At 35.4% G+C, this 576716-nt stretch overlaps 1 protein-coding gene, 2 non-coding genes and 1 pseudogene across 10 annotated transcripts; 3 read left to right on the forward strand and 1 right to left on the reverse strand.

The window, feature by feature from the left end:
- The first annotated feature begins 11586 nt into the window (after nt 1-11586).
- On the forward strand, nt 11587-483600 carry DACH2 (dachshund family transcription factor 2). 8 transcript variants are annotated; one of them, XM_070502515.1, is made up of 13 exons: nt 11587-12307; nt 151270-151308; nt 240372-240484; nt 336509-336640; nt 380214-380372; nt 391484-391656; nt 403084-403219; nt 405738-405821; nt 463018-463196; nt 463292-463439; nt 466855-467001; nt 468905-468970; nt 478663-483600. In XM_070502515.1, exons 1-13 carry the CDS (start codon nt 11793-11795, stop codon nt 478665-478667), a joined length of 1896 nt encoding a protein of 631 aa, XP_070358616.1. In that variant the 5' UTR covers nt 11587-11792; the 3' UTR covers nt 478668-483600. The 8 variants fall into 8 exon arrangements, with proteins under 8 accessions (XP_070358616.1, XP_070358619.1, XP_070358618.1 ...); XM_070502518.1 differs by having other exon boundaries at nt 463018-463166; XM_070502517.1 differs by having other exon boundaries at nt 463021-463196.
- Nucleotides 213651-213754, forward strand: LOC123282762 (U6 spliceosomal RNA). Its single transcript, XR_006523003.1, has one exon. It is a non-coding gene; the product is annotated as a U6 spliceosomal RNA (small nuclear RNA).
- On the reverse strand, nt 329382-329483 carry LOC123282757 (U6 spliceosomal RNA). The gene has a single exon (XR_006522998.1). It is a non-coding gene; the product is annotated as a U6 spliceosomal RNA (small nuclear RNA).
- Nucleotides 483601-525882: 42282 nt separating the features above from the next.
- On the forward strand, nt 525883-565842 carry LOC139042607 (uncharacterized; annotated as a pseudogene).
- Nucleotides 565843-576716: the final 10874 nt, after the last annotated feature.

Consider the following 576716-nt stretch of genomic DNA (forward strand, 5'->3'; position numbering starts at 1 on the left):
TCTAAGTGTGGCAGAGGAATAGCCTACCACTGCTAATTGAAAAGCTTTCAACGTGATAGAGCAATGCGACAAAAGAAGAGTTCCTCAATTTGTTTCCACAGAAAGAAAGGATTTATGCCTGAGTATTATTGCACATAATTGATAGTGGATTAAAATGTAGTTATTGTAAGAAGTATAAATGCCTTTATTAGATCTCCCTGAAGATACCACCATAAACGTCAATCACTGAAAACATCTCTAGTAACTTCTTCTTCTACTTAATCAGGAATATTCCATCTTTAAAACATTAAAAACAGATGTCACCGCATTACTTCACTGCTGATGTATGTAATAGAAATGACACACTAATTAATTTAATGTAGTATAAATGTACTGATTATTTATCATGACTGACAATAAAATTATGAAAACATTCAATTACAATCAGTGGTAATTCATTATTTATTGATTTTACATTACGCACATATTAATACAATGCACTTAATTACACAGAAGAGGGGATCATTTTGCTGTTGATATGCAGACATTTGAATTCATCAGTTTTATTTAAAAGCAAAAAAAATTAAGTTTGAATAATAAGAGTTGATCCAAATTGAAATAAGAAAGCACTTGGAATATTAACGTCAAGCTGGTTTTGTCTCCTTTAAACGAATGCCTAAGAAATATGAGCTTTTGAGCAAGATTGCATTAATTTTAATACTCTGCTTAATTATATATCTCTGAGGTGGCCAATGATTCTTCACTTCCTAGAATTACACCACTTTCAACACTTAAGCACATACCCTGCACACGCCTCATGGAAAATCTTGTGCACAGTAAGAATGCAACAAATATTTGCCGTCTAAATATTGATCTTGAAGAAAATCTAAGAAATTTTTATGGTGGAAATGTATTCTATAAGTTTCCAGAGAAGGTAGAGTCACCTCTGCCTGTGGCAGTCATGGAAGACTTTAAGACAGGCTAAACATTTTGGAATAGCTTTTCATAAGCTGAGAAAGATTTTTAGGCGGAGGAACAGCATACGCGAAGGCTTGGAGGCATGGAAGAGAAATGCAGGCTTAGAGAATATTGATTATAACAGTCTGACTTGTAGGAGAGCACTGAGACCAAAATGTGATGATTCACGGGGGCTAGGCTGGGAGGCATGCTCTGTCTCGCTACCTATCTAGCAGGGCGTCTAGAAGAGGGGAGTTCATAGTGGAAACAAGTTCTATTACCTAGCGTTGCTACACTAGATAATCATTCTTCCTACCTTCTCAGAGGCCCAAAGTAGTCCCTTGGCTTGGTATCTGGCTCAAACTATTATTGTATATATAAACGAATTTTTTTAAAAAGATTGGCACCTGAGCTAACCTTTTTTATTCTTCTTCTTCTCCCCAAGCCCCCCAGTACATAGTTGTATATTCCAGTTATACATCCTTCTAGTTCTGCCATGTGGGACACCGCCTCAGCATGGCCTGATGAGCGGTGCTAGGTCCACACCCAGGATCCAAACTGGCGAAACCCTGGGCTGCTGAAGTGGAGCATGCACACCCAACCACTCGGCCACGGGGCCAGCTCCATAAATGAATTTTTTAAAGCAAATCATTCTGTTTGGTGTAGGACATTAGAGATGGCAGGAAGCTTAATTTTTTCTTACAGTTTATGACACAATTTCTCCTATCTTTAAGGTTTCCATTAAGCTGTTTGCTTTCAATAATATTAGTAAAGCCAAAACTATAGTGAAACTGCTCCCAATACCTGAATTCATGACCTGAATTCCACACCACAAGTCATAGATTTCTTTTTAGTTTTGAGAGGAAATTATTTTCATAACCATTTTTAGAAACAGAAGAATGGATGGTTCTAAATGTAAGCAAAGAAGAAATCAACATTCCGGTTGGCAAAAGGAGGGAGGAGAATTACAGCGTCACTTGGCTTCATTTTTCTCCACTTGTTCCTGGGGGTAAAAATCTCATTTAATTGTAAAGGTGTTCTGTTCAGGTTTCCATTATTTGAGCAACCTTTTTTCTGGAGGCCTATTACTTGTGAATTTTTCCATATCCCTTACAACCTATGTAAATTACTGTCTACAGAAATATAGAACATATATGCATTTATAGAAAATTATAACGAAGAATATAATGTATCTACCTCAGGCTCTTCTTGGCTTTCCAGTCCACCGTCAATATTATCAGTTCTACTTCAGCACCTGGGCAAGTAAAGACATTAAACAATCTTCCATGTGCTACATTTAACTAGGAAATTAACTGAGAATTGAATTATTCTATGGTCCAGGTATATATGTGGCTTGTTTGTTTCTACAAATAGATTTATACACTTGATGGAGATGATTTCAATATTGGAACTGGGTTGAGGAGAAGCAGGATTATAGGTAAAAGCTCTCTCTGATAAATACGTCTCGTATCTCTTCTGCCTGCATCCTGGGAGTCTCGAGGTTGGGTTAAGTATTTCTGTACGAAGAAATGGTGGAAATAGGAACTGGCGAAAACTAATGTGTGAGTGGCACTTCACAGACAAAACTGATATTTCTATTATGACTGTGAAATCAGCCCAATTGTGGAGTCCAGACAGCATTGAGGAGTAGAGCACCAGCTAAGGCTTCTTGTTTATTTTCATGCATAGGACCCGAGTAAACTAAGTAGGTGAAAGATAAGTGGATGAGATGAGGCCCAGTCAACAAAAAGATGAAGGATATAGGTAGATCCCCTTTTTGATATGCGGTCCTGGAGGATATATTATTTAAGTTCTTTACCATAACCTAAAATTGAGCATGTGTACTTTACCCTGAATGCATATGTAATGGTACCGACATCTCTTCTGACATCACTAGAAATCACTGATAAGCAGTTAAAGTAGGCAAGAAGTGTAACGGGTGGGTCCTTCTCCAACTGTGAGGGAAAGGTTCCTCGAAATCTTATTAGGAAAAGTTGTTTGAGGAACTTACCCCTTTAGGCATCCAGATTTAGAGGGATTAACCCCATGAGTGTAACTGAAAGCCCTTATAAATACTGTAGATTTTAAATGCACTAAACTAAGATGATGACTGGCACATTAAGAGATAGACTTACAAGGGCTTTTTTTCACATTATAAATGACCAATACTGAGGACTGGGCAATTAGTGTTCATTTGTCATACTTTGCTCATAAGAAACTGCTCAGCATTTCCTTTTGTCTCCCCTCTCCTCTTGCGGTTTCAAGGAGACACTTATCACCTTGTTTCACTTTAATGCTAGTTGTATGCACATTAGTAGATGGTAACAGTGCTCCTCTGTGGCTAATCCACCGTTCAAATGCTCAAGGCCTTTCAGGTGTTATGACTCAGTGTTGTTTTCTCAAGCTGCAGATCCCAGAGAAGCATAGACCCTTGGAAGTTCGAGATGAAAAAAGTCTTTATGGGAATCTTTTAAAAGTGACACCATTCAGCTGAGTTTGTATGTTTCAGCTGTTCTTCCCACAAAACACGCTGTCAGATCCTCTTGCCTATATCTCAATTCCCTCCTTCCTCAGATCCCTGAACACAGTTCTAAGGCCTGGGGTGCTTTCCATCTGCTTCTTGTGTCTCCCCCAGCTGGCATTGCAGAAATGTGTACTTCGACTTTGTCTCCTACTCATTTCCCTTTTCTATTACCGCTTGTCAGCATGCCTCCTTCCCCACCTAATAATTCCCAGTTGAGGGAGTCACAATTTGTATATACTGAAACTGAAATTTTGAAAACAATGTTCGAAGATAAATGATAATAGTTAACAGGAATAGACTTTACTCTATGACAGGCATTATACATACATAAGCACTTTAGGTACATTGTCTACATTAACTCTTGCAATCTCACAAAACTCTATGAGGAAGCACTATTGTTATTATTCTGATTTTACAGATCAGGGAACTAAGCTAGAGCAAGTTTACGTAGTTTGTCCAAGATCACCCAGCTTCCTAAATTGTGGAGCCAGAATGTGGATCTAGGCAGCCTGGCTGCAGATTATGCTCTTTTCCCCACACTGCTAGACTAAGCTTTCTCAGAGAGGAATAACTAGGATTTGGCCTGAAGGGATCTTATGGTTGTGGATGGATTACTGCACTGTGGAGTCCTAATTAGGCAGCAATCAATGAATAAAGCAGTGAACTGTAACATAACAACAAGCACAAATACTCCTCCTACTGCAACGGGATGTCTTGGTTTGTGTTCATTTTCATAAGTATTCCTCTTTACTGGTTGAATAAGGCAAGTTTTGGACTTGTCGAAAGTTTCTAACTAGTTTGGAATGTGCAGATATATTTCTGTGCCATTTTCTCTCACCTCAGAACTTAGGGATTTCAAATATAAACTTTGAAAGTACTTTTATTAACATTTCAAAAAAACCTTAAATCTGCAATTTGTGGTTTGTGCCACCACATAGAGAATGGCTTAAAATCTGAGATAAAAGCTTTGTCTAAGATTCAGATGGGGTATCTTTTCTAATGCTACAACCCTTTCCATACTTCTTAAAACATTTTTCTTATCTTGTTTAGTAAAGATGCGACTTTATATTTAAAACATCTGAACTTTGAAAAGATTTTAAATTTAGGGTAGAGCAATATTTTTTTAAGAAATGAAAGTCTAAGAATAGTGGAATCGTTAAGATTTTGATTTCTAGAATCATATCTGAACTTTTTTTCCAGCTCAGCCACTGCATATCGGTGTGACCTTGGACAAGTTAATCATTTTAAGCCTGGGTTTCCTCACCTGAGAAATGAGGATAATAATAGAATCTATTCTGCAGAGCTATCATGAAGATTAAATAAGATAATGCCTTCACAAAGTAAGCTTTCAATAAACGTTAGTTGTATAAATAGCAATACAGTAACTTTATCATGAATATTTTACATTTTTATACAACTCACCCAACCCTTAGATGGTGTGTGTGTGTGTGTGTGTGTGTGTGTTACTGGGAGTTGACTGTCAACTTTCAGACTGGTGGCGAAGTGCCTACAGCTGCTTATCTAAATGAATTCAGCCAAAAATGGTTCAGTCATTTTTGTCCGGATTGTTCCAGCAAAATCCAGGGAAGGCCTTAACTATGTTTTCAATACTTTCTTTACTCATCTCTTGCAGAAGAAAAATAACAACACAAGGCAATGATTGCCTAGTGTTCTGATGCTGCTGGTGTTATAAACACCCTCATGTTTATATTTTCCCCATGTCAGAGGAAAATATACTTCTCTCCTACCCAAGATGAAAAGGGGTGCAGTCTCTCTTTTTTCTCAAGTCAGAGCTGTTGTTATGCACACAATAGTAAGTTTACACATTAGCTCTGTGTAGTTTTAACATTTCCCAGCAATGATTTGAAATAGTTCTCTCAGGGAAATACTTTCTCAGGTAAGTACCTTTACATAAAACAAAACACGTCAAATAAAAAAATTAATAAGGTTTCAAACAGAGATTTAAATGTTTTGTTGCAATTTTTGTAATATATTCATTACAAAAATATAACAAATAAATTCCTTAGGGTTCATAGAAGCAAACATAACACAATATAAATTTATCACACTTAAAAGAAGCTTTTATTAGTAAATTAATGCTTAGATAAATAAAAATTGAAATGTCTTAAGTAATCTGAGAAGGAAGCCACCACCAAAAAGATCCAGAAACTACTAATAAGGAAAATAATCATTCTTTTAACAAAATACAAATATTTAACACACACCAACCTCTTAGACTCTCTTTGGAATTGGTAGTAATGAACATTTATATAGCTTAACAGCTTAGAGATGACGATCACATATTCATTCATTTAATAAACATGCATGGGCACCTACAATGGGCCAGGCACCATGGTTGGCACTTGAAATAGCCTATTGATTAAGATACATGTGATCCCTGACCTGACTGAACCTTATTCTAGGAGAGGACCTAAGACTGTAAGATACAAAAAACTGTAATACAAAGCAGCATGTATTAACTGTGTTAAGAGAGGCACGACGTGCTATGACAGTTTAGAAGAGGGAGAGTCTATTTCTGGATGGGAAAAAGAGAATGAGGGAGGTCTTTGTGGGGGTGAATTGGAGTATAGTCTTAAAGGATGGTTAGGATTTGGATAGGTGGAGATGAGGAGGTGCGCAGTAACATACTCTTATGGAAAGAACGATATAAGCATTAGCGCCATGGTGGGAAGACAGAAGACGTTTGAGGGTAGTGGAAAGTAACACCCATTTACCAGTGCATAGGCAACATGTCTGAGTATTGGAGGAAAGGATGAAAAGTAAATCAAAGGAGTTAAATGTCACTCTAAAGAGTTTAGAATTTGTCTGGTAGCCAGAGGAGTAGTACTGAAGATTTTTAAATAGAAAAGTGAAACTTTAGAAGAAAATAACCTGATATGCAGCTAGGTTGGAGGAGGAAGTACTTGAAAGTAGAGAGATTAAGCGGTTGTTGTTGTAATGGTACAAATAACAAATAAGGGACAAAAGTAAGGTGGCAACGTTGAGAATGGAAAGGAGAGAGATTGCTGAGAGAGAATTCACAAAACGTAGTGACTGACTGGATGTGGGTATAATGGACACAGAGAAATCAAAGGGGTCTTCCACGTTTCTCTTTCATGTGATTAACTGCATGGAGAAAGCATTAAGAAATACTAGAAATGAAAAACAGAACAGATTTGAAGGGACTAAGATGATAGTCAGTTTTGGGCATGCTGAGTTTGAGGTGACCACGAGATATCCAAGTGGAAATGCCTAATTCTCCAGGAGAGTTTTAAGAAAGCCAAAAATAATATTTAGGGTAATCTGTAAAGTGGTGGTTGTTGAAGCTGTAGAAAGTTGATGAAACTGCCACAAGAGTATAGACATTAAGAATTTTAACATTTCAGAGTCAAGAGGGAGGACATGAAAAGGAGTGTAGAAAAGAGGAGAAACAGATTGCTGGAGAGTCATGAAAGCCAAGGTATAGGTGTTCCAGAATGATGCCAGTAGTGTAAAAAGCTGCAGAATATCAAAGGATGAGGATTTGAAAACGACTTTGGATTTGGCATTCTGGAGATGAATGACTACCTCTTTTAAAGTAGTTTCAGCCAAGTAGTGAGCAGAAATCACATTGCAAAAGATTAAGGCACAAAAGTTTGGTAAGGAAGAAGAGAAACAATTGTAGATTTTCAAAAAGTGTGAAAGGATGGTAATTCCAGGGCAAGTGGGTCTCAAATTTTCACCCACATCAGAATCACTAGGGCTTGTTAAAATGTAGATTGCTGGGCCTCACTCCCAGAGTAGGTCAGTAGGTCTCTTGGAGGACCAAACAATTTGCATTTCTATCAAGTAGTACTCAGGTAATGCTGATGCTGGTGATCAGGGACTACACTCTGAGAACCACTGGTTAGGGTTAAGGAAACTTTTTATTCATCTGTCTTAAGGATTCACAGCCTTGAACACTTTCAATAATAAAAGGGGAAAGAGCGAGTAGAGAGGGAGAGATTGGAGATGACAAAGAAAGTGGTGGAAATAAAATTGCTAGCTTAGTGACTTGGAGGAGGTGAGAGGGGTCAAGAGCATCAATGAAGGGAGTGGAGAAGACTTTATTCTGAGGGATGAGGGAAGTAGGAGAAGATAGGAGAGAATATGGATAAAGCTTTTTAGGAGGAGGAAAGGGAGGGTGAGGGAACTCTTGTTGAATAACTTTGTGGTAAAATCAGAGCGAAGAATCCGGCCCTAGCTGATGTGAGTAAGAAGGAGAGTGACCTGCAAACAGTAGAAAAGGGTTGGAGTGGCTGCTGCAGGGAATTCAATAGGGAGTCAACAAATAATTAAAAGGATACTAAGTAGCACTGGGAGTCCTGCTGGTTAGAATGGGTTGAATTTGAACAGTTAAAAGCCTAAGATTTAAAAGGGAACAATGCACTGAGAGACATAGATGGAATTTCAAGTTGACACATCTCCTTCTCCCCTACAACAGTGCAGTTTGTGGTAGGATATGTTAAAAGTTGGCAAGTACTTATACTTTATGAAGTGCTTTGACAGTTTCTTTTTTATATTTGTTAGTAAATGTTCATTTTTCCTTTAAGCATCTGATTTTAACTTTTATTCCTTGGGCTTTGATTAGTTTTCCTCTTGCTCCAGTGGTCTCCCTTCTCCATCTTTGCCTCCCTTGAAACTCATCTTCAATCTAACATTGAACTGAATGAAAAAAAAATTTGTTACAGAAGGTCATTTTTAGCTAGTTTTCTAGAAAAACATAGATTCCATTGAGTTGGATATACCTATAGGCTTTAGCCAGTTAAATTCTCGGTTATATGAATGCTTTCATTTCACATTTATTGCCTTGCTCAATCGATTTCCTTTTACTGTTTGCCTAAAAATGAACCTTAGAGGGCTCCTGAGAGGTTCTGAGTAGAGGCCATATTAGAGGTTGCAACCTCAGTTGGCTGAGGGTTTCAAACAATGCCATTTATTACCTTGGGTTTTGTTTGAATGCCCATTCTGAAAACCAGGCCCTTCAGATAGTTCTGGACGTTTTGTAATCCTGCATAAGATTGCCAATATATTTATTTATTCTTAATTAAAATATTACCTGCATTTCACAGATAATGTCAAAGTGGAATATTTTGCCTAAAGTCACAAATGAGCACCCACACCCTCCAAACTGAGTATGAATTAGGAGAAAATATAAATTGCTAATTAAATCCTGGAAGATTACAGCATTTCAGTGTACGAGAAGCTACACTTAGGCTCCAAATCATTCCACTGGAATAGTGGCATCTAGAACTTCTTGCTCTTATGAGATATGCTACCTGTTTGTACTAATTTTGTTCTTATTTGCTGGAGTGCTTTGCTCTTGTATGGAAATAATTCACAAACCTTGAGTATTTTCTTAGTTTTAGCGCAATGCCTCTCTCCATGGAGAGTCCTCTCCCAAGGGTACCCTGTTTCCTGCAGCCTTTATGATTTTATATTGCTTCATGCAATTCCAACTTACAGGGTGTTCATGTGCAAGGCTGCCTTTGGCCTTGTAGAAACCCAGCCTTATTTAGAAATATGTTTGGCTTATGGAAGACATTAAAATCAGAAAGGGATGAAAACAAACTCTGCATGTAGAATCCCATTGTCTCAATCTCAAAGCATAGATAATAATGAGTAGAAATAGCAGTAACAGAAATTATCAAAACATCAGGAAAAGCCAAGGAGACAACACCTGCCCTCTTAGATCTAAATGACTAAATCTTTAAATTACAAGTATCCTTTAAGAAAATTACCTAGTTTGTTTTCTAGAAGGCTGTAAGTGGGAGGGAATTCAGATAATGAAGAGCAGGGATTTTTGTGTATTGAAAGCTTCCAAAGGACTTTAACCCTTCAGTGATCAACGGCGAATTTTAGTCTCCAGTATTTCTACTAGAATTTGAACTTTAATCTCTGGTAATAATTAAAATATTACCACATATCTGATAGATCACCTTAAACATATGACATATCTAGTTCAAGCATTTTCTAAAGTTGTCGTAGTACATTTCTTTTACAATATCACAAATAATGATTGCAGCCTGAATGCTCTACTTTTCCTTTTTATATTTCAGAATTTCTTAAATTTGAAACATCAAATTTCTGTGTAATGTCCTAGTGCTAAAAACTCCAAAGCAAAGGACTTGATAATATAAATGCAGCAATACACAGGGAGCAGCTTGGCCTTAGGATTTTTAACATAATTAAAGGAGTTGCCAAAAAAATCAAAAGCCTTTCCTTTAAAGTCCGGCTTATTTCACCCAGAAACTTCCTTCACGAGAAGTTATCAGAGGTAAGTTATTTCAATACAAAGCTTAATAGTCATTTATGTCAAAACACCTGTTGAACACAATTTGGGATTTAGCTTTAAAAAAACTGGTAAATACAAACATTTCTGTCAGTGTTTTTCTACTCTTTCTTGAAAACCTCTACTTTTTGTTGAAGCTTTTTCTGCCTCTGCTCTCTCTTCTTTTTTTGCTCCTTATTTTCTTTCCAAAACAGTATCAAACTAGCAAAAACGATTTTATGTGTTTTAAAAGTGTTTTGTGGCTGCATGCATTCCAATCTATTACGTTAGAGTCACTTATCATTGTATTCCAAAAGCAACCATGACCACAAGTTAGCATTTTGACTCCATACAATTAAAAATTGCAACAGTATGAAGCAGCTCAAACCGTAGTTCTTACTACTTGGTTGATGAAATGACAAAAGGAGATAATATATTTAAGAGAGTGGCAGAAAAATCCAAGAGGACATTTAGGTCTTATTAAGGGAGCAAAAAAAAGCCCACCCACTCCTGCTTTTTGATACTGCTAAATACAAGGAGAGCTGAATAAAATTCAGAACGTTTCTAAAATTATTTACATTCTGGAAGGATATTGAGAAGTTGCCTTAGCTATCATTGGTAACATTTTGTAAGGAAATGAAGAATGGATTTCACTTTCTGAATAATAGCCTCTGGAGGAGAGGAGCACAGGAAAGGAAATATCTTGATTTCAGAGAATCAAAAGCTCCACAAGGAGTCTTAAAACAACTTTGCTACAGTGATCTAACCCCGACATGCCCTGTGGAAAAGACCATGCCTTTTCCGTGGAATGTACCTTAGAAGACACTTTGCTTATTAGCTCTTGTAGTACGTTTAGGGGCACTTGACAAAGTGGGGGACGAGGAATCTTGAGCTACAGTTCAGGACGTGGAACTCTAATCACTGGACCATCCAAGTCCATAGACGAGGGAAGAAAGTGCAATGTTAAAGAGCGCAAACCCTCGTTCTTCTCTCATATTCTGTAATGACTGTCTTGAGTCATAAAGGAAATTTTCCTATCAATTTTAGCCAGGGATGGGGCCGGGCAATCCCGAAACTAAGGGATGAGAACGCCGAAAGCCAAGTCTGTTCCAGGACAGTGGCGGAAGTGCTGTAAAATGAGACGTCTGTCCACCACCCACAAACCAAGTGTTCACAGGCTCCCAGCGCCTGCTGAATGTCAGTGCGTAGGAGCGGGTTAGCAACCTGCAGCTCTGATTTGAGTGCGATCTTGGACGCTGGTTCCTCTGTGCGCTGGATATGGGAGAACTTACGCCGAGCGCGCTAGGTGGGCTGGAGAAGGGCTGAGCTGTTTACTTCTGAACTCTCTGGAATCTTTCTCCTGGAAGCTGGGCGAAGCCATCTCTTAGCCCCAGTAGAGTTTGGGAGCAATGTGCAAATAGAATTGGAGCTGCCACCTTCCTTTCCTCGATTGAACCCGGGTGGCGCTGGGTTGGGGGTAGGCACGTACTAGAGTCCTGCTTTGTGTTCCCACCTCGACACTCGTGGAACGCAGAGGGGAGGGGTTCGTAGGCTAGGCCACTTTGAGAGCTCTGCGGGGTATGTGGACATTCTCTCTTCAGAGGGCTAGGCAAGAAGCGGAGGCACCACACCGCCCCCTTCTCGGGCTCCATCCTTACTCACCGGCAAGCCCTGAACCGCCTCAGGTAGTCGGGAGGCGGGCTAGGGAGTCTCCACCTCCTCACGGGCGGCAGCCATTCGGTGCGCTCGGGAGCCGAGGGGGTGGGGCCCATTGGCTGGGGGGCGCTGCCAGTCTCGGGAGGGGGTGTGGTGAGGGTGGGGTCTCGGGCCGCGGCGGGTCGGGGCTGCTCACTGTTTGCTGGGAGGTGGGTGAGCGTGAGCGTGAGCCCGAGCGTGAGCCCGGCTCCTGTAGACTTGCGAACAGTTCAGAGCCAGCGAGAGCGCGCCAGAGAGAGCGCGAGAGAGTGAGGGAGGGAGTGCCTGGGGACCTAGAGGAGACAGGGCGAGAAAGCGAGGGCCCGAGGACCTACGATTTGAGACTGAATGACCATGGCTGTCTCAGCACCTCCGGTGATCTCTGCAACTTCCAGTGGCGCCGGCGTCCCGGGGGGCTTATTTCGGGCCGAACCCCTGTACTCAACTCCTGGAGAGCCTCCTCGTCTCACCCCCAATATGATCAACAGTTTCATGGCCAATAACCACAGCGCCAGCGCCGTGGGTGGCGGGGTCGGTAGTGGCAGCGGAGGCAGCGGCAACACTAACACCAACGAGTGCAGGATGGTCGACATGCATGGGGTGAAGGTGGCTTCATTCCTGATGGACGGCCAGGAACTGATCTGCCTGCCGCAAGTCTTTGATCTCTTCCTCAAGCACCTGGTGGGAGGGTTGCACACGGTGTACACCAAGCTGAAGAGACTGGACATATCCCCTGTGGTGTGTACTGTCGAGCAGGTCCGGATTCTCCGCGGGCTGGGGGCCATCCAGCCCGGGGTGAACCGCTGCAAACTCATCACCAGGAAAGACTTCGAAACTTTGTTCACCGATTGCACCAACGCCAGGTGAGATACTCGTTTCTTGGCTTGCTCTTCCCCCTTTGCCCCCTTCTGCATGTCTCGTCACCCTCATCCAACTTTGTCTGTAGAGAGTGAGTCCTAACTAGCTTGCCTCCACTCTTCACGCTCTAAGTCGGTGGGGAAGGAGGACTAGAAGGACTCATGAATTGCCGGTCCCTTCTAGTCCGCGCTCGGTGGCAGGGCTTAGGTCTAAGAAAGTTTGCGGTCCTCTACTGAAACTTTCCAGCCTTTCGCCCATATCTTGCATGGCTTTTTGGCTGCTTGTGGTTATTTGTTAATTTCTCTATTTGGTTTTCTTTCCTGCTCTTTTGTGGCCGTACGGGTCGGATAGGTTTTCTCCTGAACACGGACACCAAGGGCTTTCTGGAGGAGAGGGCTGGCTGAGCTGTAAACTGGGCTCCTAAGCTAGCAATCCAGAACACAGCATTTGGGGGATGCAGAGGGTCGGAAGTCTAGAATCCATCCCAGAGGGTGATTCGTTCCCCATCCTGTGTGTTTGTTGTGAGAGTGCGTGGGGTGTGTGGTGGTGGTGGTGGTGGTGGTGTTTGTGCGTGAGAGAGAGACAGAGCGTGTGAGAGCGTGTGAGGACGTGTGCTCATGCCTGCTATGCAAAGCTCCCCCGTACACGATACAGGAAAGTCGATGGATGCTTTTGTAAAAAAAGAACGACGACAGATGTCACTTTCCTGGGATCGTCCCTTTTGGGTCATCTGCAGAGGGCAATGTGGGGCATGAAACGCTGGGGCTGGGGCCGGTTGGGGGTTGGAGTAGAAGTTGGCAGGTTTTCTAGAGAGGATGCTTTCAGCTCTTCCCCCCAGGCGAACAGTTGGAAGGATCCCATTCCCTCAGAGAGAGGATTTCCTTAAATGATGATGGCCAGCTTCTCTGGTTGTAAGTGTATCTCCTTCATATCACAGCTTAGAAGTACATTAGAGAACAAATGTCCATAAGCAAATTGTATTCAATGTTTCTGAGTTAAAAAAAGAAAGGAAAGGAAACTATATTCAAGATTATTTGACTTTTTAAAGACCTGTGAATTAGTTTTCTTAGTGTTTATTCCATCTCCACTCTGGTAATATCTGCTAGGAAAGTACACATTTGGCAGATGTGATTAGCATACAAACCAAGAAATCACCATCACCAGGTTAAAAGGAGCAAAGGGTTTTCCTGTAAAAGAGCGCTGCTGTTGATCATTTTGCAGAAAACTTCTGCAGAGGTAGACTTTATCACAATGCAACTTTAAATCGTAAGACCTCTGGGTTTATGAACCAAAACTAACTCAGTTGTCACATTTGTTGTAAAATCCGAATTACTATGTATAGTTGAAGTATACTGACAACTTGTATACAAACTGTTGCTAACTGCTACACTCACATAATGCTGCAGAACTTACAAGGGAACCTTTTGTTTTTCTTTTTTTCTTCTCAGCAGTGTTCCCCTGTGTTTTAGCAATTTAACAGAAACCTGTTCATATGAGAGTTCCTACCTGATTCATAGCTGGGACTTACAAACCTGGTTTATTAGATCAAATTTTTTTTAAGGACGATAGATAGCCTCAAAACACAAAGGATAACTGCTCCCTTAATAAAACAAGCAATTATAGGTTGTAAGAGTGGAAAGGAAATTTTATTTAGACCACAAAGCACTTTATTAATACACAAACTCAGAGGGTTACTGGGGACTTCGGATGAGGGCTGTCTAGTTCATTTGTTGCCGTTGGAAAAGATTCACAGTTAAACAATTGCAGACATGGAAACCTATCTTCTCTCTCTTTCCCCCTCCCCCTCTTCTCTCCTCCTCTTTCCCTTCCCACTTCTCTCTCTTACAAACACCCATTCTTAAAGTGGAACAATTATTTCACGTAGGAAATTCTCCCTTCCTTAATAATTAATTTACACATCCTTGAGCAAAATCTATGACTTTCATTTAAAAAATAAATAGATTTGTATTTTAATGTGATTTTGATACTTTCCTCTGTAAATAGAAACTTTTCTTTAATTAATTTTTATTAAAGCTATTCACTGAAGGGGAAAATGATAAATTACTCTGTATCCAGAGGCAGGTGTTCTTATACTAGTTTTGGATGCTGTTATGTAATGTATTTTTAGATTATTATTTTAATTTAGTTAAGTTTTATTTACTCCATATCATAGCATTTACAATGCTAACTCTTTTTGGGCTTAAATTGCTTTTGTGTATGTGCATGTATAAAAGTGATAGAAAAATATCAAAAATGTAAGAAGAAATATATATGAGATATAATGCATGTGCCTCCAATTGCATTTTTTTCTTTATGGGTATTTAATTTATTACAATCATTTTCTATCATTGTGTTACAAGTTTTGTAATATATAATTGTAAAAATTTATGAAATATGTTCTATGAATGCAATCCATGAACGAAGATGAGGAAAACTACTAGAAACACATCTATATTGCAATTTTTAGGTAGCAAAAAAAACCCCCACAATTCTAGGAAAAATCTAATTAATGGTAAAATAACGTTACCAAATTTTATTGATGCAAAATGACCTCGTACTCATGTTGTTAAAAAATAAAAAATATGATACTGCTTATAATGGATGCTTTATGACTTTAGGTAACATTATTTACAGATATGTATACCTTAAATCATTCCCAACATCTGAATGATTTAAGAAAATTGTCAAATTAGTATTTAGATCAACATTATTTCTATGACTTTTCTATGTAGTGATTAGAAAGGTGAGGGATGTAAATAGGAATGAGGCCCAAGAGAGACAAAATAAGGTAGATGAGACATGAAGCCGGTTAGAGAAAAGAGATGGTGGGATATGAGCAGAATGATGCCAGGAGAGGGAGTGAAACATGGATCAGAAGAGCTTATAGAGATGCCCAGAGAAGATAAGCAATGTACCAATGGAGACTTGGCTAAAGAAGATTGTCATTCAGGACTCATGACTTCTTAGCACTTCTAGTTTAAAGCGGGGGGGAAACCGCAAGGAAAAAGTATGTGTTCGGTGAGTGGAAACTCTTACATACTATTCTTATTTAAAAAAAGAGATTCATCTTCATCTTCTGATAGATCAATTTCCACAATGTGTTGTTGAATGGAAGGCTTATTTGTAACGGTGTCATTGACAGTTTTCTTTTTTTACTTAATAAGCATTTCTTCCCCTCTCTGTCAGATAACTGGGGAAGAGTACAAGTCCTGAATTAGGGTATTTTAATTTGGAATGCTTCCTATACTATTCCAGAACACACAAAATGGACTGTTTTCAAATTGGCCATTTTCAAGCACCGTAGCGTATTACCCCTAAGTGGCATTTTGATTCGGCTCAGGGCACATTTTGTGCCCTGAAGAAGAATGAATGAGTAAAATACATACATGATTGTTTCTTTGACAGTACTGAAAGTCACTAGAAGAACTCTATCAGTGCCTTTATCAACTATTTTCTTATTAGCTAGTATACCAAAATATTCAAAGTTGTCTTCCCAGAAAAGAAGTTGGAAAATAAGACCTGCCTCAGCTACTGAAGAATAGTGAGACTAAAACTCTTGACTATTCATTGCTCTATTAAGTAAGGTAAGCTTCACATCACTGCAATTCCAAAGGGCTATACGATATTTTCACTTTGATGCCCTTTAACTTCAGAAATTAATTGTAGTGAGATTGTTTTGAAGATTATTAAGAAAATGATGATAAAAAGATCCAAACGAAATGGGAAAAGTTAACATCTTGTTTTAGATGTTTGTTTTTGCAGGTTTTTAAAAAAAATTTTGTGCAAGAGAACCTGGAGTTTTTAATATCAGAGAGAGCAGGCAGATTCAGGAAGCAAATGGCTAAAAATCTCACTCTTTAGTAAGGATTTTCCTTACTAAATTCTTCGAAGTTTAATGTAGCAGTAAAATATTAAATTAAAAATTTGTCTTCAGTGAATGTGAAAAATTAGCCAACACATTTTAGTGTTGTCTGTTTTTATCTACCTATCTCTATAAAAGTAACATTGTCAGACTTCATGATCGACATTTAATTTCATTTGAGGACCAACTGATTAAATGTTACTCAGTTATTTACATGTAGTCAAATGGATGCTTGAAGAAACAAGAAGTATGATTAAGAAAACGTGTTAGTGCATTTGGAGACACGATTCAACATATATTCAAGTGAATAAAAATTCAGTTTTTAAATTAAAAATTAAAATGTCCAATTGTGGTTTATTGTTATTTTGACTACGTGAACAAAACATAAATGGGCTTCCAAGTTAGAATAACTTTATGTGAATTATGATGACGTTTACAATAATTTAGAACTACTTTCAAATACTAGACATGTAGTTATTGTCAGCACTCAGTGATTTTGGCTTTGTATTCACACTTGATGAATGTAGTCCCTAATCCACACAGAACAACATAATTTACTTTGAAAATTGATGTTTTCGTTCATAGTAAAGTTAAGCAAAATCAAATTTTTGAAGAACTTGCATCTTTTTCCTGGGCTAATATTTTGTATAACTTACATTTTCAGAAGCCATAAAAAGGTTTTAGAAATTAATCTGGGCAGCAAATGCAGACATTTTATTTCATAGGATAATCAGGGGATAGTGATATTGTCTATTAAAAGCAGTCACAAAGTCGACAGTGCTCTGTCTTTTTTTAGAAGAATGTCATCAAGATCATAATTAAAGCAATCTAGTCATATGCCAGTGCACAGCTCTTCCATGTGTACATTCGTTTTAAATGTACACCTCTGCATAACCAATTTTTGTATATATCTAAATACTTTAGCTGGACTTCATTTTGCCCCAAGCATTCATTTGTTAGGTGATGGATATTACATTAAAGAAATGACACATAATATGATGGAGAATATCTTTGGATATTTATTTATGTATGATATTACCCTCAATGTGTAGTACATGAATGCCAATAAAGAATTAGGAAGTGATGGTCTTCAGACATTAATGTTTTATATGGTTTCACACAGGAAATCCCTAATACTTGTAGAAAATATCAAGTTTGAATTATTTGATGCTTTCTTAAGTAACCTTATTTTGTCTTAATGAAATCCCTAGGTGTTTTAAAAGTGCTTCTAGCAGGCAAATATAATTGTGAGAAACCCTAATCACAATATATTATGTTTCAGTTGGCAATCTGGAACTCTAGTGGCACTTTATCTGGTACATTTAAAGATACAAGTGATTTAGATTTATCCACTCTATATTTCAAATATGTGTTAAAACCACCCCTATTGACCAAAACTGAAAATATGTTTTCAGAGAAAGGACGTCAAACCTTTCCCCAAAAGCAAAACAATTAGGTATTAATGATATTCTAGTTGCATATTCAAAAGGCCCTTGGTAGCATTATTTTTTTCCTCCTTTTCTTCCCTTTCACCATCTCAACCTGCAAAACTCTTCACTGTCACTTCAGATCACACAATTCGAAAAAGATAAAACAACATTTAAATGCATTTGCTTTGGAAGGGAAATTGAGCATTTGCACCCAATAAGCCTGATTGTGGAACTGCATGCAAATTGTGTTTTGATTTATCTCTTTTACACTTTTTTCCATTTGAATTGATCTTGCATTAATTTCACCAAGCGGCTCTGTGAGGCTGCAGATGTTGCCCTGTGTTTAATAAATCAATGAGACAGATCTGAATGAATCACTTTAGATGGATTCTCTGCTCGGTTTGATGTCTAGATGTTATTCTTAGCTTGTTATCATGACAGATGCATTAATGTTCCCATACACTGCCAGCAATGTCAAAGAGATTGAAGCTTTTAAAGTGACGGCATCCCCTTTTCCATTTTCTGCTAGAACAACTAAATTTATTTTACTTTATTTAGGAATCAGAGAAAAATATCAAACCAATCATAAGGTTCTTCTTGGGAAAGATTCTTAATTTTCATGCTATGTTAACTATTCCTAAATGGTGGAAATCAATATATTAAAGCCTAAACATAGTGTAGCTGCTTAATAGTGCCTCCACATTAATATTTAATCATAGTAGGAAAATGAGAATAAGTAATATATGATTGGGACACATTGAAAGTGTCACTATAAATAGAATAATGCTGTATCCAAATTGATTACAGAAGGGTGTTAGTTTTTAAATCCTTACTAATAAGCTTCTTGTTGGCTTAATGTAGCCGCAATATACTCTTTCCAAGGGATTTAGAACTCTTTCAGGATTTAATATTTCTTTTTAGTAGGAAGGAAACAGCCTGTCCATTGTGTATTCATCATTTCCTCACTTTGTAATGCTCAAAGTCGTAGAAAAGTTTATTTCATTTTAGTATATTTCAGTTATTTATATTCTGGGTAATTATTTGTAAATCATAAATCATTCAGTAACAATAAATGCTACTTTTATAATTTAATTTCTTAGACTATAGAAAAGCATATGCACACCCAAAGGAGCTTTGTTATAACTCTAGTGAAATTTATTACCTACCTGTATTAAAAATCATAATTACCATACCTTATTTCCTTTAACCGGTGTCTTCATTACCTTGGTTTTAGGAGAGAAACAATTCTGTCAATTATTGCAAAATATTTTGAATTTATTGTTGTAAGTGTTTTAACTTTCTAGTTAATCTCTGATATTTTAAAATACACACTTTAAAAAGGAGACTCAATTTCTCTCTTGTTCAACCTTCTGAAGAATATATATTTTAAAAAATCAGCTTTTAGAGGTAGTTCCTCTTTTCAGGCCTTTACAGTATTCCTTCATCATAATTTTCTTGTTACCTTTATTAGAATAGGAAAACAGGAAACACTATTAACTGATACTGTTGAGGTCTGAAATTCTTCAGGAAAATTTTTATCTTCAGTGTTAAGCTAGTCTTGGAAGCTTAGGATACATGCTATGGTCTACAGTATAGTTTAAAGAGAAGTTTGTAATGAAAGTTATGGACAAGAGTTAACTTTTTTTTTCAAATTTTGCTTAACATGGGAATTTCTTCATGGTGAGATCTTGTACTATCCTTTAAAGCTAAATTTTTATATTAGAATTGATGAAATTGTTATATTGAGAATGTGAATATAAGATGTAATACACATTGTTTTATGCAAAACTGAATATAATATAGCTAAAGAGCAAATTGATATATTTATCATTGCCTATAATGATATCCTTCAGAGAGAACTGAATTTGTTACATAAAGCAAAACCTTGGATTTGTAATAGTAATTTCTGAGGAGTAATTTTTAACTTTAGTAATATTGATTATAAAATTTCATTAAGCCTAATATTGTGTACATATTAGACACCTACTTCACATTTGTTAAATGAATACAATCATGTACACAGCCACATATTTATTCCTCTTCTCAGAATTCTTTGCACAAATTGCTGTTCCTTAAAAAAGCTAAGAATAGTTACGTAAAGTATGCAATTATTAAAAATACACTAATTCTGAAATTTTAATTCCATTATAAAACTATTCGTAATCATGCCATAAACTTTGCACAAACATACATATAAAGCTGTCAAAATCTAATATGTGAAATAAGAATGTTTGAACTGATATATATCTTAAAGAAAGTATGACTTCTTGATATTTCCTTTTAGTGAAAACCCACAGCAGATGTTCTAATATTATGAATAGGCAAGAATTAGTAAATTAAACGAGGCTACTACCATAAAATGATTCTCAGCTAACCCTGGTGGCAGTTGACTTTTGATCTTCTTTCAAACAGTAAATGCATGTTTATCCAAAATGAGTCAGTAAGAAGAGGGTTTTCCTCCCTTTTTTCTATAGCCTGTGAGTAGAAACACAAATACCTAAGTATAATGATTTACTTTTTTCCTTGATAACCTCAAGACCCATCCAATTGCAACACTAACTTGCATGAAGTATCCCCCCCTTTTAAAGGAATGACTTAGTTCTTTCAGTTGTAATTAATTTTGAAGAGTAAAATTTCCTTTCATCTAGGACCCCTGAGGTTGAAACTATTCGTGTGTATGTACTATTTTGACCTGTTACAATTATTTAGTTTATTAGAGCAAATTGTGGTGAAAACTTTGTAATTATACTACTGGAAAAAATATATAGTACAGGAAAGTTAAAAAAATAATGAACCACAGTATTTTTATTGCTATATAACCTTTTTATTTTTAAACAAGTTGACTGCTTAATAGTATATAATGTAGTGTGTATGTTAAGGTATAAAACATTCAATTGCAATTGTGTCCAATGATCTTATCAGGTTGCTGGCAACTGCTAGCTGGTAACAGCATTTAGGCTACATTTAGTCTATCTCCTATTTATGCGGTGGGTTAAAAAGAAAAAAGTAATATTGATCTGTCTCCGGATTAAAGTTTGAAATGGGCAACAGCCTGAACACAAAAGGCTTTTTTTTATGATTTCTCAGCTTGCCATTGATCTCCTAGTTTTATTGCATTCATTATTTATTAAAAGAATTTGCAAGCTAAACATAACGTTAAGCTAGTTTGCACACAGGGACCGCACTTAGGAAATTGAATGGAAATTGCATTAGAGATGAACATCTGTGCTATTTTTCCACTCATGTGTTTATGGGTTTGTATAAAAGGTGTATTGGATTAACAGTTATAACCTTTATAGCTTACAGCAATATGTTAGATTCTGAGCTTTTAGTTATTTTGAAAGAAGTCCATCTTTCACTTGTTTGTATAAAAATTATAGTAATATCTTCACAAACAATATTTAGGTAAATTTATTTTTGTTGGTATATTTGTCAATGTGTTATCTACATTATGTGTAAGTTGTGAGATGCTCTGCTGTATTGAAGTAAAAACATTTTTAAAAATACATAATTGTCATATAAGACTATACTATCTCAATGGCTTTTCGTAGTAGGGTACATAGGTGCAAATTACACAGTAGTTATTTTAAGAATATTGAGTTTAATGCCATATTAAAGCACACCGAATTCACAGAAATGATGTAAAAACTTTCAAGTGACCATCCATAAAATGTTATTGTGTGTATGTGTTAGGCCTTGATACTTCTGAAGGGATAATAAACATACAGACACTGAAGACTTGCTCTATATGACACTACAGACGATAGGGTGGGATGCTTTATGATATGGTTCCCCTCTTGAATTCAATCCAAGGAAGTTTAACTACAAAAATTCAAGAGGAGCTCACAGGCTGAAACAGTTCTCCAGAGGACATAAGCTAGACCCTAGTGAGTATCTTTTTGGCAGTATTGTCTTTAATCTGTGGACATCTGGAAAACTCATTCTACCTATTTAATTATTGGAGTTCAAATAAATAGGATAAAATAAAAACCTCTTCACATTTTGATCTCTCATGATTAGATTTGTCATGATAGTGTGTGTGTGTGTGTCTATAGAATACACTGACTGTGTGGTGCCAGGTAATATTCTAGGTGCTATGAACGGAGTGAACAAAGTCTCTTCTCTCATGGAGCTTACATTCTGGAACCATGTTGTCTTTAGCTTAGGGCATATAAACCATATACACCCCACCCATTATAGTTGGTAAATTGTGAAATCTTTGAGATTACAAATTTTTGCCATATCTATTGTTGAATAATCTTTAAATTTACTTTCTCATATCTGCCTCATGTGTTATATCAGTAAACACTAGATTTTTTTCAGTCTTTAGAATTATACCAGAAAGGTCCAACTAAAAATAGCTATTGAGATATAAAATATTTTGGTTTTATGAATGTAGAGAATTACTCGTGTTTTAAATAAAATACACATCAAGAGGAGCTTGGAATAAAACAAGTATTTCCACTTAAGAATGGCTGTGGTTAATTGACTTTAGTATCTTTTCTCTGACATATATTTATTACAAGGGATATGAGTCCTTAAAAATTCATAAAATTAGTCATTCTACGAGACATATGTTTTTGTAGTAAAATGTGAAACTGTGGATTAGAAAAACACGTTTTTTTCTTCCATGTAAAATAGCTTGCTTTCATTTGTGTTGGAGTTTTCAGTAGATCCTCGAGTTTGATTTGCTTTGCACGCAGTCCTATACAATGCTGTGTGCCAAAAATTAAAACACAGATGAGAAAGATTTATTTGTTTTTATGTGTTCAGAATACATTGACCCCTACATGTTTTATATTTAAACATAAATAACTTTGGAAAACAGGATTTTTTGCAAACATGTGTAATTAAGTGTTTAATGTTAGGCTTGCTGCTTTGAAAATAGTCTGTGATCTGCTAAACTTCTAAATGTATTTTGTAAAAAAAAATTTATGAGTACCCTCTAGGTTTTCATTTGAGGAAGACAAAAAGGGAGTTCATTCATAGAAAAAAATTTACTGCAAAGTACATTTTATGCCCTGTACACAGGTTTAGGTCTCATTTTATAAACCAATTAGAATATTCAGTTTAAACACAATGTACATACAAATACAATATTTTCCAATCATTTGTCACTTCATTTCAACAAATATTTAATAAGTACCTATTATTAGTCTGTACAAGGCTACTTATCAAGCTGAAAGTAGTGATCTTAAAAACTATGCAAATTCTTATTTGTCTTATCTCCAGATTACCTGGGTAGAGTTTTGTTGTTACTTGGTTAACTCTCAGTTAACCTACACTAAATGCAAGGAACAGGAAATGATGTATATAATTCAAAGTCATAGAAAATTAAAGTAACACTAATTAGGCTTTGCAGTGCATTTTAAAATGTTTATGGCATATTTACCTGTTGAAACATATTTTTCTTATTCTATTATTAAATTATATTTACATGTTATGAGTATTCACTGGTGGGAATGAGAGATAGCCTAGAAATGTGCTAAGGTTGAACTGAATCTGAAATTAAATGCTTCCTGTAGAAAATATCTGAAGTGAAGAAAGCATTAGCAGACACAGAGCTTATACATGACAGCTAACAGCAGTATACTGGATCATGTTAGTTAGTGATGAATAAATTAGTATATTTTGCTTGAATTTATTCTTATGTTGTCTAGGGAAAGATTTATGTACTTAATGGATACAGTGCTCATTACAACTGTTAGCAGATCAAACCTGGCAAACTGCATGAGGCTAGTTGTTGACTTTAACACACTTTCCTGTGCTTAGGACCCCTAAATAACCATCTTCCATAAGTTAAATAAGCATTTATTGACACCAGAGTAATCATGGCTTTTGGGTTAAAACACATTGATGAATATAGGACTAAATCAGATTTTTGTTAAGTGTTTCTACTCTATGATGAGAACAATTAATTGATTTTCAACTTGCAGTTTAAAAAATGAAGCGGTGTAGTCTTGATGCTGATCATGTCCTGCAAGAGTGGTCCTTTCGGTGATGGGCACGTGTTGAACATTGTGATCTCTGAAGAGGGTAGTAACTGCTCCAGAGCTTGATACCAGGACATGTGATGGAGTCTTGTTCTTACAAGTGCTGTTGTTTTGGATTGGTCTTTGTCATACTAGAAGACTGACAGGTTTTTGTTGTTTTAGCAGCATGTTCATTTTCATGAGGTTGTATGATGCTTACCTAATCCCCATCCTCCCGGAGTCTAAAGCTTTTCTTATTCTTTGCAGTTCAATTGAATTGAATGACTGCTCTTCTATGTATTTGGTGTGTTTTTTTTTTTTTTGAAGAAGGCTCTCAGTTTTTAAATGTAAATACAACTCAAGAAATTCCTCTTTTTAGATCTTTTTCTGTATTTGTGAGAAAAATGTAAAAGTATTTGTCCCATATGGATTCATGTTCCATCAAAGAAGGGGCAGGGGCGCTCCATAATTTAAAGGTTTCTGTCCAATTAGGAAGACTCTTGATTTTAAAGATAAGAGGACTATAATCTGGGTCATGTTAGCATTGATGTCGTTCCATTTGAGCACGGACAAAGGAATGAAGCCAAAGAAGGGTGGAGAAAGCTTGATGAGAAAATATTTCTTATGGAAATATTGACTGGCACAGGAACTAGCTGATAGATGAGAGGCAGGCAGTATAATGTGGGCCGATGAAGGACTTTCCACAGAGCTCTTGAATGAACTATCTCTTTTAATTGCATTCATTTTCTTTTAGTAGTTAGTTTAAGCAGCTTCATGAATAGGAAAAGAAAGCATAAAAATATTAGCTATAAATAAAAATAAAAACACTAAAGGCAGTATGTGGAAATGCTTCTCCTTTTGAGGAGCTGGTGGCATTTGAAACCATAACAGAACATTGGAATAGGTGTTGTCACTAAAATAATATTCCTTTACTACACTAGTAAATGTTCACTTTAATTTCTGAAATATTTTATACAGTGTCCATTTATAATTCTTCCATAAGTTTCCTTACTATTACTGGTCCATTAGCCTGATTCTAGCTTGCCATAGCACATTTTGGAAACACATGTTGAGTATGAATTTTTTAAAAAGGGTTACATTTTGCCTTTGGGTATGTGTGTGAAGTTTTTATTGTAGTCAATAGTAACTAAGTGTGCATTTTAGGGAGTAATTTGAACCACTGCATTCAAGAGTATTTAATGAACATTAAAATTTGAATTAAAGAACATCAAAGTGGCATTTTTGTCATTTTTGTATTTAATAAGTACAGTAAAGCTTAAATATTTCCTTCATGCCTTCTGCCTGAAAATATATCTGGAAGTTTAAAATTACTAGCCATGTGTAATAGTAAAAACTTTACATGTATATACTGGTTTATAGTTTATATAGTGCTTTCACGTACATTAGCTCATTTAATCTGATCCTTAGAATAGTCTGTTTTTATAATTTTGTTGTGAAATTTCTAAATTTTTTAAAACAGATGGCTGATCACTTTACAACATGGGACTTCTGGGGATCACTTAATCTCATTTAGCCTTTTTTCATGCATTGCTAAATCAGCATCATCTGTAGTTATAATGAAACTTATAGTGCTTCTAGGGAATAATGCTACCTTATGTTTGTGCAGAAGTTCACAGGCTGCAGAGCTTGTTCCTACTCTATCTGCATTTATACTCACAGCAACTCTATGAGGCAGGTCATCTGACTGTGAGTTTAGGTGAGAAAATTGAAACGTAAGCGAGTAAAATGAATTGCTTAAGGCCATGCAATCTAGTACAGGCAGAGCCAGTTCCTGAATCTAAGCCTTTTGTTGTATGTCCTCTGGGACACTATGCTGTCGATGGTGTCTCTGAGATAGTAAGTCTTGATAGATGGACTTGAGCAAACAAGTTTAGTTACGTGGTAGATTGTTCCAGGTATTCAGGGAATTATGGAAAAACTAGTGGTGCATAACAGAGATAAACTAGTAGGAGAGATAAGCACTACACAAAAGCTTGCCTAGAATGTCTTCAGGGTACATGCTCTGATAGGAAATACTGCCTTTTAATGATGATGTTTTCCAAAATATAGTAACTAAACTCACTTGGTGGAGACTCAATTCTGTATGCCTGTACTGAAAGGTTTTGGGAACCAGCAAAGACATAACATTTTGAATGGGAAAGTGAAAGGAATAATAATTCAAGAAAGTGTGTAGAGATGGCAGTAGTTCATCAAAGCATGATACTGAAAGAATTTATGAAACTGGGACCTAGTTACTAAACAATATGAATTGTCTCTTGTGTCCAAAATACTATGCTAAGGTCTGTGGGTACCTTCAGAGAGCTTTAAATCTCATTATAGAGACAAGGCATACACACATAAAAAAGACTACCAGTCATTCATTCATTTATCAAATAGCTATTGAGTAGCTACTCTGTGTCAGGCACTCTTCTAGGTGCTTGGGATATATCTGTTAAAAATAAACAAAGATCCCTGCTGTTGAAAACGGAGGGTTATATTCTAGGGTATGATAGTGTGGATGAAGAAAATAAACTATATGCCTAATAGAGAAGTCAATTATATTGTATGTTAGAATATGGTAAGAGCTACGGGAAAAATAGAGCAAGTAGAGCAAGGCCAGGGGGAGGAGGTCGGAGTTGGTTGCAGTTTTAAATAGAATGGGTATTATAAGCTTGCTTGAGAATATGAACTTTGTTCACAGACTTGAAAGAGAGGGGAGTTAGCCAAGGCAAATCTGGGGAAAGAATGTCTCAGGCTGAGAAAACAGTTTGACTAAAAGCCCTAAAGCAGGAGCATTTCTAGCAGGTTTGAGAAACAGTAGGAGGGTAGTGTGACTGGAGTGGAGTGAGTGAGGGGAAGGGTAGGTGGAATGAGATCATAATGTTAATGTTAGAGGTGGGTCATATAGGGCCTTTTAGGCCATTTTGAGGACTTTGACTTTTACTCTGAAGGAAATGGGGAGTCACTGCAGAGTTCTGAGCAAGCATACAACAGGATTTGACTTAGACATTTAAAGGAACGCTCTGGCTGCTAGGTTATGAATAGGCTTCAAGTGGGGCAAATGTAGAAGCATTAGGGTGCTATTGTAGTGAACCAGGAGAGAAGTGGTGGTGGCTTAGACCATAGTGGTAAAGGAGAGGTGGTAAGAACTTGTCAGATTCTGGATAGGTTTTGAAGATAAAATCAGTAGGACTTCCTGATGGATTTAGACACTGAGCATGAGAGAAAGAAAAGAGTCACAGACAACTGTGAGATTTTGGTCTGAGCAACTGGGAGGATGAAGTTTCCACCTTTTGAGAAGGGGAAGGCTGTAGGTGTAGCAGGTTTGGGGAGAAAGTATAGAATTCAGTTTTATACATGTTAGTTTTTAGATATCTTTTAGCATTTTCAGCCGAGGTGTAGAGTAGTCATTGGATATACAAGTCTAGTGTTTGGGATAGACATCTGGACAGGAGTGACTATAAATAGAAAAATGAGAGTTTCAAAAACTGAGTCCTGGGTCACACCAACATAGAGAGCTTAATGAGAAGAGAAGGAATCAGCAAAAGCTTAAGAAGAAACATTCAGTGAGGTAGGAGGAAAACCAAAAGAGAATGGTGTCCTGAAACCTAAACAAAGAAAATGTATCAGAAAGGAGGGAGTGGTCAACTGTATCACATGCTGCTAATAAGCCAAAAATCATGAGGGCTGAGAAGTGGCAGTTGGATTTGGCAATGGAAGTCATTGGTGATCTTGATGAGAGCAGTTTGGGGTATAAGAATAGGAAATAAAAAATCTGAGTGACATGTGTTTAAGAGAGAATAGGAGGAGAGAAATTGAAGACAGAGAATAGACACTTTTTTCCAGGGATTTGCTGCAGGGGTAGCAAACAACTCGAGGCAGGAGGGAGTAGTTTGAGACCAAAGGCAAGTGAATTAAGAGGTTATTATATTTTACTAAGATGGAAGAAATAACAGCATGGCTGTTAGAAATAACCCAGTAGAAATTTTGAAAAAAAGCTGTTGTAGGAAAGAGAGAATAGTATTGCTGGAGTGATATTCTTGAATAGGAGAGAGTGAATAGGATCTAGTGCACGAGTAGAGGCATCTGGTTTAGGTTTAGGTAGGAGCAAGGTTAGCGCATCTCCATGAACACATGGGAAGCCCAAATATGTAGGGGGAGATTCTGGTTGATCTGGTAATCTGGACTCCATGGAAGTCCTCTTCTTACTGTTTTCAATTTTCTGAGCGAAGTGGCAAACAAATCATTAGTTAGGAGTGAGGATTGGAAAGGAGGTGTTGGAGGTTTGAGGAGAAAGAGAAAGTGTAAAGTAACCATGTAGATGAGTAGGAGAGTAAACTATTTAAAGAAGTTTAGTATAATTGTCAGGGAACATTAAATGCCCATTGAGGTTTATGATCATAAATTCAAAATGTTCAGTGTGGTTGTGTGTTTTAATTCCACCATGTAGGGCTGCATCAGTACTGGGGCAAAGTAGACAAATAATTGGATTTAATGAGAATTGTGGTTTTGCTAAGTGATATGAGTATAACAAAGCCAGAGGGGGCAAGGGAGTTGAGGGTTTGTGAAAAAAGTGATTATAATGAATGACAATGCATTTTAAACTGGTAAGGAAAAAAGAGGATATTGAGGAGGTGAGAGACAGTGAAAGGATGGTAGTGTCAATGGATTGGTGGTTCCAAGAAGAGATCAAAGAACTGTTGGAGATAGAGTACTAGGAGGAGTGAAACAGAGAAAGAGAGTAGGATGCATGAAATTAAGAACACAGGGGGCTGGCCCAGTGGTGTAGTGGTTGAATTCACGTGCTCTGCTTTGGTGGCCTGGTGTTTGCCTGTTTGGATCCCAAGCGTGGACCTACACACTGCTCATCAAGCCATGCTGTGGCGGCATCCTGCATACAAAGTAGAGGAAAATTGGCACAGACGTTAGCTCAGTGACAATCTTCCTCAAGCAAAAAGAGGAAGATTGGCAACAGATGTTAGCACAGGGCCAATCCTACACACACGTGCACGCACACACACACACACACACAGAATATGGAAGAGTTGCAGCCATTGGTAATTACAAGGTTTAGGGTATGACTATGGGCATGAATGACTGAAGAGGACAAGATCTTTGGAGGAGAGGAGGTCAAGACAAGGAAAGGCCAGAGTGTTGGTTGTATCATCTATGTTCATTGAAATTGCTAAGCATTAAGAGAGGAGTCTTTCCTAACATATCATATTTCAATTTTGTAGTACATATAGTAATGCGATCAGAGTTTGGTTTGTTTACAAATACTATTCTTAACTTAATTTCTAAAATTTTAAAATTAAAGTTATTGGAATTAAGAATTCAGGGAACTCAACTTGACTGAAGGTATTGTTGAAAAAGTAACCCACGTTCACTATATTATGAAGGTTTGAATATTTACTCTAACAATCTCTGTTTTGCCATGGGCATGCTGTACTTCAGTTAAGCTGTCTTGCAGAATATGGTGAAAAATAACATTTTCTAAATAACTGAAATAATGTTTGGTTTATTTCATCTATTATTAACATTATTTTACAATAGATGATATACTTCATTTTATTATGAACTGATTTTATACCAGGAACATTATCAGTCCCAGGATGTGTGTTTGTTGATCTTATTAGTATGTCATATATTCATGAAGAGTAAATTAAGTTCCTACTTTCCTTTCAGCCCATTAGTATTCTTCAAACAGAGTACTACAAATCTGCTAGGCACGGTGCAGAACTAAGAAATAGTCATGGTTCTTTACCTATAGATGGTTCATAATGCATTCAAAGTGGCAGAAACCCAATCAATATATATTTTTAACACCTGCTGTTCTCTGAGTCATGTATTATTAACCACACAGAAGCTACTTAAACAGCTCCTGCTGTAGTCACCACTTCTCCTGGCTACCCTTTGACTACTCTGGGGATTTCTGTGACCTTGGAGATTTGGTGATGAAGAAATAGTTAAGCTTTAAATCAAGTTCTTATGTGAAATCATTGCAGAGCAAAGCTAAGAAGTTGGTGTTCTCAATCTTAATTCCTTGCTAAGTACCTAGGAAACGAATTTTCTCTGGTAGGGCTTGCTCAGCCATTCACCTGGCATCTTAATAGAGTGATTGGGAAGAAGGGTTTGGTCAGCATTTGCAAACTCCCATTAGATTCTGTCACTGATTCTGAGTGAGTTTTAATTTCTGCAGCTGGAGAATAGCAAGAGAAGCCAGATGTAGTAACATCTGCTATTAAGACTCTTGTTTAGGGGAAAAAAAGGCAGTTCCATTGTTAAAGTTTGATTTTAGCTTTGTTGGCTTGATTTAAAAAATCTTGTTTCTCTCCTTTATATAGCACTGAAAAGAGACATGTGCATATACTAGACACTGGGTTATCTCAATCAGGATAGGCTGTCCAAAGTGTTGTAGAAAGAACATTTTAGGCATGATAACCCTAATATCTATTACACAAAAGCAAAGCAAGGAACAAGTGATTACTCATCCTGCCTGATATTTCAAATTTGATGAGATTAGAACTTCAAATGAATATTTTATTCAAGCATGAATCATTGGCAGGTCTGTTAAAACTGGATGGAAGTGCAGTGAGGTAATGTAAACTGCCTAAGGAAACTGACAGCAGAAAATGTTAAGGTTGAGATTCCTTTCCAGGAAGAATTGCCACTACTCAAGGTCTAGCTGAAAACGACCATCTTTAAAGATCTAGCTGAAGTCTTACCTCTGCTATGAGGACGTCCCTCCTCATCTGCAGTGATATTTGCTTCTCTGAACTTTTATCTGCAGATAGCCTTTCTTCTTCTTTATAAATTGTTAAGTTTTAAGCTGAGTATGTTTTCTCTTTCCCCCAACTAGCTTCTAAATTCCTCAACTTCAGGAACTGATGTGTCGTTTTATCGCTCATAGTGCCTAATATAGTACATGGATGTAAGTACGCAAATGTTTTCAGTTCACTGACTTAACAGTGTAACTATGATTTATTATAATTAAATGCATTTACTTTGGGAAATGTTCATATTTTAAGAACTTTATTACAATACCTAAGGGGTGTATTTATTCTGATTCTGATTGACAGCTCCTCTCAAACAACAGAAACCTAGGGAATTGCTAATTCTGTCTCAGATAGTTGCATTTGTCCTCATTCCAACACTTTCTAGATGTATGGCCATCCAAGCCTCAGTTTTTTCATCTAAAAATGGGGATAATATTAGTTACATAACTCATAGACTTGTTAGGAAGGTTGTTTGAGATCATGTACAAAAGTGCTTAGCACATAATAAGAGCTCAGTAAATGTTAGCTCTTCTCATTACTGAAAGCGGTATCGCACTAACATGTGTGAACACTCACACATACATGCATTCCGAACACAAGAAAAAGAGCAAATCTCAGAACAAAATGAACCACTTCTCAGAAATTTTTGCAACCAGTACTAAATTAACTGGTTGACTGTGAGTGACACTGTGTGCACTTCATTTTCTAGGAAATTCTGGTATGTTGACTTTCTAGGCTGGTATGGCAGCTGGTAGGCCATTTATTACTAGTTCTATTTTGGTGGAAAATTCAGCCTTGTGTGTCATTTAGAGTTTGTGACACATGTACCCTCCCAAGGCTTAATGAGTTGTCTGCAGATGGGCTGTTATTTATTACAGTCATGTAGAATAAAATTGATTGTCTTCTAAAATTAATTTTTCATTTGCCTCCAGCCTTGCTTTAATAGAGGACACACAGTTGCCTGTTTGCAGAAATACTGTTTAATCACATTAATATCTCAGCCCCCCAGGCTGAAGAAGATAATTGTACAAACGAACAGCAAAATCTGTATCTTTAACTTCTTTTTATGATTAAATTATGCAAATGACTTATCTCCTGCCCTTCCAAGCACTAATCATCTAATTAGGAATGATGTGTTAAAGGGATGGTTTTGAATGAGGAGAGGGACGAATGCAGGAAGCAGAAAATGGGAGCTGACAATGAAACCACTGAAGGTAGAGTAATGTGTACTAGATAAATCTATGTACTTGGTACAAAAAGAGATAGGAAGGCTCATATTTACCATCCATAGACCTGAAATGTGTCATCTTTTGGCAGGAAATAGAATTCCTTATCTCTTACATCTTTTTTGAGATTATCTTCAAATTCTCAGTAAGGCAAATGTAAAGTTTTCTGTATTCTTGAACACTCAAGGAGTCTAGGGGCTATACGCTCACCCAGTGAAGAAGCTGGCTTGCTCTTTTAATCCACGGAGGAGGATGTGCAGCGAAGGGATGGGGCTGCACCTTGGTCAGGAACACACACTAGGTTTTTCAGACTACTCCTTTAACAAAAGCAGTTCCCTTTGCCCTGAAAAATTAAACAAAGTCAGGACATGCAAACCTAGAACAAATATATCCCTCCTACTGGGGAACTGGAGTTTAAATTCCAAGCAGCATTCCAGGTATGTATTTGCAAGCTCTTACCTCGCTTCTGCGCTTCTGCTTCCAGACATGGATTGTGAAGAGTTTTTATCACAATAATCCCATTTAGTTGTGGCCATAATTATTCTATACAATATAGATATTGTCCCTTTATCGATAATAAATACTAATTTTAACAATTAATAACTATAATAATAATAAACAATAATATTATTAATATTCCTTAGCAACCACGTCAAACTTTATACATTGGTATAGTTCTTAAAATAATATAAAACAAAACATAGTAAATCAGGTCATAGAAATAAAATGAAGTAAGTTTACTGTGGACATTTTAGAGCTTCCTAAAATTCTTTCTTATAGATGCATTGGTGGGAGTCAGAAATCATAGTGTTTATGTCCTTTTAATATAGTCTTTTGTCGATTTGAATTCTATGCTTTAACTGGCTATTACAGTTAACTCCAGGGTATTTTCTTTATATAATGTAAACCATTTCCCGATGTATTTGAGAACAAACTCTCAAGAAGTGTATCTTAAATAAAACATAAACAAAAATTTGTGGATTGTACCAGATAAGTTTTCTCAAGTTCTTGAGACCAGTGGCTGTCATTCTGTTACTATTTCTCATTGAGCTTATTCTCCTGCGTGTGCTGGTTCAGTTCACTGAGAAAACCCACTGAGCACCAGCAGCTGCTGTTGTCTATTGGAGTGTGGCAGGTACTTACTTTATTGATGCCAACTGGATATAGGTATTTATTTACCATCTTTGCTTATTAAGAGTAGAGATCAAACTACAGTTTATCTGATTTTATTGGGAAAAAATGTTTAAGCTATTTATTTGGACAATTGAAGCCAATGAATCTAACTTATGGGACTTTCCAAGGTTGAAGTTTTTGAACTTTGTTCTGGAGATTTGACATGCGTTCCTGTAGAGTACAGCCATTTATAGATTTCTACAGTGAAGAGAGCGCTGCCTCCAGGATTGCACCAGATTCTGAAGGGCCAATTTAGCCTGTGGAAATGAAGGATGAGTCCTTTAGAACTTATTCTGTTGTGATCCTTGAAGCTTTCTCTCTATTTTCCCTTTGCAAACTAACGTGATTATTACATTCCTCCTCCCCCAAAAAGTGGTGCATCACCATATAAAAAACAATGAACTGAATATGCCCCTGATAATATATTCTTCTTTTGAAGTTGAGTTAATCCTCAAAGTCATTAGGTGGTTTTCCAATACGTCTAAATAAGTTGAACACACATTCCTTTGGTTTCGAAGGAGCCAAAGAAGAATGGTTTGAATATTTGGGAATAGTAATAATCAATTTTATAATCCCTGGCTCCTAGTAAGTTTTCCATAACATGCCATTTGTACATGTCAATAGAATAGTGGCATTCAAACTCATTTTTATTATTTTATTATAATAAATATTTTTATGATTTATCATTTTATTATTTACATAAAAGATTAACAAGAGATCTGCTTCAGTGGATTGAGAGAGTCCCTGCATCTCCACTGACTCAGTCACCACATCAAGTGCTACCCACACCTTCTGGGCTCTTTAGGCACCTCTGCAGAATCTTAGGGTCCTGAGGAACAGATTTTAAAGCGTAGTATGGAGTAATTAATGCTTTTTGAGTATTGTCCAGAAAGTTGGAAAACAATGTGAATCTAAAACTCCACTATTTTTTTTTCATTCAAGGGCTAGAATAAGGGATGCATAAAACAAGCTGATTATTCACCAAATGGGAAATTAGGTACCTATGCAGGAAGCTTATCTTCTCTGAGAATTGAAAAAAAGATCTCAGAGAAGTTTACCACCTACTGTTGCATTGTGGCTGGAATTATGACGAAATTTTCTTAAAATTCCAAACTACACAACTGGGCTTGTAATATGCCTCAGGAGGACTCAGAGGAATAGGTAGTATGGAAGATTAATCTGCTACTGTTTTATTTTTCCTCTTTGATAATTAGGAATGGTGAGTGATCTTTTGAAAAACCTAAGGTTGCTATACACGTATAGCAACTTGGTATGTGTCAAACTTAGTAAATGATCTGGTGGCAAAGAATATATGCCTCCGGTGAACCCCTCCTGTGAGAGGCAACCTTTCTCAGCTTCCTAAGAATATAGGGGAGCTCAGTCAATAGTTTTTCTCAGTGCTCCTCTCATTTATGTGACTTTTTCTTTTCTACAATCCTTTATTATGTGTAGTGGTAGGGAATCTTAATGAGATGGGACAGGGTCTAACCCCAGGCTGTAATTTCTAGGTAATTAGTTTAAGAGGTTGAGGCAGGGGAAGAACATGTCTTTTAGTCTGCTAAAGGGCTTGATTCCTTACCCAATGCGTGCTTAACCTTCTGGCATGCTCGGCTCTCTAAAATCTTGCCCTTAGATGATACTAGTTTGGTGGTAGCGATTAATTTCTGTCTTTTTTCTAGGGGCTTTTGATGTTCACTCGTTTTCACAGTTCTAATAGACTATCCAGAGTGACACTTATTAAATATAGGGCATTATATAGCTTCTTTCATACATATTCTTTATATAGTGGCTACTAAATAAATTTTGAATAACTTTCTAACTGCCCATAATATTATTTAGTTTAAAAAGCTGATTTGTTAAATGATATCCATTATCATGTATCTATACCCAAACATAGACCTGGCTGCTACACTATAATTAAATGAAAATTTGCAGATTAAAGTTCCTAGAAAAAAAGAAGCCTGCCATCTTTTTAGAGAGTTTGAAGTTATAATAATAATTTCCGTTTATTGAGCGTCATCTATGAGCCAGACACTGTGCTTGGGACTTCCCAATTTAATCCTCACAACCGCTTTATGAGTTTGCTATTGCTGGTCTCTTTTTACAGCTGAGAAAATGGAAGCTAAGGGAACTTAGATGAAGGAGCTAGCCAATGAAGAGCCGGGGATTCTCTCACACCGAACCCATGCTCTTTTGACTGTACAATCCTGTACTAACTAGAATAATACATTAATTAAACATCTGTAAATGAAGGCACCACCTGGGTTTGGCTTGAGGAAAGGATATTTGAGATAAGGATACAAAATTTAAACGATCTGTTTTTGGTTTCTTAGAACACATCTTGATTATTGATGCATTTCAGAGGGGTGGTAGTATTGGCAAAGGATAGTTTTCTTCAAGTATATTCTCATCAAGCTCTGATTATAAATGGGATAGAGATTGTCATCTATATAATGAATATATATTTTGACAAGTCACTTGTTCATTGAACTTATCAGTAAACATTCCAAATACTGAAGAACATATTTCAGGGGGAAGTAGACTCATTGAACCTGCCATTGTTCTGTTTCTCTTGTCTACTGCCTTTAAATGATAAAATGGTATTTTGAAGACAGGTAGTAACAATCCTCTAAAAAATAATTCAGGCTGTTGAATGTTAAGTAGGATGTTTATAGGGAGCTATAAACTGGAAAAAGTCTTACATCCCTCCTGCACAGGATTTAATTATGCAATTTGCTGTGACTTCAAGGAGAATGAGAGACCACCTTTAGTACAATATTGCAAAGGAAGCATACTGGGGAAAGGAGGAATGAGAATCCATACAAATTGTGGTCCAGACTTCAGGCAGGGTTATAGAAAATATAAGGCAATTACATTTTCCTAATAATAGTGGTGGTCTAAATTGTAGGGCATGTATGAACCCTCTTTTTCATATGTATCTTTTCACCTTTGTCAAGTTAGTGCTATCTCATTTTGGAATGGAAGAACCAGGTCTCAGGAGGATTAAGTGTCTTACCAAAGCCAAACTGGCAATGGTACAAAAGAAATGGCAATGTACTAACTTGGAGTACCCTAGTCACTGGACAATGTTTCCTATATCATTTTCATTTCCATATAACTCAATTTACTTAGGGATCTTGGAATAGCTTATTAACAGTAGTTAATGAAGTATTACAGTTATATAGGATGACAATAAAATTTAATGAGAGGTACTTCATGAGCAGAGTGAGATTTATATTGTGAAAACATGGTCAGACGTGTCAACTACCTCAAGATTATAATAGATGCCATCAGAGGAAAGTTTCTCCTAAATTTTTGACATACATAAACCACTATAATAGGATATAGAAAAAGATTTAGATATGGTCCCTAATTTCAAATCTTACCATATAAGGGAGAAACTGAAGGATATTTTAGTTGATATATAATTCCTATCAATAGAAACTAATAAGGTAACTTGCTATCTGACTTAGACGGTCTTTTGGAAAACACTTTTACAAATATTTTCCAATTTGAGACTGGGGGTGGCGGGTACCAGAATGTGTCTAAGTCTGAGATTCCACTATGAGAAAGAAGGAAACTCTGGTACATAGAATGTCGAAGGGTAGTAATAGGGTTAGAGGGAATATATACCAAGGAAATTGGATAAAATAAGTAATAATGGGCTCCTAGGTGTGGTTTATTGTCATATATTGTACAGTCGTGCATCAGTTAGCAGTGGGGACACATTCTGAAAAATGCATCACTAGGCAATTTTGTCATTGTGCAAACATCATAGAGTATACTGAAGGGGGACAAAATTTGCCATCCCAAAATGTGTCTCTTTTGACATGAGGATTATTTTCGGCTGATTATTTTTAAGAAACAAAAGACTCAGTTTTTCTCTTTGCCTCTCCCTTAACTGCCTAAAAGAATTCAGATTAAAAACCTGGCTCAGGGGAACAAGACAAGGGTACCCCATCTCCCTACTCTTATTCAACATAGTACTGGAAGTTTTGGCCAGAGAAATTAGGCAAGAAAAAGAAATAAAAGGTATCCAAATAGGCAATGAAGAAGTGAAACACTTGCTGTTTGCAGATGGCATGAATTTATATATAGAAAACCCTGAAGAATCCATCAGAAAACTGTTAGAAATAGTCAACAACTACAGCAAAGTTGCAGGGTAGAGAATCAACTTACAAAAATCAGTTGCATTTCTATACTCTAATAACAAACTAACAGAAAGAGAACTCAAGAATACAATCACATTTACAATCGTAATAAAAAGAAGAGAACATATAGGAATAGGGGCCGGCCCCGTGGCTGAGTGGTTAAGTTTGTGCGCTCTGCTTTGGCGGCCCAGGATTTCACCGGTTTGAATCCTGGGTGTGGACATGGCACTGCTTATCAAGCCATGCTGGGGTGGCGTCCCACATGCCACAACTGGAAGGACCCACAATTAAAAATACACAACTATGTACCAGAGGGTTTTGGGGAGAAAAAGGAAAAATGAAATCTTTAAAAAAAATCTAGGAATAAATTTAACCAAGGAAGTGAAAGACCTATACAATGAAAACTATAGGACATTATTGAAAGAAGTAGATGATGACATAAAGAAATGAAAAGATATTCCATGCACATGAATTGGAAGAATAAATATAGTTAAAATATCCATACTACCTAAAGCAATCTACAGATTTAATGCAATCCCAATCAGAATCCCAATGACATTCTTCACAGAAATAGAACAAAGAATCCTGAAATTCATATGGGGCAACAAAAGACCCCAAATAGCTAGAGCAATTCTGAGAAAAAAGAACAAAGCTGGAGGCATCACAATCCCTGACTTCAAAATATACTACAAAGCCATAGTAATAAAAACAACATGGCACTGGGACAAAAACAGACACATAGATCTATGGAACAGATTGAAAGCCCAGAAATAAAACCACACGGCTATGGACAGCTAATCTTCAACGAAGGAGCTAAGAAGACACAATGGTGAAAGGAAAGTCTCTTCAATAAATGGTGTTGGGAAAACTGGACAGCCTCATGCAAAAGAATGAAAGTAGACCATTATCTTTCGCCATACAAAAAAATCAACACAAAATGGATCAAAGACTTGAAGGTACACCCTGAAACCATAAAACTCCTAGAAGAAAATACAGGCAGTACACTCTTTGACATAGGTCTTAGAAGGATCTTTTCAAATACCATGTCTACTCGGGCAAAGGAAACTAAAGAAAAAAGAAACAAGTGGGACTTCATCAGACTTTTAGTCTGATGCAAGCAAAAGCAAGCTTCTGCAAGGCAAAAGAAACCAGGAACAACACGAAAAGGCAACTCACCAACTGAGAGAAAATATTTGCAAATCATATATCTGACAAGGGGTTAATCTCCAAAATATTTAAAGAACTCACACAACCCAACAACAAAACAACAAACAACCCGATCAAAAAATGGGGAGAGGATCTGAACAGACATTTCTCCAAAGAGGATATACAGATGGCCAATAGGCACATGAAAAGATGTTCGACATCACTAATCATCAGGGAAGTGCAAATCAAAACTATACTAAGATATCACCTTACACCCGTTAGAATGGCTATAATCACCAAGACATAAAATAACCAATGTTGGAGAGGATGTGGAGAAAAGGGAACCCTCCTACACTGTTAGGGGGAATGCAAACTGGTGCAGCCGCTATGGAAAACAGAATGGAGATTTCTGAAAAAGTTAAAAACAGAAATACCATACGATCCAGCTATCCCACCACTGGGTATTTATCCAAACAACTTGAAATCAACAATTCAAAAAGACTTATGCTTCCCTGTGTTCATTGCAGCATTATTCTCAATAGTCAAGACGTGGAAACAACCCAAGTGTCCATCGACTGATGAATGGAGAAAGAAGTTGTGGTATATATATACAATAGAGTACTACTCAGCCATAAAAAATGACAAAATCGTCCCTTTAGCAACAACACGGATGGACCTTGAGGGTCCATTAGCTGGGCTCCCCTCTGTGTTCTTCTGTTTCTGTGTGGCAAAATCAACACTTGTGTTCTAAACCTTTGCTCCTTTTTACCTCTCTGTGAATTGTCTTCCTTACCTTTGAAGTCCCTTGCTCTCCCCAGCCGCAACTTCTTTTGTCTTTAGCTGAGGATGATATTTAAGGTGAGAGCTTTGGCTGTTTTGGTGAATTACTTTGTTTCCTGGGTTTCTCCCATGTATACATGTTATTAAACTTTTGTTTGTTTTTCTCTTGTTAATCTGTCTCATGTCAATTTAATTCTTAGACCAAACAGAAAGAAGAACCTAGAAGGGTAGAGGAAAATTTCTTCCTTTCCTACAGTACTTACACAAACCTGGATAGTGTAGCCTACTATACATCTAGGCTATATGGTTCTAATCTTATGGGACCACTATAGTATATGGGATCCCTCGTTGACCAAGACATTGTTATGTGGTGCATGACTGTACAATGGTTTCTAGATAAGTACTGACCTATCTTCCAGGGACTATTAATAAGAAATTGCTATGCCAGTAGTGAAGGAGCTTATTTTATTGGTTAGATGACCTGTTTAACCTCAAAGAAAGGGAGCTTAGAAAATTTTGTGTAGGCTGGTACATTTTAGGTATTTTTATCTGTACAATTGGTAAAATGAAAAGGACACTCAATAGTAATTCCAGACCAGCCACTTTCTGCTGAGAGTGTACCTGGAAGTCCATTCTCTTTTCTCTGGTCCACTGTATAATTGCCGTAAATAAAAAACTAAAGGAAGACAGAGAAGAAAGTGGTTGAAACTCGGGGTGAATCAGTAGTTGGGGAGTATTGTGTTACCCTCTACTCCCAACCTTGGGTCTAGTTATAGGCAAGGAGTTGTTCTTTGGTGGTGCCTATGATAGAGCGTTTATCTGTGGCTATGCCATTGATCTTATCAGATAAGGTATTTGACATTATTTTCTCTCTTTTTAGTATGATGTGCCCTGTGGTTACCTGAATAATGGCTCCCTAGAGAAGTCCACATCCTAACCCCCAGAAGCTGTGAATGTTACCATACGTGGTAAAAAGGATTTTGCTGATGTGATTAAGGTTAAGGACCTAAAAATGAGGAGATCACCCTGCATTCTCTGAGTAAACTCAATGTATCACAAGGTACAATGTATGAAACAGAGGTAGGAGGGGCAGAGTCAGTAGTAGGAGATGCAACAATGGAAGCAAGAGGTTGGAGCGTTGGGAGGAAGAACCATGAGCCAAGGAATGCAGTGAGCCTCTATGAACTGAAAAAGGCAAGGACATGGATTCTTCCCTGAAGGAACCAGGCCTGCTGACACCTGGAGTCTAGACTTCTGCCCTGCAGAGCTGAGGAGAATGCATTTGTGCTGTTTTAAACCACTAAGTTTGTGGTGATTTATGACAGTAGCAATAAGAACCTAATACAGGCTTTAAGCTCTGTCGTCCCTCCCATAACATCTATCATGTGACTGAGTACATGGTAGACAGTAAACATTTTTTGCTTCCTATGTTACCAGAAAAGCTAGGAAAAGATTAACTAGAAGTGACTCTGCAAATCTTTAAATAATCAGTGGATAGTTGTTGAAAAGGATTTGGAAAAATCTTCAGAATTTCTGTAAAATGTTGGATTTGTCATGAGCTACATAAGGATTAATGTAGCTAAAGTCTATGCAAAATACTATGAGTTTTCATATTCATACACAAATATTTAGAAAGTATAGGAGGTTAGTACTCATTAGAAATTTTGACTTGGGTGTCATTTAGCTCCAGCAGAAATGTCTGAATGCAATAGACTATCTACATTGATATTTTTATCACTAGAATTAAGATCCAATTATTATGTAGTAGGAAGAAAGATAACTTGGGGTTTTGGGGGGCCTTAGTTGCATTTTCCTTCATAAACCATGTCAATGAACAAATGTCATTTATTTAATTGCTTATTAATACTCCATCATATTGATAACAAATACTGGACAAGAGCACATCACAGATAGGCATGTTTAAAATAATAATAGCCTGTATGGCTGTGTAACAGCCTCTGAATGAGTTATATAAAGTACTGTGTTAGTTTAGCCTGAAGGCCCTCAAGTAGGATGCAGTAGTTATTAAGTAAGTAACTAAACCAAAAACTATAGATAAGACTGTTCTTAGTCTATGGTACCAAAATTCTCAGTAAAAATGTTATATAGGTTACAGCTGGATTAAGAGTACATAAAATATTAAAATTAAAAATATTCATGTTTTTTCATATTCATATTTTAATGTCCTTCTGACATTGAAATATCTGACATTTCATAAAAATGAAATTTATCATTTCTCCTTTACTAGATGGTCATTCCTTCTACTTTTTCCATCTTGTTAATAGTGTCACCTAATCCTCTAGAATTTCAATTTAATAATAATTTTTTAAAAAAACAAAACTTCACTTCCTTTGTCTTTGACATCCAAACTACTAAATTCTGCTGATGGTCTCTTCTCAGGATCTCTGAAAGCATCTCCTCTCTGGACTTTTATGTAGATCTCCACGTTTCACTCTTTTCACGATACCACAAACCATGATACTGTGATACCATAATTTACTCTTCCTTTTAAAAAAAATTTATGGAGGTCATAATAATTTATAACATTGTGAAACTTCAGTTGTACATTATTATTTGTCAGTCACCATATAAATGTGCCCCTTTACCCCTTATGCTCACCCTCCAACCTCCTTCCCCTTTGATAACCACTAATCCATTCTCTTTATCCATCTCTTAGTTTATCTTCCACATATGAATGAAATCATACGGTGTTTGTCTTTCTGAGTCTGGCTGATTTCACTTAACATGATACCCTCAAGGTCCATCCATGTTGTTGCTAAAGGGACGATTTTGTCACTTTTTATGGCTGAGTAGTACTCCATTGTATATATATATACCACAACTTCTTTCTACATTCATCAGTCGATGGGCACTTGGGTTGCTTCCACATCTTGGCTATTGTGAATAGTGCTGCAATGAACATAGGGGTACATAAGTCTCCTTGAATTGTTGATTTCAAGTTGTTTGGATAAATACCCAGTGGTGGGATAGCTGGATCGTATGGTATTTCTGTTTTTAACTTTTTCAGAAATCTCCATTCTGTTTTCCATAGCGGCTGCACCAGTTTGCATTCCCCCTAACAGTGTAGGAGGGTTCCCTTTTCTCCACATCCTCTCCAACATTGGTTATTTTATGTCTTGGTGATTATAGCCATTCTAACGGGTGTAAGGTGATATCTTAGTATAGTTTTGATTTGCACTTCCCTGATGATTAGTGATGTCGAACATCTTTTCATGTGCCTATTGGCCATCTGTATATCCTCTTTGGAGAAATGTCTGTTCAGATCCTCTCCCCATTTTTTGATCGGGTTGTTTGTTGTTTTGTTGTTGGGTTGTGTGAGTTCTTTAAATATTTTGGAGATTAACCCCTTGTCAGATATATGATTTGCAAATATTTTCTCTCAGTTGGTGGGTTGCCTTTTCGTGTTGTTCCTGGTTTCTTTTGCCTTGCAGAAGCTTCTAAAAGTCTGATGAAGTCCCACTTGTTTCTTTTTTCTTTAGTTTCCTTTGCCCGAGTAGACATGGTATTTGAAAAGATCCTTCTAAGACCGATGTCAAAGAGTGTACTGCCTGTATTTTCTTCTAGGAGTTTTATGGTTTCAGGGTGTACCTTCAAGTCTTTGATCCATTTTGAGTTGATTTTTGTGTATGGCGAAAGATAATGGTCTACTTTCATTCTTTTGCATGAGGCTGTCCAGTTTTCCCAACACCGTTTATTGAAGAGACTCTCCTTTCTCCAATATATGTTCTTAGCTCCTTTGTTGAAGATTAGCTGTCCATAGACGTGTGGTTTTATTTCTGGGCTTTCAATCTGTTCCATAGATCTATGTGTCTGTTTTTGTCCCAGTGCCATGTTGTTTTTATTACTATGGCTTTGTAGTATATTTTGAAGTCAGGGATTGTGATGCCTCCAGCTTTGTTCTTTTTTCTCAGAATTGCTCTAGCTATTTGGGGTCTTTTGTTGCCCCATATGAATTTCAGGATTCTTTGTTCTATTTCTGTGAAGAATGTCATTGGGATTCTGATTTGGATTGCATTAAATCTGTAGATTGCTTTAGGTAGTATGGATATTTTAACTGTATTTATTCTTCCAATCCATGTGCATGAAATATCTTTCCATTTCTTTATGTCTACTCTTCCTTCTTTTTATCTCTCCATATTTGACCAATTTCATTACTCATTACTCTCCATCATGGAGGCTCTTCTGCAGACATTTCGATCCGCTTCAATTTCCCAGACTCAAGACACATTCATTTCTGGAAAGACCTCTCTGCTCCTTTCTACTAATACGTGTCTGTTGCCATTTGAAAACTACTTCAAAAGATGTTTTAAAGCAATCTCTCAGTTAGTCTTACTCAACCTTGATTCCTTTTTATTCTTACTGTGGTTTCCAACACTTACTGAATCCCTGACTTGTGATTTGTAGGTGGGGCAATGTTGGCTCATACCCACTATGGCACTCCTATTGCTGGGTGCTCGCCTGGCCTTTATCAGTGTCCTGGATGTGTGTGGTACCTGTTCAGTGTTCTTCAGTGCTGTTTCAGATTTACACACAGGCAAGTTTCGTAGATCAATGGTCAAAAATATTACTCCATATTCTCACATTCATGAATTGCGTGGAAATAAAGAGTGAATTGCGTTTGGAAAAAAATCCAAAAAACTGTAGCTAAAGAAAAGAGAACTTTGTGCATCTGATTGCTGCTTTCTAGGTTGATATCTCCTTTAACTCAGTGAAAAACTTTGTGTGTTTTGATTTTTCCAAAAAACAGTGCCCTACTCGTAGAAGGTGCTCGATAAGTATTGAGTTTAATTGAAACATTATAATGAATATTTTATTAAAGATTAAATGATGCAAATAGCTGCTTTTTGTTTTTATTATTCAATCCATTTGCAACCAGCTTGACTTTAACAGTGAGAAACTTCCCAAGTCACATGATATTGTGAAAAATTCAGTATTTTGTATAGGTGTGTATATGTGTGTGTGTCATGTAGCCTAGCACACGGCCTGTCACGTGGTGAATACTCAGCTGATGGTATTTAACAAGAGCAACATTTGAAAAAGATTCAGCCTTCCTCTAGGGGATAGGAAATAAAGATTTGGTGGATTGTTGCTATAAGTTGCTGTCTTGGTTAACTCCACATAGCCTTCTAAAATAAATTTAATAAGTAATATTCACTAGTATATTTAGCACTAGGACAGAGATGGTAGATTCCAAAGAAGTGAATGATCTGTTCCTGTTTCCTACCTTCAAGGAATCCTATTGGGTAGACAATATCTGCACACATGAAACAACAAAAGAACACAATTAATTATCAAAACATGTGATATAATCTCTTTAGGTTCTGTAGAAGTTTAGAAAAGGGAGGGATCTCGATGTTTTTGGTTCTTTAAAAATGTAAGTCTGCTTTTCATTTATTTTGAGATTGTGTGGGGAATCACAGCCTCCTTGTCCTTATGCATTTAAACTATATGCTGTCAGCAAGAATTTGGCTTATCTTTTTTTATGCAGCATAGTGCCCTCTGGTGAATGTTCATTCCAGTGTAAGAATTCTATTCCACGGACTTTTTTGTAAAATCAGTTATTGTATGAAACATTATTGGAAAGTAAATTCTATTTGCTCATTAGTTTCCAGAAAATAATGACATGTTGCGTAAGAGAAAGACAATATTCTGATTCATAATTAAAAATTTAAAATGATTGTAACTTAAGCTCACATAGATTTCTTTTACTCAGTACAACAATAATTTGCCTGCCTTCTCTTTTCCATTACCCTCCTATGTGTTAAGTAGATTAAACTCCTTGTGTTTACTACTAGTGTTGCCAGTTGCTACTTTTGCGTTTCTTAAAGATAAAGAGGTTGTACTAATACCGACATTTCAGTATAATTCAACAGCCAAGGATGGTATTATTCTACAGAGGAAAGCATTTGATCCGTAGGCTCAAATATCATGGGTCAAAACTGAATTGCGTTATTTTTCCTCCCATTTAAGCCATGAATTCTCTTAACACTTTCTTTACAACATGTTTGCTTAAGGAGATAGAATCTACTTTTTTCTTGATGTAACTGGAAACTATCTTGTGTTTAAAATGGTTCATAACAATATAGAACATCAAGGCAAATAGCTATTTTAGACAGATATATTTTAAGAATTTTCAGTATAGACTATTTGTGATCCCAGTCCCATTCTTGATTTTTCTCAAGGAGTACACAAAATTTCACCAAAACAAAAAAGGCAAGTATCTTAAAAGAGGAATACTGTCCTTACCGATTACTTTTTCTAGGTACTGAGAACTCCTTTAGATAGTTTATATACTAAGAGGTATGTGCAGTTAGTCACGAGGCAACTAACTAATCATCTACCATTTGTGGATGACTCTATTGTTTTCTTCAGAGACCTGCTTATGGCATTTGTATTATAAAGATAATCATATATTTTTTTGTTTTTTAAGTGGACATAGGTGGAAGGGAGTATAATGTGAATTCTACTAGTTGTTCATAAGTCAGCTTTCTTGTTCACATCATTGTGATGTGATCTTCCTGCCCCGCTAGTAACCTCTATGTATATCACTTGAAACTGACAGATTGATGGAATTGTTTAGAATTCTGTGTGACATGGAAAGAAACCAGACTGCCCCAATTCAGCTAATTTGACTGTGGGAGACTAATTAGCATTGAGTTGTTTTGTGTAAAAATATCAAAGCCATGGAGAACTTGGTTAAAGTGAATACCCATCTTATGTTGGGGAATTTAGTGCATCTTGGGAAAACCCCTGCATATTCTTCATGAAGAAACTTATAAGCTCACTAAAATGTAGTCTCCCTTCAGGATATAGCTAAGTAGAAAAATTTGACAGATATCATTTCATGTACTTCGTTGAAGTTATTTATTTCAGTTGATTATTCATCCTAAAATACTCTGTGGTTTCTTAAACTACTCTTCAAGGGAGCAGGTATTAAATATTTAACATGAAAGATTTTGTAGAATCAAAATGAAAAATTGCAGACTAATGAATAAGATATATAACTTATTCAGTAGTATTTAGTTTTACTAGATTAAAGTATATTTTATTCGGGTAGGCTGAGAGAGTAATTCTACCATGATCCCTATTAAATTCAGTCTAAATTTCGACAACACACAAGTGCTTGCTATGATTTTTACCTTCTTCAGACAAGAAGTATACTTACTCTATATGACAAGTGACTGAGGTTCTAGTTTGTCCGTCTCCCATTTTTTTTCTTCAGTTTTATTGACACATAAAATTGTACATATTTAAAGTATGCAATGTGATGATCTGATGTGTGTACATTGTGAAATGATTACCACGATCAAGTGAATTACCTCACATAATTAACTGTTTTTTTAAAATTTTACATATAAGTGATCCCATACAGCATTTGTCTTTCTCTGTCTGGTTTGTTTTACTTGGCATAATGTCCTCCAGGTTCATCCCCATGTTGTTGCAAATGACAGAGTTTTCTTCCTTTTTAAGGCTGAATAATGTGCCTATGTGTGTGTGTGTGTACACACATGTGTGCATGTATGATCACAGTTTCTTTATCCATTCATCTGTCAGTGGACAATTAGGTTGATTCTATATCTTGGCAATTGTGAATAATGCTGCAGTGAAAGTATATTGCAGATATCTCTGTGAGATACTGATTTCATTTTGTTCAGATATGTACCGAGAAGTGGGACTGCTGGATTGTACGGTAGTTCTATTTTTAATTTTTTGAGGAATCTCTATACTCTTTTCCATAATAGCTGTACCAGTTTACATTCCCACTAACAGTGTACAAGGACCTGAATAGACTTTTTTTCCCAAGAAGAAATACAAATGGCCAACAAATACATGAAAAAGTGCTCAACATATCTAATCATCAGGAAAATGCAAATCAAAACCACAATGAGATATTACCTCACACCTGTTAGAGTGGCTGTTATCAAAAATGCAAGAAATTGAGCCAGCCCTGATGACCTAGTGGTTAAAGTTTGGTGTGCTTGTCTTCAGCAGCCCTGGGTTCAGTTCCCGGGCATGGAACTATACCATTTGTCTGTCAGTAGCCACGCTGTGGCAGTGCCTCACATAGAAGAACTAAAAGGACTTACAACTAGAATATACAGCTATGTACTGGGGCTTTTGGGAGGAAAGGAAATGCAAGAAATAACAAGTGTTGGCAAGGATGTGGAGAAAAGGGAACCCTTGTCCCTCTCTAATTTGCTATGTGCTGCAGGGAAAGTCACCTATCCTTCCTCAGTCCTGTTTATTTGTAAGAGGGATAATAACCACTTTACTTACCTCCCTGAGTGATTGAAAAAATTGAATAAAAACCATGAATGTCGTTTGAAAAGCACTAATATATATTTTAATATTTGTTTTTATCCCTCCCTTCACTAAATTATAAGCTACTTGAATACAGAAACTGCATCTTATTGTTTTATACTAATTTTTATTTACTAGGCACCAACTACATGCTAGGCTCTGTTCTTACTACTTGGAACAAAAAGATTGATAAAATATAGTCATTATACTGGAGGAGCATATATTTTATTTTATGGAGGGATAGAGGAGGGGATTAAGTGGGAGCAGTAGACAAGTATTCAACTAAATATATTGCTATAGAGCTATGTAATAGAGGCATGAGAAAAATACAGGAAGTGCCATGGCACCAGAGATGGGGAAGTTATTGATGGTGACTTGGGAGATTCAGATAGTATTCCAAAGATGGCTTCTTTAGAACTGGTTCCTGAAGCATGGGTAGGATTTTTTTCAGGCATAATTGGAAAGAGGACATTCTAAGGAGAGAGAAGAGGCTGGAGAAAGTGCAAATGTGTGGAAGTACTTTGCATGTTCTGGAGAGACTGAGTAATTTGGTGTTGTTGAGGTGTAGTATAGAGATCCTAGTGAAGTGGGCTAGGGTTAAGTTTTTAAAACCTTGGAAAAAATATTCTAAGAAGAAAGACTAGGGCGAAGAAAAGAAGACTAGGGGCAGGGAAATTATCTAGGAGACTACTTTAGTGCTCGGAGGAGATTTTGAGGACTTCGCAATGGCAGTGGGAACAGAGAAGGTATTTGAGAGACATCCCAGAAGTAACATTGACGGGATTTGGTGACTGAATGAAAAACTAGAGAGAGCCTTCTTAGGTAAAGAAAATGAGCCTTTTTAGGTCTTGTGATTCAGAACCATGCACAGGACTTGTACGTAGTAGGGTGTCATTAAATTGTTGTCTAATTGAATTGGTTAAAGCTTTTCACTAGAAGATATTAATATTATCATCATAAACATGAGGCTTTATTTTCTTGTTTCCACAGCTGCCATTCCAGTAACTTTTAAGGGTATCAGATTCACTATTAAATGATTTTTAAGGTCTCCAAGGGCAAGTAAACAATTCTGTTTTTCAAGTAAAAGCAGAAAGAATTTATAGATTAGCTTCCTTGTTATCGAGGACAGGAAAGACTAGGTAGAGATATGCAGAAACTTGATATTTGTTTTCATATCAACAGAACTGGATTGATGTTTGTCTTTTCAGCATACCTGATTAAAGGATTAGCTAGGTAGATTTCGAGCATTTTTAATTAAAATATTACATTTGTAAAAAATTTTAATTAGCCTACGTAATTCTCAAAAAAGCCCTCTGAAGTTGACAGAAACTGTATTATTACACTCATATTCTAACTGAGGACGCTGATACTTGAAAAAGTAAAGCAACTTCTCTAAGGATGACAGCTAGTAAATCGTAGTGGCAGGAATTCCCCTTTTTTCTCATTTCAATTTCTCAGTGAGACCCAGGAATATGTATTTTTATTAAGCTCCTTAGGTTATTCTTCAGGAGCTAATACTTGAGAATCCTACATTTTTAAACCAGACTGGAGTTGGGAAATGGGAATGGAGCAGGGAAGAGGGGTTATGTAAAAGAGAAGAGGTGTCTAAGGGATTGTAACGGGATTATGGAGGACAGTGCCATAGATTCTAAGAAAGGCAGAGAAACAGTCGCACACATTTCTAGGCTCTCAATTCAATTCCTGGGTTCAGAAACAAGGAGCAGGGGTTCTCGTGGTGGTGGTGGTTGTTGTTGCTGCTGCTGTTTTTCTTAGTTTTGGTGTTATTATTATTATTGATATTAACTTATTTAAACAGCTGATGTGGAGCAAATTCAAGTTACTGCCTTGCCCCACCAGGCCCTAGTGGTGGTGAAGATGTGTTCATGGCTTCCCTGGTTGAAAGTCAAATGCATTTCTTGCAGTAAAATATAAGCTCCAAGAAGGTAGGAGCTTTGCTTTGTTCATTGCTCTGTGCCCAGAACCTGGAACTGTGTCTGCCACAGACTAGATACTCCAAAATCCTTTGTTGAATCAGTTTTCCCGTGGAAAGACATGTTCTAAATTTAAACCTTTGGTATTGTTGTTAAGCAGTGATACTCTTTTTGTAATTAAAGTCTCAAGAGGTTAAGATATGTAACATAAAATAATAGGTTGGTTCCCCTGCTGTGTGTAGGACTGCCACCAGTATTCGCCACGATTGGGCTGAGCAGTTTCTAAAGGCTTGATTTCAGTAGCAGTTGGGTCTATTAGAACTAGAAAAATTACTTCAGGTACATTATACACTAAATAGGCCTTTGTGGGCGGGCCTAGAGTCATTATATTTTGAATGAGTTGTTTCAGTTGACTTAGAATTTGGGAAAGTGGTAAATTAAAGTCCAGGGTATTATTGTGACATTATCTGAAAAAAAAATTTGCGCCTTGGCAATGTTTAATTTGTACTAAAATTTAAAAACAACAAAAATAAATTCAGAAAAACTTTTCAGATTGGAGTTACAGCAATACATGAGGATAGTTAGAGGGAATAATTTGCTGCCTAGCACAAGTCCAACAATATAATAACAGATAATAAGAATTAAAAGTAACTAAAAATGAATAATTTACGCTTTCCAAAGCACTTTCATACATCTTATTTCACTGGACTCTTAAAATAATGCGTATTTTATAGGTAAGGAAATGAGGCTCACCAAAAATAAATGCCCTCTCCAGGGATATGTAGTTGGTAAGATTGGTGTTCCATTTCTATCTTGTATATTTCTCCAAGTGTGTCCTACAGAAAATGAGTTTTGATGGTTTTAAAGAACTCTCTCATGCCTCCAAAATGTGAGGAAGTTCCGTTTTCAAATGTCTAGGAAACACTGAGTCAAAGAGGTTCTTAATGGTAGTACTTATGGTCTTTAGCCTGTAAAATGCTAACGTGCATCATATTTTTACATATCTAGGTGTAAAATACCGTAGCCAGAGTTTTCTCAATTTTTCTGATAAGAGAACACTTTTTCTCTTTTTTGCAGAGCCTTTCCCGAGAGTGGTGTTTCTCAAAACTTATTTTGGGGACTGCTGTTCAGGGCCTTGCTTTCAGAATGCTGTCACAGTCAAAAAGCACTGTCATGGTAGTTCAAGGTGTAACCTCTTCTAGAGCTATTTGACCTTTATGATAGGAATCTTGAAGATTGAAGTCTTCAAGGTCCAAAAGAAAAAAATCTTTAATGCAAGGATTGTTTTTAACAAAATCAAGAAGCTGGAGGAGACATCTGGGGGTAGGCGGTACATCCTAAGTGCCCCTTAAATTGTATTACAGAATCAACTACCTATTCCAGATACTTAAAAGGAAAGCCCTATGGAGCTGACTTTGATATAGAAACAAGGCTTTGGCATAAGGATATAATGACACATATTACAGCATAATTTTTCTTTTCCTTCTTATTAATAAGAAAGGCAATCCATAAATGATTTATGCTTTTACTAATAAAAAACAGAACTATATATTCTAAGCCCTTGGATACTTAAAAAAATCATTTGAAAACGATTTGAAAGGTACAGGAATGATAGCCCTGGGGAATAGAGAATAAGTTTTCTTTTTGTAGGGTATTTTATTTCATCCAATTTAACAACTCAATTCAATAAATAGGTTTTCTGAGTGAATGAAAAAAAAAAAAGCATGAATGAATAAGTGCCAGCTGTGTAATGTTCCATCTGAACAAGGCATTGTGGAAATTTCAAAGACAAGTAATATGTGATTCTTTACCTTCAAAAATTTGTAATGGAGTCATAAGCCCCTACCTGCTGCCTACTCCAAATCAATAGCTTTTATGCTTTACAAAGTGCTTTTGCATTTATTCTCTCTCTAAATCTTCATAAAACTCTATGAGTTAGGTAGAACAGACTTTCCTCTCATTTTATAGGAAGGCAGAATGACTTGCTTGGGCTTCTACTGCTAATAAATGATAGAAGGACTTGTACAATCTGTCCTGTATGTGTAGAAGGCCAAACCCTGATCCCTCACTAGAAAGCTGTCCCTGATGAACCACGCTCACTATATCATTGTGTTCAGTCAGCATTACATATGAATTTTCACTCCTTGGTGTGTGCATTCAACCTGTTCTTAAGTTATTTTCACCAGGGCATGTTCTGAAAGGAAGAAACTAGGCTTACTAGTTTTTCAAATCCTCTTCTAGTTAGTGTTCTGTTGGCGCATACTGAAGAACACACTTCGCTAAGAATCTTTGGTACAAGATGATGGTTGTGTCTGAGTCTGTTTAGTACTTTCCCTCCTTGCATTTCCTGTCTAAATGAACATTGTTGGTAAAGTACATACTGCATTTGTAAAATGTAAAATGATTTGCACACTTATCTTCTGAAAGATTAAAATACAATTATATGCATTCCACTTACCAGGAAAGTGTCATGATATAATAGAAAGACACCGGAAGATAGACAAGGTCAGAAGTCCCGAGTTCAAGTCATGGTTCTAGAATTTACAAACATGTAGCCATGGCAAAGTCATTTAACCTTGCTAAATCTCTATCCTCATTTGTAAAATGGATATAATAATAGTGATCCTTTTTGTCTCATTGGATGTAAACTGTCTGATTTTCCTCACAGTTTGCTATCAGAGAGTCATCTTTGGACCCACTTCCACCATAGTTTTCTAACCTACAGCATTTCCCACACACTGAATGGACTTTTGTGGCCTGAAAGGTTAATGCTCTTTCATGACATGGGATGTTTGTTCCCATATTTTTGGAGGGAAAACTAGGTAAGATATTGGATAAACCCTTTATAATCTTTATTGTAATTAATTTTTAAACTGATAATGTCACTGATAACATAATAAACCAGTGATTCTCAAACTTTGGAGAGCATCATAGTCTACAGGGGAGCTCGTTAAACATACATTTTCAGGTCTCACCCAAAAGATTCAGTGGTTTGGGGTGGGAGAATCACTGTTACAAACCCTGTTTTAATCATGAAGAAATCTAGGAACAAGGAAGTAAAATAAAATGATTTAGCCAAACGTGAAGATTAGTTAGTCACAGAAACATGTTTCCAGTTCTGGGTCTATTATTGTACGTGCTGGGCCAGATATCTGTCTCTATTGCCAAGACGGGGAAAAGTAGATTGAGTAGCATTCTCATTGTCCTAGAACACAGATCCATTGTACTCTGCTTCCATAGATTCTACAATCCAGTCAGTCTTTGTGTAATTCTGTGCATCATATTGCTTTGGTATTAGTGCTAGGATCTTTTTAGTGGATGCATTCCATGCATAAGCGGTCAATTTTTTATCGATAAATCTGATGTGGCTGCAGATTTGACCAGGTATATGCTAAAATATGTTACCATTAAAAATAAATTTTTAGGATTTTGTTACCCATTACGATTCTGATAGAAGACAGTAATGAATCTGGAAACCTTAGACCCACAGCAAACTTCTGTATTTTTTTTTTTTGAGGAAGATTAGCCCTGAGCTAACATCTGCTGCCAATCTTCCTCTTTTTTGCTGAGGAAGATGGCCCTGAGCTAACATCCGTGCCCATCTTCCTCTACTTTATAGGTGGGACGCCTGGCACAGCATGACTTGACAAGCAGTATGTAGGTCCACACCCGGGATCTGAACTTGCAAACTCCAGGCCGCTGAAGCAGAGCATGCAAACTTAACTGCTGCGCTACCAGGCTGGCCCCAGCAAACTTCTGTATTTTCAGATAAAACTGTATTTTTGTGGATCTGTAAAATGATTAAGAATAATACTTGGTTTTGGTAATGTGAAGAGACAGGTAATTGATATTGGGGCTGAAGCTTTGACTTAAAACATTTACAATGAATTGTGCCTATAATCTGCTTACACACCCTCAAAAGGAAGAAACATACCTATTCATGTTGTAAGATAAGTAGCTTTGAGGTAAAAATTTGGACCTAATCTTTTCCCATACCATAATACTTATTTCAGCCTTATTTTATTCTATTCTACTTTAGTTTTTAATAATTTTCATTTTTATTACTTCATAGAAGATCTGTAATTTTGGTATATTTGAATTTGCATTAATGAAAAAAAACAAAGAGAAAAACAAAACTCATCCTAGCAGGTTAAGCATTTCAGCCTGCCCTCCATGGTACTACTCAAGTGCGGTAATGATATTTTGTTTTTCAAAATTCATCTAATTTATAATTAGAAAAGACCACAGTTCCTAATGCAAGGTCCAAATATGTCACTAAAGTTTCCTGATCACAAATAATAATAACTTCTTTGAAATTTAGAGCGCCTCATTGAAGTTTTGGGACTAGGGTTACTTTTCTTTGTCCTTCTGTAGATTGGTATTTGTAAAACTACTGGGCAGACAGTGTGTTTGTAGAGGACTTTGAACTCCTACCAGGAAAAGCATTTTAATGTAGCTTTTATTGTCATCACACAGCCATTATAACTGGTACAATTGGTTGTGTTAAGCATTGACGATCAGGGTTCACGGATTACATTGTCAATTTTGTCATAAACTTCCTATTTGACTGTGAACATCCAACTTTACCCTTTTTATTCCGGAATTTACCTTCTGTAAAATGTGGCTAATAATATTTAACTACATCATACAGAATGTTATGAAGCTTAACTTTTCTTTCTTAAGATTCTCAAATATAAAAACCATGACAATTATTAGCACTACTTTATTCTGACTGGCATCTTTGTGGACAGTCTTAGCATAGCATGTATAAATAAGTTAGAGAGGTAAAGTTTTCTCCTTCTCTCTAGTATGTAGTTAGAGAATTTTGCATGTATCTTTCTCCTATATTCCATCCTCCCACTCATGGACTTGAAGGAGATCTTGCATTCTCCTAACTTAAGCTGAAAAATTATTCATTTCACTCATTAAACAAATATTAATTGAACACCTACTGTGTGCCAGGAATTGGGTTTAGTGCTGGGGGTTCAAAAATGGTATTTCCCTGTCCCTGCTTTTGAAAGGCTTAGAAGTACAGATCACAAGTTTCTTCAGCTGAGTCCTGCTATTGCTTCAGGTACAGTGTAAGACAGCAGGATGCTGACAGGGCCTAACCTAGCAGGCCAGTTGAAGCTATTAATGATCATGTCTACTATTTCATAGGAGTGAAGCTCAAAGTGCTGGCTCTTAATTTCCATCAGTCATCCATTATCTAGCTGTCTGACCTTGGGCATATCAGCTCAGCAGTTTTGCATCGCAGTTTTCTCATCTGTAATCTCTAAGACCTCATTTAGTTCTGAGTTTCCATGGTTTCTGTCTTCCAGCTATAGGTAAGACAGCAGTTTATAAAGACAAGGGAGTTTGTTTCTTTTGATTAGCCTCATTAGCCAATGATGAGTGAAAAAGAACGCCTGGGACGGAAGGTCTCCTATCAACCCTTGAGTAAATAACACCTTTCATGGTGTGTGTAAAGGGAAATGATGAACTTGGTGAGCCTATCTAGCCCAGTATAAACGAACAAACCCTGAAGTCATGTGTTGTCTTCTTGGATGACATTTCTTTAATTTAGAGGATCAACCAAAATTGGACTTTACTTTGAAGTTAATGCTACGTGCAGTGTTAAGTGAAGGCAGAAATGAAATATTTTATTTTTCAAACAGAGGGCTTGATGTGATTTACTCTATCTTTGTAGGAGGCAGATTTATCTTGCTCAGAATGTTCTTATTGTTTGTACTCCTTGGAGTCCTAAGAAAACTCATGCATAATTTTCATTTCGGTGCAGATAACACAGGCTTCTTAAAAGTTTCTGCTTAGAATCTGTGTTTTTCTTTCCCCGCTTGATGTGAGTGGCAGGAGGCTCAGGGGGGAGGGGCGAGTCTCCTACCGCTTGTGTATCATGGCCCAGCAACTCTATGCTTTAGGCGATTATTTCAAAATCCAATATATTCAAACTTTGGCCTCCAGAGAGCAGTAGAATCAGTACACAAGAACAATAGAGTGATAAATATAGAATTTTCATTAAGGAAAAGACTATATTCTGTCATTTTAAATCAGTGTTCAGAAGGTGATCTCAGCGTTCACAACCTACTATGTGCTTTAGCTTTGTGCTTGTGAAGGAAACAAAGGAACGGAAAAGAAGTTGATGGTGACTTTTTCAAATAGTATTGTGGCATAAAGAAATAAATTTAATATATGCCGAGAGTGAGCTCCACTAACATCGTGACATTAATTTAATGCGAGTCTCTTTGAGCCCCGCGTAATTGCTGTCAAGAAAGGTGGTGCAGCTCAGTGAGGAATCGTTTGTTCAGAGCCATCCAAAATGTGTCTGGCTCACTAGAGTAACACAACTGTTACAATTTCTAGTTTTATTTTTCTTCACAGTATTGGTTCATTTGTGAAGGTAAAAGAAAGGGCTCTCTAAAAATGTCTATTTTGTTCGAAAGTATGATTGCTATCTATATTTTCCTTGAATTGCTCATTATATCATGTTCACAAAAGCTATTTTGTATTAAAATGCATGAACTTTTGCATTTAGGCTGCGTATACTTTTTCTCTGTGATTATATCCTTTTAAGAATTATAATTTAAAAACCTCCTTCTTTTAACCTTGTGATAGTTTAATTTTTTAAAAATCTCAAAAAGCAAAGGAATCAATTAGCAGTAGCTTTATTGTTGTTAGTCTATGGACTTTGGCTCTGCAAACTTCTGTTCAAGATTCCTTTGATAGAGAATTAAATTAAAAGAAAATAAAAGAAAGACAAGAAACACTCACATCAGCTCAAAAGTTTTTTGCTGACTTTTAGTTAACAAAGCTCTAAATGGCTACTAGTCTTCCACCTGCAATCAAGTGTAATAAACCTTCACAGCAGAAGTCAAATTCTAGAGGAAAAAAGTTGGAAGCTCACACTTACACCATAAAACCTTGTTTATTGCAACCATCAGTCTTCTAAGATATGCCCCACAATGGGATTTGGTAAAGCCATTACAAGGTGCCGTATGAGTTCCATTTGCCTACAGTAAATAGAATGTCAGAAGTGTCAGGGGGAAATAAATATCAGGCTGGTTAAAAGGGAGCAGAGATGGCTCAAAGCATCATTGAGAGGATTGATTTATCTGGCGTGCTGTAATGACTGCAGATGTGGATCTGTTATTCTAGATGAGCAATGAATTTGATGAGCTGATAACACAGGGCCAGAGAGGCCTGGTTTTAATTACTGATGAGGAATTTATTTGTGAAGCGCTGTGATTTACGGAGGGTTTGTTCTGTTATTGACAGGTGACCTTGGGGCTTTTCTCTTCTGATGAATCCCCAAAAAGGAGCTTTTAAAAGAAATAATCAAACAAAAAGTATTTTATCTGTACTTAGAACACAATGAAGTCATTTGAGATACATTGTTGAGGTGGAAGCTATATTCTTGCTACATATAAAAAGTTTGCTGTTCCGTTTATTTGCTGCTTAAAAATGACTGCTGATTTTTACTCGAGTATAGTTTTATATTTTTCCTTTTAAGTAAGCCTTAATTCTGTGACTAGATGCTGGCATTTATTAGTGTGCTTCTGTCATTAGTATAAACTGTAGAGGCAGATTTGGCTGGAACCCTGGGATGCCTAGCATAGCTGCTTCATTAAATGATAGCTAATTTGTGCAATATGGATTGGGGATCAGAGGGGAGTTTATGGCTCTGACATACTTCAGATGTTGACCAGCAGTTTCTTGTTTTTTATGAGTGATATGGAATATTAAAATTAAAGAATGGAAGGTCAAAAGAACAGTGATCATTGGTATTCATTGCACTAACTCCCCTCCTTAAAGTTACAGAATTTGCCTGAAGTTAACTAAATGACAAATTTTGGATATTTGCAGTGTTATTTTTGTATACATTTTATCTTGGCAAAGTAGGATTAAGCATGGCGGTTCTATGTATTTTTTAAAAACTAAAATGTAGGACTTTTAGGCTTTCATTTAAAATGTATATTCAAAACTCTGAGCTCCAAAACATCACTTATCTATTTTATTTCAATAACAGTTTACATGAGCGATTCTGCAGTGTTTGTGTGGCAAACACAGTGATTTTTGTTGTTAGAGTTGTCTGCAAAAAACGTTGACCTTGTCCACTTTATAGATACAGTTAATTGTTTACAAGCTGTTTAAAAAGTCACTAAAGCAGGAAAACATCTGGACCTCAAAAGTTCCTAGAAGAGACCTGACTTGCAAATAAATGGTATTTGTGTGTATACACCTATTACTAGTTTGTTTGAGAAAAAGTCAAAGATCAGGTCAGTGAGAGTTAGTCAACTAATTTTCTTTTGCAAACTTAATATCTGTGTTTCTTTCTGATTTTCCTTTTATTTCTGAAGAGCTAACAGGCAGTGGCACTGCAATTACTTTGTGAGGAGTGTAATGTTTTCTGCAAAAATTATTATACAATCCAGAATGTTGAAATTTTTTCATGTATAAATAGGCTGAGGTTTGTATGTCTGCATTTGTGTGCATGTAAGATCAACAACTAAACTCTTTTATTTATAATGAATTTTATTAACTAATATTCTGAATGTTTTGGATGGGGGAATTTCATGATTAAAGATAAATGTGACTATTTTAGAATGAATTTATGACTTAAAAACACCCCAAATTGTATTATTATAATGTATACCTAATGTATGTATTCCTAAAACTATGATATTTTTTGATTTACCAAGCTGAGTTGACTTGAATTTTTTTAATTGGAGGTTAATAGAGATCAAATAATAAAGCAGAATTTACCTGTTTTTTTTTGTCTGCTCTGTGGTTTTATATTTTTTAAGGGGGAAGCATTGTTTTGCCTTCTTGTATTTTTTTAGTGTGGATTTGCCATTATAAACTATATATACATTTCTATATTGTCCCAGTAACTATAGGTTTCACTTCTTATATTATTAGTTTTAGACAGATTAAGTTCCACTAAACAAATATCAAGTGTATGTTTGCAGACAATGGGTAAATGCTCTCAGGGTAGTAAGATCTGTATTTTGGGAAGCTTAAACACAGTAGTTAAGGGTCAGATGGTTAAAATTACAATTTTCGTACCACAAACTTTTACCCAGGAGGCGCAAGAGTTAGTATCTACTTCAAAGTATATGACTTACTTCCATAGAACAAAATTTATTTATATCCCTTTATACACACTCTTTAGACTCTTCAGTGCAATCTCCTGACAGCATTCTATTAGTCTCCATGGCTGATCTCCAAAGAAAATAGAAGGAGTAAATGGCATAAATTCCATTTACTTTGGTGAGACTGAGGAAACAAAACTAAAAATTTGGAATGAGCATAATGAAGAGGCTACTGCTAGACAAAGGAATAAAGGTGGAGTAGGTACTTACCTATGAATTGTGTCTACAATGTGATAATTAACAAACACATCAACATTTATGTATCCAAATTAGTTATTTGGATATAAACATTTCCCAATAATACTGCTTCTGCTTATAACATTTTTGAATCACCCTTTTTGGAATTATAGTCTAATCATATATTCCATTTTTCTAAATATAGTCAGAGATGGTAGTCATCCTTTAGGATGAATTGTTTTTCATTATAACATCATAAAATTTACATATTAGTGAAAAACTGGAAAACTCAGGTAATCTTTTTCTAAGTCTCATTTTCCTTGACCTTTCTGCAGCCTTTGAAAAGACTGAAATTCTTTCTTCCTTGCCCTCTGTGACAATATAATTTTCTGGTTTTCTTTTGCCTCTTTGATCACTCTTTATCATTTGCTGGCCCCACTGTATCCTCATACCTAGTGGATAACAAAATTCTGTCCTTGGTTCTCTGTTCTTCTATCTCTCTATTCACTGCCTTGCACAGTTCATGCCTTAAACTACCACCGCTGCAAATATGATCCTCAAACTCCAGAAACAATAGCTTCCCTTTTTTCCCTTCTTAAAATTCTGCCTGCCTTCACTCATGTCCTGCTTCGTATATCCTAAACTGAACTCAGAATTTTTATCTCTAAATCAGCTTTCATAATTCTCTATATTGTGTATATAATAATTATATACGTTCTTCATAATTGTGTATAGCATCTCTATGATTCCATTTAACAAGCTTACGGTTCTCATTCACACTTTCCTGACTTTTGACCCCCTTTTCTTCCCCTTTTTTACTTTCCACTTCCAGCCAACCCTAACACACAATAACTATAATGTTGAAATAACCTCCTGGCTTTTTCAGTCCCGTGTTCTTCTGCTTTATCCTTCATATTGTTTCTAGGGTAATCATTTTAAAAATCTTATGGCATGCTGTTATTTTCTTTAAGAATTTTTAGTGAATCTTTTAGTGACTTTTTAATTGTCTTTAGTATTAAATTTGAACTCATGAGCTAAGCATTGTCTTTTCCATTAATTGATTACCTCCTACCTATAAGATCTCATCTGGCCTTCAGACTGTCCATTCTAATAGCTTCAATGATCACTCATGGGCGTGTGGCTCACAAATTAGTATCTTAAATTTAGTGTTGTAAAAGAAAGATGAAACTGATGAATCAAGTCACTTGATTTTGCCCCTAGCCAAGTAAGGATGGGAAAGTCAGAGATCTCTACAATGCATGCGAAAGACACAAGAAATGTGGACAGAATTAAAGTACTGTCTTAAAGTGTTTTCTCAATGTATGAGCATTTCTGAGTAGTTGTCTTTATTTCCGTGGATGAACATCTATATCACAAATATGACGAAACCCAGAAAGTTTTCTACATTAGTTCTAGACCCTCCCTTTGTTTCTATTCAGTGTATTATAAAATTATATTCTTTTTTTATGAGGTCACATTGGTTTATAACATTGTGTAAATGTCAAGTGTATACTATTATATTTCAGCTTCTGTATAGGCTGCATCATGTTCACCACCCAAAGTCTAGTTTCCATCCGTCACCATACATATGTGCTCTTTTACCAAAAGGGGAAAAATTATCCTCTCTATGCCAGTCACACACAGTATACTACTCTTTCTCATCCTTATACACAAAAATTGTTCTTTTTTTTTTTTGGTCGAATAGAAAAAAGCTAACTCTCAAAATATTCCTTATTTTCTTTACCTCTCAGCAGAATTGGGCATTTGATGGCTTCTGGGTATTATTATTTTGGCTTCTTTGAAATAATATTCTTGATTTTCTCCCTGACAGCTTGATCACTTTTTAGAGACCCTTTTAAAAAAAAAACTTGATGTGTACATGGCATATATTTGGCAGCAGATCTTTATTTATTCTAATTTTCTTTTGGAGGCAGCATTCCTGTTACAGTGGCATAGTTAGATTTATTGAATTCAGAAAATTTTATGGGATTTTACTTCTTGTCTGTGTAAGATTCAAAATAATAAAAATTAGCAGCTTTCATAGTTTTCATAGAAGCGTTTGGGTTTATAATGAAGAATCTTGTGGTTGAATTGAACGTTGTTGCATCTATTTAGCTGTTTAGAGTAGAGAGAAATACACAGTCATTTAGCACTTGTATCATGTAAAAGGTAAAGAGAGACAAAGCTAAATTTATTGTGTTGAACATAAAATTTATTTTATTCAAGTCATTAGCATTCTAAAAACCAAGATTGACATTAAATCATGGGGAAAGCATTTGTGATGTCAAGATTTGGTACAAGGTGTAGAGGGTGAGATAGTTTCCTTTCTCTTTCCTCTCTCTCTGTTTCATTCTCGGTTACAATCCTTCCCTGTATGCCCGTAATTACATTAACTATTTTCTTCTTGTTGAAGATATTTCTTTTCCTGCCTTTTTTTTCCTCCAGACTTTTTGGGAAATAAGTTACCCTTTGGAAGGCACATAGTTGACAAATTGGATGCACATCTCTAGAAAAGCTGGATCTAAGGAAAACGTAGAGTTAAATCTCAGAAATTCTACCATTTAAGAATTCTTGATAATATATTACCCAGAATGGCCTGAAGTTTCTTTGATATCCTCCTTGGGAAGAGTTTGCTAAGCAAAACAAGAATGGTGAGATTGAATAAAAAGCTATGCAAGACAATTTTCAAGTGTTTTAGTCATGTCAAGTCACATACAAGCAATGGATGTGCTATCCTATGCTGCAGAATATACACAGACTTTTATAAAACTGAGGTTCTTTTTGAATGGGTAATGGATCCAAGTGTTAAAAAAATCACAAAAAGGTATAGTGTAAATGGGAAATCTCCCTCCCAGCAATCCTTGTCTGCCAGTCACCCAGTTCTCTTTGATTAGGTTTAAATTTGTTTGAGGTTGTGCCACTTCAGTCCTGAGCACCTGCCCCTTGCTAATTAGCTGAGTAGCCTGGGAAGAGGTTGTTGAGGATGCAGGCACAAGTGCTAGGTCCTTGTGTCCTTAATAGCAGGTGAGGGAAGTTCTGCTATTTGCAGTAACTGGACAAGACTAGGAATAGATCATGACCAAATTTCTCCAAAAAAGAAGTCAGGTTGACATATGTTAGATAGACTCAAAAGTTTTTATTTTGACAATTGTAAATGAGCCATATCTGAGTATTAAAGCAGTATTTCTTGGCAATGTTGTTAGCAGTTCTCAAATATAACGCTATGGACCTACATTCTGTAAGTAGAAAAATTTTCACTATATCCAGTACTTCCTCCACTCCTGAATGAGCAACTCCGTATATACTTATGACACTCTAAATTAAATATGTTAATAACTAGTCTAACAATACGATGATTTTGTATGCATTATAACAACCACCTTTAAATATATCATTGATCTCAAATTTGATGCAGTATTTGATTGAGCATATATGGACGGGTTGTGACCACCAAATGTTGCCATGGAGATATCATGGCTTTAGGAAATATAAATATAAGCAAAAGATTCATACTTTTGAAGATAAGTGTTTTTCTGGATACCTGTTTGGTAGTTTTTATTTGTGATAAGGGATATTGGATTGAACGATGAATTCAACAAATACTGCTCCAGGGACATTTCAAGAGGAATTTGGAAAAATTAATATAGTTGAAAAGAGAGAGAGATAGCACAAGTCAATAGCAGTAGTTATAAACATCGAAACATAACAGGAGTATATTAACTATAGAGACTTCTTTATTCAATATGGTATTGAAATACAAAATTTTACCTTTGAATAAAGCAATAATAAAAGTAATAAATAAATAAAATAAAAATAATAAAATATTAATATAAAATATAATATAAAATAATAATAAAAAGGAATAGAAAGAATGAGAAAGATAAGAATGAAATAAACATAGTAACTAAAATGCCATATCATCTATTATACACATCCTATTCGAAAAATAATACTATAGTACCGTCTTATTTGTGGTTTCGCTTTCCATAGTTTCAGTTACCTGCAGTCAACTGTGGTCCAAAATATTAAATGGAATATTCCAGAAATAAACAATTCGTAAGTTTTAAGTTGTGCACCATTCTGAGTAGCATGATGAAATCTCGTGCTGTTCAATCTGTCCCACTGGGGACGTGAATCATCCCTTTGTCCAGCATATCTATGCCCGTTAGTCGCTTAGTAGCCATCCTGGTATCGTAGTACTTGTGTTCAAGTCACCCTTATTTCACTTAATAATGGGCCCAAAGGGCAAAAGTAGCGATGCTGGCGATTTGGCTATGCCAAAGACAAGCCCGAAAGTGCCTCCTTTAAGTGAAAAGGTGAAAGTTCTCAAGTTAATAAGGACAGAAAAAAAAATCATATGCTGAGGTTGCTAAGATCTACGTTAACTTTTATTACAGTATATTATTATAATTAGTCTATTTTATTATTAGTTATTGTTAATCTCTGACTGTGCCTCTTTAATAAATTAAACTTTATCATAGATATGTATGAACGGAAAAAAACGTAGTGTATAGAGGGTTCAGTACCGTCTGTGGTTCCAGGCATCCACTGGGGGTCTTGGAATGTATCCCCTGCAGATAAAGGGGGTCTGTTGTAGGTTGATTTGCAAACCACTCTGTCCCATTCTGCTTTCCTACTCTAAACCTAGTAACAAAACAGTTATGAATCAGAACTTCTACTCATGAAATTAAAAAATACCCTTTTAGGAAATTAATGTGTAAGCTGTAAATTCATTATTAATGAAACTACAGAAAATATGTCACTTATCACATCTAAATATTTACAATGGTAACTTGAGACAGTATTTAAAGAATGAAAGATCGATCTATTTGAATAGAATGCTAGTATTTCAGGGAACATATCAACACACATGCAAAATGCATAAAATATTAGTTAAGTCAATAATCAAAACTGGCAGTGAAATATGGGCCTGGATTTGAGGACAGATAATATCAAAACTACAAAATTAGAAATATTGAGATCCTTAGTACGTATAAAACTGGTAAAAAAAAAGAAATGCAGTAGTTTAGAAAAAGAAACAAAGAATTTAATATTAATAATATTATAGAAGAAATCAGACAGATGAAGAAGGAAAGATAATGTAGAAAACAAAAGAAAAAAAATGGATAGAAATTGTAAACGGAGTGAATACATGTAACAAATATGTCATGAAAACTTTCAGGTTACGTATCCATGGTTAGACAGATCCAATGTTTTCCCAACTGTGGTTCTTGGAATTCCAAGATCGTGTAGAGTCCCCTCAGGGGCCATGAAGTGGGGGGGGGGGGTCTGATAGTTATGAAGGGGCATCAATTAGAGTGGTTCTATTACTTGTTGGGCTTCCAGGTAGGATTGTTTAGATAAAGGATATAGAGGTGTGTCTCCTCAGTCTCTCTCTGTCTCCCTGTTTCTCTCTCACCCTTACTCTGGGTGATTGCCCAAGGTCTCACCACTAGTATGAGGAGAAGGCAGGAACATCATGGTGTATATTACAGCTACGATAGTGTGTAAATCAAACATATGAGAAGAATATATGAATTTATTGAACGTCAAAACATTTAAATCTTAAAAGTTACTTTATTTTTTGATAATTTTATAGGAAAAAAGGCTTGTTAATAAATGTGTCGTTATTCTAATGTTTTGTATTATCTTTAGTGATTATTATGTAAATGTTTTCCTCAAAAGAAGTGGAAAATTACCTATTAATTTGCCCTCAATTGTTGAAAAATGTTTATCCATTTACTGATTTTCTAAAATTCGTCATCAGCAGCAAATTTTCTTGTCGTTAGTGACAATTAGTGAAATTCTACTGCATTGGTTAACTTTTAAGTAATGGTTATCAGCACTATCACATTTATTGCATGGCTAATGCTTTCTGATTATTCTTTGTATTAAAGTTTGATGGTTGATGGTAAAACTGTAGTGTATAATTACATGAATTCTGAAGACTAAAGCACAATTCTGTGGATCACAAGTTGCAGTTTACTTGTGAAACTTTAAAGTTCGTATGGGCTCCCACCATCTCTCTCCTTTTATTCTTTTTGTGATTTCTCATTAGGAGCTGCACATTATATAAATTCTGAGATTTGAATAAGGACAATTATTTTTACTCCATATGATATAGCCTAAAATTCCATTTTATATTTTAGAAAGTGCTTAAAGGGAAACACTTCCCCAGTCCCACAAAGCCTGAATCCTTATCCCTGGGTTGTAATTACTGGAAACGTGATAGAAGGATATTTAAAGAAATACATACAGGGTTGATATGCTCTCATTTCTTCTTCGATATCCTGATGGAACTTGGGAAAATAGTTAGAGTGTCCACCAAATACACATTGATAGAAATAAGATGTCTGATCTATTTTTATATTTTTTTTAGTACGTGATTTTAGTAATAATTGGCACTATGACGAGCTACTTGATGTCAGTTTCTTTAATGAAACATCCGTACAAACTCAACGTGAATTGATGCGTTTAGAATGTAAGGTTTGGGCTTATGCATTATTTTTAAGAAGGGACACTTCTTATGAAATAGACTCCCCTGGTAACAATTGCTGAGAAGAGAATTTATGATCCCCAGGGAACTTTCCATGGAATCATTTTTTATATTATGTTGTTTAGTGCAAAATGGCTTGTAACCAAACTACTTTTAAAGAAAAATATTTGGTAAGTTGAAACAGGAATAGTGGAAATGATTATCTATTTTAACACAACATTAAATCTTATATAATGGAATTTGTGGACCAAGTTAAGACATAGAACGTCATTACATTAAAATAAAAAGTTAAATGAGAATATAGTACTGTAGTGAGTTCTAGTTCTTGTTTCTTGAGGGAAACTGAACTTATGAGCCCTGGCATCTAATTGTTTGTATGTTTATATTCATATTTTAGCATCAATATTTATTAACATAAATGGCAAGACTAGAGCAATAGTTAGATCCATAAAGTCAGGTGCATTTGTTTACCCAGGCTGCCATAACAAAAGACTACAGACTGGATGGCATAAAAACAGAAATTTATTTTCTCACAGTTCTGGAGACTGGACGTTCAAGATCAAGGTGTCCACAAGTTTAATTTCTCTAGAGGCCTCTCTCCTTGACTTGCAGATATCCGCTTTCTCTCTCTGTCTTCCCATGGCCCTTCCTCTGTGTATGTGCACTGCTAAAGAGAGAACTCTCCGGTGTCTCTTCCCTTTTTCATATGGACACCAGTCACAATGGATGAGAAGCCTACCTTTATGTCCTTGTTTAACCTTAATTACATCCTTAAAGGCCCTGTTTCTAAATACAGTCACATTGGGGGTTACGGCTTCAACATGTGAATTTTAGGGGGCACAATTCAGGCTATACCATCAGGTAAACTCTCCTATATACGTTTTCCTGTACATGAAAATAATGCATTAAATTGGATTAAAATATAGGAAGAATAATCTCTCAGTCTTCTCAAATATTGGCAGGACGGTTTGGGTCTCTAGAAATTATTACTTCAGATTGTGACAGGCTGAAGTAATGGGTCAGTTCTAGATGAACTGTGATGCATAAAAGTAAGGATCTACACATATATTCAGAACACCATTCTGGAAGTACAGGATGGGAAAGATCTAGCTTTACAGCAGCGCATGAACAAATTACTTAAGAGCCAACAGTGCAAGAAGGGGATCCAGGTATGTAACGGTAATGAGTAGATTCCTTTGGGGATGCAAAACAACCATATTTGGAATGGATGTTGAAGAGAGTTCTGGGGCATGGGATGAGTTATTGGATGGGAAGGTTTAGGCAGTCAGGGATAACAGAAAGGTACTGGAACTGGTACTGGGAGGGAGAAGGTGGCAGTAGAATGGTAGTGGAAGAGTCTCAAAAGGCAGACAATTGCACGATTTTACCAAAGGGTGATAAAAAGAAGTCTGATGAAGAGAATGCAGCACTAGTGAATGGGACACAAAGCAGGCTGCTTAACCAAGAGAACTGTATCAAGGAAAACGGCCACCAACCAGGAGAGCATTGGAAGGCAGAGACAAGTCTGAGAACGTGACATGAAAAGAAAGAAGGGAAATTACACTGGTCCTGTATGAAGAGAGTCCAATTTATACGGGTCAAAGTGAAAAATGACAAACAGAAGAAAATGCTTCAAACTGTACAATAACAACGCGATATGTGTGAGAACAGGGAGAAAAGGTTTGTCTAGGAAAGAGGGTGCAAACTTTGTGTTATGATAAATGTGAACTTGTCTCACAAACCACACCACCAAGTACCTACAGCTCCTGTTTACAAAGTAGGGGGTTTTTTGAAAGTAAGCATGTTATTAAATGGTTATAATGTAACTCATGGATGAATTAGTAATTCATTGCTTTGTAAACAATCAGAACTCAGTAATACCTAACTGATATTCAATCACAGGCCTTTGCACTATGGCCATTTATCCTGTCCATAATAAGGGATTGAAGTATAACCACATTGTTGAACTTCATGTTTTTTCATGTATAATGTAATGTCCTTATTAGAGAACTTTGCTTCTTTTTACATCAAACCTCAAAAAGATGATTTCTTTTCTACCTTTTACCCTTTTAAAATTTTAGCTTGATACCCTTTTATTAAAATCTCCTACATTAGCATGATGTTCCAGCAATGAAGAATTCCTCTCCCTGAGCTCAAGAGTACTCTGAATTTTGATGCCTATGATTAACCTTACATAATTATGTATATTATGCAAGTAAAGGTATGTTATTTATAGTAACGGACGTCATTTTTTTTTCTTTTCATCATTTATTTGGTGCTAGATAAAACAGAAACCTTTTTCTTATACCAGAAAATAGAATTGGGAGATGTCTTTATAATGACGAGCTTACTTTCAGCTCATAGATCATCCTGACAACTTCTGTTTTCAACGGAAGGTCCAAACAGAAAGGGACATCACAGTTTGTCTCCCTGCCAAAGGGAAAGATAGACCTGAGCTTTAAGGAGAAATAGCCTTTTGCTGTTCATTTGACTGTTGGGGTTGTAGTTATTTATCTTCTGTTGTGCACATATTCTAAAGCATTGAATGCTGGACTGATGTTCCCATTTCCAGATGCTCACCATCTCTTGAGAGGGAGAGCCTTGGTGTATTGCTATGTAGCTTGTATGTCTTAATGACATGGAAAAGTTTTTCTTCATTTATCAAAGAGGATTCTCTTTGAAATTTTAGTTTTATGGCTTTCTCCATCAGTCTCTTCTCCATGTTTAGAATGTCGTTTCTGTTTTGTCTTGAAGCTATTGATCTGGTCTTTGCCCTTTCCTGTAGGAAGGAAAGCTGTCACTTAGAAATAATGGGAATTTCTAAGCTTATTCTGGTTCTTTTTCGCTTAGGAACTGAAAATGGGCTGAAGTATGCACATTTATCTAGAGATGTGTGCAACTTTAAGAAGTTATTTAAGAACACGTGCATGTTTTTGTGATTTAAAAAACAAAAATGTTGAGAAGCATCATGGGAATTTATTTGATTCTGGTGTCTGTACTTGCCAGCGTGCTCATTATCTCTTGGCTGAGAAACATACTCCACACGTATCTGGTGGCTAACACTGGTGCATGCGCATTCTGTAACTTATTAGTCACAAACCAGCACCTGCCACACTGAATTGTACAAATATCATTTGATGACCCAAATTACCCAGAAATTTCAGATAAGATGAATAACCCTCCTTATTTTTCATTTGAAATGGTTGTTAATAACTTCAAAAGTGAGGTGGCTCATGGCAAGTTTTTTTTATCATTAGGATTTTCCTTCTTACATTTTATTCCGAAGCAAATTTCACAAATGTAATTAATAAAACATTTATAAGAGGAGAGAATTTTCTCAAATGCTGAGAACAACTGGATTTTCTTCTCAACTAGTTCAGCATTCTGTTAATCATACTCCTGAAATGATGATTTACTATGCAGCTATTTTATACAGTTTAAGAATAGGAAAATGCATGGTCTTCAATAAAGCCTAGAGTACCCCCGTTATTGGCATGACAAATAAGGCACTTTACTCAACAAAGCTGCTTTGTTATTTCTAGTGCACCCCCCAGCTCCATTCCCTCCATATTATAGCTGGAGCGTCAGTTCCTGCGTGTGGCAGTAGCCTTCAGTGAAGTCGTAAATGATTGGGTAAAGCTGACAGTACTGACAGAGAATGTAGATGTTCTTTGTTAACAAAATCAGAAGTAACTTACTCTTCACTTCCTAATGAGCTCTGGACTTAGTATTTCTCCAATAAAATTATGAATTTTGCATGCGCTTTCTTAAAAATCCATGAACACTCGAAAATGTGAGCTAATTTGTATTTTCAAATATGCTGATCACCTGCATCAGGAAGTGTAGTGAACTTAGATATATCATCATGGATTTAAGTTCTAATAAATAATTTTATAGCGATTTTGTTTCAATTCAATATCACAAAATCTTCACCCTCCCCTATTGCCATATTAGGAGGCTAGTGTTCTTTTAAAAAATTCTTTAAGTAGCTTGTTTTCATGACTCTGGTAATTAGCAGCTTGGGATGTTTTTATTTCAGATTTAGACTAGGGATTACCTAGTTTTAGAATTTACCAAAGAGAGTTTTCTCTTGTTATTTATTTATTTATTTTTGCATAAATAGAGTTCTAATTTATGTGATGTAAAATTCTTCTCAGTGGATGTTATTTTGAAGTTTTTGAATCTGGATTTGAAATTTGTCTATCCTTTGCCTCACAAGGTTTCTCCTTTGCAAAACAAGTCTGGAGCTATAAAGTAGCCTGTTTGTCCCAAAACTTATGAAAAGGAGGGGGAGGGAGTGTTGGGACCCATCTTGATAACAACAATCAGCCTTTGTAAGGTTTCATTCCAGGCTAATGGCTGGTGAAATTGTTCTGGGTAGTTAAAATGAAATGAAATGAATTAAAGAACATGAAGGAGAGAAAGCAGAATGGTTTATTGCTTTTCTTTGAAGGCACAATAGCTATACTCTGTCTCTTTTTGTTACTCATATCTGTGTGGTGGATATTTAAAGCCAGGGTTTTGAATACCATGATGGCTAAATGAGGGCTATAAATCCAGAGCTATGGTTCAAAATTCTAGCTAGCAGGTATTAAACCAGGATGCCGAAGACTCCAGTCCTTAAATTGTTTTAACTGATGAATATTCATAGTTGAAGAAAGAAGCAAGCACAATTCTTCCCCCTCTCTGAGAAACATCAGATTAGATGTGAAAGAACTAATGCCTGATTAAAAAAATACAAGTAATGAATATGGACATGAGAAGGCAAAGTACCGTCAAAGTCAGAATTGGTATTTCTTTTGGAACTGTTCAGAAGTTTTCCTGAGAACTCTATAAAGATGAGGACAATTTTGACTGTGTGAAACAGTCAGGTGATAAGTTATTTATAATTCAATTAAAAAATTAATCAGCTGGGCGACTTGGACCTTGCAATGAACAAAAATTGGACTTTTAAGTATCTGGAAGCTTATAGGTATCAATGGAAATGTTGCATGAATTGGTATAACGCAGCTTAAAAAGCACTTGGGTTTATGGTGTTGTTACACAGCTGAAAAAACAAAGTGTCATATCAGGTTGGGGTCACATTTGTCTAAGAAAAACTAACAGGAGGATTTCTTTTGTCAACACAGGAGATGAGCTGTATGATAAGGGAAAATTATACTCTCTGATCTACGCTTCTCTTATGGAAGTGACTAGAGATTAAAGCCTCAGTCTGGAGTTGCATTACTTTTATACATTTTTCATGTAAGGCAATTTTTGCAAGAGAAAAATGCTAGCAAATAGAGGTCTAAATTTCTTTACAAATCACAAGTCCGTTTGGAGTTCTCATTTTTCTTTCTTTCTTTGGTGTTCTGACAAATGGACTTAGAAGAAAAGAAAAGCCAAGTATTCCAAGTCAAGAATTTGTGTGCATGCATACTAGGTGTTTCCAATATGTCTGTTTCATCATAAATTGTATGTGAAAAGCAATCTACTTATTTTTACTTAAAATAATGGAATATTTATTATAGTGTCAGTATAGTTTGTCGTTGGCAAATTACTAATTTCTCATTAAATTCTCATTAATTTCTCATTAAAATGACCTTTTAATGTTAACTAGATACAACCCTTGTTATGAAAATCTAAAAAGATCTTATTTCTTTGAAATATTTTGCTCTTGTCTTTTAGTTATAGAGATAAATATAGTCATTTAGTCTGGGAGAAAAAATATTCTACCCACTTTTTGAAATGTGGAGATCAATATTCTTTCAAATATAGGTCACTATTAAAATAATTTAATAGGTGAAATTATTTGACATTTAAAATAATAGTTTATATTTATTGAACACGTACTATCTAACGAACACCAATAGGATAATTCAAAGCTTAATCAAATGAAACGGATCTCATGATGAATGAAGTGGGGTTATCTTCAGTATGTTTTTGACTTTATAAAACCTGTGTTTGCCTTTTTTTTTATACCACAGATTGGTTGTGTACAAGAAAAGTGCCATGCTGGTTTACAAGGACTTAGCTTTCTACTTTTATGGAGAGATTTTCCCCTATATCCTTTAGTGTGTTTACTCAACTTCTTTGCTTGATTTCTTTCGTGTCACTAGCCATCATTTACAATTACTTCATTTTTTATCATCCCTCTTTGTATTAAGCATTCTTTCAGCCATACCCTCTGTGGCAGGCTTCAAAGAACACCAAAAGGTCCTCATTCAGCTGAGAATATTTCCCTCCTATGAACTAGCTTGTTCCCGAAATTCTAGTATTAGTCTCTTTCCCCTCGCCGCAAGATCTTGGCATTAGTGCCTCTGTTAAAATGCTGATAGATTCTTCGGGGTAGGCCTGGATGGGGTATGCAACCCTGGGCATGTTGGCCCTGGACAACCAAGAGAGGGCAGGCCAATTGGGAAAAATCTAGTTGATGATCTTGGAACATGCTAAAGACAAACCTGCCTCACTTCATTTGCTTACTCATTACACTATGAGTTGGAATTTTGAACTCTTTTCAGTTACCAAGAATGCAACTTTTTTGAACCATCCAGTTAGACCAGTTTCCAGTTGAGACTTGAAAGCGCAGGTTCTGGCAAGAGTAAATTCCATCTGCTCTAGAGTGGGAGATAGTAGTGAGGATAAACCTAGGAAAATAAAAAATGGAAAGTTGTGCCTCTGGGAGAACTTAAGGTAAGCTAGGGAGGACTTTGTAGAGGAAATGCTTTATAGGAAAATGAATAGTGAGCAGTACTTCAGTGTACGTGTTTGTGATTTGGGATAGTGGATAAACATCTCTCTGCATTTGACTCACTCAGGACTGTGTTTTTCAGGGAGATGAACTTAGGGGACATAAACTTTGAATGAGGAAGATTTAAAAAGCTGGTACAGGGGCTGGCCCAGTGGCGCAGCGGTTAAGTGTGCATGTTCCGCTTTGGCGGCCCGGGGTTCGCCAGTTCAGATCCCGGGTGTGGAAGTGGCACCACTTGGCACACCATGCTGTGGTAGGCACCCCACATATAAAATAGAGGAAGATGGGCCCAGATGTTAGCTCAGGGCCAGTCTTCCTCAGCAAAAAGAGAAAGATTGGCAGCAGATGTTAGCTCAGGGCTAATCTTCCTCAAAAAATAAAAAAATAATTAAAAAGATGGTACATATATTTTGGATATAACTCCTTGTTGGGTATATATGATGTGCAAATATCTTCTGCCAGTCAGTAGGTTGCCTTTTCTTTTTGTTGATGGTTTCCTTCACTGTGCAGGAGCTTTTTAGTTTGATGTAGTCCCATTTGTTTATTTTTGCTTTTGTTTCCCTTGCCTTTGGAGTCATATCCACAAAAGCAATGTTAAGACTGCTGTCAAGGAGCTTACTGCTGATGTTTTCTTCTAGGAATTTTATGGTTTCAGGTCTTACATTCAAGTCTTTTGAGTTAATGTTTGTGTATTGTATAAGATAATGGTCTAGTTTCATTCTTTTGCATGTGGCTGTCCTGTTTTCCCAACGCCAATTATTGAAGAGACTATCCTTTCCACATTGTATGTTCTTGGCTCTTTTGTTGTAAATTAGTTGTCCATATATCTGTAGGTTTATTTCTGGGCTCTCAACTCTGTTCCATTGATCTGTATGTCCGTTTTTATGACAATGCCGTACTGTTTTGATTAATACAGCTTTGTAGTATAGTTTGAAATCAGGGAGTGTGATACCTCCAGCTTTGTTCTTCTTCCTCAACATTGCTTTGGCTATTTGGGATCTTTTTGGTTCTATATAAATTTTAGAATTATTTGTTCTACTTCTGTGAAAAATGCTGTTGAAATTTTAGTGAAGATTGCATTGAATCTGTAGATTTCTTTGGGTAGTATGGACATTTTAACAATATTAATTCTTTCAATCCATGAGTACGGAATATCTTTCCATTTCTTTGTGTCTTCTTCATTTTCTTTCATTAGTGTCCTATAGTTTCCAGTGTACAGGTCTTTCACCTCCCTGGTTAAATTTATTTCTAGGTATTTTATTCTTTTCTATGCAATTGTAAATGGGATTGTTTTCTTAATTTCTCTTTCTGATAGTTCATTATTAGTGTATAAAACCGCGACAGATTTGGGGCCAGCCCCATTGCATAGTGGTTAAGTTCAGCATGCTCTGCTTTGCTGGCCTGGGTTTGTGGGTTCAGATCCCGAGCACGGACCTACATAGCTCATCAGCCAGGCTGTGGCAGTGACCCACATATAAAGTCAAGGACGATTGGAAACAGATGTGAGCTCAAGGCTAATCTTCCTCAGCAAAAAAGAAAAAAAGCCACTGATTTATGCATATTTATTTGTATCCTGCAACATCACTGAATTCATTTGTTAGTTCTGGCAGTTTTTTGGTGGACTCTTAAGGGTTTTCATACAATTCAACAACAACAAAATAAACAACCCAATTAAAAAATGAGCAGAGGACCTAATAGACATTTTTCCAAAGAAGATATACAGATGGCCAACAGGCACATGAAAAGATGTTCAACATCACTAATTATTAGGGAAATGCAAATCAAAACCACAATGAAACATCACCTCATGCCAGTTATAATGGTTATTATCAAAAAGACAAGAATTAACAAGTTTTGGAGTGGATGTTGAGAAAAGGGAATCCTCATGCACTGCTGGTGAGAGTGGAAATTGATGCAATCACTATGGAAAACAGTGTGGGGATTCCTCAAAAAATTAAGAATAGAACTACTATATGACCCAGCTCCACTTATGGGTATTTATCCAAAGAGTACAAAAACACTAACTTGAAAAGATATATGCACCTCTATGTTCATTACAGCATTGTTTATAATAGTCAAGGTATGGCAGCAACTTAAGTATCCATCAATAGGTGAATGGATAAAGAAGATACACACACACACACACACACAGAGTGGAATATTATTCAGCCATAAAAAAGAATGAAATCTTGTCATTTGTGAAAACATGAATGGACCTTGAGGGTATTATGCTAAGTGAAATAAGTCACCTGGAGAAAGACAAATACCATATGAATTCACTGATTTGTAAAATCCAAAAAGGACAAAACAAATGAACAAACAAAATAAAACAAACTCATAGATACAGAGAACAGATTAGTAGTTACCAGAGGGGAAGGGAGTTTAGCGGATGGGTGAAGGGGGTCAATTGTGTGGTGAGGGATGGTCACTAGGCTTGGTGTTCACTTTGTAGTGTATACAGATGTTAAATTATAATGTTGTACACCTGAAAATGAGATAATGTTATATCCCAATTTTACCTCAATAAAATAAAATAAAAATATAAAAGTAAAGCATAACAAGATGGTATAAATTGTATCATCTGAAGGCTGTAGACAGTGACATGTACATGTAGAATGAGTGCTGACCTGGTCAAGAAGATTGAGTATAATTTAATGTGTTTTGACAAATTTCAAGCTGGTCCACCACACTGGGCTTTCTTCTATGATCCAGCTACCGTTATTTTGCAACATGAGCTCTGCCTACAAATTAACTGAAATATTCAGCATTTTCAGAACACATGCAGCTCTCTACAAAATTTTTACCTTGACTACCCCTTTTTGTAATAGACTTTATTTTTTAGAACAGTTTTATATTTACAGAAAAATCGAGAAGATAGTACAGAGACTTCTCATATACTCTGTACCTAATTTCCTCTATTGTTAACCTCCTACATTATCATGATGCATTTGTTACAATTAATGAACCAATATTTATAAATTATTATTAACTGAAGTCCATACTTTATTCAGAATTCCTTAATTTTAACCTAATGCCCTTTTTTCTGTTCCGTGATCCCATACAAGATACCACATTACATTTGGTTGTCATGTCTCTTTAAGCTCCTGTTGTCTGTGACACTTTCTCAGACTTGCCTTGTTTTTGATGACCTTGACAATTCTGAGGAATACCGGTCATGTACTTTGTATAATGTGCTTAATGAGATTTGTCTGCTGTTTTTCTCATGATGAGCCTGGGTATGAGTTATTGGGAGGAAGACCACAGAGGTAAAGTGCCATTTTCATCACATCATATCAAGGGTACATGCTATCAACACGATTTATAACTGTTAACATTGACCTTTTAGGATAAAGTTTTAACTCTTTGGTTTAGCTTCATGTCTGCTCTTGCTTTCTACCATTTCCTATCACCAACCTTCACTGAAGTCGTATCGAACTGCATGTATTTCATGCTGTTTCAGCTCTTTAGACATATTGTTCTCTCTGTTTACCTTCCCATCTTCACCTAGGTCATGTAGTCATGTTGTTTAGAAATACCACCTTCCCTGGGATGCCTCTCCTCAGTCAGATTTAGAATGGCCTCTCCTCTGCTAATATAACACTGTCCATGTTCCTACATAGCACTTATTAAGCTGTTTGATAGCTTTTTTTACTTGTTTAACTTTCCCACTGGATATGAGCTCCAGGACAAGAAGCCTGTCTTACTTGAGTTTGTATCCTCAACCGGCAAACAGTGTCTCCTACTTTGTGGGCACATGCTAAATGTTTATTGAATGAATACATGAATGAAGGTGTGAGTGAAAGAACTATGAAGTTGAAAACACGGTTTTTAACACAAGCTGGTACATTATATGTCTCATGTAATTCTTTTCCCCTATAATTCACGATTAAAAGAAAACCTATTAAAAAAGGAAAAAAGTATACATCAGATACTTGGTGAAAAGCTAGAACAAATAACTTTGATGGAATATCCTTTGGCATTACATATTTTGTTCTCTCCTTTTTCTACAATTTGGTGTGGTCATTGAGGTGCAGAATTAAGATCTTGTGGTCTTGTGAGATCTTTAATCATTTTAGATTAAATTTGTTTAAGTTTTGAAATGAAAGCAGTTTTCATCTTAATCCTGAGGTAATCAGATTTTCCCAAATCAGAATAATCCATTCTCTGATCATTCTGGTTAATTGAGGTTTTATTATATTTTTACTTGACAGATTGTAGTAGGGTTGTATTCACAATAATTTTTTAAATTCTAATACTTTGTCCTCAATCACTCTTTTTACCTCATTGGCCTCATTTTTGTGTATCTTTAGATGCCATTTGGGAAGTTTTCCTTCCTAAATGTCATCAAGTTTCTCCTAGTGATATGGGAAACATTCATAGTATGTTTCTGGCAATCCAGGTTGGGTTTAAAAAAAAGGGGCATTAGCCTTCTTTTAATATTTTGCTGTGTGACCAACCTTTAAATATAACTTTATTTTTTCATTTGAAAACCTTCAAATATTTTTATGGCTATCTGGTAGCACTAGACACATGTGATACATTCTTGCAAGAAAGTAATCAAGTCCTTCATAGCAAAGAAGCAAATGCCAAACTAGCAGCTTTTTATGATTATGAAACTTATTCTTAAACTTTGAAAGTAGTGGATATGTTGGTAAAAATATAATGTTCCAGCAAAAGTCATTTCCTGTTTATTAAACTACTATAGCAGTGTTGTATTTACATAATGAAAAGTTGACATTTGGATAGTGTTTACTTTAATAAAATTCTTCACTGCTTCTCTCTGATTGTATCTGTACTTGGATAAAAGAGCAATTCAGATATAATAATAGTTTGCATGGCATAATAAATGTGTCCCCCTACCAGTACATAGTACAAGAACGTGAGAGTAATCAAAATATATGTATTTCATTTTTTAATTTCTAATATTGGGTGTATGCTTTCATCTTGAGTTCAGTTGATTAGTGGGATAACTGAATTTTGTATTAAAATTCAGTAAAGAGGGTTTTCATTTAAAAAATATTAACACTTTTCTTTAAACAAAACAAGCAAATATAAATCCTAAGATGATTCAGCTATGACACGATGGCTTTAGTGTGGGCATATTTATGACGATTAATGAGGTGCCTGCTAGAAAGTGAGAAGTACTAAACATCAAAGGAAAGCAAAGAGGAATCTTTAGAATTTGCATTTTTGTTGCCAATGAACCACTTCTCTGCTAATAGAGAAAACAATGTCACAATACCAGTTCTTATCCATCATATTTTATATATCATAGTTAACACAGTATTATTATAGGTAAGAGTGACGGGATAAAGCAGTCATGGTTACTGGTGTGAACTTTGAAGTAACTCATTTAGGCTCTTAATTTTTCTTTTTTTTTCCTTTTAATGAAATGTACATACAGAGGAGTGCCTAAATCATAAATATACAACTTGATTAATTTTCACAAGGGGAGCACACCTGTGCTTGTGAAGCCAGCACCCAGATCAAGAATTAGAGCATCATCAGCATTCCAGACGCCCCCTTTTTTGCCTTTTTTTTAGATACTACCACCCTGCAAAAGGGTAAGCTGTATTCTGACACTTATCATCATATATTTTCCTATTATTGAGCTTCGTCTAAATAGAATCATGATGTACATAGTCTTTTGTGTCTGGCTTCTTTTATTCACTATTATATCTGTGAGATTCATCCACGTTTTTATGTGTAGCAGTAGTTTGTTCTTTTTTATTGCTGTATAATATTCTATTGTATGCATATATCAAAAGTTATTTGTTAATTCTACTGTTAATGGGCTTTGGGATTTTTTTCCATTTGGAGGCTATTATGAATAGTGTTTCTATGAGCATTCATGTATATGTCTTTGTGTCTTTTGGTGGACATATGCACTCATTCCTGAATTCCTGACATATAGCATTGCTGTATCATAGGATACTCTTTTTTTTATTTTTATTTTTTTGCTGAGGAATATTCACCCTGAGCTAAGATCTGTGTCAGTCTTCCTCTCTTTTTTAGTATGTGGGCCACCAGCACAGCATGGCCACTAACAGAGTGGTGTAGGTGCATACTTGTGAACCAAACCTGGGCTGCCGAAGCAGAGTGCACTGAACTTAACCACTAGGCCACTGGGGCTGGCCCAGAATACTCTTATTTTAAGCTTTATAAATTCTGCCAAATAGCTTTATACTCCCATCAGCAAGCAGAGTATGAGAGTTCTAGTTTCTCCACTTTATTATTAACACTTGGTTTTATCCACCTTTTTCATTTTAGACATTCTTGTGGGTGCGTAATGAAGTGTGTTAAAATTGTTAGAAGGGAAAAATGTGTGTCTGCACTGGGGTTTTTAAATATGGAAAATTCTATTCAGTGAACATCTGTAAACAGTAGCCTGATACTGACTGTAGTCTCCTGGCTGGGAAGAACCAGTGTGCGGCTCAGCGTCATCCTTTCTCCATGGAGCAGCTCAATGTCATTCACTTCATTTCAATCTTTTCATCTCACCAATTACAACCGAAGCAAGCAATTTCCAAAACTGATTCTATTTAAACTGTCGTTTGAAACCAACCCTGTAAACTAGTGTGAGTTCTGGAAATGAAATCTTTAATAGTCTTGAAAGATTAACGTGATTAAACCCCATTCTGAATTTTAAGCATATACTCACCACACTAGAGAGTTTTGTTGTTTTTTGGTGATCAACAAGTAGGCTAAGAATTTTGAAAGTCTATGAAACTTTTAAGAAACATTAAAGTTGGATATTCTCAAAATTAAGTTATTTGGGCTGCAGGTATTTCACAATTGAATATAATGAGAGAATACATTCATCACCATGGCTGCTGTATCAGAGTGTTATTATTTTATTTCTTGTTCTTCATCCTTTCCCAAATGGTTTTTAAAACTAGATTGCAGTAAAGAGATAGTTACTCTGTCAGCCATCATTTTCTGATCATTACCTCTTTAAGAGATATTATTTTTCATCTCCTCTTAAACAGATTATCTTGATGAGATAGGTTGCCCACTACTCAGAGAAAGTGGATTACACAGAGGCAGAAAATATTTTCTTTGGTGTTGTCATCACTCATGGTCCCCTCCAAGAAAGTTGTCCTCTCCGCAGTCTGTGGGGTTTTTTTCGGTTCATCAGAATAAGTCTGTAGTTATAACATAGAAAGAGGAGATGTTTGAAAGATACTGGATCATTGTTTATGAAGGCTAATTTATAATAGAATATTCAATCAGGTCATAAATTAACTCTGAGATACATTATTTTCAGGGTCATGGAATCCATTTAGACTTTTCTGTCTGAAACCACCAGATTATCTACATTTCTATACAATCACTCTAATATTAGGCAACTGGCAGTATCTTTATAGCGTTATTTTTAATATTTATTAGAATTTTTGTGTTGAGAGTTTAGAATAATTCATTTTTATTTTACCATATGTCAATATCTGACTGTCTGAGAAATTGCTCCACGTTCACAGAGCAATATTTGTAGGTCAGGCCTACACTGTAATACATTTTAAGAATTGATTATCTTGTATTAAGAGGTGGGGGTTATTCCTGAAAGGGTTTAATCAGTTATTAGGTTCTAAGAGAGGCCACATTGCAGAGCCACTCAAGAGCATTGGTTACATCAATCTGGATTTATTACATGTCCACCCTGAATTTAAAAAAAGAACAGAAAGACTTTCTATTGTATAATCAACCTCTGAGTCAATTGATTATCCTAATACTACTACTATTACTTCTAATACTGAATAAATATCTTGGAAAGATACAGTTAGAGCTGATTTATGGATGGGGCAAGGAAAGTTATTTCATTAGATTGAGGTTGAGGCAGTGTGTTGTGGCAGAAGGAAGAATGGAATAGGTGGTAGAAAATTTCTAGTCCTTGGTTGGCGGAGTCAGTTGCTGTCTGTGTAATATTATGCAAGTCACTTAACTTCTCTTGATCCTAGCTTCTTCACCTGTAAAATGAGGAGAAATAGTCACTGTTACCACCTTATATATTCATCATAAGCATTAAAATGATTTACAAATTTCAAGCACTCTGTAAACATAGTACACTATTATTAAAATTTTACAAATCTGGGATAGAGAGATTGCCACTAAAAGTTATTACAGGAAGAGAGGAAAACTTGGTTTCCATCGAGTACACATTGTATATGATAACTGGTGAAATAATTGAATGTAAAACAGAAAAATACATTCACACCTTGTGTTATGTATGTAATACAATCTTTATTATTTAATAAGGTTTTTCACTATCAGGATAGTCTGATAAAGGATTTAAGGCAGGACTATAAGAATGAAATTAATGTTATTATATAGAACATAATATGGAATATAATGTGATAAAACCAACAAAGCAAAGATATTGTTATAACTGTCTTATTTTGAGGAAACATTGAAAAAAACCTCACTATAAATTTTCCACCACCCATTTTTCCCATATAGGGCAAAGGAATTAAAGTAAATGTGAACATTTAAGATTATCGAAGAAAAGCTAATTAAAATGTCATCAGTGGAATCCTGTATGTGTGCTGGCTGGGTATATTTGAGAACTGAAAATCTATTATTTTTGTATTAGTTCAGGAGGAATATCAAATACTTGTCTATTACTTGGATATTTCTAGCTCAATCAGTGTATTGCTTTGTTCTTGGACAATAGGTCCATATTGTTATATGGATGTACATAAAATTAATTGGAGTTATAAAAACAATTATTAATGAAACTACATATTTTATGATACTGTACTATTTCAAAGTGGTTTTTACATCTTTTCTCATTTTCCTCATTTTAAGTCAGTATAAATTCTGAAAATGTTATCTGAGTTCCATGCATGCTTATTATAAACTGCCTTTATAGGTGACCACAAAGTTCCAAGAGTAGGGAAATTAGGCTATACCATTCTGAGTAACGTTTATTTGGTTTCTAAGTTAATGTCACTGGAAAACTTCTACAATATAATAATTCAATGAATCCGCAGTAATTTAACACCAAATAAAGAGCTTATAATATTGATCTTTCTGGGTTATTACATCTGCTTTTAAAGGTAAATGAAGCATTAATACCTGAGACTACAGCATTGATCATAACAATGTCATTGTAAAAGCTCACCGCTGTTGGTTTACTTCTAAGGTAACATAAAGGGCAGTCTACCTTCAAATCAGGTGATTAACTTACAGGAGCTGAAATGTGAGGTTTCCAGTTAGTTTCAACAAAGCACGTTTCCCTGTAAGAGTTCTGACTCCTAACTTTGACAGATGCTGTGGGCATCAGATGCTTGCTTGCATTATCTTTCCGGTAATACAATGTGCCTATATCTGCTGAGTATTAAAAAATATATTAATAAAAGAATTTATGTAAAGCATAGCTGTTCATTGAAAATAGACATATACATTAAATGAGTGTTGGAGATGGTCTGTCTTCACAGTCTCATGGAAATATCAAAGATGTAAAAGCAACAAATTTTATCTGAGTTTCATTAAATGAAGAAATACTTTAGCCTGATTGAGGTTTCTCGGTCATTCATGGACAATCATATCTCCTCTTAAATGACTACTTCCTAAATTCCCTTCTATTATCTTGTTACTGCCCAAATGATCAATATATGTTGCTTTTTTGCATGTTGATATGCAAATCCAAGAATTTATTTAAAAAAACCCTTTCAAACAAAACTAGTGAGATTCAAATTTAACATCTAAATAGCCCTGGAAAATAGAGTTCTAAATCAATTTTGACATAAGAGTTAAGTAACCGATTTGTGTGGCTTCGGTTTAAGAATTCTAAAGGAACTTAGTATACACATGTGACTTTTAGAGAAATGTGCTACTTGTTTACAAAAACTTTTTTGCTTTACCCTCTATTTGCATTCGTCTTTAGTTTAAGAACCAGATGGATTTTGAAAACCAGGAAGCTCTGGGATGGATGGAAAAATAAAGGAAGGCTAAATCCATAAATGCAATATAAGCCAATCTAGGGATCTGGTTGGATCCTTCATGTTTACTGTATTAGGAAGATATACCAGAAAGGAAGTGACACAGATATTTGCAGTTTATGTTATCTGTACTTCCGATACTCTGATCAGTAGGCTTCCCATATTTACAGAGAAATCTATTAAATCCTAACAAATATTTTATAGAATTTATTGGATTTTTAAATTCTCCCTGTAAATATTATAAATCAGAGAATACTAAGTTAAAAAGAATCAGTTCCAAGAACAACACCTGGATATAAAGTGGACGTCAAAACTTTTGTTAAGTTATCAGCTTTAATCAAAATATATTCTATTTTGAATATGTATCCACATTTCAGAACGTGGGGAAATTGGAGTTTCTGACAATTAGGTAGTACTTTCTAACATATTTAAATGAATTTGAGCGTTTATTATAATCAACATACAAACAGATATGTGTAACAGCATGATTTTAATATTCTTCCATCTATTTCAAAGTAAGGCAAATATAATCTTCAGAATTGTTGTTGGATGCCTAAACATGGATTACTGTTTATTAATCTTTTCTTTCTCTTATTCATTACCTTTCTAGAAACTTGAGATTCTCATATGATGCTCTCTCCCTCTCTTTGGTGTTTCTTCTTAAATATGTTTTGCAAAGCAATTAAAAGGCTTATTTCAGTAAGTAATTTACATCATGTGTCAAATTCAATAATAAAATTCAGCTCTAGCAAGGAGCTTTTTAACAAAGCATCCTTGCATCTATTCCAGTGACTTCCCAATAGTAATTAAATCAGTTCTTGATTTTCTTTTTCTGTAGTACTCTGCAAATGAAAATTCTCTATTTACTTTTTGTTGTATTTCACAAGAACTAAAGAAGCACCATAAAAAAGGGAAGGAAGGAAAACAAGTACAACTTAAGATATACTGCCAAGTATGTAGTGTGTCATTCAAATATATATGCAAGGGGGAAGGTTTGTAAAACAAAAATTGTAGGAAGTATATTTTCACAGTTTGTTTAAAGAAGAACCCGCAAAAGAAGTTTTTCTGAGATAAAGATGAAAAATGCACATAGGGGCAGGTGCTGCCACTAGCCCTGCTGTTGGGACTGACAGATCAGTACCGAAGTGGCATCAGGGCAGGGAGGCATCAGCTTCAGTAATGGAGAGATGTCTGGGGGAAAGATTGCTCTATCACAGTGATGGCTTCCTAGCATGTTATAAATCGAAGATTGTTCTTTCCTGCCACTGAGATGAGCAGCTCTTTCTCCTTTCCAGAATGAAATGTCGGACAGAGACAAGGAACAGATGAAAACAAAAAAGTAGGAGAAAGTTTTATCTCTTTAATATAAATCTCCAGGAGGGACAGAAAGACAATGTAGTGCCAATCTCTAGCTTAAACGTGAGGTGAAGAAAATACCCCCTTTTAGCAATTCCTTGTCATCCTAGGATGCAGAATAGGTAGATTATGATAGCAATTCTCTACTTGGCTTGATGTTATTTGGTTCTTAAAAATAAAAACCAGAAGTTTGTTAATGGAGTCACACTTTTGGTTTAGCCTGAAGGAAACGTTGAGCTGGGATGATATTCACTTAGAAGAAGATACAGTATTTAGTAAAATATGTACAGCCCGGGTCTTGATTTCTTGTGCATAATAAATAATTGAAACATGTTAGTCTCTTTCCTTTCCACTGGTCTATTAACTTATGTAGCCGGCATTTGCCTTTTCCTAGAAATGATTTCATGGGAACAAAAACTCATTTTTCCCTGATTATTGTAAAAAATTAATATTACTGTCATCAAGATAATAGTATCAGTGAGGTTCTATGTATACATCACCAAGTTACCAAAACCGACTGCATTTTTAATAAACAAAATGAAAAGAAACACCTAATTCACAGAAGAAAAATTTCCTACAAAGTATCCAGGGTAAATCTGTCATATGGGGAGAGAAACAACTTCGTCGTCATCATTTTAGCCACAGATCAGTTAAGTGACCTGCCTAAAACCCCACAGAGGATTATTATCAGAGCTCGAAATGAGCAGCAGGTCTTCTTTCTTTCCATCCGCACTATAACTTTTGGTTCATATAATTTGTAACTGGGCAAGCTAGAGTCACATAGGGGAAAAAAACAGATGAAACAAAAAAGTAGGAGAAAATTTTATTCCCACAAAACTAGTGGGGAAAAAAGCATGTAATGCAGACTCAGGTACCTCTTTTAGAGAAACAGGAAGAGCATCAGTGAGGAGACTAATTGATCTGCATACTAATTAATCATCGTAATTGTCAGCAGTAAAATGCCAAATTCTTAACTCCTTGATGGACAGCATGGTTGTTCCTTGACATACTCTATTTTGACCAAAATAATAAATTGCAATTTCCTCCTGAAGAGATACCACTCATCTCCAAGATGAGAATTACAGTAAAAGTATAGAAAAGAATCTCACAAAATAACATGTTGAATTAAGGAAGCATTTCTCAAAGTATGGTGTTAGGTATCCTAAGGTATATAAGAGGTCCACAAGGTCCCCTCCTTTTCCAATTACACCTGTGTATAAGACTGGATTTTCTCCCTGTACTTCAACCAAAGCAACATAGTGCATCAGATTGAATGCAGAAGTAGATAAAGAATCCAGCTGTCTTCCAGATTTACAAAAATGTAAAACAATGACATTCTTCTCAATAAATGCTTTTTTGTTATTTTTTTGTTTTGGAAAAGAGTTATTTTTTCATAAAAGTGTTATTTTTATTATATATGATGGTTTTATTATTATTATGGGTTATTTTCTTGAGGAAGATTGGCCCTGAACTAACCTCTGTTGCCAATCTTCCTCTTTTTGCTTGAGGAAGATTGTCACTGAGCTAATATTTGTGCGAGTCTTCCTCTATTTGATGTGGGATGCTGCCACAGCATAGCTTGACAAACAGTGCTAGGTCCGCACCGGGGATCTGAACGTGTGAACTCTGGGCCACTGAAGCAGAGTGCTCGAACTTAACACTATGCCACCAGGCCGGCCCCTTATTATTGTTATTTTTAATGAATTAATTAAGTTGGAAAGGGATTCTGAGACCAAAACCTTTAAGAACTGCTGAATTAAAATACAGGGATTTTTATTTCTGTTAGAGATTACATCTTCATGTCATAATTTATATATATATATATATATAGTCTGATTATAAAAGTAAAATATGTTTTAGAGAACATTTTGTAATCTGTATAAACACAAATATAAACCCCCTGTATTCGTCCAGGGGTAGTGCATGATCTTCTCTCCTTTCTTCTATGCATACAACTACATATTTATTTAAACAAAATTGAGATTATAAGTTATACACATTTCCCTACCCTTTTTCTTTCATTTAACTTTATATCATAAATACATTTGCAATGTTTTTAATAATTTTCAGAAACATGCTATTTAATGATTGTGTAATGATTCCTTATGTATAATCTTTAAGCATTCTATTAATGGGCATGTAGATTTTATTGTAATTTTAGGTATTGTTCCTATCATCATCATCATCACTCTTGTCATTGTATCTAATATTTGTTGGGTTCTGGTTATGTTCTAGGCACTGCGCTAAACTCTTAGCATGCCTTATTTCATTTAATTCACTTTTGGGGTATTTAGTTATTTCCTCTAAGAAATGATCTTTCTCTTTCTTTCGTCCCTTCAATTCTTTCTATCATGGGATCTAATTGATAGATCATAGTCAAAAGGGAGTGAGATATATTGGACCATCTCTTGCTTTTAATATATAAGAACCAAAGTGAAAAAAATGTCTAATTATTGTAATCTAACTCATTCTGATGAACACTATCTGTATAAAAATATTGTGGTTATGTTTTCCTTTTGGCTTCTATTTGGTGTGATTAACTAAGATCTCTCCCTCTCTTTTTTTTTTCTGTTCAGAATTCCTGGGATAGGGGAATTTGCTCTAATTAGTTCAGTTAGAAATGCCACATATATGGGTCCAGATCTGGTGGGGGCCAGGTAGCCTTAAACTCAGAGAAATTCCACCTCACAGCTATGCAGTGTACTGCTGATTCCAGTCTCCTATGTTAAGAATGCATGCCAACGGGCATGAGGACAAGCAGGCAGGAGAATGTGGATAGTTCAGTACAAGCTATCCATAAGGATGGTGGAGTATTAATGACATTTCTTGCATATTGAACAAAAGGTATTTTTTGAGATAAAGTGCCAACATGGGAATTATAAGTATTGATGGCCTCATTTTCATACAGTTCTGTTTAAATTATTTTGTCAGAAAGTTGTTCATATTTTTTAAGCTTGGCTTTGCACGTTAGATTTTTTGAAAGTATTTGGACAGATTCTGAGTGGCCCAGACATGAGGAAACTGAAGGCACATGTTTGTTGAAGTGTAAAACTCTGGGAAACAGTTTTCTTTAGCTGAGTTTAAGATTTGGTTTATTTTACTCTTTGTAAATGTAACCAGTGAGTCTGATTTACTTAGATAAGAAAACCAGAGGCTAATCAGATTTTGCCTCTTATCTGCATGTGCAATACCAGTTGAAATAAGTGATTATATTTCATTACAATCAAGTTCATCTATTATAAATATTTTAAATACCATATCCTATAGTTGATGCATGTGTGCTTTTTAAATATAGCATCTTAATAGAAACTCAGGTTAGAAGTATAGCAGCTAGCAGTGAGAATGTGTTGTTAAACTCAATGGTCAAAATGCACGAAGGGACAAGAATACTTAGTCTAATACATTTTCCTGTGTACATATTTGTGTGCTGTGTTTAAATTCAAAGTTGTATTCTTTGAATAACTTGTTATTTATAGAACAAAATAATTTTTCAGAAGGTGCCCATGCTGGTCGTACAAGACTCACTAAACATTTAAACAGTGTTATTCAGTACATCATTAAAATACACGTAGAAATAGTTTTTTAGGTTGTTTATCTGTATATCAAATATAAAATGTTATTAATGTGCTGAGTTGAGGAGATTTGGGCTAATCTTTGAATGGGTTTATTGTCAACTAATCTTCTGGGAATCTTTCTTTTCTTTAAGGAGACAAATTAAAGGGAACTTTTATTTCTATGGATGATCGTGACATGCACATTTAAAAACGAAATGTTTAATGGAATCATGAATAAATGGAAACAGATTTGTCTGTCAAAAATTAAATAGCAGTTTTCTTTGACTAATATCAAAATCTAATCTAAAATAGTTTTAGCTATTTTATACAGGTGACATCTGTGCTTAAATATAATTTTCTCTCCCTGTTCTGGCATGACTGTTAATTACTTACTCAATGTAGTTCAACATTTAGTTAATAAATATGTCAAGCTTTTACCGTGGTGTTCTTTTTGCAGAGTTGTGAATTTGCAATTAGTTTTAGATTTACAACATGGTGACAGACAGTGCTGTATAAATAGAGGTTAAACACACAATTTACATATTAATTTCATGATTCATTTATTCAATGATTTATGTGGATATAGATTGTATTTAATCTCTGTGCTGTAGTTGTTTCAGGCATGACGAACAGAATCACTATACTAGCAGAGAAGTAATGATGTCTGTATTGAACTACAGGAAGTTAAGAGGAAAATAAGAAACGTTTGGAAACACAATGATTCATTATCTTTAATACTCTCTGAGAGGCAAGCGAAAAGCAATAATGGATTTTTAAAAGGACCACATCTGATAATATTAAGAGTAGGGGAGGAGGGAAGTTAAGCAGCTAGTACGGTGCTTTGCACACAGTAAGCACTGAAACTTTGTTAAATTGAAATGACTTGAAGTTGAGGAGCACAATATATTTTTAAGTCGGGATAAAAATTAAGTTAAGCTTTAGGTAATTTCTTTTAACTGGCTTCTTTGTTTGTTTGTTTGTTTGTTTGTTTTTGAGGAAGATTAGCCCTGAGCTAACATCCGCCGCCAATCCTCCTCTTTTTGCTAAGGAAGACTGGCCCTGAGCTCAAATCCGTGCCCATCTTCCTCTACTTTATATGTGGGACGTCTGCCACAGCATTTAGTGCCAAGGGGTGCCATGTTCGCACCTGGGATCCCAGCCGGCAAACCCCGGGCCGCCGATGCAGAACGCGCGCACTGAACCACTCTGCCACCAGGCCGGCCAAACTGGCTTCTATTACTTAACCTTGTTTCCTCATGACAAGCACCCTCATATTTTAAAAATCTTCTTATCCATGCATGTAGCATTATTTGATATTCTTGGTCATATTGATGCAATGCTAAATATCGATTACAGTCAATAAGAGATTTTTTCTGTATATTTTTATTTGAAATATCAATATATCTGAAGAATTGAGATATATTATGTCATGTAATGAAAAAACCCCTCAAGTCCCTCAAGTTTGTAGTGGACATAGGTCAGCTTTAACTTGATCTACTTAAAGTTTTCAACATACTTCAAAAGAGATCTATTGAAGATAAATTCTGTATATACATCTCTTTTTGTAATATCAAACCTCATGGTTAAGCAGTTTAAAACAGACAAAACTTAATAGTTATGGTAATATTCCCAGAGCAGCTTGTGGTCTTCAAACTGACCTCATTTTGCTTCTTTTAATTGGGAACCACATTACTTGGTGAATCCTTAACTTAGTGCTGGAAGATTTACCTTGTTTTGTTCTAGAAAAGGCGATCATGCCCTGCAAAGTTGATATTCTCAAGACCCTCTCCTGTGTGAAGGTACAGATGTAAGACCCGTTAATGCTCAGCAAGGACTGCGGAATGCTTTCACAGGTCACTGAGCTAGCTCCTCCCAATAGGTAAACTACTCTGGACATCTTTGCATTAAGCATGTACTTTTTCAAGTCACTAGGGTTAACGTTTAGTGCAAGAGTTGGAATTTTTGAAATAAAACTCTAGTGGCTTGAAAAAATAACAAAACCAGTCACGATTTATTTAATTTAATTTAATTTAATAAAATGAATCTATTCAATATGCATTTATTTAATCCCTGTTTTGTGCCAGGTATTTTACATACTCAAAAGATCTCATTTAATTCTCATCTATCCCTCAATGAGGTATTATTGATTCAGTTTTGCAGATGAAAAATCTGAGCCTCTGATAGATTAAATGGCTTGCCCCCATGGCCAATTTATGAGTATTTGAACCCAAAGGGGAGCTCCAAAGATTTACTTTTTCTTTCACCTCATGCTGTCACCTGTTAAGGGAAGGAGGTAATGTGTTTGCAAAGGTGCCTAAAGTATCCCAAGAAGTAAAAATGGAGGATCTAATTCAGGGTGCTCAGTCTTCACTCTTGGCAACATTGGATCCAACATTTACCTAATGTTGCCCAGTCTAACAGTATCTATGATGATTCCAGTAATTTTAACTGATTTACTTAGCATACAAAGTTGATTACTTCTGTTATCTGTATCGCCCTTTGTTGGTTCAGTTCCAACTATTTCTCATATTTGGAGTTCCCATATACTTCAGAAAAGTTCTAGGAGCCAAAGACTTAAATGACTAGTAAGTAAATGTTCATACTTTTCCACTCAGTAGTGTCTCAGTGTTTTCCTTGAATGCAGTAGTTTCTTGTGATTTCACTCAAAAGAGATGAAAACCTTTTTCCTGTAGAGGTAATATACAAATCCATGACGTGTATTCAGTCCCCGGGGTAATCAAATGACTTCATACAGGGGGATTCAGTGGAAAATAAAGCCATAGCATCAGAACAATTGGTAGTAAAGCAAACAGAAAATTTCACAAGCCAATTCTTTCATTTCTCTTCACCTAATGGTTCCTTTCGCCGTTCTTCTTCGCTCCACTTTCTGCTGCCATGCTGCTTTCCAAAGAGTGAGGCAGGGATTAAGACTTGAATTCATTTGGAGACATCTTCCACCTACTTAAAATTCACAGCAAAAAGGGCTGTATTTAAAATTGTCAAAAGTGATTGACTAGGAGTGGAGGATGGAGAGGACTTCCTGAGAGGGAAATACTTAATGGAGTATATTGCCTTCTAGGGCCCACACTTGAAAGGATAACTATTCCCATTTGCTGAGCACTTAATAGGAACTTTTCAACCTGAGCAAATGGAGGTGAATAAAATAAGCCCCTTCCCATTAAGAGAAGTTAGTTTCTTATAGCCTCCCGCACTGTGAGCTTTCTCAGCCAGTGAGCAATGCCACCTAGAATGTGCCTATGGAGGAAAATCGAAGAAGTAGGGTGAGCGAAGTGACCATTTTCAACAGTAAATCGCCTAGAAAAAGGCAATATAATGAATAAACAGGCTGGTATTCTTGGCAAGATTTCAAATATGATCTCAAAAATAACCACTTGAAAGCTAAGAGCAGGAAAGGGTGCTAAGGATTAAATATTCTTCTCCACATAAACCCACGAAACTGAATCGATTGTATTTCCATTTATTTAAATAATTTGCATACTATCAGCAGTGTAGTCTCATCTTGGTTTATGGATGAGTTTCTTTTTTTCTTACTAGACATAGAGTTAAATCTCACTTTTAAATCCCTTGAAATTGTAATGTGATGAGTAGCTGACTATAGGGAGCAGATGTCAAACAATATTTAAATGACATTCTCAATAAAATAAATATTGAACCACCCTGTCACTTTGGTAAGGGAATAATCTGCTCAAAAAAAATCCCATTCATTGTATACCGCCTCTGACATTTGTTCTTCAGGAATTATTTGCAGTTTATCTTCTGAGCTGGAGCCTTTTATCAGCACAGCAGTTGAACTACAGTGTGAAAAAATGGTAATTGAGTATTTTATCAAATGCTTCTAACAAAACGGACTTTGCAAGTCGTAAATGAAGATTAAAACCATTGCTTGCAGAGATGAACAAATTGGAATGATTTAGTATCCAAAACATCAATATGTCACTGTTCAGAAATAAAATAAAAAGAAACAAACAACCCCAGCTCTCCTCCACATTAACACTCCCCCGCCAGCCCACTCCCAGAGATATGCACCCAAAGCACCTTTAGCTGCAGCCAAAGCAGTGGAAGGTAAGTACATTTTAATTATTTGTACTAGTAAAACCACTAAAGGAAAAGGTGGAAAAGTATTATAATAATAGGCCAGCTGCTGCAGGACATTATGTAAGGAAAAGAGACAGTAATAAAAGAACCGTGTCAAAGGAAAGCAACTGTGAATGTGTACTTTAGTGCCCCTGATTACAGAAAGAGGATTAAATATAATAAATGGGGCAATTTAGAAAAGTGAATTCACTGCTTCTGTTTAACACCTTTTACTGCTTATGTTTAACACCCAAGCAGCCAATGCCTTTAAAACGGGGTTTAATCTCACTTATCTAAAATAGCTTTAAAGAATGATGTTAGAGGAGTATGCATTGCAGGAGTATTCTGTCTTAATTATTTTAATATAGAGATGATTTGGATTAAATGCAGCATGTCTGCATATTCAGATTGCAGGCACCAAGTGGATTAACAACACGAAAATCATTTATGAGAACTTGATATGTTTTTCTCACACTTTATTGAATTAAATATTAAGATTCTTCTTTTTTAAGAAAAACGATCAGAATTAAATTGAGTAAAAGGGAAACCCCCTTTTTTGTGATAGTTCAAGCCACTAAAAATGGTATCCTGACTTTGAGGATGTCATTGAATAAGAATGTTTAGCTCCCTTCCAGGCTGCTAGCAGGATGCCATTGTCTTTGCTGTTCATTCTCTGTAAATCTAAGAGCTTACTACCCATGACTACTCACTAAATATAAATCAAATGCGCTTACATCAGGTAGAAACCCAGGCTGGGACGTTTTTAAGGCATGTGAAAAACAATTAGGTACAGCTCTTTTGGTTTGGATAAAGAGAGCTTTATTGTTTTCCTTCACTGCTCCAAAACTTCCATCTCTTTCAGTTCTTTTGGATATGAAATTTAAGAGGCAACTGATTGTTACATGCCAAGCATAGAATAATTTTGTGAAGTCATAAATAAATGGTTGAATAATATTTTTAAAAGCTAAACAATCTTCTCTCTTGCATTTAAGTCACATGGAAACAAAATGATTTTCTGAATATAGTTTATGTATAATATATGCTTAACATTTCTCTGATTTGGATGTTGCAAGCAATCTGAGAAACTGGATTCATCTAGGTGGATGCATAGAGATTCGAGTAAAGCTAGCAAATTTTATAGAAAAAACAAAAGATAAAATCAGATGCACTAACTTGTACCTGGGAGCAGACATTCTGAGTTAATGAAAATATTGAATTACAGGATATTTCTAAAAATTGCAATTATTAGAAAACAACAACAAAGGGGCACAGAGGGAAACATTTAGAGGTGATGGATATGTTTATTACCTTGATTGTGGTCATGATAACATAAGTGTATACATATGTCCAAACTTACCAAATTATATACACTAATTATGTGCAGTTTTTTGTAAACCAATTGATTATACTTCAGTAAAGCTGAGAGCAAAAAAGAAATTACGTGCTTCCAGCAGAAACAAGTATTCATATGTAAATTTATTGCAACATAAAAATATAGATATAAATAATACTGTTCAATTCACCATATTCATTTGTGATATTGATGAAAATTTTGATCTTTCCAAAGAAATTTTGGATATGATTTTCCTTACAGCCATAAAAGCAAGAAATTAGTCATATTTCTGTTCAGGAAAAATTAACTTGAAAATTTTAATTTTAGCTGGTCAAAATTAGTAAGTCTGACTACAAACTGCACTTCAAAAGTATTGGTAATAATGTCAAATGTGATTAAAAAATTGAATGTGAGGTGACAATATTTTGCATGGATACTGAATGTAAGTTCATTTATTGCAATATTTTTTTTAATGCTAAAAAGTCCAAAATAAAACCCATCATAAAATAATGAAACAAAAAACTTCAATTTTTCATGAAAATTCAGTAAGTTGAATTGCTCTTTTCTGGCAGCTATCAGGGACTATTCTAACGAATAGATATTTACGTACATTCATTGTGGGAATATTCTTAAGTAACTTGTTTTCTCAGGTGAGTTAAATCAGTTCACCTACCACTTTCTTTGCACCTTTAATAGGTTTTGCAAACTCTATTTTTGTTAGATAATGTAAAGATATTCAGCATTTTATCTGCGAAACAGCAAGATTAAATCATCTGTGTTAAAGCCCAGGTGTCTCCACTAATTCTTTCTAATCCAGGTTAAATAAATAATTCAAACTAACAAGCTTTTAAAAACCTGAAGATGCGACAAAACTGTTCTCTTATAGTTGAACCAACAATGAGTTACTGTGAGTCATTTGTGTAACAATGCGAAATCTCTCCAAGATTTCTATTTTTTATAAAAACTGGGAATATTATAAACGGTATTATTGAAAGAGAGGCGTTCTGGTGTTATAAAAGGGTTGGTGGGCTGTACATCAGAAGAGATGAGTTCTGCTGCTAATTGGTCATGTGGCTGGAGTAAGCTAACCTCTAGAGAGGCCTCAGTTGTCTTATCTGTAGTATGAGAGAGATTTGATAGGTTGCTTCCTTTAACTCTTAAGGATCTGTAACTTGCCTAAAACTGGGACTAGAACCTTGGTGTCTGTTTTACAGATCATGGCACTGTACTATATAGACTTGTCCACCACTGTGAAAGCCAGTTAACTGGTTTCTTTTGGACTGGAGAAAAAGAATTCCCGAGTTCTCAGCTTTCTGTGGGAAATATCCTTTATCGTGATTTTTACTGAAGTACAAACCTGGTGATAGGTTAACAAGATGGCTGTAACTAACATTTCTAGCCATAAAGGTACATTGAGAGTTGAGAAGGGGTGGGTAATCTCCAAGATCATTAGGTTTGAAACCATCTTAAAAGTTTTAACTGATAAGCTCAGCATTGAAATGTAAAGAAAATCAGTGCATATTATAGAGTGAGTATAGCAGTTTCTTGTACTTCCATGTTTCAATAGAAGCACTTCCTTTTATAAATGAACTCGCCATAGGCAACACCAGTGTGGAATGGATGAGTGGTAAAACAGGTACTCCCAGTCTTCCTAGAGTGTAGGACTCTCCTTCTCTTAAGGGAACATTTATATTTACCTCCAATAGTGCACATCGTATTAACTTTCTAAAAGACTATTATCACCCTTTGCGTTTTAAAAGACTTGTTACTACTTTTTCCCCCTTTCAGTTGCTGACCAATATTCAGAGAGCAGAGGCAAAAGGTGAAGGTTATCAAAAACAGAAAACATTATCTATTTTTTGTCTTTGGTAATTAGAGGTTTATAAAAATTCACCCTTGAAACAATTCCAGTAACATTACTGTTTTATCTTTTTAAATACTATCTGAATAAAGGTAATCTGAGGGGCACGCCCTGTCTTTGAATCAACATTTTGAATGTTGAGTCAGTACATTTTTACACACTACAAAAAGCAGAGAATAAACTCTTAAAGCATTAATTGTATGTCTCTATTTCTTTAGTCAGTACATTTCTTAGAGTCATTGGGATTCTTGCAACTTTGCATCTTATGAAAAAAGTGGTGCCTGTTACAGTGTAGTCTACATGGGCCGAGATCAGAGAGAAAGAGGAGGCATTTCAGTATCTTAAAGAGGGACTTTGGTAAAGGGGAGAGTTTCTTTCTTTCTTTTTTTTTTTTTGAGGAAGATCAACCCTGCGCTAACATCTTCTGCCATCCTCCTTGAGATTTTCTTTTTAAAGGTAGGCGAGCATGGAGATTGGAATGAAAACATGTCTGGGGTATGGCAGAACTGTCTACATAGTACACATGAATAACATGATCATAACCTATCTATGTATGTTATGTAGATAGTATTATTTATTAATTAGTTATAAGTATAATCATGTTATCTATGTGTATAATGTGGGTAGTATTATGTATATCTGTATATGTAAAAGTAAAATTTGTATGTATGGTTGTAGACAAAAGGGATACTGTCTCATTCTGTCCATAAAACTAAGGAATTTCAACTAACAAAATGAAGTTGTTCAAAGCTATAACTTGATATTAGAGGAAAAGCAGGTTCTAGACCAGTGGTTTTCAAATATTATCATGCATCAGAAACTCCTGGAGGTCTTGTTAAAACACAGATTGCTGGGCCCCACCCCCTAAGTTTCTGATATGGTAGGTATCCCGAGAAACTGAGAATTTGCATTTCTAACATGTTCCCCCGTGGTGCTGATGCCACTGGTCTGGGGGACCACACTGAGAAGTACTGTTCTGGAATCAGTCTACTAGATTCCACTTTCATATTCAATCTATCCTAACTGTGTAGGAAACAAGGGTGGGTATTAATGTCAGCTCAACCATAGTTAATGAAATGATTTTTAACAATTAAGTTCCAGAACCTCCCTGAACCTTAGCTTCCTCATTTACAGAATGAAGAGATTAGATTTAGATAATTTTGAAGGCCGCTACAACACTGAAATTCTAAAATAGTGTAAGGTAATGTCAATTGGTAATATCAAAGTATTTAATTTTGCTTTATTACATGGCTTCATGCAGTGTTTCATGTAATGTAGTGCATGAGAATTTGTAGCATGATTTGGAGGCAGCATAGCTTAGTAGTTCACAGTGTAGGTTCTAGAACAGACTGCCTGGATTTGAGTGCTGGCTTTGCCATTAACTTACAGTGTGAGCTTGGGCATGTTACTTAACTTCTCTGTACCACAGTTTTCTCAACACATTGTATGGTTCCTATCTCATGAGGTTATAAAAAATAAATGATATTGTCCATGCAAAAGTGCATAAAACATGTTCCTGACCCACAATAGGGGCCACATAACTATCAGTTACTAATATTATTTGCTGATTATATAAATTTATCTCTATAAAATATTTTATAGATTACTGAACTTTTCTTTTTTTTTGTCTTTGATATTCAAGATCTTCTAAGGATGAAAAAATTATTTACATAGTAGTCTGAAATAATCATAATCATGCATCTCAGACTACTTTCTAAATTGTTTTTGCAATGTTTGAAGCCAAATTTAAATCAATTCAATTTAATTGCTTGATTATCTTTATATTACTAAATGATCATGAGTTTACACTAATGATTAGCCTCACTGTTGACTTGTAATTTTTTTATTGAACTAATGGTTTATAATGTTATATAAATTTCAGATGTACATCATTTTATTTCACTTCTGTATACACTACATTGTGTTCACCATCAAAAGGCTACTTTCCATCTGTCACAGTACAAATGTCCCCCTTTACTCTTTTTGCCCTCTGCCAAACTCCCTTGCCCTCTGATAACCACCAGTCTGTTGTCTGTATCTACGTGTTTGGTTATTCTTGTTGTTTTACCTTCTTCATATGAGTGAAACCATACTGTGTTTGTCTTTCTCTGGCTGACTTATTTTGCTTTGCATAGTGCCCTTAAGGTCTGTCCATGTTGTCTCAAATGGCAAGATTGCATCTTTTTTATGGCTGAGTGATATTCCATTATATATATGTATATACCCAACGTTTGTTATCCATTCCTCTGTCAGTGAGCTCTTAGGTTGTTTCCAAGTCTTGGCTATTGTAAATAATGCTGCAATAAACATAGCAGTGCATATATCTTTTCAAATTAGTGATTTCCTGTTCCTTGCATAAATAGCCAGAAGTGGAATAGCTGGATCATATGGTAGTTCTATTTTTAATTTTTTGAGGAACCTCCATATTGTTTTCCATAGTGGCTGCACCAATTTACATTTCCACCAGTAATGTATGAGGATTTCCTTTTCTCACATCCTCTCCAACACTTGTTATTTTTTTGTCTTTTTATTTGAGGCTGACATCATTCTATGTGTAGAAAACCCTAAAGAATCCACCAAAAAACTATTAGAAATAATCAACAAATACAGTGAAGTTGCAGGGTACAAAATCAACATACAAAAATCAATGGCATTTTTATACACTAACAATAAACTAGCAGAAAGAGAAATCAGGAATACAATCTCATTTACAATAGCAGCAAAAAGAATAAAATACCTGGGAATAAATTTACCTAAATGGGTGAAAGACCTATACACTGAAAACTATAAGACATTACAGAAGGAAATCGAAGAAGACATAAGAAATGGAAAGATATTCCATGCTTGTGGATTGGAAGAATAAACATAGTTAAAATAACCATATTACCTAAAGCAATCTATGATTCAATCCAATCCCAATCAGAATCCCAATGACATTCTTCCTGGAAATAGAACAAATAATCCTAATATTTATATGGAACAACAAAAGACCTCAAATAGCCAATGAAATCCTGAGAAGAAAAGGATAAAGCTGGAAGCTTCACAACTCCTGTCTTAAAAATATACTACAAAGCTATTTAGTAATCAAAATAGCTTGGTAGCGGCACAAAAACAGACACACAGATCAATGGAACAGGATCAAAAGCCCAGAAGTAAAACTATACATCTATGGACAGCTAATCTTCGACAAAGGAGCTAAGAACATACAATGGAGAAAGGAAAGTCTCTTGAATAAATGGTTTTGGGAAAATGGGACAGCCACATGCCAAAGAATGAAAGTTGGCCATTCTCTGACACCATACACAAAAATTACTCAAAATGGATCAAAGACTTGAAGGAAGACCTGAAACCATAAAACTCCTAGAAGAAAATATAGGCAGCACACTCTTTGACATCGGTCTTGGTGGCATCTTTTCAAATGCCATGTCTACTCAGGCAAGGGAAACAAAAGAAAAAATAAACTATGTGGGACTACATAGACTAAAAAGCTCTGAGTGACAAAGGAAACAATGAGCAAAACGAAAAGACAGCCCACCAACTGAGAGAAAATATTTGAAAATTGTATATCTGACAAGGGGTTAATTTCCAAAATATATAAAGAACTCACACAACTCAGCAACACCAAAAAAACAAACAACCCACTCAAAAAATTGGCAAAGAATATGGACAGGCATTTTTCCAAAGAAGATAGACAGATGGCCAATAGGCACATGAAAAGATGTTTAACATCACTAATTATTAGGGAAATGCAAATAAAAACTACAATGAGATCACCTCATACCCGTCAAAATGGCTATAATTACCAAGACAAGAAATAACAAATCTTGGAGCTGATTTAAAGAAAAGGGAACCCTCCTACTCTGCTGGTGGGAATGCAAACTGGTGCAGCCACTATGGAAAATAGTATGGAAATTTCTCAAAAAATTAAAAAGAGAAATACCATACAATCCAGGTAGCCCACTACTGGGTATTTATCCAAAGAACTTAAAATCAACAATTCAAAGAGATTTATGCATCCCTGTGTTCACTGCAGTGTTATTGACAATAGCCAAGACGTGGAGGCAACCCAAGTGTCCATCAACTGATGAATGGATAAAGATGTGGTACATACATACAATGGAATACTGCTCAGCCATAAAAAAGAAAAAAATCTTCCCATTCATAACAACATGGATGGACGTTGAGGGTATGATGTTAAGAAAAATAAGCCAGACAGAGAAAGACAAAGAAGGTATGATTTCACTCATGTGGAAGATAAACAAACAAACACGTAGATAAGGAGAACAGATTGGCAGTTACCAGAGGGGAAAGGAGTGGGAGGGTGGGCAAAAAGGGATAAAGGGGTACTTATGTGTGATGAAAGATAAATATTAGACTATTGGTGGTGAGCACAGTGCAGTCTATATAGAAACTGATATATAATAATGTACACCTGAAATTATACAGTGTTGTAAGCCGATATGACCCCAATAAAATAAAATGAAGTTAGACATTCTAATGGGTGTGATGTGATATCTTGTTATGGTTTTGATTTGCATTTCCCTAATAATTAGTGATGTTGAATGTCTTTTCATGTGTCTGTTGGCCATCTGTATATCTTCTTTGGAAAAATGTCTATTCAGATCCTCTGCCCATTATTTAATCAGATTATTTGTTTTATTGTTCTTGAACTGTATGAGTTCTTTGTATATTTTAGATATTAAACTCTTATCAGATATATGATTTGCAAATTTCTTCCATTTGATAGGTTGTCTGTTCATTTTGTTGATGGTTTTCTTTGCTGTGTAGAAGCTTTTTAATTTGATGTAGTTCCATTTCTTTAGGTTTTTTTTTGTTTGTTTCCCTGCCTGAGGAGACATATCCAAACAGATGTTGCTAAGACCCATGTCAAAGAGTGTACTATCTATGTTTTCTTCTAGGAGTTTTATGGTTCCAGGTCTTACATTCAGGTCTTTAATCCAATTTGAGTTAATTTTTGTGGATGGTGTAAGATAGTGGTCTACTTTCATTGTTTTGCATGTGGCTGTCCAGTTTTTCCAACACCATTTATTGAAGAGACTTTCCTTTCTCCGTTGTATGTTTTTGGGTCCTTTGTCGAAAATTGTCCATAGATGTGTGGGTTTATATCTGGGCTGTCAATTTGTTCCCTTGTTCTGTGTGTCTGTTTTTGTACCAGTACCAAGCTATTTTGATTACTGTAACTTTGTAGTATAGTTTGAAATCAAGGAGCGTGATACCTCGAGCTTTGTTCTTTTTTCTCAGAATTGCTTTGGCCATTTGGGGTCTTTTGTTGTACCATAAAAATTTTAGGATCCTTTGTAGTATTTCCGTGAAAACTATTGTTGAGATTTTGACAGGGATTACATTGAAGATGTAATGTATTCCCAATAGGTAATGGACATTTTGACTATGTTAACTCTTCCAATCCACGAGCATGATGGATCTTTCCATTTCTTTGTGTCTTTTTCAATTTCTTTCAATAATGTATTATAGTTTTCAGCATATAGGTCTTTCAACTCCTTGGTTACATTTATTCCTAAGTATTTTATTCTTTCTGTTGTGATTATACATGGGATTGTATTTTTTATTTCTCTTTCTGCTCGTTTGTTGTTAGTGTACAGAAGTGCAACTGATTTTTATATGTTGATTTTGTACCCTGCAACTTTACTATTTTAGTTTATTATTTCTAATATTTTTTGGTGGATTCTTCAGGTTTTTCTACATATAAAATCATATCATCTAAAATAGTGACAGTTTTACATCTACAATAGTGACAGTTTTACTTTCTCCTTTTCAACCTGGATACCTTTTATTTCTTTTTATTGCCTAATTGCTCTTGTTATGACTTCCAATACTATGTTGAATAAGAGTGATGAGAATGGCATCCTTCTTTTGTTTCTGTTCTTACAGGGATAGCTTAATCCCTGTAAGTTTTTGACCATTGAGTATGATGTTAGCTGTGGGTTTGCCATATATGGCCCTTATTATGTTGAAGTACTTTCCTTCTGTACCCATTTTATTGAGAGTTTTTATCATAAGTGGATGCTGAATATTGTCAAATGGTTTTTCTGCATCTATTTAATGATCGTGTGATTTTCATTCTTCGTGTTGTTGATATGGTGTATCTTGTTGCTTTATTCGTTGATGTTGAACCATCTGTGCACTTCTGGAATAAATCTCACTTGATTGTGATATATGATCCTTTTCATGTATTGTTGAGAATTTGCTAATATTTTGTTGAGGATTTTGGCATCTGTGTTCATCAGCAATATTGGCCTATAATTTTCTGGTTTTCTGTTGTCTTTGTCTGGTTTTGGTATCAGGGTATTGTTGGCCGCATAAAATGTGTTAGGAAGCTTCCCCTCCTCTTCAAATTTTTGGAAGAGTTTGAGAAGGATAGGTATTAAGTCTTCTTTGAATGTTTGGTGGAATTCACCAGAGAAGCTGTCTGGTTCTGGACTTTTTTTTTTTTGAGGAAGATTAGTGCTGAGCTAACATCTGCTGCCCATCCTCCTCTTTTTGCTAAGGAAGATTGGTCCTGAGCTAACGTCCGTGCCCATCATCCTCTACTTTATATGTGGGATGCCTACCACATCATGGCTTGATAAGTGGTGCACAGGTCCCTGCCCAGGATCTGAACCGGCGAACCCTGGGCCACCAAAACGGTGCATGTAAACTTAACTGCTATGTCACGGGGCCAGCCCCCTGGTCCTAGATTTTTGTTTCTTGGGAGGTTTTTGATTGATGTTTCAATGTCCTTACTAGTGATCAGTCTATACAGATTCTCTATGTCTTCCTGATTCAGGTTTGTCAGGTTGTATGATTCTAAGAATTTATCCATTTCTTCTAGGTTATCTAATTTGTTGGCATATTTCTTAGCTTTTCGTTGTATTCTCTTATAATCCTTTGTATTTCTGTGGTATTTGTTGTAATTTCTCCTTGTTCATTTCTGTTTTTATTTATATGAGCCTTCTCTCTACTTTTCTTCGTGAGTCTTGCTAAAAGTTTGTCTATTTTGTTTATCTTTTCAAAGAACCGGTTCTTAGTTTCATTGATCTTTTGTATTGTCTTTTTTGTCTCTATTTCATTTATATCCACTCTGATTTTCATTATTTCCTTCCTTCAACTTAGTTTGGGCTTTGTTTGTTCTTCTCTTTCTAGGTCCTTTAGCTGTACTGCTAGATTGTTTATTTGACATTTTTCTTGTTTTTTGAGGCAGGTCTTTTTTGCTATAAACTTCCCCCTTAGTACCAATTTTGCTGCATCACATAGGTTTTGGTATGTCATGCTTCATTTTCATTGTCTTTAGGTATTTTTTGACTTCTCTTGTGATTTCTTCATTGATCCATTATTTTTTTCAGTAGCGTGATGGTTAATCACCACATGTTTGTGACTTTTTTAAGCTTTATTATTGCAGTTGATATTTAGTTTCCTAACATTGTGCTTGCAAATAATGCTTGATATGATTTCAATCTTAAATTTATTGAGACTTGTTTTGTGTTTTGGTGTATAGTTCATCTTTGAGAATATTCCATGTGCACTTGAGAAGAATGTATATTCCAATGCTTTGGGATGAAAGGTTCCATATATATCTGTTAAGTTCACCTGGTCTATGGGTCATTTAAGTTTTCCTTGATGTTTCCTTGACTTTCTGTCTGGATGATCTATCCATTGATGTAAGTGGAGTGTTAAAGTCCCCTACTATCACTGTGTTGCTGTCAATTTCTCCCTTTAGGTCTCTTAATAGTTGTTTTATATACTTTGGTGCTCCTGTGTTAGGTGCACATATACTAATAAGTGTTACATCTCTTTTTTCTTTTGCTGAGGAAGACTAGCACTGAACTAAAATCTGTTGCCAATCCTCCTCTTTTTTTGGCTTGAGGAAGACTAGCCCTGAGTTAACATCTGTGCCAATCTTCCTCCACTTTATTTGTGGGTCACTGCCACAGCATGGCTGACAAGTGGTATGGGTCCATACCTGGGATCCAAACCTGCGAATCCTGGGCTGCCAAAGTGTCATGCACTGAACTTAACCAGGATGTCATGGGGACAGCCCCAAGTGTTATGTCTTCTTTATGGATTGTCCCTTTTATTATTATATAATGTACATCTTCATCTCTTGTCATCTTTTTTGGCTTGAAGATTATTTTGTCTGATATAAGTATGGCTACCCCTACTTTCTTTTCTCTGCCATTTTCTTGGAGTATCTTCTTCTGTCCCTTCACTCTGAGCTTATGTTTGTCTTTACATCTGAGATGGGTCTCCTGGAGGTAGCATATTATTGGGTCTTGTTTTGTAATCCATCCAGCTACTCTGTGCCTTTTAATTGGTGAATTCAATCCATTTATATTTAGGGTGATTGTTGACATATGAGGACTTAGTACTGCCATTTTATCTTTTGTTTTCTGGTTGCTCTGTATCTCCATTGTGACTTTTTTCCTTGTGTTTCTCTCTGCTATTTCAGTTTGGTGGTTTTCTGTGATGTTCTTCTCAGTTTTCTTTTTTTTAATATTTTGTGTCTCTGCTCTGAATATTTGTTTTGTGGTTACCATGAGGTTTTCATGAAAGGTCTCATAGATAAGACAGTCCTTTTTCTGCTGATAGCATTTATCTTCATTTACCTATGCAGGTTCCATCCCTTTCCTCTTCCTCTTCTATGCTTTTATTGTCACAAATTATTCCTTTTTATATTGTGAGTTTGTTACCTAAATGATGTGGTTATAGTTATTCTCATTGTTTCCTTTCCCTTCAACCTGTATGTCATAATGAAGTGTTTAGTAATCTATTCTGATATAGAGTTGCAATTTTTTGATTCTTTCTGTCAATTTATCACCTTGCTCAAAGCTTTTTATACCTTTGTCTTTTTGTTTCAGATAGGAGTGCTCCTTTCAATATTTCTTGTAAGTCAGGTCTAGTGGCAATGAACTCCCTCAGCTTTTGTTTGTCTGGGAAAGCCTTTACTTCTCCTCATACTTGAAAGACAACTTTGCTGGACACAGTATTCTTGGCTAACATATTTTATCTTTCAATATTTTGAATATATCATTCCACTATCTCTTGGCCTGTAGAATTTCTTTTGAGAAATCTGCTGATAGCCTAATTGGGGTTCCCTTGTAGGTTATTGTTTTTTTTCTCCTTCTGGCTGCCTTTAATATTCTTTCTTTGTCATTGACTTTTGACAGTTTTGTCACTCTGTGTCTTGGAGAAGTTCTTTTTGCATTGAGATAACTGGGTGTTACACAAGCTTCATGGATTTATATATCCAGTTTCTTCCTCTGGTTTGGGAAGTTCTCAGCTATTCTTTCTTCAAATAAGCTCTCTACTCCCTTCTCTCTCTCTCTCCTCCTTCTGGGATACCCATTATCCTTATGTTACCCTTTCAAATGGAGTCCAATAATTCTTGTAGAATTTCTACATTTAAAAAAAATCTTAGTTCTCTCTCCTCTTCTACCTGCATCATTTCTAGGTTTTTATCTTCAAGCTCATTCGTTCTCTCCCATATGGTCTGCTCTATTTTCAACACTCTCTAAGGCATTCTTCATCTCATTTATTGAGTTCTTCAACTCTAGAATTTCTGTTTGGTTCTTCTTTAGAGTTTTAGTTTCTTTGGTACCATATTCCTTCTCTTTAGTGATTTTATTCCTGCATTCATTGAACTGCCTTTCTGAGTTTTCTTATAGCTCATTGAACTCCTTCATGACAGCTATTTTGAATTCTTTATTGGTTAGATCACAATCTGCCATGCCTTTATGTTTGGTTTCTGGAGAATTGATTTTTTTAATGCCGTGTTCCTGTAGCTGTTGTCGTGCTTGCTGAGTTATCCTCTGCTGATGTGTTTGTTGTAGCAAACACTTTTCTTATTATGCCTTTGTTTTGATTCAAACTTTTCAACCAATTGAAGATTAGAGGTCTTTCTTTTTTATTTCAGTAGGTGGCAATATAGTGCTAGTATTTGGTTTCTCTTACCTGAGCTGCCTGTGACTATATTTGAGGTTCTGCACATTCCATCCTCCACCACCTCTATTTGAGGTGTTGGTATTCTTGTCATCACCACCTGTGCCTCTTGGGGGTCACTGATCCCTTGCTGTTGCTGATGCCACTGTGGTTGCTGGTTTCACCAGCTGGGGTAAAGAAATTACTGATCCTTTTACTGCATCTTGGGTCAACTAGGTCAAAAGCTCTGCTGCCATGGTGGAGGGAGGAAAAGGTTGAGTAGGGAGCTGGGTTTGTGAGGCACCACCTCTGCTGTTTCCTGTTACCTTGTGGCTACAAGTACTATTGTTTGTATGTTGAAGTTGTGTGCATGTTCCATTGATGTTACCAGCTCTGAGCTGAAGCTGGTGGCCCGGGATGATGGGGCTCTGCCTCCACTGTTGCTCTGCTCTTTGTGGCTGCAGGTGATGCCATAGGTAGCTAGCTGGTGTCCTATGTGCACTTTTGCTGCTGCCGACTGGGTTCTCTGGGATTTGCGTGACTGGCTCAGCCACCGTGGCTGGGGGTGCAGGGCCCTGGGCACTGCCTCTGATGTTCCCCCATTTAGCTTACTCTTTGTGGTCCAGTCCACCCACCTTTCTATGTACTGATGTGTTGATCTCTCTGGTGTCCTGGTGCATTGTGTAATGTAGCCTTTGTTGGGTTATGGATGTTTTTATTCACTATAGATTGAAGAGGAGGGACAAAGGGATCCTGTCCTACCACCATGATGATGATGTCTCTGATGTGCAATTTTTGTAAGGAATAAATATATCACTCATTACTATGGATGAAATTTTTTTGTATACATATACTGAATATTCAATACTTAAGATAGAGAATATTTCACTAAGTGCTAGAAAATAAATTGAGATAAGTGAGCATAACCACATTCATTAGAACTTCCTATACTGTTGAGTCATGTGTCCGTATAAAGGTCTGTGAAGATAACAATATATTTTTTTAATTATATATAAGCATCTGAAGACTGTCTTGACTGACATCTGGAAATTTGAAATCTGAATATCTCCAAGGCTATTGATTTTGAAAAACTATTATCTTTAGTTTCTTGGAAATCACTACCTGATATGGAGACTAATAACTGAATCCTTTCTCAAAGATGAATTAGTATGTTTTTTCATGTCCCACTACCTGTGTGTCATTGGTCAATTTGTTTAGTCATTTTAGGTCTCAGTTGCCTCATTTGTAAAATGTGGTCAGAATCAATGGTTTTAAGATGCCTTACAGCCATAATGTTCTAGAATTCATATACTACTAGTACTATAAGAAAATCATCACAGTAGTGTGCCAAATAGAGATTATTCATATTCATTGTCTGAATGTTTTAAAACCATTCCTGGCTTAGTATGTTAAGCACCTCTGCACATTTTCTAGCACTAAATGTTATAGTTTGATTCATTATAGACCTAAATCTCACTGTACATTGGCTTCATGGCTAATTTACATAAAACAAGTGCTTATTACAAGAATATCGTAGACCACAGTCTGCCGGGTTAAATTCTGAAACTAAAAAAATTGAGGTTAGTCACTATGTGCTAATTTTTCACGTCTGAGTGTTTATAGTTGGGAGAACAGTGGTGGATGAAAACAATTGGCAGGGAAAAAAGATCACTAGAAAACATAAGGAAACTTTCTTTTGAAGATAGTGATTATTTCAACTCTGTATGAAAAGAGCCGGGTTAAGTTCATTTTACCATGTGCCAAAGGACCACAGAGTAATAGACTTCCCTCATTGCTTTTTTTATGTAATAGAAATATAATAATCTCAAATTTCTTAAATTCCTTGAGAAAAGCTATTGTGCAAATTAAAAGTAATGACAGTCAATAGTAGCTAACATTTAGTGAATGCTTACTATGTGCCAGGAATGCTTCTAAGTGCTTTATATGTATTGACTCTTAATCTTCACAACAACCTTTGAGCTAGGTACTATCGTTATCCCTGTTTTTCAGCTGAGGCACAAAGAAGCTAAGCAACTTGACCAATCACATGGCAAGTAAAAGGTGAAGCTTAACTGAACACCTAATACTATCCTAGTGCTAAGAAGTACTCCCTGGTGACTGTTATTACTAAGTGCAAAGTTACCTTGTTAGTCAAAGCCACCTGAGCCAAACAGAGAAATATTAGAGATCTTTTTTTTAGAATAAACTTACAAAACAAAACAAGCTATCATGATTCCCCAAAATTAATACTAGGCTTCATCTAGGAGGGAAGTCGAAGGTGTGGGTAGGCTGTCCTATAGGTTTGTCGTGACATCTTCGGCTACTGTCTTTGAAGAAGTGTGAGTGTTGGTGAAAGCTCTTTGGTTTATCACCATATTTGGCTTGAACCTTTAGCAGCTAAACCCTACATATCACATAAAGGGACAATCCATCGCCATGTATTTTAGTGGCTCAGGCAGTATTCTGCCAATTTGAAAAAAGGTGCAGGCTCTGATAATACAGATAATCAAATTTCGCAATTCAGAGAATATGCTGGTCGCCTACAAGGGCAGGAAGAAAATTTTCTGCCCCATATGAAGAACTCAACAATTGATTGGATCCATTCTTTTTTTTTAACCCTCATCCCCAGGACCTGGTATTTTATTAAAGGCAGGACTAAAACTTAGAAGTATATTACAGTAGGACAAAATTTATACAGAAATGCCGTGTTAGGCCTTAACCTGCTTCTCTGTAGTAGCACGTGCTGAAACTATAGAACTTCCTGTTGCTCTGTATGGAGTTCTTTGAGATTTGTCATTTTGTGTTAAAAATTACTCTGAGACTTATGGGGCTTTGCCAGTTTGTTTTATATATTCACTATTATTGACTGTTAAGTTTGAATTTTTAAGTTAATGGATTACTGGTTCTAAAGATAAGGCTTTCAGAAGAGTGAATAGGAGTCAAGTTCTCCACCCACTCCTCAAAGTGGTGAACAAACTAAGATGAAATTCCTCTTTTAATTATATTTTTTTTCCTAAAGAGTTAACCAACTTTCACATCTATTTTTGAATTTATATTCAGAAGATTCTTCAACTGGGGTAAAGTTGGGTTGGGGATGGGGATATGTGCAAATTGTAGAAATTCGTCTTTCCAAATGGATGTATTTTGGTCAGAACAAAGTTGAGTGACTTATTGAACTTTGAAGGCTGATATTGGAACCGAATTCTCCTGATTCCTAATCTAATACTTTCTTCCTTAGGCTTTGATACAAAATGTGACTTCGAATAGTAAAGTCGTTGCTTCCACACTGATACTGACTATAGAAAAGAAACAACACATAAATTTCTTTTTGAGACTACAGCAGGGGACCTCTGACAATTGAGCAAGTTGGAAGGGAAAATGAGACAATAATGATTAAATTTCTCCATATACATACTTGTGTATCATTCACTCCATATAAAAGAGTTATGAGTCAAATCTAGTTTGCCAGCACCTCTACAAGTCGTTTGGATTGTAAGATATGCTTGGTTAGAGTTGGGATTAGTTTCATGTCAGAGTTTTCTATTAACTTATAAGGTTACTTCCTCAGTAGTCATTGATTTTGATGCTTCAAAACCACAAGCAGGCAATCAAATACTTTCGCTGTTTACACTTTCACATATTTTAGCAATTTTTATAACTCATTGATTGTCACTCTAGCCAAATACATTATTATATTTGGATAATAAGAAGACAGGGTGTAGACTCAATATTATTTGAAATATAGTTTTCCATTTGATTTGATAGCGTGCAGATTTCATCTGTGTTTCACTTTTAACATGTAAATGAATTCAGATATCCTTTTTGGTTGCTTATAGGTTCCCCAAAGAGGGAGAAATCCCCTCTTTTTTTAAAAAGAGCTTCAAAATAAATCAAAGTAATATTGGACAAATGTCTCTAAACCTTCCATTTGAATCAATCGATGAATCAATTGATTATTTTTTGGTTGTCTCCTATGTGCCCACTCTATAGTAGATATTGCAGGGGAAATTTACAAAAAATATAAGATTTTTTGGCACTCTGGGAGCTGATAGGCTCTTGTAGGAGTCAAGACATACAGAAAAGTTAGAGTACACGACAGCCCTAGAGCAAGTAAGTGCAAAATTGTGTACTATGGAGAATAAGTGCTAGAGGAGGTCAGAAGAGATTGATATGAGATAATTCCGTCAAGGCCCTTCAAAAATTACCTTGTTTGACTCTCTGACTATGTTAACGTTGTGCTTCCAGCTTTATAGTTGTGCTCCTCAATGTTCCCTGCCCCACTCCCTGCTCAAATTTCTACTTGTCATATTTTACGACTAATTCAGATGCTACCGTTTCCATGAGTCTCCGCAGTTAGATTTGATTTTTCCCCTTTCTGTGCACATAATAGTGTAACACAATATTTTTATTACTTTATTTGCCTCTAGTGCTTATCACTGTGCTTTGCTCATAATAGAACCTCAATATAGGTTTATTCAGTGGAATTGTTATTAAAGATGAGAATTGTATAAAAGCTGAGTCGTGAGAGATGAGCAGGAATTGGTTAGGCAGAGAGAAGTAAGGAATGCAGCTATGGGTGTGCAAATGAATTTGGCAATGTTAGAACCAGTAAGAAAATTGCATTCTAAAGTATACACTTTGATTTGAGTATAATAAAGGCATTTTTAAACTTCCCATTCTATTCCCCAGAACCAATGGATTTTAATGCAACAGCTAAGATTTGCTACCTTAAATTTTTTCATGTCTTTGTTAAAATAGTTTTATAAAAAGGCTCAGTGTGTTTCCAATTGTCCTTCTTAATATAATGCCTACTATGTTAAATATATTGTTTTAGCAGAAGAGGGAGTTTTGAAAATGGGAAAAAGCAAAGATGAGAAAATTTAACTCAGATTCAGAGAGAACTTGTAGAAGTCACTCTGTGGAAGTAGCTAGAGTCTAGACATAAAACCACAACCCCTCCCCCCACAAAAAAAATCTCATGAGCAAAACAGCCTTATGTGAGCCTTGCTAAGATAATTTGGATTGGGATAGATTGGACACCTAATTAAAGAGTTGGAGAGATCTTTAGTTCTTTCTGATGCAGAGTGAAATGGCATAAACCAGTAGCGTTGAAGAGCAACGAAGTTTAGATTGCTGTTGAGATGAAATGTATGGATCAATTCAGAAGTCAACTCAAGCTAGGTGACATGCATCAGGTAAAAGTTCCTGTAAAGATTTACTTGATGATTCTATGTCATGAGATTAGTTGAAAATCTTTTCTGAATAGCCAAAATCTTTCTCTAACATTGTAAATACTGCCAGGCTCTCAATGGGATAATGTAGCTTTTATCAATATATTAGCAAGTATATGCCTCTCTTGGTATCAAGTATCTGTTAACTATATTGCAATCATTTTTATGGGGGAGAGGACTAAAGAGTTTTAAGGCTGACAGGACCACAAAAGAGCTTTTTGCCCCCTCCAAGTGGTTGTCTCCCTCTGTAACAAAGATGACATCCAAACGGGGGACATGCAGATGACTCTGTGCCACTCAACAAACAAACCAATTATTTGATAATAGAGAGGTTTTTTTTAAAAAAAATCCTATGTGTTCATGTCTCGGTTACCATTTATAGATCTTTTCTTGGTGCCTCAGTTATATATATGTGTATTTTGGGAAAAAAAATTGTAGAAATAAAAAGTTATGGATTTTTACTAATAATATATAGACATGTCTTTCTTTCAGATCTTACTTCACTTTTACTTTCAGTTAGCCCTATACATTAATTTCCTATTTATTTATAAAAGAATGAGCATTTCCTTTTTTCTGAGATCTCCTACTTTATTTGAATAGGATGCCCCACCAATTCTCCTAGAATTTCCATTACTTACTGGTCATCAGTTACATTTTAATTTAGTCTTTTTGGCCTCTATTTAGCACACTGAAATTGTTAAGTATTAAGCGATGGCTTAGTCAGTGTCCTGAAAGAATACACATGTTCCCCTTGGTCGCTGTTGAGAGTGCAGACTATGGCTAATAGGGGAAAAAAGTCTCCTTCAGAACAAATATTCCATCAGATATAATGGAAAATTACTAAAAAACAGTTTCAGCATATCACCATTTAGATTTTCTCCAGATTAAAAATAAAAGCATGTTTTTGATGCAAATTTAGTCAGTAAGGGATGTGATGATTTTTGAGAGCTCTATAGTATTATGGTACTGTGGGAAATAAAGTAAGATTAGTTCACTTGAAAACAAGCCAGGCTCTGGGTATCAGTAACCTTTGGGAAAATCAGAAATATTTAGTGTTTCCAAATTTTATGATTCTGATCTAATGGGGTTACACCCAGATTCATATTTAAGAGAAACCTGGTGGGTCATAGAAATAATATACTATTGCTTTCAGAGTTTATTTTAATGTTCGGAATACTTTCTTTTGATCTTTACAGAATGTGCATTTTAGATCTAGGTATTCTATTTTGGTATTTTTATATTTTTCTTTAGGGAACATTATCCGTGTGCATCCTGCACTAGAAGTTTCAAGGTCAGCATTACTTGCACAGTTGTAATAGTCCCAACAGAAAGATAAATATATATTGACTGAGTCTAGAGTTCCAGTTCTTTCCGTTGCTGAAGGTCAACAGCCCCTTAGAGGTACTCTCCAACCTTCAAATGTCTATAGGTTAAATTACTGATGAATCACTGTGCTTTTCCAAATGGAGGAAACCTACATTGTACTGGGAAGCAGCCCGATGTTTGTCTTTTGACTGATGTCATTTTGAACAAGATGGGAAGCAATTTCAATCCAGGCCCGGTTCCAAAACTTTATGGAAATAATTGTAAAACTGACCACTCAGACTGAATGTAAAGGCCAAAAAAGATTTAGGGGCACCATTTCTTTTGCAAACCTGAGTTGTAACATTGTTTTAGGATTGATTTAGAAGGAGCTGTCACTTTAAGTTCTCAATCATGTTAACATTTTAAACTATGTAGGTACTGAAAGCACGTAGCATTGAAAAGGCTGGGGGTGGTGAGGGAAGAATTAACTAATAAAAACAATAAAGGGCATCACAAAAGGAGATAAATATCAAAATCATCTTCAATGAATACGAAATGATTTGAGGCTTGAGGTAATCACGTAGCTCAGAGTATTGAAAGCAGCACAGCAGGACATAGTAAAACTAAACGAGACACTTGACTTTGCACATTTCTACTGGCATATTTTAGAGAATGTGGTCTCTGCAGGTCAGGGTTGAGAGAACTAGACAGGCAGAATAAAGAAGAATGCATTGCAGCTACTGGATGTTTTTCCTCCTGGTTTACATATAGTGAAGTAATATACCACAAAAAGTTTATACCACAAACTTTATTCTTAAAGCTTCTTTGTAATTCAGTAAACTTTCTGTTACAAAAAGTTAATACCATAACAATGTGTTGATATTGTCCTTTCAAACATGATTTCATGATTAATGACAAATTTTAATTATAGTTTGGTACTAATTTAGAATCATTTAATTAAAATCTTGGATGAAATAAGATAACTTAAAAATATTTGTGAAAGTTACATGTGAAATATCTTAATACATGATATATTTGATATAATTTGTGACAAATTTATCACCTCAATTATATAAGTCAAATTTAATCTTTACTATTAGTAAATCATATGTTCAAATTTGCCTACAAATGTAAGAATCAATGGCAGTCTCTTCCATAAATTTATATCAGAAGAATAATCTCACATTTTATTATTAAGCTTTTTAATATTAGATCCTCTTTATTATTGTGTATTCTTTTGGTTTGTCTATAAGCTGAATAAAAATGGAATCCTTTTGATTTCAAATGGAGATTTTGAGATTTAAAAATATATATCATTGATTAAAAATAGTTCTTAAAGGGATCTGGTAAAATTGATTAAATATATACTGGAGTTATTACAACATTTTACTGGGCTAAGTAATTTTATTATACTGGATTATTCTTGATAATTCAGGTTGTGGGGGATATGTAGAGACTGCACACAGAAAATAAAATAATAAATGTTACCGACAATATGTTGTTGGAAGATATTGAACCAGGAAACAGGAAGGTAGCACATATGTACACATACATTCCATCATACACACACTCATTCACAAACATCCTTTTTCTGGTTTCAGAGTCACATACAGAAACATATACAGTCATATACAGAAACGTATTATAATCTGAGTAGTTAAGGCAATGAAAACTCTACAATTCTACCCACATAAGATGTCAGTCTGGTAACCTTGTAATAGGGTGGTAAGTGGCTCAATTTTCAAAATATAATAGAGTTAAAGAAAGAAAAAAAAGAGGTTTGATCTTCCTAGATACATCTTTTCCAAAGACCAAAGGACAAACAAGACCAAGTTCACACTCCATGGGTCACATCTGGCTCCCAATATGATTTGATACAATCCATATCACTACCCAGTGATAGCAAGTGCCTTTCTGCTTTCTGATGTAAAAAATTAATTTGTCAGTTGTATTGGTCTGTGAGCAGCTGCCTAAACACTAAAGCATATAGCAGCTCCATCATAGGAGGTTAGTTGTACTAGGTTAGGTGGTCTTGTGATTGTATGATTTCATTTTATGTAGAACATTTCAGAGCCTTCTAAATAAAATCTCATTCTGACAAGAGTAATGACAAAAGGAGAATTTATTGGAATTCAGACAGATTGTATGAGGCTGTTAAATTACGTTACTGCAAGTGAATCAGGGACTAAGTGTGTGAAATCGGTGGTAGCTGAAGTGTGAGTGGTAATACTCAGTGGCCACATCATATTATGTTGGCTTAGGAAATGTTTCATGCTCTATTCATACTAGCATCAGAAGAGGAATGTCTGGAGAAAGGAGAAAGTGAAGATATTTTCTCTAGTAGATAATTCTAGATATTTATATATGGTCAGTTGGATATTAATAGGGAGACCATAGGGGCCGGCTCCGTGGCCGAGTGGTTAAATTCGCGCGCTCCACTGCGGTGGACCAGGGCTCGGATCCTGGGCGAGGACATGGCACTGCTTGTCAGGCCACGTTGAGGCGGCATCCCACATCCCACAACTAGAAGGACCTGCAACTAAGATATACAACTGTGTACGGGGGGTGGGGGGTTGGAGAGATAAAGCAGAAAAAAAAAAAGATTGGCAACAGTTGTTAGCCCAGGTGCCAATCTTAAAAAAAAAAAATAGGGAGACCATATAATTTATCTTCCAAACCGGAATGCTTTTGAGGGTGAATGGAGACACTATTAATAATGATATCAGAACAACCAGCATAAACCAGGAAGGACTATTTCATACAAACTGGGATGTATAGGTACCCTAAGAATGAGATATAAAACTTGACACGATAGTAGCACAGGTGACCCAAGACTGGCCAATAGTGAAACTCATTGTCATCTGCCTAGTACTGAAGTGACATTTGTATAAATGAGTTGATTTCCACATAATAGGTATACATTTTATAATATGAGGATATAATATGGTTCCTGAGCATGTTGTGCGTATGGATTTTCCTTTTGAGCCCTAAAAATGTTTGAATGTGGTAGAGTGTTGCAGCATCATTAGATGGAAATGCCTGATATAATGGCTGTCAACAAAAATGATATAATTCCATAATTTCCACCGTGTTTTGACGTTTTTGGCCTACTTCCAGTTTCTATTTCCTTCTCCTTAGAATTTTTGTTTGAGGCTGATTTACAATCTAACAAAACATGGTGTATTTTATTTGCTTCCCCTTTGAAACTTATTTTTTCTGCACACCTAACTAATAAGGATATTGTAGTTTAAAAAGAGGCTAGAGAGAACCACTCTTGATCCTCTTGTTTTCACTGATACTGTCTTACTGTGGCCTCTTAGACAAGTGACCAAGTGGTTTTGTTGATGTCTTTGTGAAGTTTTATAATAAAATAAACTATGTGAATGCATTTTATGCAGCTTACTTAGGTTTTTAACTGAAAGACAATATAGCGATGTGGAGTAGTGTTATCTCAATAGAACCACAAATTGAGTCCTTTGCAGGTGACATTCACCTACAAGTCTTTAATTCCATGTTCAAAATGCTGTTGTAAAGAAGATTTTTCCAATTTTGAAAAGACCTAATTAGATCAGTTGTTCCAGTGTCTCTGAATTACTTTCATAGAAAAAGACTTCAAAGTTCAGGTGCAACTTGTAAAATGATGGCAAAAATTATTTTAGCTGTGAGCTGCTTGGCTAATTCATATTTGTTTCTGTCTTTCTGCACATTTGATGCATAACTAGATTTACTTATTTTTCATAGCATTTTGAGGAAAAGCATAGTTCAGTTTAACATATTTTTGTGACTGTGTAACTATGCTGTTGAAAGATAAGCACACCTCACCCTGTTCATTGGCTAAGAGGAAATGTAATCATCAATGTCTTCTCTTACTTCAGTCCATTGTCAAGTTGCGTTATTTCTTAATTTGTATCTTTAGATTCTGAGATATGATGAGTTTGGAAAGTTCCTCTTTACTCTGTCAACATCTTTCTTTTTAAATAATTGCCCACTTTGTACCCACATATTTTAGTAGCCTCAAGCTTTAGTTTTGTAAGCTACACAACTGTTATTCGTGAATATACAGTATCTTTTTTTTGAAGGAGAATAGACGATACCGGTTGCATTTTACAGTTAAGTCACTCTAGATCCACCTTTCCATGATAAATAAGAGGTAGTATTATTATGATGCGTATGTTACCTCACCCCCCCTACCCAACGTGGGGCTTTTCACTTCTGCTTTTTTATATCCAGTGACATGTGCATATAATGAGTATGTTCAGCTATGCAGTGACTGCAAAAGTGCTCAGGACAAAGCAGATGCTTACTACTAGTTTGCTGAATGTAATTTGGCCATAAAATTTATTTTTGTAACTCACAAACATTTGTTTGTTGAGATATGATTACCTAAGGAATATTTAGGACAACTAGGAGTTGTGATAACTGCTTTAGGCTAGGTTTTTACCTATAGCGGGGGAAAGGGGTGACTACCTTCCCCACATTTGTTTCACATTCTGAGAAGTCAAGTTATTCCATAACTTGAAAAAGATGTCATTGCTCATTCAAATGAAGAACGAAATGTTTCCAAATAATGTGCATTCACATAGAGCTGAGCTTAAAACCCGGGCAATTTGTAGTGTTTCTCCCTGTTAGACCTCCTCTGTCTGTCAGCATTTTGAGAAGGGTGTACATGTTCACACGCAAGTAACCTTTTCATAAAATTTGCAGGTTGCTGACAGTAACAACATAAAACCTATTTTAGAGATTCTCATTCTATATGTTTTTTAATATACAGTTGTCCTAGATAGAACGCTTAATGAAAAACACTTGAAGGAACTAAACTTAACTTCTTTGCGAAAGAAATTGCATCATGGTGATTAAAACACAGACACCTTTAATTCAATACTGATAATGTTGGGTTTTAATGAGATTTCTTTTTACTTTTGGAATTTCACACATTATGTTGCTTTTATTTTGATCATAAGAGATCCTTGTTTTAAAAATTTTCCTTTATGAATATGCCAGTTTTTAAATTTTAATTTGTTTACTAGTATAATAAAAATAACCAAAATAAAAGCCAATTGGCTCATCTTAATTTAACTTCTCAGTGGCTTTACATTTGAATACTTGACTATGCAATTTATAGTAATGTTGGGTGTGGTACATAAAAATTTTGTTTTGCTAGCTTTTCTGCTCATTCTGTTTCCTACGGTTTAAAAATTATTAAAATGGAACAAATATTTAGCCTCATCTAAGAAAAGTTTTCTTTCAATCTGACAAAATGCAAAGTGTTAATGTCAATATTATGAGCAATGTAATATCAAGTGGATCCTTTAGTGGTTCATATATATTAAAGAAGATTATAGGAAAACGAGAAGGAATACAATATATGTGTTATATGTGATCTATCTTGCCCTTAGAATATTGAACTAACACATTGGACTCAAGAATGGTAAGAGGAATAATGATCATAAAGCATATACAGGCACCCATTACTTGTGTCTTTCCATTATATCAGTCATGAAAAAATTGGACATGGGAGAGAAGAGTTATGAAATCGCTCTATGTTCTATAATGTTAACAAAGAACATCATAGAAATTTCTTAAAGTTTTCACTGCAACACAATGGATTGGGCAACAGATAAACATAACAGCATAATTTTCTTTGTCTTTACCAGTGCCAAATATAGATTAATAAATATATTATTGAAGGCATTTTAATTTTTAAGACCTTGTCTTCATGCTTTAGTGTTAAAAAATATTCTTGAAATATAAGGAAAATTATTCTTGAAATATAAAGAAACTGCCCTGAAGTCAATGATAGTCTTAACTACCTGTCAATCAAAAGCAGAAGTTTGTTGAGACATTTAATTACAAGATAATGTAGTCATCAAAATGTCGTTGTGGTAACTGACAGCTCATTTTGGACTGAAAGCGTGCAACTACCTCCCCTGAGGTCAGAGATGTTCGGAGGTTAACTTAGTAATGACAAGTCCTTTATTATCACATTATGACATTGAAAAAAATCGCAATTATACTAATAAATTAATAACAGTAATAAAATGACAGTCATAATTGCATAATATACAAGTTGTCAACTGCATTTTTTTACGTTTGGAATTTTTACCTTATCAGTGTATCTGCACTACATTAATTGTTTCCAAGATGGCATAGACAAAGGAAGATTTCTAAAATTTTTCAAAAACGATGTCTATACTTATGGGAGGCAGTATATCCATATTTTTTGATCCCGTTTATCTTCTTCTCTCCTTTTTCCTCTCTGCTGTTTTACAGAGCCTTAAAATAAATGATGAGAATTAGTAATTGCCACCTGACCCAGTGTTAATGTGTAGTTAACATCCTTATTGCTTCGCCAAGCTTTGTCTTCTGTCTCTGTAAGTTGTTTTGGTTTAAATGCCTTCTATTTAATGCATTCAGATAAATGAAGGGAAAAAGACCTGGTTTTACATTTTTTTCTCTCTTTTTTTAATTCTATAATCCTCCTCACATTCTGGGAGAACACATTGTATTTAGTCAAACGTTTTGCACAAATGTTTTATAGAGTAGATCCACTTTTTATGTTAAAATGAATGACAATGTCAGTAATAAATTCTAAATAACAGTAGATACAATTATAGTATTTCGATTAATCTAAATAGCTGTAGACACAATGTTTGATTTCCTAACTTTGCATGAATCTAGAAAATAGATCTCTTTAGTATCTGACTTCTTTCTGCTGGGAAATCTAGTTAATCTAATTTAAGGAAGGATAGACTTCTCTACAAGTAGATTAATAATGGATTTATGTGTGGAGTGATGTAGCCATGAGTTTGCACTGGGTGGTCAACATTTATTTATATAGAAAGCCTGTGAAAAAATGTCCCGATGGCTACTGTTTCCATTGACTTGAATTATGGAGAATTAATTGTATGCTTTTGTGAACTTTCTCCTGGGATTGGAGAGGACCTTTTATAATGGTGATTCATTCTTTCTTTTTATATTTTCTTGCAACTCTTTCTTTTTATCTTCTCTTGAGTGTACTTAAGAACTCCTGCATGTGCTGGGGAGAAAAGTTTTTCTCTTTGGTACTCAAAGTCAGAAATTTTACCCAAGTCACTGCCTGGCCATAGGATTAATAAACTGTTAAAGGTCCGATTTCTTTAAGAGAAGGTTGAAAGTAGTACACAGTAGTTAATGTTAACCAGGAAACTTATACTGTTTTTTTTTTCCCTCAGTGGAGAGAAGAAATGCTGCAGAGTCAAATATGTTTTAGAGGAGACTAAAGATTCGTAAAAACTCATCGGTAATATGATTGTGGATTGGCAGTGTTTTGCAAGTTTGAAAAGAATACTGATGATAATAATAACAACCATTATTTACTGAATAAAGTTTACTATGTTCCTGGCACTCTTTTAAGACCATCACATATACAAACACAGATAATCCACCCAAAATCCTCTGAGGAAGGTACTATTATCTCCATTTTGCAGGTGAAGAAACTGAAGTGAAGAGAGGGGGTGAGTAGCTTGCCTCTGGTTACACAACTAGTAGGTTGTAAAGGCGAGATTCAAACTCAGACAGTCTGGCTCCAGAGTCCATGTTCTTAAACCACTAAGGATATCATAGGACAATATACTAAAAAGAGCAGTGGAGTGGGAATCAGGAGACCTGGATTCTGATCTTATTTTATTGATACTAAGTAGTTCTATGATCTTGCACAAGGTTATTCACTGGTCCCAAGTCTCTTCACCTGCAAAATGGACAAGTGCAGGGGTCTCTAATCTAGGGTTATGAGAGCTTCAGAAGCCGACTAATTCTTTTGGCTTCTGTTCCTTGCCCACAGAAGTTTCTGCTTCAATGTATACCATTTGTTATGTTGGCTATAGATGGTGAACTTAAAGAAAAAGAGATTTTGGTGCAAGTGTGAAATAGAACTTATTAGTGTGAGCTGTCCAAAGATGGAATAGGCTAACTTAAGGATGGGGTGCATTTACCATCAGTGGAGATGTTCAGGCAGATGTTGGATGACCACTTGATGGGGTGCTTAAGAGAGGATTCAAGTATCAATTGGGCAGTGGGATGCACTGTATTACTTTTTTCCCCCAGCTTTATTTAGGTATGATTGAGAAATAAAATTATGTATATTTATGTTGTACAACAACATGATTTTTTTTTTTTTTTTTTGGTGAGGAAGTCTGGCCCTGAGCTAACATCTCTTGCCAATCTTCTTCTTTTTTGCTTGAGGAAGATTGTCACTAAGCTAACATCTGTGGCAATCGTCCTCTAGTTTTTGTATGTAGGATGCCACCACAGCATGGCTTGATGAGCAGTGTGTAGGTCTGTGCCCAGGATCCAAACCTGTGAACCCTGGGCTACCGAAGTGGAGCATGTGAACTTAACTACTAGCTGCTGGGCCGGCCCCTGTGATGTTTTTAAAAGTATACTACGTGATGATTTAATATATGTATATGTTGACTTTTAATATTCCTTTCTACCCTGAGATTATATGATTCTACAGATCCCATCAACATCTCATTCATTCATTTCACAAAAGCAATCTATCTACAACTACATCTGAGCACAGATATATGATTATGTGAATATACTGTATACATTTTTCTTTATGAACCTGACTTAGAGAATGAATCTTGCATGAATTTGATCTATTTAAAAAGCTTGTGGATATTCCAGTTCTAAATAAGCTAAAATGTAAGAGGTAATTTTGCTTGTTTTCAAAAGAGACACAGTTACAATGTTTAAAAATGTTGATTTATAGCCTAATACGGCATTACACAGGAAGCTTTGTTTAAGAATGTTGATTTATAGCCTAACACAACATTACACAGGAAGCTTCGGGTATCTACTAAGCAGATATTTTGGAATGGAGCATATTCTAAGTACATCTACACTCTAGGCACTTATCAGAGAGCTCATGCTTAATTGAGTACTCCACAGCTTCCACCAAAAGTTCAAGAGAGATGAGTGAAATGAACTGGAGGGGAGACAGAGAGAGAGAGAAAGGAGGATGTATTAACTAGGTTCTTTCAATGCCATTTTTATATCAAGTTGGATGACTCAAAAGTGTTCCTATAATGTATTATCTGATTGTCCTTGGAAATGCTCTTACTGAATTGTGATTTAACATTGGGGGCTCAGTTTTTATTAAGGATTGAATTAAGTTTTAGTCACATGAACAATAATTTTGAATCTATTTTTAATAAAATTATCTTCTCATAACTATCGATTTTTTATTATTTTAATTTAATTTTCATTGTGGCCCTTTCGTATTGTAAGGATGTTATACAATCAACTTGGTATCATTTTAATGAAGGCAGTTATCACTCATTAATATTTTGTCATTGGCAACTGGGAGCAGGAAGTAAAATCTTTCACACACCATTTCCAACTTTAGAAGAAATGTCATTATTTTGAACTGATCGGGGGGAATCCTAGGTTTAAGGAAATAGAATGTTGTTGCGTTTAGGTAAATTCTTTAATTAAGACAAAGTAAACAGAGCTTTTTGCCTTATAGAGAGACTGTTACAGTGTAGTTGAAAAGTGGAAGCTTTGAAGTAGATAGATGTGGGTCTAATACTTGCTTGGACACTCACCAGCTGTGATTTTGGGTAGATTACCTAGTTTTACTGAGTCTCAGTTTTTACATTTTTAATTTATGTTAATAGTATCTGCCTGACAGAGTTGAAGAACTTCCTTAAATAATGCATGGAAAATAACTGTTGAGTGTTTGTATCTGAATAGCTATTTCTGAGGAATTTAAATTCCCCACCTTGTCAAGGTACTCCCTTTAACTTCTCCAGGGGTCATCATTTGGCCTTTGTTTACATTAAAAAAATTTTTTTCTTAAGGGACTTTTACTTTCTAGGTAATAAAGAAGTGAATTTCAGGTTGGATGTGTTCAGAACAATTCCAATGGCACTATGTTTTGTGAGAAGTGGAGAAGCCAAGTGAAGGAAATAGTGATCAGTCCTTCCATCTATTCATCTACCCATCCACCCATCCATTCATTTAACATAGTTTTCAAGAGTTGGCTGTGTGCTAGGCACCACCATAGCCACTCAAATCTGTGTAAGCGGATGAAAATGAAATATGTGTTTGAACTTAAGTAAACACCCTGAGGGATAAAATTATACAATTGCCTTTTTAAAATAAGGACTACCTGCTATTAGATACAAACTAGGTAGGAGATCTGGAAATCTTCTTTGTAATTTGCCTTCGCTCAGGACATCTGTCCCAATATTCCTTCAGTTGTCACTATGAAATATTGGGCATTTTTAAAACGAATGGTGAAACTTGAATGGAAAGGAAGTGTTAAATATACATACCCTCTTTCTAGTCACTTGCAGATTCTTATGATTTCCCCACCTCTGGCTTTCCTCTTCACCAAGACACATATATCATTCTAAAGCCAGTCTTTTCACCCTACGCTTTGAGAGAAAAAGAAATGTTTGATTGAGATTCCTATTAATTTTCCACTGATTGATAACTCCCAGTGAATCAATGTTCTTTACTCACTGACAATATCAAATAGTAGTGAAGTTGTCAAGAATAGATTAATTATTTTTACCTCTGCTCCTGTTCCAGAATGAAGCTATCATGAATGTCAGAAAAAAGACAGGAAGAATCAGTAATGCAAACATTAAAGCTTTTTCAGTGGCTTTGCTTATCTCAGAATTTGCACTGTTTAAGAGATCGAAGAGACATCCAAAATCATTTAGTTAGACCTTTCAGTTTACAGATGAGGAAACAAAATCTAGAAAAATGAAATGACTTGCCTTTGGTAGCTCAGCTATGTAGTAATAGCCATTGGAACCCAGTTTTTCAGACTCAGAGCAGAGGTCTTTCTGACGCATCAAGCTTATTCTTCTCAGTTTTCCTTTATTATTTCATGTATCTGCATGACTATAATGGGTAATTGGAACAAATATTTCTTTTCAAATCACATGAAATTATCATTTTAGTATTTTTTTACTTTCCTTTTTGCATTCGTATATTTCCCAATCTTTCTTATAATTTACTTCCTTTTCACATTCTTACAATACTTTTCTTTACTTCCTCCTTCATGACTTTATTTCTCAGCTGGTTTCCTTCTTTACTTTTTCTTTTCTCATTGGAAATATTTACTATAGCTACGTATATAAACACAAAAATAATTTCGTTCACACCCAACTATGTTAACTTTTTGGTTTTAATCTGTCTCTATGCATCAAGTAGGGTACTCTTTTCCTTTTGGTAATGGATGTTGTACAAGGATGGAAGGAATGGAAATGCTGGTCCAGTTATATTCTGTGTATTAAGCTTCCTTGGAGGGAAGCTTGTTTTGAACTTGTGAGAGTATTACTAATAATCCAATATGATATTAGGAGCATCTCATTGGGAAAGTCATTCACTTGAAGAATTTCACTTTCATAAGTGACCATTAACTAGCAAGTGAAAATTAGAGGTAAAATAAGGAAAGTGCTCACTTAAAATTGAATTTTCAATAAGAATTCTAAGAAATGTAATAAATTAATTTCCTTGAGGCTTTATTTATTTATTTATTTATTTATTTTTAAGATTTTATTTTTTCCTTTTTCTCCCCAAAGCCCCCTGTTACATAGTTGTATATTCTTTGTTGTGGGTCCTTCCAGTTGTGGCACGTGGGACACCACCTCAGCGTGGCTTGATGAGCAGTGCCATATCCGTGCCCAGGATTCAAACCAACGAAACACTGGGCCACCTGCAGCAGAGCGTGGGAACCTAATCACTCGGCCACGGGGCCAGCCCCCTTGAGGCTTTATGTTTTAATCAGAAAAATATTTGAACTGTTTTATCTTTGTTTCCCAAGATGGACAAAATGGTGTGAATATGTTTACTTCAGCAGAAGTTGGAAAAAAAATAAATTCAGAAAGAAAATTGGCCATTGATTTTGAGGCGTGCGATTCCTGCTTTTCAGCTTTTTCTTCGGTTTCTAAACATAGTGTGTTTTGTAGTCTGTTTCCGTTTGGGTTTGGGAGGATTCTGCTTATACTTAGCTTTCAAGTCATTCGCCTTTAATTCTTGAACTGCGATTAGATATAAACTTTTTTCTTGCCCCCACTTCCCTTCTTGCTTTTTAAGACAGCAATTAGGAAGGGTTAGGTGAATAGGTTACCATTTTATCCAGCTCTATTACTCTGACTGATAGAGCTATTACATAAAGGCAAACTGTAATTCTTTATTATCTGCCTGCCTCATTTCTGCTCTTTGCCCTGGAGAAAAGCTGCATTAAAGATCAGAGTGTTGCTGAAAACTCCTGAAAAATAATAACCTATTTGGCCACTCAAACAATGATACAACTCCTTGGTAGAACAAGTTCATTGTATATGTGTGGATGGGGAAGGGTATTCACCTTGAAGTATTGAAGTGGTATGATGGGAGTGGAGAAATTATACAGAAATGATTGCTCTAGCATAGTTGAGAAACAGTGGTATTCATAAAGAAATATCGAGAACATCTATATGGTAAATACACTTATAATTAGTGAGATCATTAGCATGGACAAAGTATACTTTAGTATCCACAAAGAAGTCTTCAAGCTAAGCAGTTAGCTTCACTGTGAAGGGAAAAAACAAAATGAGCTATATACAACTGAATAGGCTTTTCAGGGTCTCCAAGGAGGTGACTTGTCTGATGATGGCCAGTGGGGGTGGACGAGTAAAATAATTACTTAACAGCGTGTAAACAATGTGAGATGTGAAGTATGCTTTTCCCCCCTTCCCCCCGCCCCCTTTTTCATTGAGAGAGTTTCTTGTTGTGATGGCTCCACTGGGACAGGCAGCAGAGAAATTTGATTAAATGGATGCCTGGGGTCATGACCCTGTCTAAACATGGTGGAGCTCTCAGCATTAATCAAAGAAATTTTTTTCTTTCTTAAAAAAATTCTGACCTTGCCGTATATGAGTATGAGTGAGCTTTGGATTTAGTCGTGGTTGAGTAGAGAGCTGTGTAAGTCTGTGTCAGCATTCTGATTACAGTAAAACAACCAAACAGCAGGCTGTCTTCAAGGACAATGGAAAACTATAACATTATTTTAGATCATGTTAAGGAACTTTCATTTGATGATAGCCTGTCAACAGCCAGTGGGATTTGGAGCTCCATTAGAATTCACTCAGACTCATTTATTGCAAACCACTGTTGACATTGATCTGAGTGTTTAGAAGATATTTATAGCATTGTAGTTGGTGTGGGATTCCTGTGTTCACGAACTCCCTTGGGATGGTTTTATCTTGGGCTAGTGTTTGAAAACTGATTGGAAGTGATTTTCTCGGAAAATGGAGAAAACTACATGCTTGGTGAGAGAACAACTAGAATAGTGGTCACTGGTGACTCACATAAGAGCAAGAATAATGGAATTTTCCTGAGCAGGCATATGCCATCATATTAAGCAGAATATTTGCTTCAGGTGAGAGACTTCTTGTTATTAATCCTTGCTTTAAGAAAGAACAAATTTGATCCAATTGGATAGCTATTTCCCTCACAGGAATTGACTCAACAGAGTGTACAACTGATTTTAGATAATCAAAATCTTATTTGCTCCAAATTAAAATTCTTTTGTGGAATGTGCATTTGCTTACATCAGAAATCTTGATTAACTAGAAAGATCAGGTATGGAAGTTCCAGCTAATTGAAGTTAATTAGATATTTCTGTTGTCAGTCCTTGTTGAAAATCTATTTAATAATATTGGCCTATTTTATTTCCTGCTTTAGCTAGAATAGTACGGTGAAAATAAATACAACTTTATTTGGGTGATTGAACTCTTGGGGCACAGAATCATCATTCTACTCATCAATTTTGATTGTACAGTGATATGGATAGAGCTATCTGTCCATATAGAAGTTTGGTTCATATAGAAGCTTGGTCTTACTGTGTCTTGGAATATGCTTGAAGGTTAGTGATGCTTTACAAAATAACACTTATTGGTAAATTATTAAAATTATTTATTTGAAAATAAAATAATACTTCTTAAGAATTAAAAAATTTTTTTCTCCTAATGATAGTATATAATTAAATAAATGGTGTTAAAGGTTCTAGCTCATTGAATTTTAGATAATCAAGGTATTTAATTTGGGCCTTCTTTGAATGGCAGCTGATGGAGGATATCTTTACATGTTTTTGTCAAGTAAGCAGACTTGTTACAATACTTTTAGACAATAAACATATGGGAGCTTAAGAAATACCCAAGTGGAAAGCAACCCTCCTGTGGGATGAAAGCATTAATTTAGTGACTGGAAGTGATTCATTTAGACTGGTTAGTCCATGACCATGTGGATTTAGTCCTTAGTTTATGATTTGAACATCTGTGGAGAAGATGATTTCAAATGTACAGAGATCATTTGAACTTTGTATAGTATTTACACATGAATTTTTACTTATAAAACCATGATTTTACTGTTTCTCTGAGAATAAGAAAAGGGAGAGTGTATTTTTTACTGCAGAATTATTATTCAAACTACTTGTACTGTAAAAAATAAGACACCAGCTTTGCATTTGAACTTGGAAAGCTACTTTCAAAGCCTGTCCATACACCATGGAGTTTGCACATGTCAACACAAACAGTTTTTGCTGTCGTGCATCGTCGAATGAAAGATTGAGCAAGTTACTACTGTTGGGACAGTTACAAGAGGTGAGGCTGTTGGTGTCGGTAAATGTAAGCTCCATTAACAAAAACTAACCTAATGCCGTCGGTTATACTGCTTGATGACAACTGGGCTTTAAAATAACAGCAAGGTCACTTGCATAGCGTTCCAGACAAGAGCCATTTTCTAGAACCTTGATATTACTTCTAGCTTTAGAATACTTAATACTCTAAATTACAATGTAAATCCCTGCAAAAAGAAAAACAGAAGCAAATCTGTCTGCAGTCTAATTGTCACTGACTAATACCTGTCCTCCAGGCTGACACTGCTATCATATAGGGGATTTTATCTGCACTCTGCTTTTATATAAGGGGTAAGCGGCAGGAAAATGTGTATATCAGGGAATTATTACGGAAACTGTCAACACTTCTATTCATCTCATGTGATTTTTTACTATCAAATGTCTATTTTCCTCATTATTTTAAAAAATTGTAGATTAATATTAAAAAATATATTATTATAGGTGTAAAATCTTTCAACTTGTAGTGCATGTGATGAGTTTGGTTTGGAGGAGAAGGGGTAGAGACATGACACTATTCCAGGATCTTGCCCTTCTCAAACAGGCAGGTGCTTATGTTAGTTATCATACATGTGCAGAGTAAGCACTCTAAGGCCCTGGGAGGTACTGAGCCATCAGAAAAAAAAATTGAAATATGTTCCCATTCTGAGTTTATAAGATTCCGCTTGAAAAGATTTTTGCCAACTGGGAGTTTTCTGTTTAATGCTTGGTTAACCTGAAAATTAAGCTTAAGTGAAAGCTCGCCTTTGCCTGAAGAGTATGGTAACTAAGGTTTCATTGTAAAATGTTGATAAAGTGTTGTAAGTTTATGGCTGTGTAGTCACTGAGTTTGATATCTAGCAAGCTATGCAAGTGGTGGGTAAAATTTTTATGACATATTGGTATATGTGCCTTAGTGCTCTGGGCTATTTATTTCTCACCATTGTTTTTGTAATAAATAAAATGATTTTATTTTGAAAATGCCTTGTAGTGTCCAGTTAATAAATACTACTTTCCATAATACCAAATTGTATCTAATCATAATAATTGTTAGTATGTCCTCAGACTACCAGCTATTAGTTCTATTTATGTATGATCCTGTCTAGTACTTAGCAGTGTATTTCAAGAAGTACTTTAATCCCTAAAGAGTAAAATGAGGCAATTTTTTTTTCCTGAAGAAGATCTGCGCTGAGCTAACATCTGTGCCAATCTTCCTCTATTTTGTATGTGGGTTGCCACCAAAGCATGGCCACCAACGAGTGGTGTAGGTCTGTGCCTAGGAACCCAACATGGGCTGCAAAAGTGGAGCATGCTGAACTTAACCACTAGGCCATGGGGCCAGCCCCCAAATGAGGCAGATTTTGATTATAGTTCCACCTTTACCACTAAACTCAACGTCCTAGTGAGAGTTAGTCAGTCTGCAAAAGAATGATTATAGTATCTGTCTTCAGCTACTATTTTTGTATTTGTTATTAAGATAATATATTAAGATCATTTTGACTTTTTTGAATAAATGTTATCATAGACACAGAACACTAACATCTCTAAAATATCTGAGACCTTAGAAAATGCTGTGCTATTATCATCAGAGGATTAGTTATCATAGTAGCAATTATGCTGAAGTGAACAATTTTTTTAAAGATAGATTTAAATTCTGAATATTTCTTTGTCTTTTGTATTTGCTTAGATGTAGAAGACTAAAATTCCATAATGGCAGGTTAGAAAATTCCATCAATGCAACATACCGTAACCTATTCATTTCATTCCATCAAATTTATAAGATTATCATACAGGAAAAAAAGTACATTGAGAGTAAGAAAAGCATGTGTGTGTTTGTGCATGTGTTATATTTTGCTTAATGCTAACATTTTAAACACGCTTTAAGTAATTTATGCTTATTAGTTTTTTATTGATCTGTTGCTATGACTAGTACCTTATAAATTGATATTATATTAACTCTTTTGCAATGAAAAGAAAGCATGATATAGAAAGTATCTTGTGATTTAGAATATTCAAAATCCAGAGATAAACCACTCTATGATTTAATGTCTCCAGATGTAGACTTCTTGTATTTTCATTTTTTCTTCTTTTATTCTGTAGATTTCTAATTTTTGAAGTTTTTATATTTAGCAATGGCCATTTAATCCCATTTCCTGAATCTTCAAATGAAACAAAACTTAAAACTTGAAGTAATTACATATTTTTAAATCATCCACACTTAAAAAAAAAAAAGGTGAGCTCTCTGGCTAATTTCAAAAGGCTGTGTCATCAAAAGCCTGCATTTTATTGAAGGGAAAGTGCAATGGAGGTGTACTCCCCATCTTTGTGTGAATTCTCCAGTGAGTCTATGGGAGGGAATGACCTTGCTGACCTTCTCACACTCTTAACAGTAGCAAGTGTGGTCATTTAGTCTGAACTGGAAGCGAGGGGGGTGTGAAGAGAGCCTGAAAGCTGACAATAAGAATTAGTAACTAGTGGACAAGCCTAAACATAGGCAAAAAGTGCCCTTGATGATTTAAATCAAAGGACCCTGACACTCCTTTATGTACCACTCTTTTCTTGATACTGATCAAAGAGCGATAGATATTTGGAAGAAAATAATGAGACATAAGATTCTGTAAGGTTAATCTTGATATAAATATTAGCCTTTTGATAATTACTTTAAAATGAAATCAAAATGAATATATATATGAATTTCATTAGCTGGCAAAATATGAAACAGGAAATATCTTTAAATCTGGTACTGTCTCTCAAAGAGCAATTACAATACCTGGTGGAACAAGAACTTATTCCTTGTAACATTGTTTCACAAAAAATCGGAGCACGGGCACTTGCTGGTCCAGGTTTTTCAATTTTGAGGTTTCATTTAGTAAGTAATGTAGGTTTTATGGACTTTCTAACCCTATATAGCAAATGAAATAAATTCGCTTTAATCTTATTGTGATGATACATGGTTTACCGGAATAATAATTATAGCAGACACTTATATCCCTTACTATTTTCCAGGCATTAACCTGAGCATTTTAATATATTTTGAATTCATTGAATGAAGGCAACAACCATATGAAATAAATGTTATCATTATCCCCATTTTACAGATGAAGAAACTGAGGCACAAGAAGATTGAATTACTTGCTCAAAGTCACACAACTAATAAGTGGTGGAACTTCCTGAATGAAGTTCCCAATTCTGGTTTCAAATTCTGTGTCTTTATCCCTGCACCACACTGCCTCTTAAGTTTGGTGCAAGTTTGCCAGGAAATCAGAGAAAGGGAAGGAGCAAGTCTGAAGATCTGCAATAGTTTTAAAAACTACTTTCTGAAAGATTCTATAAAAAATGCTAATGTGATGCAGATCCACTATGTGTACCTGCTTTTCTTTCCTTCATGAGGTTAAAGGAAACTCTAGAAAATAGGAAATGAAAGACCCCCGATACCACAACATTAACATTTTTTCACAGGGATTTCTGCATGTTATGTCAAGAACTTGTTGGTTACATAACGTGCTTTGATAAACTTTGTAAATTATCTTTAAATGATTTGTCAACTTTTTTGAAAGCCTTTTAAAAAGGATTTGAAATATTTTCATCATCTGCAAAGTTAATAAAAATCAGTAAAAATGCTGTTTTTTCACCTTTTACCCAGCAAATGTTTTTGGCTTGTGTGATTTTCCCAGGATGCCTTAGACTACTGTTGGATAGGTACTGGCTATCCATTTTTTAAAAAGCAGCATTCTGCTGCAGTCACCTGTTGTCTAGAGTAAAAAGAGAGAATGTAGCCCAAGCGGTAAAGGACAAGAGTAGCAATTAAAGTGATGATAATACCCTTGGCCTTTTAGGCATTAGAGTCTGGACTTATAAACTTCAAGATAAGCCGAAGGTATTTAAGGATGTAGCTGTACGTTGAGAGCACATCACAACGATTAGCAAGTGAAATTATTTAAGAAATAGTGTCCATTATATTGATGTCCTTGGAAGTTATAATTAAAAAAATTCTACAATCTGTTCTTTAGAGGACAGATAGTGGAAACTCAGATCGCTGTATTTTAAAATTCTAGAATTGGAAGAACACACTGGAAAGCAGCAGCAGACAGCAAGGTCTTAATGATATAGACCCGATCAAAGGGTAATTGGAAGTGTGTATGCATATAGAAATTTTCATCATGTTGAAAACTGAGATCCTCTTTGGTCCCCTTCCCATTTCCTCTACATTATTAATTTTCTAGTTCTCTAAGCTTGAAATTTTATCTTTACTTTCTTGTCTTTGCTCTCAGGCAGTACAGCAACAAGACCTACCAACTTTTCTTCTGCAGTGTGTTTTAGAGAAAGCTTATCTTTTAGTTTTATTTTTTCACTTTTCGTCCTAACTTAGTTTCTTTTCACTTCATATCTGGAAAGTCTTTGACCAACTTTTAGTCATACTTGCTTCTGCGTGCAGTCACTTTTGCTTTCTAATCCTGTTGAAATATCTTTTTTTTTTATTGAGTTATTGATAGGTTACAATCTTGTGAAATTTCAATTGTACATTAATGTTTGTCAGTCATGTTGTAGGTGCACCACTTCACCCTTTGTGCCCACCGAAAGATCTTTTGCCTAAACATTATCTTCATCATGTTGTTTCTATGCTCAAGTACCTGTGGTGACAAGGCCAAAGGCTCCTGCCTGACCTTCAGGGCTTTCTGACAGCCGTCTTTCTTGTTGTCTCATTGCTCCAATGGAGCACAGGCACATATCTCACCAGCTTCCTCCCTGGTTAGCTCTCTTTCACAGGTTTTCATTTCTGAGTTCATAAATCCTAATTAAACTCAACCACCTTCAATGAGTATTGCATTTTAAATACTTACGTTTTCTTCTGTTGTGGGTTTTATGTTACTGATGATGTCCTTTGGAGATTCTAGCACAGTTATGATCAGGAATTCCAGAGACTTATATGAATGAGCAGTATTATGATAATGTTACTTTTCCTTTCATCTTAAATCATTAAGCCTTTAAAGCTATTTACTATTTTCCTATAAAATTTCTCTCCCCTTTCTGTGAAAAAAGAGGTAACTCAGAGGCTAATTTAACTTTAATTAATCAGTCAGAGTTGCTACGTATTAATGTCTTTATCTTGATCAAGTTGATATGTCAGCTATGGTTTCTTTATCCTCATGGGCTCAGGAAATAGGAAGTGTTGTGGTTGTATCACACCTTCTTTTCCAAAGCCAATAAACCACATTTTAATATCCTCATGAGTTTGCTATTTCACACATGACATGATGAAAGGTAAGAATGTGAGCTCTTTCCATTTATAGATAGATTTCCTGACAAGGATTAGATTGTGTTTTTAAACTCATTTCAGGACAAAAATGAAAGGAAAGAAGGAAGGAAGAGAAAAGGAAGGAAAGAATGGAAAGAAAAGACAGAAGGGAGGGAGCAAGGAGTGAAGGAAAGAAGAAAGGAAAGAAAAAAAACAGTCATGCAAGTAACAGAAAGAAGGAATAAAAATTATTTTGACCAAAATTGTCACTTTCTAGATGTAAAAGCAATTCTTTAACATTATTCAAGTTTTATTCAGTATTATTCAAGAAATTAATCAAGTTTCTTGGAAAACATAATGGACCATGCGTCCTCAAGTCACGTCGACTGCCTAACAAGGCAAAGCTGGATTTATGCAAGTCTTCTGTTTACCCAAGAATGCAGACATTTCCCTTACAAAATGAGACTGCCTTATCTTTATTATTCTCATGCGTTTTAGTTTACAATTTTGCTGTAAACAATGTTTCAGAAGCGTATTTCAAGATTCCTAAATAAATGAACAAGACTAAATAATGCTCAGTGCTCACAATCTACATTTCATATATTGCATAATTGAAAGAAAATATTGTTGGATAACAGGAAAAATAATTTTAAAAATGATGGTTGTGCTTTATTTATGCAGAATCTATGTGAATAACAGAAGGTAAATTAGGCTAATGAGAAAACTTTGTTTATGTTTTTTAAAAATGTAAGCCAGATTCTGATGACTTGGAAACTCAGTATCGGTAACATCAAAGAAAATCTTCCTCTTTCTTTTAATCTAACGTATGTCAAAATTGCTGTGATGCTAAAACATATTTACTTGAGCACTAGTAACAGTGCACAATAATCTGCCCAACCCCTAGTCAGGGCATAAATTCATCCTGTTCCCATCTCTCTCTCTGTGCAGGCTTAAGGCGAGAGTTTTATTTGCTATGGAAAACATTCCTTGGCAAAAACCAAATAATCTGATATTAATTGCATTGCCCCTACCCCTGATACCCAAAGGAAGTGTCACTTCTATATCTCAGGACAAACTCAGTCTCTCTGTTCATAGAAAACTGTCCATTATGTGTCATAAAAAAATGATGTAAATTAGAACTGAGAGTATCCTTGGCTTCTGAAGATAAAATTCTATAAAATAAAACAGCATGGGTTGGAGAGGTATGTGCCACTTTCATCTTAAGATAAAACCCAATAAAATAAAACAGCTAACTTGAGATGGAACAGGGTGTGCTATCTCTGTACTACAAATCTATTTATTATTTTCTGTCTATATATATGAAACATCAGTTTGTAAAGTTTGTACACTGTTTTTCCCTTTTCCCCATTCAAATAACATATTTCATTGGTAAAGATAAATTAAAATTTAGATTCCCGATTGAATTTTTTTCATGCGTGTGTATGTGCGTGGTGATTTTATGCCCTGAGACCTTATGGAAGAAATTTGACCATATAAAATCACTGGGAACATATACTATTTCATTTTAGAGTTCAGGATACTCTCTGTGCCTTCATAAATAATTATTACAGCAGTTTTTCAGTATAATTTATGATTATAAATATAAATATACTTTTATTTAATTTCATATTTTACTTTTATATCCTGAAGGTTTAGCGTTCTTCAGACATAATGTTTTCAGAGAGAACTTGTTATTTCAAATACACAGCTGCATTTGCAATTTCCCTTAAATAATAAAGAATTATCAGTGTGAAAAGAATAACTGGAAATTTTGGATCGTGATTGTTCTGGTAGAAGTAGTTACTAGACAGTCTCCGAAAGATTCTATCATGCTCAGTGGGAATTTTTTAATTTAAGAAATTCTGTTAAAATTGCTACAAAGACTAACAAGTGAGGAAAACTTCAATATTCAAATCATCATTATTCCATTAGTATTGCTTATTCTGTCTCTTGAACTAATTTTTTCTGTTTAAGTGCAATTTGGATTTTCCGAAGCCATAAAATAAGTAATAAATCACCCACAACAGTGTAGCTGAAGTAGTCAGAAAGGACAATTTCATCTCCGCATTCCTCTCCACTCAGCACGTGGGTACACTTGCACACACATACACATAAGTGCACCCACACACCGTTTCTTTAGTCTTACAGGCTCTCTCCAGGAGGTTTGTCTCTTTCTAATTAGATACACATAATCCATTCAGCCCGTTTGTGAAGTTCACATGTTGATTCCCTCTCACTCTTTCTCTTGTCTTCAACTAGACAATGAAAACAAAGATACAGTAGAACTCATTTTCTCATTATTGATTTCATGCACCAGCTGCCAGCTGTTTTAGCTTGTTCGTTTATATAACCCTCTGGGCAACTTTTGAAAAGTACTTTTCCTTGAACATCTGCTAAATACTATTGGTTTAATAATTAAAGACTCGCCATCATCTTTCAAAGAAACATAAATGTTGCTGTTGCAGCTGAGATATCAACATTTTGGATTCAAATACACAGACAGGTTGCATTCCATGAATCAGTATCAAACACTTTGGGAAACTAGTACTGCCTGCTCTCCCCGACCCCACCCCGCCAGACGGTTTATGCTAAGGGGAAAAGTTCCTTAATATTCACAATTTAAATTTTCTTTTTAAGGTTTCCTTATTTTCTCCCTCACCTTTTGCTTCCAAGTATTAGGGATTGATACTTAAGCCTGTTGAAATCTCATTTTTATGAATACATGGATAGTTTGTGAATATATATTCAGGAAGACACTTCAGGTGGATGCACTTGTAAGACCACTCATTATAATGAATGCAGATATATTTCCAGAGAGAATCAAGCTCATGGCATCTAATGTGGAAGCACTGTTTACAAGTCAGCATCCACCATCTGTCTTTTTATTAGTTAAAGGCTATCTCATGTACAGACAGAATCTGGGAACAAACCTACTCAGATCCTTATCATCTTTGAATGTTGCTAAAATTGATATACTTTGCCATTAGGCTTATGAGTAATGCTATTTCTTATTTTTCTTTACTTAGTACGATAGATCTATACTTGGTGATATTGACTCAGGATGAGTAGGTTTTTAACCTTGAGTATTAGAAGTGCATTTATTGGGTGATAAGCAGAAGACATCAAACCATTATTATGAATGGCATCACCAGAGTTTAATTCAAATGTGAAGATGGATGCAACTCTAGTCTGAACTATTCTTTAAGCCTTCAATTAGACCTAAACATTGCAATGATTTTTACATTGCTTAAAATGTTCTTTTGAAAACCCTTGTTTATAAAACCATTTGCTCTTTGTTTCCAGTGTACCTTGGAACTGCATGTAAAATTAGTCTTATAGGGTGAAAAGGGAAATTTAATTTTTATGACACTTCTATACTATTATCACTGTATTTAATTTGTTTTTACAGAGTCCTTTGTTCAGCCCTATACATCATTGCTGCAAAATTCATGTTTGCCACCATGTGATTTCACTCATATGCAGAAGATAAACAAACACGTGGATGAGGAGAACAGATTAGTGGGTACCAGAGGAGAAGTGGGTAGGGGGAGGGTAAAAGGGTATAGGGGCACATATGTATGGTGATGGATAAGAACTAGGCTATTGGTGGGGAACTCAATGCAGTATATACAGAAACTGATATATAATAATATACACCTGAAATCTACACAATGTTATAAGCCAATATGACCTCAAAAATAATTTAAAAAATTCATATTTGCTAAGTTTTTTGTGAGGGGAATTGTAGTATGTTTTAGATTTTTGAGGTGGAGGTAACATTTTTTTATGTGTGAAATCTAATAAAACAGCTTTCTTCAAAATGGAATAAAGGAAACATTCTCTTAAAGTGAGCGTAATAGCTTCTGTGAACCTGAGAATTTGGACTCTGTTTAAAAAATCATTCACATCTTTAACATTTTTGTCATTATTAACACAACTCTATTCTATTCAGCTTTGAACTCCGCTCCTGTTAATTCTTAAAAGGAAGAGAGCAAGTTGACTTTTCTAAGCTATCTAGTTAAATATTCTTACCCATCAAATTGATCTCATTCAGATTAAAGTGTTAAGTTTGAATGGGAAGCTGCACTGTTATAGAAATCTTCATTTGTCTGTGAATCTTCTCATCATGATTCTCTTCCATCTCATGCCTCACAATCATTTTTAGAAACAGAGCCAAGAGTTAATGAACTATGGAAGCTAAGCTGAACAGTGGTCCTCTGAGCTGATTTTCTCTGTGTCTTTTCTAAGTTATGTTACCTTGTCTTTATTATGTTCACCTTGTCTATTATTATGTTTAATGAATAAATCTATATTTATTAAACTCCTGCATTTATCATTTTTATTGTGTACAAACAGGATTACAAATTGTTTGGCACTGGGTTCTGTGTTTTAGTTTTAGGGAATAGGCGAAAAATAATTCTCCCTGCCTTTCAGAGATTTAAACTGTCCGAACACACAAAGTTTTACACATGTGAAGCAACCTGAGTTCTCTATAAGGAAACGTATAGGTGAGTGCTCCCCTTATAGAAGCCAGTATAACTTATAGGGTCAGGTCAAAAAAGTGATGTTCTTACCCTTTGAGTGAAATTCTATTATGTGACATTCTTTGAATATTTAAATAAATTAGAATACAGTAATACCGTTTTTACTAAGCATTTTCATGGCTTTTCCAAATACATAGCCTTAATAAGGTAGTACTTTAGTATTACATCCACATGTTTTTAACTTATTCTTGCTTTCACCTGCAAACCAAAGGATGAAATTGAATTGTTACACTTACGTACACTTGCTTAAATGGAGTGAACTGATTAAAGGATACCAATAGAGATCCTATTTATATATTTCCGTGTTTTTTCTGCACACTCATTAGGCAAAATTATTGATAGCAATCTTCTCCCCTTCAGTATAAAACAAAGGGCTTATGTCAGTCCTGTGGGGACAGAGGAGGTGACACTTGAACTGAATTTTTAAGGATGATTAGGAGTTTGCTGGGTAGACAAGGGGTGTGTGTGTGTGTTGGGGGGGAGATTACAGATAGTGAAGACACTAAGTTTATGGATTGCTCTCCTCCTCACACACCCTATTTTATCTCTCCTTATCCTTCCTGTTAACTGCCCTCCAACCCCAACCCCTGTTTTTCCCCTGCAGCATTTTGTTACAGATTATAATTTGCGTAAACTCAAATATAATCTATTATTTAATATTTGCATAACACAAACATTTCTATATATAAAAATATGATTAGAAATAATTCTGTCTTTCAGCTAAGTTGTAAGAGACAGGAAAATCATTTTAGAAGAGCTGAATGACTGGCTAGGGTTCTCTGAGTATGTGTGTTTCTTCCAATCAATTTCTCCACTGGTTAAATGGGCTTGTTTACAGTACTAGTCAGAGTAGATTTAGTTGAGACAGAAATGTGTTTTGCAAATTATCCCTTCTGAGCTCCCCAAACAAACACACACACACACAAACACCAGATCTGGGTAGCAGTTATGGAGTTCTGGCAAGGCCCCACCTACCCTGCTGCTAACTGATAATCCTCTTCTTTCTATGCCCTTATCGTTTGGCTACCTGCAAATGCTACTGAACAGAATTGTTATGAGACTCTCAGCTAGAAAGAATGCTTAGCAGCATGTTAGCAAAAATGGTTAGGGGAAAAGCCCCTCTTAGGAGCACTTTTTTCCTCTCAGCTCATCTTTGATTATTCTTAAATGAAAAAAGAATTTATAGTCTCAGTTTTGCAAATGATTGCTGAAGGGATGCTATGAACGTGCCGTTAAGACTGAAATTTAATGCACTTTCTATAGAAGGCCAGTTTTCACTGGCCTATATCTGACTTATGCTAGTAACAATCTGCTTAATGGAGGTTGGATGGAACCTTGCGCTCATTGGATAAGAAGTTAGACTTGCAGAATATCATTGAAGTTTTCATTTTTAAAACTTCCAGATCAGATTTAAAAATGATGAGCTAGTGTCACTGAGCTAGGTGGCATAGCCAGGGGAAAGTGAGACATGTTAATAGTGTATGTTAGACTATATCAGTCAAGAATGTGCTATGAGAGAAAGGAAGAAATACAGGATCATTGTATTTTGTCTTGTGTGTGTGTTTTAAAAGGAACCTTTAATTTCTTACGGGTAATTTTATTACAATTAAAATCAATTTATGCCGATTATGATGCTAAATATAAATGCTATTATCAACTTAAAAATAAAATACAAGGCCAAATGAAAAGTTCAGATGAAATATTAGTATCATATGGAAATGTCACCTATGAGCTGAGTTACATTTCTATACTGTACATTAAAAATATCCACGCTCCATAATCTGTGACATTTTGTGTCATCCTAGAACACAAGAATTTCTGTTATCATTAGACCAGAGAAAGAAAACATAAATTTGTATGATCACATAGAAGACTAAGAGGGAAGATAAGAAAGTGTTAAATTGTGATTTTAGCTGGCTGGAATGATTCCTTCTTTCCTTCTGCCTGTCTAGTGAGCACGTTTGATTCATCTGTTCATTTTATATTTGTGGTTTTTCTAAGATTGTTTTCCTCTAATTAAATATTCGTTGCTTATGTAGCATCCAAATAATGGTATCCAATGTGTTATGGATCTATATGTCTTCTGTTCCTTTAGGTGCTATAAGCATTTGTAGGATAATAATGTAGAATCAGATATTTCAATATCGTGACCACTGCCACCCTGCAGAATATCTTTCCCAAGGATGTTTACCCTTTGCTGCACACTTCTGTTCTGTTGCTATCTTTCTATAAAACACTGGAGGAGTGATAGATAGAGCATAAGGGTGAAATACACACACACACACACACACACACACGCACGCCCAAGTATGTGGATTAAAATGGGCATTTCTTACTAACGCCTTTTTCTTTCTTTCTTTTTTTTCAAGAAAATATGATCAACAAGTTTTTCAGTGTTTGAGTAACCTATAAAAGTTGAAGGAAAAAGCACACCTTTACATTTTATAGTATCAACAAAATGTATGCTTTCACACGATTGTTAATAGTTCAGTAGTGTTATTTATGTTATTTGTGTGATTGTATGTCATTCTTCCAAAGGCCTGCGGCTAATGTGTGTTCCTTTTGTTTTTTCAAGTGAGGAAGATTGACCCTGAGCTAACATCTGTTGCCAATCTTCCTCTTTTTTTTTCTCCCCAAAGCCCCAGTACATACTTGTATATCATAGTTGCAAGTCATTCTAGTTCTTCTATGTGGGATGCCACCTCAGTATGGCTTGATGTGTGTAGGTCTGTGCCCGGGATTCGAACCGGTGCACCGAAGTGGACGCCCGGCCGCCGAAGTGGAGCGTGTGAACTTATCCACTGGGCCTCGGGGCTGGCCCTTGTATATTCCTTTTTGATTCGAGTGCATCTCCCATCCTTTGCTGAGAAAAGATTGAATCTCTCTTTATCTCTTTGGTAATGAAAAGTTTTGCAAGCCAATGCTAAATGATTTCCCAAACAAAAAATTTGAACTCAGTTATCTGACCAATAAATAACATTATTATTATTTTTTTTTACCACAAAGGCATTAAAGGAAACAAAACTTACAAGTTAAATAACATTTTAGTGGTACCTTAATATTTATCTTTGAATGATGATCCAGGATGTGTATTTTTTTGTTGATGAGCATATTTTGAGTTGTGGTATACACTTTATTATTCTGAGGGACCCTTGAAAAACCTATCATTAACCCCAAAGTTTTTAATTTGAAACACATATAAAACACGAAAGAATCTTTCTTTTTTTCTGCCCCATCTGGCAATTTGCTAAAATTTGAAAAATCCTTTAAAGTCTACCTGCTTTTTAAGCATTTTTCAGCAACAATATATAATTTGTAAAATAATAAAAATATTAAATTATATATATAAAGTTTATACACACACACACATATATATATGTAGAATTGACAGAAAAACTCAGATAACCAAAAAATAAACTTAAAAAAATTGGCTGAAGTCTAAAGTGTAATGGTGATGGAATTTATCCCAAGCCTTTAAAAGAAATTGAAATAAATTTAATATGATATAGTAAATAGAAAAAAGAAGTTTAGAGAGAGGGGTTGTTTTGAAAAGAAATATTTCTAAGAGATACACAATTAAAACATATGGATAACTTGGGGCAATTTGCTGGCAAAGGACAGAAAAGTCCTAATTCCTTGATATACCCGCACTTCATTCTAATAATTGTCTAATAATAATTGAAAGGAAAGCATACAGTTATGTGTTTTCTAAGACATTTAATTTCTCCCTTTTCTAGAGCCAGTGCAAACAGAACTTCTTATCACTCCAACATGTCACCAAGTTACTGAACTTGGAACAGACAGTGACTCTAAAATATTGTAGATTTGCCAGTTCCTAAATAGATGATTTTTCAGTACCGTATTCTAGTTTTAACAGTTGGGCTTACTTTTAATTGTGATAATACTTGTATTCTAGAAATCATAATCATAGCTAGTTAGGAACAGTTTATCAGTATTTAGCAGAAGTCCTTTGGAGAGGTGGCATAGGCTTGGCACTTAATGCTTTAATTCTATGTTTTCTGGCACTTTGGCTTCAAATTTAGGAAAAGAAAGCCAGAACCTAGTATATGACTGTGATTAATTTTCAACCTAAAGGAAAACTGGTTCCAAAGAAAAATTATTTGTAAAAATTCAGATTGTTTAGAATTTACTCCTATTGTATACCACATTTCCTTAACGAAAAATTTGCAATTAGACATATATGTTTACATTATATTTTAAGTTTATCAAATAATCTAGGGTCTGAAAGTCAAACTTAGGTGCTTTATTCAGAATCAGATTTTCTTAAGGTTTTTTCAAAAGGTGGGATTAAAGAAGAAGAAATTAACTTTGGGCCTCATTTTTCCTTTTTTAAGGTGTTCTTGGTGTTTCAAATAGATTCCGAAGAAAAATTTCTGTCTCATGATCATCCTTCTTACAACTCCATATCCTTTAAAAGTTTTCACAAAAATATGATATGGTTAGCATTAAAATGTTTTGATCATGTAAAGGATCCTATTGATATCGTCATGTAACAAGATAGGGAGGTAAATTCCCATATGCTGTGACAATGGGCTTTGCACGTCCACAGCTTAATCCTGACATTTGAGCAGTTGTCAAAAGTACATTTTCAGAAGTTTTTTGTGAAGACAGCTTACTTCTGTTTAGTTGTAAATATACATGATTGCTTTCACTAGTCTTTTTTTTCCCTTTTAGCAGGAGATCAAAATTGAAAATTTAATGAAGACAATTATAAAATTATCTTTTTCCCTGGAAAATAGTTCATAAAAATCATGTGGTTTGGTACTAAGATTTTATTTCCCTGTTTAGAACGCATATAGATTTATATGTAGGTTTGCATTCTACACACATATGTTTAGCAGATGAAATGTTTGAACCAATAGTATTTGAAGGATATTAAAAAGCTATTTGATCAACAAGCACTTGTAATTAACAAATTGATTTTGTTTTCTACAATTAAAAAACATTTATTCTTGTGCTACACATGGTTTTTACTGTATTTTTTTATTTTAGCACTCAAAGATTATTAAAATTGGACATTAGTTTCTTTCCTATTAAAGGCCTTTAAAGAAAATGATGCTTTTAAGAGAAAGTCAAGCCTTTGAACACCTTCGAGTTTTCTCCCCATCCCTAAATGCTCTCTAATTTTTGTGTTAAAAATTTAAGACCTGTCTGCCTATTTTGTCTGACATTGCTATTGATCTTTTTTCATTTTTGTTTGCTGCGGATTGTAATGGGTAAATGGTGAGTGTGAGGTAATGAGGACATGCTATTTGTGAGCATGGCAAAAATGTATTGTTTCCTATTACGAATGCACCTTCAGAAATAACTGGGTGGTCTTTCATTGCCACTTGATGTGATTTTTAGGGGGAAGCATTCACAGATACAAAGACATTCTTCAAGATGTGATCACTATAAGACCAAGAGCCTTACAAGTAAGCAGTGTAAAAGACTAAAGATCTCATATAGGATTGCTACAATGGGTAGAAGGAAAATAAAGGAAGGCCTAGTTGCCCTGGAGAAATGAGGAGGCAGTCTGAAATCCCTTGATTTTCAGTGTGAAGACTGCTACATTTTCTACAGCATGGGAGGGAAAGAATATAATGCTAAGGAGTCCTAAGCAAGGGGTGACTATAAAGACATCAGGAGAAGCATGATGTGATGAGTAGGAAGGACCCACAACACATGCTGGGGAGCGTTGAATCATTTCCATTAGCAGTGATTTATATTCACATAACTAAGAGGAGAGTGCAGTTCTTTTCTTTCTTTCCTTCTTTCGTTGTTCTTTCACTTTTTCATTCTTTTAAAATTTTGTTTGAATCAAGAGGCAAAGTGACAGGAGGGTTCTCCCAAACCCTGTGGCAAGATTGCTGTTGAACCTTTAGGAAAAAATGCATGCCTGGTGAAGTTTTAGACTTAAGGGGCTGTACCTTCTAACAGATGGAATTTACGTGTAGCTATGTTTGAATAAAGAAGACGCTTATGCATTATTTGAGAAGACAGTTATGGGAGTAACCTCTGGTAACTGATAAAGTGAAAGGGGTAAATATTCAAAAGGAATAATACAGACAGCTTCTGAAAAGGAGAAAAAAGCTCCACTAGTCACTTAAACAAACAGCATGGCCAAAAGCAAATATTAGGTATTGAAATAGCCAACTGACTTCATAGGTACTCATTTATTGCCAGTTGTAACCCTTGATGTGAACTTAGCTAAGAGATTTATATTTTAATAAGCTGCCTGGATATCCATATATTGGAAATTTTATTTGGAGACTTGTTGATGGGCCTATTTGATTTTGCCAAAATGTCAAAATTGACACCTAAAATAGAAGACAGTGTCAGTATACTGATTTTCACCAAGGTGAAATTATTCTTTTATTTGATTGGGATCAAGAGATAAAGGCAAAAACTTGCATAGAAAAACGTGAGTGAGATGATAATAAACACTTTTGAGGCAACAGAAAACTAACTATAGAAGGTGTGGAAGTAATACAACAATAATCCTTAGGGAAGGAAATTTCAGTTGGAGGAAATTTTCTGTAATTCAAAATTTATGGTATTGCAACAACATAAAAAGTATTGATATCAGAGAATGTCAGAAATTCAAACTCTCTCTATTCATAAAGATTTTAATAGTATTTGTCAAAATCTGGGGAATAGTAAACATAACAAAGAAATAAATATTAATTTTAAACTTCCACTAAAAAGCAATATTTCATTATATCAAAGATTTGATATGAGACTTGGAAAAAACGAACTTTATCTTGCCATTTACATTTGAAATAAATATCATCACCTCAAATACTTTTTATCAAACATGTGTCTTCTAAAGACTTTAATAATGTTTTTTAATGTTAGAGCTGATTTTGTTGTCAAGGGGCTGTTTAGTAGTTAGGTTTTGTTGCTCTCAGAGAATCACAGCCTAGTGAAGGAGGCAAGCATGTGACTGAGTTCTGTAGCAAAGGCCATGTGAACAGAGAGGAAGGAGCCATAGTTCAGTTTATGTGTTTAAAAAGTTAAAAAAAATGAGGCAACCGGGGTTCATGTTAAGATTAGTATATTATTTGACCTGATTTTACTGTTAGAAAGGAATACAATGACTTATTTACAGGTGAAGTGAGGGCCAGAAAGTTTCACAGCTCTTTTAAATGTTCATTATAACCACTTTGTAATTAGGTGCTTTTGTGTTCTGGTCTTTTGCTAGACACTACAAGGAGATCTCTATTAGTTATGGTTCTTGCTCTTAGTTGTTTGCATTTTAAGTGAGAAAAGCAACAGACACTCATGGCTTAGGTAATGTTGAACATATCAATAGATAGATGAAAACGTACATATGGTTATGTCCTTTCACTTTTATCTAAGGAGGATGAAGCGGGATGGTAGACAGCAGTCAGTAGGAGTGGTGTGTTTTTCTCTGTGTAACTGTTAGACAAACTATGTAATTCATTCTCTCTATTTATAGGAATTTTCCAATCAGAAAGTCCAAGATAAAACTAACTGCCTGGAGCAGAAATGCAAATAACAGTGGCTTTCTTGCAGAATGACAGCTTATTTTTACCTGCATGCATGGTTTTAAGAAAGATCTAAAAATCTACAGGATAGATGATGAGATTACAACATTCTTATAACCCCATTTAGAATATTATGTTTAGTTCTGGTTACTATATTTTTAAAAAAGATGTAGCATTTGAAAAGGGGAATTAGATTGACCTTAGGACTACAAGGTATGAGCTGTGAAGACAGGATAGAATCCTGAGTTTCTGTAACCTTTAAAGAGCAAAGGTTGAAGAAGATTTAATTGAAAATAAACTCACTTCAATATCCATATAGATAGATAATGTCAACTCTGTTTTTATTACAATACAGATTGTTATAAAAGAGATGTATAAATTTCAATAGAAGTGAAACTTGCTGAAACAAACATCTGTACTCCTCAGATTTTCAAGTCCATCTGTCTATAGCATGTGAACAGAATAATACTCTTCTGATTTCCTCTGTGAAGTAAGGTGTCTGAAGAATTTTCAGTCAGTGCTTTTCTGAAATGTAGAAAAGATATGCCCCCCAGCTGAATACCACTGGTAGGCATTGCAATAACTATTTATGAGTCAAAGGAAAAAGAGTATGTCTCAGGAGTGGCAATGAAGCTGCAATAGCCACTAACTTCTTTGAGGAATTTCAGTTTAATCTACCTGTATTTTAGGCAGGTAGTCAGTAACTTAGGAATCACAGAACCATAGAATATTTGAGCTATAATGGACCAGAGAGGTCAATTTACCCTGGTTTTACAAATGAGGATACTGGGATGACGAGAGGGGAAGTCATTTGCTCGTGGTCACAAAGCTAGTTAGTGATGTAGTTGGGACTAATACCCAATTCTCCTTATGCCTTGTTCAGTGTCTTTTTTGTTAACACTATTGCCTCCAGAATAGATTGTTGATGGAAAATTCATTTGTAACTTGGTTTCATGGAACTTGGAAAACAACTTTTCCTGGAAACAAAGTCATAAGCTCAGAGTTCTCCTTTGCTCTAATCTGTACTTTGTCTCCATGTTAATTTAAGATTTGTCATACTAATGTTAACTTTAGACTTTCTGTTGCACATGTCCCTGTCTTTTGATTCTTATCTCTATCAATCTGTTCATCTCATGCTGAGGACATTGCAGTAACCTCCTACCTGGTCTCACCTCCAAACTCTCTTGTAACAATTCATTCTGCCCATCCTGTCTGTTTCAACTTCCTAAGCATTTGTTCTTCTCTTTCTGTCTTTGTTCTTCAAAACCTATCTATCCTTCAAGATGCAAATCAAATTTCATCTCTTCCATAATGACTTCAAAGACCACTTCAGGTAAAAGTTATACCTTCATCGAAATTCTTATAGCACTTAGTTTATAATATCCATGCATTCAACATTCATTCATCATATATTTTTGAGCATCTACTCTATGCCAGGAAGTCGTGTAGAGTTTATCACTCACAGACTTTCACTGTAACAATTTGTGACCATGATTTATCTCTCTTTTTAGATTGTAATATTCTTGATATTAGGAATCATGCTCGAAGATCTTTGTATTCTCTATAGCCCATAGCGAAGAGCCTTTTGTACATAGTTGATGATCAGCATTTGTAGAATAAATATTGAACTAAGAAGCTGTTGTCATAGGATGAGGATATAAATGTGGCCTCTGTGGGATCAGTGCACAAACTGTTAGATATCAATTATAAGCATGTTAACTCTTAAAGAAGTTGCTTCTTTACATATCATAAAAGTAACAAGACGACCAAGGAAAAAAAATATCAAGAAAAAAGGGTATTTCAGTCATATTCAGATAGATAAATATTGTCAACAACAAGAAGTGGAAGAACGTTGAATCAGATTAAAAACCCTTCAGTCTCAGCTTTTACATATATAAAAGTGAGACAGTTTTTCAAACCCACTTTTGCATACAGAATAGTTGTATTCCATTCGTTAATGAAGAAAAAATGCTCTGTCAACTGTAAAACTATATAACAGTAGGTGTTACTATTTAACATGAGATTTTAGATGTAAACGTGCTATATCTAGTGTTTCGAAAGGTAATCATTTGTAGTTTTAAGTATCTGCCTCTGGTGTCTTAATTGGTGAGGAATGTGCTTTTTACTTAATTTTATTTTAAGATGGTAGAGTGACCCTTGTCAAGGATTAAGTCAGGGGATGAACGTAAGGGATTTAACAGAAATAAGTAATCCTCTTCATTCCCACTCCCACCCCTTAGTAATACATTATGAGCATGTCCAGGCCAAGATTCCTTTGCTCTGACTCTGCTTGATTGTCTTCATCTGCAGCTAGACTAAACCAGATAGGATTACTAGAATAATCAATTGGCAAATGAACTCATTTTCTTAGAAACAGCTTAGCTGAGTTCTGCTTACAGAACTGTCAGCGTTTCACATCTAATTTAAGCTTCACTAAACAAATAAACCAAATGTTAGAAAAAATTAAGGTACAATTAAAATAAATTTTAGAATATTCTTTCTCTCTGAATAACTTTATAATGAATCTATATTTTTACCCATCAATAATTCAGTATATTTGATGCCATCAACTAAGTTTGGGCTCATGATGTTTCTGATCAACTTCAGCTCCTCAATGAAAGTTTACTCAGATTCTAAAACATGATGGCTATCCTTATGTAAATTAAGTACCATCGTCAGTGATGTAAATCAGAGCTGCATAGCAGAAATAGGCTCTTAAAATGTTTTATGAAAGTAAGCTTGAAGATTGTACGGTGATGAATTTGAATAAGAGTGAAATCTCCCTTCGCACAGCCAATGTTCAACTTATTTGACAAATATTTACTGAGTGCCTACTCTGTGCCAGCATTTCTGTTTGGTTTTGGAGTGAAACAGTGAACGAGAAACCTAACTAAACCCACTCTTTCACGGAGATTGCATTTTTGTGGGGAGGATGGATTTAAAACAAGTAAATAGATAAGGTATTTACACATTGTTATAAACGTTATGAAAGAAACACCATTTTAATCAGCAGTTCAGAATTGGAGGCTGCCACTAAGTTCTCTACCTAGGCAGCATACTATTTAGGAAGTAGGCCAATTTTCTGTCATCTCAGTGTGATATTAAACCATCAAACCCAAAGCTAACTAAAAGCTGATAAAGCAGTGATTGTGTCCAATGCCACAAGGGCTTTAATGTATATCTACCATCAATGTTTCATTTGGCTTCTGGAGCATTTCCTTTTCTGTGAGTCCTTCTGAACATACAATAGCAAGACATGATCATCAACTGGAAGATGTGAAATATAATTAGTGTAACAGTGTTTAAAGAATCCCTTACAAAAGGCTGGCTAGAACCCCCAGACAGATCAAAGGACAAGATTGAAGGGATCACTCATGGTTTCTTTAGCCAAACCTACAAACATGGAGAGCAAGACTGTAGGAGAAAAATTTCCAACAGAAATATTGTGGACAAAGATGCAACAGCATTAAGTGATTTAAATTTTATGAAGTTTTTGAGAGATTTTGTGTAAAGTTGTATACAATATAAATGATTTCAAGAAGGTAATCTAATAATCAGAGTTCATTTATATGACTGATATTTACTGAGTTTGAAGATGGTGAAGAATGTTATTGAAAAAACTATTTGGGATGCACTTATTGTACCCCTAAAGGTATTTAATTGGCCTCACCCCTTCTGGGACATACGCTCGTATTATATATACTGAAATAATTACTGCTATATTGTGAGAAGAACAAGTTATTCTAAGTTTTTATAATCACTGCCTCGAAAAATACATTTGACGCTCTGAACCATAATCCTATCTCTGAGATTTTTTGTTATTGTAGGACATATGAGAGATATCATTGAATCTACTGAGACTCCTCAGACTGGACCGACCAAATACTGTTTATATAAAGGATCATCTGTTAGAGACAATTGGCATAGAGTCTTGCATTCTTTAAGTTATATTGTCAGCATGTGTTAATATATATATATATCTCCTGAAACCCACGCGCCTACAAATTTTAAAAATGCCATAGATTCATTTATCTTTACTATCACCCCAACCCATATTCAATTTCCTTTTTCTTTTTTCTCTAGACTCTGACTTTAAATCTCACTGACTTTTAAAATAGTCAAGTTTATGCACCAAAGTTGTTCAGAAGAAGCGGATATTTAATATGACCAAAGTTTTTGTTATTCTCAAATAGTTCTAGGAAAAATAAATTTCTGGAAAGAAGAAAATTGTTGGTTTTAATTGTTTGGGCCTTAAATCAGAAGATTATGCCTTTGGAGAGTTAAGTGATTAAGAGTTTGTTTGGATGCCCTCTGGAAACTCAAATAGGCCTAAAATATCCAGGCCTTTATTTTTATACTTTTATAATGAAAGATATTTTCAGTTCCTTTTTCTTTTGACTTACATGCTTGTCGAAGAGTTTCCAGGATTCCTAAAGAGATTAAATAGCTTTATAGCAGCTGCTGTGCAGCAAGAGTTGATAAATAAAATGAATAAAGTTATTAGCTAAGAGTGAGGAAAGCTCCCTAAGACTCCAACAGAGGTGATGCAACAATTAACATGATTTAATCCTGTCTCCAAAGAGAACCTACAAAAGTTTTACCAAAACATATTTACTGGCCATTTGTCCCTTTACAGATGAGGTTGGGGGGAGAGGTGGGGCATTGCTTGACTTACGTCCTATTTATTACATTTGTCCCCAAATCAACACTTTGTTCATTGTATTGGGCCAGAAAAACAAATGACGTGATTAAAAAATTTTCTCTGTGTAAGGAACAGCTAAAGCTTAATTTATTAGTCTCCAAAATATGGGAGTATATGCCAGGTTAACAGCTAACAACTTTTTCAAAGCATAGGGAACATTTTTTCCCCCTTTATTGAGGTATAATCGACAAATAAAAATTGTATATATTTAAGGTGTATAATCCTTTCACAATGTATACATATATCAAAGCATAGGAAACATTTTATTGATCTTTTGGGATTTTAAATATATGGCTACTACTCTGAATATTATTTCTCTGAGTGTAATCAGAGTTTATTTCTTATCGAATCTATTTTAATCTAACACAACTTGCTTTAGGTGCTTTTTTGTATGTGAAAAAATAATAAAATTATGTCTACTTAAAGGATCAAAGGCGTGTCTTTCCTCCTTAAAGAAAGTGCATATGACTTTGTAGGGAGATAAACAATCTACCACTTTTAGCATACCCTCAATCAATAGCATACACGCATATGGATGTCTCCAGATATTTCACATTTTCTTTGGGGAAATTGACTAATGTTTGAGTAAATGGTACCCACAAACTTTCAAATAGTGGCCGTAAAACTCAAATTCCTACTGGAACCAGGGAGATCCCATAAATTCATTTAGAGGGCCAGGTGTAAGATCATAGGACACCGCGGGACCTTTAGGGGATGGAAGAGTGCATGCTCTGTCATTAGGTAGCCATTGCTTCTCTACTTAATATAGTTGTGCTGAGCCAGTAACCATGTGGGACCAGTATTGCCAGATCTCCCTTTTTTGGTGAACCTACTAAAAATTCAGATTTTATGTAAAATTTTCAGATTTTCAAGGCTCTGGGTAGACCAAACAAAATATATTTGGCAGGCCTGGTTTACCAGTTTGCAGTCTCTGCTTTAAAGTAGTGTGATATAGAAAGAGCACTGGCCTAGCGGTCAAGGGAGCCACAGATCTTGTCTTGTCTTTTCTACTGTCTAAATGCATGGAATATCTATTGACCTTATTATGTCCCCATGAGGATAAAACAGATATGACAGTCTTTGGGGGAGAGTTCAAAAAGTGGTTCCCTAATAATATACAGTAGAGGAACCAGGGTGACAAATTCAAGGGCAGTAGCATGAATTAGGAGTCAGAAGACTCCTGGCACCAACCTCCTATGTAATCTTGGCCAAATAATTGAACATCTCGGGGGCTAATTTTCTCATCTGTTAAATCGTGGTCGTGGTGGTGGCGGTGGTGGGCAGTAAACTAGAGCAGTTCAGACACCCAATGTATCACATAGGAAAAGGAAGAGATTCGCTAATTGAAGGGATGAAAAGGAATGGCTCCCTCTTGTTTTTCTTCTACCTACCAGCATTTTATTGAAGTTCTTTACAGTCCAGTTTGAAATCTCTTGAAGTAGATCATCTCAAAGTTTAACTGTATCTTTAAAATGCTCTGTTTTAAGTTAACTTCCCCTGTTTGAAGAATTAGTGAAAGTAGCATTCTATTTAGCTACCTACACATCAAAGGTAATACCAGCTGATGTTGGATAGTGAACTTATAATTTATCTCCGGAAGGACTAAAATACTGAAATCCAATGAGTCTGTGGGTTCTTAACTGGACTCTTTACTTTGTGATATTTTCTTGCCTCTTGTCATGTGTCTTGTATGCTGTTTCCCTATTGTCAAATGTGAATCTGTGGTCTAAGTTTAAGTTCCAAAAGTAACAATTCCATATCTCTGATTCTTCTGCTAAACTGACTCCAGCCAGAGAAGAGCACGCTGGGTAGCAACTCTTGCCGTTAACTTTGTTGCCTTGCATTTACACACTACAAGTTAGAAGAATCAAAATATGAAAATTTATTTGTCAGTGGTACAGGGGAAAAATGATCTTGAAAAGTTCAAAATATAACCTGCTCTCAATTATTCAGTTCTTGAGTCTCAGCCAGAGCAGAATCACGTTCTCATCATAACATGTATGTAGGAGGAAGGTCTCTCTATAGTAAGGATAATCAGTGTCCTAGTGCCTTGTAGCAATGATGATGATTGGAGCTGATGAGCTGTATAGAGAACCTTACTGCTTACTACCATATGTTGTAGGACCTCGGTTGGTAGTAGTTCTACTGGTGGTGGTGGTATATTGAGTATAGCATTTGACCTAATGTTCTTGAATATGTGTAACCCCATTTTGTCAGTGGCTTCATAAGAATGTGGTCATATGTATATTTCAGCCACAAAGCTAAGTTTTAGTGAATTTCAGGCCCTTAATTCATGGTTTTAATTTCATACCCAGACTTAGAAGTGGGGAGAGCTAGCAAAAAAGTAACTTCAGGAGACAAAGAAGAACTAGAGGGGATATAAAACATTCTAGGCCAACTCGAGGAAAACCAGATGAGGGCTGTTTTATATTGAGCTGATAATATTTGTAGCATCGTCTGCTTATTCAGTAAAATTTTCCAAAATGTTCGTTATTTGGCAAACTTTTTATAAAGAAATCTAAAATAAATTAGTTGACATCACAAAGAACAAATTCAGAAATATGAAAGTCACATTTTATTTCAAATGTCAAAAATAAGGTATATGTATTTAACTAGTAGTCCCTAAATCCTAGAGTCAGGCAGTATTGTAAAATATATTCTCATATTTGACAAGACAAATGAGAAAATTTCAAAAATTAGGGTAAACTCCTAATTTTCTAAGAAAGTTTTAAATCCTTAATAAAAGAAGAGTTAACTCATGGGCATTTATAGATTTATTGATTCTAACAAGAATGTTTCAGTATTTGCTAATTTTAAGGTCTAAGTTTAAATAATCTATGAAACTCAGGCCATTGAAGATTTAAATGATTTTTATTATTTTGAACTTAGTATAATTAGATATCTATGGTAATAGCCAAAAAGGTTCTATTGAATTCAGAAAGTTTTATAAGTCAAAAAAGAGGGGGATCTCTGATAAAAGGGAAAAAACTCTTCCAGTCCAGTGATTTCTAGCCCGTTGGATTTCCTTGAATAATGTTTTATAGCCTTTGGTGTACAGATCTTTCACCTCTTTGAATAGCCCATTGGATTAAGGAAGTATGCATTATCATGGACTTGGTATGTATGAGTATATTTATGAGTATATCCTAATTTAAGAAACTGTCATTTTAAAACAGGTTGGGGGAGTAAACTTTATAAAGCAAAATCAAATAGTTCTGACAGTCAAGTGTCAGAACACAAGAGTAGGTGAAAAAAAAAACCCTCATCTGCCTTCACTCCCACCTCCTTTCCCCAGCAACCCCAGATAAATGTTTGCTTTTGTGGTTTATTTAGAACTCTTTTTACAGACTTTTAAGCAGTTGTCATTCAAAACCAAACAACAAAAATCTTGAAAGGAGCCTCTAAAAAAGGCTATTAGAAGAGATTGTAAGGGGTGATGAACCAACCGTATATATTTATAGTGGGCGTTATAGGGAGGTTCCTGTTTCTGTACTCCTGAGAAGTGCGCTAAGGCTCAAAAGAGCCCAATTACAGTCCTGATAGTTTTTTTAGCCTATCATTCTAGATTTTGTTGTTCTTCATTAAAGGGTTTGGGAACACTGGGAAATACTATACAACTGGAAAGAATCGTTGTTTTGTTAACTAAGCTAATTATGTGGGTTTTTTATTGATCTCTTTTGTATGTGTTTAACTTATTTTGTGTGGATGTGTGTATGACTGTGTATGTGTGTCTGCGTGTGTGCGTGCGCATGTGTAACCCTTTTGGGGAAGATGTAAGATAGTTCAGCATTGCTTCAGCAATAAGTATGTAGTGAGCTGTGTGATTAATGGCTCCATGTTTAGGAAGTTAAGGCATAACATTGATATTGGCTTTCTTTCATCATCCTCTTGGCCAAATAAAAAATGAGAAATAAAACTAAAAGGGGATTTTTTTCCCCTAAAAAGTATTAGAACACCCAATGGGATGGGAAGGAAGGCTCTTGAGAGAAAGGGAAAAGACACAATATTACTGAATCTTTTTTTGGAATTGTTACGACCCGAGGCCATTTTCTTCAACAGAAATCTATAACCTTATTTCCTTGCCTTCATATATAGAAAAGCCCTAAACCACATGACATTTCATATTATTCTTTACTTAATGGGGATTAGACCAGAAATGTAATAACGTTATCCGTATATTTAAAACACTATCTAATAGCAATTCAGGCTTTCCTACCTTCTTTGTGCTCTTCCTTGCTGGTGTTTCATTGTGTGTAACCTATCTAAAATTTCTGAAGAATTTAAGAAGATTTTTTTTTGTGAAATATAATAAAGCCTTGATTAATTGGAAGCTAACTAACCAGAACTCTCAATTAACCAGTTTTATTTATTTATTTTTTGCTACACTCTCCTTTTAGAAGGAAGAGGCAAATGACAAGAAAACAAGCTGTTAACAGGTATTTATGTATTTATTTTTTAAAAATCAACTTCCTGGGTATGTCCTGGAGCCTGTACAGATTCAGCCCAACTTCAATAATTTTGTTCCCTGTACTATGCTTACTAAGGTAGGAAAGTAGAGCCATTTAAAATTTTCAGTAGCAAATGTTGAATCCTGCTTAATCCTTAGTTAGTAATAAGAAAAATGAAATTCAAATAGCTAATTAGAACCTGTCTATCCATTTGAGGGTTCTAGTTAATTGGAGTCTGCACAGTTTCACTATTGCCAGTTAGTAAACTGGGAGTGGATCCCAGGACCATGCCTTGGGGAGATCAGTACCACCCACAGGGAGCAACTCCTTACCTGGGAACTAAAGCAGAAACTAGAGTAAGGCTGCAGAGTTGACAGGGGTTGAGTGAGGATCACTGACATAAAAACCCTGATACCTGTGTTAAATAATGGGCAAGTCATTCACCCGCCCGTGGCTCTGAACTGCTTGGGAAGGTACATTCACTTTTGCAGGGCAGCACAGGCTATTAAGTGTGCTACAGCAATAGTGGAAAAAAACTAGGCCTTCTAATCTTCTGGAGTTGTTCTATGCAGCAGGCACATATATATTTTGTAGGCATGCTAGTAGTTCTAAAATATCGGAAATTATTTTTTTCTAAAAATGCATTTTTTAAATATTTGGAAATCTAAGAAGATTTGCACTTGAAACTTCCTAAAATGTCTATGGCAATTTCAGTTAAATTGCAATCAGAGATACCATATTGCTCAAGGCCTTATACGTTTTAGGTTGCAATAGGGAAAAGAATGGGCAGTAACAGAGAGACAAGGGAGAAGGAGGGCAACCCATGATGCTAAAGTCCATTTTGATATTGCCTGGCAATACTGCCCCCTCTTCTCTTCCTCATACCCTTCTCAGGTTAAATCACCCTTTGGTGACTTTTAACCCTTTCCTTCAGGGCTGCCCTTGGTGCTTGTTTTATCCATACTTTTCTACAAGAAATATGTCATACGGTTGTGGGGGAAATGGGGACCACACCATGTGATTTATCCTAGGTTCTCAACATGGAAAATGAAAATCACTATGGTGGTGTTTCTAATCTCTGGGACATTTTCTATACTAAATATTACTGTTAAACATTATGCACACTAAATAATACCCAAGTGACCTGAAGCAGTGGATGTGCCTCCTTAAGTGCCAAACTTTCTATTAGACAGTTAGTTCAGTGTCTAGATTTCATTAATGAATGATTTTAACTGAAAAACTTTAAATGGATTGAGTCTTCAGTTTAGGTTTAGAATATTGAAAGTTAATTGTTTTGATTTTATACAAATGCAATTGGATTTAGGCATTGAAATTGACTTTGATTTTATTTTTATTTTCCTACTAAAATGACATGCAAGTTAATGTCAACTTCTCTCTTTTAATTAAGCACAACAGTAGTTTACTAGTTTATAACTGGTATAATTTTATTTCTAGATTAATCAGAATACACATTACATGTGTACATATATATGTAATGAGTTTTTATATTTTCTGTAATCTGAGAAAAACCATGAAATGTTTTTGAAAGTATAGGTACCGATTCATTCACATAAACTACAGAGAAACAGGAAGTCGCAAACTCTAATGCCTACTGAGGCAAGGCTGGTAACATAAATGAAAGACCATAAGCAATAGGGAGTGGTGGGGATTATGGTGACCTAGAGAGTATATATTCTTTCCAAAGGTGGCAGCTGTTACTCAGCTGATTGCTACCATGTGGGAATGCAGGCCCAGTGCTGTTAAGATCTGACTTTTTAAGAGAAGCTGGGAATCCGGATTTTTATATGAAATTCTCTAATTCTTAAAGGTCGGTAAATAACTCAATAAAAAGCAAAAAAAGCAGCACTATGCAGGCAAAGCAAAATCCATCTGTGGTCTAGATGTAGCCTGTGGGCTGTCAGTTTGCGACCTCTGCTTTAAATTGTAAATCTTGTAGGTACTGCAATTAAAAAAATCACAGAGTGTTGTAAATGCACCCGAGGATCTTGATGATGGAAAATTCATGTAAAGTAAATAAATAATAAGTGGAGTGCTTGCAAAGAATTCTTTTGGTACTCAGAATAGTGGTTATGCATTTCATGATTTTTTCTTACTCGTGCAAATAGCCAAGGTAGTTTTCCCTTAATGTGGTTTGAAAATTAAGATAAAATTATGAATTTTTTGCTCTCATATTTACCAGTGAAATGCAGTAAGAAGGATCATTACTGCCATGTTCAAAAGAGAATATTTTAGTTTCCGTCACATAACATAATTAAGGCTTTTATTTAAAGCTCAATTGATAGTGTTTTAATAGGAAGAAAGCCATGTATATAGCATGTGTTGTTTTATTTTAAATTGCCTTTCCTTTAAACAAATTTCAATTTTATCTAGCCAAATTCCCTTATTTTTGCAAATGGTTAAAATAAGATAAGAAATGTAAGTAGTTAACACAAGAAGACTTCCTTTGAACTTTTGGTAGGCATTGGCAAAGATAAAACAAAAGTTGATCATCTGAGATTTTATTAAGAGGTAACTGTTTGACTGATCTGAGACTTTGCTTGTTTGTCTGTCCTGCCCTGGACCTTAGCACATAATCCCACTGTGCTACAATGCTTTTGACATCTGTATGCCCCTTTCATCACGGGCAATCCAAAAGCATATTTGTCTAAAAAGGAAACAATTAAATTCCAATCTCTCTAGGAAAAAAAAAAGAAAAAGAAAAACACCCCACTGCTAAACCTGCTTTAACGACCCCTATGATCTGCGCGATAAATCCCTAGTCAAGATGGTAAGTTAACATTGTCATTTCTGGTGAGAAACTTATCAGAGCCCTTTAGAAAAAAGAGAAAAGTAAAAAAGAAAGAGGAAAAAAAGAGTGCACCATCTCAAATCTTAAATTGACTAAAAAATCCCCTCATTTGTTGGCAAATTATTCTAGTTGCAGATTTAACACAGACCCACATGAAAGATGAGAAATTGTTGGACAACTGGTCAACACATATGACAATGTGCAAAACAACTCATGTTTACTTAAATAATATTGGGGTAGACAGTGCTGCCCTTTTTAGATCAACAGATAGTTTTGACCACAAGTAATCTGTTATGTGATAGGGATGGACTATATTTAAATGTACTAATTAATTAAAACTGTTCCCTAAAAACTCTAACAACTGAAGATTCTTTGTTAATTGGTTAGTCCTCAAAGGTAGAGAATTTAAGAAATGAGTGATCATTCAATCAGTGTGGACATATAAATAAGGTAATTCAGGATAAGTTTTGATGAACAACTAGTGAGTTTTTTTTTTTTTTTTGCCAGAACATAATAATATCTAACATTTTTCAAGCATCATATCCCAGGTGATTTTCCACATGTTAATTCATTTATGCATCATAACAACCCTACAAGGTAGGTGCTGTAATTGTGATGCCTGTTTTACAGATGATGATACTGAGGCACAGAGAAGGTTAAGTGACTTATCTAAGGCCATACAGCCTACAACTAGCAGATCCATCATTTGAATCAAGGCAGTCTGATTTCAAAGTTCATATACTTTGGATCAATATATTTTATAACCTGGCAACTGGAATCAGACTAATTACCAAAACACTTATATATTTTCTTTTCTGTTGAAAAATGGCATTTCTATTCTGAAATCAATTTTGGTAGCGTCATTTTGATTGTGTAATAAATTAGCAAGATTAATTATAAAACACTTCCAATAGAAAGAGCAGGAAATAATGAGGGACACCTATGGACCAATAACCAGGTCTACATTTTGCTACATTTGATTCGGAGCTCAATTAAAAGAAAGATGTATCTGTAAAGCATTAATGATATGACTAATACTAATATCCTTTCCACTCCACCCTTCATTAGAAGGAACTGCTATCTTAAAATTGGTGTGTATCATTGCTGTGTGTTTTTTTATTTAATGTGTATTTATACACAAACAATATTAAGTATTGATTTTTTTTGTTTTTAAAATGTACTTAAATGGTTTGATACTATACTATCCTTTTGTAGTTGTTGTTTCCATATTATGTTTTTGAGATTTACCCATGTTGATACACGTACATCTAATTCATTGTTTTTTAATTGTCTACTATACTATTTCATTGTGTGAGTATACCACAGTTTGATTATTCTTTACTATATTGATGGACAGTTAAATTGTTTCCAATTTTTTGTTGTTATAAACAGTGCTGTAATGGTCATCATGTTTTCTTGTGCCCATGTGGGAGAATGTCTCTGGTGTATAAACCTAGAAGTGAAATTGTTGAGTTGTGGGCTATGCACATCTTGAATAATTATTGCCAAATTGCTCTCCGAAGCTGTTCTGATTTATACTCCTACTAGCATTATACAAGAGTTCCTGTTTCCCCACATTCTTGCCAGTGTAGTAGATATTTTTAGAAATAGTTCCCTTCAAGAAAAAAATAATTCTTTTTATTGATTCTCTTTCATGATTATATACATACAGAGGAAACATTGACTCTTCTGATCACTTAGTGCACATAAAAATGTTTGCTGATACTACTTGTGTCATTATTCTTCATTTAAAAACATGTGTAGTTCAGATAAGCATAAGAATGCTATTTAAAATGTATAAAATATTTTCCAGGTTACAAAGCATTTTCCCATAAAACCTCATTTGATGAGATAGTATAGCATAGTAGGAAGAGCTCTGGAAAACGAATCAGAAGTCCATGGACTTAAAACAACACTACAAATAACTCTGTGGTTTGGGACCTCAGTTGCTGCATCTGTAAAATTAGGATGTTGGACTAAATAATCTCTTAGAGACATATTATAACCTTTGATGCATAATACATATCTCACCTTTTCCTCGAAACTATAATTTACTTATTGTGCATAAAACATAAAGACAAAATCGAATTTTATCAATTTGTGAAGACTGTTGTAACACCTTCTGGTTTTGTTAAGATTATAAGTTTATCCTATTTATCTTTGTGTTTCTCTTAATTCAAGGACAATTGAGGGTGGGAAGTGGGATAGAAGATGGGAGCAGGATCTAAGCGTTATAAGGACTAGACAGTGGCAACACACATCTTGAATTCATCTTTAATGTTTTCCACTCTGAAGCATGACATTACAAATGCTGAAATGCAGTGAAAGCTCAACCACTATTTATTACGGCTTTTTGTTTCTTTTCAAGCTCTTTTTATGCGTGTTTCAGATTCAGAGAAGAGAGTATTCCATATTTTCAGCTCGCTTAGATTTGATTCCAACAGTACTTTTATGGTGCCGCACACAGCTGCTTAAAGTAGAGGGAAGACTCCGGTCGACTGTTCTGTATATTCTGTATTTCTTTTTGGATTAGGGGGTAAGGAATTGGATTTTGTGTTTGGAGAGACTTTTGATTAGAGCGATCTGGATCTTTACCCTGAGGTTTAACGATGAGCTTTCAGTGTTTCTTAGATTCTGTGTGTACTGGAAAGAACATTCAGTTAGAAACCTAACTGTCTAATATTGTAAGAGATTAAAGTATTTTATACTTTAATAAAGTATTAAAGGGGAGTCAGTTGAAACTTATTTTATTTTAAACTCCCAGAATTGCAAATGTCCCACACAAACACACTCACTTACACTCACACGTTCACGCAAGTATAGCCCATCTCTCGCGCAAAATACCTATTATTTTCAATGGCTTTTAAAAGAAAACTCTGTTTATATATAAGGACATTGTTATAGTTATGTTTTTAGTGAAGCTTCTACTTATGGAAGGTGGCAATTCTAGCAAACAAAATCTAAATTGGTTAATCTCTTCTGATGAAGACATTTTTAGAGGCCTCTCTTTCTGTAAGTAGTCCTGGGAAAATTTTTTGACTATGGCATTCCTAGGAAGTGAATTGACCTCCTACAGAGTTTCAGCATCAGATATTGCAAGAAAATTGTGGTTCACACACTTTGTTCACATGATCTCCAGATTAATACAATTCACATGTGTATACTTCATTGTCCAAATGTGACAATAAGCCTAGAGAATCCCACATAAATTGCTTTTGAGGGTTTTTACCCACTTTGGCCTATTTGTGAACTGTGGGGGCCCATATTTAAAAACTTCCACTGCTATTTTTACTAATTGGCACCCTGTTTTACAGTTTAAGCATTCTCTGAAAACCACTATTTTGCTTACTGTGTTACTTCCACTAGTTCAGTGAAGAGGAACTTGTGCCAAGTTAATCTAGATTATTTTTGCCCAGATTCTACCTATCCTATGTGGAGATTTAATCATCTTATTTAGCTTTTTCAATAAGCACTAAATGACTCACTTAAAATGCAAGATATCTCAAAGCCTTTAAGCTAATTTCTGTAGGTCAGAGCATTTTCAAGACAGCACTTCTTGGACATAACATACAAAGTGCTTGACAAGACTATTGGGAAATCAGTACTCTACTTTTTTCTTTTTAATAAATATTATTATTGTTAAGTATTTATAAAAAACAGGAAAGGAGGAAATATAAGCATTGTTGTATTGCCTTTATCACCTGCATTTCTGAAAAGCGTTATTTGTATTTGGGATGTTAATGGATCTTTATTTACACAACCATCTGTAATTGTTCTATGTAGGACTCCTTATTGAGGACTGACACTTTTGTTAGCCTAGACAAAGTCTTGGCAAACACCATTTATCTTTTATCCACAAAACATCAAAATCATGGATGCTTTTGTCTTTACTACTGCCTTCAAGAGTACCCATGTACTTTGCCACCGATGGCATCTAGATAATAATACTATCATATTAGTATAGAAAATATTCCTATTTGTTATTATTGAAAATCCAGTTTGAACCTTGAGCAAGTCATTTACATGATGTTTCCTTGGGATTACCTACATTCTTGTCCACTCTGACCTTGTAATTTTGCTCACAGTTGGAAATGTAATGCAGAGTGACTAAGATAATGTTGTTTACACAGACTTTAAGTGGAGTGACATTATAGTCAAGCAAGTGTCACATCACCCAAAGTGAAGGAAGACTTAATTACCATAATCCCGTGAATACTAAAATTTCTTGGCCATGCATAGCATAATAATGTAAAGTTCTGCATGTTCCACTTAATAATGTGAAGATGCAATACATTAGGTCTCAGGATGTGTGTTTCTTTAACATAAGTGAAAGGAAAGTGGAATTGTAGAAGGAAAATAGACTTTTGTGGCAGGATATTGTCTGAATGTTCAGGTGAAGTCTGTCCTTTCTTTTAAACTTAGAAGAGTTGCCTAGTGATGTGAAAATGAAGGGACTGCTAAAATATCCATAAATCTAGACACCAGTAAGTAGGGTGACAGACCATGAATTTCTCTGGAGGGCACAGGGTAGATTTAACTAAATGACTGAGACAGGATAAAGAGGAAAGGCTGATAACCACCTATTATTGTGCAATGGGGAACATATCATTAATTTACAAAGAGAGTGGTGACATTTTCTAAAATTGTATAGCCCTATTCTTAAAAGTTTGTCAGTGTAACTAATTAGTTGCTAAAACGGAGTTGATTCTAAGACCCAGTATGAATGCATTTGAAAAGGCAGTGCATTGTCCCTAAATTGGTAGGGTTTGTAATACATCTTGATGAATACTACAAAATAACGTTAAGAAATGGGACTATTATGCCAAAATGGCAGTTCTTTGGTCTGTAGTCCTTGAAGGAATTATGTTCCATGGCAACGTGCTCTAAAGTCCTGTAGATACATGTGAAGTGCCCCAAAGACGTGTCCTGCTTTCTGGTTTTGATAACAACGAGCTTTCAATACAAAGAATACACTTGCTCGAGGGTTTTCCTCCTCCCAGCATGTTAGGACTCCAAAGATCTGCTGTTAGTCTAGATTATCATTTGGAATTTTTGTTTTTTTAACTAGTTCTAATGTTCAAAAGGGGGCAAGTATAAAATGATTCAGCTATAAAATGTAATTGTTTTTAAATAAATCCATTAGAAAACTTAGATGTAAAAAAAGTATGTACTCAATCAATAGATTCATGTAAGTGATATATTATTAATAATTCATGATACAAAGTGCTAGATCATCTGATATTTACAATAGTCTAGATTTTTTTAAAAAATGCATAAAAGCTGTTAAAGCATATAAAATATTGAAGCCTGTTAATAACAGCATCCGTGATTTGATTTGTTGCAATTAGGAGAGTTTAAGACGTTTTGAACTTATTTATCATTTAAAAATATTCTTCCCATAGACAATGTTTTTATGTAAATATATGAACAAAATTATTTTTTCATTTTTATTTGATGAAAATCAAATGATTTGGACATTTTTATTTTAAAGGGCTAGTTCTGGTCAAATATTATATTATTGTGATATTGTTGGTCAGCAGATTTGTAGGTTATGCTGCTTTAAAATGAAATTAACCTAAATAACAAAAACAGTGATTTTATATTCTTTATGCTGTGAGCTTTACAAATACTCATTAAATCACATATTGATGTATCTAACATATTAACCGTAAAGAATGTAGTGTTTTTTATTTGTTAATCATGATTTACATTTGTCAATAAAGCACCCACTGAATTCAGAACGTTATTGCATGAAAGGATTTGGGACGTCTGTTTGAGGCAGCCCATTTAAAAATGGTATATACATCTTTTTGTGGGTGTATGTGAGGAAGATTGGCCCTGAGCTAACATCTTTTGCCGATCTTCTTCTTTTTGCTTGAGGAAGATTGTTGCTGAGCTAACACCTGTGCCAATCTTCCTCTATTTTGTATGTGGGACTCTGCCTCAGCATGGCTTGATGAGCAGTGTGTAGGTTCATGCCCGGGCCCTGGACCCACAAAGCATTGGCCGCCGAAGCAGACTGCTCAAACTTAACCACTACACCGCCAGGCCAGCCCCAGTATATGCATCTTTTACTTTTTGGTTACATTAAAAATAAATTATGCTTTCCTTAATTCATATTTTCCAGCTCTCCCTCTTCCAAAATTACTGCTTGTGATTTTTGGAACTAAGTTAGACTACAATTCGTGTAGAGAGAAAGCAGTTTTTAATAAAGGTGAGCTTGGCACAAGGGTAATTAGAGGCAGTGTTTTTTTTTTTTTTAAAGATTTTATTTTTTCCTTTTTCTCCCCAAAGCTCCCCCGGTACATAGTTGTATATTCTTCGTTGTAGGTCCTTCTAGTCGTGGCATGTGGGACTCTGCCTCAGCGTGGTCTGATGAGCAGTGCCATGTCCGCGCCCAGGATTCGAACCAACGAAACACTGGGCTGCCTGCAGCGGAGCGCGCGAACTTAACCACTGGGCCACGGGGCCAGCCTCCTGTTTTTTTTTTTCTTTTAATGAAGTTTTTATTTTAGAACAGCTTTAGATTTACAGGAAAATTGCAAAGCTAGTACAGAGACTTCCCATACACCTTGTACCCGGTTTCCCTATTGTTAACATCCTACAATTAATGACTCAATTTGTCACAATGAATGTACCAATATCGATACACTATTATTAACTAAAGTTTATGCTTTATTCACCCTTCCTCAGGTTTTCCCTACTGTCTTTTTTCTGTTCCAGGATGTAGGATACCACCTTACATCCTTAGACCCCTCTTAGCTGTGACAGTTTCTCAGACTTGCCTTGTTTTGGATCACCCTGACAGTTTCGAGGAGTACAGGTCAGGTATTTGTAGAATGCCCCTCAGTTGGGGTTTGTCTGCAGTTTTTTTCGATTGTTAAACTGGGCTTTGAGGAGGATGATCACAAAGGTAAAGTGCCATTTTCATCACATCATATCAAGGGTACGTACTATCATTTTGACTTAATCACTGTTGATGGTGAACCTGATCACCTGGCTCATGTAGTGTTTGTCAGGTTTGTTCACTGTAAAGTTGCTCTGTCTCCCCTCTCTGTCTATACTGTACTCTTGGGAATTGTTTGGAAAGAAGTTACTATGTGCAGCCCACAGTTAAGGGGTGAGGAGTGATATTTCACATTCTAAGGGCAGTATCTACAGAAATTATTTGGAATTCTGCACAAGAGATTTGTCTCTTCTCTCTTATTTATTTATTTAATCATTTATTTCATTATGGACACGCAGGTATTTATTTTATACTTTGGGTTATAATACAATACTACAATATTTATTTTATTGCTTAAATTTTTCCAGCTTTGGCCATTAGGAGCTCTTTCAGTTGAACCCTGTATACTTTTTACAGGCTCCCATCATTGTGGATTTGTTTTTGAGCACTTCCTTCCTTTCTAGCAATATAAGATGCTCCAGGCTTATCTTGTATATTTCCTGCCCTAGTCCCAGCAATTAGGGTAAATTTTGATTAGGGGAAGATTTGATCTTCCAAATCCTGAGCAAGCGTTGGAGGTGGCGAAGAAAGCGAATTGGGGGAACTCTCTCAGTTCCGTTTTCTTGTTGGTGTCCTAAATTTTCCACCATCCTGATAATGCACATAGACCTCATCCTCTCACCACACACATCTGCCCATTTCTTTCATAATATCTAGTGAGAAGAGAATAAAAAGCCTCACAGTCTTCTGTAGTCGTGCACATTCATGGTCATGCATAGATTTAGAAATGTACTGTGTAACTCTCCAACGTATGTGTCCTTTCTGCAACCCGCCCCCACCCAGCATCCAATACACTAGTTTATCATCACTTCCTGAGTCACCATGGGTTCATTTTGTTTTCTTCAGAGAGGGTTTGGGGTCGAATAACTTTGGGAAACATGGGGTTAAATAAAAATAAACGTTTGCTTGCCACAGGTCTTCTCAGAGCCTATAATTTGTTAATTTGCTCTATCAATCTATAAGAGAAGATATACTATACAAGATTTCTCAGTCTTTTTTGATTAAAGGAATCGTTTTGTTCAAAGAACTAGGATTCCATGAAGCAGACTTTTGAAAATGCTGCTATAGTGGTAAGAGCCCTGAATTTGTAGACAGAAATCTTGTGTTTAATTCCTCACTGTACCAACAACCAGCTCTATGATCACAAACAAATCACTTAACATCTATAAATCTCTGTTTTCTTATCCATACAGTGGACCTATGAATGTCCTCACAAGGTTGTTGTGAAAAGCAAAAATGAGCAAAAGTATGAGAATTTTTTGGAAATACTAAAATGCTGTGGAAATTTAGTTAGCACCATGAAGGTGGGGACCAGGCCTTTGTTTTGCTGACCACTGTTATCTCTAGTATCTAGCATATTTTCCAGACATTTAGTCTTCAATATTCAATATTTATTGAGAAATTGAATTATATTACTGTTACATTATTTTCTATTTCTCTCCAAGTGCTATATAGCAACTTATGACATTTTACAAATTGTTTTGAAATTAGGAGGCCATGTAACAAAATACAGGCAGAAATGTACAGTTGAAGTGTCTTTCTCTCTTTCTCTCTCTCTATATATATACACATACAAAAAACCTTTTGATTCCAGCCTTTGTTTTGCTGAGCATGTGCTCCCAGCCAATGACTGGCTGTGTTCAGATTAGTTTTCATTGCTTCAAGCTGACCAGATTTCCTTTTGAAATTAAGGCCCTGGAGCTTTCACCTCGACACTCTGGCGATGGAAAATTCCTGCTGCAGAGTCACTGAACTGGTGCTGGAAGAAGAGGAGCACCTGTGAGCACAGGCTGTCAGAAGGCCCTCGGAGCCCTAGAGTGTTGAGGCTACAGCTGCTGGGTTGAGAAGCAGTTGGAAGCGCTTTGTCGCTTCTTCTTGTGCAGTCACAGGAGACCCACGAAAGGATCTTTACTTTCTTTGGATGTATAATTTGTGTTGATTAACAGGAGTTATGGGGTGGAGCTGTGATGGGGGTGGCAGGACAGGCCCCGTTAAACAGTATATTTTGGTGAGAATAGTAGTGTCCAGATAATAACAGGAACAGGGACCTCATATCATCCATGTTGCCTAATCCCCCGCAAAGCAGTGTATTCTGTAGGTGTTCCCAGAGGTAAACTTTCTGCATTCCAGCTTCTCTTTTTAGACAATCAACTGGCGCATGTTTATTATATTTGATTTTGAGAAGTTGTCAGCCTCCCTAAAACGCTAAGTGATTATTTGAAGTCTAGGAGGAACTCATTCAGCTTCAGAAATTGTGAAAATATTTAAATCAAATTCTAGTCTTGTGGCTTAGTTAGTGAGAAAAGAGGCAAGATCAGTTTAGGGGTCTTTCCTTTCTTAATGTTTAAATCATAACGATACATACTAGTAAAGCTTTGTCCATCATGTAATTCGTTAGTCCTGGAAAGTAGAAATGCTTTAGTTTTATAAAAACTCTATACGGGATAATGATATCTTAACATTTTCACAGGTATTGGTCAGAAGTAGAAATTCTCCAAAGATAGCTTAACAATTTGTAGCATTGCTGTTATTTACTCTCTGAGATAGTTAGAAATTCTCTCCCCCGATGTCTCCTTCCCCCTCAAAAGATGAATTCTAGACTTTTATTTAAGGCTTGTATAAAATATGTTTGTGGGCGGAGAAGGGAGGGCTTAATATTGGATTATACAGTACTATGACCGTATTGCCTGATGGATTTATTATTCTTTCCCTGAATCTACTGCTTTCATTCAAAAGCTAGAGTTCTCATTCAGAGTATCAACTGATACCTTCACTAAATTATTCATTGCGAGTTTTAACCAAATATATTGTTTTTTAATTTAATTGAAATGAATAGATTGTGGGAGAAGACACTCTTTCATGTGTGTTCTTGAAAATTTGCAACTTTCTTACCTAAATAGAATCATCTTCTCTAAAATAAGCATTTACAAGAAGGAATTTTAAGCAAATCTTTCAACCTTAATCCAGAAATGCATTTGGGAATCTTTCCTTGTTGAATTTACTGAACTGGTAGCAGCACAGCTAATTTCCAGCAATGGCAAAAATAATTAGTGAGATTAAGTTGAAAATTTTATAAACAAGTGAAGTTATTATTCATTCTGTACCACACCACAAATGTGGGAGGACATGTTAAATAATAAATTAGGCATGAACTGCTTTAATCTGTAAACTGAACATGTTAGCAAACGGCTTGTGTTTGTAATTAGTATTTACGGCCACAGGAGAGTGCCTCTTTTAAAAGAGTGACAGGAAATTGATCAGTTTAGGTTGTCATAGCAACCAAAAGAGTTCCATTGCTTCTGTTGGGTTTAGCCTATTATGCTATATACCCAGGTTTAGAAATATGTTTATGAACTATAAAGATAAACTACTCAATAATGCAAAGGACGTTTGGATGCTGAAATGCCAAACTGACAAGTCCGAATGAATGCTTGAACAATCCATAACAAGCTTAAGTGTTCTACGGTTGTCATGACATTTCTTTTACAAAGCAAATGATGTTTGAAAAAAATCTTAAAACTAGACGAAAATGCAAATCCTTTTATGACAGTATGTGGCTGTCACATTCATAATAACAGACAATAATTGATGATTTATGAGATGACACCATGGCAACAAAGTCTTTCATCATTGGCACCCCTTGGTTACTTTTCTATCAGGGGCTTTTGGGCGCCTGTGAAAAGTTTCCAACATGGCATACAAGAAAGTCTACTCATATCTTAATCCATTAGATCTCATTTAACGCAGGGTGGAAGCATTGTAGAGATTTTCAAATCATCTGACAAAGTGAAAGCTGGCAATGTCTTTCATAAAAAATTTCTGTTAAACTAGTAAGCACAATCAGTAGCTGAAAATGGACAGATTTGTTTCTGTCACTTAACCTTTCAAAAAAAGTCTGTAATGCCTCTCGTAAATTTGAGTGCAAGCTGTTAGGTTGTTTAAAGTTATGATGTCTGATAGTATCCTTACATAGGGAGGTGGAAGAAGGAGAAAGGGAGTGCAGTATACATTGACTTGCTTTGAAGAAAGGTGATTTTTAAAATTTGATTTGAATGTCAAAGGCTTTATAAAAGTGGAATAACTGTGTAATTGTATATTCTAGAATGTGTTTGGTAGGCTGAGGAGTAACATGTTACCATTACTTAGAGGGGATTATCCATCAGTTTTTTTCTGTTGTAGGTGATTTAAAATACTAGAAATATAATGAACCTCCTGCCTTGGTTTTATTGTCAATTTATCAAAAATGAAATTCTTTGATATTTGGACCTCTAGAAAGTTTCCTGGATTGTTCCTCTACTTATTTGATTGAAACAAAGGGCTAGATCAAATGATCATTCTGAGGTCCTTACCAGTGGAATTGGTCTATGATTTATAAGGAGTTGCAGAAACATCAACAGTTGAAGACATTGAATGTAAAATACTGAAACTATCTGACTTAAATGACATGAATATAACGTAAATATGCATATCAAAGTTAATCTAGTTTTTATACATGAGATTTTAAGAAATATGGATGTAAGGAATTTTCCAAACACTTATTTCTTATCTAGTTTAAGCCTTTGTGGAGATAAAAATCCATAATACTCATTTTCTTCAGAGGATCAGATAAGCCAATTATATAAAGTAATATCTCTGGTATTTATTCAGTAATTTTTTATTTATACACTTCCTTCAAGGCTGTGGAAGGGATATAAAATTCTTAATTAACTCTGACTGTGCTCAGAGTTGGTAATTTTGGTTCCAATTGATAGTTAAGAAAATGGAGTCTACCATTCAATGTCATAATGATTTACCTCAGTTAATATAAGAAAATAAGTTAATTTTGATTCTGAATCTTCTTCTAGATGGTGGAGAAATCACACAAGAGAACATGATTCTTAATTAAAATGACACCTGCTCTTGGCTCAAGATTTTACTGAGTGACCTGGAATATATATAAGATGTAAAACACATTGTCTCTATTTTCTAGGAATTTATAATTTAGTTGACCAAGATATTAACTATAAGCCTGCATCAACCAACAAATAAACCCAAAGTACTAAATTAATAAAGTGTGATATTAAATTATATATAGACCACAGGCGTATGAATTAAACCTATTTATGACAAAGGAAAAAGTCTGAAATGGTTTCATAGAGGATAATAAATAAATCAGGAGGTGAGAATATTTTAACTCAGACCTTAAATGAATTTGGGAAATTTGAATCATCAGAAAAGTGTTACTCTAGGTTTTTAAAGCCCACATGAACAAAGGTACAGTGATATAAATAATTATGGCATATGATGGGAACCTTGTAAAACTCTGTCCCACTTAACACTGAAGTGGTAGCACTAGGGAATAGGGAGAACAACACGGATAATGAATAGTCACTCTATGTGCTTCTCTACCTCCATTCTTGACTGATCTTGAGAAGTAGGCCCTCCTTCACACTGCTGCAAGCCACTACTCCTCTTAAGCTCGGAGTAAAGTCTGTATATTTTAACATGGCTTTCAAGACCTTATATCAGTGGTTCTCAACTAGAGGTGATTTTTATTCCCATGGGACATTTGCAATGTTTGGAGACATTTTCAGTTGCCACACTGTGGGCTGGTGGTGGTACTGGCATCTAGTGGGTAGAAGCCAAGAATGCTGCTAAGATCCTATAATGCACAAGGAAGCCCCCAAAATACAAAGAATTACACAGCCTAAGACATCAATAGTGCTGAGGTGGAGAAATGATAAATGCTATTCTATATGATCTAATCCCTGCCAACCTTTTTAAGTTCATCTCAAGCTACTTTCTCCTTTACCATTAATTCAATCACTTTGGTGCCCTTGAACATTCCATTTTCTATCTCACTTTTAGAATTTCATAAATGCAGTTCCCTCTTCCTGGAACGCACTTCTGTTCCCCTTCTCCTTATATGTCTGCCCTTCATCCTGCTATACCTACTTGCTCTTCTATATACCCCTATCGGCTAGACTCTTTGAGTGCAGGAAGCATGTTTTATTCATCTCTGTATCCCCTTTGCTCAGCATGTTGTTTGAGACACAATAAATGCTTGTTAAAGGAATACATAACTTAGTGAAGGGTTTGGATACTAAGGTAGACAAAGACAGTAAGGATTTGAGTGATTATCTATAGTGGCTGTGGGAATGAAGAGGAAGAAGTAAATATGAGAGAGACTGCAAGGGGAGAATTCCCACAGATTAGTAAATGATTTGATGTAGATTGTGACAGAAGAGTCAAAGATAATTTCTACAAACCAGATAGACTGAGGGAATGGGAACAGATATGGGAATGTTAGGAAGGAAGCTTAATCCTGAAGAGTCAAATAATGAGAATCTATTTTCATTGACTTAGTGATGCCTGTAAGCAGCTGGAAATAGACTTCAACCTACGTGAACTTAGCAGCTCTGTGATCATTTAACCTCAATTTCTTTCTCTGTAAAATGGGGAAAGTAGGAGTACCTACTTCATGCGGTGGTTGTAAGGGTTAAATGAGTTAATATATGTAAAGCGCTTATCTTATCCCAGTGTTAGCTGTATAGTTAACACTTATTAAATGTTAGCTATTATTATTTCCATTCTATGGGTGTCTTTTCCTTCCTTGGTCTCTGCTATTTGAAGTGAAACCTCCAGTACATCTACCACCTTTTCCATGAAGCCTGTCATGATTCAAGGAAGTGTGATCACCTTCCTCCTCTAAACTCCTATGGCATTTTAGTTTAGCCACTCCTTTTGTACTTCTCGCATTCTGCCCAATCCTACAGTTGCATATGTATTTACATTGTAAGTTCCTTGAGGGTAATACTGTGACTTACTCATCTTTTCTTACACACAGAAAGTACTAAATAAATATTAGGTTATGATAATTAGTTGTCTTTATTATTATTATTATTATATTTGGGGACTCATCAACAGAGGTGTGATAGTTGACTTTTAGAATTAATGTGTTTTCCCATTTATATTCAGTATTAATACTCCTAATATTTTCAAAATACATCAATTATATTTTATGAAATAGAACTGAGTATCATCTTAAGTTAAGTGCTAAATAATTTGAATAATTCAAAATGTATTTAACTGATGCTAGTCAAGTTTCATGATTATAGGAAAGCATACCTGATTAAAGAGTATTTTGGTGAAAAATTACATATTTTCAAGCTATTAAGTAATGGTCAAAGGTCTTTTGTTTATAAGCCATGAAAGAATATTTTTGCTTTTAATGCTAAACCTTTGAAGAAACAGATGTATTAAGACATCTCATAAAAAACAATGAGTTTTTAAAAAATGAAATAACCAACATCCATGGATTTCTGAGAATGAATATCCTTTGTGGCTTCCCTTGAGATGTAAGATATAAAATATCACGTAGATAAGTGTTCAGAAGTAAGTTCAGAAAATACAGCCCAGGGATATCTGGAAAGTCTTGTAGTTACATTATATAACTTAAGAACTTCAGTATGAGATGTTCTTTCATGTCTTTTGCAGTTTACTTTGATTCAGTGATCCAATAAACTACTCTGTGCTTAGGGAAGTGCTTTATATTTGTAATTTGTTTATTATATGTGGGCATGGTCCCTACCTGGACCAAGCTTCTTTCACTATAGTTGTGAGTGCAACTGCTGTTGAATTCAGTTGGGACTTCAAGTGCACATCTTTGGGACGTACTTTGCCTTTGGTCTACATGTGTAAGCAGGGCAGTATAGTAAATGAATCTTAACTGAAAAGTTACATGAGCATACTCTTGATTTATAATGACCAGCTCTAATATATAGCATCAAAGGACTAGGTGAAGCCCCATTTGGAAGATGTAATTTCTAATATATCACAATATTTCCTTCTAAGCAATTTCACTTTAATCTTATAAAAGCAGAAGCTTTTCAAGTGTTCAGTAGCCTTAGTCAAGGTGTACATAATTAATCAAGTTTTTTTTGACATTTGGGATAATTTCTTTGGTGTGATTAGCTATTAGGCACATGTACATTTTTCACAAGAAGTTGACACTTGCTTCAAAGAAGAGAAAGAGTGGAGTTACCTGGATGTTGCACGAATAGGGAAAAGTAGCGTGATAGAATATCGATATTTATTGCACTATTCATGAATATGCATCAACAAGCAGGGACATTTAGCTGGCCAAAAGGCAACCAAAGGAGGTAAACTAGTGAGGCAGTATTATTCCATAATATTTATCCCCGTATTTGGTTGACCCTCAGAATAGGTAAGAGACAAAGGCTAAAAATAGATGTAATTTCATAAATATATAAAAATGTTATAGACCAGAAACATCCTATTATTGAACTTTTTATTTAAGAAACTCGAGTGATATTTAAACATAGTTCAATTCAATTTCTTGAATTACAAATGGAAAAGTGCCTGTTATTGAATTACCTTTATTCTCTGCCTTCCCAATCTTCTAAGCCCTGATTATAAGTCGCTTCCTCCATGTCCCCTTCCTTGAAGGGAAGGGAATATCAGACAATATTCCCTCTTCTCTGAACTCTTCTTATCCTCTTTGTTGTTCATCACTCCTATTTACCCTGTCTTTCAGCTTATTAAAAAATATTTCTTGGGGCTGGCCCCGTGGCCGAGTGGTTAAGTTCGCGCGCTCCGCTGCAGGCGGCCCAGTGTTTCGTTGGTTCGAATCCTGGGCGCGGACATGGCACTGCTCATCAAACCACGCTGAGGCAGCGTCCCACATGCCACAACTAGAAGGACCCACAACGAAGAATACACAACTATGTACCGGGGGGCTTTGGGGAGAAAAAGGAAAAAATAAAATCTTTAAAAAAAAAAAATATTTCTTGAGTACTTCTATATGCCAGGTACTGTTCTAGGTACTCAACATACAGCAATGAAAAAAACAGATAAAAAAATAAATGCCTGCACACGAGGAACTTATGTTCTAGCAGGTGGAGACAGACAGCAAACCAGATAGACTAGTAAAATTTATAGTATATTATATAGTAATGAGTGCTCAAGAGAAAAATAAAGGTGGAAAAGGCGAATTAAATTTTGAAGAAGGTGAATTGAAATGTTGGATAAGGTGATCAGGGAAGCCCTTACTGAGGTGACTTTTACAGAAAGACACAAAGGGCATGAGGGAACCAGCCATGTGGATATCTAGGGGAAGAACCCTCTAGACACAGGGAACAGTAAGTACAGAGGTCCTCAGGCAGGGGCTTTGACTGACTTCTTCGAAGAAGAGCAAGAAGGGCAGTGTGGCTGGAGCAGAGTGAATGATGGAGCCAGTAGTAGGAGATTAGATGAAAGAGGTGGCAAGGGCCAGACCATGTAGAGTCTTGATTTTACTTTCAAGGAAATGAGGAGCCATTGGAGTGTTTGGAAAAGAGGAGTGACACGGTGTTACTTAAGTTTTGACAGAAATATACTGTGGCAAGATCTCATCTACTAGTATATTTAAACCAAAGATGATAACAGGAGTAGTTATGGAGTCAGAGAATGATCCAGGTGACTAAAATCTTCAAGGAATTAGAAAGAATTACCTGATGATGTAAGTCAGTAGATGACTCTAAAAAGGAGCACTATTTGATGATATATTTTGATAATGTGGGATTCCAAGCTGAGTGTTTCATGGAGAGAGTGAAAAGGATCTGGAAGCAATAATGAGGAGTGAGGAGGACACCTACTTCACCTCTAGCCCAGTAGTATGAGGGGCCTGGGAAAGTAAACAGTCAACACGAGTAGGCTCATATATTTTAACCATGTAATAATGTGTTTAACTGTGGTCTATGTAGGTCTTATTCACTCAACTAGACTGTAAATCCTATAAGTAGGATTGAACGAGAGTGTGGGAATGCACAGCTCTCCAGGTTATGTATGTACTTGCCTCACTGCGTTTGTAAGCTCCTGGGGACAAGGGCAAGCTCAATGGACAGGAACTTCTTTGTATAGGAAGCAAAACTTCACAAATAGTCGCCTTTTAAAATGATGAATTGTAATATCCCTGGTTTATTCTTCAGTGAAGCAATGTTGCCTTAAAAAAAGTCTTAGTAGTATGGATTGTAAAAATAAGAAAATATAATTTCATTATGACAGAAGGAAGTCACATAAGCAGACAAAGAACCCTGAGAAAGCATTTCTTTCACCCAGTGCACTAAAAGACATAATGTAAATACTCAAAAATATTGTACTCAACACCTTTCTAACAACCTCTGAGAATAGGACAAGTCATGGTTGGTAAAAAAGAGTAGTTTTGCCATGAGTTAGTCAAACAATTAAATATAAAAATGTTTTCCATTACTGAGGGCAATATGAGTCTGGAACAAGTTTAAGTAATAAGACGTGTTATATGTAGGGTTTATTATTTCTTCTTAAATAGGAAAATGCTTTATCGAAAGAACACATTGAGTTTTTATAGTGAGGGAAAGTAATAGAATTATAGGAAGAAAAGATGCTCATAGGACTCTCATTACTAAAAACAATGCTGAAATGTGGTATTGACAGTATTATAAATTTAATTACAAAATCAGAGGTGTTGCTAATGAAACTGGCATGGTTTTAGCTTATGTCAACATGACTTAAGACATAGACATAATTTATGTTAGTTCAGAAATGCTAAGATATATCCAGAACATATGAGAGAATGACTAATCCCTCTAATAAACTTTAAGTCAAGTGCTGGGAAAAATATATTCCAGATTTTCACTTATGTTCTAACATCAGAAACAGATCTACATCCTTATTTTCAAAGTCTCTGCAGAGAATAACATGGGTATCTGCTCCACATTCTGAAGAATAATTTTGGATCCAAATTTTTAAAAAAACATTAAAGTGACTTTAGATTTTTATTAAATGAAAACTTCCTCTCTGAAGAATTTTAAAGACCTAAAAGGAAAATGTAGAGGGGCTAAGTGCATGTGAATCAACTCATGAAACACTAAATTTAGAACTAGTGTCAGCCTGGATTAATTTTTTTCTTCTTTTCTGGCCACCTAGAGTAAAGCTACTTGAACTAACATAATTTAGCCTGAAATATTTTGGTTAATATAATGGTGTGATGATCAAATAAAACAGTTCATTAATCCATTCATTCATCAACACTATTGAGAACTGATTGTGCCCTGCTAGGTGCAGGAAATAAAGTTTGGAAGTTTGGAAATCTAGTTGGGAAAACAACATAGCAAAATTGAATGAGCATAATAGACTGGGATTTATATCCCCCGCTCTGTCATTTGCTTTGTGACCTTTTGCCAGTTACGTAATCTTATTGAGACGCAATTTTCTTATTTATAGAAGAGGATAATCGTATTCTCTACATCATTGCTTTGTAGTAAGAAGATACAATGCATGTAAAGTACCTATCCTTCAGTACTCGGTCAACAAAGGGTGGATTTTCTTATTATTGCAGCACAAAGTCTTTAAATTTCAATCCATTGTTTGTGATTACAAACCTGACATGATTAGTACAGACAAAAGTTTTCAGGAGGGAGAGATCACTGTGACCTAGAATACTTTGTGACTCCATGAATAAGGGTATGGCATTGAACTTTTGTTGAATGTTGAGTTGCATTCAATTGCTAATGGATGGGAAAGAGCTTATAAATGAGGGTACATCGTACTTAAAGACAGAGAAAGAAAGGCGGACAAGTTTTGATAACTCAGTTGAGGCAATTTTTTCTAGTGCCTTGAGACCCTAAGGTTTATGAGCATGGACATTCCATATGAAAAGGATAGGCAGAATATTCAATCTGAAGGATGGATGAAGATTTAGGAGCAGATTTAAACAGTTCTTCAGAAGAGTTGGTTGAGCAAATGAAAATGGTGCTTCCTCTTTGACCTGCATTTTCTATTTTACAATGCTTTCTGATACTCCCAACCCATTTGTTTCTCAGGCCACTCATGTGAAGAGGACAATAATAGATATTATTTGTCTCCCTTTTTTAGGTGAGGAAACAAACACCGTGGGTTCTGTAATTAGTAACTGGCAGATTTGGGACTTAAACACACATTATTTGACTGAAAGCACAGTACTCATTTCATTGCACTGCGCAGCTGGCGTGCTATTCAAAGTCACAATGCCCCAGGTTCAAAACAAAATGATGCAATTATATAGGGATGAATTCTCAATTGCACCCATTAGAAACTGTAAAGTCTAGCCTGTGATAGCATTTGGATGCACTATAATCAGATTTGGCAATGTGTGACAAATATTTAATAAGCATCTACTATATTCCAGAGAGTGTGTTGGACATAAGGATGTGAAGATGAATGTAACCAGGTTTCTACTCTCAAGTAGCTCAGTGTGTTGTGAATGTTGGGTTCAGATAGTTGGAAGAGAGTGGGAAGTTGTGGGAAACATTTTTTATAAGTGTGTTAAATTTTATGCTAGTGGTATGATTCAACTGCTATGAGAACATATGAAAGGATTTCTCTTTCTACCTTAAAGTTAGAAAAAAACCTCAAACAGAGATAAAGTAAATAACACTGCTGATTCTCTGAAAGTATTTTTCTTATATAAATGTTGTCTTTTACACCAAAAATAGCATAGTAGATCATTTCACTAGGATTGTGATAGATGCTTCAATTAGAAATTAGTTATGCTGACCTCACAAGTAAACCAGCTGCATTTGTCTGAGGATCTTGGGATTTGAGAAGTAGGAGTCAAATTGAAGTGGAGTAAAGAAAATGGCTGGGAGGAGCTCTCCCAGGATGTGTACTTTTTAGCTTGTCCTGGTAGGACCTGAACACAAGACAGCCCTTGAGCTGCTATTAGTCACATGCACCGTATATGTTTTGTTTCCCTAACTACACTGTAAACTTGGGGACAGATGTCAAGAAACTTATTTTGATACCTACCCTAGATCCAATATTGTGCACATTAATAGATGCTCAATAAATAACTAAAGTAAATAAATGAATCATCAGATAAATATGAATCGAGTAAAAGAAATGGTTGAACCAGGGCAGAAAGTGGTATTAAATTAAATAGAAGTACATAAAGTCTTTACCCCAGGTCCGTCAAAAGCCTATCTTCTTTTATCCTTCCAGGATACTCCAGGGGCGTAGTTTAACTTTTGAGATTAGTAAAGGGAGAGGAATATTTGGCTAATTATCTATCGAATAGAGAGAAATAACCATCACTCTTCCTCGTTGATGGTTTGTCAAGTTACTCATACAAGGCTGAATAAATTTTAGTTATTTTTATTGATCATTACATATCCTATCGTCCTTCTTAGGTTATATATAGTGTGTGAGGCAACTACTTAAAATACTATTCATAATTAAGTGACCATTGATGACTGAAGCACTTGGAGTAGTAACTGAGCAGAGTGGCACTTCATATCGATATACAGAGAATAACATAACAGATATAGGAAAGGGAGTAAAAGTGATGTTTTTCATATAGTTGACCTAAAGCTTGTTTCAAATTGATAAATGCCATCTGTCCAAACAAAAAACTAAACAAAAGCAACTGAAAACTTACTCTGAAGTAAACAGGTGAAAAGTATGTAAGACAAAGCAGTTCCCCAAAGGCATTCTTAGTACATGGTCATTATTTAACCCGTGACTGAAAATAAACAATGCTGACAGAGTGTGTTGGGGAGCTATGATATATGAACAGTGTCAATGCTGTAGGCTGATAACCTATAGCTTGACATTCTTATCTATAAACTTTGACAGATACATCACTTTGTTATTGTCACTTTATTAACTTGCTTCTTTGATAGCAAAAGATAATCTTCCCACTGTCTAAAACAGCAATGCTTTACTAAGTGAAATATTTGGGAAGCTGTCAGTGAAGTTCAGTTTTTACCAAGAAACAATCCTTTACACTTGGATTCGTATTAAGTAGCTATTTCTCCATGTGGGATGAAGTTGTTTGCATATCAACAGCAGACAATAAACTGTTTTGTCACATTAAATTATTTATGCCAAATAATCATGACAGCTTCCTTTTAAAAATAAGGCTTTGCTGGAAAATGTTGCTCTGGTTGCCTAAATTAAACATTGTTGCCTAATAAATTAATATTTTGGTCTTGTGAATTTTAATTGGGAAATAACAGCTGTTCCTAGCTGGAACGGACTACTTGCTTTTCTAATCGTTTTCTACTCCGTGGGTACAGCGGGAATTACACAGACCGCCACAAAAACATGGGAAACTAAATGAGTTTCATCCTATTGTGCCTGGGAATTAGAAATATAATCTTCTAGTGAGACTTATTTAACCAGTTTGGTTTTTTTTTTTTGTTTTGCTTGATGGATTTCCTGCCATTAACCTGATATCAGTCACTTGATATTAGATTAATTCCTGATGTCAATTTGAAGTTTGTTGCCTCAGATCCCAAACTAAATACATTTGGAGCTGGGATGCAGATCCCAACAGTGCTTATTTTTCTTACCTTTTTCTTTCCCAAAGAATGTCCTATTTTACCCTATTTTTCCTGAGGAATATCTTCTCTATCCTGACCTCCACAGTGTCCTTGTTGTGTCCTGTTTCTGAGAATCTTTAACTGACGATCCAGCCCATCTTTCTGCCACATTTGCTGGGTCTGTCCATCCCTATTAATCGTAGCTTGCTGTCGAAGTTGTGCCTAGGATATGAGACTGGTTTCATGAGCTATGTAGCTTTGGCAAGTGTATCAAGTGTTATTCTACAAGAAGATGATATTCTCCTTCTTGTTTACATTTATTGCTAATACATCCTGAGCACATGTGTCTTATTAAATAGACTAGCATTGATAGAAAAAATGAGACTTAAAGCAGATTGAGATGATCATAGCTGGGATCTTTTCTCTCCTGTTCAACTCAGGGCTCATTTATGGAGAACATGATTAGAAGCACTTAGTCAAGGTCATGTAGTTTCCTCATTGCTCTCTGTGGTATGCATGGGTCACTGGGAACATAGCCCTATTGGAAGTAAACCAATCACATTTATTTTCATTTTGTTTACTTCTAAATTATCTTTTACTTTGATTTTTCCTGTGATAAGAAAAAGAGAATTATGATTTTACGCTATATTTTCATTCTATTTCTATAACACTTTAATTTTAGACAACAGGCCATCACCAATTTTTTATTTTAGCTAAGTAGAACATCTTGCTTTTGAGTTTGACTTGGTATAGCTTTTTCATAAAGTCCTTCCTCACTCACTAGCCCCCCTCTTCCACATTCTTGATACTGGAATTCAATATTCTGCATCATATGAAAATACCTTTAAGAAGATTTCTCGCAAATTTATAAAAAAGCCAAAATGTCACCAGAGTTATATGTACTCATCACAAAACTTCATCTGGAGAAAATGTGTGGTTCCAACTGTATATTGGCTCTAGTCCAGAATTTCCAGCAAGAGGGAAATTACAATATTTTCTCTAACCAGAAGGAAATTGTTAGTCAGAGGATGTCTGGGAGAGTTATTCACCTGATGCACTGAGAAACTCTACCAAAATGTTTTGTATTTATAAGAGGATATTACTGCCTCTATAAACCACCAGGTTTCTGAAGGGAAGGAAGAAAATGGGCTCATTAGATTTATTCCCCTTTTAGAGGAAAGGTTCTCAATCCCTTTCTGCTTCTATTCCTGGTTTGCAGCCAAACAACAAGTTTGCTGGCCCTTATTGAGAAACAGGTGGACGAAAATGAGAGTCATAACTGGGAAGCAGAAAAATAATCAAGCAAAATGTGAGAGACTAAAGGATATAGGTTTAGAAATTTAACAAGATTATATATACAGAAAACTCTTTTTTTGGTACCTGAAATGAAACTACACAGAGGGATGAAGATAAACGTGACTTTGTATTTATTTGAAGAAATGAGTGGCCAGTTTAAGTTCTAGAGAAATTGACTGGGTAGGGTGGGAAGAGTACAGCTCAGACAATTGACCTTAATAGTGCGTGGATTCAAGTCACTTATCCTCGGGTCTTAGTATCTTCAATTCCTTCACTGGATTCATTGTATAGACATATATTCTTTTTCCTATGTGTTTCTCATTGCAGTTTATATATGATATTTTTAAAAATAAACAAAAGACAGATAGAGGTGTGTGTGTTTGTGTGTATGTGTGTGTGCATTTATTATAAATGAGTTTTCTGTTACTTAACAGAGACTTGATTTCCTTCAAATTTCATTTCTGATTATAATAGTAGTAAAATGATGCAGAAATAGCTGTTCATCAGGAAGGTGGGAATGAAGAGCTCTAGATTCACTTAATTGTTTAAAAGGTAACTTTCTTATGTTTAGTTTGTGTAGTGTGGAATGGGAATTTCATGAAAGCGTGCCTGTTGGGGGTCTCAGAAAGTTATGTGGAGCAGAAACATCACTGAGTAGTTGCTTTTGTAGGTGATCTTCTGATTCTTGGATTGAGGCAAGGCAGCTATAAGATCATGCAGGTGATACCCTGCTTCAGGACGTAGTGTAGTCTCATAGAAAGGGCATAGACTTTGGCATCAGAGAAATCTTGGTTCAAATCCATGTACTACTTCTTCTAGCTATTGAGCCCTGGGACAAATTTGTCAAACTCTGTGAGTTCAGTGTCCTCAGCTGCAAAATGAAGATAATGTGTATCTCGAAGGGTCATTGTGTGTGGATTAATTGGGACCTAAAACATCGGTGCTCAATAAATGGCAGTCTCACCTGCAATGAGCATCCCTAGTTACGCAGCTTTTCTATTGGCTTCAGCTCCTGATAGAGAACAAAACCAGTAAAGGAACAAAGCAAAGTGGCTAATCAATCATATTTACCTCAACGATAGGAAGGCGTGCCAGGAAATACACGGTGCCAGTGCCATATGCCATTTAAATAAGCAACTGCACTTTCTATGTGTCTATATTTTATTAGGCTCTAGGTCTCTGAATAAAATATTTTTCTTTTGACCAGAAATAAACATCACTGATGACTTTATTGTCTTGTGATGCATAAATGAGGAGGCAGACTGTTAATAAATTTTTGTGACAGACTCAGATATGCACACTTTCTTTTCCTTACAGAATTATAAATTAGCATCTTTAGAGAGGGCCTCCTTAAAATATTCCATGGAGTTTATGCCTTGTCTAATAAAATCACAAGTACTGTACATGTATTTGTGCCCAAGCATTTTTCTTTTTGTAATAGAACACATTTACATGAACAAAAAACAGAACCTGTCACATTTTTCCAGCAGCTTATTTTTATGCTATAATTGCATTACAGAAAATTTACCCTCTGTCTAACCCTTAATCATATTCACATGCACCTAAAGTGTGTTGCTTAATGTCAGAAGTTAATAATAATAATATTCCTCATTTACATTTATGTAAAATTGAAAGAACATAAAAAATTGTAAACGTTTAAAGTTGTTTGCTTCATTAAGACATAAATTAATAAAGGTTTTGTGCCTATGCACTCTGTCTCTTAGATTTTAATAATTTTGATCATATTTTATTTTTTTAGCCATAGAACATTTTGAACAGTTTTAAAGAAGTTTTGTATATTGTATGCTGCCATTAAATCTTTTTAAATGACTTTTTATATAATGAATCAAACCCAAAGAAAAATATAAATAATTATGTATTATGTAGAAGTTTTTACGAACTGATGGTGGAAGCTAATTTTCATCCACTTATACAAGCAAAAAATGTATGTTTCTTTTCTAGATTTTTCCTTTTCTCTCCATTTATGTGCACCAAGGCACACAATACTTTACAATGTACACTTGCACCCAGATTTTCAGTATAAGGAATTATGAATGCAAACTTTATGACATCTCCTTATAGAGCTTGAAGAGTAAGGAAATATTTTGTTGTTATGAGCAGATGCTTTCATTCATGTATACACCAAGTACTTTTAGAGTGCTTACAACAATAGTTTGCAACTGTATAGTGCTTCACAATTTAGTAAGTGGTTTAACACATTATCTCATGGATCTTTAAAGCAGCCCCGGGAGTTAGGGAGTTAGGTGGTGCCAAGGAAAGAGTCCCCTTAGAGTGACAGATCAAGGATACCAAGATTATTAATGGCTGAGGGAAGATTTAAGACAGTATTTGAGTGGTACCTTGAAGGGTGATTGATTTGAATGGGTGTAGATTACAATTAAAGATATTACAGGTGGAGGGAATTGCACAAGCAAGACTGAAGTGATGAGAAAGCACAGGGTGTGTCTGAGAAATGCAGGGCAATTCTGTTTGGCTAGAAAGACAGAAAGGAAAACAGGTTAAAGGCTTTTGAATGAGGACCTGGTAAAATAATTTTCTTTGCCTTGCTAACCTGTTTAAAGATAAATTCAAATTCCCAACACAGACATTTACTACTTTGAAATGAGGCTTAGCTAGTGGAGATATTTTCATAGACTACTGATTAATATAACTAATTCTTAAATTAATTCAAAAAATCTTTTGTAGTGTGGCTGTATTGGTATCACCCTCCGTTGTCAAATTAACTTCTATTATAAAAATCTATCTTTGGAATGCTACTTAGCTTTTAGCTGACGGGGGAAAACTTCTCAGACATATGGAAGAATTACTTATACTTTGTTTATTCCAGCTGGTTGTATTGGAAACAAGACTTGCTTAGTCATATAGGATAACATTTATAACACTTAAATTCTTACACCGTTGACATTGCAGCTATGTAAATAGCTTCGTAGTTCAATAGGAAAACACAAAATGAGGGAAACCCCCTGGGGGGGAGTTGAGGCAATGGGCCAGAATAAAGCTGAAAAATTTAAACTTATGCCAATAATGTGCATGTAGGAACTACAATAAAAATTGGAGGAAAAAAACTCTCACTGTGTAAATATAGTTCATTGTTTGTTAGTATTTAAGGATATGACATCCTTACAGTCAAGAGACTTTTTAAGTTAGTGCAGAACAGAAAGAACTGACATAAATAGTATGCATGGTGAAATAAGTCAAGCAAATATTCTACGGGAGTGAGGGGAAAGGTGCAGACCCAGGTTTCTATTTGATCTTTTTCTTGGTCTTTTCCCCGAATCAACTGACAGGATAGTTTTAAAAGACTATTTTGTCCTCGGTTTGTTTTCTATTCCGATTCCATTATTTATCTTCTTTGGCTATAGTTTTCCTTCCTCTTCTAGAGGAAGTTGACAGTGAGAACAGCATTGCCATATTTGGTGAATTTTGTGATATTTACAGGGGAAGGCTACCTTGTAATCAATTGTCCTTCATACACAAAAATCACTCTTTTGATTTGTGTCTTTGATTTTTTAAAAAATTATTTTTTTGTTTTGTTTGAGCTCAGTCTGTGTTATCTCATCTAGGCATCCCTTTTTTTCAATGGTGTGCCTTTGCATAAAGCCGACTGGTGTTAGGAGACAGTCTGTGTTGTTGGCCCACACAGGGATCAAAACCTTTGCTTTGGAGTAACCCAGTGTTCTAACTAACCAGTCTGTATTAATGATGAATCAAATGCTAAATCAGCCAACCATTATTATACTTGAGTAGTTTCTTATTATACCGCCCTACTGCCTCAAAGAGTTTATACAACCTTCATAAATAACTTCATTCTCTTAAGGATAGTGTATAATAGAAAATAATCTTAATGATCAGGTTCATCATCTTTATCATATCAAACACCATCCAGTAAGCCTGTATTTGCCATCACTCCATGCTAAGTAGGAGTTGTGCAAATGATCTGAATATAATGATGTCTTCCTGAAGGATTTTAAAATGGAAGACAAGTCTGATGTACATCAACACCTAAAGGATATAGGTCAGAATGAAAACATAGAAGAAATATGCAAATATGTGAAATATTTACATTATGGACATGGGAGGGCTAAATGTATTTTACATTTGAGGAGAGAACATAAATTCTTTTTGGCAGTAGAAAGAGGTATAATTAATTTTGAGAGTTCCCTATTGTTGATTGCATCTGGATACAGGAAAATAATGTCTCCTTTGATCTTTCTAGAAAGTTTTAAGAAATAGAAGGATATTTAGGAGTTATTAACAGTAATCGCAATGAAACGATTTGGCAATTTTTGGAAGCCTAGGAGGAGCTTTGCTTGTGCAATTTGGGTGAAGCCCTGGAAAGAGTGGAAAGGAATTTGCCATACTCAACCTAAGTTACTATATTTAGGGGTGTAGGACTAAAAGGTCAGCTTTACTGAGTCTAAAGAGTCCTAGGGATGAACTATGAAGCACAAATTATTAAGTGAAGTGATGAACTAGGGTTAGATAAGGTTTAAGGTACGATATGGCCCAGATAATGGGCTCGTTTTCCTGACAGCAGCAAATAACTATGCTTAGTGGTACTAAAGGGTGAAGGAACAAGCTGGAAATTATATGAGCCGGGATGAGCAGCTGGTGGACTGATTTAAGATAAAAAAAGAAATCGGTACAAAGGAATGCTTGTATTACTGAAACTGCGTGCTTAGGAGACTGATATATTGGAACAATTGTGTAATAATGTGATTTTAAAATGGCAAATATTTTAGCCATGGAATTGAGTGATAAAGTTGGAGCTATTCTTTCCTCTTCCCTATATGGACTTGGTGTGTTCATAAGTTGGCTAGGCGAAAGTATATTTATCACAGTATTAAATTTGATGGTACTGCTACAGTCTCCATCTGTTGACGGAGGTGACATTACTTATGTGCGTGTATACGTGGAGTGTGTGCGTGCATGTGTGTGTGTGCACATGCATCTAGCAAGGTTCCCCCCCCCCCGACTCCGTGTGTACTCTCTTTCTCCTCTGTTTGGTAGCTGGAGTTATTTCCTTAGTCTCTGACTTGCTTTCTCACCCTACTTAAGAACATGTCACACCAGTTCTGAGGGTTGATTTGGCTGTGTCGTCTAGGGTGTTTCTCTACAAACTTTTTTTTTTTATTGTCAAAAGGAATTATTTTAAAGCTGTAATTACTAAAGAAAAGCTTTTTGTGGAAGATTCATTAGATAACTTGGTGATGTATTGTATTCTTAACCCTGAACATCTTTGCTAAATTATAGTTATATAATCCCACTCCCCATTTCTAGATGCTTATTTGCAGGATTGAAAGAAATTTTGCCTTTATTTCCCTGTCTGCTTTCAGCTTTCTCTTTCAAACAGAGAGAGGATATTTCTTGTCATTATGGTGAAAATATACCAGAATACCGGCTTGAAGAACTAGCCTTCTCAGTCTAACCTTTATTCCTCAGTCTAATCCTGAAGAGACAAGGTACAGGGTCTCCCCAAGGTACTTATGCATTTTGAATATTTCCATTTGCCTTTATTTACAAAATTAGATAGAAACAAATGAAAATAAGCAGAAATATGCAAATAAGAAACCAGAAAAAGCATTTAATAAGAATAAATTAAATCCAATTTAGACCCTCTAGAAGAGCTAATGTATTTTTCCTTTTTTATAGATTTCATTTAGAGAGTGCCTATCAGCCAAAATGCAGAAGCAGCATTAAAATATTTAGAGTACATCCCTTTTTGTCAGTTTTCTTTTGTTATTTCTTTTGCCTCATGATTCCACTTATATCATTCAAAAAAATTCAATCCAGATGATAGAAGCTCTTTGTTACATTTAATAACTTACAAGAGCAATTTACTCTTACCTTAACGAGTCTGTCCTTTATCTTTAAAGACAGGCTGTGCTGTAGATTGAAGTCTAGGATTGGTTGTATATTGGACATGGATCATACTTCTTAATTGGTTCACAAAGTATTGTCTTATGTTTGACGGAGAGATGGAGGGTTTAGACTTTTTCCCCCAGAAATAATGCTGGAAATTGGGCAAAATCTTTTATAAATTCAGGATTTGAGGTTCTAATCAACAGAAAATTGTTGAGGATTAGTTCTACTCCAGGGAAAGATTTTTGCTACTTTTTCTCATCAGTGATTTATTTCTATGAAATAAATTTTGTTTCAGTATGTGATGAATTGTCTGTGGAAAAAAGAAGTCCATTCTGGGACTGTAAATGTTAGGAACGGCAGTTCTGCAGTCTCTTGGAAATATTTCCACAGGTTCAGAGACTATGGCTGGCTTGTTACTTGGAAATGCTCTAACCTTTAGGCTTTTCTTTGCTGAAACGGGAGTTGATTCTAGATCCCTAACAGCAATTTGTTTATAAAAAGAAGTGTTCTTCTAACCACTGTTGTAATTAAATAGTGGTAAATCTTTCAAATATAAATGAAAAGTCTTAAATATATAATCTGTAAGAAGTATATACCATTAAATATTTATTACTTGGTTTAGGAAATAAAAATAAAAGCCATGGCTAGAGAAATCTGAATCAAATAACTAGTTCACAATATAAGGGAAGTTTTTATGTCTATATTTGGACTCAGGTTTCCTTGTTCCACTTCCAAAAAAGATAATGGGTGGAGATTTATTTTAGAAAGCATAACATTGAGGTAGTATAAGTATTTACCTAATTACTGACCTTGAAAGTTTCTTAGGTTAAGTGATGAAAAGATTTGGAGGGTTCCTCAACTCTCAATTCACCTGAACAAAAGTTTGTACAATATTTAAAAGTTAGAGGCTACTTGTATATTTCAAAACTGCAGTGAAATTTATACTAACTACAGTGAGATTGTTAATCTCACTGTATAGAAGATGTATATAGAAGATGTAGTATAGAAGATGAAAAATTTAGCAAGAGAGATGAAATAGAACTGTTAGATCCTGTATTATACAATTTGCAAATTAATAAGACAGTAGCTTAAATATAATATAGGCATAATGTATAAAATCCTGAATAAAAGTAGAAAATTAAAGATTAAATAATAGCTACTGAAGTTGATATCATGCGTATCCTCTTCAAGAAATCTCAGTACAAAATTCAAATAAAAGAATGAACATAAATACAGATTATTAAATTTATGACAATTTATAGTTTCATATTCTCATAATGTTACCGAATTCAGGTGATAAAGTGCTGTTTTGTTTGTTTTTTTATTTTTAAAAAAGCCACTGCTGCTAATGCCTGTTTGATTCTTGGCCTGCTTGAGACGGATGACTAATTATTATTGATGATGTTATGGGTTTATGAGCTGTTCTAATTCTGCAAATTACAATTCCTGCAGCCAACTGAAAATGTCTATTATTAGAACTGGAAAACAGTCAAAAGAGTAGCCTAAAATGAAAGGCTATCTTAGTATTATCCTCTTTAGTTATTTAAAGAACTTTTGTTTTAAACATCTAACTTAGTTTATATAGAATTTTCCTACCAGACAAGAATATACGAGTTCTTTTAGTTTCTATGCTCAACTTCCTTATTCGCCTTTTTTTTGGAAAAACGTATCAAAATCTTTAATAACCTGGACTTGTCTAGAAATTCATGTATCGATATTATGGGAGCTGGCCACTAAACTTGTTATTTTTACTAAGTATTTTATAATTTGAAGATAATATTAAGTGGTAATTTTTCCCTTTTATACAAATGAAGAGTAGGTTGGAGACTTACAAGTCAAATAGGTAACTACAGGCTCCATTAATTCGGGGCCAGATCTACCTTGCTTTTCATTGTATCCTGAGCACTTAGCATGGTGCATCGCATATACAGGTTGTTGAATATATAAATAAAGGCCAGCTTAGGTATTCTCGGAATTTGTCCCTTATAAAATTCTAGATTTTGTGGATTTGGTAAAATGCAGAGGAGACATTTATATTCTTTTCTGATGAACACAAATTTGAGATATTAACAATGCTATGTAAATAGAGTGGAGAACCTCTCTCTGTGAATTCACTTTCACTTGGCCCTATTATCTTTTCTTTTATCCATTGCATTTTCCCCTATACTTTCTATAAATTGTGTCCACTAAGATTCAAGTAAGCGAAATCTTATTTTGATTTGGGAAAAGAAAAACCACTTGGGGTATTAACATGAACACTGATTTCGAATGTAACCTTGGGTGTTTTGGAAGATGAAGTTCTCATCTTTAATATTATAATTCAAAGAAAACAGGTAAGGTTCCTAAAGACCTTTGCATTGTTGTTAATAAAATGACTGTTTTGAGGTGGAATTCTAAATTGATGCCATTTCTTTTTGGAGACAGATCTTTTAGAATTTCATAAAGATAAATCAGACAAAAAAATAATATAACAACCTTTGGAGATGAAAATGAGAATTTTCTTTGTGTTAGTACTGCAGCAGAATGTAGAGTATTTTCAAACAGACATATAGAATCCATCTGATTTCAGTGAGCTCTAGTGGCATTCCTTTCAATTGATGCAATATTGTGGCCAGGTTTGGGGAAGTGTAGGTTAACTTATCTGGTGTTCCTAAACTTCTTTTTATATTTTCCATTGTATTTTGTGTAGTTTGTAATACATTTTATAGTTCATGAGATAGATTTGAATTGTGAGGCTCCAAATCTGCACTGTCCCATATGGTGGGTAGTCATTAGTCCTCTGTGGCTCTTGAGCATTTGAAGTGTGGCTAGTCCAAATTGAGATGTGCTGTAAGTGTGAAGTACACACTGGGTTTTGAAGACTTAGTATAAAAAAAAGCCAAATATTTCATTAATAATTTTTAATATTATTATATGATTTAATATGATATGTTATAATTATAATATTTTAGATATCCTGGGTTAATTATTATTAAAATTAATTTCACTGATTTCTTTGCCCTTTTTAAAATGTGGCTACTAGAACATTTAAAATTACATTTGTAACTCACGTTGCATTTCCTTCTATTTAACAGTGCTTTTCCAAACTGTTTTAACTCAATCATATCTAAATCTGGCAATTACTCTGTGGGTGCTAGTTAGGGACTGGCTTTGTAGAAGACAACTGAGCATGAAGGTCTAATCCATAAGTGCATTTCCTAGAGCCAACTAAAGTGCCTGTTACTGTACCAGTCACATTTGATTGAGAGATTATCTTTTCCTGATTCACCTTCTCTAACAATGGCGTATGGAAGGCCAAGGACCACAAAAAGCATTCTTCTCTCTGCTCCTGATCTTTCAGCCCCATTCCCACATAAAATATACAGTGTACACATGTAACTCAAAAGCTACCCTCTGTTCCAAGCAATAGTCAGACATGCTAAGAGTCATCTTATGTGATGCTGAAGTCTTATAAAACTGGTGAAAATATGCACTGCTTTTCCATACCTTGAAGCCTTAGCTTGTGGTCCTATTCAAAGTCGCAGCCACTGTGTATGTCCCCTTCTGTAGAAGCATTGACTGTTGTGAGTGACTAAACTCTATTTGCTACCTTGAAATTGTCTAAATTTTATCTATTGATTTCATTGAGTAAATTTCCTCTCCTCTTTAGGCTTGAGAGTGAATAATCTAGCATAACAATCATATATAGTTATTTTTTTATGAGTTCGTAGTTTTTCTAAGCAGAGACCAGAAGCTGCAGAAAGCAAAATTCCATTCCTGTCATGATAGTTTTTACGAGTTAAAAGTGTGTAGCCAGCCTTATGTAAATTTTGTGTGCCTAGGAAAATTGGGGTCATTATTATTTAGCCAAATTGATTCTATTGAATCATTTAAGGATGAAGTAATGGGTTATATAATGTTCAGAATAATTTTTAAAAGCAAATTGAGGAAAAAAGGAGAAAAAGCAAAATGAAACAAATGCTGTCTCATTTAGAAGGTTGTGTTCACATGGATTTAATTGCCACAAAACTTTTTATAATACATAGTCAGCAATTATAAGGAAGAATAATGTGAGCTTTTGAAGACTTGTATCTAACTGAGAACATGAATGATCAGACATAGAATGTAAGTGTGATGATTGGCATAAGTAGTGTAGTGATAGAAGTGATAAAATGATTTAAATGCATGAGTCTGAGTACCATGCACGGAGTGACTCAGCTCCTCTGTTATAATATCATTGCATCACCACGCAATCATAACAACAATAATAAAAACAACATAATAGTGTAACAAGAGTAATATCAGCGGTCATTTGTACAATCTCTTAAAATTTAAGGTTCTGAATGATTAGATTGTTTGCTCAAGACTAGTTCTATAATTTGTACCATAAGTACACAGTGGCTGTTTTGAGTTTTGCAATAGTCATTCATTTGACTTTACACTCTTCTTTAAACAGCTCACAAAGTTGAACAATGTACCATTGATTATTCTATTTGTGATAAATCTTCTAAGATGACATTGGGATAAAAGGGTTTGGATTAACAAAGAATTTTCTATATGTGGTTTAGGTTTTCATGGTCTTGGTGAAAAAAAGTTATTTGTTCTTTCTGGATTGTCAAGTCTGTAATAAAAGGGAAGTTTTAAGGTCTAGAGAAAACATTTTAACAAAAAAAAATTTATCTACTAGTTTTATTTGGATTGACAAGCATGCCCAGAATACACTGTTGACTGCCACAGAAACATGCTTCATCAGAGAGGTCCACAAAGTCCCCAAAGTCAGCTGAAATGTTAAATAACTTAAGACTATCAGAATCTTGGAAAATTTTGAGGGACAGGAAACGAACTGGGTTTTTGTTTTCCATTTAGTTTGTTTGTAGGTACAAAAAAGAATTCAGTGAGTATTTACATCTTCCCATGACATTTTGTACTGCTGCAGTTTTAAACAGATTAGAGTAGAATATTAAATAAATACTACTAAATGAGCTCAGAGTTCCGTTTCCCCTGGTACTGAGTGACAGTAATCCTCTCTGACAAAAGAGGGTTTCTGCCATTAGTAAAAGCTGTTAGGTAGTTCCCTCTACAGCTTGTAATGCACATTGAGAAAAATAGGAAGGATCAGAAATATCAGACTGAGAGGAAATGCCGTTTATGTGAAGCTTGAAAGAACAGTCAGGTGTTCCAACTGTCGCAGGAAAATATATATATTTTCCAGCTTTATTGAGTATAATTGACATATAACACTGTGTAAGCTTAAGGTGTACAATATGATGATCTGATACACATATGTATCGGGAAATGTTTACCACAAAAAGATTAGTTAACACATCCTTCACCTCACATAATTAAGATATTGTTATTTTTATGGTGAGAACATTAAAGCTTTACTCTGATAGCATGTTTCAAACATACAATGCAGTATTTTTAACTATTGTCACCACGCTGGATATTACATCCCCGGAACTTACTCATCTTATAACTGAACGTTTGCACCCTTTGATCAACATTTCCCCATTTATCCAATCCCTCAACCCCTGGCAACCACCATTCAACTGTTTTTTTCTATGAGTTCGATGTTTCCAGATTCCACATATAAGTGAGATCATACAGTGTTTGTCTTTCTCTGTCTGACTTGTTTGACTTAATACAATTAAGGCAAATATCTTGATTAGCAGACATTTTAGTTGTTGTGCCTGATTTACATGTAACAGTATACAATGGAAACTCAAAATGATGCATCTCATTTATAGAATGGAATTTGTTATAAGGCAGGTCTGTTTTTCTCCAGCCTGTGGGTTTATTATTGTAAGTATCTAAAGAACTTAATCTATGAAATTCCTTCCATCTGGAGTTTTATTTTTAGATTCACAGAATTTTACACTTGCAAGGCCAGATTAGAGTTGTACCTTAATTAAAAGCTGTGCTTGTGAATTTTGAATCACTTTATGAAAATGAAACTGTTAAGGCAGGATTCAATTCTGTCATTGTAGAATTGGAGACAATCAGTAAAGTCATACTTACAAGAAGCATAGCATGGTGGTTGAACTCATGGACTCGAGCCAGACTGTGGAGACTCTAACCCTAGATTCACCGTTTGCTAGCTATATGATACTGGACAAGTTGCTTAAACTGTCTGTCTTTCAGTTTCCTAATCTGTAGCACAGGGATGATGATAATAATAGTACCTACTTTTAAGGCTGTTTTAAGAATTAAATGAGTTATTGTTTGTAAAGTCCTTAGGACAATGCCTGGTACACAGAAAGTGTATATGTGTCTTTTAAATACAAATGTAAAATTGGAGAAAGAAATAACTTCAACCCTCATCCATGAGGTCATAGGTTGTTATTTCCTGTAGTGGTATCCAGAAAAGCCTTGCTTGACTAGGTCCACATGGTTAAATATGTAAAGCTCGCATATAGTATTATGATTTCTTTGCTAAATTTACTGGGTGCTTTAGGTTTATCCAGGGTAAGTCGTAGGGTATATGCAAGTAAAATAGTATCCATTGGTAAGGAAAAGAACAGGTAATTCTCAATAATTTAGGGGCTGTTTATAACATTCCTTTTCTTCTTTCTGTTTTCATTCACCTTCTGTATACCAGGTAGTGTGCTGGGCACTTAGACCTTTCACTAGAGCGTGGGTAGAGAAAATAAAAGGAGATGAAGCTCTGTTTTTCAAGGTATTGGTAAGCTTTGATAGATAGTTTGGCTGCAGGAACCATTCAGCCTGCAACGGTGGTAACAAACCCATGGTTTAATTCCACTTTTTATGTCTTTACTTTGGAATTACGTAGCTAGTTAGACTGTTACATAAAATTAGGATAGGAAGTTAACCCTTCATCTAATTTCTTAATGGTGGCAGATTATCAAGTATTTTCTGTCCTAAGAAAGAAGAACAATGAATGAAGAAAAATTATCAGGAGTTTATTTTATTTAGCAAAGAACGTCCACACAATGCAGAAAAATATTACATAGATTCTTGGGTTAAATCTTTGTGAGAATAGGTGTGTGAATGATGCAGTGCTCGTGAAAGGTAATCTGCAGCATCAAGTGACATGACATGCAGAAGGACATTTATTAATTGTGACTGTGCTATGCAGGATGTAATTCTTTAATACATTTGGTGTTTTGGCCAACATCTTATGCATATGAGAGGAAAAAATCTATCTTTTAACGTGTAGAATTTGTTTCATTAGCTTTTAATGCTTTCATGTACATGAAAGGTACTTTAAAATTTTTTGCCTCCTTACGTATATGCATACAATTTTATGCCTACTTTTAAAACTGTGCCTTTTCAAAACTTAAACTAATTTCTTCACTAATGACATCCTGATTGGTTACTCTATAGTATTTTCTCAATCTCTCCCAGAATTAAAAAAATCATCATCTTGGTTCATTTATCCATCCGCATATGTTTATTTAGCTCTATAATTCAAATGAAAGTATAGAAACATATTTTATTATGTAAACTCATTTTGCAATCTGACAAGATTAAAATCATCGCAGAAATTCCTAAACTATGTACATTATGTATGACCAGACTCCACTTTTTCTTTGTCGTGTGTATCCATAGAAGTACCTCCCTCCCACCACTGGGTTTTTTTCTTGAATTCTCTTCCAATGGAATTTGGTGAAAAAAATATCATTTGTCAGTATGGGCTAAAGTAAAGGAGTGCCATATGGGTAAATGACTTGTGACTCATGATCTGACGATCGGTACACATCTTTGAAAGGCATCTAACTTCTGGATTCTAGCCTCTATTATGGCAATTACTTTCCAGATACGTCAAGGGCTTTCAGCATTAAGGTTTGCAAATTTTGATTAAATATAAGGTTCTTTTAGAAATGGTCAACAGCGTACACTGAAAACGTTTCTATTTCCAAGCTTATATTAATTTGAATGTTTTAATTCTGTTTATTCATTAGCAGAAACAAATAATAAAATATTAAAACTATTAAGACTTAAATTTGATTTGAATCAGAGCGAATGTGGCTAACAAATACGATGATCTATTCAGTATTAAGTTCACAAAAACACATGGTGTGACTTCAAAAGAATTTCCCAACTACTTTTTTTTTATTTGGTAACCCCAAATAGGGACTATTTTGGATTAATTCTAAAAGGAAAATACAGTCACAGATTTAGATGGAAGTTTGAATTTGTATTATTTCTAAAGCCCTATGACCCTGTAGCAATGTATGCAAATGAGTTTGCGTTAGTAGAATGTCGGTTTGTATACTCTATTTACAGAAAACTGGCTAGAAATGGCAGAATAAGATTTTGTATTCATTCCTAAGGCATTTCAGCTACCCTTTTTATGAATAAAGGATACTCTGAATGTACAAAAAAGCAGTAAGTGGGTTATGCCTATGTTTTAACAAGGGATTGGTGATCCCAAGAAGTGAAATCTCTGTTTCCACTCAACTCGTGGCATTTTACTTTTATGAATGTCTTTACTCCATAATAATTTACAAAAGAATTGACGGATTTTTAACTGAATTTGATGTACTAGTAAATATATTTCAGAGTATCTTAATATGTATATCTTCTGTAATTGCCCTGAGGGAGATCTATAGTTCATCAATCAACACTTTATTCATTTACAATGTATTATGAAATATGAGCAGTCCTTTGAATTCTAGGCTTCCCACTGGACCATACCATAATCCTGAAATCTCCGCTGATGTAAAAAACCCTAAGTTGTGCTCTGAAGACAACTTTTATCGACTACTATTTTAATTCAAGGACATAACTGGAACTATTCGGTAATTTTCTACATTTTGTCAAAATCAGTCAGCTCTTTTGGTTTCATCTTGTTCAAGACTAAATTCTTCTGGCAAAGTGGAACTGAGACCAGGTATATTTTCCTCTGCCTGAGGATTTTTTTTTAATAGAGAAAACATAGGTGTGAATAGAACATATATAGTTTTCTTCTTTAGCCTGTTGATGTGATGGAATACATTAATTGACTTTCAAAAATTGAACCAGCCTTGCATACCTGGAATAAATCCCGCTTGGTCTTGGTGTAAAATTATTTTTATGTGTTGTTGTATTTGATATGCTATTATTTTCTTGAAGATATTTGCATCTATAATTGTGAGAAATTTAGTCTATGGTTTTCTATAGACTATATAGTCTATACTTTTTGTCTGATTGTGATGTTAAGGTAATACTGGCCTCTTAGAATGAGTTAGAAAGTATTTCGTTTGCTTCTATCCTCTGAAAGAGATAGTAGAGAACTGATATTACTTTTTCCTTAAATGTTTGGTAGAATTCACCAGTAAACCCACCTCAGCCTGGTACTTTCTGTTTTGAAAGTTTATAATTATTAATCAATTTCTTTAATAGATATAAGTCTGTTCAGATTGTCTATTGCTTCTTGTAAGAGTTGTGGGAGGTTGTGTTTTTTAAAGAATTGGTCCATTTCATACAGATTATCAAATTTGTGGGCATGTCCCCTATTTCATTTCTGATAGTAGTAATTTGTGTCTTCTCTCTTTTTTCTTAGTTCACCTGATCAGAGGCTTATTGATTTTATTGCCCTTTCAAAGAACCAACTTTTCGTTTTGTTGATTTTTCTCTTTTCAATTTCATTGATTTCGACTTATTACTATTTCTATTGTTCTACTTACTTTGAATTTAATTTGCTCTCCTTTTTCTAGTTTCATAAAGTGGAAGCTTAGATTATTGATTTTAGATCTTTACTTTTTCTTTCTTTTTTTTTTTTGAGGAAGATTAGCCCTGAGCTAACTGCTGCCAAACCTCCTCTTGTCGCTGAGGAAGACTGGCCCTGAGCTAACATCCATGCCCATCTTCCTCTACTTTATATGTGGGATGTCTACCACAGCATGGCTTGACAAGTGGTGCCATGTCTGCACCCGGGATCCAAACCAGCCAACCCCAGGCTGCCAAAGCAGAATGTGCGAACTTAACCGCTGCGTTACTGGGCCGGCCCCTACTTTTTCTTGAAGTATGCGTTCAGTGCTTTAAATTTCCCTCTGAACGCTGCATTCATTCCATCCCACACATTTGGATAAGTTGTATTTTCATTTTCATTTAGTTCAAAATATTTTTTAATTTCTCTGGGGAGTTCTTCTTTAACATATGTGTTATATGGAAGTTTGTTGTTTAATTTCCAAGTATTTTGGAATTTTCCAGCTATCTTTCTGTTTCCAATTTCTACTTTAAATCCGTTATGGTCTAAGAGCTGACATTGTATGATTTCTCTTCTTTTAAATTTGTTAAGGTATTTTATGACCCCAAATGTGGTCCATCTTGGTGAATGTTCCATGTGAGCTTGAGAATAATGTGTATTCTGCTTTTGTTGGATGAAGTAGTCTATAGATGTCAATTACATCCAGTTGATTGATGGTGCTGTTGAGTTCAACTATGTCTTTGCTGATTTTCTGCCTGCTGGATCTGTCCATTTTTCATAGAGGGGTGTTGAAGTCTACAACTATAATAGTGGATTCATTTATTTTTCCTTGCAGTTCTATCAGTTTTTGCCTCGCATATCTTGAATACTCTATTTTTAGATGCATACACATTAAAGATAGTTATGTCTTACGGATATCTGGCTGTTTTATCATTATGTAATGGCCCTCTTTTTTTTTTTTTTTTAAAGATTGGCACCTGGGCTAACGACTGTTGCCAATCTTTTTTTTTTTTTTCTGCTTTATCTCTCCAACCCCCTACCCCCCGTACATAGTTGTATATCTTAGTTGCAGGTCCTTCTAGTTGTGGGATGTGGGACGCTGCCTCAACGTGGCCTGACGAGCGGTGCCATGTCCGCGCCCAGGATCCGAACCCTGGGCCGCCACAGCAGAGCACGCGAAGTTAACCACTCGGCCACGGAGCCGGCCCCAATGGCCCTCTTTATCCCTAATAATTTTCCTTGCTCTGCAGTCTTCTCTGTCTGAAATCAATACAGCTATGCCAAATTCCTTCTGAGTAGTGTTAGTATGGTATATCTTTCTCCTCCATTTGCTTGTAATCTACATACATCTTTATATTTAAAGTGGATTTCTTGTGGACAACATATAGTTGGGTCTTTTTCTTTGATCCACCCTGACAATGCCTGTCTTTTGTTATATTTTAGACCACTGACATTTAAAGTGATTATTGATATAGTTGGATTAATGTCTACCATATTTGTTACTGTTTTCTGTTTGTTGTTCTTGTTGTTTTTGTTTTTGTCTTCCACTCTTCTGCCTTCTCTGGTTTTATTTGAGCATTTTATATTATTCTATTTTCTCTCTTTTCTTAGCTTATCCATTATACTTAATTTTTAAAAAAATTTTTTAGGGATTGACATAGTGTATGCAATATACGTTTAAAACTAACCCAGGGGCCGGCCCGGTGGCTGAGTGGTTAAGTTCACGCGCTCCACTTCAGTGGCCCAGGGTTTTGCTGGTTCGGATCCTGGGCGCGGACATGGCACTGCTCATCAGGCCATGCTGAAGTGGCATCCCACATAGCAAAACCAAAGGCACTCACAACTAGAATATACAACTACGTACTGGGGGGCTTTGGGGAGAAGAAGAAGGGAAAAAATAAAAAACTAACCTAAGGCTACTTTCAAATAGCATTATACAACTTCCCAGGTAGGATAACTATGTTATAATAACAAAATATTTCTAATTCCTCCCTCATGTCCCTGTACCATTGCTGTCATTCATTTCACTTATACAAAAGCTATAATCATTGAATGCATTGTTATAATTTCAAACAAACTATTATCTGTTATATAAGTTAAGAATGAGAAAAGTTAAAGTTTTTATTTTACCTTCACTTATTCCTTTTCAAATGCTCAGTACTTTATGTGGTCTTGAATTTCTGACCTACGTCATTTTCCTTCTCTCTGATAACTTATTTTAATCACTTTTTTTTTGCAAGGCAGGTCTACTGGCAACAAATCTCCTCAATTTTTGTTTGTCTGGGAAAGCCTATTTCTCCTTCACTTTTGAAGGATAATTTCACAGAATACAGAATTTTAAGTTGGTGGTTTGGAAAAAATCTCAACACTTTAGATGTTTCTCTCAACTCTCTTCTTGCTTGGTTTCTGAAGAGAAGTCAGATGTAACTCTTATCTTTGCTCTTCTATAGGCAAGGGTTTTTTAAAAATATGACTTCTATCACGATTTTTTCTTTATCTTTGATTTTCTGCAGTTTGAACATGATATGCCTAGGTATAGTCAAATATAGTTATGATGGCACTGTCTTCTGCCTCCCTCCACCTATGGAACAGAATATGAGAGTGAGGGTTTAAGAGTTGCCTCAATAATTTAGTCAGAATGCAGCCTTAAGCAGATGGCAAAAGGAGGGTACAGGAAAGATGAGTCATCTCAGAAGCCTGTGGTACTCAAGAAATTCTGGATCTGGAGGACATAGAGCCGTTCCGTGAGTAACAGTAATAGTAAGGACCAGAGTACTACATGGCCTGTTATCTCAGCCAGATTGAGAGAAGGGATCATGAGCCAGGGCCTTTTAGAGAACAACTGTGCTTAGCTCTGAGTGATTGAGTGCAGCGAGGCATTCAGGGGCAAGGTCGCCCACATGCAAGAATCTCACCAATCAATTTAGCTTGCACTGTTGTGTAAATTTAAATGTAGTGTGTACCTAAATACAACCTACTAAATTTGTTTATTTACTAATTAAAAAAAATTATTGATCACATGTGCTAAGTTTTGTTCTAGGCACAGAAATATAATAATGAACAAAACAAAATGACAGATTATAGTTAAGGGAGATAGATGATAAACAAGTAAACAAATAAATTATAAGTCATATGAGATAAATGCTATGGGGAAAAAAGTCAGGGAAACAAATGAAAATGACTTTAGGATGTTCTTTCAAATATCAGCGAGTACAAAACTTTCACTCTTCTCTCACCAGACTAGGCCTTAAAATCTTGGCTTCAGGACCTTTGCACTTTCTCCACTTTCTGCCTAAAATGTTCTCACCCAATATTTAGGGTGCCTGCCCACTCATTTTATTCATGCTCAAATGCTACCCTATCAGAAAAGCATTCCCTGACCACTCTCATGCGCATTGCTCTTTTTACCCTCTTGAGGTCTAAACTTATAAAAGAATCATCCAATCTCTTCCTACTTTTAGAAATATATAATAGTTTATGCTCTTTTTTGCATCATATTTTATGTAATAAAGTTTTCTTTGAAAAGCTAAATATTGGAAAAAGCTCCAGGTCAAAAAATATGCTTCAAGTTGGCATTCATAATAGGAATTGTATGTCTTTAACTAGGACTATATTAAGACCCTGTTAGTAATGTGGAAGGATAACACACAATCTGGAAATAAAGCTGCTCACCCAGTGTCAGGAGGTGATAGAACGTGATTAATGAAAGAGAGAATGGACTGAAGAAATATAGCGACAGAGGACACTTGTTTTGGTTGTGGCCTGTTTTTTGATTCAAGTTAAAGAATATGGTTTTATTCCTAAGGGGAAACTAATACTAGGCCATCTTAGGACTTCTGATAGTGACGATGTGGTCATGAAATAATACGGTATTTCAATTTTCAATGAATATTCAGTTTGTGTAAATAGGAGATATTTATAATGGGTTTTGGAAGTTGATTTCATGTTCAAGTCTGTACCAAAGAATTTATAACAGAAAGAGCTAGATATAGTATAATTGGAAAAAATTATAAAGATTTCTTTGAAGATAAAGGGTTAAGCATGTCAGGCAAAATTTACCATACAGAAGCATTACTTATGGTGTAAGGGCTTAAGGTATTTTAAAGTAAAATGAATAAGAAGGATACTTTTAATCATAAATAATTGATTACAAATCATGTAACATTCCAAAATTTAACTTTTCACCTCAAACATGAAAATATCATGCTATTTTGTTCTTCAGTTGTTTTATAACACATTTTACTCGTGTAAAACTGGTTTTCATATGAAGCTTAAGTTGTAGATTGGAAGAGATATTTATAGAAGCTGTATGAACTCTTTAAGACCGTTAGAAGGCATCTGGATGCTTCCCCCCCCAAAATATAAAAGGGTTAATTATACTTTTGCAATCACTTTAATTGTTTCTTTGAAATGCTTTCCAAGAGAATCCTTTCAGTTATTTAAAAACAATCTTTGAGCACCCACTATGTACCTGGAACCATGCTGTAGGCTTCATATGTTTGCTCATTTGGATTCATGAAGATCCAAATGTATTTTACTAACCTCCAAGTTTGTGTGACAAACTGACGTAGGATGCAAATATATTTTACTGACCTTTAACTTAGCAAACTTAGCTTGTAAATATTACAGATAATTAAAATATCCTGGTTCAATCTTTGTCGTCTCTGCTTTCTTAGATAATGTGTAGTTTTACGTCGGGAATGAGAGGTCCCTAAATTTCAGTTTACCAGATCTAATGATTCGAATGGCAATAGTTTTGTAATGGAGACAGCTCTGACGTGATAGTAAGTGTATAGGCCTGGTGCTATTAAGTAGAACGCTTAGCATTCCTGTTCCCAAAGTTAACTTCCTTTAGTCAAATTCTCTCTGATAAAATAAAAATGCCATTAACAGGATCTTGACTTTCTTTTTATAGGACTACAATAAGAAGTTGTCTTTGTATTATATTATTAATTTCCTCATTAGTCACTGTTTAACTACTATAGAATTGTCCAATAATTCTCAAAATGTGTTTCTACAATTGAATTGCTAGTCAAGCCTTAAGTTGAAAATCAAGTTTGCTCCCCTTCAGTCTTAACAACTCAGAAACTTCTCCCTTGAGTTCATAACAAATGAAGAGCTGGTTACTTAAAAATAAAAGAGAATCAAGAGCTGAAAACCTCAGCCAGTTACCTCCTCAATAAGACATGACAAGGCTCACTGTGGTTCTTAAGGAAAGAAACTTAAGAAAAGAGATATTTTGATATTAAAAGATGTAACAATAATTTAGTCAGTGTTATCAAAGGAGAAATGTGGTCTTAAAAATAGAAAACATTTTCTACTGTTATTTCTATATAGAATACTATTTTATTACTATAAGATTACTAAATTTCAAACTGTTGTGTAAACGAGTTATAAATGCTATGTTTGAGATTTAAGTTTTCTCTGGGCTTTCTTTCATAAAGAATACTTCGTGTACTCTAACCATCCGTAGAGGTGAATTCTATTACGTTAGAGCTTATTTTTATAACATGTATTTGATTATACTACAGGTCAAATCTTGTCTTTAGAAACATAACCACTACGTGCCTTAATATTGAATAAATATTATGCACTTATCACATGCAAGATACTGTACTAAGTACTTATATTCTTGGATTCTAGCATGTATAATTTGCTCTTTTAAATATACAGGTCTAAAATTTTTAGGTTATAAATTATTCATTACCAGAATGTATCTTTGTTATACAGGCAACAAAACTCATTGATCTGAAAATTTAAAATTTTTCCTGAGGAGTGATAGCAAGGGAAATAACCCAGATCTGTCAGCAAGTAGAACATTAAGCAAGGAAACTTACAAGAAGAACTAGAACAGTGACACAATTTGGAAAATTATACTCTAAATTAGTACTTTTCAACAAATTTGTATGGAAAATGAAAAAAAAAAGAGATCCATGATGTTAACTAAATCCTTATTGCCTACTCTCCCACCGCAATGAGATATATGATTGTGAACGTAATTGCAACATGATCTCGTTACTGTTTGCTTTGCACAAATTGGTAGAAACTGAGTGACTCTTTACAAGTCTACTTCAAAGTAGTACCCACTTTTAACTTCATGAAGAAAACTTTGAACAACAAAACTAGCCAGGTGCTTAAGGCAGGTGCTAGCTTGAAATTGAATTAAATGGTCTCACATTGTAATTATTCACATTCAGAAATCAATGAATTCCAGTGTAGTTTTTAGTAACCCTCCTCCACTTGAATGCCTCAATAATGTGTGAGGAATAATTTGTGTCATCTTTGTCATCATATACCACCCCATTCAGAATGCAAGGATTCAAGTTTTTGAGGGAAGCACGTGTTTGCATGAAGGGGTTAAGGACTCATATTTATTTAATTATTCCTTAGTGAATAAATTCTGAATGTTGTTAGAGTACGTGTAATGTTTCTTAAAATGGGGTCAGTGTACAACCATTAAATCCAGGGAGTATGGAATTGGGGAGAGGTTGTCTCCTTCCTACTCTCACCTCCAACGTTTGGAGGAAGAAGAATGTTATGCAAATAAAAGTGTGGGAGAAAGGGGTTTTTTATTTACTTATTGCTAGAAAAGCTTAATGGTGTTTTAGAAGTAATATTACACCTCAGAAAAAGGGTAATGCATCTTTAAAAGCTAAACTACATCTTCTTTACTTTTATCAAATTCTCTATAAATCTTTCATGACAGTTTATTTAACAAAGTGTCATTGAAACTGTATAGATGATTGATGTGACCCATGTAAGATCAACATGAAATGTTTGTAAATGTCAGCAAAATGTGACCATCTAAAAGCATATAAGGATGGAGTTTCTGTGAAAGTGAAAAACAAACAGAAAAATGTTTATCTTATTCTTTGCTTTCTGGTATGCAATTACAAATTCATAGAAGGAGTATTGTATTTGATTTTCCTTGGAGTTCATGTCATCAGAGGTCTAATTTGTTTTTGACATTTACCCTTTCAAAACTTTGGTCTCTTACTCATTGGATAAGTTTTCTTTATCACCTACGGAAAAATAATATAGGCTTAGAACTTGTCAGAAAAAAGATAATTATTTTGGAAAATATTAGCAGAACCTTGACCAAAAACTTTGTGTACAAATTATAGGAGGCTATCAACAGAGGTGTGTCATTGGAGAGTTCCCATCTATGCATGTAGACAAAAAAGTATTGTTGGTTTTCCATTTAATTGAAAATATTAATGATATAAAAACAAATGTAATAAGATAGAGAAGAAAAGAGAAGGATAAATTACAGATTAAACTATAAATATATAAGAAGAATGCCTCATTAGCTCACTTTGAATTCAATAGTTTCTCTATATTTCACTTCAATGTATTTTTGTATAAAGCAAATATTATCCTTAGAATAGAGTACATTCCTTCCTTGGGAGTGATGTTTTGGTTGTTATATTTTTGTGTTATATTGACACAAAAGCAGAATGAATAGAGCAAAATCAATGCAGATGATGAATGGGAAGTGAACAGTAGAGAATACAAAGCCGACATTTGAAAATCAGTTGGCATCATGAGATTTTTCCTATTGAAATGAGAATATTTTTGCAGGAGGGGGATTGCACATGTATTGTTCACATAATTAATACATTCTTCGCTCCTTTTTGCACAAGTGCACAATTACCATGAAGAATTGCAGAATGTCTGTTCATCATTATAAGCTGTTTTCTATCACAATGGTTTTATATATATATGTGTGTGTGTGTGTGTGTGTGTGTGTGATATTTTTCATAGCATATATTTTTAAATGGTATTTGGATGTCTTGCTCATTCTGTGGAGCTGGTAGAAAATGCTTGGTAGTGGTACAACAAAACCATGATGAACTGAAAATCAACTACTTTAAATCCTCAATTAAACAAATTTCTCTGGGGAGTTATAATTAGCTTTGAGGAGGGAATGGCAAGATAGGACAATTTAAGTATATTGGGATCAGTACACATTTCGTTTGGTGCACATTTCAATTCAATTTTATTTGCTCTCTGTATCTGTAGTCTGGCACAATGCTTAGTTATGTTCAGAGTGATGACCTTAATCTATAGCAAGATCTCTGGTCATCTGAGAAAGATCCCATTTTGTTTGTAAACTTGTATTTACAAAAGTAGGAAATTGTTCTAACATATTTTGGAAAGATATTAAACCACAGGACGTTAAGCATAATTTAAATTGTCATTTTTGAGCATATTCTGATGACAAAGCTCTATGATAGACACTACCCATAAGATCCCATTCCCTGAGCAATCTTGTTAATTATTGTAATTTGAGAAATATGTTAACTATCTTTCAGCCTATTATATGTTTGATTATATTTTCATGTATATGATAATATCCAAAGAATTGTACTGAACATTATAGGAGTAAATGTAGGCACAGAATAAGCTCCTGCCTGCCCTTTGATGAATCTAGTAGGAGAAGTAATTCATGTATTTAGGTATTGATTACTTACATAAAAGGTAAGAAGTGTAAATGCCTTAAGCCAGGCATAGATAAAGATTGGGGATAGCGGGTAGAGAGGTCATAGAACGATGAATAGCTTTAGGCTGCTAAGGATAGGAAAGCTTACAATGAATAAAAGTGACTGAAAGTCAAAGTCTCTTGATAAAAAATACATATCTATATTAGTAAGAAAAGAACAGAGCTGAACTCAGTATTATACTTTTTCTTGACTCTTAAATTTCTACAAATCATAATTCAAAACTAAATAATTTTTATAAACTTATATTGCTATTCTTCTCTGTAAGAACATGGATAGATTTTCTCAGAGGTCTTTCATGTCAATATTTGATTTTTTACTCTAGTCACAATATAAAGCTTGAAATACAGTGCAGCTTTAAATTAAGAGAGAGAGAGACAAATAGCAAAATATTTGATAATGTCATAAAGTTCCACTAAATCAGAATCTGTAAATGGGGATTTTTGGTATACTTGGAACTTTTCTATCTTTTCAAGAAAAGAAGTAGGGACAGAGATGTGTACAGATTCCCACGTCCAAGAAAAGAGGAGAGCTACATTTGTTTCCTTTGCAAACCCTCTGTCTTGATACTGTCAGAGATACCTGCATGTTCTCAGCAGCTCAGTTTTGAAAGGAACCCATTAGGTCATGTTTAGACGTTTGGAGCACCCATGACTATAGCTTTGAACTTGTGACATTCCTAAGTAGTAGAGTTCACATCCAGATACCACAGCTTATGACAGATACCTATAGGCTCTTTGAAGTAAGGGACACCAGATCCAATGAAATCGGCCATAACTTTGACAACCTGGAAGAGATGTATACATAGCGTTGTGGGCGATCAAGCTGATGCTTAGGTCTTTCATGGCCTGACTTGATTCCTACAGGCATTTAAAAGATGGTTTAGAGTATTTGTTACCTCAGGAAGAGTTCTCTACTTTTAATCTCAATAGAACGTTTGCTTTAATATATTCCTTTTCAATGCTTTCTCACAATGGATGATCTAAAGAGATTTGCAGTTGGGGCTCTCTGTATAGCAGAATGCAAAAATAGGATAATGTATTTTTTTACCTGTTTATCACTGATTTCCTAGACTATGTCCCTTAAAGATAACCGTAAAGAGCTAGAGAGACTCATTTTATTTTGCCAATTTTGGGCAAGAAAGTTGGAGGGGTTCAAGACTGCGCTATGTGACTCCCCATAGCTGCACAATCTAAATGCAAATCGAACATTGCAGATGAAAGTAGTAGGCTACAAGGATGAATTGTTGGATAGCAGAAGTGGGGTAGGTACTTTCCAAGAATAGACAGAAGATGGCTGGTGAGCGTTCTTCAAGCTCATACAGCTGTTGTCTTACGTTACTTCTTACATGTTGGGGGAACTGGCTTCACATACTTAATCTTGTAATTTAAAAAATATTCTAAGGGTAAAAATCATGTTTCCGGTGATGCCAAGCTCTCTTTTCTTTTTTTCTAAGTATTTTATTGTTTCTTGTTATCAGTAACCGGAAGTGATTAGAAAATTCCAATTTTGCTTTTGAATGAAAGATATGAAAGAAATGCCAGAGCAACCCTTGGTTATTGCATTCTTATTAGCGTAGCATTTTCAGTCTAGAAATGTATAGTAATTGTTGAGTGGCTATGGGTCAAGTTTACCAGTGCTTGGATGATGAAATAGAATAGAGTATAAGCAAAATGCCATGAAATGTGTAATGCCACTGATTTAAATTTTGGTGTTAGAGTATTGCTGACTATTGTAATGTTCTAAATACTTGGGTATCATTTAGTAAATTCTCCTCTTTATTTTGCTATATTTGTGACTTTGTCAGCTATTCTCCAATTTATTCATCTTATTCTTTTCTTATAATTTCTTGATGTACCATCTACCATTTGTCCTTTTTCCATTTTTAACTGAGTGTGTCTCCACTTACTTATTTAACTCCAACTCCTTGTAAGGTGTTAAGGATTCTGTTCACTTTGATGTCAGTTGAAAGCTAGTGGGCATATTCCAAATTCTTCTTTGAGCTTTTTTCTAAGGATATAAACTCATCTCATTTCCAGTGAAGACCTCTGTAGAATATCATTCTATATGCTGATTCCAAGCTTGTTACTCCCAGCAATTAATGCACTCGAACAAGGTCAGGGAGTGTATCTTCTCAGTATGTTAAAGACTTGTATTCAAAGTTCAATAAAACCCAAAATACAGTTATAATGATATTGTCTAATATGTTGGAAAGTAAAGACTTCTTTCTATATTTAGTCTATGTGGTTTAGGAAGGGAAGGGTGGGGACAAAGTGATAAGGACTAGCAATTGGAAGAAGACACACTTTAGTGTTTCCCATTTTAACTTCCAGTCTCCAGTGAGCCTCACAAAGATAACATTGTTGCTAGAGGAGACATGACAATAATTATTTTCTTATTTATTTTTATTATTATTTTTAGATTAAGGATTTTCTTATGTTGAATTTTAGGAATAGCACTTCGAAGGAATTCAACCAGAAGCAGATGTTAACAAATGGCTAAAATCACTAGAAGCAGGCATGTAGTGTCTCATTGTGTTGAGCACACTTTGATATTTTTTCCTCTGTTCAGAAAGTTGGCATGCAAATCCAATAATGGTTTACATAAGTAAATACATGTAGATTTTAGAAACTACTCAAATTGCTCAAATTATTTTCCCCTCTTCATCTTGGCCTGTTATAAACAAATATATGTTATTTATATATATGCACATATATGTGTATTTATGTATTCATATCCTTCCAATTCATTAATATACAATGATATAATGCAAAACTATAGCTGAAGGGACTAGAATATTCAAAGTCTATTTGTCAAAACATACTATAAAATATAGTCAATATAATTAATATACATTAATTATTCCTTATACCAGACTGGGATCTCCTTAATCATAGGATTTATGGTTTTTTTTTTTTTATTGTGGTAACATTGGTTTATAGCATTATACAAATTTCAGGTGTACATCGTTATGTATTTCGATTTCTGTGTAGATTACATCTTGTTCATGAACCAAAGACTAATTACCATCCATCACCACACACATGTGCCTAATCACCCCCTTGGCCCTCCTCCCTCCCCCTTCCCCCTCTGGTAACCACCAATCCAATCTCTGTCTCTATGTGATTGTTTGTTGTTGTTTTTATCTTCTACTTATGAATGAGATCATACAGTATTTGACTTTCTCCCTCTGACTTACTTTGCTTAGCATAATGCCCTCAAAGTCCATCCATGTTGTCATGAATGGCCACATTTCATCATTTCTTATGACCGAGTAGTATTCCATTGTGCATATATACCACATCTTCTTTATCCATATGTCCCTTGATGGGCACCTAGGTTGCTTCCAAGTCTTGGCTATTGTGAACAATGCTGCAATGAACTTAGGGGGGCATCTATCTTTATGCATTCGTGTTTTCATGTTCTTTGGATAAATACCCAGCAGTGGGATAGCTGCGTCATATGGTAGGTCTATTCTTAATTTTTTGAGGAATCTCCATACTGTTTTCCATAGTGACTGCACCAGTTTGCACTCCCACCACCAGTGTATGAGGGTTCCCTTCTCTCCACATCCTCTCCAACACTTATTGTTCCCTGTCTTGTTAATTATAGCAATTCTGACGTGAGTGAGGTGATATCTCATTGTAGTTTTGATTTGCATTTCACTGATAGTTAATGATGTTGAACCTCTTTTCATGTGCCTGTTGGCCATCTGTATATCTTCTTTGGAGAAATGTCTGTTCAGTTCATTTGCCCATTTTTTAATTGGGTTGTCAGGTTTTTTGTTGTTGAGATGTAAGAGTTCTTTGTATATTTTGGATATTAACCTCTTATCAGATATATGGTTTGCAAATATCTTCTCCCAATTGTTAGGTTGTCTTTACGTGTTGTTGATGGTTTCCTTTGCTGTGCAAAAGTTTTTTAATTTGATGTAGTCCCATTTGTTTACTTTTTCTATTGTTTCCCTTGCCTGATCAGAGATGGTACTTGAAAATATGCTGCTAAGACCAATGTCAAAGAGTGTACTGCCTATGATTTCTTCTAGAAGTTTAATGGTTCCAGGTCTTACACTCAAGACTTTAATACATTTTGAGTTAATTTTTGTGCATGGTATAAGATATTGGTCTACTTTCATTCTTTTGCATGTGGCTGTCCAGTTTTCCCAACACCATTTATTGAAGAGACTTTCCTTTCTCCATTGTATATTCTTGGCTCTGTCATTGAAAATTAGCTGTCCATAGATGTATCGGTTTATTTCTGGGATCTCAATTCTGTTCCATTGATCTTTGTGTCAGTTTTTGTGCCAGTACCATGCTGATTTGGCTACTATAGCTTTGTAGTATATTTTGAAATCAGGGAGTGTGATAGCTCCAGCTTTGTTCTTTTTTCTCAGGATTTGTTTGGCTATTCGGGGGTCTTTCGTTGTTCCATCTAAATTTTAGGATTCTTTATTCTATTTCTGCGAAAAATGTTGTTGGAACTTTGATAGAGATTGCGTTGACTCTGTAGATTGCTTTAGGAAGTATGGACATTTTAACTATGTTAATTCTTCCAATCCAAGTGCACAGAGTATCTTTCCATTTCCTTTGTCTTTTCCAATGTCTTTCAACAATGTTTGACAATTTTCAGTGTACAGATCTTTCACTTCTTTGGTTAAGTTTATTCCTAGATATTTTATTTTTTTGTTGCAGTTGTAAATGTGATTGTATTATTAATTCCTCTTTCTGCTACTTTGTTGTTAGTGCATAAAAATGCAACTGATTTTTGTAGGTTGATTTTATATCCAGCAACTTTACTGTATTCATTTATTAGTTCTAAAAGTTTTTTAGAGGCTTCTTTAGGGTTTTATATATATAAAATCATGTCATCTGCAAATAGTGACAGTTTCACTTCTTCCTTTCCAATTTGGATCCCTTTATTTCTTCTTCTTGACTGATTGCTCTGGCTAGGACTTCCAATACTATGTTTAATAAGAGGGGTGAAAGTGGGCATCCTTGTCTGGTTCCTGTTCTTAGAGGGATAGCTTTTAGTTTTTCTCCATTGAGAATAATATTGTCTGTGAGTTTGACATCTATGGCCTTTATTATGTTCATCAATGATATTGGCCTGTAATTTTCTTTTTTTGTGCGATGTCCTTGTCTGGTTTTGGTATCAGGATAATGTTGACTTCATAGAATGAGGTAGAAAGCTTCCCCTCCTCTTCAATCTTTGCGAGAGTTTGTGAAGGATAGGTATTAAGTCTTCTTTAAATGTTTAGTAGAATTCGTCGGTGAAGCCGTCTAGTCCTGGACTTTTATTTTTGGGGAGGTTTTTGATTACTATTTCAATCTCCTTACTGGTAATTGGTATATTCAAATTCTCTATTTCTTCTTGATTCAGTTTTGGAAGGTTGTAGGATTCTAAAAACTTATCCATTTCTTCTAGATTATCCAATTTGTTGGCGTATAGCTTTTCATAGTATTCTCTTGTAAACTTTTGTATTTCTTAGATGTCCATCGTAATTTCGCCTCTAATTTCTGATTTTATTTATTGAGCCTTCTCTCTTTTTTACTTGGTGAGTCTAGCTAAAGGTTTGTCAATTTTGTTTATCTTTTCAAAGGACTAGCTCTTGGTTTCATAGATTTTTTTTCTATTTGCTTTTTGTGCCTATCTCATCTATTTCTGCTCTGATTTTTATTATTTTCTTCCTTCTGCTGATTTTTTTCTTTCTCCAGTTCCTTTAGGTGCACTGTTAGATTGTTGATTTGTGATTTTTCTTGTTTGGTGAGATAGGCCTGAATTGCTATAAACTTCCCTCTTAGAACCACTTTTGCTGTATACCATAGATTTTGGCATGTCGTATTTTCATTTGTCTCCATGTAATTTTTGATTATCCTTTGATTTCTTCATTGACCCAATCGTTGTTCAGTAGCATTTGTTTAACCTCCACATATTTGTGCCTTTTCTGACTTTCTTTTTGTAGTTGATTTGTAGTTTCATACCTTTGTGGTCAGAAAAGATGCTTGGCATTAGTTCAATCTTCTTAAATTTATTGAGACTTGTTTTGTGGTCTAACATGTGATGAATCCTAGAGAATGTTCCATGTGCACTTGAAAAATATGTATATTCTGTGGTTTTTGGATGGAATGTTCTATACATATCTTAAGTCCATTTGGTCTCATGTGTCCTTTAAGGCCAGTGTTTCCTTATTGATCTTCTGTTTGGATGATCTATCCATTGGTGTAAGTGGAGTGTTAAAGTCCCCTACTATTATTGTGTTGCTATTTCTCCTTTTATGTCTGATAATAATTGCTTTATATATTTAGCTGCTCCTATATTGGGTGTATAGATACTTACAAGTGTTGTATCCTCTTGTTGGATTATTCCCTTTATCATTATGTAGTGCCCTTCTTTTTCTCTTGTTACAGTTTTTGTTTTAAAGTCTATTTTGTCTGATATAAGTATTGCTACCCCAGCTTTCTTTTCTTGGCCTTTTGCACGGAATATCTTTTTCCATCCCTTCACTTTCAGTTTGTGACTGTCTTTTGGTCTGAAGTGTGTCTCTTGTATGCAGCATATATATGGATCATTTTTTTTGTCCACTTGGCAGCCCTATGCTTTTTGATTGGAGTATTTAGTCCATTGACATTTAAAGTAGCTATTGATAAATGTATACTGATTGCCATTTTATTACTTTTTTCTGGGTGTTTTAGTAGTTCTCTGTTCCTTTCTTCTCTTCCTGTCTTCCCTTGTGGTTTGATGTCTTTTTTTAGTCTTATGTTTGGGCTTCTTTCTCTTAATTCTTTGTGTATTTATTATAGGTTTCTGGTTTGTGATTACCATGAAGTTCATATATAATAATCTACGTGTATAGCAATCTATATTGAGTTGACGGTCTCTTTAGTTTGACCTCTTTCTAAAAGCTCTACTCTATTGATCCCCTCCTCCCACATTTTATGTTTTTCATATCATATGTCACCTCTTATTTTCTGTGTGTGTATCCCTTACCTTCTTATCATGGAAATAGGTAATTTTAGTACTTATGTCTTTTGCCTTCCATATTACCTTCATAGGTAGTTGATCTGCTGCTTTACTGTATTTTTGCCTTTACCTGTGATTTTATTGCCTCTTTTGTTTTTTATAATTCTCTTATTCCTATTTGTGGTTTTCTCTTTCCAACTTAAATAAGACCCTTTAGCATTTCCTGTAAAACCTGTTTCTTGGTGATAAACTCCTCTGATTTTTGCTTGTCTGGGAAACTTTTTCTCTCTCCTTCCATTCTGAATGATAACCTTTCTGGCTAGAGTATTCTTGGCTGTAGATTTTTTCCTTTCAGCACTTTAAATATATTGTGTCACTCCCTTCTATCCTGTAAGGTTTCAGCTGAGAAGTCAGCTGATAGCCCTATGGGGTTTCCTTTGTGTGTCACTTGTTGCCTTTCTCTTATGGCTTTTAGGATTCTCTCTTTATCTTTAATTCTTGACTTGTTAATTATAATGTGTCTCGGTATGGGCCTCTTTGGGTTTATCTTGGTGGTGCACTTTACGCTTCTTGTACTTGGATGTCTGTTTCCTTCCTTAGGTTAGGAAAGTTTTCAGCTATTATTTTTTCAAATAGATTCTCTGTTCCTTTGTCTTTCCCTTCACCTCCTGGGATACCTATAATACAATGTTAGTGTGCTTGATATTGTCCCAGAGTTCTTTTAGACTGTTCTCATTATTTTAAATTCTTTTTTCTTTTACCTGTTCAGCTTGTTTGATTTCCTCTAGTCTTTCATCCAACCCGCCAATCCATTTTTCTGTATCTTCTACTCTGCTATTGAGTCCCTCTCATCAATTTTACCTTTCCAATATTGTCTTCTTCATTTGTGATTGGTTCTTTTTTATATTTTCCAATTCTTTCTTGATGTTCTGTGTTCATCCACTCTTCTCCGAAAATCACTGGGCATCCTTATGATTTTTTGTTTGAAGTCTTTGTCAGGTATATTGTTTATTTCTGTTTCATTTAGTTCTTTTTCTCGGATCTTGTCCTGTTCCCTTGCTTGGGACATATTCCTTTTCCTCTTCATTTTGCCTCTTTCTCTGTACTTATATCTATGTATTAAGTAGGTCAGCTATGTCTCCTGATCTTGGAGAAGTGGCCTTATGTAAGAGATTCCTTTTGAGGTCCAATGGTGTACTTCCCTATCATCACCATTTCCAAATGTTCCAGGAGTAACCCCTGTGTGGGCTACATGTATCTTTCTGTTGTAGCAGAGTTCCTCTTGCTGCAGGTGCCCAGGGAGTCTAATCCGTCCCCTTGGCCAGCTGGTTGTAATGCTGAGCTACGTGTGCCTACTACAGACACTTCAGTCACTTCATTGCTCATTGGGTGTGGGGAGCCCCAACACAGTTGGCTGCAAGGTCTAATAGCACATTCCTGTTGCAGTTTTTCTGTTATGTACGTAGGCCCCAAGCATGACTGGTTGCTAGGCTCAGGGACTTAAAATTGCTGTAGGGCTCTGGCCTGCAAGGCTGTTGTGGGCTCTCACAGGATTGCAGCTGGGTGGGGCTGGCCCCAGGCACAGGAGCACCCAGTTATTCCAGGCTTTGGAATGGGGGAAATCCTCTATGTGGCTGTTTGAGAAGCACAGGTCTTCTGCCACTGATAAGCCCCATAGCTCACAGGTCCACCCACACTGTCAACAGAGTCCAGGCCCATGCACACATCCTGACCTCCCGGAATGTACCCAGTTCCCCCACTGCAGAGGCCCCTCCACACTCCACCAATGCTCCACCCACTCCACCCACTTCTCAAGCACACTCTACCCTGCAGAGGCAGACCCACTTGTCTACCTGGAGAGGATCCAGGCACCCAGCCTATGCAGGCCAAAAAGTTGCCTGAAGTCTTGCTGTTGGGTTGGGCCAGTCCCTCGGGGGGGGTGCTTGCCCTGGCTGAGTTGGATTAAATCAACACTCTAGTGGATGGGGCAGACCCTGGGCTAACAGGCCAGAGGAAGAATTCCAGTGGTGCCTGCCAGCATCTGTGTCAGCATGCCTGCACTAGGTCACAGTAATGGTTGCCACAGATGTCTCAGTCCCTGGAGACTCTCACCTCTCACAGAGATGCACCCATAGCCTGTCAAGTAAGTCTCTTTTCACCAAAGGACTGTGCACCTTACTTTCCAGTGATTTTAGGTTACTTCCCAAAATGGGTGAATTTGTGCATGGGCCCTCTAAAAGCTGGCTTTTTTTTCGCTTAGGTCTGATAGCTTTTCTAGAGGTACTCCCCACTGTACTTAATAGCCAGCAAAGTCAGATATTATGAGATTTGTCTAAGTTGTGCTGAGGCCAAAGGATGCCTATAGTGGTAACATTCCCCTGCTTAGTCCCCTGCTCCTCCAGGGAAGGCTGCATACCTTAGGATTGCTCCCGGCAGGCTGTGGAGTGCTGCAGCTTTCAAAGGTGGCTTTTTTCTCCCCAGAAAGGAATTTATGCCACTTCCACCTCAGTCAGGAATGTTCCTTGTTGCAGAGGGTCTTTTTATCCAGTTTTCAGTCCTCTCTCAGGGGTAATTATTCCAAGAATTGTTGTAACTTGGTTGTGTTCTTGGTAGGAGGTAAATTCAGAGTCTGCCTATGCCATCATCTTGACACCAGCCTATTATTATTATTTTTTTGGTTGAGGAAGTCTGTCACTGAGCTAACATCTGTGCCAACCTTCCTCTATTTTGTATGTGGGATGCCTGCACAGGATGGCTCAATAAGTGGGCTGTAGGTCCATTCCTGGGATCCGAACCTGCAAACCCTGGACTGCTGAAGCAGAGCATGTGAACTTAACCACTATGCCACTGGGCTGGCCCCATGACAATAAACTTTTACGGAGTTACCTGTGGAAAATTAAACTGGATTAAATAATTGTTATTCAATAAACATTTAGTAAGTGTTTGCCACATGACTTGCATTCTACCAGGCTCTGCTAATGTGGAAATGTGTGAATATAAATATTATTTGCATGTGTGTGTGTATTTGTGTATGTTTTTGTGTAAAGTTTCCAAATTCTACTAGATCTATAGTGAGTCCTAATAAACAGCAAATATTACTAATCCAATAAATATTTGCCACACCAAATTGATTTAATTGAGATTGTTATTGCCTTATCCTCCAGCTTTGAGAAGGGGAACTTAACAATATCTTTTTCCTACCTAAACTCTGTCTCTTTCTATCCTGAAAGATGCTCTCTCAGTAAGTTAGAGATTTCATTGATATTCTACTGTGGCACTGTTAGTCTTATTTTGATTGAAACAGGGTTCTGGACAGCAAAATTGATGGTTGCTTACAGTGAGACTGTTGCAAAAAAGTGGTAGAAAGGCTTCATATTTAGGTGTGCCTGGGGCAAGAATTATGACCTTCCTTAAACTTATAATTTAGAAAATACTCTGCTTATTGTGTTTCTTTTAGCACAATATGGATTATCAATCTGTGTATTTAAGCACTTTTAATATCTATATTTTGATTGACATAGCTTTTGTCATTTTCAATGATTTTCTTGCCTAAACAACATATAATGGAGTTTCACAATGGACAGAACATTTATCTTTCTTGTTAGGTGATACCTTTTCCAACGCAGAACTTGTACAGCCAGTCATATATCATATAATAATGTCATCAGATTCTTAAAGACAAATCTCGTGTAGCACATTTACTATATAAGTTAATTCTTGTTACATATGAAGTATAAAGAGGAAATAAAATGAAAATACTATGTGGAAGGATGTTAGGCTTAATTTAGAATATACATTATATGTCAAAAGACAAAAGATAATTTTGCACAGTGCTATAATTTAGTCATTAGTTTAGCCCTTTGCTATTATCTAAAATAAGGATTTCAACCAAACCAAATCATTATCTAAAAACTCAGTAAGCCTTACTAATTTGTGAGATCCAACCCTCCAAATTATTATCATTATTATTTTTACTAAACTGCAAACAGAGCTGATGTTTTTTTTCCTAATCCAATGATGCTGCTAGAATTAGAATTGAATTTATACGTTTTCTTTTACTATTGGACTAGAATAAAACTAGTATATCAAAATATTCTCTAAACTGAGTAGATATCTTGTTCAGTTCACACATGCTACCATAAAATATTTTTATACGATCCCTATTCTTAAGATATGTTTAAAAATAAACCTAGAACACTGATAACATTGTGAGTTTCACCAATTTAATATTTTATTTATACTGAATGTTTGAGAGACTTTTATTTCATCTTTACTTCTGGCTTTTAATTCGCTTGTTAATTTTAATTAAAGTTAGAATAGTGAGTAACTTAGACTAGGTTGACTCTATCTAGTAAAATGTCAGTCCTATTATTTGGATTTATGGCAGCTTTATTTATTAACAGAACTTAAATTCCCTTTGATTTGAATTCTGCTTTGCTTTTTCACCTATGAAACATTTTCCTTCCTCTATGAAGCTACCACAGCAAGCTTAAGAAATGGAGAAACATTTTCTAAGACGTCAATAAGACATCATTGATATTAGAGCTGTGTTCCTCTGGAAAATTTTTAAAAAACAAAAAGAACTTATGGGGGTTATAGTGTTTAAATTTTTTTTTTCCTGAAAGAGGGGAGAAATATGTCTTTCTTGAAGAGAGACAATTGTCAAGTATGATACATTACTTTTCATTTAGGGAGGCATATTGGAATAAGACATTTTTAATTGTAAACAGCAGTTATAATTTAAGTAAGAACCTGTGACCTAAAGCAAAAACATGGTGGTAAATGATCATTAATTGTCCAGATATAGTAACTTTATGTTGTACATATCCCCACTATGCTGAATTATTTTAAATAAAGTATTTCGGACATTATTTAATTAGTTGAATTGTTACAATGAATAATTATTCTAAAAATCTGTCCATATAGTTTTTTTCTAACTATAATTCAACTAAAGTAAGTGTCTCAATCATAACTAAAATCTATGTAGGTTTAATAGGGTGTAGAGGTGGAATATTTGAAGAAGACTTGAAACTAACACCGAATGCTGGAACACTGGGCACATTGAATATCAATTGTTTTTGCTAACATTGTTAATTGAACATGATAAGCCTTGAGAGATTCTTTTGTTCAGAACCCAACTCAAATACTTTTTCTCAGGGTTAAATTATAGCCAAGGAGAGTCACATTATACAAACACACTTAATACTTTGCTCTACAGTACTATTTACCCACATTCCAGATCGCAAAAATATTACCTCTTATAAGATTGTTTCACGTTAAATTTATAAGACAAAAGTAATACAAGCCTGTTACTATTACCTGGTGGGGGAAATCAGGATTTTGCAAAGTGAAGAGGCTGATTGGAATAAAAGGCAGATGTTGTTTTCTTTTCTTTTCTTTCTTTTTTTTTTTTTTGAGGAAGATTAGCCCTGAGTTAACATCTCCCACCAATCCTCCTCTTTTTGCTGAGGAAGACTGGCCCTGGGCTAACATCCATGCCCATCTTCCTCTACTTTTATATGTGGGATGCCTACCCCAGCATGGCGTGCCAAGCGGTGCCATGTCCGCACCCGGGATCTGACCTGGCGAACCACGGGCCGCCGAAGCAGAACGTACGAACTTAACCACTGCACCACCGGGCTGGCCCCAGATGTTGTTTTCTGATAGAATAAATTCACTATTATTGCTATCTTTATATTCCACCTAATGTTCAGCAACAAGCTAATACTCAATGAAAATAGACTTTAAGAGTAGCTAATGGTCAATATTTGATATATGTAAAAGCACAGTTTATACCAAACCATCTGTGTATACCATGGAAAATAGTAGATAACTGGAAAATACAATGTTTATCTCACATATTCTTATTGGTCTTTTTTTACACTTTGAACATTAGCCAGATTCTCAAGCTAGTTTTGATTATGTATTTTTTCCAGCAACACATATACTAAAATTCAAATGATTCAGAGACAGATTAGCATGGCCCCTCTACAAGGCATGCACATTTATGAAACAGTCTCCATATTTATCCTACTCATCTTTAATGACCCGATCAAATGCCACCTCCTTTGATCTCCTCAGGTTGAAGATCTCTCTCTCTTTTTCATGCTCCAAATGCATTGTTTATGTCAGTATTTTAGTCATTGGTATACATGTATATCTTTCTCATTAGATTGTAAGCTCTGACCATGTATAATGTATGTTTATATTTCCCAAAGCATCTACCACAGTGCTTTGTACATAGCGGACACTCAAAGCCTCTTTATGGAGCTGAATTTCTATGAGTCATTTGCTGAACATTAGTTGCAGTATACACTCACACAAATACACAGGCTTATAACTTATATAAAATAAATGAGAGACCATTTAAATTTTCCAGTTGCTATAAGTTTTGGAAGTTTTCTGGACATTCAAATGATAAAGGAATTGGTGACAAATTTTAGAAAGAGAGGGGAAGGGATTGTGAATGAAAGGAGAAATGATCCTAGTTCGAGTCACTTTTTACAGCCAGTGGTTGTTTGGAATTCTAAAACAAATATATGAAACATTAAGGTATAGACTCATGCAAAACATTGTGGCAGTTGTTGACCTGTCTGGGAAATAGCTTACTCCATTATGACATTTGGATTGCTTCTTTTTCGTTGTTGTTATATGTGGTGACCTATAAGCATACCATTTTCTCTTTGGGACAACTGGAGTGACCTCTCTTCTCAATATGTATCAAAGCTTAAAGACATCTTGTAACAGCTTATAGCTCATAAAGACAATGTGTCTTTGCATCTGTTTACTTGTAGACATGGTACTATTAAAGACTTGCCATTTTTTTCCAAAAATAGTCTTTACAAAAACATATAGTTTGGAAAAGTCATGGGCATCTTATTTTTGCCGCATCTAAAGCTTTGCAAGTGCTCTGAATAAGCTGCCACTCATACACTTTGACATTTTTACCGCTCTCTCTCTCTGTATAAATGTGTAAATATACATTATATATATGTATACTCAATACGTATAATGTATGTATACACACAGGTGTATATATTTTTTTTTACCTTTTTTTTCCTTACTCAAATATGCCATGCTAAACAAATAGCTGTCTTCTATTAACTTGAGAATATTTTTGGCTTAACCTCTTTGTCTGGCTGTGCTGAAGCTCAGCAATGATTCTGTATCTTTACTGTAATTTTAAAACTTGCCATGAGTGGAAGAAGGGCTGTTGAATTGCCACCACTGTACAGCTGCACCAAGATTAAGTAAAATGTTCATCTCTGTCAAGCGCATTTACCTGAATAGAATCCTTCAAACTACAGTCATAGTTTACTAAGTGTGCTTGGAGCTCTGTGGATGTGCAAACGAAGGACCATATGGAAGTGTCTTTCTCCAGGGTACCAGTGGGTATGGTTTTGTGGGTTGCATGTGTCTGTTGGCACGGTTGGCAGTTCAACACCCTGGGAAAGGCATTGCTTTCAAACATGAGTAATTGATGAATTGTATGTAATATGCAAATGTGAATGCATAAATCTCCTGAATGACAGCTTAATTTATGTGAGCTTTTAAGAATGTGGGATTAGATTTTAATTAAATATCTTCAAAGGCACCCTGACTTATTCAGTTTTTTGGCTGCTATCTTTAGAAAGAAGTGGGGGAAGGTTTAAATCATAATTTTAGACACATTATTCACATTTTTCTACTAAGTGGTCATTGTTTCATAGAAAAATCAAGGTATTTAAAGAAGAAAGGATTTATCTTTAATTATAAAAACACTGCCATTATATAACAATGCTTGCAGTTTGTCATATATGATAGATAGATATAGGAAAATATATTTGGTTTGAAAATTAATGTCTTAAACTTCAAACATAATTCTTAAATGTATTTCAGATACTACCATATATTTTTAGTATGCCAAATTGAACAATGGTAATTATGGGAGACATTTCTTAGTACAGATTGTTGGGATATTAATACCTTATATGACTTTCTGCATATTATTACCTTAAAAATAACGAAAATAAAGACTATTGATGGAGCTGTCTACCCCTTTTCTCTTATATATGTAATGTGTATAGATGTAGCTGTGTGTGTGTATAGTTGTAACCTTTGATAATAGTATTTTGAGCCTTGTATAATATGTAGATTATGATGAAAAGAGGCTAATTAAAAATCTGAAATTTATGAGCATTTTTTCCACTTAATCTTTCTGTATGATCAGATTACGAATTAAAAGGATGTACATTTAATAGATCCACTTAAAGTGTGCTGTAAATTCTGTTAATTCTTTTAAAAATATATTTCAACTTATTTATAGTTTACAGTAAATCATATGGACCATAAGCAATAAATATAAAAAAATCTTGACCAGTTATAAGCTATGCCTAGTTTTTACTGTTTTTCCTACACATTTGCTTTCTCTTAATTTACATTGAAAAGCTTAATTTTTGACTACAGAAAAATGGCTACCTATATCTCTTCACTTGAATATGTTTTTCCTCTAATGTATCATTGTAGTGGTTAACTGCACAAACTCTGGAATCGTACTTCATAGGTTCTCAATCCCAGCCCTGCCACTAAGTGTTGTGTGACTTTGGGCAGATCATTTAACTGTGCCTAGGTTTCAAGATTTTTGCCAGGATGAGGTGACTTAATATAAAGCACTTACAAGTGTGTCTGGCACTTGGTAAGCCCTGTGCAACTGATTATTTATTTCCACTGTACCTATCATACCCTCAGTTTTACCTGACAGGCCTGTCTTTTCTCTGGCCCCGAGACAGCTTCGTTCTCTTCTCCATGATTTAGTCTGGAATGTGTCTACCATACATCCTCTTCCTGCCCAGGTCCCATGCAACCTTGAGACCTGACTAATGGCTCCTTTCCTTCATAAAGTGTTCACTGACTCCTTCCTCTGAAACAACTCCACTTTTCCTTAGCTTTCTTCTATCACAGCCTTTGTTATTTAATCATTTCCTTATTGCTTTTGTTTGCGCCAGGCTTACAGGTGTGAAACTTATAGTCCACTTGTTTGGTTTCTGTCATGGAACTTTAAAATCACTCCTAGCCCCCTGCTTATGCTGTTCTATTATGGTTGAGTTTGTTTCTTCCACCCTGAGAAGGTGCTCTTCTGTTTATTAGAAATTAAGGAAGGAAAAGTTATTTCTCTTACACTAGGTTGAGAAATAAATGCATGTAATATAGTGGATTTAGAGTCAGACAGATGAGGGCTACAGTCTGGATCTGCTGGCTGGCCTTCAGCAAGTTAGCTTCTTTGAGGCTTAGCTTCCCGTCTTAAATAGGGATAATAGGGGCTGGCCCAGTGGCTCAGCGGTTAAGTTCGTATGTTTTGCTTTGGTGGCCTGGGTTTTGCCGGTTCCGATCCCGAGTGTGGACATGGCACTGCTTGGCAAGCCATGCTGTGGCAGGCGTCCCACGTATAAAATAGAGGAAGATGGGCACGGTTGTTAGCTCAGGGCCAGTCTTCCTCAGCAAAAAAGAGGAGGATTGGCAGCAGATGTTAGCTCAGGGCTAATGTTACTCAAGAAAAAAAAAAACATTAGGGATAATAGTACTCATCTCATAGAATTATTAGAGAATTAAATGAGGTTGACGTGAACCTTAGCATAATGCTTGACACATAGTAGGTGTTGACTTGCCAAAACTGTCCTTCCTTTTAATCATCCAACAAAAGCAACAGTACTCGTAATAAAGAGCTATACAGTGGAATCAAAGCCCTGCCTTAACTGAGATCTGAAATGGAAGGAGCAGTGAGGAGGCTGTATAGGAGCAGTGTGGGACTAACTTTTCCACTTTCTTCTCTGCAGGGACCAGAGTGTGTTTTAATTTTAACACATACTATTATTTTTTAAAGGAAATGAAAAGGACCGAGATCAGGAAGCATCTGTTTGGGGCTTTTTCAGTCAGAACATGGAAATTAGCTAAACGTAAACACTTAGGTTTCTCCAGCTTTCACAGAAAGACAAACTCTACTCCACTGGGGCCTCATTGGAATTGGACTCACTTTAAATGTCATTTCTTTGGCTGTACTCATTTCAGCAATAGCAACAGCCTATTATGTACTCTTTCCTGTTTGGTTTTGTGAACTGGGTATAACTTTTTCTGTGATCTAACTCAGCCTACATTTGTGTAGAAGGTTCTATGCCTTGGTGGACTCAAGGATTAAATCGGTAAGTCCCACACAGAACTAGCCACGTGGGCCTAATGCGGTGAGAAGATCTAGCAGAGTACTTTGCACCAGCCAGCTTCTCACTAAATATCTATTTAATTTGATATTTCGATTCCTGAAGAATAGAGCTCTTTCATAGAGCATGTATGTAAGACCGTTTGCTTGTATTCATTTTTCAAGCTAACCTTTTTAGAAATGACAGTCATATTGTAAAATGCTTAGTGATAGTTTAGGTTTAACAATTTCTCTTCTGCATCATAGCATACATTTTAGTGAAAAAGTACTTTTTAAAAAAATATTACCACGCAAGCTAACATCCGTTGCCAATCTCCGTTTATTTTTTTTCTTCTTCTCCCCAAAGCCCCCAGTACATAGTTATATATTCTAGTTGTAGGTCCTTCTGCTTGTCCTATGTGGGACGCTGCCTCAGCATGTCCTGATGAGCAGTGCCATGTCTGTGCCAAGGATCCAAACGGGCAAAACCCTGGGCCATCAAAGCAGAGTGCGCGAACTCAACCACTCGGCCACAGGGCCAGTCCCTGAAAAAATACTTTTTTTAAAATAATAAAATGTCAAATAAGAAGTGATCTCAATTATAACCATTCTTACCAACTACATATAAATTAGAAAAATAAATTACAATGTTATAAAAGAGCAAAGAAAATCTTTCTCCATGAAGTAAAAGTTGCAAAATATTTTCAAGTTGTAACCACTATTCATAGAGTACAATTAACACGAGTTTAGAGTCACGCAGACCTGATTTTGAATTTTGTTACTAGCTGTGTCACATTTGGCTAGTTATCTAATATCTATGAGTCTCAGCTACCTAACCTGTAAATTGAGGATAATAATACATACTTGCAGAGTTTTGGTAGGTATTATATATGTTAAACATATATATAGATTCACAATCAAATTCAACCCAGATAATTATAACATGCATCATTTTCAATAGTCCAGATTGGAAAAATGAAGCAAAGGAAAAATGCTTAAAGGGATTATGATGATTGCTATAGAAAGTGCCATGGACTGGAAGTCAGTAAACCTGGCTTGCAATCATTATTTCTCTCCAACTAGCTGTGTGATCATAGATAAGCAAGCCATTTCACCTCCTTGGGCTCGAGTTTCCCCATGTATACAAGGAAGCATTTACATTAACTGTTCTCCAATGTTCCTTACAGTGTTAACTTTTTAGGATTCTGTAGGTTCTTTGACTCTTAAGATAGCATAATGTAGTGAGTCAGTGTGCTGACCTAGATTCACTCAGCCTGAGCTCTAATCCTAGGTCCCCAACGTAACAGTAGTATGACTTGGGAAAGTCATTTATATCCCGTGAGCCACAGTTTCCTGATCTTTAAAATGAACATGGTAATAATAGTACATACTTCATAATGTTCACAGTATTAAATGAGTCAACAGAAATAAAGAACTTAGAAGAATTCCTAGTACATACTAAGCATTCACTAAAAATTACATATTATTATTACTCAAAGCTGCAGAGGAGGTATACTAATGAAATACGCCCTGCTTATATCACATCCTGATGATGTAAGCACTTATCCATAAGGCAGTCCATCAGTGGGTATAGCTAGTAATTCAGCATGATGCTTTACCCATCTATTCCCATATTGAGAACTTCTTACCTTGAATCTGCGTAGAACTGAATGACCTATATTTAGCTCGAATGTTATATTTCCCTGTATTGTTAGCTATCTTTTCATGAATTCATATCTTCCGTTTCCAAAGTACTTGAGGACAGAATTCATGTCTCATACTTCCTATTTTCCTTCATCCAGATCACCTGACATTGGACCTTGCCTCTAGTAGATGCTCATGAATAGTTGATTGATGATACAGATTTTAATTCTTCCCAGAGTAGCCACATTAAAAAAAATCTCCAAAGTTCTCATTTTTAAGTTTAATAAGACTCTGGATACATATTTATGGAAGAATGCAGCCTGAATCATGATGAGCAAATAACAATATTGGACAATATGGATGATAAAGATTATAGATGATCTCACTTTGTAAATTACATTTTAGGCTAAACTGCTTTCACTGTCACGTTGCTGACTGATTTTTCCCCCAGTAATGTATCCTTATATATTAGCCTCCTAGATGTCAAATGTTGTGCAATAAAATTGGACAAATATTTTCTTGTAGTTAGAAGAAGAAAATTCTTCTATTTATTGGAATTTGAAAGTCTCTCTAAATCTATTCTTTATAATTATTTTGAATGTCTACTTAGTATGGTTTGCATGAGAGCTTAAAGGAAATCAAGTAGAAAATTTCTAGAAAATAACCTCTTTGGACAACAGCAATATTTACTCTGTCATTAATGGTTACTTAAGAAAAACCTACGTAATCAAAGCCAGGGGATCCTAGTATTTAGAAGGAATCTTAAACTCTTTTTACCTGCCACTATTTGGACATAGTTGCAGAGTGTATCCATGTGCTCTCTTATTCATTTAGTAATTTATTTCCCCTCCATTCATTTTAATTTTAGAACACTCACATTACATTCATTGTAAAATGGAGACAAGTTTTTTTTAAACTTTTTTTCCTAAATAGAAAAAATAACAAATACAGACATCTTCTTTCTGTCTTGTTGGATCAACATCCACCTCATTGTAAGGAAAACATTGCACGTCTCATTCTAAAAACAAACCAAGCCCAAGCTAATTTTGCACAATGTCATAGCGAAGGAAAAAGGGTAAACTTCCATTACTGATCCCTGTGCTGGGGGCAATTGTGGATCTTAGAGCTGTGTGCCATCACTGGTCTCATAACCTAGAAGCAATGCAGGAGATGGCTCTCAGAAATAGAAATAGACAGTCAGATAGTCTGACCATATCTGAATAATAATGCCAAGAAATGTAATGATGGTGACTAGCAAGTGAGTTAGGTCAAGTTTGTTCATTTCTAGTAGAATCAGATCAAAGCCAGAGACTTCAGTCCCTTTGAGTTATCTGGATTTGAGGTGGCTATGTGCTAGTTAGATCCTTTAATTATTTCCTGTGGCTTAATAGGTTTGGAGTGAGGCCTAAGTAGTTGTAATTTTTAAAAGCCTCACAAGTAATTCTGATGTGTTGCTAGGATTGAGAATGACTAGGTTACACTTTTCTATAACAAAAATTGTCTCCCTTTTCCATTTCTTTCAGGAAGAACTGCTTTCCCAGTGAGACTATAAATTTAGTGATCAGTGGTATACTGTAAACGTTAGAGTCTTAACATTGGTAGACTTTTTAGGTGGAGAGTTGTAGCCCATGTCTTGTAGATGTAGGCAGGTCCTTCCAATTGATGCATGGGTGGATTCACGAATAAATCATATGTGACTGAATGTGGAGGATTGGAGTTGAGGACCGTTAGCCAAATTTGCAACATAAAATACGTTAAAATCAACCTAGATATCAGAAATAAGTTCCAAGTAGAAGCAAATTGAGTTTCTTAATATGTATTATGCACTCAATAAATAGAAATCCTTAGAGTAATTTCATAAGAAAATAAAACTATTGCCTAAAATGTGAAAAGTTCAGTCAGCTAGTCTGTCTTCTGGCTATTTGATGTACACAATGCCTTTTCCTTCAGATCTTTCACTTGTGTAGACATAACCATTGCACAGGACAAACGTATTAACAGGATGACTGAATTTCTCGTCACTCACGTAGGTATTTTGTTGCAACACAGTTGCCATTTCAGAATGTTGAATCTGTATAGGAAGGGGAGTTTTGAAATACAAGGATCCATAATTTCTTTACAAAACAGCCTCTATGCACAATGATGTCACTGAGTGGTCATAATCAATATTCAAAGAATAATTTGTACTAAAATATAAAATATTTTATTCAACAAAATGTTTGCTTCTATATGAAAAAAAGAAAGAAACCTTTACTTTGGCAGCAAGCATTTCCAAAAGAAGCAAATGTTTTAGTCACTGTGGCCAAAATAAATGTTTTCTTTAAGGCTGTTAAGGCAGCCAAATGTTTTCATAGCATTTTCAAAATGTTTCCACCCTTTATTTTCACAGAGAGAGCCTCTCTTCTTCCCACCCATCACCCTATGGAAATATTTTGAGAATGTATTTTGACCATGAAAACAGAGAAAACATTTTTAAAATGTTGTCTTTATAAGTGTTAAAAGGATGCTCTTAAAGTTTAAGAAAGATTAAACAAAAACGACAGTCAGTATGATGCAGTTGAAAGATCACTAGAAGCAATAGAACTAGGTTCTAGCTTTGACTCTGTAGCTTCCTTGTTGGGTGACCTTTAACTGATCACTTCACCTCTCTTGGCTTTCAATTATTAATCAGCAAGATGAGAGAATTGTACTAAATACCATATAATCTACATTTTGCATTTTAATAAAATATATATTGAATACATGTATCTTCAGACATCAAAGTATCCTCTATATTTTAAAATAAAAAATGACCCATCTCGTATTTTTATTTTTCTAATGGCACATTCTCTTAGCCTTGTGTTTTATTTAAAGAAATAAAAACAAAGAAACAAAGTAAACAAGCATAGTATTCTAAACCCTGAATTAAGTGTTGCCAATTATGTATTCTGTATCCTCTAGCAGCTAAGGATAGATTCCATTTTTTTCCATTACAACACAGTTGTCTCTAAAACCAGTTCAAACAATTTTCCTCTTTGCCTCAGTTTCCCGGACTGGGTAAGTAAAAATATCCGCACATATCTTGAATCAAGTTTAATAAAGAGGAAAAAAAAGTGAATATAAACACTATATGAACCATGAGTAGTATTTTTTCCCTATACTATCATTTGTTGCTTAAAACTTTAGGCTGCTTATGGAACTCTAAGGCGTTTTACACAAACGAGATGGATAAGAAGTTTAAGAAAAGCAAAATACGATATTCATTACTTACTATACTACAGCAAAAGCGAGATGTTACACCAATTAAATAGACTATACCAACTTGACAGTTCTAAGATTCTTAATTACACAACTACTACCAATAAGCGTCATTTGATGCACCATCATTTACAGAGATGAATATATATATTCTAGACAAGCATTGACCAGTAATAACTGTCAAATTATTAAGCACTATTGTTAAAGACTGTGTAAACAGGCACCACTCTGCAGGTGTGTTTTGTTTCTCTCTTATGCGTGCTCGTGTGTGTCTATCTTTGCTACAACTCTGAGAAGTAGGTGCTAGTACTTCCAATTTGCAGATTAAGAATCTGACACGTATAGAAGTTAAATGACTTGCCTAATATCAAATGACATACCTAGTTACAGCTGGCAATAGGCTCAAAACCTGGTCAACCTGATATTAAAAGAATGTAAAACTTCTGTGTTTCTTTGTCACACAACTGCATCAAGGAACAGCCTTTATAATGGTAATGCAATAGATAGGTGAAGGGTATGAGCCGCACAGTTTCATCAGTTTCTAGAGACCTTTTCACTTTGGACTTTAGAATGAGTCTAAGATAGAAGCAATCTTGATTGCCCTGACAAATGATCTGTCTAAAGCAAGGCCCCAAAGTCAAACTCTGGTCATAATTCTTGGAGGTCTATTTCGTGCCTTTTGACTTAGAAGGCCACAAAGTGCTCTCAGCTCATTAGTGTGGCCTAAATGGAGAGAGTACTGGCCCTACTCTAGCCTGACCATGGTTGTTGATCTCTGCCTAGTTCTAAATGACAGTGAAACTCATAGGACTGCAAGTGAGCAAATAGTGTAACAAAGTTACAGGAAGCCGTAACTTTGACATTTTGCATACATGCAACAAGGCTTTAGCAAGTGAAGAAAGATATCAGGGAGTGGAATTTTTTATTTATTTGTTTTTAAGGACTGCTTTCGATTTGTAATTGCTTCTAAAACTAGAAGTTTTCCTTTCTGGGTCAACTTTTAAAACCCACAAATAATGAGCTCCTACTAAGAGCCCAACACTTTTTTTTAGCATCAATGATGTATGTAAGTAAATATAAGGATGCAGACATCCTCAAGGAACTTGAAATACAGTTACAAAAGTAAGACATTAATTAAATTTTAAATCGGAGAGTTACAAGAGAATTTGAGACATGGATATGAGAAATGTCACAATGAAGATGAGTGGAATGAACAAATAAAGTGTTGTAACTTGAGAGCTGTTGTTGGGCACCTAACTGCTAACCTCGACATCTTCCAATCAATATATTTAATCTCGTATTTTTTCTGGTATAAACCACTAGGCATATTTCTTTTCTACCTCTGAATCACCAGGTGCTACCTTTATCTTTCTTCATTTCACTTTGTCTTTTTCAGTGACTCTTCTCTTGTTTTACGTCAATGAAATGAGATTTAAAATATAAGAGCATCATTTGATGCACCATTATTTACAGAGATGAAAATATATATTCTATACTGGTATTGTCCAATATAAATATGCTGTGAGCCACAAATGTGATCCCCATGTGTGATTTTAAGTTTTCTAATGGCCACATTTAAAAATTGAAAAGACACAGTGAAATTAATTTTAATGTTTTATTAACCCCAGTATATCCAAAGGAATATCATTGCAACATGTGATACTATAAAAATCTTAAGGAAACATTTTGTATTATTATTATTTGTTGTACCAAGACTTCAAAATCCAGTGTGTATTTTGATTATACAACATCTTAATTTGGACTCACCACATTTCAAGTGCTCAATAGTCACGTGGGGCTGGCAGTTACCTCATTTGGCAGGACAGCTCTAGACTTCTACAAGCAAATAGGAATTCGAGCTGTGTGACCTTGTGCAAGTTATTTAACCCGTCTTTGCTTCATGTTTCTCTTTTGGAAAATGGGACAATAATAGTACCTACCTCATACAACTGGGAATAAAGAAAGTGAATATGTATAAAGATGCAAACAGTGCTTGGCACATAAGTTTTCAGTGTTAGAAATCCTTATTGGTTATTATTGTTATTTTACACTACCAAATATTATAAAATAAGGCATATTTTGATGTATAGATAAACTTTCGTATTTCACTTATAAGTATTATTCTAATAAAAGTACGGTTTAAATGAAAGAAGTGGAGTGCTTATCAAAGTGAGAACTATGATAAACTATTTCTTTAATACCTAAATGCATCCTTCTTAAACAGGCAAATAAAAGTGAGTGACCATAGTTTTAGCATATGGCTGAACAATGATTTGCAAATATATTTGCATCACAGATAGATGCTTTACAATAACGACGATAGCTACATTCCTGGCATAGACATGGTATTGGCATGTTCACGTTTTTGAAGTGCTTTTTTATTTTTGCACATTACATAATCTGCACTTTCCAATGTGGGAACATACATACTGTGAATCAGTCCTCAGGATTGCCCCTGCTTAGGAAACTGGCAGTTACTTAGCAGTCATCTTTGACTTTATGTTTTTACTTTGGATTTTTAATTTAAGTAAGAATCATACCTGCTTTATGTTGTGAACTGCCATAAATTTTCATGAATCATAACAAATTATGGAGATAGCCTAAACAGCTTAATGGATCGTATGTAAATATTTTCTCTTTAGCACTTGATGCCTGCCTATTGAATACTGATTCTCTCAAAAGTGTGTGGTCTCAGATTTTGAAATTTTTAAATCAATTAATTCTTGTCTTTAGCACTCCCAATCTAGTCTATTTTTACTTATGTAATATAAATATTTGTTTCTGGTTATAGAGGCTAACTTACTTGCTTTGTGTTTCTTTGATGATATATTCTTAGAGAGCTTTAAAAAATGATCAGTGTTTTAAATGTTTGCATCATATCGAAAAGCTTATCTAGTAACCCTGTGCTGCCAATGTGTGCATAGGCAGTTTATTTCTTTTAAAAAATCCTACTCAGATTATAAAAAACAATTTTGGATTTGAAATAGATAATCTTAACTCCAAGTAAGGACATTCTTACTTAGATTGCAATTGGTTTAGTACGCAACCCATTTCACTTTGTGGACAGTTAACGTGCAGAAAAGGAGAATCTTGATAATGTGAAGAAGATTAAATGGAAAAACTGAGATTCCAAAGGGGTGGGAGTTGCTACTGAATTCTCAATAACCTATTCTCTCCTGTAAAAAGGCAGAAAAAATTGACATGTACGGAGGCAAGTAAAGGCTTCATGGCATTATCACAAAGATTCTGTAATAGTTAATATAAGCAATAGAAGTCATGTAAGCTGACATCTTCAGCTTACAAATACAGAGGAATGGAGTCCAGGGAGGTTGGGTGACTCTCCTCATTGTAGAGATGATAATTGCGATTCCAAATCTGTTGTAACACTTTCCTGCCTCTAACTATGCGCACTTCCATGACTATTAAATGTTTAGGAAAACAGCTTTCCATGTGTTTTGGTACATAGATGTGTTTCCCATACTTAAGTTTTGCTAAAATCTGATTACTTTACAATGTCTTTCATCATCAGTTTTCAGAGCAAAAATAATAGCTTTATCTTCAATTATATAAAAAATGAAAATGGCAAGGTCAAATGAAGAATTATTTTATTTAGAAAACATGACCCCAATGCTTTCCTTTCAGACAGTTGTGTGCTGATAAATGTTTAACAACTGGCTCGGGGTTAGGGTGGGACTGGAGTCCTGATTTACAGTATTTGCTGATATCTGTGGTGTAAGTACTCCCACCACGGCCTGTTTTGAGCTACCAACATGAGATCCTCAACGTCAAGTTGGGAGTTGATGCATATAGTTAGTGCTTGCAAGCTGATACAAGCTGATGTCAAGCATAAATGACAGACTGGAGATCCAATGTAGGATCTTTTTTATTTCACTTGGGTCCTGATTTTCAGTTCATGGATATATACAAACACTCATACATACATTTGACTCCTGAATTTAACGTTTTGTCTGCATTCTCTTTAAACCACATATCCATTGCTTTGGTAATTAATTACTATTTATCCATTTATTAAAAATATTACTTGAGTTATAGATGCTTGTTTATAGGAGGGTGTAAATCTTAACATTAATCAGTACATTTCAGGAGAAAAAAACAAAAGAAAAGGAATTTCCCAACAATACATCAGCAAGATTTGGGCAAAATCCCCATGTCTTTGACTTTGACTTGAAGTCCCAAATAATATGACATACTTCCTTTAGGAACATCCTTTATCCATATCCCACACTCCCACTCACTCTTTCAAGGAATGAAGTTGTAGAAAAACAATGCCGTTTAAAGTAGAAATCTTGAAAAATAAACTATAAACTTCCAACGTAATGTTTCAGAGGACGGAAACATCTTGTATTCATTGCAGTTTATTTGGAACATAACTTACTTAGACTTTCTGTAGTACTCTTAGTCAGAGGTGATTAACCACCAATTTTAGAGCACCAACAATTGCACAATGTTACTGTTTAATTAGCAAAAGGGAAGCACCTGTAGTGTAGAGGAAGAGACTCCAAGATTAGACTATACACATTCAGGTTATAACAAAAGACAAATTAAATGAGCATACTATTTATCTTCAGGGAAAATATAGCTGCTAAATTGTTAGATAGCCCCAACTCATGGGAAGTACAAGCTGTAAGTAACCGTTTGCATGTGTATTTCATTGCTAGCTTTTTACCAATAAATTCCAGTGAGGAATGTTTGTGAGTTTTCCTGTCCTTCCAGCACAAAGGCAGATTCCTTGTGCTTGGGAGGATTAGACAGATCTATCACACCTTCAGTTTAATATGTCATGCTTTGCACTTGACATGCTACCTATCACCCAAAAAATGGATTTGCACCCCCCATTCTCTTCTTCATCAGCCTTCCTGTATTTAAATGGAGGAAATTATTCTAAATACTTTCGTAACACCTTTCCGTTGCTGCCACTTTCACATTTATAATTATCCTTTTACGAAAGGATGAAAAGATTTAAAGTGATTATTCTTGGCAACAGGCCTAAGGTGAAACCCTGTTGTATTTAATGTGTAAATTATAATGTGTGCAGTTGTGAAGATGGGTTTGTGAAATGCTCATGTAACCGCAAGAAGTTACAGGAAGCTGTCAGAGAGTTTGTACTCTTTAGCGGCTAATATTCATTGAAGCATCTTATAGTATGCTAGATCTGAAGGGTAAATGAATAGTTTAAGTTAAACACAACCACTAACTTTCTGGAAGACGGGAAGATAAAGGACACAATAGCCTCTCAGCAAGGGTTTAGGAAAGCAAAACCCCTTCCTTCCTCACTGTTACTTTGAAGCTTATTTGTTTTTTTTTTTTTTTAAAGATTTTATTTTTTTCCTTTTTATCCCCAAAGCCCACCGGTACATAGTTGTATATTCTTAGTTGTGGGTCCTTCTAGTTGTGGCATGTGGGACGCTGCCTCAGCGTGGTTTGATGAGCAGTGCCATGTCCGTGCCCAGGATTCGAACCAATGAAACACTGGGCCGCCTGAAGCGGAGCGCGCGAACTTAACCACTCGGCCACGGGGCCAGCCCTACTTTGAAGCTTATTTGGAATGATTAATTTTCCTGTGGCTTAATGTAAATTGAGAATGAAATAGAAACTGTGTTACCCTGCTGACCTTGCGTCCCCAGTTTTCAAACTAAACTTTTGGGTGGCTTTTCTAACCAAGTGCATTTGAAGCAGAATCAATCCTAAATAGGAAACTAAACGAAAATATTTTTTAGTTTTTATATACTGGCAATTTTCAAAAAAGTTTCCTTCTAAATTTAGGTTACAAAAATATTCAGTGTGCTTCTCTCCTGTGGCACTAATTAGTAACCCTGCCACCTGTTAATTTTGGTATTTTAAACCAGCTCTGGGAGAGTGCAGGAGAAAATCAATATATTTGGCTCTACCTCTAAAGCTCCAAAGGAAACTCCCAAAAATGCTTACCTAGCACAGTACAAAGTCTCCTGGCAAAACATTTAAAATAATTCTTTTACCCCCCTCTCTCTCCCTCCCTCCTTTCCCCTCTCCTTCCTTCCCTTTTTCCTTCCTTCCTTCCTTCCTTCCTCCAATCCTTCCTTCTTTCCTTTCTTTCTAGTTGATATTTACTTTGTACCAAGAACTATGTCAAGCCCAATCAACCAACATCTGTGCAATAAGATACAGTCCCTATCAACAAGTAATTTAGAATCTAGACAAGTAGTTATATCATATTTACATTTATTTTTTTACAAGAGGCAGAGTGGGACAAACTGCTTACTTTACCATGGTGCTGAGGAGAATTTAATTTATATTTATACAATGCCTAAAAGGATGAGAGTGCTGTATCCATGCAGGAAATGCCTTACTGTTCTGAAGATGGAAGGAGGGCTAGAGGGAGTTTTGTCACCAGCTGTTTCATGAGGTGGATGTTGTGTTGCTCTCAGTACACTTCATTGATAGGGTTAAATTGCCAAGAGTGTCGTGGTTTCAACCTTGATAAATATGATTTTTTTTCAAAAAGGAGAAACAATCAACAGGTTTTTTTACTGCTTAGGGCAGGCTTTAAATTGTATTTCGCAATTATATAATGGGGTATGTTAGTTGAAATTATCTTAGAAAACGTTATCAGTGATAAAATACTTTTTAATTTTAGTATATAAAGGTTTATTTCTACCTATATCCTCTTGTCTTGACAGTGCATTATTTAACAGCGTATTTGTTATTGTCTAGCTTGCTGTGCCAGAAAATAGCATTCCCTCAAAGCGGAAAATAAATAACCCCCAGAAAGAGAAAGTTCAAAGGCAATGAATACATACACTGTGAGATTCTATCACAGAAAGTATTTTCTAGTACAATAATTATAATAATATTAATATAAGAATAATGGACTAGATAAAAGCATGATACACAAAATAAAAGCAAAAGCACACAGGAAAAATACGTGCTCTCATTTCTGATTTATAAATACAATTCCCTCATGTAAACTGAAAAGGTTTTTAATGTATTTTACTTCTTTTCTCTCCCTAGATTTGGGGATAAATTTTGTGCTTTCAAGTGTTAAACGGTGGACATAAGAGTGCGTATATATTCATTTTCTCACAGTAAAACTATGGTTTTCCATTTGGAACTGTGTGAGGGCATTTTTCTAACCTTGAACTGCGCTGAGTGTTTAGCTATCAGGAACAAGCCCACAATAGCATATCCTATTCTTACAGGCGTGCGCAGGATTTGAATCTCAAGCTAACTTGTGGATACACTGGTGAAATTTGGTTTCAAGTTTATCTTGCATTAGTTAGAAGTCAGTGTGAAGGACTTGAATCACATTGCCCTTTTTGCAACCTTGTCTTGCTGCTAGTAGGAACTCTAAGATCAAACTGTTATCAGTAGTATCAGAGATTCTCACCTGAAATGGAGACCCACGTTAGCCAACGATACTATCAATTTCATTTTGCTTCATAAAGTGGTAAAACATTCTAGTGGGAGTCAAGTGTACTAATGAGGGAGTATTAAAAAGCAAGCTCTTAAATATGCAAATTGCATTCACTTTATTTTTTCTATGGTTAAAGAAAAGACATAAGATATACTTATGGGGGAAAATACCATGTTTTTAGGAAAAGGTTCTCTTTTGTAGAGTTTATTCACATTGTTTGAGGGAGATGTAGAGGGAAATAAGACAATAATCTTTTCCAGCTGTTGGAAGTGCTAAGTTTGTTTACTTGAAGACAGTGAAGTAAAATGATATTTTGAAGAACTGAATACTGAAAAGCTGTTCTTTTGACTTAGGAAAGCTAAAAAAAAAAAAAAAAACCAGCTTCAGGGACCCCTAAGAAACATTATCAAAGTCATTGTATGGTACAACACACCACTACTGTATAAACTGAGGCTCTCCTTAAATTGAAAAGATTCTGCTTAAAGATGCCCTCACATTGGCTGTTTCTTTTCTCTTCTTGCACGTTATTTTATTATGGAGGATTTTAGAGATAGGAGTTTCCAATTCCTCCTAATTCCTTGAGTCAAATCATTTTGGTACCCATTTAGCAGATGGTGAAACCAAAGCATAGAGAGGTTGAGTTTCTCAGAATCACATACTGAATCAGTGGCACAGATAAATTCAGAGTTTGAGTTCACAGTCCGTTACTGGCCTGTTGAATTGTGCTGCCTCATGGATACTTTGATTTAGGAAGACAAGTGAGTTTTTAGAACAGTGTGGTAATTGTATCCAGGCTGCACCGTCTTAAAATTTGCGTGTGTGAGGGGCTGGCCCCGTGGCCGAGTGGTTAAGTTCGCGCGCTCCGCTGCAGGCGGCCCAGTGTTTCGTTGGTTCGAATCCTGGGCGCGGACATGGCACTGCTCATCAGACCACGCTGAGGCAGCGTCCCACATGCCACAACTAGAAGGACCCACAACGAAATATACAACTATGTACCGGGGGGCTTTGGGGAGAAAAAGGAGAAAAATAAAATCTTTAAAAAAAAAAAAATTGCGTGTGTGATATTTAAGTCTACCCAAATTTACCTGACTTCAAAATGAAAGTGAAGGAGGGCAGAGAACCTTCTGAGACCATCCAGTTGCTCATAAGCATATCCACTGCCAGGGCAACCTTAAAGATCTCCATGCCTATTTACCAAAGTCTAGCAACTTATCTATGATTATGCCACTATCAGCGACAGAGAAAATTAGAATTTAGTTCTCTATTTCCTAGTCAACTGCTATGATCTATCCTGTTTTTGATGAAAATTGTCTTTATTATTTCAAAGCAGGAAAGAGATGTGGGACAAGGTTTCTTTCTGGAGGGAAATATTTAAAAAATGAGTTCCTGTTAAAGTAAGGAATGGGGAAAGGGAAAATAATGAGAAAGAAATCTGTGCATAAACATGTACAGATTACAGTTACCTTATGAAAAATTAGAGTTGTGAAATTAAAGATTGGATTCTTGAATTCTGCTTTAGAAATAAGGACTTCTTGGGATGTAAATTAAATATGTGTTAGGAGATGATTGGGAGAGTTGGTAATTCTTTTAGTATCAGCATTCAGAGGAGAAAACTGATTTTCTAACATGTAAACTACGGGATAATATTTCTCTCTGGTTAAATTTTTTTTGGCATTCAAAATCATTTTAGTGGAAATTGTAACTCTATTAATAACTGCAAGTATAGTAACAATACTCTCTTACATTTGTTTAGCATTTTTTTAAAGTTGTGGTAAAATATATATAACATAAAATGTACCATCTTAATCATTTTATTTCTTTACTTTTAAAAATTTTGGTAAAATACATGTAATATAAAATTTACCATCTATACCATTTTAAGTGTACAGTTCATTCGTGTTGCCTATCTATATTTGAATCGTTGTGCAGCAGATCTCCAGAACTTTTTCATCTTGCAAAACTGAACCTCTGTACTCATTGAACTACAGCTCCCCATTTCTTCCTGCCCCCAGCCCCTGGCAAAGACATCTACTTTCTGTTTCTATCAATTTAACTACTCTAGATACCTCTTATAAATAGAATCATATAGCATTTGTCTTTTTGTGACTGCCTTACTTCACTTAGCACAACGTCCTCAGGATTCATCCATGTTGTAGCATGTGTCAGAATTTCTTTCCTTTTAAGTTGCACAGCACTTTTAACTTTTCAAACCAGTATTCCTATGTATTGATTATCTACACAAAACTATCAGGTGAGGATAATGCTATAGTATTATGCACCCATTTTCCCCCTTTTGGAGTAATTTTCCATAGAACCAATCCAGCAACTTAAAATATAAGCTAACATGGATGGATGAAAAAGTGGAGAACTGCATGCTTTGAAGTTGATGAATTATCTACATTTGACCAGAAATGCAAAATGGTTCTAATGATAAGATTCATAGATTATTTAGTTTACATGTGTAATCTTAAAGTGAGAAAAATAGATCTAGAGTACTCATGTAGTTTGCCTGAGGATACACAGCTCGATAATGACAAAATTGGTATATTAGTTTTCTGCTGTTGTGCAACCAATTGCCTCAAATTTAGCAATTTAAAACAACACCTTTTATTATCTCACAGTTCTATATGTCAGACGTCTGGAGGAGCTTGACTGGGTTCTCTTCTTAGAGTCTTACAAGGCCAAAATAAAGGTGCTGGTCAGGTTGGGCTATTATCTGGAAGCTCTGGGGAAGAATCTGCTCACAAGCTCATTGAACTTGTTGGCAGAGTCTAGTTCATTTCAACTGTAGGGCTTGTGTACCAGTTTCCTTGCTGGCTGCTAGCCCAGAGTTGCTCTTGGTTTCTGGAAGCCACCTGCATTCCTTGACAACATGGACCCCTCCATCCTCAAACCAGCAATTGATAGGTTTCCTCATTTCCTCTCTGTTTTTAAAGGGTTCATATGATTAGACTGTATCCACCTAGATAATCTCCTTTTTGATTAGAGTCAACTGATTAGTTACCTTAATTACATCTGCAAAATCCCTTTTGCCATGTAGGTAACATAATCTCAGGCATAATATCTCATCACATTCACAGTTCTAGCAATTAGAGCTGGAAATCTTGAGTTGAAGGAGAATTTTGGAATTCTGCATACCACAACTGGGATTAGAACTCAGGTTTAACTCCTAGTGCTTCTCACTATACCACACTGAGTAGCTAAGATTGTTTAAAGTATTTGTATTTTAATATGAGTTGCTAATATTTACGCATGTAGAGCAAAATTTTGAAAAGATTTTAAATCAGCAAGGAAACTGGCTTCTGTATTTATCAATTGAATGTAAGTTTCTGGACTATATCTCTAACCATAGAGACTAATGCAGTCAAGTTAATAGTGATTGGCGTCCTAAAGGTCTTGCTCAACTTTTTAAGCTCTCCTGAGTTATGATATTAACACCATGCTCCTACATTTTCTGATCGACATTCAAACTTGAAATGTTAACTATTGAGATCATCATGTGATTATACACGGACTGACAATTACCAATGGGACTGAATTTTCCAGACATGAAAAACTATTTTGGCTAGTTGTAATAGGTTCCCTAATGCTAATCCTAAGTGCCCTTTGTGGTAACCATTAAAGAAAGTCTGGAGGATGATACCAAGTAAAAGGCAGTGGCCTTTCAGAGAAACAGCAACAGTTACAGCAGGTTATACTAAAGCCTTTCCCAGGCAGTGGAGCTTAGCAAAACATGTCCCTAGGAACCCTAATACCTTGAAGATGTTTCACAATGAAAGGGTTCTAGGGTCAGATACTATGCTTAGCAGATAGCGAATCAACTCATCCAGCTGGAGTAGAAGACTCATTTAAGAAGTAATTGGAAAAAAAGGGAAGAAAGGTGTATTGGTGCAGATTGCCAGACTAAAGCATTTAGACTATATTTTGTATGCAGTCAGGAAGTATTGAAGGTTCTAGAGCAAAAGATGACACAATGAAAGGGATATTTCACCAATATTCATAGCACGGTTTATGTAGATCATTCGGATTGGAACAGTGTAGCAACCTCTTTAAAATAACCTGGGCATGAAGTGACAAGGGCGTAAATTAGGGTGTTAGAAATAGGAATGGATAGAGATGGAAATTTGCAACACATATTACAATGGAACAAAAATATTGGAGACTGAAAATGAAGGGAGAGGATGAGGGAGAATCAAAATCACCCTCAAGTTTATAGTTTTGGCCACCAAGAATACGCCTGTATTGCTAGCAAAACGAGAGAAGGGAGATGTGGAGAGTGGGATCTGGGGAGGCAGATGTTGAATTTGAGATGCCAAATGTGAATGTTAACTTCTTATCCATTCTCTTAATATCAGAAGTTTTGCACAGTGATATACTCTTTGAATTCGAGTGCCTTTATTTTAAAAACATTGTATCTGATAGTGATATGATACAACTTAGAAGGGGAAATGTTTATTTAGTTTGATTTACTCTAAGATTTACTAAGGTGCATTGAATCCACTGATGTTAGTAAGAATTACACAAGGAGAACGAAAAGAGCTTGCTAAGAATTCACATCATATACCAGCATTTCTGTTATATAATCTTTGTTAATTATACTAAGACCTTCATTAGAATTCAGTCAATTTATGACAAAAAGTAAACTTGTTTATAGGTGTTAACACCAGGCCTAGAACACATTTAATTTAAATAGGGAGCAGAGTCAAGTAAATGAAGTATAAAATAGCTTCACAGTTATACTTTCTATCAAGTGAGTAGTCAACCCTTAAATTGTCTATTACATCAGATTTCTTTTTTTACTGAAGGAAAAACAGAAACTCAGCATTAGTAAGGGAATTAAATGCCACAATTTAAAATAAAGCTATAAATAATTCAGTTTATTACAACTCTGAGATTAATGCATAAACATGAATCCCTCTGCATGTTCCTTGATATTGTAACGCATGACCCATTAACAAGCACAGCTTTTCCTTCATCCCTGAACACCCTACGTTAAAGATAATTTCCTTAACTTTCCTAACTCTAATGGAATGCTGTTGTTGATGCTTTTAATATATCCAAATTTAAGTTTTGGATATGCTTATAAGAACTGAAAAAGGGAGTAAATGGTAATGAAATATAAATGATCTTGCCTTGTGTTTTTTGTTCCTTGCATTGATAGCTCCTAGAGACATGATGAGCCATACTTTAAGTTCCCATGAACCAACGGCTGATTGACGCCCAGTTTAACATAAGCACCATTTTATGAGAGTTACCATAGTGACCAAGTTCCAGTTATCAGCTTGAACAATTTCATATATGATTAATGTTAATTGCCCATTTTGCATGGATGACTTTTTCCCGGTTGCTGAATTGGTTGCTGCTGCCTTTGATCTGGTTGGGAATACAATCCAGTGCAATAGTTAGACAAGTGATCAGTTTGCCAACGCAGGGAGAAGATGGATTCAGGTTGCTGTGAGGTCAGAGTTTGTTTCTCTTCATAAACACTGAAAGGTCAGGTAGAGTTTAACTACCATTGGCATCCTTGAAATGTTGTAATAAATGTCAGACCTAAGAGATTATTATTAATCCACGATGCAATTAAAAGTCTTACTGTTCTGGCAAAAAGAGATTCTGATTTAATTTAAGAAGCGCATCAAAAGTCAGAGCAGCATTCTCACAGTCAGGTAAACGACACCTTCAAAGTTAATGTCATTCTTGGTTTTTCTGGCTTCTAATGCAAGTGAAAAAAATGACACATTCAGGGACTATCCCAAGGGATTTTAAATATCAGTGATAGCTTTGAAAAGTGAATCCCGGGTCAGTGCTAACAGCTCGCATTTCAGGAATCCAGTTGCAGTGGTCTTTACATGTTGCCGCTAATACCACCCTTAACTGCCACTATATCCTCAGCAATTTGCTCAGTTTGTCCCAGAATATTACAAGTGTTTCTTTAAAGAGTAGTGAGCCAAGCTTTCATTGAAGAGGATAACATGACTTGTGATTCCTCACTAAATCATGTGCTGACCATATGATTTATATTAAATGTCTTGAAGGCTCATGACATCACTAATTAATTTACTAACAAGACTTTTTTCTTTGAAGCAAAAGTCACTTACCTTACTCAGTTGCTTACTCCTTGATTCATATACAAACGGCTAATGACACGAAATAAAAATAACTCCAAAAGTGAAATTTTATAATCTTAATGAGCAAAGTATCAGCTTCTTTATCTATTACAACTAGGAATAGATATGTCATAGAATGTGTAATATCTTGTTGACACCAGAAGACCTATTCCATTTCCCTCTTAGGGAACTTCCAACTCTGGGTAGTTTATGAACTGCAAGGAAATGCTCTGACGGTAATCCACTTCAACTGCAGAAATATAAAATATTGTTGATATATATTTTAAATTGGTTTATTCTTTAATCTTAGGAAGCTGAGTTACTATTTCATATCCTCTAAAGAACTTTACAGAATGAAGAGGAAAATGCATAAGATAAATTATGTTAAAGGATGACCTAGACTCAGAGAAAACCATGAATCTTTGGTATAATTTCTCTCCAAACCACCTATAAATGTTGCACCTAATGTTGATTCTATAAAGCTGAAGCCCCAAAGATTTAGCTGAGCTATTTAATAAAAGTTTTGCTATTTCACGAGGTTGTTTGCCTGGCACCTTAACAACTTTCATTTATGGTGTTCATGGGTGATACATTCACTGAGCCATTCGAGTGGGAACTTTAAAAAAAGGCCTGTTTTATTTTATAGAGTACAAATAACCTTGTAATTAAACTGGAAACAAATAATTGCCAACAAGCAATTATCATTCAATTAAAGTGTAATTACATGGTTATTTGTGCCCTGTAAAATAAAGCATTATTGAAATCAGTAATGCAATCAATATTTTAGCAGAAACAGGATGCTGCAGTGATGGACCTTTTAACCTATGCTGATTAAATTGTCATCCAAATAACAGTTTCCTAGTTAAATCACCACATGTTTATTTGTCTTGATTAATATGTAAATATCTGCCTGATGCTAATAAAGCTCTTAAAGATAAGAAGTATGGCAGGATCATCTATCAAGAATGATCTTTCCCAACTTTCTACAGAGTCCTCCATAGTCTTTCATCATGTTGTCAGGCTCGTATTCTTTGAAAGGGAGTGCAGGACCTTTAGTGCTAGGAGTGTCTTACTACATGGGATCATTAGGTCTAAAAGTAAGAATAAAGCCATCTTATGTTAGTATGGAGTTCTATTGATTATAAAGCACTTTCACAAACTTGATTCTAATTAATTTACTCTAGGGGCCCAAGTCTTCTTTCCAAGAGTAAAAACATAGGTATCTGAACGTGACTGTTGCTCGCTGATACGTTTAAACAAGTTTGGAGGTAGATAATCACACAATCATACTCACTAAAGAGTTAATTTTAAATAACTGGCCAAACACACATCTCTATCACTAGATCACAAGCTCCTCAAAGACAGAAGCCATTCTAGGTTCTCATAATATATCGGTGAATAAACAAACCAAAACCCTTGTCCTTGTCAAGCTTACATTTTAACCTCTGTGACCCTGATAACTAGTACCGTGCCAGACACACACTGAATGGACATCTAGTGCATATTTGATTACTAGTTGAACACGTGATATTGCCACTACACATGTATACCTCCAGGGACCTTTAATCCTTGAGTGTATCTTGAAACTTTTCAGGAACTCTCAGAGATAAGAATCTACCTTTCTTTAACCTTGTACATAGCCAGATTTGAATGGATCATATTTTGAAGCACTTATAATTGCTGTGGAGTCCAGGACTTAAAAATGACTGTGTGATGATTAAATGATGCAACTGGCTTGCTATTCAAGTGGTCAAGGAGAATAGATCAATCTAAGGAATATTTAGAAGCCTTAGCAACAGTGAAATAGTATTTCCTATTATTATTAATTAATTGATGTAATTAACCATTTACCAGACCCTACTGTGTACTAGATACTATAAGAATTGCTCAGGATAGAGTGACAAAATCAGACATATGTGCTGCCTTCATGGAACATACATTCTAGTTGGGGAGACTCACAATTAATTTTATGAACATCATAAAATTATAAACTGAAAAGAATGTTAGGATGGAGAATATGATCTCCCTGGTTTATAGCATATGTAGTAGATACTAACCAAGCCATTTGTAGCATAAGCCATGAATTCTCCAATGTAGATCTGATGGTGGGCAATTTGACCAATTTTTTCAAATCTTGGAATTTGAGGTAGAACAGACCAGGAGGCCTCTAATGCATCCCAAGTCTGAGTCAGCTTATTGGAAAAGAGCTACTTCAAATTGTGAGATTGACCAAGAAATTTGGAAGAGAACTTATTAAACCTTATAGCTTTCAAAGTATACTATCAACAGCTGGCACGTTATATGGAAGTAGAGGGAGTATCAGGTTGCTCACTTCTGGAGGCAACCTGTCTGAAAGTGATGATGAGCATGAAGACAGCACTGAAATGTTTACACAGAAAAAGTACGAAGAGTGATCAGGTGGGCTTGAATAAAGTTAGCAGGCTTGAGTTCTGACAAATGGAAAGACATAAAGAAGGCACTTAGAAAGTGCAGATTGGTGTAGATTATTCAACAAAATGACATGCCTTCTAATGACTGGGTATACCCTGATGAACATTGTTCAGTGGTTTTGGGATCCTTTAGGGCATTTGAAGTAAATAACATTTGTCTTATCACTATTCCTTAAGAGAGTTAGGAAGCCATAAGACAGGGCAAGGGCAAGCAGAGTAACAACACTGAATTAAATAAAATAAATTATGGCCCAGAATCCGTAGAAAGAGGGAGAGGAGAGTTAGTGTATAAAATTGAAACATTAGATGAGAAAAACAGAATCTTTCATGCTAGATTGATATATAATATTGATATACAATGAAGGAAAATAACACCAGTGCAGAGTATGAAAAATGAACTGGGTAATGGTACCTCTGTGTAAGGTTGCTAGAAGTTGTCTTCATTTAAAAGCAGAGTTTGTCTTACATTGATGGAGCACTTTGCTACTGTGAAGTTGATAGAGTGAGGTTTAACTTAAATTTCTTTGTGAACCAGAAGTCATTCTGGAAATGTTCTCTATCTGAACCTCATATATTTTTGTGGCTTGGGTTATTTAATATAGTATTTTGCAGTATTTTGTCAAAATCCTATTATTCAGCTTTGTAAACTGCATTTCTACTAAAAAGCAACAGCAATATCTTAGGCAACATTAGAAAGTAATATTTGAAATATATTGGGTGCCTTGAGAATGACTTGATCCTAATGTTCGATGACTTATAAGTCTCTTCATTGTGGTGACAGCTTCCAAATGATGTATTCAGTGTACTGACTGTATTAGGGTACAAGTTGGAGGCCAGATACTGACTTTCTATTTCATTATTTTATGGATTAACATTTGCAACTGCAATTCCTGAACTGTTCACACTGGGGTGAAGAATGTTTAAATGGAATAGGTTAGCTTAGTGTTGTAAGTTTAGTCTCAATTCATCAGTTAGAAACACCAATCAACCTGTGAGAAAAGACAGCCTAGATTGCAAAGGTGGAGGGTTTTGTACGTACAGCCACTCCAAAAGAGTGCACTGCTGGTTATATAGCCTGGTTTAAAAAATAGGTAGGAGAAAACCTGCTGAGGGTGGGGGTCCTTTGTTCCTCATGGGCTCCCAGCAGCTGTGGAAATGCTAATGAACATCAGTTCTTATTCTGCATCTCTCAGCTCTTTACCCCTCACCTCTGGCATGCTGAGCAGAGACTTAATCACTCCACATTCTATACAGTCTTAATTCTGGTGAGTCACTATCTCAAATCTGAGTAGCATGTGTTATTACCAGGGATCAAGGATAGCTTTAAGGGCAGGGGGTAACTTTGGGTTTCTCACAACAGGTAAGCTGTATTGCAAAGTGCTGACTGGTAAAGGGAATCTAAACTAGAAATTGATCTTTTATGGTTTTAATATTTGCCATGACTATGTTGGGAAATTTAGTGTAAAGGAAAGTATTAGTCTTTTAATAATCAATGAAAATAGTCTTTAATGTAAAATTCTATCACTCTTGGCAATTAAACAAGACTAGGAGGTAAATGTAGCAAATGATGGTATTTCCAAAACGAGTATATTTGTAACCTGATCTTCGTTTGTCTGTTTTTCAACAGTTCAAGGCCTGGCAGGCCCCCTAAGCGTTCTTTGGGAGTGTTGCAGGACAATGCTCGCCTTCTGCCTCATTCAGTCCCAGGCCTCTTATCACCAGGACTTATCACTCCGACAGGTAATAAAATCCATCCAATGACCAGCCTTGTCTCTTCATACTGCCCAGCATTTGAAATAAACTAATATTGATCTAACTGCCTTGTCCTTCAGAGCTTTTCAAGCTCTACTAGAGGTTACATTATTGAATTTTTTGAGTATTCATGAAAACAGTTTTGTTACTCCAGTGACTCAAATCAAATGGACATGACTTTTAAAAAGAACTAATTGTTATTTCCTTACAGAAAATCTCTTTCAAGTCTTTACTGTATGTATGCATGTATGTTTTTGCGTCTTGGGGCAGGGATGGGGGCCAAACTAGCATTTTCTCAAAGCCTCCTATGGGATGCAGCATGTCTGCTTATTTATATGTCTCAGTAATATTCTTTTTGTTTTCAAAGGTTCTGGGCATCTGTGTCTCTTGTTTGGGTTATTACTATAGGTTAAAAAGCAGAAAGAAATGCATTTCTGGTAGAGAAGCCTTTTGATTAGAAAAGAAGCAAGTGCAGGTGGTCGTTGTCTTAAATAATGATTCAGTGTTTTTCATTGAACGTTGTGATAAACAGTGCTCCCCTAAAAATACCAATCTCGGAAATTAACTTTGAGCTTTTCTGACTCTCTAAAACAGAACCTAAAGGTGCACAAAACACTTAGAAATAAGCTTAATATTTCTCTAAGTGAACCTTTAAAAATCACTAAAGCTATTATGCGGCAGAAAATGAATTTAATGACAATGATATCTTTATAACTCCAATGCTAAAAAAATTTGTAAAGCACTTACTGTGTTTTGGGGATCAGGTACCAGGTAATGCAAAATTATATGAGTAGCAGCCCTTGTCACAGTAGACTTAGGGAGAAGGACATGTGATTTAATAATTGCATTAAAGTCTGACAGAGACTATAATACAAGCACATACAAGGTGCTATAAGATCACAGGAATGGGAGCAACTAAGTCAATTAAGTAAGTTGGGTAATGCCCAGAGAGATGAGACTTTGGAGCTATGACTTGTAGGCTGAGTGTTGGACAGTTGGAGAATTGGGAGTAAAACATTCCAGGCAGAGAGATGAGTACAGACAGATATACACTGATGAGAAAGAGCCTAGCGTACTAGGGAAAATAGCAATTAAGTTGAAGAGACTGGAGCAGAGATTTGTGGTGGGATACTCACAGCCAATACGGTTAGAGGAGAGAGAGTGGGAAAAGACAGCTTGTGAAGCTAGCTTTTTATTTATCATGTTTAGCAGTTTACGATTTTCCCTGTTGACCAGTGGTTTCCAGAGAGTCTTTCAAAGACTTTCCTTACTGGCTGACATGGAGTTGGGGAAGTACTTTCAGGTTCCCCACTTCCATCTGAGTTAGAATTTTACATGTTCTAGTTCACAGAGAATTTTGTTTACAATTTTAAAAAAGCTGTTGTAGGTAAAAGGAACCACTGCTAAGGAACTGAGAAAATGTTCTAAAAACAATTGCTGTGGAGGATAAATAGCAATGAAGGCAGTGAAAGGAAGACAGGTCAGTTGCTACGGTTCAAGGGAGAAACACTGAGGACCTGAACTAAGGAAAATTCAATAGAGTGGAGCAGAGGTTCAGAGTGGTTCAGTAATCAGAATTAATCAAACTTGATAATTGATCAAAATTGAAGGTGAGAGGATGACATCTAGGGTGATTGATGTCTAGCTTGTGTGACAAGGTGGATGATGGTGTCATTAGCGAAGATAGAAAATTTAGGAAGAAACTCAGGCTTTGGGGGTTAGATAATGATTTTTTAGACTTCAAGTATTTATAAACAAATTCTGATACAAGAAGGAAGTAACCCTGTGTATATGAATAAATATAGAAGGGATAATAGTGCCTGAAATATATCTTGGTGCTCAATAAATGATAATCTATTTCTTGATTTCTAAAATACATTGACAGAGCCTAGAAATAGTACCATATAAATAACCAGATCTGTGTCTTGATTTTGAAGGAATGCATAGATGAAAGAAAAAAAAAGGATTTTAAGTTGCCTTTAAGCTGATGTACTCTTGAGTAAACTTTAGTAGCTTATCTATTGAGGAAAACCTGTAATATATATTAAGTTTATATTAGGTACCAGGCACAAGTGCTAAATATTTTATATGCACTTCATTTAATCTTCATAATAGCTTTATGAATATTGTCTTCATTTTTCAAGTAAACAATATATGGCTCAGTGAGTTTAAATTAATTGCTTAAGGTCACAAAGCAATTGAGTGGTAGAACTGGGTTTCAAATCCAGATCTTTTAAACTCCAGAACCCATATTCTTTCATCATCATCATGATGTCTTTAGTACCAGTGAACATCTGGTCTGAGGCTTTCATCTCCTCCTAATTTACTTGGCATGTATGTTCCACCTCCTACAAGATAGTGCAGCCTCCTTCCTTGGATTAGAGCCTTGGCCTTCCCTTCTACAACTTGTATTTACCACAGTGGGAGCCACTGAAACAGAACTTCTCAATTCACCCTTTGCTTGTGCCTAGAATGAGATAATAGGGATAGATAAGGGGTTCAGTGGGGAAAGACACGGGCACTTCTGTCTAAAAGACAGATAGTAGAAAACATTTTAAACAAGGGAAGGAGGAGGAATCTCTACAGCTCTATAGTACTTCCTCTCCCTAGTTTACATGAATTTATTTTACATGCCCAAGAATATTCTACTCACCTATATTTAAATGTAAGGCAAAAAATACCCTGTAAAGCCAAGCAGAAATAATTCTGTGATTATGCATTATTTGAGATCAGACACACCACTCCTCCATTAGCAAAGATAATAGAGATGGAATCAATTCTCAATTTAGCTATCAGCAAGTTTCATATTTGATGTTATACTTACTATGCATTACAAACTTAACTTTATTAATTTTATTTAAAAATACTTTTGTAGAATTCAGTTGATATTTTTAATATGGTCTGTTATGGGTTGAGAATTATCTTTTGTTTTCCAAATGATTATTGAATTGTTTTCCAATACTTTCCAGTTTTGGGTCCTTACGTAGCACAATAATTTTTTGGGAAAGAAAAAGGTAATGTTATACAGCTTTGTATAATTTTATACACAACTGACAAATTAATTATTGAAAAGATTCTGGTGTAACCTTCTGTTTCAAAGCCATATGTGTGGAGAAACGCCTTTGAACCCTGCTAAGTTTGCCTAAGTAATGGAACATGTTCTACATTTGTTTATAGTTTTTCTTTCCATTTGTAATTTGAAAATGGGGTCTAAAGGTAACAGAATGATCATGGTGTCTCTGCAGATATTGTGATGTTTTTGTATATTATTTTTGCTTTTAAATTGTTGCTTTCCCTCCAGCAGTTGTAAGCAAAAAAGGCTAGTGAAGAGGTTTAGAAATGGTTACAGCATCATCCTTAGATTTAAGAAGAGTTCTCAATTTATTCATATAGCTTGACATGTAAATCTTTTAAAATGCAGAATAATATCAGGTTTATGCTATGCTGTTTTATCTGCTTAGCGTAAAGGTAATTTCTTTTATTTTCTGTTTTTATGTGATTTTACTTCCTTTTTTGATTTGTATCTTTTCTCATGTCAAAGATGTTTTTCCTCTTGGTTATATTTCCCCTACATAATGGAACGTGATTCATTCAAACTCAACTAGTTCAGAATTTGAGATAATTCAGACAGTGGCTATGCTAAAGTCTCTATTATTAATAAAAGTACCTTATTTAAAAGTACGTTATTAAAATTATAAACAATAAATGTATATGTGTGTGTGTGAATATGCATGGGTGTAGGGTCATTAAAATACTTGGAAGGGCACCAGTCCTGCGGCACAGCAGTTCAGTTCACATGTTCCACTTCAGCGGCCCGGGCTTTGCCGGTTTGGATCCCGGGTGCGGACCTACACTGCTTGTCAAACCATGCTGTGGCAGGCATCCCACATATAAAGTAGAGGAAGATGGGCACGGAGGTTAGCTCAGGGCTAACCTTCCTCAAAAGCAAAAAAAAATACTTGGAAGGCTTAAATGTACTTAGGTACCTAAAATTCTTTAGCAAGATCTGCTTCTATACAAATAATCAGTATACTAATTACTGATGATAAGTCTTTATTCGCTAAGCTAGGACACATAGGATCTATTTTTGACAATATTGTCTGATATTCATTTAGATATTATATCTATGTAACTATAGGCAGATACAGCATCTATGTATCTATATCCACCTCTATCTACACATAAAGATATATATGCATTCATTCTTTTCATTGAACACATATTTATTGAACATCCTTTCTGCACCAAACAATATGAGAAAACATTATAATACATTAAAATAAAATTCATTTTGTGAGTCAGTTTTCCCAAATTCCATCCAGCCCTTTCCCCAGTTGTTATAAAATGGTGAAGTTTGCCTTCATATATTGAACTTCTGATATTGTCATCTCATGTTTCTGTCTCTGTTCCTATTGTACAATTCCTGTCTTAATTCCCTGATAGCACAATACACAATAATCCTATTTTCTAGTAGTTTCTGTAACATCTTTTGCGCTATAGGGGGAGAAAGAGAAGGGAATATTATGCCCATTTTGCTCTGCCGCTCTGCGGAAGTGCTAATATCCCTGGATCATACTGAAAGGATGGATTAGTTGTGTGTGCCTTTGAATTTCCCCAAAGATGACTGCTCCCCTTTCCTCAGCTTATGAAGCATTTCAAATAGACAGATGTGGAATTTGGCCTGAGATTTAAACTGACAGCTTACAAGGAAGTAATGAAGTGCTTCAGACGAAATTCCTGTAGTGTTCATTCCTTAGAAGGTAGCAGATTGTTCAGCTGTTTTTCCTTCTAGCTACATTGTGGCAAAATAGCTTTAGGAATTTCAGCTGCCATCCAAGTCCCTGAGTAACTTGAGCCTGAGAAGATCCAATACAGTAATAGTAGCTACAACACTCAACTCAGCATTGGCAGAGCCATAAGTAGAATCCTGCCAAGTCTTGGCAGTGTGATGTCAACTTCATGATACGATATAATGCCAATTAGCCTGATCGCATCATTGGAATCAGTGTCCCTTCCTTTTCACGATGCATTTCATATTCTCACTTAGTTAGCTTGGATGCTAAGAAGTGGTCGCAAAGAGGACAGAAAGATCCTAAGCCATTCTTTTGTGAGTGTAAAAAATGAGAGATCCATCTAGAAAAAAACAAACCAACTCTTTGATGGTTGATTTAAAACACTTCTGTTTCTATGACTATTTGGGGATTTTTCAGTGAGCAATATTGTAAAGCATGCTTGATGTCACACAAGTGGTAACTACTTTTATGTTGGTTCATTTTCCTTAAGTTATTTCTTGTGTGCTCGGGAAGAACCATTGGCCTACTAAGAGCCAGAGGTTAAATTAGTATTTCTTAACATAGAGCGCAGTTTAGACTAACATGCAATTACAATTTCTCTACTAAATAAAAAGTTTAACTACATGAGTTTAATAACAAGAACTCCATTTTTTATATTGGCTGAATCTGGGTTTCCCAAACCCCAATTTCTGTGTTAATGTCTCTCAGTGCTTTCTTTCTATGTGTATTATAATTATTTTAACTTAAAAATGTCTCCATCCAACTTTTTCAGACTCTTGCAAATAATTTTTGTCCTGCATGGGTGGGTCATAGAGCAGAAGTCATTGCTTATTTCCAATGTAGGTGGAAGGGAAAACTTGGGATTTAAGCAAACGTTACAGGACAATGATGATGATGATGATGATGATACTGATGAGCATAATGATGATGATAATCTATATAGTGCTTTACAAAGCACTCCAACATCTTTAATGCGTGTCTATGTGTATGCATGTAGCTAAACTTGAAAAAGAACGATTTTCAAATGTTTTTTAATTTGATACTCTCAGCAATGCTGTAAACCTAGCATTCCTATTTCTGATTAGCAGATGAAGAAAATGAGTTTTCAGGCTGTTAAATGACTTGCCCCCAATCTCAGAGAGAGTAAGGAGTGGAGCCAGAATTTCAAATCCCATATCTCTTGACCATTAATATCATACTTTTACAAATACATTGAACTATATCTTTCATGCAAAAACTTATTGAAAATTTAAGCTATTCATCTCCAGGGTCATATCAGAACTGCTTAAGTTAAATATGAGAGATAAGATATCTGGTATTTTGGAAGTAGGAAATTCTTGGAATAATCCGTGTAATTAACCATTGGTGATTATATAACTTCAACAAAATAAAACTTTGATCATTTCTTTTTCTTTTTTGATCATTCTTATAGTAGTTTACGGTGTAGGGCAGCTAGTATAATTAGATGTGGCTGGAATTTTTCTTTCCAAAAAGTATAAAAGCAATCTTCTGAATGATTGCAACCTACTTTTCCTGTAGAGAACATAACAGTTATAAATTGTTTCTTGTGACAATTCTTGAGTGAATTACTTTGATATATATGGCTAATGAATTAATATGATTCAGTTAATGAGAAATAGCAATGTTGCCAAACTCCGCTGGTCCGACTGCAATGCTGCTCCACATTTACAGTTGTAGTTTCCCCCTGTGTTGAGAGGATCACTGGTGACTAGGCACTGTCATTGTGATAAATGATCTACCCCACTGTGCCCTGCTTTCCATCTGGTCAATCCTCAAACCATCCCCAAATGAGAGATCTCATAAAAATCACATAGTCACAAGCCAAATCTAGTGACTTATAGAAAGACACATTTGCATCTCCAGGGCCCATCCCCCAACTCCATTTTCCCCATCATACACAACTTACATGAAATGAAATATGCAACTCCTCACTTACCACATGTGTCACTCCTCCAGTGTTTGCTCTTTATGCTGGCTTGCTTTTTCCCAGAGGAGAAAGAGTACATTTAAATAGCACAATAAAACTTTCCATTGTACAATATGCCCGACAGAGGATAAGCTGCCTTGTCGCTACTTTATTTTATTGGAGGCAGTGGCTGGTTGTACTGAAATAAGCCATTATATTAAAGAATGTAGTTAGGTTAATCAAAAAATATTCGGTATAGTTATTAAAAAATATATTGAGTATCAATCATCCAAGGAACCCTACAGAGAAAAGCGTTTCCTATCATTTTCTATTAAAGAGGTAAAAGGTAATAAGATTTAGCATCTATAGGCATCGCCTTCTTATTGTGACCAGCTATGAATAACAAAAGTAGCCTTAATACCTAGTTCCCATCTTTAAAAAAATCTATAAACCATCCGATATCCTGCTTTTATTATCAACCAAAAGTTGGGGGTAGGGGTTGGTTATTGTGGTGTTGGTGTGTTGGTGAAAATGTTTTGTGTGACTTCTTTGCTCCCCTTTTTGCAATGTATAAACTCTGGATCATGTTTTGAACTTATTTTGTTTATATTCAATGTAGGCAAAATCCTGAGTGTTCTCAAAATGGCAAAATTTTTATTGTACATTACTACACACTATTGAGTCAGTGTATACAGTGCCCAAATCAGAGCTTAAAAATGCTATTAATATATGCTTTTACTCTCTGAGTGTTCTCATTTAATCCTTTTAATGTGCACCTGAAAGCGCCAGGTGAGAGTTTTTAAAAAATCTTTTGTAAAATAGATCCGGATTAGCAAATCATATGACATACTTCTTACATGATCACTAGAAATAAAATTTAGAATTCTGACTTTAAATGACAACATAAAAAGGGCCAGTTAAAATCTGACTCAGTGTTCTCTTTTCTCTGAATCCTCAAGAGTAGTGATGTTTTCTTTTTCAGTAGTGTTAACTTGTGTAATCCAAGGATCAATGGAGAACTGTCTTTTTAATCATATAAAAGACCCTTTTCTCCTTGCACCCTACATGAAGGTACATGAAGTAACTTAAATCACTGTAATAAAAATAAGTAAAATGGGCCATACAGGATAGCAGTGAATATTAAATTGAAATCAGGGTAAGAAAGAAGGGTGAGTTTCTCATATAGGACCAACATGGGGGAAAAAAAGAGCAATTGGTAATACAGTCATGTGTCTCTTAATGACAGGGATACGTTCTGAGAAATGCTTCATTAGGCAATTTCGTCCTTGTGTGACTATCATAGAGTGTACTCACACAAACCTAGATGGTTTAGCTTACTACATACCTAGGCTATATAGCATAGCCTATTGCTCCTAGGTTACAAATCTATACGGTATGTTACTGTACTGAGTACTGTAGGCAATTGTAACACAATGGTAAGTACTTGTGTATCTGAACATAGTATACCTACTAACTATAGATCTAAACATAGGAGTGGTACAATAAAAATATGTTATAAAAGATAAAAAACAGTACACCTGTATAGGGCACTTACCACGAATGGAGCTTGCAGGACTGGAGGTTGCTCTGGGTGAGTCAGTGAGTGGGGAGTGAATGTGAAGGCCTAGGACATTATTGTACACTACTGTAGACGATAAACACTGTACACTTAGGCTACACCAAATTTATAAAAAATTTTCTTTCTTCAATAATAAATTAACTTTAGCTTACTGTAACTTTTTTACTTTATAAACTTTTAAATTTTTTTAACTTTTTGACTCTTTTGTAATAACACAGCTTAAAACATGAACACATTGTACAGCAGTACAAAAATATTTTCTTTCTTTCTTTGTATCCTTGTTCTATAAGGTTTTTTTCTATTTTTACAATTTTTATTTAATTATTTTTTTTAGTTTTTAAACTTCTTTGTTAAAAAGTAATGGGGCTGGCCCCATGGCATAGTGGTTAAGTTTGGCATGCTCCACTTCAGTGGCCTGGGTTAGCTGGTTTGGATCCCGGGCATGGACCTACACTACTCATCAGTCATGCTGTGGCAGCAACCCACATACAAAGTGGAGGAAGGTTGGCACAGATGTTAGGTCAGGGCTAATCTTCCTCAGGAAAAAAAATGAAGACACAAACACACACATTAGCTTAGGCCTACACAGGGTCAGGATCATCAATATCACTGTCTTCCACCTCCACATCTTGTCTCACTAGAAGGTCTCCAGGGGCAGTAACACACATGGAGCTGTCATCTCCTGTGATAACAATGCTCTCTTTTAGAATACAGCCTGAAGGGCCTGAAGGTTTGTTTACTCCAGCATCACCACAAACAGGTGAGTAATGTCTTGTGCTATGATGTTACAATGGCTACAATGTCACTAGGCAACAGGAATTTTTCAGCTTCATTATACTCTTATGGGACCACTGTTGTATATGTGGTTTGTTGTTGAGTGAAGTGTCATTGTGTGCCTCATGAGGGTAATCGGTGGGTAGAGGGTCATCATATGCATATGTGGATTGCGGCCTATGTATCATTATTTGAAAAAGACAGAAAGGCCCTTGCTACAAATACATTCTTTAAAAAAAATTTTTTGTGGCATAACTAGAATAGAACAAACTGCATATATTTAAGTGTACAATTTGATGTTTTGACTTATGTGCATTCCCACAAAACCATCAACACAATCAAGATAGCGAGCATATCTATTTCCTCCCAGTGCCACATCCCTCCTTCCCTGTCTGCCTCCCAGGCAACCACTGATGTGCTCTCTGTCACTACAGTTTGTTTTTTCCAAAGTTTTATATGAAGGGAATCATAGAGTATGCATTATTTTTTGTCTGACTTCTTTTACTTAGCATAATTATTTTGAGATTCCAAATTTTTGTGTGCATTAATAGTTCTTTCATTTTTATTGCTGAGTAGTATTCCATGGTATGGATGCACCACAATTTATTTAAACATTTCTCTCTTGTAAACATTTGTTTCTAAGTTCTTGGCTATTATGAGTGACACTGCTTTAAGCTTTCATTTACACATTTTCACGTGGATATATGTTTTCACTTCTCGAATAAACATGGGAGTGGGATTACTTGATTGCATGGTCAGTATATGATTAAGTTTATAGGAAACTTTAAAACTGTTTTCCAAACTTGTTGTACCCTTTTACATTCCCATCAGTGTATGAGAGTTCCAGGCGTTCCATATCATTGCCAACACTTGGTATGGTTGGTCTTAGAAAAACAGTCTTTAACAACCTATGCCTGAATCCTGAGTTCAAGCATTTGCACCAAACACTGTCTCCTGTTTAAAGGTTAATCCTTGAATTAAGGTAAGTGATACTTTGTTTAATCATGTGACCTTAGTGGAAATAGGTATTCGTCTCTGCCTAAATACAGGTTTATAATCAATGAGGAATGGAGACTGAGGACCAGGGTGAAGGGCGTATCCTTTGGGGGTGATCAGTGGTTTGTTTCTGTGCAGCGTCATGGACCTTGACATTGTGAAGTGGAACAAAAGATTGGGCAGGGGCGAGAAGCCAATGATAGAGAAAGTGGAAAGATGACCCAAACAAGCGCCTTCTATTTCATAGTTTTGCCTAGAGTCAGCCTAGGGGGGAAGTAGACAAATACCTGCAAGCTGAAAGTTAGAGTCACACTTTGACTTTGTTATGTCACACAGTTGGCTTTTTGATCAGGATCGCGCTTGAAAGCTGAAATGTAAGTTTCTGGGCAAAAACAAGCAACTTCCTACAAGGCTAAAGAAGAAGGATAATTTTCTTTGAATTCACTTTTCAGAAGGGTCTTATGAAAAGAGCATACCCTTTGGGCTTAGGTACTTTGGTCAGAAGGGATAAAAGACCCATGTCTAGTTTTCCAGGAAAAACTCTCAAGATATTACACCTCATTGTGAAAATGTGAGTTGAATTAAAAGCATAATTAAAGTAATTAGATAAATAGATTGATAAATGGGTTAATAAATGGCAAAGAACATTGTCGTTAACTGTGAGAAATGTGTGGTATTCCATCACACTATCAAAGTAAAACCAAAGTTTGAAGTCAAACATTTTCTAGTGTGTATTTTAGTGAAGAATATATGATTGATGGAAGTGCACCTTTTCATTTTCAGAGCATAACTTCTATGCCTATTACTTTTTTTTAAGTTGTGTCCCAAGCTGATGTTTGAGATCTATACATTTGATTTTATTTTAGGACCAGAATATCTGTTGAGTGTTTTGTGAAAGATAACTAAAATGACTGAGGGCATGGAGAGGCTTGCATATGAAATAAGCTACACATGAATGCCTTTAGACGAGATAGACAAAATTTAAAAATGAATATGGTCTAGGGGCTGGCCCCGTGGCCGAGTGGTTAAGTTCGTGCGCTCCGCTGCAGGAGGCCCAGTGTTTCGTTAGTTCGAATCCTGGGCGCGGACATGGCACTGCTCATCAGACCACGCTGAGGCGGCGTCCCACATGCCACAACTAGAAGGACCCACAACAAAGAATATACAACTATGTACTGGGGGGGCTTTGGGGAGAAAAAGGAAAAAATAAAATCTTTAAAAAAAAGTGAATATGGTCTAAGTATATTACCAGTTAAAGACATGCACTGAGTGATTGAAGACCTGTTCACCAGTTTATAGAATATGAAATAAATATCTTGAAGATTAGAGGAGGAAATAAGAGTAATACAGGAAAACTTTACAGACTGAAAGGGAGAGAGAGAGATTTATTTTCTGGTTTAAAAGTTTGTTTATTCCAATTATCGTCCAGTTCAAGTTCTGTTAGAACTTATTGAGATACAAAGTCATAGAGAGTGATTAAGAAACCTCAGGGATGTTCATGATAAGCCCATTTGTTTCTAAAGGTGACATCTGTTGAAGTTAATGATCACAATTTCCCACAAGTCATCCTTGTGTATCCTGTTAGAGATAGAACAAAAGGAAGATCTATCTTTTTATGACAGTGCTTTCATTGTTCATTTTTAAAGGGATAACATTATTTAAAAGAGGCATGTAAAACAAAGTTCTTTTTTCCTTTTGTATGTCTTTTGAGGAATGCCAGCTAAAGCAGTACATTTGCTAATATATGTTTGTTCATTCGACCAGCAATGAACCATCATTTAATAGCTTACATTATTCCAATTAATTTATAAAATTAATTTATAAAATTAGTACTTTCAACAAATAATAACTAAAATTTTCAGATAGCTTCTACGAATATATGGTAGATTTTCAAAATTAAATGTAAAAATTAGCTGAAGATAAAACACGTAGCTTTCATAATTGTGTCCTTATTTAAAATCCCAAAAGGATGTTACTTTAACAGTAGTCTTACTTGTAGTCAACAGATCAGCCCTCATCTAACACTTCTTATGTTTCAAAAATACAGATCTCTTATTATCCCTTGCTTGAAACTCTTCTAAGCCCTTTCATTGGCAACAAAATTAAGTTCAAATTCTTGTGGGGTTTTTTTTTGTTTGTTTGTTTTAAGGAAGATTAGCCCTGAGCTAACTACTGACGATCCTCCTCTTTTTTGCTGAGGAAGACTGGCCCCGAGCTAACATCTGTACCCATCTTCCTCCACTTTATATGTGGGACGCCTACCACAGCATGGCGTGCCAAGCGGTGCCATGCCGGCACCTGGGATCCGAACCGGTGAACCCTGGGCCGCCGAGAAGCGCTAAGAAGCAGCCCTAAGTTCAAATTCTTTAACATGGAAAAAGAGTCTTTCTGATCCTGCCTCAGTATAGCTTTCTATCCTCACCTCCCACAACTCCTTCCTCAAATACTATGTACTGTATGACCTCATTAAATTTCTCTCTATTCTTCAGATACCCCATGGTCTTTCACACATCAGTGGCTTTGTGTATGCCCTTTCTTCTGGTCTGCCCTATTTATGAAGGTGAGCAGGACCTTATTATCAATACAGAATCTCCTTTTTTTTTTTAAAGATTTTACTTTTCCTTCTTCTCCCAAAGCCCCTGGGTACATAGTTGTGTATTTTTAGTTGTGGGTCCTTCCAGTCGTGGCATGTGGGATGCTGCCTCAGCGTTGGCCCCAAGAGTGGTGCCATGTCCACACCCAGGATTCGAACCAGCAAAACCCTGGGCCACCGAAGCAGAGCACACGAACCCAACCACTTGGCCATGGGGCCGGCCCCCTAGAATCTCTTTTGACATGAGAACCTCTGAATTAGTATAGTGGGATATTAATTATATACCATTATTTTATTCTCTTTAAAATAAAAGTAAAATACTTGGATAGTGTGACCATTTTTGTCAATTTACTATGAGTATCAAGTTCTTTCAACAAAATTATTTAATGAATAATTTTTGAGCACCAATCACATTTTCGACTCTTATAAGCTCTTTGATATCACTTATTGTATGCCATATTAAGGTTTTGATTCCAGAATGGCAGGATCAAGGATGCCAGGTAAATCTGATGATATCTCTGGCATGTCAAGTGTATGCAAAAGAAAGAGCTTCTATGATGACATCTCCATTGATTTGATTACTTGAAAAAGCCACTGCCAACCTTTGTGGATTCCTAGGAATTACTACACATGCTCTGCTACCCAGAAAAATGGACTGGTAGCTTGAGACTGTTAAAAGTAGTCTGGAACATTGATTCGTCTGCCAGCAGATTCCCTATAGCCTCATTACTTATTATTTTTAATTTATTGATTTGAAGCCTCAGTCACTTGTCTGCAGTATCTCATGACAGAATTGGGGAGATCAACTGGAAGGCAAGTAGAAATCAAAGATGATGGGAGGGAAAGTACCCCAAGGTGAAGCCTCACCACGGTATGACTACAGTTGTATGGAGTTATAGGAAGACAGAGAAGAAGTTAATTGGCCTTTTGTGTTTGTCTAGTTAGGAAAAATTGTGGGTTGCGTGCAGTGTTTCTGTTCATAGGATAGAAAACTGAAAAATTATTTCTGAATTTTATCATCTGTATTAGATATAGTAGGATGACAAACGAATAGGTAAGGAATTAACAAACTGTTTGAAACAGACAATGGTGCCTTCTCTTTCACTAACATTCTTCCATATCAATCAAACAAAAATAAAACACCTACATGCATTGAATAGTTTACTGCCCAACAGTTTGCAATCTAGCCCTACTAGTCAGACCATATTTGACTTGAGCTAAATCGTGCATAGATTATATTTATCTTTCTTTCCAGACTCAGAAGTGCTCCCTTTCCTTTCTATGGCTGATCTATTCAAGAATTAAACTCTATTTAATGTAGCCTCATAACTTTACTAAAATCCTTTCTCTTTTTTAATTGTTTATTTCCCTTTATGGATCTTCAGTATTTGACTGTGCCTCCTACTTCTTGATAACCTTGTATGGTTTTGGCTTTATGATTGTACACTATTCCTAATTTTTATCCTAACCTGTCCTATTTTCTGCTTCCTTTACTTTTTGTACCTTTCAAATGTTATTTGAAGCAACTTAATAACTACTTGTTAGTTTAAATTAAATTTATCTTTTTTCAAAATAATTAGTCTTAAATTTTCAATTTGTCCTGTCAAATTTACATTGATCCTCAACTAAATGCATAACAAAGAAATCCAGTTATCTGATTACGTTGAACATGTTTATAATTTGCCCATCACATACAAATTTCCTTAGTACAAGCAAAGAGATGGAAAGGACAGCCAATATGTAGACATTTCTCAATTAATTTTGATGTTCCAAACAACATATGATTAAAAGTTATTCATAGTTTTGTTTGGAAAACATGGTTTTAATTTTTATGTTTTTTGAGGTGGAAGTAGTAAATTCATCTGTGTAATGTCTTGTTCATTCAACTCATTCATTTAGCATTTAGTCGGTGTCTGTTATGTGCCTAGAAATGAAGAATTAAAGTTTAGTATGACATGACCCCTGCCTTCAAAGAACTAATCCTCCAGATTGAGAGAGTGTCCCAATAAGTAAGCAGTCATGAGACAATTTTATTTAAGTCTCTTTGCATCTGAAAGAGACTGAGAATATATCAGACCAAAGAAATAGTTATGTGGTAGAAACCTCAGAATGTGTGGAGACAGGGTTTACCTTAACAAGCAGGTGGGGTGCATCTCTGTGAGTGTAAGAATACTGAGTGAAAAAATGGAGAGAGTGGTGATATACCTTCCGAGAGAGACATCAGTGTTCATCATAGGTGTGGATCCTTTTGAAGACAGCTTCAGAAAGAACATCTTGAGGGTATCACCTTCCCATTGCGTTTTATAATAAGTTGAAACTGTTTATTTTGTTGTTGATGGTGATTGCTCTTTTAAGTGTGCACAGTACTTTAGAGATTTAAAGCATATTTTGGTGACTATTACCTCATCAAATCCTTCAAGGTAGACAGAGTGGAGTTTTTATCGTCACATTTTTGCTGATGAAGAAACTGAGGCCTAGAGAAGTTAAATGATTTGCTCAAGAGTACATAGTTCACAGTAGTAGAGCCAAAATAGAAATGGAACTTTTCTGACTCCATGTTTAGTGCTGTTAAAATGGCAAAAGAATGGAAACTGTGCTATTGAGAACTGAGTGAATGCATTTAAATGTGAGGCACATAGCGATGTTATATGACTAATACTATCACTCTGAGCATATTATTCGTTCTTTTCTCTGCCTGACTTTCCTCATCTGTAAAATGGAGATAGTTATAGTGTAGACTTATGAGTGTACATGTGTTGTAAGAGTCAAATGATTTTATGCATGTAAATGACTTAGCATAGTGTCTGGCATAATAAACATTGAATAATGGTCAGCTATTGCTATCATCATTATGATTTGGGAAGTCTGACTTAAAATCATGTAACCATGGCACAAAAGTACTATATTACAGCTGACTCATCTGAAAGGGATCTTTCCATCTAGAGCTTGACTTGGGAGGTTTAAAAGTCAGTGAAAGTAATTTATTAAAAAAGTGAATGGCTGCAAAATTATGGTCATAAAGCAGTCTCATTTTTCTCAACCTATAAAAAGTTATAAAAGAATGATAACATTCTTAACTGTGGTAAACTCAATACATATTTAAACATCTACGTTTAAACACAACATTATTTGACGTTTTGTCTGGGCATTTTAGAGAATGCTTTTGATTCCTCATTTTTCTGCTCCTTGGTAGTTGCTACCTGCCAATTTTCAGATGGTCCTAACAACCTCTCAGCTTACCTCTTTGTACATTTGTGGGAAATCAGGAGCAGGCAGTATGTGTGAATATTTAGCAGTCTACACTGGGCCTGCTCTCTGAAATAAAATGCCAGGAAGATCACAAACTGAGAAACAGGATGTTAAATGTGAAAGACCCTGAGGACAGAGGCTACAACGATGATGCCAAGAACACATGCATCACTTAACCTACGTGAGAGACACCACCAGCTTCAGATGCATTTTCGCAACCACATTTGTATGCACAAGAAGTAGCCCAATCGGCGGAGTCATTGTCAGATGTGAAGAATGACAATATGTCTCTTGATCTCTTCTGCTGGCACATTCAGAGGAGTCACATCTTTTGGTGAAAATCCAAATTGTGGCTGCTGATCTGGAAATTAAATTGTTGGACTGATAGCTGTTCCTCAGTCGGAACAGGGGAAGAGTTATTTATTTATTTTGTGTAGCATAGAGCTGATTAACTTCGTCTCAAAATTACAAACTCCAAATTAGATAAATATTTGCTTTATGTTGTAATTTTTAGTGTTATGATTGCTATAATTTGTTGCTATTCTGACAGGCTGTGAAAAAGATGTGGGTCTTCACTACATAAAAATACAATAAATTAACAGCAACTACTGTGCTAGAGAAGTAATAGTCCATCTGTTTACGAAAGCTGATGGGGTGCCTGCTTGGCATCCAGGAATGTTAGGACTAAACAAAGTTTCCCTCCAATAATGAATATCATCTCTCACTCTTTAGCCCTTATGAGCCAAGGGACTGAAATATTCATGACCAAATGCTTACCTGTGAAAAAGCCATGTATTGCAAAAATGTGGGTGCTGATATCATGATTACAGTGTTTGCTTAAGTCTATAAATCAGAAACACATTGGCGTGTAAAGCAGACTTCTTTTCTTGCTTTAAAACCAATTTTTGACTAAACACATATCAGGTTTTCATTCCTATTATATTGAATTTTCAAAATGCAAGAGAATATGTAATTGTTGCTTGCTGGTACTAGAATATGTGCTCCATACCACGCGGGTTTGGCCTCTGTGATAGTGCTTCTTTGCATCTATACAGAGTAATAGTTGCTTTCCTCCCACCCCAGTTTGTAGACTCATTGTGGTCCGAGTCTGTTTTGTTCCTTCCCATCCCTCCTCCCTGCCAGTGTCTAGCACTGCACATTGTCTTGAATAGATGCTGAATATGTGTTTGTTTGTTAAGTTGAAACATGCATATAAAGGTATGTGATTAAATAGGCTAGACCCAAAAAAAGAGGTAAAACTTGGTCACCTATTAACTCTTTGTCCTTAATACAAAGAAAACCGAGGCCTCCTTAGGTTACCATTTGTATACCTTAATTTGAAAAATGGAAAAAGGGAAATGTCTGATTTTAGTCTAAGAGTTATTATTAAAAAACAGGGCAAAGACATCAATAATACTAAATTCACTTGAGATTATATTTAGGAGTAAAAAGTAACATTACTGAGCACTCTGTATGCCCGATGCTGTACTATACACACTGTCTCATTTAATCTTCACAACAACCATATGACATAGGTACTCTTATTATTCTGATGGTATAAAGAAATTGTGCCACGGGACTAGGAGCGTGATGTGACTTTTCCAAGAATTAATCTGCCATGAATGTTGACTATAAGATTTCAGCCCAGGAGTCCTGGTTCCAGAGCTTGTACTCCTAACCCCTGAGTGGATAAAACAAAAAGGAACTTTTTTTTGAGGGTTGGGGGTGATTAATCAATAGCTGAAGAATTTGGAAGTATTTATACTTTAGAATAAAATCTCCATCTCCAGCTAATACTTACCCCATTATTTTACTTCGAACAATTCGTTTGTTTGTTTGCAGAGACAATGATGTAAAGATGTAGGGCACTCTGTCACTCTGTCGTCCCTTTTTTGTGTGCCCTTTGTCTGTTTCTTTGCTTGTTTGCTTCTCCACCAGACAGGTAGGAAAGAAAAAGAAAGTGAAATTCCCTGAAGCAAGAGTAAGGTATCAGATTTATCTTGGCATTTTAATCACCCTTCCACTCAATAACACAGATAATCTAGAATTTCATATAATCCCTCCAGTCTTAAAAATTTAACTAAGGGCAAAGATTTTAAAGTGATTTAGAGCCCATGGCCTTTTTTGTAAACATCAAAATTTTCTTCCAACTCTCAGTCTATTCTAGGAAGTTAGATACATAATGTTCATCTGCTATTTGCATATCTACAATTTAAATTAGAAATGAGACATTTATTAGGAAAAATAGACTTTATTAAGAGAAGGTCATATTACATCATATTTTTGTAACTGAGAAATATGGGAAGATTGAAAAGTGAACCCTCAGGGCCGGCCTGGTGGTGTAGCGGTTAAGTTCATGCATTCTGCTTCGGCAGTCTGGGGTTTGCCAGTTCAGATCCCGGGCACGGACCTATGCACTGTTCATCAAGCCATGCTGTGGCAGGCATCCCACATATAAAATAGAGGAAGGTGGACACAGATGTTAGCTCAGGGCCAATCTTCCTCAGCAAAAAGAGGAAGATTGGCAGTGGATGTTAGCTCAGGGCTAATCTTCCTCAAAAAAAAAGTGAACTCTGAAAGGAAAGAATAACCTCAAAAAGTGAAAGATATAATCTTTCATAAGTCTTAGTATATTGAAAGAGTATTTCTACACTGTCTTATTAAATTAGGCAAGATTGCTTTTTCATTTTACTAATACAGATGATTTGTAAGGCTGCGTACTTTATTCCTAAGGAAAAACAATGGATGAATCATATCATAGAATATGAAATAAAACATAGGCTAAAATAATAGTAATTTAGATGGAATTTAATAGTATTTGTTATTTTTCAATTATTTTTGTAGCAGGTTTTTTCCTTTAATGGCTCAATTAATGTGGGAATAATTCATGTGCAGATTGATTGGCTATGCCTTTCAAATACACTATTTCTGAAATTCCACCAGCAGGTGGATTCAACTAAGGCAGGCAATGTTTAATGTTTGGCTTAGTGAGCTGATCCTCTTGTATCTGAAACCTCTCCAACTTTCCTTTTCAAACTGTTGGTGATGGGGGCAGATGCCTCTTGGCTATTGTTTGCCAATATCTACTTATCTACTTTTTTTTGCACTTATAGACCAATTGAATTGTGTCCACTTTTACTTTCCTTAATAATAGTACTGTGGGACTTGATCCTGTCCCCCCTTTCCCTGGTTGTGTCAACCTCACTCTCAAAACTCCTTTACCTGGACATTGGACCTATAGAGTATGGAAAAATTTGGGCCATGCACCTGTGGATTAGATGCACCTGTTTTTAGTGACGGGATAAAAGCAATGTAAAATTCTCCAATGTCCCAGTCTAGTTGTTTTGCCTGATGCCCCTGTGACATCCCGGAGAGTCTCCATTGTGTAAAAGAAAGAAGTCAATTTCTGGAAGCAAGTGTATGTGCATGCAATGAAATGTTATTGAACACCTACTAAGTACATGGCAACTAAAATAAACCGTGGGAGTTTCCTTCGATGGTATTTATAATTTCATCAGTCAGTGAGAATGTCTCTTATGCATTGGTAATAAATTTTGCAAAGGTCACCATGCATGACTCTAAGTTTGTATTTATAAGTCATTGTTGTTGTTTTCTTTCTTGTTTCTCAGGCTATTTCAATCTTGTCATTTGATGTATTGTCTTGCTTTATGTTGGAATGGTGCTGCCTCAGTCACCTTTTAGAAGAAATGAAACCTAAAGTGGTACAGCACACACACACACACACAAACCACCCCCCACCACACACACACACACAGCTGCCTAAAGTTATTATTGACATGATTCAATTTCGAGGGATAGATGGTGTCACTTAAAATGTTTTCCTTTGTACATTTTCTGGTTGATTTTAAATACACATTTTAAAATCTATTAGTAAAGGAAGCGAACCTACCATTAGCGCTGATTGGAATGGATAGTTCCTTGAGGAAGTATGGTGGCTAACTCCTTTCTACATTACATATTACATGGAAGGGAAAGCACAATAACGCATTAGGAAGAGTTAATTCCCACTATCATTAACGCTCAGTAGTTCTGCACATATATGCAGAAAGCCGTTCTTCTTGTTACTCCCCGCGCACCCTCAGTGCTCAGTGGAGTGCAATTGACTTGGCCCCAGCAATCGCTGAGCAGGTGACTTGATTACACTGAAATCAGGCAGAAAATGTCCTTTTCTGGCCACTCGAGTGAATCAGTCAGATTATCGAGTGGCAAAACTAATTCTATGCCTTGGGCCATCAGAGCTGCCACTTCCTATAAGTCAAGCCTTCACTTAGTGTGAAATTGTTTTTTATTTTATTCTCTTTCATTTATTATGCTTATTTCAGCTAATCCATTTAGTGAATGTGAATCAGCCAGTGTGCTTGGTCAGGTTTAAGATATGCAACCTCCTGATCTTGTGGTGCTGAAATACTTTAGAGTTGCAATCCATTTAGGAAACATCCTAAATTTATTATGATCCATATAGTTAGCAGGTACAAAGAGATGCTTATGATTTAAAAATGAGACGCAATGAGGAAGAAAAGATTAAATAATATGAACTTTAGTGAAGTTTTACTCCTACTAAATTTTTCTTAATAGAAGTACAGACGCTTAAGCTTTAGAAAATGGAACATACCTATGGTTAAATGCAGATTCTTATGTGAGAGACAATTTACTCTTGGTTAAACAAATAGTTCCTCCTATCCATTTCTGAAGCAAACCTCCACGCAGTTCCTCACATACTTTTGAATTTCTGGATCAGCCTTAACTCTTAGTTACAGAATCATTGTTACCATTGTGCATACATGTATAAAATTAAGGTGCACAATAGAATCTTTATATGTACGTCAACTTCATCTATTTGTCATTTGAATGGAACAAAGTATTTATACCATCTTAAAATATTTAACAAAGAGTTTGTGGAACATGCAGTTTTCTGTCCACTTCTGCTTATTGTTTATACATAATAGGAAAATATAGTATATTTTGTAGCAATCAAAAACCTGAACTGGAGACCAAGATTTTAAAGAATAGCCAATATTTGCATATGTTTCTGTGATTGGAAGCATCTTTTTAGTGACCTGGTAGACTCTTTGTAGATTTGTTCTCCTACTACAGAATTTCCCTTAAAATGTTGTTGGGAAATGGCAATGGAATTGTTGAAAATTTTCTGCCTACACATGTTCATCTAATGAAATTAGATTGTACCTGCAAAAGTGGATGAGCTGTAGTGGTGGATGTTAGATGTCACCTGTCAGATATCACACACATGTGTATCTTTAGGTTGACAGCTGGTAACCAAAATCCCATGTTCTACATATTTTGCTTGACATCGCAAGAGGCATTTCTGTATTTTGAGATACAAAGGTCTGAATCTGTTTCTTTTGGAACGGTATATCCAAGATACAATCCAAGTACATGATATTTTTGTAATAATGATGATGTTGATTTTCCCCCTCGAGATAGCACAGTTTAAATCCATAACGTATGCTTTGTTCCTGGTAGAAGTGTTTTCAATTTCTGCAAGGCAGTTACTAAGAAATAGTCTTTGACATGTTTAATATAGCATTTTCTGCCACTTTAAAGTGTAGTTTTATAGAACTCTACTATCATGTAAAAGGAATATTTGAAATCTTATTTAAAATGCATGAATACTGCTTAAATTATGCCCTGATTTGACAATCATGTAAAATTTTTATTGAATTCTGTTAAATACACAGTGAATGAATTAAAAAATATATTTATATGAACAAAAGACCAGGAGCCAGGAGAAAAAGCTTTCTTTCTCCTTTATACTCTTTCAGGTGTAAGTTCAAAACACCGTTCTTCTTCATAACAATTTTTGGGTTGTGAAGACTTTTTAACCCAGAAAGTCACTAAAATCTAGTCAGAACTACTACTCATATTTTATTAAATCTACATCTGACACTACTGGTATATACTTAAGAACAGCTAATTGGAGTAAAATATATTTCCATATTAATATGTTTAACTTAAATGTCCACTTTTCAACTTAATTTCCATGAATAATTTTTGGAGTCAAGGAATATATTAATCAAAAAGTTATTAATCAATTGGCACTTGCCTTTAATAAGTGACTAGATTTATATCGCTAGTGCAAATAGTCCTCAATCATCAGTTTCTTTGAAAACTATTATTTATCAACAAAAGATAAGGTTTATTTTCCTAGCTCATAAGTGTCTATATATACAAAAATAATTACAATAGTTACTATATCTATAAAAATAAATATCTATAAAAATAATTCATTAATCTTTGTATTGAAAATTGGAGTCTTTGAAGTTTAATGGAGGTCACTGTTGAATGCAAAATTGTATACCCTAGTGAGATTAAAACTTGAGTGTTGCATGGGCTGGCCCGGTAGTGCAGCAGTTAAGTTTGCATGTTCTGCTTTGACGGCCTAGGGTTCACTGGTTCGGATCCCGGGTGTGGACATGGCACTACTTGACAGGCCATGCTGTGGTAGGTGTCCCACATATAAAGTAGAGGAAGATGGGCACAGATGTTAGCTCAGGGCCAGTCTTCCTCAGCAAAAAGAGGAGGATTGGCAGCAGTTAGCTCTGGGCTAATTTTCCTAAAAAAAAAAAAAGCACTTGAGTGTTGCAGATTTCTTAGTGATACTAAGAAAATCATATTGAAATACTTATTTGAATCTTTTCAAACCTAGATGAAGTGTATGAAGATTACTAAGAAGTATTCAAGGCAATACAGAGAAGATAATTTTGAATGATTTCCTTTTATATTTTTGGAAATTTGCAATATCTTAGAAAATTGAATATAATCTATGGAAAAATTTCACTTCAGATGAGTGTGTTTGTTTTTTTTCCTCCATGACAAGGTGGGAGAAATATGTTTGTGTCACCTAAATGCAGAATAAAAGCTTCCAAGAGTAAACTATTAGGTAGATGAAATGATGTATTCTGTGGCGTAATTGGTAAGATTTTCGGTGTAATTTAGCAATGAAAACCCCGATTGAGTACAGAGGCAAAAAATAGTTCTTTACTTTTCTTCTTCAAACCAGGACCATATTGTGATGTCCCTGTGCCATTTTTGGGTTGTGACAGCCTGATAACATTGGCCTTTCTGGAGGGAAAAGAAATCCTAGATTCAGAGATTTTTATGGCTAAAAAGCAAGCTTTTACCCATAGATGGGTAATGCTATCTGCTTTCACTTTATCAATGTTACAAGAAAATGCCCCACAAGGAGGTCAGTGGTGAATATCCTCATCAAATATTTGGGTTTTGCCACTAAAAGACGACTAAAACTTCGACCACTGTTGTGAAAACTGTTGAGTACTATGTGAAAAAAATGGATTAGTTATTGTGTATCTGATAAGATTAATTCCTAGAGGTTTGTTTTACATGGAAAATACGACTCTTGCAATAAGCTTTTAAAAAGCGAAGGGATGAAGTGGGAGGTGGAAGCCTGGTTTCAACATCCTCTCAGTGGCAACAAATGAAAGATTTGTTCCTCATTAAACCATTTCTTGATGTTTCCCAATAGATTTTGAGCTGAACACTTGTTAATCCCAAAGCTCTGACAAGCGAGGCCCACAGAATTAGGCCAACCACTGCTACAAATAGCTAGTGTACATGAAACAGTAATCATTGCTTTCCAGTCTATTATTAGATTAACTTCATAGGGATTGCTTTTTTCTCCTGTGAGTTGATGCATAAATGACATGCTTTACCCTCCAATAAATCTAATAGCAGAGTGGCTATGACATGATGTTCATAGCCCTTGGTCCCATGACAGATTATTTTTGATTGCTACAGGAGTTTGGAGCAGCTTGAAACCATTAGAATTTAAAGGCATCATTGAAATGTTACAGCATACCTGACGCATACAGAATATTGCTGATTCTGAGTTATGTTCGCAGCTTTTTTCCCCATGATCTCCAATATCACTCTGTAACTAACTTAGGAAATTGATTACAAATCATCAATTCAGTTGATAAACAATTTTATGACAAGGCATAAGAGTGATGGCTCTGTCCCTTGAGAATTTCTAGCATTGCTAAATGTCACCAGGGAGAATTTCTGCCAATACTTTGTATCTAAGGACATTAAAACTTCCTTTCCCTCTTATGAGTTACATTAGAAAGGCATGATATTAGATGCCAAGCCTCTTATACAGGCAATTCTAAGTACATTCTTTCTGTAGCAGAACAGTTTTATTGTTTCAGAGAATCAGTAACTTGTGTTTTGTGTTGATATTCCCCCCCACCTCAATATATGAATTTCATTTTTTCCCTGATGACTCAAATCCAATCTGTTTATTGTTTCTTATCTTGTGAAAATGGCTTAGATAAGCACTTAGGAGAAAATGTGATCTGATCGTTCTTTTTCCAGGTTGCAGAATCCTGAAGCTTTCATCTTTTGCAGGCCTGGTTGGAGGAGCTTCCTGATTCCCCTTCAATTTAATTTTAGGAGGATCTCTATGTGTTAAAACTAGGGTGATCCTTTTTCCTGGGATGTTCTTGGTCTATGCTTGTTCAGATGCCCTGCCCTGTTTAGTGTTTTATCACTCTCAAAAATGTCCTTGTTTGGAAGATAAATTATACAGTTATCTTAGTTATTAAACCATCTTATCTTTATATGAGTAAATTTATCTTAGTTTCTTTTGGAGTTTAACATGTATACAAATGAATTCAAACATTATTTATTGTTACTCTCTCTTCCATGACCAATAACTCTCAGTTAACACTTTTCTTACTGGAAGAAAATAAGGAGGCATATTACAGATAGCCGGCCACCTCATTTAAGATGCTCTTATACGGAGACAATTGGAATTCTGAAATGGGTATCAAAAGTTTAAAATTGTTGCACTCACCATTGATCCTCACCCTTTCCATGGCTAAACTAGCTGTAAACCAGCACTTTAAGTACCCCAATTTTTCTCTATATCATCATAATGTGAAGCACTAAGACATATTTAATGATATGTTTCTATTCACTGTATTAGGCACTGGCATTATTGCAAAACACCCCAGGCAGCACAACTCATGAGGGAGCTAAGGATAGGTCTCTTCTTAGGAAAGATTAAAATGCAGAGCAAGTTTGAATTGCTTTAATCAGAAATTTTGAACATTTAAAAAATTTACAAGTAACAATGCAATTCATGCTATGAAAATACATGGTATGCTTGACTATAGCTATGTATGAAGTAAAATGTACTATAATTTGGTTGAGAAATGCCTTCATTAAAATTATAGCAAGATTTGTTACACACAGAATCTAAAGCTAATGTGAATCTAATCTAATCCAATGGTTGTTAAATTTTTTGTAATAGACTTTTCTTGCATCTATATTAAATATATCGTAGCAGCTTGACAGCATTGAAAGTCCCATAGGAACACAAGAATGTTCCCAACATAATGATGTTTATTGTTATTTATGTAGTACATTTTAATAACTAAATATACGTCAGTTGATACACTGTATAGTATGTAATCAGAGGCCAGGCAACAGATACATTTATGGAACAGAGTTTATTTCAAAGAGAATAAAATAAATGTATATAGCAATGGTAGATAAGTAGATGAGTCTAGATGTTTAGTAGATAGGTAGCAAAGTTTAGTGGGTAGGTAGGTAAGTTTAGAAGTCAAATAAATTGGATGTGATTCATTTCACATAGTCAACTGTAAAAGCCAAATGTGATGACCACTGATTCCTATTTCTAGGTTGCTTAGATCTTCCTGATCGCTAATAGGCTTTCTTGACCATTGGTTAAAAACTCTTTAATCATATTCGCCAAGTATAAATGATTCATGGATAGCAATAGGAAAAAAGACAACACATGTCTGAGTACTGAGGTCAGAGCACCTCATTCAGAGACTACTCAGGACAAATTTTTTTTGTTTGACACTGTACTTTGAAACGGGTTTCTTGTGTGTGTGTGTGTGTTATAATATTTGATTTCTCTCTTGCGGCTAATTTAGAAACATTTGATGATTGATATATTTTGTATTACATAAAAGTTTTATAAACCTTTATGAGAAATTAATACAATTGTTTTGATCCTTTAGTTAGGTTTATTTTTTTCATAAGTATCAAATGGAATGGTGTCATAGTATCACCCAGAGGCCATCTATATATAATAATAATGATGACGACGATAATGATATATTATACAAAGCGTAGCCACCTTCTTCTTGGAAGCATATTTTCTGCTTTACTCTCAGAATTTTATGTGGTCAATTCATTTTAATATTAAATTTTTTGCCATGCATATATTCAAGATGGAAACACTGTATCACATGAAAAGTTCTATTTCTGAACAGATTTTTTTTTACAGGGACATTATTAGTTTATAGTAATATGTCTTTTATGATAGAAATAATGGCACATCTTACTTTACTTGTAAATTATAGATTAGGATGGAGCTGGACAAGAGGAAGTAGTTATACTAGCTTCTATTATAACTTTGAAAGTATCATGATACTTCTTTTCTTCTGACTCTGTTATGGCAGCATGATGCTATAGAATGAAACTGGATTGGGTCCTAGATAAGAACCAATTAAATGTCATTTGTGGTAAGTCATATTTATCTTCTCCAAGGAATATATTCCTTATTTGCAAGATGTAGATGGTCATGCTTGCCCAGTTTATTTCTTAGGTTATTATGAGGTGCAAATGAATGTATGAATTGTATGTGAAAGTGCTTTGAATGATGCAAAATACTTTATTTGGTACTCTTCTTATTGTACTTCAGCTTTCTTTAGCGTTGTCAAAGTTTTAACATTAATGTATACTACAGTATGGAATTAGGACATAGATTCCTTGTAATGTGAAGGAAAATATTTTGACTGTGTGGATATCATACACTAACTCATGAGCTGTATGGTTTTTTTCCTGACCTATGAAATATGTTTCATTACCACCAAAAATGTATTATTCATCCACTGTTTATAACCCAGATGGCTAATAACATATGGAATAAATCTTCTACACACCTGCCGTGTAACAGGTTCCTCATGCTATAGCATAATATCTTAAGTAATACCAAAGCATACTTCTAATGACTTCAAAGCTATCCAAAATCACATTCATGCTGAAAACATTTTATTATTTGTAATTTTGGGGTTTGTCTATATTAAATGTAAAAGAAATGAGTTTTATAGAAAGATATGCCTTTCCATATGTGAGAAATGTGTTTTGAAGCTCACATGTGCTCTCAGGAGTTCATGTTTTCAATATTTACAAGAGCAAATCAGTCTGGAAACCATAAGTGCTATGTATGCTATCAGTCGAGCAGTCAGCCACAATTTCGAAAAACTCTTCTTATTTCTATCATCCTGTAATTTACTCCAGTAAAAATTAAAGCACAATTTGTATCTTTTAGAGGAAAAAATGCTAATTTAAACCACATAATAAAAGTGCAATTTAGCAAAACTATTAGTTTTGGGTTCTTTACTATTTTAAACCTATTATTTTTAAAATTACTTTAGTATTAAAAAGGCTATAAAATTGTGCTGGGTGTCAGCACATCGTGTCTTCAAACACATTTTAATTCTCATTTTCCTTTGCTTAAATAGTAAAAACTTTATAAATTAGAAACTAAAATTAATTGAATAAACTCCCATTGAATGTTTTTATGTTTTTGTATGCATTTAGAAAAGTGCATTGTAAACTTTTCAGAGCTGATGATGGTATCTAACATGTCCATCCCTCCCAAATTTAATGCAGTGCAAGGGAAAATAATGCTGATGTTGTGTGAAGCACCATTTATTTTTAGTTTTTAAGCTCAACATGTTTACTAAGTTAATATACACTTTAATTCCAGCATCTATGATATCTAAATTAGATTTGACTAGCATGATTTCCAAGCCAATATAGAAAGTATGATTTGTGCAGTAGCTATTTCATCCCACAGACTTCCAAAATAAGTGATAATGAGTAAAAAGTGAGGCAGTTGCCAATTTAAAGGCATCATTTCTATATGCTAAGGATGTCTTCATTCATTTTGATAATAGAACTCAGAGAATCCTGGAAATCAAGAGTTTGCAATCACTTATGTGGTATACACTGCCGAACTCCAGCCGTGGAGGATGGTGATGCAAGTGCACAATAGGAGGAACTCTCCTGTTTTTCACACAAGTAAATCACTCAATAGAGGCAGGTAATGGTGAAGGAGAGGGAGCTCACTAATGGCCTAAAAAAAAATCATTCCCAACTCAGTAGTCAGAATAGGCAGTTCTTTTTAATTTTAATAATGTATTAATACAGTCATTCTCTTAGTCAGTTTGGGCTGCTCTAATAAATATACCCCAGTCTGGGTGGCATAAACAACAAAGATTTATTTCCCACAGTTCTGGAGGCTGGGCAGTCCAAGATCAAGGTGCTAGCAGTTCTTGGTGAGGGCTCTCTTCCTGGCTTGTAGACAGCTGCCTTCTCATTGTATCCTCACATGGCCAAGGGAGATGGAGAGAGAGAGAAAGATAGAAAAAGAGGGAGAGAGAGAGAGGGAGAGCTTTTCTTCTTATAAGGACAGTCCCATCATGGGGCTCCACCTTCATGACTTAATTGACTCCCGAAGGCCCCACCTCCAAATATCATCACATTAGGGCTTCAACATATGAATTTGGAGGGACACAAACATTCAGTCCACAGCACTCATGTAGCAATAATAGAAACAGCTTCACAAGTGCTTACTATATGCCAGAAACTGTGCCGGGTGTGTTGCATTCATTATTTTATATAACTTCCACAAGAACTTCATGAGGTAGGCATTCATTATGTTTGTTTTATAGATGAGGAAACAGAGAGTCAGAGAAGTCACACTGCTAGTGAATCAATGCCAAGTCTTATCTGGCCTTTCTAAGACCATGCTCTTCACTATTGGGCCACATGACCTTGCTCAAGTTCTAAGTCCCAGGTGTGGTATGTGCTAGTCAGTGTGGAATATTGGAATGACAGAAAAAGCGTGGACTGTTTCTAGTCCCTGCTGTGCCTACAGCAAGATTTATAACTGGGACAAATTGCTTAACTTCATTGTGCCTCATTTCCTCATCTATTAAATGAGGATGAAAGTCTCCGTCTATAGGTCACTGGGAAAATAAAATTAGGTGAGAGATGTGAGTGGGATTTGAAAAAAAAATATTTGAAAGATAACTATATAAACAAATTTATATTCAGAAGGCAAACCTTCCCACTAACACATAATCTTACTTTCCTCACTTTTTAGTGTTTAAGAGTGACGTGGTATTTTATTATTTTGTGTTCATGGGGATGGGCAGGTAGTAGTAGTAACTATTATGTTGTTGCCGCTCTGGAAGGTTGAGTTCTCAAGAAGGCACATTTCTTTGCCAGTAAGGTTTGTTTTGGTTTTCTTCTTCTTTTTTTCTCTCAATTTATCTGTGACAGTGAGATTGTCTGTTTCACTGTGAAGAGAAAATCCAATCTCTGTTTGTTTGAAACAATTTAGGGTGCTCTCCTAGGTATGTGGTTCTTCTGAATGGTGCATGGCTTTAAAAGGAGGATTAGGAAGTTTGGAGCAGTAAAGAGCTCTTCTTTTTTCTCATTGTAACCAAGCAGTATATCTAATCCTATCAATGTTTCTGAAACCTCTTAACATAGATGGCCTACATTTCATATTTGAGCACTTATTTAATGTTACTTAAAATTATATATACATATAATGCATACACATCCATACCAAATTAATAAAATAGGCTTTCCATGTGTTTATGTGCATATATATATATGTGTGTGTATATATATATATATGTGTGTGTGTGTATATATATATATATATATATATATATATATATTCAGTCTTTGGTTTTCTAATTTTTAATCCAAAGAGTTTGAGTTGTAACCTAGGAGGTTTTTGTTTAAACAAAGGTCATTAATACGCAGTTAAAAAAGAGACACAGGGTCTTCCAGAACACTTCTTTTGTAAGTTATTATTCTTAAAGACTGCAGAATTTGTTGGTGATAGCGTAACTCTATTGCATCATGTGTTTTTCTCGTTTTTTGTTTCCTTATTCAAAATTCAACATTCGTTGGAAAGTAAGTAGATGCAAATAATTCAGTAACAAAGATATAATTGTATTCCCATTTATTTTAATAGTTAAAGATAGAAATTATAAATGACCAAATAACTTGAAAGACATGCAGAGGATTTGGATTTTATGGCTATAGTTTGTTGCACAAGGATTTAGATTGATCTGAGTTTGTCAAAAAAAGGAGTAGGGAAAATATAGCGCTGTTTCTTGTTAGCCGTATGTAAGAAGGTCATTTTTTCTGAAATAGACAGGATTTTATAATGTATGATATGAGTACTCAGGAGAGACTGCCCATTAGATTTCTGCAAAATAGTAGGTGGGTTTTACGGAGTCAAAGGAGTCAAAGCCACTGAGCCAATTTTAAGGAAATTTTATTATTTCATGTATTCTTACTGCATTGATTTAGAAATATCATCCCATTTATTTTTGGATTAAAAATAAATGTTAAAGGAAGAATACTGTGTTAATTTTGTAGTCTTGACCATTTAAATGTATGTTCCCATCTTGAAAGTTCTACTAATTGTTCTAACGGTTTTGGCTACAAAATAACAGTTGTGTATGAATGAGGCAATTGTATCATTGACAACAAGTGTAATATTAATTTGAAAGTGTAATATTAAAAGTATCACATGGAAAGTTTTCAGACTTCTTTGGGACATAAAATTTCACATATAATAAAATGTTTATTGTTTACAAAGAGAGCCAACGCTATTTAATTTGGGAAAGAAATGGAACATAAGTGTTGGACCAAGAGACCATATGTAGTCACGTAAACAACCCCCTGTTTTGTCTTATATCAGTCTCTAGTTCTATGCCCTTGGGCAAGTCTTTTGTTCTCTTTAGACCTCAGTTTTCAATATGTACTACTATCTCTCAAGTCCCTCCTAAGTTCATTATCCATTGGTCCACTTGAGTAAAATATCATACAAACATAAGACATGATTGTTGTTGGTGTTATATGACAAACAGCAATACCAGCATTATAACCAAAGCAAATCACAAAAATTATATTGATTGTCTAAATAAAGTTCCTCATCTCCACGTGTTTGTTTTCCCTTAAAGGAATCTGCATGTCTTAGTTTTTAAATTTTCTCAGTTAACCTTTCCTATGTGTTATATCGTGTATACCTGTCACATCAGACAGTGATATTCAGGGCAGCCAATAAACCTTAAGATAATTGAAAGAATACTTAGATAATTACCCATTTTCCTTCCTGAACTATGGTACAAAATCCAAGTCAATGCCATATTGACATAGCTTTTCTATTTGCTATCAGTTATAAATGCTGGGATTACCTGAGTGATTGTTTTCTCAGAAAGCCATAATGTAATCTCAAACCTAATACTCCAACAACCATGCACTAATTAAAACTGCAATTATATTTTTGCTCAAACAAAACGACTTAATAAACATTATCACAAACTGTTTACCCTTCCCAAAAACAATTTATGCTCACTAATACAATTTCCCATTAAAACTGCTGCCAGGTAAATTAAAAACTCTTGAAATAGTAAGTAAGTGGGAAATTAATTCAACAGTTTAATCTAGACCTAATAACAGTTGCAAGCTCAGAAAAAGATTGCTACAGCGGGGAGTTAATTAACAGCTTATTCCCCATTTGATAGAAGTAATCCACTCTAATTCCAGTGTAATTTACCTCAATGTAATATAAAACCACAAGCTGCTTCTGGTGCTGGTAATTATTAGCTTTGTCCTGTGGCCACATTGACAATAAAAGTCAGCAGTATCTTAATAATAAGAGGCTGTCTGCTAAATGCCCACAATTAAAGATGTAATACGAAATCTTCCAACAGCAGCAACTATGTATATTGCCACACAAGCAGGGGTTGCAGTTTAGATTTAAACTGCATTTAATTGCTCTACCTAGTTCTAGGAAACAGGTGTGCCATGTGAAAAGTAAGCATTTTATTGGCTTCATACAGGGAAGCTCAGGGAAGATAAGTGATGAATCCATCCCGTTCTTTCCATCCCTACTGCCAGTGACTTAGCACGGCTATCTTCTCTTTTTCTTTGGACTATTGCACAAATCCATGTAGTTTCTCTGCCACCCGCTCCAACCCATCCTCTGTGTAGCCACCTGCACAAATCTCGTCTTGTAACATCCTTGGATATAAGCCTTCGTTTACTACCTATTGTCCACACGATGGAGTTGAAACGCCTTCTTCATGATGACGTAAAAATCCTTTCATGCTCTGGCCCTAATCTACTGTTCAAACTTTCTTTATCAAGTTGGAAGATCAATGAAGGAGACAAATTCTGCTTCCTGCATTACCCTTTCCTGGTTTATCAACCCTTTCCTTGCTTATCTACCGCCTCCTCTGTGAAGTTTTCTTTGACACTCCCCATGAAAATTTAGTCGCTCCTATTCTCCATTTTATTACAACATTTTAGATTCCTCTATCATTCCACTTATTGCATTGTCTTTTATTTATGTTAACATGTGTGTCTCTACCTACTCGACTAGCACTTTTCAAAGTCTGGTCCCTAGACCACCAGTATCAGCATCACCTGGAAACTTGTTAGAAATGCAAATTGTCAGGCTTCATCTCAGACCTACTCAATCAGAAACTCTAGGGGTGGGGCCCAGTAATCTGTGCTTTAACAAGCCCCTGCAGGTGATTCTGATGGACAGTCAATTTTGAGAACCATTTAGATTGTGAGCATCTTGGACCAATAGGCAAAAGCTTATTCATTTTTTAAATCCTCACATGGCCAGTTATAACACATAGTAAGTGTTAAAAATATTTTTTGAATGAATGAGTTGTGGGAAGGTGGAATAAATAGTATGCAAAAATGCAAATCATACAGAAGCTATGGAAATACAAGCAACTTCCAGGTTGCCCCTTTATCCAACTACAATGCAAAATCTATGTTTCCCTATGGCGAATAGATTGTTTTAAATAGTGAAACAGTCAAAGGTCATAAACTATCAATATTTCAATTCCTTCTTTGTAACAGAAGATAAATCTCACAGAATTATGTTTGTATGACTACTGATGTTCTCAAAAGGTTAATCTTGTTTCTTTTCTCTTTGGAAGTAACGTTCTGGGTGAGAAAACTTTATCTTATCATACAGCCAAGATAGTCTAATTCTTTTAAATGTTAAACTTAATACTCTTTAGCTAAACTTGTAACTTTCCGATGATACCTGAGCATTACATGCAACAACACGTTTTTTTCTTCATGCTAGTTTGGCTGTGGGTACTAAGGTTCTATAAATTGTTAAGTGAATACATTAATATAAATAAGTAATATATAGATAAATGGGCTACTAAAGATAATAGACTATCAAACTAAAGTGAAGTCACTGAAAAGTACATTTTTATCTCTTATACTACATGAATCTCAACTATAAAAATAAGTAATGTATGTTATTACCTCACTATATTAGATGTTAACAAGGGTTAAGTATTTTTTTATTCCCCACTATTATCTATCACATTTGTTTATAACATGAATCTACTTGAGCAATTTCCGTCTGGACTTTTAACGCATTTCTTAGAAATATAATGTATTTTGGGAGGAGCTCTATCAGATAGAAAAGTCAAACAAACTCAAGTGCCGTCATAATGCAACCTTTTTCTTATTCCATCTAGAGAATGTATGTGCTTTTCAGGAGCAGAAAGCCTTGGAAGATTAGAAAGCGTTAGCAATTGTGTAGGAGCATTCTACATCATATTGAGCATGTAGATGTAGGTGAAAACAGATATTTGTGTGATATGAATTTATGTATATGCCCATACCACGTGGCTACATTTACTGTGGCTTTTAATGGAGGATATTTTAAAAATAGACAACTCTGTATATGCACGTGGACAGCATCAGCAGCATCATAATGTCATAATAAAACCTTTATGTGTTTCAAAATAGTTTCATATTCAATTTCCTATTTCATCCTCACGGTATCCTGTGAGGTAGTCAAAACAGATCTTATTCTTATTTTACAGATGAAGAAACCAAGACTCAGAAAATTGAAATGACAAAGCTAGAATTAGAACCCAGGTTGCCTGAATGCTAGTCAAGTGCTCCTTCCACTTTATTATACTTCTCCCACACTTGCACAGACTCAGTTCTGTTCGCCAAACCTGTATGGACTGGCTGCTATCTGCCAGACACTATGCTTGGGTATATTTGGGTGTGATGCATTCCAATGTCTTGAGGGATGGTTGGTATTTGGATAGTTGGTAAGTAAAAAGCAAATGAGTCTAGGTTGTAGTGATAACATAATAAAAACAGATGTGGTTTAAGCCAAGGCATATTGAAGCAAGGATAATGAATGAATAATTTACTTTGGAGAGGAATGGGAGATGAGATTGGAAAGACAGATTGCGGTTGGTTGTAATGAGCATCCTGTTCCAAAGTGGAGCTTGAACCTTACTCTGTACGAAGCCAACGAATCTTTTAAAGAGAGGATACTGGAATAGAAACTTTAAGCAGATTTATCTGGGAGCTATAGGTGGTTATATTGGAGCAGAGAGGTAGGTGTAAGAAGTGCCTGGAGATTTGGCTCTAATTAGAGGTTTCCGTAATCCCAGTTTGAGGAGATAAGGCCTGAGCTAGAATATCAGCAGTGACAATAGACAAGAATGATATGTGCGCTCCTCATCTATACATGTGCTGACTCTCTCACTTGTCTATAAGATCCTTGCTAATTCCTATGTGTGGTTTTAAAAATTTCTGCATATCTCCCACAGAGCTTGGCAATTAAAGTGCTTTGCTTGTTGTAGGTGCCTGATAAATATCGTTAACTAGCCAGCTATATGAAATGTTCATGGTGTTTAAAGTAGATGAGGTTGTAATGATATTTATTTTTATAACTTTAGGGTTGGACTTTGTGATCTTTTAAACATTCCGTTTGTTATTGAAACTTTCAGTGGCTAGTTTTACTTAATATATGAATCAAGGGACAGGAAGGTTAGAGTGGGAAGTTACACTGCCTGTTTGAGTTACCCGTTTTTAGAAAAATAATATCAAACATTCCTAGCTTTTCCATAGTTTATGTAGATAAAAGTGTGATGTTTGAAATGTCAGATTTTGTAGAGGGCTCATGATTCATGCATACTTGTTGCCTTTATGCTAGGTTCCTATGACAGAATGATGCTGTGTAGATCTATACTCTAGACACTGTTTGACTACTACTTAACAAATATGATGATTTTGTCATTAACAAAGGTTGATCTGTGGGCAGGAAAATAAGTAGATAAATGAAGTATCAAAAATCCAAACTTACAGCCGGCCACATGGTCGAGTAGTTAAGTTCGCAGGCTCTGCTTCGGGAATCCAGGGTTTCCCTGGTTTGGATCTTAGGCACAGATCTAGCACCACTCATGAAGCCATGCTGAGGCAGCATCCCACGTAGCAGAACTAGAAGGACCTACAACTAGAATATACAACTATGTGCTGGGGGGCTTTGGGGAGAAGAAGAAAAAAAAAACATTGGCAACAGATGTTAGCTCAGGGCCAATCTTTAAAAGAAAAATATCCAAAGTTCTTGAGACATGAATTTGGAAAGAAGTTAGTTATGTCAGTCACGATCACTCTCAATTTTGCCTTCTGGATCTTTTCTCCTAAGGTGGTACTACCTTTCCCCTATCTTCAGTATAGAAGCTCCTATATACCTGAAAAGATTTAAAGCTCATAAGATTTTACATAAATGCATTTGTCTTTAAGTCCAATGTGACAGAGAGGATTTAGCCCAGTGTTTGAATGCACTACTACCAAATGGAACTGTGAGTGGGTCCTTCAGGGCTTTGATCAAGCTCTTCCTTTCCTGGTTGATATTCATTCCACCAAGAACGTTTTTTCCACAGTAGATTAGGTTTGGTTTATGATGACAATAAGGCAGGTAACTCCCATCCTTGGTGAGCGCCACAGTTGTCCTAGGGAACTCCTTAGCAGCTCACTTTAACGTTGTACAGAAGTAATAGGCTTTAAAATTAGGGAATCATCCATGGTTTGTGACAAAATTATAATCGGAGGTACTTTCACCATGCTTACCCTTTAAGTTCTCAATCATTTGCACTACCAAAACCAAACTGACTAAACAAAAATAAAATGAAAATTCATCATTCCTAAAAAAGTAGGAGGAAGTAACTGAATACCAACCCAGACCTCTCACCTGAGCTCCAGACTATATATTCACCCCCTTACTGGCTACCTAGATGTCCAAAATGCCGCTTAAACTCAACACATTCAATGCCAAGTTCATTGTCTTCTCCCTCAATATTTTATCCTCCTCCAGTAAACAATTTCTTCTATAGGTTTTTATCTTTAACCCTGTCATAGCTATTTGCTCTGCTCTATTCTCACTGCCAATACTCTGAAATGTTCTTCCTTATTCTCACAGGCAGCAACTTAATTCCCTTTGATGGATTTCAATTGCCTTCTATGTAAGAGTCCCTCCTCCCTTTATTGAGGTATAATTTATAAACAAGAAATCTTGCCAATTTTATATTTAACAGGTGATGAGTTTTGGCAATTGTATGTGGTAATAATCACCACAATCAAGATATAGAACCTTTCCTACCCCTTTTGCATTCAGTACCCTCCCCTGATCTCAGCCTCAGTCAATCACTGATTTGCTCTCCATTACTAAGGTTTGTCTTGGAATCTACAATATGTGGTCTTTTGTATCTAGTTGCATTCACTCAGTATAATCCTTTTGGGATTTATTTATGACATTGCCTGTATCAGTAGTTTATTAAATTTTGTTGTTTGGATGTGCCACAATTTGTTTATCCATTCACTAGATAATGATTGGCTTGGTACCATTTTTGCTATTATGAATAATGGTGCTACAAGTTTATGGTGCTATACTTACAAGTCTTTGGACATATGTTTTTATTTCTCTTGAGTAAAAACCAGGAGTAGGATTTCTGGGTCATATGGTAAGCATATGTAACTTTAGAAGAAAACTGCTAAATTGCTTAAGTGGCTCAACTAATTTTCATTCCCACCAGTGTCATAGGAGTTCCAGTTGCTCTACTGGATTGTTATTGTTTCTTCTTAAATGTTTAGTTAAATTTGCCAGTGAAACTATCTGGGCCTGGCCTTTTGATTTTCATAAGATTTTAAATTCAGATTTAATTCATTTAATATAGAGCTATTCATGTTTTCTTTTTCTTCTTAGGTCAGTTTTGGTAATTGTAAGGCTCCTCTTGATCTGACTTCTGCATGACTCTTCATTTTCATCCTTCACAACATACCCTCCTCACATCTCTATGCTTTAGTTGTCATATGTATCAGCTTGTGGTTCTCCTGAACATGCCATACTGCTTCAAACCTCCTTTACTCTACACAAATTCATTGATATGTTTGTTTGAAATTTGTTCCCCAAGCTTCACATAGTTAATTATAAATTCTTTAGTGCCCATCTCGAGATGCTCCTTTTTTCAGGGAGAGCTTTAGTGATTTCACCTGATGTTTCCTTATCCCACATATCTCTCCATCCTCCACTGCCAGCTGTCTTGTGTTCTTCCTTTGTCCTCCCCGAGTACCATGTGTACACTGAAAGTTTAGCTCTTCTTATGTGTGGTAATTGTTTTTCCCTTTTTCTCTCATTAGACTTAGGTTACTGAGGTCAGGGACCTTGAGTTTTATTTCTACATTTTTTGTGTCAAGCACCTAGAAAATGTTCAACCATCATTAGAATGAAAGAAGGAAAAGAGGGCACAAGAAAAGAGGGAAGGAATGAAGGCGGGAAGGAAAGAAACAAAGGAGGGGAAGAAGAAGAGAAGGAGAGAGAGAGGGAGATAAAGATGTTTTCAGTAGAGATCACCACTGGTAATTTTTAACTGGAGACAAGAGAGCAGAAAAGTGTTTACTTTTAGACGAGATCTGGATCTGATTCACTTCCATTGCTCATATCATAAACTGGAAACCTGTCTTTGAAAACAGCTGCCATCATCAATCCTTCAGGGCCCTCTCATGCATTAGGAATATTGATAAATACAATTGGTATGAAGGAGTTTGCTTGTTTGATAGGAATGTTATAAACCCTAGAAGCCATAGAGTTAATTGATTGGCCTAGACCCATTTTATGACACTCAGTCTAGGCTTGTATTACCAACTCTTAAAATCTCAGAATCTATAAAATGACCAGTTTCCACCTGTGTGGTTATAGTAAGAGCCCTGAAGGTCTTTTCCTCATAGGTCTCATTGCTCTCAAGAATAACCATACTGCCAGAAGAAAAATATAAGCATTGTCTGCAAGCATACAGGAAATATATACTTACTATGTGCCAAGCTCCTGTCCAGCTTTACTTTATACCCTCACTCTACCCTTTATACAATATTATGCCTTTTCAGGTTGCCAATACTTTTATCACTTCTCAGTACAGTTATACAATAGATACGTGCTTTAAACACCATGCTTTCTTTAAAGGAGATTTTAGTAATGTCCCTTCTTCCCCTCCTCATTCAAGTGCAAAATTCAGGCATCAACATCATGGCAGACTCAGTTGGTCCCTTTGTCTCTCCACTCTAAGTTACAAACAGTAGGCCATCCATTGACCAGCAAAGGACTCTCTGCACATCACACCAGAATGCCTGAGAGATCCACCTATACATCTGAAGGTGGACTGGACTTCCTTGAGGCAGTGGAAACAGGGGAGCTGTGGCAGTAGCTCCCAAGACTGGAGGTTCTGGGATTTGCGGCCATGCCTGTGAATAGAGGCCTCAAGAACTGAGGTAAGGCCCATGAATGGAGGCCCCAGGAATCCAGGCAACCCACACTGCTGGAGGCACCAGGAATCACTACAGGCCCACAACTGGAGACTCCAGGAACCACGAGATACTTGTGACCCAGACCCCACCTGCTCCCCCAGAGACAGTGCCTCTGATACCAGCCCTTCCAGCAGCAGGGGATGCATCCAAGATATGGATACCTCTGGCAGCAACAGCAGTGCTTGTGATCTGAGATTTCAGGAATTGGGCCAGTACCCAAGACCAGAGACTGCAGAGGCCACAGGATCACTCATGGCTTAGCCACTACCCCTTTCCCAACAGTGATGGGTGGCAACTGTGACCTGAGGCCTCAGGAGCTATAGCAGTACCTGTAACAGCTCTGAGTGGCAGGACTTTGGACACTGGCTCTATCAGCAGAGGGGGCTGCATCCAAGACCCAAGGCCCCTGGCAGCAGTGGTGACACCTGTGAACCCAGTGCCCCCAGTAGCGCACTACCAACACCCTCAAATAACCCAGGAGTAGCAGCACAGGTAGTGCATGTGGCAGCAGCTCCTGAGCCCATGGTGAGCCCTCAGAGAGCCAGGTAACAGCAATGGTGGACACATGACCCTGGTCCCCCACAAGCTGCAGAGGTGCCTGCAACTTCAGCCTCCCCACCTGTTTCAGTGACACCTACAGACCCAACGGACCCAGATGTGGCAGAGGCATCTGTAACCCTGGGTCCCACCTCACTCTCCCATTCTTCCTGCTGCAGTGGGGAAACATGAGACTCAGGTGACCCCAGAAACAGCAGAGGGGGTCACAGCCTGGTAACCTCAATGATGACAGCCATGACTGCAGTGAAATTGTAAGCAGCAAGTCACCAGCAACCTCAGAGGCACAAGCAGTGCAACGAGGGCACTAATGATGCATCTGGCAGAGGCAGTGGAGAGTGATAAGTGCAAGCTCTCAAATACAACTAGAAGCAGCTCAGAATCACACTAACCAAAGCCTTACCCAAATAAGACAGATGTTTGCTACCACAAATGTGCTGGCAGAGGAACAACTCATCAAGCACCATGAAGAACTACAGAAACATGGTAGTATAAAAAGAAAATGACAATTCTCCAGACGAAACTTAAAGTCACAGAAAATTGTGATCTAACTGACAGAGAAATCAAAATAGCTGTTACGAAGAAACTCAACGAATTACAGGGAAACTCAGAAAGACAGTTCAATGAGCTCAGGAATAAAATTAATGAACAGAAGGAGTACCTCACCAAAGAGATTGAAAGTCTAAAAAAGATCAAAATGGAAATTCTGGAGCTGAAGAACTCAATAAAAGAGATGAAGAATAAAGTAGAAAACATTGGAAATAGAGCAGACCATGTGAAAGAGAGATTAATGAGCTCAAAGATAGAAATCTAAAAATGATTCAAGTAGAAGAGGAGAGAGAACTACAATTTTTAAAAAAGGAGAAATTCTATGAGAAATATCTGACTCAATTAGGAAAAAGCAACATAAGGATAATAGATGTTGCAGAAGGAGAAGAGAGGGAGAAAGGAGCACAGAGCTTATTTAAAGAAACTATACCTGAGAACTTCCCAAACCTGGGAACAGAAGTGGACATGCAAGTACATGAGCTGATAGAACACCTAATTGTCTCAACACAAAAAGACATTTTCCAAGGCATGTTATATTAAAACTTTCAAAAGTTAATGACAAAGAAAGAATATTAAGGGTGGCCAAAGAGAAGAAAATAACTTACAAGGGAACCCCCATTAGGCTATTGCCAAATTTCTCAGCAGAAACTCTACCGGCCAGAAGAGCGTGGAAAGATATAATCAAAATATTGAAAGATAAAAACTATCAGCCAAGCGACTGGCCCAGTGGCATAGTGGTTATATTTGTTCACTATGCTTCTGCAGCCTGGGGTTCACAGGTTTGGGTCTTGGGCATGGACTTAACACCACTCATCAGCCATGCTGTGGCAGCATCCCACACAAAATAGAGGAAGATTGGCACAGATGTTAGCCCAGGGCCAATCCTCCTCACAAAAAAACTCTTCAAAAACCAAAAAAAAAAAAATCTATCAGCCAAGAATGCTCTATCCAGAAGAGTTATCCTTCAGATATGAAGGAGAAATAAAGGCTTTTCCAGACACGCAAAAGCTGAGGGAGTTCATTGCCACTAGACCTGCCTTACAAGAAATGTTGAAAGGAGCTCTCCTACCTGAACAAAAAAGGCAAAGATATACAAAGTTTTGAGCAAGATGATAAACAGATATAATCAGAAAATTGCAATTCTATATCATATAGTAAACATTTCATTATAACATAAAGGCTAAAGGAAAAGAAAGCATCAAAAATGATTATTATCACTTCAGTTTGGTAATAAACTCACAGTAGAGAATGGGGTAATTTTTGACAACAAAAACATAGATGAGGAAGAAGAAATCAACAGAACCAGCATGTGCAAATGGAGATAAGATGCTGTCAGCAGAAAAAGGAATATCTCATCTGTGAGATCTTTTATACAAACCTCATGGTAACCATAAAACAAAAAGTCAAAACATTAAAAAAGACGAAACTGAGAAATACATCACAGAAAACCACCCAACTGAAATGGCAGATAGAAACACAAGGAAAAAGAAACAATGGAAATATAGAACAACCAGAAAACAAAAGATAAATTTGCAGTAATAAGCCCTCATATATCAATAATCACCCTAAATGTAAATGGGTTGAATTAACCAATCAAAAGACACAGAGTCGCCAGATGGAATAAAAAATGAGACTCAACATTATGCTGCCCCCAGGAGACTCATCTCAGCTCTGAAGACAAACATAGGCTCAAAGTGAAGGGATGGAAGATGATACTCCAAGCAAATAGCAACCAAAAGAACGTGGTTATACTTATGTCAGACAAAATAGACTTCCAGCCAAAAAAGATAACAGGAGACAAAGATGGACATTTATATAATGATCAAAGGGACATTCCACCAAGAAGACCTAACATTTGTTAATATATTTTCACCTAACAAAGTACATAAGGCAGCTGTTAACAGACGTAAAGGGAGAAATTAACAGCAACACAATAATAGTAGTTGACTTTAATAGCCCACTAACATCAATGGCTTCATCATCCAGACAGAAAGTCAATAAGGAAATATTGGCCTTAAATGAAACACTAGACCAGGTGTACTTAATAGATATATAGAGAACATCCTATTCAAAAGCAGCAGAATACACATTCTTCTCAAGTGCACGTGGAACATTCTCAAAGAGAGACCAAATATTGGGAAACAAAACAAATCTCAATAAGTTTGAGAAGATCAAAATCATATCAAGCATCTTCTCTGACTACAATGGCGTGAAACTAGAAATCAACAAGAAGAAAGCTGGAAAATTCACAAGCGTGTGGAGACTAAACAGCATGCTACTGAACAACTATTGAATCAATGAAGAAATCAAACGAGAAATAAATAAAAAAATACATGGAGAAAAATGAAAACACAACATACCAACACTTATGGGATGCAGCAAAACCAGTACTAAGAGGGAAGTGTATAGCAATACAAGCCTACCTCAGGAAAAAACAAAACTCAAATAAATGATCTAACACTATCCTTAAAATAACCAGACAAAGAAGAACAAATGAAGCCCCAAATCAACAGAAGAAAGGAAATGATACAAATCAAGGTGAAAGTAAGTGAAATAAAAACTAAAAATACGATAGAGAGGATCCATAAAACTAAGAGCCAATTCTTTGAGAAGATAAATAAAATTGACAAACCCTTTGCTAGACTCACTAAGCAAAAAAGAAGGCTCAAGTAATTAACATCATAAATGAAAGAGGAAAATTACAATGGATACCCCAGAAATACAAATGATTACAAGAGAATACTATGAAGAGCTAGATGCCAACAAATTGGATAACCTAGAAAATAGACAAATTCTTAGAATCATACAACTTCCCACAAATGACTCAAGAAGAAACAATATCTGAACAAACCAATCACTAGTAAGGAGATTGAAACAGTCATCAAAAAGCTCCCAAAAAACAAAAGTTCAGGACATGACAGCTTCTCTGGTGAATTCTACCAAAAATTCAAAGACTTATTACCTTCCATCTCAAACTTTTCCAAAAAATTGAATAGGATGGAATGCTATCTAACTCATTTTAAGAGGCCAGCATTACCCTGATACAAAAACCAGACAAGGACAACACAAAAAAGGAAAATTACTGGGGCTGGCCCAGTGGTGTAGTGGTTACGTTTGCATGCTCTGCTTTGGTGGCCTGGGGTTTGCAGGGTCAGGTCCTGAGCATGGACCTAGCACCACTCATCAAGCCATGCTATGGTGGCATCCCACACAAAATAGGAAAGACTCACACAGATGTTAGCTCAGCAACAATCTTCCTCAAACAAAAAGAGGAAGATTGGCAGGGCTGGCCCGGTGGTGCAGTGGTTAAGTTCACACGTTCCACTTCGGTGGCCAGGGTTTCACTGGTTTTGATCCTGAGTGCAGACCCAGCACCATTTGTCATGCCATACTATGGCAGACGTCCCACATATAAAATAGAGGAAGATGGGCACGGATGTTAGCTCAGGGCCAGATTTCCTCAGCAAAAGAAGGAAGACTGGCAGCAGATGTTACCTAAGGGCTAATCTTCCTCAAGAAAAAAAGAGGAAGATTGGCAATAGATGTTAGCTCAGGGCAAATCTTCCTCACAAAAAAAAGGAAAATTACTGTCCAATTTTGCTGATGAACATAGATGCAAAAATCCTCAACGAAATATTAGCAAACCAAATACAACAATACATGAAAACGATCATACTCCATGATCAATTGGAATTTATTCCAGGAACAGAGAGATAGTTCCACATTCACAAATCAATCAATAGGATACACGACATTAAGAAAATGAAGAATAAAACTCTCATGATCATCTCAATATATGCAGAGACAGCATTTGACAAGATTAAGCATCAATTTATGGTAAAAACTCTGAATAAAATGGATATGGAAGGAAAGTACTTCAACATATTAAAGGCCATATATGCCAAACCCACAGCCATCTTCATACTCAATGGTGAAAAACTGAAAGCTATCCCTCTAAGAACAGGAACAAGACAAGGATGCCCACTGTGTCCTCTCTTATCCAACATACTATTGGAAGTCCTAGCCAGAGCAATTAGGCAAGAAAAAGAAGTAAAAAGGATTCAAAGTGAAAACAAAAAGGCAAAACTGTCACTATTTGCAGATGACATGGTTCTATATATAGAAAATCATATAGAATCCACCAGAAAACTATTACAAATAATTAACAAATACATTAAATTTGCAGGGTAGAAAATCAACATACAAAAATCAGTTGCATTTCTGTATGCTAACAACAAACTAGTAGAAAGAGAAATCAAGAATACAATTCCACTTACAATAGCAGAAAATAGAATAAAATACCTAGGAATAAGTTTATCCAAGAAGGTAAAAGACTTATACACTGAAAACTATAAGACATTGTTGAGAGAAATTGAAGAAAACATAAAGAGATGGAAAGAGGGTTTGGCCCCGTGGCTGAGTGGTTAAGTTGGTGCACTCTGCTTTGGTGGCCCAGGGTTCATCAATTTGGATCCTGGGCACAGATCTATGCACCACTCATTAAGCCATGCTGTGGCATCATCCCACATAGAAGAATTATAGTGACCTACAACTAGGATGTGGAACTATGTCCTGGAGCTTTGGGGAGAAAAAAAAGAAATGGGAAGATTTCTGAGATCGTGGACTGCAAGAATTAACATACTTAAAATGTCCATATTGCCTAAAGCAATCTAAAGATTCAGTGCATCCCAATGAGAATCCCAATGACATTTTTAATGGAAATAGGACAAAGAATCCTAAAGTTTACATGGAACAACAAAAGATCCTGAATAGCAAAAGCAATCCTGAGGAAAAACAACAAAGCTGGAGGTATGACACTCTCTGACTTTAAAATATACTACAAAGATATAGTAATCAAAACAGCATGGTACTGGCAGAAAAACAGACACACAGATTAATGGAACAGAACTGAGAGCCCAGAAATAAACCCACACATAGATGGACAGCTAATTTTCAACATGGGAGCCAAGAACATACGATGGAGATAGGAAAGTCTCTTCAATAAACGGTGCTGGGAAAACTGGACAGCCATGTGCAAAAGATTGAAAGTCAACCATTATCTTACACCATACACGGAAAATAACTCAAAATGGATTAAACTCTTGAATGTCAGACCTGAAACTATAAAACTCCTAGAAGAAAACATAGGCAGTACATTCTTTGACATCAGTGTTAGCAGTATCTTTTTGAATATCATATCTCCTCAGGCAAGGCTAACAAAAGTAAAAATAAACAAATGGGGCTATGCCAAATTAAAAACCTTCTGCATGGCAAAGTAAACTATGAACAGAATGAAAAGACAACCTACCAACTGGAAGAAGATATTTGCAAATCATATATCCAATAAAGAGTTAATATCTAAAATATATAAAGAACTTGTACATCTCAATGACATAGAAACAAACTACCCAGTTAAAAAGTGGGCAAAAGATCTGAAGAGACGTTTTTCCAAAGAAGATATACAGATGGCCAACAGGCACATGAAAAGATGTCCAGCATCACTTATTATTAGCAAAATGCAAATCAAAACTATGGTGAGATTTCGCCTCATGCCCATCAGAATGACTGTTATTAAACAGACAAGAAGTAACAAGTGTTGGAGAGGATGTGGAGAAAAAGGAACCCTTGTACACGGCTGGTGGGAATGCAAACTGGTGCAGCTACTATGGAAAGCAGTATGGAGATTTCTCAAGAAATTAAAAGTATAAATACCATATGATCCAACTTTTCCATTTATGGGTATTTACCAAAGAACAGGAAAACACTATTTTGAAAAGATATATGCACCATTATGTTCATTGCAGCATTATTCCCAATAGCCACGACTTGGAAGCAACCTATATGCCTGTTAATGGATGAGTGGATAAAGAAGATGTGGTATATATATCCAATGGAATACCACTCAGTCATAAAAAAAGACAAAATCCTGCCATTTGCCACAACATGGATGGACCTGGAGGGTATTATCCTAAGTGAAATAAGTCAGACGGAGAAACACAATTACTGTATGACTTCACTCATATGTGGAAGATAAACAAACACATAGGTAACAGAGAACAGAATGGTGGTTCCCAGAGGGGAAGGACATGCGGGAAGTGTGAAAGGGATAAAGTGGCACATTTGTACAGTGATGGATGGCAACTGGACTTTTGTTGGTGGACACAATGCCATCTATACAGAGCTATACACATACTGCACATTTTAAACTTGAAATAGGTATTCTAAATATTAAAAGAATGTAGTGTTACATATGGAAATTTTGCATTATTTGTTAAATATATATAGCCAATCAGGTTGGGAAGTCTATTTCAGTATGCACTTATGCCACAGCAATGTTGTGATATAGAAAGTCAGAAGATTTTAGGTTCAATCCCCCAAACCTAAACTCTTTATTATCAGGAATACATCAAGTATTGATGAGGACATGCGCATACTGAAGCTTCACAGGACAGAGCACACAATAAAGAGCCTTAGTAGCATGATCTAGTGCAAACTGTTGGTCACCTGCCAAAATGGGGGAAAATCATAGCTTACTTTCCTATGCTGTAGTTATTTTATGAAAATAAATGATTCATGGGGGATACAGGCAATGAAAGTGTTATTTAACTTTAAATATTTTCTTCTTTTGACCGTGAAAGGTCCTGAATGCATAAAAGTTTGAACCATAAGGTTATGATCAGATATTCAAACACATTGCCTTTTCCCTGTTATTTTACTTACACTCCTTCAGGACCTGATAAGTATTTCCTCTTTTCTTAATGCAGCTATCAAACATAAGTTTAGACATGTTTTCATTTCAAAACTCAATGTCACAACTGCCATAGAGGTCCTGTACTTTGAAATATCAAGGAATGTAAGGTGGTGCTTAAGATAGATAATCAAGGAGGCAGAAGAGGCTGACCAGAAGCCTTCTGATAAGCTCAGTTACGTATTATTTCTTTATTTAAAGTATCCTCTTTAGTAGGTGATGAAAGAATAATAAATTTCAAGTTAAAAAAACCACTGTAAAACAAAGTACATAAACATTTGTTACCTAATAATTATTTTGTGATTAATATTTTACAGTTATTCCTATATCAATATGGGGAATGGATGAAAAATATACTTATTTAATAGAGGGAAGACATTTTTTATCTGAATGTGGGTTATTAGTTTGCTGATGTGCCATGTTAGGCACTTGCTAGTAAGGAACTGTCTTCCATTATAATCATTTTAGTGAGTTTCAAAAAAATAATCTATGGAGACTGATGCCAACTTTAAACTCTTTCTATAATAGATTTGGCACTTGCGAGTGACTTTTTCTTTACAAATTTTAATGACCAAAAAATTGATCTGGCTTGCTTTTGAGTTACAGCGAATTAGAACAAATTGTTAATTACGTTCAGCTGCAATTTGCAGGGGGTTGCTTAAAAACCACGAACAATGACTATGATTTCAACAAAAGTTGGCAAGTGATTAGTCCAGAGTTCTAGCTGGGTTGTGTGTGCCGTTTAACAGAAGGGGCCTAAGAAGGAGGTTTAACCTTGAAGAGTACTCTACCTAATTTGCAAATAAATTATATGTGGTGCTCTTAGCCTTTTCTTAAATTCCCTGGAATTCCACTGTAACATCATTTTTCAGCAGAGCACAGTTCACTAAATTCTGAATCTCTCTTGTCCCTAGAAGCAGGTGGGTAGTTATTGAAGTAATAAAAGAAAAATACATTAGAACACATTAGACACACAAGGCTGCCCACATAAGCAAGTACACAGTAAGTACTTTTTGATTGAGTTGCAATATTAAACAGAAGCTCCAGTGCACTTTGACATTAGGGTGTGGCTGTTCAGTTCAGCCAGGTTTCACACCATACAAATAAGGCACAGGTTGTAAGACTCTGGGGGCAGTTATTTCCATGGTCAGAGATTGTGGCCCTCCTGAACTAGCTATTTTGCAAATATGTGGTATTGGTCACAGAAAAATGAACTATGAAAGCTATCGATGGAAAAACTAAAATCTCTCTCCATTAGTGTTGAAAACCACCCGCTGGTTGCACATACGCATGTACAGATGCACAATGAACCTGCACGGTGTTACTTTTGAAGTCTAATTTTCAAGAGAAACAGGATGCCATTAATTTGTATTTACTTATTTATTCACCCACTCATTCATTTATTCAACGTCATGCCTTTTATGGACCAAGCACTGTGTTAAACATGGATCACTAATAAAGAAGATAGCGTTTGTCCTTAAAGAGCTTAACATTTTTAGGGGTCTAACATCATTCACAAATAGTCAATATTGAATGGAAATACTATAAGAGAGAGGAAAATAAAAGAGTGATATATTTTTGTGAGGGGATCGGGACATGCATCATAAAGGAGACGCGATAAAGCTAGATGTAAGAAAATGGTATCTGATTTTGCCTAATATGTGTTCACATATTTTACCCTTAACTTTACAAAGGGATCCTTTTTTAAAACATACATTTTTATTGGCATTTGTTACGATATATGCCTTTTCCCTAAATTCATATACAATATAGAATACAACATAAAATATGTAGAATGGTTTGGGGTTAGGAAATTTTTACTGCAATAGATTATTTCTAATCTAGTCATTCTGTTCCTTCATCTGCATAATAGGTCTTGTTATCTCAAAACAACATTTTAAAATTCTTCTTCAAAAATATATTTGAGACTCATACCAAATGCTAGACATCATTTACTTTATTACTATACTATTTATGATCAAGAAATACTTAGTTTTTACTATATGCCAGGTACTGTAATGGATGCAACATCTAATTTAGATGAAATAATGCACCAAACTAGTGGCAGTTGCAATTATCTTTATTTTCTAAAATTTTTGAGATCTGCCTGTGTTTGTTTCCGAGTGTGTGTGTGTGTTGTTGGACCAGGAAAGAAAGAGTTAGTCAAGGTGGAAGGAAGTAGGAACAGAGTAGATGTCTGTCAGATTTCTTTTTGATATGCTACCATAATGAATTTTTCCTATTATTAGCATCTTACATTACTATAGTATATTTGTCACAAATTTTGAACCAATATCCATACATTATTATAACTAAAATCCATCCTTTATTCAGATTTTCTTAGTTTTTAATTTAGAATTATTTTGTTTTACCATTTCAAGAATGACATATAATTGGAATTTTAGTGTATCTAGGCCTTTTCAGACAAACTTCTTTCATTTAGCAATATGCATTTTAAATTTATCTATATTGTTGTGTGGATTGGCAGCTCATTCCTTCTTATTTCCAAATAAGGTGGATGTACCACAGTTTATCCAGTCACCTATTGAAGGACATCTTGGTTGCTTTCAATCTTGAGCGATTATGAATAAAACTGCTATAAACGTTCATGTCTGACTTTTTTGTACATAAACTTTCAGTTCACTTGGGTAAATACCAAGGAGCATGACTACTGGGTTGTATGGTATGTTTAGCTTTATAAGAAATTGCCACACTGTGTTTTAAAGTGGTTGTACCGTTTTGCATTCCCACCAGCAATGTTAGAGAGTTCTAGCTGCTTTTCAGCCTTGTCAGTGTTTGGCATTGTCAATATATTTTTTAAAAATTTTAGTCATTCTAACAGGTATTGTGGAATCTCATCATGGATTTTATTTGTACTTCCCTAATTTCTAATGATAGTGATTATTTTTTCATGTTTTATTTGTTAAGAGTTTTTATCATGGGCAGATGTTGAATTTTGTCAAACGCTTTTTCTGTGTCTATTGGGATGATCATATGATTTTATCTTTCATTCTATTAATGTGGTGTATTACATTTGTTGATTTGCATATGTTGAACCATCCTTGCATCCTGGGGATAAATCCCTTTTAATTGTGGTGAATGATCCTTTTAATGCGCTGCTGAATTCGGTTTGCTAATATTTTATTGAGATTTTTTGCATCTATATTCATCAGGGATATTGGCCTGTAGTTTTCTTTTCTTGTAGTGTCCTTATCTGGCTTTGGTAGCAGGGTAATGCTAATCTTTATCTTTCTTAACTTATTTAACTGGCTAGGATCTCCAGTACTATGGGTTTTTTAAAATTAATTAATTTATTTATTTATTTTTGGATGTACATCATATTTCAAATTCTGTGTAGATTACATCATGTTCACCACCTGAAAACTAATTATAGTCCATCCTTTCACATGTGAGCCTAATCACCCCTTTTGCCCTCCCCGCTCCCCGCTTCCCCCATGGTAACTGCCAATCCAATCTCCAAGGAAATGTGTTTGTTTGTCGTTGTTTTTATCTTCTACTTATGAGTGAGATCATCCGGTACTATGTTGAAGGGACTGGTGAGAGTGGATATCTCTGCCTTTCTCCTTTAAGGGGGAGGTATTCATTCTTTTACTGTCAGGTGTGATATTAATTGGAGGACTTTTGTAGTTCCCCTTATCAGACAGAGGAAATTAATTTCTATTCCTGTTTTGATAAGAATTTTTACCATGTTTGAATATTGGTTTTGCCAAATTCTTTCTTGCATCAATTAATAAGATCATGTGGTTTTTGTTCTTTAGACTGTAGATATGATGGAGTACATTGATTTATTTTCAAATGTTGAACCTGCCTTATATCTCTGGAATAAACTTTATTTGGTCAGGGTATAATTTTTTTATATAGATGAATTTTATTTCCCTTTCTGTTTTTAAGGATTTATGTATCTATATTGATGAGAGATATTCATCTGGAGTTTTTTTTTTTTGTAAAGTCTTTGTGTTGTTTTGGTATCAGGGTAATGTTTGCTTTCTAAAATGAAATAGAAAATATTTCTTCTCTTCCTGAAGAATTGTGTAAAATTGGCGCTGTTTCTCCTTTAAACGTTTGATAGAATTCTCCAGTGAAACCATATGGGCCTGAGAATTTCTTCTTCTGGAAAGTTTTCAACTATGAATTAATGTTTAGAGAAATATGCTATCTGTAAGCTATCTACATCAGTTCGGGTGAATTTCAGTGGTTTGTGGTTTTCAAGATATTGATGAATTTCTTATGAATTGTTGAATTTATGTGCATAGAGTTGTGCATATTATTTCATTATTATTGTTTTGAAGTCTTCAAGGGTGTAAGATATTCTCTTTTTTATTCCTGAGATTTGTCTACTTGCTCACTTTTTCTTTTTCATTGCCTGATGTTTTTCCATTTTATTCACCCTCTAAAAAACCGGCTTTTGTTTTTATTGCCTTTCTTTATTACTTTTCTGTTTCCACTCTTATTTTTATCTGATCCTTTCTTCTGCTTTATTTTTCTCTTCTTTTCCTCGATGCAGAAGCTTAGGTTACTAATTTGAGATCTTTTTTCTTTTTTAATATAAGCATTTTATGCAATAATTTTCCTCTCAGCATTGCTTTAGGAGAATCCTACAAATTTTGGTGTGTTGTATTGTCATTTTTGCTCAGTTCAAAATATTTTTTAATTTCTCTTGATGTTTCATTTTTGATCCATGGATTATTTAGAAGGGTGTTGTTTAACTTATAAGTGATTGGAAATTTTCCTGTGATATCTCTGTTATTTATTTCTAGTTTTATTCCATAATTATGAGACCATACTTGTATGATTTCGATTCTTTAAAATTTGATGATGTTGGTTTTATGACCCAGAATGTGTTCTATATTGGTGAATGCTCCATTTGCATCTTAAAAGTATGTGTTTTCCATTGTTGCAGAGTGGCAGATCTATGAACATCAATCAGATCCAGTAGGTTGATGGCGTTATTTAGTTTTTCTATATCCTTGGCTGATTTCTTTCTTCTTGTTCTTTTAATTATTAAGAAAGGATTGTTGGAGTCTCTAAATATAGAAAATTTTCCACCATATAGTTTCCTTTATCTTCTCCCTTATATGTATATATATATTCTTTCTTTTCTACATACACAGAAAAGCCTATGAGACAATGCTACAATTTTTTTCCTTTCATTTGTCAAACCTACTTAAAAAGACTCAAGATAGGAATAATTGTCTATTATATTTACCTAGATATTTATCATTTCTGTTATTCTTCCTTCATTCTTGATATTCCAAGTTTCTTTCTGTTAAAATTTCCCTGAAGAATTTCTTTTAGCAATCGGTTTGGAGCAGGTCTACTGGCAATATTTTCTCTTAATTTTTTCCTCAGCTAAAAATATCTTTATTTTGCCTTCAGTGAAGGATATTTTCAGTGAATATAAAATTATAGATTAAGTTTTTTTTTCTTTCAGTGCTTATAAATGTTATGCCACTTCATTAAGCTCTCCACAGTTTCATATAAGAAATCCACAGTCATTCAAATAGTTGTTCTCATTTAGGTAATGCAGTTTTTGTTTAACTGCTTTTGAGATTTTTTGATGGTCTTTCTTTTTCAATAGTTTGATTACGATGTGTCTGGCATGGATTTCTTTGGGTTTATCCTGTTTAAGGTCCACTAAGCTTCTTTAATAAGTAGGTTTATGTATTTTGACAAACTCAGGGATTTTTCAGCCATTAGTTCTCATATTTTTCACCGCTGCTCACAATCTCTGCTCTGGGACTCTGATTACATGAATATTATACCTTTTGTTATTATTCCACATGCCTCTCAGATTCTGTTCAATTTTTTCAACTTCTTTCTCAGTTGTTCCGATTGGATAATTTCTATTGATCTAGCTTCAGGTTCCCTGACTCCTTCCTTCGTAATCTAACCTCCTATTGAGGTCATCCGGTGAGTTTAAACTTGAGGTTATTATATTTTTAAGTTCTAAAAATTTCCATTTGGTTTCTATATATATGTTTTATTTTGTTCTAAGTATTTTTTATTTTTGCATTTGTTTCAAGAGTATTCATGATAATGGATAAAGAAGATGTGGTATATATATACAGTGGAATACTACTCAGCCATAAAAGAGACAAAATCGTCCCATTTGCAACAATGTGGATGGAACTTGAGGGTATTATGTTAAGTGAGACAAGCCAGACAGAGAAAGACAAACATTGCATGATTTCACTCATATGTGGAAGATGAACAAATACACGGACAAAGAGAACAAATTAGTGGTTACCAGAGGGGAAGGGGGTTGGGGGGTGGGCATAAGGGGTAAAGGGGCACATATGTATGGTGACTGACAAATAATAATGTGCAACTTCAACTTCACAATGTTATAAGCTATTTTGACTTGAATAAAAAAAAGAGTATTCATGATAATTTTGTTGGAGCAATTTTATAACAGCTGCTTTAATATTTTAGAGAATCCCAAGAACTGTGTGATCTCAGCATTGTTATCTGTTGATTATTGTATTTTTAAGAGCTTTATTTGGATTATAATACACCTACTCTATGATTCACCTATTCAAACTGTACAATTCAATAATTTTTTGTATATTCACAGAGTTGTGCAACCTTCAGTACAATCTAATTTTAGGAAATTTTTATCATCCCAAAAAGATCCTGTACCCAGTAGAAGTCATTCCTCATTCCCTCTTCCCCTACCCCTCATGTGCTAAGTAAATACTCAAATACTTTCTGTCTCTATAGTTTGGCCAATTCTGTGCATTTCATATAAATAGAATAATACAGTATGTGGTCTTTTGTGAGTTGTTTCTTTCACTTAGCATAATATTTTCAAGACATATTTATGTTATGGCATATATAATTACTTTATTCTTTTATTGCCAAATAATATTCCAGTGTATGAATATACCATATTTTATTTGTCCATTCATTAGTTGATAGACATTAGGGTTTTTTTCATATTTATTGGCCATTATGAATAAAGATGCTATTAACATTTGTGTACAAATTTGTTGTTAACTTTTGCTTTGATTATATCCTTCCTAGTGGTATTATTTTACTCCGTGTGTGTTTTAAATCAATAGACTATTTTTAAGCCAGTTTTAGGTTTAGTGAAAAATTGAATAAAGACTATAGAGAGTTCCCATGTAGCCCTCTGCCCTCACACACAGTTCCCCTGTTATTAATTTCTTGCATTAATGTTGTATATGTTATAATTGATGAACTGACATCAATATTCATACATTATTAAGTCCATAGTTTACATTAGGATTCACTCTGTGTTGTACAGTCCTATGACTTTTCACAAATGTATAATATCATTTATTCATCATTACAGTATCACACAGAATAGTTTCACTGACCTAAATGTCCTCTGTGCTGCACCTATTCAGCCCCCTTCACTTCCTCAGAACTTCTTGCAAACACTCATCTTTGTACCGTCTCCATAGTTTTGCCTTTTTCAGAATGTTCTATAGCTGGAATCATATATCATGTAGCGTTTTAAGCCTGGATTCTTTTAACTAGCAATATGCATTTAAGATGACTTTATATCTTTTCATAGCTTGATCATTTCTTTTTGTTGGTGAATAACGTTCAGTTGTATGAATGTACTGCAGTTTGTTTATCCTTACCTATTGAAGGACATCTTGGTAGCTTCCAAGCTTTATAAATTAAGAATGAAGCTGCCATAAATATTCTCACACAGGTTTATTTGTGGACATGAAGTTTTAACTCACTTGGGTAAATATCAAGAGCACAATTGTTGGATCCTATGATAAGAGCATGTTTAGTTTTGTAAGAAACTACCGTTCTGTCTTCCAAAGTGGCTGTACCATTTTGCATTCCCACCAGCGGTGAATGTGACTTCCTGTTCGTCCACATCATTGTCAGCATTTGGTATTGTCAGTGTTTTGGGTGTTGGCCATTCTAATAGATGTGAAAGGTATGTCATTGTTGTTTTAATTTGCAGTTCCCTAATGAAATATGATGTTGAACATGTTTTCATATGCTTATTTGCTGTGTATCTTTGGTTAGTTGTCTGTTCAGGTCTTTTGCCAAATTTTTAATTGGGTTTGTTTTCTTATTGTTGAGTTTTTGTTTTTTGGATTTTTTTGAGGAAGATTAGCCCTGAGCTAACTACTGCCAATCCTCCTCTTTTTGATGAGGAAGACGGGCCCTGAGCTAACATCCATGCCCATCTTCCTCTACTTTATATGTGGGACGCCTACCACAGCATGGCTTTTGCCAAGCGGTGCCATGTCCGCACCCGCGATCCAAACCGGCAAACCCCAGGCCAGTGAGAAGTGGAACATGCGAACTTAACTGTTGCACCACCGGGCCAGCCCTAATATAAATGAAGTTGTGTTTTTAATTTCAAATAGCAAATGAAGGAAAGCAATTGACTTTTGTATATTAACTTTGTGTTCTGCAACCTTGTTATAATCACTTATTAGTTCAAAGAGTTCTTTTATTGATTATTTGGGATTTTCTACACAGACAATTATGTCATTTACAAACAAAGACAGTTTTATTTCTTTCTTCCCAATCTGTGTACCTTGCATTTCCTTTTCTTGTCATATTGTGTTGGCTCGGACTTCCAGTATGATGTTGAACAGGAGTGATGATAGGGGACATCATTGCTTTATTCTTGATTTTAGCAGAAAAACTTTTAGTTTGTCACTGTTAGTTATATTATTAGCTGTAAGATTTTTTTTGTTTTTGTATTTTCAAATCTATAATATTTTAATTTTTAATTTTTTTCCAGTTTTATTCAGAAATAATTAACAAACATCACCATATAAATTTAAGACTTGCAGCATGATGGTTTGGTTTACATATATTGTGAAATGATTAGCTGTAGGATTTTTGTGAATGTTCTTTAGCAAGTTGAGCAATTTCTCCTCTATTCCTCTGTTATTGAGAGTTTCCATTATGAATGTGTGTTGAATTTTGTCAAATGCTTTTTCTGCATCTATTTATATGATAATATGATTTTTCTTCTTTATCCTCTTAATGTGATGGATTACGTTAATTGATTTTCATATGTTGAGCTAAAATTGCAGATCTGAAATATATCCCACTTGATATTAGTGTATAATTTTTTTTACATTATTGTACTCCATTTGGTAATATTTTGTTCAGGACTTTTGCATCTATGTTTATGAGAGATATTCATCTCTAGTTTTTATTTATTTTAATGTTTTTATGTGGTTTTATCTGGTCTCATAGAGTGAGTTAAGAAGTATTCCTCCTGCTTCTATTTTCTGTAAGAGAATGTAGAGAATTGGTGTAATTTCTTTCTTGTATGTTTGGTATTATTTGCCAGTGAACCCATCTGGGCCTGGTGCTTTCTGTTTTGGAAGATTATTAATTATTGATTCAATGTCTTTAATACATATGGGATGGGCCTCTTTAGATAATCTATTTCTTTTTGTGTGACTTTTAGTAATTTCTGTCTTTCTAGGAATTGTTCCACTTTCCCTATGTTATCAAATTTGTGAACATAGTTATTAGTTATTTTTTATATTCCTTTATTAGTTTTTAACGTTTATAAGATCAGTAGTGATGACCCCTCTTTCATTTCTCATATTGGTAATTTATGTCTTCTCTTTTTTATTCTTAGTTAGCTTGGTTAGAAGTTTATACATTTTATTGACCTTTTTAAATAATCAGGTTTTGGTTTCATTGATTTTTTTTTGTTTTCAATTTCATTGACTTCTAACTCTAGTTTTATTGTTGCCTTTCTTCTACTTTCTCTGGATTTAATTTGATCTTCTTTTTCTAGTTTCCTAAGAAACTTGGATAATTCATTTTATCTCTTTCTTCTTTGTAATATATTTATGCAAATTCTATAGATTTCCCTCTGAACCCGTGATAAATTGTACTTTCATTGTCATTTGGTTGAAAATATTTTAAAATTATCTTGAACTTTTGGACCCACATATTATGTAAAAGTATTTTATTTGCTTTCTATTTATTGGGCTTTTCCAGGTATCTTTCTGTTATTGATTTCTAGTTTAATTTCACTAGGATTTGAGGGCATACTTTGTATGATTTCTATTCTTTTAAATTTGTTAAGACATGTTTTATGGCCCAGAATGTGGTCAATTTTGGAGAATCTTCAAATTAGTTTGAGAAGAATGTGTATTCTGCTGTTGGTGGATGAAGAATTTATAAATATCAATTAGATCCAGTTGATTGATGATGCTATTCAGTTAAACTCCGTCCTTACTGATTTTCTGCTTGCTGGATCTGTGAATCACTGATAGATGGGTATTGAAGTCTCCAACTATAAGAATGAATTAGGTTTTTTTCTACTTGAAGTTCTATCAGTTTTTGCCTCACACATGTTGATGCTCTGTTATTAGGCACATTTGCCTCAAAGATTGTTATGTCTCCTTGGAGAATTGGCCCCTTTATCATTATGTACTGTACTTCTTTATCTCTGATAATTTCCCTTGCTCTGAACTCTGGTTTGTCTGAAATTAATAAAACAACTCCAGCTCTCTTTTGATTGGTGTTAGCATAGTATGTCTTTTTTCATCCCTTTACTTTTAATCCATCTGAGTCTTCATGTTTAAAATTAGTTTCTGATGAATAGCATATAATTGGATGTTGCTTTTTATCCACTCTGATAGTTTGTCTTTTAATTGGTGTATTTAGACCATTGACATTTAAAGAGATTATTGATGTAGTTGGATTAATATCTATCATATTTGTAGCTGTTTTCTGTTCATTGCCCTTGTTCTTTTTTTCTGCCTTTGACTCCCTCTTTTTCTGCCTCTCTGGTTTTAACTAAGCATTGTATATTTTTCCATTTTATCTTCTCTTTTAGCATTCCAATTATACTTCTTATTTTCTTATTTTTGTGGTTACACCAGAGTTTGCAATATACATTTATGACTAATCCAAGTCCATTTTCAAATAATACTATATCCAATACTTTATAGTTAGTGCAGTTACCTTATAACAGAATATTCCCAATTCCTCTTTCCTGTCCCTTATAATATTGCATCATTCATTTTGCTTATCCTTATGTTGTAAGTTGCCAAATTCATTGTTGTTATTATTACTATTTTGTAAATACTGTTAACTGCTAAATCAATAAATAAGGAAAACAAAATATTTCATTTACCTTCATTTAGTCCTTGTCTAATACACTTCCTTTCTTATGCAGATCCAAATTTCAGTCCTATATCATTCTCCTCCTTTTGAAGAATTTCTTTTTTCTTATGTGGAAGATTCACCCTGAGCTAACATCTGTGCCAATCTTTCTCTATTTTGTACGTGGGTCACCACCATAACAAGCCACTGACAAATGGTGTAGCTCCATGCCCGAGAACTGAACCCAGGCCACCAAAGTGGAGCATGCTGAACTTAACTACTGGGCCATGGGACCAGCCCCCTGTAGAATTTCTGTTAATATTTTTGTGTGGCTAGTCTGCTGCTAGAAAGTTCCCTCAACTTTTGTTTGCCTGACAATATCTTTATTTCTCCTTTATTTTTGAAGGATAATGTCACTGGGTAAGGAATCGTAGATTGGTGTTTTATTTTTCTTTGAACATTTTGGATGTTTCATTTCACTGTCTTTTTGCTTGCATGGTTTTTGAAGAGAAGATTGATCTAAATCTTGTCCTTGTTTCTCTACAGGTATGGTTTTCTTCCCCCTCTTGCTTCTTTTGTGATTTTCTCCTTGCTTTTGATTTTCTGCAGTTTGAATGTGATATGCATAGCTGCATATCTATATCTTACTTCTTGTTTTCTGAGCTTCCTTGTTCTGTAGTTTGGTGTCTGCAATATTAACTTCATTGTGACTTCAAATATTTCTTGTCTTCCTGTCTTTCTTTCTTCTCCTTTTGATATTCCCATTACACATATGTTGCACCTTTTGTAATTTTCCCACAGTTTGTGGACACTCTGTTCCATCTTTTTTGTTCATTTTTCTTTTTAATTTTAAGTTTGAAAAGTTCATAATACCCTCTCTTAATGCGCAATGATTTTTTTCTTTTTTCATGTCCAGTCTATAGATGATCATATCAAAGGGGTTCATTACTTTTTGTTACAGTTTTTAAAAAAATTTATAATATTTCATTTTTCATATTTCTTAGTGTTTCCATGTCTCTGCCTACATTATTCACCTTTACTTGCATGTTGTCTACTTTTTCTATTAATTATATTAATATTAATTCTACTAATATTTATTTCTATTAATTAATAAAACAGCATATCAACCATAGTTATTTTTATTTCTCAGTCTGATAATTCCAGAAATCACTGTGGTTTCTGACTATGATTCTGATGCCTTCTCTGTCTCGTTTTTTGTCTTTTACTGTGCCTTGTAACTTTTTGTTGCAAGCTGGACAAGATATATTGAATAAAGGAACCTCAGTAACTAGGCCTTTTAGTGTGAGGTTTTATTTTTATCTGACTAGGTGTTAGACTGTGTTTACTGTTTTCTATTGCTGTATGTGTCAGAAGCTAAAATTGTCCCTATTTTCCTTGTTTTTGTCTCCACTGTGGACGTTGTGTTTCCCTAGAGACTATTTCTTAAATATTGCCTGAGAGTGGAGTTTCTGGAAAAATTCCAGTCTGTTAGGCTCTGGTAAGATGGTTTCCCTAAGGGCATTTTATATTAGAGGAAAAAAATGCTCTGGGCGTGTTCCAAAACAGCTACTTTTCCCATCCCCCTGACAAAAGTACTAGGGGATTTTTCTCTGATTTTCACTTTGAGAACATGGTAGGTCTCCTAGAGGTAAAATTCCTGTAAGTGTAGTAGCCCCCCCTAAGAGTGACTGTCCATGGAGTTTTTAACTCTCACGCTTGCCTATGCTGAGTTTTTGGCAATTTGTCAATTACAGTTCAAGTTTTCTTCCTTGGTATTGGATCTAATGGTAGACTTCTTTTCCTAGGCTTCTATTCTAGTAAGGTGTGATTCTATGTATTCACCTATCTTTACAATTTTGAGGGCAAAAGTTCTCTTGTGACCTCAATTCTCTGATGGGTTTAAGAAGAAATCTTGATGTTCAGTTTGTTGAGTTCGTTTTTCCTATCATGAGAATGAGAGTGATGACTTTCAGAAAAATCTTTGATTGTCTTTTTAATTTGCATTTCCCTGATGGATAATGGTATTAAACATGTTTTCTTGTGTTTATTGGCCATTTGTATATTATTAATTGGAGAAAGGTCTATTCAAATCCTTTGCTCATTTTTTAATTGGGCTATTTGTCCTATAATTATTGAGTTGCAAGAATTTAGTTTTCAGAGTATATATTTTTCACTTCTTTTGTTGAATTTATACCTAAGTATTGTATTCCTTTTGATACTATTGTAAATGGATTGTTCTTTCAATTTCATTATGTAGTGTTCTTTTTAAGAGTTGATAGAAATACAGTTATTTATATATTGATTTTATATTCTGCAACCTTGTCAATCTATTTTATTAATTCAATAGTTTTTAAATGTAATTCCTTAGGATCTTTTATATACATGTTCACATCATCCACAAATAGAGATAGTTTTATGTCTTCCTTTTTAATCTCTTTGTTTTTTATTTCATTTACTTGACTAATTCCTATAGCTAGAACCTCAAGTACATTTTTTAAGAGAAATAGCAAGAGCAGGCATCCTTTTCTTTTTCCTGATCTCAGGGGAAAGCATTCAGTGTCTCACCATTAACCATCGTGTTCTGTGAGATTTTTGTATACGCCCTTTATCAGGTTAAGTTCCCTCTATTCCTTGTTGTGGAGTGTTTTTTAACTAAGAAGGAGTGTTGTATTCTGTCAAATGCTTTTTGTTTCTATTGATATGATAATGTGGTTTTGGTCCTTTATTCTATTGATATGGTATATTACATTAATTGATTTTCTATGTTAATCCATTCTCACATTCCTGAGATAAATCTCAATTGGTCATGGTATATAATGTTTTTTATATGTGTTGGATTTGGTTTGCTAGTACTTTGTTGAGGATTTTTGCATCTAGATTCATAAGATAATTGTTCTGTAGTCATGTGATAATTCTGTCCAACTTCTCCAGGAACCACCATACTGTTTTCCACAACGACTGCACCATTTTACAGTCCTACCAGCAATGTATATGGGTTTTAATGTCTCCACATCCTTGCCAACACTTATTTATTGCTTTTTTTCATATGGCCATCCTTGTGAGTATGAAGTGTTTTGATTTACATTTCACTAATGACTAGTGGTGTTGAGCATCTTTGCATGTGAGTATTAGCTGTTTGTATATCTGCTTTGGAGAAATGTCTGCTGAACTCCTTTGTCCATTATTTAATTGTTTATCTGTCTTTGGGTTGTAAGAGTTCCTTACATATTCTGGATACTAGACTCTTCAGATATATGGTTTGCAAATATTTTCTCCTGTTCTGTGGATTGTGTTTCAATCTTGACAGTATTGTTTGATGCACAAAAATGTTTAATTTAATGAATTCCAATTTGTCGATTTTTTTCTTCTGTGGCTTGTGCTTTCAGTGTCATATCTATGACGCCATTGCCAAATCCAAGATCATCAAAGTTTACCCCTAAAAATTCTTCTAAAAGTTTTATTGTTAGCTCCTCTTGTCCCCCAATCATTTTCTGAACAGACCATTCTTTCACCTGAAGGGTCTTGTCGCCCTTGTCAAAAATCAGTTGACCACAGATGTATGGGTTATTTCTGGATTCTCAATTCTATTCTGTTGATCTAGATACCTATTCTTATGGAAGTACCACACTGCCATGATTACTAGAGTGTTGTAGTAAGTTTTGAAATTGGAAAGTTTGGGTCTTCAACTTTGTTATTCTTTTTCAAAATTGTTTTGCCTACTTGGAGCCCCTTGCAATTTCATATGAATTTTAGGGTTGTATTTTCTATTTCTGCAAAAAAGGCTGTGGGCATATTGATACGGGTTGCATTGAATTAATAGATAGCTTTGTGGAATATTGCCATCTTAGCAATATTAAATCTTCTAATCCATGAACACAGTGTGTACTTCCATATTCATATTTAATATAGTTATTTACAGCTATAAATTTTCTTTTAAGCACTTCTTTATCTGCATTCAGTAAGTTTTGGTAAGTTGGGTCTTCATTTTCATTCATCTCAAACTACCTTCTCATTTCCCTTGTGACCTCAGTTTTCACCCATTGGTAATATAGGAGCATGCCTTTTACTTTCCTCATATTTGTGAATTCCCAAAATATCTTCATTTTGGTAATTTCTAATTTAATTGTATTGTGATCAGAGAACATACTTTGCATGTTTTCAATTCTTTTAAATTTATTAATGATTGTTTTATTGCCTAGCTTATGATCTATCCTAGAGAATTTTCCATGTACTTGAGAAGAATGTTTCCTGCTGGTTTGGGGTAGAGTATTCTATAGATGTCTTTTAGTTCTAGTTGCTTTATAGTATTGTTCAAATCTTATATTTCCTTGTTGATCTTCTGCCTATTTGTTCTGTTATTGTAAATCGGTTACTGAAGTCTTCAACTATTACTTGATTGTCCATTTTTCATTTCATTCTTTCAGGCTTTGAATTATGCATTTTGTAGCACTATTTGTAGGAGCACATATATTTGTAGTCATTATATCTTCCTGCTGTACTGACCATTATCACTATAAAACGTCCCCCTTTATCACTAGTAACACTTTTTAAATGTCTATTTTGTCCCTTCTCAGAGGGTGTCACCTTAGGCATTAGTACAGCCACCATGAGATGACAAGGTTTTAGTGTGATTCTCTGACTTAGTTTCTCTGATATCTCTGTCATGCCATTTGCCTCTGTTTATATCACACCCAGCCCTTATCTCCAAGTCAAAGCCAGCTGATTGTTCTCCTGTTTTTGACAGTGCATTGAGGAATAAATGCTATGTGGTCTGATCCAATTATATTCCAGCCCATTTTCAGGGGTTATTATTATAGGCTAGTCTTTGAGGTTTGTTCTGATCCTAGGAGGGATCTTCTTAATTGTCTCTTTCCGTTATTTTCCCTGGTTAACTAGCTGGCCTGTGGTTTAGCTGGTTACTCTCATGGAGTTACTAGCCTCCTCTTTATTGCTTACACTAAAATATCCATTATATTCAACCGCACCCTTAAGTTTGAACTCTTCAAAAGTCTTCCAAATACTCAGTTCTCTTGGGGAGAGCTTCTTAGTTTTCTGTCCTTATGGCCCACCTCTCTCTTTCTCTGGGAAAAAGAAACTGTACACCACTGCTCTGGAGTTGGAGGCAAGGAGGTGGCTCACTTCTCAGAATGACACTTCTGTTTCACAGAGCGGTAGCCTCTGCTCTTCTTGGCTTGCTTTCTCAGGATGGAACCTCCACCCTTTGAATGAGCTGGGAAAAGAGTGATCTGGGCCCCAGTGTTTTTGTCCTGCCACACCTGTGTTAGAGCTTCTGCATTATGAGTTGTGGCTAGGCAGAACACTCAGCCACTCTTGCCTGCAATAGAGCTTTTGCAACATGGAACTGGGGGGATGAGAAATGGCTTGTCCTTCCTCAGAGATATCGTGGCTCTTTATTGGAATCTGGGGGAAGAGAGAACCCTGTGTTTTTGGTCACATCTTCCCAGAGTACAGCTCCAGTCTTGCTGAACAAAGCAGTGGGGAGGGAGAGAGTGTTTCCCGGCTCAAGTGTCACAGACTCTTGCTATTCTTATCAGGACTTAGTAGATTTTATTTTTTTGCATAAATGTTTCTTCTCTTGCTGTATTTCATTGAGACTATTTCTAGAGACTTTAAATCTTTAGTTTTAAATAAGTCTCAACAATTATGTTTTTACCCCCTGGGGAGAAGTTCTGTAGTGCTGCTAATATCACCATTCTGGAAGTCATCTCTCTTGTTGATTGTTTTTTTCATGTAAGTTCAGTCTTTCCTGGTTCTTTGTATGTCTAATAATTTTGAATGGTACTCTTCATATTTCAAATATTATGTTAGGAGACTCTAGGTCTTATTTAAAGCCTATGCAGAATTTTGCCTGTGAAGAATGTTGATATTTTGTTTTATTAAGGAATTGGCCTCTTTATGTTCAGGCCACAATTTCTCATTCAGATTTTACATGTTGTGCTTTCAATGTAAGTGCTATTATCAAAGCCTTTGCAGTGATTTTCAGATCTATCCTTTGTGTGCATTACCTAGGACCTTCTGGTGGTTGATGGTGGTGTAATTTAGTTTAGTTTAGTTCTCAAAGTCTTTGGTATGCAGATGAGGATCAGATCCCCATGCATGCATAGTTCAGGATTGATAGCAGGATTTCATAAACAACTTTATAGGCTCACTGTCTTGAGTACCTCCCTCTTTCTGACCTCACTTGTGATTTCCAGTTCTCTGGGTCTCCTCTTTTAAGTTCTTTGAACATATACCTGGGACTTAGTTACCTCAGTCTATTGTATGCTTCCATTCCTGTTCCTGTGTTCAAATTGAAGTGGTGGGAAGTCAGAAAGAAAAAATATCAATGGAGTTGGTTTCATGTTCTTGGTACTAGACCTCCTCTGATCAGAGGGGAAGATTCCTGTGCTTTTGTTTACACACTACAGATTGTTTGAGAGCTAGGACATGAGGGATCAGAGAAAGGAAAAAACAAACAAAACCAAGAGCAAGGGGCCACCCATTGGCATAGTGGTTAAGTTTTCGTGCTCCACTTCGGCAGCCTGGCATTCACAGGTTCTGATCCCAGGCACAGACCTACACACTGCTCATCAAGTCATGCTGTGGCAGTGTCCCACATATAAAATAGAGGAAGATTGTCATAGATGTTAGCTCAGGGACAATCTTCCTCAAGCAAAAAGAGGAAGATTGGCAAACAGATGTTAGCTCAGGGCTAATCTTCCTGAAAAAAAAAAATCGAGGATTTCCACAATCTCTGAATGGTAGGAGTTTCATTTCCTGCTCCTTGAGCCAGAACTACAGGAGTTCTATTTCCCTCTGTCTGCACCAGTGCTCATTTTTATGCTTCAGGCTATGTGGAGTTCAAACTAGGAGTGCTGGAGGGAAAATTATTCAAACTCACTACCAGTTCAGTATTACTTTGAATTCTGTTGTTCTTCCTCTGTCTTCTTGCTGATGTACTTTTCAGAATTCTCCAATAGCTACATCATGCATTCTGTCCAGGTATCATTGTGTTGTGTGAGAGAGAGTGGTATGTGTTTACCTTATTTTACCTGGAACCACCATCATCAGTTTTGTTACAGCAAGTATTTTTGCCTTTTCCTGTATGCTGAGGTACACTATTCCTATACCACTTATTACACAGGTAGATTATGATATAGGATTTCGGTAGTCCTTGCTGTACTTATAAAGGAGAGCCTGAGTCTTGATGAACTTTGGTTAAGATTACCAATCGATCTACTCCCCTATTAGTCCTAAGGGAGAGAGGAAAAACATACTACTATGAAGTACAGTTAAACACACAGCTTCATGCTTTACAACTTAAGCTCTCTTGAGATTTATTTCACTTGCTTCTAACAATGTTTGTAAACTCTTAAAAGTCTGTAGCTCAAATTTTTATTATAATGTACATCTTTATTTAACTAGACACCATTATTACTACATTAAAGTAAAGCAAAAAATGCATTATTACTGCATTACTTCCATTACAGGTCTTTACTACATTTGCTACATTAAAGACCTATAATGTGACTTTAATATTGTTATTAGATTCTCAATATCATAGAGTAATACACTGAAGATAAAATAGTCCTTATTTACTTTTCAATATAATGAATAGTAATATGTCAAGGGACAGCAGACATTTTTACTTTATGTTCAAATTGGCCAAATAGAAAATACACGAATGGAGGACAATATATAGTCATCTGTGAATGAATACAGTTGGAAATTATGATTGAGACCAACAGAAACCCAGGCATACAGACTAGCTTTCTCAATTTTTAAAAAAATCCTGACAAAATAAAATAAGGGCAGACCATAAATTCTCTAGTTTCTATGATTTCTGGTTGGAGATCTTCATAATAGATTTGTTCTTTTTAGTATAATATACAATGCAGCTTACTTTCGTTATTAAAGATATTAAATTCTTTCAAGTATGAAACAGCTTCTTTCCTTGAGAGAGTGTGCTGTTTTTGTTGTTGTTTTTCAATCTCAAGGACACAATGTTTTTTTTTTTATCTTTTGAACAAGCATTTAATATAGAGGACAAATTGGAACAAGGGAAATGTTAACATTTAGAGACCCAGTGCTTCTTTCAAAATGAATGGGTGGAATAAAATATACTCTGGGTCTTTTGTGTTTATAAAATTATAGAACTCTTCTCTCTTATTGTAGTGAATATTCCTGCTCCTCATTTGTCTTACTTGAATGGTTTTCCATCCTCTTCCTCCTCTTCATTTATTCTGTAACCATTTATTGCGCGTTAGTGTTTCTTTTGTTCTGTAACATTTTTGATAATGACATTTAAGGGATCTTAGTGTATATATATATATATATATGTAATTGATTTATCCTCATTTTAAAAGAAGTTTATTTTTTCTAGTCCTAAAATTGTCATTTCCCTGGTTTGGAATTGCAGCTCTCTGCATCTGGAAGAACAAGAATATAATTTGCTGCCTTGAATCACATTTGCAAAAAGATGCATTATAGATAGATATATAGATAAATAAAAGTATACCTTAATGAGAAGATGTAAAGATGATATTCTCAAGGCAGTTTTGAAAGCCATATCGATGGATATGCATGTACACAAAACATACTTCTTATTCCCGAAATTTGAGGAAATTATTAGATATTACAGAAATGTTTCCTGGCTTTCTGTTGAGTCAAATATTGGTTTAAGAAATTTGAAATACTGTAATAAAACATATACTAAAACTTTTCAAAATTCTGTAGCAAGTTGTTAAAAAAAGTATGGTCGGTTACAAGAAAGGAAATTATTGTCCTAATTTCAAGTTTTATTGTGTTTCAACAAGCATACTTATTATTGTCAAAATATTTTTATAGTCCAGCATTGTACACTGGAATTTTTTGATGATGGAAGCGTTCCATATATGTGCTGGGCACTATGGTAGCCACTAGCCACATGTGGCTATTGAGCACTTAAAATGTGGCAAGTACAACTGAGGAACTAGCTAGAGACTATAATAGTATAACATACAGTTCTAGACATTGTTGCAAACACAAGAAATTGGTATTGTCAGGTATTTTTTGATTTTAGGCATGTTAATGGGTATGTTGTGCTATCTAATTGTGGTATTAATTTGCATTTCCTGAATGACTAAGGATGCTGAGCATCTTTTGATGTGCTTGTTTGCCATCTTTACCTCTTCGGTGAACTATCTGTCCAGATCTTTCGTCATTTTTTAATTAGGCTACTCTTTTTCTCATTATTGAGTTTATATATTCTCGATACAATTCCCTTCTCAGATATGTTCTTTTCAGATGTTTTCTCTCAGTTTTTGAGTTGTCTTTTCATTTTTGTATTTATTTCTAATTGAGATGTAATTGACGTATAACATTATATTCATTTCAGGCATACAACATAAGGATTCAATATTTGTATACACTGTGAAATGGTCACCACAGTAAGTCTAGTTACCATCTGTCACCACACATAGTTATGTCTTTTCATTTTTTAATAGTGTCTAAGAGCTAAAATGTTTAATTTTGATGAACCCCAACTTATAATTTTTTTTTAGGATTATGTTTTTTCATTTTATCTAAGAAATATTTGCCTAATCCAAGGTCACAGGATTTTCTCCTATGTGTTCTTCTGAAATATTTTATAATTTTGAGTTTTACAATAGGTCCATTATATTTGTTTGCTAGTGCTGTTATAACAAAGTACTATAAACCGATTGGCTTAAAGGACAGAAATTAATTTTTTCACAGTTCTGGAGGCTAGAAGTCTAAAATCCAGGTGTCGGCACAGTTTGTTCCTTTTGAAGGCTGTGAGGGAGTGATCTATTCCATGTCTGTCTTCTTGACTTGTAGATGGCTTTCTCTATATGTCTCTTCACATTGTCTTACCTCTCTGGTTTTCTGTGTCCAAATTTCTCCCTTTTATAAGGATACCAGTCACATTGTGTTCGAGCCCACTCTAATGATCTCATTTTTACTTGATTACCTTTATAAAGACCTCCATCTCCTAATATAGTCAGATTTTAAAGTACTAGAGGTTAGGACTTCAACACATGAATTTTGGGGGGACAGAATTCAACACATAACACTCCGCCCTCTGCCCTTCTAAATTCCTGTCTTTCTCACATGGAAAGTACATTTACCCCAATTCCAACATCCCCAAAAGTCTTAACCCATTTCAGCATCAACTCTAACATCTCATCTGAATTTCATCTAAATTGGCTATGGGTGAGACTCTGGACATGATTCATCCTGAGTTAAAATGCCTCTCCAGCTGCGACCCTGTGAAACCAGGCGAGTTATCTGCTTCCGAAGTACAGTGGTAAGACAGGCATAGGATAGACATTCCTGTTCTAAAAGGAAGAAATCAGAAAGAAGAAAGGAGTTAGTGGGTCCCAAGCAAGTCAGAAACCTAATGGGGGCAATTCAGTTAGTTTTTAAGGCTTGGGAATAATCCTTTCTGGCTCCATGCTCTGACCTCTAGACTCATGGTGTGGCAACCCCACTCCTTGTCCTTAGATAGCAGCTCCACTCCCTTAGTCTGCACCCTGCAGAGGTGGCACTGGCAGCCCCACTAGCCTCTGCATCTATGGCTCTGTCCTCAAAATCATCATTCCTTTATTTTGTCCCATCTCTGCTTCCTTCAATTTAGGCTGGCATTGTTTATCCTGGTATAACATTCTCAAAAACTTTGTTAGCCCCTCATGCTACTCATGAGAGTCCAAGCCATCAAACAAGAGGGTCCTCCACATGCCTTTCCTGTATAACCAAATCTCTATTCCTCACTTCTGCTAAGATGGTTGATTGGCTCCATAAGCCACAGGCCTTTCTCTTTAGCAAACAGTTGTCCAGCCACACTCTTAGCCCTGTTTCCAGAGCACGCTATCTTGATAGGCTGAGAATTTTCCAACTCTTCAAGTTCTGGTTCCTTTTTGCTTAATAATCCCCCCTTCAGTTTACTTCTTTCCTCTCTCATTTTTCTACAAGCAGCAAGGAGAAACTAGACTGCACTTTCAACACTTTGCTAAGTAATTTCAGCTAAATACCCAAGTTCATCACTTACACGTTCTACTTTCCATCCAACATAACACAATTCAGACAAGTTCCTTGCTACTTTACAGCATGGATTACCTTTCCTCCTGTTTCCAATAACATCTTCCTCATTTCCATCTGGGATCTCACCAGAAGTACCTTTAACATTCATACCTCTAGCAAGATTCTGTCCATGATAATATATGCATTCTCTAAGATGATAAAAACTTTCTTGTAGCTCTCTTCTTTTCTTTATGAGCTCTCACCAGATTGCCTTTAACATCCACATTTCTATCAACAGTCCCTTCAAGGCAACCTAAGCTTTTTCTGTCATGCACTTCAAAATTCTTCCAGCCTCTACTCATTACCCAATTCCAAAGCCACTTTCACATTTTTAGAAATTTGTTACAGCAGCTCCCCGATTCCTGGTACCAAAATCTGTGTTAATTTGCTATGACTGCCATAACAAATTACTACAGACTGGGTGGGCTAAATAACAGAAATTTATTGTCTCACAGTTCTGGAAGCTAGAAGTCCAAAATCAAGGTGTCAGCAGGGTTGGTTCCTTCTGAGGGTTATGAAGGAAGGATCTGTTCTAAACATCTCTCCTTGGTTTGTAGATGGCCATCTTCTCTCTATGTCTCTTTGCATTGTCTTCCCTCTATGTGTATTTCTGTGTCCAAACTTCCCCTTTTTATAAGGATACTAATCACATTGGATTAGTACCTCAGAATGTGACTGTATTTGGAGAGAGGGCTTATAAAGAATTTAAGTTAAAATGAGACTGTTAGGGTAGGTCTTCATTCCATCTGATTGGTGTCCTTATAAGAACAGGAAATTTTGACACACAGAGACACTAGGGATGTGCGCACCCAGTGGAAAGACCATTTGAGGACACAGCAAGAAGGTGACCTCTGCAAGTCAAGCATAGAGGCTTCAGAAGAAACAAAACCTTCTGACACTTTGATTTTGGACTTCTAGTCTCCAGAATTGTGAGAAAAGGAAGTTCTGTTGTTTGAGCCAACCAGTCTGTGGTATTCAGTTATGGCAGCCCTGGGGACCTAATGCACCCACACTCAACTATCTCTATTATTAATATCTTATGTTAGTATGGTACATTTGTTGCAATTAATGAACCAATAGTGATACATTATTATTAACTAAAATACATACTTTATTCAAATCTCCTAGGCTTTTACTTAATATTCTTTTTCTGTTCCAAGATCCTATCCAGGAGAGCACATTACATTAGTTACCATGTTTCCTTAGGCCTCTCTTTGCTGTGACAGTTTCTCAGACTTTGTTTTTGATAACCTTGACCGTTTTGAGGAGTATTGGTCAGGTATTTTGTAGAATACCCCTCAACTGGAATTTGTTGGGTGTTTGTCTTATGAATTGACTAAGTTTATGGGTTTTCAAAGAAAGACGCAGAGGTAAAATGCCATTCTCATTCTGTCATACCACTGTTAATGTTAGCCTTGATCATCTGGCTGAGGTATAGTGTTTGTCAGGTTTCTCCACTGTAAAGTCACTCTTTTTCCTCCCTTTTTTATACTGTATTTTCTGGAAGGAAATAACTATACACAGTCATATTTAACGAGTGGGGAGTGTTACGCCACCACTTTGAGGAAAAAGTAGCTACATAAATTATTTCGACTTTGCCTGCATGGGGAACTTGTCTATTCTCCTCTATTTAATTATTTATGCAATCATTTATATCAATATAGGGTCATGGATATTTATTTTATGATTTGGGTCATAATCTAAAACTGCTTGATTTATTTTATTACTCAAATATTTCCAGGTTTGGCCATGGGAAACTTTTATTCCCTCCTATGTCCTTTCAACATAGCCCCACAATTGTAGTTTTTGTTTGTTGTTTATTTTTTTTAGCACTTCCTTACTTTTTGGAGCTGCAACATGCTCCAGGATCATCACGTATGTTTTCTGCCCCAGTCCTAGATGCAGCCATTTCTTCAAGAGCTCTAGTTCCTCTTATTGGAGAATAGCATTTCAAAACCAAGATCTGGATGTTAGGCCCTAGCATACTTTTTAAATTCCTAGTTTACTTAGTATTTTTTTCTTTTAAATCAAGAATAGATGCTTAATTTTGACAAGTGCTCTTTCTACAGCTTTTGCAATGATCGTATATTTTTGTGTTTTTAATCTGTTGATATGGTGTTTTATATTAATTGATTGTGGAAAATTCATCCAACTTTACATTTCCAGAACAAACTCCAGTTGGTCATGATGTATTGCCCTTTTTATATATTGCTGGAATTGATATGCTAATTTTTTGAATTTTTGCACCTAAAGATTCCCCACCCCCCAACATTCCTGTCTCTTGGTTCTTCAAATACTAATCTAGGTCCTGCTGTGAAGGGATTTGAAGATATAATTAAGGTTGCTAATCAGCTGACCTTAAAATAGGGAGATTATCCCGGATTATTTTGGTGGGCCCAGTGCAAACACGTGAGTCCTTAATGGCCTATGAAGAAGGCCGAAATGTCAGTCAGAGGGATGTAGAGAAAGAAAAAGTCAAAAGAGATGACTCAGAAGGGGAAGTCAGAGATATTCCAAGCATAAGGAGCTGAAGCTCTGTTGCTGGTTTTGAGATGTAGGGAGCCATAGGTGGGGACTAAAGAGAAGACTTTGGGAGCTAAGGATGATCACTGGCTGACAGTCAGACAAAAGAATGGAGAACTCAGTCCTATAGTTGCAAACACTTAATTCAAATAATAACCTAACTGATCTCGGAAGCTGATTTTTCCCCAGAGCCTCAAGTAAGGAATATAGCCCTTCTGACATCTTTATTCTAGCCCACTGTCTTATGTCAGACTTCTGACCTACAGAAACTCTGAGGTAACACATTTGTGTTGTTTTAAACTACTAAGTCTGTTTGAATTTGTTACAGCAGCAATATAAAGCTGATGTACTTTCGTTTTAGTCATTTCCACTTTCTGCAAGCAGTTATTGTGTATTATTAGTAGTATATCGAAGGTCACGAAATAATTAGAAGAGTGCTGCTGTATTTCTTTTTAAATCATGAATGAGTTGAAACAATGTCATACTTTACTAAAGTAAAACTTATATATTGCAAAACCTGGAACTTGGTCTGAACTTCTCTTCTGACAGATAAGGTAACTGAGGCCTAAAGAAATTCAGACTCAATCAAAGACAACCAGAGAATGTAACAGCAAGGTTTACAATATAAGCTCTTTCTCTCTGCACTTTGTTAAGGGCAAAAAAAATACTGCAATTTGAGGCAATATGTTCTTCAAGTGTTCATAAAAGGATGTAGGATGAAGTTGTTGGGAATAACTTCATGGATGGGACTGAAGGAGTCACTAAATGATGGGTAAAATTTCTATAGTTCAACAAAAACGTAGTTTAGATACAGGAATGAGCCTAGTAGATTAAAGGAAGTGTAAGAACTGAGCTTGGGCAGTGGGTTAAGAATTGTAGAGGTAAGATGGGAAGAAATAGTGAAGAACATTGAAAATTAGTCAGAGGAGTTTGTACTTTATACTGAAAGCTGTAAGGATTTCTGATAATAAATCCATTGATTATACGTATTTGATTACCTTGACAATTAGGTGGTAATACGAGGACTGACAAAAACAGCCTTTATGGAGACATTTCATGCGAATTGTCTTTGAAATTGATTTTAATTTAAACCCTTTAAATGGAATTTTCACGGACACTGGAACTCTCATCTATGTTACACATGACCTCAGTGATTCGACTGCCTTGTGCATGGCCACTAAGTCGTTTCCCTGCTTCTCAGTAAAGAGCTGAGAACTTTTGTAGAAACTCTTCCTCAGGAGCTGATGAAAAATGTTGCCCTCTCAAACCAGTTCCGTTTATCAGTCAGTTATTCGGTGGTCTGATGGGATTCACTGATTGTACAAACCAAATTTTTTATGTCTTTTAAAACCACAAATGTATATGAAGAACTGGTTTTTGCCAGCCTTTTAATTTTATTTTTAACATGTTTTCTTTGAAAGATGTCAGCTTAAGCCCTTGAAGCAATTAAGGAAGAAGAAAGTAGGCCATGAGGGAAGGAAGGGTAGGTAGTTTTGACCTGTTTTCCAAAATAACTAATAGGAGATGTAGAGTATGTATATGTATGTTTAATAAATTGGTGACAGTAATACTATCTAATAAAATTTTTATTTGCTCACCCCTGTACAAACCTTATGCCAAGGAAGTTAGATTGAGCAGAATAAACATTTATTTGAGAGATCATTTCTCTTCTGAAACTTTGTGACTGAGACAAACAAGAATGCTAGATCACATTGTGATTTTTTTCTATGGAGGTGAGGAAACTAAACTGACATAAAAAACCCATACTAATTTTTGATTTGTGGTTAACTCCCATTTCCCATCATGGTAATCTTAAATGTTTCAATGGCCAGGTTCATCCATAACAGCTGCAGAATTACAGATATAATCCTTTGTGGTTCATTCTTACCTCTGGTTTTTCCTGTCGAACTAAGATGCATCAGAAGCACTGTCTTTTTGTGTGGGAAGATTAGAAGTTGAGAGAATTTGCTTGTTAGGTATTTGTGATAACAGACCTTAGTTTCTATGGTAAAAGTAAAATATTATTACCTGCAATGTGTTGGAGCTGGAAGATAAACTTGGAAATCATTTAATTCAACCCTCATATTTCAGATCAAGCTGCCAAGTCACATACATGGAATTGTGACTTGTCCGAGTTTACAGAGAGAATCAGTGGCAAAGCTGGGAATAACATTCATGTGTTTTGACTGTCAGACAAATGCATTTTCTTCTACGGCATTCCAACTATTAATACTCCTGGGAAAATATTAGTAGTTTACAGGTCCCAATTCTCTGATAAATGATCATTTTGGCCTCATAGGAAAAGGCCAGTCCAATTTTCCCAGTGCATGTTATTTCCTAGACACCTCTCAAAAGTTCTTTGACTCTTTCTGGCCTTTTTGGAAACAATTTACTATTAAATGATCCATAGGCACCTAGAAGAGTGAACATACCATTTAAATAGTCCACCTTATTCCTGGGAAATCTCTTTTCTCTCTGAAGGAAGACTAGAAGGAAGCTAAGAAACTATTTATTGAGAGCCTGCTATATTACCAGGTTCTGTTCTAGCAGTTTCAGAGCTTGCATTACTTCAGCTAATTTTAAAAGACAGGTATTATTTTACTCGTTGTTCTAGGACTTGAACTAGTTTTTTTAAATTTCACAATATTTACCATCAGGAAATTCATCTTTTAAAGTGATCTAAACTTGTTTTTCAATATTGTTTTCCTAGCTAAACATCTAGGTTTACATATAGGGAATTGAATGTGTGTTAACGTAAGTAGAATATATTTTGTTATACAAAAGATTTCCAATTTGCAAGCACTTTAAGTTTTAATGCAGATATTTTGTGCTCATTTATCAGCTACATTATAAGCTTTGTCCTTTCAGTAGTTTTCTGTTTTAAATAATCTATAATTTATTTGTAGTAAAAAAGTCTGTGGCCCTTAGATGGAAGGCCTTCAGGATCTTTTCCACTTCTCACCTCTTGTCAGTGCTGGTATTCCTCAAACTCACACCTTTCTCCTTCTTCTCCATCTGTGGATCTCTTATTTCTATTCTGTGCCGGCTCCTGTTTCTGTTCCCTTCTGTTTCAGTGTATACATATATATATGTATATGTATATGTATATACCCTTCATTTTATACTATTCCTCTTTAAATCATTATCCTGTTACCATCCACTACAAAACTTAATATTAAATACTTTACTTAAGAATGAAATATCATCTTGTTTGGTAGAATCCATGGGTGGTGACTTCCCAGTGGAGCATGCTATAAGCTGCTCAGTGGGTAATTTCCTGGATTTGGGAAGATGAAACAAATTATCTCCAGTTTTTAGTTTTGCCTACTTTGGAAGAACATAATAATTAAAAAAAATGGTTTAATTACTGAGTTATCTGGATTCTAGTGTTCACTGAGAATAAGATTCTATCGTTGATGTCTTCTTGCCAGATGGTGTGATCCCTTGATACTTCTTATAAAATATAATATATAAGCATATGTATCAATAATTCAGGACCCATTGCGTGAATGAGTCACATGGTCTGTTCTAGCAGATGGGGCAGGTCCTTCTATTTTCATACTTAAAACCTAATTCATAGAACATTATTTACCCTATTTATACATAATTCTCATGTACTTCATAAAGGAAAAGTGCAGAATATACTTTTTGGTATAAATTAGTGTTGTCTTCTGACAAACTTATTACTGTGCACATATACAAATATTAAAAGAGTTAACTATATTATGCACTTCAATATTTTACTCAAAGACAAGCTACAGTATGGTAATATAGTTTTCTTAAAGAAATATATTTATGTTTTCAAGAAACTCGATCTCTTGAAGAAAAAAATGATTATTGTTTTTTTCCAGGCTCCTTGACCACATGACTATATGATTTAGATGGATAGGTGAATATTCATCATTATCGAACTATAATTATGTGAAGGTTCATTCAGTTAGTTCGAACCTGGTAGTGTTCGGGGAATCTTGAACTCTACCTCTAAAAAACAACCTTGTTAATGGGAAACTGAATTTATTTGTAATGTACTCAGACTTTTGAAGAATGATTCTTAAAATGATATTCGATAAAAATAGAAAAAAGACGAAAAATATGATATAGGGACCATTAAGAAAAGTCTTGAGAAAACCACCTATCTTGGATATAATACTTTAATGTTTACAAAAGTATTTGTCATATCTCTTATCTCACTGACACCTCACAACAGCTCTGCAGAGAAGATATTATCCCCATTTTAACAGGTAAGGAAATTGAAGCTCAGAGTTTAACGTTATTCTCTTGATTCTGTGTTCAGGGTCCTTTCTACTACTTTCACATTGAATTTTTCAGTTGGATGGCATTTTAATTCTTTTGGATTTGACAATGGATAGCAGGCTACTGCTATTTATGTCAGAGCAGAGGGCTTAGAAAGGGTTGTGGAAACACACTGTGGTTAAAGGAAAATTCGACAAATTCTGCTGCCCAGAAAATGTTGAGGGGAATACAGCTAAGTCAGCATTGCTCATTAACCAAAGTGGGTTAATTCCTACCTTCATTTAAGGTGAACTGCACCTAGGAGAGCAATCTCAGAAAGCAATTTAGTATGCCCAAATCTCAAAAGAGAAAAAAATTTGCAAGATTACATTTATGTTGTTGTTACAAGTTCTCACCTAACATTTGGCATGGAATAACAAGGTTTCTTTAGTGTTTCTGTTCCTTACAATTCTGTTTTTTTTCCATGCAAAGCCTTTGTGAGAGGAACACAATGAGTAGGTCCATAAAATGTTAGAACACCTTGAAAGCTTCTAAAGCACTGTGTCAGGGCCTGGTGTCACCCTCTTCTATTAGTCCTTTCTGAAAAAGACCTTAAGGCGAATGAGAATAGGACAGTCTCTTTTCATCAGGAGAAAAACATGTTCTGTTGCTATCAGAGTGTAGATTTGAGTTTTTGAAGTAATTCAACTGCATTTTTGGTTTCTTTTCTCCTTTGAAGCAATAATTCATGTATTTTTTAAACAAAATTGGCAAATGCAAGCCTTTTGTGAGGAAGGCTATCCTCTCATCATCTTATTTAATTCTCACAACAGCACTGTGAATGGATATTGTTGCCGCTATTTACGTATGAGGAAACTGGAGTTCTGACAGGTAAAGTGACTTGGCTAAAGTAAGGTGTTAGAGCTGAAATTTGAAACCAGATGTATTTGTCTCTAGATCATCATGGTCTGGTGGTGGAAACTTCACTTCATATTTCAAACACTAATAATAATTATAATCTGTTATATTTATTGACTTCCCAGTGTATGCAGATGTTTTATTTTCATAATCCATCTTAATCTTCACAGCAACCTCACAAGTTGAAAAGTATCATTTTCTTTATCTTATAAATGAGAACACTTAGAATTTATACAAGACCATATATCCAGGGAGTTACTAAAGTAATATTTGGGTTTTGTTTGTTTGTTTATTTGGTTTTTTTGGTGAGGAAGATTGGCCCTGAACTAACATCTGTTGCCAATCTTCTTGGCTTTTTTTCTCCCCAAAGCCCCAGGACATAGTTGTGTATCCTAGTTGTAAGTCATTTTAGTTCCTCTATGTGGGATGCAGCCACAGCGTGGCTTACTGAGTGGTGTGTAGGTCCGAGCCCAGGATCCGGACCGGCAAACCCCGGATGGCCAAAGTGGAGCATACAAACTTAACCACTAAGCCACAGGGCCAGCCCCTTAAGTAGTATTTGAATGCAAATTTCTCTACCTCCAGAGCCTATAATCTTTTCTCTATACCACATTGACTTTACAGAGGGACAGCAGCCATTTAACTGCCTAAAATTTTAGCAGAAGTTTGTTTTCTACAAACATTGGTAATAGTTTACTTTCTTCAAATATTGGTAATATTTGTATCAACCCTCATCTGGTACATTTTAAGCACACATAAAGTAGCCAAATATTAGAAAAACTTCCTTTTCTACCATCAAAAATATCTCAAATACCCGTATTATGAAAAATTTGATTTCTCAACACAGAATAAGAATTTTTTCAAATTTAGAAAAAAATCCACTTTTGAGCACTGCATCCTGAAGTAGCCTGGTGTATTAGCTTATAATGAAAACCTTTGTTTTGAATTCTGGTTCCACCATCATTTGGCTTTATGAATAGGCCAAGATTTTCACTTCTCTTTGTTTCACTTTCCTTATCTGCAAAATGAGACCGTAACTTTCAATTCCTTTAGAAATATTGGAAGAATGAATTGAGATAATGTATATTAAAGAAATTATCATATTGCCAGACAGTTTATGAGCTCAATGAATATTATTTTGGTGGTTCAGTGCAAAATATACTACTGTATTTTGTTAATCATAACTAAAATTTAAAAATGCAAGAAAGTTATATTTTATAAAAACTTTTTTACATTTTCTTCTGGTTTTTTCTATGATATCTACTATCATAGAGATATAAAATGTGTCTTATCCATAGTATAATATGTATATACTTATTGAAATGATCTAAGCCTAGCTTGGGCTACTTTGTAGAAATTTTCTGAAGATTAAATGATATTATATGTGTGAATGTTTTATGTAAACAGTGAATCTATGTATAGATGTAAACTATTCATAATATTGATCCTTTAAATAGACAAATAGGTAGGTAGATGACAATGTGCAAAGTTAAAAGGCAATATTTTGAGTTTCAGATTTTTCAAAAGTAGTATCTTTTTGCACCTTACATTAGATTTCTTATAACTGACCTGTTTTATCTAATCTCAATTATACTCCAGTTATTTGGAAATATATGCATTTTAAAATTGGAAGTTTTGGCAATTTTAGGAAGGAATAAGAATTCATATTTGCTCATTTATATGAATTACATGCAATTTTTCACTAAAGTTGGCTTCCTGCCGTATTTTGACTTTACTTATGAACGTCTATTTGCTCATTTTGTAATGTATACAGAATTGTCTTTCATGATGACTTAGATTCAGTTCTAGCTTTTTAAATCTCATACTTTCTGTCACGTATTTTCTTCCATATAGTCCAGCTATTCATATTGATTTCTAACTTTCTATGAAAATGCACTCGATAGTCTGAAATGAGTTTCTTCAACTGGGTTTTTTTTGTCAATGCTGGGAAGGACACTTGATCATCAAATATGAACAGGATCATAAAAATGTTTTTTAAAAGAAGAAGATGAAATATTCAAATGCCAGTTTGAAAAGGTTTTTTAGGAACCCTACCACATAAAGGCATGAAATAATTCTATGTAAAAATTTCCTTTGAAAAAGCCATGCCAGTTGTAATTGAATATGTACGGTTTAGACTTAGGCAACTGACCTATGTAATATTTTATCTTCTGTACATTTAACCAAGTATTTTTGAAAACCAGAAAAACATCCCCAAGCAAATATTTTGTGTGAATTTCTTTTTACTGAATCAGCAGGGACAAGGGAAGATATGGGAGAAATGGTTTTAAAATAGTGTCATAAATATCTCTAAAATACATCAACCTATCTACCTCAAGGTTATCTACCAATAAGAAAGACACTATTTTGAAAATCATACTGTGCTCTATATGGCACTAACATTGAACTCTTGTTATGTTCAAACATGTTAAAAAATTGCAACAAAGAAAAGAAAAATTTCTTTTTCTTTTCTTTTTTTGGGTGAGGAAGATTGTCGCTGAGCTAACATCTGTGCCAATCTTCCTCTATTTTATGTGGGATGCTGCCACAGTGTGGCTTGATGAGCAGTGTGTAGGTCCACCCCCGGGGATTCAAACCTGCAAACCCTGAGCTGCTGAAGTGGAGCGTGTAAACTTAACCACCACTCCACGGGGCCAGCCCCTTGAAATTTCTTTAAGCCGTGGATCCCGATTGACATTGTTATTACATAAACCATGGCCCCTAGGATTTGAGGTGCTGTATAATATCCACCTATCATCTTTTCCCCGCTCAAGCTGCACAAGTGAATTACTGAATGAACAGGAAGATGTCAGTTGTGCTTGGGCTGATAATATAGTACTTTGCCTTATTGTGCCATGAAATGTTGCATTAAAATCATTCTGATAGTTTAATTACATTTAAAAATGAAAATGCTTAGAGTTCTGCTAATGGGCATCCATTAAATACTTACAATAGTAACTACTTATAAACAAAGAAATCACAATGCAGTTGGAAGGTAAATGTGAGGAGAAATAGTGTTCTATTTGTAAGTCTCTAGCTGCTGAAATATGAAATATTCCAATTAAATGTTGGTCAAAAAGATTCCAAAACATGCTTTTATTAGTCATAGTTTTCAAAACAATTTGAATATTGAGGAATATTTCCTAAACTAAATAAACTAAAATGAACTTAGTTTTTAATATGTGTAGTTACTTAGAGCTTTCTAATGACTAGTTTTTTATTGAGAAAAATTGCAACAAACTAACATACGTTTCTTTTTATTCACTGACTGCTTTACATAGGTTGTGAAGTTTAAGTCTGATTGATAGGGGAAACACAGCCATGATTGTTTGAAGGGTGACTTTTCAAACTTATTCTATTGCAAATATCCATAGAATTAATTTAAGTGGTTTGATTTTACTTTTTTTAGGCCCTCAGTGATTGAAATGTTTCATTTCCCCTTCCCCCTCCTCCATACTTTGGCAGTAAAGATAATATGAATCCAGTCAACTGTTAGCTAGTCCTTTATGGTCATAACTTTTAAAATGGAATAGCTAGTTTCCTTTAAAGTTGTACATAGAGAAAGGACATGAAACGGGTTGGTATCTTTTCTTTAATCAGGATACTGCTGAGACCGTCAGTTGTGCTTGGTTCCCTGTCACTTTCAGTTTCATGACTGGAGTTGGCCTCTTGAAACATGGAGAATAATTCTTCCTTCTCCATGGGCAACATGGACAGCAGCTTTCCTTAGCTTCCTCACTGTCATTCTCATGAGAAAGGCATCAGAGAAGATAAGCACTAAATGTTAATGGTATGCTTTCTGTATTTTACATGTTTCCCCTTACTAGAGCTTTTTACCTTGAAGGATGGAAAAAAAAACCCTCAATGTTCCCTTGACATATTGGTCTGTTTTCCCTTTGAAATTGGAACGCCAAATGTATTGTAAATTCTCTGAGTCTCAAAAGTATTTTAATCTGAGCCTTCTCTCCTCAGGACGTTTAAATTTTGATTTGTTCCAGAGGGCAGTTACAAAGTTCTTTTACTCTTTTCTCCACTGTGCCTTCTGTTTGTGATTGAGACCGACTGTGAAAGGGCTAGGGTAGAGGACTGAGGAATGGGAGCAGTGCAGGAGGGGAAGAAATGGCACTGAATAATCTTTTGACAAGCGAAGAAAATAAAAGAAAGGAGAGAAAGAGGATATCCTAATCTACCCTATGTTTTTCAAAGACAAGTAGATTTGAGGGGATCTCCAGTTCTGGGTAGCTGTCAGTTTTCAGTACAGAGAGTCCTTAATCTTTTTGATTGACATCCACCTTTTTAGACTAGTATGGCATAAGAACTATGGGTCTGTCTTTTAATAAAGTTGAAATGTTTAAGATCTGTTAAGAAAAGGCTGTTATACATGATGTTTCCTTTGACCTCTTTTTTCTTCTAAAATCATTTGTTAATCTATTAATTTGGAAACTCGAGCTTCTCTTCAGAATCACTGATCTTTGTGATGATCATTTTCTTAAAAAAATCTACCGTGTAAAGTCTTTTGATAGATGATGGGAAGCTGTCACCTAGAAAGCTCTTGTTCTATTTTTTTTCAAAGCATTACAAGATGTAGATACTTACAAACAGCTTGCACCTGCTAAGAGAAGTGACACACTGAGACAATTGTTGGGATAATTCAAGAAATAAAACACAATACCCTAAACTTTCGCAATGATAATCTGTAAGCATTTGACAAAAGTTAATTTGGGGATGCATGAATTATCTAGACAACTGCTTGATAAATAGTGTAAATCTTTCCCCACATCTCAAATAATGACTCATATTGTACATATAAGCTTATCTAAATTATTGGTGTAGTTTTGAGAATCACTTAATTCATGGGGCTAAATAAAATAACATTTTTTTTTGCTCTAGCATTTTAATAATTGAAAAGCAGCATGGAAAGAATAGAAATTTGGAGTTAGATAAAGCTTGGTTTAAAGCTTCGCCTTATTACTTATTCACTATGTGATCTTGCCCAAGCTAATCAGTCTCTCCCACTCTCACTTTCCTCATCTGTATAATTGGCATAATAGTCCTTGCATTTTCATAGAGTTATTTTGAAGATTAAATGAGATAATATCTATAACATTCTTAAACGGTGCTTGACGTATAGTAGTAGATGTTCAATAATAGTCCTTTTTTTTCTCTTACACTGGCTCTGTCTGATGCTGAGCTACAAAGCAGCAATCAAACTGCTCTCTTTCATGGAAAATGTACGTTAAAAATAATGTAGCTTAAAACTAAGAAGGCCCTTTGCTATTTAGAAATTTATAGTGACTTCAATTATGATTTTCTTTGAAGAGCATTTTATAGGAAAATTTTGGTTTTTGAGTTCCCTTTTACATTTTTTGAAAATCTATCATGGATCTCTTATGACAGTGGTACTTACAGATGAAGAAAACCTGTTTACAACTGCAATCGCAATACCAGCTAACAAAGTAGGAACTTTGCTAAATGCCAAAGTAATACAGAGCTATGAATGCCTCACGAAGAAAGCCAATTCATTTCAGTCATGATATCACCTAAAAGTGAAGTATTATATAAAAGCTAAACAATGCCAAATGGATTTGGCTGAGATCAAAAGCCAAACCTATTTCTTTTCTTTCATCTTCAGTGTTCCATTTCCTAGGAGTATGACCTTAGTCAAACATCTATTAAAGTTAGCTTTTGATCTCAACCCCCTTTTGGGGTAAAAAAATGTCAATCTTTAAATTTTTCTTCTAGAGACAATCACTCTATTGTGTTTTAATGTTCCAGTAGTGTGTGAGTAAATAGGATTCTCTGATATATGTGATAGAAGACTGGTTAAATGAGACAATCATTTTTGTGTCAGAGACAAGAATCAAAAGGAAGCATTCTTCAGAAGCTATTAACTGGAAAAACATCCCCCCAGGTCAGTGGAAACATGTTAACTGGTCAGTCTGCTGCCTTTTTAGGTCCTTTGATGAAAATGCCTTGTAATTTGATAACAGGTAGCTGCTCATTTGTAATGTAATTTTCTCCTCACCAGTCAGACCTACTCCATGATTAATCAGGGGCAAAGACTTTTTTCTCCGTAGATATTTTCCAAAAATAAGAAATTTGTTTAAAATATATCTTAAAACCACTAGGAAAAATATAAAAATTGTCTTAAAAATCACCATTTTTCATTCTTACTTTCATCTCTTAAGCAAAATATAGGGAAATTTTCATGATATATTAAAGACACAAGAGACATGACAACACATGATGAGTAGTTGAATTAAAAAGAAAAAAATGGTGTTTGATGTCAGCGTATGTGAGTATATGTGAGTACCGTTTACCCATATGTATGACTACATTCTGAGTATTGAAGATCTTCATATCACTTTTTCTAAACCTCTGTTCCATAGAATGGTAAATGCATTAGACACACATTTATCAAGTATTGTCTACCCACAAGACAATATTTTAGATCCTGCTAAGAGTACAAAACTGAGTAAGACATAGTGCTCTACAGCAGCCTTCGCAGGCTGTATTTTAAGTTGGAAAATGAGGTCTACTTTTAACATAATCATAATAAAAGGCAGAAAGTCATAAACATGTTCATATAAATATGTCTATGTAAAGTACTATGGGAAAGTTCAAAGAAGAGAATTATTTCCAGTTGTGGGAATTAAAGAAAGCTTTCCAGAGCTGATGGCATTTAAGTTGTGCTTTAAAGACTGGTTAGGCTGCAGTTGGCAAGACAGGGATAAAAGTATTCCAGGCAAAAGAGACAATCTAATCTGCAGAATGTGAAGATGAGCTAGTACTGAGTTTGTATGGGTAACAGAGTGTTCAGTCTGGTTAGAGTAGTGGGGATATGATGGAAACGAGTAGGAGCTCTGCCTATAAAGATGAGTGGAGGCAGATTATGGGAAGTTGGAAATACCAGAGTAAGAGTTCCAAATTTTATTCTATAGGCAATGATGAACCACTAAACATTTTGGTGAAGGTGAGGAATGTGAAAATACTGCTGTTTATAAAAATATTGCTGATAAAAGTGTATAGGATAAACTGGAGGGAGAAAGAATTAGAGACAGGGAGAACTCTTAGGAAGTTCTTCAAGTAGTCTAGCTGAGAAGGAATGTAGACCTATTAAACAGTGGTTGTGAAATTCTTAGTTCATTTTACAGAGTCAAGATATCACTTTTAGGCTCAGAATCTATGAGTTTGAAGTAATACTATCTAAAATCGGCTTTGGAAAATTAATGTTGTGTTTGAAATTGCTGGTACCAGGAATTCACACTAAAAAGTAAATTGCACTTTATCTATACGATCTGACTATTTCATGTGGAACTTTCTAAAGTTCCTAGGCTGCCAATTCAATTGCAACAAGCCGAAGAAAACATTTTTTCAAATGTATCAATCTTACCTGAGACACATGCCAAGTGTTAAATAAAATAGAACATATAACTAAACTAAGATCCCTGTTCCTTAATAAAAAAGTAGAGTAATAAGTGATTAAGAGGGAATTTAATTGACAGAGTTGAGGGGGCTTCATTACTAGGATCACCAACAGGAGGAATGATAGTATAGATCACCTTGAAATTATACCTTTGACTTGGGAAAGCACATCATTTATGCTAATCTGACTGTACAAACTGCTACAGTCTTTATGGAAACACAGCCTTCCAACAATATCAAAGACCCAGAAGGATAACAAAGGAAAAGGAACACATCGATTGAAATGAAAGAGAATAAACAGAACATAGTTTGGTGAACTGCAATCTGGGATGATGTTTCTGTTCTCATTTTATTGGTTCTGGACATACTATCTTATTTACAGGAACAACAGCCATGGAAATTCACAAAGCCACAAAAGATAAAGCCCCTTGTCTCATCATCAAGATGGTGTAGTGTTCCTAACATTGTGCTGAGCCATCCCATCCTCATCTATCTCCCAGCTGTGTGTGTTTGTTTATCTCTAGCTATAGCAGTTGTGAGGTCAGACATATTATTACCAAAATATTTGGAATTCTCACTGCAAAAAGGTTAGGAAAGAGATAAATTTCTTTATGGCTTCTGTTTGATTTTATCCATTTGAGTTAGTGTGCCCCTTTAGCAACTTCGAGCTATTGGTTGCAAGTAGAAAAATTGTTTGTATCTCCTTCTGAATTTATTGTTAATAGGACTGTGACAGAATTCAGGAAATCAGAAAGAATGTGCCATATTATAAATCATCCATAAGCCCTCAGCTCCATGCAGAATTCTTTTTATTGTGTGTTCATGCTTGCGTGTGTGTGTATCTCTTCTCTATCAATGATCTGCTCTAATTATTTGATTTAGAATTGTTTTCTATTACCCAAGCACTAACTTGCGTATATCATATAATGATACTTTTGAGCAGAATGGATAGGAGTCAGAATTCTCTTTTGCACCTATCTATTCTACTGGATAGAATATTAGATGTAATGAAATAGTTGATGCCTGTAGTTCAACCATATCACTTCATGTCTTAACTGAGGATAATATTCTCCACAGCAATTTTAAGGGAAAATCATGCCCATTAGATATTTTTTCGTGTTGGATGGCAATACCTCATAATTCCCTAAGGCCAGCTCATCCTGGGAATGATACTACTCTCAGAAAAAGAGGCAGCTCTATTTAAAGTAAAACTGCATATGATATAGAAAAATTTGGGGCTACGCCACTCTGACGGCCAGGTTTTTCCGGTCCAAGAAATTTAGACAGTGTAGTTTTAGTATGGAAAGAACAATATCAAAAACTTTTATTATACTTGATTATGAAAAATGCAATAGACTGGTGAGTTTAAAAGTGACGAAAGTCTTGAGTGATCACACTGCAATTTATGAGTAAAGTAATGTAAGCTTTAAGCAATAATCTTGCCAGACACCTTGTGTCCATTGAAGATCTAAGAATAACAGCCAAGTTCTCATGATATCTATTTACTCAACTTCTAATTCATATAACAAATGCTCATGTTCTTGTTGGTTATTTCAGGTGGCTTCAAGTAATTATACATTCTGATAACTAAGAGGGACATACTTATCAATGTTTCTATCTCAAAGCATGTAGCCACATATACATATAATTAAATATTATTATTATTATTATTAATATTATAGCAGGCATAATTTAGACTGTCTCCCTTATCTCTTGTTCTCTGGAAGTTTAGAATTAATCTCATAAAAGTTTTAGATTTAAAAGAATTAGCATTCATATTTGCTTAAATATTACACAAATGGAAGCCTCTGAGATGTGACTGTAAGTTTCTTTGTACATTTACCTGAATACACCTGTGGTTAACTTCGTGTGCTCCTTAAATTGAGAATAAAACAAATTCTGTTGCAAAATCGACACATAATTATGTTCAGTATAACATATTACTTTGCTTTCTAAAACAGATGCTTGACGTATACTGCTTCAGTAAGCATGAGCATAAGCTGATGATAAAGAATGGCACCATTAGACAATGAAAGAGTAAAACAAAGGCAGAACTATTGGCACATTCAGTGTTTGAGTGAAACGTCTCTGTTTTTGCCCACTTCTCATGTTTGTTATTATATCTTGGCAGGAAGGTCAAGCAGAACGTGATTGTGGAGAGAATGCAAAATAGACCCACTGCAAGAGAATCATGCACAATTACTAGTGTTGGGCAAGCAGTCCTTTTTCTTTCTCTTGGTGACATCCCTTCACAACATCCATTTGGTTATTCTGTAGTCATTCACTGGGTACTACCATGTACACACTACAGTGCCAGGCACCAAGAAATGCAAAAGTTAAGAATAATACACAGTTTCTTCCAGTAAGGAGCTTGCAGCCCAGGTAAAGGAGACACGATTAACATATAAAATTAATAAATGACAAGTTAATAAGTGATGATCTTAGAAGTAATGTATTTCATGTAGACTCATTGAAATTTAATGTTGGATTGCACCTAATTTTTTTAAAGACATTTTTAGAGAAGTTTTAGGTTTACCATAAAATTGAGAGGAAGGTACAGAGATTTCCCATATACCTCCTATCTCCACACATGCATAGCCTCCCCCCATTATCAATATCACTCAGCAGAATGGTACATTTGTTACCAAGGATGAAACTACACTGACACATCATTTTCACCTGACGTCCATCGTTTACCTTAGGGTTCATTCTTGAGCATCATTCTACGGGTTTGAGTACATTGAGTACATTCTATGGGTTTGGACAAATGTATAATGACATATATCCATCATTATAATATGACACAGAGTATATTCACTGCCCTAACAATGGTGTGCTCTGTCTACTTGTCTCCCTCTCCACCCATCCCTAGCAACCACTATCTTTTTATTGTTTCCATAGCTTTGCCTTTTCCAGAATGTCATATAGTTGGAATCATACAGTATGTAGCCTTCTCATATTGGCTTCTTTAATTTAGTAATATGCATTTAAGGTGCCTCCGTGTCTTTTCATGATTTTCTAGCTCACTTCTTTTTAGCACTGAATGATTTTCCATTGTCTGGATGTACCACATTTTATTTATCCGTTCGCCTACTGAAAAGCATCTTGGTTGCTTCCTTGAGCTTCATTTTAAAGACAAGAAAATTGTGAGAAACAGTAAAGTGACACACATAGTCATATAACTAGCTTTAGATAAATCCAGTTTTAGTCATCAGCCATTCTGATTCCTCTTGCAGTATTCTTTACATCATAATTTGGGCCAGACAAGCACTATCCTTGCAATATTCTCAGGTCCTTCTTGATGTTATATATTACATCTTTGATTATCATAAATATGCATATTATCTTTAAACTGCAGATATTTTTGACCAATCAACATTTCTAGATGTTTTGCTGGATTTTTTGGTCTTCATTGAAGTAGTATATAAATATTTGAATGCAAAATATCATATGTTGAATAAAAACAACAAAGAATCATTATATTACCTCTCTGAGGCAACAGAGCACGGTCATGTTTAAGAACTACTATTCAGAAGAGTGGAGAATTGATTGCACAGTTGATTCTCCGGCACTTATATGCCATATCCAAGGGAAGACCAGCTACTTAAAAACAATGAGTATCAGTGATCTTCAGGAAGCCAATTACCTTTCTGGAAGGTGGTTCGTTATTCATATTTAATATTCTCCTAGTGTCAGTCTGATACCTTTTAACAAACACAAAATACATTTGAATTTTAATTAGCTGCTACACAGAAGTTAGCATTACAGCTTAATTTTAGACCAAAATAGACTTTTAATTTTAGAAATCTTAAAACTTAAAAATTTTAAATGCATGATGCTAGTTTGTCATTTATTCTATTTGAAAAGAAAAATGGATAGGAAGTTTTCCTCCTAAATTTGCTTTCTAAACAAAATATATTTGATTTTATCTCATTTTGAAATCTATTGCTGGTTTTCTACGCAGGCGGAACTGGCTTTCCAAAAAGCAGCAGGAATTCAAGTCTTACAGCTTCAGTGAACAGAACAAACCATGTGGAGACAATGAAATTTCACAGAAATCACTGAGCACTTTTTTTTTTTTTTCGAGGAAGATTAGCCCCAAGCTAACATCTGCTGCCAATCCTCCTCTTTTTGCTGAGGAAGACTGGCCCTGAGCTAACATCTGTCCCCATCTTCCTCTACTTTATATGTGGGACACCTACCACAGCATGGCTTGACAAGCGGCTCCATGTCCCCACCCAGGATCTGAACAGGCAAACCCTTGACTGCCGAAGCGGAAGGTGTGCGCTTAACCACTGCGCCACCGGGCTGGCCCCCAATGATCACTTTTTAATGTTAATATCCTCAGTGAGAAGCCTTAAAGTATATCTTCCTAAACGTCTTCTGATTTTCTGAAATGCATATTTCAAAAATACATTTAATGAATTGAATTTCCTTTCCAATGTGAATGCTATCTTAAGGCAAACTTGATTTTTGTCATATCTTTGAACTTAGCTAGGTTTTTCTCTCTTTCTCTCCTATTAGTACTGTTAAGGCTAGATTACTCTCACTTCTATCTGCTGCAGAGAAATACAAAATCATCCAAATATAGGCTTCACTTTGATGGATTACTGTTATTATTGATTTACAAACAAAAGTGAATTGACGTAATAGATCAGTATTTTTTTCAGCTCCCTTCTAAGAATGTGACTCTTTTCTGTTTCTATAAAGTTATAGTTCAGTTGCTGTATATTTTATTGTATATGTTTTTGTTGGCACCATTGTTACGCTCAAGAATATTTCGGAATATAAATTAATTTTAGTTAACATGTTTGAGCTCAAACTTAAATACTTTGAGCAACTATGGAAGTAAAATGGCCACAAATTTGGCAGTATCCCAGAAGCTAATAATCTTTTCCTTCTTTTATATATTTGTTATAAGTTTTTGATTATAGGAGATCACTGACTTGTCCAAATGTTTTCTTTTGTTGTGATAAAATGTACATAACATAAAATTTACCATTTTAACCACTTTTGGTATACAGTTCACTGGTCTTAAGTACATTCGCATTGTTGTGCGACCATCACCAAAAATGTGGAGCCGTTCACAACTTGCATTTTATCCTTAGACAGGGGCCATGGTAATTTTCTCTGTATTGTTCTTATTTTAGCATATGTGCTACTGAAGCAAAGGCCCAAATATGTTTTTTAAGGTGTCCAGAATCTCTTTAAGAATAAGAATAGAAAAAGGTAAAGTAAGTTGACTAGTAGAATGGTATTCAAAGCCACTTTGTAATGTGAACTGTTAGCTTTTAAAATTTTCTTTGGCTTATTGAATTTGATAGGTGTCTAAGAGGCCATATTTCACAGACCAGCAGGTATCTTTTCTGGTGGGCTGGTCTCTTTGAAGCAATCTTACACTTGATGGGAGGGCTGGAGAAGGAGGTTGCTGCTACTTTTCTTAGATTCCTGCATTCCTGGCTAACTGGGCATTAGGACTCTTGTCCTAATCTCAGACATTTTGGGTGTTTTGTCACTTCTAATCTATAGCTAATGCACACTCTCTCCTAGACTTATAAGACACTTGCTGGGTGTGCTGCTGCTGGTCTAAAAATCATAGACCAATGGTAGATCAGGAGTTTAAGGCCTTAGAAATTATCTAGACACATCTAGTAACAGTCAATAAAAACATTCAAATAAGGTACCTAGGGAGGTGAATAACTTACCGGAAGGTGTATGTACTAATAGAAGAGTTCATATAGCTCAAATTTGCATAAATAAGAAATGGTCTGTTGAGAGGTACCAGCAAGATAATTAGTAATTCTCTTAGTGATTACGTTTAAAAAGCTGTAACATTTCCAATTTGAAATGATATCATCAAAGGCAAGTATAACTGATGATTACTCAATAAGAGAGTGGTTAACTTTGTGTAAACTGTGAGAATTCCTGATATCTCAATATATAGCTTAAATTCAAATACAGGAAAAAAAATAGTGCCCAAGTAGTTAAAGTTAAGCTTGCAACCAAGTTAAAAAAATGATTTAGAACAACATTTCTCAAACTGTGTTCCATGGAGTATTGGTGTCTTTAGAGCCATTAATAGGTATTCCGTGAAAGAAAGTTCCATTATCCAATATGTTTAGAAAATGTGGTGTGCTCTATGACTCTTTTGGAATATCATAATAAATATTAGCATACTATAGTTTTGAAAAGATCTACAGTAAAGAAACCTGGAGCCAAAGTACATGGGTTTAAACCGCAACTTCAAGGTTTACTAGCTATGTGACATTAGACAGGTTATTCAGTTTTTATGACTCAGTTTCTGTATCTAGAAAACGGAAATGGTAATGGTACGTCTGTCTTAAAGTTTTTGTGCATATTAAATAAGTATATATGTAAAGAACTTAAAACAGTGTGTGGGATATGATAAGTGCTATATAAGATTTGTCGTTTTCAACCGAGTGTTGCCTAAATTGGCCATGGAATTCCCTTACCCTTCTCCCCTACACTATTTTTTTTTCAACAAACTCTTTTAATATTTTGTGGAACAAGTAGTCAAATGGAACATAATTTGGAAAATGTTGATATAAGACAAGTTCAATATGGAGTTTCTTGCTTTTAATCATTTAACACTAGATGTAATAGGAGCATTTGAAGAGATTATTAGAGTTTCAAACTTTTGAATGCCTATTATGCATTTTCAGAAGAGTCTCCGGGAAAATAAGCAGTTGCTTGGCAACCTGGAATTTTGTTAGGCGCTTTCGCGATAGGACAGCAGTTTGCTCAAAGCAGCAGCCAACCTTCTCCTGGGTTCCTGGTTTAGTTGTTGCACTCTTTTCTATGCTGTGCTGCTGGCCTTGCCAACCCTTACTAATTGTTGTTTTCCTATCTCTGGCTCCATTCAAGGCTTTATTGTACATCTTCCAATCTGTTGTTTTTGTAGGTCAAATTGAACTTCAGCAAAGATTGAGTGTATCCTCTTTTCATATCTACCTTTAATTCAACAAAGCGTGCAAAATATCCATGCCAATATAGTGGATTTCTTGGCGCCCACATCATTTGATGGCTTTGTTGATGTCTAGTCAAGTGCAGCTGCTGTCTACTGTTTTCAGAACTTTTCATAGCTGTGTTTCGTCAACCTCTCCCTCAGAACCATGGAGCTGAGCTGAGTAATTTTTAATTTTGTATCTACCCATGAGTGGTGATTCCTAAGAGTCACTGTAATATTTGCTCTTCATTTGGGTGGCAGTAACTTCTTGCACCTAGCTTTTCTGTTCTTTCATTCTTCTATTCTTATATCTTTATGGCTTTCCCCTTAATTGCATCCTGAATCTTTTAGGGTCCAAGTATTTTTCTGAATAACAGAGTTTACAGCATAAGCATCTCGTGAAAATGAACCTGAATACCACCTCTGTTTGGAAAAATTTATAATTTTTCAGTTGATTTATAGGGAATTTCAAAACTGTTTCCACTAGATTCAATGTGGTATATCGCATTAACATTTCATACCAACAGATGTTTCATTATTCATGTTTTAGTACATCATACTTGACCCAAAGTAGCTTTGAATGCAAATAACAAACAAGCCAACACACAGTACTTGACTGCTAGAGTGAAATAATGTGGCAGATCTAAACTGCTTTCCATTTTTGGAGGGATATTATTAATGCAACTCTTTGTTAATTTAATTACGTTATTTTAAAAATATAAAATCATATTGCAGTGAACTGACTCACCATTTCATTTAATTAATTGTAAACCTCAAGATTTGATTACTCATAGCTCTCCTTTCGTTAATTTGCTTGTTCACAGTTTGGCAGAAAAGCTTTCAAATTAATAAGAAAGGATGGGCAGTATAACCAATTAGCAAACTATAAAATTGCCTTAATTTTTGTTCAGATCACTGTCGAGAACCCAAATTCGCTACTTTTGTTTTTTTAATTGTAAATTTTACTTCAAACTACAGATTCTTCCACTGCATTTCTAGTTTGAGGACTATAAAGTCGTAGGTCTAATGCTTGTTTACTAATGAGAAAGGAGTGCAAGAAAAATCTTGCTATAGACCATGCATGGATAATACAAAATCACAGAGTTTCAGAAAACTGTATAAGACAAAGTAAATCTAGTCAGAATTATTACTTCATAAAGGAGTGTAACGACCATTTCGTTCATTTCCTTCATTTTACACATGCATAAACTGAAGCCTTGGGAAGTTAGATGACACAGTTTCTCCCTTGTTCTGGTCAGTGACCTATAATGCATCTCTGCAGGCCCATTTTAGAGAGTTTTCTTTTTTAAGATTGGCACCTGAGCTAACATCTGTTGCCAGTCTTCCTTTTTGTTTTTTCTTCTTCTCCCCAAAGCCCCCCAGTACGTAGTTGTATATTCTAGCTGTAGGTCCTTCAGGTTGTGCTGTGTGGGGTGCTGCCTCAGCTTGGCCCGATGTGTGGTACTATGTCCATGCCCAGGATCTGAATCAGCAAAACCCAAGGCCACCAAAGCAGACCATGTGAACTTAACCACTCAGCCACGGGGCTGGCCCTATTTGAGAAAGTTTTAAAAGAAATTAAAATCAAGATTAAGAAGGTGGGAAATAGTGGACAGAGCACTCGCAGTAAAAGTCAGGAGACACGCGTTCTCATCCTAGCCCTACCATAACTAGCTGTGTTATATTAAGTCCTTCACTTTTCTTCTCTGGGACTCAGTTTTCCATTTCTAAAATGGAGGAGTTGGTTTAGATATTCATTAAAGTTCTTATAACTCAAGAATTTTTCTCACCACTCTAATAAGCTTGTATACTGTCAATCCAAAAAGTAAAATTGGCCAATTGTTTTACCTGAAAAATGAATTTCTTCGGGAACAACCAAAAGAATTGCAATTCGGGATATACAGACTATGGTGGACCATAGGCACATCTGGAGAACAAAGGCGGGGAGCTTGCTTTTATAGGGAAAAAAGGGGAGTTGGGAGGGGCTGTAATAAACAAAAAAGTCCATTGGAGGAAAATGGGAGTCCACCAAGTAGAGGATTTCCATTGGTTGGGGTGCTACACTCTTTCCTTGACTGAGCTGTTGCCAGATGGAGAGAGGAATCTTCCTTCCTCCTGCTGAGTAGTAAAGTAGTAAACACCTTCTATCAGAGATGTAAGGGTAGGTCTTTTCCTGCTTGGAGTAACTGACGACCATAGGGTATGCTGATCACAGGGCATGAGAGCTCCCCCTTCAGGCCTTCCCGACTGCAATTTAGTTGAGGTTTCTTCATCAATTTCACAAGACTTACTAACAATAATAGTCCATCACACACATATACACACATAAAATTATGATAAGTTGGGAATTTTCATATTGTTATGTTGACTTTTAGATTAAGAAGTGAGTGTAAATTGCCATAAGGGCTGTACATTATGAGTTGGTCAGTATTATAGTGACTAGACATTGAGCCAATCATAAAATTAGGTGAACAAGAATGGAAGGTGCTGATTTCAATCAGTTAAATATATGTAATTTGAACATAACGTAAAAGTTACCATTTTCAGATTCAGTGACAGAAAAACACAACTTTTGTGTTTCTAGATGTTCATGTAGTTACTTTTCTATAATTGTAGCACTTTCAGTTTTAAAGGCATCTTTTCATTCTCATTAAACTTACCATTTTCTACTTGTCTGTTGCAAACTGAAATTTTGGTTTTCCCAAGTAAAAATTAACTAGCAGCTTCTAAATCAGCTTGCTCTTTTTGTGTGCTATTCCAGGGCTGTATTTTGAGAACCTGGAGCCAGAGAATGATTTGCTGTTTTAAATCCATCAGTGTTACACTGAGCAGCATCCTAAAGTTAAGAATTTAACTGAACAGTTGAATAAAAGGATAAATTTCTAATTAACAGTCAAATAAACCACAACATTTTTTCCACTGCTTTCCATTTGCTTGATTGTGGTTTTACTGAAGATATAGATATTTAAGTGCTGTACTAAAGACTGAACAAATAGGATTTAATGTTTCATGAGTTTAAAGTCACTGCAATATAGACCACAAGTTGATATAAAATATATGAATTAGTGTCTAAGCCTCTTAACTTTGAATCAAATGTAAGGAGATACAGGAGAACAACTAACAATATGAGACTGTAAGTGATAAGGGGATCACATCGTTTTAGAGATTTTCATTAACTCACGTTTGAACTACTTCAGTACTTTAACAAATACATCTAGTCTCATTGGGAAACTTGGGTTTTGTTCCATATCTTCCCCCAAATAACTGACCTATGACAGGTCACTGTGAAACTGTTTCTTCATCTTCAAAGTGAAGAGATTGAACTGAATGGCTCCTAAATATCTTAGTAGTGCTATTATACTGTGATTCTTTACTACCTTAATATTACTTTCTGTATTTGCTCACTGACTTTTTCTTCAGTGATGTCAGACAGATAGCATTTACTTGAAAGAATGCATGGATATTGAAATTTTCCATCTTTTCTGTGAATTAAAAATATGATGGGACTCATTTGTTAATTCTCTCAGTATCATTGTATGAGACACACATTTTGCATGGAATTTCTTGTCTATAAGATATTTTGCTGATTTTTATTTTTCACAGAGTAAGAATCCATATATTGTTCACAAAAATCCACAATTTACACTATCAATGATGAAACAATGAGTAATTCAACAATTATCATAGTCAGGATCCAATTCTTAATTGCTAGTCAGAGGAGCTGATATAAATTCTGGAAATTTTCCTGATATACTTTTGGTTATGAGGCACTCAGCCCTGGCTGTCCTAAGTGGGGTCTGTTTGTTTAAATCCTTGCCATCATATTTTCTGCCCAGCATTACCCTTGGATGCTGAATAGGTCATTTGGAGGATTGGAATTCAATAAAGCTAAATATGGAAAGAAAATCTCTGGAAGGATCTAGAAAATGTAGAAATGTGTATCATCAATCCAGAGACTAAAGCCATTTTCCTTCAGGTCCTTTCTTTGCCATGATTCATGGACAAGCTAGTGTAGTGAAAAGTTTGCCTCATTTTGAGCTTTCTATGCATTGTAAAGAACACAGAGTGACAAACTAGAACATTAGTGATTCTTCCAAACATACACAGTTAGATGTTCTAGGCTGTACTTCCTTCCCCTTACACCTTCGATAAGGGCTCACCTCACCCCTTAGAATCAGATTCTTCTAATAACAGCAGTTATGTTTTCTTTTTGCAACAACCAATATAGGCCTTCTTTTCCTTGATTTGCATTTTCATGGGAGAATGGATTTCACTGAATTCTAAAATACTGTTTTAAATCTGCCAGATGTTTTTTTCGTTTTGGCGTGTGGCACCAGTGCACTAATAGATGGTTAGGGATTTTGGCACCATCTAAAAATAATTAAGTTGAATTTACTGGACTTTTTGGGGGGCGTTGTTGGAGTATGGATTGTTCTATTTTTAGTACTGTTTCCTTGTATTTTTCATGATACTGCCTGATATAGACTTCCTAGAAGAAAGAATTTCAAACTTAAGCACTCACTTTTTTGGGGTAGCGGGGGTTATTCCTACTTCTTTGCACCATTATATGAAGTTAAAAAAATAGCCTTATAGTAATACACAATAATGTAATTATGCTACAGGGGCTGGCACACTTTCCCAGGTGGCCTGCCATGCTTTCGTTTATTTGATCCCTCACTGTACAAGGATGGTAAAAGGAGAAGGTAAAAGGTAAAAGGAGAATGGTAAAAGGGTAGAAAGACTACCTGAAGTCTTTTTGCCCCTCACCTAAGGTGACTCTCATAGGGAAGATAGTCCATCATCTAGCAGAAGTGCCAACAAGAATATTAACTAGAAAGTGTTTCCTTCTAGCATTTCAGAGTGCTTCCTCCAACACTGTTGTTTTTGGTGGTATTTAGTACATGGAGAGTTCTGTCTAAAACAACTGTCAGCAGCTCATAACAGACAGCAGAACACATTAGTAAAAGTTTTGGAATTTCTCAAACAATTTTCACATTACTGTTTCTCTCTGTCTTGAATTGGAGATCAGACTCACATTCAATGCTTTTTTTAGATTTTCAAACTGTCCGTTTTAAGATGGAGTAATTACAGGAGTTGAAAATTACTTTGTTAAAGAATATTATTCACAAATTGGACTTGGGTTTACTTTTGGCTTGTGCTGTATAGCGTAGGCCTGGTATGAAATGTATCCAGCTTTCAATTACATTAAGAAATGATTCTGGTTTTAGGTATAACAGCTGCAGCAATGGCTGAGGCGATGAAGCTGCAGAAGATGAAGCTTATGGCTATGAACACTCTTCAGGGAAATGGAAGCCAAAATGGGACCGAATCAGAGCCTGATGATCTTAATTCTAATACAGGTGAGTGTCTTCAGGAATCCAAGGCAGGTGACTCTTATTGATTTATTCCAGGATGAGAGAGAGGAGGGATGAGGGGGGAGGAGGGGATAATATGTATACTTTGATTATAAGAAATTACCACAGAAAAATGCTTAACCCTCCCTCTAACTTGTACATTGAAACTAGAAAACCATTACAGGTCAGAATCCAATTTCAGGAAGCATTGAGTTATCTCCATTGTCTTGTTGCAGTGGGATTAAATTCTAATTTGTAGAGTGCTAGCTATTGCACCTTCTGCCTGGTAAAGGCTGCCTTCTTCAGTTTCACCACAGGCTTCTTACTCCATCTTTCTCTAAGTAATTTAACACTGAAAGGCGGTTATGAGAATCCTCCTTGGCTGGGCTGTAGTCTCTCCAGCTGGAGTACCACCTCCTTAGCTAAGTGAAGGTGCTGGCAGACTCAAGGCGTTATCAGCAGGGGTTAAAGAAAAGAGGAAGAACAAGGAGCAAGCAAAGAAAAAAAGATGGAAGAAGAGAAGAGAAAAGAAAGACGCCTGTAGAGTAGAATGTCCCCTGGCTTCTGACTACTTGTTTTTTCTCCTTTACCCTGTGATGATTGTACCTTGGCTTTGATCATAATATCACCCCTCAGATGTCTTTTGGAAGTATGCGGGATTTTAACTATTAACATACATGAATGGATAAATAAATAATCAAATAAATAAATATGGCTTAATTTTAGTGGTGAATAATAAGGGACAACCAAAGATGGTCTTAGAAACCATAAGTTTCAAATCTACCTCTGCAGTTAAGTTTAATATAATGTGACAAGCAGATTGGTAGAAGCCTTATCTCTCTTCTTCGACACTGCTAGTTCAAGCATAGTGGGGCCTTCTTTTGGAGGGAAAAGTAAAGGAGAATTAAAGAGGGAAATTATTGAATCAAATCAGTATGAAAAACTAGTCTGAATTTAATACAGTGGAGCTCTCTTCATCTAAAATTGAAAAGTTCATGATGAATTATAGAGTGAGAATTGGTCTTCAACCAGTACTCACAGTAAGCAATCAATGAAAAAATGCAGACTTTTACTAGATTCATGGTAACTGGAAGCAACACAATGGCAAAACTAAAATTAACACTAAGCCAAAGCATAATAATAACAGTGAGAAGTTACCAGTTACCATGTACCAAGTAGCCCCTGTGGTTTTTTTCCTTTAGTTCCAAACATTTTCTTCTTGAGCTATAAATGACATATAACATTGTGTAAGATTAATGTATACAACGTGTTGATTTGATACACTTATATATTGCAATATGATTACCACTGTAGTGTTAGCTAATACCTTCATTATGTCACAAAACTATCATTTCTTTTTTGTGGTGAGAACATTTAAGATCTATTCTCTTAGCAACTTTTAAGTATACAATATGGTATTATTAACTCTAATCAAAATGCTGTGCATTAGATCCCCAGAACTTACTCATCTTCTATCTCCCATGTTAACTAATTTAACTCTTACCAAATTCCTAGAAAAAAAGGCATTTTCAATATGCCCATTTTGCAGATCAGGAAACAGGCATAGCGTGGTTCAGCTTTTTCCATAGTTGTAAAGCTAGTAAGTGGCAGAGTTGTTTCAATCCCATGTCTGGTTAAGTCCAAACTGTTTCTCTTTCTACGGTTTTCCTCCTCTTCAATGCTGTTTTGTAACATGTTATGCTAAGGTGACAGCTTGCTTCCTGAGACAAGTTTTTTCATCTGAATTCTCTTAGGCAGTTAAGGGGCAGGTAAGAAGAAAACCTGTCTGAGTCTTTTCTTTCTTAAAAATGATCAGCCTAAAATAATCCTCATGTTAAAGAAACACATTTGGGAGAGGCAAATTTTGTTTCCCTTCAGTACACTCCATGGAGTTTGCACAATGACAAAATTTCCTAGCAATGCATTTCTCAGAATGTATCCCTATGTTTAAACAACCCATGATTGCACATGAACAAAATGAGAGGTTCAACAAAAAGAAATCATGAAAAAGAACCAAGCAGAAATTCTGGAGCTGAAGAATACAATGAAAGAAGGGAAAAATACAGTAGATAGTTTCAATAGCAGTCTCAATCAATCAGAAGGAAGAATCTGTGAACTTGAAGTAGGTCACTGGAAATATTCCAGTCAGAGAAGAAACAGGAAAAAGAGTTTTGAAAGAACATCTACAGGATTTATGGGATACCAACAAAAAAGAACCAATATACGCATTATGGGAGCCCAAGACAGAGAAAAAAGAGAGAAAAGAAAAGAAAACATATTTAAAGAAATAATGGCTGAAACTTTCCAAAATCTAGGGAGGAAAATTGACATTCAAATTAATGAAGTTCAAAAATATGCAAATAGAATAAATCCAAAGAACACTACACTGAGACAGATTATAATCAAATTGTCAAAAGTCAAGGACAGAGAATTTTGAAAGCAGCAAGGGGAAAGTGATTTGTTACATATAAAGAAACCACCATAAGACTGTAAGCAGATTTCTTAGCAGAAACTTTGAAGGCCAGGAGAGAGGTGGATGATATATTTGAAGTACTGAAAGAAAAAAACCTGCCAGCCAAGAATACTATAACTGGCAAAATTATCTTTCAAAAATGAAGGAGAGATAAAGTCTTTCCCAGAAAAACAAAGAATGAGGGAGTTCATCACCATTAAAACTTTCTTACAAGAAATGTTAAGGGAGTTCTTAAAATTGAAATGAAAACATGCTAAATAGCAGTATAAGATGATATGAATGCAAAAATCTCACTGGTAAAAGTAAATATATAGACAAATGCAGGTTAATGTAACACTATAATGGTGGTGCATCAATTACTTTTAACCCTAATATAAAGTTTAAAATAGAAAAATTTGTTAATGGATACACAACATAAAAAGAAGCGAACTCTACTACAAGAACACAAAGTGTGTGTGGGAGAGTAGAACTGTAGAGTTTTTGTATGCAATGAAAGTTAAGTTGTTATTGACTTAAAATAAATGTTATAAGTACATATTTTGTACAAGCCTCAAGTTAAACAGAAAGTAAAAACCTGTAATAGATACACAAAGAGAAAAGAATGAAAGCAAATGATTACTAAAATAAATCAACAAATAACGAAGAAAGCAAGAGAAGAAGAGAGGGACAAAGCAACTTTAAAACAGAAAACAAAAAAAAGTGCAATAGTAAGTACTTAACTCTCAATAATTACTTTAAATGTAAATGAATTATACTCACCAATGAAAAGGCACTGAGTGGCTGTCTGGAAAAGGTAAGATCCTGTGATATGCTGTCTATAAGTGACTCAATTTAGAGTTAAAGACCCACATAGGTTGAAAGTAAAGGATAGAAAAAGATACACCATACAAATGGTAACCAGAAGAAATCAAGAGTGGCTATAATTGTATCAGCCAAAAAATACTTGAGTCTTAAACTGTAGAAACAAAAAGGTCATTTTATATTGATAAATAGGTCAATTCAATAGAAAGATATAACATTTATAAATATATGTGTACCCAACATGAGAGCACCTAAATATATAAAAGAAATATTGAAAGATTGGAGGCAGAAATTGACAGCAATACAATAAGAGTAGGGGAATTCAATACCCCACTTACAATAATGGATAGAACATCCAGACAGAAAATCAATAAAGAAAAAGCAGACTTGAACAACACAATATACCAAATGGACATAACAGACCTGTACAGCACTTTCTACCCAACAGCAGAATACACATCTTTTCAAGCACATACAGAACATTCTCCTGGATAGATCCCATGTTACATCACAAAACAAGTCTTTACAAAATTATAAAGATTGAAATCATAGCAAGTACCCTTTTTGACCACAATGTAATGAAACTGGAAATCAATAACAGCAAGAAAATGGGAAAATTTATGAATACATGGAAAATAAACAATAATCCCTTGAACAACTATTGAGTCAAAGAGGAAATCAAGAGGGAGTTTAAAAAGTATCTCTAGACAAATGAAAATGAAAACAAAACCTACCAAGACTATGGGAGGCAGCAAAAGTATTATTAAGAGGGAAGTTTATAGTGATAAGTGCCTATGTTAGAAAAGAAGAAAAATCTCAAATAAACAATCTAATTTTACACTTCAAGGAACTAGAAGAAAGAAGAACAAACTAAGCCCAGAGTTGGCAGAAGGAAGGAAATAATAAAGATTATAGCAGAAACAAATCAAATGGAGAATTAAAAAATAGAAAAAATCAATAAAACTGAGTTGATTTTTCAAAAAGACAAACGAAATCAACAAATCCTTAACTAGACTAAGGAAAAAGAGAGACGACTCAAATACATATAATCAGAAATGAAACAGAAAGCATTACAATGATGCCTCCGAAATATAAAGGTTCACAAAGGACTATTAGGCACAATTATACACCAACAAACTGGATAACCTAAAAAAATAGATGAATTCCTAGAAATATACAACTACCAAAACTGAATCAAGAGGAAATAGAAAGCATGAATAGATTAATTTCTACTAAGGAAATTGAATCAGTAATCACAAACTCCCCAACATATGTGACATTCTAGAACAGGTCAAACTAATCTATGGTGGAAAAAAGAGCAGTGCTTGCCTCTGGAGGTAGGTTGGAGGAGGGAATTGACTGGCATGAGGGAAATTTCTGGGCTAATAGAAATGTTCTGTGTCTTGATAGAGGTTTGGGTTACACAGGTATGTGCATTGTCCAATCTCATTGAATAAGATTCATTGAGTGATAAGATTTGTGCATTTCATGGTATGTAACTATTAAGGGACAAAAAAGCATTAAAAAATTATAAAGCCGTTAAAAAAAAAAAAAACTTCCCAACAACAAAGAGCCCAGCTCCAGATGATTTATCTGGTGAATTCTACCAAACATGCAAAGAAGAATTAACTCTAATCCTTCTCAAACTCTTCCAAAAATTGAAGAGGAGGGAACACTTCCAAACTCATTTTACAAGTCCAGCATTACAGTGATAAAAATGCCAGACAAGGATACTACCAGAAAAAATAAAAGGCCAATATCCCTGATGAATATAGATACATGAATTCTCGATAAAATACTATCAAACAAAATTTAACAGTACATTGAATGGGTCATAGATGACCAAGAGGTATTTATCCCTGGGATGCAAGGTTGTTTTAACATATGCAAATAAATCAATGTGTTATAAAAAATTAACAAAATGAGAGAAAAAAATCACATGATTATCTTAATAGATACAGCAAAAGCATTTGACAAAGTTCAACATCCATTTATGATTAAAACTCTCAATAAAATATATATAGAAGAAACTTAACTCACAACATAAAGGCCATAAATGAAAAGCCCAATAAAAAAATAGACAAGTAGAATAGAAAGACAAATACTGCATGATCTCACTCATATGTAGATCCTAAAATAGTCTCACTCATGGAAGCAGAGAGTAGAATGGTGGTTACCAGGGCCTAGGGAGTGGGGGAAATGGGGAGATGTTAGTCAAAGTGTACAAAGTTTGAGTTACGCAAGATGAATAAGTTTTGGAGATCTAATATTCAACAATGTGACTATAGTTAACAATACTGTATTTCTATACTTGAAGTGATGAATATCTTAATTCACTTAACTAAAGTGATTATTTCACACTGTATACATATATCAAATCATCAAGTGTATACCTTAAATATATAAAATTTCTGTCAGTTATACTTCAGTACCTGTGGAAAAAATTGGAGAAGTGAAATCTCTGCTCACTGGAAAATAATAAGCTACAGTTTCACAAGTGATCATTTGCAAATGGAAATCCATATCAAGAATTTTAGACCTGAAAATTTTCGATAATCCAGGGATTAGTATATCTTTGATGTCCTTTTGGTATCCTATCTCAGGATTTAAACTTGTTATGTTCTTTAACTTGTTTGAGATCAAAGACTGGGCTTGATTTCTCTTTTGTTTGATTTCTATGGTTATAACCTTTGATTTACTTTAGTTCCTTCCATGAAGGGAAAGGAACAGGTAGATGTTGACAAGGGAGATATCAGTTAACAGCATTTAGGATCTGATTACTGTTTATGGGCATGGTCTTCCAGAATGTTTTTGGTTCAAGTAGAAATGGGAAATCAGACATTCAAACAAAAGAAAAGCTAGATATCGGAGAATCACTAACGCTCTATTTATAAGATAGGTACGAGATTCAATTAGGCAAAGGAGAATCAGTCAAGGCAGTAATAATATTCAATCAAGTCGGTTGTGAGGTATCATATGAGAAAAACATATTGAATGTTTTATATAGTTTGTGTGGTTACCTAGAGGCTGAGCATTAGATTATGATGTAATGTGGTTATTTCAGCTTTGGTTACACAGAATTCCAGTAGTATAGTTGAAGTGACTAGCAAATATTAGATGTCCCATTAAGGTCCAGTATGTGAATGAAATAAGCCTTGTGGCTAGTGACTATTAATAAGCCACATCAGAGATGAGAGTAATTCTTGAATATGATTCTTAACTAAATTCAGTTTTCATCCACAATGGGCAATATTCCAGCAATAAAAAAGGCAATATGTTGACACTATGAAAAGACAAAATCATTGGTTTTCAAGTGCGTATGATCTAGGAGAAGAAAATAAAAAATGATTCAATATATAAATGACTATACTCTGAGATGGACTGTGATAAAAGCAATGAGAGGAACAGAGTACTGTAAGAATATAGAGAAAGAGGAAATTTCTTCTGAATAAGAATCAAGAAGGAATTTAAGTGTAGGATGTGACATTTGAACTGGTCTTTGAAGGATGTGAAAGTGAAAATGATAAAATGGATGGCCTTGAATGATGTTAGGGAGACTGTACAGTTGATTCCCCAGGGCAGTAGTTTTCAAATAGCTGTTCTCAGAGCTCTCAGCCTGTCTCTAGGAGTTAAGTAATAGTTGAGGATTTGGCTTGAGGAAATATTATGTTTGATAACTAGAAAATTTTGATTAATTGCATTCTTAGGTTAATTATTAAGCACTTGTTTACAATCTTATTGACAATTATTTCTAAAATTACATTTTAGAGATCTAAGTGACTTGAAATAATTAAGTACAACCCCTTCATACTACAGATGATATGCGGAGGGTAAGAAATTGACTTATTTGTGGTCACAAAGCTAAGTAACGAAAGAGGTGGCACTGGTCTTTCTGCTATAACATTATGCCTCCCATGTTTGAATTGATTTTCCAGTATGGTCTAAGGTATATAATGGAATTTCTTTCCTTAATATTAAGTCTCAATCAATAAGCCTGGAGATGGAGATGCAGCTGATAAAGGAGATTGTCCTTAATTTAGACTGACCAAAGTTCTATTTACAAGATAGGTACTGGACCTCAGGTCAGACTTGACCTGACCTTAGGATCTACTGTGGGCTTTACTATTTCGACTATATCTCTGATAGGTTTTCTTTCATGATGTTATCTTTCTCCTAAATCAAGTGTGGCATAGAAAAGAAATTTTTGGAGTTCTGAAACTGGGTCCAATTAATTGAGCCTTAAAAATATGCTAAACCCACAAATATTCCAAATGATGAAAAATTTTAGAACTTTCCATCATTTTTTAAGTATAAGCTCAATGACAGATCTCAGCTCTCAAATCAATCTGAGTGAATGTTTCTTATTTTTCACTCATGGGCAGCATTTATTTTTATAAGGTAAAATTGTAAATAGAAATGAATAATCTTTCTTCATCCCATTTATCTGTGGTCATGTGAATGTTTCTCTTCAGAGAAAGATTTTTGGCTCTTATAAGCCATTTTCACAATCATCTGTATAGCCAGGAAACTCAAAAGAAGGAGACTTTTTTCAATTTCAGAAGGAGCATGCTCTATTTTAAATGCTATATTGTGGCAGGATTGCTATTCAATTTTATCATTGTTATTAGTTGCTAAATCCCCAAGAGGCAAAGTATGGCAGCTGTAAAAATATATTAAATGTTCAATTAAAAGTCTGTGTTGAGGTTAATATATTTACCTAACTTGTCGTTTAAAAAAGATTCACATTTTATTTTCTCTGCACTTTTCTCATAACTTCTTATCCCAACCCCTATTACCCACTTGATTCTTGGCATTTCATTGTGGAAGTCCTGGTTTTTCATTTGTGATAGGTTTTGGCAAAATATGGAGTGAAACATCATCTTCTCCATAACTTAAACTCAACAGGAAAATGTACAGACATGTAACATTTTCGTAGAGAGTATGAGATCAGCCATTGCACATTTTGTTCTTCAAAAAACCAATCAGGATAGCCAAAGAGCACATGTTCCATGACTTAAAGTAATTTTCAAATCTATTGACATATCCTGAAACAAGCAGGACAGGAAGCCTGAATTTAGTTGAGATGTTTGAATGTAAGCGAATAGGAATTTTCCTTCCCTGAATTCTTATATCTCCTCTTGTTTAAAATTGATATTTTTGGATGATTCTATGAGAGTAGAGGCAGGAAAGGAAGAAAATAAAATTAAGAACATTAGACTTGAAAAGGAAAAGCAAACATAGAAGTTGGGAGATTCTTAGGCAAGAACAGCATTTTCTCTTTTGAAGACAGACCTATAGTTTCTTTGATTCGAGGTTTTGTTTAATAGCTCCTTTAATGGCTGCACCATGACTCTGCATCAAGATTTCAGCATGAATAACAACCTGTTCGTGTTTCATTTAGCTCCAAATGAGAAATTCTGTCTTTTATTGTTTTAGGAAATTAGTCTGTGTACTATTGCTCCTGGAGCTTTATAATTAATCACTAAAGGTTATGGCTGTGGAGAGTTTGTGGGAAATAGACGCCTGAACGATTATAATTGTAGCTGTCAAATCAGAAATATAGTTATACAGCAGCAGGTCTTTTTTTTTTTTTAACTACAACAAAGACTTCAAGGGTCGCCCATTTACTTGTAGAAACAAATGGAGTATGTTTCAACTGCATTGCTTATTTCAGGGAGAACTGAGCACAATGACTTCCTCTGGAGAATCCAAGATGATAACCATGTAAATCTTTATCCTCTGAGTCCCTGCTTGTTCTGACTTTTGTGTTTAGCTTCTGAGCAGATGTTGAGTATTTTACCCTTTAGAAAATATAGTTTATAGTGGAAAGAACTAAAGTATATATGGTTGATTAACTTACAAAATTCAATTGGAAAATCCCAAGGTTACCTTTTTTCTTTATGTTATCCAAACACCTCGTTAGATACGGAACAAGATGTTTCCAGAGAATCAAGTGAGGCATGCTTGTTTTTATTAGATCCTGGTACCAAGAACTGTTTCAGACAGCTTTTCCCATAGAATTGTAAACTTTTATCACTCTGTCCATCTTTCTTCTGTGCCTACGGCCCCTTAAAAAGGAACGTAAGTCAGGAGAACCCATTGTATTTTTAAAGACTCTTCTGAAAACTTATTCCAGGAGTAAGCAACTCTCACTAATGGGGGATTATTTATTTTGTCTACTCTTAATAGCTTACTCATGTAGAGGATTAAGAACTTCTTGTTTTATCAGTGTTATTAAGGCAGTTTGTGTAAAAACACCTCCACGTTAAGCCTAAGCATTATCTTTTCTTCACAATAAATAATCTGAAATGATGTGATCTTTCTTTATTGATCTTATTTGCCAACCTATAATCATTCTGTGTCTTGCTTGTTAATACTCCAGCTTCCTCCTGCCCCTAACTAGACCATCGTTAGACCAAGGGGCGGAACTCCACTTCTGAGGAAGGAGCTAACCAGTGTTGGATCTACTGTCTTGGTTCCTATGTGTTATGCTCCTTTAGCATTTCTGTGTTTTTGTACATTAATTCTAAATACCTAGTTCTGCTACAGTTTTCTACTGTGATTTTGAACAAGTCCTCTCCTCTCTTTGTGCCTTAGTTACAATAAAGGTGTTTGAGATAATCATTATTGCCTTTGAATTCTAATCTTCATTTCTATGGTTCTTGAAGATCATCTTTCTGTCCCCATCATCCGTTTGTATTGTTTTCACCTAATGAGTACTCTCCTGAATCTGGTGCTCTGACATTCCATACCACCTATTTCTTATTGAGCCTTCCATTTAGTGATGTCACTTCAGGTTCTGAACCCATCATCAGAAGGTTTAGGCTAGCGTCACCTGATCAAAATTTACCTATGTCCATGTTCAGGGCACTGATATAAATGTTTACCTGCCATTGGGATCTCAGAGATATTTTGTATTGTCGCCCCAAACTGACGTTGATCCATGGCTGACCACTTTGAGTGCCCCTCTCCTGCCTCCTGGGAACTCTCTCCAGGTGTGTGACCTGCTTGGATTTTCACAGTTTATTGATGAGCCAATTGTTCACACTGGTCTCAAAAACCTTGATAAAGTCAAAATAAATTACATCTATTGCTTCCCCTCTATTTCTTAGGCTGTCATTCTGTCACAGAAGGAGATTAGATTCGTCTGACAAGACTTGATCTTTAGGAAGCCATGCTGGGTGTTACCCAGCATACTGTCCTCTTCAAGGTATTTGCAAATTGATTTGCAGTATCTTCTAGGAAACACATGTTTTCCTTACAGATGAAATGCAAGCAGGTGAAAAATAATAGAAAAGGAAAATATAAGCAATGGTTGTTAAACTGGATCAAGAAAAATAGAATTTTAGTTCCTGTCTCTAAAATCTTTGGAGACATTATTGCAAATGAGTTGTCATATATGTGTTATCTGGGAGACTATGTTCGTAAATGGGGTTTACAATAAACTACTGGTCTATTTTATCATTTTAAAATAGGTCATTTGTGAATTTATTGGAATTTGACAAAAAATTCAACTTGCTTATTACAGTGCAGATTTCAAAAGCTGATTTACAGCATTTATCTATCTCTTGAGTATATGTGTATCTAAAAATTAAAATAATAGTCATTATGCATTGTCATGTGTGTTTCTAGTTTCATTATAAAGGGAAGTTTAATATGCATAAAGTTTTATGTGGAGTTGGGCTCATTAAATATTCTTCCATATTTAATAAATGTTCACATTTAGTAAACGTATTAGTGTAGAGGACTTGGAAATAGTCACTATTTTTTCTAAACTCTAATTCTCTATGGTTCCATGACACTTGGTTATCATCAAAACTGCAGTATGAATATGACCAGTGTATGCAGTGAACCTATTGCGTGCCCTAAACCCAAGTTCAATAAATACTTGTGTCTTTATTGGAAAGTTTAAAGGTTTTCTAGCATCCAAAGTGAATTTTTTTGTCTTTGTTTTCGTCTTGCAAAAGCAGCGTTTATTATACAGAAAAAATTTTGAAAGCAAATGTTCAGAAAGTTTCTTATTTTGTCACTCAAATTAACATTAGTTTATCAAGTGCAAATACTTTTTTCTGCACTTTGGAACTAGAAAACTTATCTAACCTTTTTTTAATTGAGATATAATTGACATATAGCACTATATTAGTTTGATACTAATATAGATGTATGGATACAGATGTACAACATAAAGATTCAACATTTGCATATATTACACAATGATCACCACAATAAATCTGATCACCATACATATCTGTAATATCTGTCACCACACATACTTATAAAAAATTTTTTTCTTGTGATGAGAACTTTTAAGATTTATTCTCTCAGAAACTTCCAGATATGCAATACAGAGTTATGAACTATAGTCACCATGCTGTACACTACATCCCCATGACTTATTTATTTTATAACTGAAAGTTTGTGCCTTTTGACCCCCTTCCCCTGTTTTGCCCATCTCCCACTCCTTGCCTCTGGCAACCACCAATCTGTTCTCTGTATCTGTGAGCTCAGCTTTTTGTTTGTCTGTTTGTTTTATATTCTGCATATATGTGAGATCGTACAGTATTTGTCTTTCACCATCTAACTTATTTCACTTAACATAATGCCCTCAAGGTCCATCCAGGTTGATGCAAAATGAATTTTTTATTAAAGTATAATTCACATACCACACAATTCGCCCTTTTAAAGTATACAATTCGGTGGTTTTAGTATACTCACAGATTTGTGCAACTATCATCGTTACCTAATTTCAGAAATTTTTAATCATCTTCAAAAAAATTCTCATATCCATTAAGAGTCACTCCCCATTTCCCCCCAACCCCCAGCCCCTGGGAATCACTAATCTACCCATGCGTTGTACTGTCTCTATGGATTTGCCTATTTTAGACACTTCATATAAATAGAATCTTACAATATGTGACCTCTTAGATCGGACTTCTTTAACTTGACATAATGTTTTCAAGGTTCATCCATGTTGTAGCATTTATCAGTATTTCATTCCGTTTAATGCCTGAATAATATTCCATCATGTGAATATACTACATTTTGTTTCACCATTCATCTGTTGATAGACGTTTGGGTTGTTTCCACTTTTTGCCCATTATAAATAATGTTGCTATCAATGTTCATGTGCAAGTTTTTAGTGAACATATGTTTTCATTTCTCTTGGGTATATACCTAGAAATGGAATTGCTTGGTCAAATGGTAACTCTGTGTTTAACATTTTTTTTTGTTTTTTTTTATTCTTTTATTTTTTTATTTATTATTTTATTTATTTATTTTTAATTTTTATTTTTTCGAATGTACATCATATTTCGAATTCTGTATGCATTACATCATGTTCACCACCCGAACACTAATTATAGTGCATCCCCTCACATGTGACCCTAATCACCCCTTTTGCCCTCCCCCCTCCCCGCTTCCCCAATGGTAACCACCAGTCCAATCTCCAATGCTCTGTGTTTTTTTTTTTTTGTCATTTTTATCTTCTACTTATGAGTGAGAAACATTTTGAAGAAAAGCCAAACTGTTTTCCGAAGTGGCTACAACATTTTACATTCTCAAAGTTAAATTTGCAGGTTATATATGCACAAATTGGTTTCAAAACTTAGATTTTAATTTGTCCTGCATTTCCTAGGTACTCTGCACTCTATGGTCTTTGTTGTGCAAATTTTGTGACATTCCAACGTTGTAATTCCCCTTTTTAGAGGCAAGCTGATCCTGCTGAGTAGCAGAAACTCCAGTGCCCCCAAGAATGTTAAGAAGAGCAAAGGTTGTGGCTTTAAAGAGAATTTAAGAAGTGAAATCTGATAGTTTGGTTGATGTAGGGAGAGAGGAATTGACCTCTGACTTTTCTAAAGCTTAGAGTATATCAGTATACAACAGGGAAATAAATAGTACCACAAAGGGATCATCATAACAGTATCGTCATCAAAACCAATACAAACCTCCTAAAATTAGCCTGGCATTCTAACCCTCGGTACAGGTCATGGGTGGAGGTAAGATTGTTCAGAGGGAAAAATGTTAGCCAAAGAAGGGTGGGAAGAGTCCTACCAGCAGGGATAAAGGCATGCCTTTTTGGCTCCAGGGGTGGGGGGAGGGTGGTGCAAGACTCTCCTGCAAAAATAGAACAAATACAAGTACAAGACAAGAAGAAACCCTGAATTGGGTGTTTGTCACTGGCTGAAATATCTTAAGATACATTGTTCATGGATTCAGTTATGTCCTCTTAGGGCTTTTCCTTTCTCTCTCTGCTTATTATGGAGAGTTAGACCTTAATCTTAAACCTTCAAGCAGTTAAATAGGAGCCATTTCAACGAAATTATTAGACCAAAAATTACACACACACGTATTTATATTTACGTATTACACACATACATATATTCTTTATCTGTATATAAACACATATATCATGTTAATGATAAAAGGATAATGCTTACACATAAGATAAGTAGTTATTTATCAAAATACTCTCAATATATTTCTTCTTAAATTTTCTTAATAAGTAATTAAGCAGTAAAATATGAGGCGAAGGGGAAAAAAACCTGAGTACACACAGTGAAAATCAGTAGCTCTCTGGGAATAAAAGAAGAATACAGTTGGAGAAATTTTCTAGAAATCTCAATTAAGGCCACTGAGTCTCAGGGTAGAAACTCAACATGGAAACTTAATGTAGGCACTCACTGTAGGAAATATTGATTTCACTCATGTGTGAGAGTTTTGGTTTCTGACTTACTGAGAGAAGTTGATTGGGCATGGATTCCCAAAGAGCTTGTTTCCTTTAGCAAAGTTACATTCAATTAATCAAGTAATATAAGACACTTGATCAGAGCTGGCCTTATCTGTAAGTAAGATGACTTCGTGGACTCTGGGAAATCACGGTATTTCTGCCATTGCTAACTCTCCTAGTACATGTCTAATGCAAAGTATGAAGTTCATTTCAAAGCTCCCCAGTATATTAAAATTTTCACACTTATTAGTTGTTTACATCATAGTGTGAATGAAAGTGTGAGAGTTGGTGCTGATGAGAGGTGGGACTTCCCTGGGCAAAGCCTAAGGGATAGAGATTGTGTACAACCGGGAAAAAAGAGAACTGAAGGTTAGGAGCCCAAACACTTACTCTGCCTGTTTCACATTTTACCTTGTTCTTTTCTGAACCCACAACATTTCCTAAGGAAGGGTATTTCTAAGTTTTATTGAAGATGCCTAAGTTCCTTTCTCGCCACGAAAATGAAAGTCACTTCACAGGTATTATTCCCCACGTGCAAATTGAGTCCATGTCTACTTTACCTAATGCATTCTCAGATCATGTTTCTTTTTCTTTATGAATCAAGCCTCACTAACTGGGTCATGAATGGTTACAAGTGCCTCGTCTAGGTGATCATTATAAGATCCCAAAATTTATCTTAAATGGCTTGCAGAAATGTGCAGAGAAACCTCTAGAAACCCCCAGGACTTATTTGCATCTAAATCATTTTTTAACCAGGAGGCAAAAGTTCTTTTCTCCAGATGCTCAAGGCTTGCATTTTATGGGACAGTAGCTTCTATAAAAAATATATATCTCATTGTAAAAATAGAGCACAAATGCTCTTCCCTTCAAACTTTCTGGCTTTTAGACTGCTTCATCTTGCTGGGATATAATCAATGGAACATCAATGCATTGTACTCAAGATCATACCTGCTCCCATAAAGCACTGAGAGAGGAACAAAGCATTTGTTTTCCTTGTGTAGACTCTGAAGTTAACATGCATGATTTAATAAATGTGTTTTTCCAAAAGAGATATCAAGCAGTATTAAATACTGCAGTGGTATTTCCTTAGGAAGTTCAAATATTTCGAGTATAGACCTTTTTTGGGGAGCGAGGGAGGAGTGGTGATGTTTGAGGAATCAAGAGAATGGAGAAAAGTGTCCAGTTATAAAGTTCTATTGTTGTTGTGCCTTTTTTCCGACTGTACCTGCCATGGAGTTTTCTCATAAATGCAAACATCCTTCACAATCTGTTTAAAAAACCACAAATACATCACTCAGAGGAATATTTAAAGAACCATCAGGAGGGGAAAAACTCATTGGTTTAATGGAATGCTGTCAAGTCAAATCAGCATCACGAATGACACTGGAGCAGAATTGATACTTTTGCACTGACATGTTAAAAGAAAAGCCCATGCATTATTTAAAAAAAACCAGAAATCTGTCAGCTGCATGATTGCCGAGTTAGCAGAAGCAGGAGGAGGATGCTCAAGTTGAAAAGAAATGCGTAGGCACAGATCCATATTGTAACCTTTCATGTCTACACCCGCCATGAATAGTCAGCTATTACACGGTCAGCACTTTTGAATTTTTCTCTTTTAAATTTTCAAGTGCTTCAAAAGGCAAAAGAGGTAGGTCTTTTATTCTAAAAAAGCAAAATGTCTAGGCTGTTATTTTAGTGTTGGAGTAAAGATGACAAAACTAAAGAAAGACTTTTTCATCTTTGTGAGTGCTGTGCAGGTTTCCCAGGGGTGTTTTGGAGTTGTTAAGGTAGATATTATTTTTACACATTTATCCCATGAAAAAAGTATTTTCTTAAGCATTTTCCTCTCAAAAAAATGGGAGGATACACTTTGTTTTAGTGCTTTAACCACACTAGCATACCATTTACATACATGGAAAGTTTTACGCTATACTAGTATAAAAATGAGTATACAAGGTACTATACATATCAGCTTTTTGTGTGTGTGTGTGAGGAAGATTCGCTCTGAGCTAACATCTGTTGCCAGTCTTTCTCTTTTTTTCCTTGAGAAAGATTAGCCCTGAGCTAACATCTGTGCCAGTCTTCCTCTGTTTTTCCTGTGGGTCACTGCCACAGCATGACTGATGAGCAGTGTAGGTCCACGCCTGGGATCCAAACCCATGAACCCCAGACCACCAAAGTGGAACACTCCCAGCCCAACCACTACACCATGGGGCTGGCCCCATATCAGAATTTTTAATAATTGTATTGAATACACAGTGGTGGCATCTCTCTAGTACCATATTGCCAAAATATAGTTCTTGACCTCCTGATGTCCTTCTATTACTCCTGTGAGGCAAATACTCTTCTTATTACATGGAAGAGAAAAGAAAGATACAAACAAATCAAGTGCCCTCCTTAAGATTACATGGTTTAACAGGAGAAAATTAGTAGTAATAGAGACAAAATCTTCTGTCTAGTGAGCCTAGTGTGCTTTCTATGCTACTGCTGTACCCCGACTTTTCTCTGTAAGTGGCTTTGCATTTATGTGTTTAATTGTCTCTCCACCAGAAAACAGGTTAATAAAAATCTTCTACTCCTTATTAGCTGCTAATTTATAGTCAATGAAGGAAAAATCATATGACTATCTAACTAGCAGTAATGGCACAGAATAGAAAAATAAGATTTTAGTTATCATCTATATTTTGGAAAAGTCTGTCCAGATAGTTTGTAGAAGTTGAATTGCTAATGAGGTAGTCTAATTTAAAATTGTACCATACTTTGGTAGAAAATTATAAACCTTCTGATATTGCTACCACTGGAAATAATTAATGGGAGTAATTTATAGAACACATGTTATTCCCTGTTTCCTGGACCCCTTGCCTTTCTATGGGGGGAGATGTGCATACTTTGGCATGTAGATGGTTAAACTTTCTTTTCGTTAGTTCTTGTGAGTTTTGCAGTATGTAGATGACTCCTTTGGGAAGAGCATCAATTTACACCTTTTTATTTTCAAAAAATCATCAGCACCATTATCTGCTATTTCTACTGACAAATTCACAATAAGCGAAACACTCAGGGAGCTAAATGAATATTTTCGATCTACCTGTGGAATGGTCTTAGGTCTAAATTACCACTTTTGCTTAGCTCCTTTGTCTCTTGGTATTTTCTAACTATCCTCTCCTTTTCCTCTTTTTTACTCCACTTCTGAGCTATGTCTACTTTTGGAATTAACTGCCAGGTATATTAATAAGAGCATTTCATGTACTGTAGTAATGCTTCTGGAGTTGTGTGTGAGAGAGCAAAGGAAAGAGAAAAGCGAAGAAGAGACAGAGATGTCCCTCCTAAGCAAAGTTTTCCTGATTATTTCCCACTTTGGATGGTATCATTATCTGTTATACTTATTTCTGAAAATGCATTTGGTACATACCGCACTTGATGAAGTGGTTGTATTGATCGCAGACTACTGGATTACATCTGATAAGGCTGAAGCCCTGCCCTCAAGCAAGAAGCAAGAACTGCCAGGATAATTTGAGAATGAGGACAATTAAGAGGGTGCATTTGAGATTAAATTAGAAAGTCGCATAAGTAAACGTAAGTCGCATGAGTAAACCAGTCAGTTATTAGATGTTAGGAGATCTGGGTTCCAGGACCACCTCTGCCAAGAAGTAGCTGTGAGACCTTGAGCAATTCTCTTGCTGTACTTGACCCTCCGTTTTTTGATGTGTAAAAGGAGGAAGTGGAACTAGATGGCATTTAAGGACAATTCCAGCTGTGGGAATTCTACCTTTGTGCATAGGGTGAGCGGTTATTGCTGGCACGCTAATTTCAGAAGGGGACAAGAGAGGTGTTCTGTACACAGGTAAGGGAAGCCATTTGGTTTAGAGACTGCCTGTAATTAATTTTAGAAAACTAGTAATCCAGATACAGTTTCATTGTCAACTCTCTGTTTCTTTTCTAGAATTCTAGCATAACTAGAATACATCTTCTTCATTCATATTAGAAAACACTGAATCGCTATGTAGTGCATCTCAAGAGTATACGGTAAAGAAAATGGCCCTGGTCAAAAAACACCCTTTCCCCACAGTAAAAGGGTAAATGCATTAATATAATATATACTGGAAGAAGAATTGGGTTTGTCGTTGTTCTTGAAAGAGTTAAAAAAAAACCCCAATGAGAAGCCTTCTCTCTCCTTTGCCTGTAAAACCAGATCAATTGCGTTTATCTTCCTTCAGTTCAGAATAGCTCTGATCTCCATGAGCTCTATGGCTTAACATACTGTGAACAGCAACCCTGTAAAGCTCTCTTTGGACGACCCGAACAGACTTTTCCATAACAAAAGTTGTAACTAAATAAAGTGCATTAGATTGTGTACCTCAGTCCTTCAGCAGTGCTTCCCGGTATAGTCTTCCCTGGATGCATTAACGTTAATGGGAACTGCATGCACTCATTGAAGGAAAATATATACCTCTTAGTTTGTATTTCAGCCATTTAGGCATATTGCATGATCTCCTTTACTTGATTTATCTGGTCTGTAACCTTCCTTGCATTCTAAGAACTGGCACTGTGTTTTAACAGCAAAAAAAAACCCAAAAAACAAAAAAAAAACTTTGTCTCATTGAATCAAAATTACCTACTTGCAAGTAATCTGTTTTAATATGGAAGCTTTGTTGTACCAAATTTACTTTGAAGTCTAAGGAACACGTCTTTGTAGAGCACAAGGAAATACCCTCAGGCACCTGCCAACTAATAGGAAAGGAGCCTTTCAGTTTCTTGCTATATTTACTACACGAACTAAATGCAGTGCAACAAAATCTAATGACAAAATGCAAGTAGCGCGGTTAAACTGTTTAGAATGAATCGTTTTCACATGTCTATCACCTTGCTGATCTTCTACAAATTTATGGTCTGTGAGTACAGAGGTCTAAATCTTCAAAGCTTGAAAAACAGAGGTGCAGCATGAACTAATCTTCATTTTTTCCCCTATCTTCTTACAGCAGCACTAATGGAAATGTATTTTGTTTAATGACTCTGAAATCCTGTTTGTAATTAGATGTGGGAATTGGTCTTACTTTGTAACAGATGATACTGGAATAATAATATGAGAGATGCTACATTGAGACCACTATCCTCCTAAATCTATATCATTTTTCATTTTATTGACAGGAGATATGTGCAAGGAACAAAGAAATTGATTTTAAAAAGGAGGAAAATAAGATCTAATAAAAACTTCCAATCCAAATAGTTTAATGTTACTTTCAATATATTGCAGTGGGGGGAGGAAAGTGCACGCACCTTGTTTTTAATTTTAGGAAACAAGGGTTTTAGATTTGTTGCTTTGTTCCTGATAATGATCTTTGAATGTTATTGCAAAGACTAGGTAGAGAAGTTTAATTAAGTGACAGAGATCATATCACTGAAGCATGTATTATACGTTAGTATGATTATAAAAAATAATTAATATTGTCTTTTAAAGCACAACTTTAGATTTAAACAAAGAATTTAAAGAGTGGACGGACTGAATGCAACAGCTGTTCTGTGCATGACCTTCTTCATCGTCAGTAAATGCTGCTGTTACAAATCATTCTGGTCACTAAAGATTTAGTAATGTTTGTAGGTCTTAGATATTTTTATATTTAATGCTAATGGCCTCCAGGAGCCACAAAAAGACGTACAAAGAAATTAGATATATTATGGAGAGCTTTCATCTTCCCTTCAAAACACACGTGTTATTGCCATTTGTGGTGGTAAGAATGCTCGGGCCCTTTCTTGGGGATTTTGATTAGTACGTACTTAAAAGTATTTGATGAGCAATTTAGGTGTTATTGCCTTCCTTTGCTTTCTAATTCATGTGTTGGACTCTCCTTAGTAGATCCAAGACTTGGAAAAAGAGAAAAAATATTGTGGGTCATTTCCTTGGAGGCTCAGATTTGTCTAGCAGTTTAGTTTATAAAGCAGTTTCACCCCTACTATTCCCTTTATCACAAAAATCCTGTAAAGTAGGGCTACTATTATCATTATCCCTTTTTGACAGTTGAAGAAACCAAAGCCCAAAGAGGCTCAGAGATTTGGCTACGTTCAAACAGATAGTATATCATCAAATACATTACTTTTAACTTGAAAGCCAACATTCTTCCACGGCAAAATAACTCATTGTGAAGAAATTAAATAGAGAACGCATATGGTTCCATCAATAGACAGGTTAATAGATTTTGGTGACTTCATAATGGGTAAGAACACAATGTAATTAGAATGGAAATGTCCCTAAACCGTGAGTTCATGACTCTGCTCACATTGTAAAGCAATGGAATAGATTTCAATTCAATGATGGTGAACAGAATCTATTTGCTGTGATAACCAGTATTTTTTTTTCATGAAACATAGGACCATCACTGGGTTCCCTACTATTTCCTTGCAAAAGGAATCAAAGATCATATCAGTGACAAAGCAACAATTATAAAATCCTTGTTTCTTAAGATTAAAAACAAGGCATGTGCACTTTACCTCCCCTGTTGCTATATATTGCAAACACCAACATATTTGTATTGGAGGTTTTCATTAGATTTTCTTTTCCTACTTTTTAAAATCAATTTCTTTCTTATTTTTACACATAATCTGTTAGCTATAAGGGCTAATACAATGACCTTTTGAACTCAAATGTACAAATTAACTGTAGGAATTCTAGCTGCTTCATTCTGAAGTGCTAGAAAGCTCCATATATGTATTTAGTAACATGATGATTGTCTAGTTTCCCTGTTTATATTCATTAGCCTAGAATAATGTCTTATGTAATGTTGGCATGATAAATATATAAAGGATAGATCAATTATATCAACTTTAACAGATATTCCTAACACATAGTAGGTACCCGATAAATATGTACTGAATGCTGATTATGTAGTGTGCCATTGTATTCTATACATGATACTGAGAGTCCTGGGGATTACTATACTGTAGGACATACTACAACTCTAGCTCTGTCTTAATTATTGACAAAGATTCTTTAGTCAATAAAAACAAAGAATTGCATTTTCCTGCAAAGTCCAAAATAAATACACAGTAAATGGAAATTGTGTAACTAACATTATTTTGTCTTCTAAGCAGCCTACAGGGACGTATACTTAAAGATAAAATACTTATAATGAGCAATTCTGTAATGAGATTCAACTTAAAACATTCAAAGGAAAACATTAAATTTGTTGCTGTGATTTACTACTGCAAACAGTCGGTCACGGCAGTTCTGATCAGTGGATTATTTTGAATCACTTCCAATTTGAAAGATAAGTTTTGCCTTAGTTATGGGAGCATTAGTACAGGAAAATTTAGGCATTAGGCGTGGCAAGTAACATAACAAGGTGACCATAGAGAATTTGGAGAAAATTCAGGGGCTGGCTCCGTGGCCGAGTGGTTAAGTTCGCGCGCTCCGCTGCGGTAGCCCAGGGTTCAGATCCTGGGCATGGACATGGCACTGCTCCTCAGGCCACGTTGAGGCGGCGTCCCACATCCCACAACTAGAAGGACCTGCAACTAAGATATACAGCTATGTACGGGGGGCAGGGAGGTTGGGGAGATAAAAGCAGAGAAAAAAAAAGAAAATTCAAGCAACTGAGACCACCAGAGTCTAAGATATTTTGATGTGCCCTTCATAGTTTTCATAGCATGTTTCAGGGTAAATGGAAGAGGGTAGTGGTGGGTGTTGGTTGGTAGATATAAAGCTAGAAGGAATTGAAACAATATGAACCAAACCAATGGGGCCTAGATATTCCAAAAGTAAAAGTCAAGGAATGCTTGAAATGGACTCATCGGAAATCTGTGAAAGATCAAGAAATTGAATAAAAAAAGAGGCTGAAATAAAATTAAATAGAGATGCTGGATTAGAATGGTCAATAAAATAAGCAAAGAAAAAAATATACAAGAATAAGTGCAGGCATTTCTGCGTTCTTCACCCATTTATGGAAACACTCCGAGAATCTCATCATATCTGAGTTGAATTCTGCTATACAAATTATCCTGAATTAGGATTTCTTAAAGGTAGGAATGCAATATAAATCAAAAAAGAAACAGCCCTAAAACTATAATAACAGAGAAGAATAAGGACAGGATTGTACACCTAGCCATCTAAAACATTGTAAATATAGAATGGAGAGACAGATTATATATTGCAAAAAACTACCCTAAAAATACATAACAGACTACTTGTTTTCTTCATTTACACCTCCACCCGATCCACGTATTCTTCTATCCTTTAATTCATGTATTCATTCCATAAACATTTATTGATTGCCTATTCTATGGCATTGATCTTAAGGAGAATAAGACAGTCCTCTCCGCGGAGATACTCATAGAAGTGTTATGAAGACAAAATGAAACAATGAATTTGAAAGTGCTTTCACAAGTTAAAAGTACTTTACAAATGCTAAGCAGTTTTATGCAATTACCAGTATATGTGATGATTATTTCATAAATGTGGATAGTGTTTACAGACCATTTGAATGAAATGGGCCTCACGATCATCTTTTTATTAATTTTTAAGGTAATTCTGGGAAATATATGTGGGAGGAGAAGTGGTTAGCAACATTTTCTGTGTAATTGCAGTGATATATTATAGGTGTATAGTTGATATAGAACTTTTTGTTTCAAAGCAGTTTTATATCCACTATTTCATGATTTCATGTTGTGAAAAAGGAAATGGGATTATGGATATGAAATATACCTTGTAAATCCTAATTGTCAGACATATGTGAAGGGTGATTATTTACTTATTTAAGAATGGAGATTTTTTTTTCTCCTAGAGGATAGGTGCTCCTTCATACCCCCTGTGAAATCTACCCCAGTTCCCAGCTTAAGCTTGATCCCTATCCTGGCCCTGCATCCTAGAGCAGACACACCTCTCAACCTATCTTTTTATTTTATTTATTGTTTTTTTCAAGGAAGATAAGCCCTGAGCTAACATCTGCCACCAATCCTCCTCTTTTTGCTGAGGAAGACTGGCCCTGAGCTAACATCTGTGCCCATCTTACTCTACTTTTTATATGTGGGACGCCTGCCACAGCATGGCGTGTCAAGTGGTGCCTAGGTCCTCACCCAGGATCCCAGCTGGTGAAACCCTGGCCACCTAAGCAGAATGTGCGAACTTAACCGCTGCGCCCCCTGGGCTGGCCCCTCAACCTATCTTTTTGACTGATGAAAAGAAACAGGTTTTAGCAGTAAATTCAGCCACTAAGTGACAGTGTGATCTTGACCTTCATCTGTGTGAATCTCAGTTTCCCTTATCTAAAAAGTGATCATTTAAAAAGTTCCTTCCAGCTGAAATATAGTGTTACTATAGGTACAAATTAAAATGTATTGTCTCTCTTCTTATCTGTAACATGAAGGAATAGGATATGGACAATGTCACAGTGACCAAACTAACTAGTATATTTTAATTTACCCCTTATTGTGGCCCAGTTGTCTTTTCTGAGGAATCAGTGCTACCTACACATTTGGTGCAGATGGAGTTACTGGTGACAGAAATAAATGGGAATAGGATGTTTTCAATAACATATATTAAAAATGTCAATAGTAGAGCTGGCCCAGTGGCGCAGCGGTTAGGTTTGCACGTTCCACTTCTTGGCGGCCCGGGATTCGCCGGTTCGAATCCCGGGTGCGGACATGGCACCGCTTGGCAAAAGCCATGCTGTGGTAGGCATCCCACATATAAAGCAGAGGAAGATGGGCACGGATGTTAGCTCAGGGCCAGGCTTCCTCAGCAAAAAAGAGTAGGACTGGCAGTAGTTAGCTCAGGGCTAATCTTCCTCAAAAAAAAAAAAATAGTAATGGCCTCACAATCCGAATTCTTAATGTGTATTCGCTTGCATTGAGTTGTTCCCTTTGTTTTAGTGACATAACAATTGAATTTAACCTGGTACAGTGACGAAAAACCTCTGTATGTCAAACCTATGATGTAAGTATAAAATGGACTGGATAAAGCTAGAAATAAATATTATTTTTTATCACTAAAGTTCTCAGTGATCCTAATTGTATACATGTGATACGTTCTAATTCAATTAGGATCAGCTTTATTCCACATTAGCTTGCCTGTTAAAATCCATGCATTGTACTAGAAAAAAAGGCATTAGTTTAGTAATATCAATTTAACTAACTTTAGCTCATTAACCTTAGCACCAAAAGTGTTATGGAGTAAGAATCTTGGGATAATTTTGTTCCTTACGTAATTTCTCAGAACTCCAAAGACTTGTTGCAACCCTCTGCTCTTTTCTTTGCCCTCTAAGCTAGAGCCCAAATTCATCACTGGTTCATTTTTGCATGCGCATTCAGAGGGTATCATTTATTACCCTTGTTTGGAAGTCACCTTTACAGACTCTCAAAAGAGAAACCGTTTGCCGCTACCTCGCCACAATCTCTCCTTTGACAACTTTGGAAGTCATAATTCATTGGAGTTTACTAGCCACTGGGCTCAGGAAATATGTGGTGATTGGAAATTTAGAAACCATAAATGTCCTAGTGTTCTACCAGCAAAGAAGACAGTAAAGGCTCTATTGTCGAGCTTGTTCTATCTTGAATTGACTTTTATTGGTGTATACGTACAGTTGGTTTTGATCTTTTACAGCTGAATGGTCAAAAGTGCAGACTAGAATCATGTTCTATATAAATCAGAACCCACTCATTAAGATGTTGAACTTATTAAGGATAAGTAACATCACTGTGAATAGAAATCTTTTGGGTATGCAGTGTTTATCTTCTCTGGCTTAGGAATGACTTACTGCACAAATTACAAATCAGTTACTTTTCTGCATTTTGGTTTACCTTATTTGAACACTGATAAAAATACAAGATTTCTACCTCATAAGGAAGTGACAGATATTTCAAGCTAGTTTTGTATGCTCTGGGAAATCTGGACACATCATTTACTCCTCCTGCATCAGTATTTGCTTAAAACAAGTCTTGCCTTACATGTTCATATAGCACATCTTAACATTAAATAATTTGATTCTTAGAACCAAATGGAGTAACCAGAGGCCATTGTGTGTATTTTTTCATTCATTATCTTTTAAAAATTTTGAAATATAGAAAACAAATATGTAACATATATGTAAATTATAAAGTGTGCTATAAATGTCAGTGAACCCACCAGGCAACTCAAGAACTAAAACATCATCAAAAACTCTCAATTATTTATGTGCCCATCCCTTTTCCCATCCTTCTGCCTCCCCACCAAAGGCAAGCACCCTTCAAAATTTTGTGTTTAGCTTCCCATTGCTTTTTCACACTGCTTATATTAAAGGAAATATTTATTTGTAGAGACAGCTGACAGAATCATAGAATGCCAGAGCTAGAATGGGCCTTTGAGATCATCCAGCTCAACTCCATCATTTTACATAAAGGGAAACTGAAACCCATAGGATGCAGAATGAGGATGTCTGACCTTTTAGTGGGAATTTAACCATAAGTTGGGAGGTTGGAAAAATACTAATATTTTATGAGTCTACTATCCATTCAGTGATAACTGCAATGATAATAATTGACATTAAAATGCTTAACAATTAAAACTAGATGCTATGGTTCTCAAATTATGGATCTTGTAAGTTAAAAATACAAACATTATATAAGAACATATTTATAGAAAAACTGCTTATAAATCAAAATTGCATGTATTGAATATAATTCTCTGAGTGATATTATAAACCCAGAGCGTCAGTCCCATTGAAAAGTAGCAAACTTTAAAATGTGCAGTAAATTCTTTTAAAAGAAACATCTCAATGAAAAATAATTTCTGATGAAAATATTAATCTTCTCTGATTTTCTTTAGAATTATATTCCTATACACATTAAAATAGTATGGTGAACTAGTGAACTAGTGTGATAACTTCAAGAGTGTGTGTGTGTATGTCATATATATACACATATATATGTAATATTTTCAGACAAGCTAACCAAAATATTAATTTCCAAAGAGTTCCTAGAAATTGTAGCATTATTCCTTTGATATCACTGTTATCTCCTTATAGAATTGATAACCTAAGACTTCTTTCTGATGGCTTGTCATTATCACACCCCATATGTTGGCTACTGGATTCATTTAAGGGGAGTTATGGGTAAAATGGCACTGAACTAGCTAAAGAATAACCTTTGTAAAGTTTTCCAAAATCTTAAAAAGACATTGATGCTTTGTAAACATACTATAATGTGTTTCTAATTGTTTATCAACTGAGGTCATTTAAACTTGAGCTTCTTGCTCTCCTACTGAGGAAATTAAGAAATTCTGGATCCTTTTGCAAATTGAAGACTTTGCATTTTATTTATCTGTTCTTAAATTCATAGTTTTACCCACAGTTCAATCTCACTAATTTGTATTAATGGGGAGGTAGTAAGTCTGAAATATAGATTGGCACTTACCAATAGAACTTTCTGTGATGATGGAAATGTCTTTTCATGCTGTCCAATATGATAGCCTCTAGCCATATGTGACTACATAGCACTTGAAATGTGGCTAGTGCGATCGAGGAATCGAATTTTAAATTTTATTTATTTAAATAATTTAAATAGGAACATGTAGTTAATGGCTACCATATTGGACAGCTATATAAAACCTATTAAAAATGTTGATTTGATGATGTGGAAGAAATAAGGATGTAACCATAAAGAGTCATCCTACTGGACACGTTTGCCTGAGTTTATAAACATTTGTAATTAATATACTGTTTGCTTTAAAATAAATAGGCTTAGGCTAGTTTCTCATGTGAGTGAAACAAATAAAAAATTGAAACAGTCAGGGCCAGCCCCGTGGCCGAGTGGTTAAGTTCATGCGCTCCCCTTCGGCGATCCAGGGTTCGGATCCTGGGCGCAGACCTATACACTGCTCATCAAGTCATGCTGTGGCGGCATCCCACACAGGAGAACTAGAATGACTTACAACTAAGATATACAACTATGTACTGGGACTTTGGAGAGAAAAAAAACAAGAGGAAGATTGGCAACAGATGTTAGCTCAGGGCCAATCTTCAAAAAAGAAAAATTGAAAAAGTGTTTATCTTCTTGATCTCTCTCTTTTCATAGAGTGGGGAGGGACATCCATGACCCCACACTTTATCAGTACAGTTACATATTTAGAATATAATATTAATGTTATATTGCTATGCTATAACATGTAATGTTATTAGTATGTTATTGGTGTAGATTTATCATTTTCTCACAAGGAGTAACCAACAGATAAGCACATAATGATATGATTTTCATTAAGCACAAGGAATAATAAGAATAATTTCAATGACAAAGCAGAGGAAAAACTTCTAATAGAAATACTGGACCCCAAAACCTTTAGTTCCTATGACAGCATCCTTAACTAAATACTCAGAAAAAGAGACCTTAGAATTAAGAAGTTAATCAGCATCTAAACATTTTAGTGGTTAACTCTTTACTGAGTTTCCATTTTCATTTAGGAAGCATAATAATAACTACAATAACAACCTTAATATGAATATGCAAATTTTATCCTTGAAAAGTTTGGTTTTGCCAGTCTCTAAAGATTAGAGATTGTTTGTAAAGCTGGCACTGCCTTTTCATTGAAAACTATCAAAAAGAATGCCATTTGCAGACTATTTCCCTAAAATTAAAAGAGAAGCTTCTTTTCATTGACTCCAGAGTTTTCACGGCTTCCACTCATGTAAAAATGAAAGCATTACCAATCATCCTAAACACTGGACCACAATTAAAGGAAAATAGGCTCTGAATCTTCAGTGTACTCAGGTTTCAAATAGTAGCCTGCCATCAACTGAAAACAAGGAAATGGGGTGTGTGGGGGGGAGATTGTTCCCGAAGAATAGCAGGTGCAGTAGTCCTGTGTGATAAGGCCATTAGAAGACTATGTTGAAACAATTTGACCAAACAACTAACTCAGTTTTCAGAAGTGAAAAGTGAATTCTCAAGTTTTACAAAGTACAAGAGCTTTGGGAAGTGTGTATTTGTCATTATGGTTAATTTGCACATACCTCACTGAAGAAAAGGCCAGGGGAGCTAGGCCGAGAACACAGCTGTACAGGCGGCTCAACTAATTGCCTCTCCATCCTCAGCCTCATTTATCTTCATTTCTTCCCAATTATACCAAATTATCAATAGTCTCTGTTGCATCAGAGTCTTAATCCCCTATATTCAGACAGCATTAGATAGTGGCAGATGAATTCTTGGAGGGAGTCAGGGTAAACAGCCATGAAATGCCACCTCTGGCAGATGGCATTGCTCACAAGAAATGTGACAAAACATTTGGAATTTGTAACTGGGCATTGGCATAAGGATGCAAGCTGTTAATATTTTTTTAAAAGATAATCAAGGTGGTACATGGTAAAAATGTAACCCATATTTTAACGAAAAAATAAAAAGGTGCAGGTGTTCACATCTCAAAAGATTAATACACAAAAGATTATATTCCCACCGAGCACTGTAGCCATGAAATCCTTTCAGGCCATGATATTTTATGATAATAAATGGCCTATTTTCATTTGAAGCAAGGTACACACATTCTGTATTCAAAGATAAAATATCACTTACTTTTCTTTCCAATCAAACGACAGACTGTGCAATATTTATTGTATCTATTGCCAAATTGAAAATGTGCTTCAGGATTGGGAAACAAACTGAACATCAAAAAGAAAACATATTAACGAGAAACCGATGTTTGGAAACATTTAAATTTTTTACTTGGTAAAAATAAGACAGAATAATAGTTCACTTTTTGGATCATTTACAAAATAGTAATATAAATCCCAATAATTTCTTTTTATTTGATCCACACATTTGTTGATTTGCAGAAGTAATTACATAACAAGTATGTTTTTATGAATTTAACTTTTAGAAACGTGATCTATAGGCATTATTACATAGATGCAATGGGTGAAATAAATAAATAAGAACAACCTTTAAAATGAAATGTAAAATAATAAAATAGGCTACATTAGTGTATTTTATTATCAAATCAAAGGTATTTTTACAAGAGCTAATGGATTTCTCTTTGACCTTTTCTGTAATAGAGCCCTGCTTTAAGAGCATCTCTTTCATCTTTGTCATCTACATACTAGATGCTTAATTCAATTGAATGATCGTAAATTAGATCCCTTTGGCCGGTGACAGAGAAGGGCAAAAGTGTACAAAACTATGGAGCCGCCTACTGCCTTGGCATCCCAGGTTCCGGATCTTCATGTCCTTTTCTCTTCCTCTCCTTAGACTACTCCTGGGCAAGTGTATCTTCTATCATCCTCTGTCTCCTACACAGTCTGATCCAAGTTACATCCCAGAAATGTTCCTCTCATCTCAGTTTCTCCAATAATTTGAATTTTTCATACTTACTTTATAAAATGTGTCTGAACTATCAATGGCATGAAGTAAAAAGATATGAATTGAGTTGTTAATCGAACTTGGAAAACCCCAATTTCTAGCCTTTTTTCCGAATTTTTCCAAACTCCGGGCTCCTTAACTTGAAACCCAATTTCCAAGGCTACTTTGTATTGTTCAGTATTAAGTTGAGGGAGCTTAGGAAATTTGTGTGAGTGCATAAGGATGAGTTGTTCCAACACAGGTCTATCATCCCACTTTTAATTTAGAGTGGATCTGTACTGTTTTCCGTTCTATAACCTGGGAAAAACATATATTACTACTCTTGACAACTTAATGCAAAAAAATAGTAGAAATTCAAACTTTTAAGATACCTATAGTTTTATAATGTTAATAACTGCAAAGTTACTGTTATTTTATAAAACTTCAGAAAGTTACTTGTGAAATTTAACATACAGATTTTTCTTTCAGTGCCAGGCATGGGTGATGTATTGTTTTTTTTCCAAATGTATTCATCATGCCAGGTTGTCAGCCTTGGGAATGAAAGTCTGTAAACTGGCCAAAAGCACGAGACATTCTTTGGCTGTAAGTCTTTGCTACCTTTGCTGCTCTACCAGCCCCAGTCAGCTGAGCCCGTGTGGTGTGCTGGTGCATATTTAACCTTTCATCCTTACAGGAACGAGTTTGAGCTTAATGGTGGTTATGCGTTTGGATTTGGTAGTCTGTGGACAATAAACAGAGAATCTTATACTAAAGCATATTATACAACTCAATCAGGGGTTGTATGTGAAAGAATGTGTATAATAGTAATTCACAAAATTAAAAAATACATACTTAGACAAAAATATATTTATTTGTTTAAATTCTACTCCTTCTTTCCCGAGCATACCATACTTACCATGAAGAGACCAATTCAAAGAAATGTGATGATGGTAAAATATTGAATTTTTAACTTAAAATTCCAAACATATTAACGTGTATTTTTCAATTTTAAGATCAATTTCACTTCTCCCAAATCTTGCTGAATTTTGAAAATGAATGTTAAAACATAACTGAAAGATTCTAAAACTTCTCTAACTATTGCACCGCTCCTGAGAAACTAAAACTGGTTAAAGATAACTAAGGGTCATCCAGCGATTAGTGAAGAGTATATAATTATATTTTTGAAACATCTGCCTGTTATATATGTATGTGTATAAAAATCTGCAGCTAAACTATTACATATTGAGTGCTTTTATTCAATGTTTTATTTCTTTCTTTGAAAAAGGTATTCAAAGGAACAATTTGGAATCAGAACAAACTCTCAGACACTGTTTATTCTTACTATCTTGCCTATGGTGAATTGAATGGCAATTCATAGAGCAAATCAGTAGTGCTTCTCTTTGGTCACTTGAAAATTTAGTGCATATCTTAACTACACTCACCATTATTTTCTTTAAAAAATTTTAGTGGCTTTTTCAACTGGTAAATTTATTTTAATTATTTAATCCATAATGACTCATTTCCCTTGGTTTTAAAACAGGATATTTCTTTATCTAGGACTCAGTTCACAGGGAGTTGAGACCATGCCTTTCACACTCATAAATCTGTATGTATGTCTGACTCCATTCTGTCATGCTTGATATGGTTTTCTTGAATCTGTTTCTTTCTGATATAGTAAGCATGTAGTATCAAAAGAAAAAAAGTAGCCTACAATAAAAAATCCTGCAAAAAGGATGTGTTCTCTTTTTTTAACAAGAAAACAGAGAGTCTTATTTCTAATGTCTGGCTGGTGCACTACTTGAAAAATAATTCTAGCTGGTTAAATAGAAGTTGAGAATTGAGGTTAAAAAAAAGATCTGGTAAGTTCTCTCTACTTATGGCATTTTTATTGTATTTCGAATTGGGTATATTTTCATCACTTTAAGTCCATGACTTTAGCATCTTTTTCTGAAGATTAAACAATGTTGACAATCATATAGATGGAGTAATGCTGCTTTTTCCGCTTGAATTATTCTTTTCAGTTGTGGCATTAGGCCTTATATGTTCTGTCCTCTTTTCAGTGATTGACTTCCAAGAAATGCCATTATTTTTCCACTCTTTTTTCTCTTCAGGCATCAACTTGGCCTTTTTCCTCTTGATGCTTTGCAGCCTCACCCTTGTTTTCAAAAGACAGAGAAAACACTACCCAGAGTTAGCCTGTATGATTTATATTTTTTGAAGACTCACTTGTAAAAGAGGGACTTGAATACAAAAGTGGCTTTCCTGCCTACTTGCAATTGAGAGGTTTTCTTTGATGGTCTTCCCACTTCATGGCTCACAGGTCTGCTCACTACAGAGCTTAGCCTAGTCTAGTAAGCTTCTCTTTATAACTATCGCTTTCTCAGTTCTCTTCACGAAGTGGCTCGTTTTGTTCCTCAGAGTCGAAACAGTGTGCACATTCACAATCAAAGGTTCACTTAAAAGTATTTGTATCAATATGCCTTGTATAAGAAACAGTTCACATAGAGGTTTAGTGTGTGCCTTCTGGAGCCTGTTTCAGGTCCATTCCTTGCTGGCTGTGTGAGTTTGGGCAAATTACTTAATCTTTTTGAGCTTAAGTTTCTCTGTAAAATATGACTGATTATAATACCTACCACAATAGCTACCACGGTTTCTGGCACATATCAAGTGCTGAACGTGCTTTGAAAATTTTTCTGGCACATAATAAGTGTTCAGTAAATGTGATTCCCACAGATATTAGACTTATGTATTGTAATTTTTACTTAGTGGCCCGTAACTGCTAATTGTCGTTTTAATTGCTCCACATAGCGATTAAGTCCATTTTTGAACCTCTTTGATGCCATCAGCAGTAACTCACAAGTCCCCTCATAATAGAGGTGAAAGATTCAATCCATACATCCATAGGCACTAAGAACCCAGACATAGTACTTCTTTCTTGTCAAATCTATAATTGTTAGGTATTGTTATTGTTATTTTGATTCTATAATTATTCATTTCCCTTCTCCTACTCCATTTCCTTTTTCTTTCTTTGCTTTTTTATTTTTTAAAAGCCATGTTCCTCTACCCTCTCTTTTTTCCCATCTAAAATAGATCTTGGTGTATTTGCTTTAATGCCTCAGCTTAACAAAATATATGTTTCTTTCCCTTTATATTGTTATGCCTCTGCTTTGTGTTTCAATTGATTATATTTTGCCTAGTTTTATAGCTTTGGGTGAGTTTGAGTCTTTAGCTAGAAGCTTAAAAGTGTCATCTTGTTTCTCTAGTGTAGATTTTGTCTTTCTTTGAGTAAAATGACTTTTTTCCTGCTGAAATTCTCCTTTCCTCTGTATCTTGCACTTTCATGTTGTCTGACTCCTTTTTTTCTCTCATTTTATTATATTTTGCATTCATTTTAGAGTAATGTGAAAATTTATGGAAAGTAGTTCTAATTCATTCTTTCTACCAACATTCTTCTCATTTTAGTACTTATTCCATCTTATTAAATATGTTGCTCTTTTTTATGATTCTTCTTTCAAGAAATTCTGGGGTTAATGCTCACTATCTGTCAGCCAAACTCAGTTTCCTCTGTATAGAGAGAGGAAAGAAAGAAAAACCATCTGCCTATGCTTTCCCAAGAGGAGACCAGGCGATACACGTAGTTGTTTAGATCTCGCTCACCCTCCTTCATTCACTCAGTTGTTTTGTGAATATATATATATGATAATAAACTTTCTGAAATGCCCACTATTTTCAGTATCTTCTTCTTGTACCTGCTTCTGAGACAAAGTTTGATTTAGCTAATAGGATGTCTTTTAAGAAAAATTTTGGAGTACATATTTAAATATTCAAAGAGATTTTATTATGTAATTATCGATAGATTCCTTCACCTCCATGGTGACAGGCATATTTTTTAAGTATGACTGACTGATGGACAGATTGGGAATTGCTGAATTAATGGGCACATTTCAAATCCTTGGCAAGGCTTGGCAGTAATTACATCTGCTGAACCACTTGATATGTTGTTGGAAGTAGCCCAGTAAAGTGATATCTGGAGTTCTCTATTTTCAGTGCTTTAACATACCTGATTATACAATTCATTTTAAGGACAGTATGTTAAAATGCATATGGCATGCAAATAAATGGACTACCTGCAAAAATAATGGAATGTTACCTTTGTGGATTATTCATTTAATTCTTGGGATTGCTGGTGGTCTTCATCATGTTGGTAGTATTGTTAAAAAGATATTTACCCTATAGAAAAGCTAATAACTAAAAACTAAATAACTAATAGCTAAAAACATTTTACCTAGTATTTAAAACTCAATAACTAATAACTAGAAACATTTTACTTAGTCTTTTATATTCTAAAATAATTTAAAGGATAATAGCTTACACTTATTTAGTGCTTAATTTGTCCAGATACTGTGCTAAGTGTTTTCCACATTCTATCTCATTTAATCCTTGTAACAACCATAGAGTAGGTAGATATTATTATCTCCGTATTAGATTTCAGGAAACTGAGACTCAAAGAGCTTTAAAATCCTTTCCAAAATCCATAGCTATTAATTATAGGAGTCAAGATTCAACCCCAGGTCTGTCGGATGCTCTTTCTACCATGCTATTCTAATTTGGGGAGGAAACAGTCCTTCCCTCTCTACTTTGCATCTGTCTCTATCTGCCACTATTTTTCAGTGACCTTTGCCAGTTGACAACTGCCAGTGAAATAAGATCACTCTAATCTCACCACTCCAAGGCATACAAATAGACAGGCTGAAATCCCAACAAGAAAAGTGGTTGTATGAGTAATAATTAACTCTCCTCATTTGCTACAAAAGACCATAATGGCTTCATTTCAATTTCCTGGGCAAAATTAATTCTATTATCTAGAGACCACTTTATGGTTCCCCTAAATAATCTTTTGATACTTGTAAAGATTATTCTAACAGGAAAGTATTAATACTTGTAGTGATGATATTAGTATATGCACATTATACATAATAATCATATGTATACATATAATAATTATGTATATCACTATTGAGGCGGGCTAAAAACAGAAAAGATTAGTTATTCTGCCTCATTCCATGTGGCCAGTCTTGCCCTTTGCTTTTAGGTATAACTCATTAGCTTCAAAAGTATGACTTATTTGGTTAAATTAACAGTATAATAGAAGCAGTACTTAAATCATGCAAATAGTAGGTTTGTAAACCATAGATCTAGTGTGTAAGAGAATGAAAAAATGAGGGTTGTAAAAATTTAACATTGTGAATGCATATTTTGAGAGGATTCTGATTGATTGTGAAAAGAAATTTAGTTTGTGTTCCCTTTTTAATTCCTCTTTTCATTAAGGCAGTTGTCTGAAATCTTTTGTTCATGCACCTCATCACGTAAAAAATGAGCATGCTCTCTTAATATACATAAGTTGAAGTATAAGCTATATCCTTGTACTAACATATGTACACAAGATAGAAATTAAATGGTGAGACTAAGATTAAACAACAAGATTTTAACTAATGCATTTTATTAATGATATAAAACAAAAAATATATTATTAATATCAATGAAAGCAATGTGATCAATATGTGCAATCTGATGACTTTGACAATATTTTTACCTCTTAATGAAGGTGACAAAGAGTTCCTCTGAGGAGTAGAAGCATCAGCTCTGCTATTTGATTGCTCTTCTCCTGTGCTTGCATTATCTTCAATCTGTGGTTGTGTAGTCCATTAAGTAAGAGCTAGTTTAGTTAAAAATAAACAACATAGCCCATAAATCCACTCAACTGAGCATACATAGATCACGTCACAATGGGGTAAGAGGAAATGAAAGACCAGAGTTGCAAATGGCCACCCGTTTGCTCTGCTGTGAACTCCCACTTTTCCTTTGAGATACCTCTCATACTTGACTGGTAAGGGCATCAGTGATGAACCATATCTTAAATATTGGGGAAACATAATGTTGTACTTACTTTTTAGTTAAAATGAAAATTGCTGCTTTGATATCTTGCTCTGTTTTCATAGATCATCTTTTGTATTTTCTGGAGTATGCATACCTCACTGTTATGACCTTCAATTTGTAGTATACTTCACCAGAGTATATGTCACAGCTTCTGAATTATGAGTTTAAAATAAATCCTTAGCATTTATTCTCAGCAGTTGATGTTCAATATTTCAGAAATATGACAGAAAAAGGGAAAAAGATAGATGTTGGTATTATATGATTATTTATTGCAAAGCGACTTGATAATATGATTGTCATTTAGACAGACCACATACTATTAAGGGTAACAGAAGGAACTCAAATTCAGATAAGCAAGTACTGTTAATGGCTTGAACTGTATTGGTTTTTGAGGATCTTTCAACTTGTACTACTTACACTAGCGAGAAATGAATCCAAACTTCAAAAGAATGTTTTGTCACACACAAAATGTTCTGTACTAGCCACAGCACGGTTTATATGAAATTTAAGGATTGTTTTTACGGTACCAGGAAACACAAAGTTATACCAGGATAAATACAAGGATAATTTTTAAATCTGTGGAGTTCACTGGAGAGTGATTAAGATAAGTTTATCATTTGGAATTGCAAAATAATAGCAGACAAAACGCCATTTTCTTTCTATGACTACAGCAACATTTCTTTTAACCAGAATGTTTTTCAAGTTATGCAAATAGTTTTCAAGAGTCTCTCCAACTCGGTCATCACACTCAGCAGGTCGTATAGAGAGCACTGTGCCTTTATTACGTGTGATTTAATTCCCTATATATCTGAACTAATCTTTGAAACTCAATAACGCTATGTTCAGGTTTTAGCCACTGTGCTTTAAAGTGGCACACAGGGAATATGTACATCTTGCAGCATTTTAATTTAGAAACAAATGTACTGGGAGTTTGTTTGAGTTTTACATTTACTTAGTGAAACATGTCAACCTAATTCTTAGAATGATGTACGAGTCAGGTTCAATTTATTTGGGTAAGCCTGTGGTGAATACTTAATTTTTAATTACTAACTATACTTTTAAGCAATAGTTTCCCATTAAATCCAAATATAAACTTATTCTCTAACTATTAATTTTTGAAACTTTTGGACTTGACTCCATATCCTTGAAGATGATGATGATGATGGTGATGATGATAATGATTAAAGTATAGAGCTGGTTGTTTTTGTTTTTGCCTAATTAGAGTGATGCTGATACGTTAATGCAACAGTTGTAGAGCGTGCTAGTCCACGCTCACTCTCCCCTACTAGTGTTTATTGTGTGTAAACTTTGTGGTCATGGAACCAAGGTATTCCTTTCTTGCTTTCTGGATACTGCTCTGCTCAGTATTTTCCCCTACTTTTCCAATTGACCTTTCTGATACTCCACCTCCTTTATTTTTCTTTTTGACAGCTTATTTTGGCAGCGACAGGGTTCACTTGGAGGAGAGCTTGGAGATAGGAAAGTCAGTGAAGAGGCTCTTGAAATAGTGTAAGTGAGAGAGTAACGAGGGTCCAAAGGCAGGCAGTGGCGGTGGGAATGGAGAGGAAACGAATGCAAAGTTGATTCCAGGAACTTGGCCACTTTAGCACGGAGTGAAGAGGTAGAGAGATGACAATGATACTTGTTAGACAAAGATCTTTGAGAGCAAGGACTCTGTTTTCTCTGTATTCTTAGTACCTGAGGATAGCACCTGACACATATTAGAAACTTAAGCTTTCCAGTTGAAGCAATTGAATTATGTAACTACCAAATACAGAGAACAAAGGAGCAAGATTTCTTTCATTGAATAATGGTCAATTTACTACTGGATATGTTGAACTGAAGATGCTACAGACACCTCTCTGTATTAAACTATTTTATACAAACTAACTAATGACTCCTTATACTCTAGAACAGCACTGTCTAATAGAACTTTCTGCAACGAAGGAAATAATTGATATCTGCTCTTCCCAATACGGTAGTCACTGGCCGTATATGGCTTTCGAGCACTTGAAATGTGACTAGTGCAACTGAGAACCTGAATTTTTCATTTTATTCCATTTTAATTTATTAACCTTTGAATTTAAATAGCCACATGTGAAAAATGGCTAGTGTATTGGAGAATGCAGCCCTGCAGGCCCATTAATGAGCATATTGTACCTCTGAGGAAACTTGAAATCCTAGCCCATAACCCTAGGATTTGCTTATTCCTATAGGCAACATTTCAAAGCAAAAGAGGACACAAACTGGTAAAAAGACTTCTTCAATATTTTTAGTTGAATACTTGATATCTATTTCCTATAAATATCATTTGAAATTCCAAATACAATGCATGTTTTGCATTGCTGATCTGGACCAATCTAGAAAGTTGCTAAATGTTCTACTTTGTGAATGAATATAGGCAAACCAAATAAAAGCATAATATGACAAGGTTTATAGATTATACCACATCTGCACACATACTTCTGATTTTCCATTCATATATTAGTACTTTGGAATATTCTAAACCCTGGATTAATGTTTGTCTCTCTGTCTCTCTCTGTATCTCTTTCTCTTTATATGTACACACACACACACACACACACACACACACACCCCATATTTACCATGTTATTATATAGAGAAAACAATGAAGCCTTTATTGCTTTAATTATGACAATTTTTTTTTTACTACAAAGACTACATGCTGTTTAGATTCAAGTATTGTGCATTCAGCTAGGATTCTAGCTAAACAAAATAGTCTATGAATGAGAAAACAAGCTTGAATTGGGCTATATGCTACATAGACTTTGCTTCCCATTTGGCTGCTTGCTCTGTGCCTTTTGTATATAAGATTACTGGAAACATGATCAATTTAGGCCCATATTTTCAAATAACCTGAGTTATGTGATTTGTTGTAGATAAAAAAGGCTGAAAGTAAGGACAGCTTATTATAAACATTTACATATTTCATATCCAAGTCCATACTTTTTGATTTAATAATTAACTTATATTTTCTCATAATAAGTGGCTTTTACATTTGTGCTTTCCAATCTATAATAGCAACTCCTACTATATTGTTCCTCTTAAACTTCAAAAGACACACCCACTTGAGTCAGAAGACAAAGATCCTTTTTTAGTATGAAACTCTGTATATGACTCACCTAAACCTAGTAGTCTTAGAAACTCAAACCCACAGAAATACTAGCCTATGCATTAATAGAGGATTACCAACCCCTAACAGAGGATGATGAACACTGATTACTAAACTATCCTAGTACTCTTCACTGTGATTTCAGTCAATGTTTTATCAGCTCCTTTCACTTATTCTTAACAGCAAAGCATATTAAGAAAGTGAGGACCAGTAGTCTGATAAAATGAGAGTGCTACACTGAAAAACGACGTTTGGTATTTGTATTTAGAGCCTTAATGCTGGATTTCTTCTATACACATTTGAAATACTTTAGGGTTGGGCTTGTAGGCCTATGATAATTTGTTTGAAACACATGATATTTTCCATTGCTTTTCACTAACCTGACCAAAGTAAGCATTCTGTTATTTGATGTGTCAGAAGAATGGGGGTTGAAAGATTCCTAGTTGGGCAAAATTTTAGTGAATTAAAATACTGCCTTGGGTTCTACTCATCTTATGGTCCTGCACCTTTATTAAATTTTATTTTTAAGTAAATGAGTGTCAAGGTCCTTTCTATCTGTGAAATTCTATTTGTCTATTGCAAAGTCCCCATGATTCATGGGGACTCTGCCCTCTGGCCACTTCCCCCACAAAGAAAAGGCAGCAAAAGTAAACAATCATCTGTGAGCCCTAACCTTTTACAATGAGTTAAAGAAAAAAAATTAAAATTTCAAGCTTAAGAGGTTTTTAACTAAGACAACAAAAGTTTGTCAAATACTTTGTCAAATTAATATATCCCCATAATTCATCACATTATTATTCTTATATAGATTCTAATTATGAATATATGTTTCTGCTAGGTGGCAGTTTATAAAAAATATAATTCTCTCTAACTTTCTAATTGAAAAGGTTGGGATTAAATTAATTAATTAACTATAGTATTTATGTAGTAACGTCCCTATGCTGTTTATTTCACAGCTTTAGTTTTACAAAAATTGAGCTAAAATAGTGATAAGTAGTTGATATGAAAAAGCTGAAATTATTTATTCAATTCTTGAGGATTTGCTGCACTTTCTACATTCTCTTTCTGTACTTAGGATTCTGTCGGGTTTTGTTTATACTTAACGTGAAGTTTCTTGATGCAAAGATGAGGTTTTGATTATGCTTCTCTATTTTTCCTAAGCCACTGCCTCCTTGGTTTCTTAGATGTGCCTTGTATAAATGCTATGTAGTTTTTCTCCTCTTTGCAAGAGGGATTCCCTCACAAAGCTAGTATGATCTGGTTCAGTAAAGAGTGCATACTTTAATGTTATTGGCTGAATTGTGTCCTTCCAAAATTCGTATGTTGAAGCCCTAAGCTCCCAAACCTCAGAATGTGACCATATTTGGAGATAGAATCTTGAAAGAAGTGATAAGTTAAATGAGACCATTAAAGTAGACCCTAATTCAATCTGACTGGTGTCCTTATAAGAAGACAAAATTTGGACACACAGAGAGACACTAAGGATGCGCGCATATAGAAGAAAGAGCACGTAAAGACACAGGGAGAAGGTGCACATCTGCCAACTAAGAAGAAAGGCCTCAGGAGAAATTAAACCAGCCGACACCTTGATCTCGGGACTTCTACCCTCCAGAACTGTGGGAAAATAAATCTCTGTTGTTTAAGCCACCCATTCTGCAGTGTCTTAGTCCATTTGGGCTACTATAACAAAAATACCATAGACTGAGTGGCTTATAAACAACAGAGATTTGTTTCTCATGGTTCTCGAGGCTGGAAGACAAGATCAAGGTACTGGAAGATTCGGTGTCTGGTGAGAGCCCACTTCCAGGCTCAGTGACAGCCATATTCTTACTGTGTCCTCACATGGCAGAAGGGGGCTCTGGAACTCTTTGGGGTCTCTTTTATAAAAGCACTTATCCTATTCATGACCTAATCACCTTCCATAGGCCACACCTTCAAATACCATCACATTGGGGATTAGGATTTAACATATGAGTTTTGGGAGACATAAACATTCAGACTATAGTAATTTGTTATGGCAGCCCTAGCAAACTAATACATCTAGAGATAGATAGACACTTAGGTAGATAGATAGATAGATAGATAGATAGTTAGGTAGATAGACAGATAGATAGATAGATAGATAATAGATGATAGATAAATTCTAAGAAAAGGAAAGTGGATACCCAAGCTTCCACATAGTAATAAAAAAAAGTTGACCCTAGGATAAGTTTGGTAAATATATTTTTTGAGCTTTCAGTTCTGTGGATATTATTACAAATTGGCAAAGGGGCATAGGGCAATGCAAAGTTTGGGGCTAGCGAAGCCTCCAGACTAAGTCATAAGTCAATTCTATAGGCTTAAAAATGGTAAGAATTTTAGGTCAAAAGACAAAAGTATGTCCAGAGTTTTAATGCCTCCTAATGCAAATATCAAGGGTATCCCACAGTCTTCGCTCACTTTATATACAGTTGCCTTCAAAGGGCAGGACGATTTCTTATAGCCATACTAAGTGAAGATGGGAACAGTTGGTAACCACCCTCCTTGTATCATTTTTAACACAGTAGTTAAAAAGGTGAGAGTTGGTGGAAAAAGGTCATCTAAAGCTCTCACCAAGGCATACACAAAATACTTTGAAATCCTTAATGAGGTTTTCAAAAACATTTCTATTAAAGTTGATTTGGAATGTGTGATGTATAAAACATTAGACTAATACCTAATGTACCATTTTATATTGAATGTGGACTACAAGATTTTCAATTTATAAAATAAATATTGACACAGTCTCAGCCCTAGTACTGCTTTACACTGTTGCTGTTGTGATGGCGCAATGCAATATTAATATCAATGGTATAATTTAGTGTCTTCTAAACGTATCTTTCTTTGTCAATGTTTTGCTCATCAATTTACAAATTACAGTTCTGTAATGGTGAGGTAATTCATATCTTGGACACAGTGCTAAAATGATGGAGTGGTTTCGTTTTTGCTCAGAAATTGATCTTTCAAATTTTTGCATTTTCTGGTATTAATCATGTTTATTGGACCAATGTTACTATAAAGAATTTTCAGTGTTGCAATGTGGTTACTTTTGTTTATTAAGATACTTCCCTTCCTTCCACCATTCCTGTTCATTACAGCATAACAATCTTATTGATTTTAATTGGAATTTCAAATGTATGAATGCTAAATTACGTCAATGCACCAGCGATAAATTACCTCCCTGCTCTGAGGCAGTGACTATACAGCAACAAACATCTGGATGAAAAGAGAGAACAATTGGTGTAATCAAAAGAGTGTTGCATGTTTTCAATGAATACACCAAACCTCAACGTGATCAAGGGAATGATTTCTGGTCCATTAAACCAGTCTATCAAATCCAACCAAATTTCCTACCTTATAAGCTTCTGTGCATGTTAACTAAACGGCTTATAGCAGGAACTGAACAATTCGTTACTTATTTATTCCCCAATTGATTGGGAAAGCTTTGTCCATATAGGCAAGACCAGGTACCCCTCAGTCTTTACCACTGCTGCTGGAGAATCTGGTGTTTTCTTGTCTGGAACTCGCGTAGTTGGAGGCTGGCAAGGCTCCCACTTTTGGATTAGAGATTGACTTTGGCCACAAATCGGCTTGAAAGAGTCCTGAAGAGGAGGTAGATTTCCAGAGCTGGGGTAAGAGTAGATGAATGGGTAGAAAGATTTTTTAAAACCCTCTCATAGATTCTAGCAGACAGTTTTCTTAAATACATTTTAAATCTTCAGGGACAATATCCCTTGGCCTTGAAAAAATTTCCTTAAAAAATCTACTCCTTTAAAACTGCTTTTGCAAATGTAGCTCTTGAAAGCAAAAGTATAAAAATGTTCAACCCCTTTGACCCAGAAATCCCATTCCAGGGAATTAATTGATTCTAAGGAAATAATTCAAATGAATGTTGTTGTTATGGTCTAATTTATAATAGTGACAAATTTGAGACAAACTCAAAGTCCAATGTTTAATAAATTATAGTACATTAACTCAGTAGACTACTATGTGGTCATTATACTTGGTAAATATGATATCCGAAGCAACAAGGCAGAGTGTTTACAATGTAAAAATGAGTATCTATGTGAACAAAGCCTGGGAGGGAACTCCAAGAAGTGAAAATGATTGCAATGTTGAATGTTAGGAATACGAACAAGTTGATTTCTTTCTACCTTTTTTTTAAACCAGTAAATGCACATATTTTACAGAGTGCCCAAGATTCCCAGGCCTAAACCCCTCTGCAAAACAGGGTCAGTGTTTTAGGCAGCAGATGGATACAGTCAGCCAGGTGGAGATGCTAATGTCACAATCACACCATGGGAATGGGAGCGGAACCACTGACCCCTGCATGAATGAACCACGTTAAGCAAATAGGTGGGGCTGCCCACATAACCATTCTGTTTTCTAAAGGCAGACTGTATGCTACTGCAGTGATTGCAATACAACCCCTTGCCCCTCTGTTTAAAGTATTCTCCTTAAAAGGATGCCCTGGGAATAATTCTGTGGCTGTTTCCTGTATGGTTTTAAGCAATGGTTCTTTCTTCACAGTATGCTAAGTGCCAGATGAAATAGCTATGCTGCTGTAGATCATCATGATAATATAGTAGTCTGCATTTATGCACACTTTACTCTCTACATAGATGATCAAAGTAAAGTACAGTTTCAAATTGGGGGCCATGATTTTATGTTTTATCCAGATTATTGTGGACAAAAGCCTGCTGTGTATGAAGAGATTAGCTTTTTGAGGGCTGCATCTGAGAACAAAATAACTGATCATTTTGTTTCTTACTACATATTTTTGCATGTTATCATGCTCTTATAAATGAGGGTGGTTTTTTTTTGAGTGAACAGCAACTGATCTTTGTTAAAATATTGCACAGGTATGTTAGAGGGTTGGAATGGGAGGTAGTAGTGATCAGTTAATGTCTTTCAACATACAAGTGCTCTCAAAAGCTATTCATTATGATTCCAGATTCGTTTAGACTACCTGTAAGGCGAGTGGGCCTATGTGATTAGTGAGAGTTGTTTAGTGTTCCTAGAGGCTGCTTAAATCCAAGGCTATTGAAAGTTTTAGAAACCATCATAAACATGAGTTACCTATGTTTAGTAACAGTCTTCTGAGAAGTAATATTAAAAATTGCAACCCTAAAAAGGGAATTAAAAAAGAAAGGTCTTCTCATGGAAAGTTTTCAAATCCCTATCTGTTCATACGAATGTTTTTCAGGTGGAAGTGAATCCTCCTGGGATAAGGATAAGATGCAGTCTCCTCTTGCTGCTCCTGGACCCCAACATGGACTTGCTCATGCAGCCCTGGCTGGCCAGCCAGGCCTTGGGGGTGCTCCTACCCTTAATCCACTGCAGCAGAATCACCTGTTGAGCAACAGTATGTATACTGTCCTCCCAAAATTGGTGTGTTGAGAAAAATATCATTCAAGACCCACTGGACATCTTGGACTAGCAGGGCTAGTCTATTTCTCTTCAATAAGGTTTAACAATTTGGGGTCAGAAGGGTAGATAAAGAGGTATTCATTCCAAAAGGTGGGATTTATAGAGTAGAGATAGATTGAGAGGCCATGCAGCAGAGCAGAGGTACATGGGAGGCCATGGATCAGAGTAGTTAAGAATGTTGGTTATAGTCACATAAGCTTGGGTTTGAATTCCACATCTTTTGAATTCCATATCACTGTTTGACTTTGGAGGTCACCTAACTTTTCCGAGTCTCACTTTCCACAACTACAAAGTAGGAATAAAATATACCCAGTCATTAAGGTTATTGTGAGGGCTAAAAATAATAAAGGAAAAGCTGTTAGCAGTGACTTGCATATAGTAAGTACTGTATGAATTATAAGTATTATTATTTACTATAGCTAATGTATACAAACTCAGGTTAAGATGATGTTTTTAGGAGCTTCAGTGACTCAGAAGTCATTCTGCAGGAAAGCAGGTCTTATATACATTACTTGGCTAAAATTCTACTTTTCCTACAAACAGAAAACCTGGGGAAAGAGTTCTATTATTCCTTTCCCTGAGACTTTCATTCTTCCACTAAACCTTAGAATTAAGACAATGGAGGAATTCTGGGATATTTTAATATGATGTCCCAAATCTTAATGAAATTCATCAGTCATTAAGCATACAAAATAAGTTATGGTGTCTTACTTTAAAGAGGTATTATAAACTCAAGAGTGAAACTTCTCATATAAAATGAAATGTTAAGGAAAGGCAAATAAGATGAATGCCAGAGAAGTTATAAATATTATGTTGTGAGAAGTCAGAAAAGGACTGATTAAGGTAGACTTGTGTCATAAAGGAGGGAAGCCTAAAGGACTCCTTGTTTCTAGTCTAACATTTAAACAGCTTAGAAGTTGTCACTCCTATCCTCACAACAAGAAAAAAGTGGAACAATCTGAAAAACAACAGGTCTTTTAAATCCATCAGAGATTGAGTTCACAGGGCACAGCTCTTCCTACAACTGGAGAAAGAGGTGGATACAGGGAACCACAACTTATAGGAAGCAGAAGCCACAGCTGAGGCCTGGTAGAAGCATTGAAAGGGTGATTGCTGAGGACTCAGTATGGACCCAGCTTGAGAGAGAAAACCTCCTGGGGGACCTTCCTTAGGGGTTCCTTATACTTTTGTGAGTTTTACCTCCAGGAGCCCCATCAGGTTGTTAAGGTGAAAACCTGAGAGAATTCCCCTCATGCTTCTGGCAGGGGAGTTTCAAAATATGCTGAGAGTGTTCTGTGTGTGTTTTTTTTTTTAGCAGAGGCCTGCCTTCAAAAGATACTATTTTACCAGAGCTTAAACTACTTGGTTTTACCAGAGCCTAACTGACCTGGGGTAAGAGTATACTAAACTCCAGCACCCTGTAGCCATTGACGTGAGGGAAGGAAGATACACAACTCCAGCCGCCTTAGCTTTCCACATGGGGAAAGAGAAATACTCAGCCATAGCTGCCCCCACCCCCAAGCCTGCCTATTCCCCCCAAGAGGGAAGAAGCTGAAAAGCAATTATGAAAGTCACAGCCCTAGGAGAGAGGCTCACCAGGAGACTGAGACCTAATCATAGGACTATAGAATGCTTCTCCTCCCTACACATTTTACCACCACAATAGAGCTTTGTATAACAGGGGATTACCACTGAAAGAACTGAAAGCCTTGGACCCTATTTAATATAGCTGCTCTAGGGAAAACCAAAGACAACAGGGGGGACAGGAAATCACAGCTACTCATGGGACAGCTACAGTAAACAGTAAACAAAGCCTAACTCCTAGCCAGTAAACATAAAACTTCCTACTAAAGACCTGTTTACCTCAGTTCCCTTTACTTAATACACCATTTCTGACTTCAAAAAAAGTACAAGGCATGAAAGAGGAAAAAAAAACACTCTGAAGAGATAAAGCAAGCATCAGAACCAGAATTAGATATAGCAAATATTTTAACATTATCAGTCCAGGAATTTGAAATAACTGGGATTAAAATAACCGCTAATAAAATGGAAAAAGAGGAAAAGATACAAGAATACATGGGATATTTAAGCAGAGGGATGGAAACTAAGAATCAAAAGGAAATGCTGGAAATCAAAACACTCCAATAAAACGAAGAATGTCTTTGATGGATTCATGAGTAGACTAGACAGAGTCGAGGAAATAATTAGTAAGCTTGAAGATATGTCAATAGAAACTTCCCAATCTGAATAACAAAGCAAAAATGGAAAAAAACAGAACAGAATATCCTAGAGCTGTGCAGCAATTACAAAAGGTGTAGCATACATGTAATGGGGATACCAGAAGGACAAAAATGAGGGAAAGGAGCAAAAGAAATATTTGACATAACAGTGACTGAAAATTTTCCAAAATAATGGGAGACACCAAACCACGGTTCCAGGAAGGTCAGAGGGCAAAAGAAGGATAAGTGTCAAAAAATCTACACTGATGCATATTATAGTCAAACTGGAAAATCAAAAACAAAGAGAAAATCTTGAAAGAAGACAGAGGGGGAAAAAACCCTCCTTACTCATACAGGAACAAACATAATAAAGACATTGGACTTATCTTCAGAAACCAGGCAATCAATAATAGAGTGGTGAGAAATATTTAGAGTGTTAAAGGAAAAAAAAAACCCCACCAACCTAGAATTCTGCATCCAGTGGAATTTCCTTTTAAAAGTGTAGAAGAAATAAAGACATTCTCAGACAAACATAAGTTGAGGGAATTTCTTACCATACCAACAGATCTGCCCTGTAAGAAATGTTAAAAGAAGGTCTTCAGAGAAAAAGAAAATTATAAAGGTCAAAAACTTGGACCTACCGAAAAAAGAAGAGTGTTAGAGAAGGAATAAATTAAAGTAAATAACATGTGTTTTTTCTTATTCTTAATCAGTCTAAGAAATAACACTCTGCTCAAAGTAATGATGACAACAGCAACATATTGGGTGATTGTACCTTATGGATAATGATATAAATGAGAGCACTGTCATAAGGGACAGGAAGGAGGAATTGGAAATACTCTGCTATAAGGTTCTTACATTGCCCACGAAGTGGTACAGTGTTATTTTTGAAAGTGGACTTAGATAAGTTGTAAATGTATATTGCAAACTCCAGGGCACCCACTTAAAAATTATTTAAAAAGTATAATTAATATGCTAAGAGAGGAAAGAAAAAGGAATCATATAAAATACTCAGTTAACACGAGAGAAGGCAACAAAAGAGTAGAAGATAATATTAAAATAAAAGAAAAAAGGACAACAAATAGAAAATAGTAAAAAATATGATAGCTACTTATCCAGTCCAATCAGTAATCATTTTAAATATGATTGGCCTAAATATACCAATTAAAAACATAGGCTGCTCCACATGCTCTAGTGATCTGGGATGTCAATGCTTTTACCATTACTTAAACGCAACATACTTCTTATATAATCGTGTATCAAACAAAAAACCAAAACAAAGCAAATGACAACAATAAAAAGGTGGAGACCGTCAGAGTAGGTAACAAAACAAGGCCGAGTTATACGTTGTCTATAAGAAACTCACTTTAAATATAAAGACACATATTAATTAAAAATAAAGGATTGGAGAAATATATACTATGCTAACACTAGTCAAAAGAAAGAAGGAGTAGCTATATTAATTCAGATGAAGCAGATTTCAGAATAAAGAAAATTTTCAGGGATAAGAAGGACATTACATAATGATAAAGAGGTCAGTTCTCCAAGAAGACGTTAACAACCCTTAACGTGTTTGGTCTTATTATCAGAGTGTCAAAATATGTGAGGCAAAACTGATAGAACTGCCAGGAGAAGTAGATGTACTATTATAGTTGGAGACTTCAATATTGCTCTATTGGAAATGGACATATCCTGTAGGAAGAAAGTCAGTCAGCAAGGGTATAGTTGAACTGAGTAGCACCATCAATCAACTAGATCTAATGAACTTCTATAGAATATTTCATTCAACAACAGAAGCATACACATTCTTCTTAAATTGACATGGAACATTCACCAAGACTACCTTCTGAGCTGTAAAACGCACCTTAACAAATTTAAAAGAATAGAAATCATACATTGTCTGCTCTCAGTCATATTGGAATTAAACTAAAAATTAATAACAGAAAGACAGGTGGAATATCCAAAATTACTTGGAGATTCAACAGCACACTACTAAGCAACATGTGTGTCAAAGAAGTCTCAAGTAAATGAAAGTAAATGAAAATAAAAACTTTTCTTATCAAAATTTGTGGGATGCAGCAAAAGCAATACTTAGAAATTTATGGTATTGAATAAATATGCTAAAAAGAAGAAAGATAAAATCAGCAATCTAAGATTGCATTTTAGGAAACTAGAAAAGGAAAAGCAAATTAAATCCAAAGCAGAAGAAAAGAAGTAATAAAAGTTAGTGCTGAAATCAATGAAATTGAAAATGCGAAATCAATAGAGAAAATCAATGAAGCCAAAAGCTGGTTCTTTGAATTGATCAATAAAATTGATAAAGCTTTATCTAAGCTAACTAGGAAACAGAAAGAAGATACAAATTGCTAATATTTGAAATGAAAGAGGAGTCATAATTCCTGACAATATGGACATTAAAAGAATAAAAAAGGAATATTATAAACAACTCTGTGCCCACAAATTTGATAACCTGGATGAAATGGACCAATTCCTTGAAAGATATAATCTATCAATACTCATATAATAAGAAATTGATAATCTGAATAGGACTATATCTATTAAAGAAATTGAATCAATACAATAAGAAGCACCAGATCCAAATAGCTTCACTGGTAAATTCTACCAAACATTAAAGGAAGAAAACACACAAATTTCCTACAGTCTTTTCCAGAAGATAGAAGCAGCTGGAATATTTCCTAACTCCTATGATGCCAGTATTACCCAATTACCAAAAACAGGCAAAGATATTACAAGTAAATGAAACTATAGACCAATATCTCTCGTGAGCATGCATGCAAAAATCCTCAACAAAATATTAACAAATCAAATCCAACAATGTATAAAAAGAATTATACACCATGACAATCTGGGATTTATTACAGGGATGCAAGGCTAGTTCAACATTCAAAAATCAATTAATATAATCCGTCACATTAGCAGGGTAAAGAAGAAAAATCATATGATTCTAAGAGTAGATACAGAAAAAGGATATGACAAAATACAATAAGCACTCATAATAAAAGTTCAGAAAAATAGGAACAGAAGGCAACTTCCTCAACTTGATAAAGAACATCTACCAAAAAAACCTACTGCTAACATCATATTTAATGGTGAGAAACATGTGCTTTTCCCCTAAGATAAAAAACAACAAGGATGCCTCCTCTCACCACTCCTATTCATCGTTGCACTGGAAATACTGGCTAATACAATATGATAAGAAAAGGACCTAACAGGTATATAGATGGGAGAGAAGAAATTGTCTTTGTTCAAAGATGACATGATTGTCTACATAAAAAAATCCCAAAGCTTTCACAAAAAATCTCCTGGAAGTAATAAAGGATTATAGCATGATTGTGTACAAAAGTTGATTACTTTCCTATATACCAGCAATGAACAATCGCAATTTGAGAATAAAAAACACAATGCCGTTTACATTAGCAACAACAAAAAAATGAAATACATAGGTATAAAACTGACAAAAAAATATATATATAAGCTCTTTAGAAGGAATTCTATAAGTCTCTGATGAAAGAAATCAAAGAATGTCTAAATAAATGGAGAAATATTCTATGTTTATATATAGGAAAACTCAGTATCATTAAGATGCAAGTTCTTCTTAACTTGACCTATGCATTCAACACAATCCCAATCAAAATCCAAGGAAGTTATTTTGTGGATATCAACAAACTGATGCTAAAGTTTATAGGGAAAGTGAAAGATCCAGAATAGCCAACATGATATTGAACAGAAAACATCAGTGGAATGATCGATCCTACCCTACTTCAATGTTTACTGTAAAGCTACAGGAGTCAAGACAGTGTGATATTGGCAAAAGAATAGACAAATAGATTTATAACAGAATAGAAAGCCCAGAAATATATCCATACAAATGTAGTCAACTAGTATTTGATGAAAGAGCAAAGACAATTAAATGGAGAAACCATCATCTTTTCAACAAATAGCATTGGGAAAACTAGGCATCCACGTGCAAAAAAAAAAAAAAATGAATCTGGACGCAGACTCTACGCTCTTCTCTTCACAGAAATTAACTCAATCTGGATCATGGACCTAAATGTAAATTTCAAAATTGGAAAACTATTAGAAGATAATATCAGAGAAAATCTAGATGATCTTGAGTTTGGCAATGAGTTTTTAGGTACAGCACCAAGTCCACGATAAAAATTGATAAATTGGATTTAAACATTAAAAATTAAAATTTTAAACTGTTCTGTGAAACACACTGTTAAGAAAATAAAAAGACAAGCTACAGAGTTGGAGAAAATCTTTGCAAAGCACATACCTGATGAAGGACTGATAGAAAATTTACAAAGAACTCTTAAAAGTCAACAATAAAAAGTAAACAACCTAATTAAAAAATAGGCAAAAGACCTGAACAGATACCTCATCAAATAAGATATACAGATGACAAATAAGCATGTGAAAAGATGCTCAACATCATGTGTCATTAGGGAATTGTAAATTAAAACAATGAGATACCCCTACACGCCTATTGGAATGGCTAAAATCCAAAACTCCATCAGCATCAATTGCTGGTAAGGATGTGGAACAACAGGAACTCTCTTTTATTGCTTTTGGGAATGCAAAATGGTACAGCCACATCGGAAAACATTTTGGCAGTTTTTCACAAAGTTAAACATAATCTTCCTTATTTATCCAATTGAATTGAAAACTTATATCCACACAAAAATCTACATACCAATGTTTATAGCCACTTTATTCATAACTTCTAAAAGTTGGAATCAACCAAGATGTCCTTCAACAGCTGGATGAGTAAACAAACTGTGGTATGTCCATACCATGAAACAGTAGTTAGCAGTAGAAACAAATGAGCGATGAAGCTTCGAAAAGACTTGGATGAACATTAAGTATGTATTGCTAAGTGAAACAAACCCAGTCTGAAAAGACTAAACAGTGTATGACTCCACCTCAGGAAATGGCAAATCTATAGAATCCGGAAAATCCAAGGCTAAGACAGGAGGGATGAATGGGTGGAGCACAGAGGATTTTTAGGGCACTGAAAGTATTCTATATGATACTGTAATGGTAGATATGTGCTATCATGCATTTGTGAAAAATCTTAGAATGTACAACACAAAAGAATAAACTCTAAGGCAAACTATGGACTGTAGTTAATAATAATGTATCAATATTGATTCCTCAATTGTAGCAAATGTACCACACTAATACAAGATTTTAGTAACAGGGGAAACTGCTGGTGGAGGGGAAATACATTGAAATCCTCTGTAATTTCTGCTCACCTTTTCTGTAAACCTAAAACTTCTCTAAAACTAAAGTCTATTGATTTAAAAAAGGGAGGAAGAGTTTTACAATGCTCAAATAAACAGGATTAGAAAGGTAGATTCCAGAGGCATGAACAAGAATGAAGGCTAAGCTGAATTAAAATAGTAGAGAGCTACAAGTAGTCCAGTGGGGCTAGAGTAGAGCACGCAGAGGTCTGTGATGAGATATCAAAGCTAGAAAAGTCATTTCACATGAAACCAAAGAACTTATATTTTATTCTGGAGACAGTAAGTGGACACTAAAAGTCTTAAAATTAGAGTGGCAAATGAAATGGCATAAGAAAACCAACCAGGAAGGTAGGATACCAACCAGGTACAATGGGATTGGTGCCTGACCCTAGAAATTGCAGGATATTACAGAGGTCAACATGAGTTGGAAATAGAATGAATGTGGGATTTTAGAGAGCGGATTAGAGTCTGAAGTTTGTAGCCTTAATGGCTAGCAGAAGGTGGTACCACGCACTTATATAAAACTTATAGGAGTTGCCAGAATATGAAGATTCGTTAGAAATAATACTTATAGTAGCTTGCATGATGTCCTTGAAGCTGACAGGAAAGAGATGACCCATTCTGGTGATTTTTAAAAAGAATTTGTCTTCATTACCATACTATTAAAAGTCTCTGTACTTTTTAAGCATGTGAGTAAATGGGCGAGATTGCTGGAGTGTTGTATACTATTGATGGCTCTTAATTTAATGATTTCTGCTTTGAGAAAAGGTTGACTTACATAATTCAGTATTTGCATAGGCTTTGCATGTGCAACTCACGTGGGGTCACTGTTAAACTGCCCTGTAATGTAAATATTAGCTTAGAGTCTAGGGTATTATAGTCAATTGACAGTTAGTTATTGCAGGTCATGATCTGAAAGTGTGACTTTTAAGTCCTTCATGGTCATATGAAATGTTTGATGAATTATATTTTAAAACTGTCAATAGGCTGTTAAATTATGTTTGTAGTTTGCATTTAGTTTGCATGTCAATTGGACTCTGAGTAGGCATATGACTTGATATGGCCAGATGGTGTCTGGATGATGCTGAAAATCTTTGGAGAATGAGGAAAAGATTATTACACTGTTAAGGGAAGTGTAAATTGAACAAAGGCTTATTTAAGCATTTGAGTGGTAAAGGGAGGCACTGATGGCTACTTTTCAGCTACAGTTTGATCAATTTGCTACTAAAACACTGAGTACACAAAGAAGAATTGAAGTCTATAATTATCTTGGGTTTGTGGTAAATGAGAGCTGTATATAGAAACTTTTTTAGGTCATTGATGGTTACTATTATGTTGAGCATAGAGTGAAGGTTTTAGGGGAAAGATAAACAGTGATTAATTTAATTTGTTATGGAATATCTCATCATTATAGCAAAGCTGTATGATGAGTAAAGTATAAAAATGCATATTCATCTAAGTAATTTTGGAAGGCTAACTGAAAATAAACTTCTAGTTTAACAGGGGGTGCAGAAGGCCATTTTATTTTATTTTTTTTTATTTTATTTTTTTTTAAAGATTTTATTTTTTCCTTTTTCTCCCCAAAGCCCCCCAGTACATAGTTGTGTATTCTTCGTTGTGAGTTATTCTAGTTGTGGCATGTGGGACGCTGCCTCAGCGTGGTCTGACGAGCAGTGCCATGTCCGCGCCCAGGATTCGAACCAACGAAACACTGGGCCGCCTGCAGCGGAGCGCGCAAACTTAACCGCTCGGCCACGGGGCCAGCCCCCAGAAGGCCATTTTAAATTCAGTGTTTACACTGTGTCAGGCTTCTCTCAGGAAAAATGTTTTATAACTGAAAATTTTGGCTAGGTGGATTGCTCATAAAATGGATTTAGAGATAGCAATCCATAAGTGAAGTAATAGGTGAAAGGTCTAAAATACGTTGTTAATATTTTCTTGGGATCTGGAGTCATACGGAGTACAGAGGACGTTCCCCTTCTTGGATTCCACATAGAATTTCAGTTTCTTGCTTTTTTAAAAATCTTTGTGTAATTCTGATAACAGTGCATTTTGTGGCTGTCTTTATCAGAAATCTTGGTGACTGTTGTGTCCTTTATTTAGGAGTTTTTTTCATTGAGATGATCACTTTAATGTTGTATGACGCTTGTCATATCTGAAAGTGTGTTTTATTGCATTGTGCTGCCTTTGAATATTTTGTGTTCATGGGCTTAATTCATCCATCATTGTGGAATCTAGAAGATGGACCTCAAATCAAGTAGCAGCATTTTTATCTTCTAGCCTCCTTTTTGTCCAAAAAAATCTGTTTTGAAAGTTTGTATTACTGTTACTGTTGTTTTGAGGAATGAGATTTAGGGGGCCTCTGAACATACTTCCTATAGGTTCATTGTTATTCACTTACTATTGTGACATGGGAAGCAAGAAAAAATGAGGGGATGGCAAGGAGGAAAGGGGATGTTATTAATAGTTGATAACTGTGTGTAGGACCCAAGTAAACATTGCCCATTATAGAATTTCTATAATCTGTAATAATTTGGGAAAATTATAGGAAAGGATGTTTTAGAGCATCTGTTAAAGATTACTAGTTTCTGGGCTTTTGTCCAAAAAAGGCAAGATTACTGTTGAAGCAATAGTTTAAAATACATTGTAAAGTGCTATGGTTTACTTACTGTAGTCATGTTAACATCCGTGATGTTAGGCTAACTTTCCCTAGCCTCTGCTTAAAGGTGTTTCCTCACAAATCCCAACCTTATAAGGGGCAAGTAGACAACGGTTTTAATTTGTTACCTTTCTTATGATGACATATCTGTGGCTACTGCAAGTGTAATGTGGATAATACTTGAGAGATATTATTCAATATATTTCAAATGTGTGAAAATTATTTCACCTTGCATAAGAAAACAGATAGAATTCTAGACACTACTCAACAATATTGGTATTTGTTAGCAAAGTGGAAAACAGGTTGATATTTCGATAGGGGAGTTATTCCTTATTGACAAAGGCTTCAAAGTAGAGCTATAAGCATTCATTTTAGAAATTTATAACTGAAGGGGTAGAACATATTCCAAATTTTATTTTCTTCACTAATACTGTAGCCCAGAGAATCTATATGCTGTCTTACCAGGGCCACTATTATATCTCCTAAAGAAAGTGTTAAGCTAGAAACTATCAACACATCAATATATTATAATGATTAAAAAGAAAGTAACTTCTTTTTGTTAAATAAAATGATGTTTGCCTTAAAGATTTTTGTTTGTAAAAATGATTGCATCTTATAAATATTTTGGAAGTGAGAGCAAGAACAGGGGATATTGATAAATAAAAGTCTGTTGACATAGGAATGTATTTAAAATTATAAAACAATATTAAATCTCATAGGTACTATTAATTGCCCAAAGAGATACTGGGATATAATAAAACTTGATTTAAAAAACAAAGCCAGTAAGAATGAATTTAGATTTTTTTTTTACTATTTCACAGCATCAATTTTGATGTGATTTACCTTTGTCCAAATAATGTAACAAATGTAATAATTTAACATGCACTGTCTCTTTTAGGACTGGATCTGCCATTTATGATGATGCCTCATCCCCTACTTCCAGTCAGCTTACCTCCTGCATCAGTTGCCATGGCAATGAATCAGATGAACCATCTCAATACTATTGCCAACATGGCTGCTGCAGCCCAGATTCACAGTCCACTCTCCAGAGCTGGGGCCTCTGTTATAAAGGTAAGAATCATGATTTAGAAGAGGACAAAGGTGTTAATTACAGTTAAATTTTGGTACAATATTAGCAGTACCACAGGATCTTCAGTACAAACACACAGCTCATTGACTCAATTGCTTAGCATACAGTATTGATGAGTTTGATTTCTGACTAGACCTGCTAAGGTGTTTTTGTTTTGTTGCTGTTAGTAGTTTTCATTCTTTGGCCACAGATCTCATCTTTAATTTTAGCTTCCTGTCTTGCAATCATGAGCACAGTGTGGGGACATAAGGCCAGACTAATGACAGAGTAGAAGAGTGGGCAAAACCATTGCCATTGCTGGGGTGAAACAAAGTAAACACTGTGCCTTTTTGGTGTCTGTGAGACAGTCGTGGGGTAGTATATACTGTACAGGACTTGTAGTCAGAAAGACCTGAGTTCCAGTTCTGGTTCTGCCGATTAATAGCTGAATGACCATGGATATGACATTTATCCCACCTGAACTTGCTTCCTCAACTGTAAAATAAAGATCATAGTACTAATCTATCCCACTTATTTCACTGGCTGTCTGGAGATAATGTGAGTAAAATATAGATTAAAAATTGTGAAATGTTAAATAAATATTTATGGTAAGTTGCAGCATTATCATTATCAGTATCAGAATATTATTTTTCAAAATTTCATGACCATTGGGTAATGAAACACAAATAATATTTTATAATCCCTCCTTATGTCTCCTGTCACTTTGGCACATGGCCTCTCTGTCCTCTCTCCAAGTATTATGTGAACTAGGCTTTTTAATATAATTTTTCTTTTGGCGAGGAGATAATATAAGGGTATATAGGATCAAAAGAGTATAGTTATTCAGAGCAACCCATTGATTTGTCCCTTTGTTCCTTCATTTATTCAACAAATATTATACCTTTGATATATACATCTTGTATTGGGCAATATGGGAGACAGACGTGTAAGACTTAGTCCCTGACTTCCGGGACTTACAAACTAAATGTGAGACAAACAACAGGTACCCATTTAACTTGCGCTAACAAGACAGACCGATGGATAGCATAGAGAGTCACCAAGTATTATAGGACTTTAGAGGAGGGAGAGATCATACCTAGCTTGCAGAAGAGAGGAGGCAGGGATCTCAAAAGGCATTACAGTTGATGGATTTGAACCGAGCCTTGCAAAAGTGATATGATTGTAATAGATGCACACACAGGTGAGAGAAGACAAGGCAGAGGAAATGTGAGAGTCTAGACTTTTTTTTCCATTTTAAATTCCAGTTTTGGGGACTTCTAAAACAATGAAGAAAATTTATAACATAACCTTTGTAGGAAAGGAAAAGAAAAATTGATAAATTTTTATTAAGCTCCATGTGTATTTCCACGGCCAAGTAGAAGTGTGCTTCCTGTGAAGGCTGTGGCCCTTAATGGACTAGTTTATCCCAGCTAGTCAGAGCTCTGTTGTTTGAATATTTGACCAGAGTGTAAATCAGGAATCAGAGTTGCCTTTGAGAAAAAAATTACCCATGGACATTATTTCAAAGATGGCATAAGGTTTCTATGATTTTGAAACTGGGTGGCTACTAAGTAAATGTGACCCCACACAAACTTGGGAAACTTTATTAAAAAACGAAATATGGTTTAAAGTAATGGAATTTTCATACTTGCTTTGAAATGATAAAAGAATACTCTCAATAAAGGCATGTTTTTGGCTCTTCAAAAGTACATTCGCTTAGTTTTCTTAATGACTGTTGTTCAGACTGAATCACCTACATTTTGGTTGAATATTTGGGACTTCTGGTAGCTCTGTGAAGAATTTGGAGCCAAGAAGCTCTTGGGGATGAGGCTCATGACTCACATTTTGTTGGTGGTGGTGATTATGGAAATGGAAAGAATAATTATCTTCTTTCAAGAACAGTTAGCAATGTGATACTAGCTACATGATACCAAATTAGAAGCACAGAAATTTCACCCCTCTGTTGATCTATATTTCAGCAGAAATTTATTTTCAGCGTGCTTCTTGGTGAAGCACAGGTCCAAAGTTCGATCTATTAGAATCCCGCAGGCAGTGAGCAAACCTATGTATTGAGACTTTGCCATATAAAACTACTTGGGGGATATGGGAACTATTCAAACAAAAACACATTTCCTCTATTTACGTTTACAGATTTTTTTTTTTACTTTCAAGTAACGCTTTCTCTTATTTTCATATAATTTTTAAAAGTCCCCGGAATTGGAAAAAAACACACACTGTGATATGCAAACACGGTTTCACAATCTTTCAAAACACCTGCTTCTTTAGCACAGTTTGTGTTAAGCTGACGCCTGTACCTTGTCACTGATGATCATGTGGCTGTGATCACAATTTCCTTCGGAAGCTGGTCTCGCAGTATGTGCTTTGAATATTAGGACTATACGATAAATAGAAGGTATCAAGCTACTGAATGACTGGCTACACAAACCATATTCAATTTCCAGCACTTAGCATTTTTGAGTAAAGGGCCTTGGAACAACTATTTTAATATTTCTGTGCTTCAATTTTTTTTCTGGAAAATGGATCTCGCTTTCTGTAAACTTTGTATCTGTGTTTACATATCATCTGATTGAGTCTACATCAGAAAAGTGGTTAGGCTAATCTGTAAGCCATGTTAACTCCTCATTTTAATTTGGGTAGACCAATTTGGCATTTGTTAGCAAGTGCATTTGTTAACAACTAATTGAATCAGAAGAAGCCACCGATATCTGGTTTAAAAATTTTGTGGGCTCATCCATATTTTTTCTTGCATTGGTTGAGCCCCTATTATGCATCAGGTGGTTTTTAAAGCTAACGATCTCATGTAGAGAGACAAACAATAAACAGAGTTAATAGCACTATAATTTTTGCCTGAAAATTTAAATAGACAAAATGAACTCACATGTACTATTTTGAAAACATGCTTTTGCAGATTTTGTTTTATACTTTATGAGATCAGGGTTCCAGAGTTATAGCAAGAATGGAAACTATGTGTAATGATTTAAAATTTCCTACATTCTCTGCGTTTAAGGTTATCCTGGTAGTTGACTTGTTACTGTGCCATGTTTGTCTCTAATTTTTCAGATTCTTTAAAAGAAATGATGTAGGATGCAGACAACTGTGACTGAGTGCATATTCACATAATATGTATTTTTATAATGTGATGGTCTACTGTGTTTGCTCATAGACTCAAATGGACACAGCACTTAGTGTACTTATTCATAAACATAATATTTGCCTAGTCAAATAATGTTGAACATTAAAATGAAATAAAATCCTCAGATTCCTATAATGGACGTAAACTTTCAGTGTTCTAGATTTTATATTTGGGCCAGCATCCAATGGTGTGCCTGTAAACCAGCTCTCAAAAAACAAAACCTCTGATTTATAGCTTTTGCCATTTTTTTGTGATGTAAATATCCCCACCCTGGTTGATTTCAAGTTACCAACAGTTTAACACCTGGCTCACAAAATTACTGAATATTTGACAGTTGGCTCTAGTTTCAGTAGGCTCCAAGACAGCACTCTCCTTTTAAAACATTACATGAAATATGAAATGTTTATCGGATCAAACTCTCCATGCCAATCTCCCCCCATATCCATTAAACAAAATAAGCAAAAACTTTTCAAACCAGTTTGCCTACAAATTTCTATTTCTTCAGAAAGTGTAATGTGTTAACTAAAAGTCTGAGAAATCTCTATAAAAATGAATGAATAAGCAGTTTGTTTTCCAATTGAAATTATACCACTTTAACATGGAATGATGTCAAATTGAAAGGAGCATAATTGCGTTTGAGCCTTTTTCTTCTACCAGTGTGTAAATATTTCTACTGCAGTATGAAAAAAGTTTGATGATTAGAGCCGTTGATTCCTGCAAATACCATTAAATAGTGAAAGCTAACACAAGGGAGAATAGATCTGGCTGGCTATCTTTTTTATTTTCCACAGCTGGAAATCTTTTTTATTTTCTTTTCACAGGTGGAAGAGAAAACCATAGCTTTTTAGGGCTCTGAGAAGTTATGTGTCTTTTAGAAGCTTATACTTCTCAAGAAAATATATATTTGCTTATAGTTTAAAAATTTCCCCACCTCCGTGGATGTAAACAATTAGCAGTGAGTCTTAGTCAGATGCATAGAACATACGGACTACAGCAACACTGTTCAATATGGTAGCTGCTAGCCACAAAGGCTATTTCAATTTAAATTAATTAAACAAAATGAAAACTTCAGTTCCTCAGTTGCAACTAGTGACATTTCAAGTGCTCAGTAGTCACATATTACTTTTGGCTAAAATATTAGACAGCACAAGTATAGTATATTTGCATGATTGAAGAAAATTTTATGGGACAGCACTGTTCTAGAGCATTGCGTAGGGTGGATGAGAAGTCCAGGATCGCCAGTAATCTTTGGGGAAAAAAGATAATACAGATTTAGAAATCAGCAAGTATATTGCAGTTAGCCTTGCAGTTGGCCAGAAAGAATAATTATCGTTGAATATTGGCTTACTCTATTATAAATAGCATCATTTTCTGTTAGAAAGCAGAGAATTCACTGATTTAGCAACGGTTTAGTATGTGCAAAGGACTGTGTTACATTGCCTTATCAAAAACACAAAAACGAAACAGGCATAAGCACCACCCCCAAAAGAATTTATAGAATTATATATTGTTTCTGGATAGAGCCATCATAATTTTTTAGCTAAGTAAGATGCATTAACTAGCAGGTTTCATTGGAGGCAATGTGACATAATGGGTAAGATCACGGGCTCTGAAGTGAGACTGCCTGTATTTGAATCCTGGTTTCATCATTCTTTATGCAACTTTATGAAACTTAATTAACCTACTCGTATCTCAGTTTGCCTCATCTCCCAATGAAATGGGGATAATAATTGTACATACCTCATACTGTTAACGTGAGGCTGAGATAAATCTTTTTAACACACTTACAGTACTGTTTGGTATCTAGTAAAAATTCAGGGTACATTGGTTAATATTATTTTATTTTATTATGTTTCATACTCAAGAATGCATATGGAAATAATAATAAGTAGAAACCAATATTATGGCCAAGAGCTAACCTAAGAAAGAAGTGGCTTCCCCTATGTACATTCCCCTCTGTATCCTCTTTTCAGTATCAGGACCAAAGGTCCCCCCAGCATTAGATGAATATACAGGTATTGGACCCTCCCTCTGGAGAGCATTTGTTCACTTGTAATGGCTGTTTTGATCTCGATGCCACAAAAGAACGCTTAGGTATCTGGTAGAGACTAAAGAGGGACGCCCATTCTAATAGAAGTGATCTGATTTGTATTTTATTTTAAATTATCTTTCAATGTTTATATGTGGATTATTTAGTCTTTAGTTTGAACTATGAGCATCTACACACCATATGAAAACACCCATAGGCTTTCCTTCCATCCCCAATGGGTACATTAGGCACTCATTAAATGTTTGTTGCATGAATGAATGAAAACTAATGATTCATTGGATATTAAACTTTGGGGAGTGTTTCCAACATAAATGATCATTAGTGATACAAGATTTAAGTCCAAAACTGGAAAAGACATTACAAGTTGCAAACAAATGTTTTTTTGGTTTTTGTTGTGGTTTTGGCCAGAAACTAGATTGGGGATATTGTTAACACCAGGCATATAGTCTTTAGTGTTGGCTCAGATTCCTTTACTGTTGGCTCAGATATTAGCATTTGTAGCTAATAACTAATATAGCTATAACATGAATTGGAAATTGCATTATGATCATTAGGCGTGCTAGGCTATTCATCCTTCAGTTATATCATTGAATGTGGCAAATTCTTGAGAGCAAAATAGGTAAAATACCTGAGTGGTATGAAAACCTATTTCCTGTTTGACATTTAAGTATCTTATAATACATTTTTTTTCTGTATTTGTGGGAAACTTTGTAATATAAGTGTTCCATAAAATTTAAGACATTTAAATAGGAAGCTGTTATTTGGCTGTTTACCAATACCATCTGATTAGCTGTGTTTTTTGTTTGACTGAGCAGCTGGCAATTAATGAATTGATAGGAAATGGTCACAAGGCAGTGGTATTAGCATGTGAACATCTGGTATTAAAATTAGTCAACACAGAGAGGGGTTTTGTGATAATTCAAATTCACTGAAAAATCACTAGTTGAGTCTTATTCTAAAAGCTCTATGGAAAAACAAAGCTATTACTATCTTTTGGAAAATGGGATGAAGATGCCTTGAGTGGGAATTAAGGTTCATTTGTGTTTGTATGTGTTGTGTGTGTGTGTGTGTGTGTTTGGGTGGGTGGCAGAGGTCCAAGCTCACAACATAATTTGGAAGCCATGCATTTTCCCACCGAACTATCCATTCTCCCACTTAAGGGCATTTACATGCTATGAGCAGATATTATGGCTGATTCCCTTAAGCTATCAGCCTCTTCCAAAACAAGTTGATCACATTGAAGAGGTGAGAGGGTTCTTTGTCCAAGTATCACATAGATCACACATCAGGTGTGCCTATGATTTTGGACTCTTTCATGGTTACATGTTTCAGCTGCATCCCCAATCTCCCTGTTTTTCCTAAATTCACAAAAACTCTACCACATCCATCTGTGTTAAATTAAATACAATGGTGAATTGGTGATTGTGGAACACAGACATTCTTAAAGTGATTCTGAAAGATCCATAAAGTGTCAAGCTTGCAATAGTATTCAGAGATAATGAATTTGAACATCAAATTCTTCCACAGGATTAGTAGTAAGCTAAGTTAGCAGCAACAATGAACAAACTTTTTATTTTCCTGTCCCTGATTTTATTATTAAAGTCTGTCAAGTTACAATCTGTTCTGTTTCTGTGGAACTCTGGTGACAGTACAGAAGGAGCACATCAATTAAATATGAAATATCAAGACAAATGCATGAATAAAATATCTAGCATTCAGATAAACTTCCAAAAGCCACTCCTCAGCAGCAAAATGTCATTAAATCCTTTAGGAACTCATTAATAGATTAACATTTGGAGGAGTAATTACAGTGAGAGTTGAATTCCAATTAAATAAAAATAAAAAGACAAATTGTATATTACATAATCCCACTGACTGCTTGATTAGAATCAATAGAATAAAATATCAGAGGCAACAATTTAACATTGAGATGGTTGTTATTAAAGGGCAACTACACACATACACATACATATAACCACGTTTGACATGCATGTATGAGTACTTCATAAGTTCTGTGTTTACTACCATACATTGAGATGAAATACAGCATCTCCATGAAAATGGGCAGAATTGATACTTTGGTGCCAATAAACTAAATCCTAAACCGAATTGACTGTGTTAAATCCTGTAAAAACTAAATTTTCTAAGCATTGACCCTGCTCTTTATTAAAGTTCAAATGTATTTTCAAATTACTTAATATGATGAACGTCTCCTGTGACTATTTGTGATATATCTCTCCCCCCAAAATGAAATCGTCTGATAGAAGAGAGAATAGTATGCACTAATTAATAACATTTTCTCTAACGTCTTTTTCTTTTTAGGCATGAGCCTTGAACTATCTTCATATTCTATGTTAGAATCTTAGTTATTATTGCAGATAATTTTACTAATTGCAGGGGATAATGGGGATTTGATTGGGTAAGCGTGTATCAGTTTTGCAAATCTCTCTTCTCTGCTGCTTTGGCTGCCTTGAAAAGACTTCTGCAGTGTTTCAGAAGAGCTACAGCTGTTTTTGATGGCGCGAGAATGAAATACATGAAGAGTAACAGGGTTGTAAAAGTCATAAATGCCAAATAAAATGAAGTCATCAATGAGTAAAAATGATTGGGGTTTTAGATTTGCAATTTTCCTTTTTAAATACCCTTATTGATTTGTTGCAAATACTGTTAACCCTCTATTTGGCAAATGGTGAGGACATTATCACTTGTGTTCTCATTTGTAATAAAACAGATTAACTTGCTGTGAAATTTTAACTAGGCTGAGACACAACAGTAGCCACCTAATGAACCGAAGCACATTGCAGTTAAATAGCTAAATAGATGCATACTGATTACAGGGCTGAAAAATGGATCTGTTTACTTGCAATGAAATTGTTCATAGAGCTATTCATTATTTTAGGAGAAATTAAACATCCGCAGTTCCACACAGATATATTTTTGAAAACTCACCTAATTCTTAATCAATATAAGGCTTTAGTCTCATTTAGTATGGTTTACGTGGTGAAAAAAGTCTGACTCTGCGATGCCTTAGGAAAACAATAACAATGAACTGAATCTTGATTGAATTCGGAAGGTGCAGGCTACAAAATCTTAAAGCAGAAATATTACTTCATCCAAAATGTTAGTCACCGCAAATCACGTTCCCAAAGTTAGTTTATTGTTTCACCTAATATGCTGCTGAAAATGTCAAAGAAGTTTGAGTAAATTATTTGAGCTCATATTATTTGATCATATGCTAATTTTAAATATTTGGGGAAATTCCTCCTTATAGTATTTTTTCCTTTTACTTATAGCATTTTTCTATTTGTGTAAATGTTATTACATTTTTAAAAAATTCAGAGTAAGCTTCCATTTTTTATTAGGTAGAGTGGTCAACAGCAAGTGTCACTGCCAGCTGGATTCTCTTGCTTTTCCAAACCATCAACTTTATGAATCACTCAAAAATTTTCCATTTTTATTATGAGAGCATATATTGCTGTGTGTATGACTCCTATTTGCCACTGCACAGTGATTTTGTTTGTTCAGTTCTGTGTTTGCTCAGTAACTGCTCTACTTTGTACCTGTCCATTAATTCGGAGGTCCATTAGAGAGAAATGTAGTTCATTGAGTTACATGTTTTTTCCGCAAATTTCCAATGTCAAAATTCAAAGACAAATACTGAATGTTCTACAATTTATGCACATATTTTGGCATAGAATCGTTGAGACTACACAGCACTGAAAGGCAAAAAAATAATTTTGACCTCATATGTGAAATTCCTTGCATTATTGTGTGTATGTGTGTGTGTTTGCACACATACTATTTAGAGATTATATTTTTAATCATGACAGTTTAGTTTGAGTTTCACAACTGATGAATTACTAGTCTTTTCAAAAAGTAAAATGATGTGATATAAGGGTTATATATATCTTGCTGTTCACCCCCAGACCATCCCTCCAAAATGCAAATATAATTATTTGGAAAAAAAACTTGATTGTCTTCTGCTTTGCTTATATGTTTCTTTTGATTTTTCCCCGTATACATAGTGTTACCCTGTATACACAGTGTTATTTATCTGTATACTAAATATAAATGAGATGTATATTTCTCTGACTTAAAACATTGTTTTTGAGGTATAACAACAGTTGCAGAGCCTTTAAAATGTAGGATACATTTTCCCAATTATCAGTATTTAATTAGCTAATATACCCAAAGTCCACTATTCACTTCACTAAAATTATCAAATGTTAATTAAATGCTAAATGATAGTGTAAAATGCCGCTTAAAAATGAATATACCATTGGTGACTGTATTAGTTTTTTATTGCGGCTGTAACAGATTACAACAAATTTAGTGGCTTGAAAGAATGCAAATTTGTCATCTTACAGTTCTGTAGGTCAGATGTCTGACACAGCTATCCCTGAACTAAAATCAAGGTGTTGGCAGGGCTGCATTTCTTTCTTTAGCTTCCAGGGAAGAATTTGTCTCCTTGCCTTCTCCATCTTCTAGAGGCCACCCACGTTTCTTGGCTTATGGTTCCTTTCCTCCATCTTCAAAGCCAGCAATGTTACATCTCTCTGATCATTCTTCCATAATCGTATCTCCCACTGACCTTCCTTTTCTGCCTCCAAGATAATCCAGTGTAATTTCTCTATCTCAAGATTCTCAATCACATCTGAAAAGTCCCTTTCACCATGCAAGGTAATATGTTCACAGGTTCTGGCTATTAGAATGTGAGGTGGGCATCTTTGGGGGGCCATTATTCTGCCTGCTACAATGACAGACATCCGAAAATGTTAACTTCTACGAATGAAGTAGTAACTTCTAACTCTCATGCTATTACTTTTGCATTAAAGACAGCTTTTTTAAGGGATTTATAAATTTGGGGCCTCTCATGCAAAATCAATGTGAAAATGTACAAGCACATATTTGATGAACTAATTCTTAATGTTGTGATGATTAGAATACTGATGTTGTAATTACAGATAATTAGACAGAACATTTAATTTTAAGAAATTTATTATGGATGAATGAAATACTTTCTAGAACAAACATTCACTGTCCCAGCATGTCTATCACCCCGTCACATTTATTGCAAAAAGGCATAAACATCACAATTTGGTTCTTTTATTGATCAAATTAACTGAATGATTGCCATATTTGTTCATCAGTTTGTGATACATAAACATAGCCCATAACTTCAGAGTTTTATACCAATATTCATAATCACAAAAGTCTTGAGAACCATAACAGTTATATAAAAGAAATATTTTGTTTATTTATTTATTTTTTTGCAGGGGAAGATTCTCCCTAAGCTAACATCTACTGCCAATCTCCCTCCTTTCTCCACTCCAAAGCCCCAGCACATAGTTGTGTATAGTTGTAAATTCTTCTGGTTCTTCTATGTGAACTACTGCCACAACATGGCTACTGACAGACAGGTGGTGTGGTTCTGTGCCTGGGAACTGAACCCGGGCCGCCGAAGCAGAGCATGCCAAACTTTAACCTCTAGGCCATCAGGGCTGGCTTGAAATATTTTATTATTAAATATAATAGCCCTGCCAACACCTCTATTTTATTCAAATTCATTGTTTAAACTATAAAAAATATAAAGCTATAAAAATCTAAACAATACTAAGGAATTGATGTTGATAATTCAGTTTAGAAAACCCATCACTGTGTCCTGTGACTATCAACCTTTTGTTGGCAGAATTCAACATGAATTCACAGATGCCTTATTTCCATAATTTTTGTCTCTGTAGAAAGACTCAACATGTACCAGGTGCCACGATTTGTAAATTTTATTCCAAGGTTCCCAAATGTTTACCTTTGGGAGATCTCCTTACTCAGAGAGTAGGATCACCAACCAGGTCTTGGCATGAACTTTATATCAATTTAGAAGTTTACAATAACAGTTACCTTTACTACACACCTATATTCACAATCCTTTGTGAATTTTGTAGGGAAGGAAATGGAAACTACCTTTTCTTGAGCCTCTACCATGTATCTGGCATGGCACTGAGCCCTTTCTCCTTCCATTCTTAGTTAACCCTCACCACATTCCATTAATTTCTCAAGAACAAAAAATACGCTTTTGTCTAAAGGTATGTGTTTAAGACCAGGTATTGTGGATGTGTGCACTTTCAGGACAAGTGAGAGGTCGACATTTCAAATGTTACGAACTCAACCAAAGTGAAAAACTTGGTGCACAGATGGCATTTCCTTTTGTCTTTCATTTTGTGTCAGGAACGGATCCCAGAGAGTCCTTCTCCTGCTCCCTCTCTGGAAGAGAGTCACCGCCCAGGGAGCCAGACCTCCTCCCACCCCAGCAGCAGTGTGTCCAGCTCTCCCTCTCAGATGGACCACCATTCGGAGAGAATGGGTGAGTATCTCGCCTGAAAGAAGGAACTGGAAGATATTCTTTCAGGAAGTTCCTCATTAGGCAATAGAGAGGGGAGAAAGAAGCTGGGGGGACAGATGCCTTCTTAATATAAATAGCTTTTTGAAGTGGTCGTTTTTTATTGCTGAAGCAATATGAACGGCATAATGTAACAAAGTGTTACAAGTTTATTCTCTGGAAGGGCCTTCATTTACTGTATCACTGGATCTCATGGGAACAATATGATGGGATTTTTGTAGAGTATATGTTAGCTCAATATGTTGGTATTAAACACCTGGTGTGATAGAATACACTTGTCACTTTCACAGCATCCTTCGAATAATGGAAGATAAAATATCCTTTAGGAAATTGATAATTTGAGTGATTAAAAAGTGAATCAATATACGATTTGCTACAATCTCAACAATTTAGATCACATTTAACATGCTTTTCCCTATTTTTTTTATTGTCTCTGAAATCTTATACTGTAGACACTATTCAAGAAATACTATAATGTTGTTGTCAATGATGTGGCATATTGGAGACTTGAATCTAGCCATAGTTCTGGCAATGATCAGCTATGAGATCTTGGGTATGTCACTTAACCACCGTGAGTTTCTTTATATAATTTATGGAAATAATTACTGCCCTGCCCAAAGCACTGGATTTTTGTGAGGTCAAATGAAATAATATGTAGACAAACACTTTAGAAGTTTCAAGTGCTAAGGAAATTTGAGGGGTAAACTATTTTTCCTTGGGTTGCTTTACGTTGATTGCTTATCATCTCCTGCTGTCTGATCCTACGCAGGTATACAGACATTACCAAGTGCATTCAGCTGTAACAAATTCTTATTTCGTATGTAATAATTATGAACCAAGTGAGCTGGGTAAAATCTTCGTTAATCTTCTGTACCTACACAATCCAATTTCCTAAGTATTCATTTCTTTTATGTAAAATGTTTTCTGCTCTTTTTTCAGCCTTAGTATAGAGATATTCTTTATATGAAGTCTAAATTTTTACACTTCATAATAGTGATTGCTTCAAGTCTCTCCAAAATAATGCTTTTGTAGGGGACGAGAGGAATTAGGGAAAGTGTTAGGTTCTGGATTTGTGCCAGGGAAAGATGAGGGTGATTTCTCCCTTTTGGAAATTCATCCAAGTCTCACTTAGCCTGTCGATATTGTATACTGTTTGTGGCTCTTTATCTTCATGGTGAGCTCAGTGGGTCTCACATCTGGCTCCCTATTATAATCACCTGTGGAGCGTTTACAACTCTAGATGCCTAGGCCACACGCTCAGAGTCTGATATACCTGCTCTGGAATAGAGCCTGGCAGCAGCGTTTTGTTTTGCATTTCAATATCTCCTCAGGAGATACTAATATGCAGCCAGAGTTAAGGACCACTGAGCTAGAACTTGAGGCTGATGGCCTTAAGGGAGTAAGTTTAACCCCTGGAAGAGGTGGCAGAGGTCTTCTAGCTTTACTCTGTTTGGTGGGCACAAACTACCTGGTTGTTATAACACATTGTGTGCAAGTGATTCAAAGGAGTCTGAGCAAGACAAGCGGATATAGCTGGACGACCATTAATGAATCAAGAAACCAAAACACACATTCTTCTGTCAGGATAATCTTTGTATTGATGAGAGAGAAGGGGGAGAGAGATTTATTGGGTGCTGGCTAAAAGTAGAGCACATAGGGAAGTATACTCTGTGGTAGATATATGGTAAGAGGTTAGTATCTTACACCTAGAAGTAAAATGAGGTATTTCCAAAGCAATATAATATTTTTAAAAAATCTTGACAACATAAAATATTTCTAATTCCACTGGCAGTAATTAGGCTCTCTATGCACATTCCACAGTTGTCCAAGCATGATAGTGAGATTGTCTATAAATGAAGAAAAGTTTGATGATTTTTGGTTTAAAGTAACCATATTTTATTTATAAAGCTATATAATGTTTTAAAAAAACATAACTAAAGAGAATTAAATGATAAACTATGAAAATTGGCATGATTTCCCTCTTTTAATATAAATATTTTGTGAGGAGGATGCACTTAAAATAATTACCAGAAATTTATATTTTGTCTATAAATTTTGCCATATATATTTGCAAAAACTCTATAAAATGAATTAAACGCATAATTATTTTAAAATCATGAAATTAAGTGGTAAATTTTTAGAAGCATTTTGGGAAATATATTGTTAATTATGGAGGTAAATAGCTAATTTGCCTATGACTTTTAAAATAGGAAATATTTAAATGTTTTAAAGGAAATATGTTGGTGTTATATATGTACTGTATATTAATTATACTTTAAAAAATCACATGATTAAGCAGCTTATTGACTTTTACATTATATGATCAACAGACCAACAAAAATCTTTCCACTGTTTCAGAAGTAGAAATGTATAAAATTCATGTTAGCTGTCATTAGATTAAAATAGTTATTTATTAATGCTTTTCTGCCTTTCTTTTGAGTGCTTTGCAAGAAAATTACTCAGTTATATCTCTTATTTATAGTTATGATGCCCAACAATAGAGAGGAACTTATTGTTGATCAGGATAATGGACCAACCATCAAAAAACTCCAAAGGGATAATAAAGGTAAAATGATTTTTGCTTATTTGATGTACATAAAAAGATCAAATACTAACTCAGTTAACTTCCCAGTGCTGTATATGGCATACACATTTCCCTAAGTCAGAACAGATCTATACTGGCTTTGGATAAATTCTTTTAATGGTAAAAAAAAATATTTACCTGAAGCTTATTTATTTGATGTTATAAATTACATATCAGCCCGAAGTTTGTCTGTGCCTGTGGTTGGAAACTTCACCCTAAGCCTTTTTATTACACTTAATCAGAGACATCTGTCTTTTTATTATAAATACACTTTGTTATCACTGTTTAAAAGACACCATTTGATGGTTGTGTTTGAAAAACTGAGTTGCTCTCATGAAGGAGAGATGTTCCCCTCAACCCTCAAAAGCAATTTTAAAAATATATGCCAATTTGGGCATTTCAAATGAAAGCTTGGCAAGTTAATCCAATCAAATATTTATCTGGAATGTTGATAGATATGACGCCAATCTGGCTTTTGATCCACTGAGGTACATGTATCACCTTTGCACAGTATCCAGTTTTTTCTTAGGCTATCTGTTTAAAGAAGGTAGGAGAGTATGACTTTCAAAGTCATGCTATCTTGATATAAAAGCTGAGTACTACTTTGTTTAAAAGGCTAAAAAGGTAAGAGAAAATGGCTATATATCAGCATATGTTACAGGCTATGCATTATGGCTGTCGTCACGAATTAGTAACTCTAAGCTAAAGAACACAAACAAACATGTAATTTATCAGATCATCAGATAGTCTGCTTTTACTTCACTATAGGGTGAATTTTTCTGTCTTTACTACAGATGCCCATAATATACAGAAGAAAGACTCCATGGGCTGAAGAATTAATGGAGAAATTTTTATTTCTTCTCTAGACTGAACTTGCTTCCTAATTACCTAGATGAACATTTTAGTTAGAATTTGGAATAATGTATGATTTTAATTTCATTGATCCATGGTTGGTTTCCCTGCCACATGTTTATTCTTTTCTCATCCAAACACTGAAAGGCTATACCCTCTGAGGCTCCAAGATGTAAATGATTGATTTCAGAACAGTTGTCAGAATGGAAGAAGCCAGGTTCAGTATATTAAACCACCCAAACTCTTACACAGGTAATGAAATTCTAGTTAAAGATGAAATTTCATTCATAACCCAGCAACAATTTATTCCTGAGCCCTCTTTCCCACCAAGTCATGACTATTTGAAGGACAGCTTGGTAGTAAAGCAGCTTTTCTATGAAAATCTCAAGCTGTACATGATACATATGATTCCATTGGAACTGCAAACCCAATAAGTCAAAATGGCATTTAGGACTGGGCTGTGTGCTACATTGCTCAAGTACACACTGCTATGTCTTATGAAAAATCAGCTGGAGCGCTAGTACAGATGTACAGTAACTGATTTTCATAAAATACACAGTGGTATGTACTGTCATTTCTGAATCTCTTGCTGTGGAATGGCACAGTTTTACTCGTTTCAATCAAATAGATTGGTCACACATCCTGATGAGGATATTAATAGACAGGAGTGGCATATTAAACTGCAAACCAGTTATAGTGGAAAGCTTTCTTTTAAATGAGATTTTCTATGTCAAGTTCTACCAGTTATATTTGTGATATTAAGATAAAATATATTTTCCTTAAATAGATTTTAGTTATTAAAAGGGAATGCAGTTAAAGGAGGAATTTCAACATTTATTAAGTATGACAAGTAAGCAGTTTATACAACTGTGGCAAACATATGTTTTCACATCTGTTTTGAGTAATATCATCATGATTTTAAAAATGATTTATAGCTCTAGAAATTATAAAATGCCAGCTTTGCTATTATGTGAAAATTTTCAGGAAATCAAGAAATATCATCAAAGTATGCTTCATGTAGTCCACCTCTTCTTGCACCTTGTGAAATTAGGTGACAGTGCAATTTGTTGTTAGTGCCGTGGAGTCCATTCCGACTCCTAGCAACGCTGTGTACAGCAGAGCAGAACCCTGCCTGGTCTTTTCACGCCATCCTCTCACCTTCTGGCACTATATCAGACAATGCTTCACGCTATTCGTAGTGTTTTTATGGCCAATTTTTTTCCTCCTCTGTCTTAACCTGAAAAAAAACTCTGCTGAATCCTGTCCACCATGGGTGACCCTGCTGGTATTTGAAATACCTGTGGCATAGCTTTCAGCATCACAACAACACACAGCCTCCACAGTATGGCAACCAACAGACAGGTGATATGGTTCCCTGACCAGAAAATGAACCTGTACCATGGCAGTGAGAGGGCCGAATCTTAACCAATAGACCACCAGGGCTGGCTAGTTAGTGAAATACATGTCTCAAGTAGTAATTTGCATTTTGTCTTGAATTTTCATATGCAGACATTTAAAAGTCTGTATGAGCTGGGCCTTCCTGGCAGTGATGTCCATTTAGTTCATCCAAAATGACTTACCAAAATTACTATTTTAGTTTTAATTCAAGTATTTTGACTAAACTGACTGGTCAGTCAAGTGAAACCTTTGATTTTATTTTTCCACAGACTTTGTTAAATAAATTGACCAAATCAATTGCATGTTATGACATTGGTTACATAGTGTTTAACTGTCGGTTTGGGATTCTTTCGAGCAGAGCAATTGGCACTATTCACCCTAGTTTACCCATGTGAAAGGAAAGGCAAAAAGACCCTCTTCCCTTGGCAGTCACTGGTCTAAACCACTAGCAGGAATAGGGGCATTTTGATACTTTGCATTTTGTATTGAATCTATTTTTGAAAACCTTATATGTGCAGAAAGCACTAATGATCAAATCTGGAATGCTATAGAAACAATGGAACAATAAATTTATCGTCTAGCCCAAGACTTGAGTCCACTGAACTATTATATTTTAAATCAGTCCACAGGCTACAGATGAGAAGCTAATAGTTTTAGTATCCTTTCATCATAAGAATCTAAAGCATATCTTATCTAGAATAAAAGTATTATGTTTATTTGTATTCAAACAGGCTAATTTCAGTTTAGAGGAGGGTTTGGGCTATATATTGACATTATAATAATGTAAATATTCTCTATTCAATCAGATGCTTCTCTTTCTTTATCTATTCCTGAGACAATCTTAGATACTACACTAAATCTTCCAGACCTACTGGCACTATTCAGGTGTTTGGAAATGATTACTGACCCTGGTTAAAATGAAAAATATATCTTCTGAATATTATATTTTTTGAATGAGAAAGACTAATGTATTGGGCCAACTAAAATACAAATATCATTAAAAATAGACTTTATGATGAAGTTAAAATACATAAAAGAAAGCGAACGATACAATTTTATGCTGTTCAGTGATTCTAAATAGAAATGAGAGAAACAAGGAACATATGTTACTGAAAATTTTCTTTGAGTTATCTTCATTTTTAAAACTTTTTATCTAGAAATAATCGTAGATTCACAATAAATTGCAAAAGGAATACAGAGAGATCCTGTGTACCCTTCAACTAGTTTCATCCAATGGCAATATCTTATATAATTATAATATTACATGAAAATCAGAAAATTTACATTGGTGCGTCCACAGACCTTATTCAGATTTCACCAGTTTTGCATGCATTCATTGGTGTGTTTGTCTGTGTTGTATCTTTCTCTGGAATTTTATTAAATGTGTAGATTTGTTTAACCACTGCCACAATCAAGATATAGGACTGTTCCATCACCACAGGGTGTCTCTCCTGCTATTCCTTTATTGTCTCCCTCCTGCCATGATCCCTAACCCCTGAGAACCACTAATCTGTTCTCTGTCTCTATTATTCCATCATCCTAAGAATGTTCTAAAAGTGGAATCATAGAATATGTGACTTTTTGAGGTTGGCATTGTTTTCACTCAGCATAATTCCCGTGATAGTCATCCAAATTGTTACATATGTCAATAGTTTTTTCCTTTTTATTGCTAAGTAGTATTCCATGGTATGTGTGTACCATAGTTTGTGTAACCATTCATCCATTGTAGGACATCTCATTGTTTACAGTTTTTATCTATTATCAATAAAGCTTCTATGAACATTTATGTACAGGTTTTTATGTAGATATAACTTTTCATTTTCCTGGGAAATTTGCCAAGAGTGCAATTGCTGGATCATATGGTAAGTGTATGTTTAGTTTTATAACAAACTGCCAAACTATGTCCCAGAGTGGCTGGACCATTTTTATACTCCTACCAGCAATATATGAGTGGTCCAGGTTCTTCACATCCTTGCCAGTATTTTGTATTGTTCTTTTTTTTTTTTTTTTTAATTTAGCTGTTCTCATAGATGTGTGTAGTGGTATCTCATTGTGGTTGTAATTTGAATTTCACTAATGGCTAGTGACATTGAACCCCCTTGTCTGTACATCCTCTTTGGTGAAATGTCTCTTCATGTCTTTTCCCCATTTTCTAATTGGTTTGCTTGTTTTCATATTGTTGAATTTTAGAGAACTTTATTTTGGTTACAAGTCCTTTGTCAAATAGGTGGTTTGCAAGTACTTTCCCCACTCTGTAGCTTTTTTTATGTCCTCTTAAAAGAGTCTTATGCAGAATAAAACTTTTTAAGTTTGATGAAGTCCAATTTGTCATTTTCTTCTTTTATGATGCTTTTGGTGTCAAGTCTAAAACCTCTTTGCCTAGCCCTAGTCCTGAAGATTTGCTCCTATAAGTTTTATAGTTTTACCTTTTACATTTGTGATCATGCTCTCAGGTCAATTTTCTTTTTTTTTTTTCCTCTCCTGCACCATTTGTTGTAAAGGCTATTCTTCCTCCATTGAATTGCTTTTGCAGTTTTGTCAAAAATCAGTGATCTGTACTTGTTCAAGACTATTTCTGGGTTCTTTATGCAGTTTTATGCGTCTATGTATCTATCCTTCCGCCAGTACCACAGTCTTAGTTATTGAAGCTCCATAGTAAGATCTAATAACAGGTAGAATTATGCCTCCTACTTAATCCTTCTTTTTCAAGATTGTCATGGCTATTCTAGAGCCTGTGGCCTTTCCATTTACTTTCCATATATTTCCATATTAAAGCTGGTCTATGTCCATAACGTCTTTGTTGGAATTTTGTTAGGAATTGCATTAAACTTATAGATTTATTTGGGGATAATTGACATCTTTACTGTCTTGAGTCTTCCAATCCATGAATACAGTGTGTCCTTCCATTTATTTACATTTTCTTTGATTTATTTCATCAGCAAATTTAGCTTTTGGCATACAAGTCCTGTATAAGATTTGTCAGATTTATACCTAAGTATTTCATTGTCTGAACAATTATAAATTGTTTTGTATTTTCAAAGTCAGTCTTCTCATTACCTCTTTATTAATATATAGAAATACTGTTCATTTTTATGTGTTGATCTTGTATTCTGCCATCTTACTTAACTTCACTTATTTGCTCTAAAAGTTTTTTGGTTTGTTTTAATCCTTGGGATTTTTTACATAGACAATCAGGCCATGCCATCTGCAGATAAAGACAGTTTTCTGCTTTTTTGATTTGTGTGCCTTTTATTTCCATTTCTTGCCTTATTGTGATGGCTAAGACTTTCAGTACCACACTGAATAATAGTCATGAAAGTGGACATCCTTGACTTCTTCCTAATTCAAGCAGGAAAACATTCAGTTTTTCAACATTATTTATGAAGTTAGCTGTAGATTTCTCTGTAGATACTCTTTATCAAGTCGAGGTAATTTATCTCTATTGCTCACTTGCTGAGAGTTGTTTTCATGAATGGGTGTTGAATTTTGTCAAATGCATTTTCCACATATGTTTGTAGGATCATATGGCTTTTCATTTTTAGGCTTTTGATTTGTGAAATACATTGATCTTTTAATGTTAAACCAGCCTTGCAACCTGGAATAAATCACACTTGATCATAGTGCATAATTCTTTTTATACATTGTTGGATTTGTTTTGCTAATATTTATTTAGGAATTTTGCATCTGTGTTCCGAAGGGATTAGCCTGAAGTCTGGTTTTCTAATGGTTTTGTATTTGGTATCAGAGAAACACTTGTTTCATAAAATGAATCAGGAACTGTTCCCTCTTCTTCTATTTTCTGGAAGATATTATTTAGAATTGGTGTTAATTCTTTTTAAAATGTTTGGTAGAATTATTCAATGAAACCATCTGTGTATAGAGATTTCGTTTTGGGGAGTTTTTAAAATTCTGGGTTCAATTTCTTTAGTATGTGGAATAGGAATCCTCAGACTATTTTTCATATTAGGCAAGTTTTGGTAGTTTGTGTTTTTTGAAGAATTACTTCATTTCATCTAACTTGTTGAATTTGCTTGCTATTGTTCATAGTATTCTCTTTTATACTTTTGATATCTGTGGGGTCTGTAGTAATATCTCCTTTTGAATACTAATATTGGTGATTTTGTGTCTTCTCTTTTGTCTTTGTGATTCTTGCTAGAGTTTTCAAATTTTATTGATCTTTTCAAAGAGTTAGGTTTTGTTTCTTTGATTTTCTTTATTGTTCTTCTGTTTACAATTTCATTGCTTTCTGCCCTTACCTTTATTATTGCCTTTTTCCTGCTTGCTTTGGTTTTATTTTGCTCTTACTTTGTCTAGTTTCTTAAGGTGGGAGCTTAGATGATTTATTTCACCCCTTTTCTCTTTTCTAATATAAGCATTTAATGCTATAAAATTTCATCTCATTACTGCTTTCACTGAGTTCTACTAATTTTGATATGTTGCATTTTTATATTCATTCAGTTCAAAGTGTTTCATAAGTATTTACTTGTATTTTTGCTCTTTCTGTTGTTTTTTCTTTCTTCTTGATGTTCAAATTTCCTTTCTTATTTCCTTTCTGTTTAGAGGATTTTGTTTAGCCATTCTTTTAGAGTAAGTTGGCTGGTAGCAAATCTCTTAGTTTTCCTTCATCTGAAAATATCTTCATTTCTCCTTTATTCCTGAAGGACATTTTCACCAGATACATAATTCTGGGTTGATGATTATTTTTTCAGCACTTGAAAAATGTTGTACCACTTCCTTTGCACTTCCATGGTTTCTGATGGGAAGTCCACTGCTATTTGAATTACTTTTCGTCTGATAAGTAATGAGTTATTACTCTCTGGCTACTTTTAAGATTTTTTTCTTTGTCTTTAAGTTTTAGGAGTTTGACTATAATATGTCTTGGTGAAGATTCCTTTGGCTATATTCTGTTTGGGGTTTGCTCAGCTATTTGAATCTGTAGTTTATGTATTTTGAGAAATTTGGGAAGTTTTCAGACTTTATTTCTTTGAGTAGTTTTTCAGCCTTGCCCTCTTTCTCCTCTCCTTCTGGGACTCTGATGACACAAATGTTGGGTCTTGTGTCATAGTCTCACATACCTCTGTGGGTCTCTTTCTCTGTTTTTTTTTTTTGTAAGTGCATTTTTCCCTCTTGTTTAGATTAGGTAATTTCTATTTTTGTATCTTTAAGTTCACTGATTCTCTCCTCTGTCCTCTCCACTCTTTTCATTGAGTCTATCTATTGAGTATTTAAATTTTGGTTACTGCAGTTTTCAATTCTAAAATGTCCATTTGCTTCTTCTTGATTTTTTTTTTGCTGTAACTTTCCATTTCTTCCTTGATCTTTCCTATTCTTTCTTTTGTTTCATGTGTCTTTGTAATTGTTCACTGAAACATTTTTATAATGACTGCCTTAAAATTCTTTTCAGATAATTACACTTTCTGTGAAATCTTAGTGTTGTGGATGGGAGTCCAGATTCTCCACTTTGCCTCCACTGATATCCTGGGATGTGGTGCCACTACATTAGTGCCAGGCGAGGGTAGAAGTTCAGGCTCCTCATTCTGTTGACATCATTCTGGTTGGGAGGGGTTACTGCTCTCCTATGTTGCCTTGCCTTATATTGCAGGGGCATGTGACCTCACTCTCACTAAGCAGTGGTGAAAGTCTTGACTTTCCTGCATCTCTTCTCTGATTCCACCCCAGGTGGGAAGGTGAAAGGTATTGGGTAGAAGGAGGAAGTCTAGTCTCTCCATGTAGTCTCTACTGACACTGTATTTGCATGTGTGTGACAGGGTGGCCTCATTGCTGATAAGCACCAATTGAAGTCCTGAATCTCCACTAAGCCTTCTTTTCTGACACAACCCTTCTGGGGTTGTGGAGGTGGGCAAGTGTTTGAAGTTCTTGGCGCACTTCATTGCAGCCTGGCAAGAGTGAAGGATAGGTTTCCCACTTGGCCTTTGCTGGTAGGGTGGGCGTTGAGCTGAAAATTTTTCTGAGATGTTTTCCTGAAGTAGAGCCATTATTGTCTAAAAGTTTTCAGTGTTGCTAAGCTACCCATTCCTGGTCCTTTGGTTAGAGAGGAGTGCACACTTTTCTCGCTTATTTTTTTTTTTTTGGCTGTACTTATTGGTATTTTCAGATTGCCAGCTTTTCTAGTATTCAGTCAAGGATATATGAGGCAAAAAGAAAGCCCAGGGAATTCACTGTGTGTGTTGTTCTTCCAGTCCCAATGTCCCTAACTGATCTACCTTTCTCTCTACACTTTCAAAGGCTTCTTAGGTTTGTTTTATATATAATGTCCAAGGTTTTTAGCTGTAATTATAGAGAGGTGCAGGAAAAAGTATATCTACTCCATCTTTTGGAAGCAGAAGTCTTTCCACTTTTCCTTTGTTCTTTTTAAAAATTGAGATGTACCATATATATAATAAAACTCACCCATTTAAAGTGTGCATCAATGTTTTTTTTATTATATTCTTAAGGTTATGCAAACATCATTACTATCTAACTCCAGAATATTTTCATAAACCAAAAAAGAAACCCTGTACCCATTAATAGTCACTACCCATTTCTTTTCTCCCAGCCCCTGGAAACCACTAATCTGATTTCTATTTCTATGGGTTTGTCTAATCTGGATATTTCATGTAAATGGAATCATACAATATGTAGCCTTTGTGTCTGGCTTCTTTCACTGAGTATAATGATTTCAAGGTTCATCCATGATGTAGAATGAATGAATATTTCATTTCCTTTTTATGTCTGAATATTATTCGATTATATGGACATGCCACATTTAATTTATCCATTCATCAGTTTATGAACATTTGGGATGTTTCCACCTTTTAGCTATTATAAATAATGCTGCTATGAATATTTGTGTACAATTTTTGTGTTCACTTATGTTTTCATCTCTTTTGTGTGTATACCTATGGGTGGAAGTGCTAGGTCATATGGTAACTCTACCTTTATCCTCTTGAGAAACTGGCACACTGTTTTCCAAAGTGTCTCCAGAATTTTACATTCTCACCAGCAATGTATGAGGCTTCCAATTTCTCCCCATCCTTGCCAACTTATTATTATCTACCTTTTTGATTATAGCCATTCCAGTGGATATGAAGTGCTATCTTGTCTTTTTGATTTGCATTCCCTGATAAATAATAGTTTGGGGCATCTTTTCATGTGCTTATTCTTCAATTGTATATCTTCTTTGGAGAAATAGATATTTAAGTCCCTTTTCCACTTTTTTTTAAGATTTTTTTTAATTTTTTCCTTTTTCTCCCCAAAGCCCCCCGATATGTAGCTGTGTATTCTTCGTTGTGGGTCCTTCTAGTTGTGGCATGTGGGACGCTGCCTCAGCATGGTTTGGTGAGCAGTGCCATGTCCGCGCCCAGGATTCGAACCAGTTAAACACTGGGCCGCCTACAGCGGAGTGCACGAACTTAACCACTCGGCCACGGGGCCATCCCTCCCTTTTCCACTTTTTAATTGAGATCTTTGTCTTTTTGTTTCCAGGTTTTAAGGGTTCTTTATATATTCCAGATGCAGGACCCTTAGACATATGATTTGCAAATATTTTATCCCATTCTGTGGATTGTCTTTTCACTTTCCTCACAGTGTTCATTGATGAACAAAAGTTTTTAATTTTAATAAAGTTCAATTTATCTATTTTTTCTTTTGCCACATATGCTTTTGTTGTCATGTCTAGGAATCCTTTGCCAAAACCAAAGGATATTCCTTGAAGATATACTTCAAAGGATACTCAATACTTCAAAGGATACTCCTTGAAGATAGACTCCTATTCTTTGATCTAAGAATGTCATAATTTTCACTCTTACTCTTAAATCTATGATCTCTTTTGAGTTAATTTTTGTGTTTGGTGTTAGGTAGCGAACCACTTTCGTTCTTTTGCATGCACCCCAGCACTATTTATTGAAAACACTTTTATTTCCCCATTGAATTGAGTTGGCACTCACATCAAAAATCACTTAACCATAAAGGTAAGAGTTTATTTCTGGACTCTCAATTCTATTCCATCATCTATATCTCTATCCTTATGCCAGTATCACAATATCTTGATTACTGTAACCTTATAGTAAATTTTTAAATTGGAGAATACGTATCTTCCAACTTTGTTCCTTTATTGTTTTCAAGATTATTTGGGAAATTCTGGGTTCCTTACATTTCCATAATAACTTCAGGATCAATTTTTGATAAAAAGCCAACTGGAATGCCAATAGGGATTATGTTAAATCTATAGATCAATTTGGGGAGCATTACCATCTTAACAATATTGAATATTTTATCCATGAACATGAGATATCTTTCCATTTATTTAGGTTCTCTTTAATTTATTCCAACAGTGTTTTGTAATTTTCAGAGTGTAATTTTCAGAGTGTACTTCTTTTGTTGTGTTTATTCCTAAGTATTTTTTAAAATATTTTCAATTCAAATGTAAATACAAGAATTGTTTTCTTAATTTCAATTTTTCATTATTCACTGCTAGTGTATATAAATATAGTTGATTTTCTATACTGATTTTGTATTCTTCAACCTTGTTGAACTTGGCTATTAGCTCTAATGTTTTTTCTGTAAATTCCTTAAGGTTTTCTATATATATAATCATGACATCTGAAAATAGAGATAATTTTATTTCTTCTTTTCCAATCTATCTGTCTTTTGTTTACCTTACCTAATTTCCCTGGATAGAGCCTTCAGTGCAATGTAGAATAGAAGTGGTGAGAGTGGGAATCCTTATCTAATTCCTCATCTTCAGGGAAAAGTGTTCAGTCTTGTACCATTAAGTATAGATGCCTTTTATCAGGTTGAGGAAGTTTCCTTTTATGTCTAATTTGTCGCATGTATTTACCATGAAAATGTGTTAGATTTTGTCACATTATTTTTCTGCTTTTATTAAGATGATCATATGGTTTTTGTTCTTTATTCTATTCATACCATGCATTATATTGATTTTTTAAAATTTTTAAATAAAATTTTATTTATAATAGCAGTTATTATTATTATTTTATTATGGTAAGAACATTTAACATGAGATCCATCCTCATCATTTTAAGTGCATGATACATTATTTTTCACCATAGGCACCATGTTGTACAGCATATCTTTAGAACCTACTCATCTTGCACCGCTGAAACTTTGTACCCATTGAACAGCAACTTCCCATTCCCTTCCGTTCAGCCCCTGCCAACCACCATTCTCTTCTCTGTTTCTATAAATTTGACTATTTTAAATACTTCATATTATGGAATCATACAGTATTTGTCTTTCTGTAACTGGCTTATTTCACTTAGCATAATGTCCTCCAGTTTCATTCATGTTGTTGCATATGGCAGGATTTTCTTATTTTTAAGGCTGAATAATACATTTTGTATATATATCACATTTTCTTTATCTATTCATCCATTGATGGAGATCTATGTTGTTTCCATATCTTGGCTGTGAATAATGCTGTAGTGAATTTGGAAGTGTATATATCTCTTCAAGTTCCTGATTTCAACTCTTTTGGTTGTGAATAATGCTGTAGTGAATTTGGAAGTGTAGATATCTCTTCAAGTTCCTGATTTAAACTCTTTTGGCCATATACCCAGAAGTGAGATTGCTGCATCCTATGGTAGTTATAGTTTAAATTTTTTTAGGAACCTCCATAGTGTTTTCTACAGCAGCTGCCCCATTTTACATTCCCACCAAGAGTGTACAAGGGTTCCAGTTTCTTCATATCCTCACAAACACTTATCTTTTAAAAATAGATATCCTAACAGATGTAAGGTTATATCTCATTGTGATTTGGGTTTAAATTTTCCTGATGATTAGTGATGTTGACCATATTTTCATATACCTATTGTTCATTTGTATGTCTCCTTTGGAGAAAGGTCTCTTTTAGTACCTTTGCACTTTTGTTTGTTTGTTTTTGATTTTTTGAGGAAGATTAGCCCTGAGCTAACTGCTGCCAATCCTCCTCTTTTTTCGGAGGAAGACTGGCCCTGAGCTAACATCTTCCTTTACTTTGTATGTGGGACGCCTGCCACAGCATGGCTTACCAAGCAGTGCCATGTCCGCATCTGGGATCCGGACCAGTGAACCCTGGGACGCCAAAGCGGAATGTGCGCACTTAACCGCTGCTGTGCCACCGGGCTGGCCCCCTCTTTGTATGTTTTAAAATCAAGTTATTTGTTTTTCTTTTTTCTCTTGAGTTGTAAATGTTCCTTGTATATTTGAGATATTAACTTCTTATCAGATATATAGTTTGCGAATATTTTGTCTAATTCCATAGGTTGCCTTTTCATTATGCTGATTTTTTCTTTTGTTGTACAAAACCATTTTAGTTTGATGTTGTCCCACTTGCCTTTTTTTGCTTTTGTTGCTTGTGCTTTTGGTAGCATATCCAAGAAATCATTGCTTAGATCAATTTCATGAAGCTTTTCCCCTATGTTTTCATCTAGGAGTTTTATAATCTCAAGTCTTTAATCCATTTTGAGTTGATTTTTGTGTATGGTGTAAGGTAAAGGTTTAATATCATTATTTTTCATGTGAGTATCTATTTTTCCCAGCACCATTTGTTGAAGAGACTATCCTTTGCTCATTGTATATTCTTGGGACCTTTTGCAAAAATCAGTTGACTGTTTATGTGTGCATTTATTTCTTGGCCCTCTATTCTGTTCCGTTGGTCTATATGTCTGTTTTTATGCCAGTGCTATCCTTTTTTGATTACTATAGCTTTGTAACATAATTTTAAGTCAGAAAATATGATGCCTCAAGCTTTGCTCTTCTTTCTAAAGATTGCTTTGGCTTTTCGAGGTCTTTTATGGTTCCATATAAATTTTAGGATTGTTTTTTCTATTTCTATAAAAAAATGTCATCAGGGATTTGATAAGGATTGCATTAATTTTCTAGATTGTTTTGGGAAGTATAAACATTTTTAACAATATCAAGTTTTCCAATTCGTGAACATGAGATGTCTTTCCATTTATTTGTGGCTTCTTTAATTTCCTTCATCAATACTTTGTAGTTTTCAGTGTACAAGTCTTTTACCTCCTTGGTTAAATTTATTCCTAGGAATTTTATTTTTTTTTAAGCAATTGTAATTGGGATTGTTTTCCTAATTTCGCTTTCTGATAGTTCTTTATTAGCGTGTAGGAACACAACTGATTTTTGTATGTTGGTGTTGCATCCTAAAACTTTAGTTACTTTGTTTATTAGTTCTAATAGATATTTTGTGTGGAGCTTTTAGGGTTTTCTACATATCAAATCATGTTATCTACCAAAAGAGATAATTTTACTGTTTTTTGTATATTGAACTAACCTTTTGTTCCTTGGATAAAACCCTCTCAGTCATGGTGTATAATCATTTTTATTTATTGCTGAATTTTGATTGCTCATATTTTGTTGAGCATTTTTTGCACTTATATTCACAATTGACATTTTTCCATAGTTTTTTTTTTTTTCTTATCTTGTGATGTCTTTGGTTTTGGTATCAGAGAATTACTGCTTCATGGGATAAGTTGAGAAACTGGCCTTATAGAATTAGTTGGGGAGTGTTCTCTACCTTCATTTTATCCAACAGATTTAACTAGTGGAAAAATATAGTGAACAATTTGAGGTACTCCTTTGACAAAAGAGAATTAATTTTTTAAAAGTGATGAAAGAAGGACAGTTGAAACAGGTGCACAACACCTGAAACAGCAATAAGCAAATATGATATGGGGATTAATTCTCCAGAAGTTTTCTAACAATTAAACTGAAAGTATCCAGATGGAGTGAACAAGGCACATGCAATGAGCTGAGAAACTAAGGTGTACATTAAATTTAAAGATTTTAAGATGCAATGTTATTTTACATCATCTGCAAAGTGTTTGGCCTATCATTATTTTGATCAGGCATGATCTGTGAGCTAGAGTTTTTTCATTCCATCTTTGAGGTAAATAGTTCAAGGCATGATTTTATATTTATCCTCAATGGTGTTTCTGCTGGTAAGTGTGTATCTCTTTATCTATTTCTGTTGTGCTCATATCTCCATATAAATACCAGCCATTCTTTTTTCCCATTTTGTAAGATCATGGCAAAATAAAGCCTTTAATATCTATAATTTAACTTTGCAGATTAAAATGACAAGAGTTTTGAAATAACTTAAATTGACTTTATATCAATAACTCTTACCCATACCTGAAAATCATGTTAGAACAGAGCCTGATGTTGTTTATAAGGATTTGGTTACCATGAAGCCCCTTCTTGGAATAATTTGACAATCTCAAACAAAACAGATCAAGCTAGTAGTTTATCTCTTTTCGAAACCTCTTTTCGGATCTTTTCCCCTTTGTATCAAAATCTGTCAGGATCAGCTGCAGCACTTTTGACACAACCTGACCTGTTTTGATCAATATGACAGGATTTCACTTTTAAAAATTATTTACATCTGATGTAGAGATTTGTTACAGTTCTCAAACATCCTTATTTAAACCATCAGCTTAAAAACCAGTAATAACACATAAAACAAACTATACATAACCAGAGTGTATTTCTCTTCTTTTTAACCAAGAGTCTTTCTTAAATAATGAATGAACCATGGTGTATTTTGTGTGTGCGTGTGTGCACCTTTTTAAGGGACATGAATTCTAAAATAACATTTGAGATTGTCTTGAATTAAAATATGAGAGTTCAAATAAGATAAACTTACCTGTTATTAGTAATTCTACATTAACACTCTCATAGTCATATTCATAAAGCTGTGGTATAAGAAACTTCCTATGATATTATTAGAGTAATAGTATTAGATTACATGATCTATATTCAGATTTGAGTTAATTGAAAATATAGATTTGAATACAAGTATAAAAAAGATCAATTTACTTGATTCTTCCCTATTATAAACACAGCACTTTTTAAATACATTTTGCTGTCTTTTCTTTTGCCAAGACTTCCACAGTTACCTATCACTCAAGCAACATTTGTTATGCAAGGATAAAATGTGAAGTTTTTATTTAGAAAACTGACACGTTCTGATCCAAAACAATTTATTTGTAATTCCAGTGACAAATCAAACAGTCATAGTAATATATTTCTATTTATTCTAATTTAGTTATCCTGGTCCTTTAGAATTTATTTGTTGAGATAGTAGCACCACATGTTAATTACTATAATCCTAGAATTATCATGTGTAATTTTTAAAACTCAAACTTTCAATTTTTAGGTTTATTCTTCTAATAACAAATATCTTTATCAAGGTTTTTATTGATTTATTCTGCATGTATTTGTTTGGATAACTGTATTGCACAAGTCCCCAAGTAAAACTTTTAAAAAATGTTTAAAAATTATTTCTTATGAATGGAAGTGTAGTTAGATATATTTATTACTCTGTCGATTTCCATAAAGATTGATTTCAATGTTGACAATAAATCAGAGCTTATCTTGTTAAAGTACTATATTAGTGAATGTTATAAAAATCTAATTATCATTTGATTTGACAGTGAAAGAATAACAAAAAGAGTTTACATGGGCATTACTTTCTCGGGGTCATAATTTGGGTCCTCATTATGGTTTCAATTAATTATTTTTGTAAATAATGTTTTCTGTGCCACATATTATTTCAGGTGCTGGTAATTTAACGATGAAGGATATTGTTTCTGTCCTCAAGTACTTCAACTAATGCTGTAATTCCATTGAAATAAATTAAGTGATATATTCTTCAAATAGCGATTGTTTTCTGTGAGTTTAGTATTTAGCATAAGGGTCTGTACATTTACATGAATGTCTCTGATAGATATATTTAATAGTGTTTATTTTTAGAGTATTTAAAACCATTTCCCCAGCATTTTCATAGGTGTCTTCTAAAGTAATATTTTGCATAAATGGTTCTAATGTATAGTGAGCTCAAATGCACAGTAAAACACATTTATTCATTTATTGTAAACATAAACTGAGAATTTTGCTTTTCAACAATAAGTCAAATTAGATACACTGAAGGGCTCTCTTGCTGCAATATAATTAGGGACATACTTTTTAAAGCATTCTTGGACTCATAAGAAGTAAATCCCAGTGAACCAAAGAAAATATAGAAAGACAGAAAGAAAAAGAGGGGAGGAAGGGCGAAAGGGAGGTGAAAAGAATGAAGAAAGGAAAAAGGAAAAGAAAGTATGCACAGAATTGAAAACCAAGTTTTCACAAAACTTGTGACAATAAATAATAGATTAATATGAAAGCTGGGTTGCCATAGAGATAAATATCCATATGGTAGTGAGATTGAGACGAAACCTTGAGCCCACAGCAAGGTGAGGATGCTGAACTTGAGACTCTTACATTAAACCAGGATCCGCATCTTAGTAGCACCCGTTAGCTCCTAGCATAAACAAACACAGTTTTTCTCTGAAGAAAAGCATCCCCACTTTAGCCCTTTGGGATTCTCACAATTAAATTTAACCAAATATAAGCTCAAAGAAAAAAGAATGTTGTCAAACACCCAAGATATCAAACCACCACAAGAGAGAGTCACAGAAACAACAAACCATAGATTTAGATCCCTAAGGACTTCAGATATATAGTTATTTTATACTTTATATGACCTGCATAAGAAAATTAAAAAATGAGATTAAATTAATGAGAAAGAAACTAGAGATTATGCAAAACTTGCCAACATAGTTTTTAAAGTACAAAATAGAATTGTTAGAAATAAATTAATGTAATCTTGAAAGTAAAAGCTTTATGAATGGGTTAAACAACAGATTAGACTAAATTAAAGAGAGAAATAATGAATTTAAGATAAATATGAAGAAATTATCTAGGATGCAACACAGAGAGACAAGGAGATGGAAAATATGAGAGTTTAAGAGAAAATGAGTATAGGGTGAGAAGATCCAACATCTATCTAGGTGGACTCCCAGAAAAGGGAATGGAGAACATAGAACAGAGGAAATATTCAAAGAAAAAATGGCTAAGAAATGTTCCAGAACTTGTCTCTGGAGCCAGAGTTAATCTAATTGAGTAACTATGTTGTGTGCCATCGGGAACAACATATGTAGGCTACTGTTCAAAAATTTCAGTAGTCCTGGGAAGAGGAGAATAGACAGTGGCATAAGGGAGTCATAGACTTCAGATAATGCTTTTTTTAAAATAGGGAAAATGTTTCTTGACTGAAGGTTAGAAGCCATTGTGAAAAAATTGTAAGTCAAATTTTCTAGCTAATGTAATCATGCCCAGTAAATGTTTGCAGAACTCAAATCTGGATAGAAAGGAAATCCCACAGTTTCTTAATAGCCTAGCTGGATTAGGCTATATTAAGTGAGAATGCAATATTTTTGCATCAGTGCATTCACTGTCCTCTACATTTAGAATTTTTATCTTGGCTGAATTCAGTCACCTTGTTATGGCTGATAGTTTCCTTCTGTGAATAAAGAAATCATGTTAGACATCTATTCTCTTGGATTTGTGTGTTGAAATCTTCACAAAATAGACAATACAGAGAGAGATGCAAAATGAAAAAGTATATGAGAAGCTAATATTTACTGTTTTGACAAAACATATCGAAATTGAGAGCCACTGAAGAGTGAAGCTAAAGTGCCAGTTACTATTTCAGCTGCTTTAATCTCGAATACACTCTTTTGATCAAATTTTTACTCAGTGTGCTGCTTCAAAAACACTATCTAATTTGTCTACTTCTTTTGTTATCTTTGCCTATGAAGGATTTTAGCAACAATTTCCTGTTTGACAGTGCATTTCCTCTCATGGAAAACATTGATAGTTTAATAAGGAACAAGTTAATAGAGAAATGGACAACTTTAAACATGGGCTTTATTGAGGTACTCTATTTAAAGACATAGGATGTTATGAGAAAAGAATGTTCGTATAGATTCATTTTGATAGATACATGTAAATCTGCGCTTTAAGCCTGATACCATTCTTTTTAATCTGTATCCACATATCCAGTATCCTGCCTTCCAAGCAAAAGAAACGGAATGCATATTAAAAGATAAGTCTAAGTTTCTATTCGTCTTTTGACATAACTTGTCATAATGCCTCAGGCATTACAAATTAAAAGGCATTTAGATGGAAGGGAATTAAAAGAAATTATTTTTAAAGGTTTTTTTAATTTAAAAAATACTTAAAGTTAAAAACAGATGACAAACAAACAAAAGATTCAAATCATCATGGATTCAAACAATCACTTAACTGCAAATGGATCAAAAGGGAGATGTGACTGTGTCTCCTCATGAACTCACTGCAAAAGCTCCCTCAGATGACTGTGACCTGAAAGCCATGACTTAGATCAGTGGAAAAAATAAGAACTAAGGACCTTATATCTCTAAATTAATATCTACAAACAGTTATTCTCAAATAAATCGAGGTTGTTTTTTATAAATCCTCATGAATCTTGGCTACTCAATAAGTGTGGAAATGAGAAAAAGGCAAGTTTATTTCCCACTCCTTCATATTCTGTCTTTGACGGCCTTCCATTGGTAAGGTGCTTTGCTAGTCTCTGGAATCGGGAAGCCAGCTCCCAAATAATTGGGAAAATTGAGTATTTTCTATTCTCTGTAATGGATAGAAAGATTAGAGATCTGTCTACATGTTGCTAATCCAGAGTAAGGAAGGCACAGTCTTGGTTAAGATGTCAACCTCTCAGTTAAAAAAATAGTATCATAAGCAAACTGGTACATTGGGAAACTTACATTTGGAATTGAAAGCTCTAAGTCCTTGTCACAGCTTTCCTACACACTAGCTATTGTATCTAGTATATACTTGGCCCTTGATAATGTAGATGAATTGTTTAAGTAATTGATTAATGACACATTAGACAAATTAATCTTTCTAAGCCTTACTTTCCTTATCTGTAAAATGGAATAATATGTGGCCTCTCAGTGTTGGTCTGAAAATCAGTTGTGTTGATGAAGATGAGACTATTTTTTTTACATTGGTAATTTAGACTTATTTACATGCAGGTTAGTATTGGGTTTTATTTTGCTTTAAAAGTGAAAGTGTTAAAGATAGGATTTCTCCATAATTATTATTATTAGGATTTTCTCATAATTATTGGTAAAATAAACTATTAAAGTTAGATTTTTGAACCCCAGGAAACCAATAGAAACTATGTGTATCAATTAAGGTCTCCTTTCCATCTCTCACGTGCCTTACATCAGTACAATTAAATGTCCCCAATGTCTTGTCAGTGTAGCTGTTTCTGTATTAAAATACTTAGTTAAGATTCCCTTTCCAGATATGTAACCTGAATTTGAATTTCAGAATTAAAGGAAAACCTTTATATTCAGGCCTGTAGATTAGATTCCTACTTGGTTTGAAACATCTGTTGTTTCATGTATTTTAATTGATTCAACTCAGATAATTATATGTTTTATTTTCTTCAGTGAAGCACATAACAAATGAGAATGTCTGCATTTTTTCTTTTGGTGGCTGCATTTTTTATGGTCACAGACAACAGAGAGAAGATTCTTAAGAGGTCCAAGTTTTATTTATCTTAATTTGTATTTTCAAGGAAAATTAAAGCAAAATCTTTAGAGATTAACTTATGTATAAAATAATTTATTATAAAGTATGTATTAGTTTTTGATGGCTACCATACCAAAACCAAACTTAGTGGCTTAAAACAATACAAATTTATTATCTCACATTTCTGTAGGTCAGAAGTCAGGTGTGGGCCTCACCAGACTAAAATCAAGGTGTTGGCAGTATTTTTTTCCTTCTGGGGGCTCTAGGGGAGAATCTATATCCTGATATTTCAGATTGTTGGCAGAATTCAGTTCCTTGTGGTTGCAGGACTAAGGTTCCTGTGTGCTCACTGGCTGCTCCCTGAGGGCTGTTCCCAGTCTCTCGAGGCCATTTACATTTCCTTTGCTCATGTCCCCTTCCTCCATCTTCAAAGCCAGCAATGGTGGGTTTAGAGCTTCTCATGTTGCATCTCTTTGACCGGCTCTTCTGCCTTCCTGTTTAATGACATGCGATTACACCGAACCCATCCTGATAATCCAAAACAGTCTCCTGATCTCATGTCCTTATGCTTAATTGCATATATATATAGTCTCTTTTGATATGTAAGGTAACATAGTCACAGGTTTTGAGAATTAGGATCTGGGCATCTTTGGATTAGAGGCATTATTCTGCGTGTCACAGAGAGGGAGAAAAAGATCCTTCGTTCTGCAGATATGGTAAAAATGAACAACCACTTCCTAACTTTAGCTTGGACATCTGAAAAACAGACAAATGATACCACAACATGAGGGTAACTACAAAATAAGGGACTAGAAAATGAAAAAATGAAGTAGCTATAGTTTTTTTTCAGTCCCTTGGGTCCACTTTTGTGTTATGCGCACAGTCAGAAGTCACAATAAGGGTAGCAATTAAAGTTTTTCTTTCTCTTACAAAATCAACTATGGGGAAATTATTAGAAATGGTGTATAATGATTTCTGAAAGATATGGATAACTCTGCTTGGGCTTTGAGATAAGAACTTGACAAATGTGTAAAATTGATGCAAAACTGTTTTTGAAAAGGGGGGAAATTAACATTTGCTATAGAGTGTGCCAAGATTTGTGCACTTCCACAGTTAGCAGTTGACCTGTTTCCAAAACTGATAAATAATGATATTTACAATGGAAAGCATTTTGTTAAAAATAATTTTTAAAGACTATCCTTTTGTGTTTCTTATAATGGTTACATTCAATTTATTGAAAATGAATTGTATGTATATAAAAAGAACACTGCTTGCATCTGTAAAACAGATTTTAAATCACTCTAAAGTATTGACATCCACAAAACTCTCCTTCTAATTTTATTTGAAATTTTATTCCTTGTGGTTGTGGTTTCTAATTGCAATTTCAACTATCATGACATCTGTTACAGCTATTTTAAAAACTTGTGAACACTGCTTTTTAAATGATAGACCTTTACAAGGAGGGGCTACTTAGGTTTAGCTAAAGACAAAATATAATATGATGAGCACAGATCACTGATTTATCCACGAAACTTACTGTTCCACCTTACATGGAACAGTTTTAGTAAATTCCAGCACTTATTCATTAGAGTGCCATCAATCCAGAAACATCTCAGCCCCACACTACAGACACGCTTAATAACTGTTGAGTATCAGCAAACCGCTTTTGCTTTCCACAATGCAGTAATCAAAGTAGCTAGTATTTATTAAGAACTGTACTGTGTGCCGTGCATTGTTCTAAGTGCTTTGCATGGATCATCTCATTAAATCCTCATATTTAATTTCTCATTTACATATGAGAAAAATGAGGCCCAGAGAGGTAAAATTTCTTTCCTAAAGCCACACGCAAGAACGAGGTTTCATGCCCAGATCGTTGGACTCATCCACTATGTCTCAGTCACTTCTAAGATATCAAGAAACTATACAAAATCATTAAGTTTAGGTGTTAATTAGATTAAAGAGCACGGCCCTGCAATTTAATAAGTACTAAGACAAGGAGAAGATATGAAACTGCGTATTGTAGGAAAAGTAGTTTACACTTGGAATCAGAAAGCCTGGGTTCTAGTCCCTCATTCTTCACTTGTCAGATGTGTGATGTTGGATAAATCACTCACTAAATATTTCTCAACCTCCATTACCTCAGTGGTAAAATGAGAGTAATACTTACTTCACTGTGTTGTTAGGAAGCTTAAATGAAATGACGTATATGAAAGTACTTTGCGCTAAACACACGTTAGATATCAATTACAAGTCTTTAAAAAGGTTGAGTGAGGGCTCATTGTCAGTAGTAAGATTTATTCCAGGGTAAAACCACAGCAACACCATATTTAATGCATGGTATTTAACATGATGACACCAAATCATTAAGTTTTTATTCTCTTCTTCCCTTTCTTTTATATATGAATTGCTATTTGAAATGAGATGATTCTCGACCTTAATCGCTTTATTGGAAAACCCATTCTACACTTGACTACAGTGATCTTTTGTTTCTCAATGTGTAAAATACTTGTATAACTATGTGATATGTAGTAAGTGTACAGAAACCTAGTAGTCTGCATGACCCCTAGCATATCAGTTTGCTTATTTTTTCCCCAGAGCCTTTTCTAAATCTTAAGATGATGTGTTTCACCACTAGCACTTCATTCTTTTTTTATAGTAATCACATACGTTTATTTTTATAATACCATCATTAGCAAATTCTACACCAGAATCTAGACATTGCTGGATAAATGCATGTTAGAATTATAGAATGTTGGATTGTATCATATAGATCCATATACAACCTCTATAATTTATCACCTAAGTGATATCTCGCTTAGATTTTTTTATTAACTTTGAGTCATTCAATTTTGAAAGTGGAAATTAAAATTATCATTCAGTGTTAAAATAAGAAATTTTGTCATATTTGAGAATACTGCTTTTATTCTTGACCGTAACCTCTATAAGGGGCTAATTTTATAAGCAGCACAAGGCCTTGTAAGAATGGGAAGGAGACACCCTTCCTATGCCTCTTAGCTTAAAATTTTCACCTTTTCAGAGCAGTGCTCAGAGTGAGGATAAGAAAATTATGGATATGTAAAAATACTTTGACAGAAAAAAGAAATAAGGAACTAACAAAAGAAAAAATACATATGGTCAATTCACATATGAAAAAATGTAAACTTAATCATCAAAGAAATGCAATGAAAATTATAATTTACAGGTATCATTTTTGCCTTTCAAACACAGATGCAAAAAAATATGTTTTCACGTGATGAAAATACTTTTCATCATGGTAAGATAGACATTTTTTTGGTTACATGGAACAAAGCAGATCTCTTTAGTTTTTATTTTGCTGAGATCATAATGGTTTATAACATTGTGAAATTGCAAGTGTACATTGTTATTTATCAGTTTCTGTATATACTTCATCGTGCTCACCACCAATAGTCTTATTTTTATCCATCACCATATATATGTAGCACTTCATTCCTAAAACTTATTTCTTTCTCCTATGACTTGGCTCTATTCTGATCTTCCTCTTTCCTTTCTGGCTACCCTTTTACTGTATTTCATTGGTAAGCTGCTTTCCTTCCTCCAAGTTGAGATGTTCCCCAACATTCTTTCCTCAGAAGTCTTCTTCCTCTAAATACTTTCTTGAAAATTCTCTCCGTGTTTGTAGCTTTAACTTGCAGCTCTAGGGAAATGACTCCCACATCATTTCATTTCTCTGCTAAAATTCCTCAATGCCTCACACTTGTCCCCTCCAATAAATATCTTCCTGACTCTGGCATTCAAATTCTTAAACACAGTCGTGTCCTGAGAACTGTTTACCGACTGGCTCTCAATGAATAAATAAATAAATAGCCCTGATTAACAGCATTTGCCAAATTCTGTGGTGTAAATTCTCCTACTGTGGCCAGTGTCAAGCTAACAACATGATATCACTGAACACAGACACGAGAAGAGATGCTAATAGTCACCTCTTGCAAGCTGGTTTGAGCCAGTTCCGATACACCACTACCTTTACCACATGTCTTCAAATTCTATCTCCAGACTTAATTTCTCTTTCTGCACCAAATTGGGTTAAAAATTGTTTTCTGAATGTGCACGACACATTTCTACCTGTACGCTTTATACATTGCCGTTTTGTTCATGCTATTGACTGAATTTGGAAAAGCCTCACACTCCACCTTTACCCACTGAAATCCTAATCAGCTTTTCAAGGCCCAATTCATTGAAGATTTTCCTGGCATTTACACTAATTTCCTTTATGTTATATTCTTCTGTGAGTTGCTTTTACTAGTTCCAAACCCCCCTATCTTTTTCCACCACCAAGAATCTAAATATCTTGAGTTCAGGGATTTGTTCTTCCTCTCAGCAGTACTCAGCGCAGAGTCTTGCTTGGATCCTTAATATCCACAGTTGAAACAAATTGATAGCTGATGGGCAGACTAATCTCTCACTCACAGCTGGTCAATAGGGTCTGATGTATTCTAGTGGTACATTTAAACTCTCTCCCTCCCCATTTTATAAAATAGCAGATGCAAATTTTCCTGAAACAGATCACTCCTACCCCCAAAAACAGTTGTTTAATCTTATGTAGACTTGACCTATATCCAATGGATTGTTGCAGTGAACAACTATCTTTAATAATTAATTTAATATTAGGGATTTGATTGACCATAGAATTTCACTAATATGCGAAAATTAATTTCACCAAACCCTGTGCTTAATCTACTTTTAGGCTGCATCAGATGTGAATGGGAGTTAATTCATTGGCTAGAACCTCTGAAGCAATATTTATTTCCTATAATGCTGCTAATTTGTATTTTACTTATGGCATTATTTAAATGTATATTTCTCTCCTTCCTCCCTAGTTTAAGCAAAATATGATAAAGAAAGAAATGTCCCTTAAGTATTCAAATGATATTTGCCTTTTCCCTAGAAAGCACCAAGGTAGGAGGGCACCTGCCAAAAATGTGGGTGAGTGGGTACTCCCAGAATCTATTTGTATAAATAATTAGAATTCAAGCTTTTAGAGATTTCTCCTCCAGGTACTATTAACTGCATTATAGCATAAGACATTGACGTGAAGTCTTATTTTGACCTTTCTATTATTTGCTACTCTGTGAATTCTCCTTGGCAAATTTAAATCTCAGGCTAACTCAGGTGATCTAGGCTATATTTATCTACATTGAATGAATTAAGCAATCAACAAATACACACAAAATGCTTAATAGATGGGTTCTTTTCAAAGAACAAGGTGAGAAAATTGGGAAACAGAAAGATTAGGCAATTTGGCCACTTAACACAGCTAATAAGTGTTACCCCAGAATGTGAACATGGATGTGCAATGTTCTTTGCCCTATAACACTCTGCCTTGCCATCTTCATAAAATAGCTTCTGAGCAATGAGCCTGCTGTTTTTTCCTATAAAAATAGGTCCATCCATTAGAGACTTGTAGATGAAATGGCAGGAAAAGTTCCGGCTGTACAGTGTCAGGATTTTCAGGGTAAATGGTTAATACTTTATTTTACAAGTCTTAGAGTAATGTGATTGAAACACTGTTTTTGAAAGGTACATCTATTGGTCACTTGCAGGATAGATCTTAGAAGAGGGACATACTAAGCCTATGTTTCCTCAGAAAATTGAGATTTGTGAGCATGCTATAGTTTAAGCAAAGCAATTAGAAAGGAAAATTATCTTAAAATAATATATTTCACAACCAAAAGAATGTGCTACTTTAGACTATTCCCTGTGTTGGATTTTCCTTTCTTAAGCTTCTTCCCTTTGTATGGATAATTAAAAGCTGGCTCTATTATCACTAGAATATATCATAACAAATATTTTCCCTGTAGACTAGTATACGGAATAGTGTTTCTAAGTAACAGATCATTCACAGCTTCAAGCCGGACTTAAACATGAATTCTCTCATCATGTTTGGTATTCCTAAAGTAATTAATGAATTTTTTGTGAGCCCAATAAATGATCAATATAAACAGCAAAGAGAAAGATTGTGTGTTTGGCAGAATTTCATGATTAGCAGTAGTCTCCAAAAGTAATTATGTTTACATTTCCTATATAAGACTGCAAGTCTTTCAGATTCATTCTAGGTAAAACACTAAAAATTGTCAGTTGTGTTTAAATTAGAGTCCATGTTTTTCGAATCATCTCTTCCTATGTGGAAGAAAACTTCAGTAGAATTTAGAAAGAGTTTACTTGCAATTATTTGAAAGTAATTGATCTTGCAGAGGGTTCAGTAGGCTTATGATAAAATGGACTTAGGTGATAAATCTATATCTTAAAATAGGATTATTTTGAATACTGTCCAACTAAGTTTTAGGAAAACATCAGGAGATATATGTATATATATTACTAACTCATTTGAGATAAGTTGGAGTGTTATAATATTACTTTATATATTTTTTTAAATTCTAAGAGCATATCTCTATAATTACGTAGGGATGTAGTCATATAATCATATAGGAATCAAAGACATAGACTTTCTCATATTCTTGGCAGTACAGAGTAGGTTGGAGTGAAGTGATTTCACCTTAAGGGCTACATTTATTATTTTAATGACAAGATGCTGTTATTGATTTTGACACCCAAAATGATACCAGAAGCTCTGTGAGATTCCTCTGGTATACCAGTAGTAGAAAACTGTAATTACAATGACCCTTTAGTCTGCCCTCATTTTATATGAGGAATGCTCACTGAAGTCACCAGGAATTTTAAAGCATCCATACACACAGAACATACGCTCATCAGTGACTATATATGAGCCACTCACTTTTTTCATTCAGGTACTAATATGTCCATATGTTCATGAGGGGTGGCTACATTTTCACAGCAAAGTTATTATGGCAAGTCATGCTTGGCTCTAAGAAAACTGGAGCCCAAAAAAGAATCCTAGGTTCAAGGTGTCAAAGAATTCTCAAATGCCAGCCCCTTAGCTTCAGAACGTCTTTTGAAGAATCTTGAAGAACTCTTGCCTGCTTTTGACTTGAGCTAATTGTAAGCAATTCACTTTAATTGCCTCTGATTTTCCCACATCAGATTAGTTCATTTTTCCCAGTCAATTGCAAATATAAAACAAAATTCTGGCTTTTCTCTCTGCCCAGCTCTCACCCCCAAATGGTACATAAGGACAAATGATACATTTATAAATTTGTCAATTCCTTTACTCAGAGATGGCCAGAGAGAGTATCTTACTTGCCCGTTTCTGTCCCTAGTTGGTCAGGTGACAAGGCAAAACTCTCAAATGTGGCCAAATACCTTATTTTTTAGAGGAAAATTTCACATTTTGGGGCATCATTTAACTATAACCAAAGAATAACTTCAATATTTTTTTAGTTCTGAAATGTTCTAGGGCCCTAATAATAAGAGCAACTAAAATACAAAGCATTCCTTGAGGACTATGTCCTTATTTTCATTTGAAAATAAGTATTAGTGCATAATCCAGCATCATATCCCCCAATGGTAATAACCAAATGCTAGTTAAGAACAGAGAACTTTGTGAAGTGCTCAGTGCATAATTCCCTGGAAAAGGTTAATATCCTCAAGCATCGATCTTAATGTATAGCATTGGTACATGTTTACATACCGTATATTAGCTATTTTATTTTTGTGGTTGATTTTTGAGTTTATGGCAACATTTACCAGGTGATACTTTTGAAAAGGAGAACACAAGTAGTCATAGTCTTTTCATATGAGCATCATAGAAATGTTATATTGGTTTGCTTAAAACTGAGGCTTGTAGTGACAGAGTATCCAGGAGTTGGGCTCAGTTTCTCTTACAAGTCAACTTGATGATGAGGCTGCTAATGTTGTATTTCCATTGCTTTTGTTTGCTGAATTTATTCACTCATTAAATTCATTTTTGATGCCTTTCATTTGTGATTGACCTACAGTGAGAATGAAAATAATATTTCATGTTTAACTGCATTATGTCTTATCGCTAAGCAAAATATACCAAATATTTAAAGGTAAACACTGAAAAGGCTTTCTACATTAAAATTCCTTAAAAACATAAATTCAAGCCACTGTTTCACAAGTATCTGAAGTAGATCTAAAAATTATGGTTTCCATGGGCAAGAGACATACTAAAATTTATACCATTTTGTTTGCTTTGAAAGAATAGTTTGAAGTTAATATTGATGCTAAAGTATGAAATGTGCTTAAGTGGGAAGATATGTTAAGTCAGCAGTATCATTGCCTTGATCTTTGTTTAAAGTCTTACAAAACTAGATTGCTGTTTGACTGACAACCTTGTCAAAGAGTGAATGAAGACTGACACTGTAATATTGAAAACGCAGCGTTTACAAAACTTGAAACCCAAGTTTTCTCATGACACTGCTTATTTTGTGGAAGACTGCATTTTACATTGTTTTTAAATAAATGTGTACACTGCAAGATACAGCTAAACCTGATTGTTTTTGTATCTTGGTTTCCTGAATCCCATTTACCTACTTAAGCACATAGTTTAGGCATTTCCCTATTAGCAAACATGACTGAGAATTTTTGCTGTAAGGAAAACTCAAAAACCAAATCCTCATCGTCCTAGCATCTGTTCTTTTTCAGAATATAACTTTTTGGGTTTTTGAAATGTTGATGTATTAGTGCAGTGTACCACAAGCCAGACATTATGCTGTATAGTTAAGAGATAGTCGTTAAGAACTCAGAATCTGGAGTCAGACAGAAATGACTTCACTTCTGAGCTTTGCTATGTGATTCGGGCAAGCATCTTTAACCTCTCAAAGCCTATTTCCTCAGATAGAAAATGGAGGAATAATAGTACCAATCTTATGCTATTGTTATGAGGATTAAATGAGATAATGGATGTAAAGGGCTTAGCATAGTACTTGGCACTTGTATAATTATTACTGTTACTCCAGTGCTTAGTATGATATTGTGCGCACCAAACAACCAAGAATGCTTGATGACTATTTGAATTAGTAAAACAAATGACCGTTTGTCCTAGGCCATTTAGTTGTCCTGCTAACAAGAAGCCAAAAGTCAGTCTCAATGATCTCTACTGGATTTGCAACCTAGTTTGTTTTCTGTTTTTCCCAATTTCAACCTTACAGCAGTATTCATGCTTTACAAGCAGAGTGCAAAGTACCCATTCATCTTCATTGTATATAACTTGCAAAATCATGAAAACATGAAGATTGTGCATCATTATAAAAACAAGTCATGGGCGTTTTGTTTTTCCCTTCATCTTGGAATAGTGGTGATAGAATAATGAATTTAGAAAGAGTGGGAGACATTGTCAGAGTTGTTATTCCCTTTTTTAATTGCCAGAAATATACCAGGGTATATTTCTATTCCCGTTGCATAGAACTAGTGCTCTGAAATGGCTTCACTAAACGCACAATGTGAAATGAAATCCTGGGCTGAATTGCCTTAAGGGAGTCACATCACCATCGGTAAAGGACATTTATAGAATTGCTAAGGACAGGTTTTTCTTCCCTACTATATGAGACAGTCATACTTGTGTTATTGTTTTAAGAAAATCGTCCTATAAGCCCACACACACTGAACATTTGATCAGGTGCTTCTACGGAAGTAAAAGAACTACACAGGTCTATCTCCTACTTTACAGGAGCTTAAAATCTAACTAAGAAAACTAGTATTTCCTCCACAAACCCAACCTTAAAATATTTCTAACTATGGTAATGATTCTTTTTAACCAAAGGACCAATTTATGTGGGTAACCAGCTCGCCTCATTTTTATTTTTTAAGTCACTAGAACCCATTTGATACTACACAAAGGGTCCTAGTTTTTATTCTAGCCTAGTAGGAAGACCTGAAAGAGTTTCTCACAGTTTTCAAGAAGGAATCATAAATCTCAGCTAAAAATATGTATACCTGGGATAGAGAACACCTAGGTAATTAGCTTAGTGTTCATTGTTTGCATTTCTGTATGGAATTTTCAGAGTAAAATTTAGGTATTGGTTTTAGTACATTAAAATTGTTTTGTTCCTGAAAGAAAACATTGTGAGAGAATCAAATGCTGAAAATTATTTTGTTTATATATAACACATATGTTTTAGGCATGGTTTGTCACAAGTCTGATTTTAGCCCAGTGTATTTTGTTAACAAATAATTGTTCATTTTCTTTTAAAGTATTTTTCAATATTGTGATTTGATTATTTTGACACTTTTATGATTTAAATTTACACCTTGAACTATGTACTTGTAAATATCAACATAGCCGTAATGAGAACAATTCCAAGACTGTGATATTTTTTCAATATTTATGTTCTTTGTCTATCTTTTTAATATTTCAACATATTCTCAGAGTCACCCATTGGTGGCATTTGGAAGAGGCAATGAAACTCATTAGACTTATACCTCGCTGTCAGCACCTTTACCATCACACTACCACCATATATCAGAACCTTTTAGCATCAGCTTTTGTAATTTTATTTCCCTTTCTGATCATGTCCATTTACCTCATTGTGATTTATTCTTATTTCTCATCATTGAGGAAAATATCTAAATTAGGCATTTAGAAATGAATTAAGGTCCACTTTGAAAATAAATATTCCTATGCTGTTTCACCTAATAACTCAAGTTTAGAAAAACTGTTATTTTTTCCCCCTGAGAACTGCATTTGCAAATGAAAATAATTCCTATGTAAACAACAGCTTAAATATCTCCATGGTGCTTTGAGCTTAGGACATTTCCTTAAAAAGAGATAAGTTATTGCCAGCCTTTTAAAACATGAGCCTTCATTTACTGTTTCCTTTCATCTGTTGAAATAATTACTTTTTTTCCTGCCTTCAATAGTTTGTTCTGGTCATTAACATTTCTGTAAAATTAAGTTTGAAAGGTGCTTTTAATGTTCAGATAGACTGCAGTGCACATTTGGCTGTTAAAATCAACCTACTTAAGGCTGAACTAATGTTTAACACTCACAGCTATTTGAAGTAGTTCACTGCCCAGTTTAATGGTGCTGCCAAGGGCAATGATCATATTACTTGCTATTATGTTTTGGGGGGTTTGTTATTCTAGTAATAAAGACAATCAATGGCATTTCCTAAGACAGTGGTTCAAATCATTTACATAGTGCTTTTCCACTAACAAGCTGCAAACTACAATTTCAATGGAAATGGTAAGTGGGAGGCATTAGCTGAGCTCTAGTTCATGGAAGTTCATTGAGAAAAGAAACTATATTCGTGACACTATTTTCATAAGTGTGTGTGTGTGTGCATGCTTATATGCACACAAATGACAATGTGTTTATGTGTTTGTGATGAGTATAAACTCATGAGATGGGATCTTTTTGTATATGAAATTTAGAGAAATCAACCTTTTTATTACCTTGAACAAAATAGAATGGAGTAAAACATAATCAACAAATAATAATTGTGAATTTACGATGTCTGCAAAGCAGTATTCTAGGAGCTATAGGAATGTAAAGATGTTTAATACAGAGCTCTCCTTATAGCGACTTTACAGTATATTTAGGAACAGAAGGGCATCAGAAAAAGGAATGTCACAAGGCAGAAAAAGATTAATTTGCAAATGACGAGTATAGGCAATTGATGCTGTGAGCACACAGTCCTTTCGTGGATTGTGTAGTCATGAAAGACTTTATGGAGGAGCTGGGACCTGAGTTAACCATGAAATGAAGAATATGTTTTCATTAAGTAGAGTGAAGATATGGAGTGTTCCAGATGACATGAATAAATGTACAAAGGACAACAATGTGCTCAGTCCTTATTGTTATTAAGTAGAACAGAACAATAGAAATCTAGTGGCAGTAGAAAACTTCTAAATGACAGTGTTGCTTGTTACCAGGGAAATGCTGAATTCACATTTAGACTTTGTTTTTCGTACATACTTTTCCATCCAAAATATTTTTTAAAATAATATTAGTAACTATCAAAGCCTAATAATGTCTTACCTCAGGCCAGGCATGGCTCTAAGGACTTTACAAGTATTAACTCATTTAAACTTCAGAACAACCTTACAGGGTAGATACTATTTTTATCCCCATTCTACAGATGATAAAACTGAGGCCTAGAGGGAAGAAATTTTCCCAAGGTCACTCAGTAAGTGGTAGAAATTTAATTTGATTCTAGGTCATCTGACTCGAGAACCTACATACTTACTGGTTATAACATGCTTCTTTCCAGACTGGCTGGTCTTGGCATGAGACAGGAAGTAAAGGAGATCACACACTCTTTCATAAAAACAGCAAAATGGCACATGCTTTAAGACAACTGAAAATGGTGGATAAATGGGAAAGCTCTGGTTTACGTTGAACAAGTATATTTTCTTAGACTTTACCATTTAGTGGAAGAGAATTTCAGAGACTAGAGTTCTTGTGTACGCCTTCACACCTGTCCCTGCACGTTAAGCAATTCCTAGAAGAGAGTTCTCACTGGTGTCTGGGAGGAAGCATTAGCAGATTTTGAAAATTTATTGGAAGACGCTCTTCCTGACATTAAGGGACTTTCTAGTTCTTGTTTTCTATTTCAGATTATGTCCTGTTTCTTTAAATATCAGTATCATGATGAAAATACAAGAAAAAAGTTATATGTCTATTTGCCTAATAAGTACATACAAATTCATAATATTTATGTTTATGTCTTTTGAATAGCTTAAGTAAATTCCCAATGAGATTTTTTTTGGTCTCTTTTAAATAAAAATGACGTTTTTAGATGGGTTACGTAGAAAAAATTCAGTTTTCCCTTCTGGAATAAATAGTTTGTCAAACTCACCTTCTGCTGTCAGCCTTTGCCACATTCCTTTGAATGGCCGAACTCTATTCTGCAACCCTAAGGGCATAAATACCTATTTTAGTATGAATATAAATAGACAACATCTATAAGGATGCCTCAGGTGACACATAGAAATTTCATCCAAAATTAAAGCTTTGAAAAAGAGAAGTAAAAATCAGACAAACTTGTCAATTCGAATCACCTTTAAGTTACATGCATTATCAAATAGTCATTAAGCATATTATACAACGACACCAAAGGTGTAATGCAAAAAAGGGGAAGCAATAGTGTTTGCTTCCAAGAAGTTTACAGCTTAGCTAAGAAAACAAGTCAACTGCATGCAATGTTCAATAATAATGAAAGACCTAACTACTTGTTTAGAATTATAGAAAAGAAAATCACAACCTAACATACGAATTATTGAATAAATAATATTTGTGTAAATGCCACTGACATTCATTATGCCCAGATTGACTAGAACCATAACAATGTTTTCACTTTTCTTTCATTCATTAACAAACATTTATTGAAGTCCTACTATGTGCCAGGGAGTATTCTAGTTGCTACATATACAATAGTAAATAAAAGAAACAAAAATACCTACTGCTAAGAAGGTTATATTTAGTTGGAGGAAATAGATAATAAGTTAAAATATATATACATGCATATCCATGTTTATCTATCATCTATCTATTGAATGTTAATAGTGATAAGTGCTACGGAAAAAATAAACTAGAGAAGAGGGATGGACTGTGACAGAGGTGAAAGACATTCCATTTTAAATAATGTGGCCCTAAAAGGCCTCATAGAAGGTAACATTTGAATAAAGAGCTGAAGCAGGTGAGGGAGCTAGCCTTACTGATATCTGAGAGAAGGTCATTCTAGCCAGAGAAAATAGCAAATATAAGGATCCTGTTGATGGAGTGTGGCTGAAGCAGAATAAGTGGGAGTGTAGTAGCAAAAAGGTAAAGGGGGCCAGATCATGTACGACCTCATAGGCTATTTTAAGGATTTGGGCCTTTCCTTTAAGATGCGAAACCATTGGAGTGTTCTGAACAGAGAAGAGATATAACTTCACTTATGTTTTTAAGGATCACTCTGGAAACTGGTTAAGAGAAGAAAGGACTGAAGCAAAAAGAGTAGTCAGAACACAACTGCGGTGATGCGATGTGAGACAATAGTGGCTTTGCCGGGTGGTAGCAATGGAGGGGGTGAGAAGTGGTCTGACTCTGAATATATTTTGAAAGCAGAGACCCAAAAGTTTGCTGATGGATTTGTTATATGGTTTGAGAGGAAGATAAGAATCAAGGTTGAATCCAAAGTTTTTTATTCTGAGCATTTGGAAGGATGACATTGCTATTACCTAACATGGAATATCTCTAGAAGGAGCATTTAAATAAGGGCGATGACGAGGTTTGTTTCAGTCATAGAGATTTTGAGTTACTTATTAGACACCCAGTGAAAATGTCAAGTAAGCAGTGGGATATACAGTCTAGAATTTAGGAGAAAGGTACAGACTGGAGATATAAATTTGGGAATAATCAGCTTATAGATGGTGTTTAATGCCATGAAATTAGATGAGATCAACAAAAGGAATGATTAAAGAGAAAAGAGAAGAGGCCCAAGGACTGAGTGAGCCCTTAGGCATCCAAAATAGGTCTTTGAGATGAAGAGGAAGGAAACTCAGAGGAAACAGTAAATGAAGTAGGAAGAAAAGAAAGAAAGAGAGGTGACCCAGAATTGCAATGAAGGACTTATTTTTCAGAAAGATGGCATGATGAACTGTGTCAAAACCTGCAAAGTCAAGTAAGATTGTATAATTGACCTTTGGAAATAGCAATGTAAATAATTGACTGCCTTTATAAGAGTGGTGTCTGTGGACAGGTGGGAGCAAAACTTAGTTAAAGTTCACAAGACAGTCAGAGACAGCCAACACAGACAACTCTTTGAATGATATTTGCTACAAAAGGTAAGAAGAGAAGTGGTGTGATAGTTGGGGGCTATGGTCAAGAAAAGATCCTTTTTAAAATGAGAAAGTGTTAGGAGTGGACTTCATGGTTAGAGAGACAAGGAGACAGAGGTAAAACTGTGGAGAGCTAGAGTTTGAAGACTTGAGAGTTTCAAAGAGAAAATCAAAGGATTTCTTTATGTATGCCACGTACATGCCATATATGCTTCATATATGCTTCTCCAAATTATAATTCAGAGAATCTTCTCATGTGTTTCAAGAAAAAGACAAGCTAAGATAACTAGGTCACAAACGTGGCTGTCTACAAGATTCAATTATTTCTATCTCAGAATTTGAGAATCACATCACAAAAAGCAAATCTTTATAGGAATATACAGGAGGGACCATGGAGAGATGAAATTAGAATTTCCTTCCTTCCTTTTGTAATCCCAATTATAGACTGTTAATTACTGCCTAATACCACCCCACCACATATGCCTTGGTTATGAGCTTTGGGGAAGGGCAGGAGAGAAGAGGCAGAAAGGAAGAGAGGCAGATAAATAACTACTTGGAAATGGGGTGACAGAATTGAAATAAATAAAATATGTGTCTTGGCTCTCTTTCCTCTCCCTTCAAACCGGAGCACAGAGAGCAGTACCAGAAGTTCCTGGAATAGTAAGTAGGAGCGCAGAGATGCACATGCACGTATGGACCTAAAGAGCAAGCTGCTGCCCATTAGGTTGTGAGTGCTTGGTAATGATTATATCACAGCTGATACATCTGCAACCTGCAGGGACCAAGCTACGAGCAGTCAGCGTTGGTGTCATGGTTATCATCATGATAAGGAGGCAGCCAAACTAATTACTCTAAGTGATGGATGAGGATGTGGATGGAAACAGCATGTCCAAATTAGTCTGAGGAAAATTCTTACTGATTTTGTGATACAAGAAAAAGAAAAAGATAGCATCTAAAATGTTCACAGTAGTCTTGGTTAATTGTTTACAAACCACTTATAAATACTTGCAAGTAACATTTTTCTATTAGTATTTCATGTGCCCATTGCAACATGATATTGTGACTGCTGGATTAGGAAACCTTTTCAATTTAATGAACAAGAGCTAGGAACAAATTTAAGACTAATGTAGTAAATGATATTTTCCTCCAGAAATAATTTTCTTTCATCATCATTGCCTTTAATGAGGAGCTGAAAAATAAGTCTTCAAACAATGCCAGCCAAACCTTGTGCCAACATAGAAACATGTCTATAGGGGTTTAAATGGAAAAAAATAATTTTGTGCTTTGACACTTTTGAGTGAGAATTAAAAGATTAATTTTACTCTGCCAGCGCTAGACAAAGAGTTAATCTTACAAAGTAAAATAAATATAGATACACTGGTGAGAGTGTGATACATAACAAATAGTATTTTTTCTTCACAAGCACATAGCTGTAATGGAACATATTATTTGAGACCCCACTCAATGAAATTGAATTTGCTTTTACATGTCGTATGCCTTGTCAGGAGTTGCAAAATTTGTAATTATACCACTTTCCAATTTTCATTTTCTCCATGATGATTTCTTTATTTTAATTGATAATGCCCATACTTCAAGCTAATGAGGATTTCCCTTTTCCCTTCTTGTTACTTAATGGATATTTCCCTCTTACCAATGCCTGACTTACAGAGCTGAGAGGAAAATAATGGCTCAGACACAATCAGACAGCAAAAGGAAACATTTATATTTATATTACACAGAAGGCACCTTTAAGTCACTGGAGACTCGCTTTAAGTTTCTCCTTTGTTTTTCCCCTCTTGATAAAACAGCTACTTACTTAAGAGTTGAATGAGGTTCTAAGGAAATGTAGGAGTTATTCATTTTTCAACATAGGCTGGCTCTACTCCTAAGGTATGTCTAATTACACCTTCCCCTTTCTAATTTGTCCTTACATATGGGGCTAGCTTTCCAACTTGTGAGAATTTCAAGATGTCCTTTTGAAAAAAATTCCATGTAGCTACATTTGAGAATTTTATATTTGCTTTTTTTCCCTCTAGGTCAAATTTTTATTCTCAATTTATATTATTCTAGATCATTTTTACCGTGCATGTAAAAATACGTGTAAACCTGATTAATGATTCATGAAACAAGAACAAAGTTGTTATTGTTATTGCAAATGGTTAAATTTTAGAAGCTTCTCTGTGGTTTTAGTGATGGAAAAGAACAGTCGGTCCCATGAGGTAGTTTTATCTTCCTCATGAAAGGGGAGAATCACCCTTGTCTTTGATGGATATTTTTGCACGGCTTTCCAGCTTTGGGTATTTAATAGTAGGTTAGTCTTAAAAGGGTGATTGATTATTTGGATTGTGTTTTGTTTGCAAGGCTAACACAGGTACATTTCCCTAACTTTTAGGTTGTAACAACCTCTTGAAAACCGTTGAAGCCCAAAAGGTTACATCTGGTATCAATAATTCTTTTAACTGCAAAAACAGTAGATGGAGCCAATTTCAAATGCTATGTACAGTTTGGAAAACATTTCCCTGCCTTGTAATTATCTTCAATTACAATGTTAAAACATATTGTGTTTACTCAAAAGGTGTAAAAAACGTTCTTATATCTATTAAGCCCTAAATAACAGCATAGAGCTCTACCCCTCCTGGTTTTTCTAAATGAATTTGAACAAGGTTTAAGATATTGCTATATGCACAACATTGAAGGGAGATAAGAGACAAAAAGCAGTTAAATACTATACATTTACGTGTAAATGCATTGTTTGTATATGGAGATACTGCAGCATAGAATTAACTTCTTTTTCTCCATATAAAATATAATTCCACAAAGATACATAAAGCTACCTTTTTATTAAGGTACTAAAAATAGATGTCATCTATTTCCCAAATGATGTACAATTTGACAAAGGTGGAGCGGTGAAATCAATCAAAGGAAAACAACTAAAATTGAATTTCCCAATTATAATTCAATTTTGACTAATACTTCAGTGCTACAGAAATTCTTTCATTTTGCATAGAAAAAATATTTCACATGTGTACTGTATTTCTTGGTAGAAATGAAGAAGATGGCCTCACGTTTTATATGCACTTGACTTTTTCACACATACATATGCACATACAGAGTTTGGTCATTAAAACTGAATTGGACAATCAATTCAGTCTGAAAACATGTCGATTCTGTAAGATAATTGATTTGGTTTCCTTTTCTTTTAACTTACTAAATGTTTTATATCAAATTGGTTTAGCAAAAAGGATCAAAATAGTTGTATGTGTAGACACAGCTCAAGTTGCTTACTAGTATGGTTAGTCTCTTTTGAAAGTGTAGTAGTCAAGATTAAATTATATTTTGTTGTACATAATAAAGGACAAGTACGCAAGAGCTTAAAATACACAAATGTACAATTCACTTTTTCAAAATGTTAAAAGATGAATTGAAGAATGACTCCAGTTTAAATTATAAATAGTGTGTTGTTATTAAGAATGAAAAACTCTTACATAATCAGCTGTCAGAGAACAAGAACCGAGTTCCCACCAAGCATGGAATGCTGCGTAAAGAAGTGTTCTCAAGCAATGCTAGGAAAATCATACATTTTCTTTCCCACCCATAAAAACCTATTCATTTTGGATTTAGGGAATTGGGATTTGTTCAGTGATGAATCAATTCCTCAAAATCCTATTCTCATTATGATTTTCTGACCACTAGACATGTCCACGACTTGTAACAATCCCACTCCAACAAAATAGATGTTATCCTATTGAGTGCTCTTTCCTTAAATTAGGGATCATGGAAAGTTTCCAAGGATTGAAAGTGTAGAGATCTATTTACCTTTATGCTTCTGTTCTAAGTCTTGATATGTCCTCTCTAGATAGCCCTAACCTCTTTAAAATATTTTTATTGTTTCCTGTCCTATGTAATTTAGAAATCAAACTACAAATATGTATTGAATGTCAACTGTGTGTATGACAAAATGGTAGCCTCTGCAGAGGAAAAAGAGGACAATAAGTAGGCAATAGTCTCCACTCGCAAATAATTTAATGTCTAATTAGGGATTTAAGGCATTAACACGTGAATATTTAATTACTGATAAAAGCTGTATATAACATTATGAGAGACATGGTTTAGTAGATCGTACAAGTTTCTATAGGTTTGATTCAGAAAATTAACTCTGTATATGATTTCAGAGAAGTGGAAAGTGATTATGGGCTGAGATAGTCATGAAAAGCTTTAATGGAGAATATTAAGATATTAAAGGAGAGATAGTATTTAGAAACGTGGAGGGGATGGGCTAATATTCTAGACATGTGTTGAAGAAAAATTATAGAAATGAGAATGCGTTATGAGTAGTAGGTAACAGGGAGTAAAACAGATTGATTACAACTGAAATTTTTGTAGGGGAATATTTGTGGATGAAGCACAAAGGTAGGGTAAAACTATGGAGAACACTGAGGGCCTATTGGTTTGTTCACAGGGGTGAAATTGGGCAATTTAATCATGTGTTTATGTCCAAAATGGGATAACATAGGGAAGGACCAAAGCTATGGACTCAGTAAAGGAAGCTATTTTAACTATGCAACTCTGAGGTGGCTGGAACAGAAGATATTTTAAAGGTACTATTAAAAGGACCAGTTTACAGATTAAATATCCGAGAGGCAAAAGAGAGAGGAGAGTCAAAGTGGTTAGAAGGAGTCAAGCCTCGGTGAGAGATGGTGAAAATGACGAAAATAAGAATCATGACGGGCCAGCCCCGTGGCCAAGTGGTTAAGTTCGTGCGCTCTGCTTTGGCGGCTGGGGGTTTTGCTGGTTCGGATCCTGGACTCAGACACGGCACCACTCATCAGGCCGTGCCAAGGCAACGTCCCACATGCCACAACCAGAGGCATCATAACTAGAATATACAACTATGTACTGGGGGGCTTTGGGGAGAAGAAGAAGAAGAAAAAGATTGGCAACAGATGTTAGCTCACGTGCCAATCTTTTTTTAAAAAAAAGAATCACGATATGAAGTCATATTTGGTTGATGATGATAATTGGCCTTAATAAAGTGATAAGTTTGCAAGATTCATGTCATGATGGAATATCTCAGTGAAAGTGTCCAGTAGGAAGCAGAAAGTGCAAGACTGGAGCTGAGCATAAAAGTAATTGCTAAAAACAAAGATTAGAGTAGACTCTGTTTATTAATTCTTTCTCTTTTAAAGAAAATAAAAAATGGTACCATGCATATTCTTTCTTCAATAATGTGGACATCTTTACAAACCAGGGAGAAATGATTAATGTTTATGAGATATTTAGGGGATTTTAGTATTTTGGCAGTCATGTAACATAATTGAAAAAATAGACTGCTGGACAGGGAGTAGTTGGTAGAGGTTTTACATTTCATGATCATACCTGTATCTTTTGGAAAAACAATTGCGAACCCCTGGTAAATTTTGAGAAAAGGTGCTAGTTAATAAAATTGATTATTAAAATGCATATTAGAGAATAAACTCTTTGGGATAAAGCAAGATTGTGGAAAGTCCCCTTTTACTTTATCTTGAATAGAAGAAAAGAAGACACACACACATGCACATACACAGACACGTTTCCTGTTCACAAATATGGAAATGAAATTTATGAGGACTGAGCAGAAGATAACATATAACAGTGAGGAACTTAATTTTTAATTAATTCATAAGATTTTCTAAAAAGTTGAAAAAGAATAAAAAATGAAAATAAATATTCCCAAATTTCAAGTCCAAAATTCCTGAATTTAGGATTTGACTGTCTTTGCTTCTAATTTAAACCCTAATCTACCATACCATGAGGAATGCATGAGGCGTTTTTCCCTACTCTGGCTCATCTGAGTATACTGCACATTGAGTATGTAAAATACCATTTTGTCTTTGCTAAATTATAGCCTTCAAACAATACCTTATGCAGAAAGAGTAAAACCTATGCTGAAGGGAAAAACACATGTTCTGGCTTCATTTTGGTAAACGTTGTAATATTGCAAATAGGCAGCATTATCATACTAGCATACAGATTGCATTGCACTTAAAATCTTTTTAAATTTCAACAACAAGCCCTGTAAAAGATCAAGGAAATTAAAAAGAATTTGAGCTTTGGTATATAAGAAGACCTAGTCTAACTCTTAAAATTATTTAAACAAGTGCTGTGTGAAGCTATTGCCTTTATAAGGCTTTTAAGATGTTTACAGCAAAACATTTTTCCCTGTGATTGAATTTTTCAAAGTACTAAAATATCATGGAGAAATATGTTTTCCACTAGTTTTATGGCTCCCTAGATACATTCTCTACAAACCTTGTATTTGTTTGGCCACAAACAGTATTGCAAAAAGACACCATGACATTCGAACAGGGTATACAGCTTTGAGAGTGTATGCACACTATACCAATGGGAATGTCAGTATCATAAGTGTGTAACAGTTTTAAGGCCACTCTTTTGTTGATGTGGACCTGAGTAATTTGTTCTTGTTTTATATTTCTATTTTATTAAGGGTATTTTGCATCTGTCGAAATACTACCACTGTTGTGTCCATACATTTTGGCTTCACAGGGTGGCATGGGATATAATATTTATGAAGTCTAAGCAGAGGAAGACATAATAGCCGAATTGTCCTTTATAACATGTTTTATTCCATTGAAAAGCAAATAAGAAATAATTATCTGGGACTTGAAAATGCAGCCTCTATATAGTTTAAATGATTGGAAGGACTGACAGGAGTGACATCACCAGGATGGCAACATATGTCCTTCCTGACTTCACTCCCCCTCGCAAGAAGAACTGCTAACAACTGTTCAAGAACAAGACACTACTGAGAGAGTCCTAGAACAAGGGAGTGAAGCTGAAACACCCCTCTGCACCTCAGAAACTAAGACAGCCTGCATTAGAAGGGTAAGAGAAGTGGCTACACTTTGACCACATTGCCCCTCCTTCAGGCCAGTGCAGTATCATGAGGAGAGGTCTCACCTGAGACTCTGGTTACTCTGGTGGGAAAAGAGAAATCAGGGGAAACAACCAGCACCCCCTGGCCAGCATTGTGGATCACTTTGTGGGAGAGAATGCAGGAAACCACAGGAAGCATCCTACAGCCTCCCTTGGGTAGGGAGCCAAGCCAGCAGTCCTACCCAGCTATTCTCAGCCAGTGGCACAATCCCCACCCCTATCCTCAGATCTTGGACAGTTGTTTTGCCTAAAAATAGATCATAATAGCAGGGCCTACCTGCCCAAGAATGTTACCAGAAGACACACCCAGAAACCCAAACTGAGCTGACTGGTAAAGAACTGTCTCTGCCAAAGCAAACCTGTAGAGTCTGGAAGAGGAGCCTGATTACTCAAATGCACAGATACCAGCATAAGGAATCAAGGATCATGAAAATTCAGGTAAATATGACACCACCAAAGGAAACTAATGAAGTTACAGTAATTGACCCTAAAGAAATGGAGATCTATTAACTATCAGCCAGAGAATTCAGAATAATCCTTTTAAGGAAGTTAAGTGAACTATGAGAACATACAGACAGACAGGTAAACAAAATTAGGAAAACAATGTGTGAACAAAACGAGAAACTTGACAAACAAATAGCAACCATCAAAAAGAAAAATAAACAGAAATCCTAGAACTGAAAAATACAGTAACTAAACTGAAGAATTCAATAGAGTTTCAAAAGTAGATTCAACCAGGCAGAAAAAAGAATCAGTGACCTGGAGGATAAGACATTGGAAATTACTCAGTCAAAGAAGCAAAAAGGGAAAAGAATGAAAAAGGGTGAAGACAACCTATGGGAATTATGGGACACTCTTAAAAAAACAATATTTGCATTATGGGAATTCCAGAAGGAGAAGAGAAAGAGAAAAAGACAGCAAGTATACTTAAAGCAATGATGGCAGAAAACGTCCTGAACCTAGAGAGAGAAGTAGACATCCAGATCCACGAGGCCCAAAAGAATCCCAAATAGGTTGAATCTGAATAGGGCTACACTGAGACACATTATAATTAAATTGTCAAAAGTCAAAAACATTTTTTCTTTTGTTTCCCTTGCCCCATCAGACATGGGACTTGAAAATGTGCTGCTCAGACAGATGTCAAAGAGCGTACTGCCTATGTTTTCTTTTAGAAGTTTCATGGTTTCGGGTCTTACATTCAAGTCTTTAATCCATTTTGAGTTGATTTTTGTGCATGGTGTAAGGGAATGGTCTACTTTCATTCTTTTGCATGTGGCTATGACAACATGGATGGACCTTGAGGGTATTATGCGGAATGAAATAAGTCAGAGGGAGAAAGTCAAATACCATATGATCTCATTCATAAGTAGAAGATAAAAACAACGACAAACAAACACATAGCATTGGAGATTGGATTGGTGGTTACCAGAGGGGAAGGGGGGAGGAGGGAGGCCAAAAGGGGTGATGAAGCTCACATGTGAGGGGATGCACTATAATTAGTTTTTGGGTGGTGAACATGATGTAATCTACACACAATTCCAAATATATTATGGTGTACATCTGAAAATAAACAAATCGATGAAAAAAAGTCAAAAACAAAGAAAGAATTTTAAGAGCAGAAAGAGAAAAAAGAGAAGTTACATACAAAGGAACTCCTATAAGACTATAGGCAGATTTCTCAACAGAAACTTTTTAGGCCAGGAGAAGATGGGATGACATATGCAAAATATTGAAAGAAAATAACTGTCAACCAAGAATTCTATGCCCCACAAAGTTGTCCTTCAGAAACAAAGGAGCGATAAAGACTCCCAAATGAACAAAAGCTGAGGGAGTTCATTCCCACCAGACCTGCCTTACAAGAAATGTTAAAGGGAGTTCTTTGAGTGGAAGTAAAATAATGCTAATTAACATCATAAAAACTTAAAAAGGTAGTGTAAATATCAATGGTAATGGTAAATACATCATCATAGTTAGGTTCTGCAATATGATGATAGTGGCACATAATGCACTTACAACTCTAGTTTAAAAGTTAAAAAAAAAATTAATGTGGTAAAAGTAACCATAGCTACAATATTCTCTTATTAGTTACACAATAAAACAACATGTAAATTGTAACAGCAGTAACCTAAAATGTGAGGGGAAGGAGAAGTAAAAGTGTAAGGTTTACAAATTCTATTGAAGTTAAATTGTTATCAGTTTAAAATAGGGTGTTATAAGTTTGAGATATTTTATGTAAGCCTCATGGTAACTACAAGGGAAAATCCTGTAGTAATAAAGAAGTCAAAGCATATTGATACCAAAAAACAAAAAAACACGAAAAAAGACAGCAGGATGAGAAACAAGGGACAAGTGATCTACAAAACAACCAGAAAACAATTAACAAAATAGCAATAGTAAGTCCTTACCTATCAATAGTTACTTTAAACAGATTAAATTTTCCAATTAAATGACATAGAATGGCTGAATGGATAAAAAAACAAGATGCAATGATGTACTGCCTACAAGAGTCTCACTTTAACCTTAAAGACACACACAGACTGAGAGTGAGGCGGTGGAAAAAGACATTTCAAGCAAATGTTAACAACAAAAAAAGCAGGGGTAGCTATACTTGTATCTAACAAAATAGACTTTAAACTAAAAATGGTAAAAAGAGACAAAGAAGCCCATTATATAATGATAAAGTGGTCAATGCATCAAGAAGATATAATAATTATAAATATGTATTCACAGAACATTGGAGCACTAATATATATAAAGCAAAAAGTAACAGAGCTAAAGGGAGAAATAAACTAAGACAATAATAGTTGGGGACTTTAATAGCTCACTGTCAACAATGGATAGATCATCTAGACAGAGAACCAATATGGAAGGGCTGACAAAGTTTCAAAAGCTATGAGGTGTCATTAATAGAATTTTGCAAACCAAAGAGCCCGCTTTCTAGGCAAATAGATAACACATATTGTAAGCATCCAGGTATGAAAGCACCTTCTGGGAAGTTGTAGCTGAGGCAATAAAGCAGTATACATCAATGTCCAAACTTGAATAGCATATTGTGTTGCCTTTACCCTCTGGTAGTTTTCCTTAAAACATCAGGCTGTTTCAGAGACAGTGAGATTTAGACAGTTACTTGGGTTATTAGTAAATTCTCCCAAGAAACTGTGATACAGGTTGTGCTTGAAAATCATAGGCTAATTATGGCACATTTCACTACCTGTTAATACAGGTATTTTAACTGAAGGTAAGATGGAATCCATTGTCAGTAACCAAGAACAGGAGGTAATTTCAATGTTGTGTATACCATATGATCTCACTCATAAGTAGAAGATAAAATCGACAAAAAAAAAAAACATGTAGCGTTGGAGATTGGACTGGTGGTTACCATTGAGGAAGGGGGGAGGGGGGAGGGCAAAAGGGGTGATTAGGGTCACATGTGAGGGGATGCACTATAATTAGTGTTCGGGTGGTGAACATGATGTAATGTATACAGAATTTGACATATGATGTACATCCGAAAAAAATAAAATTAAAAAAATAAATAAATAAAATAAAATAGAAAAAAAATGCTATTTTCATACTGGGAAAATGCCAAATGGGAACTGAATAATGGCTAGGTGGTGATAGTGGACACAAAGGCAGTGAGCAAAATGATTTTCCCTAGTGATCAATTCAGATTAGGAAAATGACAATCTCTAAGAGAATTGGATAGATACAGCAGCACAGGGGATGTAGACATGTTCCTTAAAGTCATCTGAAGCAAACGTGAAGACAGATGCAGGCCAAATGCAGAAATGGCGGCCATATGGTACTAGACTGAATATAGCTTCCTGGGAATCAAATGTTATAATATTGATGCTTAAAGCATTTTATCCACGTAAGTGAATCATAAAAATAAAACAATTTAATAGAATTGGAATCCAGGACAGAAAGTTTGCGTGATCTGTTCAAGTCTGATTATAAGATATTAGAATTGCAAGATATTAAATATTAGTTGTTAATTTCATCTCTATTTCCATTTTTTCACATTCCAAGTTTCCTCTGGCTGAGTTCATAATATTTAAACATTCATAGAAGTAGAAAATGTTGGCCGAATGCATTTAATAGTAATTATTGATTTTTGTTGGTTTTTTTGCAAAGTAAATCTTAAAAATAGTTTTTCCCCAAAGAAATATCATTCACGATGAGTAAGTATAAGGGTAGAATCAGGTAGGAAAAGAAAAGAGGAGAAAATCAGAGTAACCCAAACTACTGTCAGTGGAAGTTGAGAACTGAGAAATTACCTGTGTAGTTCTGATCGGTTTGTGCTGTGTCAGAGTAATTTAGATCACCCAAACCAATTTTCCCTTTATATTTCAAGCTTTTAAATATAATATGTATACATATATATATATATATATGTATATAGGCAGGCTAATAAAAACATCAAACTCTATTTTGTTTGCATAGACCCAGCCTCAGCATAGACTTACTCTTACAATAATTCTAAATTTTATATTCAGTGAATGTGTTAGATCCTTTGTTTAAACTGAAACTCTTATGATAGAAGATGAAAAAAATCCTCAGGTACTAGGGTTATTAGTGAAAGTGAAAAATGTCTGCAGTGTCTCTGCTTCAGCATTTGCCATTCCACATGAATCCATAAATATTTGTAACAAATAGTGAGTGAAGGAATTTCAGCATAAATAAAATAAGCCTGAATTTGCCAGGAAAATTTAAGATAGATGTTTTCCTGTTTTTTCTGTAGAAACCACACATCTTAAACTTGCAATTCTCCAAGAAAATACAAATTTAGCCTAAATTAAATTTAACGGAAAAAATGTGACTGAAATAATGTGATCTTGAAGTCTTCTGACTACCTTGGAACTAATCTGAGAGATTTTAGTTACAAAATTGCAAGTTTATTTTTTGTCTGGTTATCACGAAAACAAAATACAATACTATAAAACCGTGATTAATAGTTGCCACATTAACTAAATCCTTCTATCAATTTACCAAAAGAAATTTAAAAAGGAAGTTTCATGGGTAAATCTTGGAATCAGTGTACATTCAGTGCAATCCTTTTTCTCAAACATTCCGTGTCTAGAAGGCTGCGATAGTTTCAGATTTAGCCAGTTTTTACTGAGGGTCTGCCATATGCTAAATACGGTGGTAGGTCCTTCCAATTTAGTTTTCTTATTTAAACTTCCCACAACCACTCTGAGGTAGTTCTTCCGGCACATTGAAGTTTAAAGATGTAACATCTCAAAATACAGAGAGATTATCATGTTCACTGTATTATAAGTAGAATAGCCAACACGTACATTTTAAGAGAAAAAAAAGTTAAAATAAGAAAGTGGGGGTCTCTGGTGATTAACCCTTGAATAACCATTGAAGTTAAACTGAATAAGTTTGTGAAAACTTTCTAATTGATTGAGATTTTTTGACGTTATTTCTCTTTGTCATATAGACAAACTATATTTCTCTAATATTGTTATCAGAGAAAATCACTACCATGCTATTCAATTTATAAGTCTGTGAACTCATTGTAATTTACTGCACAATACTAAGCACAACTGAGCACTCAATAAGTGTTTCTGATAAAAGCCATTAAGTTAGATGTGAATATTGAAAAATAGAGTAAAATTGAAAAAACCCCTACAAACTAACTAGAAATGAAGATGAGGAAGAGGGAAAGTTAAAATATGAAACAAAATGGAACATTAATGTGTTCTAGTGATATTTGCTCCTCCCTGCCACCTTGTCTATAATTAAAATTATTATTATTATTATTATTATTTTACAAACAAAGAGGTTGTTCACCAGATGGTATAGGCTCTCGTGGTAAAAATAGGATTTTGTATTTGGTGAAGGTTGTTGAATTGAGCATTACTATTAGATGCTTGCCTCTTTGATAAAACTTAAGAGATTTTCAGAGGAAAGGCAATAGTTCTGATGGTCTTAATGCTTACGTTACAGAAGAAAGAAAAAATGTGAAAATTGCAGTGCTTTACCATAATAATTAAAAATTATTTTAAAGAAAATTCAGCTTTGTAAAATAATTAAATTAAACGACATCATTTTGAATTGGCTAGGTTTACAACAGTGTTGCAATTATGATTTCAAGACTCATGTATTAGGAAAAGTTTTAGTTTTTTTCTATACAAAAAATATGGTGCCTCAGTGTCTCTATTTCTTATTTCTCAGGTAAAATAGAAAAATGAGTATATCTGACCAATGTGTGTGTATGTGTGTGTGTGCATGTGTGTTTGTGTATCTGTGTGAGAGAGAGAGAAGAGAGATGACTAATGAAAGAAGAATATTCTCAATTTTATATCATTGGTACTGTGGTAACCTCAAAAAATAAGAATATGCACAGATTATAAATAGGTAGAATTGTACAGTTATTAGTGAGCATATTGATATAAATGTCAAACCTGTATAATCATCTACACATTCCTCATTAAAGAGTTTATCAGAAGTGGCAAATTATAAACTGTTTGCTGTATAGACTATTATTGTCAAGTGTTCCATGACAATGTCATTCTGATTTTTAATTATCTTTAATTTTTAATCTTCATCCTCCCCAAATACCCACTGTCTACCTTTCTTGGATACAAGTAAATGGTATCTAAGGATTAATCCATAGAACTGCTGTTTTGCTTATTAAACAATTGCTTATGTTAAATTCATTCTTGGAAAAATATTTTGCTTTTATCTGTACTGACTCACATTTCCTACTCTTTTGTTTCCTGATTCTACGTTACAAATAGGTTCCATTATACATTTTTTCAGTGTAATGTAAATTGCTTTTCAGAATCTTTAGGTCTGTAGAACAGACTAGTTGATGTGTCTCTAATACTATGCAATTTCTTGAAGCTGTGAAAATACATGCTTAAAATTAGGCATAATTTTGAAATGATTTCTTGAAATTGTAAAGACAGCTAGTTAGAAAAGATATTGTGGTAGGAAGCAATATTAATCATCTTTAAATGTAGAGAAATTTGACTTTTATATAGCCCATTGATTTCTCAAACTGTGTTCCCCACACCAGTGACATCAACCATCAATTGGGCACTTAGAAATTCCAGTTGCCAGGCCCTACCCTAGACCTACTGAATCATAAACATTGGGACTTGGGAAGGTTTGTTTTAAAGACCTTCAGGATATTCTGATGCATGATAAAGTTTAAGAACTACGGCTGTTAAGATGCTGGATTAATAATTGGCTCCGTTGTACCTTCCACTGACCCTCTCCATTCAGATATGTTAACTGAGCCAAAAGAGAAAAATAGAAGAGAAGAAAAAAAGCAGTGATTTTAAAGTTAGCACCTGAATTGCCAGGTCAGAGCAGTAAATTTCTTTTCCTGATTTGTGTCAGATTAAGAAGAGAGATTTCTTCCCTGGTTGATGGAAAGGATTGCACATTTCCTGGCAGGGAAGCAAAATGAGAAATCTGCTTTACAGCCTCTGCAGTCAGCCATCAGACTGAACCCTTAGTAAGGGTAAAAGCGGGGGTATATTGGAACCCTGAGGCTATTTTACAGATAAACCAGGGTAAGGAAACATTATCACCTGGAAGAGTCGGCTAATTGATGGAAGCGTGTGCCCTACCCCCAGCTTTCTTAAACACATCTCTTGAAAACATCAGCTTCCTTCCCACTTTTCCTCTCAGCCCATTCCTGCCTCTTGTTTGCCAATTTCTGATGCAGACTGTTACATTATTAAATCCCCACTCATTTAATGTTCTCTCTGCAGCCTTTTTCACAGAGGCAGCCAGGCTGGTTTTCTGGAGAAGGGACTTGTATATGCCTCTGGTACTGTTTGGTTGTTTATATTAGAATTTCTTGTCTGTCTTGCAGTTTTTAGATCAAACTCTATGAAACTTCTTTCTATTCAGGATCCTCAGCCTTTTTCTATTTCTAGGTTCTAGAAAATATAGATGTACTTTAAAAAAATCAGTTGTTTTCTTTATCTTTGATGCAATAATACATCATCTCAAAGATGAGGGGAAAGTATGTGTGTGCCCCAGAAAGATTTACACTTCACAATTTTTTGCTCAAAAGACTATGATATGTAGACGAGTTTAATAAATATATAGTAGACATGCTATGACAACTGCATCAACTATTTTTCAAAATTATAAAATTTCAGTTTGTCACAATATCTGTAGAGTACAGTAAGCATTGATTTTATTGGAACTGTTGAGAGTTGACCAGAAACTCTTTATCTCCATCCCCTCTTTCTTCCCTCTGTTACTGTACAAAATTGAGGTCCTGGGGCGTGTGCCCTCAGGTCTGTCTCCCTGATTCAGGATTTGGGGCAAAATTGAAGGGGTTAGGGAGAACAGGCTGGCATGTCGAAATGCTGGTGGGACAAGTTTTGATTGGTGGGCTTCAAGTGTTTATAGTGAGGTTCTAAACATTCATGACAGGGTGCTAAACATTTATGATGAGTCCTAAACGTTTATGATATGGTTCTAACACTTCTGATGAGGTGGGGAGGGAATTTTAACGCTGGATCTTCCTGATTGAGGGACCCCTTGCTTCTGCTGAGTCTGACTTTTAAGTTCCAGTCACATCCCGGTCCTCTGATTCTGTGGGGAGGAGAATCTTTGGTTCTGTGGTCATTTCAGGTCAAGATTTCTTCTTCTGTGCATGCTCTTGCTACACGACTTTGCAAATTTTCTGAAAGGCAATTCTTAATCACCCTGTTGGTAAGAGATGGGTCAATTGAACTGGTCCTGGAGAGCCTGCGGTTATACCTCCTCCCACCACATACTTGTAAAAATCTTTTAAAATTATATACTCATGTACAATCTTGTCTATTCTAATAGAAAGAAATTATGGAGTCAATCTGATGATTAGAAATCTTACCTCATGTCTTAAGATTACCAGTCCTCATATCCAAAGTCATTATAAGTACTGTAGACCCAAGATAGTTACTGTTCTATATAATGAGGAGATCACAGTGGGGAAATAAAAAAACAGACAAAGGTCCAAGCTTTCATGGAGAGTATATTATACTGAGATGAAATATGTAACAAAAATAGTAAATAAGTTACATTGTATGTTAAATGATTAAATGGTGATAAATTTTGTAAGAAAAAAGAAAGCATGTTAAGCGGGTGGAACAAGGGTGCAGGTTGCAATGTTAAATAGAATTTTCAGTATAGTTTCACTAATAAGGTGACATTTGAGCAAAGAACTGAAGTTGAGGACCCAAAATTAAATACATAAGAACTCTAAAACATAGCTTGTGAGGTATTGTTAGTTCTAAATCATTGATTTGACCTTATTTTCTTATTAAACTCTCTAGTATAAGTTCAGCACAGAAAGGAAGATCTAGTTAACTGTCCATTCATTGAGATTTTCTTATATAATTCTGGAACAGTGGTTGCCAACCAGTATTGACATTTGGGCCAGATAATTTTTTGTTGGGGATGGAGGTGGAGGGTGCTACATCCCTGGCCTCTACCACTAGATGCCAGTAGTACACACCCCCACTCCCTCAGTTTGGTCATTCAAAAATGTCTCCAGTGTGGGGCCAGCCCAGGCAGAACGGTTAAGCTCCTGTGCTCCACTCCGGAGGCCCAGGATTCACCGGTTCGGATCCCAGGTGCAGGCCTATCCACTGCTTATCAAGCCATTCTGTGGCAGGCATCCTACATATAAAATTGGGGAAGATGGGCACAGATATTAACTCAGGGCCAATCTTCCTCAAAAAAAAAAAAGTCTCCAGCCATTGCCAAATGCCCCCTGGGCTGAAAAATAACCTTGCTGAGACCCACTGACCTTGACTTAAGAAGTCTCCTCAGACCGTTGATAATAGAGAAGGTAACACTGGCCTAATTTAAGCTGCAGCCAGGCTCATCCAAGTATTACTTAGAAAAGGATCTTTCCAAACATGTTGCTTCATGATGGATGCTTAGGTGGTCAAATATCTTACTATAGTCTCCTCTCCCGGTCCTAGGAATTTTCCATTAAGATTTAATTTATTTAACGAAACTTATCTTCCATTTACTCTGGGTCAGGCATTGTTTTACAAACTTTACAATTAGTAACTCATTAATCTTCATAACAACCCTATGAGATAGGTGTTATTATTCTAACTTTACAGGTGAGGAAATTGAGGCACAGAAAGCCTGAGTAACTTTCCCAGAGGCTTGCAAATCATAGAGCAGGGTTTCAAACCGAGGCAGTCAGGCTCCAGCATCTTTTGCTCTTCATCACTATGCTCTCAGCTGCTTAAATTAACATGTAACATATGTTAATATTTAGCATTAGCATTTTAAAGGCTCTGAAACATTCTACTTTAACAGATTTAGCAAATAAAAAGAGAAAAGAAAACAGTATGCCCAGTGATTTTGAATTTCAGATAAATAGCGAATCATTTTTTAGTATAAAGATGTTCCATGGAATGTTTTGGACATAATTATATTAAAAAATCATTTGCTGTTTATCTGAAACTCAAATTCCGCTAGGCACGCTGTAGCTTGTCTGGCAACTCTTGCTTTAAGGAAAACTGTTTAACCCACTTTTTTTCAACACCAGTATGAGCAAGAAAGCTTTTCTTGTTGGCACACCAAATATCCTGGAGAAGTCTCATGGGACTTTATTCTAAGGATAGTGGGAACACTTTTGAGCTAGAGAGTGAATAGATTAGTTTGAGTACTTACTCCAGACCACGGTGATCTCTCCTTCTTTGAACTTCTAGAGGCACTTAACAATTTCTGCCACATGATTTCACACTTGATTCTCAACTTCTGTAACTTGTTGACTTTTTTCCAGAATACTGTGTTAGCTGCTTAATGACAGGGATTCAGAATCATACTTCTTCCACATCCTTCACTGGATATAATATTTGTTATCAGCATAATATTTTATCTGAAAGGTGATTTATTTCTAATTCATAATTTATAAAGGAGCCTGTTATGCCAAATTGCTAATCTAAGGATTCAGAGCAAAACAGGGCCATAATTGGTTTTAGAAGAATTCTATCTCACTTTCTAAGGCTGGTGACCCTTCATTCCTTTGCTACTAGCTTTCTATTTTCATTGATCACCATTATTTCTATTTTTTTGTCTCCTTAAAGAAATGTAACAATTTGGGGATCAGGTTTTTATTTTCCACATTTGATGATGGCAACACTTGAGTCATTGTTCAGCTCAGATCATGAACGCTTCCTTATATTCATGCAGGTCAGATCATTACACAACAGTTGGTCATTTTGTTGTTGTTATTGTTCCTCAGTTTGGAAGAGGGAAGCAGGTGTCTTGCTTGTGCTGAATATAATACTAATGATACCAACAAAGGAGAGTCCCTTGGGCCAGCTGTGTTTTGGGGAAAGCCCTCAAATTAAATAATGAAATATAATTTATTTGTTAAAACATAAAAACTCATGACCTGGTAGATGGCTGCATTTTTCCACTGCTGAGTGAGTCAGCTGTGTTCAGTTTCTATTCCTGTATCACAATCCTCAAAGCCCAGGGGAAAGAGGAAACACTTAACTCTATGATAAAATAAGGAAAATAAGCACTAGAGTCATATAGAAAGTCTCTAGCAGCCTTGATTTTAATTTTTAGGGAGACTTTTCCATTCTGAGCACTTACCATATGTTTATCTTTTTTTTCTGCAAATAAAGTTCATGTCAACTTTTACATCTATTCATCTGGGCCCTAAGTGAGAAATTATAATTAAGAGCTTGTTCTCTAAATGGATTCTCAAGTGCTATTACAAAGTATGGCAGGTTTAACAAACAGGCTCAATAACACCAGTCTCTGCTTCAATAAATGAAGAGGTTGCTCATGTCCTCGGCTGGATAGCAGTTGTCCTATCTTTATCTTTTAGTTTATACCATTGCGTCATATGTGTTGATGAAGTGTTTAATATATACATTTGAACACCAGCCTTTTAAATCAAAATGCTCATCAAAATCCTTTCTCCCTGGATTACAAAGAGATTCTCTTATTTAACTGACAATCTAAGTTTCTAGTACTTGCTCATATTTAATTTTGTTTCCAATTAGGATTTCTCAAACCTGCCTAATAAATTCCTACATGACAGTGCATGTATTCAAGCTCTCAGGAAAATGTAGATATCATTCTGATGTGAAGACCTATTACATGATTGAAATAGATTTTTAATGCATTTATCATTCATTTTTGTAGCATGTGATTTAAATCAGAAAAAAAATGATGAATGGTTTGACAGTTTCCACTCATATACACCAAAACATAATACAGTTCAACTAGTTTTTGGCTATTATGGACCTTAACATGCAATGTGACCTTGGTCTGAAAAACCATGTTTGGTTAGCGCAGAAGCTTAATCATAAGAAGTCATAAGTAGAATCCTTCTTCTTTACGGCCCTTTTCTAGGACTAGGAAATTTATTGCTTGTGGGACAGGTAGGATATGAACAATGGACCAAATAGAGTCCAGGGTTATCTCATCTGTGTGAAAACTGCTGCTGAAAATCGATGTGACCTCTGCTACACTGTCATCCCAATTCCCACCCTCTGTGTCCTATTTGTCTTTTGGCAGAAGCTTAGATCTGTGTGCTGTCTCTATGTGTCTCTCTTGGGCCAGATTATCAAAATGAATCATTGCCTGCATACCTCTTATATTTCTATTTATTTTCCTGGTGTTGACTAGGTCTGATGAAATATGATTCTTTTTGCATTTGATCCTCACTGCAGCAAGCAGCACCTAATTCAGCTGTGTCTATCTCTTTAAAGAAGAGTAATACTATTTTGAAACTTCAATCTACTGTACAGCAACATTACAAACCATAGACCATGCAACCTGTCTTCATAGTCAATAGTAATTTTCCTTTCAGCCAGTTTAATGGCATTTCTTTCTTCTCCAAATAGAAGACTTCTGCTGATTTTAATGTAGTTATAATTTTGTTTTATGCATACTGAATGTGTTGCTTTCCTTTTCAGGTATCTTGTTTGCAGAATACCACTCATATTCTTACCAGTGAGGTTATATGTGTGCATAGGGTAATATGTAACAAGGAATCCATTAATTTTAAGAACTCTGCCCATGATACAAAATATTTATTCATGGGAAACATTATATTATCTCTGAATCAGCAGGAAGTCAATGTTCTAACTTTGTATCAGTTAATTTTGTAAAAATAGATCTTCCAGACTACATAAATTCTTACTTTAAGATTGATAAACATCAATATAAAGGTGTAGAGTATCCCAAATTATTATTGATATTGAAAGATCATTATGAAGTCATACTATCCACTTAATGCACTCATGTGCAGAAGACAAAATACTAGCTAGACTATAGACTATAGTTAGCTAGAAATATAGCCTTCAAACAATACAAATAAAGCATAATATTCCTTGGTTAGTTGTTGAGAAATGTACTGTAAAAATATTAGAGCTGCTGCCTAAGACATATTTTAGAATTTAGGTGTTTTTTATGAGATATTTCAAATGCACAAACCTTGTAAAGTAGATCACAGAATTTGTGATAATGTGCTCATTCCCTCTGGAATACTTGAGCTCTTCCAAAACTACCACTGACAAGAAAGTAAGGAAGAAAGGAAGGGGAGGAGGGTTGGAGGGAGGGAGGAAGGAAGAAAGGCAGGGAGGGTGGGAAGAAAGAAGGAAGGAAGGAATATTTTATAAGAAGTTAGGGTTAATTTCACAACAAGGGAGTTGTAGAAAACACATGCATCATGGATTTATGATCAAAATATTATTTTTTAAGTTTTACTAAAAAATAGCTTTCTGTGCTAAGAGAAAATTAACAAGCTATTTTAAGCATTTTATTGAATTCTTTAAGACTGATAAACAATATTCTTTACAACATTTTGTGAAACTGTTGATTCTCTGTAATAATCATTTAGCACTGTTTTACCACTATAAGTTTTGGAAAATTAGAAATTGTAAAGGTGATCTATATTAAGAGCATTTTATTCAGAGATAATGCTATCCTGTTAAGTAATCTCACAGAAGGTTCCCGCAATTGTATGCCACAGTTTCCCACACAAGAAATCTCACAGCAAACCGTGATGACTGTGAAATCAATGGAGTTCAAGACTCTGCACACTACGTAGATAGGCTGCCTGCAATTGAAAAATGATATCTAACTGTATGACAGATCCATAGTCCTATCCCTACAGGAACCAAAACCAATAGCTAGATTTTTGTTTCTAAGCCATGTGAAAATTGGTTAGGTCTAGATTCAAGCATACTTTCTTGAATCAGTCTCATAATATATGGGACCACTGAAAATTTTTCCGACCAGACAAATGCATATTTTCAAACTTCGCTTGTGCCAAGTTACTGAAATAAAGAGACAGTGTTGAGTAATTTTGTTCGAGGTGCTATGATTCACCCCATTAAATTCATTTAAGAATACCAGGGTTTGTTTGGCTACATTCCAAGATTAGCTCTTTGTAGCAGTTTATTTTTAGATAAGTCAAAAAAAGCCCCAATTCCTAATTGCAGGGGAAACTTTGCTATCAGGTTCATACATTGTACATAAAAGATTTTCAGCCAGAATTCAAGTAGATAGCCAAGTAATTAGCTTCTCAAAGTAAAATTCCTTTTGCAATTATATATATCTGTCCAAAACAAATCTCAAACATCTTATTAGACAAAAATTCTATTGATGTCTGTTTATCTGAAGCTAAGAGAGAATCTCATTAAAGTAATGGGAATGTGGGAGAAGGTAGTATAAAAATAAAAGAGAAAAGATACCGCTTGTGTTTTTCCAGCATAGGTGGTATTTTTTCACGAGGAATATTCTTCAAAATAAAAGGTAACACTGCAAACAATTCAAATGCCCATCAACTAGTGAATGATTAAGCAAAAAAGGATACATCCATGCAATGGGATACTTTTCAACAACAACAAGGAAGAAACCACTGATACATGCCACAACATGGATGAACCTCAAAAACAATATGCTGGGGCCGGCCCCGTGGCCGAGTGGTTAAGTTCAGGTGCTGCACTTTGGTGACCCAGGGTTTCACCAGTTCGGATCCTGGGCATGGACATGGCACTGCTCATCAGGCCATGCTGAGGTGGTATCCCACAAACAAAACCAGAAGGACCTCCAACTAGAATATACAACTATGTACTGGGGGACTTTGGGGAGAAGAAGAAGAAGAAAAAGAAGAAGATTGGCAACAGTTTTTAGCTCAGGTGCCAATCTTAAAAAAAATATATTCTTAGACCTAAAAAAAGAAAAGACGACCACTTGACCCAATGAAGAAATTTAATAAATATTAAAAAAAATATGCTAAGCGAAAGAAGCCAGACACAAAAGACCACATATTGTATGATTCTATTTATGTAAAACATCCAGAAAAGGCAATCTTATAAAGACAGAAGGTAGATTAGTGGTGGCCAGGGGTTGGGGTTGAGAAAGGAAATTAGCTGTAAATGGGCGTGAGGGTGATTGAGATGTCCTGAAATAGATTTGTTCTGACGGTTATACAACTCTATGTAACCAATGATTTACTAAAAATCATTGAAGCATACAATTAAAATAGGTGAATTTTATTGTATGTAAATTATACCTCAGTAAAGCTGTTAAAAAGAATGGAGATGATAGATAGATTTGGAGAGAAAAATAAAAAGCAGTTTATGCTTTACCAGGAAGTGATCTGATTATTTAATTTATAAGTATTCATAAACTTATATTTGTTTCTCCAAATTTCATGCCTCTTTAGCAGTAAATGTTGTTTCCTTTTCACGGATTCTTTACTGAAACATTTATTTTGAGAAATTAGAGGCAGCTGGAGAATAGATAAGATTTCCAATTATGAGTTTTCTATCATTTAGTTTTAGAAACAAAATCTTTATAGATGCCATTAAAGGTGAAGGAAACAGTGAAAATTTTAGCTCTTAATTTGTGAACCTTCTGATATTAATTTTATTTTTTTCAGAAGAGGTACCAGTTCAAATTCCAATGATGAAATCACCCTTGGACAAGATCCAACTGACTCCTGGGCAGGCATTGCCTCCTGGATTCCCTGGACCATTCATTTTTGCTGATAGTCTGTCCTCCGTGGAGACTCTGTTGACCAACATTCAGGTCAACAATATTTCTATAAACAAAATAAATGTAATACAAGACATTAGCACCTACATAAATTATTTCATATTTGAGAAATTAAAACAGATAAGATGAACTGCATGTCAATTGCTGTACTTTGACAGGGTCTGCTGAAAGTGGCTTTGGATAATGCTCGCATCCAGGAGAAGCAGATTCAGCAAGAAAAAAAGGAACTGAGGATGGAGCTCTATAGAGAGAGAGAAATTAGAGAAAACCTTGAAAGACAACTCGCAGTTGAGCTTCAAAGCAGAAGTAAGTTTAACAAGTTCAATTACAGAGTGAATATTTTGTTGGAGATATTTTCAATAGTAATAAAAATATTCTCAGGGATAACCTTGGAACTGCTGAAAACAAATGACAAGCTAAGAATCAAATACTGTGTGTAATCCACCAGGTAAAATATTTATACAATTTTCCTTTGTAATAAAAGACAATGCACTAGATCTGCACTTCAGGCCATTTGCAGATTTGTAAACATGAATATTTTTAGTTTTCTCACAATTTCATAAAATATGCCTGAATGTAGATGATCTTACCATTCCTTATGTATGGAATGCCTACTCTTTGCTGAGAACAGTGCTATATTCTGGGGTTATAAGATAAACAAAATTCAGCCATTGTCCTTGAGAGGTTTATATTTTAGAGGTTAGCACAACCAACCAGTTAATTTCAAGACAAAGTGGCAAGAGCAATGATACACAGTATTTATGGTTTTCTAGAGAGGGGGAAATTAGTTCAGCTTGGTTGGGGGTGGGAGGATAGTTGAAGAAGCCTTCCTGATGCTGACACTTGGACCTGAGTCTTGAAGAATCAGTAGGCTAAAAAGGGCATGAGAGTACCTGAGTGATTTGCACTTTCTAGACAGAGGTATCAGTGAGCGTAGGCATGGCGGTAAGAAGGCTCAGACACGGGCAACTTTACACAGTTTGCTATTACCATGCTTTGAGTTTTATGAAGTGAATGATGGGAGATGACGCAGAAATATCGGGGTAGAAGCTAAATTATGAAGGATATTTTTAACCATGTAAAAGATTAGTTTGGACTTCATCCTCTAGGTGAAGGGAAGTATTAAAAGATAAGCAGAGGGGTGATCTAGTCTGATTTCAATTAGATACACCATTCCAGTGTTGGGAATAGATTAGAGGGAGCTTGGAGTAAGACTGGAAACAAGGAAACTATGTAGAAAGAGATTGCTCTCATCCAGAAAGTGGTGATGAAGACTGAATTAGAGTAGCTTAAGTTGGATGGAGACAAAAGGGAGAAAGTGCAAAAATATAGTTCACAAATAGAATTAACTTTCCAACCATGGGTAGACATTTGATTATCTACAGATATGGGTAATGAGACAAGTTCATATCAAAACCAGAGAAAATTCTAAACTTCCCTTTAGCCAATAATTTCCACCTCTTCCTTACATTTACCATAAAATACTAAACAGTAGCAAAGTGACTCATGAATTTCAGCTTCTTTCTATTCTCTGCCTACTTTTCTATGGAAGAATCACAAAGCAAAAATTAAGTAAAAGTGTTAAAGAGTTGGAAGGAGAGGCAAAGAAGGTGAGAAAATCCACAACCTGAATAATACCTCCCAAAACAAGGAAGAATGACTCTACTTGAGTGAAATCCACTAATTTTATACTATTCCAAAGAAGCATATTGTATTCTGAAATTTGTGTCAAGAAATTGAAAACTGACTGTATATTTTCCTTAGGGCCTAAGAATCAAAGGTCTAGTTCAAAATGGAAATTCAGTCATTGCATTGAAAAAAATTAAACTTGTTCTCACATCTTGCCAAAGTCATTAAATACTACTAAGCAAAGACTAGATTTTTTTTTTAAAATTTGGATAAATTAGTTTATTTCTGGTATTTGGTATGTAAAATAGATTGTTATGATTAGCAGTCATAAAAACACATTTCTTCAGTAGGGAAATTTTTTGTACTAAAGGACCAAATAATCATATGTTAAATATAATGACATTCTCAAGTTGACTTATGAAAATCTACTACATGTTGTAAAATTGGCTTCTAACTTTTAGACAGCTACTCATGCTGATTTCTGTTTACTAACTTCTCATAGACTCTTCAGCTCTGTCTTTATAATTATCATATCTATTGTCTTTTTAAAAAAGTCCTAGACATGGTAGATGTAATATTATATCTATTATCAAATTTACTCTGAAGTATTTGTATTTAATAAATTTAGCATTCATTATGATAGAATAGTAATAATACCACTACCACTACTACTATCATTATCACTACTGCTGTCATTACTGTCACTACTACTGTTGCCATCACTGCGACTACTACTAGCTAATGCTTATCAACTGTCTGCAATGTGCTAAGCACTGTTTTTAACCTTTACTTCTTATGAGTAACATAATTATAGGAGACTACTCTGTTATCCTCATTGGTTTAGAGAAGCTGCTTCATCTCTATGAATCTTTGTATCCTCATCTATTGCAATAGTTGAACTGGATGATCACTTAAATTCCTTTCTAGTTCTCTAAATACCTCGTACCAAGTATACCTAACATTTTACGACAAAGAGTGAACACTTTATCTGAATTCATGTGATTGAAAAGAAAGAGGGGGAAAAATCGATATGGTCATAAAGTAATGTCTCTCCAAGGATATAGAAAGAATAGTAACAATATATATACATATATAAAGGTATATATATAGTAAGAATCCTTATGGCTATCTTTTTTTTCCAAATAAAGAAAACAATGTTTCATGCTCAAAGTAAATATTCCACCTAACTACCTTTTTGTTGCTAGCCAGAATGTGTTACTTCAATTAAATACACATATACATACATAATAATATTCTTTGCAGATTAAACACTTAGAATCATAGAATCATAGAGCAACAAGAGAGGTTGGAGGTCACCTATCTTGGTCCTTGACCGACTATATGGTCCCCAGGCTTTGAAACAACTACCTATGTGATCTTTGGCCCTCAGGCTATGAAAACTACTAACTGTGTGATCTTGGGTAAATTTCTTGACCTCTCAAGGACTCAGTTTCCTCATCTATAAAATGGAGATGATAGTATTTTCCTTGCTGAGATTTTGTAAGGCTTAAATGAGATATAGTCTTTCATCAAAAATAACAGAAACTATGCATTCTCAGTGTCTTTGTTCCGAGAGTTCCGTTTTGTTATTACCTTAGACCTCTGAACTTTTGTCTCAAGTAAACATAAATTTACCTGGGTAACTGGGTAGCTGACTCTCTTCAATCTGCTGAAGGTCATTTATATGAAAAGACATTGAATTGTGAAGTAAATACAATTGACACTCAAATTAGCATCATATTCAATTTAAGTAAAACATTTTAATTATATGTGAATACTTTTAACATTTTTAAAATGTTATATAATTTATAATTTCGCTAATGTTCCTTCTATGTTTTTCTATTGCTATAATGTCAATATCTTCATTTTTTAAAACTGATTTAGGATGAATGTGAAGGTCAGTCAGCTTAGAACTCTGCTAGGAACCAATATGATGCTGGAGCCCAATAATTCTATTTGAGAAATTATCACAGATTTCAAGGTTCAGAATTTAACAACAATTGTACATTAGGATGGTTTATATTCCTTCAAAACTGGCAACTCTATTTCACTGACCAAGCCTTTGCAAACTCTTTACCTTTTCACACTTTAGCTACCATGCAAAAGCGACTGAAGAAGGAGAAGAAAGCGAAGAGAAAACTGCAGGAAGCCTTGGAATTTGAATCAAAGCGCAGGGAGCAAGTGGAGCAGGCACTCAAGCAAGCCACTACTAGTGACAGCGGGCTGAGGATGCTGAAAGGTAATGTGTGATTTGGACTTTCACACTCAAGGTACACAAAGCAAAGCTGGATTTCAAAAAGAAAGAAAGGAAGGAAGGAGGGAGGGAGAGAGGGAAAGAAGGAAGGAAGAAAGGAAAAAGGCTTTGTCCAGGAATAATTAAAAAGTCAATTTGAGGCCAAGTGCTGTAGGTCATTAATTAAATCTGTCAAAATAATCCCTATTCTGGGAAATACAAATAGCATAGGAATAACAGAAAATCCTGCTGACTTTTGCAGTAGAAGCAGTAATATTGATAACCACCCTGCACCAAAAATGTAAGTGTTTTAGGTCCATTCACGTTACAATATGCTGATGTTTGGTGTACTCTATTTTAAGGAGCTATAGGATGCTGGTTCCTTTAATGCAGATTGCATCGGTGTTGAGGGCTAAAGGAGTGCCTGGTTCAAAAAGAATGTTCTAAGCAAATCCCTGGAGATCTCATGAGAAGACGTGCTTCCATCATGAAATCTCTTAATTCCAAACTTTTCCAATTCCATTTTAAATTATGAAACCCCACAACGTCATTTCATCTCATAGAATATTCAGGTTCTTCTTTCATGGCACATTGACAGCTGTTACATTTAACTGATATGTGTGTATGATAAGAATGAGCCTAATAGCTTTATACACACGTGTACATATACCCCATACACACATATGATACACACATGAACTAAAAGAGAGTTGCTTCACTCTACTATACTAAGAATAAAGAATTTTCTATGAATGTTCAATCGTATTCTTTCCTTTCCAAAGGTGCAATTCCCTTTTTATGTGACGGTTTTGGATCATTGTGCTCACAATCGGTAGAAATACAGTGCTAGATTATTAGCTCATGACAACCATGCCTCATTGAGACACAGAAAAGAGATGGTAAACAATAACACATTAATACCTCATTCAGTGGGACGTCTTAGACAGTGGGAGCCAGCATTCTGGCTTATCGAAGTTCTTAAAAACAACATTTCTGACCAGCAATGGGACAAATATTCTGTGCACTCATTATTTGAGGCCCTGAACTTGTCATTCTGAGGCAGTTTGACATTTTTTTTACATATTTGAAATCCACCCATAAGTGAGCTCCACTCTAGCTCCAGTATTCTCTATTATAAAGAAAAAGCAGCTGTTTCTATGACATGATGGGTACCTTGTATTCAAATCATTTCCTTTTCACATTAATCCTTGATGGCAGTGGATGATACACTAGCATCTGTTACCACATTACCCAAGGGTAACTGAGCAAATGTGTATATACAGAAATGTCCATGTTAAGCTGTGCTTCATGTATATGAATAGCTTTTAGATAATCACATTTCATATTTAAAATTGAAAATAAAAACTGAACTCCTTGTTTCTTTTTCTCAAGTTTTTTCCAGACAATTCATGTATCCCTTTGCCCCTAGAGCCAGTACTACATAAAGCCCACAAGCCATAGCCTGTGTTTTGGTGTTCACGTATGCTTAATATAGCAATAATCTCATCATCTATCACATTTTACAAATAAAAAACATACCATAAGGATGGGGTACTTCCACTTATACAATTTTATCCATCTTTTTCTTATTCCACAGTCAGGCCGTGTTACCTGATAGTCTGAGGGGATTTCTATGGATTATTTTCCTGAGATTTATCTCTAGAGAATGAGATGAATAAAGAAGTATTTACTATATACCTGGAAATATATGCCCAATTACAGAATTCGGCTGCAGTTTACAATCTTCCCTCCTATCATTAAAAATAAATAGACATACAAAAAGAAAAAACACCACCCACGGTCTTGTGTTAGCTATAGGACCAAAGTATTGGGTTACTGAGAGTTTTCACTTTAAGTGGAATCAGGAAGAAGAGAATTGTACCTTAATCTTTAATGTCACTTCTTTCAGATACTGGGATTCCAGATATTGAAATAGAAAACAATGGGACTCCTCACGATAGTACTGCTATGCAAGGTACAGTAATCAGCATACTTCTCTCTCTAACTGCTTAATATGTGACCCTTGGGGGTGGGGGAGGGATGAGCTCCTATGTTGATACTCTTCATATAAGTAAAATAAATAAGTTTAATTCTTCTTATTTTATGACAGAGGAAGAAGTCTGTAGTTTTTTGAGATTATATATATAGGGACTAATAATTTTGCATATACAATGTGAGCAAATTTCTTATACAGTATTTTAGCTGTTGAAAGAATGTACATTTATATCTTAGTTATATTCTAAAAATGCATAAATGTGAATATAATCTACTTTTCAGAAGTGTACAATAATATGCATTTTCAAATCTCATTACAGTTTGTAAAAGCCACAGGCACAATAAGCATAGCCTATCCATATTTTAAGTGTTCTGGACAACATTTTTTATCAACCTTTAAATTCCAATGCTAATTTTAGATAATTTTAGAAACTGCCTAAATATGGAGATAAGAGCATGCCTTGTAATTCATGATTTGCAGGATTACAATAAATGCTTAGATCCTTTAAAATATTTAGTAGTAAGAAAATAGATGAAACAAATCAATATAAGGGCTCATTGGAGTGCAAAAGCACCTAAAAATAAAAACTGAATTTGACCACTAGAGTTTTTCCAGTGTGATTCCAATGCAGTTTTCTAGCACTTTGTATGCAGGTTACATTTATTTTCACATTTATTGTGAAAAAGATGTCTGACTCTAATAAAAAAGAAAAGGCATCTCCATGAAAAAATGATTTCCTAACTTTCAAAAAGGAAGACAACCATGGATACATTGCCTGCTGAGATTTAACTAATCAGTGCCTTTCCACTGTGTGATGACTGGGTCTGCACGAAGGCAACAGTACCGGATGTGACCAAAAGATCTATTTGGGTTCATCTGAGGGTCACTGATTTTTGTGGCAGCTTCAGAAAACTTAGAAACCCTAATCCATGTAGTTTTGCACATCAACTTTACAAAACCAAGAGTGTCAGAGCTCATGGATCTTCTGGTAATGCCTGATTCTGCTGCAGTAGGGTAGACCTAACTAATTCATTAACTTTCTGTGCATGAAAGTATGCATGTTTAGCTGTTTCAGTGATGCTTTTGCTGTATCTGATCCCTGTTTTGCTTGCCTGCTTTCTTCCCTCAACTTAAAAGCTGTGTCTGTGTGAGAAAATTCAATTTGGATGGGACTCAGTGTTTGTACAATCAATTCACCACAGTGAAATTTATGAATAAAGGCCCACTAGTTGTGGGCTACCACTAGTTGAGGTTGCCATCACATATCAGGGCCAAATGGGGTTTAATAAGCCTGAAGCATTTGATCCCTTCTGATTCTGTGACACACAAATAGAGACCCAGTCTTTAAGGTGCATTGAACTTGATTGTGCCCCTCCATTGAATGAGGTGTAAGGTGAGCTTTGGAACTAGAGGGGGTAAACCAAACATACTATCAATGAGTTGAATCTTTATTATCCTTTAATCCTATACTCCCAATTCATTGCTGTTTGTTTAATGTATATGATGCCTTTAGTTCACAATAGCAACATCTTTCCCCACTCTGAGATAAATGCAAGCTTTTGAACTGTCCCAAAGTTACTTCATTTCCATGCAACAACCAACAGATATCTTATTCATGGGAGGTTAATTAGGTGATAAGTGAAAAGGTAGATTCACTCTCCATTTGGCTCAAATTTTTTATTTTAATGAAGTCTGCAAAGAACAGCTTTTCATATTAACTTGTGGTTAGGGGAGGACACATTTAATATTTCTTTTCACTGAGCATACTTTTAAGAAGTTCTAGTAGTTTTTGCTGGCTAAACGAGGGAATTAGGTTCACCTTTAAAAGGATTGAGATGGAACTTATTTTAAAGCAAGGGAATTAATTTTTATCATTTTTGTCAAATTACAAATCAAATTGTCTAGTATTTGTGGTTAATATTGTCAATATATGGTAAAACGTGGTGGGTTAATAATTCCTTTTGAATGTCTGAAGATAGGTTATGTTAAATAATATTCTTGATAAATTTGGTAAAAATGGAAAAGTATACATTCTCACCTCTCTTAGCACAGCACTTAAGCTGTGTAAATGATAAAATTCCCATCACCAATTTATGCAAAACTAGAGTGAATGCTTTGTGTTAACACGGCAGTAGAATCACAATTTAATGTCTAAAAGAAATTATTTTATGATCAAAAAATGATTTATTCTATTAGCCAGGGGAACAGATGCCTGAAAATATTATCAGAACTAATCTTAAATATACTTTCCCAAATCAATCAATTCAAATAATTACTTGAAAAATATCAGTAATGTCACTTATGATTTAAGGTGCTCAGAATTGAAAGATTACTTTTATGTGTATCTATGAGCATGTATAATTCTTGGAAAACGTAGAATGCAAGCTTAACCGCTATTTTTTCATTCTTTCTACTAATTTTGCTCTTGTGTGTTATGGTCCTTCTCTTTTGTGATTTATTTTGACAACATTTTCATCTTTTTCGCTTCCCTCAATCACCCATTTTTTAACTTGGAAGATTATTTCCTAGCGTCTTTCATTCATGCCAGTCCAGTGCCATTTCCAAAACTCATCTCCATCACAGCAAACAATTCCAGGATCAGCGAAGTCTTTCCCTTTCCTATTGTCAATTGCTCTGCCGGATAGAAATCTATCAGTCACCTAGTGATCTCCCTTTGAAATGCAATTAGTTCCACTGTGACAGCTCCTTAAGAGAGTTTAAAGAGAACTTGGAAGAATGTTGCTTTGGCCATCCTTAGAAGTAATAAAGTCACATACAGTCTTATGATAATTTCCACATGGATTTTAGTACAGACAAACTGCCCATGTGCTAGGATTGTTATATGTATTCTAAATCTCTTCAGCTTAGTTATTTCATGTCTTTTATGCTTTGACTGTTGTTCGACAGACAAGGTATCATGCGTAGACCACCTTCTGATAAAAGAATTTCTGTATCCCTTGTATTTTAACAATCTATGATAGCAACTCCTCCAGAATATTTTAAGGTGATCAAACAATGAATACATACTCACTCTCATGGCTGTGTCCACTATTGCTGGAGGTGAATGATTCAGTGGAGCATATACACTAATATCCTCCCACCTAGATTCCCATAACTCACTTGGAGGCCTGCAAGACAGCACATCAACCATCTTATCAACTAATCTCCATTTCACATAAAATAAACATACTGGGTATCATTAAGTGCACCTTCAGATCAATGATTTTTGCAAATGACATTCAAGTACCATTTGCGTAGTGCATTTTTGCTGATAAAAGCAAATTAAATTAGCACAACTACAAGTGCGCTGATAAAAACTAAAACCAAACAGCAGTACCATTAGCTAACAAAGTAATATTTTCTCTTTACTGCATTCTGCCATTTAGTTATTATCCTATTGGAAATCTAATTATAATCCTTTTACTCCCTAGTCAAACTTCACAGTTTTTGCAAGCTTAGCACTGACAAGTGATTTCATTACATTTGATTGCCCGCGCCCAGATTGACTTAACTTCACTTGGAGACCTAAAAGCCCTCTCAGTTTCTCAGATTCCCTGTTTGCACATTACAGCAACAGCTCCTTTAATTAATTAGCATGAACAGCAGTAACATGAACTGCTGAACAGAAAATAACATCACTTTATGATCACAGAGAGACTTCTTCTTTTGCATGTTTATACCTTAGTTAACTTTTGTATGACTATATTTTATTGTTAGGGGCTACTGGTACAGTTGGCAGTACATGTTTCTTAAATTCTGAAAATTGACATCATCGTCATCTTGCTAATAATAGATAAAACAAATGCGGAATCTGAAGCTCCTAAATTTTAGAAAACAGACAATAGCCTTCGTGAACTGGCTTTCTAGTAATAAAATAATTAAAAAAACGTTCAGAGGTAACAACATCATAAAGTACAAGGGCACAGTGACACACCACTCCTATTTCTGATACTCCATTTGTTTGAGGACAAAAACAAAACAAAACAAAAAAAGCAGGAACTGCTTTTTCAGTGAAATGTCAATCACTGTGAATAATTTTTATATTTGCTTTTTTGCCTACATGTTTGACAATGATGCAAAATGATTTAACGCTGGAATATATTTTTTACTTTGATATTTTTCCATAAATATGGTAGAATCTTAAATAATTTCCCCTTTTTTGCTACTAACACACCCGAAGTAGATATTAAATTGAACCTACATGTCGAAAGTAAGCCAAAATTTGGTGTAACAGATAAACCTACTAAACCTTTTCTTCCCTCTGAACCAGTTTTGTTCAGAAAAACAAAAAGGTGGGAGCTTAGAATACAGACGGATGAATCGAAAACATGAAATGCATGATCTCATTTATGCAATGCTTGATGAAGATGCCACTGAAGAATTAGAAGCGAAGTGATTAAAGTGTCCTTTGACTCTAAAAGCAACAAACACAATTTTAACATCTCTATGTTAAAAAACACACTTTAACAATGCAATTTAATATAAATATTTATAATATAGAACTTTCAGTATATGTTTATCCTATGAAATATTTATGAATATGTATATTTTTATCAATTCTCTCAAAATCAATTTGAGCAGTGTCTAGCCTTCCCTGACCTTTGAAACTTCCTTATTATCTTCTCTCTTTGCTGCTCACTTGGTAACCTAGAACATCATTCCTCAAAAGAGCTTAAGATGCCATGCCAATATTTATTGAAAACAGTTACCCTTAGGCTAAGGTGGTCATTGCAGAGTTTGGTAAAATAGCAATTAAAGTGATGGTAGGAGCAAGTAAGGGGACTGGAAAAGATGAATTACACATGATTTCTTACCATGTATATGATATGAGAAGAAAAACTCAAAGGAGAGGAGATCAAACTTCCCTATACCTCTTCTACTAATTCCCACCGCAGTGTGCTCTTTATCTTTCTCTAGGGGTTCCACAGACTCCTTTCTGCCCTACCCTCATCAATCATTAATTTCTCTTCCCTTTGATATCTTGTACTGTGTTGGAAGCTATACACAGGAACTCTAATATTCCCATTGTAAAGTGGAAATGTCCTCTTGTAAAGTGGAAATACATCACGTGTCAGAGATTAGAGGGATTGTGGGAAGTGAGTCCTCTTTCCTCTTAAATGCTTCCTTTGAGACTAGGAGCCTTGTACTATCCAGAGAAACTTCACTGCAGCTGCCATCATAGAGTGGAAAAAGGCTCTAGCACACACCCCACGTAGAAGATCCTAGCATCTTTCTCTAAAGCAGCAGCATTTTTTTTCCTGGAAATTTCGTTAGATGGCCCGAGTCATTTTGCTATCTTCACCACGAAGTATTTGTCTCCCATTTTCTTCATCCTCCACAGGATTTTTATCTAGATTGATGGTACCTCTCACACCATATCATACCTCTTTGCTGTGAAATACCTGTCAGATCATAGCACACCTTTCGCTACCAGTTCTTTCTTAGGAGAGTGTGAAAAGCTTACATTACTTGATAATTTAGGGCCTAGTTGTCATGGGGTGGCTTACCACTTACCACTGCATTGTTAAAAGAATACTTGCAATGCCTGAAGGGCTGTCACACTAATTAATGATGATGATACCATAAAATCTCATCTATAGATCTAGACTTACAATTTCAGCTATATCTCACTCACGTAACAGATGAAATAATAGTTGAAGTGATGGTAGGATAGTGAGACTTGTAAGCCAAAATAGATTGTTCTGCTACTCAGCATTTTGAAGCCTACAAGACTAATTCATTAATTAACAGGTCTTTCTGATTATAATCTAGGAAAGATTGTTCAACTTGTTAAGCACTTATTTTATACCCCATCCTCTTTACATAGGCAATATAATTTTTTAAGCTTAGGATTCACCCATCCCACTCTCAATCCAAGTATACCTGAGGAACATGCAAAAGGAAAGGCTTTCTCGGATTAAAAGTTTGTTTTATTTTTCATTTTCACATTTATGTTTTATGTTTTAATTAAAAAAACACACAGCATTCTCATAAAAGGCTGTAATCATATGCCATTGTTGTCACACCACTTTAAAGAAACTAAAATTATTATATTGCTGCCACATAAATGTGTGGCAGTTCTATGCCAAGATGCTTATCATTCTTGGAATGAGGAATTAATTGATGGCCTAAAACTGGAATAATGAACAAAAGAAAGTCGACACCTAGTATTTGTATAGCCTGGTGAACTTTGTGCTATTCTTTTTTTTGTGAGAGGGGCTTAATTTAAAAAGGTAACTTACTGGGTGACTTAACTGAGGCTTCCAGGGATAGATTCAGGCATGGCTGGATCCAGTAACTGTAGTGGGAGAACCCTTCTCCAGTTTGTAGGTAATTAACCAAAATAGTCTAAAACCAACTATAATTTAATAATCACTTCTGCCTTAAAACTTTGCAGAGATTGGGGTAATACTTATAAAAAGTACACAAATACAGTACATCTCTCTTTTCTATTTAAAACTGTGTAGAGAAGCTGAAATATTAATAGAAAGAAACTTTTATATTTGTGGCTAAGCTCACATACCCTATCAGAACTAGACCTTAATGGATCCTTGGTTATCTAATTTTAGGCCACGATTCCTTACTGTGGGCCATTAGCATAATGTTTTATTGTTTGCCCTAAGGAACTTCTTTCTCATTTATAATAGCCATATCACATTCAATTTTGGAAATTAAAGTGAATTTAAAAGAAAACATTCCTTACAGTTTCATATAGACCTCCTTAAAGTCCCTCAATCTGTTGACCCCCAAAGTTTATGATTTACTTGTTTAATGTTTGAAAATTAATGTTGGTAATAATCCACATACTTAACTGGAATCTGCTTTACCTCAATAATGCAAATGGTTATTTTGGCAACATTTTTACCAATTCCTTTATTAGCTTTCAAGAAAATATCATTTTTTATAAGCATTTCTTCTCTATTTCCCTATCCCCCATAAATGTTTAAGTGCTCTTGTTTTCTTTAAAACAATACAAATGAATGTCATGTTGATCTCAGCATTGGTAAGTAACCATTTAAAACGACTGAGGCAAAACCTGCAACTCAAATCTTGCAGTCTCCTAGTAACTGCATTTCAACCTTCTATGGGAAATGTTGGATGTGGTCATTTTTAATGATGTTCAAGTAAACGTTTAATGTTATTCCATTACTTCCATTTTCATTTTCCTCCATATTTTGATTCCTTTGAAATGAGAGATCATTGAGTTTTTCTATCAGTTTAGCATACAAAAGTAGTTAAAAGTTATAGGAAGAACTTACTTGTGCTTTTAAATATTAAATTAAAATATTTCCAATGTGCATCCTATACAAAACTCAAGTAAACCTGACCTTTAGGAATATTTTGTAACTTACGTACTTATAGAAGGTGGATGATATGACTTTAGAGTTTTTAGAGGAATGGCGTAGAAACATACACAGCTTACAACTTTTCACCATGGCATTATCTACAACAAGGAGTAGTGAAAGAATATGGCATTCCACATGTGACATGAGTGCTTAGAATGGCTTAGTATGGCTCCTAACATAGTCGGTGCTCCATAAATACTAGTTTTTATTTATTCTCCTTTCCTTTCCTTTCTCTTCCCTGCTGGAAGGTAGAATTCAAGTACTTCTGGAGTTTTTAGTGAGGCTCAAAAGCTCCAGGTCTGTGTACTGAGCCCATGTACTTTTATTGCTGTTTTATAACTGGTCTAAGGGAGGCACAACGAAGTGGTATGAAGAGCAGTAGTGGTCTAGTGGTCAGGGTTTCTCAGTTACTAACTGGCTAACTTGGTTACTAACCCTGAGAACTCATTCAACCTCTCTCTGCCTTAATTTTAGTAATAGCAATAATAATATTTGCCTAATCTTCCTCATCAATAAGTTAGACCCATACTCTCTGACAAGTATGACAAATATAAAATATCATTATTACTATACCCTGTAAACTACATATGAATTTAGCATTTGTGTTTGCGTGTGTAGATTTTAGCAGGGGTAAAATATTTGGCATATAATTGAGGTATAAAGCTTTCTCTAAAACATATGCTTTTCAGTATGTAGTTATGGTAAATATATTCTTATATTTTATCCCCATATGAGAATAGAAGGGTATCCGTGCTCCCTTATTACGGCTGGTCTTACAAGAGCTAGAGATTAAATAAAGGGGAAAAGGGTATGTTAAAGAATTAATTCACAAAAACAAAGTGAATTAAAAGGAAGCAAGAGAGGTTGATACTCCATTGTGACATTTGCAAAGAACAGACGACCTGTGCTGGTCTTTGTTTTGATTAAAGTTTAAGTCAGAAATTCTTTAGGGATAATAAGGCCAAGTGGTTATTATTTTCAAGAAACCTTCATTTTTAAAAAAGTACCACATTATAAAAATAAGCACCAGATCCGTCTGAAAAATGTCTCTAAAACACTTTCTCTAGACAAAGAGGAATTAAATGCTATACTATTTTATTATCTATCCCCCTCTTGCAATGGTCTACTTTTTCTACTCTCAATTTAGTAGCTCCATATTTATACTACTGTACTAATAACTAACTGGACCCCAAACTAACCTCACTACTGTTGTTTATTTGATTTGAGAATGTCGCATTCTGAACATGTTTCCGCAATTGATATAGAGTTCATACAATTAATTGCATATTTAATTTGGATTGAACCTAAGCCTGAAGCGGAGCATTAACCAGCACATTGTTTTATCTCTCTCTTATTCAGGTTAGGAAAACATGACCTTTTAGATGTGATCTTATTTAGTGCCAAATAATATCGAGCTCCTTTGAAAATTAGAAACATATCACTAATTAAGCAACTTAAAACATAAAACTTAATACTTAGCTGGAAAAATCATTTGTAAAATATTGCCACTAGTTCACTAATAAGTTCGCTACCTCAAAAGAAAAGTTTGATAGCCCAAAGTATGCCTGTGATGAAGCCCATTAGTTCTTAAGGAAATCCCATTGTTTATGTAAGTGAATCAGTGGTCAGAAAATACTTGGAAGAAAACATGAGCCCCGGGTAGGAGAAATAATTTTTTTCTAAACACAAACTTAAACCTTCAAAAACATTATAAACACATTTCTTGGTAGTTTTTAAAAAATAAATAGTGAGAAGTTGCTTTTAAATACCCATCCCGTCAGGGAAGAAAATCTCATCCTGAGGGAAATTGCAGTCATTAACAAAGATTTCGACTTGGAGAAAACAGTGTGGATCTTTACTCGTGTTTTAGACTGTGAAGGAGGAAAAACACCTTTCTAAATGCCTTGCTTATTAAGCTAGTCATGCGTTTCACTGCAGGTTGTAAAGCAGTAGAACATGCACAAGGGGCTCATAAGCATATTTTAGAGTTAGGGAATATCACTTATACCATTTTTATATTGTCAATATCACCCCCAGAGAATAAGATTAAGCTTTAAACTACTGTAAATCTACAGTTTTGCTCACCTTTGTATAATTTCGTTTTTAAGAGAATGAGACTCACATCAATGAATGTATGATTAAAGAATGAGCCTAATAGCATAGTACATTTATTGCACACAGATTTATTCAAATCTTGAACAATATATAGCACAGCAAAATATTATAAAGCCAGTTTGTGGTTTTCAGTGAAGTTCATTGAGTAGATTTTGGATTTTCTTTGTTGGAATGAAATTTTGACCAGGTCTTATTGTTTTTTCTGTGCAGCCTGAACACTGATGCCGGAACTCCAACTGATCATAGGCACGAATAGGGTGCTGTAGCAGTTACCTGCTTATCTAGTGCTGTCATTCTTTAGAATTCATACTTAAATTCTTAAAATATGGAACCTTCAATTACTATTTGTTCATTACTGATAAATAGAATCTTGCACGTACAGGAAAAATGTGCTGGAGATTGGGCTTCACAAATTTTTAGAGGATAACCATAATGATGATTGAACGTGATACTTCACACTTCTATAACCCCTTTCTTCCATGGAGTTCATAGTGCTTCATAAACATTATCACATTAATCCACTAGCATCCTAGTGGGGTAAGTAGGTGGAAGAATTTTTAAGACAGAGAAAATGCTATTTCTAAATGGTGTGACAGAAATGAAAATGCAGACAAACCCACCTTGAGCTGTGATTACTATGAAATAGCTATATAATTTGGCTGACCTGGGATTGAACAGGAATTATGTGAGGAGGTAATTCATTTGTGCAAATGATCAATATTTTTATCACTGCTTTGGAACTCACCTTTCTAAAAGAAATGCATTGCTTGTGGACTCCTCTAAGGGAATATACAGAGCACTAGTTTGTAGATTTTACCACACCTAGTTCTACCTTTGATCTGTTGATGGTGGAGCAAGTCATTTAATCCCTTTCTACTAGCACATTCCTTATCTGTAAAGAGGGCAATGATAAAAACACATATGCAAGCTACTAAAAATATCCCTTTTATTCTTTTCTGATCTCCTTCCATCTTCAGTTCTGCTTCCTTTTTATTAAGTTGTCAACAAGCAAATGGACTGAAAAATCTATAGACATAAAAATGAGAAAGGCAGATATGATGGGTCAGTCGCATCGTGGATATTTTCCACTGCTCACCCTCTGGTCTAGACATGACCAGATGCCTGAGATGTTCCAGTGATTAGAACAAAGTGAGTCATTTGGCTTGAATTGCCCAGGAAATGGATGGTCTCAAATATTTTTAGCTGTTTACTTAATGGAGACCTGGCCAAAGGCTGGTGGCAAATACCTGTCATCATTATTTTCATGCCTCCTAAGAATCTAATAGAGCAGTTTCCCAATGTGTTAAATGGTACTCTAGTGATCGAAAAAATTTAATGTCCCTCCTAAAGTGCCCTCCTTACGCCAAGCAAAATCTAATACATTATGTTATTTTTACGTCTGCCCTGGAATTAAGTTCTGATGTGACAAAAGCACCACTCATCTTATGCAAAAGGCGAACTGAGTTTCTAGCCATTCTCCAGTGATCAGTTCCCTGTGGCAGTAAATACAATTTTTGCTGGGATGGCCACCTACCTGACACATTTTTAAATATTGCATTAATTACTATCAATGTGACATTCCGGTCATTCCATGCTCTGAAGGGATTTCTTCTAAGGCAGGGGCATTTGGCTTCTGTTGCTCTCTACAGACTTTAAAAGGTCTACTTGTATAAAGTAGGTGTGCTGCTTTAACCTAATTCAGTGAAGTAATGCCAAATTAGAAATAAGTCACAGAGAAGGATTGAGGCAAACATAATTTTTTAAAATTTTATGAATACTAAATATCTGAATAAAATAACAAAGAGGTGTGACTAAAATTCTAACTTCCAAAAATGTCTCATTATTTGATAGGCAAAGAGCGTATACTGAACTATAGGGGAAGCTGAACAGCTTTTTCAAATTAACCAAGTCACTTAAAGACAAACTACTGTCTTTTTACAAATAGAAATGTGTAATTAACTTTGGTTGAACTATAAGGAATCCTCGTATGTTTTCTTCTGACCTTTTCCCACATATCTGCCTTCTTTATGATCCCTGATTTTGGGTTTTTTCCTTTTCATAAGCTTCAGATGTATACCACAGAAGGCAAGTCTCACACAGTTTGGAACAACCGGGTGTGGCCCTTTAAAAACAACTGATCAGCAGATGTTCATCTCCTGCATGGAGGGGGCGACACCAGCCTCCTGTGCCATGGGGTATGCCCATGTCAGGCAGTCCTGTGCTAAGAGAAGGAATGTATGGGCCTTTGTTTTTATTTTTAAAATGGTCACATTTGTGTGTATTGAATTCCCCGTTTTACTTGTCTGATAAATCTTAAAGCAATAAACTCTGTCAGCCCTCCCCAAATGTCAGTGTTTGTCACTCCTTGTAAGTTCCCAAGCTCCCTAACATTCCTCTGGAGAGGCTTTGTTCATTGCTCTTCCTGATCTTTAATCTTGTTTACATCCAGAATGCATATTAGATCATCTCTGTTTGGAGCTCAAGTACAAACCCTCTTAAAAACATGAAACATTCAATTACTAATTAGCTGTTTCCTGTTTCTAATGAAGTGAGCATGCCAGGTTTGGATTAAAATTCAGCTACTGCTCTCTTCTGTTTATGGTTCCAGATGTTTTTGTTTTATCTAGGAGTTTAGTTTGACAGCTACTACTAAATGATAAATCACTCATATTATATGTGAAATGCATTTTGAAATTGAAATGTGGCAAACTTTGAGATTGCTCCAAGGAGCCGTGTCAGTTAGCAGGTCAATACTGGCTCCTTCCTTATGATCACTCAGTATTGGCATATGTAAAACAGCAACAGAATCTGTTCCAGCATTATACGGCATGCTACGCAAGAGTCTATTTTGCTACTATCCTCTAAATTAGGAGAAAAAGTTGTACTACAATGAAATCTCACTTTATTGTATTCTGAGTATAAAAAGTGATTCATATTAATACCATCTTCTTCTTGCTGGCCTAATTTTTCTTTGGATTTTCGAGCTACTGTGGAAACAGTTCCTGATAGGCCTTATAAACTGGCACATTTAATGAAGGGTGTGGGCAGATATGTTTGTCTTTTTTAATAAACACAATAATTACACATAACAAAAGAGAGATTTTTCAGAAACTGCATTTTTCCAAAAGACAAATGGTGATTGCTTTTGCCATTTGTTGCTGTGTTTATGTACCTTTTTTTTTAAACAGGATATTATTTTGTTTTGCCATTGCTTTCAAGTCTGTAATGTCCACAAATTATATTGCATGATTTAAGCTTTAGCTATATTGTATAAATTTCAATCCTGGTAAAATGACTGTCTGCCATTTGATGTTGAAGAGCTTTCCTTTGACATTTAGGCTGTGTATACAGAGAATGAGGTAGACTGGAAAATTGAGCAACAATCTGGTGAATTTTATCAGAATAAATATTCTTAGATGCCACAAAGGAGTCTGAGCAATTCTCTGGAGTGACAGACTACTAAATAGTTTCCAAAAATTCAAGCTTTGTTTTCTTCTGGTCCCTGGAAAAGTTCAGGTGAATTCCATGGACTCTTTGGCAAAATGTCTGGTTGCCCTATAATGGAGTCCGACCGTCTAGGTTGTCTGACTATCATAGTCTCAAATTATTTTATACTTCTATTACTTTATCACATCTTTATCTTTTGTTCTGAGGTATTATCCAGAAAATTCCACTGACTCGCCATGATACCTTCTACACAGAAAGAATAAATATTTTAAACGTTTTATACACAAGGCTCAAAAAGGGTATATTTTCCTCCTAACAATGCTAAGCTTTGACTAGACTAAATTAATATTTTAGACTAGCCATATTAGTCCAACAATGATAATGTATTTTCCTTTATATGTGAAGATTATACATTTGACTCACAAACATAGACTTTAGGTGTTTCTTAAGCATGGCTGATGGATTTGTATTATCATCCACACTCTCTTCCCTGGTTCTTCTTTTGTGACCAAGGCCAATTTTTATGAGTTAGCTGGATAGAGACTCGGGCTGTAAGCCATGGCTGTGGAAAAGAGCAGGTTTAGACAAAGAAAGAGGTAGAATTGTATTTTGAAAATTTTTTCCAACTATAATTTTTACCAACACCATCGAATATTTTCTAATTCTAGGATGGTATGGATTCTTTTGATTACCAACATGGAAATAGACACTCGTTTGACCAAACATTATGGTTAAAATGATATTCAGAACTAGTCTCCCTTCATGCAGTATACACAGTCTCAGAGTTAACCTGCGGAGAAGAAATTCTAAATGTACAAAGCTGGCATTACCTTAGGTCATAACCAGATCATATCTCTTTTCTCCCTGTTTTGGTAAACGATAGGGATCTCAAACATACCATTATACACAAAAGGAAAAGTAATGTAGATAACTATAGACATGATAGTTTATGAAGAGTCTTATTGGTCTTCGATGTCTTCAGTGCTGTGGAAAGAAGAACAGAAGCTGTAGCATGAAACTTGAAGGATCTTTGAAAACTGACACATTAACATATAGAAATGTTAAGAAATTTTAAATTTTACCAATACTAAATCAAGCCTGTTACATCAGATCATTTAAGTTCCTGAAGATAGAAGTTTGGTGTATTTAAGCACGTATCAGAATTATTCCTCAGAAGAACTAACTTGTTTTCTTTTTTTTAAAGGAGGTAACTATTACTGTTTAGCAATGGCACAACAGTTTTATTCGGCCTGAAAGGTCCTCGCTGGCTTTACATAAATGAAGATGCTTGTGATTCCAGTTTATCTCTGAAACTATTCAACATGGAGTTGTTTCCATTGTGTTTATCAGCAAAGCTTTATTTACTGAAGCGGCTATTCAATCTATATTACGTTTTAAAAAAAGCAAAGTGTGTACATTTTAAAAGCAATGATGTAAACTTTGTCCTTGCGTTAGATTGACCAGTTTAAGAATATGAGCTAAATCCTAACGGCTAAGGTAACTTGACCATATTTGATGCTTTTCTATGCTCACTTCAGCTTGGCTTTTTGTCTTTTAGGAAAAAAAATGCGGTAGTGTGTTAGAGACTAGAAACTTATATGTATGGTTTCTCTGTTTTACCATATATTAAGTTAAAGTATACCTTCTTTGTTAAAAATGTACTTGCTAAACTTCACTATAAATAAAAGCATTTTGACTTTGTCAATTGTCACTGAGTTTTTATTTTCAAATTGTCGACTGCAGTCATTCAAGTAGAGTCACAGTGCAAATCAAAATGTGGGAACTAGGAAGGTGTTTGTAAAGCTTCCACTGGTTTGGTTATTTCCAAACAAATATGAACATACCTCTTATTTCAGTTCACCTGTTTCAACAGGCCAGTATTTTTGTCCTCAATTGTTCTGTTGAATCACACCAAATTGCCTTTTCCTGGCTGTCTGTGGTTAGTCAACCTGCTTCTAGGAAGAAGGGTCGCATTGGGAAGCATGAAAAATGTGAATCAACAAGTGGAAAATCTCTTCTGAATATCTGTTATTTCTACAAACTTTCTTCTAGAACTGCCTTCAGAGGAGAACAAAAAATTCGAAGGGACATATAACTACTCTGGCCCAAAGAAATGCCAGGTGTCCCTGTGCATCCAAATATCCATTGAGGCCTAATGGAAAACCAAGGGCAGATAAAAAAAATCTTACTGGAAAACAAAAACAACAACCATATCCCTGCCCTATAGTTTATCTGATCTGTCTTCACCTTCTCCTTAGTTCATGTCCGTTAGAATCCTGGAGCCCACTCAAATTCTGGTTCACCAAGGAACTTCTCAGTTTTTCCTATGCAGTGCCACTTCCACCCCTCCCACGTCTTATAAAAGGTGTGCTGTACCCCACAGTGCTTCTAGCTGGCCGGCCAAAGACTGTAGGTTTTCTAGTTTGGAACAATGTTGTTTACTTCCACAGGTGTTTTCTCTCACCATCACCTCCTCACCATCCTTGTTTGTGGAAGTTTTAAGAGTCCTGAGAAGACTACAAGTTCTTCCTCTGCTCTAGAGGAGAAAGATCCCTATGGGTTTTTGTTGACTAAGCAAGCCTGCTCTGGTAATATGCCTTCCTCCCACAATAACACACTAAGCAGAGTACCAAGTAGTCAATCATATGAGATGCATGGTGACATTATTTAAAGCTTAACGTAAAGAGGAAGCCTCTGCCATTAGCTGCCTAACCCTCAGGAGTCCAGGTGCCCAATACCGTCAGTGGTTTATCCTCATCTAATAGCAGTTATCCACACTGGCTTAACATCGATGGGAGTGCTTCCATTCTACGTCGGGTGGCTGGCTGAGACTTCTTGGGAAGTGGACCAACTATAGGAACTTCCTGGTTTTTTGAAGCCCACTTCATTGGCCCATCAGGAGAGAGTGAGCCAGGAAAATACTGGGAATGAAGCCCACCCTGCACCTCAATGTTTCCTGGGTTAGGATTGCTTGCCATTTCAACGCGAACCCTTGACAATCCTCCACATTCTCCTCCTCACCGCTACCTCCCTCCTCTAACAACATAAGAACCTTAGCCATAAGAAAAAGAGCTGGATAAAGGATAAACATTCTTTCTCTTGCAGGGCAGTGGCTTCACTGTATATCAATTCTTTGTCAAGTATAAACCCTCTTCTATGGTTGGGAGAATCAATGTTACTTTATTCCCTTTGCACTTTGGAGAACAAACCGTTTACATTCACCTGAGACTGTGGCTGGAGGAGCTGGATCAGCCTCATGAAAACCTCAGGGACTCTGACCTCAAGTCTACCACTTCTAGAGTAGTGGTGGGGGAAATACAACTGCTCCCACCTCCAGACATACTCATAGCACCTTCTATAATTACAATCCTGGTATAAGAGTATCTTCCCATACCTTTCAAAGCACCCAACCTTTTTAGGGATTCAATTGTCACTCTTCCCAACTAACTGATACATGTATAAATGAACCCCAGGGGATTTGGTCATGAAGGCCCCTTCCACCAACAAACACCAACATTGTGCCTTCTTAGGGAAAAGTGTCTCTGTGGGACATGCGCCATCAATTTTCACAGATGTTGAAGATCGTAGTTGACTATGAAAACGTGAGATATTCTGTGGGTCAGTCAATATGAAGAAAGTGTTCTTGGCAAGGTTTACTATTTGGATTTAAGCTTCTACAAACATAAATACAGACATAAACTGAGTTTTATTTGAAATAAGACATTTCAGCTGAAGACTCAACCTAATTCTTTCACCTTTACTAACACAGCCAATCCTTGAATTCTAAATGGCATAACAAAGAAACATCTTTTGTATGAACCATGGCTCCAGCTTTGCCTCACCTCCTTTCCTACCATCCTAGGTTTCACTCCTTTTGCTACTTTTAGGTGTAGGCTGTTCTTCCACCTAAGAAGACAAGCTCCCACTGACCCCACACCCACCCTGTACCACCTGTGCTTCCCTGTTGAGGCTAACCTCAAAGTCAGAGCCTCTACAACATTCATGGTCCCATGAAACCACCTGCTCCGATCATTCAGTAGACTGAAATGGGGGAGAAATAATTCCATATCTTGCTACTAAGGATACACTGGTTGTAATATACTTTGGGTCTAATATAGAACTCATAATGAGGCTTATTTTTTCCCATGGACGAGGATGTTAGATTTGATAGGTAGCTGGAGGTCTTAAAGCACTGGTGGTTCTATCTATAGATCAGCTATCCTATTGGTTTAATTATACTTTTTGTCGGTTTAAGAAAGTAAACATTACAAATGATAAGATTGATATGGAAAAATGTATTTTTCATTCTGAACAACCAAATCACCACTGAAACGCTTGAACACATTCCAGTTGGATATCTGGAGTTGCCTATCAGTAATACCACATAATTAGACTTTGACAGAGAACAAGGTGGGGTATATAAATAAATTTTTACAGTGGCTAAATTATTCTTATTTTTTGCAGTCACCGTGCTCTAAATTACATTGCCACAGCGAATTTATAGTTGGATGTTTTTACCTTTTGACCACCTTTACCCATTTTGTCCACCCCCCCATCCCCCACTTCTGGCAACCACCAATCTGTTTTATGTGTCTATCAGTTTGGGGTTTTTTTAGATTCCACATGTAAGTGAGATCATACAATATTTGTCTTTCTTTCTGACCTATATCACTTAGCATAATACCCTCAAGTTCCATCCAAGTTGTTACAAATGGCAGGCTTTCTTTCTTTTTTATGGCTGAATAATATTCAAATATATATATTTGTGCATGTGTATATACACACACACACATACTCCACATTTTCTTTTTCTGTTCATCCATTTATGGACACCCAGGTTGTTTTCATATCTTGGCTATTGTAAATAATGCTGCAATGAACATGAGGGTGCTGGTATCTTTTTGAGATAGTGATTTCATCTCCTTCAGATAAATATCCAGAAGTGGAATTGTTGGATCATATGACAGTTCTATTTTTTAAGTTTTTGAGGAACCTCCATACTGGTTTCCATAGTGGCTGCACCAGTTTACATTCCTACCAACAATATACAAGTGTTCCCTTTCCTCCACATGCTCGCCAATGCTTGTTATTTCTTATCTTTTTGATAATAGCTATCCTAATAGGTATGAAATGATATCTCATTGTAGTTTTCATGTGCGTTTTCCTGATGATTAGTGATGTTGAGCAACTTTTCATGTATATACTTGGCCATTTGGATGTCTTCTTTGGAAAAATGTCCATTCAGTTCCTCTGCTCATTTTTTAATCAGATTGTTTGGTGTTTTTTTTTTTTTGCTACTGAGTTGTATGTGTTCTTTATATATTTGGGATATCAACCCATTATCAGATACATTATTTTCAAACATTGTCTCCCATTCTGTAGGTTGACTTTTCATTTTGCTGATGGTTTCCTTTGCTGTAAAGAAACTTTTTAGTTTGATGTAGTCCCACTTGTTTACTTTTGCTTTTGGTGTCAAATCCAAAAAATCATTGCCAAGATTAACATCAAGGAGGTTACCCACTATGTTTTCTCCTAGAAATCTTATGGTTTCAAGTCTTATGTTCAAGTCTTTAATTGATTTTGAGTTGATTTTTGTGCGTTGTGGAAGATAAGTGGTCTAGTTTCATTCTTTTGCATGTGGCTGTCCAATTTTCCCAACACCATTTATTGAAGAAACTATCCTTTCCCCATAGTATGTTTATTCTTGGCTCCTTTGTTTTAAATTAATCGATCATATATGCATGGGTTTATTTCTGTGCTTTCTATTCTCTTCCATTGAGCTACATGTCCATTTTTATGCCAATACTATATTGTTTTGATTACAAAAATTATTTTTTAAACACTAAAATATTGGGGGAAGGATTATTTGAAGTAAAAATTAATCACATGTATATCATATATGCTCTACTTCCACAACTTCTGAAACCTAATTTATATTTTCTTTATGATTCAGGATCGTAATTACCATTTTTTTCTTATGGGCTAACATGCTAGGATGTCTGCTTTTCAGCCTACTTGACTCCTCCTATATCCAGCAGACAACTGTAACTACTGCTCTCTCTGTGACTGCTTCACACAATGTCCATTCTCTCTCACCTACCTGTTTGCTATTTGCAGTCTCCTGTTGCATTCCGAATCTCCTGATGTGGGTCTCTAACCCTCTAATACGCCTATTCACACAAAGACTCAGATTCTTCCAAGATACACTATTTATTCATTCATTTCTTCCATTCATCTATTCATTCTTTCATATAACAAATATTTATTGAGCACTATGCTGTATGTTGGCATGTGTAATGGATAAGACAGAAATGGATTCTGTCCTCAGTTGCCTCACAATTCTTATAGATAATTACATTATTTTTGTATGATATCCTGGGGAGGAACAAAAGTTTCTTTGGAAGCACAGAGGGGGAACATTTAACTAAGACCTGGGGTAAAAGGGAAAACTTGCTAGAGAAAATGACATCTCACTTGTAACCTGAAGGATGAGCATAGTTAGCTAGTGGGACAGAGGGTAGGCCACCTGTAAGCAAAGATAACAATTTACTTCCAGAAAAAACCCACCTCTATTCCCTAAAGTCCTTCCTTCTTTAGTATCTTGGTAAGTTAGAAAGAAATAAATCTAAAGTTTCCTCTTTTCTCTGTTTCTCCCTTGATTTTCCCTCCTCTGTGACCCACTATTTCTCAAAAATTAGAAACGGCATCCAAAACAAGATGCTCACTCCATAACCCATTGGGCTTGGGGGGATCTAAAGCCTCTAAAATCTTCTATAGTACCTCAAGGATTCAAACATCTCTCCCAAGTTAAGCCACCCATCCTTGGTTCTTATAATATCTGCAACTATGAGAAGGAAAAAAATGTTTTTTTATTCTCTTTGTCATTGAGGATGAGCAATTTTATTTTGAATCACTAAAACCATAGTAGACATTTGTGTAGACATTTGGCAATTGTTGTTACATACATCATTTCATTTAACGTTAACTATTCAACATGTTTCTGAGGTAATATGTTTTCCTTTATTTCTACTTATTCCTTCATTGTACACCCTTGATGCTTTTCAGAACTCTTCTCTAAGAAGCATGGCATCAGTGACATGGAACTCAGGGATAGATAGTCAAGCTGGTTAAAAGTTAGTAAGAGTAACACTTTAGGTCAGAGCCTAAATGAATATATCTTATGGTTTTAGTCCAGGGACTTTGTGAATAATCTTTTAGGGTTTCAGGTTGATTTATTTATTTCTGGAATTAGAAGCTACTTCTGAAAAATATGGATGGCCAGAAAACAGAGAGCCAGATAATACAAAATTGTTGCCAAAGTAGCAAAATATTGTCTTACTGGAAGACGAATATTTCTGGACTAATATTTCCAAGTGTCTGCTAAATATATCCATTTGAACATAAAACATATAGGGCATGAAATATATTCAAAATGAAAATTTTGATCTTTTAAGCATGCTTCTTTTGGTATAATCCTTTTCTTAGTTAAGGTATAATCATCATTGAGTCTTTCAAGGTAGAAACCTCAGAAATATCCTGAATCTTCCCTTTTCTTTTTTCTTCTTTTTTGTTTTTGGTGAAGAAGATTGGCCCTGAGCTAACATATGTTGCGAATCTTCTTCTTTTTGCTTGAGGAAGATTGTCCATGAGCTAATATCTGTGCCCCAAATCGGCCTCTATTTTTTTTTTTGTATATAGGATGCCGCCACAGTGTGGCTTGGTGAGCAGTGTGTAGGTCCGCGCCCAGGATCTGAACCAGTTAACCCTGGGCTGCCCAAGTGGAGCATGAAAACTTAACCACTTTGCCACTGGACTGACCCTTCTTCCCTTTTCTTTATTACTAACATTGAATCAGCCACAAAATCCAGTCAGTTCTTTTCAGAAATATCTTTCAAAATAATTTACCTTCCAAATTGCCACTATATTAGTTCAAACCTCTATGGTCTCTTACCTGGAGAATTTCAGAGCCTACCTGGTCTTTCAGGTACTAGTGTTTCCCACTCCATTCCATCATAACCCACTTGCTAGAGAGATCTTTCCGGGATTTTGTTTGGGCCATGTCATTATTAGTCTTAATCCTTCAATGCCTCCTCTCTAATTGGGGATGGCATACAAGACAGCCTTACTTCTTCCACCCCAATTCCTACTACATTCCCTTACATACCAGACATGCACCCACAACCTAAGAAAGACATAATATTTAATTCTTCTATTTCCTTATATCTCATGCTCTTTCTGCCAAAAATGATCAGTACCTAGGGCCAGCTACATAATTTGTGGGGCCCAGTGAAAACTGAACATGTGTGACTTCTTGTTCAAAAAAAGCAGGAAAGAAATGCCCTTAAAGGTACATATAAAAGCTTCTCCTTTCTTCCATGGTCTCTCTCTTATCCTGAGATGGTGTTATTTACTTGCTATTTAATATCATTCTGTGAAAAAATTAAAATTATTAGCATGAATTTTACCGTTCAATTTTATTATGTCACCATTTTTAAACGTAAAAGCCAGCCTTGCCAGTGCCTCTTTCTCCATCTGATGAACTCCTATCTCATCGTTTGAAACTCAGCACAATTATTTTCTTTTCTGTGAATTCTTCCCAAAGCCTATCTTTTATTTACTTCTTTACTCGTAATGCTCTGCACTTTTCCTTGTCGACATACGCAGGCTTTGAAACCAGACAAACATGTTTGAATCCCAACTCTATCTCCGTGACATGAGATAAAATACTTAATAATGCTGAGCCTTAATTTCCTTGTCTGAAATGTAAATAATAGTACCGATTTCACAGGATTAGTATAAGGCTTAAAAGTATTTAAGTAATTGAACAATGCCTAGTACATAGGAGGCACCCAATAAATGGAAGATTTTTGTCATTATTAGCAGATGACAATAACCAGAATTATTTTTTGTTGTATTCATCTTCCCACTAGACTAGAGTTTATCTATAGTCTGTAATTCTCCCACTATCTACGATAGCTATCAGCACACTCAATAAAGTATGCTGAATGAATGAACTAATGCTTTTATCGAGCACTTAGCACAGCCCTTGGCACACAGTACTCATTCTTTTAATGTTTGGTATACTACATATGAAGGAATGATTGAATGTTTTAACCACCTTGATGTACATTCCAATTGAAGCTGATATTGACTGCTACAAATACTCAGTACTCCAATTGTGTCTCCTTATGCTCAAAACAAATAATTTTTCTAGAACCCACACAAATAGTTATTAATTTACCTACCAGATTTAGCTAAAATTAGGGTTCTCAGTTGCAGCCAAAATTAGGAAGCAAGGATTGTACATTCAGGGATTGAGAGGAAGAAATTTTCATTTACACCCCAAATTTTAAAAAGAAAATATTGGGGAGAGGAGATTCTCTATCAAATATTTCCAGTCATTCCTGTCTTAGACCTTGAGGATGCTAAAGTTTTTAATGGATTTCTGACTTTGTCCAAGATTTTTTTTTGGCTACCATAACACAAGAAACTGTATGGAATCCTTTGTTTTTCTTTTCTTGTTGAGGCTAGCTCTTAGAGTTCCACAGTAAAATAGAAAGTAGAAAGTAGAAAGAATTCTTCTGAATTCCAAGTTTTCAATGTTCCTGTTATGCTCAAGTATTAAAATAAAATCTTGGTGGAATGACATCTGATGTTCTATCACAGTGCAGCCAATGTTTCAACACACCTAGAATGTCTGTTCAGGCCCATCTGTATTGTTAACCTTCTGTGAACAGTTGGCACAAAGCCTCTTGGCATAAGTCTACCCATTCTCACAGTGCTGATTGTTAGAAGGAACAGTACAATTTCCTTTTATGAATAAGCTCCCAGTGCATTTACACTGACATAATCTAAGGATTAAAAATAAACTTTAATGGTAGACATTTCATAGAGAACTTTGAGAGGCAATTGCCTGCATTTTCTTTAACATCCCACAACTGTAATCTTAGTATTTTCCTCTCAAAACCTGCTTTACATTTCTCTAAACAACACTGATATTAGCTTGGTGAGTATGTCATTGATTTCTAATTTACCCTTCAAAGAAGAATTTTAAACGTCGAACTACTGGCAAATGACATTTAGAGAATTAATAAGCTTTACGGAAGAAATGTGTTGTTAAGTTCTTATTAGCTTGCTACTGATAAATATTGATAGACCAGGGTAGGAAGTGAAAATATCTCTGCTGTACCTAATCGAATGACTTGTAACTAATACTTTGTTTTGCTGAGTTGTTTCATAGTTTCAATATAAGCAAATTAGGATTATCAGTGAGCAACCACTGGTTCCTAAATATGACATTCAAGTTAATTAATAAGAGCTCAAATGTTGCTTTTGTCTAACTCCAATGTGAACCAGCCTGCCAGAAAACATTCCTACGTGATGAATAATATTTCCACTTCAAGGATGCCAAGGAGCTTCATAATAGTAATGTTTCTCAGTGGGATTTTCTTTCAGGATGAATATTCCCCTATATCTGAGTGAGCCCTTGGTGATGGATATAGAAAGGAGTAAATTGTTTCTCTATGACTGCAGTCCAGAGAGGTCATTTGTAGAGGCCCTAAGATACTACAGCAACCTTCATGCCATGAAAGTATAACTCCAATAGCCATCTGCATAGAATTACTTATTATGTAATTTAATGTTTAAAATATTCATTTGTAACATGGCCTGTCCCACGATGCCTAATGGCAAATTACAGCAATGGATTGATATTTAGATGTATTTTTCTAAAAAAGAGGAGTTTTTTTCCACAGGACAGCACTTTTCAGTGAAAAACTGAGGACAAAACACATTCCTTTTATCCAGTACTTGGTTGTTTCACTTTGAAAATTAAAATAGCTCCAATTATGTACAGATTAAAAGCCATAAGCTTCTATTGAATGTTAGTTTTCTCTAACTAAAAGGCTAAAAGTCATCAGTATCATCATCATCAGGACAGGCTTATTGGATCTACAAATTATCTAAAGTAGTTACTAAAGGAAATTTTGGTTGATAATTGGTGTAGAAGATGTATGGAAGCTACCAAGAGTACACTCTCCAATTACATGGTCTATTTTGACTGCATGGAATATAAAAGTATATTTAAAAGTGTTACTATGACATTATATAAACAGTCCTTAAATGCATCTAAGTAGATTAATGCCATACTGAATGTGTAAATCCAGCAATATTTTGAAAAACAGCCACTGTAAGGTGTTTTAGGATATAGCCATGATAACATAGTGAAAAATTACAGCCAAAGGATCAGTATCTGATAACAACACACGTCATTAGCATGTATGTGCACATATCACTATACAAACAATACAGATGCTTCTCAAGGAGAAGAAAAAAAGAGTTGATTTGCTTAAATATATACAAAAGTACATGTATATTTGTATCTACACAGAAAATTATGCTTGTAGTTGTAGAATATTAAAAATATGTGCTAGTAAACATTCTCTAAAGATTGACAATCATCTGCTTCATTACAATGTATGTTTAAACTTGCCGATATGCAATTCACAAGTGTAATGACTGTTAAATTTAAAAGTCTAAATTTAAAAGAAACTATAAAAGTAATTGAACTAATATAGATTAACATCTATATTGTGTTTTGAAGAGGAAGTTCTCTCTAAGTGTAAATCTGAGACAGAAACCATTAAAGAGTGACATCAGCACCATAGCAGAGTGAGTTGCTCCCTTTGTATTTCCACTATAAGTTAGAACCAGTAAGACATCCATAGACCAACAAAAGATTCTCTGCACAGAACTCCTGAGAGATCCACACATCTGTACACCTGAAGGTGGATGGACTGGATCTTGTAGATGCAGAGGAATCAGAGGAACAGTGTCAGTGTCTCCTGAAAGTGGTGGCTACAGGAAGTGTGGCAGTGCCTGTGACCAAAGGCTCCAAGAATTGCAGTAACATCCATGAAGTAAGGTCCCAGGAACCAAGGTGACCCACACTCTTGGAGGCTCTGGGAACCACAGGAGTTCCCATACTCCTGAGGCCCCAGGAATTGTGAGGATACCCACAACCCAGCCCCCTATCTCTCCACTGGCAGCAGCACCTCTGAAGCAACCCTCTCAGAAGCAGGGGCTACATCCAAGACCCTGGTGCCCCAGGCAGTGGTGACAGTGCCAGTGACCTGAGATTCCAGGAACCACGGTGCCTGAGACCATAAGTTCCAGGAAGCATAACAGCATTCATGACTCAGTCCCTCCCTCCTCCAGCAGTGGCAGTGGCACCCATAACCTGAGGCTCCAGGAATCCCAGCAGTGCCTGCAACAGGAGACTCTAGGAACTGTGTCACTAACAACTGAGCCCATCTCCCTCCCCCAAGAAGAGTGGAAGCCTCTGGGATCTGAGGCTCCAGGAACTGTGGTGTCCATGATTAGAGTCTCCAGGAACCATGATAGCACCCATGACTCAAGTACCCCTCCTCATCGTAGTGGTGGCAGTGGTGCATGTGACCCTGGCCCACTCAGCAGTACTGGTGACACCTGTTAACCCAGCACCCTTGAAAACAGCAGTGACAACACCCCTAGAAAACCCAAGAGCAGCAGTGGAAGTGGCACATGTGGCAGCAGCCCCCAGCCACAGCAGAGCCTGAAGCTATAGAAAGCCCAGTGACAGCAACAACAGAGTCCACAAACCCAGTTACGCCTGAGCTGTAGCAGCACACACAACTCTGATCTCCCCAGCCATGTCAGAAGTGTGAGACACAAAAAAACCTGGATGTGGTGGAGGTGCCTATGACCCTGGTTCTTGCCTCATGCTCCCCTTCCCCCCACCTCAGTGGGGGAACCTGTGACCCAGGTGATCTTGGAAGCAGAAGAGATGGTCATCAGCTCTGTGACCCCAGTTGTGACACCCACAACTGCAGTGACACTGTAAGCAGCAAAACATAAGCAACCTCAGGGGCACAAATAGCACAATGAGGACACTGACAACATCTCTGCAGAGGTAGTGGAGGATGGAAAGTGCAGGCTCTCAAATATAATCAGAAGCAGCTCAGAATCAAAGTAAACAAAACCTTACCTAAATAAGAAAGGTGTTTAGAATTAAAGTACACTGGGGGGGGGAGGTGACTGTCAATAAATAAATAAACAAATAAATAAGTAAATAAAATGCACTGACAGAGGAAAAAGTCATCAAATACCATGAAAAATTACAGTAACATGGTATCACAAAAAGAAAATGGTAGTTCTCCAGAAACCAAACTTGAAGTCGTCAAAGATTGCAATCTAACTGACAGAGAATTCAAAATAACTGTCATGAAGAAACTCAAGCTACAAGAAAACTCAGAAAGACAGTTCAATGAGCTCAGGAATAAAATTAAGAAACAGAAGAAATATGTCACCAAAGAGATTGAAACTCTAAAAAAGAATAAAACAGAAATTATGAAGCTGAAAAACTCAATAAATGAGATGAAGAATAAAGTAGAAAGCATTGGAAATAGAGCAGAATATAAGGAAAAGAGAATTAGTGAGCTTGAAGATAGAAATCTAGAAATAATTCAGGCGGAAGAGGAGAGAGAACTAAGATTTTTTAAAAATGGAGAAATTCTATGAGAAATAGTTGACTCAGGAAAAGCAACATAAGGATAGTGGGTATCCCAAAAGGAAAAGAGAGAGAAGAGAGCTTATTTAAAGAAATGATAGTTGAGAAATCCTAAACCTGGGGAAGAAACTGGATATACAAGTGCATGAAGCTAATAAAACACTTAATTATCCCAATGCAAAAAGATCATCTACAAGGCACATTATATCAATTCAGTGACAAAGAAAAAATACTGAGGGCAGCCAGAGAGAAAAAAAACAATAACCTACAAAGGAATTCCCATTAGGCTATCAGCAGATTTCTCAGAAGAAACTCTACAGGCCAGGAAAGAGTGGAATGACATATTCAAAATACTGAAAAATAAAACTGTCAGCCAAGAATACTCTATCTATCAAAGTTACCTTTCAGATATGAAGGAGAAATAAAGGCTTTCTCAGACATATAAAAGCTGAGGGAGTTCATGTGAGATATGCCTTACAAGAAATCTTGAGAAGACCTCTCCTACCTGATGCAAAAAGGCAAGGCTTTGAGCAAGGAGATAAATACACAGACAGAATCAGAAAATTGCAACTCTGTATCAGAATAGGTTAGTAAACACTTGATTATAACACAAGGTTAAAGGAAAGAAAGTATTAAAAATAACTATAATCACATCAATTTGGTAATGAACTCACAATAATAAAAGGGATAATTTGTGACAACAAAAACATCGAAGGAGAAGAAAATCAACCTGTGTCAGAAAATGAAGATGAGATACTATCAGCACAAAAGAGATTATCTCATCTATAAGGTCTTCTATACAACCTCATGGTAACCACAAACAAACACTCAGAGCAGAGTCACAAAACATCAAAAAAGAGAAAACTGAGAAACACATCACAGGAAATCATCAGACTGAAATTTTAGACAGAAACACAAGGGGAAAGAAACAATGGAAATACAGAGCGATCAGAAAACAAAAGATAAAATGGCGCTATTAAGATCTCATACATCGATAATCACTCTAAGTGTAATTGGATTGACATCACGAATCAAAAGCCACAGAGTGGCTAGACGGATTAAGAAACAAGATCCAACAATATGCTGCCTTCAGGAGACCCATCTCAGCTCTAAAGACATACATAGGGTCAAAGTGAAGGGATGGAAGATGATACTCCAAGCTAATGGCAACCAAAAGAAAGTGGTATAGTCATACTTATATCAGACACAATAGACTTCAAACCAAAAGAGGTAACAAGAGACAAAGATGGACTTCAAATAATGATAAAAGGGACAATCCACCAAGAAGACATAACATTTATTGAAATATATGCACCTAACACAGGATCACCAAACTATATAAAGCAACTATTAACAGACCTAAAGGGAGAAATTGAAAGCAACACAATAATAGTAGGGGACTTTAATACCCCACTTAGATCAATGGATAGATCATACAGACAGAAAGTCAACAAAGGAACATTGGACTTAAATGAAATACTAGAGCAGATAGGCTTAAAAGATATATGTGGAACATTCCATCTCAACATAGCAGAATACACATTCTTCTGAAGTACACATGGAACATTATCAACAATAAACCTTATGTTGGGAAATAAAACAATTCTCGATACACTTAAGAAGATTGAAATCATATCAAGCATCTTTTGCATCTATAATGGTAAGGAAGTAGATATCAACTACAAGATGAAAGCTGAAAAAGACACAAATATGTGAAGATTGAAATCATGCTACTGAAGAACTATTAGATCAATGAAGAAATCAAGGGAGAAATAAAAAAATACCTAGAGACAATGAAAATTAAAGCATGACATACCAAAATCTATGGGATGTAGCAAAAGTGGTACTAAGAGGGAAGTTTATAGCAACCAAAGGCCTACCTCAAGAAATAAGTAAACTCTCAAATAAACAAATACACCTAAAGGAACTAGCATAAGAACAAATGAGGCCCAAAGTCAGTAGACAGAAGAAAATAATAAAAAACAGACCAGAAATAAATTAAATGGAAATTAAAAAGAAAATAGAAAAGATCGATGAAACTAAGAGCTTGTTCTTTGAAAAGATAAACAAAATTGACAGATCCTTAGCTAGACTCATTAACCAAAAAAAGAGATAAGGCTCAAATAAATAAAATTAGATATGAAAGAGGAAAACTTACAATGAATACCAGAGAAATCCAAAGGATTATAAGAGAATAATATGAAAAACTATATGCCAACAAATTGGATAATCTAGAAGTAATGGATAAATTCTTAGAATCATGCAACCTCCCAAAAATGAGTGAAGAAGAAACAAAGAATCTGAATAAACCAATCACTAGTAAAGAGATTGAAACAGTGATCAAAAACCTCCCAAAAAGCAAGTCTAGGACCTGACAGCCTCCTTTGATAATTCTACCAAACATTCCAAGAAGATTTAATGCATAGCCTTCTCAAACTTTTCCAAAACACTTAACAGGATAGGATACTTCCTAATTCATTTTAAGAGGCCAGTGTTAGCGTGATACCAAAACCAGACAAGGACAACATAAAAAAGGAAAATTTCTGGCCAATATTGCTGATGAACATAGATGCAAAAATCCTGAACAAAATATTAGCAAATCAAATACAATAATACATTAAAAGGATAATAGACCATGATCAAGTGGGATTTATTCCAGGGATGCAGAGATGCTTCAGCATCCACAAATCAATCAACATGATACACATTAACAAAATGAAGAATAAAAATCACATGGTCATCTCACTACATGCAGAGAAAGCATTTGACAAGATTCAGCATCAATTTATGATAAAAATGCTCAATAAAATGGGTATAGAAGAAAAGTATCTCAACACAATAAAGGTCATATATGACAGACACACAGCCATCATCATACTCAATGGTGAAAAACTGAAAGCTACCTCTCTAAGAACAGGAACAAGATGAGGATGCCCACGCTGTCCACTCTTATTAAACATAGTATTGGAAGTCTTAGCAAGAGAAATTAGGTAAGAAAAAGAAATAAAATGTATGCAAATTGGAAAGGAAGAAGCAAAATTGTCACTATTTGCAGATGACATAATTTTATGTATATAAATAACAAACCCACCAAAAATCTATTAGAATTAATCAATACAGTAAAGTTGCAGAGTACAAAATTAACATACAAAATTCAGTTGCATTTTTGAGTATTAAAAATGAACTACTAGAAAAAGAAATCAAGAATATAATTCCATTTACAATCACAACAAAAAGAATAAAATTCCTAGGAATAAATTTAACCAAGGAGGTGAAAGAGCTATATGCTGAAAACTATAAAACATTGTTGAAAGAAATCAAAGAAATAGACAGATAGTCCATGTTTATGGCTTGGAAGAATTAACATAGTTGAAATGTCCATGTTACCTAAAGCAATCTACACGTTCACTGCATTCTGTATCAGAATCCCAATGACATTTTTCATGAAATGTAATAAAGAGTACTAAAATTCACATGCAACAAGAAAAGACCCCAAATAGTCAAAGCAATCTGGAGAAAAAAGAACAAAGCTGGAGGTATCACACTTCCTAATTTCAAGCTATATTACAAAGCTATAGTAATCAAAACAGTGTAGTACTGGCAGAAAAACAAACACACACATCAATGGAACAGAATTGAGAGCCCAGAAATAAGCCCACACATTAATTGACAGCTAATTTTTGAACAAGGAGCCAAGAATTTATAATGGAGAAAGGAAAGTTTCTTCAATAAATCATGTTGGAAAAACTGAGCAGCCAGATGCAAAAGAATGAGAGCAGACCATTATCTTTCACCATACACAAAAATTAACTTAAAATTGATTAAAGACTTGAATGTAAGGCAAGAAACCATAAAACTCCTAGAGGAAAACATAGGCAGTATGCTCTTTGACATTGGTCTTAGCAGTGTCTTCTTGAATAAATTTCCTTAAGCCAAGGAAACAAGAGAAAAAGTAAACGAATGGGACTACTTCAAACTTAAAAGCTTCTGTATGGTGAAAGAAACCATCAGCAAAATGAAAAGACAGCCTACTAACCGGTAGAAGACATTTGCAAGTCATATATCCAGTAAAAGGTTAATATTAAAATATACAAAGAACTCATACAACTCAACAACAGAAAACCAAACAACCTGATTCAAAAATGGGCAGATAATCTGAACAAACATTTTTCCAAAGAAGATATACAGATGGCCAGCAGGCATATGAAAAGATGTTCAACATCACCAACTATTAGGGACATGCAAATAAAAACCATAATGGGATATCACCTCATGCCCATCAGAATGGTTATTATTAAAAAGATGAGAAATAACAAGTATTGGCAAGGATGTGGAGAAAAGGGATCTCTCATACACTCCTGATGGGAATGTAAATTGGTGCAACCACTATAGAAAACAGTGCAGAGATTCCTCAAAAAATTAAAACTCGGACTACCATATGATCTAGCTCCTCCACTTCTGGATATTTATCCAAAGAACATGAAAACACTAATTTTAAAAAAATATATGCACCCCTATGTTCACTGTGGCATTATTCACAATAGCAAAGATTTGGAAACAAACAAAGTGCCCATCAACGGACAAATGGGTAAAGAAGTTGTGGTATACATATACAATAGACTACCAGTCAGTCATAAATTGATGAAATCTTGCCATTTCCGACAACATGGATAGACCTTGAGGGTACTATGCTAAGTGAAATAAGTCAGACTGAGAAAGCCAAATGCCATATGATTTCACTCATTTGTAGAAGATAAAACAACCACAACAATAAACATAAACAGAGAATACATTGATGGTTACTGGGTGGAAGAGAGGAGAAGCCAGGGTGAAAGGAGTAAAAGAGCACGTTTGTACAAGGATAGATGGCAACTAAATTTTTGATGGTGAATACGATGTAGTCTATACAGGCATCAAAATATGATGTCCTCCTGAAATTTATATAACATTATTAACCAATGTCACCTCAATAAAAATATAAATTAAAAAAACCAAAAATTAAAGGAAAACAGTAGATAATATATTTGCAATACAGACTGAAAAGGGGTTAATAGCTTTAATATATAATGAGCTATTGCCAATCAATAAGAAAAAGTCGAATAAAAATAGATTAATCACTTAAATTTGAAACACATCCAACCTCACTTGTAATAAAATGCAAAATGAAATGAGTAACCCTCTTTTACTTATAATATTAACAAGAAGGAAAAATAATAATTATGCCTAGTGTCAATGAAGATGTGTGAAAAAAGTCACACATTGCAGTAGATAGCTTTTCCTGCTAAAATTTTGGAGGACAATTCATCAATATATTTCAAAAGCTTTATAAATGTGCATATCCCTTGACTTAGTAATTCTCTTTTTAAAATTTATTTTATAAAATCTTTTCCATAACTATATGAAAATGAGTAGACAAGATTGTTCACTGTAGAATTTTCATGTCAAGAGAAAATGAAATAAACCTTAAATGTCTGACAATAGATATTAGTTAAATCATGGCACCTCCATTTAGGGGACTTTTCTGTAGCCATGGATAATATGTATATATAAATGTGCTTAAGAAGATATTCACAATATGTAAATAAGTGAAAAAATCAAATTAAAAAACTGTGAGTACCATAACACACAGAAACACACACACACACACACACACACACACACACCCCTATAAGTCTATAAGTACTGCACTCTAAGATTGGAAGTGGTATTGTATACAGAGTTGATTTTTTTCTTTTTTTGGATTTTCTAACTGTACAATGAATATGAAATGTTACTATAGGTATTTACTTTTTAAATAAAATATATATTAATAAGCATTTGCTAAGAAAATCCAGAACTAGGGTTAGCCATATTTTATTGTTCAGCTTGAGTCCCAATTCATAGATAACTTTACATATAAAAGTTAGAAACTAATTTATAAAATGCACAAACATTGCCAATTGCATTGATGTTTTCATAAAGTGTATTTCTCATTAGAAAGACAATGTAATTCCATTCTAGATAACTTTTAAATCATGTAAAAAGGCAAATCAAATAGACTCTGCCTACAGTTTTACCACCAATATATACAGTCACTAATACCTTTTGAGTTACACCCTTTTCTTGTTTCTATTTGTTATCAAACTAAATATATGGATATGGATCTAAAGCTTTTAAAAATTTGGAATCATACTGTACATACTATTTTGAATACAACACACAGTTGGGTCTTGTTATCCATGCTGACAGTTTCTGTCTTTTAAGTGGTGTATTTAGATCATTTACATTTAAAACGATTATTAATATGGTTGGTTTAGTCTACCACATTTTTAACTAGGTTTAATCCATTTCCCTTGTTGTTTCTCATTTTGCCTTTCTTTTTCTGCTTTTATTGGCTTTAACTGAGCATTTTATATGATTCCATTTTGTCCCCTCAGAATTTCAAGTAAGCTTATATTTTCAAATTTTAAGTGAACGCTCTAGAGTTTTCAGTATACTTTTTTTTTACAACTAATCTAAGCCCACTTTTAAATAACACTATCAGTCTGCGTGGATAGTATAAGTACCTTATAACAAATTATTCCCAATTTCTCCCTCCCATCTCCTATAATATTGTTATTCATTTTGCTTATCTTTAATCACCAAATACATTGTTGCTATTATTATTATTTGAATAAATTACTATCTTAGATCTGTTAGATTATTCCCTTTTGTATTTCAGTTTTGGAAGTATCTATGGACTTATCTTTAAGCTCACAGATTCTTCCCTTAGCCACTCTGATGAGCCCCTCGAATGCATTCTTTACTTCTTTTTACAGTGTTGTTGATTTCTAGTACATCCTTTTGATTCTTTCTTATCATTTCTGTCTCTCTGCTTATATTCCCCATGAGCTGTCCTCTGTTGTCTAATTTTTCTTTTAGAGCCCTTGGCATATTTGTCATAATTATTTAAAACCCAGTTGATAATTCCAAAGTCTCTGCCATGTCTTAGTTTGATTCTGATACTTGCTTTGTCTTTCTAGACTGTATTTTTTGCCTTTTAGCATGCCTTGTAATTTTTTGTTCAAAGTCAGACATGATGTATTTGGGTCAAAAAAGCAGAGATAAATAAACTTTAATGCAAGGTTTTATGTTTACCTGGCTAGGAGATAGTCTGTGTTTACTGTTTGCTGTAGCTGCAGTTGGAAGAGACTAAAATTTTCTCTAGTGCCCTTGTTTTTGTTTCTCCTGTTGTCTTTGGGTTTTCCTAGAGACTGATTTTTAAATACAATCTGAACTTTGCAGTTCTTTAAGTTGTAAGCCACTATTATTACACAGGAGCTAGATTTATATGGTAGTAAGGCATGAGAAGGAGGAAGCATTCTGTACTACTATGATTAGGTCTCAGTTATTTAGGAGCATGTGTCCCTCAGCTGTGATTTTCACAAGTGCCTCTTGGATTTTTCCCCCTTAAGTGAGCCAGGACAACTCCAGGAGGCTGACGTTGGGTATTTCCCTTCCCCCAGGTCACTTAGGCTCTGGCTCTGGTAAAAAGTAAGTGGGTTAGTCTCTAGTGAATAGTTTCTTTAGAGGATGTGTCATGGTTAAGGACAATAGAATGTTCTGGGTGTTTTTCAAAATGGTTACTTTTCCCCTCCCTGTGCCAGAAGCATCAGGAGTTTTCTCCAACTTTCACCCTGAGGACTTGGTGGGGTTCCTGGAGATAAAATTACAAAGTTTTGGGACACCCTACTAAGACTAGCCATACCAACTTTTTAACTTTCAAGCTAATCCACCCTGAGCCACCAAAAGTTCATCAATTAGAGCTTAAGTGTGCTGCCTACTACTCACACCAGTGGCAGACTTCTGCTACTGATAAGCTGTGATTCTCATTATCCATCGCTACAGTTTTCTTGGCAGTTGTTTGTCCTCGGACTCCATATCCTCTGATGGATATAGGAAGAGTTGTTGATTTTCAGTTCACCTTTTTTCTTGTTGACGGGATAATTGTGATGTCTGTAAGATATTTACATGTCAGACCAGAAACCAGAATTCTCCTTGTACCTACTATTTTTGAACCTCTTTTATTCATATAACGATATATAACATCATTTTTTATACTACGTGTTTTTTAATGACTACACTGTATTCCACAGTTCAGAGCTACAATAATTTAACTAAGCTCATATTGTTAGACTTTTGGTTGTGCAAAATAATGTCATTTTGAGAAAGATCGCAGAATAAGATGCCCCCTACTTATCTCACTCACAGCAACAATAATTTGGCAGTCATCGATGGATAAAAGTGGCTTTAAGGGGACTTTGGGATCCATATTGGAGGTTGTGAAACAATGATTCAGCACAAGACCAAAGCAGGACCATTTTAGAAGGCAGGCCCATGCCTGTGAAGCAGGCTTCTTAACGATGATCTCAGCTAAATACCCAGAAACTTTGTGAACTCAGCAATAGCCCCACTTGGCCTTGGTCCTGTTACTAGTACATTTTCCAAAGGATCTGGAAGGAGACACAACCACCCATGCCTCGGGTAACAGGACAACTGAATTTGGTCCTGGCTGTGGTCACTGAAGTGTCCTGTGATTTGGCTCCAACCTCTCTGAGCCATGGTCCAGAATAGTCCTGGCTGTCTAGGGACCCAGAAGGGGACACACCCATCTGTGTTCCTGGAGGCAGGCTTGTCAACTTAGTTCTGACTGCTGATCCAGAAGTGGCACTGTGACTTGGCTCAAGACCCACTCTGCTGTGGTCTGGGAGCAGTCCTTCCTACTCAAGGACCCAGCAGGAGGCATGCCCACCCATATCCCAGGAGGCAGGCCTGCTGACTTTAGTCTGATTGCAGATCCTGAAGCAGAACTGTGTCATGGCTCCACCATGTTAGTCACAGTCCAGGAAGAGACTTACCTGCCCAGGATCCTGACAGATAGCATGTCTGTCTGTAGCCCTGGAAAAAAGACTGAAGACCTCATTCCCAGTTATTGACCCTAAAGTAGCCCTGTGACTTGGCTCCAGTCTTTCTCACCTGCAGTCTGAGTCTAGTCCTGCCCACCCAAGGACCTTCCCAGGGACCCAGTGGGAGTACTTTCAGGGATCTGATGAAAGCCACACCTATCTGCACACCTGGTAACAAGCCTGCCATCTGCGGACCATATTACAGGTTCTGAAGTGGACGCTTGCCCAGCACCAGCCATACTGACCAAAGTCCTGGAGGCAGTCCTGTTCATCCAGGGACTAAGCAGGATCTAAGCCCACCTGAGACCCAGGTAACAGCCCCACCAGCCATGGATCCCACTACAGCCATAGCAGCAGCCATGTGACCCCACTCAAACCCTGCTCAACTATCATCCCAGAGGCAATCTCATCAGCCCAGGGATTCAATAGGAGAAGGTATATACCTGCTGAAACCAGTCTGTAAATATGGGAAGAGTTGTGTACTCCTTCAAATGCACAGACACCAACACAAGGCTACATGGATCAGAAAGAATTAGGCAAACATGATACCACCAAAGAAAACTAATAAAGTTCCAGTAGCTAACTCCAAAGAAATGGAGACCTATGAATTGCTTGACAAGGAATTCAAAATAATCATCTTAAAGAATCTCAATGAGACACAAGAGAACACAGATAGACAACTAAATGAAATCAGGAAACCAATGAATGAACAAAATGAGAAGTTTAATAAGAAAATGGAAACCATAAAGAATAACCAAACAGAAATCCTGGAACTGAAGAATACAAGAATTGAGATAGAAAAATCAATAGAAAGCTTTAACAACAGACTCACTCATGCAGAAGAAAGAAACAGTGAGCTCAAAGATAAGTTATTTGAAATTAGCCTGTTGGAGAAACAAAAAGAAGGAAGAATTTAAAAGGATAACGAAAGCATACAAGACTTATGGGAACCCACCAAATGAATGAATATATGCTATGTGGGAGTCCCAGAAGTAGAAGATAGAAAGGGACAGAACACTTATTTAAAGAAATAGTGGCTGAAAACTTTTCAAATCTCGAAAAGGATATGGACATTCAGATTCATGAAGCTCAAAAAACTTCAAGGAAGTTCAGCTCAATTGAGATTACTTAGAGACACATTATAATCAAACTGTCAAAATTCAAAGACAAAGAAGTTTGAAAGCAGCAAGAGAAAAACAACTCATCTTGTACAAGGGAATCCACACAATGCTATCAGTAGTTTTCTGAGCAGAAACCTTGAGGGCTGTAGGGAATGGGATAATATATTCACAGTGCTAAAAAAAACTCCCGCCAATCAAGAATACTATACCTGACAAATCTGTCTTTCAGAAATGAAGGGGAGAAAACACACATTACTAGATAAACAAAAACTAAGGGTGCTCATCCTTACTACTTCTGCCTAACAAGAAATGTTAAAGAGAGATCTTCAAGTTGAAATGAACAGATGCTAAGTAACAACATGAAAACATATGAAAGCATAAAATTCACTGATAAAGGCAAGTATATAGTCAAAATCAGAATACTCTGCTACTGTAATGGTGGAGTGTAAATCATTTTTAACTCTAGTATAAAAGTTAAAAGACAAAGGTATCAAAAATAACTATAGATATAATAAATTGTTAATGAATAGACAATATAAAAAGATGGAAAATCTTATGTCAAGCACATAAAATGTAGGGGGACAAAAAGTAAAAGTGTCAAGTTTTTGCATGAGTTTGAAGAGAAGTCATCAGCTCAAAATAGACTTATAATTATAGGATGTTTTATGTAAGCCTCATGGTAACCACAAAGAACAAAAAAACCTCTAGTAAATACACAAAAGATAAAGAGAAAGGAACCAAAGCATATCACTACAAAAAAAAAAAATCAACAAATCACAAAGGAAGACATCGAGAAAGGAAGAAAAGAACTATAAAACAGTAGGAAAACAACAAAATGGCAATATCAAATCCTTACCTATCAATAATTACTTTAAATGTAAATGGATTAAATTCTCCAATCAAAAGATAAAGGTGTATGGGGCCCGCCCAGTGGTGCAGCAGTTAAGTGCACATGTTCCAATTTGGCAGCCTGGGGTTTGCCGGTTCGGATCCTGGGTGCAGACGTGGCACTGCATGGCAAGCCATGCTGTGGTAGGCATCCCACATATAAAGTAGAGGAAGATGGGCATGGATATTAGCTCAGGGCCAGTCTTCCTTAGCAAAAAGAGGAGGATTGACATCAGATGTAAGTTGAGGGTTAATCTTCCTCAAAAAAAAAAAGATATAGGGTGTCTGAATGAATAAAAAACAAGATCCAACAATGTGATGCCTACAAGAGATTTACTTTAGCTTTAAGGGTACATCTAGGCTAAAAGTGAAGAGATGGAAAAAGATTTTACATGAAAATCATAACCAAAGGAGACAAGAGGTAATCTATTATGTAAGACATAATAGATTCACCCAAAATCTGTCTTGAGGGGCAAGCCCAGTGATGTAGTGGTTAAGTTTGTGCACTCCACTTTGGTGACACAGGGTTTGCCAGTTTGGATCCTGGGTGCAGACCTACACATCACATATCAAGCCATGCTGTGGCAGGCGTCCCACATATAAGGTAGAGGAAGATGGGCCTGGATGTTAGCTCAGGGAAAATCTTCCTCCACAAAAAGAGGAAGATGAGTAGTGGATATTAGCTCAGGACTACTCTTCCTCAAAAAAAAAATCTATCATGAGAAAAAAAAAGTCACTCGATAATAACAAAGAAATCAATTCATCAAGAGGATATAATGATTTTAAATATATATGCCCCCAACATTGGAGCACCTAAATATATAAAGCAAATATTAACAGAACTGAAGGGGAAAAATAGAGAGCAATACAATAATAGCGGGTGCTTTAATACCACACTTTCATCATTGTATAGACCATATGGACAGAAAATCAATAAGGAAACATTGAATTTTAATAACACTATACACCAAATGGACCTAACAGACATACACAGAACATTCCATCCAACAAGAGCAGAATACATATTTTTTTCTCATGTGTAAACAGAACATTCACCAAGATAGACCATATGTTAGGCCATAAAACATGTCTTAACAAATGTAAGGAGATTGAAATCATATCAAATTTCTTATCCAACCACAATGGTATGAAACTACAAATTGATAACTGGAGGAAAATGGGAAAATACACAAATGTGTGGAAACTAATCAACATACTTCTGAACAACCAAAGGATCAAAGAGAAGATCAATAGAGAAATCAAAAATTATCTTGAGGCAAATGTAAATGGAAACACAACATACCAAAACTTATGCAATGCAGCAAAAGCAGTCCTAAGAGAAAAGTTTATAGTGATAAACACCTGTGTTAAGAGTAAAGAAAGATCTCAAATAAACAACCTAACTTTATACCTCAAAAAACTAGAAAAAGAAGAACAAACTTAGCAGAAGGAAGGAAATAACAAAGCCTACAGCAAAAATAAACAAAAATAGAGACTAGGAAAACAATAGAAAAAATCAACAAAACTGAGTTAGTTTTTTGGTTTTTTTAAATTTTTTTTAAACATTTTATTTTTTTCCTTTTTCTCCTGAAAGCCCCCCAGTACATAGTTGTATATTCTTAGTTTTGGTTCGTTCTAGTTGTGGCACGTGGGACACCACCTCAGCCTGGCTTGATGAGCAGTGCCATGTCCGTGCCCAGGATTTGAACTGATGAAACACTGGGCCGCCTGCAGCAGAGCGCACAAACTTAACCACTCGGCCACAGTGCCAGCCCCTAAAACTGAGTTAGTTTTTTGGAAACATAAATTAAATTGATAATCTTTAGCTAAACTAACCAAGAAAAAAAGAGAAAACTCAAAGGAATAAAATTATAAATGAAAGAGGATACATTACATCTGACATCACAGAAATACAAAGGATCATAGAGCCTACTATCAACAATTATATACCAACAAATTGGATAACTTAGAAGAAATGGCTAAATTCCTAGAAACATAAAACCTATCAAGATTGAATCATGAACAAATGGAAAATCTGAAATGCCCAATAATGAGTAAGGAGATTGAAGCAGTAATAATAATAATAAAAAAACTCCCAACAAAAAAAAGCTCAGGACTAGATGGTTTCATGGGTGAATTGTATCAAAGATTTTTTTTCTCTTGATGGTTTTAAAATTCTCTTTTTCTTTGATTTTAGGCAGTTTTATTATAATGTGTCTTGGAAAAGATCATTTTGGATGAAAATTTTGGGGTGATCTATTAGCTTTGTGAAGTTGGACGTACAAATCCCTCCCAAGGCTTGGGAAATTCTCAGTCATTATTTCTTTAAATAAATTTTCTATCCCTTTCCCCCCTCTCTTCTTCCTGTCCCTTTCTGGGACTCCAATGATGTGTAAATTTGTTTTTCAATGGTGTCCCATAAGTCTTGTAGGGTTTCTTTATTCCTTTTCATTATTTTCCCTTTTTGCTACTATGATTTGTTAATTTCAATTAATCTGCCTTCTAGATCACTAAATCTTTCTTCTGCTTGGTCAAGTCTGCTGTTGAAGCTCTCTATTGAATTTTTCAGTTTAGTCATTTTATTCTTCAGCTCCAAAATCTCTGTTTCGTTCTTTTTAAAATTTCTATCTCTTTGCTGAAATTCTGTTTGTTCTTGTATTGTTTTCCCGATATAGTTAAATTGTTTATCTGTGTTCTCTTTTAGCTCTCTGAGCATCTGTAAAACAATTACTTTGAATTCTTTGTTGGACAATTCTGGATCTCCATTTCCTTTGGGCTGGTTACTGGAGGTTTACTTCATTCCTTTGGTGAAGTCATGTTTCCCTGATTCTTCATGATCCTTTAGCTTTACATGGGTTTTTGTGCATTTGCAGAAAAAGTCATCGCTCCCAGAGTTTATGGACTGACTTCAGTAAGGGAAGCTTTTCACCTGCAGGTGGGGGCATACTGAAATGTACCGTGCCTCTGGGTCTAGTGGTGCAGGGCGCCTCTTAAGAGTGAGGGTGTGTGGCTGCAACACGTCTGGGGGTGTGTGATGTCCCTTTGACTCAGGTGGCCGGGGTCCACAGCACTGAAAGCTATGGTCCTTAGCGAGTGCTGTGGGGAGTCCACGGTGGCTGCAAGGGCTGTTTGGATTTTTAGCAGCACCTCCAGATCCAGTGGCTAGGAACAAGGGTGGCAGTGGTGTTGATTGGAGCCAGTGGGTCGTGTGTACATACTCCTCTGTGGGGGCCAGCTTCAGGTGTCTGTGTAGAGGCAGAAGTGAGTTGCAGATACAAACATAGCTGTGGAGGCCAAGGCAGGCAGTATGGTCGTGGTCCAACTGTGGGCTCAATAGCACTGTGGGGGCCTTTGTTATCATTGTACACTACCATGGCTGCTGGGTTTTGCCACAGGTGCATGGCAGTGGAGGCCAGTCATGCAAGTTGGGCAAATTGTGTGCAGTTGCACTGTTGGAGGCACTAGCTACTAGTGAGTGTAGTAATGCAGACCAGTGACATCAGGTAGGACCTGATTTGGACCCAAAGTAGCTAGAGGGCCCTAGCTGTTGGCATGCTCTGACTGAGGCTGCACAGTCTCCCCCAGTGTGTGCATTGCAATGGAGGCTGATGATGAACATCAGACCAGCAGTGTGCAAGTGTACAGTTGGAGGGTCTAGCCCCAAGCACACACACAGTGATAGGGGTCAGCCATAGGGATCTAGATGGGTATCTTGTACTTTCATAATTGCAGAAGCCTGGGCTGGCTGCTGATGTGCTTTTCAGGCTCCAGGGAGAATGGGGGCAGGGAGGGAGAGCTAGGGACTCAAGCAGCTGTTATCAACAAATGCACATACCTGTGGAATAAAATCTGGTGAAATCTGCAGGAGGTCCTCAACGTCTATTCTGGCTGTTTGTTTCTTCAGTAGTGAAACCTGCTAAGTGTGTCTGCAAAGCAGGTCACTGTGAACCACAATTTTTCCTGCTGTGTGGCTGCTACTCTAAGCCCCTGCTTTTCTTCCTTGTTTCTAGCTACTCTATACATCTCAGCTTTGCCAGTCAGGGTGGGGTAAACCTGAGGCAAGACCTTCATGTGGTACCCTGAAAGACTGAAGAAACTGGTCACTCACCCTGCTCTTTCTTTCCTGGTAAGGGAAATTCTTTCTAGTTGGGCAATTCCCTCTTGGTGCTGAGCAATGATGGCTTGGGGGATGGGATGATGCAGGCAAAATGAAGCCATATTCCTTCTCTTCTTGTGCAGTTACTCTTAGGGTTTTTTTTTCCCCGTTGTGTTGCTGAAGTTTCATGAGTGGACTCCAGAGCTCTCCTAGAGTAATTGTTGTTCATATTAGATACCTTCCTAATTACAGTCATGCATCACTTAATGATGGAGATACATTTTGAGAAATGCATTCTTAGGCAATTTTGCAGTTCTGTGAGCATCATAAAGTATAGTTACACAAATCTAGATAGCATAGCCTACTACACACCGGCCTAGACCATATGGTACTAATCTTGTGGGACCAACATTGTATATGCAGTCTGTCGTTGATGGAAACATCATTATGTGGCACATGACTGTATTGATCTTTGTGGGGAAATGGAGGCTAGGCTCTCCTATGTCACCATTTTGATGAAGTCTTCTTTATACTTTTTTATTGATTAATTATATTGTATTGTATGTATATACATTTTATTTATTCATTTATCTGTTGATGGACATTTGTGTTGTTTCTACTTTGTGCCTATTTATGCTGCAAAAAAAAAATTTGTGTACAACTTTTTGTCTTAAACATATGTTTTCAGTTTTTGGTTATATATCTAGGAGTGAAATTACTGAATCATATGGTAACATAAGTTTAACCATTTGTGGAACCCCCAAACTCTTTTCTACAGTGGCTGTACCATTTTACATTTCCATCAGCATGTATGAAGGTTCCCAATTTCTCCACATCCTCGCTAACAGTTGTTATTTCCCGTTTTTGTTGTAACCATCCTAGTGGGTGTAAAGTTGTATCTTGTAGTTTTGATTTTCAATTCCCTAATGACTAATGATATTGAGTATCTTTTTGTTGTGTTGATCCTGGCATATTGATGGTGATGCTATCATCTAGGAATGCCTGAGGCACTTGCCCAGTCCCATACTACTTCTAGTGAGGCCTCACAGATATTTCCCTGACCAGAGCCAATCTTGTGCTAGGACTAGCCCTTTTGGTTGTTATTATGATTGCAGGATGCACTTCAGCAAAAACCATCAGGAAATTTTGAACCAGATTTATTACTCACAAGTCCTGGAAAGTACATGGCATGCCCAAGGGCCACACAGTCAGCTTTCGGGTAAAGAAAGAAAGAACATGGACCTGGGACTCTGCCTTTATTAAGGTCCAAAGGTGGGGTGTCTGGGTTTTGCAAGGTAACTTTTCATTGGCAAATTTAAAGCATAAGAGTGGGAATTATGGTGCAAGAAGGGAGAAGAAGGGTCACTCATAAAGTCAGTTGTCTAGGTTACCTAGGGCTTTCTGAAAGAGGGACCATCATGTATAGGGGTGGCCTAATTCCTTATGTGGTTGTTTTGCTCATACCTATGTCATACAGCTGGCAATATATTGATTCAAGATGGATGTCTTTTGAAATGGATGCTTTTATAATCAAAAGCTTTATTTCAGGCACTTAAACTACAATCAAAAAGCTTAATGTCAGGCACTTACACCCTGTGGTGCCAAGGCATCAGATTTAACAGCAAGGACAACAACAGCCTGGGTGGTGGAGATGTTAAAAGTCAGGGTAGGGCACATCATAGCCAAGAGAGTAAACATCTGATTAGCGTTCTTATAGTAACATATCCTATAATAATTATGCAAGCAATGGTCTGAAATCCAGTCCATAGCTATTGTTCCCAACTTGAAGAGTCCAGCCATGAAAGTAGGTCAGCGATCTTGAGTGCTCTGGGAATCTGTTCAACGGTTTGAATAGTAATATTGAATATTTTAAGATCTTGGAGCACCTGGTGTAAGTAAGTTTAAATTTGTCCTGAGTTGTTGGTATACATGCAACAGGTGGTCCCAGGGAGGGCACAAACTTCGACTTCCTTGGCCAGTGGATAGTCTGGAGCCAGGCAGTTGTCTACAACCATTTAGTCAAGAGACTCATGGGACTGTTGTACAAGGGACAAGGTCTCATGGAGTTTTTCTGCATGTTGGGTTAAGGTGGATGATAATTGTTGGTTGGCTTTAATTACCTGATTTTGGGTGGCTAATGCCACTGTACCTGTGCCCGATCCAGTCAATCCTAGTAGAACTAAAATGCCCAGGCCTAAGGGGATAAAAATGGCTCTTCTTGGCTGATAGTAGCCAGTCAGGGCAGAAAACTCAGGGGATTTGTGACCTGAGGCGGGTATACTTTTAGAAGCAAGGTGAGAGAGACCATAGTGTATTGCAGAGTGTAGCCCGGGGGAAGCTGGTCAGAGGAGTCGGGAAGAGAGTAGCATACTAGGTGAGAACCTTGTGATTTCCTTGCCCACAGGAAAACCCAAAAGTGGATGTTCCTAGTGTAACATATTCATTGAGCTTTCAGCAGTAAAACTGGGAATTTGTGCCGATTCATTGGTATCTGTGCTACATGATTACAGGTGGCATGATTAAAGGGGTATATGGGCCAAGAGCTGTTTGTACCTGGGCACAGAATCACCAAAGTGGCCTCAAAGGCTATCCCAAAACAGTCCCTGGAGGAGCAGTTGAGTGAAACATAGATGGGGCATCTAATTGAATGGCAGCTCGGGGCAAAGGTGGTGTTGTTAAATGAAGTTGGGTGAAAATGAGTATATCAACAGGTTTAAGTGTTTAAGATGGAATACAGGTGATTGGAGGCTGGATGTCAGGCCTGGCAGTCTTTGATTAACAATGTGTGAACAGTCCTCTCAGCCCGTTGTATATAAATGTTGGTGGTGTTTGTAAAGCATCTTGCCTATGTGAAAAATGGACACAAGTGGAGCCACTGTAAAATAGAGCCAGAGAAGCCATTCCAGAGGGACTGCCTGCTTGTCTTGTTCCTTGAACCTTGGATTGAGCCAAACCTTTGGACTGGGCCAAAATGCCAATTGTTTTACAAGCAGTTGTTTGAGAAGTCAGCAGGAGAATGGACATCCTGATCACAAGACTGCTGATTGTGGACTTTCTGAAGATAGACTCAATAACAAATCACGTATAGCCAAGAGAAGCTTAGCTTGTCAACACCAATGAACTCTTCTTCAAAACATCTTACTTCATCTTCCTCCTTTTTCCTTTAAAAACCCTGAGCCCCTCTCCTATAATCAGGACACTATTTGGGTCTCTATCTGAATCTGTTCTCCCTGAATTGCAATTTTTGATCCTAAATAAACACTTTACCTCTTAAACTGGTTTCTGTTTTTAAGGTTGACATCTGCATTGTGGAAAGTCTAGGGGGAAGCATGGTGGAAGAGGTCATGATAGTATTGAGCATAGTTGTGGTGTGGGATTGCGGTGTCAAAGGGAAGTACTGAAACAGGTAAAATGGATGTGTGACCAACAATGGTCAGTGAAAGGAAACCTGTGATGTAACCAGGGAAAGAGAGGGATCAGCAGAAGTTGTGGTTGGGTATTCCCATGTAGGCACACAGAAGCAGAAGATCAGAGGGAATAGGCAAGGTCAAGCAATCCAAGTGGGTTATAGTTCTAGGCAGGGAAACTGTCTGGTTCTGAATGCACATTTTGGCCTGCGGCAATGGGGATATATGATGCAATGGTGTCCTGCAGTCATCATAGGATGTACTCACATTTTGACAAGCATCTTGTTATAGGGTCGAGTCAGCAGATAAACAAAAGGAAAATTCTAGAATATAATATTCCAATGAGTCTTGTGAGTCCATCAGGGCAGTACATTTAATTCATTATTCTTGGAAAGTCTCAGATCCCATTGCGGTGTCTCATTGAGTTTGAGTTGAACTGAGGGGTGGAGCCATCTGGGTGAGAGACAAGGTCTTCAACATGGCGATATGTCCCTACAGTGTCATCTGTGGTGTGGGGAGTGTAGTCATCTCCAACAACAAACTCTTGGGCTGAGGCATAGTACTCTCTAATGACAAACTCTTAGGCTGGGGCAATGTCATTTGGAGAGATGTCCTCGGCAGCGATGAGTCCATCTCTCTCACTCAGGGGTGAAGCCCTCTGGAGTGCCATGTGGCTATCCAGTTGGAGTATTGGTCAGGGCTTGGGGTAGGCTAGCCTGATAAACCTTGGAGGCTTCCCTGAGGACTGAGCTGCATACCTGGTACCTGTTGCTAGTGGAACCAATTTTTAAGTTCCCTGGGTTTTTCAGGGACACATTCAGTAAAGGAATGTGTAGCTTCCCTTTCACTCCCCAAGAAGCTCATTCAGAGAACATAGAGATCCTGGGCACATCTACATCCCAGGCTAAGGGAGATCTTCCTGGGACTGACCCATTAGAGTGATGGACAAATCATGGAAGTACAGTCCCTGTAACCAGATGAGTTTTATGTATGGACAATCATAGGGCCAGATAGCTTGTAGCAATATTTGATGTAAAGAAATCAGGGGACAAGTGCCATTTAGACACTCCAGAGAGCTCACTGCATGTGAAGAGATTCAATCCCGCTGCTGCCCAGACTAGGTTGCCCACTAGCCTGAGCCCTTCCATCAGGACTTTCCAACAGTGCCTGATTTTCCACCCTGTAGTGCAATTGTGGTCTGGAGCAGTGTTGTTCCAACATTGCTACTGCTTGACGGATAGGTCCAAGGGATCTACCAGTAACCCTATCACCCAGTTCACACAAAGCAGTAGGAATAGCCATAGCCATATACAGGATTGACATTTAAGGAGCTTGAGTTGGGTTCCTTCTGGATGAACTACTTATATGTTCACTAGTGACTGAGTGTGGTTGCTCTCCGCAACCATCACTGGTTACCTCGCTTAGCATGGGCTAAGGCCATGACTTGTAGTTTTCTTGCCATGCTCTCATGTATGAATAAAACTAGTGACTACCAAATGAGGAGTTTATTTCCCTCTTTCAGACACCCAAACTGTGTCTCTGGTTGGTTCCAGGGTGATGATTTCCATTTCCTGCAAATTAGTAGGGAGATTTAGTTTTATTAGCCATCCTGTGGAGCCACCATATTTGGAGATAGTGGCTAGCCTGGAATTGGCTCCTTTCAGAGAGTCCTTCCCATTGTCAGGATTTCCACAGAAATGATCTTGCACTAACTTGGTGGGCTTTTGCCCTGGGGGACATTCAATGATGAGCAGATCATAATGGACTATTTGCTCAATCAGATCATATGAACTAGATGGTGAAATGATCGAAAAACCATAAAAAAGTGGAAGACAAGTCAGAAGATGAAGTAAGAAGGACACTGTCTTGAAGGCTAAAAGCTTGAGGATTGCTAGAGATGATCAAAAGTGGAGTTTTAGGGGATGTGTAATAGTTGGCATGTGGGATGTGAAGACCCAAGGAGCGAGAATTCAGTAAGTGCAGGGTCTGGGGCAAGAGCTCAATTCATTTTGGGAACCATTTGCCTGAAAGAAATTTAAGGAGTGTGTCTTTAAGGAGACAATTATAACGTTCACTGAGGTCAGCTGCCTGAGGGCGGTAGCTTAGATGGAAGGTCCAAAAAATATGTTGGAAAGCCCACTGTTGAGTCTTCTGGGAGGTGAAGTGGGTACTTTGGTCAGAGTCAATAATATCTTGGTGAACCAAAGGGAATGAGAATAAATTTAGTAAGGAAAGACATTAGCTGTTTTGAAGAGGAATTCTAGGTGAGTGTCACCAAAAGGAGTTCCCCTGTAGGTATTGATAATTGTGATGGCATATCTGGAAGCACAAGCAGAAGGGGGCAGTGGGCTGGTGAAATCAATCTGCCAGCAGGAGTATGGTCCATGTCTCTGGGGAATATGTCCCCATCTGGATAGCCTCTCTTGTCCAGTTTGGGAGCAGAGAATGCACTTTTCTATCACAGCTTTGGCTGCCACCAAGGAGAGGGAGAGTCCCCTTGCTTGAACCCAAGTTGTTAAGGCATGAATTCCCTGGTGACCCGAGGTTGTGTGTGACCATTTAGTGAGCTTCCAGGAAGGGTCAGTACCTTGAAAAGCCTGTATGAGGCAGGGTGTGAAGGTCTTTGTGAGGGAGTCTGTGATGTTGTTAAAAATGGCTTCCGGGATAGAGCGGTTAGTGTGAGCAGAAGTGTGAATAACACTGATAGGAATTGGAGACTCTGCTAGTTCCTTCCATGTATGGACACTCCAAATGGGCTTGGCTTGTATGAGAAAATTGCTCCTTAGCCGTTGGCCAGACCAAACCACAAGGCCATTAGCAACAGCCCAGGAGCCTGTGAAAATGTAGATCTGCGAGAGGAGCCTTTTTATGGACTCCTTAAGAGCTAGATGCACAGCTACAGGTTCCACCAGTTAGCCTGAGCCAGGAGTGCTCTCCTCGACTAGAGAGATACCTAAGGCTGGGTGGACTGTTGCAGCCCTCCAGCAAGCTGCATTGTGTACAATGGTGGTGCTACCATCGGTGAAGAACATCAACTCCCTGTCCATCTCAGACAGTTGATCCCAAGAGGCTCCCCAAGTAGCCAGAGGAGGAGGAAGAAGAGTTGTTGCTACCAACTCTGCAAGGTTCTCAGGCAAGGAACTGAGCATGGGGGAAGCCATATCCTTCTGTAACTTTGATATCAAGTTTAGCTCTCTCCTGAAGGTAGCATTTTCATTTTACAAAGGCGGCATCAGTGGCCATGCTGAGTTTCTCCTGAGAGGCATCTCTAACCCAGGGCATAATAGGAGCCTGTGTATGGTGTAGTACTGGTGGGGTCCGGTTAGGGCCTTGTTTTCTGGAAGAGCCCAATAGGATGCTGAAAGCTGGTACCCAGGGGAATATATCAAGCTGTTGGTGGGGGGGAGGCACTTAGCCCAAAACCCCATAGGAGACCAGGGAGACTCATGTGTGGTCCAGAGACTACAGGAGGCATAGTCAGGTGTGGCCAAGGACTTTGCTTGGAACATGGAGACAGGTGAACATGGAGACTTGTTCGACTGCCTGCTGGGCAGCTTCCAAAGTGTACTGTTAGGCTTTGCCTCAATAGAAGGTGGTAGGCTTGTGTGTGATTGCATATATAGGTTGAAGAATTAGTGAGAGGTGAAGGAATGTGTTGCCTCCAGACCGTGAAAATACCTAGTGTGTGTTGTGCCTATATGAGTGTAGTGAGTGATTTCATAGTTAGCAATTGTTTTTTGATGGCTAGGAGAATCTGTTGGCCCTTAGAGGACCAGATGATACCCAGAAACTTGACAGATGATGCTGGGCCTTGGATCTAATGGGGAGAAATTGCCCAGCTGCATTGGTGTACGTGGTATTTGAGGATGTGTAAATCTGCCTGTACTGCTTCCTCAGAGGGTCCCCTCAATAATGTCATCAATATAATGCCCGAAATGGCAGTTTTCCATTGTAAGGTATTTAAATTCTGGTGGCAAAGTTTATGTGCTATGGCAGAGCTGTTTAAGTATCTCATTGGGAGCCACATAAATGTATACAAAATCCCTTTAAAATTGAAAGCAAATTGGGCCTGGAATTCTTCTGAGATGCAAACAGAATAGAATGTATTAGTTAGGTCAGTGACCATGAAGGACACTCTTGGGCCTGTTGTGTGTCAACAATCGATTCTATAGTATTAGGAATTGGAGTCTTAATGGGGGAACCTGAGCATTGAGGTCTCAATAGTCAATGGTGAAGCACCATTCATTAGTGACTGGCTGAAGTACTGATCAAATGGGGCTGTTGAAAGGTGAGATTGTGGGCCTGATGACTCCCATATCAAGCATATCTTTATCAACAGGGCGTAGACCTCCAATACCCTGTTTAAGTTGATATTGGGGGATATTTACTGATGCGGGGTAGGTGAGCTGAGGAGTCAAAAGAAAGATTTCTTGGACTCTCAATGTCTGGCAGTGGTGCTCTTTCATTCAGAGAATACTGTGGAATAGCATGGGGACAGGGCCCATGGGCAGTCAGAGCTGATGCTGCAAACATGGGTTGAGAGTAGGGCTAAATTTAAGGCATAGGTATGTGAGTTATCTCTTTACAAGACAAAGAAAAGAATATGTAAAAAAAGTTGTTAAAGTGGTATCAGTGCAGGTGCGGTCTGGTTATTGAGTGGTCCCACAATTTTTAGATAAGAATGAAACCGGATTAAGTAAATGGCTGAAGCCACCACCTTAAATATTATTTTTAGCTAAAGACAAAGGAGGATGTTGGGGGTAGAGGGGGAGTCCATCATGGGAGATTACCACACAAATACAGTAAACAAGATGCAGATTTAAGTCCTTGCCTTTGGCATTGATTAAGAGTTTCTAGAGATAATGTCATCCCCTTTCTTCCTGGTACAGAGAGGAAGACACCTTTACAGATGGAGATTTCCTTTACAATGTAAATGTCTCTTAACAAAGGGTAAGTAAATTCTACTCCTCAGAGCCTCCTTCCCGTCTGCAGTTTTTAAAAGTAACCAGTCTAAAATAATCTTCATTATTTATCATCTTTACCAGAGGAGGAAGAGTCATCAGTGTTTATTTGGCAAGTCCCACCAAGGAAGCCAAGACCTTGGGTTTGTTTCATGTGCACGATGTCGTGTCAATGTATCTATGCCTATAATAAGGAAAGAAAGAGCCAAGGGGGCCACCACCAGAGAAAGTCATTTGAGGTGAATGGTCCCAATAGTTATATCAGAATGGTTTTGTACACCTTGATTGTTTTACCAGCAATGCCCTGTAGGTAGAAGGGCTTCTCCTTTGGGAATTTAGGGGAACTGCCTGTGTCAAATAGGGCCAAAAATAACCACGTATTTTTATTTCTCATTGGACCACCAGAGTGGTATAAGAGTGATTGTCCCCAGGAGATGGGACAAGTCTCGCGAGTCACCAGTTTTCTAGGGTAAGGGCTTAGGTGGCTGCCAGACCTGGAAGTTAGGGAACGGGGTAGAGGGAGTAGCAGGGACTGGGTTGGGGCCAGAAGAGTTAGAGGGCATCTGTGTGGCAAGAGAATGGACAGTAGAATGGGGCTAAAGCTGGGAGAACACTAGTTTTAGGGCTTGGAGTTTACAGACTGGCTGTCCAGATATCAAGTAGTCAGGAACCCTGAGATTTCATAATTCCCAGAAGAGATTTGCCTCTGTATTCCCATAAGAGTCAAAACTAGGTTGGGGATTTATTGAGGAGGAAGTGGGGAGCTCCTTTTGTTGAGAGAAATTTGCTTGAGTGGGACCCCTCTGGGGCAGCAGGAGTAGAGGGGCATAAGTCTGGAGTATCTGGGCACCTGGGTGAGATCTCCTTCATGTCTAGCAACCATGTTAACACCCTCTAGCACTTTTGAATGGTTTTAGCAGTCCCAATAAATTGTTGTAGTGCTGTCCTGTAACTAGAGGGAGTGCCTTGTAAAAAAAAAATTCTCTGGATTCATGGTTAAATGGTGCCTCTTCAAGATTAGAAACAAAGAGATGGTCATTTGGGTCACTATGATCATAGAAATGCTAAACCCATTGAACTATGTCAATTTTGTGCAGCAGAATATGGGCCTCATCTAATGTTTTCCATTCACTGTGAGCCTTACCAGTGATTACTGTGATGAAATCAGCCCAGCGCCAGGCAATAAATATTCAGGTGAGGAGAGCAAGGGCCTTGGTATGAATATTGGTGGCTCTAGGGGCCATCGATTTCCTTTCTTCCTCTTCCTTCTCACTAGAGGCCTTGATAACCCTTTTGGCTTTTCCCCTGGTGGCAGGGGTGTCTTGTGCATTTCTTTATTCTACCCTGTTCAGGGGAAAGCTGAGGGTTCTCAGGATCTGTGGTATCTTGGAGGAAACGAGCATATAGCCTGGATGAATCTTTAAGAAGGTTATGAATTTTAGGATCTTCAGAGGTACTGGAGAGTTGACGCATTTTGCAGGAGTGAGTAAAAATTCAGATCCCATTCCAAAAACCCACAACAGCCAATCAGCTCCCTTCTCTCTTTCCTGCTGCATAAAATCTTTAAGGAAGGTTTGAATTTCAGTTAAGGTATAATTTCTGATTTCAGGTTTTTTTTTTTTTTGAGGAAGACTGGCCCTGAGCTAACATCCATGCCCGTCTTCCTCTACTTTATATGTGGGATGCCTACCACAGTATAGCTTCTGCCAAGCAGTGCCATGTCCACACCCGGGATCTGAACCAGCAAAACCCGGGCCGCTGAGAAGCGGAACACGTGAACTTAACCACTGTGCCACCAGGCCGGCCCCTGATCTCAGTTTTTACTTTCTAATTTTCTCCTGTTACCTTGACCTTACATGTCATTACTGGGGAAAATTTGTGGAAGACATCCCTGTGAGCCCTTTTCATATGTGGCTGCCTACCTTTCCAGGGTGTCCCAATTGACCTTCCTAGGACCAGAATTTCCCTCCTCTAGCACAATACACACAGGATCTTTGGGAAAAGCCCCAAGGCCTCTGGAGTGTAAGGCCAAAGACTTGGCATTATGGTATGCTGCAGCACTAAGCAATGCCCAGGAAGCTTCCACAGAGGCTTGAGTTTGTCAAGAAGCTGGTGAACCTCCTTGGGGTTTTACAAGGTGCTGGTACAAGGTGTTCAGGACATTTAGATTTGTTCAGTAATTTTTTTGGAACATTGGACCAGAGATTGGACCCATAATATCCTATAAGTCAGAGGACAAAGAGCAACAGAAGGGAGAGAGGCAGCCACACAGGGACCACAGGACTTGGCTGTATTTCCTCTTTCACCGTGCCCTTAATTTCTTGTCGTAAGGCTATTTTAGTCATGTGGATTTGGACACACTGTCCCTGCATGACCCACCAACTCAGTGGTCACAGGAGGAGGTCTCTCTCCTTGCCTATGGGAATATCCTTTCCCTGTGCCTTTAACCTGAAGCCTCACCTAGGACAGTGATATTAGCTTCGAGATCCAGGTCACCTTCCTTAGCATTCTTTCCTGAGGTAGGGAGGACCCCCATATATATATAAATAGTCAATTAAGGCCTCTCTAACTATTGCTCTGTCTCATTAGACCATATGACCTTGATCATGCTGCTCTGAGGACAATGTTAAATTATTATGGCAGTAGTGACATTTTAGGATGGATACTGCAGGCAGCACATAGCAGAAGAAACATGCAGCAGGGCATATTAGCACAATGAGCCTCCAACAAACAACACTGCCTTGCCAAATGGTGTTACCACCTCGGTTGGCCAGTTAGAAAGCCAGCTGCAGCTAAAGAGCATTCCCCTCAGTTAATTGCCAAGCATAATCATGCAATCCTGCTAACTACATGTTCATTGTTGTGTGGGTCCCAGCCTATTGATAGCAATGCTATCAGCTAGGAATGCCTAAGGCACTTGCCTGGGCACCCCCTATTACTGGTAGTGAACTCTCACAGACATTTCCCCAACCAGAGCCAAGGTTGTGCCTGGACAAGCCCTTGTGGTTGTTATTATGGTTGCAAGATGCACTTCAGCAAAACCATCAGGGAACTTCCAGGAACAAGATTTTATTGCTCATAGATCCTAGAAGGTACACAGCATGCCCAAGGGCCACACAGTGAGGTTGTGGGTAGAAACAGAGAGAGTGCAGACCTGGGGCTCTGCCTTTATTAGGTTCAAGGGTGAGTGTCTAGGGTTTCACAAATTCATTCTTCATTGGTTAATTTAAAGCATCAGAGCAGGTATTAGGACAAGGGAAAGGGGGAAACGGGGTCACTCAAATGGTTGGTTATCAAGATTACCCAGGACTTTCTGAAAGAGTACACTTCATGGGCTCAGAAGGCCTAATCCTTATATGATTGTTTTGTTAGTAACTATGTGATACAGTTGGCAATATGGATGTGTTTTGAAATAGATGCCTTGCCAATCAAAAGCGTAAAGTCAGGCAGTTACACTGCACTTTTCATGAGATTATTAACCGTTTGTATATCTTCTTTGGAGAATTGTCTACTCAAATTCTTTGCTCATATTTTAATTGGGTTTTTTACCATTTTATTGTTTAGTTGTAAGAGTTCTTTGTATATTCTGGATATGAGGCCATTGTCAAATATATGATACACAAATACTTTCTACCGTTCTTTGGGTTGTCATTTTACTTCTTGCTAGTATTCTTTGATGTACAAAGGTAGTTTATTTTGATGAAGTCCAATTTATCTATTTTTCTTTTATTGCTCTTGCATTTGGTCATATTTAAGAAACCGTTGCCTAATCCAAAGTCATAATAATTTACAGCTATGTTTTTGTCACAGAGTTTTACAGGTTCAGGTCTTATGTTTAAGTATTTAATTTTGAGTCGATTTTTGCATATGTTCTAAGACAAAGGTCCAACATAATTTTTTTTTTTCTGCAGGAGGATATCCAGTTTTCACAATATCAGTTTTTGAAAAGAATATACTTTCCCCATTGTGTATTCTTGGCACCCCAGTCAAAGATTAGTTGACTGTATATGTGTGGGTTTATTTTTGTGCTCTCTATTCTGTTACATTTGTATATGTGTCTATTTTTAAGCCAAGACCATATTCTTTTAATTATTGTAGTTTTTCAGTAAGTTTTGAGATCAGGAAACGTTAATCCTCAAACTTGGTTCTTCTTTTCAAGATTGTTTTGGCTATTCAGGGACCCTTGCATTTCCATACAATTATTAAAATTTTCTATTTCTGCAAAAAAAAAAAAAGATTTGGAATTTTGATAGGGATTTCTTTGAATCTGTATGTTAACTTGGTAAGCAGTGCCATCTTAACAACCTTAAGTCTTCTGATGCAAAGACATGGGATGTCTTTCCATTTATTTAGGTCTTTAATTTCTTTCCACAATGTTTTGTAGTTTCAGTATACAAGACTTAAGCTTTCTTAGCTAAATTTGTTTCTAAGTAGTTTATTCCTTTTGATGCTATTGTAAATATAAGTGTCTTCCAATTAAATTTTTGGATTATTCAATGCTGGTGTATAGAAATAGAATTAATTTTTTTATGTTGATCCTGTATCTGCAACTTTAATGAACTCAGTAGCTCTAATAGTTTTTTTCTGTAGATTTATTACATTTTTCTGTATACAAGATCATAATCTTAACAAATAGACATAAGTTTATGTCTTCTTTTTCCATCTGGATGCCTTTACAGTCATGCACCACATAACAATATTTCAGTCAATGATGGACTGCACATATGATGGTGGTCCGGTAAGATTATCATGGAGCTGAAAAATTCCCATCATCTAGTGATGTCATAGCTGTCATAACGTCACAGTGCAATGCAATACTCACATTTGTGGTGATGCTGGTGTAAACAAACCTACTGCCCTACCAGTCATATAAAAGTATAGTACACAGAATTATATACAGTACATAATACTTGATAATGAGAATAAGCAACTATGTTACTGGTTTATGTATTTACTATACTATACTTATTTTTTTGTGAGGAAGATTCTCCCTGAGCCTACATCTCTTGCCAATCCTCATCTTTTTTGCTTGAGGAAGATTAGCCCTGAGCTAACATCTGTGCAATCTTTCTCTAGTTTGTGTGTGGGATGCCTCCACAGTGTCGCTGATGAGTGGAGTAGGTCCACACCCAAGATCCAAACCTGCGAATTCCAGGTCACTGAAGCAGAGCATGCAGAACTTTAACCACTCAGCCATGGGATCTGACCCCTGTACTATACTTTTTATCATTATTTTAGAGTGTACTCTTTCTACTTATAAAAAAATGTTTAGTGTAAGACAGTATGCTGTGTTATGCTAGCAACAGCTTCATATATCTCATGTTTACTACATGTCTTCATTGTATCATTTTCTCTTATGCTTGATTTAATCTTGTGCTGTTTTGTTCAGCATGGCCCCTAAGCATAGAAAATCTGCTGCAAATGTTGCCAGTAAGAGGCCATGTGGAGTGATTGATATGGAAATGAAATTAAGCATGATTAAGGACTACAAAGGTGGAAAATCAGTGATGGTTATTGCTCACCAATCAGGCAAGTCTCATTTCACCATAGCTACAATTTTGAAGAACAAGAATAAAGTGATAGAAGCTGCTAAAAGATATGTTTCATAGAAGGCAATAAGAGTAACAAAAAATTCGAGAAGGGCCTGTGTCAGGCATGGAAAAACTTCTGATGACCTGAATTGAAGACCAGACACAGAAATGTGTCCCTCTCACCATCATGAGAATCATGGCCAAAGCAAAAAGTTGGTTTGCAACGTGGAAAGAAAAGACTGGACCCGACAATGATATTGAATTTACTGCTAGCTCTCGATGGTTTAAACAATTCAAGAATCGTTATTCATTGTATAATGTGAGAGCAGTGAGTCTATGAGTGCTGGTGTGAAGATGGCTGAAGAATTTTGGGAACTCTAGATCAGCTGATTGTGGAGAAAAATTACTTGCCAGAGAAAATATTCAATATGAGTGAAATCTCCCTATTCTGGAAACAAATGCCTGAAAGGACTTTCATCCATAAGGTGGTCAAATCAATGACAGGTTTCAGGCCTTTTAAGGACAAGATAACAGTCTTGCTTGGGGGCAATGTTGCAGGCTACAAATTGAAACTCTTTGTGATCTGGGACAGTGAGAACTCCAGGGTCTTCTAGAATATCAATAAGCACTCACTGCCAGTGTGCTACAGGATAAATAAGAAGTCATGGATGACCTAGCTCTTCTTCCAAGATGCTCTCTTCAGTTGCTATGCCAGTGAAGTGGAGAAATACTGTTTGGAGAATAACATACTTTTCAAGATTTTGCTTATTGTTGATAATGTTCCTGGACATTCTCCTGTTGTTGGTGATCTTCATCCCAATACCAAAGTGATGCTTCTCCCTCCAAACACCACCTCTTTGATATAAGCAATGGATCAAGGAGTTATAGAAACTTTTAAGGCCTACCTTTTACCTCCTACCTGAGGAGAACCTATGCCTGGGCTATTGCTGCAACAGAGGAAGATATTGATGCAATTCTGGAAGGATTACAACATCTATGACTGCATCAAGAATCTTGCTTTGGCTTGGGGTGATGTCACCAAGAAGTGTATGAATGGCATCTAGAAGAAGAGACTCAAGAGGTACTTCCATGACTTCAAAGGATTTGCCAAGGATGGGGAAATTGCAAAAATCAACAAGGCTGTGGTTGAGATGGCAAACAACTTTAATCTGGGTGTGGGTGAGGATGACACTGAGGAGCTCTTAAAGGTGGTTCCTGAGGAATTGACTAATGAGGAGTTGTTGGAACTGGAACAAGAAAGCATAGCTGAAGAGGCAAAAGAAAAGGAAAGTGCAGGAGAAGAAAAAGAAGGAGAACTCCCAAGAAAAGTCATAGTGAAGGGTTTAGTAGAGGCTTTTGCAGACCTCAGCAAGCTCCTTAAAAAGTTTGAAAACATGGGCCTCAACAATGAAAGGTTTTCATTAATAGAGAAGACTGTTCATGGTGCATTATCTGCTTACAAGCAAATCTGTGATTAAAAAAAAAGAGAAACAAACCAAGCAAACCACCATGGACATAGTTTTGAAAAGCATGATACTTCCTCAAGAAGAGCCTCAGACAGGTCCTTCCACAGATATTCCAGAAGAAGACATTGTTATCATAGGAGATGACAGCTTCATGTATGTTATTGCCCTTGAATACTTTCCAGTGGGACAAGATGTGGAGGTAGAAGACAGTGATATTGATGATCCCAACCTTGTGTAGACCTAGGCTAATGTATGTGCTTATGTCTTTGTTTTTAATAAAAAAGTTTAAAAAATAAAAGTTTTAAAAATGAAAAAGCTTATGGAATAAGAATATAAAGAAAGAACATATTTTTGTACAGCTGTACACTGTGTGTTTAAATCAAGTTGTTATAAAAGAGTCAAAAAGTTAAAAAAATTAAAAAGTTTATAAAGTAAGAAAATTACAGTAAGCTAAAGTTAATTTATTATTGAAGAAAGAAAAACAGGGTCAGCCTGGTGGCGCAGCAGTTAAGTTTGCATGTTCCACTTCAGCAGCCCAGGATTCACTGGTTCAGACTCCAGGTGTGGATCTATGCACTGCTTATCAAGCCATGCTGTGGCAGGCATCCCACATATAAAATGGAGGAGGATGGGCACGGATCTTAGCTCAGGGCCAATCTTCCTCATCAAAAAAGAGGAAGATTGGTGGGAGATGTTAGCTCAGGGCTAATCTTCAAAAAAAAGAAAGAAAAATATTTTTTATAAATCTAATTCAGCCTAAGTGCACAGTATTTAATAAAGTCTATAATAGTGTACAGTAATGTCACAGGCCTTCACATTCACTTACTACTAAGTCTCTGACTCACCCCAAGCCACTTTCAGTCTTGCAAGCTCCATTCATGGTAAGTGCCCTACACAGGTGTACCATTTTTTCTTTTATATGTTATTTTTACTGTGCCTTTTCTACGTTTAGACACACAAAGACTTACAATGTGTTACAATTTCCTACAGTATTCAGTACAGCAACATGCTGTATAAGTAACCTGGGAGCAATAGGCTATACCCTATAGCCTAGGTGTGTAGTAAGCTATACTACCTAGGTTTGTGTAAGTACACTCCACGATGTTCACACAAAATTCCCTAATGATGCATTTCTCAGAACTTATCCCTGTTGTTAAGCAATGTATGACTGTATTTCTTCTTCATGTCTGATCACCCAGGATAGAATTAGATGTACAATGTTAAATAGAAGTTGACAATAGTGGACATTGTATTATTTCTGATCTGGGGGCGAAAATTTTCAAGCTTTACCATCAACTGTGATGCTCTCTCTGGGTATTTAATTGATGTTCTTTAACAGTTGAGGAAATTCCCTTCAACTCTCTTTGTTGAATTCTTCTAAATCATGAAACAGTGTTGAATTTTAAGTACCTTCTGCATCTATTGAGATGACTTGAAGTGTTTTTTCCCTTTGTTCAATTAAGATGTCTATGACTTTGACTCATTTTCATATGTCAAAGCAATCTTTCATTCTCGGGAAAAATCCCTCTTGGTCATTGTGTGTAAGCCTTTTAATATACTGCTAGATTTGGCTTGCTAGTATTTTGTTGAAGACTTTTTATCTATGTTTATAAGGGTTATTGGTCTGTAGTTTTCTTTTCTCCTAGTGTTTTTTTCTAGCTTTGGTATCACTCTATAATAGTAGTAGGAGTCTTCAGTACCCCACTTTCAATAATGAATACAAAAACCAGGCAGATCAATAAAGAAATATAGAATTTAAACAACACTATGTATCAGCTAGTCTTACCAGATATATATAAAACATTCCATCCAATGAGAGCAGAATACCCACTCTTCTCAAGGCCACATGGAACATCCTCCAGGATAGACCATGTGATAGGCCACCAAACGAGTTCCAACAAATTTTACAACAATGAAATTGCAGAAAGCATCTTTTCCAACTACAGTGGAATAAAGCTAGATATCCATAACAGAAAGAAAACTGGAAAATTCACAAATATGTGGAAATTAAACAGCACATTTTTTAAAAAAATCAATAGATAAAAAAGAAATCACATGAAAAACTTGAAAATATTTAGAGATGAATGAAAAGAACACAATATATCAAAGCTTATGGAATACAGTGAGGATAGTACTCAGAGGAAAATTTATAGCTGTAAATGTCTAATTATAAAGCAGAAAGAACTCATATCAATAACCAGATTTACATCTAAAGGAACTAGAAAAAGATGAGCAAACTAAACCAAAAGATAGCAGAAGGAAGAAAATAATAAATATTAGAACAGAGATAAAATAGAGAATAGAAAAATAATGGAGAGAACAAAGGAAACCTAGGTTGTTTCTTTGAAAACATGAACAAAATTTGCAAACATTTAGCTAGACTGACAAAAAAAAGAGAAGGTGCAAATAACTAAATTCATAAATGTCAGTGGGTACGTTACCATGAACATTACAGAAATAAAAGGAGTCATAAGAATATACTATGAATAGTTATGTCAACAAATTAGATAACTCATATGAAATAGGAAAATTTCTAAAACCACACAAATTACCTAAAATGATTCAGGAAAAAATAGAAAATCTCAACAATATTATAACAAGTAAAGATGTTGAGTCAGTAATCAAAAATCTTCCAATTAAAAGTCCAGCACTAAATGGCTTCACTGGTGAATTTTACCAAACATTTAAAAAGAATTAACATCAATCCTTGTCAAACTCTTCCAAGAAATCAAAGAGGATAGAATACTGCCTACCTCATTCTATGAAGCTAACATTACCGTGATACTGAATCCAGATAAAGACACCACAAGAAAACAAAATATGGACCAATATCCTTTATGAATACAGATGCAATAATCCTCAAGCAAATAATAGAAAATCAAGTCTAACAGCATATTAAAAGAAATGTGACAAAATGGGATTAATCCCAGACATGCAAGTGTGGTTCAACATAAGAAAGTAAATCAGTGTAATACAACACACAAGAAGTCAAAAGGAAAAAACACAATTGTCTCAATTGATGCAGAAAAAGGCATTTATTTGACAAAATGCAAAACCTTTTCAAGATATAAATTCTCAGAACACAAGGAATAGGAGTGTGCTTCTTCAGCACAGTAAAGAGTATTTATCAAAAACCCACAACTAACATCATATTCAATGGTGAAAAAATGAAAACTTTCCTTCTAAACTCAGGAGCAAGAGAAGGATGTTCATTTTTATCACTGTGCTATTCAACATTTTAAGTTCTAGCCAGAGAAATTAGACAAGAAAACGAAATAAAAAGCATCCAAGTTGGAAAAGAAGTAAAACTATCTCTCTTCTCAGATGACACTTTCTTATATAGAAAAATCCCAAAGACTTCAAAAGAAAGCTACTAGAGCTAATAAATCCAGTATAGTTGAGGTGTGCAATATCAGCACAAAAAATCAGCTGTGTTTCAAACACCAGCAATAAACAATCCCAAAAGGAATTTAAGAAAGCAATCCCATTTATAACAGCACTGAAAGATCAAAATGCCTAGGAATATGTTTAACGAAAAAGGTGAAAGCCCATATACTGAAAACTAGAAAACATTGCTTAGCAATGTTAAAGACCTAATATATGGAAAGAAATCCCACGTTCATGGCTAGGAAGACCTACTTTTGTTGAGATGTTAATACTACCCAACTAATCTGCAGATTCACACAATCCCGGTAAAAATTCCAACAGTTTTTTTTTTTTTTTTTTGCAGACATGGAAAAGCTGACCCTCAAATTCATATGGAATGCAAGGGGCCCCAAATTGCCCCAAAAATCTTGGGAAAGAACAAAGAGAACAAAGTTGGAAGACTCTCTCTTCCCAGTTTCAAAACTTATCACAAAGCCGTTTCAATCATAACAGCGTAAAACTGGTGAAAGGATAGAAATATAGGCCAATAATATAGAAATGACAGCCCAGAAATAAGCCCATACATCTGTGGTCACTTATCTTTTGACAAAGGGTGCAAAGTCCATTCAATAGGTAAATAACAATGTCTTCAACAGATGGTGCTGGGATAGAAAACTGGGCTTCCACGTGCAAAGTAATAAATTTGGACCCCTATCTCATACGATATGCAAAAATTTACTCAAAATGTATAAAAGACCTGAATATAAGAGCTAAAACCATAACATCCTTATAAGAAAACTTGAGGTAAAATCTTTGTAACCTTGGATTTGGCAATGGTTTCTTAGATATGAGACAGTTTGCTAAGGCTGCCATAACACAGTACCACATACAAAGTAGCTTAAGCTATGGAAATTTATTTTTTCCCAATTCTAGAGGCCAGAAGTCTGAGATGAAGGTGTCAGCAGGGTTGGTTTCTTCTGAAGCCTCTCTCCTTGACTTGTAGATGGCCACCTTCTCCCTGTGTCTTCACATGGTCTTCCCTCTGCGTGTGTGTCTATATCATAATCTCCTCTTCTTAGACGGACACCAGTCATACTGGATTAGGGCCCACGTTAATGACCTCATTTTAACTTAATTATCTCCATAAAGACATTATCTCCAAATATAGTCACATTCTGAGATATTGGGTATTAGGACTTCGACATAAGAATTGTGAGGGAACATAATTCAGCCGGTTACAGACAACAAAAGCACAATCAACAAAAGAAAAAAATAGATAAATTGGACTTCAAAATTAAAAATTGTTGTGAATCAAATACTATAAAAAAATTGAAGACATTCTACAGAATGGAAGAAACTATTTATTGCAAATTATACATCAGATAATAGTTTAAAATACAGAATATATAAAGAACTCCTACAACTCAACAACAAAAAGATAAATATCCCAATTACAAAATGAGAGAAGGACTTAACTGGATATTTCTCCAAGGAAGATATACAAATGGTCAATAAGTATATGAAAAGATGTTCAACATCAGTCATTACACAACTACAAATAAAAACTATGAGACACCATTCTACATCTACTAGGATGGGCAAAATAATAAAAAATGGAAAATAAGTTTTGGTAAAGATCTAGAGAAATTGTTACCCTTGTAAAGAATGTAAAATGGTGCAACTGCTGTATATAACAGTTTGGAGGTTCCTCAGAAAGTTACATGAAGAATTTTAGTATGACTCAGGAATTCCACTCCTAGGTTGTATATATACATACCCCAAAACTAGCAAACACTGACTCAGATAGCTGTTCACCAATATTCATTGCAGCATTATTCACAATAGCCAAAAGATGGAACAAACCCCCAACATACATAAATAGATGAATGGATATGCAAAATATGTATAAATGCTCAATGGAATATTATTCAACCATAAAAATGAATGATGTTCTGATATGTGCTACAACAGAGATGATCTTCAAAAACACTATAAGAGAAATAAACCAGACACCAAAGGACAAATATTGTATGAGTCTACTTATATGAAATATCTAAATAGGTAAATTCATAGAAAAAGATTAGATGTTACTAGGCACTAGGAGGAGGTAGGAATGGAGAGCTAATGCTAATACAAAACTTCTGTTTGGAGTGATAAAAAGTTTTGGAAATAGTGGCGATGATTGCACAATATAATGAATGCAATTAATATCACTTAAAATGGTTAAAGTAGTAAATTTTACCTCAACAAAAGCAAATTAATTAAAGAAAATGCTTTTAAAAAGAGATTAGAATTGTTATCTGAGGGAATTTGAGTCTGTAGGAGATTACTTGGCTGTTAATTTAACTCTCAACATTTTTAAACAGTTGGAGTACTTACTGTGATTTGTTTCCTTTGGTTCCTCCACTTTACCTGATAATGCAAACTTTCTCTTATTCCTAGTGTTTTATCCTTGCTCTTAATGGTTTTGATTTAAGTAGATTTCTTTCTTGAAGAAAAAGAGATATTTTCTGTATATATCCAAGCATCACAGTGTTTACTGTTACAGTACTTGATCTTCTTACAGCCATATGTAGTTGGTTTTCACACTCCCTGACAACTTGGACGTTATGAAGGATGTTTACAGTTTTGTTGGTTCTCAGATCTGTATGCCTGGATTTCCAATAATGGTAGGGTGTCTTACTTTTAACACAGTGTATTTACTGGTAAAATAGTTTTTCCTATCTGTGGCTTGTAAAATTGGTATTCCCATTTCCGTTTTTTCTCCTCCCACAACATACTTGTTGATATTGTGCAGAACATCCTGCTGTTGATGGTTTGGCCATACCTACTCATAATCTGGAATTTGTGAGGATTTCCTGTCAACTTGTTTTTTTGAAGATGTGACCAATTTTTTTTTGTTCTTATCTTTTTAATGTTTATTTTTTTGGGAAGATTGTTATGGAGATACAGATATTACACAGCTGCCTTAGTGACAAGATCACCGGTTTTTCTCTTACTATCTTTTTATTCCTCTATAATTATTTATTTGTATTTTTGAATTTCTTTATTGTGATAAGAACACTTAACATGAGGTCTACCCACTTAAATTTTTAAGAGCACAATACAATATTATTAAATATAAACACAATATTGTACAGCAAATCTCTAGAAGTTGATGATTTTGCATAACTGAAACTTTATACTCATTGAAAACTGCCATTTCCCCACTTCCTGCCTCTAGTAACCACCATTCTATTCTCTGCTTCTATGAAGTTGATGCTTTTAGTTACCTCATACAAGTGGCATCACGCAGTGTTGTTCTTCTGTGACTGGCTCATTTCACTTAGCAAAATGTCCTCCAGGTTCGTCCTTGTTGTACATGGCAGAATTTCCTTCTTTTTATGGCTGAATAATACTCCATTGTGTATATATGCACCACATTTTCTTAACACATTAATCTGTCAGTGGACAATTATCTTGTTTCTATGTGCTGCCTCTTGCGAATAACACTTAAACGGATACGAAAGTCCAGATATCTGTTCGAGATCCTGATTTCAATGATTTTGGAAACATCCCAGAAGTGGGATTGCTAGATAGGACAGTAGTTCTATTTTTAATTTTTTGAGGAACCTTTATAGCGTTTTTCATAGTGGCTGCACAATTTTACATTCCCACTAACAGTGTACAAGTGTTCCAATTTTGCTCATTCTTACCACTTGTTGTCTTTTGTTTTTTTGATGATAGCTATCCTAACAGGTGTGAAGTGATATCTCACTGTGGTTTTGATTTGCATTTCCCTGATACTTTGTGATGTTCAGCACCTTTTTATATCCATGTTAGGAATTTGTATGTCTTCTTCAGAGAAATTTCTATTCAAGTCCTTTGCTCATTTGTTAATCGGGTTATTTATTTATGTTTTTGCTATTGAGTTGTAGGAGTTCCTTATATATTTTGGATATTAATCCTTTTCAGACAGAGAGTTTACAAATATTTCCTCCCATTCTCTAATTGGGCTTTTAACTCTGATCGTTAATTCCTTTGCTGTGCATAAGCTTTGTAGTTTTATGTAGCCTCATTTATCTTTTTTTTTTTTTGCTTTTGTTGCTTATGCTTTTGGTGTCATAGCCAAGAAATCGTCGCCAAGATCAATGTCATGAAGCTTTTCCTTTATGTTTTCTTCTAGAAGTTTTACAATTTCAGTTCTTCCATTTAAGTCTAGTACATTTTGAATTATTTTTTGTGTATCATGTAAGATAAGGGCCCAATATCATTCTTTTGTATGTGATTATCTAGTTTTGCCAAAATCATTTGTTGAAGAGACTATTCTTTCCCCATTTTGTATTGCTGGCAACTTTGTGAAAGATCAGTTGACTGTAGATATATGGGTTTATTTCTGTGCTTTCTCTTCTGATCCTTTGGTCTCTATGTCTGTCTTTATGCCAGTACCACATTATTTTAATTACTCTAGCTTTGTAATATAGTTTGAAATCAAGATGTGTGATGCCTCCAGCTTTATTCTTCTTTTTCAAGATTGCTTTGACTATTCAAGGTCTTTTCTGATTCCTTATGAATTTTAAGATTGTTTTTTCTACTTTAGTAAAAAATGCCATTGATATTTTAATGGAGATAGCACTGGGTAGCATGGACATTTTAGCAATATTAATTCTTCCAATCCATAAACATGGGATATCATTCCATTTATTTGTGTCGTCTTATTTTCATTTATCAATGTTTTGTAATTTTCAGTGTGCAAGTGTTTCACCTCCTTGTTAAGATTATTCCAAAATACTTTATTCTTTTTGATGCTATTGTAAGTGGGATTGCTTCCTCAATTTCCTCTTTGGATAGTTCATTGTTAGTGTATAAAAATGTAACTAATTTTTGTATGTTGATTTTTTATCCTACAACTTCACTGAATTCATTTATTGGTTCTAACAGGTGTTTTCTTAGGAGTCTTTAGGTTTTCCTACATAAAAGATCATGCCATCTTCAGACAGAGATAACTTTACATCTTCCTTTCTGATTTGGATGCCTTTTATTTCTTTTTCTTGACTAATTATTCTGGCTAAGACTTCCATCACTACGTTGAATAAGAGCGGCGAGAATGGTTCCAGATCTTAGAGGAAGAGATTTCAGTTTTTCCCCATTGAGTATGGTGTTAGTTGTGGGTTTTTCATATATGGTCTTTATTATGTTGAGGTAAATTCCTTCTAAATCTAGTTTATTGACTGTTTTTATTACGAAAAGATTTTGACTTTTGTCAAATACTTTACTGCATCTATTGAGATGATTATACGAATTTTATCCTTCATTTTGTTAATGTGGTGTATCATATTGACTGATTTGCATATGCTGAACCATCCTGGAAACCCAGGGATAAATCCCTCTTTTTCACAGTGTATAATCTTTTTAATGTGCTGTTGAATTCAGTTTCTAATATTTTGTTGTAGATTTTTGCATTTATTTTCATCAGAGATGTTAACCTGTATTTTTTTCTTTTCTTGTGGTATCTTTGTTTGGCTTTGTTATCAGGGTGATGCTGGACTCAGACAATGAGTTTGAAAGTGGTTTCTCTCCTATTTTTTGTAAGAGTTTGAGGAAGATTGGTGTTACTTCTTGTTGAAACGTTTGGTAGAATTTACCAGTGTGAATTTTGTTGGGAGGTTTTTCATTATTAATTCTTCTCCACATTCATGATTGATTTGCTCAAATTTTCTATTTCTTCATAATTCAGTCTTGGTAGGTTGTATGTTTCTAGGAATTTTTCCTTTTTTTTTGGGTTACCCATTTTTTGGTAGTTAATTATTCATAATAATCTTTTATGATTCTTTTTTATTTCTACACATCAGTTGTGATGTCTTCCCTTTATTTTAAAATTTTTATTTACTTGAGTCTTCTCTCTTTTTTTCCTTAGTCTAGCTAAGAGTTTGTCAATTTTGCTTATCTTTTCAAGAAAACAACTCAATTTTATTGATTTTTTCCTATTATTTTTCTATTCTCTAGTTTGTTTAATTCTGCTCTAATCTTTAATATTTCTTCCATTGCTAAGTTTGGACTTAGTGATTTCTTCTTTATTCTAGTTCTTAAGATGTAAAGTTAGATTGTTTCTGTGAGATCTGTCTTTTTTAATATAGATGTTCATCCTTATAAACTTCTCTCTTAGTACTGGATTTGGTGCATCACATAAGTTTTGGTATGTTGTGTTTTGTTTTCCTTTGTCTTGAAGTATACTCCGATTTCTTCTTTGACCCAATGATTGCTCAAAACTGAGTTGTTTAATTTCCACCTATCTGTAAATTTCCTGTTTTCCTTCTGTTATTGTTTTTTAGTTTCATTACATCATGGTCAGAAATATACTTGGTATGAGTTCAATCTTCCTAAATTTGTTGTGACTTTTTTTTGACCTAATATGTGATCTATCTTGGGGACTGTTTAATGTGCACTTGAGAAGAATGAGTGTATTGCTGCTGTTGAGTAGAATGTTTATTATATGTCTGTTAGTCTTATATGTTATTTAGTCTATAGTGGTGTTCAAGTCTGTTTTTTCCTTATTGATTGCTATGATCTGGAAGACTATTACTCCTAAAATGTATATGTTGAAATCCTAATTCTCAAAGTGATGGTATTAGGAAGTGAGACCTTTGGGAGGTAATTAAGTCATGAGGGCACAACTTTCATGAATGGGATTAGTGCCCTTATAAAGAGGCCTCATGCTTGCTTGCTTATTTCACGTGTGAGACTACAAGAAGAAGTCCGCAACCCAGAAGAGAGCCCTCATTTGACCATACTGCCACCTTGATCTTGAACTTCCAGCTTCTACGACAGTGAAAAATAAATTTATATTGTTTCTAACCTATCCAACCTCTTGCATTTTGTTATAGCAGTACAAATGGACTAAGACGTTGAGTTTCTGTCTGGATGGTCTCTTTTTGAAAGTGGGGTATTGAAGTCTCTTACTATTATTGTATTCCTGTCTATTTCTCCCTTTTATTCTGTCAGTGTTTGCTTTACATATTTAGGTGCTCTGATGTTGGGTGCATACATACCTATAATTGCTATATCTTCCTGATGCATTGATACTTTCAACGTTATGTAATGTCCTACACTATCTTTTGTGACATTTTCTGACTTAAAGTCTATTTTGTCTGATGTAACTATAGCTATCACTGCTCTCTTTTGTTTACACCATTTAAATGGAATATCTTTTTCATCAGTTCACTTTCAGCCTATATGTGGCCTTAAATCTAAAGTGCATCTCTTTTGGAAAACATATAGTTGGGTCTCAGTTTTTTCCATTCAGCCACTCTATGTCTTTTGATTGATGAATTTAATCAATTTATGTTTAAAGTAATTATTGATAGAGAAGGACTTAATCTTTCCCTTTTGTTAATTGTTTTATGTCTGCCTTGTGTTTTGCTATTCCTCTTTTCATTTCTTGCTTTCTTTTCATTTCATTGATTTTTTTTTTTTTTGGTGGTGATATGCTTTGATTCCTTTCTCGTTTTTGTATATCTTCTATAGGTATTTTCTTTGTGGTTACCATGAGACTTATATAAAATATTTTATAGTTATAACAGATGGTTTCAACCTGATAAGTTAACTTTAATTATATTCAAGAACTCTATAATTTTACTTCTCCCTCAGCACTGTATGTTATTGATGTCCAATTTTACATCTTTTTTTATTGTGTATCACTAACAAATTTTTGTAGTAGTATTCCTAAAATTTTTCTTTTAACTTTTATACTTAAAAGTGATTGATGCACCACTATTATGGTGTTACAGAATTCTGGATTTTTCTATGTTTACCCCTACCAGTGAGTTTTATGTTTTCCTATGCTTTCAGGTTGCTATTAATATCCTTTTGTTTCACATTGAAGAATGCACTTTAGCACTTTTTTGTGAGTCCAGTCTAGTGGAGATCAACTCTATTTGCTTTTATTTGCCTGAAAAAGTTACCTGTCCTTCAATTTTTAGGATGTTTTTTCCAGGTGTAATATTCTTGATTGGCAGCTTTATTCCTTCAGCACTTTGAATATATCATACTATTCCCTTTTAGCTTTCAACGTTTCTGCTGAGAAATCCACTGATGGTCTTGTGAGGGCTCCCTTGTACGTGACACGTTGCTTTTCTCTTGCTGATTTCAAAATTTTCTTCTTTTATTTGACTTTTAACAATTAGATTATCGTGTGTCTGAGTGCAGACTCTGGGTTCATCCTATTTGGATCTCTTGGACTTCATGAATCTGGATATCCATTTACCACCTCAGATTTGGGAAGATTTCAGCCAATATTTCTTTTAATGAGCTTTTTACCCCTTTCTCTCCGCTCTTCCAAACTTCTGATAATACATATGTTGATTCCCTTGCTGGTGTCTCATAAGTCCCTTAGGCTTTATTCATTCTGTTTATATTCCTTTTGTTGTTGTTGTGCCTCTGTCTTGATAATTTCAAATTACTTCTCTTCAAGTTCACTGATTCTTTCTTCTTCTTGATCTAGTCTTCTCTTGAAGCTCTCTATTCATTTTTTTCTGTTCAGTTATATTATTCAGCTCCAGGATTTCTATTTTGTTTCTTTTTATGGTTTCTATCTGTTTGTAGATATTCTCACTTGTTCAGGTGTCATTTTCCTGATTTCATTTAGTTATCTGTATTCTCTTGTAAGTCATTGATCTTCTTTAAGATGATTTTTGGAATTCTTTGTCTAGCAAGTTATAGGTCTCCATTTCTTTAAAGTTGATTACTGGAGATTTATATTCATCCCTTTGTTTTGTCATATTTCCCTAATTCTTTGTGTTCCTTGTGTTTTTTTCTGTTAGTGTCTATACATTTGAAGAATCAAGCACCTCTCCAAGTCTTTATGGATGGGTTTGACAGGGAAAGAATCAACCCAGCTACAGATTCTGGGAGAATCTCAAATCTTTTTTATAGATGTGCATGCTTCACTTTTCTCCCTACCTCCTGGGAAAAGTTTCAGTGTTGTATGGCTTCTCACAATCTTGTAGAGCCATGACATTCATATTATACTGCCCATTCCTTTCACCTATGGCAGTACACTGAAAGGCTGGTACATTGGATGCACACTACACTTCTCCCTCTCCCTCCTGAAGAAGTCAAATTTGCGTGTCTTCTCTGCATTTTCCAGAGCCCTGCCAGCTGCAGTAAGCAATCCACTCTTTTCCTTTGTTCTTAATTGACCCTGGATATCCAGACTATGCCAGATTCCTGAGCACTCTGGGAGAGGTGAGATAGAAACAGTCCCCTCAGGCAGGATCCCAAGAGGCCAGGGATGTTAGATTTATGGTCCACTCTCTCTTTCCATTGAGGGAGACATCATAAGCCAAGACAATATCTTTTGGTGCTGTGGTGTGTTGACTTGAGAGAGGGGCTGACATAGATATAGTGAAATTGCTCTTCTTACACATTATAATGCAGCTGTTCTTGATTTTGAGCTCCTCTCTTGTACTGCAAATTCTTAAGTGGATTTCACACCTCATAAAGATGTTTTGGTCTGTGTATCATTTTTAAGTTGGTATTTCTGTGGGGAGGACAAGTGCTGGGAGTTTGTATTTGCCATATTAGTGACATCAGTTATCTTTTTTGACTCTGCTGTATCTTAGATTTATCCCTTTTCTTGTTCAAAGTAGTATTTATTTGTGTCCTCCTTTTTTTCCTAGAAAGTTTTCATCAGAAATTTGTTTCTTATTAGGTTTTTGAAACAATCAATCTTTGACCTGATTAACTTTTTCTAGTATGACTTTGTTTAATTTTTCATTAATTTCTGATCTTATGCTTATTATCTATTTCCTTCAGCATGTTGATATCTATTCTGTGTTGTTTTTGGTTTTAAATTTGGATACTTTTCTAACTTCATTCTTAATTTTCTCCCTCAATAATTTTTTAACCATTCAATGGGATTTAATATCCTTTATCTCTTTTTACATATCTTATCTGGAGTTAGCCCTTTTTTGAAGAGACATCTTAAATTTATATTTTTTTATTTTTCATTGTATATTCCTAAGATGTACAAGGTAATGATTTCATATATGTATACATTGTCAAATAATCACTATAATCAAGCTATTTAACATATCTGTCATTTCACATAGTTACCATTTTTTTGTGTATGTGGTGAAAACACTTAGGATTTACCCTTTTAGCTAATTACAGATATACAGTACTTTTTTTTTAATTTTAATTTTTTCCTTTTTATCCCCAAAGACCCCCAGTACATAGTTGTATATTCTTCGTTGTGGGTCCTTCTAGTTGTGGCATGTGGGACGCTGCTTCAGTGTGGTTTGATGAGCAGTGCCATGTCCACACCCAGGATTCGAACCAACGAAACACTGGGCCACCTACAGCGGAGTGCGCGAACTTAACCACTCGGCCACGAGGCCAGCCGCCAGATATACAGTATTTTCTAATGCATGCATTTAAAATTATAATTGTCCTATGTCTCATTTCATGCTGTTCTATATATTTTAATAATTTTTCATTTTGTACTCAGTTCTAGGAATATGTTTATTTCAAATTGTATGGAGATTTTTCATTTATTTATTTTGTTATAGATGTTAAACAATGTCACTATGGTTGGAGAATGTGATCTGCATGGTAACAATTCTTTGAACATGATCTAGTACATGGTTATTCTCTATAAAACAGTCTATGTATGGTTGCATAGACTGTGTTTCTCTATTTTCATCAGATCTATGTACTTCCATTAATTCAAAATTGTAATTGTATTTTTCAAATGTTTATGTCCTTATTGATTTCTTTGTCTTTTTGCCACATATTAAAGTGAGTGGTATTTTGAAATATCTGACTATGATGGTAGATTTTTAATTTTTCATGTACTTTTTATTTATTTATTATTTTTTTAATTTTTTTTGAGGAAGATTAACCCTGAGCTAACTACTGGCAGTCCTCCTCTTTTTGCTGAGGAAGCCTGGCCCTGAGCTAATATCCGTGCCCATCTTCCTCCACTTTATATGTGGGATGCCTACCACAGCATGGTGTGCCAAGTGGTGCCATGTCCACACCCGGGATCCAAACCGGTGAACCCTGAGCTGCTGGGAAGTGGAACATGCGAACTTAACTCCTGTGCCACCGGGCTGGCCCCTTCATGTAGTTCTATCATTTTATGTTTATATCTTTTGATGTTATTTCATTATGTATATATTAACTAAGAATTACTGCATTTTCCAAGTGAATATGAACTTTTATCATTATGTAGCAATTCTATCTTTAATAGTGCTTTTTGCTCTTAAATGCTATTTCATTTTATGTATAGCTTCTTTAGCTTAATTTTGTTTATTATTTTCCTCTACTCTTTTTCAATTCTTTTACAAAGAGTCTTTCCATAACCCAAGATTTTAGTTGTCTCTCTTTTAACCAGCATGAAATTGGATATTTTTTCAGCCAATCTGCGATTTAACTGGTGAGTTATATGAATGTATGTATTTTGTTTATTAATGTATTGGATTTCTGTGAATCATAATTTTTTAATATTAATCCTATATTTTCCACTGTCTTTCCTCTCTCCTTTGCTCTTTGACTTTTTTGAATTTGCTTTTTTGATACCACACATTTTCTTTTCTATTGTTTTAAAGTTATATATACTTTCTTTAGTGGTTATCCTTGAAATTTTACTATGCATTCTTAATGATATCTAAACTTAATATCTTACCCTTCTAGAAGAGTACAAGAACCTTCATACACTTGAAATTGATTGACCCTTTACTTACTTATATGCCATTTTTCCATGTTTAATTTTTTTAATGGACAAATTGTCCACGACAATTGAATAATTATTTTACATAGAAAGGGCTTGCTTAGATTTCCTTTCATGCTTACCTTCCCTCCCACTTTTTTGTTTATCATTACATCTCAAGCTTTTGTTCTGTGATCTTTCTTTTTCTCATTTAATTACAGACTTTGGATGTTATGTCAGTAAAGATCTTTTTAGGTACACCAATATTTATTCATCTGAAAAAGACTTCATTTCATGTCTCTCCCCCCAAAATAGATTTGGTGGGTAATCAGTTCTATGTTGACAGTTATTTTCTTGCAGAACTCAAATTATTCCATCATCTTCTGCCAATATATTGATGAGTCTTCAAGGTAAACTGTTTTCCTCTAGTTATATTTGTTATTCATCTTTCCAAGGTTGAGATTTCTTATCCATGAACGTAGAATCTCTCTCCATTCATTTAGTTCTTCTTTGATATATTTCATTGGAGTTTTGTAGCTGTCCTCATACAGATCTCGCATATATTTTGTTAGATTTATACCTGTTTTTAATTTATTTTCATTATTGACGTACATGTGTTTTTAATTTCATATTACATTTATTCATTGTTTTTTATAGGAAAATGATTTGACTTTTGCATATTAACTTTGTGTTCTACATCCTTGATATAATTGCTTATTAGATTCAGGAGTTTTTCTGGTTGATTCTTTCAGCTTTTCTACACAGATGATCATATCATCCACAAAGGAAGACAGTTTTATATCTTTCCTCCCAAATGGTATATGGTTTATTTCTTTTCTTGTATTACTGCATTATCTCAGACTTCTAGTACAATGTTGATAAGCAGTGGTGCGAGGCAACATCCTTGCCTTGTTCCTGATCTTATTGGGAAAGTTTGGAGTTTCTTACCATTAAGCATGATGTGAGCTATAGTTTTTTTTAAAAAAGTCTCTTGATAAAGATATTCTCTATCAAGTTGAGGATGTTACTCTATTCCTAGACTGCTGAGAGTTTTTATCATGGATGAGTGTGGGATTTTTCAAATGCTTTTTCTGTACTTATTGACATAATCATGTGATTTTTCTTCTTTAGCCTATTGATATGCTGGATCACATTAATTGACTTTTGAATGTTGAACCATTATTGCATACTTGGGATAAATCCAACTTGATAGTAGTGTATAATTATTTTTGTACATTGTTGGATTTTATTTGCTAATATTTGATTAAATATTTTTATATCTATGTTCCTGAAAGATAGTTGTCCATAGTTTTCTTGTAATGTCTCTGTCCAATTTTGGTGTTAGGATATTGTTGGCCTTTTAGAATAAGTTAAGAAGAATTCCCTCTGGAATGTTCATATACTGCTGGTGGGAATGCAAACTGGTAGAACCACTATGGAAAACAGTATGGAGATTTCTCAAAAAATTAAAAATAGAAATACCATATGATCCAGCTATCCCACTACTGAGTATTTATCCAAAGAACTTGAAAGCAATGATCCAAAGAGATTTATGCACCCCTCTGTTCATTGAAGCATTATTCACAATAGCCAAGACGTGGAAGCAACCCAAGTGTCCTTCTACAGATGAATGGATAAAGATGATGTGGCATATATACACAATGAAATACTACTCAACCATAAAAAAGACAAAATTTTCCCATTTGCATCAACATGGATGGATCCTGAGGGTATGATGTTAAGCAAAATAAGCCAAACAGAGAAAAACAAATACTGCATGATTTCACTCATGTGTAGAAGATAACAAACTCATGGATAAAGAGAACAGATTAGTGGTTACCACAGGGGAAGGGGGTAAGAGTTGGGTGAAAGGGACAAAGGGGAACATATGTTTGGTGATGAATAAAAGTTAGACTACTGGGGATGAGCACTATGAAGCATATTCAGGAACTGATAAACGATAATGTACACTCAAAATTACACAATGTTATAAACCATTATAATCCCAATAAAGTTACATGAACAAAAAGAAGTATTCCCTCTGTTTCTATCTTCCACAAGAGATTGTAGATGATTGGTATAATTTCTTCCTTATGTTTGATTGAATTTACCAATGAATCCAACTAGGCCTGATGTTTTCTGTTTTGGAAAGTTATTGATTATTGATACAATGTCTTTAATAGATATTCAGATTTCCTATTTGATCCTGTGTAAGTTTTGCCAGATTGTATCTTTCAAGGAATTGATCCATTTCAACTGTTATCAAATTTGTGAGCACAGAGTTCTTCATAATACTTCTTTATTATCCTTTTAATGTTCTTTGGCTCTGTAGAGATTTTCTCTTTCTTTTCTAATATTAGTAACTTACATATATTTTCTTAGTTAGCCTTGGCTAGAAGCTTTTTGATTATATTCACCTTTTCAAAGAAGCAGCTTTTGGTTTTGTTGATTGTCTTTACTGATTTCCTGTTTTCAATTTTATTGATTTCTTTTCTAATTTTTATTATTTCTTTTCTTCTTTTTACTTTGGATTTAATTTGCTCTTCTCTTTCTAATTTCCTAAGATAAAATCTTAGATCAGGGATTTTAGATCTTTCTTCTTTTCTAATATAGGCATTTAATGCTATAAAATTTTCACTAAATGTTGCCTTTGCTGAATCTTGCACATTTTGATAAGTTGTATTTTCACTTAGTTCGAAAAATATTTTGTATTGAGGTCATATTGGCTTATAACATTGTGTAAATTTCAGGTGTTCCTTATTATGTTTCATATATTATATTATATGAAGTCCATAGACTGCACCAGTTTCACCACCAGTAGTCTGGTTTTTATCCATCACCACACATATGTGCCCTTTTACCCCTTTCATCCTCCCTCCCCCAAATTTTTAAATTTCTTTTGACTTCTTCTTTGACCCATGTGTTATGTAGATGGTGTGTTTCTAAATTTCCAAATATTTTGGGGTTTTCTAGCTATCTTTCTGTTATTGATTTCTAGTTTAATTCCATTGTGGTCTGAAAGCAGACATTGTGTGATTGATACTCTTTTAAATTTGTTAAGTTGTGTTATATGGTCCAGAATGTGTTATATCTTGGTTAACGTTACATGTTAGCTTGAGAAGATTGTGTGATATGCTGTTGTTGGGTAAAGTAGTGTATAGATGTCAATTTTATCCAGTTGATTAATGGTGGTGTTGAATTCAGCTATATCTGTGCTGACTTTCTGTTGCTGGATTGATCCATTTCTGATAGACGGGTGTTAAAGTACTCAGCTATTGTAGTGGATTCATTTATTTCTCCATGCAGTTCTATCAGTTTTTGTCTCACATGTTTTGAGTCTCTTTTGTTAGGCTCATACACATTAAGGATTGTTATGTCTTCCTGAAGGATTGGCCTCTTTATCATTATGTAATGCCCGTCTTTATCCCTGGTAACATTTCTTGCTCTGAAGTCTGCTCTGTTTGATATTAATATAGCTATTCCTACTTTCTTTTGATTAGTGTTAGCATGATACATCTTACACCATCCCTTTATTTTCATCAATCTGTGCCTTTATATTTAAAACGGGTTTCAAGTAGACAATATAAAATTGGATCTTGTTTTACCCACTCTGACAATCTTTATCTTTTAGTTGGTTTACATAGTCCATTGTCATTTACAGTGATTGTCTATATAGGTAAATTAGTATCTATCAGATTTGTTACTATCTTCTACTTGTTGCCCTTGTTCTTTCTTTCTATTCTGTCATCCACACTTTTTCTCTCTGTCGTAGTTTTCGTTGAGAATTTTCTTGATTCCATTGTCTATCCTTTCTTAGCATATCAAATATACTTCTTTTAAATTTATTTTAGTACTTTCATATATATACATTTTATCAAATATTGCTTCCATTGAAGGATATGTCCATTGATGGATGAATGGATAAAGAAAATGTGGCATAGATTTATAATAGGATATTATTTAGCCTTGAAAAAACGAAATCCTGCTATTTGCAACAACATGAATGGACCTTGAGGGCATTATGCTAAATGAAATAATTTAGACAGAGAAGTACACATACCACATTATGTCACTTTTATGTGGAATTTAAAAAATAAATGAAACTCATAGATACAGAGAAGAAATTGGTGCTTGCCAGAGGTGGAGGATGGAGGGTGGGTAAAATGGGTTAAGGAAGTCAAAAAGCACAAACTTCCAGGGGCTGGCCCAGTGGTGTAGTGGTTAAGTTCACACACTCCACTTCAGTGGCCTGGGGTTCATGGGTTTGGATCCCAGATCCTGGGCATGGACCTACACACCACTCATAAAGCCATGCTGTGGTGGCATCCCACATACAAAGTAGAGGAAGATTGGCATGGATGTTAGCTCAGGGACAATCTTCCTCAAGCAAAAAGAGGACGATTGGCAACAGATGTTTGCTCAGAACCAATCTTCCTTACACTGCACAGAAATAATGATAAAAGTATAAACTTCCAATCCTAAAATAAATAAGTCCCAGGGATGCAATATACAGCATGGTCACTATAGTTAATAATACTGTATTGTATAGTTAATAATACTGTATTGCATTGCTAAGAAAAGTAGATCTTAAAAGTTCTCATCGTAAGAAAACATTTTGTACCTATATGTGGTGATGGATGTTAACTAGACTTATTGTGATGGTCATTCTGCAATATATAAATATATTGAATCATGATGTTGTACACTTGAAGATAATATAATATTATATGTCAATTACATCTCAATAAAAATATATTGCTTCCTCTCAATTCCTTCTATTATCTACTTCTGGAATCCTACTTAGATATCTGTTAGAACTTTTGATACTAGCCTCCATAGCTCTTAACATATTTTTTATATTTGCTATTCACCACACTCATAGCTGTATTCTGCACAATTTCTTTTGTTCTGTCTTCTAGTTGACTCTTCAGCTGTGCTTAATATGTTGTTTAACCCACCCAATGTGTTTCTTTTCAATAATTATATGTTTTTTACGTCTAGATATTATTTTTCCTCATATGCTTTGTGTTTTTGTGTAGTCTATTTTTCCTTACTTATTTTGGGAATTTAATTTAGTAATTCTTTAAACGTTTAATTTAATGTTATTTTATATTTTGTGTCTGATAATTCCAATAAATGAAACTCAGAGGGTATAAATGTGTGGATGATTTTCCCTATGATTGGTGACTTTTGTTGATAAATGCATATTTTATTATTCTTAATCTGTTAGAATCCCACACTGGGGGGATGGATGTTTCCCACTGGGCTGCTGTGAGATTGTGGGTGGTACAGACATATGTACCCATATGACTTGAAACTCTAAAACTCCTAGAAGAAAACACAGGGGAAAATCTCCTTGACATTGGTTTTGGCTGCAATTTTTTGGATATGACACCAAAAGCACAGTGACAAAATAAAAAAAAAATCCATAAATCAATGATAAATCAAGCCAAAAACTTTTACACAGCAAAAGAAACAATCCACAAAATGAGAGTCAACCTATGGAATGGGAGAAAATATTTACAAACCAATTAGTTTCTTTATCACTCTATCACCCATAGCATTGAGTTAAATATCCTCGCTCAGGGAAACACCACCTGTTGTGTTTTCTTGCTGCTTCATGTTCTGATTTGAGCTCAATATGGTAGAGTCAGAGTACTCTGAAAATTCTAGAAAAGCATTAGATATTACTTTATTCAATCTTTAGTTGTTTTGCCATTAGAGGACCTTTAAGAATATCTATACTTCCCTGTTTTCAGAAATATATAATTTTTCTTAACTCTTCGTTGTATTTTTCTGGAAATTTTTCCATTTTTTCTAACTTATTCAAAAATTATTAAAAATTTTCACAGCATTTTCTTCTTTCAGCACTTTTTACTATTCCTATTCCTTTTCCATTCTTAATATTATTTGTGTCCCTTCCCTTTTTGTCTTCACAACTCTTGACATATATGTGCCTATTTTATAATTCATCCAAAAAACCAGCTCTTAGTGTTGTGATTATCTCTATCGTTTCTTAATTTTCTAGTTCATTAGGTTCTGCTCTTATTTATTTCCTTGTCTATTAGACGTAGTCTATATTCTTTTACTTCAATGTTATTGTGATATGTCTATTATTTATTGTCATGTATGTGTCACATGTAATGCAGAGACCTTACATTGCCTGTCTCTTGTAATCATAGGAGAAGCCCACTTTCTAAATTTGCTTTAGACAATGCCGTACCTATGCTTTTTACAATATCTTAGGTGAAAAGCATAGCTCAGTAATTTCCCATAATTTTTTCCTACTATATATATGCACTTAAAACTATAAATTTCCTTTTGTGTTCCGCCTTAGCTTTATCCCACTATTTTTTACACACAGTATTTTAGTTGTACTTCTGTTCCAGTAATTAATAATATTACTCATTAAGATTTCTTGTCTCACCCAAGAATTATTTAGAAGTCTATTTTTAAATTTACAAATGCACTTGTTTTAATTTTTGGCTATTTGTTCCAGGAATCTTTTTTTTTAAATGAAATTTATTCTTTGGAATATATGAAAATTTTTTGTTGCCTAGTATAAGGTCATGCAAATATTCCATGTGAAAAGAAAATGTATTCTTTAAATGCTTTTTCCAGGAGTTAATATTTGTCGATTAGACTAAATTTCTTAATTGTGTTGTTCAAATCTTTTAGACCCTTAACAATATTTTATTGACTCTTAATTGTAAAAAAAATTGTGTTTAATATTTCCAACTTTGTGAATTTTTAAACAGTTCTTTTGTAACTCTGTCAAAGTTTTCTGGATACATTTTGAGGTAATTTTGTGATTGTTTCATATTCTTGAATGGATCAATTTATCATTAATTAATAATTTTCTTTATCACTTATCACATTTTAATATTCTTTAGAGTTTGTTTTTTTGTGTCTTAGTTGAGTTTCTTAGAACTGGAGTCTGAGATGGAGATTCATGTGCAAGTGATTTATTAAAGGAGTTTTCTTAGGTGGAATCTGAAACTGAGAGATGAAAGCAAGATTGGTCAGTGGATGAAGCAAGGCAAAATGCACTTTCAGGAGATATATATGCCTAACACATTCCCATGAGAATTTCTGGAGTATGAATTGCACCACAGAGTTTGTACTTTCTTGAGGAAAGGGCTTTGGGTTTTTATAACCACATATTAATCAGTCACTGGCCAGGGATCACCCAAGAGGCTTGAATAATCTCTCTTCAGGTAAGGGCAGTCATCTGGACAGGGGTACAGGAAGAACTATTAGCAGTCAACACTATAACAACTGGAGTGCTACAACTTGGTAAAGTGGATCAGGCTAGGACACCAACAACCTTGCTATAGTTTAATAACAAAGTTGGTATATCAGATGTCTTTTAGCTGGTAATTATCTCCTTGGTATACCTATTCCTACCAATTTAATTCATACTTCCTTTGCCATTTTATTACTGGTATATCTCTTGTTTGCCATTTATAATTAAGTTCTTGTTATTTATCAAATTAAGAATCTCTATCTTTAATAAGTGAGTTTAATCTGGTCATGTTTACTGTGACTAATTATGTATTTTCACTCATTTCTGCATGTTATTTTGTGTTTTCTGATTATCAGGCTTCTTACTTGCATTTTTAAATATTTCTACCTTCTTTGAATGAATGAGTTTTATTTACTTTTTAAAAAATTACTTTATTGAAGTCATGTTGACTTACAACATTGTGTAAATTTCAGGTGTACATCACTATATTTCATTTTCTCTATAGATTGCATCGTGTTTGCCACCAAAAATCCAGTTTTTAACTATCACCATACATATGTGCCCCTTTGCTCCTTTCACCCTTCTCCTACCCTCTTCTCCTCTGGTAATCATTAATCTGTTACCCTTATCAGTGTGTTTGTTTACCTTCCACATATGAGTTAAATCATACAGTATTTGTCTTTCTCTGTCTTACTTGTTTGGCTTAGCATAATACCCTCAAGGTCCATCCACGTTGTCACAAATGTCATTATTTTTGTCATTTTTATGGCTGAGTAGTATTCCATTGGATGCATATACTACATCTTCTTTATCCATTCATCCATTGATGGGTACTTGAGTTGCTTCCATGTCTTGGCTATTGTGAATAATGCTGCAATGAAGATAGGAGTGCATAAATCCTTTTGAATGATTGATTTCATATTCTTTGGATAAATACCCCATAGGGGAATTTCTGGATCATATAGTATTTCTATTTTTAATTTTTTGAGAAATCTCTATACTGTTTTGCATAGTGGCTGCATCAGTTTGCATTCCCAACAGCACCATATGGTAGTTCCCTTTTCTCCACATCCTCTCCAACACTTGTTGTTTCTTGTCTTGTTAATTATAGCCATTTTAACAGCTGTGAGGTGATATGCTTTTTTTCCTTTCATTCATTTGAAAGTATAGCATAGTGAAAGGTGGTAGAAAATAGTGACTAGGAGCATTATTTCTGAAGTCAGACTACTTGAGTTTGAAACCAGTTAGACTATATAACAATTATAAAAACCTGGGAAAACTAATCTCTTAATCTTAATTTCCCTCCTATAAAATATGGGTTGTAATAGTACCTACTTGATAGAGTTGTTTGTGGGAATTAAATAACTAAGGGTGAAGCATTTAGAAAATTAAGGTTCACTATGTGATAGTTATTTCTATTCTTCTAGTTACAAAACTTAAAAATTTGCATACTTGATTAAACAAACTGTACAAAGTTAGCAAACATCTCAATCCTCCTTAAAACTCTCTAACTCTGATCATCCTCCATCAGTTTCCCTGTTCTTATTGTCTAGGATTTAGTTTCATCAAGCATTTTTCATTTTCAATATTATTCCTTATTACACTGAATTATTTTTATAGTCAATACTATGTAAATTATCCTCACATGTACTACTTTATTTAGGTAACCATTGTTTCTTGCATCCTAACATATCCTCTAGGTACAATTCTCATCTTACTAATGTATATCTTTTTATTTTCTCACTCCCGTGTCTCTGCATCTTTCTTGCACTCTCTCTCTCTCTCTCTCTCTCTATATATATATATTTGCTTTCTGGCTTCCATAATTTTCTTTCTTGACATAGTTGCAGGTAGATTTCAGGCTTTGAAACACACCTTTAGTCTTTTTTCTCTGAGAATCGTTTCTCCAATTGAAATGATTCACTCAGTTCTACCTTAATCCCTTCAGAGGATTTTGAACAATGGGAGTGAAGGCCATACCTTTGATTTGATCCTCTTTGCAAAGATACTTTTTATGCAGCTTAGAGTTTTTACCCTTTAGATCTGAGAAGTAGTTGTCTCTTCCTATCCTATAAGTACTTTGAGTATTCTTTCTAATCTCTTTCATTTCAGTTTTCAATTGGACCAGTTCTTTTCTGAGCTCATTTCTGTCTTGTAACACTTTTCCAAATACAGCCAACAACAAGCAGCACATGCTCCTAACATTCTGTTTTCCAATCTGTTCCTGTAGAATCACAATTTGACCAGGTACATGATTCATTTTTCACGTTATTACAGGGAATATGTTTGCATGTTTTATTACTGCATATCGAAGCTGACCACATTCCCAGACTCTGATAATAACTTTTTTGCTGCCCACTTACCAACCACTAAGCCAATGTCAAATATTTTGAGCTTCTCTTAAAAAAGCTTTGCATTATTTCCATTTCATTCTATTATGTTGTACTAATAAACAACCCTACAGTCTCAGTGGCTTAAAACAAGAAGAGTTTCTTTCTTGTTCACTTTACATTTCCAATTAAATGGGACTCCTTTCTGGCCCTGAGGGTGACAGAGTGTCTATTATCCAGGAACTTATGGATAACCATAAAAAAGTAGAAAGAAAAACAAAGCATAACAAATGGAACACCATGTTTTAAATCTTCCATCTAAATGTAATACCTATGATCACATTTAAGTGGTTAGAGCATTATATGGGCACACTTTGATCCAAAGGAACAAGGAACTGCAATTCTGTCATTTTCCAGGAATGGAAAACAAAAATATATTTTGAATAGCCCTAATGATGACCACAGTAATATTTTATTATAAGTTCTTCTGAAATAGGAACTTTTCCCCCCTCTCTGGGCATTTTCCATGCTCTCAGTTGTAGAAGTATCTCTGTAGTGTGGCTTTTCATTTGCCCAAATCTTATAGCAGTTTAATGGCTAACACTATAACTGTATGTGGTACAGGTTTGGATTTTAATTTTTGTATTTAGACTCAGGGAAGACAAACTTCTCGCTGTTTCTGTCATCCAATGGGTAGAATTTTTCTAATCCCTTTTTCACAGAAGGTTCAGATCTTCTAGATTCCACTCTTTATACAAAGCGATCAGTTTCAGCACTCCTTCTTTCTTGTGCCTAAGGCCACATAGTCTGGTCCTTTATGGTTGTTAAAACACAATCCCTCTGCCATTATTGCCTTTGCTTCTGTTGCTACTTTTTGAGCTGCTGCAGCATCTGTTCATGTACTTGATTTCCTGGCTTTGAGTCTCCTCTTTGTTTTCAGTCACTAGGGATTTCCCTTTCTTTTTTCAAAATTCAGCTCTATATTAAAGTTTGGTTTTGCTGTTTTATTTTTATGGATTTTGAGTGTAAGAAAGGTCTATGTCAGGCTGGTCCACTGTGTTATAAAAGTTCACCTACATTTCATCTTCAATAAGTATATTTCTGCATAAAATAGAACTAAAGAGGTATTTTGCAATGCAAAAACTCTGGTGTCTTTTATGGTACATCAAATACTGTCTTCGTAGCTTTTTTATGTAAGAATATCTGTCCCCAAGACACTAAATTTTTTCATAACTGTAACAAGCCATTGATTGTTCCTGAAAAAAAAGTACATTTGTCTTGTGAATCATCTCATGATAGCAACTAGTTCTAGATCAGTTTGTTTGCATATTTATTAGCAATGCACTTTTTCAAATCTGCAGGGCTTTGTCTTGAAATTTTTCTGTGTTGTGACTGTTTGCAACTCATTACAATCAGTGATGTTTGCATGATTAAATCCCTTCGTGTCCCATTTACGAAACATGAAGTTTAGGTCACTTGAAAAGGAAAATCATATTGGAATTGCAGAAACTAGCCCTTTCATGGATTGACCCATTTGGCCTTCTACTATGAGAACTAGGAGGCTCTAAGCAAACTGGTGCTTTGGGGATGTATTAGGTGGATATAGTAAATTACTCTATGTTGGAGGATCTTAGGATTAAAAGCTACACGTAAAAACGTCAGATGTGAAAATACTGGAACACAAGATATTTTGTGAAAAATATATTTGTCCACAAATGTATTAAAATGTATTAAATGCATTTGATATTAAAATAACAAAAATAGATAAATGGGGATGCACATCTGTTTTTAAAAACCAAGCAGAAACCAAATTTTCTACTTTTAAAGGCTCAACTGACCCTCCCTCCAATTCCCATGGTTCAACCAACTCCCTCACATTTAAAATGAGGTTTGATGACATTTTCATGAATTGGAATTACGTGGTCTGCATTTTCCTTTGCAGCCCTTGATTTCAAAGAACAAATTCTACCTTTATCCCTAGATAATATTTTTCTTGATATCTTTATACCTTTGTGTTTTTCATGTGCCTCTCTTTTCCTCTTCTAATACTTCCACACATAGCAGCAGTGGAAATCCTGTCAGCAGAGCTCAGTATTCTAAATCTTGCTGATGAATGGGCAAAAGAGCTACTAGAGATGAGAAAACACCTGTTCAACCATCTAATACCACTCCAGAGCAATAAAATAATAAGACAAAATCAAGGAAGCAGGATTTTGCAATGGGAATATTTATATTTGCTTCATCTCTTAGATTTCTTATGCCAACTAAATAAGACTCTTTTAAAAAGATGAAATTAAGCTCTAGAAAAGTCAAGCTCAAACAATTAAATGTATGGTCCTTTTGAAAAAGAAGTCCTTAAAATTCCTATCACATTTGTTTTCATCAAACAGTTAAACCAGCTCTTGCTCACTAGTTAATTCCTATGTCAACATCAAGATCAAAATTTCTTCAGAGAACAACAGGTCATTTACCTCTTTTGTATACTTCACAGTATATATAATAATCACTGTAGATTTTCAATACATAGTTGGGGATTAATTTGCCTTTTAATATAAAGTAGATGCTCAATGAGCATTTCTCAGTGACTTCATTTCTACCTATTAGATAATGTCAGTTCCAGATAATGTCACTTCTAAATTGTTCATTTAGGTTGTAACTTCTCTTTTGTATGCCACTATCATTACACCATTAGACTTCAAAGTGAAGCCACTTTACACTATGGCTGATTCATTTGTTGTGAGGAGACAAGGTTACTCTTGTTCATTTTAGAGTGAAAATATTAGCAATTCAAATGAAGTAATCTTGAATTTGAATTTGATTTTGAATTAAGATGGACTTCAAATTTTTATATTTTTATTTTAACAGATTTTATTTTAATAGGCAGCACCATTCTTTTTTTCACTCATAACCATTTTTATTACGTGTGTATGTTTTTAACTGAGATATAATTAACATATAACATTGTGTAAGTTTAAGATGTACAATGAACTGATTTGATACATTTGTATATTGTGATATGATTCCCACTATGGCATTAGCTAACACCTCTATCATGTCACATAATTATTATTTTATTTTCTGGTGAGAACATTTAAGATCTAGTTTCTTAGAAATTTTGAAGTACACCATGCAGTATTATTGAGTATAATTAGTATGCTGTGCATTAGATCTCTAGAACTTATTCATCTTCCAGTTGCAAGTTTGTATTCTTTGACCAACATCTCCCTAATTTCCTCACCCTCCTAGCCCCTGGTAACTACCATTTTACTCTCTGTTTCTATGAGTTTGGCTTTTTTTTTTTTTAAAGATTTTATTTTTTTCCTTTTTCTCCCCAAAACCCCCCGGTACACAGTTGTATATTCTTGGTTGTGGGTCCTTCTAGTTGTGGCATGTGAGACACTGCCTCAGCGTGGCTTGATAAGCGGTATCATGTCCGCGCCCAGGATTTGAACTGATGAAACAATGGGCCACCTGCAGCGGAGATCGCAAACTTAACCACTCGGCCACGGGGCCGGCCCCTTCTTTCAGTCTTTTTAATATAGTTATTCACTACTTGGAATTTGATGTATCTGTCAGTACAAAACCCTCTCACTGTACCTGTTTAATGTCTCAAGAAAATTCACTTCTTACTCATTTAGTTGGTCTGGAATTTTTTCCCTGCAGGCACCTGATTAATAAGAATAAAATTAAGTCCATGAATTATATCGCTTGATGTCATAATATTCCTTTTGCATATTATAATTTTCTTGCTTTAAACTGATGCTTTGTTCTTCTTCTGAGATTTCTTTTTTAGGCTATCTCTGTTCAATAATTAACACTCATATGTTAATCAAAAGAAGGGGAAAATCACTGTGATTAAAAAAACACATGTTTTTGAACAGAGTCAGTGAAAACTTTAAGAAAGGCTATGCTTTTCAAGTAGTGATTTTAAGTAAATAGTTCAATTTTATTTCAGGGCGTTTAACTATATACATCCATATAAATAATATTAAACTTATCATAATGAGTTGTCATATTGACTCAATGTCTTAATTTTTCAGAAAACTCAACTACTCCATTTCTTTTGTTTCAAAAAGAAAAAGAATGATTGCACGTGCTTTTCACATTATAAGTACATTATATTAACATTTTGAGTGAAGTTTCTACTTAAATGTACCTCTGTATAGTTGTGTCTTCCTTTGTACATCACACACTTCCCTGACTTATAAAATATTTGTACTGACCCATATCAAATAATGCACTTCTATAAATTTATTTTGATATATCTATATAGGGCTTAATACGGATAGACTTTTCCCTTAATGATGTTATATTAGTTTATTTTCTGATATTTCTTGTGGCTTTAATAGAATTCTCCAAATGTTTTTTTTAGAAACATATTTTAAGATATATCTTATGAGTAAGATAGCCTTATGAGATAGTACTTCACTCATGATTCCTGAGGACTGAAATCATATGTAATTATACTTCAAAGTGCCTCATATACCACAATGACCTATAGTATAGAAGAATACATATACTGACAGTTAAAAAAACTTACTTTCCTTTAGCTCCAACCACTTTGGAAACATGAGGGAATTTTTAGATTTCAAATATTTGAAAGAAACATAATCTAAATATTCTATAGGCACAACCATATTTTAGACATCTGAATTCACTAGCTTGATAGAAGTCCTGGAAGGAATTTGTTTCTTTTAAAACTTCATGATATCTGATAATAAATCACAACCATTTGACTGTAAATAATCATCTGAATATTGAAAACATTCCTTCTGTAAAGAGTTGTATCTAACGATCAAGAGGGAATGTTTATACAGCAGAATTATTTGCTTTTCAACAAATTTATTGAGATTTATATGAATATATATAATTATCATTTACATATCAGCTAAGACCACACAATGAAATTAACTTTATTCAGGAAAGGAAATGGATTTTTCATAGTTAAGTTCTTCTAAGCCTTTTATATACTGTTTTCCTTTAGAGATATCTACACTAAACATATGACTCAGAATTACAAAATTTAGCATCCACTAATATTCACAGCTGACTTAGTCTAAGGTGAAAATGTGAGGTAGGTGAAGTTTATTTCCAATAATCCATATGTTGCCATAATAAGCAGTTCTCTAAATGGAATGACAGGAGAGATGTCAGAAAAACCTCCCTCACACCTCCAAAGCATCACAAGTTTTATCTTTAGGAATTCCCCATGATGGCTGTTGTTATTTTAAATTACTTTCATTTTTAATTGGAAAATAAGTGTATGTACATTGTGAAAATAAACAAAGACAAGAAAATATACCATAGAAATTAGATATCTCTTATTATTTAGAAATATTAATTTTTTAGATCCAATTTAAGGTCATGGAAGAAGGTTATTTATGGAAAAATGGAAGAGGAATCATGAGCATCTAAACACTGAAATGGGAGCAAGGGAAGAGAAATGAAGAAAGATAGAAGAACAAAGAAAAGAGAAGGAAGTATACTAGAGAAAAAACTTTAACAACAAGAGAAAATCTGGAAATTTTACAAATATATGGAAACTAGGAAACACTGTCCTGAACAACCAATGGGCCAAAGAAGAAATCAAAAGGGAAGTCAAAAAACTATCCTGAAACAAATGAAAATGGAAACACAACCCACTAAAACCTATGGGATGCCACAAAAGCAATTCTTAGAGGGAAGTTTATAGTGACAAATGCATACATTAACAAAATAGAAAGATCTCAAAATAGAAAACCTAACTTTACACCTCAAGTAACTAGAAAAATAAGAAAAATCTTACAGCAAAGATAGCAGAAGCAAGGAAATAACAAAGATCAGGGAAGAGATAAATGAAATAGAGATCAGAAGAGCAATAGAAAAAAATCAAAGAAATAGTTGGTTTTTTGAAAAGATATACAAAACTGACAAACTTTTAGCTAGAATAACTACAAAATCGAGAAGACTCAAATCAATAAAATCACAAATTAAAGAGGAGATGTTACAACTGATACCACAAAAATACATAGGATCATAAGAGACTACTATGAAAAGTTGTATGCTAACAAGTTGTACGAGCTGGAAGAAATGGATAAATTTTTAGAAACATACAAACTCCTAAGATTGAGTCATGAAGAAATAGAAAATCTGAACAGATCAGTATGAAGTAAAAAGATTGAATAAGTAATCAAAACCCTCTCAACACAGAAAATCCTAGGAGAAAATGGTTTCACTGGTAAATTCTATCAAACATTTAAAGAAGAAATGATGCCAATCCTTCTCAAACTCTTCCAAAAAATTAAAGAGGAGGAAATCTTTACAGGACTAGCATTACCCTGATACCAAAGCCAGATAAGAACACTATAAGAGGAGAAAACTACAGACCAATATGCCTGATGAGTACACATGCAAAATTTCTCAACAAAATATTAGCACACCAAATTCAACAACAAATTAAAAAGATCATACACCCTAACAAGGTGAGATTTACCCTTGGGACGTAAGGACGGTTCAACATATGCCAATCAATCAGTGTGATACACTACATTAATAGAATGAAAGGTGAAAATCATATAATCATCTCAATAGATGCAGAACAAGCATTTGAAAAAAATACAGCATCTTTTCATGATAAAAACCCTCAACAAATTGGTATAGAAGGAATATAGTTCAACATAATAAAGGTCATATACAAGCCCACAGCTAACAGCATATTCAGTAATGAAAGATTTAAAGCTTTTACTCTAAAATGAGGAATAAGATAAGTGTGTACACTATCACCACTCTTATTCAATACAGTACTGGAACTCCTAGCTGGAACAATCAGGCAAGATGAAAAAGTAAAAGACATCCAAATCACAAAGAAAGAAGTAAAATTATTTTCATTTGCAGATGATATGATCTTAAGGATAGAAAATCTTAAAGGCTCAACTAAAAAATTGTTAGAATTAATCAATGGATTAAATAATGTTGCAGTATGCAAAACCAACATACAGAAACCAGTTGCATTTCTATACACTATGAACAAAATATCTTAAAAATAAATAGAGGAAACTCTCCCATTTACAATAGCATCAAAAACAATAAAATACTGAGGAATAAATTTAACCGAGAAAGTGAAAGCTCTTTGCAATGAAAACTACAAGACTTTGATGAAAGAAATTGAAGAAGACACAAAGAAATGGAAAGACATGCCATATCCATGGATCAGAAGGATTAATATTGTTAAAATGTTCACCCTGCCCACAGCCATCTGTGGATTCAACACAATTTCTCTTGAAATCTCATTGACATTTCTAACGGAAATAGAACAAACAATCCAAAATTTGTATGGAACTACAAAATTTGATCCCGAATAGCCAAAGCAATCCTAAGAAAGAACAAAGACGGAGACGTCGCACTTCCTAATTTCAAACTATACTGGAAAGATATGGTAATTAAAACAATATGATACTGCATAAAAACAGATACATAGACTAATGGAACAAAATATAGAGCCCAGAAATAAACCCCTGCATATAAGATCAACTAATATTTGACAAGGGAGCCAAGAATATTCAATTGGGAAGAATAGTTGCTTCAATAAATGGTGTTGGGAAAATTGAACATCACATGCAGAAAAATGAAATTAGATCCCTTACACCACAAATCTTACACCCCTCACAAAAATTAATTCAAAATGGTTTAAAAACTTAAAGATAATATCTAATACTGTAAAACTCCGATGAGAAAACGTAGGGAAAAACCTCCTTGACATTGGTCTTGGCAATGATGTTTTGGATATGACACCAAAAGCTCAAGCATCAAAAGCAAAAATCAACAAATGGGACTAGATGAATGTAAAAAGCTTCTGCACAGCAAAAGAAACAGTCAATAAAATGAAAAGTCAGCCTATAAAATGGGAGAAAATATTTGCAAACTATATACTGGTTAATCAGTTATTAGGCAAAAAACTAAAGAAAATTAATATCACAAAAACAAACAACCCAATTAAAGAATGAGCAGTGGAAGTCAATAGACCTTTTTCCAAAGAAGAAAATCTAATGGCTCACAGGTACATGAAAAGATGCTCAATATCACTAATCATCAGACAAATGCAAATCAAAACTGAAGAGAAATCACCTCACACCTGTTAGAATGGCTTTCATCAAAACGACCAGAGAGAAACATTGGCAAGGCTGTGGAGAAAAGGGAATCCTTGTGCATTGTTGGTGGGAATGTAAGTTGGTTCAGCCACTATGAAAAGAAGTATGGAGGTTCCTCCAAAAATTAAACACAGAACTAGCCTAAATTCATCAGTCCTACTTTTGGGTATATATTTGGAAGAAATAGAAACATTATCTTGAAAGTGATATCTTCACTCTCACACTTATGGCAGCATTACTCACAATAACCAAAATATGGAAATAACCTATATGTATGTCAATGGATGAATGGATAAAGAAGATGTGGCATATATACAATAAAATATTATTCAGCTGTCAAAGAGAAGAAAATCATGCCATTTGTGACAACATGGATGGACGTTGAGGGCATTATGCTAAGTGAGACAAATAAGAGAGAAAAAGGAAAACACTGTACAATATCACTTATATGTGGAATTTTAAAAAGCTGAACTTGTAGAAACAGAGAGTAGAATGATTACTACCAGGGCCTGGGCGGTGGGGGAAATGTGGTTAAAGGGTGCGAAGTTGCAACTAGAAGATGAATAAGTTCTGGAGGTCTAATGCATAGCATAGTGATTATAGTCAATACTGTATCATATACTTCCAAGCTGCTAAGAGACTAGATCTTAAATATTCTTACCACAAAAAGAAATAATAATTATGTGACATGATAGAAGTGTCAAATCAACTCGTTGTACACCTTAAACTTACACAATATGTCAATTATATTTCAATAAAAAATTTTAGAAAATTAAAAAAGAACAGCTTTGTCTACTTCACAATTCTTCACAGTTCTTTGTCTAACAGACAATGACTTAACATTTCTGTTTTACAGTTCCTCATACACATATTGCCCTCAGTACTCCGTTTATGTGAACTGCTCCCTGGTTGCCCAGAAAATGCCACTATAGTGCTCCATTCAAACCTACACTTCTGATATGTTGCTTCTTGATCTGAAATATTCTCTTTACAAATCAGACTTTCCCACCAAAACTTGTCTACCTTGTCTGTATATCCATCATGATAATGTTAGGTGGTAGACCAGCTGATATAATAATATATTGACTCCTACAAGTACATAACGTATACGTATGTACAAAATCACTCATTGGATATTTCCCTCTGTGTTTTCAGTAGGTTCTGTTAAATCAGCATGCCCAAAACTTAACTAATTATCTTCAACTAGAACTTATCTCATTTATTGCAATTATATATATTTCCACATCTGTCTAATCCCTCACTATGCTATAAACTCTTTGAAGACAGGCATTTTTTTTTCTTTTGCTATCTCTAGCAATTAGAGCAATTACATCACAGCAACAACATAAAATATTATTCTCAGGGGCTGGCCCCGTGGCCGAGTGGTTAAGTTCGCGCACTCCGCTGCAGGCGGCCCAGTGTTTCGTTGGTTTGAATCCTGGGCGCGGACATGGCACTGCTCATCAAACCACGCTGAGGCAGCGTCCCACATGCCACAACTAGAAGGACCCACAACGAAGAATATACAACTATGTACTGGGGGGCTTTGGGGAGAAAAAGGAAAAAAATAAAATCTTTAAAAAAAATAGTCTCTAAAATATTATTCTCAGTAGATGTGTTGATTCTTTTATGTAAAACTTTGAGTGCCTACTATATGCCAAGCACTTTGATTTATAACATGATAATAAATCCCCCACTCAATAAATATTTTCTTCTGGGAACACAGAGTACAGGCGCTTAAGCTAGCATAGAATAGTGTTAGGGAGGGCTTCCTAAAGGAAGTGGCACATATTCCCGAGCTTTAAACCATGATTAGTAGTTAATGAGTTGAAAGGGGCTTGATGTTAGAGAATTCTGGCAGAGAAAATAGCTTTAGCAAAGACATGTAGTGAGAATCAGAATGCTTTCTTTTTGGGAGGAGGCAGTTAAATATGGAAATTTCAACTATATACAAATATAAAGAGACAAGGATGATTAAGCCATGTGTACCTGTAATGCAACCTCAAAAGTTATCAACACATGGTCAATCTTGTTTCATCTATACTCCATTCCTCCCAACCCCCGTGTCATATTATATTGACGTAAATCTCAGACATTATATAATTTCACGAATAAACAGTTTTATACATTTCCCTAAAAGATAAGAACTCAGTATCTTGCCAAATATAATATTAATATGACATTTTTATGTCTGGTGCCATTTTGTGCTTAATAAATAGGAGGCAACGCTTTGTAATTGCTGTGGTTGTTCAAGGAGCACCTTATATCTCACTAGGAAGCTAGCTCTGTACTTTGGACCTGAATCACTGAAGCCTGTAGATCTTTAAATTTGGGGGCTTAAAGGCATTGGTAGGTTTTGGTGAATTATTTCACTTATTACAATTCATTCTTTTCTTGTGTCATACTTTTCTTCTTTTCTAAAGCTCTGTGATGGTTAATTTTATCTGTTAATTTAGTTAGGCTATAGTACCTAGTTGTTTGGCCAAACACCAGTCTAGATGTTGCTGTGAAGGTATTTTTTAGATGTGACTAATATTTAAATCAGTGAACTTTGAATAAAACAAATTACCCTCAATAATGTGGATGAACCTCATCCAATCAATTGAAGGGCTTAAGAGAAAAGACTAAGATTTCCTGAGGAAGAAAAAATTCTGCCTGCAGACTGCCTTTGGACTCAAGACTGCAATATGAATGCCTGCCAGAATTTCCAGCCTGCCAGCCTTCCCTGTAGATTTTGAACTTGCCAGCCTCCACAATTGTGTGAGCCAATTCTTTAAGTTAAATTTCTTTTTCTCACTCTAGATAGATAGACACAAAGACAGATATATATATCCTATTTTCTCTGATTCTCAGGAACACCCTGACTCGTACAGAGTTTGTTATTTAGAGTGGTTCTAGAGGAAAGGAATCGTAAAAATGAGTTTTCTGAATTGATTCTGGGATTTCTGGAATTGACTCTCTAATCTGATTAGACTTAAAGGCATTACTGACTCTATCTCCAATAGGAAAGAGAACACTGATAGTTGATGGAATTATGTGGCAAGAGATATGTAAAATATCACAATTGGATACTCCTAATAAAATACTTATAATAGACAAGGTTCCGGGTGACCATACGTTTGACACTTTGTAATATTTTTATAATGAGATTGAATGCCTGCTCCTAATTGTGCTGAACAAAGTGGGGAATGAAAAGGTTGAGCTCATGGATTTTAATTTCCAGCTCAAGTGCCCCATACATGACATAAATTTTCTATGTTTGCCAGAAAGAAGCCCTTATCTTCTCTAACTACAACACTGAGATTGCTGAAAACCAAATCCAGAGTCACATCCTGTAAGTGGCTGAATTATAACACAAATTTAATCTCCCTTTTTTAAGTTGTCTGTCTGCTGTTAAAGTGAAGGCATTGATGGGGAAGGAAAGGAATTCTTTTTCTTCTCTAATACTTTTTCTTATTTTTATGCTTTTTGGTGAGGAAGATTGGTCCTAAGCTAACATCTGTTGCCAATCTCCCCCCACTTTTTTGTTCGCCCCAAAGCCCCAATACATAGTTGTACATCCTAGTTGTAGGTAATTCTAGTTCTTCTATGTGGGATGCTGCCACAGCGTGGCCTGATGAGTGGTTCATAGGTCCTCACCTAGGATCTGAACTGCAAACTCCATGCCGCCAAAGTGGAGGGTGTGAACTTAATCACTCGGCCACGGGCTGGCCCCAGAAATGGGATTCTTAAAGTTGGAATGAGGATCTGTGGGAAGATACTGATGAAACCAAAGACATTTGAGCCCTGAAATTCTGATTAATCTTCTTTACCAGTGGAAGCACTGTTCCTCACCTATCTGAGGAGATTAACTCTGCTTTGCCTGAGGAAACTGTAATCAACTTCACTAAGGTAGTTTCCTTGCAACGCAATGAGGATTCTTCTCATGACTTAACCACAACACCCCTCTTTGTTTCTGGATCCATAACTACATTCAAGTCCCAGCAGCCTCTGAAAAGTGAGATACAAAATGTTACCCACAAGGAGGTACATCATCCTCCAGAAAAAATACGTAATTTTCCAATTTATATGGACAGAAATCTGGGGAATACTTGTGGGAATGGATATTAAAGATGTGGGTAATGGCGAAAGGAACATAAAACTGGATCAGGACCAATTTATTAATATGGACCCAATGAGCAGAGATCCTGGATTTACTGTTGCAGGACAAGGTCTTAGCAAAGGCTCTAACAGTTTTCTTTTATTTGACAACAGAGCCAAAACAGCAATCAGAAGAGTCTGACTAGCAGAGATATATGACATTGGTTAGTTGATCAGGTGTTCCTACAAGTGAAATAGATGGAAAGTCAACTAAATTGTTACTTAATCTACATAGCAGAAGTGTCAAGGTCAAATGAGAAAAGTCTCACTTGAATCATAAAAACAGAGGAGCATGAATCCTCAACTGATTCCCACAACTGAGCCAATTAACATTCTGAGAACCCCATGAATGAAGAGGAGGCTAGGTCACCTCGAGGAAGGATCCTGGTACACTGCCCAAAGTTTATACAGTTAATTTTTCTTCTAGCCTTCCTCAAAGGGACATATAGCCTTTTGCCATAATAGTTATGCATTGGGGAAAAGGAAATAACCAGACTTTTTAGGAACTACTGGACACTGGCTCCGAAATGATATTATTCCAGGAGACCCAAAATGTCATTATGGTCCAACAGTCACAGCAGAGGGTTATGGGGGTCAAGTGATCAATGGAGTCATAGTTCATATACATCTCACAGTGGAACCAAGAGTCCATGAACCCATCCTATGGTCATTCCTTCAGTTCCAGATTGTATAATTGCAATGGACATACTTAGCAACTGGCAGGATCCCCACATTGGTTTTCTGGCATGTGGGATAAGGAATTTTATGGTAGGAAAGGCCAAGAGGAAGCCATTAGAAATGCCTCTACCTAAGAAAATGTGAACCAAAAGAGATACTGCATTCCTGGAGAGACTACAGACATTAGTGCCACCATGAAGGACTTTAAAGATGCAGAGATCGTGATTCCCACCACATCTCCTTGACTCACCTATGTGGCCTGTGCAGAAGACTGATGGACCTTGGATAATGACAGTAGATTATCATAAGCTTAACTAAGTGGTGACTCCAATTGCAGCTGCTCTACCAGATGTGGTCTCATTGCTTGAGCAAATTAATTCATCCGCTGGTAGCTGTTATGCAGCTATTGATCTGGTAAATGCATTTTTCTCAATTCTTCTAAGTAAAGACAATGAAAATCAGTTTGCTTTCACCTGGCAAGGCCAACAATACACCTTCACTATCCAACCTAAGGGGTATACCAACTCTCTAGCCCTATGTTATAATTTAGCACACAAGGACATTTATCAACTGTCCCTTCCATAAGACAGAACACTGGTCAATTACCTTGATGATATTATTTTAATTGGACCTGTTGCTGAAGAAGCAGAAATTACTCTAGACTAATTTGTAAGACATTTGTGTGTCAGAGGTTGTTCTTCCCTAGCGATATTTCTAGAGGTCCAGCGGTGTGACACATGTTGAGATATCCCTTCTCAGGTGAAGGATAAGTACTTTATCTGGCCCATCATACAACAAAAACAAAAAAAGAGCACAACACCTAGTGGGCTTTTTTGAATTTGGGGTACAACATATTCTTTGTTAAAGTCTGCTGCTCTAGTCCATTACTAAGTGATTCAAAAATGCCCTTGTTTTGAGTGGGATCCAGAAGAAAAGAAGGCTCTGTAACAGGTCCATGCTGCTGAGTAAGCTGCTTTGCCACTTTGGCCATATAATCCAGCAGATCCAATGGTGATTGAAGTGTCAGTGGCAAATAGAGGTGTTGTTTGAAACCTTTGGCTGGCCCCTGTAGGTGAATCACAGCACAGACCCTGAGGATTTTCTTAAAAAACCTGCCGTCCTCTGTGTATGCCTAGTCTTCTTTTGAGAAACAGTTTTTAGCTTGCCTCCGGGTGTTAATAGAGATTGAATACTTAAGTAGAGGTTACAAATTTACCATGTAAACTGAACTGTCCACCATGAACTGGATTTTGTTTGCCCCACCAAGCCGTAAAATTGACTGTAAACAGCAGCACTCCATTTTCAAATGGAAATGGTATATAGGTGATTAGGCTCCAGCAGACCCTGGAGACAGAAGTAAGTTACATTGAGAAGAAGTCCTAATGCTCATGGTCCCTACTTCTGCTATGCTACTTTCTCTCTTCCAGCTTACACTTATAACTTCATGGGAAATTCCTTACAACCAGTTGACAGAGGAATAGAAGACTCAGGCCCAATTTACTGATGGTTCTGATTGATGTGCTGTGTAGTGGACATGTGTAGCATCACGGCCTCCTCTTGCGACATCCCTGAAAGACAGTTTTGAAGAGAAATTCTCTCAGTGAGGGCTTTGAGCTGTGCACATGGTTGTTCATTTTGCCTGGAAGAAGTGGCTCCCCATAAGATTGTACAATTCATGGACTGTGACCAATGGTGTGGCTGGATGGCCAGGAACTTGGAAGGAACATGATTGGAAAATTGATGATGAGAAAGTTTGGGGAAGAGGTTTGCTGATGGACATCTCTAAATGGACAGAAAATGTGGAGATATTTTTTCCCATGTGAATGCTCAGCGAAAGGACTTCTCAGAAGAGGATTTTAACAGTGAAGTGGATAGTATGATACTTTCTGTGGATATTAGTCAGCCTCTTTCCCCTCCTACCACTGTCATCACCCTATGGACTCATGAACAAAGTGGCCATGCTGGCAAGAATTTAGGTTATTGCTTGGCTCAGCAACATGGTCCTACATTCGCCAAGGCTGAATGAGCTACAACCACTACTGAGTGCCTAATATCCCTGTGGGAGAAAACATCACTGAGGCCCAATATAGCACATTATCTGGAATGATCAGCCAGCTGCCTCATGTCAGGTTGATTACATTGGACTTTTTCCATCATGGAAAGGGCAGAATTTTGCTTTTACTGGAATACACACTTACCTTAGATACAGAATTGTCTTCCCCACATGACATGCTTCTGCTAAAACTACCATCCATGGACTTACACAATTCTTTATCCACCAATGTGATATTCCATGTGACATTGCTTCTGATCAAGGAACTCACTTTACAGCAAATTAAATGCAACAATGGGCCAATTATATAGAATTCACTGATGTTACCATGTTCCCAACCATCTTGAAGCAGCTGATTTCTCTGGAGAACTCTGACTAATACAATGTCAGACTTCATTTCCCTCTTCGAAACCCTAGAACCTACTTATACGTCTCATCCAATTCAAGTTTCTTTTCCTAAATTCTAACTACTTCACTTCTTCCTGGCTTCCACTGACTACATCAGTCAAACAAATATTTCATCTATTTCATTCTTCTTTTATCTCCATGTGTTTTTCATACGACTCCTGAGTCATGGCCAAAGTTACCATTAATCCCAAATGGCTTTCAAAACACTTGTAATTTCAAGGAAATCATTCATTTCCACTGTACTACTGGAGAATTTCTTGAAAGATCATGGTGTGTCACACCTCCAAGAATCAACAAACTCTTATTTAGGGACTTCTTTTATGACGACATCTATGAATATTGTCCAGTAGATCATCAGCCCTAAAGGCACATTTTCATAAAAAAGTGGAAGGTGTATCCATTAAAAGCACTTGAATGCTAAATAATCATAGTAGTAAAGATGCATAATCTTGGGGACCATAGAATCATTAGAAATCACATGCAAAGTAATTGCTTGTGGAAGTAAGCCTTCCTGTTAAAAATACACCTTAAATTCAGACTTCATCCTACTAATATCATCAGGCTAAATGGAGCTGAAACAGCAAAGGCAGCAAAAGTCCAAATAAATTAGTCTCACATGTTTCTGAAATGTGATGAAGGAGAACCTCTTTTTACAGCCTGCAGTTTCATATGATTTGTATTATTTGATGTGGCTGTGATTTTTTACTTAAAAAAATTAATAAAATCAGTTTAAATTCCCCTGAATAATAGTTCCAGAGAAAGAAATTCAAACAGGCAGGTTCTTATATTTGTACTTTTATCTATTTCTGACCCAAGTGTGAAACAAAACTGTTTTAAAATGAAGACTGCCGTCTCTTTTGAAGATGTATATGTTTCTATTTAAATATATACATATGTCTTCACAAATTTCAAACCCTATACTTGTGGGCTTATCTCTATTACATTAACTGGCTTCGCATGATGATGAGTCACTATAATTTCTAATGCTTATTTCCATACTTTTAAATATATACTCAAATTTCATCAAAGAAGACACTACTTAAAAATCTCTTTTTGTTCCTTCTGCACCACTAGAGCCACCACCAACACAAATGAGAGTGTCTTTGAAAATAAGTATATATAAAACTCCAACTTTCTTTTAACATTTTCCATTATGCACAAACATCCTTAAAGCAGAGATGATTCCCCTATTGCCTTGCATTTCTCAAACTCTATTTCTCTGAAACTTGTATCATCTTCTGTCTTACTTTTGTGTCTTTGTAGTGATCTTTATACAAATACGACATACAGGAGTATTGCAAATATGTGTTATTCTTTGCAATGGTCCTGCAGAAAAATAAGTGGCTAGATGTGGAAGAGTATCTATAAAATCTAAAATTGGGATCAGAGCACCCACCGTCAGACTATTATTAGCTTTCCATGTTATTGTAACGCTAAAATAGCAGAGTCTATCTAAAGCAAAATATGTTAACACATTCCATACTGTTTTGGCTTTAGATGAAAAACTGATGTTCTTTTTTATTTTTCAAATTATTACAGCAAAATGCACTTTTTTGTTTTATTACACAGTTTTATGAATTTTAACACAAATATAGTTTAATAAAACCACCAGCACAGGATCTAGAATTAGTTACTGTGCCCCAAAGGAACTCTCTCATACTATTAAAGTCACATCATCCCACCCACTGTAACGACTGGCAAACATTGATCTGTTCTCTCTCTATCGTTTTGTCTCTTTGAGAATGTTATATGTGATGATTAATTTTATGTGTCAACTTTACAGGGCCTCAGGGTCCGAGATATTTGGTCAAACATTATTCTGGGTGTTCCTGTGAGGGTGTTTTTGATGAGATTAACATTTAAATCAGTACACTGAATAAAGCAGATCACCCTCCCTAATGTGAGTAGGCCTCCCCCAATCAGTTGGAGGCCTGAATAAAACAAAATCATTGATCCTCCCCTAAGTAAAGGAGAATTCTTCCCTGCCTGACTGTCTTGGGACCACACCATCAGCTCTCCTGATTCTCAGGCCTCCAAACTCAGTCTGGAACTAAGCCATCGGCTGTCCTAGGTCTCCAGCTTGCCAACTCATCCTGTAACTCTCGGGACTTGGGACTTCCTTCATAATTGCATGAGCCAGTCTGGTCTAGTAAATCTCACTCTCTCTCTCCTAAGGAACAAAATTTTAAGGATGAGTTTCTAAATTGGTTCTGGGTTTCTGGAATTGAGTTTCTAATATGATTAGATTTGAAGATGCTAATGACTTTATTTTCAGTAGTCAAGAAAGCACTGATAGTCCATGATATGATCTGGCAAGAGAGATATGAAAAATATCACCATTTGATACTCCTAATCAACCACTTATAAAAAGCAAGTATTGAGATTGGCTGGTTGCCCCTAATATCACTGGAAAAGTGGGGAAAGAACAAGATGATCTGAGGGGTTTGAAATCCCAGCTTGTGCGCTGGATAGATGACCTGAAATCTTCTATGCATGCCCTAAAGGAGACCCTTATCTCCTATATTTGTAGGGTTGAGATTACTGAAAATCAAGCCCAGAATCTCATCCTATGACTGGCTGAATTAAAATGCAAGCTGAACTCTTGCCTCACACAGTTTATATTGTTAAAGTGAGGACATTGACTGAGAAGGAATGGGATCCTGAAAGTTGAAATGGGAATGTGTGGAAAGATCCTGGTGAAGCTGGGGACCCTAAATTCTGATGAATCTTCTTTGACAGTAGAAGCAAGCTCTCCATGCCCAATGGAAGCAGTCTGTCCATCTGAGGGGATTAACCATACATTGTCTGAGGAAACTGTAAGGGTCTCCCTGAGGCAGTTGCTTTGAAACTTAACATCATATAGTTCCCTTTTATACTCTCTCCTTATGTTGTAGTTATGTTATATATTACCTATATACCTTGAAAATCCCTTTGGACAATGTTATAATTTTTTCTTGTAACTGAAAAACTATTTTAACAAAGTCAAAATAAGAACAATCTGTTATATTTCCCCATATATTTAACATTTCTTTTGTTCTTTCTTGGTTCCTGATGTTCTAAGTTTCCTTCTGGTACCCTTTTCTTTTGTCTGAAGAAATTCCTGTAATAATTCTTTCAGAGCTGGTCTGCTGGCAAGAAATTCTGTTAGTTATCCTTCATTGGGAATTGTCTTTCTCTCACTTTTTTTCCTCAAGGTTGTTTTCCTTGGATGTGGAATTTTGAGTTGACAGTTCTCTTCTTTCCTCAATTTAAAAATATTTTGCCTCTTTCTTATGGCTTCTGGTTTCAGGTGAAGAATTTTCCATCATTCATATAATCATTCTAATATAGCTAATACACTTTTTTATCCTCTTTGTTCAAGAATTTTTCTCTGATTTGTGTTTTCATCAATTTTTTTTAATAATATGTTTGTGCATGGATTTTTTGTGGGGAGATTCTCCTTTTTGGGATTTGCTTAGTTTTTTATTCTACAGATTTATGTCTTTTGTGAAATTTAGTATGTTTTCAGTCATTTTTTCTTCAAATATCTTTTCAACAGTGTACTCTTCCCTTTCTAGGAATTCAATAACACAATTATTAGACCTTTTTTAGTGCTCCACAGATCCCTGACCTCTGTTTCTATTTCAATGTATTTTTACTCTATTGTTCCGATTGGATATGTTCTACTGATTTGTTTATCTTTAAGTTCACTTACTCTTTCCTCTCATGTATATTCTCCCTTTAAGTCCATCCAGTGTTTTTTTTAGTTATTGTATTTTTCAACTCTAAACTTTCCTTTTAGTTCTTCTTTATATCTTCTGTTGTTTTCCTGAAACTTTGTATTTTACCGTGTGTTTCTAGAGTGTTCATTACTTATTCAAGTGCTGATACAATAGTTGCTTTAAAGTCTTAGACAATTTCAACATCTGTTTTATCTCACTGTTGGTGTCTCCTTTTCCCATGAAAATTGATATTTTTGTGGTTCTTCATATGCCAAGTAATTTTGGATTGTATCATGGACATTTTGAATATTACATTATGTTGCTCTGGATCTTAAGTCCTGTGGAGCAAGTTGATACTAGTGGTTTAATAGGCAATTGACTCACCTCATTCAGGCTACAAGTTTCAAACTGTTTTCTGTGGGCTGTGGTTTGAATTTCAGTTCTGCTTTCAAAGGCTTTATAGTGCTATTTGGATCTGTCCTGTGTGTCTGTCATCCAGTGCTCAGTCAGGGATCTCGATGGAGTTCTATCTGTTGCCTCAGTTTTCAAAAACATCGTTACACTAATTTAGATTGGACTCATGCATGTGTAGGTCATGGGTGAACTCAAGAATTCATAAACAGATTTAAGGGTCTGCTTCCCTGAACTTTTCCCTTTACACTATCTCCCAAGTACTTGCAATTCTCTGGGGATCTATTTTTTTAGTCCTGTGGCAAGAAACCATTCACTTCTGAAATTGTACTGCAGCAGTGGGAGAACTGAGAGAAGGAGAAAAAGGGAACAGGATTTGGCTTTTCCCTCTTGCTGCAGCTCCAATGAATTTAGAAGAATATTTTCTCTCTCAAGAGTTTTGGTTCTGCAGGCTCCCATTGCTGGCTGCTATCACTGCTGCTTGGTACTACCTGGGACTGGGGCACAAAAGAAAGGAGGAAAAGGAGAGGAAAAAAATCGGGGGATCTCAACTATTCTCTTTGAGCCTCAGAAGTTCTCTTTCTCACCCTTTGTTCCAAGTTTAGCCTGAATTTCTTTACTGAGTGTTCATTTATAGATTTTGTACTGCATGAATTTAGAACAGGGGATGCTGTAGGAAAAAAAAATTGGTTAACTCAATGCTATCTCAGTGATTCTTCATATTCTGGTGTATTTCTCCTAACTGCCTGTTGCTATTTACTTTTTAGAGTTCTCAAATTCCTGCCATGTATTTATTATAATTGCATTCAATGGGAGAGTAAGGTAATGTGTCTTTAGTCCATCTTACTCCAAACTGGAACTATCTTATAGTTATATTTTTATGCAAAATATCCTAATCCAGTTGCATGAATTAAGTTCCTGGAGTGGTGAAGAGATAGGAACAATTTTGTTTATTCAATTATTCATTTATTTGCTTATTGATATTCATTGAGTCCTGGCTATATGCCATACTATTCTAATTGCTAGGGATATAGCAATGAACAGAACAATGACCCTATTACAGATGGTTTATATTTTAGTAAGAGAAGACAGACAACAACAATAAGCAAATATAAAATATGTCATATGGCAATAGTGTTTGAGGAAAAATAAAGCAGGGTATGCTTTTCTTAGGGTTAGGCTATTTTCTATAAGTGGTTAGAAAAGGCATCTTCAATGAGGTAAAAATCGAACATATATCTGAAGGAAATGAGGTGATGAGCTGTGCAGATATATGGGGTAAGAGAATTTCAGGAAGGAGTAAAAAAAATAATTCAAAGACTTTAGTGAGACAAGTTGTCCCAGTTTGCATGGAGCAGTCATGGTTATCTGTTGTCCTGGTATATTCATTAAGAGTACTTGATTTGACTTCCTTTCACTCATTAGTGTCCTGGTTTGGATGATATATTACATGATTATCCTTGCCAAGACAGAAAAATCATGGCTTGTTTAAGAAGTAATGAGGAGGCCAGTATGACTGTATTGTAGTTAGTGAGCAGAATAATGTATTTTGTGCACTCTAAGTGCATTGAAATGTTGGAAACCACATAAATGCCCAGAAATAAAGCACAGCTTATGTAAATTATGGTGCATCTATACAAAGAAGTAGTATGAGTCCACTAATGTTGCAACAATGCTCATTGATTTCAAAAGATGTTCACAAAATGTGGTTAATTAGAAAGACTAAAAGCTAGCATTTAGATTGTACTGTTACAAGTGCTTTATATTAACTCTTTATAATAAGCTATCAAGTAGGCTGTACTATTACCTTCATTTTGCAGATGAGGAAACTTAAGGCCCATAATGTTTAATTGACCTTCCCAATGTAACATGATTATCTGTGGCAGAGACGGGATTTGGACTCAATATGCATGCTTAACCAATACACAATATTTTATTTAAATGCACGTATACTTAGCCAGAGTAATCTTTTAAAAACGTAAGTTAGAGGGACTGGGCTGGTGGCGCAGTGGTTAAGTTTGCACATTCCACTTTGGCAGCCCAGTGTTCCCTGGTTCAGATCCTGGGTGCAGACATGGCACCACTTGGCAAGCCATGCTGTGGCAGACATCTCACATATAAAAAGTAGAGGAACATGGCATGGATGTTAGCTGAGGGCCAGTCTTCCTCAGCGAAAAGAGGAGGATTGGCAGCAGATGTGGGCTCAGGGCTAATTTTCCTCAAAAAAAAAACCATAAGTCAGTCTTCCTCTGTTACAAATCATCCAAAAGCTCCCCATCTCATTCAAAATAAAACTCATGTCCTTTCCATGTTCTACAGCATTCTAATAGAAACCAGACCCTCATTACCTTTTTGTGACATTACTTACTACCACTCTTCACTTTGCTATAGCACATCAGTCTTCTTGTAGTTCTTTCTTTTAATGCCTTAACATTTACTCTTCCTTTTTTCTAGAAATCTCTGATTCCAGATATATACATGGTTCAGTCCTCACTTTTTCAGGTATTTGCTCAAGTATTACTGTCAGAAAGACTTTCCCTGACTATCTTTTATAAAATAGCACATTGTCTCTCTCAATCCCTTTACCTTGCTTTATTTGGCTTACAGAACTTATAACTAGCTGACATTATTTATTTATTTATTTTCTATACACTCTAGAAAGATTTAAGCATCATGAAGAGAGGAACTTTTTGTGTAATTGTGAACTGCTAAATCCCCACCGTCTGAAACAGTGCCTGGCATCTATTTTTGTGGAATGAATGAATGAATCACTGTATATATAGATGGCAGACTCCATGTCTAAAAAGTTGATATTTATTTAATAGTTTCTTAAATATTTATTATGTGTTAGGAGAGCTTGGATATACAGTGTCCTTAGGCAGCATCATTTGGGTTTTTTTCAGATTAACTTTAAGAAACAACTGGTCTTTTGCACTTTGAATTCTACATAAGAAAACCAAAATAAAATAATTTTACACTTTAAATAGATCTTAATATTAGAATTTTTCCTTAGTTTGTGTCCCCAATGAAGTAGATCCTGAGGTGAAAACAAATATGCTTCTACTTAGCTGGAGAATGCAGTCCCAAGGAGCAGGAATGAGCTAAGGATGAATGAGGCAAAGAAAGAGGGGTAGATTAGTCTCTGTTAAAATAAAATTACCATAAAGAAGCATAACTTTTTTTTACAACATGCCACTCTTATGGGATGCCTCAAACGTGGTTATAAGTGGAAAATTCATACCGATATAGGCCCACCTCAATAAACAAGAAAAATCTCAAGTGAGTAATCTTAAACTACCCCTAACAGAACTATAAAAAGAAGACCAAATGAAGCCCAACATCAGCAGAAGGAGTGCAATTAAAAAAATTAGCAGAAATAAATGAAATAGAGACTAAAAAACAGTAGAAAGGATCAGTGAAACTAACAGGTGGTTCTTTGAGAAGGTAAACAAAATTGATAAACCCTTAGCTGGACTCACTAAGAAAAAAAGAGACAAGGCTCAAATAAATAAAATTAGAAATTAGAGAGGAGAAATTGAAAAGGATATGGCAGAAATACAAAGAATTATAAGAGAATACTATGAAAAACTATCTGCCAACAAGTTTGATAACCAAGAAGAGATGGATAAATTCTTAGACTTATACAACCTCCAAAAATTGAATCAAGATGAAAGAGAGAATCTGAATAGACCATTCACAAGTAAATAAATTGAAACAGTAATCAAAAAGCTCGCAAAAAACAAAAGTCCAGGACCAGATAGCTTCTCTGGAGAATTTCTAACAAACATTCAAAGAAGATTTAATACCTACCCTTCTCAAACTATTCCAAAAAATTGAAGAAGACAGAACACTTCCTAACTCATTCTATGATGCCAACATTATCAGGCAAGGACAGCACAAAAAGGGAAAATTACAGGCCAATATTGCTAATGAACACAGACACAAAAGTCCTCAATGAAATATTGGCAAACTGGATACAGCAATACATTAAAAGTATCATACACCATGATCAAGTAGGATTTATACCACGGATGTAAGGATGGTTCAACATCCAAAAATCAATCAATGTGATACACCAAATCAACAAAATGAGGAATAAAAATCACGTGATCATCTCAATAGAAGCAGAGAAAGTATTTGACAAGATCCAACATTCATTTGTGACAAAAACTCTCAATAAAATGAGTATAGATGGTAAGTACGTCAACATAATAAAGGCTATATATGATAAACCCACAGCTAGCATCATGCTTAATGGTGAAAGAAAATTAAAGGTCATCCCCTTGAGAGCAGGACCAAGACAAAGGTGCCCACTGTCACCACTCCTATTCAACTTAGTACTGGAGATTTAGGCCAGAGGAATTAGGCAAGAAAAAGAAATAAAAGGAATCCAAATGGGAAAGGAAGAAATGAAATTCACTATTTTTAGATGATAAGATTATCTATGTCTAAAACCCTAAATAATCCATCTGAAAACTGTTAGAAATAATCAATAACTACAGCAAAGTTGCAGGGTACAAAATTAGCTTACAAAAATCAGCTGCATTTCTATACACTAATAATGACATAGCAGAAAGAGAAGTCAAGAATACAATCCCATTTACAATTGTAACAAAAAGAATAAACTATCTAGGAATAAATTTAACCAAAGAGGTGAAAGACCTGTGCACTGAAAACTGCGAGACATTATTGAAAGAAACAGAGGAAGATATAAGGAAATTGAAAGATATTCCATGCTCATGGATTGGAAGAAAAAATATAGTTAAAATAGTCATACTACCCAAGGAAATCTACAGATTCACTGCAATCCCAATCAGAATCCCAATGACATTCTTCACGGAAATAGAAGAAAGCATCCTAAAATTCATGTGAAACAACAAAAGACCTCAAATAGCCAAAGCAATCCTGAGAAAAAAGAACAAAGCTGGAGGTATCACATTCCCTGATTTCGAAGTATATTATAAAGCTATAGTAATCAAAACAGCATAGTAATGGCACAAAAACAGACACACAGATCTATGGAACAGAAAGCCCAGAAATAAAATCACACATCTATGGACAGCTAATCTTCTACAAAGGAGCCAAGAACATACAATGGAGAAAGGAAAGTCTCTTTAATAAATGGCATTGGGAAAACTAGACAGCAGCATGCAAAAGAATGAAAATAGGTGATTATCTTGCACCATACACAAAAATTAACTCAAAATGGATTAAAGACTTGAATGTAAGAACTAAAACCATAAAACTCCTAGAAGAATATATAGGCAGTACACTCTGACATTGGTCTTATCAGCATCTTTTCGAATATCATGTCTACTCAAGCAAGAGAAACAAAAGAAAAAAATAAATAGGACTACATCACACTAAAATCTTCCGCAAGGCAAAGGAAACCAAGAACAAAACAAAAAGACAGCCCACCAACTGGGAGAAAATATTTTCAAATCATATATCTGACAAGAGGTTAATTTCCAAAATATGTAAAGAACTCATAGAACTCAACAACAAGAAAACAAACAACCCAATCAAAAAACTGGCAGAGGATATGAACAATTTTCCTAAAATATACAGATGGCCAATAGCCACTTGAAAAGATGTTCATCACTAGTCATTAGGGAAATGCAAATCAAAACTACAATGAGATATCACCTCATACCTGTCAGAATGGTTATAATTACCAAGACAAAAAATAACAAATGTTAGAGAGGATGTTGAGAAAAGGGAACTCTCATGCACTGCTGGTAGGAATGCAAACTGGTGCAGCCACTATGGAAAACAGTATGGTGATTTCTCAAAAAATTAAAAATAGAAACACCATATGATCCAGCCATCCAACTACTGGGTGTTTATCCAAAGAATTTGAAAACTTGAAATCAACAATCCAAAGAGATTTAGGCATCCCTATGTTCATTGCAGCATTATTCACAATATCCAAGACATGGAAGCAACGAAGTGCCCTACAGATCAATGGATAAAGAAGATGCGAGGTATATATATACATACATACATACATACACACACATAATGGAATACTACTCAGCCATAAAAAGGCAAAAATCATCCCATTTGCAACAACATGGATGGACCTTGAGGGTATGGTATTAAGCAAAATAAGCCAGACAGCAAAAGACAAATGCTGCCTGATTTCACTCATGTGTGGAGGATAAAGAAATGTGTAAAGAGAACAGATTAGTGGTTACCAGAGGGGAACAGGGTTTGGAGGTGGGAAAAAGGGGTAAAGGCACACATATATATGGTGAAGGATAAAAATTAAGCTACTGATGGTGAGCACAATGCAGTCTATACAGAAATTGATAAATAATAATGTACACCTGAAATCACGCAATGTTATAAACCATTATGTTCTCCATAAAATAGTTTAAAAAGTATAATAATTTTAACTGTTATTCTTACTAATAAAACAAATTATGGGAGAAAGTTTACAAGGAACCAAACATGCAGATAATGAGGATAAGGTCACTACCGAGTCCAAGTGAAGGATTTCGAATGGAAAAATTGGGAGAAATGATGACAAAGATTGTTTACTTCACACTTTTTTCTAGAGCAGCCCTTCTTAAAATGATGTTTTTATATTTTTCCACTCAAAGATAATTACTATTGTTTCAAATGTTTACTCTTCTGTTAACTGAATTGCAAATTATTACCAAGGAAAGGAAACAAACTCACTGTCTAGATATTCATGATGGTGGTGGAATGCTGATATTTATGAAG

This window comes from Equus asinus, chromosome X (assembly GCF_041296235.1).
Source record: "Equus asinus isolate D_3611 breed Donkey chromosome X, EquAss-T2T_v2, whole genome shotgun sequence".
Lineage (NCBI taxonomy): Eukaryota > Metazoa > Chordata > Mammalia > Perissodactyla > Equidae > Equus > Equus asinus.

Coding starts and splice junctions, on each gene's coding strand:
- DACH2 (XM_070502515.1), top strand. CDS start 11,793: ATGACCATGGCTGTCTCAGCACCTCCGGTGATCTCTGCAACTTCCAGT. Junction 240,485..336,508: donor AGGACTTATCACTCCGACAG/GTAATAAAATCC, acceptor TTCTGGTTTTAG/GTATAACAGCTGCAGCAATG. Junction 467,002..468,904: donor CGGGCTGAGGATGCTGAAAG/GTAATGTGTGAT, acceptor CACTTCTTTCAG/ATACTGGGATTCCAGATATT.